The 559,497-nt window shown below is 36.0% G+C and overlaps 10 protein-coding genes and 3 long non-coding RNA genes across 17 annotated transcripts; 6 read left to right on the plus strand and 7 right to left on the minus strand.

The window, feature by feature from the left end:
- Positions 1–1,049: 1,049 nt before the first annotated feature.
- On the plus strand, positions 1,050–2,784 carry LOC120429924 (cuticle protein 8-like). The gene is made up of 3 exons (XM_039595021.2): positions 1,050–1,188; positions 1,341–1,692; positions 1,753–2,784. Exons 1-3 carry the CDS (start codon positions 1,183–1,185, stop codon positions 1,827–1,829), a joined length of 435 nt encoding a protein of 144 aa, XP_039450955.1. The 5' UTR covers positions 1,050–1,182; the 3' UTR covers positions 1,830–2,784.
- A 5,607-nt stretch (positions 2,785–8,391) lies between these two features.
- LOC120430196 (uncharacterized) lies at positions 8,392–19,156 on the plus strand. Its single transcript, XM_039595279.2, has 4 exons — positions 8,392–8,712; positions 17,722–17,899; positions 17,966–18,137; positions 18,193–19,156. Exons 1-4 carry the CDS (start codon positions 8,629–8,631, stop codon positions 19,091–19,093), a joined length of 1,335 nt encoding a protein of 444 aa, XP_039451213.2. The 5' UTR covers positions 8,392–8,628; the 3' UTR covers positions 19,094–19,156.
- A 3,557-nt stretch (positions 19,157–22,713) lies between these two features.
- On the plus strand, positions 22,714–25,299 carry LOC120429913 (uncharacterized). The gene is made up of 4 exons (XM_039595010.2): positions 22,714–23,682; positions 23,740–23,813; positions 23,868–23,959; positions 24,014–25,299. Exons 1-4 carry the CDS (start codon positions 22,719–22,721, stop codon positions 25,230–25,232), a joined length of 2,349 nt encoding a protein of 782 aa, XP_039450944.2. The 5' UTR covers positions 22,714–22,718; the 3' UTR covers positions 25,233–25,299.
- Positions 25,300–27,302: 2,003 nt separating this feature from the next.
- LOC120429892 (uncharacterized) lies at positions 27,303–30,719 on the plus strand. Its single transcript, XM_039594989.2, has 4 exons — positions 27,303–29,112; positions 29,170–29,243; positions 29,298–29,386; positions 29,439–30,719. The coding sequence occupies exons 1-4, from the start codon at positions 28,203–28,205 to the stop codon at positions 30,655–30,657; spliced, it is 2,292 nt and encodes a 763-aa protein (XP_039450923.1). The 5' UTR covers positions 27,303–28,202; the 3' UTR covers positions 30,658–30,719.
- On the minus strand, positions 30,682–201,494 carry LOC120429902 (uncharacterized). 2 transcript variants are annotated; one of them, XM_039594999.2, is made up of 9 exons: positions 201,168–201,494; positions 183,217–184,340; positions 77,456–77,644; positions 76,641–77,386; positions 76,443–76,575; positions 72,548–72,781; positions 37,699–37,826; positions 34,502–34,676; positions 30,682–32,317 (listed from the first exon to the last, which is right to left on the minus strand). In XM_039594999.2, exons 2-9 carry the CDS (start codon positions 183,848–183,850, stop codon positions 32,256–32,258), a joined length of 2,301 nt encoding a protein of 766 aa, XP_039450933.1. In that variant the 5' UTR covers positions 183,851–184,340; positions 201,168–201,494; the 3' UTR covers positions 30,682–32,255. The 2 variants fall into 2 exon arrangements, with proteins under 2 accessions (XP_039450933.1, XP_052567184.1); XM_052711224.1 differs by having other exon boundaries at positions 201,058–201,494.
- On the minus strand, positions 43,243–46,652 carry LOC128093649 (uncharacterized). Its single transcript, XR_008212662.1, has 2 exons — positions 46,171–46,652; positions 43,243–46,061 (listed from the first exon to the last, which is right to left on the minus strand). It is a non-coding gene; the product is annotated as an uncharacterized LOC128093649 (long non-coding RNA).
- LOC128093648 (uncharacterized) lies at positions 145,454–146,114 on the plus strand. Its single transcript, XR_008212661.1, has 3 exons — positions 145,454–145,607; positions 145,665–145,745; positions 145,803–146,114. It is a non-coding gene; the product is annotated as an uncharacterized LOC128093648 (long non-coding RNA).
- Positions 184,069–256,377, minus strand: LOC128093352 (uncharacterized). Its single transcript, XM_052709863.1, has 6 exons — positions 256,354–256,377; positions 232,458–232,977; positions 231,634–232,364; positions 231,043–231,372; positions 210,157–210,226; positions 184,069–184,340 (listed from the first exon to the last, which is right to left on the minus strand). The coding sequence occupies exons 1-6, from the start codon at positions 256,375–256,377 to the stop codon at positions 184,069–184,071; spliced, it is 1,947 nt and encodes a 648-aa protein (XP_052565823.1).
- Positions 256,378–278,580: 22,203 nt separating this feature from the next.
- Positions 278,581–293,645, minus strand: LOC120430218 (epidermal growth factor-like protein). Its single transcript, XM_052709864.1, has 5 exons — positions 293,632–293,645; positions 288,549–289,537; positions 288,023–288,096; positions 287,489–287,761; positions 278,581–278,589 (listed from the first exon to the last, which is right to left on the minus strand). Exons 1-5 carry the CDS (start codon positions 293,643–293,645, stop codon positions 278,581–278,583), a joined length of 1,359 nt encoding a protein of 452 aa, XP_052565824.1.
- Positions 293,646–308,128: 14,483 nt separating this feature from the next.
- On the minus strand, positions 308,129–320,665 carry LOC120430332 (angiogenic factor with G patch and FHA domains 1). 2 transcript variants are annotated; one of them, XM_039595443.2, is made up of 5 exons: positions 320,125–320,665; positions 319,931–320,065; positions 319,752–319,872; positions 308,910–309,434; positions 308,129–308,847 (listed from the first exon to the last, which is right to left on the minus strand). In XM_039595443.2, the coding sequence occupies exons 1-5, from the start codon at positions 320,548–320,550 to the stop codon at positions 308,147–308,149; spliced, it is 1,908 nt and encodes a 635-aa protein (XP_039451377.1). In that variant the 5' UTR covers positions 320,551–320,665; the 3' UTR covers positions 308,129–308,146. The 2 variants fall into 2 exon arrangements, with proteins under 2 accessions (XP_039451377.1, XP_039451369.1); XM_039595435.2 differs by lacking the exon at positions 319,752–319,872 and adding an exon at positions 319,271–319,673 and having other exon boundaries at positions 320,125–320,664.
- Positions 320,666–332,739: 12,074 nt separating this feature from the next.
- On the plus strand, positions 332,740–374,217 carry LOC120429944 (nuclear pore membrane glycoprotein 210). The gene is made up of 5 exons (XM_039595042.2): positions 332,740–332,998; positions 338,318–339,425; positions 349,071–353,283; positions 353,351–353,476; positions 372,916–374,217. The coding sequence occupies exons 1-5, from the start codon at positions 332,847–332,849 to the stop codon at positions 373,053–373,055; spliced, it is 5,739 nt and encodes a 1,912-aa protein (XP_039450976.1). The 5' UTR covers positions 332,740–332,846; the 3' UTR covers positions 373,056–374,217.
- Positions 374,218–376,371: 2,154 nt separating this feature from the next.
- On the minus strand, positions 376,372–387,990 carry LOC120430425 (ras-like GTP-binding protein RhoL). 2 transcript variants are annotated; one of them, XM_039595530.1, is made up of 3 exons: positions 387,833–387,990; positions 382,251–382,605; positions 376,372–377,065 (listed from the first exon to the last, which is right to left on the minus strand). In XM_039595530.1, the coding sequence occupies exons 2-3, from the start codon at positions 382,373–382,375 to the stop codon at positions 376,618–376,620; spliced, it is 573 nt and encodes a 190-aa protein (XP_039451464.1). In that variant the 5' UTR covers positions 382,376–382,605; positions 387,833–387,990; the 3' UTR covers positions 376,372–376,617. The 2 variants fall into 2 exon arrangements, with proteins under 2 accessions (XP_039451464.1, XP_039451469.1); XM_039595535.2 differs by lacking the exon at positions 387,833–387,990 and adding an exon at positions 387,237–387,485.
- A 123,314-nt stretch (positions 387,991–511,304) lies between these two features.
- LOC120430533 (uncharacterized) lies at positions 511,305–513,508 on the minus strand. 2 transcript variants are annotated; one of them, XR_005607665.2, is made up of 3 exons: positions 511,962–513,508; positions 511,527–511,898; positions 511,305–511,463 (listed from the first exon to the last, which is right to left on the minus strand). It is a non-coding gene; the product is annotated as an uncharacterized LOC120430533 (long non-coding RNA). The 2 variants fall into 2 exon arrangements; XR_005607664.2 differs by having other exon boundaries at positions 511,527–513,508.
- Between the last annotated feature and the right edge of the window lie 45,989 nt (positions 513,509–559,497).

Raw genomic sequence — 559,497 nt, forward strand, 5'->3', positions numbered from 1 at the left:
ACTTTTTGCCTTCTATTACAGAGCAAAATAGTACTGAGCTATAATCTCAAATCTTAAACTCAGTATATTTTCCATACTATTTTTTATGGATTGAAGTGACCTTTTTTGAGAGCAAAAAATGTTGTACCAAACTGCACCAATTACTTAAAGTGATGAAAGTTCATGTGAAACATTTAACAGAGGCAGTGCAATGGAAGGCGAAATTTCAATCTTTACTTTGGCTAAACCCTTTACACGAGTAAACTACACTTCTTTCGAAACAGAGTGTCCCCTGGAGCAACTTCGACCCAGCTGCCAAACTACACAGAACTGCACCGCACTGTTTCTTTGCACAACTTCTGGAAGACTGCAATTTTCTCACATAATCCTGGTGCTGTCAAAGCAGCTGCAGCCTAAAATGGGCCACCTCTGTTGCAGCAGCTCGATTTCCAATTTCAACGACACGTCCCGTTTAATAGCGGTTGTAGTACAAGGCACTTTGTGTGTGATATGTTCCACGAGGGGGTGTCCGTCCGCCAGTCCTCTAAACTCGCAGGCAGCAGACAGAACTTCAACCTTTCTGCCGCCGAAAGCTCGCTCGTTCTGTTTCGAGATCAGAGTACAACGACGACGGTAGTTGGGAAATTATGAGATTCTCTCACCGCCGCCGTGTGGACTCTCCCTCTGGACTGGGTCGGCCTGTACGAGTGCGGGGTTCGTCGCTCTCTCGCTAGCGTGCGCGCGTTCAAGTCTCTCGCGTTTCTTTTTTGGGGGGCCTTCCAAATGAATGAAATGCAGTGGCGCGGTGACGTCGGCGGTGGCGACGGTAGAGTTCGCGACTTGTAAGACCGTATCGGTTGGTTCTTCCACACAGCCCTGTGCTGGGTACTAAGAGCTTTGGGTAGTAGTAGCGGCGGCAACAGCTCTCAGCATCCCCCTCCTCTGGGCTGGTTGGTTGTTGGTACGGCAAGAAGTGAAAAACGAGGCGGAGAGGCTGGTCCTGGGCCGATCGACGATTCTAGGCAAAAGTTGGCTGCTGCAGCCACACAAAAAAAAATCCGAGTTTCCAATCGGTATAAAAGACGTTATGGCCATTGCAATAGTCATCAGTTCAGTTTGGTTCTTTGGAATACAGTGTCTCAGAGCAGCACATTGAGAAGTTTGTTCTAAGTTGTGATTAAGAAGCAACCCCAAATAGTTACCATGAAGGTACGGTTGAGCTGAGTGTTTAGAATTTGAGCATTCTAGAGTGTGCTTGAGTTGAATAGCTTGAACTAGATGGACTTTGTGGAAGACTGTGGTTCCTGACAGTGAAGTGTGGTTTCCTAATGAGTGTTCTGTATGTGTTTTACTTTCCACAGTGCTTTGTTGCCATTGCCCTGCTAGCCGTTGCCGTTAGCGCATCGCCCATCGATCCCTATGGCCACTATGCTGCCCCAGCTCTGGTGCACGCCGCCCCTCATTATGCCGCTCCAGTTGTCCACGCTCCGTTGGTGAAGCACGTCGTTGCTGAGCCAGTTGCCTACCCCAAGTACTCGTTCAACTACGGAATCAAGGACCCCCATACCGGAGACATCAAGTCCCAGGCTGAGGAGCGCGACGGAGATGTTGTCAAGGGACAGTACTCCCTGGTCGAACCTGACGGTTCGGTGCGCACCGTTGACTACACCGCCGATGACCACAACGGATTCAACGCCGTCGTGCACAAGTCTGGTAAGTAACGACACAGCCTGGCTCCTGAGAAGTTCAGGGAATAACGGCTTCATTTTACAGCCCCAGCTGTCCACAAGGTTGTTGCCCCAGTTGCCCACTACGCCCCAGCTCCAGTCCTGAGCCACTACGTCCACTAAGTGTCCGCTAGCAGCTGGACCGGCTGAGCCACGCTTAACCGGGCCGTTTAAGTCACTCTCTCACTTGCCACTATGTCTCCGCCAAGAAGCTTCGAATACTTCAAAGCAACACTACTCACTCGTATAAATCGTTAAGGATCATAAACAAAAAACAAAAACACACACACACATGAAGCCCGCTATCATCGAATGTAATCGTTTATATTTTTTGTTTGTTAAGTAATTATCGAATTCTTCTACAACTATCAATCTATCTTTCAAACTCAAACACGTGCTCGACGTCGCGACGGCAGCGTCGCTTTCTCCTCTCTCCCGAAGTCTGGCCCCTGCAGGTCACTCATGAGCGAGCGAAGAGAGAGCGCCGCGCCTGAAACATTCCATCGCGCTTGAAACATTTCAAGCGGTGAGTTTCACACCCCCAGAAAACGTGCCAAAAAGATCAAATCGAGACGATTTAACGCAAGCAAGTCAAACACAGTTTTGCCACCTGCCAGACCTATACTAATCTATTCAAAGTGGTGGCTTTCCACAGACTTATTTTCAAGTCTTCAAATTTCCACCCTCCTTCTTCCGAAGGAAAGAGGTCCTACCTTACCATTGATGTTTGAGTGCTAGCACCCCTCTCTTAAATGTGATAATTGTTATCTCTTATTACCTCTCTATCTCACTGTTACACACACTTTCATTGTTACTATCGAACTTCCACTACTATTTATCTCTTGCCTTTAGAAGTCTTTTCTTCCCCTTAGTCATCTGCTTTAAACAACAAAACATGAGATAAACACAAAAAAGATCAACAAAAGCGTGAATTGTTTTATATAAAAAATGTGTATTTTTAATAAACATTAGAAAATTGTCACCGCATTCCAGCATGCCAGCGAATGTGGGTGAGCAAAACCAAAAAAAGAACAAACTGTAAATACAGAAATAAAAAAATATTTTATACAAAAAAAAATCACAACACTTATCATTGCAAAAAAAAAAAATCCATTGAGAAATGTCCCATCTACCACCCCCTTACAAGTAAAGCAACCTTGCGCAACTGGTTCACAGCCAACATTCCCGTGCACGGCGCCCAACCGTTGGACGGTGGGCAAGGTCGGCCTGCCTGCGAGCCACCACTTATGGCCACGACGACGAGTCAGTGTGTTTCGAAAACATCGTGATCGTCAAGTGCACTCTCCGTATGGTGCGTGAGGTATAGCCACGTGCTGCTCGACATATGGCGCGAACGCCAAGAAGTGAGTCACGGTCAAGTGGGGCAGACTGCTGCAGCAAAGGTTTGTGGAGCCTAGGAAAAATGTAATGTTCGAAATTGTTAGTTTTCTGTGAGTTTTCGATCAACGATTTTTGTGTTTTTTTTTAATTGGTTAAAACTTTGTGAACTTTCTCCATGTCCAAGGAACCAAATTTTACATGTAGTACGCTGCCCATGTTCGCATAAATGTCCCATAAGCAAAAACAGCATGCTGAGAAAAACGCATTTGAAGTTTGTCCCACACATAAGGCTACGTGTTAAGTTTTAACGAAAAAAACTAGATTTCCTCCTGATATCTAGTTCAAAGTACTGGATGTTATAGGCTTTTCTGAAAGATCACACGATTTTGAACAAAACTGCATCAATAACTTAAAACGATGAAAATGCATATGGGACATTTATGCGAACATGTGCAGTATAATGCATTTTTAAACGTGTATGGTTTTTTATTCAAAAAAAATGTCATATTTTATCATTTTTCCGATTTCAAACGATTAAAGATAGAACAAATGTAACGAATTAGGATAGTTGCTTGAGTTATATTTTTTGCACAATGCTTTGATATTATATTTTGTTGATTTCGGTTAAAAGAAAATAAGTACACCATTCAAACTGTAGTCCTCCTATGGTCCAGTGGGTTAAGGTGACTGGAATAGAGATAAAAGATATATGCATCGTTGCATCGTATCGAAAAGTGGTCAGAGAAAATCTTGAATTTCAATTTCAATTCGGTTTTATTTGTGAATAATCAATTTACAATGAGTTCATTTAGGTATACAACAGAGTTTTGGTGTTCCTATCAGCTGTGTTTTACATCGTAGTTCAATCGAAAAATTATTACTTATAACTATGGAATAGACAAGAGTAAGAAAAAGTTTTCAATAGAGACAATCTTGTAGGAAATTTTATGGACTTTCTGAAAAAAAAATGACTGAAATAAAAATACACGTCACTTTTAAGGAATTTTATGGATTTTAAGTTTAAAAGTTTAAAACGATTTTTTATATACACTTTTTGTGGAGAAAGCCTTACATTTGAAAACTTACAAAAATGCAGGATGGAGCAACTCTCCTTAAACATACAAAAATCATTTATAAAAAATGATTTTTAAGTGGTCTAGACGTTGATTTTTTTTGTGCGTTTACTATTTCTAGATGAAAAAAATGATTTTTCAGTCTTGCATTTTTTTCATGGGAAGGTCTCCAATTTTCTATATGTTTGTCTTTGATCGCAATTCAAATGTCTAAATTACAATATTAAAAAAACACCCTTCTCAGATGTTATTATCGAGTGCAATTGTCTCTAAGGCCACAAATTGCTCATGCTCAATATAAGCATAGATATGCCCAGTTTTCTGAAATAAATATGACCATACTCCAAAATTACTAATTTTAATTACCTTTCACATGATGGACACTGCCTACTGAGTTTTGTAATGAATGCTATAGAATAATTTTCATGAATTTCGTCAAAACTTGTTAAAAATGTTTATGTTTCATTAAAATATTATCATCATAAAACATATCTAAGTAGGCAGTGCCCTTCATGTGAATGGTAATTAAATTAAGAAATTTTGGAAAAAGGCACTATTTATTTCAGGAAATTGGACATATCTCTGCTTATATTGAACCAAAACTGATACTTTTTTTTATGGAACTTGTTCAGTAAACTGTTCTCTACAATGTGATTGATTCTAAAATGTTTTAAAATGTAATAGTGTGATGTGGCAGAGGATTGAAAAAATAATTGTCGGAACCTATTGGGTAATAAACAGCTTATTAAATAAATAATCTATGTTATGCATTATTTAGTGCTCAAATTTGTATCCGGGCAATGTGTTGCTGTATTTTCATGACAAATTGTACAAAAAAAGATTTATTTTCGGTCGTATCGGGGTTTCCAGTTTGGATTTTGGAGTAATTTCAAAGAATGCTAGAAATCTGGTAAATTTGGTTCGATTTTTTTTGTGGAGGTCAAATATAGTTGGTTAGGTTCCCCAAGGCATATTCATAAAAAGTTTGAGTGATAACAACATGAATGCACCGATATTCTGAGACTTTTTTGAACAAATATCCCATAAAATCCCCCCCGACGAAATATTTCGGTATACCCCGCAAAATGTTGGGAAAAAGCCCTTTCACGGTGCCAAATATCAGACTTATCGATTTTTTTATGTCTCCGTTCGGATTTTAGTCTATATTATCACCAGTTAATAGGGATCAATTAATTTATTGCAGGCTTTTAAAACTTCAAAAACATTTCCCGGGAAATTCAAAATCCAGAAATCGCCTTTGTCACAAATAAAGAAACAAAAAAAAAAAAACGCAAAATTAACATTTTCAAGACATTAAATTTGTAAAACCTCGATACCATACCCATACTTATTTAAATCATTGCATTCAAAAAAATATCCTCACAAAAATAAAATAATTTAAAAAAAGCTGAGTTATGGCTGATCTAAAAAGTGTCTTCCTATTTTAACTACAAGAATTTCGCCGTCTTGGGCTCCTAAGTGATTGAGTACGACATGGAGCGACGGTGCCGGATACCCATATGTACTACTTAGAATTTAAGAGCACCCGCGGCGGGATTCAAACCAGCAAACTCTGGATTGTGAGTCCAGCGCGCGGTTCGATTGATCCACACGGGTGGGCCAAACATAATGTCGGTTATTGTAAAAACATGCATTTTCAAAATGTTAGCCAATTTTTGAGAAATTTGCTCTAAAAGAATATGTGAGAAAGTATGAATACAAACATAAATAAGCTAACAGACAGGACCTTTTCAATACTTTAGTTTCTACCAAAACCTCTGTCAACTTTTAACAATTTCAGAAATCGACTGATTGCTTGTTTCCATTCTTTTTAACAGAGCAAAGTACAATCGAATGAGACCGTTGCAAATATTTTTCAAAGTTAATGTCGCCTTCCCTTCAAAATCGCTCCGAAAAATCAGGGGGCAAAAAATATATTTTCAAAAAACTTCAAAATTTTAAAGGAAACAGATATCTAATCAACTGAACACTATTTTAAATGCATTTTACCGCATTTAAAACACTTTTTTTCATTCAAATGTTAATACCATGGCTTGTAATTTCAATTTATATAGATATTTTTTTGAAAAATATTTGCAATGGCCTAACTCTGTTTTGGTATCGAAAGGAACATTCAGGTCAATGAACAACATAAATTTAGTAACGTGTCTTGTTATTTAAGGAAGAGGAAAATCCATCAAATAAAGAAGAATTATCGGAAAATCAGAAATCGACAACCGGAGAATCCACTGTACTGATTTTCACAGTTTTGCCTTCCTCACCTTACTGAGGAAAGTCTTTAAATCACTCGAAAAATGAAAATTTTATTTGATCCGTCTTGGGGCCCAAAAGTCGCTATCGAAAAGTATAAAGTTTAGGAATGCGCTGACAACCCTATCAAGAATTACGCTTAAAATGTGAGGAAGGCACCAACCAGCAACCACCAAAGGGTGGATTAAGTAACGTTTTTGCCTTCCTCACCTTACTGAGGAAAGGCTATAAAATCACTCGAAAATTGAACTTCTCAATTAGACCTCCTAGACCCACCTTCACGTATACCTATCGACTCAGAATCAAATTCTGAGCAAATGTCTGTGTGTGTGGTGGGATGTTGATGAAAAAATTGTCACTCGATTATCTCGACATTGGCTGAACTGATTTTGACCGTTTTGGCGTCATTCGATCCGTCTTGAGGTCCCATAAGTCGCTATTAAAAATTATGCAGTTTAGTAAAGTACTTCAAAAGTTATGCTAAAAAAACGAGTTTAGCAAAAGTCCGGAAGATTGTAAAAAGGGTGGTTTTTGTAAGAAAACCCGCCATGCTATATATTTTCAGAAAGGTATTTAAAAGACCTTTCCAACGCGTCCACATTGAAGATCTGGCCATCCTATCAAAAGTTATAAGCACTTAAGTGTAATTTATACGCTTTTTGGAGGCCGGATCTCAGATATGTTGATGAAAACGTTGTCCGGATCTCTCATGCGACCTATCGTTGGATAGGTATTCAAAAGAGCTTTCTAATGCGTCCAAAACATTAATGATCTGACAACCCTATCAAAAGTTATAAGCCTTAAGTGTTATTTAAGCACTTTTTCGAGGCCGGATCTCAGATATTTTGATGAAAATGCTGTCCGGATCTCTCATGTGACCTATCGTTGGATAGGTATTCAAAAGAACTTTCCAACGCGTCCAAAACATTGAAGATCTGACAACCCAATCAAAAGTTATAAGCACTTATGTGTTATTTACGCGCTTTTTGCATTTTGGATAGCACCCTTTAAATGTGAGGAAGGCGCCAACCACCTAAGGGTGGATTAAGTAACGTTTTTTTAGAAAGTTTGCTCACTAAAACGATGCATTATTACCGGCTTTTAATTAATTTACGATCATTCCTGGAAGAAGTTCCATTTCTCTTATTTAAATGTACTCCCCATAAACTCCACCCAAAACAGAAGTCCCTCCCAGTCACGATCTGCCAAATAAATTTGATTCTTCAGTAGTTAAACGCCGTTAAAGCACCATTAATTGGACGTATCGCGTGCTTCCTACTCAAGCGAAGGGGGTGTGAGGTACTTTATCTACCTGTCCCAAACTGTGCTGGCCAAACTTCAATTAGCGCAAAACCGTGAATCATCCCCTCCTGTCATCGGAGCTGCTACAGGAACGACCACTCGAGAAAGTCAAGTCCCTGGCGAGTGACCACATCTGAGAGTGGTTGATTTATTGCCCCCCTCTCGGGGTTGTAAAGTAACGGTGCTTGGTGGGGGAGGAAGTTCCCACGGCACTTGAAAGAGTATGTTGATGGAGTTGTCATCAAAGAGTGGCATTGTTTTGGACCAGTTTGTCGAATGAAAGTTAAGATGTTTGCCATATTCGCGATTTATTGTTGTTTTGGTCAGAAAGTAAAATCAAAAGTAATCAAATCACGATCATTTCGGGTTTGTCTCTAGTCGAACGATTCTTCCAAATCTTAAATTCGTCCCTCCTTCATTCTACTCATTTTGAGTTTAGCCATCTTTATCTTTTCTTCTTTATTGCCTTAGTCATCGTGATGTTCCGTCTCTGGCGAAAGAATGCTTTCTTTCTTCCTTTCCTTTAACCCGAAGCTTTTAGACGATTTTTTTTTCGTTTCGCGTCAAATACAAACACCGAACGGAACAAACAAAAGCCCGCAAAATGTGCGAAAAGAAATTTCGCATCTCAAATGTGTGCGTGTTATAAATACAATTGTCAAAGCGCCGAATCAAACCAGTCTGACATTGGCGGCGGCGGTCAACTTCCGCAAACATCTCAGAAACAGAAACTCAAGATCTTCACTCCTCATCTCATTCGGGATTCGGGACTCGACTCAGCCGGGAGTGAATAAATGAGTGTGGCGCGTGGTTAAAAAAAAACAGTGACACACACACATACGCGTGTGGACATTTGTCTTGTTTGGCAAATTGGTTGATTTTTTTTTTGTTCGGGAACGGATCGTGACTCGGTAATTGAGTTAATGCCCTCTTGAATGGACTTGTTGAACGTTGTGAAAAGAAAGATGAAGATCAATTGTGCCGCGGTGGGGAGCAGGATGAAGCTGTCAGTGATTATTGTAAGTGAAGTGTTATTTTTTCACTTTTGTGAGAGTTTAAGCGAAAATGAAGTTGTTGCTGGCATGATGATTTTTTTTTTAATAAATAATTAAAAGTATGTGAAGATTTTAAGTACAAAACGATGTGTTTTACCGAATCGGGGATTGTGTACGTTTTGTATATCTTGTGTGAAACTAACAGTATAAAAATTGATTTGTTGAGGGATAATCAAAAAATAACTTTTAAAATATTGCAACGATGTAGAGAAATCGACAAATTCAGAGCGTAATTCTTGCGTGCTATCCGATGCTTATACATTACAAAGGAGACGCACAATACTTGAAATATGAGAAACGCAGATCAAGAAGCGTGTTCTATTTTGTAATTCAGGTTCTTATTTTTTATCTAAAGGTAGAGTAGGTATATAAGATTGTATAAGTTTAAAAAAAATATACATTTTGCTGATGAAAATAACACGGAAATTGGAAACTGTGGACATTTTTCATGTTTCTTTATTTATTTCCCTTGATTGCACTGCACAGAAAAAAACTCATGGTAATATTACATCTGGGAAGGGGTACATCTTTTATGTCAGAAAAAAGTGTAATTTTACCTCTGAAAATGTGTAATTTTATCACATTTCTAGTGTAATGTCACTTTTTCAGTCAAAATTGAGGTAAAATTACATCATAAAAGAGGTAATATTCAACCTTCCAAAATTACAGCTTCCAAATTTACATTATTTTTTTCTGTGATGGCTGAACAGATTTCGATCAAACCGGTCTCCGAATGTTAGAAAACTGGCCAAAACACAACTCAAGTCCAGGATGTTAAACATTATTAGTTAGGTAATCAAAAGATCTTTCTAACGAGTCCAAAACATTGAAAATCTGGCAACCCTGTCTCAAGTTATGACCACATAAGTGATACTTCGATGCCTCTGTGCTTTCTTATGTTAACTAGATAGGAAAACAAGCAAGCTTACACAGAAAAAAAATCATGGTAATATTACATCTGGGAAGGGGTACATCTTTTATGTCAGAAAAAAGGTGTAATTTTACCTCTAGAAATGTGTAATTTTACTACTTTTCTGGTGTAATGCCACTTTTTCAGTCTAAATTGAAGTAAAATTACATCATAAAAGAGGTAATATTCAACCTTCCAAAATTAAAGCTTCCAAATTTACATTATTTTTTACTGTGTAGTACAAGAGAGCTCAGATGCATCATGACCTAATAAAAATAGATGAATTTGTGTCCAAACTCATCATATCACCCAATGTTGGTAAAATGTGAGGAAGGCACCAACCACATCTATAGGTGGATTAAATAAGTTTTCAGTTTAAAATTTAACACTAGTTTGTATAACATTTAAAGTTGAAATCTAATCAATGGTTTCCAAGATATCATCGATTTAAAACTAAGGGGTCAATTGGGTAGAACTTGAAAAAAAGCCTTTTTTTTGGTAATTTTTATTCTTTGCAAGGCCATCTCATCAACCAAATTTCGGATTTATATTGTCCAAAAAAGCAAATTGTAGATAATATTCTCAGCTTTTTCAATATATTTATTTCAAATATGAATAATTGGAAATGGGTTTCACGGTGCTTTTTTTTAAATACAAAAGTTTCTACCGATTTTGAAATCAATTTTACATCCAAAAACATTTTTTTTTATTTTGTGTATGTATTTTCGATAGTTAACATAAACCATTATTAAAAAATATAACTTGGTCAAAAACAAAATTTCCATCATATCATATATCGACTTATCAAAAATGATAGGGGTATAAGTTTACTTAAAAAAGGGTTTTTTTTTAAAGTAGAGCAGTTCTCTACGGAATCGGTCTTTTTTTCTTTAATTTTAATTTTTGTATTTTTTAATCTGGCTGAAACTTTTTTGGTGCCTTCGGTATGCCCAAAGAAGCCAATTTGCATCATTAGTTTGTCCATATAATTTTCCATACAAATTTGGCAGCTGTCCATACAAAAATGAGACGCGGGTTCGATTCCCGCCTTATCCACTGAGCTTCTATCGGATGGTGAAGTAAAACGTTGGTCCCGGTTTCTCCTGTCTCGTCAGAGGCGCTGGAGCAGAAATCCCACGTTAGTAGAGGAAGGCCATGCCCCGGGGGGCGTAGTGCCAATAGTTTCGTTTTTTCGTTTTTCCATACAAAAATGATATGTGAAAATTAAAAAATCTGTATCTTTGAAGGAATTTTTTGATCGAGTTGGTGTCTTCGACAAAGTTGTAGGTATGGATATGGACTACACTGAAAAAATGATACACGGTAAAAAAAAAATTGGTGATTTTTTATTTAACTTTTTGTCACTAAAACTTGATTTGCAAAAAAACACTATTTTAAATTTTTTTTATTTTTTGATATGTTTTAGAGGACATGAAATGCCAACTTTTCAGAAATTTCCAGAATGGGCAAAAAATCTTTGACCGAGTTATGATTTTTTGAATCAATACTGATTTTTTCAAAAAATCGAAATATCGGTCGCAAAAATTTTTCAACTTCATTTTTCGATGTAAAATCGAATTTGCAATCAAAAAGTAGTCTAGTGAATTTTTGATAAAGTGCACCGTTTTCAAGTTATAGCCATTTTTAGGTAACTTTTTTGAAAATTGTCGCAGTTTTTCAATTTTTATAATTAGTGCCCATGTTTGCCCACCTTTGAAAAAAATATTTTTGAAAAGCTGAGAAAATTCTCTATATTTTGCTTTATTGAACTTTGTTGATGCGACCCATAGTTGCTGAGATATTGCTATGCAAAGGCTAAAAAACAGGAAAATTGATGTTTTCTAAGTCTCACCCTAACAACCCACCATTTTCTAATGTCGATATCTCAGCAACTATAGGTCCGATTTACAATGTTAACACATGAAACATTCGTGAAATTTTCCGATCTTTTCGAAAAAAATATTTTCAAAAATTTAAAATCAAGGCTAACATTTAAAACGGGCCAAACATTCAATATTACGCCCATTTGAAATGTTAGTCTTGATTTTAAATTTTTGAAAATATTTTTTTCAAAAAGATCGGAAAATTTCACGAATGTTTTATATTTTAACATTGTAAATCGGACCATTAGTTGCTGAGATATCGACATTAGAAAATGGTGGGTTGTTTGGGTGAGACTTAGAAAACATCAATTTTCCTGTTTTTAAACCTTTGCATAGCAATATCTCAGCAACTATGGGTCGCATCAACAAAGTTCAATAAAGCAAAATATAGAGAATTTTCTCAGCTTTTCAAAAATATTTTTTCAAAGGTGGGCAAACATGGGTACTAATTTTAAAAAATGAAAAACTGCGACTATTTTCAAAAAAGTTACCTAAAAATGGCTAAAACTTGACAACGGTGCACTTTATCAAAAATTCACTAAAGTACTTTTTGATTGCAAATTCGATTTTACATCGAAAAATGAAGTTGAAAAATTTTTGCGACCGATATTTCGATTTTTTGAAAAAATCAGTATTGATTCAAAAAATCATAACTCGGTCAAAGATTTTTTGCCCATTCTGGAAATTTCTGAAAAGTTGGCATTTTATGTCCTCTAAAACATATCAAAAAATAAAAAAAAATTAAAATAGTGTTTTTTTGCAAATCAAGTTTTAGTGACAAAAAGTTAAATAAAAAATCACCAAAATTTTTTTTTACCGTGTATCATCAAAAACACTATTTAAATTTTTTTTTATTTTTTGATATGTTTTAGAGGACATGAAATGCCAACTTTTCAGAAATTTCCAGAATGGGCAAAAAATCTTTGACCGAGTTATGATTTTTTGAATCAATACTGATTTTTTCAAAAAATCGAAATATCGGTCGCAAAAATTTTTCAACTTCATTTTTCGATGTAAAATCGAATTTGCAATCAAAAAGTACTTTAGTGAATTTTTGATAAAGTGCACCGTTTTCAAGTTATAGCCATTTTTAGGTAACTTTTTTGAAAAGTTAAATAAAAAATCACCAAAAATTTTTTTACCGTGTATCATTTTTTTTTCAGTGTAGTCCATATCCATACCTACAACTTTGTCGAAGACACCAACTCGATCAAAAAATTCCTTCAAAAGATACAGATTTTTGAATTTTCACATATCATTTTTGTATGGACAGCTGCCAAATTTGTATGGAAAATTATATGGACAAACTAATGATGCAAATTGGCTTCTTTGGGCATACCGAAGGCACCAAAAAAGTTTCAGCCGGATTAAAATATACAAAAAAAATCGAATGACCGAAAACTCAGAGAATTGCTCAGTAAGTATTTTTGTTTGGAATAGCCCTATCATAACCAACAACTACTAACTAACTAACAAATTTGCCAAAGACACCAAATCGATCAGAAAATCTCTTCTCGAGTTGCAGAATGTTTTCATAACACTTTTTCTATGGACAGCAATGATGCCAAATTTTGTACATGGAATACAGATACTACAGATTTGCTCAACTACTAAAATAACCGTAAACCGGGGTGATATTGAACCATACTGAACTGCAACGGTCAGTATGATTCCATATCATTCCGTACGTTTTTAATTTGAACTCTACATTTTGCGGAAAACCATCAAAGTCACCCCGGTCTACAGTAAATTATTTTTTGATGATTTTTTATGAAATATGAAATTTATGACACAACTGAGTTAAAAAATCATACATATACATTACATCTGCGAATGTTGACAGAACTAGTGTCAGATAAAAAGTGTAATATTACTTCTAAAATGTTTAATCTTTCAATGTGTAATATAACTTATTCCACATAAATTTATGTTAAATCAACAAGGAAAATACATTGTCAATGCTTAAAATTGTGACACACATTCTAAAATTATGAATAAAAACTTGTTTAGCCCAAAAATAATGTAAGTTAAAATTTAAAATAATTGTTCGTATTTAAAATTAAATATTTCTTTTTATATTTGGTCACTTTATAAAAGTTGTCGTTTTTTTCAATAGACAATGTATTTTCCATCAAAATCGATCGATTTACCCTTCAATTTAGCGATTATCACCACGTTTTCAATAAGATTTTGCTTAAAAATTATAAATAAATATATCTCGAGTAGATTAAAACCTACAAATTTGGCGCCTTCGACAAACTTTCATAAAATTTTCTTCTCTACAACTTTGCCGAAGACACCAAATCCCTACAACGTCATCCAACAAAGATAGTTTTTGGTTGACACCCTGGAAGGTCGTCACCCTGTATGTCAATAACTTCAAAAGATAGCCCTTATCAAGTACAACAACTCTTCCCAAGACACCATTTGGCTAGGACGACAAAAAAAGGAGTTATCAATTTATTCCACTTAATTTTGCCATTCCGAACACTGTGCAGTGGTCTAGATCGCAAAATTAAGTGGAAAATGGATTTTCCGAAAAATGGTGACGTTTTGGAGCTTTGGTGTCTTGAGAAGAGTTGTTGCAAATGGAAAGGGGCAACATTTGGTTTGGTTTAAAATTAGGGTGGTTCACGATTAGGGTGAATTTGAAAATCTAACTTTACACGAATATTTTTGGGAATTTTTATGTCTTCTAAAAAGTTGTTGGGCTGGCCAATTCAAGCAACTTTGTCCAAGACACCAAAATTTTATCTCGTAATCTACGTCTTCTATGACCAAATGTATAGAAAGCATCTGAGCAAACCTTAAAAAAACAGTTTTTTGAACGTGGCAATTCAGGGATAACTTTTAAAGAAAAGTGATATTGGGAGCACTTTTAGAGCTCTAAAAAACGAACATTTTCATTTTTTGATATGTCAATTTGGACTTAAGGGTCAAAAGTTACAGCCATTTTAATGTAAAAAATATGCAAATTTAAAACATATCAATTTAAAGCACCATGTTGCATTTGAAAGAGGAGATCTAGCACTACAAACGCTGAAAAAATCTCAGGGGTGTTTTTCTTTAAACTCGAGATATCTTCATTTGAAAAAGTTTAATTTGCAAGGGAAAACCATATGGGACCACCCTGACGAAATTCGAAAATTGTCCAAATATATGTTTTTCCATGTAATTTTGCCCGCTAAATCTGAATCTGCCCTCAGAATTGAGCCAAAGTGTCAACAAAAAGATTTTTGGCCATATTTTGGGTTTAAATGATAATTTTACATGGAGTGGAAGTGGGCTGAGAAAAAACTTTTTTTTTTGCTTCGGAGAAGAATTTTTGAGTTTTGAAATTTTTGTTTTTTTTTTGGCAATATATATACTATGGTGGTCCAAAAATTTCTTATTTTTTTCGAAACTGTCTCAAAACCCTGCACAGATAGAGGCCAACTTTTTTCGGAAGCATTGTTGTGCTAAGCAAACATTTTCTTATGTTCTTTTTGGAAATTTGGATGTCTTCGGATCATATTTAGAACATTAAAAGGCTTATTTGAACGAAAGAACGTAGTCGCTCGATTTTATGGTTTCAAATGTTCAACTTATAGGTCATTTGCAGATGCTTGTATCTTGTTTTTTTTTGTGAAACATATCAATATTTTGTTTGTTGGATTTGAATAAATTACACTGAAAAAAATATGTGAATTTACTCGACACGGAAAAAATGAATTACATGTAAACTCAGTTGATATAAACTTGAGATTTGACGTAAACGGTTGAATCACACGTAAAATCGTGTTTTTACGTATAATTTGTTGCAAATTTACATCAAATTGCATTTGAATTTAAATGTTTAATGACGTGCAAAAGTGTTACATCATAAATGATGTAACATTCGGAAATATTTTTTTGTGTGTATATTTTGGCAGTGCGTGGCCGAATGGTTACGCTGTCCGCTTTGTAAGCGGGGGGTTTCGATTCCCATCTGCTGCAACCTTCCATCGGATGAGGAAGTAAAACGTCGGTCCCGGCCTTAGTTGTTGTTAGGCCGTTAAGTCATTCCAGGTGTTGGAGTCGTCTCCATGCCATAAGTACAAACAACACACCAAACCAAGCCTACTCCGGTGCAATCGCTGGCGGCGGTTGGACTCACAATCCAAAGGTCATCAGTTCTAACACTGGGGTGGAAGGTTCCTTGGAGTAGAAAGAGGTTTGGGTGCTCTCCCCATTCAAGCCTTCGGACTCCTAGGTTCGAGCAGAAACTTGCAATAGAGACCACAAAAGACCCGGGGGTCGTTAATGTGGATGGTTTGATATTTTTTTCTGATTAAACATAGTCATACGTGTATTTCGCATTCCGCAAATTACAAAATCGCTACAAAATATTAAATTGAATTATTTCAGATTAATGGAAATTGAAACCTCTTATTTGTTTAGAAAATGAACTTATCCTGATATCTAACAAAACAAATTTAATTTTAACATTTTTTTAGTTTTTCTTCACTCCCTGAACTTAACAATTCAATAGATTGATAGTATGTTCTCTCTGCGAAAACCAGAATACCTAGATGAATTGACCCAATAACTAACCTTTCTCTTTTTGCAGAACTGGTTTCGGAGGGACCACCATCGCGTAGAACACTTTCTCTCCGCACACACGAATTTGTCCCAATTTCTATGACTTCTCATCAATCATCCCCGGGCCATCTGATCTTCTACCTTCCCCAACAAACCTGTCAATAAACCCATTTTATCTCTCTCCCCCTGAGGGGAGGCATTAACCCCAAACTGCTCTCTTCCATTTCCGGCAAGACCACAATACGACTTGCGGTCACCACGATTAAGAAGCTAAGGTAGCTCTTAATATTCCCGCTTATTAACGAGCCTTCCAGCTGAGTCAACGGCGGCCACTTCGGGGGGCACCGATCCCCCCCCGTTGGGATATGGCCGGCTACCAAAAAATTTGGTACACTTTAGTCCGGCAGGTAGATTGAGTAGGTGTCACCATCACAAGCTCGTCAATCGGGACCGGCAATATTTGCGGAAGGTGCAAAGTGAATGGAACTCCAAGAATATATATGGAGGAGACGCCCACCCGCCCGGACCGACGGGATTTGTTTTGCAATTGGTGTACGATTGTTTGTAATCATCTGCCTCTTGACATCATCTTGAGAGACTTGAAGCGGTTGATGAAATTGAACCGCCGCCCGGTCGTTGTTGTGAGTGGGAATTAATACTGTGTCAATATTGACCGAGTGAAATAAGTCAGTTGGGTTGTTGATTTTGGAACCTGATATTGGGATTCCTTTTGTGGAATCTTATTTCATGATTTTCCCCAAATTATTACATTTTCAAAAATGAAAAACTAAAAACGAAACCAAAATATTAGTTTTACTTTACCTTGTAGCTTTTTCAAAAAAGTGTTAATTGATGTTTTCAAAACCCCAATATCATTTTGCAACAGCATCTCCAACATACATAGAGTTAAATGTTAGTGTATTTCGTAGGCTATAAGCCTGAGGCAGTAACTTTTTGGCAAATCGCAGTTTTTCATAATTTTTTTTATAGAATAAGCTCTAATCACCGTAATCTATTGTCCTGTAGGCAATTTTTGGGCTCGGCTTTTTTTTTTGAAAATTTTACATCAGTTTAAGGTATCGAAGTTGTAAATTTGATTGGAAAAATGCTATTTAGAATGAATTAAAATATTTTTAAAGAATTAATCAAACGCTGAAAGTTTTAATCAAATAAGAGCTCCTCAAAATAATCACACTGTAAACAAATTCTAAACTAATTTTGCTGAAAAAATTACGTTTCTTCGTGGATTATAATCTTTCTAGTTATGAAAAATATGTTAAATTTAACAAGCAATTTTATTCTAAAAACAATTTCAGTCTTTTAATCTTCTTTGTTAATTAAAGTTGTCAAGTTTCAATCTTAATTTCGTTTCAGTGCTTGTTTTATTGCCAAAACTTAAATTATTTCAAATCTGAATCAGGATCTGAAGGTTTTTAAAATACTGACATAATAATTATACACTTCAACTTCCAAATCTGATTCCCGTCCCAATCTTAAATGTTTAATTGGTGCTCCTTAAACGGAATGACTCCCCAAAACTCCAATCTCTCAGCTCCCATCACGCCCAGGCGCCAGAAATAATAAATCAATTTTAATCACGCAACGCCTTTTGTTCAACAGATCCTCCTCGCGCTAGCAATCTCCCAAAGTTATGCAGCCTCCATCGGTGGCGACGAAGCGGCGTTGAAGTCTCCGCAGAAACATCGCACGGCGAAACTTGTACGCGATCTGCCACGCAACTTGGATCCGCGCCTGCAGACGATCGAGTTCCCCTCCTACAACATCCCCAATCCTTACGGTTTGAACTTTTTCGATGATCATTTAAGAATTTTTCGTTAAAATTAAATTGTTTTTTTTTTCGAAGGTCCTGGCACGTACGCGTTTGGGTATGAAATCGAAGATCCGGCAACGGGAAACGTTCAGTTCCGTGATGAGGAGAAACTGCAAAATGGGACGGTTCAAGGATCGTACGGATATCTACAGCCAGATGGTAACGTGATTCGGACGAGGTTTATCGCCGACTTGTATGGCTATCGGTGAGTTGAACTTTACTGTTACGATCTCCTACTATGATCATGTTTATTGTTTCAGAGCAAACACCGAGATCCGACAGGCAAACGGACAGGTCATCGCATCAATACCTACCCACGAGACGATGGAGACACAGGCCAGCAATCAGGATAACGTGGTCGCAGAACCAGCGAATCAATACCCTACCTATAGCATGCCACCAACTTACAGTCCAGCGTTGAACCCCAGCTACATAGATCCGTCGTACACTCAAGCGATCTTGAACCACATCAAGGATCAACAGTACCTTCAAACGCAGGGTTACGTCCAGAATCCCTACGGAATGCCCCAAATGCCCATGTTACGTCCCCCACTTCCTCAAGCTCCCATGTTCTACGACACTTCTTCCAACGGCAACGTCTTCAGCAATTTCTTCAGTCAGTTTCCATCTAACCTGGCTCCTTCCAACATCTACAACAACCTGCAGACGACCTTCCCAAACTTCATCCCGCAGCAGAACCCCTTGAACAACTTCGCAACTAACCTTCAAAACGGCTACCAACAGTTTGCTCAGAACAACCCATTCAACAGTTTCGTCACCAACGCCCAGTCCTCGTTCCAACAGCTGATCCCTCAGAACAACCCCTTCGCCGGGTGGTTCAACCCGAACAACAACAACCCACAACCTCAGCTGTACCTGCAGCAGTCACCGCAACTGTTCAACCGACCCGGCTCGATGGTGTACGGCGACACCGGCACTGTTCCAGCGGGGGTCTACAGCGACATGCCGATGGGTATGAACGGTAACAGAGTGCCCACTACCAAGCGTCGTGGAGTTACCACGACCCGCAGGAAGAACGGGTACAAGACGCGCGATGGCAGCGATTGGTTGGATGACTTTTTGGAGAATCGCAAGCGGGAGGTGGTGTACGGGATGACCACTGCTGCTCCTCAGGCTACCGAGAGTACGGTGAAGGTTTGATTGGAGTCTCGAAACATGCATTTTAATTTATTCTAGATATTAATAAACGACTAAACAAGTGAATCCATAACTATTATTGCTCAGGACCCACCTTCTACAGTTCACTGAATTTGACAAGCCCCACTACTGAAGTCGAGGCCTTACTTTGGGAATCACTAGACTAAACGAATCTAAAAGGATTTGAAACATTAACAGCTCGTCAGCTGTGTGCTATCTTGTGACAACGACCATTTGGTACTTTTCGAGAAAATCGATTTTTAAAGTTTGATGATAAATATTTTCAAAACTATGAATGGTAGAGCCAAACTTTTTGAAGCAATCGGTTCGTATACTATCGTTTAACAAACGCTCCAAGTTTCAACTAATTTGGTTACACTAGTTCAAAGATACAGTAAATTATGTAATCAAAAATCTGAAAAGCACGTGTCACAAGTGTGTTTCGAGAGTAAAATTGTACTACGTGTCACAAGTGTGCACAGAATTTACATACAAACTAAAATAGACTTAAATAAATAGTCTAACCGACTTAATCAGTATATTTTCAAAAACAAAAGATTGCATTGCCTGCAGAAAATATGTATCAACATAAATTTGTGAAAAACAAGAAAACATTTCCACATTTTCCAACAACATGTACTACGTGTCACAAGTGTGCACGATCATTTTGATGATAAATTGGTCTATGTCACAAGTGTGTATTGCGATATCCGAGAAACGGAAGCGAGTTTCCAAAATCGGGTTAAAGCATCTTGTAGTGTTTGTTAAGTATAACAAACCATCATCATTAACTTATTTTCGACCAAAATGGTCTATGTCACAAGATAGCACACAGCTGACGAGCTGTCATCTTGTCCAACACACTCCCATACTGCCTACATTCCAAATCTCCATCCTTGCTTCTGTAAATTCACTCCGCACTTCTGCCTCATGCTTCAAACATACCAACTAAGTTTCTCAGAGCGAGGGTAGTTGCTCCGTCAGCGTGATTTTACTTGTCTTGATCGGTTTCCAAAACTACCCAAGTAACAAGCAAAATGCTTCTACTTCTTAGCAGGTTTTATAAAAGATTTAAAATTTGCTACTCGGTGTTGTGATGATATTGAACAAAACTTTAAAGATTTACGATAGAAATCTCTTAAAAGTATCTTCAAGAGCACCTTAGAAGCATGACACATAGTTTTATGCCACTCTTCGTTGTTTGACTTGAAGTTATCCCAGAGAGGTTATTTTTAAGACCATTTTACATTGCCAAAACTGCCTTAAAACTGAACTAAAACTTCTCCGTTTAATGAAAGCATAATTCAAGAGTCTTTGAACTTGATCTGTCAAATCACTGAATATTCGTACAGTCAGTCAGTTTAGTGACCTCTCCGACACGCAAAATCGGCACGACGCATCCGGACCAGAATTAGGCGTTTCGAGAATGGAGAAAAATGTCCCGCGGAGTGCTAGTGTTTTTATTGGTTTCGTGTTGATTACTGTGACTAAAAATGTTCGTTATTTCAACGTTTTTTTTTCCCTGTGATTTTTTTTCGACAGGTGCTGGCCTAATAAGCCCACCCGGTTGAGGATCTGGATGCCGGTGCGTGCCGCGAGCTCCTGTCCGGCGCCCAGGGCAAACTTTCGTCGGCCTCTACTGATGTGGAACGCGCCGAGGCTGAATTGCCGTTGAAGTGGCCAAGGCTCTCGTCAAGGCTGTCGAATAAGGTGCGAGCAAAACACCAACCTGCCGGTGAATCCGTGTCCAGTACCCGTCCTTACATTTAGATTCAAGTGCGAGATCAGTGTTTTCTTCAAAAGTCGCGGCCGTTCAATGAATAAATAAAAAGATTTGAAAAATAATTAACACCATTGTTTTAATCCAACGACAAAAAAGCATTTCCAAAAATCTTTTTCGGATCTACCTCCTGCAAACAAATATGTGCATGCGCTACGGTCGCAATACTACGCGTTTTACTCTGCGATAAAACCGCATTAAAGCTTACTGCAGTCTACATGTTCTTACTTAATCTTGAACAAGAGCTTCTCAAGAAACATAGCTCTAATAACTGCTTTGAGTAAGAGAGAATAGATTTGATGAGATCAGCCATATTAACATGAAAAAATAACGCCCAAAAACGGAAGCCATGTTGATTTTTCTGCTGATGTAGAATTAATTGTTCCATTAAAAATTACAAATCATAGTAATTTTGAAAGATTCATACCTTCGATGCATATTTTTTCGAGGCATCTAAGAAAATTGATCAGTGAAATTTTTATGGCAAGAATTTTACGATAAAAATGGCTGCGTAAAGTCACAGTTATATTTATTTGGTTATTATAATATAATTATCGGTGTTAGCTTAAGTTCATCGGCCATTTGAGAATTAATTTCGAAAAGATTAAATGGATTTCACGAAATAAAATTCAGAACTGGTTTTCCTTCGACAAATCTTTTTTATAATCAACGAGAGCAAATAAGTTTAAGTTCACTTTATTACAGTCTTGAAGATCTCTTCTATGATGTTATAAATTTTTGAAGCTTGAGAATAAGTTTTAGAATAGCAATAAAGAGCATTTGCAGATTATTGTAAAAATCAACGTCAAAGTTGCTTAGTTTTAAATTACTCCGCATAAACGCTCTTGATAACCTCCTAAAATAGTCCACTTTGCTCTTAACTCAGGTTTAACGCTGATTTATTGTTGTTCTGGAGAAAGTTTGGCTTTATGATAATTTTTGGCTAAGATAACTTGAATCTATCTTTAAGAAAGTAAAAAAACTTAAATTGTTACTTGGGTATTCAGCCCCAAAGATAATATCGATTTGGAGTGGAACGATCTTGAGCGGTGTAAACTTATGCGACTTTAGGCAGAGTTCTCAGGACATTGACCATCCCGTCCGGATCATCATAACCACAGAATCAAGTTGAAAGATTCTCTTGGGGCGCGAGGTAGGCCGCCTGAAATCGTGATGCGAGACGCGTCTCTAACATTGATTCTATTAGTATTACTCGCCTCATCTTTAATAGTATAACTCGCCTGGAATGTACTCGAAGCCAAGCAGCATTCCAACCCTCTAGTTTGCAAAATAAAACCCGTTTTCAGAATTTGTTATCACAACGACGTGATCGTGCTATCTTGTCGTACGACGCTCTTTTTGACGTTCCGAGATAAACGCGTTTTAATGTTTGGCATTGAATAAACAAACATTAGTGCACACAATGCAACCAATAACAAACAAATCCAGAGTTTTTTTTGAAAAGGTCCTGTAATCTATTGTCTTTCATATGTTTATAGGACCTAATCAAAAAAAAGTCAAGAAATGTTGTTGCCCCGACCGTTCTGGGTATTGTCCCAAAGTTTGGTTGAATTTAAACGCCCGAGTTCCGACTTATAAACAAAAATGTTTACAGTACCTAGTCGGGTATGTACGTGGGTCAATCAAGTTTTGACTAACATCCCTTTAACTAGTTGTCGCACTTACAGAAATTTTCAGGGTGTGTCAAGATAGCACGATCAGATCAATACTTATTTAATATGAAAAGTGCACGGAGTTTTTCCGGTTTTGATGAATATCTCAGGATTATAATCTTGCTTGGGATTAGCTATCATCTCAGCTCAGTTGTATTTTAGTCGTCGTTCCGGAATGTTGCTCGGAATGGTGAAGGTCGATGTTGGACGCGTGGTCACTTGGGAAGGAATGACCCATATTCTTCTATTTCTGTCACTAACCTCCGCTCTGGACCCGACCTCCAATAACGCCCTGTACCAGTGTGGAGTTCGTCGCCGCATCGGTGTCCAGCTTATTGAACGAGGATGGGTAGCCGAGCTGGGCCAGTGGCCGTGGCACGCAGCCCTGTTTCACGTGTCCAGCAACGGGTCTAGCAGTTATGCCTGCGGTGGAACTCTGCTGGATCAACGCCACGTCCTGACGTCGGCGCACTGTGTCACAACCAAACGGAGGAAGAACATCGTCCCGATAAGTGGTTCGAAGCTCGTCATTCATCTCGGGCAGTACGATCTGCGGGAGATAACAGGAGTTCAGCAGTGCAAAGTCAGCGAAGTACATATTCACGAAGAGTACTCAACGAACCGAAATGATATCGCGGTGCTCGTTCTGAACTCGGACGTTGAGTACTCGGACTTTGTGATACCAATTTGCCTGGATAATCGCGTTGATCCGGATCTTACTAAGCTCGTCGGTCAACGAGGATCCGTCGCCGGATGGGGACTAACGGAGAATCAAACAGTGGCGCAATTGTTGAGGACGGCACAGATGCCCGTCGTTAGTCACGTGGAGTGCGTTCAGGCAGATCCAACACTGTTTGGTCGATATTTGGATCGCGGGATGTTCTGCGCCGGAGAGCGGAACGGCACTAGCGTTTGCAACGGTGATAGCGGAGGTGGATTCTACATTAGCGAGGGTGATCGCTGGGTCTTGAGGGGAGTGGTATCATTTTCCGGGGTTGACGAAAATCGGCAGTGTGATACGGCGCAATACGCTGGGTTCGCGAATGTGCATAACTATCTTGGATGGATTCGAAACGTAACGGGTTCTAGAGATGGTGCAGCTGATAAGCTGGATGTTCCAAGGCGAATTAGTGAAATTGGTTAGTAAGAACATCATGGTAGTTGAGAATTAACTAGAAGGAATCTTGTAATTTCAGAGTGTGAAAAGTATAAAGAACTGGCTGGTAAACGAGGCAATGGGATTTGTTTGAACTCCAGACAGCCGCATAATGTACGTATTGACGAGTTATGATCTTGATTGAAATAACGTAAAACTCTGTTCAAGGTTGCTTTAATCTACGAAGAAGAGATTTGGGGAGTTTGCTCCGGTGCCCTAATCAGCGATCAATTTGTCTTGACAGCGTGCAGTTGTATGAAGTAAATTAGACAAATCCATAAAAATAATCCGTATCTTAAAAGTTCATTTTGTAGACGTAAGAAACCCGTCAGTGCACGTATCGGACAATTTCTGAACATCAAAATAGCGAAAATTGTTTGTCACCCACAAAAAGGAGATTTCGTTAATGACGTTGCACTGATTAAACTGGAGTCAAAGGTAGAGTTTGCAGCATCGGTCATTCCAGCCTGTTTGGCCAACGATTGGACCGAGAATCTATACGACACTTTGCTTCTCACTGGGTTCAAGGAGGATTTTCGCGTCTACGAAGATGTTCCAGGATTCGGAAAACGCCCGAAAATCACCGAGCTTGTAGAATCGGTAGACAATCTGATCATCACCAAGGAAGAGTGCCGGAACAGGACTCAGGATACAGGTAGGACCGAGAGAATCACCGATTCTCAGTTGTGTGTTTACAGTCCTGGTCACGAGATCCTTCACGCTTATGACTCTAATGGTTTGGCTGGGGGCGCACTCCAGACATACAATTCTCGTACTTGCATCTACTCAATTTTGGGAATATGTGCAGACTCTTACACCGCGCAATCGGTGACGATCTACTCGCGAATAGCGCGATTCCTTGATTGGATCGAACCAATTGTTTGGGCTGTTGACGACCCAACTGAGTCCGACGATGAGGACGGTACACCGCCAGAGTACGAAGGAAACGAACTCTCGCTAGGTTCGTCCACGGAAGATACTTGCACGTACAAGTTCGACTCAAACCAGCTTACTCCTACGGGTCCGATCAGGAAGAACACCGTCGTGGTAGACACTAGTGAATTCAAGGACATCTCAATAGCCGAATTTCGGAAACTTTTCGAGGAACTGCAACTCAACCTTTCAGCGGTAAAATCCGTTCAGCCGCACACGTTGCGTAACGTTGTGCTGATTGAGATGATAACCGCGGAGCATGCGAAAGATTTTGCAAGAAACCACAACATGAAACACACCGTGATGGTCAACAATCAGACGATTCAGATTCCAGTGTATTTGGACGGTGAAGGGACTACAATCGTAAGAGTGACCAATCTCGCACCCCGGATGTCCAACGACTGCATCGTGGAGTTTTTGGCAAACTTTGGGGAAGTGGTGGCAATAAAGGATGAAGTCTGGGGTGGACTATTGGCAGGTATTACCAATGGCAAGCGAAACGTTCAGATGAAGCTTTCCTATCACATTCCACAGTGGGTTTTGATCAACGGAGAAGTTGGCTCGGTTTCGTACCAGGGACAGTTACCACATCTTTTGTAGAACCCTCAGTGAAACACAATTGCACTATTTGAATCAACATGAATAAACATTTATTTTTACTACTTTTCGTTCGTTTGTTTCATTACTATTCGATGCCGGTGTGCTCTCTTGTAATAAGCTTGCAACATGCTCCCGGGCTGAATGTCACACTTTCACAGGCCGCTTCCCCTCTCCACCCCCTTTAGAGTGTGACCTGGGATGGGATTAGCAAAGAGAAAAAAAACCTATTGTCAAACTAATGGTACGTTCGTTTGATGGCTAGTTCCACACTGAGTGCCACACTCAGAGCTGTCAAAGTGTTTGTTTGAAGAAACCCTCGCTAGTTCCGCCCGAGTTTCACCGCCATCTTGTAACTGAAACTCTAGTGCCGCACTCGATATTTTTTCAGTTTCATGCGAGCAGGGCTTGTGAAATTTCGACTTTGTTTGTGATAGCTGACAGAACACTCCAATCGTCTTCACCACGACAACCTGATTTTTACATTCTGCTTTAGTTCGTTTCACACACAAAGGAATGAGTGCTACGCAAAGTCACTCGCACAATCATTGACTTCCCTACAGGAGAAAAATCGCCTAGAGAGCGGTCGTTTGACATTCTACCGAGATTCCGATCATCTCTCTAATGATAGCAATCATATGATTTCTGTCACCACGCAGCATTCACTAGGAAGAGAGAGACAAAAACGAGAGAAAGAGAAAGAGCACGTTGTCTCGTTTGGGCGGCTGCTTGAGTGGTGCTCATTTTTCGTTCGTTTCGTCTTCGTGTTTACGTTCATCGACCGTCGCCAAGCAATGACGGTCATGATAGGCGTTGTGTGTCAGCGATCAAATATCGTTTTGGGAAATGATCGCTGACAGAAACTTCTATCGAATATCGAGCAGTCCCGTTCAGTGATAGATCCTTTTTCAAGCATTGCATGCGAGTTCCACGCACACTGACAAATGACGTTCGATTGAACCAAAACTGGCACCGACGAGTGCGGCACTCAGTGCCGCATCGGCTGTTCAAACGAAAGGCTGTATATCATAGGTACTCGCGATCTTGCTTTGCATTAGTGTGAGTGCATAACTCCGTGCCACTAAAACCAAAACAATAACAAACGAACAATGGACCGTGCCAGGAAAACCAAAACATAAACAATGTCAGTGGCAGTGGAGTGAGAGAGTCAGAGATAACGATTTTGACAACCGCACTACTACTCACTCAATCGCGAGTACCTTAGGTAGAAAGCCATGGTTCAAACGAACGTACCATAAATCACTTTCAACATGGCCGCTTCTGTCAACCTTAACCAGTCCTTTCTTATGAGGAGAAAATGAGAAGTATTGTAATTTGAGTTGAGAAAAATAAAACAATTTCAAATCAATTTCACAAATAATTATAAATTGCCCAAAAATGACGAACTTCTCGTCACTGTGTCCTGATGCAAACATTGATCGAGCTCGAGCTGTCACTGCCCTGTGAAGTATGTTTTCTGACATATCGGGCGGCCAGTCAAAAAAACCAGCTAGAAGTCGCCTGACAAAAAACTTTTGCTAGAAAGAGATAGGAAACCTGATGCAAACAAACGTCCAGCTGTAATGTAAACATACTTTGAATGTATTGGTAAATCTCTGACTAGAAAGCCTTATAGATTGATTAAAATATTTTCAATTGAAAGGCATTTATTTGTATCGTACACCGAATTTTTATTTAAAAAAAAACAATACCTTTCATGAACTGACGATTCTTTTGCCCATTTAAAACTATTGTTATTTTTTTGCGCGTTACATAAAAATGTCATCTAGATTGAACAATATTAAACCCGTGCTTCCCGTGAAATTAAAATGTGGCGTGACGGAACAACATCGTAGAACTGGATTTAAAAAGCAAAAAAAAAAAAAAATGGCCACAGTTTAGCCTATTTTTCGCACCTTTTCATTTCAACACGTTTCCACAAATTGAAAAACAAACTTTTGCTCTTTGAAGTGAACGAATTGGTACAAATTTGATTTTTTGCCAGCCATTTCTTTCGATTCTGACACCTTAGGTCGTGCAACCTATGGAATGTTAACTTTCGCACTAACAACATTAGTTGAGTAAAAATTGCCGCTGAATTCGCTTTGAAAATGCCGGCCCCGATGCTCTTCAAGTGTGCTCCTCTTTGGAGAACTGGGAAAGATTTATTTACTTTCTTTGCGTAACGGAACAACGACAGGAGCAGATCTAAGAAAAAATCTCCCCTCCCATTTAATGACTTGCAGGCTTTTTAGGATTTTTTTAGATTGAAGTAAGAAAACGCATTTAAATCATATTGCATTTTTCAAATCCAAATGAAAATTAAAAATCATTCATATAAAAAACACATTAAAAGTTGAAGAAGTGAACATTTTTTGACTCGTCGTGATCGTATCGTATCATTTACCTCGAGTCATCTTTGATTTGCCAACCATTTCTAGTGATTTGTATCCGGCAGCTCCTTATGAACGGATCCACCGTAAAATGATGGAACATAAACTCAGGATTCTCCACCCACGTCTAACCACAAATTTTAACAGCCAAATTCAAAAAAATCTGCGAGGAAAAACTAAACAACATTTCAACCAAAGAAAAAGTCATCCGCGTGCTTGAGCACTGAGTTGAAAAACATCATCAAGAAAATTTTAATTGTCAAGCTATCTGAATCACAGATTGCTTGATATTTGTATTCGAACACGAATTTTCTTGCAAAAAACAGAAGAAGAATACAAACGTAAACACTCAAAAAGAAAACCATCCAGCCGTCCCGTCCCAGAGTGTGACATACTTTATGGATGTGCCTTGTAGGGATTGTTGAGTTTAACAAAACGTCATCATTAACTCATTTCGACCAAAATGGTCGTTATCACAGAATAGCACACAACTGACGATTTGTTATCACATTTATGCTTGGAGTTCTTCTTCGTCTCAGCTCAGTTCTCCCCACAGTTGCATTTCAATCGTGATTTCGGAATGTTGCTCGTGCTTCTATTTCTGTCACTGACCTCCGCTCTGGACCCGACCTCCAATAACGCCCTGTACCAGTGTGGAGTTCGTCGCCGCATCGGTGTCCAGCTTATTGAACGAGGATGGGTAGCCGAGCTGGGCCAGTGGCCGTGGCACGCAGCCCTGTTTCACGTGTCCAGCAACGGGTCTAGCAGCTATGCCTGCGGTGGAACTCTGTTGGATCAACGCCACGTCCTGACATCGGCGCACTGTGTCACAACCAAACGGAGGAAGAACATCGTCCCGATAAGTGGTTCGAAGCTCGTGATTCATCTCGGGCAGTACGATCTGCGGGAGATAACGGGAGTTCAGCAGTGCAAAGTCAGCGAAGTACATATTCACGAAGAGTACTCAACGAACCGAAATGATATCGCGGTGCTCGTTCTGAACTCGGACGTTGAGTACTCGGACTTTGTGATACCAATCTGCCTGGATAATCGCGTTGATCCGGATCTTACCAAGCTCGTCGGTCAACGAGGATCCGTCGCCGGATGGGGACTAACGGAGAATCATACAGTGTCGCAATTGTTGAGGACGGCACAGATGCCCGTCGTTAGTCACGTGGAGTGCGTTCAGGCGGATCCAACACTGTTTGGTCGATATTTGGACCGCGGGATGTTCTGCGCCGGAGAGCGGAACGGCACTAGCGTTTGCAACGGTGATAGCGGAGGTGGATTCTACATTAGCGAGGGTGATCGCTGGGTCTTGAGGGGAGTGGTATCGTTTTCCGGGGTTGACGAAAATCGGCAGTGTGATACGGCGCAATACGCTGGGTTCGCGAATGTGCATAACTATTTGGGTTGGATAAAGGATGTAACTGGGTCCAGAGGTGGTGCCGCTGATAAGCTTGATATTCCAAGGAGAAGAAGTGAAATTGGTTAGTTAGATAGTGATTATATTTGAGAACAAATTTGAAGGAATTCTTTAATTTCAGAGTGTGACAAGTACAAAGAACTTGCTAGTAAACGAGGCAATGGGATTTGTTTGAACTCCAGACAGCCGCACAACGTACGTATTGACGAGTTATGATCTTGATTGCAAAAATGTAAAACTCTTTTTTAGGTTGCTCTCATCTACGAGAATTCCTGGGGAGTTTGCTCTGGTGCACTCATAAGCGACGAATATATCTTGACAGCGTGCAGTTGTATGAAGTAAGTTAGACAAATCCAAAAAATATCACTATCCTAAAAGTTCTCTTTGTAGAAGAATGAAACCCGTCAGTGCACGTATCGGACAGTTTGTAACCATTAAAATAGCGAAAATTGTGTGTCACCCACAACACGAAGACTTTGTTAACGACGTTGCACTGATCAAACTCAAGTCAAAGGTAGAGTTTGCAGCATCGGTCATTCCAGCCTGTTTGGCCAACGATTGGACCGAGAATCTGTACGACACTTTGCTTCTCACTGGGTTCAAGGAGGACTACCGCGTCTACGAAGATGTTCCAGGATTCGGAGAACGCCCAAAAATCACCGAGGTTGTAGAATCGGTAGACAATCTGATCATCACCAAGGAAGAGTGCCGGAACAGGACTCAGGATACAGGTAGGACCGAGAGAATCACCGATTCCCAGTTGTGTGTTTACAGTCCTGGTCACGAGATCCTTCACGCTTATGGCTCTAATGGTTTGGCTGGGGGCGCACTCCAGACGTACAATTCCCGCACTTGCATGTACTCGATTTTGGGAATCTGTGCAGACTCTTACACCGCGCAATCGGTGACGATCTACTCGCGAATAGCGCGATTCCTTGACTGGATTGAACCAATTGTTTGGGCTGTTGACGACCCAACTTTTTCCGAGGATGAGGACGGTACACCGCCTGAGTACGAAGGAAACGAACTCTCGCTAGGTTCGTCCACGGAAGATACTTGCACGTACAAGTTCGACCCAAACCAGCTTACTCCTACGGGTCCGATCAGGAAGAACACAGTCGTGGTAGACATCAGCAAATTCATGGACAACTCACAAGCCGACGTGCGGAAACTTTTCGAGGAACTGCGACTCAATCTTTCAGCGGTAAAATCCGTTCAGCCGCACACGTTGCGTAACGTTGTGCTGATTCAGATGAGTACCGCGGAGCATGCGAAAGATTTCGCAAGAAACCACAACATGAAACACACCGTGATGGTCAATAATCAAACGGTTAAGATTCCAGTGTATTTGGACGGTGAAGGGACTACAATCGTAAGAGTGACCAATCTCGCACCCCGGATGTCCAACGACTGCATCGTGGAGTTTTTGGCAAACTTTGGGGAAGTGGTGGCAATAAAGGATGAAGTCTGGGGTGGACTATTGGCAGGTATTACCAACGGCAAGCGAAACGTTCAGATGAAGCTTTCCTATCACATTCCACAGTGGGTTTTGATCAACGGAGAAGTTGGCTCGGTTTCGTACCAGGGACAGTTACCACATCTTTTGTAGAACCCTCAGTGAAACACCATTGCACTATTTGAATCAACATGAATAAACATTTATTTTCACTACTTTTCGTTCGTTTGTTTCATTACTTTTACGTCGACCTTTTTCCAATCGTTGTCTCTGCCACGACACAGAGTGGGGTTCTGTGGAACAATTTCCTAGAACGGGACATTTGTGAGCTGCTTAAATTTTGTTAATTTGTAATTATTTTTTTGTTTATAACTTTTGAACTACTCCGAACGAATCCGCTAAACGGATGTTGGTTTATTGTGTATACATTGATTTTTTTTCTTGTTCGCATGTAGGTTAATTCTGTAACTTTTTGTGTTTATTTTGGTTTGATGAAATTTTGTAAACATCGAAAAACGTACTTTTTGAGAACCATCGAGAAACAGTTTGGTTTGTTGGTTTTGTTTGTGTGTATTTAGTGGATGTTTGAATTACATTCCTGCTTGAATTGATTGTATTTTTTATGTCATAGATTTATTTGTGTTGTAATCTTTACTAGTCAAGTTGCATCCTACACAGTTTACTTTGTAGGGAAAGTAAATACAATTTCACTATTAAAAAGTTAAATTTACATTCTAAAATTTGTTTCCAACTCGACATGCTTTGCTTGTGGTACTTGCATCGCATACTTGTTTGTGTTATTTGTGTTTGTTTTTGTTGTTGTTAAAATCAGTCAATTTTTAATACATTACTTTGCTTGATTAAGTTATTTGTTTGTTTTACCTCGATTCACTACTCATACTTTATACATCTTCTAAACGCGTGTAAACGAATAACCGATTGATTTATTATAAGTGGTTTCTTTTGAAGAAGGTATTCAGGCTACAGATTGAAACTTGTATTTCTGTTCAGTGCATACTATTTGTCTGGTATCCATATGTTGCCACAATTTTGTATCAGATTTTGATGGATTTGTTACGGTATTTCTCTAAACTTTTACTAGTGATTAGATAAAAGGACAGCACCACTTTTATTAAGTGTTTTTCGTTTGTTTGACGATTTCTAAATTTGGATATTTTCTCACATAGATGCAACATTTGTCTTAAGTTACTAAAAGTTAGTTTTTGGTTCGTTTAGAAATCTTACAGATGAATAAATAGTGTTTTCCAGTACAAAAAATAACGAATAAATAGTTTACGAAGTAAACACAACACTTTCACTACAATATAGCAATGTTCTAATTTACAAGGCAATAAATAATTCGATGGAAATATGAATGTCTGCGGGGTGGGTAAATGTGACTGAGTGTGTGAGTGTTGTTTGTCTATAAATAGATTGTGCTCTATGTGGTACAAATAAATAAATTAATTTTCGATAGTTCCAATTTTTACAAATCATTTCTACAAGTGCTTAAACTGCAATATTTTACAACAATGTGAATAAACTGTTATCATACTACGCGCCCCATATAAAACTGCTATGGTCGCGTTTCTTTTTTTTACAAAGTCTTTGAAATGTGCACTACGGTCAAATTTTTGGTATAAGTTTAACGTTATTTTTTGCTCATCGAAAAACCAAATCTAGGACAACATTTGCCAAACCATGCTGTTGAATTTTCCTAAATATCCTAGCTTTGGCTGTGTCCTTCTGTGCTACGGTTTGACGTTGATCGCCGGAGAATGGCTCAGAATAGCAGGTGTCGAGTGGCTTCTCTCTAGAAAAAAAAAATACAGTTGACTCTCTCGTTGTCGATATTGAAGGGACCGTCGAGAGCGGGAGTTATCAAATTATAGAACGGAAAATCAAAGCAATCTATTTGAAGGGACTGACAAATTTATTGACAGCTGGAGCAATATTGATATCGAGAAGATCGACAGCCAGAGAGTCCACTGTACAATCAAGTTCAGAAAATTCCAATCCAAAGCCTACTGAGCAATTCTCTACCAAAACCGGAAATGGATTTTATTTGTATTTTTTGATTTGGCTCAAACTTTGTGGGGGCCTTCCCTATGACCAAAGAAGCCATTTTGCATCATTAGTTTGTCCATATAAATTTCCATACAAATTTGGCAGCTGTTCATACAAAAATGGTACGTAAATATTCGAAAATCTGTAACTTTTGAAGGAATTTTTTGATCAATTTGGTGTCTTCGGCAAAGTTATAGGTATTGTTGAGGACTATTTAGAAAAAAATAGGTACACGGAAAAAAAAATTTCCCGATTTTTTTATTAACTTTTTTTTCACAAAAACTCAAATTCCCAAAATACGTATTTTTTGATTTTCGAGATTTTTTGATATGTTTTAGGGGACAAAAATCCGCAACTTTTGAGCTATAGAGAAACATGGTCAAAAAATCTGCCGCCGAGTTATGATTTTTTGAAAAACTGGTGATTTTTGGAAAAAATCGAAATTTCATACATACAATTTTTTTGACCTCATTTTTTTATGCAAAATTGAATTTGCAATCGAAAATTACTTTACAGATTTTTTGATAAAGGGCCCCGTTTTCAAGATATAGCCACCGAAAGTTTGATTTCAGCGAAATATTTGCAGTTTTGCGATTTTTAAAAATAGTGACCATGAGTGACCATTTCTAAAAATATTTTTTTTGAAAAGTTCAGAAAATTTGCTATAAAATTGTCTAAGAGACATTGAAGATTGGACCTCTGGTTGTTGAGATACAGCGGCTTAAAGAAAAAGAAACACGAAAATTGAAGTTTTCTAAGTCTCACCCAAACAGCCCACCATTTTCTAATGACGATATCTCAGCAATTAATGGTTCAATTTTCAATGTTAATACATGAAACATTCGTGAAATTTTCCGATCTCTTCGAAAAAAATATTTTGAAAAAAAATTAAATCAAGTCTAACATTTTAAATGGGCATAATATTCAATGTTTGGCCCTTTTAAAATGTTAGTCTTGATTTAATTTTTTTCAAAATATTTTTTTCGAAAAGATCGGAAAATTTCACGAATGTTTCATGTATTAACATTGAAAATTGAACCATTAATTGCTGAGATATCGTCATTAGAAAATGGTGGGCTGTTTGGGTGAGACTTAGAAAACTTCAATTTTCGTGTTTCTTTTTCTTTAAGCCGCTGTATCTCAACAACCAGAGGTCCAATCTTCAATGTCTCTTAGACAATTTTATAGCAAATTTTCTGAACTTTTCAAAAAAAATATTTTCAGAAATGGTCACTCATGGTCACTATTTTTAAAAATCGAAAAACTGCAAATATTTCGCTGAAATCAAACTTTCGGTGGCTATAACTTGAAAACGGGGCCCTTTATCAAAAAATCTGTAAAGTAATTTTCGATTGCAAATTCAATTTTGCATAAAAAAATGAGGTCAAAAAAATTTTATGTATGAAATTTATATTTTTCCAAAAATCACCAGTTTTTCAAAAAATCATAACTCGGCGGCAGATTTTTTGACCATGTTTCTCTATAGCTCAAAAGTTGCGGATTTTTGTCCCCTAAAACATATCAAAAAATCTCGAAAATCAAAAAATACGTATTTTGGGAATTTGAGTTTTTGTGAAAAAAAAGTTAATAAAAAAATCGGGAAATTTTTTTTTCCGTGTACCTATTTTTTTCTAAATAGTCCTTAACAATACCTACAACTTTGCCGAAGACACCAAATTGATCAAAAAATTCCTTCAAAAGTTACGGATTTTCGAATATTTACGTACCATTTTTGTATGAACAGCTGCCAAATTTGTATGGAAATTTATATGGACAAACTAATGATGCAAAATGGCTTCTTTGGTCATGGGGAAGGCCCCCACAAAGTTTGAGCCAAATAAAAAAATACAAAAAATAAAAATGGTCGAAATCGGCCGGTTTTGTAGAGAATTGCTCTACTACAAAAAAAATCCTAGGACTTTACACTCACCGAAACTGCAAACACCGCTGTGCTGCACGTCGATGTAGAAGCCAGTGTTGCAGGAATCTCGCTGCATGTGACACCACGAGTGGTAGGTGTGGTTGTTGGTGCCGCACAGTTTGACATTTGGGGGCAGCGGCTGCTGCTGGTTCCGGTGCTGGTGGCTACCGCCAAACTGTCGGGGCTGCAAGCAAAATAAAAAAAAAAGATCAGGAAAAATTTGCTGAGCCAAATAAATTAAGATAATTTTTAATAGGAAGCGATTTGTCAGTCGCGAGATCCAAGTTGGCGTTGCGAATTGGATGCTTCAGATATGCAGATGTGGCGTGAATTTAGGTCGATTCATTCCAGCTTATTAGTGGGAGCCACTGGAAGAATATTTGCTTGTTGAGATTCGTGGTAAAATCATTGGCAGTAAAGTAAAGAAGTGTTTGTAACTCAAGAATATTCAGCATTTGAGCAATTCCATTTTTGTACCCGACCCTCTCCGATTTTTTTATGTTTGATGGGCTTTATGAAAAAAATACAACAATATAGAAAAAAAAAAACATGCCAATTCCACGATATTTTTTTAATTTCTAAGATTAGAAGTTTAATTTAAAGGTGATTTCACGAGCAACTCTCCTAAGAAGATGCAAAAGTCATTTATTAAAACTGTTTTTTTTTTTGCAAAGTGGGTTTATCTTCACAAGGAATTGACTAAAAGCAATGGTCAATATGAACTTTTATGTTGAATTGTCTGAATAATCGATTCCCGCGTTTGGTTTAAAATAAATGTTGATCCACTTAAAAAAAAAACAGTTTTAGTGTATGATTTTTGTATTTATTTAGGAGAATTTCTTCATCCGGCATTTTCCGTGGGTCTTTTTGTAACATCTTTGGGAACATCCACAAACCACGGTGACACTTTTTTGGAAATCTATTACCCCCCAGCCCACCCCCGGAAAATTTTCCATACAAAATAAAACAAGTTGTAATGGAGCGTGGACAATCGCCATACCGCCCCCCCCCCAAAGTGTCCACGTGGTTTATGGATGATCCCTTTGGCAATTTCCACAAACATTATGAACGAACAAAAAATCGTGGGATCACCTTTTTTCACTTTTAATCTAAATTGTAAACAACTGTGTAGAACATTGTTACACTCTATTAAAAAAAACCCTGCAAAGTTACAAAAAAAACATGCTTATAGAAAAATTAAAAAATGTTCTAACTAGAAAATAACCCTTCTGGGTTATGGCAGATTCGAAAAACACATCAAATTGAACATAAAATTATATGTTCCCTTTTTTTACAGTCGAGTAACAAAAAATGACAGAATTTTGAAACTACTGTTGCATTTTTTGAATAGAAATACGTTTTTTTGTGGAAATTCTGAGTACGCCATCAATAGAGCGTCCAATTTTACAAAAAGTGCCTTTGACTCCAAATTTCCAAACATTCGGGTTACAATTTATTGAAAAACACGTAATTACCGCCCCTTCGTGACGATATATCGAAACATTGAGCTAAATATGTTAGGCCATTACTTGCTTATGCCTTCCTTTCATAGAAAAGGGTGTAAAATCACAGGGCCCTGCTCGAACGCAATTTGTCCGGGTTTGTTCCATCCACTTCAAACATTACTTGGAAATCGAAATTTGCAAAATTTGATTTGAGCAATTCCAGCTCAAATCAGGAATTTTTCTGGTACTGTTGTACCCGACCCTCTCCGATTTCAATGAAACTTTGTAGACATGTTATCCTAGGCCTATATAAGCCATTTTTGTGTATATGGATCCAATTGTACTCGAAAATGACATTTGAGTAGGGCGTTAGTTATTTAGATATTTTTGTAATCTGTAATTTAAAAATGACTGTATCTCGAAGCCGTTGCATCGTACCAAAATGTGTCTCAAAAATATTTTTACCGGAAAGCTCGTCCAATTTCCCAAAAGTGTGCCTTTGACAGCTTTACAATTGGATGCATGGGCTTACAGATATTTGCTTAATTACATTGCTCATAACTGAAAACAAAATATTTTTTTCAGTGTGGTAGGAGTCTGGATAGTAAATAATCTTATGTAAATATTAAAACGAGTCAAATTGAAAAGCTGTCAGAGGCACACTTATGGGAAATTGGACGAGCTTTCCCGTAAAAATATTTTCGAGACTGAAAAATCAAGTCTGTCATGTAGAAAATGCCAAAAACCCCCAAAAAGCTATTTTTTCATCATTTTTATTTTTAAAACCGCTGTAACTTCGCAAGGATTGGACTTAGGACAATGGTCAATATGGAGACTTTTATGTAAAATTGTCTGAAGAATTGATTCCCACTATCGGTTTTTAGTTTAGACCACTTTTCAAAAAAACAGTTTTATTAAATGATTTTTGTATTTTTTTAAGAGAGTCATACCATCCTGCATTTTTCGTGAGTCTTTTTGTAACATTTAAGGCTATTTCCTCAAAAATTTTGAATGAAAAAAAATCGCGACTTCACCTTAAAATTTAACTTTTTAACATAAAAATTGAAAAATCCCATTGAAATGGCGTGTATTTTTCTTTCGGTGTATTTTTTCAGAAAAAACGAAGTTGACTTTATAGCTGTCGGCCACTATTGCTAGTACCAACCACTAGTGTCTTCCTTTTATCTACAAGGACTTCGCCGCCCTGGGCTCCTAAGTGTATGAGAGTATGGCACGAAGCGACGGCGCCGAATACCCATATTTACACAAAGAAATTTAGAGCGCCCGCCGCGGGATTTGAACCGACAACCTCTGGATTGTGAGTCCAGTGCGCGGTCCGATTGATCCACACGGACGGGACAAAAAGCTCGTCCAATTTCCTATAAGTTTGTGTTTGACCAATTTTTGGTACGATGCAACGGCTTCGAGATACTGTAATTTTTAAATTACAGAATACAAGAATATCTAATTAACTTACGCCCTTCTCAAATGTCATTTTCAAGTACAATTGGCTCCATATACACAAAAATGGCTTATATAGGTCTAAGCTAACATGTCTACAAAGTTTCATTGAAATCGGATAGGGTCGAGTACAAAAGTACCAGAAAAATTCCTGATTTAAGATGGAATTGCTTTTAATTTTAATTAACCATGATTTTATAACGATTTAGATTAGAAAGACAGACAGATCTTCTACATGAAGTACATTTCTCCCATTTTTAACAGTTTTTATTTTCGGAACCTTTGAACCCGCCAACTCACCTGTTGCTGCTGCCGCTTGGCCCGAGGACACTTGTAGCTGCAGCTCACACAGCGCGGCTTGTGGGTGCTGAGGTCGGTCAGGCAGTGCTGCCGGTCCTTGCACTTGATGGTTTCGCATGTGGCGGCCTCTGCAAATAAATTTATTCGTTGGTGGGGCAGAAAGAGAAAAAAAGAGAGGAAAAACAAATCAAATTTGGGTAAAAGGGTGGGTAGAACGGAGTGAAGAAGACACGCAATCAAAAATTTGCCAGACTGATCAATAAACTAAAAATTTTGTCGCTTTTTTTAACCCTCTACCTTGAGACGAACTGACTGGGGCTTGGACAGGGGTGCGGCCCTGTTAGGACGGTATGGTCGAGCCGAATTTATGCCAAACTCAACGACGGTGGACATAATTTTGGGACCCATCGGCTGGCAGTGCGTTTTTACGATCGAATTAATTTTACTGCGAAATCTCGCGCTGCTCGCGCCCAGCCATCAAAGCGCACTTTAATGGCATTTCCTTTTAATTGGGGATTTTTTCCCCCCTCGGTGTGAATTGCCCTGGTCGGCTTTTTTTTCAATCGCTTGAGAAAATTGTTTTGCGTGAAGTTGTGAGACGATTTAAGCACCACTTGATCAATTTTAGAAATCAAACCCCTCATTTCCGTTGGAATCCCTCTTCGGCGAGAACGGTTTGACAGTTTGATATCCTTCCTCCGCAATCACGCTTGTTACGACGGCGGATTAAAACCTTTTTTATGCGATTTTGATAGTGTCTGGATGCGCTCTTCAAAGTGCATTATTTTGGTCAAAGTTCTGGAACATCATCGTCGATCGAGAGAGGGAGAAAAAAAATTGTTTGTGGTCAAACCTTTGCGGTCAATTTATGGCTTTTAAATTGATCGTATTATTCTTCGGAGGTTTTTTGGTTTGGCGGTTTTTCTCCACTTTAAAAAAGGAGTCTTTATCACGTGGGTGCCAGCCTGGTTATGGTCGTTGATGGCCGGCGGACGAATATAATTCATGCCCATAAGCAGATCAAGCCGATTGATAGCAGAATTAAAGGTTTCATGACGATCAGACGAGGTCATTAGGATGGTATCATTCAAAATGTCGCTGAATGTCATTTTTTTTGGTTTTTGAAACAATCTGAAAAAACAGCAAATATAAAGTGTTAATAAATAAGACTATTTTCTTTAAAAAGCGAGCGAACCTGCTTACAAATTGTTCCACCTTTTCAAAATAGATTCAAGAAATGAAAAAATACACAATTTAAGAAACTTTTACCTTCGGGCTATTCTCCGCCAACTCACACAGCAGTCGCCCGGAGTACCGTAAACCGGGGTGACATTGATAGGATTTCAATTTGTTTTTGGAATAATTTCCAACTGTTAAGATTTTTCTCAAGATTATTATTTTAAAACATGTACATTCAAAACTGGGCATCGCTTGTCCGAGAGAATAATGGCCTCGAGTCGAGAGAATAGTGGTACCATTCACGGACACAGAGAACACAGCTAGAGATTGGCGAGAGAATTATTCTATCGAGGGTCATTTGCAAAAAAAGTTCATCCGTCAAAACAAAAAACCAAAAGAGTCGACTACGGGAATCGAACCAGGGACCTTTGACACACTAACTCAATGACTTAACTGCCTCGGCCACCACAGCTTGGTGAACAAGGAGTGGTCAGATGTCAATGTGGCACTTGTTGGAGATTTATTGTTTAAATTAACCCTCTACTGCCCAAATTTTTTTTTCGAAAATTTTTATTTTTCCCGTGTTCAGGAGGTCATTTTGAGCAACTTTTGTTCTACGAAAAACTTTACTTCTCTTGTTTTATGTTTTTCTTGTTTCATTTTTAGTATTTTAATTTGTATTTATCTTGTTTAGTTAATGTTTGTTTTTGGTAGTATTTGGCCTACTCTACCACCTCCTATCATTACATTTTGCCTATCTAATTTTTTCATGTTTTTACAGTAACTTTTTCATTTTTTGGCATGTTTTTCACATTTTCTGCTATAAAATGTAACCATTATCATTTAAATTGTAAATAAATGCGTAGAGGCATAGTCTGAGGCACTAGAAAAATTACTGCATACTTCTTTTTACTTAAAATATAGGAAATGTTAGTAAAAAACACAGCCAAAGTTGACCCCTAAAAAAATAACATTTTTAAAAACATTGGCAAAGTCACATAAAACAAGTCAAACTTCAAACCCTAAAATTTTCCAAAATTTTAAAAGTTCTTCTTTCCAATGCTTTTTGAAGATCAAAAATTGGTTGAAAAATGGATTTTTGGCGATTTTTTAAATCGAAGCCCGTCTAGAGGCGGGGTTGGGTTGTAGAGGGTTAACGAATGAACTCATTTGTTATGGTGGTGTGCGTTGGTAGCACTATTCTCTCGATTTTGGCGCTAAGCCCTCAATAAATTTTGAGGGAACGATTCTCTCGACTCGGAATTTTGGGTGTACTGGGGTAGACAACACAAAGTCCATGCAATATTTTTGAAAAAAAAAACAGTTGTTTTCAATAATGCTTGAAAAATAGTTGCATTGAAAATTCTTATTTTTAATTCTGGGCTGACTTTGATAGTCATTATTTTGTTGTTGAAATCAGATTATCAATTTTTTTTTTCGTAAAATCACGATAACTCGAGATGTTTATAAGCAAACCCCTTATGTTCATATGTCAAAATTTTTGTAATTGTCTGCTCTACAACATTGTTGCATTCTTAAAAAATAACCCTGAGCAATTCTCTTCCAAAACCGGAAATGGATTTTATTTGTATTTTTTATTTGGCTCAAACTTTGTGGGGGCCTTCCCTATGACCAAATAAGCTATTTTGTGTCGTTGGTTCACCCATACAAGTCTCCATACAATTTTGGCAGCTGTCCATACAAAAATGGTATGTAAATATTCAAACAGCTGTAACTTTTGAGTGAATTTTCTGATCAATTTGGTGTCTTGGGCAAAGTTGTAGGTATTGTTGAGGACTTTTGAGAAAAAAATAGGTACACGGAAAAAAAATTTGCAGATTTTTTTATTAACTATTTTTTCACTAAAACTCAATTTCCCAAAATACGTATTTTTTGATTTTCGAGATTTTTTGATATGTTTTAGGGGACGAAAATCCGCAACTTTTGAGCCATAGAGAAACATGGTCAAAAAATCTGCCGCCGAGTTATGAATTTTTGAAAAAATAGTGATTTTTGGAAAAAATCGAAGTTTCATGCAAAAACAAGTTTGACATTATTTTTTAATGCAAAATTGAATTTGCAATCGAAAAGTACTTTACAGATTTTTTGATTAAGGGCTCCGTTTTCAAGATATAGCCACCGAAAGTTTGATTTTAGCGAAATATTTGCAGTTTTTCAATTTCTAAAACAAGTGACCATGAGTAACCATTTCTAAAAATATTTTTTCTTGAAAAGTTCAAAAAATTTGCTATAAAATTGTCTTAGAGACATTGAAGATTGGACCTCTGGTTGCTGAAATACAGCGGCTTAAAGAAAAAGAAACACGAAAATTGATGTTTTCTAAGTCTCACCCAAACAGCCCACCATTTTCTAATGACGATATCTCAGCAATTAATGGTCCGATTTTCAATGTTAATACATGAAACATTCGTGAAATTTTCCGATCTTTTCGAAAAAAAATATTTTTAAAATTTTTAAATCAAGAATAGCATTTTAAATGGGCGTAATATTCAATATTTGGCCCAAATATTTCGCTAAAATCAAACCTTTTGTGGCTATATCTTGAAAACGAAGCCCTTTATCAAAAAATCTGTAAAGTACTTTTCGATTGCAAATTCAATTTTGCATTAAAAAGTAATGTCAAACTTGTTTTTGCATGAAACTTCGATTTTTTTCCAAAAATCACTATTTTTTTCAAAAAATCATAACTCGGCGGCAGATTTTTTGACCATGTTTCTCTATGGCTCAAAAGTTGCGGATTTTTGTCCCATAAAACATATCAAGAAATCTCGAAAATCAAAAAATACGTATTTTGGGAAATTGAGTTTAAGTAACAAAAATGTTGATAAAAAAAATCTGCAATTTTTTTTTCCGTGTACCTATTTTTTCTCAAAAGTCCTCAACAATACCTACAACTTTGCCGAAGACACCAAATTGATCAGAAAATTCACTCAAAAGTTACAGCTGTTTGAGTATTTACATACCATTTTTGTATGGACAGCAGCCAAAATTGTATGGAGACTTGTAAGGGTGAACCAACGACGCAAAATAGCTAATTTGGTCATAGGGAAGGCCCCCACAAAGTTTGAGTCAAATAAAAAAATACAAAAATTAAAAATGGTCGAAATCGGCCGATTTCGTAGAGAGTTTCTTATAAAAAAAATACCGTAAACCGGGGTGACTTTGATAGGATTTCAATTTGTTTTTGGAATATTTTCGAACAGGTAAGGTTTTTCTCAAGATTATTATTTTTAAAACATGTACTGGGGTAGGCCACACAAAGTCCATGCACTATTTCGGAAAAAAAGTTTTTTCAATAATGTTTAGAAAAATAGTTACGTTAAAAAATTTTAGTTTTAATTCCGGGGTGACTTTGATAGTCAAAGTTTTTCTTGTTAAAATCATATTTAAGATGTTCAAACTTTATTTGTACGCTAAATGTACCATCACTAAAGTAGCTGATATAGTTTTAAGAAAAAAAATCAATGTTTATATTTAGTTAACTAAGTGTATAAGCTTTTTAGCAAAAAAACATATAAATTTCAGGTAAAATTGTTAATAAGTCGGAATTTTGCCTGAAATTTGTTAAAACTTGTTTTGTTTATAAAATTATCGATTTATATTGCATTTTATACAGAATTTCAAGCACGAATCACAGATTTTCACATTTTACATTAAATTTGTTCAACTGAAATTGCCTATAAAGTTGGTGATTTTTTTAAATTGTGTTTCAAAAACAAAATATTATATATTATTTACAATTTTTTTTAACCTTCTCCTAGTGGAAAATTGTCCAAAGAATCCGAAAATGCATTCCGTTTTCCGATTAAAAATCATTCTCATTGAGAAAATCATGACACTTTGAGAAGTTCAAAATAATGACTTTCATCAACATTTTCTTAACTATACTTATCTAACTTTTTAAACTTGTCAAAATTTTATGAAAAGTTCTTTTTGAGGTACTTCGAACACTTCTCTACCACGGTCAGTATGTTTCTTAACCATTCCTTACGTATTTTAATTGTACTCTTCATTTTGCGTAAAAATCGCAAACCTATCAAAGTCACCCCGGCTATCAAAGTCACCCCGTTTTACGGTACACAATTTGTGCATGGCCAAAAACTATGCAAAAATCTGGTCGTCATCATAATTTCCAAACGTCTTTTTTTTGCCCCCACACGGAGAAAAAAGAGTGCCCAAAATAGTGAACACCCGTTCATGAAAATGGGAACCACTAACAAAGTGTTCAAATGCCATGGTACGATTTTCAAAAACGTACCATGGAATTTGAACACTTTTTTCGTGGTTCCCATTTTCATGAACGGGTGTTCATGATTTTGGGTACTCTTTTTTCTCCGTGCACCCTTCTACTAAAACCTCACAACCGGTTCCGGTGGCCGGCAATAACAACCCCTACGACCCCCCTCACACCGGCACGCGAGCCACTTGTCACATGTTCGTCTTGCGTTGCCATCATCCCCCTCGTGCCGGCATTTTTTACGACCCTTGGCCATGATGCGCGGTCTTGGCCAAGCCGGAAATATAAAAATAGCGCAAATCATAAGCGCACCACCGGATGAAGAATCCACGAGACTGTGACTGTGGAAGGGCTTGGACGGAGGTGGGGTAGGGTGAGGACATTTTTTTTTGCTACTCTGCTCTTAAACGTGTTTACGCTCATTTCCCTTTCAGAGCTGGTCAACGAAGAAAAAGTGGAGTTTTTTTTTGTTGTGCTGCCCGCATTGGTCTAGTTTTGCTTGGGATTTTTACGCTTTACCTCCCCCTTTTTCTCTGCCGAGTGGCGATTATGCTCGCTTGTGGTCATTCACTTGGCAATTGTGGATGTTCACCGGATCTTGCCCCGCAGTAACCTCTTCACCGTCGAACCTGTAACAAGTCAACTTTAAAAGAAAACTTCAAGTGGCCAAGTTTTTCTCCCCAGCTTGGTCGTAAAGGATAATGATGTCGATTCAGATGTGTGTGACTGCACTTGCCAGTCCTCGTGCCTTGTAATACCGCTCAAGAGTTCAGGGCAGTTAGCGTCCGGATGGCCTCGGAACACCGGTGAATGACCACCGAGTGGCGGCGCCACAAGTCAACAGGTTTAGCATGTTAAGGTGGCGAAAGACGCGGATTTTTTGGCGAATATTAGCTAATTTTGACCGCAAACAAGCGAACAACGTTGGCCTTGTCTGAGAGGTGATGGAAACGGAGGAGACGTTATTGAGACGGTGACTTTGAACTCAATCGATGGGTGATTAACGGATCATAGACATAGTTTTATTTTTGGTGACCATTCTTATTAAGAGTGAGTTTTTGTGACCACCAAAATAAAGGAGTTACTTTCAATTTTCTTTCAGGAAGATTGATTTTTCAATAAATTAAAATTATTTAAATTAATTTATTTTTTAATTTTTATTGAGTATAATATATTTTATCAGCATTCATTGGGCTATCAAGAAAAACTTACTTACTGTAATTTTATATATTTTGTAGATTGAGTATTTCATTTTTTAAATTTTTTAATTCAAAACAAAATTCCTTATTTTTTTAAGGTACTGGCATCTGAGGCGAATCAGGAAATTCAGCTAGCTAGCTAGCTGCTGTAGCAACTTTTTGATATTTTTGATTGATTTCGGTTGAGACAGGAATATAACAACAAAATAAGTACAGAGATGTCAAATTGAATGCTATAGAATATGCAGACTATTGTCCCAATTTTACTCAAATGGGTCAAACGATCATTTGAAAAATATGTGCATGCAAAATAGCGAATTTTAAAATAACTTAAAATTTAATGCAGATTTTTTTTTAATTCTTATTCAGACTGGACCAAAAAATTTGGTTGGTTTGAAACGAAAAACATATCAAAGAACAAAGGAATTTCCAATTTTAATTATTATTTTTTGATTTTTTTTTTAAATCAAGACCAACATTTCAAAAGAGCGTAATATTAAATGTTTGGCCCTTTTAAAATGTTAGTCTTGAATCAAAATTTTCCTTTTTCTTTAATATTTCTTAGACAATTTAATATCAAATTTTCTGAACTTTTCCAAAAATATTTTTTTAGAATGGTATAGAAATATTTTGCTAAAATCAAACTTTCGGTGACTATTAGCCTGTCCCATTTTGAGGTCATGTCGAGGAATTTTAGGTGTTCTTTTCTTAAATGATAGATTATGATGTTAGGAACAAAGTTTTCTTAGACAAGAAAAAATAAAAAAATACTTTCTCGCACCCCCTATTCGACTTACTGAAAAAATCACTTTTTTGAACAAATTTTCTAAAATCGCTTGAAATTAATACAAAAACTGACTCGATCAGGTGTGTATTATCTTCAAACGATAGTTTTTTGTCCATAGATTAAGATTTAAGTTTTTGAACTCTCCCAGGCGGATTTATGTCGAAAAATCGCATTTTTTCGATTTTTTTTCAGAAATGCTCATTTAATTTAGGGTAGCCCATTTTTCCCAGCACAACCAATGCATGCAGCTTGTAGGAAATTTCATGGCGAACATTTTCCCTTCTGAGAAAATTCAATTTCGACGCTCCAGTGCCAAGATATTTGAGTTTTAGTGAGAAAAAAAGTGCCAATTTTCAAAATTTCTCAGAATTCAGAAGCAAGGCCTACTAATTACACGACGTTGCAAGCATATGTCTTAAAGGTCAGGGTCACTGACTTTATATTGAAAAGGGAGCTCTTTATAAAAAAAATGTGCAGAGTACTTTTTGCTTGCAAATTCAATTTTACATAAAAAATAGGACAATTTTTTTTTGCATGAAATTTCGATTTTTTTTTCAAAGATCATTGTTTTTTCAAAAAATTATAACTTGGCGGCAGATTTTTTATCCATACTTCTCTATGGCTCAAAAGTTGCTGGTTTTTGTTCCCTAAAACACATCAAAAAATCTCAAAAATCATAAAAATATGTAATTTGTGAAAAAAATTACATTTGAAAAAACGGCATTTGCCCATGTACCTATTTTTTCTCTAAAGTCCTCAACAATACCTACAACTTTGCCGAAGACACCAAATTGATCAGTAAATTGACTAAAAAGTTACAGATTTTTGAATATTTACGTACCATTTTTGTATAGACAGCTACCAAAATTGTATGGAGACTTGTATAGGTGATCCAGAAGAAGCTTCTTTGGTCATATGGAAGGCCTCCACAAAGTTGAAGCTAAATAAAAAAATTCAAAAATAAAAATGGTCGAAATCGCCCGATTTCGTAGAGAATTGCTCATATACGTACTCAATTAAAAATTTCATAAAAATAATGATGATCTTACATAACCTCAATCCGAAGTGATGCTCCCTATCTCACTGGCTCGCACCTCGACTTAACCACACTAACATCGTTAATCCATCCAGTGCACTAATCCGGCCGGACATGTCCATAACCGCACACACTCACACAAACACACCTTCTTCGGTCGGTCAGTCAGAGCCCCGGCATCTCATCTTGTATGGCTTGCAGCGCACCGTTGCATGTGTCAATGCATGTTGCTAATGCAATTCGTTATTTTATTATGCAGTTGACATATGCGTCCCTCCCCCTGTGCCCCTTCTTCCTCGTATTCTTTGCATTGGTTTGGCAGGCACCACCAATCAAAACTGTCAAATCATCACCACCAACCGTCGCAGTCGGCGCTGCGCTGCTGGTGTGAGAAAAGAAGAAGACTTGGGGGGGCGTTTGTGTGTGTGTGTGTCAGTGGGCTGCACTCATAACCGTTCAAAAAGTGATAATTACTTTTACGTAATATGGTTTCTTTTGAAGGGAGATTTGTGGGGTTACATAAATGGTTTATAGTTATTTTTCAATTATTTATTTTTAAGAAATTTATTTCCCAGGGCAGCGTAATGAAAGAAAATTAGATCGATTTTTTTTTTAAACTCTAGAATTTATCCGAATTTGGTACAAAGCTAACGAACAACATATGTTACCCCTTTAAGAATTGCAATCTTAATGAGCAGAAAGGGAACGGATCACGGTGATCAATGGTCAAGAATCGACTTTTGACGGTTGTGCTTCTTTTCGATCTTTGATGGCACAAGTTTGCGCGAACATGCGATCGCAGTGGGTTTCTAAAAGTCGTTGATGTCTCTTTAGGCCAGGGTTGAATTTTAAGAGTTTTAGCGTAATGTCAAACGATGTCCGTATTGAGTAAAAAGCAGATCATTATAGAATCTTATGAAAGAGATAAGATATCCAAAACTTGATGTAGACTACACTGTTCAAAATTTTGACTCTGCTGATCTATCCTACTCAATGCGAGTTCAAGGCAGACTTCAAGAAATAACAAAACTCCAAAATCCTCTCGATGTCCTGAAGGTTGTCGCTACAGAGAAACACTTGTTCTGCAACGCCGAAGAACGGGAAGTTGCCGCGGCGGGTGGTTCCCAAAGCGACAGTGACACTTTGAAGCCCGCAGCAACCAACCTTCAACAACCGTGGGCCGAAATGCGAGACTGCATCTTGTGAACACGAGATCACGATCGTCTGCGGCAGATAACGATCGCGCGAAATTCCTAATGTTTAGCGTGGAAGGATGCACGCGCGTCGATATCGTCTGAGCGTCTGGACATCTTTATCGATCGAAGTGTTTTTTTTTTGTGTACGTTGCTAAGACTGTTCATTTTGATCACTATAATTCTGCTCAACGTTCTAAATCATAATGATCAAATTCACCCTGTCATCATGATCATCGATTAGACCTTAACGATCAATTTCGACTGTTCAACCAGTCATTATTTCTTTGATCAACCACGAGAAGTCCATCACATGCTGTCAATATCCGTTAATTAACAGTTTAGTTGGAACCCCCCTAAAAAAGTAAATATGGGTAATTCTCCGCCAACTCACACAGCAGTTGCCCCGACCCCTCTTCGATTTGCGTGAAACATTGTCCTAAGGGGTAACTTTTGTCCCTGATCACGAATCCGAGGTCCGTTTTTTTATATCTCGTGACGGAGGGGCAGTACGACCCCTTCCATTTTTGAACATGCGAAAAAAGAGGTGTTTTTCAATAATTTGCAGCCTGAAACGGTGATGAGATAGAAATTTGGTGTCAAAGGGACTTTTATGTAAAATTAGACGCCCGATTTGATGGCGTACTCAGAATTTCGAAAAAAAACGTATTTTTCATTGAAAAAAACACTAAAAAAGTTTTAAAAATTCTCCCATTTTCCGTTACTCGACTGTACAAAATTTTGGAACATGTCATTTTATGAGAAATTTAATGTACTTTTCGAATCTACATTGACCCAGAAGGGTCATTTTTTCATTTAGAACAAAAAATTTCATTTTAAAATTTCGTGTTTTTTTCTAACTTTGCAGGGTTATTTTTTAGCGTGTAACAATGTTCTACAAAGTTGTAGAGCAGACAATTACAAAAATTTTGATATATAGACATAAGGGGTTTGCTTATAAACATCACGAGTTATCGCGATTTTACGAAAAAAAGTTTTGAAAAAGTTATTTTTTGCGTTTCTCTTTGTTTTGTCGTCCGTGTCTGTCGCGGGTGACCATGAACGGCCATGATCGATGACGACCAACTTTTTCAAAACTTTTTTTCGTAAAATCGCGATAACTCGTGATGTTTTTAAGCAAACCCCTTATATCTATATATCAAAATTTTTGTAATTGTCTGCTCTACAACTTTGTGGAACATTGTTACACTCTAAAAAATAACCCTGCAAAATTAGAAAAAACACGAAATTTTAAAATGAAAAATTTTGTTCTAAATGAAAAAATGACCCTTCTGGGTCAATGTAGATTCAAAAAGAACATTAAATTTCCCATAAAATGACATGTTCCAAAAATTTTTACAGTCGAGTAACGGAAAATGGGAGAATTTTTAAAACTTTTTTAGTGTTTTTTTCAATGAAAAATACGTTTTTTCGGAATTCTGAGTACGCCATCAAATCGGGCGTCTAATTTTACATAAAAGTCCCTTTGACACCAAATTTCTATCTCATCACCGTTTCAGGCTGCAAATTATTGAAAACACCTCTGTTTTCACATGTTCAAAAATGGAAGGGGTCGTACCGCCCCTCCGTCACGAGATATCAAAAAATGGACCTCGGATTCGTGATCAGGGACAAAAGTTACCTCTTGGGACAAAGTTTCACGCAAATCGAAGAGGGGTCGGGGCAACTTTTCCCGATTTCGTGTGAGTTGGTAGAGAATTACCCATATGTTTTTTGTCCCTCCCCATTGTATTTTTGTATTTTTGTATTTTCGTATTTTTGTATTTTTGTATTTTTGTATTTTTGTATTTTTGTATTTTTGTATTTTTGTATTTTTGTATTTTTGTATTTTTGTATTTTTGTATTTTTGTATTTTTGTATTTTTGTATTTTTGTATTTTTGTATTTTTGTATTTTTGTATTTTTGTATTTTTGTATTTTTGTATTTTTGTATTTTTGTATTTTTGTATTTTTGTATTTTTGTATTTTTGTATTTTTGTATTTTTGTATTTTTGTATTTTTGTATTTTTGTATTTTTGTATTTTTGTATTTTTGTATTTTTGTATTTTTGTATTTTTGTATTTTTGTATTTTTGTATTTTTGTATTTTTGTATTTTTGTATTTTTGTATTTTTGTATTTTTGTATTTTTTTTTTGTATTTTTGTATTTTTGTATTTTTGTATTTTTGTATTTTTGTATTTTTGTATTTTTGTATTTTTGTATTTTTGTATTTTTGTATTTTTGTATTTTTGTATTTTTGTATTTTTGTATTTTTGTATTTTTGTATTTTTGTATTTTTGTATTTTTGTATTTTTGTATTTTTGTATTTTTGTATTTTTGTATTTTTGTATTTTTGTATTTTTGTATTTTTGTATTTTTGTATTTTTGTATTTTTGTATTTTTAGAACATTCAGAAGAAAATAGTGAACAAATTTAGGAACCCTGTATACCAAGTCCTACTCGACAATGTGAAAGAAACACCTTCCATATGTAAACCTTACAAAAGTCGCCTTCAATTGACGATTAGCAAATGCCACCATGGACAATTTTGTACAATTGCCGCTCGTAATGTGTGTGACCTTTTCCTCAAACGGCGGCGCAAACAACAAATTTAAAACATTGTAACAATTCACAGGTAGGCATTCCAGTTCTACCATCTGTGTACCGCCACATTTCATTCAGTCGCAATTGCAACAATTTCCTGCAAACTCTTGCTACACGTTGAGATCTTGCGGCAACGACGACGACGGTCTAAAAACCATTGTTCTTGGCGAGCCATAATTTCCTTCTGGAAAATAACATAGAAACACAAATGAGACAGGTTGGCAAAAGGTAACCCCCTCCCGGTCTCCAAGCTCCTTGCCTCATGTTTTGAGGCAGCTTGCTGCACATTTGCAAGAAGAGAATGTAATAAAAATTGCATCCGGACTTGAATTGATTGTACACAGAAGTGCTTTCTGATGGAGTCGAGACGGTTTTTGCTCTCTGCTGCGTTGGAAGTGCTGCAGCATAGATTGAATGGATAATTTATCCTTAAGAAAAAGCTCTCCTTAACAGCTTTCCACGCCGGCCTTTTGTGACGGCTCGGGCGCTACACAATTGATAGTTTCGCGCTCTATTCAAGGAATAAATTACTCCTTGAAAGCATCTAATGGTTGGCCCAGAAATCGTAGGAGTCTACCTTGACGAAGAGGGGGAGGGTACAGCTGTGGCGATTTGACCTCGTCCGCCAAGATCGTTTTTGCTGCTCAAGTCACCCGCCGGGCAGAAGCAACGAACCCCAAGTTTTTTTTTCGAGCCTCACCAAATCACTTAATAATCAGGTATCACTCTTCAAAATTCGGTAACGGGTCGTTTTGCAACATTGTTGTGTTTCGCGTTAGCTGGATGAAGGCTTGAACAAATACGTGTTGGTGTGTATTAGCGGCTTAAGGACCCCGGGCCAAACAAATGGGAGTCGATTTGTGCTCTGACAGTGGGCGTTAATAAGACAGATACGAAGTGTTTTTTTTTTTAAATGTTTCTCTTCGTTGCTTTTACAACTGATCGATCATAATTTGGGAAGGTTTTAAAGGACTTGGAGTTGAGCGTGGCTGCAGTTATTTTCCCTTTGTCAATCTTTATTCTATTTACGTTTAATCAAGCTTATGCCCAACAAACTGCCCCACCTTTCACGATTTCCCAACGAAACAACCCGCAATACCAATAAATATCCCTTACTGCCATGTCCCCGGCACGGCTCCGTCCTTTCGACTACTTTATGGGTTCATGTCGATGTTCACCGTATGTGCCACAAGCTGCCAAATCAATCCTCTGCATCCTTCGGCGGTTCCACAGAAAACCGAAAAGCCCAACACATTGCTGCCTCACTACCAGGTGTAGGTACTCCACAGTATTGACAGCCGCGCGTGTGACAACTTCATTCCGTCACATACATTTTGCATGCAGCTCGGTACGGGACACCAGCCTGCCAGTAAATATATGTCCCGGTCTCGCGTTGGAATTGGAAATTGAAGTATGCACCAGCAAACGAAAAAAAAGAACAGTTCATGCAACGCGGCCACGTGAAGGATAACTCGTGTGACATTTTCATTACTTCCAGTGAAAAACGCGACAAGCCGCGGCATCACGACAGCGGCGGTGTGGATGAAAGGAGGACAGTTCTTTGGAAAATTTAAAGATACATGATGCATTACTGAAACAAAATTTGTTATCCTTCCGAAAATGTGTGTTTGTTTTTTCCTAATTAGAAACGTCAAAATAATCTTCAAGAAGAGACTTTTTTTTAAATGTGTTGTTGAAGATTTTCTGATATAAATGATAATAATTTCATTTTTGAAGCATCTGCTACTTGCTCTACATATATTTTTTTGAGTTTTTGAAATGTTTTTTCTTCTTAATTTTTATATCATTCATTTTTAACTGGACAATTTTTTGTATGTTCTAAATCGTATTTTGATTTTTTTTCGATTTTTGGGGCATGTTTTGGTGGCCGTACTGCGGCCAATTCCCTAATATGAGATTGATTGAACGGGAACTAGGTACAACCCTCCAAACTTTGGCATCTTTTTATTATAATTCTACCCTAGCAAAATCAAATGGCCTTTATTACACATGAAAATCTTAAAGAAATATTTAGTCAGTCGCATTTCAGATTAAGCTAGAATTTGCACTTAAGATTCGTGCGGGATAAAATAAACAGGATGAAAAATTTAGAATTCATAAAAATATAAATGGAAAAAGCTCCAAAACATTATTGATTCCAATAATGTTTTTTGAAAATCTAAAATTCATATTTTGGAATATTAAAAAAATAAAAATTTGAAAGTATAAAACAAAACATTAAAAAAACCAAAATTCTAAAATTTCAAACTAGAAAATTCAAATACTTTTTTGTGATTCTTAAATCCATGAATGCAAACATTTTGCTGCCATCTTTACAGAAAATCAGATAATTATATGATATTCTGAGAAATTTCAATTATCTTGAGTGAAACATTGACGAAATTTTTGAATTTCCATATTTGAAATTTTTATATTTTTTTATTGTATATTTTTTTTGTTTTTTTTATTAAATTTTTATGTCATTTTTTATTTTTGGATTTTATTTCCTTATTTAAAAACTTTAGATTCATGTTTAATTTAAACATTTTTGAATTATTTGTTTGGCGTTCAGATAATTTTGAAGCATTTTTGGAGTCATATTTTAGGTTAGAGAAATTTTGAGAAAAGTGTGATAATGTTTCAACTTTCAGGAGTGAACCATTGACGAAAATTTCGGATTGTTCAGTACGATCTGTATTTCCATATATTAAAATTTTAAATATTGGGAATTGTATTATTTTTTTGCTATTATTTAATTAGATTCGGGTTCAATTTTGAAATGTTTGAATTATTTGTTTTTCGTTCTAATAATTTTGTAGCATTTTTGGAGTCATATTTTAAGAAAAAAATAAGATCAATTTCTTGTTTCAATTTTCTAGAGTGAAACATTGATGAAAATTTCGAATAATTTAGTACGAACGGTATTTAAATTTTTGAAATCCTTTTTTTTATTTACATATTTGGAATTTTAATAATTTTTATTTAATTTTTAAGATATTTTATGTTTTTACATTTTATTTTCCTATTTAAAAACTTCAGATCTATGCATAATTTTTAAATTTATGATTTATTCAAATTCAAATTCGGTTTTATTGGTGAATAATCAGATACAATAAGTTTTTTTTGAGGTACAAAACAGAGTTTTGGAGTTCCTTTCAGCTGTGTGTTACATCATAATCCATTTTGGAACAGTTATTGCTTGTAAATAAAGGTGTTGCCAAGAGTAAGAAAAATTAAGAAAAAAAAAACTTACTAAACTTGCTAGGAAAAGGGGATAGAAATAGAGAAAGCTTAAAACTAGATCACAGTTTTTTATCCTTTATAGATGTGCTTAATCATTAATTCCCCGAGGGCTAGAAATTGCTCCGCCTTGTTACGGCAGCTCCGAAACCGCGTCATCATCTCCCCCGCGAGAGCAAAGAACTCCGGCAAGGTAAAGAGATCTTCCCCGGTCACTTCTTGCTGGGCCGCATTGCCGCTGCCGGCAGCGACCACGCTGGCAAACGATCGCCCCCAGCCAGTAGGGAACGCTGAGTTGTCCGCTGGAACCGTTCGCTGGCCAGCTGCAGGAACGGCTGCACTCGTACTTCGCTGAGGAGGGTGGGACGCTGCTGCTTTCTTCTTCCTCTTTTCCTGCTCCTCGAGGTAGGACTTGCGCGCGACGCATCCGCGGTAATTACCGGTATGGTTACCGCCGCAGTTCGCGCACTTTACGCGCGGCTTGGTTTGTTCTGCGTTTTTCCCCAAGTCCGCCTTTCGTGGCAGTGCGCACACCTCCGAGAGGTGTGACTCACCGCACTTCACGCAGCGGGGCTGGAGGTTGCAGTTCCGCGAGCCGTGGCCGAATTTCTGGCAACGGTGACATTGCGCTGCGTCCGTCGGATTTTTGGAGTAAAACCGCCAGTTTACCCAAAAACCGTCCAACGCCTTAGTCCGCCGCAGGTCTTGAATTTTGACGGTGCCGCGGTCGAAGTACAATAGGTACAGTGTGTGTGTACCTGTGACGGTTGTCTTCCGCGAGAGGACTTTTATGTCTCGCGGCGTTATTCCGACACCCGAGAGGTGCTCCTTGAGGACGGAGATCGGGCGGTCTTGATACCCCTGCAAGACGATCTTAACAGCTGTCTTCTGCACGGGGTCGAATGTGTAGAACTTGAAGCTTTTACGCTTCAATTTCTCCACAACCAGGTCGAAGTTCTTTTGGTCAAACGTGAACACTTGCACTGACGATTTACCTATTTTGAGGCAGTACACGAGGCCTTCCAGCTGCTCGTCAACATCGTCCGCCAACGTGTCCAAAACGAAAATTGGTGGTGGTCGTCGTTCCTTTGGAGTAATTACTTTTTTTGGCGAAATCACTTTCTTCCGTGCACGACCATGGTCGTCGTCGTCGTCGGTAGTGCTACCGTCAGTGTTGTTGTAGCTGCTTTCCTCGTCACTCAGTCTCGCGAACTTGTTACTAGTGGGAATGTTGGCGGATGTTGAAGCGCCATCGGTCGACAGATTGCCGGAAGTAGCTGAACGGAGCCTTATAGGGCTGCGGCCCTGGACACGGTAATTAGGGTGTAATAACTTGGGGTCAAATCCTTTAGCGCACACACTCCCCGGCGCGATGGCGGACGACGCGGCGTTGGTTTGTTTACCTTTTTGCACACGGCCGGTAGACGAACTTCGCGGGTTTTTCGAGGCCGCACTCGAACTGCCACGGCCACGGCCGGCCCTTGGCATGCTGTTGGAGCAAACTCGCGGCGAATCACGGTAAATTACGGCGAAAAATTTCGAAAAAAACGATGGAGCACTGAGCACTTGACTGCTGCTTGCACTCGTGCGTACACGGAGGTGATTTATGATTTATTTGTTTCGCGTACCTTCCCTAGTAACATTTTTAAGCTTACAGTTTTTTTCATGGTTCTGAAAACCCTCATTCGACCGAAATAGACTTTTATGGTCTGCTTAAAACCTAAAATAGTACTAGGGTTCACCTGTAACATAAAATATTATAAGATGTCAAATACTTTCTGTATTGTTTATTATCATAAATATGGTGCGGATTGGGTTTTGGATAGGCGAGGATTTGGTGCGGATTATTTTTCGAATTTTCGACACAGCAAAAAATCCGATGGTAAAATCGCATGCAAAAGCATGCACATCAACTTTTTGAGCTAAGAGGATTGGGGTGCGAACTTAGTAATTTGGATATGACTCTCACCAGATTGATGATAATTTGGGATATGCAAACTATTTTTTCCTTCTTCCGTACATGCATTTTGAGTACACGTTTTCTCATACAATATTACTTGCATTTGCTCACAAGTGTGATGTGCATGCTTTTGCATGCGATTTTACCATCGATTTTTTGCTATGTCACTGCTTGTTGTGTTTTGCTGTTATCAACCGCACAGTTTGCAATCGACGAAAGATCCAGGAACCAAAAAAACTTCATTGCTTCAAAATTTCAAATATGCTAAGCAAATAGCTAAGTGTAAATTTGAAATCAATTGTAAAATTACATCTCTATTAGTGCTCCTTTTAAGTACATGGCTTTCGATGTAAATGCACAAGCAATTTTGTGTTTACATCGGCCCAGCTGTACTGTGAATTTCCAGAGAAAAAAAGCTCAAAAGACGTATTTTCCTTTCCCGGGAGCCACTTGTCGCACTTCATTATATATCGACAAAAGGCGAAGCGACAACAGGCGCGACACCGCGCGAATGACATTAAGTTAATTATAACCATTATATAAATGATTACTTATTAATAATCGATCGGAAGCGACTTACTTGGCGGCTTGTTGCCTTTTCGCGCCCAAGAAGCCTTGTAATGTGCGGAAAATAAGCAATTAACACCTCAACACAAGTGTGAGAGAGTGAGTGAGGTCTTAACGATAAGGAGAAAAATGAGAAGCAGAGGGAGGTTGGGGGTAAAATAAGAGACTGCAAAAAAGGCGCGTAAATTAAACAAAGCACTTATTTTATTAAACGCCGCGGCAAAATATGCCAACACGAGGCGTTGACGACGACGGGGGCGTCTTATATGGAGGCCCAGCTACTTGGAAGATAATCGATTGTCGCATAAATTTTATTGAAACTGAGCGCCGCGCGCGCGATCGATGCAACACCAGAATCAGCAAGCCAGCCAGCAGCAACAGATATCAGTCGGTAGTCTGCTCAGACAGACAGAAGGCAGACAGACGACCGAGAGCGAGGCTTGGCGCGTGAAAAAATAAACCGGATCGATTGAATAATCAATTATGCAAAATTACCCCGATGGTGTCGCCGCTAAAGAGGGAGATTATGGGGGAGTGACTTGAGAATGTGGCGCGAAATAGTCGGGAAATTAGCCGAAAAGACGCTTACGAGACGATTTACAATTTGTGTGAACTATTCTGATAATTAAGGGTTTTGTAGTTTGACACTTTTCTAAACAAAAAAACTGAATAACAAGCCCAACATTTTCAAAATTTCAAGGCAAAATTTTTTTACAAATTGTGTTATTACAGTTACACTTCTGCTGAAAATTTGCATAATATCAATGAATATTTATTAATTTAATCGGTCTTTATCGGTGAAATCTGACGCAAATTTTAGAAGAAAGATAATGAAATTTTAGGTGGATAGGTCGACTAAGAGTCATAGAAGAAGATATAAAGGACGGAAAACTAAGTCAGCGAAGGGCCATTTGAGGAAGTATGTGTGTGTGATCAAGTCTTTTAGCCTTCTAATTTGGCTTTGTACAAGTACTGAGCGAAACACACAGTAAATGTACAGAGACAACTTATTCCTGCAGCGTCATCCATATGACTCCCGGACGGCCAAAAGAAATGATCGCACACCGCCTATACATACAACCGGCACGTTACTTTGGTTCTACCGATGACATTTATTGCGTTCGGATATTTCTGGGCTAAAAGACTTGATCACACACACATACTTCCTCAAATGGCCCTTCGCTGACTTAGTTTTCCGTCCTTTATATCTTCTTCTGTGACTCTTAGTCGACCTATCCAAACTAAAATTTAATTATCTTTCTTCTAAAATTTGCGTCAGATTTCACCGATAAAGACCGATTAGATTAAATTAACATCAGTTCTCGGTGACCAAAACAATATGGCAATGAATATTTGAAAAAAATCCTAAAGTATTTCAAATTTTGCAAAAGGTCTATTTTTTATTGCAAAAATAAACTTTGAACAATGTTTTTAAAATAGATTACAATCAATTAAAATATATTGCTTTCGATGAATATTACGTTTTTTAGTATTTTTTTCGGCTTCTGATTTTTGTTCGGTTTTTTTTCAAGAAAGGGGACAGAAATTTTAATTAAAATATTCATTGGCCTTATTACCCATGAAATGATTCAAAAAATGTAGAAAACTTAGAAATGAATAAGAAAAAAATATGTTAGTGTTGAAAAAGGTAGAATAATATGTTGCCTTTACAAAGATTAAAGAGCAAATTTTTTTAGAATGTTGAGCTAAATTGGTAAGATATTCACAAATCAATCAGTTTTTTAACACTTTTTTCCACATTTATAAGACCAAGTGCAACAAATTTCATGCCTTTGTATTTTTTTTTCTCCGTGAGGTTTTAAAATTTTGAGAATTAGTCTATCAAAGTATTAAACATTGTATTTATGTTAAATAACATTGCTTAATCCACCTTTAGGAGGTTGATTCCTTCCTCACATTCATATAGTGAATATCTTCATTCAGAATTGCATCATTCCCCCTTAACATGTTTAACAAATTAAGCTTCATTACTTTAACCTATTCAACGATCAATCAAAAGATCTGAGATCCAGCCTCTGATAAGTGTTATATTCACACTTAACTGCTCATAACTTTTGATAGGGTTGTCATATCTTCAAAGTTTTTTTGACGCATTGGAAATGTCTTTTGATTACCCATCTTTCGATGGGTCGCATGAAGGATCCGGACAGCGTTTTTATCAAAATATCTAAAATCCGGCCCCTAAAAAGTGTAAAAACAACACTTAAGTGCATATAACTTTTGATAGGATTATCAGATCTTCGATGCTTCAGGCTCATTGGAAAGGTCTTTTAAATACCTTTCTAAAAATTTATAACATGACAAAAACCACACTTTTTACAATCTTCCGAACTTTTGTTAAAATCGTTTTTTTAACATAACTTTTGAAATACTTTTCTAAACTTCATAATATTAACTAGGGTCTTGTGGGACCCCAAGACGGATCGATTGAACCAAAATGGTCCAAATTGGTTCAGCAAGTCCGGAGATAATCGTGTGCATATTTTTCGGTGCACGGACTTACAGACATACACACGCACAGACATTTGTTCAGAATTTGATTCTGCGTCCATAGGTATACATGAAGGTGGGTCTACGAGGTTGTACAAAGAAGTTCATTTTTCGAGTGATTTTATAGCCTTTCCTCAGTAAGGTGAGGAAGGCAAAATATGCTGTTTATAAATGACCTTTTTATGATGTTTTTGACTGAAAATATGATTAAAACTCTCATACAAAAAATTGAATCAATCTTCAAATAACTCGAGGTGCACAAGTGCTTTAGAATGTGCTTGCTACACCAGGTCAGAGATTATCAGAAATAAATATTTCTTGCACTTTGAGTGACGTTAGCACAATGTTTTTTTCTCGTTAACATCAAAACCCGGTCACCAACAGATTGAGATAACACTAGAAATAATCTTCCCGTCCCAATCTAAAACGGCCCCATTCATCTCGTATCTGTGCCGAAGATCTTAATCCGTTCCGCCCGATCTGGTCTGGGCGACGATCCTATGTTATGACAAGCCCAACCAGTTACAACGCGCACCGCGAACTTAATTGAATTTGCAGAGTGACTAGGCCTCGCTACACTTTGCTCGAGGCTTAATCTGGTGGTAGGTCCTCGTAAAAAAAAAATGTGTAATGCAACGTGCAACCTTCCCGAATCGGCGAATGCAACTCCACTCTATTCCGGCTGAATTATCATTTGCAAAGACTACGTTGGAGCTGGAATTCTTGGGCCCGAGCCCACCGTAGGGGACGTTCACAAATCATTTTGCAAAATGCAGGACAAAACTGAGCTTAATGTTGGCAATGAATTACCTCGTGGTTTATGGACGGCCCTCGAAGCTGATGCTGGGTGCAATCATAGTTACAATTTGTAGACATCTACACACCCGAGGACCGGTAATAACAGTAATTGTGATTGCAACCTGAGGTCCACTCAGTCCGGCCGCGGCGTGGTCTAAGGCTGCACCCTAGTAAACCTCGGATAAAAACGCAACAACACTGCAAATGATACCTGTAATGCAGTATGGTAACACGAAATGGGTCGACTCGACTCTCGGCTACAAACTGATACAAATTGCACCGGAGAATGTTGTGCGGGTTGTGAGTCATTTCGAGGGAGGAAATTCAAATTGATTGCGATTCTGAGACGAATTACGGAACAAATCGAGTGTCTTACGCCGGGGAGGTCAACGGCTATCTTAGGCGAGGGGTGGAACCCTCATCACAATTATTTAAAAAAAAAACCGGCCCTCTGGGACATCATGCCATGCTGGCACGGCAGATGAGACGAGTCGTTACACAACGCGCGGTCTGTAATGTAATTAATAGGTTCAAGTCTGTGTAACGTGAGACCTTTACCGGGCGCGCGCGACGACCGAGCTCCGTATCCGTCGATCAATCATTTTGCGGTGATTACCAACACATTCTCAGCCTCAACCTGGAGCTCCCCATAGAACTGGGGGACTATCAAGATGATCACGCACGTGATCATCACTGAATAATTAATTAGCTCCACCGGCATCAGACTCGTCGACTCGGCAGTTCGCTTGAAAAGTAGTCTACTCCAAGGTGTCATCTGGGAATCTCAACACCGCGGGAAGCTGTCAGTTGGTTTGCGTTAGGTGTGCAATTTTCACATCATCAACTTCACCACGTTTAGAGACTGCTGCAGTGCGTTCTATCAAGTTGCGGCTAGCGGCCGACCCTATTAAACGGGAAATGTATGCAAAATGGTCATCGTCGTCTCGGTAATTGTTTATTGGCTTATATTGTCTCATTAGAATAATGAGCTCTCGTTGGCGGTGGCCGGCGTTGACTGCGGTTGGGTTTGATGGGAAATCAACCGTTTTCGCACCTTTGATGTCTCGGAGTGGTTATGCAAATGTGATAGGCAAAAGGTGGCCATTCAAGTCGATAGATTGAGATGTAAAGAGTGGCGCGATGGCTAATTAAAAAAGTAGAGTTCTCGCATAATATTTGGGTAATTCTCCGCCAACTCACACAGCAGTTGCCCCGACCCCTCTTCGATTTGCGTGAAACTTTGTCCTAAGGAGTATTTTTTGTTCATGATCACGATTCCGAGGTCCGTTTTTTGATATCTCGTGACGGAGGGGCGGTACAACCCCTTCCATTTATGAACATGCGAAAAAAGAGGTGTTTTTCATTAATTTCAGCCTGAAACGGTGATGAGATAGAAATTTGGTGTCAAAGGGACTTTTATGTAAAATTAGACGCCCGATTTGATGGCGTACTCAGAATTCCGAAAAAACGTATTTTTCATCGAAAAAAAACACTAAAAAAATTTAAAAATTCTCGCATTTTCCGTTACTCGACTGTTAAAAATTTTGGAACATGTCATTTTATGGGAAATTTAATGTACTTTTCGAATCTACATTGACCCAGAAGGGTAAATTTTTCATTAAGAACAAAAATTTTCATTTTAAAATTTCGTGTTTTTTCTAACTTTGCAGGGTTATTTTTTAGAGTGTAACAATGTTCTACAAAGTTGTAGAGCAGACAATTACAAAAATTTTGATATGTATACATAAGAGGTTTGCTTATAAACATCACGAGTTATCGCGATTTTAAGAAAAAAAAGTTTTGAAAAAGTTGGTCGTCATCGATCATGGCCGTTCATGGTCACCCGCGACAGACACGGACGACGAAACAAAGAGAAACGCAAAAAGTAACTTTTTCAAAACTTTTTTTCGTAAAATCGCGATAACTCGTGATAATTATAAGCAAACCCCTTATGTCTATACATCAAAAATTTTGTAATTGTCTGCTCTACATCTTTGTAGGGCATTGTTACACTCTAAAAAATAACCCTGCAAGGTTAGAAAAAACACGAAATTTTCAAATGAAAATTTTTGTTCTAAATGAAAAAATGACCCTTCTGGGTCAATATTGATTCGAAAAGTACATTAAATTTCCCATAAAATGACATGTTCCAAAAATTTTTACAGTCGAGTATCGGAAAATGGGAGAATTATTAAAAGGCTTTTAGTGTTTTTTCGATGAAAAATACGATTTTTCGGAATTCTGAGTACGCCATCAAATCGGGCGTATAATTTTACATAAAAGTCCCTTTGACACCAAATTTATATCTCATCACCGTTTCAGGCTGCAAATTATTGAAAAACACCTCTTTTTTCGCATGTTCAAAAATAAAAGGGGTCGTAAAGCCCCTCGGTCACGAGATATCAAAAAACGGACCTCGGAATCGTGATCAGGGACAAAAAATACCCCTTAGGACAAAGTTTCACGCAAATCGAAGAGGGGTCGGAGCAACTTTTCCCGATTTCGTGTGAGTTGGTAGAGAATTACCCATTTCCGGATTCGTCTTTATTTTGGCAATTTATCGTGAAAATTTCGAAAATTAAAGTATTGACGTTATAAGACGGATTAATGTTTTCGGGTGGGTTATGGCAAACAATAAGAATTGATGATTTTTCCTATTTCCAACAATAATTCTACAAAAAGTCAAAGTAAATTTTACAACTACTTGCATCACCTTTAAGAATGCATCTTTGTAAAAACTTGTGCTAAATAATATCAACAGATTCTTTCCACATAATATAAGTCTAATTTAAGAGCGAGTTTTTCACCAATGTGTAAAAGGTCGTATTGAGGTGCTCCGATTTGGATGAAACTTTCAGCGAAAGGAAAAAAAAAGAAAAAACATGAAACATTCGTGAAATTTTCCGATTTTTTCGAAAAAAATATTTTTAGAACGCCCTTTTAAAATGTTTGTCTTGATTTGAAAATTTTGAAAATATTGTTTTCGAAAAGATCGGAAAGTTTCACGATTGTTTCATATTTTAACATTGAAAATCGGACCATTAGTTGCTAAGATATCGACATTGGAAAATGGTGTGTTGTTTGGGTGGGACTTAGAAAACATCAATTTTCCTGTTTTTAAACCTTTGCATGGCAATATCTCAGCAACTAAGGGTCGTATCAACAAAGTTCAAAAAATGCAAAATATAGAGAATTTTCTCAGCTTTTCAAAAATATTTTTTTCAAAAGTGGGCAAACATGTGCACTAATTTAAAAAAATGAAAAACTGCGACTATATTTAAAAAAGTTGCATAAAAATGGCTTTAATTTTAAAACGGTGCACTCTATCAAAATTTCACTAGAGTACTTTTTGATAGAAAATTTGATTTTACATCAAAAAATGAAGTTGACAATTTTATGCGATCAATTTTTCGATTTTTCGAAAAAATCAGTATTGATTCAAAAATTTATAACTCGCTCAAACATTTTTTGCACAACCTGGAAACTTCTGAAAAGTTGGCATTTGATGTCCTTTAAAACATATAAAAAAAAATAATGTTTTTTTGCAAATCAAGTTTTAGTGACAAAAAGTTAAATAAAAAATCACCATTTTTTTACCGTGCATCATTTTTTTTCAGTGTAGTCCATACCTACAACTTTGCCGAAGACACCAAATCGATCAAAAAATTCCTTCAAAAGACATAGATTTTTGAATTTTCATACATCATTTTTGTATGGCCAGCTGCCAAATTTGTATGGAAAATTATATGGACAAACCAATGATGCAAAATGGCTTCTTTGAGCATACTGAAGGCACCAAAAAAGTTTCAGTCGTATTAAAAAATACGAAAATTAAAATTTAAGAAAAAAGACCGATTTCGTAGAGAATTGCTCATTTTAAACTGAATTCGAAGCACGAATCAAAAGTTTTCACATTTTACATGAAATTTGTTCAACTGAAATTGCCTATAAATTTGGATATTTTTTTAAATTGTGTTTCAAAAACACATATTATTTATTATTTAAAAACTTATTTACCCTTCTCCTAGTGGAAAATTGTCCAAATCATCAGAAAATGAATTACGTTTTCCGATTCAAAATCATGTTTATTGAGAAAATCTTGACACATTGATGAGTTTAAAATAATGACTTTAATCAACATTTTCTCAACTATAGTTAACTAACTTTTTAAACATTTCAAAATTTTATGAAAAGTTCTTTTTGAGGTACTTTGAACACTTCTCTACCACGGTCAGTATGATTCTAAACAATTCCGTACGTATTTTAATTGTACTCTTCATTTTGCGGAAAAATCGCAAACCTATCAAAGTCACCCCGGCTATCCAAGTCCCCCCGTTTTACGGTATGGAGTAATTTGTGTAAGGTTCCTAACTATGCCTCTACGCATTTTTTTTTTTCAATTTAAGTGATAACGAAATTATTCTTTAGAAGAAAATGTTTCAAGCAAATATGTTACAAATTGGCTGTGAAAACATGAAAACAAAAACAAACAAGGCAACAGGTAATGATAGGATGTGGTAGAATGAGCCAATTACTATCAGAATCAAACATAAACCAGACATGATAAGGCTGGTACAAATATTTTTGAAAAGTTTTCGTCACCCCTTCTTCAAAAACGGTCCGATAAAACGTAGTGCGGATTTTTTTTTCAAAGATATTCAAAATTTCAATGGAAATTTAAGTGCAATTAGCTGAAATAAATTCAAAATGCATTTATCTGTGTTTAGAATCAGTTTAAGCATGTTTGGATTTATTCAAAAATCTCTTGAATTTTTGAAAATTTTCGATGTACAGTACAGAAAAAAGATTTTTTTCCTACATTTTTGGAAAACTAATGATTACAAAGCAACTGTTTAAAATGCATTTCAAAACACTTTTTTCGCTCAAATATCGTGACGAGCTCAAATATAAAATATTTAAAATGAAATATGAAAAAAATAATCAAAAAAAGTCAAGTTTTTCGTAAAAAAAAATTTCTCAAAATGACCGTAACACGGGAAATATAAAAAATTATCGTGAAAAGTGTTGAGCATTAAAGGGTCAATAAAAAGCAACAGCGAAGATAAAATTACTGACTGCCATCTCAAAGCAGATTTTTTCTTGTACTTGAAATACATTATTTAGTATTGGCATAAACTCATCAAAAATTTGTAACAGCTTCTTACCCGATTATTCCCTTAAAAGAAGCAAATTGGCTGATTGTGAAACCACTTTTTCTAAAAAATTACCCCCAAGCAATGCATGTAATTGTTTCTCCGTTTTCCCCGATTGCTGTCTGGTTCTGCTATGGTTTGTTATTGCGAACCACTTCCTGCTCGAAATTAATTTTTAATTAAGGTATTTTCACTTTTATTTGCTTTCTTTATTTTGATTCCTGCTGCTGATTCCATCATTCCCCCGGGGGCACTCGTGCGAGGTGCAAGCATGATAAACATCAATCAACCCCCAGCACGACTGGAGCAGAAGAAGAAAAGTAGCGTTTAAACAGCGCGTTTGCCAAAGAATACCTCCTTCCTTCGATGCAATTGCTGTTGCTGAAATTTGACCGAATCTTCCATTCTGAAAAAAAACAACAAATAAACAGAGCACTGGTTTTATTACAGTTGGTGGAAAAGGGGGGAGAGGGAAAACAATGTGCTCCCCAGGGGGGAAGAGGGGGAGGTAAAACATGCTCGGAAAACCTCCACCGGTCATGAAATGCATGTTCGACTGCAATCTGGCCAACCAGTCAGTCAGCCCCAGTCAGTCAGGTTCTGGTACAGCTTCGAGGAGAATTCGTCTGCTGCCAAGCCATCATCATCAGCAAACAGAGCTCGGGCGGATCAAGCAAGAACCTTACTCTGCTGCACTCTTCGGACTGCAGTTTTTGGGATGTCCTAGGGGGGAATGAAGGAACACGATGTTTCGAAAAATTGTCAACATTATTCAGTTAATATTTAAGCTTTATGTTTACGAAAAAGATTTTTTTAAACAAATAAATAACATATTTCCTTAATCAAACATTAACCAGTTGGATGAATACAAAAAATGTTTAATACTCGAAATTGACCTGCAAACTACTGTTGCAAGCTTTAGGAGAAATACCTTCCATTAGTATGAAATGATTGTTTCAGTTTTTTTTGTACTAAAAGATCAAGGAAAAGCAATATTTTAGAAGTTTATAAGACTCTCATCTTTAATCTCATCTTTTTTAAAAAATGTTTTATTTCTTGATTCTTGTTCAAATAGTTTCGAAAGAGTTTTTTTTTGTTTTTTTTTTTGTTAAAATAATAAATAATATTGTTCAAACAAAAAAAGTTTGTGACGGTGTTTTCAGCATTCTGAATTGGAAGACTCGAGTTTTATTGCTACTTTTAAGTGCATTTTCAACAGTAAACATTTTATAAAATTTTATATTTATTTTATTCTCATGAAAATATGACTTTTGAAGCTTGCAACAGTAATATGTAGTACATTTCGATTTTAAATCATATTTGTATTTGTGTTCCTGGTTAATGTTTGCTTACGAAAATATCAAATTTATTCATTAAAATTCAATAGTACTATTAACAATCACAAACCTGCCAAAGTGTTGGTTGAACAAGCTCAATCATAGCAGACTCGTGATATTTGCACACAAAAAATATATGCAATAATCTAATAAAAATATATTGTTTTTTGGTTTAAATTTCATAATAAATTCCATATATTAAAAAAAAATGGTTAAAACTTCATTTTAAAAATGTTTAGCGATTTGCAACCTTCTACAAAGTTGTTTCTTGTCTTATTTTGCAGATTTTGATGAGTAAATGACACATGAAACACATAATTTCATAAGTTTTCTGAACAGTTATTATAAAATTTCCAATAAATAATAAAGAAATTTAAAACCAAAAAACTTAAAATAGAGATATCTCAGAAATTTTCCGATCAAACATTTCGCTTTAAGAAGCATTGGAAAGCTGAGAAAATTTCCTATAAGACACATTTGAAATTAGCGATGACTATTTTTTCTTGATAATGTTGTTCTAGAAAACACGCCGTGCCTTAACTCTAGCGAAATTGAATGGGGAACAACATTCTGAAATTAAAGTGTTAAATTACAGACCAAAAAGATAAAAATATTGTTAAATGCAGCATACGCCATGACACGTATACGTTTTGCACACAATTATTTAAAAAATGTACATAAAAAACGTTTTGCAGTAATTTAAAAAAAATCGTACCAGCCTAAGTCCCTATTGAAAATTATAATGTCCTCAAAAGTTTGCTTAAACAAAATTTTGACAAATACAAAAGATATTGGATTTACTTTTGGCTTTGACAGTACATCTATCTTCGTAATAAGAATATTTTATCAAAGAAAACTCATCGGAAAAATCTTCAAAAGTTCATGTACGAATGCTTTTTGATGCCCTATCGATTGAAGATGACGAGGCTGTTCTATCTTTCTATCCGCAAATTTTTGTTTTTTTTTTTCAATCATTTTGATAACATCATTGCACAGTGGTCCAGATCGCAAAATTAAGTGGAAAATGGATTTTCCAAAAAAAAAATGAAGTTTTGGAGCTTTGGTGTATTCAGAAGAGTTGTTGCAAATAAAAAGGGGCAACTTTTGGTTTGATTGAAAATTAGGGTGATTTGAAAATCCAACTTTTCAGGAATATTTCTGGGAATTTTTATGTCTTCTTAAAAAAATTATTGGGCTTGCCAATCCAAGCAACTTTGTACAAGACACCAAAATTTTATCTTGTAATGTACGCCTGCTACGACCAAATTTATAGAACGCATCTGAGCAAACATCTCAAAAAATTAAAAGATTGATTTAAAGAATGATTCGAAATGCAGGGGAATGGATTTTAAAGTGGTATCAGAAGATTAAAACTGCTTGAAAAAAAAAGGTTTGCTTCCGGATTTTTATGGCCGAATAATAAATATAAAATATAAAAAACACCTTTTCTCAATTTTCTAATCTAATCTAATCAGACCCTAGCGCAGCCAATCTTTCGAAGGGATCCTGGAGAGTGCCTTAGGTTAGATGACGCCTAGCACTCTTCTTGCCATTTATTAACATTTGTAGTGCGCCATTGCATCGGAATGCATTGAAACATCACAAGCGTTAAAGCGGCCAGGCCTACTGCGTAAAGCCGTATCGCAGAGATGACTCGTAATTGGGTTGAGTTTGAGCACTGAGTGTTCGAACAACAACGCAATTCTGAATCAACAGGAGAGGAAGAAGCGTGGGGACACACCACCATACGCTCCGAGATTTTTGGTTTATTCGTTGGGAGCACCATGCTAAGAAGGTTTGGTACTCCGGGACCCTCTGGGATGGGACATTGTATTTCCACGAATGCCCTGGACACTATTTGCCGTGGTTATAGCGCCACAATTGCTCAAAGCGCCTTTTCTCAATTTTAGAAAAAAAGTCAGCAAAAAAAGTTTTTGCGTGTACCCTTTTTTTATTTTTTTTTATTAAAGCGTTAAACGATGCAAAATACAATACATCACATCGATGAAAAAATCATCCTGAGACACAGATTTTTAAATATTCACGCATTTTGTATTGCCAGCCTGCAAAATTATTTGGAGACTTGTAGGGAAAAACTGATGATGCAAAAAAGATTTTTGAATTCATGGTTTATCTCAGGATTATTATTTTAAAAATGTTCATATTTCGTTGACAAAGTTTATAAGATAACTAATATTCCCGTCTCTCAAAATCGAGATCTACAAACTGACATGGCGGGCGCCGTTGGTGGTCAATGACTGTTGCCTTTTCGCAACTGATCTAGTTTTAAGCAATCATGGTGTTTTATCTCTTCGGCGCATTCATACATGCTGTTGAAAAGCCTATAATCAGTAGTGCTGAAAGGATATTACGGATCTGTTCGGCAACGGAGGGCAACCATGGTTATAAACTTAGTCAAATGCTCATTTAGTTGGCTGAGTTTATAAGCTTTTTAATAATATACATATAAACTTTAGGTAAAATTGTTTGAAAACAGTTGAGCAGTTCTCTAGGATTTCGGTCATTCGATTTTTTTTGTATTTTTAATCCGGCTGAAACTTTTTTGGTGCCTTCGGTATGCCCAAAGAAGCCATTTTGCATCATGTTTGTCCATATAATTTTCCATACAAATTAAGCAGCTGTCCATACAAAAATGATATGTGAAAATTCAAAATTCTGTATCTTTTGAAGGATTTTTTTCATCGATTTGGTGTCTTCGGCAAAGTTGTAGGTATGGATATGGACTACACTGAAAAAAATGATGCACGGTAAATAAAATTTGGTGATTTTTTATTTAACTTTTTGCCACTTAAATTTGATTTGCAAAAAAACACTATTTTTAATTTTTTATATGCTTTAGAAGACATAAAATGCCAACTTTTCAGAAATTTCCAGGTCGTGCAAAAAATCATTGAGCGAGTTATGAATTTTTGAATCAATACTGATTTTTTCAAAAAATCGAAATTTTGGTCGCAAAAATTTTTCAACTTCATTTTTCGATGTAAAATCAAATTTGCAATCAAAAAGTACTTTAGTAAAATTTTGATAAAGTGCACCGTTTTCATGTTAAATCCATTTTTAGGTAACTTTTTTGAAAATAGTCGCAGTTTTTCATTTTTTTAAATTAGTACACATGTTTGCCCACTTTTGAAAGAAATATTTTTGAAAAGCTGTGAAAATTCTCTATATTTTGCTTCTTCAGACTATGTTGTTACGACCTTTAGTTGCTGAGATATTGCCATGCAAAGGTTTAAAAACAGGAAAATTGATGTTTTCTAAGTCTCATCCAAACAGCCCACATTTTTTTATTGTCGATATCTCAGCAACTAATGGTCCGATTTTCAATGTTAAAACATGAAACATTTGTAAAATTTTCCGATCTTTTTGAAAACAATATTTTCAAAATTTTCAAATCAAGACTAACATTTCAAAAGGGCCAAACATTCAATATTACGCCCTTTTAAAATGTTAGTCTTGATTTGAAAATTTTGAAAATATTGTTTTCGGAAAGATCGAAAAATTTTACAAATTTTTCATATATTCACATTGAAAATCGGACCATTAGTTGCTGAGATATCGACATTGAAAAATGGTGGGCTGTTTGGGTTAGACTTAGAAAACATCAATTTTTCTGTTTTTAAACCATTGCACTGCAATATCTCAGCAACTAAAGGTCGTATCAACAAAGTCCGAAGAAGCAAAATATAGAGAATTTTCTCAGCTTTTCAAAAATATTTTTTTGAAAAGTGGGCAAACATGTACAATAATTTTAAAAAATGAAAAACTGCGACTATTTTCAAAAAAGTCACTTAAAATGGATTTAACATGAAAACGGTGCACTTCTCAAAATTTCACTGAAGTACTTTTTGATTGCAAATTTGATTTTACATCGAAAAATGAAGTTGAAAAATTTTTGCGACCAGTATTTCGATTTTTTGAAAAAATCAGTATTGATTAAAAAATTCATAACTCGCTCAATGATTTTCTGTATAATTTTTTTCCAGTGCAGTCCATATCCATACCTACAACTTTGCCGAAGACACCAAATCGATCAAAAATTCCTTCGAAAGATACAGATTTTTAAATTTTCACATATCATTTTTGTATGGACAGCTGCCAAATTTGTATGGAAAATTATATGGACAAACTAATGATGCAAAATGGCTTCTTTGGGCATACCGAAGGCACCAAAAAAATTTCAGCCGGATTAAAAATACAAAAATTAAAATTGAAGAAAAAAGACTGATTTCGTAGAGAATTGCTCAGTTAGATTTTTGCCAGAAATTGGTTTAAAATATTTTTTTTCATAAAATTATCGATTTCAGTTTTCACATTTTATATAAAAAAAATTCTACTGAATTTGAATGAATGTTTCAAAACACATTATATTTTTTATTAATAAACTAACTTTACCTTCTCCTAATGGGAAATTATCTAAAGAATTCGAAAAAGCATTACATTTCCAATTCAAAATCATGATCATTGAGAAAATCATGGCACTTTAAGAAGATTTTAATTTTATTATTTATCAACTTTTTTGTTAATTTTAGTTTACTAACTCTTTTAACTTAAAAAAAATACGAAAAAATTTCTTCTTAAACACCACGGTCAATATGATTCCCAACCATTCCGTACGTATTTAATTTGTACTCTTCATTTTGCGGAAAAATCTCAATCCCATCAAAATCACTCCGGTTATCAAAATCACCCAGATTTGTTTACCGAATTTCCAACTGCTGAACAGTCCGGTGAACTCCGTTCTGAATTTCACCGATTTTTGGTAAAAAAAATCTACGTAACGAGTTAAAAACAATTGTTCTGGTGTATTTTACAAAACTTTTCTACAAAATATTGACTCCTTGGCTAAAAATTCAATTTCATGAGTTTGATTGGTTGAATTTATTTGATTGATGACTTTCCATTTTTATGACGAAATATTGGGTTTCCTTAAGAAAATTGGATTGTAGTAATTCAGTTTCTTATGAACATAATATTTATGAAAATAGAAAATTTTGAATCATTTCAAATTATTTTTTCCGCCAAACCTGATTAAATATATCTTTAATATCAAAGCTAATCCTAACAAAAGAACTGTTTCCCTCACTGGCGTTCCCAGGTCGTTCTTGACGAACACACGCCAAAAAGAAGCATGCGGAGGTCGTCACATTCTGGATCCCGGCGAAGGAGGGGCAAGCTGAGGACGCTCGTATATGCACTTTTGCACCACGTTTTGCTCAGGTTTTTGATATGATATTCGATTCTTCCCCTCCCCCTTTCCACGACACACCTGCACCTGACACTCGCGGAGGCAAATGGTTCCTAAATGTTCCAATTCTCGGGGTCGGCCAAGCCCCTGCGATGAAGTCAGCACAGTTTCTGTTGCACACTGGCTGGGCTGATCCCCGGGAGAGAAAGAAGAAGGGGAAGCAGAAGGTGGTTGATGCTCTTCGCTTTCATTCTTCGATCAGTCTGGCATAAACAAATTGCATAAGATAATAACAATAAAAATGCACCAGCACATGCATTTCAAGGGGGGTGTGATGATGGGGTGGCGAGGGGAAAACAGTCAAATCATTAATAAGTCTAGACGTTCTGCAGTTTTTATTTTATTTTATTATTGGCTGGAGGAGGATTGCAGTCAACGCAGTGCGATTCTTGGACTTGGCCTCTGGGTATGGGTTTTGTGGCCACAGTATTTTTTTTTAAGTGAAAGGCCAAAGTGGGATTCAGTTTGCATTTTGGTGATTTTTTTGGAATGAATTTAACTCGATGAACGATTACAGCTTAAGATTATTTTGAAGTTACAAAGTTGATTTTGATAAATTTGAATTTAATTTCTACTTGAAGTCCATTAATTGTATTACAATTAAACACCTTGAACAAATTGATAAAATGTTGCGCGTTAACGATGTTTACAACTTTCTTCAACCTGCGGACGGCTAATTGACCCCCGACAACTTCCCCTTGCCCAGGTGTAACCGACACTTATCCGCATGGAACAAACCGATCAATCTCCTCAATCTCTCGGTACCACTTCTGCCACCTTATGGAGACCAACCGGTATGCCTGTCCCTGTTTTCTTGCCTTACAGTTCAGTCCTGGCCCATACGACGCATACAATTAGGTAGCGTACTAATTTGTTCCAAATTACTTTTTAATAACCTCCAACACCATTCGTTTGCAACCGGCCCAGCGGAAACACGCCTGAAAGATGTGCCACGGCAAAGTGCTACAATGTATAGAGTAAAAAACGATGTTGGAGCTGCTGATCGAACCGAGAGCAGACATTAACTGTTGCAGCCTGTTGCTGCTGGGTCCTGCCCCTTTGGTCTCGGTGCACGAAGGAATGAATGGGTGACAGATTAAGGGGTCAGATCGATAACGTTACTCAATATGATCAATTTTGAAAAATATAATTACAATTGTGAGTCCTTTCAATATGATAATTTTTTTTTTTCAGCAATAGTTGTTCATTGATCCAACGAGATTTACCGATGAAGAGTGCCAAATATTCCTATTATTTTCTAGCTTCCATTACTTATTGGCTATTTTAACTTCATGAAACATTCACGTAACCCCTTAATCCCCACCGACTACTGATGTTGCCAGAGGCCTGACCATTTATTATGATTATGTTTATGCTCGCAGATTCGTCATAAAACAGAAAAATAAAACCAGTAGCATGGACTTGTGCAAGGGCAGGCAGAGAGTCGCCCTCCCCTACTGTGCTCTTGCAGCTTCCCTTCAACAAAAAAAGATCCACACAGAACACACTTCACTCTTGCAGTTCCCGACCCAAGGTAGGTGGGAACGGACATGGGTTCATTAAAGTATCACTCCACGTGAGTCCTCGGACCCTCCGGGATGTGACCGCGCGCATGGGCGAAGATGATCTCTTGTGATGGGTAGCCACAGCAGTCAATTTTAGCCCCCTTTTATTTTGACACCCGGTTTTCACATCAGTCAGTCTGGCAATTAATTATGATCTCCTCAAAAAAAAAATATATATATATATAAAGCCCACTTACCGATGCACCGGCCCCGGTACGCCACCGGAATGGCCCGCCCGGTGAGGCAGGCCTTTCGCTTTAACTCACAAACGCTCCGGTAGGTGACGCCGTCGGTGCCGCAGATCAGCGACTTGGGCGACACCCACGGATCCACGGTGGGACAGTCCCGGACGCAGGTCACGCAGTGGGGCGTCGCGTTCTGGTCCTCGACGCAGTGCTTCCCGTCCGGGCACTGGACGAAGCGGCAGGATGCTAGAAGGTGGACAATTTCCTCATTTAATGTTGAATCACAGCGAACAGATGTAAATGATTGAACAAACAGCATTGAAAAACGTGTGTAAAAATTCAAACCAAAATACGCTGAAAAGATCTACGGTGTGCACCATCCGCGTAGATAGCGCCACTTCCAAAATCATGATGGGCTACAGTAGCAGAACATTGGACCATCTAATCACTGCATAAAACATTCCGTACGAACGACACCAGACCAAAGTCTGACTGTCCTTTATCAGAGGGTTGCAATTTTACGCGCCAAAGAAGGTAAACAAAACGAAACCGGACATAACATGTGCAAAGGGTGCAAGATTTTATGCAAAGCATTTTTTTAATGCAACAGTGTTTACACACAAGTTAGAGCCTAGATGTACCTCTGTTCTCTGTGATCGAACCAAAAGTTTCAGAGACATCTCAAGTTGAAATATTAGGGGTTGTCAAATGACACTAGAAAACACTTATATAATAACAAAATTAAAACCCCAAAAAGAGATTGAGTCTCAGCAACAGCAGTCCGATTAAACATGTAATAATATAAAATTTTAGGATAGTTTCTCAGTTATTCAAAAATATTATATGCTTGGTTTCTTCTCTTTCATACAGTATTTTTTATCACCAAAAAAAAACTTTAGATTGACTTCTGAAATCTGAAGATTTTAGGCATATTCAGTTGAAAAAATGTCATATAAATTGTGAAAACCTTTGATTTTTGCTTAAAATTTCATTCAGAATGCAACAATAATCGATAATTTTAGAAACAAAACAAGTTTTAACGAATTTCAGGCAACATTCTGACTTTTAACGTTTTATCTAAAATTTATATGTATTTTGCTTAAAAGCTTATAGAACTAGTAAACTAAATATGATTTTTTATATTTGATGGTATATTTGACGTAAAATTAAAAATTGAATACCTTAAATCTGACTTTAACAAGAAAAACTATGACTATCAGAGTCCCCCTGGATCACAGAGAACAGATGTACATCACTGAACAAAAAGCAACAAAATCAGCTGTGAAGGTAAACAAAACGAAATCAGAGTTAACATGTGGAAAGGTACTATTTTAAGCTATCGTTCAAAAAAATAATTTTTAAACAGGTTTTTGCTATGTTTTTGTTAATGGACAGTTGCGTTGGAGAATTTGAACGGTGTGCGTCGCGGTCCTCACGCAGGATTTTCGTTGCCATTTCCGTCTCTGTTGTCCCCCCAATTGTGTGTGTATTTCGATCGGGCCGTTTCGCGTTTTCGCATTTGAGTTGGTTTTATCTTTCCACAGCCGGCTGTTTAAGATTGAATCATTTATGCTAAACTCAACACCAAATAACCGGGAATAGTCTCATCCGCATACTCCGACTGATTGCCTTGAGAATGCATAATACATCACACCATTAAACAAAATTTATTGATTATTGGGTCGCATCATCATCCTCTATGTTGAATCCTGGCCATTACCCTTACCCACTAACAAAATCCCAAGTAGAAGTAGTTTTCCGGCACACGCGGGGGTGTGGATATCGTATAGAACCCACCCTTGGTAGCAGCCTGTGCTAACTAACATTCCCGTCCCATTCCCTCGAGATCTACAAACTGACATGGCGGGCGCCGTTGGTGGCCAACGACTGTTTCCTATTCGCACCGGCTCTAGTTTTGATAATCGTGATGTTTTATCTTTTCAGCGCATTCATGCATGCTGTTGATAAGGGAAACATCATTTGATCGTTGAAGCGTGTGACCGGTTGTGCTGATGGGATATTATGATCCTGTTCAGCAACGGAGAAGGACAACCATGGGTGGTCTCTCATGCTCATGCTCAAGTTTTTGCTATGTTTTTGTTAATGCATTTTTGCATTATTTGCAGTCAATTGAAATTGTACTCAAGTAAATTTAGTTTATAAACGAGGAAAATATTATTTTTTTTTGAGGAAATTATTGAGGCATTCTAAATAGTTTAGTCAAGTAATCTCAGCTGCGACGGTGGCGCCACCAAGCGTATCCTTTACACCCTATTTTTTTTTGATGCAAGATTGTATGCAACACATTATGTTAGTGCTGCAGTGTTTACACACAAGTTCGAGCCAAGATGCACATCTGTTCTATATGCCTGGATATCCAACTAATGATTTTTAACGTAACTGTGTTTTTAAATTCTACTGAAAAAGCTTTTTTTTTAAATATGGTGCATTGACCTTTTGTGGCCAATCTCAGTACATGTTTTAAAAACAATAATTTTGAGAAAAACCTTCTCAGTTGGAAAATATTCCGAAATAAATCAAAATCCTATTAATGTCACTCCGGTTTACGTTACCAGATTTTTTAACCCTAGAACCAAAAGATTTCCATTAGTCTTATAAGTCCCATAAAAAAATCGATTGAAAATAATGCGTTATTTGAAAATTTAAGTTTTCCTAAATAAACATTAACATGTATTTTTTCAATGAAAAAAAAATATATAAAATTTTTAAATCTGGCATATTATTTTAAAATGTACAAAGCAAGTGTATTTACTGCCAATGATCGCATAAATGTCGCATATGGCTTTTCATCGCTTTTGAGTTATTAATGCATTTTGGTTCAAAATCGTGTGGTCTTTCAGAAAAGCCTGCAACATCCAAAGTACTGGATGTGCTATTAATCAGGAGGAAATCCAGTTTTTTTTTTTCACGAAAACTTAACACGTAACTTTATGCGTAGGACAAACTTCAAATACGTTTTTTCAGCTTGCTGTTTTTGCATATGGGACTTTTATACGAAAATAAGCAGTTCAGGCCATTTAAAAAATACCTTCAATTCTAAAAATGTGAAAAAAGGAAAAAAATTAAAAAGATTCATTATTTAACATTGTTATTAAAAAAACATGGTTTTAAGTTAAAGATACCTCTGGAGTTTTTTTTTTAAAGGTCCGATAAACCAAATTTAAAAATTTTGCTTTTTGGGTGTTTTTATAACCGCCTTAAGTCAGGGGTACTAAAAAACACTGTAAATTTTGAGTTCCCCTTTGGATTCAAACCCTGTGACAAATATTAGCTGATTTGGTGAAGGTCGATGTCGGACGCGTGGTCACTTGGAAGGAATAATCCATGCATTGCCAAGTTTGACTAAAATGTATGGTAATTGGAAAACCCTCTTTAAATTGAATCAAATTCAAATTGAATTATATCACACATTTCAATTTAATATTTATTTATTTTTAATTTTATGATCTTTTAAGATCATGCCAACCACTTAAATGAATTATCACAATCCAAACCACTGCCAAATCCTCGGTAAAACACATGTTCTCTCCCATCAAGGTTCTAGAATGTCCCCTCCTACCTAGCTCTTTCAACGGTTCATTAAGTAGTTTAACACTTAATCCACGCCACACACGCGCGGCCACGACGTGCAAAATATGCCTGGTTACAGGAGTGCGCCAAATTCCCTGCACTTGGTGCGATTGCGACATGTCCCCGTGGTAAATGTACTCGAACAGAACTTATTTTTCAGCGCAAAGTTAAAGACGACAGCGCGGCACGTTTGGAGGTGCCAAAGAAATTTCTGCGAGTGTTTTTATTGGCATGCACTATCGTAATTATTCCTATGAAAGTCCCGCTGAAGAAACGTGACAATTTTACGGCTCATTGACCGGGGCGTGATACTCACTCTGACAGTGTCCCTTGTACGCCACCGCCAAGGTGGTGCTCTCCTGCCGGCAGGCCCTCTTCTTCAGCTGGCACTCGGTTTTGTACGTTTTTCCATCGGTGCCGCAGACCGGATTGTAGAACCCGGTGTGGGGCTGTAAAGAAGGGCGGAAGTGGGGTTTGAAGACCTTTCCTTTAAGCTGTAACTTCACCAACTCACCACAATTTCGTTCCCAAAGTCCGGCTCGACGCCACGCATCCGGCTTCGTCGAACCTGCGGTACAGCTCCCACGTAGAACATGTCCTCCCTGTACTGGGGCTCCCGGGGAACCCTCGATCCGGCGGGTTTCGTCCCGTTTTCCTTCGTCAGCCGGAGTAACCTTGGCCTGCCAAAGTCTCGGCTGTGCGTTCCTCGGTGAACTTCCGTCACCGCCGCCAGTGTCCGGTTCACGGCAGTCTTCCGATTCCGGTGCCGTACGTTGGCGGAGGCCGTTGTCAGGACCGTCCGGTCCGTTGGCCGCGGAGTTGAACTCCGACTGCTGCTGCTATCAACTAATGTCACAGATTCCAATAAATTATCCTTACGCCTAGAGGTGGTTGTTGCTAGCTTACTGGTACTACTTCTTTGGCTTGACGGTTTCTCACTTAGGCTAGTTTTTACAGTCCGTGACGCCGACCTGGTCGGATCTTCGTCCAACAACCGGATGCTGCGCTTGTTGTTGCTATTGCTCGATCGGGAACCTCCAGCCAGCTGGATCGAGGGGGTAAAATACTGTCCGCGGTTTCGTTGGCTCTCACTCAAGTTGATCACCTTGATCTTCTGGTCCGGAAAGTGCTGCTGATGCTGCGGATGGTGATGCTTCATCTGCTTCGGAGCCTTGCAGTTCGGGGCGCAGATGCACTTGGGGCGGCCCTTCTTCATGACGCAGCGCTTGTTGGGACCGCACTTGGCCCGGTCACAGCTATCTGTGTGGAAGAAGAGCAAGAAGACGCCACGCTACTACAGAGTCCAATTTTAAAACGTCCTGCACTTACCGATACAGGACCCACAGTCCATGGCGTCGTTGAACGCGTTCACGAAGAAGATCTGCACGTCGGTGATGTCGCGCTCGCTGAACCCGAGCCCGGCCCCCGCGTGGCAGCAGCTGTCCCGGGTGACGTTCCGCGCGAACAACTTGTTGCACTTGCCGGTGCTCTCCATCCGCCGCAGCCAGCAGGTTCCGGCTGGAAAAAATAAAACAGAAATATTTTTTTTAAATGTGGTTATACATTTGAAATCATAATTTAATTTATATTTGACATAGAACCAAGTTATACTAAGCACAAAGATATAAATTTTGCGTCTCTATCAATAGTTTAAAAAAATTCATTCAATAAGTTGTTAAGAATAGTACCTTATAGCATTTTTGGCAGATTGTTAAATTGATTTATTCATTTATTTTAACTTTGGGCCATAGAGAAGCTTGAAGAAAACTTTAGTCGTAGAGTTATGGAACTACTAATTTAGAAAAGTTGTAAATTCTACTCGATTTTTTTTAACCCAATTTTTAATGAATCAACAAATTTTCCATCGAAAATTTTTTTTAAAGATTTTTTGATAAAGTTCACCATTTTCAAGATAAAGCCACATAAAGTTAAATTTTATTTGAAAAGATGCCCTATTTCGTTTTTTTTTTTCAATATTGTCCATTCCAAATATATATTTTTCGAAAAGTTCAGATTTTTTATAATAATATTGCCTGATAGACAATGAAGATTTGGTTGCTATAATACATGGGATAAAAGAAAAAATAAGTTTTTTTACTCTCATTAAAAAATCTCAAACTTTCGAATGCCAATATCTCAGCAACTAATGGTCCAATTTTCAATGTTAAAAATGACACATTTGGGAAATTTTATGATATTTTCGACAAAATATTTTCAAAATTTAAGAATCAAGACTAACATTTCAAATGGGCGTAATTTTGGCCAATTTTATAGAGAATTGCTCTACGAAAAAAAAAACACAAATTTCGTGTCAAGTCAATAATTTCACGGATCTCGAAAGTCTGTCCAATATAAATGCAATAAAATGTTCAAGTTCAAGGTATAAAATATGTGTCTTTGGCAAAATTGTAGTTTAAAATAAGAACTTGTAAGAAAAAAATATTAATCGGAATAATGCCAATCCTTCCATTAACATTTTCTAACAACAATTCCAAATAAATATGTTATCATTTTGAAAAAAGTTGGATATGTTTTATGGGACTCTTGAATATATCTTCTGAGCAAAAGTGCATGATGGCTGCTAAGTCTGGTTCAAAAGATATAAATTTTTGAATAAAAGTTATTTCTAAAAAAAAAACGAAAACGTGGTAAAAAAATTATTTAAACGATTTTTGTTAAATAAATTGAACCGTTGTGAACTAACTATCACTTTCAGGTTATAGTATTCGGAAATTTTTAACATTTTCCGTTTTTGGAAAATTTATAGCCAACCATTTAAAAAAATAATAGGTTGTGAAAATTTCCTACAATATTCTCTCTGAGATTTTGACAATCAGACAGATAATTTCTGAGATCAAAAAAAAAAATCGAATCCACGGAAATGAGCTTTTTTGAGTGGCAACTAGTTAGCCTGTAGTTTTCCACTAGCGATATATCATTGTTGGTTTGAAAATCAATAATTTATTATTTTTAATTTGATAATAAATCTAAATGGAAAAATATCGATTAGTTTACCTTTTCAATAGATTTGCATGAATTATGAATTTTGAAATAATGTTTAATGCAAATATAAGATTTTTTTTATTATGGAAAAATATCGTCAGTAGAAAACTCCAAGCTAATGTCACATAGACTATGTTTATCGAATCGAATCCTTTGTTCGGCTGTATCTTAGATACTTATCGTCTAATTTTAATAGTCTCAAAGATAAAATTATAGAAAATTTTCTACGTCTTTTTTTTTGAATGTGCTTTTCTTTCAAGAAGTATTTTCAAAATAAAAAAACTAACTTAATCCACCTATGTGGTTGGTGCCTTCCTCACCCTTTTCCAACAATGGGTGATATGTGATATGATGGGTTTGGACACAATTTTCGTCTGATTTCGTTAAGTTCCGGAATACAAAAAACACACATGTCACTCAAGGGATCATAAGTCGCATCTTAAGTGGTCATAGCATGAGACAGGGTTGCCAGATCTTCAATGTTTTAGACTCGTTGGAAGGGTCTTTCGATTACTTAACCAACGATGGGTTGGATGGTGGATCCGGACATTGTTTACATACATTTAAGTGAGATCCGGCTACAAAAAAGTAAATAAATGTCACTTAAGTGGTCATAGCTCAAGACAGGGTAGCCAGATCGTCAAAGTTTTAGATTCGTTGGAAAGGTCTTTCGATAACCTTACCAACGATGGGTTGGATGATGGATCCGGACATTATTTACATACATTTAAATGAGATCCGGCTACAAAAAAAGTACATAAATATCACTTAAGTGGTCAGAACTCGAGACAGGGTTGCCAGATCTGCAATGTTTTAGACTCATTGGAAAGGTCTTTCGATTACCTAACTAACGATGGGTCAGATGGTGGATCCGGACATTGTTTATATGTATTTAAGTGAGTTCCGGCTACAAAAAAGTACATAAATATCACTAAAGTGGTTATAACTCGAGTCAGGGTTGCCAGATCTTCAATGATTTAGATTCGTTGGAAAGGTCTTTTGATTACCTAACCAACGATGGGTCGGATGATGGATCCGAACATTGTTTACATGCATTTAAGTGAGATCCGGCTACAAAAAAGTACATAAATATCACTTAAGTGGGTATAACTCGAGACAGGGTTGCCAGATTATCAATGTTTTGGACTCGTTGGAAAGGTCTTTCGATTACCTAACCAACAATGGGTCAGATGGTGGATCCAGACATTGTTTACATGCATTTAAGTGAGTTCCGGCTACAAAAAAGTACATAAATATCACTTAAGTGGTTATAACTCGACACAGGGTTGCCAGATCTTCAATGTTTTAGACTCGTTGGAAAGGTCTTTTGATTACCTAACTAAGGATGGGTCGGATGATGGATCCGGACATTGTTTACATGCATTTAAGTGAGATCCGGCTACAAAAAAGTACATAAATATCAATTAAGTGGGTATAACTCGAGACAGGGTTGCCAGATTATCAATGTTTTGGACTCGTTGGAAAGGTCTTTCGATTACCTAACCAACGATGGGTCAGGTGGTGGATCCAGACATTGTTTACATGCATTTAAGTGAGTTCCGGCTACAAACAAAGTACATAAATATCACTTAAGTGGTTATAACTCGAGACAGGGTTGCCAGATCTTCAATGTTTTGGACTCGTTGGAAAGGTCTTTTGATTACCTAACCAACGATGGGTCGGATGATGGATCCGGACATTGTTTACATGCATTTAAGTGAGATCCGGCTACAAAAAAGTACATAAATATCACTTAAGTGGGTATAACTCGAGACAGGGTTGCCAGATTATCAATGTTTTGGACTCGTTGGAAAGGTCTTTCAATTACCTAACTAACGATGTATAACATGATGATGTTTGGTTCAGTTTACTGCCATTTATTCAACTTCCGAAAATATGCGAAAACACATTTTTATACATAACTTTTGAACTACTTATCGAAATTTCAAACAATTCAATAGCACCGTATGGGACCCTAAACCAAGTCGAATGCGACTGGTTTGGTCAAAATCGGTTCAGCCAGTGCTGAGAAAACTGCGTGACATTATTGGTCACATACACACACACATACACACACACATACACACACACATACACACAGACATTTGTTCAGTTTTCGATTCTGAGTCGATATGTATACATCAAGGTGGGTTTTCGAGCTCTTACTAAAAAGTTCAATTTTAGAGCAGGATTATAGCCTTACCTCAGTGAGGACGGCAAAACGAATAAATCGAAAATATATACAGCAATTCCCCCCGAAAACAGCATGGAAAAAAACAAAAGTCCTCGGATCGGGCTAAAAAAATTTCTTGGGTTCCCTGGCCAAAATAATTAGACCAGTATTTTTTTGTTTGGCCATTAGGGTGACCTACGGCGTGTTAGGGTGGTCTAAAAATTGGCAATTTTCGTCGATTTTCGCAAAAACCACTTTTTTCGAAAAATCATAATTCCTCGCCATTTTAACCGATTTCAATTGTCTTATACGCAAATGAAATGTGATAATTTGGCCATGTCATGTCTGGGTACCAAAAGTTGCGTCTTTTAATTACGAACATTTTGGTACCCAAACATCTATAGGTCCTTGCTGAAATTTTAAAGTTATCGCAGTTTTAGTGAAAAAAGTTGATTTTTTGCCAATTTCGTCATTCTCCGGTTTTTGCGCGCGGCGCGTCAAAAAACACGGATTTTATTTTCAAAAAATCATATCTTGGAATCCTGTTAATGAACTCCTCCCATTTTTTAGTATGTTATGTAAAAATGTCCGGGGAATCCGATTAAAAATATTTCCAGACATAGGCTTTTGGTCCAGACACCGTCAAAACGGCATTTGAAAGTTTCATACGCCCTTTTCATATGTTAGGCTAGATTTTTGAAACTTCTTACTATTTTTCTTTGAAAGGCCAACTTATCACATTTCATTTGCGTATAAGACAATTGAAATCGTTTCAAATGGCGAGGAGCTATGATTTTTCAAAAAAAGTGGTTTTTGCGAAAATCGACGAAAATTGCCATTTTTTAGACCACCCTAACACACCGTAGGTCACCCTAATGGCCAAACAAAAAAATACTGATTCCAATCCGAGGACTTTTGTTTTTTTCCATGCTGTTTTCGTGGGGAATTGCTGTATACATAAAAGTGGCTATAACTTGGAAACGCTACATTTTATATTAAAAAGTCTAATTTTTTTATCATTTACTAATTTGATTCGGCTAAAAAAATCTCTTTTTCGTCATTTTCAACATGGCTAAAAAATATCTTTGTCCCCTAAAACATATCGAAAAATTTCTAAAATAAAAATAATCGTATTTTGAAGGATTCAACATCTATTGATATCAAGATAAATATAATGTTTCTCAATCCACCATTAGATGGTTGGTGCCTTCCTCATATTTACAATGCTACTCAATTTCTAAGTTGTCCCAATCCAAATTTTCATTGTTTACGGCCTTATGGCTTATCGAGCCAACTCGGTCCAAACCAGGTTCCAGCACCGAAAAGGACCTGATGAAAATATGTTTATGAACAAAAAAAATATACACCTGATACAGACTTTTTCAGAAAACATACAGACTCTCAATTGAGGCAATGTGGCCACCGGGCATTTCGAATCTGGCGCGGCTCTCTCACGTAAACAAAAAGACCCGGCCTTTTGAGGTTATGCAAAAAATCATCCTTTTTTGTATCTACAAGAAAATTTTTCATAGCATAACTTTTAAAATACTTTACTAAACTTAATGATTTTGAATTGGGTCTTGGACTCCTCCTAAGTAAATCTTTCCCAGTTCCTGAAGGGACCACCCTTGAAGAGTATCGGGGCCGGCATTTACACAAAGCGGATTCAGTGGCAGTTTCATTCTCAACTTAATGTTAACATGTTAAGGTTAATGTTAACATTCCATAGGTCGCCTCCCTAAGGTGTCGTGATAAGGTACAGTTTGTGACGATACACTACCTTCCCTTTACTAAGCAATCGATTCCAGAAGGGAAAAGATCACCAGTTGTGTTGGTCCGAGCCAGGATTTGAACCCCGATCTACCGCTTACGAGGCGGAAGCGTTACCACTGGGCTACGTGGCTCGGTCACCCCTCCTAAGCGGTCATAAAAAGGCAAACCCGGCTAAAATTGGTTTAGCTAGTTTTGAGACATGCGTGTGGAAAGAAAATCTTGTCTACACACATCCCCACAGACATTTGCTCAGAAAATGATTCTGAGTCGATATGTTTACGTGAAGGTATATCTTGGAGATGTATAAGAAGTTCAATTTTCGAGTGATTTTATAAGCTTTCCTCAGTGAGGAAGGCAAAGACGGTTTTTTTTTCGTGCACCTATTTTTTCGAAAAGTCCTGATCATATCTCACAAATTTGCCGAAGACACCAAATCGACCAGAAATTTTCGTCTCCAGGTACCGAATTTCATAAATTTATTTGGTTCAACCAGACTTGGAACAGAAAAACAATGTCGATACAAAATAACTTTTTGCCTTCCTCACTGAGGTAAGGCTATAATCCTGCTACCTATCGATTCAGAATCGAAAACTGAACAAATGTCTGTGTGTGTGTGTGTGTATGTGTGTGCGTATTCACTTTGGTGCTCAAAATTCTTGCCAAGTTTTCTCGGCACTGGCTGATCCGATTTGAGTCAAACAAGTTGCATTCGATTCGTTTTGGTGCCCCATAGTGCACTATTGAATTGTTTGAAGATCCGATAAGTAGTTCAAAAGTTACGTATAAAAAAGTGTCAGAGTTGCGAATCAGGTGCTGGAATTTTGATGCCGGATCTCACTTATCTATATGAAAACTATGTCCGGATCTATCATCCAACCCATCGTTGGTTAGGTAATCAAAAGACCTTTCCAATGAGTCCAAGACATTGAAGATCTGGCAACCCTGTATCAAGTTATGACCACTTAAGTGATATTTATGAACTTTTTTGAAGCCGGATCTCACTTAAATGTATGTAAACTATGTCCGGATCCATCATCCGACCCATCGTTGGTTAGGTAATCAAAAGACCTTTCCAATGAGTCCAAGACATTGAAGATCTGGCAACCCTGTCTCAGGTTATGACCACTTAAGTGATATTTATGTACTTTTCTGAAACCGGATCTCACTTAAATGTATGTAAACTATGTCCGGATCTATCATCCGACCCATCGTTGGTTAAGTGATATTTATGTACTTTTTTGAAGCCGGAACTCACTTAAATATATGTAAACTATGTCCGGATCCATCATCCAACTCATCGTTAGTTAGGTAATCAAAAGACCTTTCCAATGAGTTCAAAACATTGAAGATCTGGCAACCCTGTCTCGAGATATGACCACTTAAGTGATATTTATGTACTTTTTTGAAGCCGGATCTCACTTAAATGTATGTAAACTATGTCCGGATCCATCATCCGACCCATCGTTGGTTAGGTAATCAAAAGACCTTTCCAATGAGTCCAAGACATTGAAGATCTGGCAACCCTGTCCCAGGTTATGACCACTTAAGTGATATTTATGTACTTTTCTGAAGCCGGATCTCACTTAAATGTATGTAAACTATGTCCGGATCCATCATCCAACCCATCGTTGGTTAGGTTATCAAAAGACCTTTCCAATGAGTACAAGACATTGAGGATCTGGTAACCCTGTCTCAGGTTATGACCACTTAAGTGATATTTATGTACTTTTTTGAAGCCGGATCTCACTTAAATGTATGTAAACTATGTCCGGATCCATCATCCGACCCATCGTTGGTTAGGTAATCAAAAGACCTTTCCAATGAGTCCAAGACATTGAAGATCTGGCAACCCTGTCTCAGGTTATGACCACTTAAGTGATATTTATGTACTTTTCTGAAGCCGGATCTCACTTAAATGTATGTAAACTATGTCCGGATCTATCATCCGACCCATCGTTGGTTAGGTAATCAAAAGACCTTTCCAATGAGTCCAAGACATTGAAGATCTGGCAACCCTGTCTCAGGTTATGACCACTTAAGTGATATTTATGTACTTTTTTGAAGCCGGAACTCACTTAAATATATGTAAACTATGTCCGGATCCATCATCCAACTCATCGTTAGTTAGGTAATCAAAAGACCTTTCCAATGAGTTCAAAACATTGAAGATCTGGCAACCCTGTCTCGAGATATGACCACTTAAGTGATATTTATGTACTTTCTTAAAGCCGGATCTCACTTAAATGTATGTAGACTATGTCCGGATCTATCATCCGACCCATCGTTAGTTAGGTAATCAAAAGACCTTTCCAATGAGTCCAAAACAATGAAGATCTGGCAACCCTGTCTCAGGTTATGACCACTTAAGTGATATTTATGTACTTTTTTGAAGCCGGATCTCACTTAAATGTATGTAAACTATGTCCGGATCCATCATCCGACCCATCGTTAGGTTATCAAAATACCTTTTAAATGAGTACATAACATTGAAGATTTGGCAACCCTGTCTCAAGTTATGACCACTTAAGTGATAATTATGAACTTTTTTGAAGCCGGATCTCACTTAAATGTATGTAAACTATGTCCGGATCCATCATCCGACCCATCGTTGTTTAAGTAATCGAAAGACCTTTCCAATGAGTCCAAAACATTGAAGATCTGGCAACGCTCAGTTTCAAGTTTTGACCGCTTAAGTGACATTTGTGTAATTTTTTTATTGAGAAATAGATGGAATTTGTGTCCAAACCCATCATATCACCAAATGTTGGTAAAAAGTGAGGAAGGAATCAACCACATAGGTGGATTAAGTTAGTTTTTGACAAAAAAAATACAAGGACTTAGTTGCATCCTAATAAAAAATAAGATAAAGAATACTTTTGAAAATGGAGAGGACTGCTGTATTAATCAATATTTTACTGACCATATAATATTTAATAACCAGGTAGTTCAAAAATCAACGTATAGCCAAAGTGCGACAATCGTTTAAACGTGACGCGAATCTCGCCAAAAGCTGCTTAAATAACCAAGAAATGAATTATGTTTCTTAAACCCAGCGCCGAGCCGACTTCCTTCCAACTTTTCAATCCAACCCGTCCCCGCCCGCCCGCTCGAGTGTCGGCAAAAATTATGCAAAATGAAATCTCCGCGCGTCGCGTCGCGCCAGAATAAATTGCTTTTGACAATAATTTGAGTAATCACTTCCTCAGTCAGTCAGTCTGTCTGTCGGTCGCTCGACTCTTGTGTGTCTCGTTATCACCTCGCGTTGGGGTCTAATGGCACGTCGTGAGACGCCAGGCGCCTCCTCCATTAGCCTAGTGCCGGCCGTCGAAATTAAGGCAATATTATATCGTCGTTATTCCAGAAACTCACTCACCCAGTTACCTGCTTTTTTCCTGCTGGGGGGGTGGAAGCTAACCTTCATCCTCCTTTTCAGCCTCCCGCACCACGTGACACAATCCCAGACACGGCCAAAAGTTTCGAGCCAAAGTCAGACAACTTTTCTTTTCTTCTTCTTTTGATGGGGGTGAAAGTTTTTTCCCAAAGGGAATAAATTAAAATTCTCAAATCTATTAACCGCAGTCGACGACGACGTCGTCGTCGTCGTCTTGGAAAAGTTTTTTGGGAAGAAATGTCTTCGTCATCGTCGTCTCGACTGGGTGCCAAAAGTTGGCCCGAGAGGGAGTCCCTGGGAAAATCCGACCGCCGAACAGTGGGGTGGGAAACTTCGTTCGGCCAAGATGTTGGCTGTCGGTTTCAATAGAGTCTGCAAAGTTTTTTTTTTTGCAGCTTCTCCCTTTGCAACACACCCTTAATTGATATCACTTTTTTGTTGTTGTCGTGATGGAGGTTCAGTGCAACGGTTTTTGGGCTCGGATGAAGGCCTAAGTGATTCATAAATTTGGTGTTTGTCGTCAAGCGGCGTGTTTTTTTTTTTTTGTTGCGTCGGCAAGGAAGCTTCTCATCGAGGCCAATGTAATGCAAACCATTTATCATGGAAATATGGTACGCATAGCTGGAGTGATAAAGTGATTGTTGGGAGAAAATTTAAGAAGTCGACAGTTATTCAGGTCTTATCATTTAGTCATATTAAAAGAAACCAAGTGTACTTTGAACATTTGAAAAATACGACGAAAAACCAAACCACGCCTCACTGAAAAACCAAATCCAAATTGAAATTCATCATCGGCAGCGCGGGGCCATAAATTAATTGAGAATAAAACCAATATGTTTTATGCTGGCTAATAATAACATGAATCGGCCATTCAGGGGGCCATTTTGGCGGTTGATTGACGATGTCCGCATGCACCTCGCTACTTATTATGCCAATTTGAAAGCGAAACGCTGGCTACAAAAAAAATCCCCATGCATTTTGCCCCTGTCGATGAGCTTGCAGTGATGGTGGGTGAGTGATGGGGCGGAATATTTGCGTTTTCGCGGGCTCGACCACAGCTGAAAGAAAGATGGTCTTACCTGATTGTGGCGGGGCAGCAAAAGTTTTGCCCTGCTGAGGTTCAGATAGTGGAGGAAATGAGTGGGAAATTTGAGCAAAATCAATTTGGGTCGTTTTTCTTAGCAGTTTTAAATAGTTTGAAATGATAACATTAATAGCAAGAAAAAATGATTGACATAAATATAGATCCATAATTGGAAGATAACATTTAAAAAGTATTTATTTCTTTTCCGAACAGCTTTTCTTATAAACGTAATGTAAAATAAAAAGAAATTATTAAAAACATCAAGATTTGGGTAATTCTCCACCAACTCACGCGAAATCGTACTCATAATTCCGAAAAAAACGTACCCTTAACCAAATTTGTAATTTTAATTATCTGCTCTACAACATTGTAGATCATAATTACACTCTGAAAAATAACCATGCAAAGGAACAAAAACACGTAATTTTAAATGAAAAATATAGTTTTGAATGAAAAAATTATGCAGATTCAAAAAGTATAATTATAAAAAAAAAAGAATTTTCTCGAAATAAAACTTTTTTTTGGAATTCTAGCTACGCCATCAAATTGGGCGTCCAAATTTCCAAATCATCACCATTTGAGGCCGAAAATTATTGAAATACACATTTTTCCGATAGTTCCAAAATGGAAGTGGTCGTACTGCCCTCCGTCATTTGATTCGAGATCAGGGACCAAAATTACCCCTTAGAACAAAGTTTCACGTAAATCAAAGAAAAGTCGGGGAAACTGCTGTGAGAGTTGGCGGAGAATTTACCATTTACAAAATTTTGTTAAAAAAATTTCATTAAAAATACAAAACAAAAAAATGCAAAAGTTCTCAAAATAAGGAGATGATTTCTACATTAGTTTTTCAAAACCACCAATGCGCCATGGGTTTCCTATGTACATGGGACCTATTGAAAAACTATGTGAGATTTTCTGTATGTTTTAATAGATAGTTGCTAAATATTTGTTTTCCATGCTTTGCAAGTATATAAAACTATTCTCAAAATAAGCAAAAAAAGTAAAACGTAAAAAGGATTTTTGAATTTATATAAAATTGTGAAACTTGCATCTTTCAATTTGCTTTAAATTTTCATAAGCATTCAATATATTTCATTTTGGCCAATACAATTAATTTAAATTTTCTAAATAGTTTTTTTCAATAAAAAAAATCTTGGTAAAAGCATATGCAATGGATGCAACTTCTAATAAATACATAATTTTAATAAAATAAATTATTTAAATTTTGAAATGGAGGGCAAGACTTTGAAATTTGGACTTTAGCCTTGAAAACCGGTAAAGAACCAAGGCAAATTGAAAAACACTTTAAATTTTCTCATATCTCTCATATCTCTAAGCAATAATTTGTCCACTCTTACAGAATAAATTGAAAAGCATTTTCTCAGCTTCTTAAAACTTTACAAACATGGAATTGTTTTTTTAACGTAGAATTAAACTGGTATGGGTCTCGTGGCGCAGGGGTAGCGGCTTCGGCTGCCGATCCCGATGATGCTATGAGACGCGGGTTCGATTCCCGCCTTATCCACTGAGCTTCTATCGGATGGTGAAGTAAAACGTCGGTCCCGGTTTCTCCTGTCTCGTCAGAGGCGCTGGAGCAGAAATCCCACGTTAGAGGAAGGCCATGCCCCGGGGGGCGTAGTGCCAATAGTTTATTTTTTTTTTGTTTATTTATTTTTTAGTTTTTTTCCCCTCTCCCCCTTTCAAAATAAGGCCAAAAAATCGAAGGGTAATACAATATTTTTTTCAAAAAATATTAAAACTTCAATGTAAATTTGAGTGCAATCGGCTGAAATCAATTTAAAATGCATTCCCTTGCGTTTTGAATCATTTTTAGTATTTTTTGGGTGAATTGAAAAAAATGTGAATTTTTGAAATTTTTGATCTCTAGTATCGCTAAAAGTGTTTTTTGTTGGAATTTTTGTTTCGTAAAATCTTACATTTTTTGACGACTTATGATTGCAAAACAACTGAACTAGTGTAAAATGCATTTTAAAACACGTTTTGCATTCAAATGTTGAGACTATGGCTTGTTATTTAAATTTATATATTTTAATAACTATTCATTTCTTGCTTTGTGCTTTTCTTGGATCTTTTTAAGTATTTTTAATGCATTTATCATGTTTAGCTTAATAAACAATGATAGTTTCAAGGTTTCCCTCATTATCCTATTCGGTTGGTGCCTGTTTTGGCTTTTCTTACAAGTGTTCTTACAAATTGTGTACAAAATACAGTCGCGTGTATATTTTATGCATTCAATATATTTTTGACTGTTTTCTCATTTTTTTAAATTAAAATCAAACTAGGGGAGATATACTCATCCTCGTCAAACTAAGCTTTGCGGCCTATTCTCGTCACTTTTGCAGTACCGCTATTCCATCAACAAACAACAGATACATCAACAATAGAGAGTTGCTTGCTCACATTTGTTTGAGCTATTTATTACTATGAAAGAGTCAAACACACTTTATGAAAACAATAATTTATGATCGATTTATTGTCGATTTTTTAATCTTAAGCCTTTAAAAAAATAATGAAATTTATGATCGGAAAAAGAACAGTTTTTACGGGTTTTTTCAAGATTTTTTAATGTTTTGCAATTTATTTGCAATGGCCTGTTCCAAAAATAATTATCCTAACATTATGTTTTATTCTAAGAATCGATGATGTTTTGAAACATGAAAAGTCACAAAATATGCAAAAAAAAGAAATACAACTTTAATTTTCATAATAAAAAAACAACAATAGACTTTTGCAAATATGTGTACTGCCCACCATTGAAAAACCGGCTAATATCCACTTGATATCCACTTTTGGCAAAAACGAGTTATTAGCACCAGGTGTTAAAGGAACGAATCTTTTGAAACTTGAATTTCACTAAAATAGTGTTTAGATTTGGCTGCCGATGCGAAAAACCAAACGGCTAATATGTCACTCTTATTGGAAATTACCTTGACCGAGATTTGGTGTCCAACACCAAAACGCGTTTTTCTCGGAATACTTGATTTGAAATAATAGCCGAATTTTCAATTATGGGCAGTGTACTAAAAATGAACAAAGAGAAACAGACGAAGTAAGGTTACTTCAAATATCCTTCTAAAGAAGAAGAAAGAAGAGAAGAAAAATACATCTTTTTTTGATCTCGACAAATTGCATACTTTCGTCCCAATAATCTTCTTCAACACGGATAACTTCTGTGGTGTTAGGTCTTTTCTCTAAACTGCTTTCAAAAACTCAAAAAAATCTTTTAAAGTCGACTGGTGCATTTTTCATTACAATCCTCAAAAAAAATCAAGCAAATCTCACTGTGACCATCGAAAAGGGACGAACACTGCTGTGCGGCCGACAGGAGAAGTCATAAAGCCTGACAGTGACGAACAATCGAAATGGAAGATTTATTGGGCAACGCCGACAAATCACTCGCAAAGTGGCCCGCTCGGCGCGATCGAACGCTGGCTGTGTGCTTCAGGTGGCTCCGCCACCGCGGCTGGAATACCAAATTCTACTCTTACAGTGTGGTGCACCGTTCTAAGTAATCGTAAAGATGGAACTTTATCGCGAGGGAGGAAAGAATTTTCTTTGTTTTTTTTTCGGCCAAATTTTTCGGAGTCTGCCAGAGAGCGCCCTGGCGGGAACCAATTTTTGATTGATGTTTGTGGCCACACCCCTTTTTCTAGAAATCGAATTGAATTTGTTCACTTTTAAAATTTAGTCCCAGCTGCTAAATTGGTACTTGAAAATGCGTTCACCCTCACCACGTTCAAGTTCAAGCGACCAATTTAAAATTATTCTCATTAGGAAGCCAAGCTTGGGAAGAGTATACTCTTCGCTGGAACAGTCAGCCGTGTCACGTTCGAGGCGTTCAGCGGAGAGGGGGGCAAATTGACAGCGTTCATCTCATTTTTCAAACAATTAACCTTGGCAGACCGCGCGTCTCCTCGTCGTCGTTGCCAGGCCAGCGCTCAGTGTGTCAGTCAGGCGGTCGATTGGTGTTGCACCGCCACCGTGTTGACAAGTCCCGCAAACCGCAAAACGGGTGTCACCCTTGAACAGTGGAAGTAAGTTTTTCTGGGTTTTTTTCTTGAGCTGAAAACATATTCATCGTTTTTTTTAATTAAATAAAATAGTGTTGATTCAATTCATAAATTGAAAAAAAATGTTTTTATAATCCCATCATGAAATAACATACTTTTCCTGTCATCTTTGAATGACAAAATGGCCTACTTATCTCTTCCAAAAATAAATAAACCTCAAATTTTTAGCTCTGATATCGGTACGGTAAAATTGAACATTTAAAATTTGTAACGAAAAGATTCAATTTTAAATATAATTTTGAATTGACCTAACACATAGACATTTGACTTAAAATTCCATTCAAAAACTTTTGGTTTGGTTGAAAATAGGGTGGTTCACGATTAGAGTGATTTTGAAAATCTTAATTTTAGCAATATTTAAAAGGATTTTTTGTTTTCTAGAAAAATGTTGGGCTTGCCAATCCACGCATTTTTGTTGAAGACATCAAAAGTTTATCTACGCCCTCTAGGATCAAATTTAAAGAAAGCATCTGAGCAAACCTTGAAAAATTAGTTTTTAAACGTGGAAATTCAGGGTTAAGTTTTAAAGAATAGTGACATTCACAGCACTTTTAGAGCTCTAAAAAAACACACATTTTTAATTTTTGACAAGTCAATTTTGACTTAGTGAACAACTCTTCTGAAGATACCAAAGCTGTTTGTGTTATGTAACTTGTTGCAAAACTTGGTTTATCAGCACTCTTCATATTTATCCTACTCGGAATGCTTACGTCACATTTATCTTGGAAAGTTACGAAACCTTCAGAAAATAAGCAAAATTCATCATTCAAAACGTTCAAATGAATGCAAAAATTCACAAAAAATTATTATAATAACGTTATTAAGCTACTCGTGGCTAAATGATTTTTTTAAAAAACAACTCGTATTGTGTACATAATAAAAAAATACCTTTTTGCAGTTCCGTCGTAAAACTCCTAACTTTTCCTGTCATTCTCGAACGACGAAACAGCCTACTTTTCTCTACCAAAAATAACTGAATCGAATAGTAACCCTTTTCAAAATTAATGCTGAAAAGCTCTCTGAAATGGATGCTGAAAAGTTGAACTTTTCAGCACTTGTATGGAAAAGTAATATTTTTCAATTTTTTTTATTTAATCGACTTATTGACTAAATGCATGGACATTTGACCTATAATTCTTCTCAAAGGGTGTTTTACGGAATTGCAAAAAATGTTGTATGGAACTCGTTGCAAAACTTTTTTTTATCACTAGTCGTATAAATGCTGAAAAAAAAACACTTTTTGCAACATGTTGCATAAACTACTATTTTGAGCAATTCTCAACGGAATCGGCTTTTTAATTTAAATTTTTGTATTTTTAATCCGGCTGAAACTGTTTTTAGTGCCTTCGGTACGCCCAAAAGAAGCCATTTTGCATCATTAGTTCGTCCATATAATTTTCCATACAAAGGTCCAAACATTCAAAATTACGCCCTTGTGAAATGTTAGTCTTGATTTAAAAAAAATATTGTTTTCGAAAGATTGGAAAATTTTATGAAATGTTTCATATTTTAACATTGCGAATCGGATTATTAGTTGCTGAGATACATTAGAAAATTGTGGGTTGTTTGGGTGAGATATCAATTTTCCTGTTTTTAAACATTTGCATGGCAATATCTCAGCAACTAAGGGTTGGAAAAAAGCAAAATATAGAGATTTTTCCAGCTCTTCAAAAATATATTTTTAAAAGGTGGGCAAACATGGGCACTAATAAAAAAAAATAACTGCGGCTATTTTCAATAATACCTGAAATTGGTTATAACTTGAAAACGGTGCACGGTTTTTGATTCCAAATTTGATTTTACATCGAAAAATGAAGTTAAAAAATTGTGCGAACAATATTTCGATGTTTTTTTTTAAATCAGTATTGATTCAACAATTCATAACTCAGTCATAGATTTTTTGCACACTGTGAAAATTTCTGAAAAGTTAGCATTTGATGACCCCTAAGGCATATGAGAAAAAAAATTAAATAGTGTTTTTTTTTGTACAAATCAAGTTTTAGGACAAAAAGTAAAATTAAAAATCACCGTGTATAATTTTTTTTTCAGTGTAGTTCTTATCCATACCTACATCTTTGCCCAAGACAATTGATCAAAAACTTCAAAAGATACAGATTTTGGAATTTTCATATATCATATGGGTAATTCTCTACCAACTCACACGAAATCGGGAAAAGTTGCCCCGACCCCTCTTCGAGTTGTGTGAAACCTTGTCCAAAGGGGTAACTTTTGTCCCTGATCACGAATCCGAGGTCCGTTTTTTTATATCTCGTGACGGAGGGGCGGTACGACCCTTTTTATTTTTGGACATGCGAAAAAAGAGGTGTTTTTCAATAATTTGCAGCCTGAAATGGTGATGAGATAGAAATTTGGTGTCAAAGGGACTTTTATGTGAAATTATACGCCCGATTTGATGGCGTACTCAGAATTCCGAAAAAAAACATATTTTTTATCGAAAAAAAACACTAAAAACGTTTTAAAAATTCTCCCATTTTCCGTTACTCGACTGTAAAATATTTTGGAACATGTCATTTTATGGGAAATTTAATGTCCTTTTCGAATCTACATTGACCCAGAAGGGTAATTTTTTCATTTAGAACAAAATTTTTCATTTTAAAATTTCGTGTTTTTTCTAACTTTGCAGGGTAATTTTTTAGAGTGTAACAATGTTCTACAAAGTTGTAGAGCAGACAATTACAAAAATTTTGATATATAGACATAAGGGGTTTGCTCATAAACATCACGAGTTATTGCGATTTTACGAAAAAAAGTTTTAAAAAAGTTACTTTATGCGTTTCTCTTTGTTTCGTCGTCCGTGTCTGTCGCGGGTGAGCATGAACGGCCATGATCGATGACGACCAACTTTTTCAAAACTTTTTTTTCGTAAAATCGCGAAAACTCGTGATGTTTATAAGCAAACCCCTTATGTCTATATATCAAAATTTTTGTAATTGTCTGCTCTACAACTTTGTAGAATATTATTACACTTTAAAAAATAACCCTGCAAAGTTAGAAAAAACACGAAATTTTAAAATGAAATTTTTTGTTCTAAATGAAAAAATGACCCTTCTGGGTCAATGTAGATTCAAAAAGTACATTAAATTTCCCATAAAATGACATAGCATAGCATAGCATAGCATAACGGGTCTGCACCACGCTGTAGGGGGTGCCACAATGGTCAATTCAATATTCTTAGACAATTTGATTGCTGCCCGGTACAACCAAGAATATCTAAGAACGTAAATTTCCACACTGTGCTCCAAGGCTACGCCCATACAGTCCCGTGGGGATTTGGGAGGGGATGTTTTTGTTGTTCACTAGTGGCAAAAGTGCAGGGAACCCATGCGACTTTTAAAAGTGAACGGAATATTTTTGGGAGGTTTGGAATGGGGGTTAGGGGAATTTCATCGGGCCGATGAAAATGGTTGAGTGCGTAATGTATTTAATGATTTGAATGTTTGTAAGTGTAAATGTGAGTCTGTAGTGTATTATCTAATAAGCATATAGTTTTGTAATAATGATAAATAATAAATATAATAAATATAGTAAATAAAATAAATATAATAAATACAATCAAGATGATTCCAGGAAGCTGTAAAAAAAAACAGTTATTTAAAACATAAATGCTCCAGATGGTTCCCATGCTGTTTTAGAAAGTTTCGTTAATTTAAGCAATTTGATCATATATGGTATGAGGAGGTGGTATATTACAGGAAAGGAATAGGATAAGGAATAATATGAACATTTAAATAAATCATATAGTGAGTAGACAAATTTACATGTAAACATTTGATTTAAAAAAATTCCAGGAAGCTGTAAAAAATGAAAATAATTTTAAAACTAATACTCCAGATGGAAACACAAATAAAACAACAAAGACACAAGAATCCTAAAACGCGGCATCGCACCTTCCACATAATTCGACATGAACACGATCACGTACACAGCACAAAAAGAACGCCACAAAAATCCATCTTCCCGGCGCTGCTGCTCACACGATAATCTTAAATTTCCCATAAAATGACATGTTCCAAAAAAATTTACGGAAAATGGGAAAATTTTTAAAACTTTTTTTGTGTTTTTCGGATGAAAAATATGTTTTTTCGGAATTCTGAGTACGCCATCAAATCTGGCGTCTAATTTTACATAAAAGTCCCTTTGACACCAAATATAGACAGCTTCCAAATTTGCATGTAAATTTATATGGACACTTTGTGGCTTTTCAGAACAACATTGAGCAAATAAGTTACAAGCTCTTCTGTTTTTGTTTTATCCTTGAAAATTGAATGGATGAATGAAAGATCAATTTCCAATCGGTTTCCTTAAAAATTGATTTAAAAAAAGTTAAAATATTTTGTTTATAAGTTTTATAGTTAGTTGAGAAAGTAAAATATTATATATTTTCACTACTTTGCCCACTTATGAGTTGTTTGTTAATATCACACCTGGATGCTCTAGGGAAGGAAGTGCACTATGCCGGTGTAGTAAACATGTCCATCATCCTGTGGTAAAGGAATCGGAACACTTGATATTTTTAGAAATTCTTGAATATTTGGATAAAACTTTGATAGCTTTGTTAATTAAATTTTTGATAAACGTGAACAAGAAAACTAAAGAAACTTTACTACAATTCCATTCGCAAAACTCTTCAAACAGCCGCTAGGGAAGTGAAGTGATCGGTTTAATTTAATGGAAACTGGGTTTGCTGGCTGCTGCTGTTGGCCAAAGTGGAGGAGAGCCTGGGTGGAGGTTGTTTGTCGGTACTGCGCTCCAGTTACAACAACCTCCCGGAGACAGACAGGGCAACGCGTCGTGTCGTCGTCTTTCCGATGCGATTCGACGCGAGTCTAATTGAACGCTGGAAGGTGGGCAGTTTTAATCGATTCTGACACACCACAACGACCGTCGTGGCTGACAGTTTGCAGCTAGTGCACTTAGTAGCGTGGTGACAAAGTAGCGTGAAGTGCGAGATATCGTGCAGGGATGCAGTTTTCTAAAGATTGAGAATTTTTGGATGGATTTGGGTTAATTTTCAGTTTGATTTTATTTAGTATTTAAATCAGACATAAACATAATTAATAACGATCAAAAATATTTGAAGTAAACCTCCATAAAAAAACAATTAATTTCACTCAAATGAGATTAAAATCTAAACCGATATCGATACACCTCAAAGGTGACTAATGGCTGTTGACTCGCCGAACTGTTAATATGCCTTAGTTTCTCGTATTTCAATGCAGTAAGGGTCGAGAGCGAGAGATGGTGCCAATTTATTAAGTTTCCCACGCACACGTGGTTGCATGCCGCCGACAGTCGGTAGTATGCTCTGGTACAAAAAAAGAGGCCGTAGGTGGTTAAACTCCGGTTTCGTTTGAAGTGTTCTACGGTTACCGCCGGACGACGACAGGCCGAGAATCGAACCGGGGGAGAAAAATTGAGACCGTTCTGGAACTGACTGTGGACAATTTATGGCAATGTGCTTTTAATTGAGACTTTTATGGAGCAACTGGTGCTGGGTTTTACGGCATGAGAGTTTTTTGTTTTAAAAATAATTTTATGGTTTATCATATTTTTTTTTTTTTTTCATATGAAAAACGCTACTCAATCCACCTTTGGTTAGTTGGTGCCTTCCACTCCTTTAAATAGTAATCCTGTCTAAAAATATCCGATTTCGAATAAAACTGCAGATTTTTTGTTAAGAAAAAACAGACACAGTGTTAAGAAAATTGCATCCCTCTACAGTGCGGCAGAAACAGTCGGGTTCACGCGAATTTCGATAGGTTTTTGCCTCAGGAACAATGTTTTCATACAACGAAAAATTTCCAAAAATTGTTTAAAACTCGCGATTTGGGGTTGCCAAGAAAATCGGGCCAAGTATTGAAAAAAAATCTTGAAAAATCTCGCAGACGAAAATCTTACCATTATGAATGGGTAAGGGGAGAGAGAATATGAAGTAATTTATTTTATTTAAATTATTATTTGATTATTATTTTTATTTTTTTTTTTCTAATCAACTCGCTCAATCCCTAGTAACATTTTTAAACTTACAGGTTTTATCATGGTTCTGAAAACCCTCATACGGCCTAAATAGGCTTTTATGGCCTACTTAAAACCTAAAATGTTACTAGGGATGTATAACCTGTCAAAATCTGACACAAATACAGATAAATCTTTATTCTGGCTGACACTTGAAAAATAAGGCATTCCTGGCAACCCTGCATGGACCTCAAATTTGTTATCAGGGACCAAAATTACCCCGTGGTCATTGGTGGAGATTAAGCCATATAAATTTCAGGGTTCGCTAAATAAAAAGTTTCAAATTGGATCAAAATTGTTTAGGAATTAATTTTTCATAAAAATGACAAGTTTTGTTGTTAATTAACTCAAATTTGCAGAAAGAATCAACATATTTCTTATTTTGTTATAAAACTTGTTCTAATTAAAATGCCCATACATTTTTTAGCAATTGTACCCTAGAATGTGTACTTCCAGATGCTTCGAATAGTTATTCACTTTTCAAGATGGCATCTTTTTCTTCGTATTTTGGCAATATCTTTTGTTTACAAAGACCTATTTTCATTCTTTTGGAACAGAAATGTTATTTTTTATGAGTTCTACAAATGTCTAGAAGACAGCAACTCGCTATGACGTAAGCCTGAATTGATAAATTGAAAATAGAGCTTTGTGCTGTTCAGCAAAGATGCTCAGAATTGTGTTTTCCTATGACTAAAATATGGACAACCCTAATGTCTACCAGACCAAAAACCCTATTAACCCTGATCAGTTGTCTCGAAGACACCAAAACTTAAAATCTTAAGGTGTGGCCTTACAAAAAACATTTAATTTTAAAATGAAAATTTAGGTTCCTTCTGGATTCTGGCAAATTCGATAAGAATCATGTCTCTTGAGTTTTGACAGATCAATAACGGATACCGTAAAACCGAGTGATAGATTTGAGATTTTTCAACAAAATGAAGAAAACAAATGGAATGGAATCATAAAGACCGTGGTAGTTCAAAGTACCTCAAGAAGAATATTTCATTTTTTTTTTTTAGTTTAAAAAGTAACATAACCAAAATAAAAAAAAAAACGTTGATAAACAGCATTATTTTAATATTCTCAAAGAGTCATGATTTTCTCAATGAACATGATTTCAAATCGTAAATGCATTTTCAGATTCTTCAATGTTCCACCAGGAGAAAGTAAAAAAAGTTAGTAAATAATAAATATTGTGTGTTTTTAAGGTGAAGCCGTTGTTCATTTTCGAAGAAATTTTATCATCACCATAAAATATTCTGTACCAAATTCAAGTTAACGAATTTCTGCACCAAAATGAATCAGCATGTGCTGGTTGTTGCCTTCTTGAAGCCACTGAAAAAAATTTTGATCTAAGCCAATAGTGTTTCAAAATTTCATTGACATCCTAGTTGGCAATCATTGATTAATTACGATTTCCATAACTTTACATGGAATGGGTTTATTAGATTAAGCAAACATAACAGTTATGGATTTCGCTAGGTTTTTTACCACCCTTTTCCTAGATTTGAAGATCTGAAACAAACAATTTCTATGCTACCAAGTCAGTATCTGAAACATTTATAGTTGTAAGGAAAATCCAAAACTCTATTCAAGCACAAAAGAAACAAAATTGTAACATGCTATCTCGAAAAATAAAAAATTGAATTGAAAAACATGGAATGGGATAATCGTTACCAAAAGGAATCAGCATGTGTAGGGCACTATTCTAAACAACTTGTTGAAGGAATTTGGTCAAAATGTTAAAAGCGACGCAAAATTTATATCTTTGCTCGAAAAATCATGAAAATGATGGAAGTCTTCACGTTAAATCATAATAAAATAAAATATCCATATTTGTAATCACTTTCAGTAGAACAAATTTCATATAAAATGTGAATGCCTTTGATTCGTGCTTGGAAATTCAGTTTGAAATGCAATATGAATCAATAATTCTATTAACAAAACTAGTTCTAATAATTATAGACAAAATTCTGACTTTTTAGCAATTTTACCAAAAATTTATATGTATTTTGTTAAAAAGCTATTAAATTTAGTAAACTAAATATAAACATTGATTTTTTTCTTTAAAACTGTATCAGCAACCTTAGTGATGGTACATTTGGCGTAAAAATATAGTTTGAACATCTGAAAACTTATTTTAACAACAAAAACGATGACTATAAAGTCGGCCCGGAATTCCAAATAAGAATTTTCAACGCAATTATTATTTTAAACTCTATTGAAAAAAACTGTTTTGGGTAATTCTCTACCAACTCACACGAAATCGGGAAAAGTTGCCCGACCCCTCTTCAATTTGCGTGAAACTTTGTCCTAAGGGGTAACTTTTGTCCCTGATCACGAATCCGAGGTCCGTTTTTTGATATCTCGTGACGGAGAGGCAGTACGACCCCTTCCATTTTTGAACATGCGTAAAAAGAGGTGTTTTTCAATAATTTGCAGCCTGAAACGGTGATGAGATAGAAATTTGGTGTCAAAAAGATTTTTATGTAAAATTAGACGCCCGATTTGATGGCGTACTCAGAATTCCAAAAAAAACGTATTTTTCATCGAAAAAAACACTAAAAACGTTTTAAAAATTCTCCCATTTTCCGTTACTCGACAGTAAAAATTTTTGGAACATGTCATTTTATGGGAAATTTAATGTACTTTTTGAATCTACACTGACCCAGAAGGGTCATTTTTTTTATTTAGAACAAAAATTTTCATTTTAAAATTTCGTGTTTTTTCTAACTTTGCAGGGATATTTTTAAGAGTGTAATGATATTCAACAAAGTTGTAGAACAGACAATTACAAAAATTTTGATATATAAACATTGGGGGTTGGCTTATAATCATCACGAGTTATCGCGATTTTACGAAAAAAAGTTTTGAAAAAGTTACTTTTTGCGTTTCTCTTTGTTTCGTCGTTCGTGTCAGTCGGCCATGATCGATGACGACCAACTTTTTAAATACTTTTTTTCGTAAAATCGCGATAACTCGTGATGTTTATAAGCAAACCCCTTATGTCTATATATCAAAATTTTTGTAATTGTCTGCTCTACAACTTTGTAGAACATTGTTACACTCTAAAAAATAACCCTGCAAAGTTAGAAAAAAAACACGAAATTTTAAAATGGAAAATTTTGTTCTAAATGAAAAAATGACCCTTCTGGGTCAATGAAGATTCGAAAAGTACATTAAATTTCCCGTAAAACGACATGTTCCAAAATTTGTTACATTCAAGTAACGGAAAATGGGAGAGTTTTTAAAACTTTTTTAGTGTTTTTTTCAATGAAAAATACGTTTTATCGGAATTCTGAGTACGCCATTAAATCAGGCATTCAATTTTACATAAAAGTCCCTTTGTCACCAAATTTCTATCTTTTCATGAGACATCGAAAAATTCACCTCGGTTTCGTGATCATGCACCAAATTTACCAATTATAGCAAAGTTTCAAGGACATCGAAAATATTTTCTGATTTCGTGTGAGTTCTTGGAGAATTATCAATTTAATTTTGATTTTTTTTTGCAGTTAAACTTCCCAAAAGTAATAAATGGTTAATTTTAGACAGCGTTAAACTGTCAATGAACCCGTATGTATCAGTACAAACTGTAATATTATATCATGGCACAGTCTTCTGGAAACTAATCAGCCCACAAACAAACGCCTCAGTTTACGTAAACCGATACACCGAGTGCAGTTTTGTGCGTCAATCAATGGCACGGCACGCCACCAGCAATTTACCCTTCTGACCCCGAAACTACAAATCGTCATTCATTGATAAAGCACGCCAGCCATGAGCCGAGACTTTGCACTATAAACACACACACACACACACTCTCTCTCTACAACCGCAACCCAACCCAACCCGAACGGTTGACGACGACATGCTACTGAACTTACTGAACTTCTTCTCGCAAATAATAATGAACCACCGCGTCCTCGTCTGCCAGCACATCCTCACACCTCATTTCCATCGAACGACGAATACAGAAAAAAACAACTACGAGGTGCTTCTTCTTTTTTATGCTGCGGATTTCCAAACAATCCCAACTCAGCCAAAACAAACACAGTTGGAAAAAGGTCGGCAAAAAGGTCGAGCTTCGATGCTTTTGATTGAAAACATTGCTGTATTGAATGATTTTCAAAAGTAAATTTTGTGACAGATTCAACTTTATTTTTCTCTCAGTGTAACCTGCCAATCCAAAAGACCAGACACCTCACGCGAACACTGCTGGGGCATTCCATCCTTTTCATCGCCAGGGCTTTCGTTCGTTCATTCGTTCGTAGTAAACGTTACTACGACCTCCTGCTTCCACATTCCATCCTCTCTGCAACACCCGACCGACTGCAACCTGTTGAGCCTCTTCCCCCGTCCAACCAAGAAGACGAAGAGGACTCCACACAAAACGTTATTTAATTCACTGCACATGAAATACATAAATCTTGTATTATTTTTTTTATCACTCTCTGGTGAGTGTGCCCTGGTTCGTTCGTTTTGCAAGCGACAAAACATTAACACGGTTGGTGTTTGGGGAAAAGAAGGGGAAAGGGAAAAGAAGGAGAAAAACACTTTGGTAAGAAAAGCAAAGAGGTGAAGGAGGGAGGTCGGAGGGAAGACCCGAGAGCACGTGAGTTAAAAGCGCTAAAGCAGGAGGTGTGTTCTGGAGATACTTTAAGGACGTCGGAAAATAAGAGACATTTCTATTAGTTGAATTGAGAAGAAGATAGTTTACCAAATTATTTATAATTGTGATTTGAACGAGTTTAACAATTCAAATAATCCGGGGAAATAAAAAAACGAGAAGATTTGAAGAGATTTGAAAATTATTGGAAATTGTTTAAATGAAGGTATATTTTGCAACAAAACGGTAAAAGAAAACAATGTTGATGGTTAAATTTGGTTGATGGTTTAAATTTTGAGGATCATTTTATGAATTGACTGCTTGTAAAAAAAATATCATAAGACTTGAAGAAATAACACATTTTTTGTAACTTTTGCTGAATAACTTCGAATCGTATAAACTTGTCTCTGTTTTTGTGAATGTAATAATGCAATTCTCTGAGATTTCAGTCATTCGAAAATTTTGGTATTTTTTAATCCGACTGAAACTTTGTTGGTGCCTTCGGTATGCCCAAAGAAGCCATTTTGCATCATTAGTTTGTCCATATAATTTTCCATACAAAAATGATACATGAAAATTCAAATATCTTTATCTTTTGAAGAAAATTGATCGATTTGGTGTCTTCGGAAAAGTTGAAGGTATGAATAAGGACTACACAGAAAAAATTAAACAAGGTAAATAAAATTTTGTAATTTTAAATACACTTTTTGTCGCTTAAACATGAATTGCAAAAACACTATTTTTTTATTTTCTTATGTTTTAAAGGACATCAAATGCCAACTTTCCAGGTTGTGCAATAAATCTTAGACTGAATTACGAATTTTTGAAACATTACGGATTTTTTTTCCAAAAAAGTGAAATATCGATCGCAAAAAATTTTCAACTTCATTTTTCTACGTAAAATCGAACTTACAATCAAAGAGTACTTAAATAAAATTTTGTATAAAGTGCACCGTTTTCAAGTTATAGTTATTTTTAGGTAACTTTTTTGAAAACAGCCGCAGTTATTATTTTTTAAATAAGTGCTAATGTTTGCCCACTTTTGAAAAAAAAATTGCTGAAATATTGCCATGCAAAGATAAAAAAACAGGATGATTGATGTTTTCTAAGTCTCACCCGAACTATAGCTCGGCAACTAATGGTCCGATTTTAAATGTTTAAATAAAAAACATTCGTGAGATTTTACGATCTTATTGAAAACAATATTTTCACTTTCAATCAACATTCAATAATACGCCCTTGTGAAATGTTAGTCTTGATTAAAAAAATGCATGCACCACTGCATTAAACTTCACCCTCTACAATTATTATTTAAATTGAAACAAATGAGCAACTCTCTACGAAATCGGCCGATTTCGACCATTTTTATTTTTTGTATTTTTTTATTTGACTCAAACTTTGTGGGGGCCTTCCCTATGACCAAATAAGCTATTTTGCGTCATTGGTTCACCCATACAAGTCTCCATACAATTTTGGCTGCTGTCCATACAAAAATGGTATGTAAATATTCAAACAAATGTAACTTTTGTGTGAATTTTCTGATCGTGAATTTTTCCGATCTTTTCGAAAAAATATTTTGAAATTTTTTAAATCAAGACATACATTTTAAAAGGGCCAAATATTGAATATTACGCCCATTTAAAATGCTAGTCTTGATTTAAAAATTTTCAAAATATTTTTTCGAAAAAATCGGAAAATTTCACGAATGTTTCATGTATTAACATTGAAAATGGGACCATTAATTGGGTGAGACTTACAAAACTTCAATTTTCGTGTTTCTTTTTCTTAAAGCGACTCTATCTCAGCAACCCGAGGTCCAATCTTCAATGTCTCTTAGACAATTTTATAGCAAATTTTCTGAACTTTTCAAAAAAAATATTTTTAGAAAGGGTCACTCATGGTCACTTTTTTTAAAAATTGAAAAACTGCAAATATTTCGCTAAAATCAAACTTTCGGTGGCTATATCTTGAAAACGGAGCCCTTAATCAAAAAATCTGTAAAGTACTTTTCGATTGCAAATTCAATTTTGCATTAAAAAGTAATGTCAAACTTGTTTTTGCATAAAACTTCGATTTTTTCCAAAAATCACTATTTTTTCAAAAATTCATAACTCGGCGGCAGATTTTTTGACCATGTTTTTCTATGTCTAAAAAGTTGCGGATTTTTGTTCTCTAAAACATATCAAAAAATCTCGAAAATCAAAAAAAATATTTTGGGAAATTGAGTTTTAGTGAAAAAAAGTTGATAAAAAAATTTGCAATTTTTTTTTCCGTGTACCTATTTTTTCTCAAAACGCAAAATAGCATATTTGGTCATAGGGAAGGCCCCCACAAAGTTTGAGCCAAATCAAAAAATACAAATAAAATCCATTTCTGGTTTTGGTAGAGAATTGCTCAAATGCTTAGAGGCGTATTCTGGTGAAAAATTAAATTATTTTTAAATTCTCAATATATAAAAAAAAACTGTTCAAAAATACACAGCCCAAATTGAATCCTGAAAAAATAATTTTTTTAAAACAATTGCATCACTTGAAGTAAGTAAAACTTCCAACCCGAGCAGGCAGAAATTACTTGGAAATAACATTTTTTGATAATTGAAAATACTGGGCCAAAAACATTTTATGTTATTTATAACAAGATTTGTTATTCGTCGTTATTATTTTTATGTAATTGGTTTGTTTTTTTAATAACAGACTAACAAATTTTTTAGTTATTCTTCTAACAAATCTTTGATAAAAATTTTCGTTATTTTAAACAACTAATCCGATCATCCCAATAACAGTTGGATGTATTCTTCCATAACAAAAAATGTTATTCCAAAGTTGTTTTGGCTTTCAATCAATATCAGACCAATAACAAATTTTGTTATGATAACATAGACTGTTATTAAACCCTTATGAAAAATGGGTTTTTCATGAAGATTCCATAACGCATTCTATTATTTTATGAATATTTGTTATTGAAATGTCATGAATTTCGTTATTACCGTCTGCCCGGGAAACCTTAAAATTTCTAAACTTTTATGTTCTGCTTTTCAATGCTCTCTGAAGACCAACAAAGTTTGAAAAACGATTATTTGATTTTTTAAATCGAAGTTCACATACCGTATATATGTTGTGTTCATTAAGATTTGCCATAAGCTTAATAAGTTTTACACGCTTTTACATACATTTTTTTCAATAATGTATTTTTTTAGTAGATGTGAGTCGAAACACGATAAAAGGTGGATGGAATATAATAATAGTAGTTTATGCAACAAGTTACAAAAAGAGGATTTTTTCAGCACGAGTCGTACATTTATCCAACGTTGGATAAATACGAAGAGTGCTGAAAAAATCAAGTTTTGCAACGAGTTCCATACAACATTTTTTGCAATTCCAAAAAACACACACTGAGTTAAATTTTATGTCAAATTTTCGTGTATTTTGTCAATAAATAGTTTAAATCAAAACATGTTTAAAAGTGTTACTTTTCGAAACAAGTGCTGAAAAGTTCAACTTTCCAGTACCCATTTGAGTGCTGAAAAGTAGAACAGCATTTATTTTGAAAAGTGTTACTATTCGATTCTGTTATTTTTGGTACAGAAAAGTAGACTATTTCGTCGTTCAAGAATTACAGGAAAAGTAAGTAGTTTCAAGACGGAATTTCAAAAAGAGTTAATTTTTTTTCGTGATTCAAATCAAATACGTTCCACAAATTAAAAAAAATGAATTTAAATTTTATCATTTTTTTATAATTATTCATCGAATATTGTTTTACCCTTGAATTTTTTAAACGTTTCTTTTTATGGAAAATTATTTGCAAGGGTTTTTATTTTATCTTAACTGTTTAGCAGTGTGTCAACACTGAAACTTAAAAAGAGTCATTTTTGAATAATAATAATTTAGGTAGACTCAAAATATTTCAGTAGTATGCATATTCCAATTTAAAAAATATTATCTTTTTACTGAATTTCAAAGCCAAAAATTCATTCGCATCTCTTCGCTATTAAAAAAAAGATTAATGATGTTATTTTTAAATTCAAAAATAAAGTAAAAAATATTAGGTTTTTACTTTATAAAATCACATGCATAAATAAATGAAGTTGAAACAATAATACTGAGATTTTGAATAAAACAAATGCAAAATACAAATGCGTTGGATTGCCAACATTTGAAAAGACCGTTGCAAATACTTTCCAAAGCTAAAGGCGACCCCTCCCTCTTCTAGAAACAATTTAAAATCCCTTTTCCCTGCGCTGAAAATGAATTTAACCCGAGCAGACGGAAATAACGTGGGAATAACATTTTTTGTTATTTGAAAATACTAGGCCAATAACATTTTATGTTATTTATAACAATATTTGTTATTCGCCGTTATGATTTTTTTGTTATTGGTTTGTTATTGCAATAACAGACTAATAACATTTTCCGTTATTCTTCGAACAAATCTTTGTTATTCTTTTTTGTTATTTTAACAACTAATCCGATCATCTAAATAACAGTTTCAGGTATTCTTCCATAACAAAAAATGTTATTCCAAAGTTGTTTTGGCTTGCAACCAATACCAGACCAATAACAAATTTTGTTATGATAACATAAATTGTTATGAAACCCTTATGCAAACATGGATTTTTCAAGAAGAATCCATAACACTTTCTGTTATTTTAACAGTATTTGTTATTGAAATGGCATGAATTTTGTTATTACCGTCTGCCCGGGAAGCTTTAAAGACAAGTTTGAAAAATATTTGAGATTTTTGTAGAAGTTCGAATCTGGTCACCCTGATCGGCTCAACTTCATTATTGTTGGTCCCGCTCCAACTCTGTCAGACTGTTCGCGCTGCTTGTTCGCCAACTCTGTCAGCCACTGTGCGATGATAAACATCTTCATCTGGCTCATTATCTCATTTCGCAAAATGCACATGACTTCTGGCAGTGGGTTAACCCCTTCCCCAGTGGCAGCTATAAATCATAGACACACAGGCAGGCCTTTATGCGGGCCTGTTCCAAACACCGCCGCGGTGACTTCAAAACGGTTCCGCGGGTTTCGCGATTAGCTTCTGGTATTTTCTTTTGTGTCATTAAGTTGGTTAGTGTTTTGCATACATGGTGTGGTCAGGTCGGCTGACTTTTCGGCAAAGCCACCATCCCGGAGTTAAGGGGGTGAAATGGGATGTTTAAGGGGAAATTTAATAATCGCAAAACCATGTTATTGAACAAAAGTAATTTTCAGGTTTTTTACTATAATCTATCTGTATCTAGTTTACCCCGCTGTCCAAACAAACTAGAAATATTTGTACTTTTTTACGAGTTGTCTTTTTTGCACCAAAATGTGACTTTTCTGTCCAACTTCCATTTTGAGCTGTATCTCGGCTACCAATTTAAGCCGCCATTAATCTTGTCTGCCCGCTCATTTTGAATCAACTTCCCAAAGTTTCTCAATTAACGCGAATCGTCTTTTTTTCAGGACAATATTTTTTTCGCAGTTTAATCGTGCCAATTCACGCTGTCACTCGTGGCTGTCCGACTGTCTGTCCGTCTGTCGCTTGGTGTCGTCCTCCTGTTCATGATTTGTTGCCTTTACGTTGTTTGGTCTGCTCTTCATTTTAATTGACTTAATCCTGCGAAATCTCGGACACGTCCTGCGCAAATCTCTGCGAGGTCCGCTGGTGGTGGTTTCTCGTGACGTGCTCCCCGGGCCGTCTGGAGCAGGTTCCCGCGGCCGGGACGTGCCACGTCGTCGCAGACCTATTTGCTTTATTTATTCATCCTTCGTCGTCTGTTGTTTATTATTATCACTTTGAGATGTGGACTGTACACACGTTTGTGGTCGATAGGGGGTTCGAGAGGTACCAGAGGTAAATCGAAGATTTGCGGTATTCCAGGATTGGCAAGGAACATAATTTGAAGTTGTTTCTAATAAATTTTGTAAACAAATTCTCCGCCAAATCAACAAAAAATTAATGCCATACAAATATTTTAAAAAGAAGCACGTTTATTTATTGCACTTTGTTTACTAAAAGTTGATTAAAAAATTAAGTATTTTTTCATTTTCGAACATTTTTGATATGTTCAGATATAATTTTATGAAAAAAAATAGGTAAAGACTTGAAAAAAACTCATTTTCAACGTTCCAGATTATTCCTAAGGTCACAGAAACCTTTTGCTTGATTTTCAAATTCTCAGAGAGTAATGTGTAGGAAATTTTATCAAGTTTTCATTCAACAAATTTCGTAGGTGGGAAAAGTTATCCTATAGATGGTTATCCCGGGAATAATTTATAGCGCTATGGCGGCCATCTTTATGGCATGCGGGATAACTTGTCATGGTTATCCCAGGAACGATTTTTAAGAGAGATTCCAAAACTTAAAAAAAACGAACAATTAACATTCCCTGGACATGTTTCTTGGCAAAATTTATTGCCCTTCATTCCTGGAGTATGAAAATTTGGATGTGAATGAAAAAAATTCCAGGAATATTGTAACATCAAATATTTTAATTCAAATATTTAATAAATTTAAAAATCCTTCTGGGATGGGACTCTGGGTCATCTCCTGGACATGTTCCTGGGCAAAACATGTTGCCCTACATTTCTGGAGCATACAAATACAACTTGGCATGAGGCCATGTGGAGGAAAAAAATTCCAGAAATATTTGAACTTCAAATATTTTAATTCAAATATTCCATAAATTTGAAAATCCTTCTAGGATGGGACTCTGGGTCATTTCCTGGACATGTATTTAGGCAAAACTTGTTGCCCTACATTCCTTGAGCATAAAAATACAACTTGGCATGAGGCCATGTGGAGGAAAAAAATTCCAGAAATATTTGAACTTCAAATATTTTAATTCAAATATTCCATATATTTGAAAATCCTTCTAGGATGGGACTCTGGGTCATTTCCTGGACATGTATTTAGGCAAAACTTGTTGCCCTACATTCCTTTAGCATAAAAATACAACTTGGCATGAGGCCATGTGGAGGAAAAAAATTCCAGAAATATTTGAACTTCAAATATTTTAATTCAAATATTTAATAAATTTGAAAATCCTTCTAGGATGGGACTCTGGGTCATTTCCTGGACATGTATTTAGGCAAAACTTGTTGCCCTACATTTCTTGAGCATAAAAATACAACTTGGCATGAGGCCATGTGGAGGAAAAAAATTCCAGAAATATTGTAACATCAAATATTTTAATTCAAATATTCCATAAATTTGAAAATCCTTCTAGAATGGGACTCTGGGTCATTTCCTGGACATGTATTTAGGCAAAACTTGTTGCCCTACATTCCTTTAGCATAAAAATACAACTTGGCATGAGGCCATGTGGAGGAAAAAAATTCCAGAAATATTGTAACATCAAATATTTTAATTCAAATATTCCATAAATTTGAAAATCCTTCTAGAATGGGACTCTGGGTCATTTCCTGGACATGTATTTAGGCAAAACTTGTTGCCCTACATTTCTTGAGCATAAAAATACAACTTGGCATGAGGCCATGTGGAGGAAAAAAATTCCAGAAATATTTAAATTTCAAATATTTTAATTCAAATATTCCATAAATTTGAAAATCCTTCTAGGATGGGACTCTGGGTCATTTCCTGGACATGTATTTAGGCAAAACTTGTTGCCCTACATTTCTTGAGCATAAAAATACAACTTGCCATGAGGCCATGTGGAGGAAAAAAATTCCAGAAATATTTGAACTTCAAATATTTTAATTCAAATATTCAATAATTTTGAAAATCCTTCTAGGATGGGACTCTGGGTCATTTCCTGGACATGTATTTTGGTAAAACTTGTTGCCCTACATTTCTTGAGCATAAAAATACAACTTGCCATGAGGCCATGTGGAGGAAAAAAATTCCAGAAATATTTGAACTTCAAATATTTAAATTCAAATATTCAATAATTTTGAAAATCCTTCTAGGATGGGACTCTGGGTCATTTCCTGGACATGTATTTTGGTAAAACTTGTTGCCCTACATTCCTTGACAAAAAATACAACTTGGCATGAGGCCATGTGGAGGAAAAAAAATCCAGAAATATTTGAACTTCAAATATTTTAATTCAAATATTCAATAAATTTGAAAATCCTTCTAGGATGGGACTCTGGGTCATTTCCTGGACATGTATTTAGGCAAAACTTGTTGCCCTACATTTCTTGAGCATAAAAATACAACTTGGCATGAGGCCATGTGGAGGAAAAAAATTCCAGAAATATTTGAACTTCAAATATTTTAATTCAAATATTCCATATATTTGAAAATCCTTCTAGGATGGGACTCTGGGTCATTTCCTGGACATGTATTTAGGCAAAACTTGTTGCCCTACATTCCTTTAGCATAAAAATACAACTTGGCATGAGGCCATGTGGAGGAAAAAAATTCCAGAAATATTTGAACTTCAAATATTTTAATTCAAATATTTAATAAATTTGAAAATCCTTCTAGGATGGGACTCTGGGTCATTTCCTGGACATGTATTTAGGCAAAACTTGTTGCCCTACATTTCTTGAGCATAAAAATACAACTTGGCATGAGGCCATGTGGAGGAAAAAAATTCCAGAAATATTGTAACATCAAATATTTTAATTCAAATATTCCATAAATTTGAAAATCCTTCTAGAATGGGACTCTGGGTCATTTCCTGGACATGTATTTAGGCAAAACTTGTTGCCCTACATTCCTTTAGCATAAAAATACAACTTGGCATGAGGCCATGTGGAGGAAAAAAATTCCAGAAATATTGTAACATCAAATATTTTAATTCAAATATTCCATAAATTTGAAAATCCTTCTAGAATGGGACTCTGGGTCATTTCCTGGACATGTATTTAGGCAAAACTTGTTGCCCTACATTTCTTGAGCATAAAAATACAACTTGGCATGAGGCCATGTGGAGGAAAAAAATTCCAGAAATATTTAAATTTCAAATATTTTAATTCAAATATTCCATAAATTTGAAAATCCTTCTAGGATGGGACTCTGGGTCATTTCCTGGACATGTATTTAGGCAAAACTTGTTGCCCTACATTTCTTGAGCATAAAAATACAACTTGCCATGAGGCCATGTGGAGGAAAAAAATTCCAGAAATATTTGAACTTCAAATATTTTAATTCAAATATTCAATAATTTTGAAAATCCTTCTAGGATGGGACTCTGGGTCATTTCCTGGACATGTATTTTGGTAAAACTTGTTGCCCTACATTTCTTGAGCATAAAAATACAACTTGCCATGAGGCCATGTGGAGGAAAAAAATTCCAGAAATATTTGAACTTCAAATATTTAAATTCAAATATTCAATAATTTTGAAAATCCTTCTAGGATGGGACTCTGGGTCATTTCCTGGACATGTATTTTGGTAAAACTTGTTGCCCTACATTCCTTGACAAAAAATACAACTTGGCATGAGGCCATGTGGAGGAAAAAAAATCCAGAAATATTTGAACTTCAAATATTTTAATTCAAATATTCAATAAATTTGAAAATCCTTCTAGGATGGGACTCTGGGTCATTTCCTGGACATGTATTTAGGCAAAACTTGTTGCCCTACATTTCTTGAGCATAAAAATACAACTTGGCATGAGGCCATGTGGAGGAAAAAAATTCCAGAAATATTTGAACTTCAAATATTTTAATTCAAATATTCCATAAATTTAAAAATCCTTCTAGGATGGGACTCTGGGTCATTTCCTGGACATGTATTTAGGCAAAACTTGTTGCCCTACATTTCTTGAGCATAAAAATACAACTTGGCATGAGGCCATGTGGAGGAAAAAAATTCCAGAAATATTTGAACTTCAAATATTTTAATTCAAATATTCAATAAATTTGAAAATCCTTCTAGGATGGGACTCTGGGTCATTTCCTGGACATGTATTTAGGCAAAACTTGTTGCCCTACATTTCTTGAGCATAAAAATACAACTTGGCATGAGGCCATAAGGTGGAAAACAATTTCAAGAATATTTGAACTTCAAATATTTTAATTCAACAATTACATTAATTTGAAAATTCTTCTAGTCCCATCCCAGAAGGATTTTTAAATTTATTGAATACATGGCACATTGCCTCATGCCAAGTTGTATTTTTATGCTCAAGAAATGTAGGGCAACAAGTTTTACCAAAATACATGTCCAGGAAATGACCCAGAGGCCCATCCTAGAAGGATTTTCAAATTTATTGAATATTTGAATTAAAATATTTAAAGTTCAAATATTTCTGGAATTTTTTTCCTCCACATGGCCTCATGCCAAGTTGTATTTTTATGCTCAAGAAATGTAGGGCAACAAGTTTTGCCTAAATACATGGCCAGGAAATGACCCAGAGGCCCATCCTAGAAGGATTTTTAAATTTATTGAATATTTGAATTAAAATATTTGAAATTCAAATATTTCTGGATTTTTTTTCCTCCACATGGCCACATGCCAAGTTGTATTTTTATGTTCCAGGAATGCAGGGCAACAAGTTTTGCCTAAATACATGTCCAGGAAATGACCCAGAGTCCCATCCTAGAAGGATTTTCAAAATTATTGAATATTTGAATTAAAATATTTGAAGTTCAAATATTTCTGGATTTTTTTTCCTCCACATGGCCACATGCCAAGTTGTATTTTTATGCTCAAGAAATGTAGGGCAACAAGTTTTGCCTAAATACATGTCCAGGAAATGACCCAGAGTCCCATCCTAGAAGGATTTTCAAAATTATTGAATATTTGAATTAAAATATTTGAAATTCAAATATTTCTTGAATTTTTTTCCTTCACATGGCCTCATGCCAAGTTGTATTTTTATGCTCAAGAAATGTAGGGCAACAAGTTTTATCAAAATACATGTCCAGGAAATGACCCAGAGTCCCATCCTAGAAGGATTTTCAAATTTATTGAATATTTGAATTAAAATATTTAAAGTTCAAATATTTCTGGAATTTTTTTCCTCCACATGGCCACATGCCAAGTTGTATTTTTATGCTCAAGAAATGTAGGGCAACAAGTTTTGCCTAAATACATGGCCAGGAAATGACCCAGAGGCCCATCCTAGAAGGATTTTTAAATTTATTGAATATTTGAATTAAAATATTTAAAGTTCAAATATTTCTGGATTTTTTTTCCTCCGCATGGCCTCATGCCAAGTTGTATTTTTATGCTCAAGAAATGTAGGGCAACAAGTTTTGCCTAAATACATGGCCAGGAAATGACCCAGAGGCCCATCCTAGAAGGATTTTTAAATTTATTGAATATTTGAATTAAAATATTTGAAATTCAAATATTTCTGGATTTTTTTTCCTCCACATGGCCACATGCCAAGTTGTATTTTTATGTTCCAGGAATGCAGGGCAACAAGTTTTGCCTAAATACATGTCCAGGAAATGACCCAGAGTCCCATCCTAGAAGGATTTTCAAAATTATTGAATATTTGAATTAAAATATTTGAAGTTCAAATATTTCGGATTTTTTTTCCTCCACATGGCCACATGCCAAGTTGTATTTTTATGCTCAAGAAATGTAGGGCAACAAGTTTTGCCTAAATACATGTCCAGGAAATGACCCAGAGGCCCATCCTAGAAGGATTTTTAAATTTATTGAATATTTGAATTAAAATATTTAAAGTTCAAATATTTCTGGAATTTTTTTACTCCACATGGCCTCATGCCAAGTTGTATTTTTATGCTCAAGAAATGTAGGGCAACAAGTTTTGCCTAAATACATGTCCAGGAAATGACCCAGAGTCCCATCCTAGAAGGATTTTCAAATTTATTGAATATTTGAATTAAAATATTTAAAGTTCAAATATTTCTGGATTTTTTTTCCTCCACATGGCCACATGCCAAGTTGTATTTTTATGTTCCAGGAATGCAGGGCAACAAGTTTTGCCTAAATACATGTCCAGGAAATGACCCAGAGTCCCATCCTAGAAGGATTTTCAAAATTATTGAATATTTGAATTAAAATATTTGAAGTTCAAATATTTCTGGATTTTTTTTTCCTCCACATGGCCACATGCCAAGTTGTATTTTTATGCTCAAGAAATGTAGGGCAACAAGTTTTATCAAAATACATGTCCAGGAAATGACCCAGAGTCCCATCCTAGAAGGATTTTCAAATTTATTGAATATTTGAATTAAAATATTTAAAGTTCAAATATTTCTGGAATTTTTTTCCTCCACATGGCCTCATGCCAAGTTGTATTTTTATGCTAAAGGAATGTAGGGCAACAAGTTTTGCCTAAATACATGTCCAGGAAATGACCCAGAGTCCCATCCTAGAAGGATTTTCAAAATTATTGAATATTTGAATTAAAATATTTGAAGTTCAAATATTTCGGATTTTTTTTCCTCCACATGGCCACATGCCAAGTTGTATTTTTATGCTCAAGAAATGTAGGGCAACAAGTTTTGCCTAAATACATGTCCAGGAAATGACCCAGAGGCCCATCCTAGAAGGATTTTTAAATTTATTGAATATTTGAATTAAAATATTTAAAGTTCAAATATTTCTGGAATTTTTTTCCTCCACATGGCCACATGCCAAGTTGTATTTTTATGCTCAAGAAATGTAGGGCAACAAGTTTTGCCTAAATACATGGCCAGGAAATGACCCAGAGGCCCATCCTAGAAGGATTTTTAAATTTATTGAATATTTGAATTAAAATATTTGAAGTTCAAATATTTCTGGAATTTTTTTCCTCCACATGGCCTCATGCCAAGTTGTATTTTTATGCTCAAGAAATGTAGGGCAACAAGTTTTGCCTAAATACATGGCCAGGAAATGACCCAGAGGCCCATCCTAGAAGGATTTTTAAATTTATTGAATATTTGAATTAAAATATTTGAAATTCAAATATTTCTGGATTTTTTTTCCTCCACATGGCCACATGCCAAGTTGTATTTTTATGTTCCAGGAATGCAGGGCAACAAGTTTTGCCTAAATACATGTCCAGGAAATGACCCAGAGTCCCATCCTAGAAGGATTTTCAAAATTATTGAATATTTGAATTAAAATATTTGAAGTTCAAATATTTCGGATTTTTTTTCCTCCACATGGCCACATGCCAAGTTGTATTTTTATGCTCAAGAAATGTAGGGCAACAAGTTTTGCCTAAATACATGTCCAGGAAATGACCCAGAGGCCCATCCTAGAAGGATTTTTAAATTTATTGAATATTTGAATTAAAATATTTAAAGTTCAAATATTTCTGGATTTTTTTTACTCCACATGGCCTCATGCCAAGTTGTATTTTTATGCTCAAGAAATGTAGGGCAACAAGTTTTGCCTAAATACATGTCCAGGAAATGACCCAGAGTCCCATCCTAGAAGGATTTTCAAATTTATTGAATATTTGAATTAAAATATTTAAAGTTCAAATATTTCTGGATTTTTTTTCCTCCACATGGCCACATGCCAAGTTGTATTTTTATGTTCCAGGAATGCAGGGCAACAAGTTTTGCCTAAATACATGTCCAGGAAATGACCCAGAGTCCCATCCTAGAAGGATTTTCAAAATTATTGAATATTTGAATTAAAATATTTGAAGTTCAAATATTTCTGGATTTTTTTTCCTCCACATGGCCACATGCCAAGTTGTATTTTTATGCTCAAGAAATGTAGGGCAACAAGTTTTATCAAAATACATGTCCAGGAAATGACCCAGAGTCCCATCCTAGAAGGATTTTCAAATTTATTGAATATTTGAATTAAAATATTTAAAGTTCAAATATTTCTGGAATTTTTTTCCTCCACATGGCCTCATGCCAAGTTGTATTTTTATGCTAAAGGAATGTAGGGCAACAAGTTTTGCCTAAATACATGTCCAGGAAATGACCCAGAGTCCCATCCTAGAAGGATTTTTCCCCCTCCGCATCCTGTTTTTGGGCGGCTGTACCCCAGGTTAGGGGCGGCCCAAAACAACTTGGGGTTTCGACTCCCTTTCCCCGTGAGCGTCTGTTCCCCAGGTTAGGGTCGGCTGATTAAAAGTCCCAGTGCCAGGGTGGGACTCTAAACAGTCCTGGTACCACGGTCCTCCGGCGAGACAGGGGGTTGGTGATGGCTACACGCACCCGCCGTAAAACAGAAGTGCAGAGAGCTCCAGATGCGAGCCGATCCAATCGCCGACCCGATTTTCGGGGATCCAGGAATTGGAAACTCGGGACGTGGAACTGCAGGTCTCTCAACTTCGATGGGAGCGACCGCATTCTTTCCAACGAATTGCGGGTCCGCGGCCTCGAAGTCGTGGCGCTGCAGGAGGTGTGCTGGACGGGGAAGGACCACCGAGAGTACGGGGGTTATACTATGTACTGGAGCGGCGGCGATACACACGAGCTGGGGACAGCTTTTATCGTGCTGGGCGAAATGGCGAAGCGCGTGATTGGGTGGTGGCCAGTCAACGACAGAATGTGCCGGTTGAGAATCAAGGGCCGATTCTTCAATCTGAGCATCATCAACGTGCACAGCCCGCACATGGGAAGCGACGCCGATGACAAGGACGCTTTCTACGAGCTTCTTGACCGCGAGTACAGGAAGTGTCCAAAACACGACGTCAAGATTGTCATCGGCGACTTAAACGCTCAAGTCGGCCAGGAGGAGGAGTTTAGACCGATTATTGGGAGGTTCAGCGCTCACCAGCAGACGAACGAGAACGGCCTACGACTCATCGATTTCGCTACCTCCCGAAACATGGCCATACGTAGTACCTTCTTCCAGCACACTTCCCTATACAAGTACACCTGGAGATCACCAAACGACACGGAGACGCAAATCGACCATGTTCTTATCGATGGTCGGCACTTCTCGGACATAATCGACGTCAGAACCTACCGTGGCGCTGACATCGACTCGGACCACTACCTGGTGGTGGCAAAGCTGCGCCAACGCCTGTCCGAGGTCAACAAGATCCGGTACCGTCGCCCGCAGCGGTATAACCTGGAGCGACTCAAGGACCTTGAGGTCGCTACCCAGTACGCGCGGGAACTCGAAGCTGCGTTGCCTGACGAGGGTGAGCTCGACGAAGCCCCTCTGGAGGCCTGCTGGAGCCATATGGAAGCAGCCATCAACGCAGCGGCATCGAGCGCCATCGGGTACGTGGACCGAGTTCGACGGAACGGCTGGTTCGACGAGGAATGTCAGGCGATTTGGGACGAGAAGAAGGCAGCGCGGGACAAGTGGCTGCTGCACAACACCCGTGGGAACAAGGAGTCGTACAAACAGTTGCGAAGACAGCAAACCCATCTCTTCCGGGATAAGAAGCGCCGCTTGGAAGAGTTGGAGTGCCAGGACATGGAACAGCTGTATCGCTCCAACGAAACGCGCAAGTTCTACAAGAAACTCAGTCAATCCCGGACTGGCTTCATGCCGCGAGCCGAAATGTGCCGGGATAAGGACGGAGGAATCTTGACGGACGAGCGTGAGGTGATCGAAAGGTGGAAGCAGCACTTCGACGAGCACCTGAACGGCCCAGAGGCGGAGTACCAGGGCGACGGGAGAAACGACGTCAGCGGTATGGTGGACGGCGAGGACGAGCCAGCACCCACGATGAGGGAAGTTAAGGATGCCATCAAGAAGCTGAAGAACAACAAAGCAGCGGGTAAGGATGGTATCGGTGCTGAACTCATCAAGATGGGCCCGGACAAGCTGGCGGCCTGTCTACACCGGCTGATAGTCAAGGTCTGGGACACAGAACAGCTACCGGAGGAGTGGAAAGAGGGAGTAATATGCCCGATCTACAAGAAAGGGGACAAGTTGGAATGTGAGAACTATCGAGCCATCACTATTCTCAACGCGGCCTACAAAGTGCTGTCTCAGATCATCTTCTGTCGTCTGTCGGAGCGAGCAAAGGATTTCGTTGGGCCGTACCAAGCCGGTTTTGTGGAGGGGAAATCGACGACGGACCAAATCTTTTTGCTACGCCAAATCCTCCAAAAGTGTCGCGAGTACCAGATCCCGACGCACCACCTGTTCATCGATTTCAAAGCCGCGTACGACTCGGTCGATCGCGAAGAGCTATGGAAGATCATGTACGAGAACGGCTTTCCCGGGAAGCTGATCAGACTGGTGAAATCGACGATGGACGGGGCGCGGTGCAGCGTGAAGATTTCGGGAGCGATGTCCGACCCGATCGAATCGCGCAAGGGACTGCGACAAGGCGACGGTATCTCCGGCCTCTGTTTCAACATTGGGCTTGAAGGTGTTATGAGGCGGGCGGGCTTCAACATGCGGGGCACGATTATCAACCGATCCAGCCAGTTCATCTGCTATGCCGACGACATGGACATTGTCGGCAGAACGTTCGAGGAGGTGGCCAGGCGGTACACCGAATTGAAGCGGGAAGCAGAGAAGGTTGGATTGAAGGTGAATGTTGCGAAGACGAAGTATCTGCTGGCAGGAGGAACCGAGTCCCTTAGGGCTCGCATAGGACCGAGCGTGACGATCGACGGTGACGTGTTCGAGGTTGTGGAGGAGTTTGTGTACCTCGGATCGTTGGTTACGTCGGACAACAACTGCAGCAGAGAAATTCGGAGGCGCATCATCACCGGTAGTCGTGCCTACTACGGACTCCACAAGACCTTACGGTCTGGTCACCTTTCCCGGCGTACAAAGTGTACCATGTACGAAACGCTGATAAGACCCGTCGTCCTCTACGGGCACGAGACGTGGACGATGCTCGAGGAGGACCTGCAAGCGCTTGAAGTTTTTGAGCGACGAGTGCTTAGGACGATCTTTGGCGGCGTGCGTGAGAACACTGTATGGAGGAGAAGGATGAACCACGAGCTGGCGCAACTCTACGGCAAGCCAAGTATTCGGAAGGTCGCCAAGGCTGGCCGAATCCGGTGGGCCGGACACGTCGCAAGAATGCCGGACGCGCTGGATGCGCGCCAACCGAACCAGACTATCAATCCGGTGAAGTTGGTGTTTAATTCGGAGCCGGCTGGAACGCGGCGGAGGGGGGCGCAACGTGCACGGTGGTTGAACCAAGTGGAGGAAGATCTGGAAAGTGTGGGAGTTCCGCAGCGGAATTGGAGAGTAGCAGCCCAGGACCGAGTCCAGTGGCAGCGCATCTGGAGACAGCTCATGACCCGGAGGTTGTACGAGCAGTAAAAGTAAAAAAGTAAAGTAGTTGAATTAAAATATTTGAAATTCAAATATTTCTAGAATTTTTTTCCTCCACATGGCCTCATGCCAAGTTTTTTTTTTATGCTCAAGAAATGTAGGGCAACAAGTTTTACCAAAATACATGTCCAGGAAATGACCCAGAGTCCCATCCTAGAAGGATTTTTAAATTTATTGAATATTTGAATTAAAATATTTGAAATTCAAATATTTCTGGAACTTTTTTCCTCCACATGGCCTCATGCCAAGTTGTATTTTTATGCTCAAGAAATGTAGGGCAACAAGTTTTATCAAAATACATGTCCAGGAAATGACCCAGAGTCCCATCCTAGAAGGATTTTTAAATTTATTGAATATTTGAATTAAAATATTTGAAATTCAAATATTTCTGGAACTTTTTTCCTCCACATGGCCTCATGCCAAGTTGTATTTTTATGCTCAAGAAATGTAGGGCAACAAGTTTTATCAAAATACATGTCCAGGAAATGACCCAGAGTCCCATCCTAGAAGGATTTTTAAATTTATTGAATATTTGAATTAAAATATTTGAAATTCAAATATTTCTGGATTTTTTTTCCTCCACATGGCCTCATGCCAAGTTGTATTTTTATGTTCCAGGAATGTAGGGCAACAAGTTTTGCCTAAATACATGTCCAGGAAATGACCCAGAGTCCCATCCTAGAAGGATTTTTAAATTTATTGAATATTTGAATTAAAATATTTGAAGTTCAAATATTTCTGGATTTTTTTTCATCCACATGGCCACATGCCAAGTTGTATTTTTATGTTCCAGGAATGTAGAGCAACAAGTTTTGCCTAAATACATGTCCAGGAAATGACCCAGAGTCCCATCCTAGAAGGATTTTCAAATTTATTGAATATTTGAATTAAAATATTTGAAATTTAAATATTTCTGGAATTTTTTTCCCTCACATGGCCTCATGCCAAGTTGTATTTTTATGCTCAAGGAATGTAGGGCAACAAGTTTTACCAAAATACATGTCCAGGAAATGACCCAGAGTCCCATCCTAGAAGGATTTTCAAATTTATTGAATATTTGAATTAAAATATTTGAAGTTCAAATATTTCTGGATTTTTTTTCATTCACATTCAAAATTTCATACTCCAGGAATGAAGGGCAGTAAGTTTTGCCAAGAAACATGTCCAGGTAATGTTATTTGTTCGTTTTTTTGAATTTTTGGAATCTCTCTTAAAAATTGTTCCTGGGATAACCATGACAAGTTATCCCGCATGCCATAAAGATGGCCGCCATAGCGCTATAAATTATTCCTAGGATAACCATCTGTAGGATAACTTTTCCCACCTAATTTCGTGAGCGGTTTTTTTCAATTTTGTTTACCAAAAAATGCTGAAATTTCCGAAAATTATAACTTTTAAATTGATTTAAATTCCAAAACGGAGTACTTCATCAAAAATTTGGTAAAGAAAAATGGTACTATAAAATCCGAAAATCTGTAAATTTTGAAAAAAAAATTTAAATTGATTTGGTGTCTTCGGCAAAGTTGTTTGGCAGTTTTTTTACCGATTAAAAATTGTCTCTTTTTTACAAAAAAAAAAACTTTTTCGCAAAATCTATATATTTTTAGTTTTAAGATATGTTTTAGGGGACAAAAAACATATTTTGTTTAAGCTAGGGGACAAAAAACATATTTTGTTTAAGCTAGGAACATATTTCGTTTAAGCTAGGAAGGAAATTAAAACCATAAATTACTGCTCTGATCTCCCGTTGATAAGGACGCCTATGAAATGTTTAAGTGAAATATTTCATATTTTTGGTAAATTCAGATTTTAATTTTTTTCAATTGTTTTGACATTGACTACAGCCTCCAACCCAAGTAGCACTCATAACTTGTCGTCTGTTGAATAATAGTTAGACAGCTGTTTTTGATCAACATACGAGAAAAAATCTCAACATTGGTTAAATAACAGTTTGTATAACTACTTCTGTAACTGGCTTATGGGTAATTCTCTACCAACTCACACGAAATCGGGAAAAGTTGCCCCGACCCCTCTTCGATTTGCGTGAAACTTTGTCCTAAGGGGTATCTTTTGTCCTTGGTCACGAATCCGAGGTCCGTTTTTTGATATCTCGTGACGGAGGGGCGGTACGACCCCTTCCATTTTTGAACATGTGAAAAAGGAGGTGTTTTTCAATAATTTGCAGCCTGAAACGGTGATGAGATAGAAATTTGGTGTCAAAGGGACTTTTATGTAAAATTAGACGCCCGATTTGATGGCGTACTCAGAATTCCGGAAAAACGTATTTTTCATCGAAAAAAACACTAAAAAGGTTTTAAAAATTCTCCCATTTTCCGTTACTCGACTGTAAAAAATTTTCTAACATGTCATTTTATGGGAAATTTAATGTCCTTTTCGAATCTACATTGACTCAGAAGGGTCATTTTTTTCATTTAGAACAAAATTTTCCATTTTAAAATTTCGTGTTTTTTCTAACTTTGCAGGGTTATTTTTTAGAGTGTAACAATGTTGTACAAAGTTGTAGAGCAGACAATTACTAAAAATTTGATATACAGACATAAGAGGTTGGCTTAAAAACATCACGAGTTATCACGATTTTACGAAAAAAAGTTTTGAAAAAGTTACTTTTTGCGTTTCTCTTTGTTTCGTCGTCCGTGTCTGTCGCGGGTGACGATGCACGGCCATGATCGATGACGACCAACATTTCCAAAAAAATTTTTTCGTAAAATCGCGATCACTCGTGATGTTTATAAGCAAACCCCTTATGTCTATATATCAAAATTTTTGTAATTGTCTGCTCTACAACTTTGTACAACATTGTTACACTCTAAAAAATAACCCTGCAAAGTTAAAAAAACACGAAATTTTAAAATGAAAAATTTTGTTCTAAATGAAAAAATGACCCTACTGGGTCAATGTAGATTCGAAAAGGACATTAAATTTCCCATAAAATGACATGTTCCAAAAATTTTTACAGTCGAGTAACGGAGAATGGAAGAATTTTTAAAACTTTTTTTAGTGTTTTTTTTCGATGAAAAATACGTTTTTCCGGAATTCTGAGTACGCCATCAAATCGGGCGTCTAATTTTACATAAAAGTTCTTTTGACACCAATTCTCATCACCGTTTCAGGCTGCAAATTATTGAAAAATACCTCCTTTTTCGCATGTTCAAAAATTGAAAGGGTCGTACCGCCCCTCCGTCTCGAGATATCAAAAAATGGACCTCGGATTCGTGATCAGGGACAAAAGTTACCCCTTAGGACAAAGTTTCACGCAAATCGAAGAGGGGTCGGGGCAACTGCTGTGTGAGTTGGCGGAGAATTACCCTTATATGACTATTTAGTTTTGTGCCACACAAGTGTTAAAACACAGTCAGCTTCACTCTTTTTCAACTTTAACACACAACATAGGGAAAATTATCACATTTTTGGGAGATCAAGCACTCGCTTCTAACTCCATTCAATTTGTTGATTTCACTATTTAAACAACTTAATTTGGAACACTTTTGATGGAAACTTACTTGCTCACTTCCTATTGAGCTATTTATCACTTTATTTCACTTGAAAACACTTTTTATGAGCTTTAATTGAACGTCAAAGCGCTGATATGCCAAGATGCTGTTCCCTCATCTGCAATGTTTTACTCGAAAACAGTTTGTTGTATAAGAATAATATTGCACTGTTTGTTTCACTGCTTATCTAACATTGTCATGTGACGGCATCTTCTAAAAAATGGGCGTGGCCAACCATTATATAAATAACCTTAGGTGTTCTCGCTTTGTTACACAAATGTTATCGGAGAATAGATTATATAACTGATGCTCAACATACATATTCAACATAACATTACGTGTTGTTAGGTGATGTAAATTTGTACATGACGAATTTAGAGTTTCAAAAATGTTTATTTATTGAAGATTGTAATAGTTTTGATTGTTGACCGATTTATTTGTGAACATATCGCTGGTAAAAGCTACAAAAATTATCAGCTTATAGAGTTTATGATAGCGAAAACAACAAATCAAAATCATACCGATTTTCAATATTACTCCGTGGTACGGTAATCGAAATGACAGTTGAAACGGTTTGTTATAGCAAAGTTATATAGTGGAGCTATAAAAACTGACTTGAAACAAACTTATATAACTTCAATTCCAATGACAGCCTTCGTTGGAGTTAAGTTCTTTAGCTAACAAAACCGACAGGAGCCTTCTTATTGACGCTTGTGCCACTTTGTTTACTATGAAGCCCCGTGGAGAGATGTGGAAGCGCGCCTGGACCTGCCGTGGAGTCATCGGATCGAATCTTAGGAAAGAGGAAGTTCATCAAAAAAGGAAAATCTAAAAGTTCGCCATGCAGAGAATTTCTCACTTAGCACATGCGCGCCATGATTGTTTTTCTTTTTTTTTAAATTCAATTTCGAATTATTTTAAATAAATCTTGCAGAAACAAGCGTACTTTTTTTTATTAGCTTCGTCGTTGATTGAAATTCTAATAAGAAACGTTTGTTTACATGTAAGTAAGTCGAAGGTTAGATAGCTGTTTTCAATCTAACTTTCCTTTGCAGTGTGAGCTTTGATTTGACAGCACAGCCATAAACCACGCCCCCTTTTTTCGTTGAATCTCTTGTTAGATAGCACAGTGTTGTCAAATACATTTGTACAACTTACTCTGATAACTTTCATCTTTATTTGGCTAGTTATTCAACAAAAAAAGTGCGTTTTTTCCAGTTCACATGCATTGTAGAACAAGTTGTGGTAACGAGGCGGATTGGTTATACAACCAGTTAGGAAATACGTTTATCTGACAAAGTGTGTTGCTTGGGTAATCAAAAGTCTTAAATTGTCAAGATCTATAAGAATCTTTTAGAAAGGAATGAGGAAGACATCAACCGCATAGGTTGATTAATTTGTTTTTCTTAAGACTTGATTTTTCTTTCATTTTTTATATTTTTGTATGAGCCTCTCCAGTTTAGGTAAAAACTGTTTTAACATTTTTCAAACTGAAAAGCATTAAATTTCAACTTTTTCTCTAAGATTCAAACTATTCCCCACTCAACTGTTCACCCAGCACGCTCCCAGCAACAAGATCAACTCGATACCGCCCATCATCATCTAACCAGCTGGTTTTTAATTTATTTTCCCAGCAAACTGCACCGTGCATCCACACATGTTCACCAGAGTGACTCGTGCCCGGCCTAACGAAAAAGACCAACCACCTCCCCGAGCAGGGCGAGGAAGCGGTCGGAGATCTATCTCCGAGGGAGTGCAATTTTCGTTGGCAGCAAATTGCAACGGGATCGCATTTCGGGCGCAAAATCACCGTCATTCAAGCTGAACCAAGCCCGAGACCCGGGCTGCCAGATGAACGATGCAAGATTGGCTTCATAATAGATTCTTTTGTACAGTCATTCAATTACCGCTAGTCGTCGTCGAGCTACTCTGCCAGGGAGTCTATCGCTCTAACTGGTGCAGTTGATTTGTGTCGAGTGCCGCCGCCTCTTGGCACAAAACTTACAGAACATTCCATGTAAAATTGCATCCAGAAGTGATCGTGCGGGGTAGGGTGGAAGGGAGCGGTAAATGAAGCTCGAATTGAGTTTGATGGACTTTTCAAAAGCTTGATTAATGGCAGCCAGGCAGGCCACTACTAGACGGTGATATTGACGTGCGGCAGCCGATTTAAGTATCGATTTACATGTGGAAGCTGTAAGTATAATAGAAAAATACTGGGGCTGGGACAGCACAGCACTATTGCTGGTAGCTCTCGTATGCTAATTGGGTGCATTTGGCGCGCCAAAGGAGGTAGCAGCTGGAAAAATAGACTAAGCCTCTAAGCTGTCAACTTGGAGTTACCTCGTTTCGTCGTCAATATTTTGACAAGATGTCGAAAGTGATTATGAGTAATAAAATTAATCATTTGCATGATTTTTCATTTTATTTTTTGTGCTAGAAGTTGTGGAAGCACATAGAAATACCGACACATGCAGTTCAAAGAAAGGAAGAAATTATCAGACACAGAGTTTCTCAATCCATTCCATCCAAACTCATGTTTGGCCATTAGTGTGGAATTGAAAATTGATTTCTTCAGCAACATATTTTTAAGTCCCATTTAGGGTCCTGAACAACCTCCCAAAATTTGGAAGCGATTGGTTAAGCCCACGATTGGCGAATTTACAAAATTCATTTTTTTATATTTTATGATACTAACACCGTACTGTGAGAAACATTTCGAAATGCTTGGTCATAATCATTCTATTTGCCAACACTACCAAGTCAAGCAGAAACTTTCGAAAATTTTAATATGTTTTAGATATTGGGGATGCAACTCATCTTATCAATGTCTTCTGAAAATTTCTTCACAACGATTTTATGTTAAGTTCATGAACATATAAGAATAATCATGATTGTTTTGTGTTTCATGGTTCCTTTGGCAATGTTGGCAGAAAATGTGAATTGCAATACAATACTTTTGAAAATTCTGTATCTTTTTGTGACGCACTTTAGCATCATACTTCTTCGATGTTAGTTTCATAAAATAATAAAACATAATTTTTGTAAATTCAAAAATGTAAAAGTGCTTGATTTCTAATTTTTTTATACAAATTGCGTTTTTTTTAATGATTTTTTTTCGGAATTCTGAGTACGCTTTTTAACCGGGCATCCAATTTTGCATGAAGTCCCATTGACACCAAATGGCCAACCCATTACCATTGCAGGCTGCAAATTATGGAAAAATACCTCTTTTTTCGAATGTTCAAAAATGCATGGGGTCGTACCGCCCCTTCGTAACAATATATCGGAAAATTTGCTTGGAAAAAGTGTTTTTAAATGCATTTTAATGGTTTCACTTGTTTTGCAATCATTAATCTTCAAAAAATGAAAGGTTTGACGAAAACAAAAATTTCAGCGAAAAAAAAATTAAACATTAAAAACAAGGGGTTTCCAGCATCGTGTCAGACTGGTCACTAATCCGGAATTACTTCGAATTTGAGCAAGTAATTCTGTAATTCCGGATTTACTGAGTAACTCCAGAGTAATCCTGGTAATTCCTAATAATCTCAGTAATCCTGGTAATTACATGATTCTTGTTTGTGAAAACATACTTCAGAAAATAATAAAATATTGAAAAATAACTGTTAAAAAGATAATTTCGATAAACCTTCTATGATTCTATTTATTGCCTATTAATTTTCATGTAAGAATCCAAAGTTATAGCTAGTACGGAATCATTCGGATTTTGAGTAAGTAATTCAGTAATTCCAGAATTACTCCGCAATTCTGTAGTAATTCCTGTAATTCTGGAATTACCTAGTAATTCCATAGTAATTCGAGTAATTCCATAGTTACTCAGTAATTCGTGTATTTCCCATCAATTCAAGTAAATCGGCAGAATGCATTTTGCTTTTCCTTGATGCCTTTTATAATTGTAAGAAGTACAGAGCGGATTCGGAATGTCCGCAAATTTGGATGCTCTCTAATTCAAATGTATTCGGATGAAAAATAACTCAAACGTCAATATCAGTTGTCAAACTGATGTTGATATTTACCCCATTATTCGACGATTTCCAAGTAGGGCGTCCAAGTTTCCCGGAAAACGGAAAAATATATTATTTATTCCCGGGAAATTTCTGAAAACGTCATAAAATCTATGTTTTCTTTATATTTGTTATGTTTTTAAAACCATACTTTTAGCTCAACAGTATTAATAGGATAGCACTTTTAGATAGTTTTAAAGATATTTTTTTTTCTTTGTTGTGCTTTGAATTTTAAAAGCAAACGTCAAAATCAGTTGTCAAACAGATGTTGATATTTACCCAATTATTCGATGATTTTCAAGCAGGACGTCCAATTTTCTCAGGTTTTGAGTTTCCCGGAAAACGGGAAAAATATTTATTTATTCCCGGAAAGATTTTGAAAAAGTCATAAAATCTATGTTTTCTTTATATTTGCTATGTTTTTCAAGCTTTAAATTTATAGAATTAGCTCAATACTAATAATATCAATCTAAACAAGGATAGCAGTTTTAAGATAGCTTAGAAATTTTTTTGCTGTTCTCCGTTGTGCTTTGAATTTTATATGCACCACATTTCTAATTCGAATTTAAATTATTTTATAAATATTTATTTTTTAATTATTTCTATATGACATGACTAAAACAGCTTAAAAATTGGTTAAAAATGCATAAAAAAACAAAAATTACAACAAATAAAATGATACCAATTTATATAAAATTTTAGAAAAGTTTAAACATATTAATTGTAATACTAATGTTATTTCCAGGCAAAATTAAGATTTTTGTTTAATTCCGGGAATTTTGTACACTATTGCCAAGCACGTGGTTTTGTGCGTTTGACAACTGTCATTCGATCCAATTCCAAAGAATTTTCTCAATATGCTGGAAGCTAGGCAGTAATTCCAAGTTATTTTTTATAAATTTGAGCAATTCTAAGTGATTTCTGGAAATCCCAAGTAATTCTGGGAAATCAAAGTAATTGATGACATATTGCCAGTAATCCTGGTAATTCCATTTAGACTGGTCAGTAATCCTTGATGCTGGAAACCCCTTGATTGAAAATTTTCAAAAATTCCAAAGTTTTTTAAATCAACTCAAGCATGCTAAAAGTGATTCTAAATGCAGGGAAACGCATTTTAAATTGATTTCAAGTGATTGTAGGACTTAAATTTCTGTAGAAATTTTGAAGTTTTTTACAATAATATTTTCATTGCCCCCTGATTTTTTGGGACTACTATGAAGTGGAGGAGAGGGGGGAAGAAAAACTTTTTTTTACTCATGCCAAAAAAAAGCGAAACATGCAAAAATAAACCATCTCCTTAAATTATTACGGAACTATTCATGTTAAAAAGATTGCCTTCTTGTTTTCAAAGAACTGCTTGTATTGGAAAATCATTTTGTATCAAAGAACTGGGCAGATCTTGTTAAAAAATATGCAAAAAATCATAGATTGTTTTAATAACGGTGTTTATGAAGCGGACTTATTTTTTAAAAAAAACTATTTAAATTTCAAAGATCTGATGATCTGTATTTAAAAACCAACGAATTTGTTTGAAACGAATTATTTTATATGAACTGGTTATTTTGAAAACAATTCTAAAACTCTCAAAAGATAAAAAAAAACATATTTTAAAGTGATCATTATTGAAATTAGAAATTCTTCACAAATACAGCATGATTCGAAAAAAAAGTTCTCCGACCGGGCTCAACATTTTTCAGGGGGTTCCTTGGCAAAATCATTAGACCCATATTTTTTTGTTTGGCCATAAGGGTGACCTAAGCCGTGTTAGGGTGGTCCGAAAAAATGCCATTTTTTATTGCGACCGATATTTCGATTTTTTGAAAAAAACAGTATTGATTCAAAAAAATCATAGATTTTTTGCCCATTCTGGAAATTTCTGAAAAGTTGGCATTTGATGTTGCATATAACATCAGAAAAAATGAAAATAGTGTGTTTTTGCAAATTAAGTTTTAAAGACAAAAAGTGAAATTAAAAATCACAAAAAAAATTTACCGGGTTATTTTTCAGTGACGTTCTGCCAAATTTGTATGGAAAGTTATTTGAACAAACTAATGATGCAAAATGGCTTCTTTGGGCAGGCCGAAGGCACCAAAAAAGTTTCAGCCGGATAAAAAAATACAAAAAAACGAATTACCGAAATCTCAGAGAATTTCTGAAATGTAAAAAACTCACGCAAATATTTGTTTTTAAGCTTTTGATTTATTTTTCTTTTTTTTTATTTTTGTTTTCTGTCTTTCTTTTTATTTGGCAAAATGTCCATTTGGTGGAATGACTTTCTTATCAACATAAAACTTATTATTATTCAAAAGTTCTGAAAATGCATTTGGGACAATTTTGCTAACGATGGCAGAATAAAAGCCACATTTCGGATATTTTTTTTAATTTTGCGGTTTTTAAATACTTTATCAGAAGAAAACAATATTTGTTTTGAATATTAAGTCATGATAATTTGCTGTTGGTTTGATAAAATGTTGTCTAAGTTGAAGTATTATTCAGAATGATTATTCTGATCAAAGTGTATTTTTAATGTTCTAGCTAAAAAATCAAGCAGTTTTACACTAAATTTGGAAAAAAATCTCTTCCGAAAAGATTGACCCAAAGAGAAGTCAAATTCGTACAAATATTTTATAATGGTTTACAGAAAATTGTATCACCAAGCAAGTTTACCAATTCATATTTACAACTCCTCTGATAACATTTTGTCTAGCTGTCGGAGAGGTGATCAACATCTTATTTTGCTCCAAATCAAGCTGTCACTCCAGGCTGCAACAGCAGCAGCAGCAAGTGGCATCGCCACCAGCAACCTCGAAGAATGCACTCCAAATTGCAGCACTGGAAATTGCATCCCGTCCTGTTTATGCCATCACTGACGATGATGCACTCCACTTCAAACTGCTGCACTGCACTGTAATAAAAATCCTTTCCCTTCCTCACACAAAAGATAGCTTCGAAATAACTTCACAATTTGTACCAGTGCTGCTTTTTACAGAATCTTTCCCATAAATTTCGCTGCGCTTTCTCTCCCTCCAGCATCTCCAGCGCAAGCAAAAACAACTTCCCAGCAGAAGAAAAGTCGACCAGCAGCAAAAGCATAGAATCACTGCGTGAAATAAGATATCCATTTCAACAAATTTCTTTAATTAAGTTCAAACAAGCAAACTGTCGGAATGCTGACATGAGCTGCTTTTGCTTGCTCTCGGTTGAGGAACGGGTTGCATAGCTGAGGAGAATAGTCGAGGTCCAGACCAGACCAGCAGCAGCAGCACAGACAACAATCAGTGCAATCAGCCAGAAGCATCAGACGGCAGCAGTTCTCGGTCCTCATCCCTGGAACCCCCCCTCGTCCAACGAACCTGTGGAGCGGAGTGTTCCAGAGCGCAGTCATATTGCCCCCGTCATCATCATTTTCATTATCATCACTATTACGGACAGCATAATTGAAAAATACAACAGCACTAGCAAAGTGCATTCTCGTTCGAAAAAGGGGCGGGGGGTTTGGGGTATAATGCACTTTTCTGGGAGGGGAGGAAAATAATGTGGGATGTTTGCTACGGTGTACAGCGTGAAACGATCTCACGGTAGTTGTAACAGGTTTTGGGACATTTTCAGAGATAAGGAAATTTTTGCAAACTTGCGAAAAACAAAGTCCTCTGTGAAAGAATAATTAAAGAATAACAACACAACAAAAAGTTTTTAATTTGTAAAAAAAAATAATCCGATTTTTTTGTAAATCGTACTTAAAACTACATTAAAACATAAAGTGTATCCTGATAACGCTTTATTTCAACGTTCGCTGGAGTTATACATTAGATGTATGCACTTGATTTTGAATTTCTTAAAAAATGCAAAAAAATATTTTAAAATTGGGTAAAAATGGCTATTACCTATTTCCCTTTAAAAATGTGTCAAAATATATTTTTAATGGGTAATTTACAGAAGAAAATACATCTTAATCCAATGATTGTTTTCAATCTTTCTAAACTGAACTTTTTTCTACCGAGTTTGTAACTGTACGTGAGCATTCACAATCAAATTCATACCAACTTTATTCCCAAACATAAAAAGAAGCGTTCAAAACAAAAACGCTGCCTAAAATTAAAGATATAGCATGGCGAAAAAAGCAGAATGGTATAATAAATAGATTATGAATAAATAATTGAATTGTGAAATTTCAATGTTACTTAAATGATTTTGGGAATATATCTTATTTGTTCTAATCGACTTAATGGATATTTGAAGACAAAAAAGAGGAATTTGAAAACATGATTTTCACTTATCTTATTGGGGTGAAGCCGTCATAAATTTTTAAAGAAAATTGAACATTACTCTAAAATGCTCTGAATTTAGTTCAATTTTACGTATTTTTGCACAAAAATAAATCAGGATATGCCGGATGTACCCTTTTTTAAGCTCCTAAAGCAGCGATTCTCAATCTTTTCTTTACCATGTACCCCTTTTCTTTTTACTAAAGCTGCTGGTACCCCTTAGCAATTTTTCGTCTAAATAGTTTTATTATCATTTTAAATTTCAAAATATTTATTGTCAGAAATGTTTATAAAAAGTTGCGTTAAAATTAATTACTGAAAAAAAAATTGCTGACAATGTGATTCTTACGAAATTTCAGATTGAAAATGTGCGAATTTAATTTTATAACGTCGAGCCACGCTCAGCAAAAATACGTTTAATATTTCATTTGCAAATCCACAATTAGGGGAAGGTGGGGCAAGACGAACATATGGGGCAAGAGGAACAATCGCTAGTACACCCGCAACTTTTAAAATTTCGATTATTTCCAGTATGCGGAATTGTTGCTAGCAATGCAATCAGCTGATTCTACTAGCACATAACCGCCAAAACGACGTAAACGCCACGGGAAATAAGATTTAATGAGATTTTTTTCAAAACCTTTGTTTTTCCTTATAATATTTGGAAAGTGCAAAATAAGGCTTAGGGCTCGTTTTAAGGCTCATTTTATCAAAATGCTATTTTTTCTAGATCAGTAGTGTCCCTACCAATCAATTGCACCTATTTTAAAGTATGATTTAAATTTCTGTTATTTTTGTTGAGTGCTTTTAAAAAATCATGCTCAGGTGGGGCAAGTGTACCATATAGATTTATAGTATGGAATAAATTACGAATTGCTGCAACAACATATTTTATTGGGAAATACATACATAAAAGTATTTAAAAACTGATAAACAATTGTTAAAAAAAATTTCCATGCAAAATATAGTGATAATATGAAAAATTACTATACATCTTATTTTTTTTCGTAAAAACGATCAAATTTATAGTAAAATATTATTATTTAATTTAAACATGAAAGAAACGTTTCAAATACATTCTAATCTGTTGTATCTAAGTGATAACAGTTTAATTGTTAGCAAATTAACATATTGTTTCATGCATTGTTCCTCTCGCCCCAGAGGGTTGTTCGTCTTGCCCCACTAGTTGAGTGGAACGTACGGAAAATCAAAAATCTTAAAATCAATTTTTTACATTGAAAAACAGGGGTTTTTTTTTAAAACGTGTTCTATCAAAGTCCTAGTTGAGACCTGGAATAAGATGATTATAAAAAAAATCCGACAGATTTTTTAAAGTTTTTAATGGAATATAACGAGCATTTTCTTAGCTTGTTACACTTGCCCTACTTTGTTTGATGTTTAAAAATAAAGTTTTGGTTAAACATTCATAAGAAAAAGATTTTTCATAAAAGTTCCAGTTAAAATTCCCTTTAAACCAACTTAATAACATATTTCACCTACTGAAAATGGCAATAAATTTGAAGGTTTCAACCCATTGAAAAATATATTTTTTTTAAACTGTCCAAAATACATACTTGAAGATTTCCAAACCCTTATTTGATTTTTAATTTAAAATTGCCATCATCAAAAACTTATTTATTTTAATTATGTGCACCGTTTTCAAGTTACATATAATTATTGTCAATAATTTTATAAATAGAAAAAGTCTAACCTTTTTCACCCTAAACAAAAGGTTAGTTGAAAAATGATTCTTCTTTTTTTTAATTTTTGGAAAAATAATCTGTCATTGCTAAAGTACAGGCCACGACTTAATTAATTATATTTTTAGATTTATTTTAGTAAAATATTCTATTTAAAATTATTGAAATGATTTATATTTATGTAACATTTATGAAAAGGATCAACATTTCCCAAAATATCAAAAATTATTTTAAAAAACTAACTTAATCCACCTATGTGGTTGTTGCCTTCCTCACTTTTTACCAACATTTGGTGATGTGATGGGTTTGTACACAAATTTTTGACGGTTTTGTTCGAACGCGAATCAATTCAATACGGAACGTCCGATCGAGGTGCTCTTTGTTGCGTTGGATTCGTATGGTAAGTTCGTGAGTCCAAGGAAGGTTCTTACGCCAAAAAGTTACAACTTCGGCCACTCTGGAACCGATTCCGGAAAATTTGCAGATTGTATGGGAAAGGTTAAAATCAAGTTTTGATCACAGGAGGCTGAATAAGCAAAAAAGTCAAAAACGTCAACAAACGAAAAAAGGCAGAACGAAGTTTGTAACTGTGTAGCCTTGTTTCTCAATAAAGAAATACACAAATGTCACTTAAGCGGTCATAACTTGAGACTGAGCGTTGCCAGATCTTCAATGTATTGGACACAATGGAAAGGTCGTTTGATCTAACCATGGGTTAGATAATGGATCCGGACATAGTTTACATACATTTAAGTGAGATCCGGCATCAAAAAAGTACATAAATATCACTTAAGTGGTCATAACTTGAGACAGGGTTGCCAGATCTTCAATGTATTGGACTCATTGGAAAGGTCTTTTGATAACCTATCCAACGATGGGTTGGATAATGGATCCGGACATAGTTTACATACATTTAAGTGAGATCCGGCTGCAGAAAAGTACATAAATATCACTTAAGTGGTCATAATCATAATCATATTGGCCCGCCCGTGTGGATCAATCGGACCGCGCACTGGACTCACAATCCAGAGGTCGCCGGTTCGAATCCCGCGACGGGCGCTCTAAAATTCTTTGTGTAAATATGGGTATTCGGCGCCGTCGCTCCGTGCCATACTTTCATACACTTAGGAGCCCAGGGCGGCGAAGTCCTTGTAGATAAAAGGAAGACACTAGTGGTTGGTACTAGCAATGGTGGCCGACAGCTATAAAGTCAACTTCGTTTTTTTTTCGGTCATAACTTGAGACAGGGTTGCCAGATCTTCAATGTATTGGACTCATTGGAAAGTTCTTTTGATGACCTATCCAACGATGGGTTGCATAATGGATCCGGACATTGTTTACATACATTTAAGTGAGATCCGGCATCAAAAAAGTACATAAATATCACTTAAGTGGTAATAACTTGAGACAGGGTTGCCAGATCTTCAATGTATTGGACTCATTGGAAAGGTCTTTCGATTACCTATCCAACGATGGGTTGAATGATGGATCCGGACATAGTTTTCATACATTTAAGTGAGATCCGGCTTCAAAAAAGTACATAAATATCACTTAAGTGGTTATAACTTGAGACAGGGTTGCCAGATCTTCAATGTATTGGACTCATTGGAAAGGTCTTTTGATAACCTATCCAACGATGGGTTGGATAATGAATCCGGACATAGTTTACATACATTTAAGTGAGATCCGGCATCAAAAAAGTACATAAATATCACTTAAGTGGTCATAACTTGAGACAGGGTTGCCAGAACTTCAATGTTTTGGACTCGTTGGAAAGATCTTTTGATAACCTAACCAACGATGGGTCGGGTGATGGGTCTGGACATAGTTTACATGCATTTATGTGAGATCCGATTCGCAACTCTGACACTTTTTTATACTTAACTTTTGAACTACTTATCGGATCTTCAAAGGATTCAATAGTGCAGTATGGGGCACCAAACCGGATCGAATGCAATTTATTTGACTTAAATCGGATCAGCCAGTGCCGAGAAAACTTGGCAAGAATTTTGAGCACCAAGGGGAATACATACACACACACACACAGACATTTGTTCAGTTTTCGATTCTGAGTCGATAGGTATACATGAATATAGGTCTACGAGCTGTTTTTCAAAAGTTCATTTTTCGAGTAGGATTATAGCTTTACCTCAGTGAGGAAGGCAAAATGGGCAAAATCAGTAACACATTGTTCAAAATAGGAAAAGCCTGAAACTTTTACCAAGCTTTCAAACAAATTTCAAACAAAACATAATAAACAATTCTAAAAACTGTAAAATGGAGCTATATCAAAAAATATCGTAAAACCACATAATGATTGCAAATTCGCTTTATTTTTTCATTTAAGTTATTTAAAACATAGATCTTTGTTTCTGATTGTTAAAACACATTGCTTATTATACAACAAATACAATAAAATTTATTCGAAACGTGTCCACAAGAAACACATATTCCCAAACACTAACAATCTTTGGTTAAATTCTAACTTTCTTATAATCTGATTCTCTACATTTTTTATGAAATAAAACTCTTGCTTTTATGGTCATCACTTTTTATGACCATAAGCTTACATAAGCTATATACAATTTTGCAGTCTTTTCTGATCGCTTTGGTATCTTCGACAAAGTTGTAGGTTATGAAAAGAGTTTTTTTTAGGAGCATAATCCTTTTTTCAATTTTTGATAATACTAAAGTTCAGAATGAATAAACTGAATATCGTAGAAATAATTTTTTTAAATGTGATGCTTGAAAAAATATCAAAATTTCAAAAATCAATTAAGATACAAAATAAAATTTACTATAGAAAATGACTTAACGTACATTTTTTACTACGTTCACATTTTTCAAGTTGCAACATTTTCGAAAACTGTTCGTTTTTTTTTTGTAATTTGAAAATATTATATTATGGAAAAGCGGACATTGTAATTTGAGGTCCAAAAACAATTAATAATACACAATTTTTCAAGGATTAATAAATAACTTCTCAAATGCAGCTAGGAGAATTGCACTACATTTAGTTTTAAAAAAATGTGAATAATTTGAAGATTAGTCATGTTTTTCGTACAACGATTTTCCTTTTTCTGCCAAATCTTAGTAAATATTGGACAGAATGCAACAATTAAAAAAACATGCGGCTTCAGATAATCGACTCTGGACTGTAATACGAATCTAGAATCCATTCAAAATAGTACAATGCAATGAGAGAGTACAATTTACAATAATTAAACGTTTTTCCTGCGTGCATTTTTCTACGCAGAAAAAGAACTTTAACAAATCAGCTAAATTATTCATATTTTTGAATAAACCCCCGAATCTTTTTTTTATTACGAGGTATTTCGATGATAGATGATGAGTCCGTAATACAAAGTCAATCATTTGCTATTATTTAATTCAAAGTCTCACATGTCAATATTTTAAAGGTTCGTAGCTGTTCTGGCAGCATTATTTCTGGAGTTTTTTTTTTTTTTTTTTTTTAGAAAAGGTTCAATAAACCAAGTTTTCTGTTTTTGCTTTTTGGGTGTTTTTCAATACCCCTGACTCAAGGCGGTTTCAACCACACCCAAAAAGCAAAAACTGGAAATTTGGTTAAAAAAAATTCGGATTTATATTCTGGTACGTGTGCAAGCAGCGACACAGTAAAGCTATTCGTGTTATCCATTTTTACATTGTTATCTCAGATTAGGAACTTTTGGACTACCGCTACTACTGATAAAAGAAGCCACGCAAGCATAAAATTTTCAAAGAGAAATTTGGCTACTGCTTGCACCCTACCTTGCGACCTACCAACCACCACGCCAAACATTTCCCCCAAAAGAATCCCCGAAACAATCCTCAAACAAACCAAAACAGGCACCAGAATGCATGCAGATATCACAGTTAAAAAAAATATTGAAGCTGTGAAATTAAAATTGATCCTTAATTAATCGTCTTAAGACATCGAAGAAAATTTGAAAGAAACATTATAATGAAAAAAAAGCAAATTTTGAACAGTGCCACTCTGGTTTAGGGAGCCAACCTTTTGTTTGCCTTTTTTTTTTGTTTGCTCCACATAATCCCCACAAACCACTACAATCGAATTCCGACGGACCACACACCGACACACACACACACACCGCAGACAGACAGATCGGGCGCGCGTGAACGAAGGAGCGCACCAACCGGAAGGTGTCTCCCCTGTCACGGTGGGGGAGGGGGGAGAAGGGGCGCTGCTGTATCAGAGTATAAACACGACCGGCGTTGTATAACGTAAGAGAGAGAGAGAAGGTGGGAGAGAGATGGGAGGCAGAGTAAAATGTGGTGGCAGCCGCTCGAGACGACCTTGAAAATGAACGAAAGCGTGTGATGCATTCGACAGCGCGTGAAAGCCAGCAAGGAGAAAGGAAAAACAGGAAGCAGATGGTGGGACGGTGGGTGGCTGGCTGGGGGGGTGGTTTATATTGGTCTGGTTCTCATGGGAGGAAGGGAAAATCACGTATTATGAGGGGTTATATTTATTGGAACTTGATTTCTATTAAACATTCATTTTAATTTTTAATTCATTTTCTTGTAAAATGATCATAATAAACGTTACTTAATCCACCTTTAGGTGGTTGGTGCCTTCCTGTGAATAAAAAAAAACACATACAGACTTTTTATCAAGAACATACAGACACCGCCTTTGAAGAAAATGGCGTACATTTATCCAACGAGGTTCACCGAGTAGGATAAATACGAAGAGTGCTGAAAAAATCAAGTTTTACAACAAGTTCCATACAACATTTTTTGCAATTCTAAAAAACACACACTGAGTGAAATTTTATGTCAAATTTTTATTTTTTTTTTTTTGTCAATAAATCGTTTAAATCAATAAATGTTGAAAAGTGTTACTTTTCGAAACAAGTGCTAAAAAGTTCAACTTTTCAGCACCCATTTGAGTGCTTTTTTCCAGAACAAATCTTACTTGTTTAAGCTCATGAATAAATAAATAAGCATTGAATTCACATTAAAAATCAGCTTTTTCACCAGAAATATTATTTTTATAAAATCACAACTCAAAGCTTAAAAATGTTTGAAGCGATATATTGAAATATGTTTGCATTTTTTGGGGCAGCTTTTATAGCTACGTTTTGTTAAGGTGAGATGGTTGTGAATTTTGTCACACGAGATTGTGTAAACACGAGACAGAGACCCGCAATTCTTTTTGTAGAGAAATTCGCGACGGAAAGAAGGGCAGTGAAAGCTGTGAGATGAATTTGATATTACAACCCTGCCAAAAATCATAAGAATTCAAGAATTCAAAAGAATTCTAGCCAAATTTAATCACACAAAAAACTGAAAAAATACTTTAAAAATATTTGAGACAACCTGACTTACTCATGAGAATATCAGTGATATTAATATTTATATCAATTTTTATAAATATAAAGTAGTCGAAAATTTAACGTATTCTGATAAAGTTTTCTTTAAAGCCAAAAAAGGCTTGTTTCTATTCATAACATTCAAATTGCAACGGAATAAGAAATATGGTTCAGATGTCGTTTTCAAACTCTCTACAACCCAACCCCGCCTCCAGACGGACTTCAATCTAAAAAATCGCCAATAAATCAATTTTTCAACTATTTGTTTGATCCTAGACAAGCATTGAAAAGAAGAACTATTAAAATTTTAGGGTTGGAGTAGAGAGTCCAATTTCCCGGATTTACAAAATTTCCGGGAAACGGGAAATTTTCAACAAATTTCCCGAGAAATTTTCAAATTTTACTGAAAGCTGTCCTGATCTTGCTTCTGATTGATATTATTTAACAAAATTGTATAAAATAGCAACTTAAATGATCACAATAAGTGCGAGGGTTAATTAATGCATAAACCACCTGCATTAAAAAAATTAAGAAAATAAATAAATATTATAATAATATCATTATAATAATATTAAAAATATATAATAATACATTTAAATCTTATACATTTATAGGCTGTCTTACAATTCGTACACTCGATTAAAAAAACATATTACCGGTGGTTGGAGATTCGGGGGACGGCTCTCATACATGTGCTGAGCGATGAAAAGCAAAAGTGGTGAAATTTTTCGACCTAATGGGCAACTAGCGATTTGCCAAGAAAAAGTGAAGAGTGCTATTTTTTTGCTTTATTTCTAATTTAGGAGGAAAAAGTAAATTATTCTTGCCCACTAAAATGAAGATAATGACTACACGTATCATTCTCACGTGGCAGATTCCTGCGAGATTTGGTGAAATGCTCAATTTCGTTGAATTAAGTTTGGTAGACCCAAAAAAGGTACTAGGCTCAAAATAGGGACAAATTCCCTTATTTGTTGTGAATTTTTTTTTCTAAGCACAGTATTTGGACAGCGATTAAAATGAATCTATGCTTCAAACCCATAAAATTGCTATTAAATATAGCTCTATAATGAGACGACGTTGAAATAAAAAAAAAATCATAAAGAAAATATGGATTTGAAATCTTTTTTCCAGAACAAATCTTACTTGTTTGAGCTCAGAACAAATAAATAAGCATTGAATTCACATTAAAAATCAGCTTTTTCACCAGAAATATTATTTTTATAAAATCACAACTCAAAGCTTAAAAATGTTTGAAGCGATATTTTGAAATACACAGAAAGAGGTACCTTATTTTCAAATGATGTAACAACAAATGCGTTTTATACTTGTTTAGTTGTTTTAAATTCACTAGTTTTAAAAAAATGTAAAATTTGACGAAAACAAATTTTTTTTGCGAAAAAAAAAACACTTTTTGCGATAAATCGAAAAATTTCAAAAAATCAAAAATTGATTAAAACTTATGATATATTTACAAAACTGTCATAGACAAAAAAATAATTACAGCAATTTAGTTTTAATTTAATACTAAATTACATTCCTTCACACTTTGGATGCAAATATTTACACCGAAATCGAGCGAAAACAGCTGTAAGCGCGCGCCGCCCAGTTAAGCAATAAAAGATCCATAGCGAATAAACTTCCAGAGACATGTCGGATCTGCTTGCAGTCAAGATCGAAATAAAACAAACCCGGACAGTTGCACAATCGCGAGAATGTGCGGGTGTGGATTTGCGGTTTTGTTATGCAACTTTTTGGAAGCAACGCCAGAGGGTTTGAACCTGCGTACTATCGCTAACGAAGAGGAAGATCCCATACCCAGCAATTTGCAGTCTAGTCTACGTTATCAGGTATCGATTCTTCGCTGCAACGTTCGCAATAAATAAACCATGTTTTCCGGCAACCGATTGCAAGTGCTGGAATTTAGAAAATCTGATCGTGCAATGCTCCGCTGCTCGTTAAGCCTAGACTATCGGCTCGGTAATCTGCGGGCCGAGGTTCCGTTGATCCCTCGGGACTACAGTCCCAGTCGTCCGAAAATGGGCTGAAACAGGGCCGCCGTCAGATTGCATTCTTCTATTTTCCCGGCCGCCGGTAAGGTTGTTGATAATGGTAATTGTGTACAAATCTTGCAGGTAGTGGCCCAAAGAACCCCTCCCATCTCGTGTACTTTAGCGGATTATCTACCAGTGAAGAGAACGCTCGAAGTAAATACCTCCCTGCAAAACTGTGTGCTGCAGTACACACAGCTTCCCAAGTGTACAGAACATGATCTGCGGAACTCTCCCCAGAGGGCGTTGAGCGTGCACGCTGTGGAATCTCTTGTACAATTTATCTCCTTTTAATCAGCTGCCGCGGCTATAAATTTATACCGCGTCGAGGATCGAGCTGGGGCCAATTTTGTAGTAGTTTTGAAACAGCTGGCGCCAGACGGTCGACGGGGTCGGGAAATTGGCAAACCAATGTCAAAACACATTACACGTTACACACGATCGAGATCGTCTGATGTGGAGGGGCTGGAAGGGCAAACAGTCACCACCTCCGGTGGTCAATGACATTGTGGGGTTGACGGTGGAAATGCCCTTGAACCGAATCTGGACGGGGTTTATGGTTGTTGTCACTAACGATCAGCCCATTGATATCATGCTTTAAATGTTTGCAAAACATGACACTTAGTAACACAAATCCCTTATAAAGCCGTTGAAATCATCAGACGCTATCCCGATCAACGTAGAACTTGACAGACCAGACAGCTCAGCACATCACCGCCCAAAATCCCGCAGCCGCTCACAGTCAAGTTCAATTGATTATCCAACACCAGCTCTCTTCAAAAATTGCGGGGGCGTCCCGATCGTGGTCAGTTCCCGTCGCGAAAAAAAAACTTTTAATAAACCCGTCTGATTGAAGGAAATCGTCTGCAGTCTGTTGATCAGCCAAACCAAAAAAAAAACGACTAGGTGTGAATCAGTCACTCCACTCGAGCATCCCCAAAATTGTGAATTCTCGACTAAAAAAAATATTCGAGCGGCAAAAAAGTTCGCGCCAAAACAATCATCGTCATTGTGCCTAAAGTAAGAGTTTGTACGCGAGGGTACGAAGAGGGTGGGTCGGTTTCGGAACGACCTCTAGAAGTTTGGACTGACCGTTTTTTTTTTTCGTATGGGAGAGGAAGGTTTGGCTTGTTTAGTGGTGATGAAATAAAAATTTAAATATTCGCCCTGACACCCACCCCCAACCGTTTCCTCCTCTTTCATCAGTTGCTTAGGATTCACCAGAAGGAGGAGGGGAACGACGCAACCCAAAAAAAAGTGTGTGTTATTTATAATCCTTCCCCATTTAGAGATTCCAGCGTGGCCAGACAGCAGTGTAAATATTTAAATTATTAACCATTTTTTGTGGCTAATATTCACTTCTTTTTTTGTGTTTGCTTCGTCTGATCTGGTGTCATGGAAGCCAACACGTTTGGTGTGGTTTTCTGTTTGTACTTGGGCAGGGGGTTGAACAGGGTTGATGGGGTGTTGGAAGTGATGTACTATTACGATTAGATGCCATTCAGAAAGCTGCCCAGGCTGATAAATATATTGCTTGCTCTGGATCTACTTGGAAGGGAGATTGAATTAAAAGGTTGACGATTCTGTAGATAATGGATAATCTCAAGATTATTAGTTATAATTGATAATAAATAGTAGTAATCCCAAGATCCAGAAGTTCTCTTAAATTTAAAACCAACGCGAGTTTAATTTGAAGTTTTTGTAGAATGCTATCGTTCGCTACTATTTTTAATTTTCACTTGCGAAACATGTTTCTTAAAACAACGCATTGTTTGACGCTTGTTTATGCAGTTTTAATAAATCGGAAACTTTTGAACTTTTTGCATATTTTTTTAATTTTTTGAAATTGTTTTTTAAACTTTTGGATGATTGATTCAAATTCAATGATTAAATTAAATAGATATAGGGTAATTCTCCGCCAACTCACACAGCAGTTGCCCCGACCCCTCTTCGATTTGCGTGAAACTTTGTCCTAAGGGGTAACTTTTGTCCCTGATCACGAATCCGAGGTCCGTTTTTTTATATCTCGTGACGGAGGGGCGGTACGACCCCTTCCATTTTTGAACATGTGAAAAAAGAGGTGTTTTTCAATAATTTGCAGCCTGAAACGGTGATGAGATAGAAATTTGGTGTCAAAGGGACTTTTGTGTAAAATTAAACGCCCGATTTGATGGCGTACTCAGAATTCCGAATAAACGTATTTTTCATCGAAAAAAACACTAAAAAAGTTTTAAAAATTCTCCCATTTTCCGTTACTCGACTGTATAAAATTTAGGAACATGTCATTTTATGGGAAATTTAATGTACTTTTCGAATCTACATTGTCCCAGAAGGGTCATTTTTTCATTTAGAACAAAATTTTTCATTTTAAAATTTCGTGTTTTTTCTAACTTTGCAGGGTTATTTTTTAGAGTGTAACAATGTTCTATAAAGTTGTAGAGCAGACAATTACAAAAATTTTGATATAAAGACATAAGGGGTTTGCTTATAAACATCACGAGTTATCGCGATTTTACGAAAAAAAGTTTTGAAAAAGTTGGTCGTCATCGATCATGGCCATTCATGGTCACCCGCGACAGACACGGACGACGAAATAAAGAGAAACGCAAAAAGTAACTTTTTCAAAACTTTTTTTCGTAAAATCGCGATAACTCGTGATGTTTATAAGCAAACCCCTTATGTCTTTATATCAAAATTTTTGTAATTGTCTGCTCTACAACTTTGTAGAACATTGTTACACTCTAAAAAATAACCCTGCAAAGTTAGAAAAAACACGAAATTTTAAAATGAAAAATTTTGTTCTAAATGAAAAAATGACCCTTCTGGGACAATGTAGATTCGAAAAGTACATTAAATTTCCCATAAAATGACATGTTCCAAAATTTTTTAAAGTCGAGTAACGGAAAATGGGAGAATTTTTAAAACTTTTTTAGTGTTTTCTTCGATGAAAAATACGTTTATTCGGAATTCTGAGTACGCCATCAAATCGGGCGTCTAATTTTACATAAAAGTCCCTTTGACACCAAATTTCTATCTCATCACCGTTTCAGGCTGCAAATTGTTGAAAAACACCTCTTTTTTCGCATGTTCAAAAATGGAAGGGGTCGTACCGCCCCTCCGTCACGAGATATCAAAAAACGGACCTCGGTTTCGTGATCAGGGACAAAAGTTACCCCTTAGGACAAAGTTTCACGCAAATCGAAGAGGGGTCGGGGCAACTTTTCCCGATTTCGTGTGAGTTGGTAGAGAATTACCCTATAAATAAGCAATTCTAGCAATTTGACGATTTCATTGAAAGTATTGTTGATTCAAATGCATTTTAAAAATATTCGATTCATAGTTTTTAGTGCAAAATACATTTTCAAAATTGAAATTTGTTTCATTGAAAACATGATCTTTGAGTATCTTAAAAGATAAAATCAAACGAAATAGGAATTATCGATTGCAAATTGCTTTAACATAAATTTCAGTAATCATATTTAAATATCAGGAAACAAACGAATGTTTTTGCCTTCCTCACCTCAATGAGGAAAGGCTTTAAAATCACTCGAAAAATGAACTTCTTTATCTGACCTCGTGGTGATTCTGAGTCGAGGTATACGTGACCATACCTCGACTCAGAATCAAATTCTGAACAAATGTCTGTGCGTGTGTCTGGATGTGAGTCCGTGCACCGAAAAATATGCACACGATTATCTCCGGATTGGCTGAACCGATTTGGACCGTTTTAATCTCATTCGATCCGGGGTCCCGATTGGGGTCCCACAAAACCCTAGTTAATATTATGAAGTTTAGAATAGTACTTCAAAAGTTATGCTAAAAAACGATTTTAGCTAAACTTCGGAAGATTGAAAAAAGGGTGGTTTTTGTAAGAAAACCCGTCATGCTATATATTATTAGAAAGGTATTTGAAATACCTTTCCAACGCGTTAAAAAGATTGAAGATCTAACAACCCCATCAAAATTTATGAGCACTTAAGTGTTATTTATAGACTTTTTTGAAGCCGGATCTCAAATATTTTGATGAAAATGTTGTCCGGATCTATCATGTGACCCATCGTTGGATAGGTAATCAAAAGACCTTTCCAACAAGCCCAAAAGATTGAAGATCTGACAACCCTATCAATAGTTATAAGTGCTTTAGTGTTTTTGATACACTTTTTTGAAGCCGGATCTCAGATAATTTGATGAAAAAATAAGTGTTATTTATACACTTTTTTGAGGATGTGTAGTGTCTTTACTTTATGAATGTGAGGAAGGCACCAACCGCCTAAAGGTGGATTAAGTAACGTTTTCATGTAAGGCCGCTGCAAATATTTTTCTAAAATCTTGACGGCAAATCATTGGCTCAAAAAATTATAGGGCAAAGTATATTTTTTTAAAATAACGTGATCTTAATGTAAATAGATGTGCACCGCAAAATAAAAAAAAAATGAATTTAAAAGTAATTTTCCTGCATTGTTAATCATTTTTAAACATGCTTGAACAAGACAAACAAAAATAAAATTGTTAAAGTTCCAATGCATAGTTGCGTAAAAACAAAATAAAATCAATTAGGCTTAGCAGTTCTCTCAGATTTCGGTCATTCGATTTTTTTTTTGTCTTTTTTAATCCGACTAGAACATTTTTGGTGCCTTCGGTATGCCCAAAGAAGCCATTTTACATCATTAGTTTGTCCATATAATTCTCGAAACAAATTTGGCAGCTGTCTATACAAAAATTATGTATGAAAATTCGAAAATCTGTATCTTTTGGTAGAATTTTTTGATCGATTTGGTGTCTTCGGCAAAGTTGTAGGTATGGATATGGACTACACTTTTTGTGATTTTTAATTTAACTTTTTGCAATTAAAACTTGATTTGCAAATTAACACTATTTTTATTTTTTTTATTTTTTGATATGTTTTAGAGGACATAAAATGCTAAAAATTTCCAGGTTGTTCAAAAAATCTTTGACCGAGTTATGAATTTTTGAATCAATACTGATTTTTTTCAAAAAATCGAAATATTGATCGCAAAAATTTATCAACTTCATTTTTCACAAAAAATTACTTTTGTGAAATTTTTATAAAGGGCACCTGTTGGTACTGGGCGCACGGCCGGCGATGATCTACCGCAAAGCCCCTCGGCTCAGGCAGGAGCCCTACCATGACTTACTCGGATCCGTCACGTAGCTGGTAGCCGTCACCGACTGATCGTGTCAAACTACATGATACGAAAAAGTTGAAGCTGATGTCTACCACGTTCGCTGGTTTGCAGGAAGAATTTTGGTTTTCTTAATATTAATATTTCGGATGATATCAATTTGCGACTCGAGATAGTAATCTTGCATTATTTGATCAGTACGTTTGTTGTTTCCTTTTTTTGCATTTATGTGTAACTATATCTAAATTTTACAGTTTATTGAGCAGTTTATTAGAATACGGTGTGAGAAGGTGTTTCGAGCAGGTTTCTTACAACCTCAAAGTTATTTAGTTGACGTATGTTAGTTGACTGATTTCTCCGCTCATGTATTAATTACAGAACTATTATTTCAGCTTAGATATTGATTAGGCGGTGGTTTGGTCAGGGCTTTCTTCCCCCTGTTGCACTTTACGAAGAAATCGTTAGTTTATGAATTTATCGTACCGTATCAGTTATTAATTGAACTAAACTACCATCCAGGGTTGAATTCGCCATAAGTAGTTTACCGGTGGAGAGGAAACTAGCAGTTTAAGCAGGTCACCGAAACTGTAAGAAAACCTAGTTGAAATGGTAAACAGTTTAAATGCTCCTTATTCTCGATTGTAGCTTAATAGCAACATCATCAACAAATATATCGTCGTTCGCTAAAGAGTCGCTGACTTAGTATTTCCTCCCGGTGTCAACAGCACCGTTTTCAAGTTATGGCCAGTTTAATGAAACTTTTTTGAAAATAGTCGCACTTTCTCATTTTTTTTTAAATCAATGCACATGTTTGCCCACTTGTACATTGAACAACCCTTTTTATTGAAATACCAGCGCCAATGGTTGTCATCTGAACTTGAAAACATAACGAGAACAGTTGTCGCAATTCACCTCTTGTCGACGTCGTCGTGCTATCTTGTCTTACCCGCCATTTCTACGTTCCAAGAAAAACGCGTTTTAATGTTTGACCTTGAATAAACAAAAACTAGAGCACGCAATGTAAACAACAACAGACACGTTTAGTTTGGCTGACCATTCTGTGTATTGTCCCGAAGTTTGGTTGAAATTGGTTGCTGGAGTTCCGAGTTATAATTACAAATGTTTACGGTAGTCTAACTTGTACGTGCGTCAAACGCGTTCTGACCTGAAATCCCTTTGGCTAGTTGTCGCACTTACATCAATTTAGCATGACAAGATTGAAACTACTTTCATATGTAAAGGACAAAAATGCACGGATTTTTTCGGTTTTTGTTGAATATCTCAGGATTGAAATCGAATTTTGGGGATTTGTGAAGATCAAAAGGTGAGGCATTGTGAGCTGCACAAAATGTTGTTCTTAACCCAATTTGGCCCAAAATGCATGTACGACAAGTTAGCATGACGGCGACGATTTGTTTAATTTGCACCAGATTACGATTATTATTTTTTTAATTTTGATGCAATACATTGAAAACATTTTTTGACTTTTTCTGTTGTGTCCCTTTTTTAAACATCATGCTCATAAAAGACGATAAAAAATGTCAATTTCACTCAAATTTGTCCACACACAAAAAAAAAAATCATCCCAATTTTACTCACCGGTCAGTCTAATTTTATCCGTGCCCACGGGCGCTCGTCGGCGTCGGCGTCGCGTCCCAAGTAATATTACGCAACGGCTATAGTATTACATTATCCGGATCTTCGCTTTTTTTTTGCCGAGATTCTGCCGTTTTTTGGGTATTTAGGTCCGTCTGGCAGCCACTCCTTGGCCATGCCGCGCCGCCTCCGCGCGCAAACTTCGCGACCGCCAGCCGATTTTATGGGATTTGACCAAAAAGTGGCTAAAGTGAGGGAGGAATAAAAGCCGGGCAAAAAGAAGCAAAAAAAATAAATACTCACAACCAGCTGCATGTGACTTGGTGAATGATGGCGGGGCTTCGGTGGGCTTGGGGGCGTGAGGCACGTTCCGGGGTTGGAGTGGGGGGAAATTAGAATGAATTTGTTGCTGGAAACGCCACGGCCGGCGGCACTTGTCTCAGCTTTGGACTACGACGGTTGTATCGTGGATTGACAAGAAATGGTCAACATATTTTTTCTCTCACAATATATTACCGAATTTTGCCCAACACTCGGCCCACTGTCCATTGGCTCAGACAGATCTTTTTAAATATTTGACGAGTCCCCTGGACCGAAAAGACCAAAAGATGTGGTGGAGATTTGCTGACCATTTGCAGTCGTCTCTAGAGTCGGGCCAATTTGTCCGGACGGCCAACAGCTGAGATAGTCGGCGGACAGAGGTCGGAACAGCCGGGGGTACCTTTTTGGCGGCACTAGGCCAACCTCAACGGCAAACGAAGCTCACGATGATGATGATGATGATGATGATGACGACGCTGGTGTATGTGGACAGAGGACACACGTTTGCATGCATAATTTGAGCATGTTTAGCGCTGGAGATGGCTTTTGCTGGCGGCCTGATGTGGTGTCGGAGCAAGTGTTTGACCTCGCCCCACCTCTTGCACCAACCCTTGCGAGGGGACACACTTGACCGTCAAATGTTATGGACTTGAATGTTTAGATGTAAGTTATTTTTAGGGAGTGTGCTAAAATGTTTTGTTTTTTTTTTTTTAAGGAATGCTTAACATGAAAATGTATTCCTTCCAATTATTGTTTCGTTTTTTTACTACTCTATACAACAACTAATACAAGAAATGCAAAATTTCCCCAAAATAAAGCATTTCCCACAAATGTTCAAAGTTGGTGTTATTTCAAAAATTACCCAAAAAATTGATATTAGAGGTTAACCCTTTGTTCTGCTTTTTAAAAATAAATAAATCATTCATTCAAACCAGCAAATCATGTAATTAATGATGGAATAATCGCAAAAAAATCTTTTTGGCTAAAGATTTCTTTAACCGCGAACGAAAGAAAAGGCGAAATATGCAAAAGAAAATCGTAAAACTGTCCAAAGAAAACCAATCAGTCTAAGATTTTTAGTGAATATCATTATCAGTATCACTTTAACTATCGTTTTCGTTTTGTTTATAACCTAAGTTCATCTACGCAAAGTAACAGGTTATTTTCGATGTTGTAATAGTGATATCGGTGTTTTGCCGAATAATCCAACTGATGATTTTTTAGCTTCATTTTACTGATCTTTCGTGTGCGAGAGAGTCCCTTCCGATTCTTTCCTCTTGATGTGCGTGAAAAGATATTATTTTGATCACTGCTGATTATAAAGGTTGAATCTTTATCAAATTCATTATTCTAGTAAAACTTTGCCTAAGTTTAATTAAATTTTGGAATCTTATAATCATCAAATCAAGCAAAAAGTCCTGATGAATTTCATAATTTTCATGATAATAGACGCATTTTTCTGTGTCTTCAAATGTTAGAGCGTCCAATTTCCGGGAAATTTTTAACAAATTTCCCGGGAACTCCCGGGAATTCCCGGGAAATTTGAAATTTAACGAAATTTATTCTGATTGATATTTTGCAACAGAATTGTATAGAACAGCAACTTCAATGGTCAAAATGAGTCTGAGGATCATTCAATGGCTAAAAAATCATGCAACTTTGAGAAAATATATAGATTTTCTAATTTTTATGCTGTCTCTCAAATCGTACCAAATCAAAAAAAAAATTTAAGTATTTTTTGTTGAGCAGCATTTTTTTATTCAATGTGTTTGGACAGTGAAAATCTATGCTCCAGAACAATTAAATTGTTTTTAAATTTGCCTCAGTAACCATAAAGTTGAAAGTGAAAAAAATATGCAAAAATATAGTTTTTCATGGCAAATAACTTATTCCAGAACAAGTATTTTCAACTTGTAAATAAATAGATTATCATTGAATTTGCCTTTAAAATGTAATTTTTAGCGCTATTCAACTTGAAACACTGTTTCATGAAATTACTATTCAAAGTTTTAAAATATTTGGAGCATGTTTTTAAAATATAGTTGCATTCTTTGGATAAATTTCATATGATACGAAGTTATTTTTAATCATTTTTCATGGTTTATATGGTAATATAGCCCATGGTTATATGGTAATATAGCCTAATTATTTAATTAGATTAAAATAATTTTAATATTGTAAAAGTGGTTGAAATTAAACGATATTTTATTTATATTTAACCCTCTAATGCCCTTGGTAGCTCATGTGCTTTATAAATTTATAACAAACAGTAATTTCTCGAAAACTTTTAAACAAATTCTTAACGAACGACTCTTTTTGAATAATTTAATTATATCAATTCAATTTTCAACCAATAAACAAAAATGTCAAACAAATCTCAATTTTAATACTGGCCGGAAGAGGTGAATATATATATATTCATATATATGAATGAAATAACAAAAAGAAATAGTTTAAATAGGTTGTCGAAAATAAAATAGTTTATATTTAATCCAAAATAGCGTAATTTTTGTTACCCAACATATTAGCAAACAAAATTCCTAAATAATAAATAAATAAATATTATCTGAATTAAACCTTGACATAAAATTTACAGAAAAGCTAATTAGTTGAATAGGAATAATAAGGTTGAAATGAATTAAATTCTCTCATAATTATTTTTTGTATAATTTCAAAACAAGCTTGTATTTCGGGAATTCCCGGGAAGTTTACAAATTTCCCGGGAAATGGGAAAAAAAAATTCCGGGAAATCCCGGGAATTTTTTCGCGGGACGGGAAATTGGACGCTCTAATAAAGATAAATTTCTTCAAATGATATAATATTTATAAATAAATACCCTTCTTTAAAATAGCTTTAAGGTGAAGCCGTTGATCATTTTCGAAGAAATTTGATCATCGCTATAAAATATTCTGTATTAAATTCAATTTGATGAATTTCAGCACCAAAAGGAATCAGCATGTGCCGTTTGTTGCCAAATTGAAGCCACTGAAGGAATTTTTGATCTATATTAATTGTGCTTCAAAATTTATATAATTTTGTGGCACAGTCATTGACGTCCTAGTTGGCAATCATTGATTAATGACGATTTTCATAACTTTACAAGGAATGGGATAATCGTTACCAAAATGAATCAGCATGACATTGTGTAGGGCACTACTCTAAACAACTTGTTGAAGGAATTTTGTCAAAATATTCAAAGCGACGCAAAATTTATATCTTTGAACGAAAAATCATGACAATGATGGAAGTCTTCACGTTAAAGATTAGTGCGCTGACCACGGGGACGCGTTGTCTTGTTTTTGCATGTTCATTTTCATTTCTTTTGTGTAGCTGTTTGTGTGCTTGGGTGAGTGGTTATTATAATTAAATAATGGGGGGGTCATTGTGCTAATGAATATTGTTGCGTGTCAGTCGAAGTCGTGATTATTCAGGTTAATTTTTTTTTTGTGTGTGCTTTTGTGTCGCTGTTCGTATGGGGTGAGGGATTGTGGTAATTTTACTGTCTGCGTGTAAATTTATCAACTCACTATATGATTTATATAATTGTTTATATTATTCCTCATCCTTTTCCTTCCCTGTAACATACCATCTCCTCATACCATATATGATCAAATTGTTTAAATTAACGATACTTTCTAGAACAGCATGGGAACCATCTGGAGTATTTATATTTCAAATTACTGCAATTTTTTTACAGCTTCCTGGAATCATCTTGATTTTATTTATTATATTTATTATGTGTATTATATTTGTTTCATTTATTATTTTTACAAAACTACATGCTTATTATATAATACACTAAAGACTCACATTTACACGTACAAACTTCCAAATCATTTAATACATTACGCATTCAACCATTTTCATCGGCCCGATGAAATTCCCCTAACCCCCATTCCAAACCTCCCAAAAATATTCCGTTCACTTTTAAAAGTCGCATGGGTTCCCTGCACTTTTGCCACTAGTGAACAACAAAAACATCCCCTCCCAAATCCCCACGGGACTGTATGGGCGTAGCCTTGGAGCACAGTGTGGAAATTTACGTTCTAAGATATTTTTGGATGTACCGGGCAGCAATCAAATTGTCTAAGAATATTGAATTGACCATTGTGGCACCCCCTACAGTGTGGTGCAGACCCGTTATGCTATGCTATGCTATGCTACTCTTCTTTAAAATAGCTTTAAATGATGTTAAAAGATTGGTGAATCCTTAAAAGTAAAAAAAATCTTCCATTCGTGTTAAAAAAATCTGATATTTTCAAATCTAAATAAAAAATTAAATTAAAATAAATTTCTATTGAAAATTTGCTATCTTCTTGAAATCTTAAAAAAAGGATGGTTAATCACTTTCATTTTTTTTTTGTTATAGAATAACGCTTATAAATCCATTTCAAAACATAGAAAGGCTTTTTTTATTTTAACAAACTTTAATTTTTAAATTTTTGGGTTTTGGGTCTGTTATAGATCACAGACGTAAAATTCATAAATAAAATATATTATTGAAGAAATTATATTTTGCAAATGTTTAAGGGTAGCATAACTGTAATGATCATCGGTTGTTAACGATAAAATTATCGTTATCGTTAACGTTATTTCGATAATTCTATCGGCGATAATCTTATCGCCGATTAAGGATGCTAACTCATTTTTTTAAATCATTCTAAAATGGAATAATTAAACCATTTCATGTTAAATTTTCAATGCTTTCAAAAAAACAATATAAAAAAAAATCTAATTAGTTTCAATGTAAAATATGTTCTAAACATTGTTCACAAAATAGCGTATTTTTTCGAAAATACTAAAATTTGCATAATTTGCAATATGGGTATCAAACGAACCGAAACTTTGCATGCTTTTTCTCTTTATTAGTGTTCTTTTTAAATATTAATGTTTTCACAAATAACCGTATTTTTTCGAAAATACTCATATTTTTCGAATTTGTAATATGGGTATCAAACAAAGCGAAGTTCGGTTTGCTTTTTCATATGAATACAGTTTTTTAAATATAAATTCAATTCAATTCAGTTTTATAGGTGAATAATCAAATTACAATATGCTAGTTTTTAGTACATTACAGAGTTTTTGAGTTCATTTTAGGTGTGCATTGCATCCAAATTCATTTTTAAGCAATTGAAAGTGTTTAATAAAGTTTAATCAGAAATTTAAAATTTGTTACTGTCTTTTTCAAAAATATTCAAATTTTCATAATATGCAATATGAGTATCAAACGATGCGAAATTTAATTTGCTTTTTCACATGACTCGTTTTTTTTGTTGGAAAATTCAACAAAACATCACAAAATTGCGTACTTTTTTCGTAAGTACTAAAATTTTAAAAATATTCTATTTTGTATGCTTTTTCACATTATTCAAGCTTTTATTGTAAAATGCAAAAAAAAAAGAATCTCAAAAAACGTATAACGTTGGGGAAATTCTCGTTTCTTTGGCAGGTTAAGCACTCGCTCCTAACTCCAACCAATTTGCTGATTTTCACTATTTAAGCAACATATTTGGCAAAACTTTTGATGGAAGCTGGCTTGCTCACTTCTTGTTGAGCTATTTATCACTCGATTTCAGTTGAAAACACTTTTAATGAGCTGTAAATGAATGTCACAGTGCTGATATGGAAACGTTAGAGGCACGCTGGAATTAGATGCTGTTCCCCTTTTTGTATTTTTTTTGTATTACACAATTTGAATGAATGTATGAAGCATGGAAAATTTCACTTTGTTTCATATCCATACTGCATATTTTGAAAATTTGAGTATTTTCGAAAAAAAATACGGCAATTTTTGATAATTTAGTATTAAAAAAAAAAACTTCACTAAATTAAAAAAGCATATAAAATTTAAATTTGCTTGGTTACCATTTTCAAAATTTTGAAAATTTAAGTATTTTCAAAATAAAAATGCCTTACCTCACTGAAAAGAGAAGCCACAAATTTAAAAAATGTCCATAACTCAAATGATAAAAATAATCGTGAGACATATAATTTTATGTAAACGGCTCCGAATTACCCATGTGAAAAGTTGTTTTAATCCGGGTTTTTTTTTCAACAGAGGTGAAAAATTTAAAATATATTTTAAAATTTTACCGTAATTTTTAACAGAAGTTTAACATTACTAAAATCAAATTATTAGGTCCTTTCATTTTGAAAGCGATTTCATGTTGTCTCCATGCATTGAAACACCGTACTGACGCGTGTCAATCCACGTGGTTCTCCTGACAAACCTGCCACAGACAGAGTAAATCAGATGGCGTCTAGCACACTTGCGATATTCCCTCCAGGAAACTCTCTCACTAAAGAAGGTGTAAAGTTCTAACCCAGAACTGTCAACCCCTGGCACTTTCAAAGCACTTGGAAGCTTTCAAGCAGTGTGACCCAAATCAGTCAATTTACGTGTACTATTTTATTATGCATGAGTTACGGAGAGGTTTCTGGAAAACCCAAATTGGACGGTTGCCTACTTTCCGGGAAAACTTTAAGGTTTAACTTTATCGATTACCTCAGCATCTGCTGCAATCCGTCCACGTCAAGTGCAGCAAACCGCAATCAATTGACGGAAATTGACAAACTAGCAGAGCATGGCGTCAATTCCCAATGCAAAAAAAAGCGCAAACTTGAAATTAAATAAACCCCATCGGCTCGTGTGGATTTGCGCCAACTTTCCCAACTGTGTGCCGCGTGCGCCGCCTGGGTTGGAGTAAAGTCAAGTAACTTTGTTTATATAAATGGAAATTGACAGCGAGGGAGCGATGACGGTGGACGAGACCTTGAGCTTGTGCCAATTTATTAAATTTTTTTTTTCTCTGCTGCAGTTTTGTGCGACTTTTTTTTGCTGGGGTGTAAAATTTAGCCTGGTGCCGCGCAATCGGCGCAGTTCAAGTGCAGTGTAAACAGATTCAAAGTGTGGCGAAAATAGTGCTAGAAGATGCAATTTTGCAGCTGGCTTTCGGCGGGAACGTTCAACTTGAACGCGGTGTCAATCTAAATATTTGTTTGGTTTTGGGTGGATGATTTTAGACTGGAATTAACGTCTCTTTGGCAATCTTTAATGAATCGTCATTAGGGTTCCCAGAATATGAGCCTTTTTTTAAAAAAAAATCGCTGATTATTGTTCCTTGACCTATTTTACGACTCTGGAACAAATATGAGCAAAATCGGTCAACATTTACCCTTTGATACTCGACGGTGAAGTTTGCATGGAAAAAAAATAGGAAAAATGTATAAAAAAACCCAATTTTCTTACGGTTTTGTCTGCAGGGTGTGCTACTCCCATCCAAATATTCTCAAAAGTGAGATTCTTATTGGAAATTTATTGATCTACAACTTTGTAGAACATTCCCAACCCGATCCGTAAAGTTATTATCGATTTAAATCATTTTTGTATGAAAAACATTTTTTCCACTAACTCGAGTAGCAATGGGTTTATATTTACCAATTTCGCTCTAAATTTACACAGATGCTTTAAATAACCCAAAAAATCGTTTTCTCGCCTGTGGAGCAGTGGGTCATTTTTTAACTTTATAATTTGTGTTTTTTTTTATTTATTCTATTGAAATAAGGTGTATAACGAAAAAGCATAGCAATGTTGAACAAATAGATTTGAAAGTAAAATCTAATATTCAGAACTTTTAAAATTAAGTAGAACCGCAAATCGGGAAGAAATTATTTTTCAATAAAAATTAAAAACGATAAAACTTTCCTCAAAACTTCTGTTTTGAAACGTATTTTAATATTTTTCAATAACACTACTCGACAAAACAAAACTTGTGTCAAGGGATTGACGATATCTCATCCGTTCCTGAGAGAAAAGGCATCCCCGAATCCGATGCAATCGACAGAATTTGATTTTATGTCCACGCGGACTGATGCGAATCTGGTAAATTTTTTAACATAAAAAATCGAACAATTTAAAAAAAACCATGCGTCTCCTCCCAATTATATGAGCCATCTACAAGAATATGGAAGCGCCTGGTGCATAGCCATTTCCTTTAAGCACAACGGAAACAACCAATACAAATGTATAAAAAAATTGTCAAGTTCTCGGGGGGTCCACAGCTAGCATTTTTTGTACGATTATAAAAAATAAATATTAAAAGTTTAAAATTAATTTATTTAAAAAACATATTTTTTGATTTATTTGTTTACTAAAATTTTATGTATCTCAAAGGTCTATAGGTACTTCGGGATGTCCATGGTCATCCAAGGACTGCCTGGAGTTAAGATCTACGAGTCTACCGCCGTAACAAGCAAGAGGTCGTCGGATTTTGACCCCGGATCATGTGCGTATAGCATCAGTGTATATGGTAGACTACTATGTGAATGTGTTGGGATGTCCATGGTCATCCAAGGACTCCCTGGAGTTAAGATCTACGAGTCTACCGCCGTAACAAGTAAGAGGTCGTCGGATTTTGACCCCGAATCTTGTGTGTATAGCATCAGTGCATATGGTAGACTACTGTATGAATGTGTTGGGATGTTCATGGTCATCCAAGGACTCCCTGGAGTTAAGATCTACGAGTCTACCGCCGTAACAAGTAAGAGGTCGTCGGATTTTGACCCCGAATCTTGTGTGTATAGCATCAGTGGATATGGTAGACTACTGTATGAATGTGTTGGGATGTCCATGGTCATCCAAGGACTCCCTGGAGTTAAGATCTACGAGTCTACCGCCGTAACAAGCAAGAGGTCGTCTTATTTTGACCCCGAATCTTGTGCGTATAGCATCAGTGGATATGGTAGACTACTGTATGAATGTGTTGGGATGTCCATGGTCATCCGAGGACTCCCTGGTGTTAAGATCTACGAGTCTACCGCCGTAGCAAGCAAGAGGTCGTCTTATTTTGACCCCGGATCTTGTGTGTATAGCATCAGTGCATATGGTAGACTACTGTATGAATGTGTTGGGATGTTCATGGTCATCCAAGGACTCCCTGGAGTTAAGATCTACGAGTCTACCGTCGTAACAAGCAAGAGGTCGTCGGATTTTGACCCCGGATCATGTGCGTATAGCATCAGTGGATATGGTAGACTACTATATGAATGTGTTGGGATGTTCATGGTCATCCAAGGACTCCCTGGAGTTAAGATCTACGAGTCTACCACCGTAACAAGCAAGAGGTCGTCTTATTTATCAAAATCCGACGACCTCTTGCTTGTTACGACGGTAGACTCGTAGATCTTAACTCCAGGGAGTCCATGGATGACCATGAACATCCCAACACATTCATATAGTAGTCTACCATATGCACTGATGCTATACGCACATGATCCGGGGTCAAAATAAGACGACCTCTTGCTTGTTACGGTGGTAGACTCGTAGATCTTAACTCCAGGGAGTCCTCGGATGACCATGGACATCCCAACACATTCATATAGTAGTCTACCATATGCACTGATGCTATACGCACAAGACTTGGGGTTAAAATCCGACGACCTCTTGCTTGTTACGGCGGTAGACTCGTAGATCTTAACTCCAGGGAGTCCTTGGATGACCATGAACATCCCAACACATTCATATAGTAGTCTACCATATCCACTGATGCTATACGCACATGATCTGGGGTCAAAATCCGACGACCTCTTGCTTGTTACGGCGGTAGACCCGTAGATCTTAACTCCAGGGAGTCCTTGGATGACCATGAACATCCCAACACATTCATACGGTAGTCTACCATATCCACTGATGCTATACGCACAAGATCCGGGGTCAAAATCCGACGACCTCTTGCTTGTTACGGCGGTAGACTCGTAGATCTTAACTCCAGGGAGTCCTCGGATGACCATGGACATCCCAACACATTCATATAGTAGTCTACCATATGCACTGATGCTATACGCACATGATCCGGGGTCAAAATCCGACGACCTCTTGCTTGTTACGGCGGTAGACTCGTAGATCTTAACTCCAGGGAGTCCTTGGATGACCATGAACATCCCAACACATTCATATAGTAGTCTACCATATCCACTGATGCTATACGCACATGATCCGGGGTCAAAATCCGACGACCTCTTGCTTGTTACGGCGGTAGACTCGTAGATCTCAACTCCAGGGAGTCCTTGGATGACCATGAACATCCCAACACATTCATACAGTAGTCTACCATATCCACTGATGCTATACGCACATGATCCGGGGTCAAAATCCGACGACCTCTTGCTTGTTACGGCGGTAGACTCGTAGATCTTAACTCCAGGGAGTCCTTGGATGACCATGAACATCCCAACACATTCATATAGTAGTCTACCATATCCACTGATGCTATACGCACATGATCCGGGGTCAAAATCCGACGACCTCTTGCTTGTTACGGCGGTAGACTCGTAGATCTCAACTCCAGGGAGTCCTTGGATGACCATGAACATCCCAACACATTCATACAGTAGTCTACCATATGCACTGATGCTATACACACAAGATTCGGGGTCAAAATCCGACGACCTCTTACTTGTTACGGCGGTAGACTCGTAGATCTTATCTCCAGGGAGTCCTTGGATGACCATGGACATCCCAACACATTCATATAGTAGTCTACCATATGCACTGATGCTATACGCACAAGATCTGGGGTTAAAATCCGACGACCTCTTGCTTGTTACGGCGGTAGACTCGTAGATCTTAACTCCAGGGAGTCCTTGGATGACCATGAACATCCCAACACATTCATATAGTAGTCTACCATATCCACTGATGCTATACGCACATGATCCGGGGTCAAAATCCGACGACCTCTTGCTTGTTACGACGGTAGACTCGTAGATCTTAACTCCAGGGAGTCCTTGGATGACCATGAACATCCCAACACATTCATACGGTAGTCTACCATATCCACTGATGCTATACGCACAAGATCCGGGGTCAAAATCCGACGACCTCTTGCTTGTTACGGCGGTAGACTCGTAGATCTTAACTCCAGGGAGTCCTCGGATGACCATGGACATCCCAACACATTCATATAGTAGTCTACCATATGCACTGATGCTATACGCACATGATCCGGGGTCAAAATCCGACGACCTCTTGCTTGTTACGGCGGTAGACTCGTAGATCTTAACTCCAGGGAGTCCTTGGATGACCATGAACATCCCAACACATTCATATATTAGTCTACCATATCCACTGATGCTATACGCACATGATCCGGGGTCAAAATCCGACGACCTCTTGCTTGTTACGGCGGTAGACTCGTAGATCTTAACTCCAGGGAGTCCTTGGATGACCATGAACATCCCAACACATTCATACAGTAGTCTACCATATGCACTGATGCTATACACACAAGATTCGGGGTCAAAATCCGACGACCTCTTACTTGTTACGGCGGTAGACTCGTAGATCTTATCTCCAGGGAGTCCTTGGATGACCATGGACATCCCAACACATTCATATAGTAGTCTACCATATGCACTGATGCTATACGCACATGATCCGGGGTCAAAATCCGACGACCTCTTGCTTGTTACGGCGGTAGACTCGTATATCTTAACTCCAGGGAGTCCTTGGATAACCATGAACATCCCAACACATTCATACAGTAGTCTACCATATCCACTGATGCTATACGCACAAGATTCGGGGTCAAAATAAGACGACCTCTTGCTTGTTACGGCGGTAGACTCGTAGATCTTAACTCCAGGGAGTCCTTGGATGACCATGAACATCCCAACACATTCATACAGTAGTCTACCATATGCACTGATGCTATACACAAGATTCGGGGTCAAAATCCGACGACCTCTTACTTGTTACGGCGGTAGACTCGTAGATCTTATCTCCAGGGAGTCCTTGGATGACTATGGACATCCCAACACATTCATATAGTAGTCTACCATATGCACTGATGCTATACGCACATGATCCGGGGTCAAAATCCGACGACCTCTTGCTTGTTACGGCGGTAGACTCGTAGATCTTAACTCCAGGGAGTCCTTGGATGACCATGAACATCCCAACACATTCATATATTAGTCTACCATATCCACTGATGCTATACGCACATGATCCGGGGTCAAAATCCGACGACCTCTTGCTTGTTACGGCGGTAGACTCGTAGATCTTAACTCCAGGGAGTCCTTGGATGACCATGAACATCCCAACACATTCATACAGTAGTCTACCATATGCACTGATGCTATACACACAAGATTCGGGGTCAAAATCCGACGACCTCTTACTTGTTACGGCGGTAGACTCGTAGATCTTATCTCCAGGGAGTCCTTGGATGACCATGGACATCCCAACACATTCATATAGTAGTCTACCATATGCACTGATGCTATACGCACATGATCCGGGGTCAAAATCCGACGACCTCTTGCTTGTTACGGCGGTAGACTCGTATATCTTAACTCCAGGGAGTCCTTGGATAACCATGAACATCCCAACACATTCATACAGTAGTCTACCATATCCACTGATGCTATACGCACAAGATTCGGGGTCAAAATAAGACGACCTCTTGCTTGTTACGGCGGTAGACTCGTAGATCTTAACTCCAGGGAGTCCTTGGATGACCATGAACATCCCAACACATTCATACAGTAGTCTACCATATGCACTGATGCTATACACAAGATTCGGGGTCAAAATCCGACGACCTCTTACTTGTTACGGCGGTAGACTCGTAGATCTTATCTCCAGGGAGTCCTTGGATGACTATGGACATCCCAACACATTCATATAGTAGTCTACCATATGCACTGATGCTATACGCACATGATCCGGGGTCAAAATCCGACGACCTCTTGCTTGTTACGGCGGTAGACTCGTAGATCTTAACTCCAGGGAGTCCTTGGATGACCATGAACATCCCAACACATTCATACAGTAGTCTACCATATGCACTGATGCTATACACACAAGATTCGGGGTCAAAATCCGACGACCTCTTGCTTGTTACGGCGGTAGACTCGTAGATCTTATCTCCAGGGAGTCCTTGGATGACTATGGACATCCCAACACATTCATATAGTAGTCTACCATATGCACTGATGCTATACGCACATGATCCGGGGTCAAAATCCGACGACCTCTTGCTTGTTACGGCGGTAGACTCGTATATCTTAACTCCAGGGAGTCCTTGGATGACCATGAACATCCCAACACATTCATACAGTAGTCTTCCATATCCACTGATGCTATACGCACATGATCCGGGGTCAAAATCCGACGACCTCTTGCTTGTTACGGCGGTAGACTCGTAGATCTTAACTCCAGGGAGTCCTTGGATGACCATGAACATCCCAACACATTCATACAGTAGTCTACCATATGCACTGATGCTATACACACAAGATTCGGGGTCAAAATCCGACGACCTCTTACTTGTTACGGCGGTAGACTCGTAGATCTTAACTCCAGGCAGTCCCGAAATACCCATAGACCTTTGAGATACATAAAATTTCAGTAAACAAATAAATCAAAAAATATGTTTTTTAAATAAATTAATTTTAAACTTTTAATATTTATTTTTTATAATCGTACAAAAAATGCTAGCTGTGGACCCCCCGAGAACTTGACAACTTTTTTATACATTTGTATTGGTTGTTTCCGTTGTGCTTAAAGGAAATGGCTATGCACCAGGCGCTTCCATATTCTTGTAGATGGCTCATATAATTGGGAGGAGACGCATGGTTTTTTTTAAATTGTTCGATTTTTTATGTTAAAAAATTTACCAGATTCGCATCAGTCCGCGTGGACATAAAATCAAATTCTGTCGATTGCATCGGATTCGGGGATGCCTTTTCTCTCAGGAACGGAAGAGATATCGTCAATCCCTTGACACAAGTTTTGTTTTGTCGAGTAGTGTAATTTATTAATAAAAAAACACAATTTGATGTTTGATAAACCAAGTTTACTATCTTAAAAAGAATTGGATTGCGACTTACATTTCAAAAGGGCTTAAATCATATAATTTGACATTATTGCAATCGTAAAATCAAAACTCTTCACGGAACTTACACTTTTTTACATTGAAAATCTGATCATCGAGTTTCAATCGGGTCAATCGGGTAGAAAATAGAAACACTTATTTTGGTAAGTTTTATTCTTTGCAAGAGTTTATTTCAGCCATCAAAGGTCGGAACAGCAATGTCCAAAAAAGCAGACAACTTTCTCAACTTTTTGAATATTACTGTTTTCTATGATGGACAAAGATAAACACAATTTAAAAAAAAATAAAAAATCTCGCTTTATCAAAATTTAAAAAATTGAGTTTTTGATTTGAGTTGAAATATAAATCTCAAAATAGCTTAAGATTTTTGTGTGTATTTTCTATTATTTTTTCAAATAATCAACACTTAGCCAAAAACGTCCATCATAACCAGGAATCGATCAGGAAATTCCTCCGAAAGATAAAGATTTTCCGCCATGTCACAATTTAAAAAAAATCAAAAAAATAATATTTAGGATTCAAGACCAATATTTTAAAAAGGCCGCACATTCAAAATTTCACACATTTGAAATGCTGGTCTCGATTCCAAATTTTTCAAAGTAGTTATTTGTTTGACGCAGAGTCCCATCCCAGCAGGACTTTTAAATTTATTCAATGTTTGAATTAAAATATTTGATGTTCACATATTTCTGGAATTTTTTCGTCCACATGGCCTTATGGCAAGTTGTATTTTTATGCTCCAGGAATGTAAAGCAACAAGTTTTGCCAAGAAAAATGTCCAGAAAATGACCCAGAGTCCCATCCTAGAAGGATTTTTAAATTTATTCAATGTTTGAATTAAAATATTCGATGTTCATATATTTCTGGATTTTTTTTTCATTCACATCTACATTTTCATGCTCCAGGAATGTAGGGCATCAATTTTTTCCAGAACTTGGTCCAGGTAATGTTAATTGTTCGTTATTTAAAGTTTTAGAATCATTGTTAAGAATTGTTCCTGGGATAACCATGACAAGTCATCTCACATGCCATACAAAAAATCAAGATGGCCGTCATAGCGCTATAAATTATTTCTGGGATAACCATCTGTGGGATAACTTTTCCCACCTCATTTTTCGTGAGTCTTTTTGTAACAACTTAGGCCATTTCTACAAAAATTTTGAACGAAAAAAAATCGTGGGCGCCTTCAAATTTGACTTTTAAACTGAGAAATCAAAAAATGTCATAGAAGTGGTGTATTTTTTTCTTTCAGAGTATTTTTTTCGGAAAGCCCGTCAAATTTCCTACAAGTTTGTGCTTGACCACACAGCAAAAAAAGTAGTAATCCAGCTGCTTGTAAAAGGCCTGGGTGTAAAATAAATATTGCATTATTTTATGCAATTTTATGTAATTTTACACCCTGAAATATGTAGCCCATCAGTATAGGAAACCTACTTGACCGAAATGTCAAGCTCATAAATGCGTTTATCCATACAGCTTTTCATCGGTCTAATGGCCGAGTGGGCTAAGGCGCCAGTCCTTACTGTTGGTGCTGGGCTTGAATCCCGTCGGTTGCATTTTTTTTTGTGTTTGCAAAAATTGTACATGCAGTGTGTAATATTAAGTGTTTATTTTGACGAAGGTGATGTGCATGCTTTTGCATGCGATTTTACCATCGGATTTTTTGCTGTGTATATAAGCGTAGGACAACATGTCTACAATGTTTCATTTTTAATCGGAGAGGGTCGAGCAAAAAGTTCCTAAAAAATTCTTGTTTTGGACTGGAATTGCTTGGTTTGGTTTTTTTAAACTTATAATAATTGGCATATTTCATAGTTTTGTAATTTTTTCTTCATTGTTTTACAAATTTTAGCCACTATTTCCGAATTTGGCAAAATTATCCAAAGCCAAGGTTTATAAAAAATCTTTCCAATTATTTTCGAGAATTTTAAATTTGATCAAATTTTGTTTTGAAAAAAAAGTATAATTATTAAAAAAATATTTTCTAAAAGTCGCCTTGATCTTCTTCGTTATCGTTGATTTGATTTTTCAACGTAAAAAAATAAATTAAAACATTTGAAAAAATGTATTCAAAATTTGAATGTGTCAAAAATATGGCTTTTGTCCTCAAGATTCTGATCTGACTTCAACACAATTCCGTTTTCAAACTAGGCCATCTACCTACGAAAATCCGCGCTTCAGTGACACACATCCCATTTCCGCAAATCAATTCCAGTTCAAAATAGGCAAATTCAAATCTGCCAATCTTCCACACCAACCAAAAGTTAGTTTAACTGACTAGCGCAACAGACGAATGCATTTTACAGCAATCCGCAACCGGGTCACCGACAACTACACAAATCTGCCATCCAAATCATCATCCGCCACCGTCACCTGCGACTTCTGCCCTGTAGCGTTCGTCGATACGATGCAACTTGTAAGCTTCTAGTTGCGCTTGATGTGCACAGCAGAACAGCACACACACAAAAAATCGAGAATCAAACATCTCGGAAATTGCACATCGCTGCAAATTGCTTCCTCGATTACGACGATATGCCATCGAGGGGTTGATTGGTTGGGAATTTGGGAGGGTGGGGTAAAATGAGCTTCAAGGAGCATTCAATTTAATTTCTTATAGTTCGAATTATTTTTTTTAATGTTTAAGGAGTGGTTTAAATAGTTTTTACTATTTCAAATAATTCCCATTTTTCCCACCCTTCTTATTAGGAAATCCACGTGAGACACACAACGTGAAAAAAAACAGTAAGTGTGAAATGCATTACACACATGAATCGAAAGTCTGCAGTTGCCGTACTCCTGCATTCCCCTCTTCAAGCACCGACTTCAGTTGTAGTGTAAAGTCTCGGAATATTCGAAAAGTGCAGAAACGTGTTCCACTGGGGTAGAAAGGATGAATGAATTTCCCCGAAGCTCTATAAATACCACTCCACTTTACACTCTCGTCCCAGTCAGGACGAATTCAAATCAATCGTCTCGCGGGGGAAAAGTCCCAACCGTGGGGCGGTAGGGCAATAAAAACTACCTTTACAATTCACACACACACACACACACACACACGCCAGTTTGCAAAAGAGATTTGATAACATTTCACACGTCGTTCCGGCGAGTGATTTCTTGCACCGATGTAGCTTCTGGCAGGGATAATGAGAATTTAGATTGAGATTTTATCTGGCTGCTTTCACTGGTGGGGGATTTTTCCTAGCGGTGGGAATTTCCCAAAAGAGCTAACCTAGGACTTTTTTTTTGTTGCAACTAACTAGAGGAGGAACGGAAAGTGGTTAGATCATGACACTTTTCTTTTCAACCGCTGATTTACTATGCTGAACCACGAGAGCCGCAACTCGGAAGAAGTTGGGTTGGGCTCACCGGAACGAGAATGTCTTTCATGTGCAGCCATGAAAGGCCAAAAAGGGGGTTGGAAACAGCTAGTAGAACATGTGTCGTAATCCACGTGGGGAAAGTTTGAGAAAAAAAAGGACGTAGTTTGAAAATATAAGAATTGGGAAAATAATATCAAAGTAAAAACAATTGAACGTTGAATCTAATCTGTTGAAGGTAAAACTGATTCAGTATATTTTACCTTCGTACCTCCAAAACTAAAAGGGGAAAAATTAAACAAGATTTTTTCCTCTTGTGGCTTTTGCAATCTCAAAACTCGTTTGAAAAATCTTAAATGTTCAAACATCCAGTACATTTTCAAATATTTTAACCTCGTTGATAGAGACAAAGAGTAGCTCTCTACGATTTCGCAATTTTTTCGTGGTTTTAAATTTTCTTTTCTTTATTCGGATGTAACTTTGTTCATGCATTCCCTGTGGAAAAGGGGTAATTTTGCATAATTTGTTTTCCATACAAGTCTCCATACAATTTTGGGAGCAAATGCATTAGAGCAATTCTCTCAGATTTCGGTCATTCGATTTCATTTGTATTTTTTAATCAGGCTGAAACTTTTTTCGTGCCTTCGGTATACCAAGAGAAGCCATTTTGCATAATTAGTTCGTTCATATAATTTTCCATACAAATTTGGCAGCTGTCCATACAAAAATGATGTATGAAAATTCAAAAATCTGATCTTTTGAAGGAATTTTTTGATCGATTTGGTGTCTTCGGCAAAGTTGTAGGTATGGATACGAACTACACTGGAAAACATTATTTACGGAAAAAAAATGTGTGATTTTTAAATTCACTTTTTGTCACTAAAACATGATTTGCGAAAAAACCCTATTTTTATTTTTGTTTTTTTATGTGTTGTAGAGGACATCAAATGCCAACTTTTCAGAAATTTCCTGGTTGATCAAAAAATCATTGACCGAGTTATGAATGATAAAATGAATGCAGTTTTTTTTCAAAAAATCGAAATATTGGTCGCAAACATTTTCAACTTCATTTTTCAATGTAAAATCAAATTTGCAATCAAAAAGTACTTTTGTGAAATTTTGAAAAAGTGCACCGTTTTCAAGTTATAGCCAGCGTTAGGTAACTTTTTTGAAAATAGTCGCAGTTTTTCATTTGGAAAAATATTTTTGAAAAGCTGAGAAATTTCTGTATATTTGGCTTTTTGGACATTGTCGATACGACCTTTCTTTTAATAGGACCTTTAGTTGCTGAGATATTGCCATGCAAAGGTTTAAAAAACAGGAAAATTGATGTTTTCTAAGTCTCACCCAAGAACCCACCATTTTATAACGCCGATATCTCAGCAACTAATGGACCAAGTTACAAAAACATCAAACAAATTAATTACGCTCTTTTGAAATGTTAGTCTTGTTTTAAATTTTTTTAAAATATAGTTTTTGAAAAGATCGAAAAATTTCACGAATGTTTCATATTTTAACATTGCAAATCGGACCATTAGTTGCTGAAATATCGACATTAGAAAATGGTGAGTTGTTTGGATGAGACCTAGAAAACATCAATTTTCCGGTTTTTAAACCTTTGCCTTTAAACCTTTGCATATCTCAGCAACTAAAGGTCGTATCAACAAAGTTCAAAAAAGCAAAATATAGAGAATTTTCTCAGCTCTTCAAAAATATTTTTTTCAAAAGTAGGCAAACATGTGCACTAATTAAAAAAAAATACTGAGACTTTTTTCAAAAAAGTTACCCAAAGATGGCTATAACTTGAAAACAGTGGCCTTTATCAAAATTTCATTGAAGTACTTTTTGATTTAAAATTTGATTTTAAATCGAAAAATGAAGTTGAAAAATTGTTGCGACCAATATTTCAATTTTTTGAAAAAATCTGTATTCATTTAAAAAATTATAACTCGGTCAATAATTTTTTGCACAACCTGGAAATTTCTGAAAAGTTGGCATTTGATGTCCTCTAAAACATATCAAAAAAAAAAAAACAAACAAAAATAGTTTTTTTTTTTGCAAATCAAGTTCAAGTGACAAAAAGTGAAAATAAAAATCACCCAATTTTTTTACCGTGTACCATCTTTTTTAGTGTAGTCCTTATCCATTCCTACAACTTTGCTGAAGACACCAAATCGATCGATCAAAAATTTCCTTCAAAAGGTACAAATTTTTGAATTTTCATACATCAATTTTGTATGGACAGCTGCCAAATTTGTATGGAAAATTATATGGACAAACTAATGATGCAAAATGCCTTCTTTGAGTATACCGAAGGCACCAAAAAGGTTTCAGCCTGATTAAAAAATTAAAAAATACAAAAATTAAAAAAGAATGATCGATTTCGTAGAGAACTGCTCATTAAATTCTTTATCTTGAGAAGAGACTTTCTGATCGATTTAGTGTCTTCGGCAAAGTTTAAGGACAATTTCAAACGTTCAACTTGCTTCGATAAAGTTGTAGGTTGTTATAGGGACAATTCAAATTAAGTTATTTTGCATGTTTAATGTACACGGAGAAAAAAGAGTTCCCAAAATCGTGAACAAGCGTTCATGAAAATGAGAACCTCGAACAAAGTGTTCAAATCTCATGAGCAGTTCTCTAGGATTTCGGTCATTCGATTTTTTTTGTATTTTTTAATCCGACTGAAACTTTTTTGGTGCCTTCGGTATGCCCAAAGAAGCCATTTTGCATCATTAGTTTGTCCATATAATTTTCCATACAAATTCGGCAGCTGTCCATACAAAAATGATGTATGAAAATTCAAAAATCTGTATCTTTTGAAGGAATTTTTTGATCGATTTGGTGTCTTCGGCAAAGTTGTAGGTATGGATACGGACTACACTGGAAAAAAATAATACACGGTAAAAAAAATTTGGTGATTTTTTTATTTAACTTTTTATCACTAAAACTTGATTTACAAAAAAACACTATTTTTAATTTTTTTTATTTTTTGATATGTTTTAGAAGGCATAAAATGCCAACTTTTCAGAAATTTCCAGGTTGTGCAAAAAATCACTGACCGAGTTATGAATTTTTTAATCAATACTGATTTTTTCAAAAAATCGAAATTTTGGTCGTAAAAATTTTTCAACTTCATTTTTCGATGTAAAATCAAATTTGCAATCAAAAAGTACTTTACTGAAATTTTGATAAAGTGCACCGTTTTCAAGTTATAGCCATATTTAAGTGACTTTTTTGAAAATAGTCGCAGTTTTTCATTTTTTTAAATTAGTGCACATGTTTGCCCAGTTTTGAAAAAAATATTTTTGAAAAGCTGAGAAAATTCTCTATATTTTGCTTATTTGGACTTTGTTGATACGACCTTTAGTTGCTGAGATATTGCAATGCAAAGGTTTAAAAACAGGAAAATTGATGTTTTCTAAGTTTCACCCAAACAACCCACCATTTTCTATCGTCAATATCTCAGCAACTAATGGTCCGATTTTCAATGTTAATATATGAAACATTTGTGAAATTTTCCGATCTCTTCGAAAAAAATATTTTTGGAATTTTCAAATCAAGACTAACATTTCACAAAGGCCAAACATTCAATATTACGCCCTTTTAAAATGTTTGTCTTGATTTGAAAATTCCAAAAATATTTTTTTCGAAAAGATCGGAAAATTTCACAATTGTTTCATATATTAACATTGAAAATCGGACCATTAGTTGCTGAGATATTGACGATAGAAAATGGTGGGTTGTTTGGGTGAAACTTAGAAAACATCAATTTTCCTGTTTTTAAACCTTTGCATTGCAATATCTCAGCAACTAAAGGTCGTATCAACATAGTCCGAATAAGCAAAATATAGAGAATTTTCTCAGCTTTTCAAAAATATTTTTTTCAAAACTGGGCAAACATGTGCACTAATTTAAAAAAATGAAAAACTGCGACTATTTTCAAAAAAGTCACTTAAATATGGCTATAACTTGAAAACGGTGCACTTTATCATAATTTTAGTAAAGTACTTTTTGATTGCAAATTTGATTTTACATCGAAAAATGAAGTTGAAAAATTTTTACGACCAAAATTTCGATTTTTTGAAAAAAATCAGTATTGATTAAAAAATTCATAACTCGGTCAGTGATTTTTTGCACAACCTGGAAATTTCTGAAAAGTTGGCATTTTATGTCTTCTAAAACATATCAAAAAATAAAAAAAATTAAAAATAGTGTTTTTTTGTAAATCAAGTTTTAGTGATAAAAAGTTAAATAAAAAAATCACCAAATTTTTTTTTACCGTGTATTATTTTTTCCAGTGTAGTCCGTATCCATACCTACAACTTTGCCGAAGACACCAAATCGATCAAAAAATTCCTTCAAAAGATACAGATTTTTGAATTTTCATACATCATTTTTGTATGGACAGCTGCCAAATTTGTATGGAAAATTATATGGACAAACTAATGATGCAAAATGGCTTCTTTGGGCATACCGAAGGCACCAAAAAAGTTTCAGCCGGATTAAAAAATACAAAAATTAAAATTGAAGAAAAAAGACCGATTTCGTAGAGAATTGCTCTCATGGTACGATTTTGAAAAACGTACCATGAAATTTGAACACTTTGTTCGTGGTTCCCAAATTCATGAACGCTTGTTCACGATTTTAGGAACTCTTTTTTCTCCGTGTAATATTTGGAAAGTACCATACAAATCAATCGTCTTTATAACAATATCAACTTCTAGATGTATAAATATGTTTCAGTCCTTATTTTTGTGGTATGGCCTTGAAAGCTTTTTTAAAAACTTTTTTTTTCAAAATATTAAACAAAGTGTTTGCTCACATCTTGATGAGACAATCTCAATTTATTTAAAATTTCTTTTTTTATTTTTTACCTGTTTTTTTTGTAACGTAAAACAATAATAAAATATTAAACCATGTTTTAGAAACTTTTTCCAAACAGAGAAACTTTCTTAAAAAAGATTTTTGAATTATGATACGAATGATTATTTTCTTACAAAAATTGCAATTCAACAAGGTTTGAAGGAATAATCAAAGACATATTTTTGCAACTTTTTTATATTTAAATTCATTGGGATTCATTTTGATAAATTATTAGCAAATTATTATATCGTTTACAAGTTGAATTAAATTAAACAAATTAAATATATCGTTTAAAAGTTTAAATCGTATCACAATATGAAATAATTATGTCGTTTAATGATTTAATCCGTAAATTTAAATAATTTTTTTAGGCCTTAGACTTGAAAACATTGCTGCACAAATCCTAAACAAAATCATAAAAAATGTTGGGCTCTTTGAAAACGATTGCAAAAATATCACAAAGCGGCTTTTTAGATTTTTTATTACTATCAAACTTGAATGATAAAATATTCTCAAGATTAAATAATTTTATCCTATTTATCTTTTGTACTTTATTCTTTGTCCAATCGTTGATTTAGAATCCACTTTTAAAATTTGTTTTTTTAATTTTTTACTGTTTTCTGTTCTTAATACATACTTGTGTTTTTGTGTTCCATTTGATTGTATCTGTGGATTAAGTTGTTTTTGTTGTTGTTATTTTGTTTTACAAACCATTTAGGGAGGTACAAATTTTACATGCAAAGACTTCATGTAAAATCTGCTAATGTCGAAGGCAAAAAGAGCAAAAAATAAATGAATAAAATTATTTCAACTTTAACCTTTGACTTTAAATTTTAAATGAAAGCTAAAATTATGGTTGTACAACTGTGAATTCTTCTACTGTGATCTGTGTACTATAATTTAAAAACATTATTAGATGTGCCCAGTTTGATTTACAATATCAAAATAATCGTTTACAATGTTATCTAATAAAAGCTATTTTTTTTTTTGTGAAATGCTTTTTCCTAACTAAAATATTTTTTTTCACTTTCATTGGTTATAATTTTTCAAGCAACGTTCCTGTTTATTTTTTTCAACACAATTTTATCCTTCTTAACTTTTTTCCCAAGCACGCCACTGGCGCTTTTCCGGTTTCCCTTTGAACCCAACCCAACACCACTGACATTAATTCTGATGGGCGGTTTCTTGGCAAGGGCCAAGATTTCCTCTCCCCGGTTGTGTGGAACATCCTTGCGGCGAAAGTGCATTCTATCCTAGCATGGCCTCCTAGGACACAACACACACACACACAAGTTCTTTGAAGCAGAAAAGGAAGAAATTCTCATTTTCATTTTTCAAACAGCCCAAGACGGTGTGGCGCGGTGTTGACTTTGCCCGGAAGTGCGCCCGCTTCCCCGCCCGTCCGTCCTCCCAGGGCCGGCCGGGAATCTAGGTTTTTCATCGTTTTTCCCCACTGAACCAGATATTTCTGGTGTTTTATTTTTCTCTCTCTTCGGTTTCGAGCCCTTGCTGCCCTTCTGCATCTCTTGTGCGAAGCGAAAAAAAAAGGGTTGGAAAAAGTCAGCCTCTGTGTGAGAATCAGAAATTAGGGCAATATTCAGGCCCTGCAGGGCTTCCGAGCAGTGTGCGAGAGTGTTGAGGCAGGTTCGGTTTCGTGTTCAAGTGAGAGTTCTTGTGTAGGCCCCCGGGGGGGATAATAGTAATCCTGGTGACAAGGACGACCAAGGTACTGGCATCGTTTGCGCAAATTACTTGCCAGAGTGATTTTTTTTTCTCTCTCTGCAATTTGTATAATGGCCCACAAAGTTGCAGCAGGTTCTGCGTTCTGCACAGAAGAGGCGCTGCTTCATTATTCTGGCAACAAAGTAATGAATCACCGCTTGCACACAGCCACCACACTTTATTTACTTATTACTTACGAAAACACGCTATAAATAATGCGTTTAAGGGTATAAATCACAAGAATCCCGCGCCCGCGAAAGCCAAACATTCGAAACCCTACGCCACCGTGAAGCAACGTCCAGGGGAACCCTTGGCCACTGACCGTGGCGCTGTTGATCCGGTGATGTAATACGACGACGACGACGATGAGAAGACACCAAGTCCGCCCCCTCATCTGGATGGCCGGCAACTCTGTTCAATCGAGAGGGAGAGATCCGTTGGAAGTTTGGTGCGCGTCATAAGAAGTCTTTTTATTGCCACGTTTCAAGTCAGGTTGGGTTGTACAAATGGATAAAAAGGCAAAGTAATGGCCAAACTGACACTTTCGAGAAAAAGTCATATTTTGCTCAAATGTTTAGTAATAGAGGTTTAATTTAAAATTTGACCATTCAGTTGTAAAATTAAAGAATTTTGAAATATTTACTAAATGATAGGTTTTTGAAGAAAAAATGTACAAAATTTTCACTACTATTTGAAAACAATATTATCACAAATTGGCAATCATTACACTAGTATTTTATTGGCATGTGATTTTGCTTGTAAAAATTATGTCTGCAAATTGTATTTTTTTTAAATAATGAATTTAAAAAAATATCTCCGTGACAAAAGTTTTGTGAATAACAAATACTTCAACATATTCTAAATTTAACACTGGAACGCCCAACGCATGCCCAACTTACACGGACGCCCAAGCCTCCCAAAAAAGTTGGAACGGTAACTTCAACACGCCCGTTCTCGGGCATAACTCAACCAATCGGGACAATTCTTGTTCCCAGTGATTTGTAAGAATGTCTAGATGATCCTAAAATTTTGCAGAACTTGATTTGAACAAATCTGTAATTTCTGCGACTGAAAACATCGTTCCAACTTTTTTTAAACGACTGCCTCCGCGGAATTTTCGGCGAATTTTTTTTTACACCCGAAAAAAAAAGTTGGAACGAAGTTTTTGATCGCAAAAATTACAGATTTGATCAAATTAAGTTCTGCAAAGGTCTAGAATCATCTAGACATCCTAACAAATCACTGGAAAGAAGAATCATCTTGATTGGTTGAGTTATGCCCGAGAACCATTGAGTTACCGTTCCAACTTTTTTGGAGCCTTGGGCGTTGGAATGTTAAACAATTAAATGCCCTCTTGGGACACGGATAAATCTGGATTAGTAGTTCTTATATCAAAAGCCATGGCCATGGTTTCAACATTTGAATGAAAAAAATGTTGTAAAATGCAATATACATCAGTTGTTTTGCAAATATAAGTTTCAAAAATTTGTAAGTATTGACGAAAATTTTATTTTTCTGAGAAACGAGGTGCGCAGATTTATTTGTGTTTCACAGACATTTGAGCTTGTTACAAACATTTCCAAAAAACTTCATTAAAATAATATTTTAAAAAACTCCAACCGAAACTTATTTCGTTACACAGAAATTAAAAAAAAAACCACCAATAAGTTTTTGCCGTGCTGAACATTTTAAATTCATAAAAGTTCAACATATTTTTATACAAGCCCAAACAAGCTAGATATCATGCAAAAAAAGGCATTTTAGATTGTTTTGAGTTGGTGAGACATCTATTTCCATTTGAAATTTTTCAATTTTATAAAAAAAACTTGCCCCCCAATTTTACGAACCAATTTTGAAGAGGGGCGACATAAAATTTGAAAAATATTTTCAAATGCCTAACTAATATTTTAAATTCAACCTTGTTTTTTTTTTCAAGAATCTCCCTTGATTAACCTACAATTAGCAAGAGCAAGAGCACTTTTCTGAATCTGTTTTTTTTTATTGTTTATAAACATAAATTTAATGAATTTCAGATGAAAGCCAAACTTTCAACAATTAAAATTCAAAACAAAGTTAAAAGCATAAACCAATTCTAAGTTACATCCAACTGGACGTGTTATTTTTTGTACAAAACAATTAAAGTTTCATATATCTCAGTATACCTTAAAAACGTTTATTTATTGTTTTTCTTTTAAGAATAAACTAACGGTAACTAAAATACAGCATCGGAAAAAAATGTTTACTATTTTTTATAAACCATTTTATTTCAAAATTTGTGTCCACGATTTCGCAAATCAACTTTTCTTTGTATTTTTTTATTTGGATGAAACTTTGCCCATGCATTTCCTATGTTAAAAGAAGCCATTTAGTGTCTTCGGCAAAGTTGGTAAACGGTAAAACGGAACAAGAAAAACGATTTTTTAATTTTACTTTTTTTCGTTTATAGTTTAGTTTCCAAAAAAAAAAAACAATTTTTTTATTTGATTTTTTATGTTCAAAAAGACTTCTGGAGTGTTTTTTTGAAAACGTCCAATAAACCAAATTTTAAGTTTTTGCTTTTTGGGTGTTTTTTAATATCCCTGTCTCAAGGCGGTTTCAAAAACACCCAAAAAGCAAAAACTGGAAATTTGGTTTATTGAACCTTTTAAAAAAAAACTCTAGACCTCTTCTGAGTTATAGTGCGTGCAGGTGCCAAATCTTGTTGTATTTGCATTTCAATTCATTTATTTTTTAATCGTGTTATTTGAAAAATATCGATAACCCGGACAAATAAATGTTTAGGCAAAATTGAATTTGCAATCGAAAAGTACTTTATATCTATTTATTGTTTTTTTTTTTATGAAGTGTACAGATTTTAAGCAAAAGCTACTTTTAAGTATACATTTTCGATTTCTTTTAGCTTTTGCATTTACAAATTACTCCATGAAAGAAAAGCACCACTAAAAATATATTTGAAATATATGAAAAAAAAAATCCTGCAATTTTCTCTCTTTAAAAAATAACTAATTAGTTCTCCCATTATTATTTTTTATTTTTTTAAACATTAACGCAAAAAAGTTTTTTGGCGCTTTGAATTTCGGGAATTCCCGGGAAACGGGTAATATTTTTTGTCAGGTTATCCTGGGTATTCCCGTGAAATTGGACGCTCTACTCCAAATAGATATTTTAAGTAATTTCAGAGATTGTTCCACATTTGTACAGTTTTTGAAATATTCAAAAAATATTAAATATAAAAATTGAAACGATAGCAAAATTTCGCAATATTTTCTTTTTTTGACATTGAAAGTCGATCCGAAACTTTCCGAGAAAAGATCAGTTAAAAATTTCAGGCTAATTAGGTGACACTTCGAAAAAGATATTTTCATCGATTCGAATTTTTTGTGAGGCTGCATCTCAGAAACTAAATGTACGATTTTCAAAGTATTTCAAGAAGTATTCTTAAAATGCATAAACAAACACGAAAATAACCGAATAATCGAGTGTTTTTTGAAGGTTTTTTTTTACCTAAAAGTAGCTATGGCTTCGAATCAAATGCAGAAACCTGGGTGCAGAATAGTGGTTCGCAAAGGACGGTTTCCACGCGAAATCAACCACTCAAAATCCGGACCATCTCCGATCTTAATAAAACTTGCTGGATCGTTTGTCCTACTCAAATCAACAACTCCTGTGCACTCAGTTTAGTAATTCACAATGGCATTTGAATTTTAGGGATTCTTTAGTTTTTAAATTATTGATAATTACGTTTAAATTGAAAAAATCATATCTTTTGAAACAGATGTTCAAAACATCGATCGAAAGTGTGTTTTAACGAAAATCGTGCGATCTTTTCAAAAAAAATATTTCCAAAAGTAAAAACATTCATTTTCGATCAAAAAACAGCCAAAAATCAAATATTCTTTGAAAATCAGGCTGAATACACCCTTTGATTCAAATTTTGCCATTACCATTCGAAAGAGCGGACAATTTACCACGGCGTTTGACAATGATTATTAAAAAAAATACTCAAAATTGACATCTTTGAACCACCCTGACGCGACGCGAAAATAGGAAAAAAAACTATTTTGCAGGTATTAACAACACTGACGAGTTAGATAACCATTTTTCCATAATAAAAGTGGTTCAGGAAATGTTACTTTAAATGCACCTTTTTTGGTTATCTTTAGTAATTATTTCGTTCCTTTTATATTTATTTGAAACTGGTACGTCAAGGAAAAACTCAAAAACACGGAAGCAGAACTTTATTTTATGTTTAAAAATGGGATCTGTTACGAAATTTGCCATAAAACATGTAATTTAATTTTGTGGAAAAAAATAAAAAAAAAAAACGAAAAAAGGTTTTATTTACAAACCACTCGAAAACGCTATCGCTCCAACTTGGTGTCAATGGAAGAAAAGTGGGAAATTGTCCGCTCTTTCGAATGGTAATGGCAAAATTTGAATCAAAGGGTGTATTCAGCCTGATTTTCGAAGAATATTTGATTTTTGGCTGTTTTTTGATCGAAAATGAAAGTTTCGGCTTTTGGAAATATTTTTATTGAAAAGAGCGCACGATTTTCGTTAAAACACACTTTCGATCGATTTTTTGAACATCTGCTTCAAAAGATATGATTTTTTTCAATTTAAACGTAATTATCAATAATTTAAAAATTAAAGAATTCCTAAAATTCAAATGCCATTGTGAATTACTAAACTGAGTGCACAGGAGTTGTTGATTTGAGTAGGACAAACGATCCAGCAAGTTTTATTAAGATCGGAGATGGTCCGGTTCAAAATCGTATTTTTATGGTCGATTTCGCGTGGAAACCGTCAAAGCGGCCTCAATTTAGAACTGTCAAAGCGGAACCAATTTACTGTTCGCTAAATTATACCAAGAAGTGGCAAGTATTGTGATCGATCTATTATTTATTTTGTCAGGAAAGAAACGATGCCGTCGATCTTTTAAGATATTCGAAGTCAACACATCTCAAGAAGAGGGTTGGCATAATTTGTGGTAGACATTTCAATATGTCTCACGCAAAACCTAGATTATGACGTTTTTGAGATGTTAGCGACAATAACTATGAATGGCACCTGTCAAATAATATTAAATAATCTTACTCCGATATTATCACTACACTTAAAAGATACATAATCTCAGAACTTTCATTCGGTTCACAAAAATCCACCCGCTTTTGACACAACTTTTCATCACGTGGAAAACAGAAAAGGGCTCTTTTGGCCGGCCATTGTTTAGTCTACGAAGAAAAAAAAGCGAAGCACCTAATTTTTCAGCGAAAACTTTAACATCAACGGATCCTAAATGTTTTAAAACAATTCACTTCAGCAACACAAAATAAGTCACGCTTGAGCTTGAACATAGCCTTCAACTTAATTTATGTTTACAGCTGTAGTGCAGTTGTATTAGTGAGAAGCAGTGGGGAGTTTTCAAAAATTACGTTACGCATTTTGTCTTTTCAGCACCCAGGCAGGAACTAGTAGGCTTTGAGAAGTGACGATGAAGAACAATAAGTGCACGCCGACGTTGAATAAAAAAGTTTAGTTGGAAATTTGAGGAGCTTCGCCTCTTTTTTTCTTGAAGAAAGTAAGTACTATTTCTAGAGTTTTTTTGTTGTTGTATAGGTCCTATAAAATATGAAGCACAATAGCTTAAAGGACTTTAAAAAAAAACTCTCGATTTGTGTAATAATTTATGTCTTATTTGTTGACAAATTTCTTCTCAAAAAGTTTTCAATATTTCTAAATTTATCCAGACTTCGGTAATGCGAATTTATTGTAGTAACTTTTCCCAAATTGTTCGTTTTTAAAATCAATTAGGTTGTTTTTAAATATTACTATTTTCCCGAGCTGTTGTAACAAACCATCAACCATCCCGAAGGCATCAAAAAGATTAGAAACCCCGAACCTGGTGATATTTTTTATAATCTTAAAAAAAAACTCGTGGTGCAAAATGGCTTGCATGGACATTGAGAAGATATGCACAAAATTTCAGGCAAATATAATTGTTCTCAACCAGTATGCAAAAGTTTCTCAATAAATAACAAATTTTGCAAACACTTCTCAAAATGCACTTGACAACAAGGCGGTATACAGACAGCCTCAGACACTTGGACCCAGTAGAGGACCATAAAAAACCAAACTTAAATCCCATACGCGAGCATTACCATATGCACAAATTGGTACGTTTGTGTACGTACAACTCCCCTACTGTATGTGTGCCGACTCGCCAAACCAAGCCGTGACGACGACGACCGGGAAGGGAAGGGGAATTCGTGGTTTACACTTTTTTATGATTTTAATTATTTTGCTTGACGCGGCCTGGCGACCTGCCTGCTTGGTTTTTTTTTCTTCATTTTTTTCCCCCACTTTACGCGCGATTCCTTTAGGCCTTTCAATTTCTTGAAGACCCAACCTCCTTCTGGAGGTGGTACGGCCGATATTTCGCCGGCATTCCGGTAAAGTGCATCCAGTCCAGGCTGTGCTGGAACAGGGGGCATTCCCTGCGCTGCAAAGTGCAACGACTGACAGCAGTGGCGGCGGCGCGCGCGACGCGTTATTGTGCAGAATTAGGCGTGAGTGGTTTCGGGTAACCCTCAGCTGTTTTTTTTTTTTTCGTTTAAAATATTTAAATAAAGTTTGAATCACAAAAAACGTACACTAAATTTGCATCAACTTTTTGTGATTATGCCGAAATTTATGAATCAACTGATTTCTTGATGAATTGCTCAGACATTATTCCTAAATTTTTTAAAAATAAACTTACAGTAAATTTAATCCCAAAAAAAGTTTGACACCAGTGACTGTTAACAATATTCTTACAAAATTGTTAGGAGATAGATGACGCAGGCTGAGGGTTAATTTTACCGCCAAAGCATACACGCAGGGGACGAGACTTGGCAGAAGAGATTACGCGATCCGTTGCCGTAATATTCCCCAGTTTATTTACCTAGTTTATTACAAACGCGAGACCAGCGGCAGAGGACCAAGGGGGTGGTAACGGTTGACGATGAGGACGTCCCCCTACGACCCCCGGTCGACGTTCACCGACTTTCAGCAGATTCCGTGCCAGATTGTTATTGCCCAGGAAAACAACTTATTATTTACTGCCCGTATTGCCCCGCTAGGTGTCGCGACTGCAGCTTCTTCTTGATTTTTGTATTTGTTTTTTTTTTCTTCCTCTCTCTCCCCCGTCTTCTTAAGTGAGGTGAGATCTTTATAGACCCCCGCGGGATCACTTGTCCGACCGTTACCGTACGACTATTACGACGATGACGGGGTTGAAATACGATGTTTGAACACCAATTAAAGTTCATTGTCTGCCCTGTGGAATTAAACTTGTGTCAACATCTACAACGGAGCGGAACGAATGTGACTAGCCAGTATCACCCTAATAGAGCGCGTTTGAGAAAGTTGACACCGACCGAGAGCAAATTGAAACAGCTCCCCAGTGGCAACCTCTTGGTAAAACATGACTTTTTTAATTACTACAAATTTATTCACAGCAAACGTCGAAGATCATGTACTAAAACCAGTCCCTGTCCGGTGAATGGCAAATTGTGACTGTTTTCAAGCAATTTTGTTTGCTAGATGGCTTTGCAGTCGTGGAAACTAGATAGTGTAATTTATTTATGGTTTTATTTTATCTCGAAATAGGTTGAGCTGTGAAAAGTCTACGAGTTAATTGAATCTAAGCAAAAATATCACTCACAAATTAAGCAATTCTAAGCATGCTCAACAAACCAGCCTTAATCAATCATACTTCAATTTCATAACTTGAAAAGCAAACTCCAGAAGTGTAACTCGATCAGTGCGATCAACTTCCCACATATTTCAAGGATTTCGTCCCGTGACCATCATTTTTCAAAAAAATTCCCAAGCAACTGTAAACATCATTAGTAATACGCTGTCACATTCGCCACCTCCTCTCCTCCTCCCGTTTCCAACTGAAGCAAAGTCCAGCTAACGCTAGCGCGAGAGTTCATTCAGCATCGCTCGATCATCAGAAGAACATTGATTTATGCACTTGTTTTTTCCAGCTCTCAGCATTGCATTGGCGACACGAAAGCGCCTCCGCTGCAATTTGCACTTTCTCAAATGTGACTTCTGTGGCCCGGTTGTTAATGGTTTCATTATAGCTGCTCGTTAGTTAGGAATAATACCGTAATATTTTAACAAAAAAACTATTAAAATTTCATTTTTTTTACTTCATCTCACGTTTAAAAAAAAAACTCTTCCTCTAAGTATATTATAACTTTTAACGCTTAGTAGTTTTAATACAGGTTTCCTTGATTTTACTCATAATTTGGCGCGTCGAAAACCCGGTTTTTATTTCTAAAAAATCATATCTCAGAATCCTGTTGATGGATATTCACCATTTTTGGATATGTTACGTAAAACATCCTGAAAATCACAGAAACATGTGTATAGCTGTGAGCTCTTAGGTCCCAAAACCTTAAAATCAGCAAACAAAGTTCTCTTTTGATCTGGAATTTGATTCAGCTATGTTTTAAAAATGTCTTGGTATTTTTAATTGAAATCCCGACTTATCACGTTTTTTTTAAACGTGGCCAGCTAAAATTGCCGTTCCGGAAATAGGTATTTAAAAAAAAAAGTTGTATTTTTGCGAAATTAGTTTAAAAATGCCATTTTTTTGACAACCTTTTTTGGATAGAACCTCGCTTATCACCAAGCAAAAAAAAACGGGTTTAATCTTGGGCAAGGTCCCAGCCAAATTTGAGCCAAATCGGAGCACTTTTGATCTGAATCCTGCTGGTTTGACGTAGAATCGATGACCGAAGGACCTCAGTTGTTACTGTACTTCCTAAGGATGAGGACCACCACCCGTTACAAATTGTTTTGCAGTTCGATGGTAAAATATTTTGAAATTAAGTTTATTCTAGCATTTAACATCAAATTGGACGAACCGCATATAGGAAAAAAGCGTGAAACCTCGGGGATAAATTTTGCCAAGAATTGATGGAAATTTTGTAAATTTTTGAATGTTTCATAATTTTTAAAATGTAACAAGGATTTAATGATACATTTTGTCTTATGTTTTTTTAGGTTAAGCTCGCAAAATCTTTATTTTTTTCTAACTCCTTTGCATTGGAGCAAAATTCTGAACCCTAGCTTTTAATTTATTTTTTTGTTTTTCTATTTAATTTTTTTTACAAAAATGAGCGTGAAGCATGAAGTTGTAAATTATATTCCCACAATAGTGATTTATGCAAAATTAATCATATTTTACGCTTAATTTTAGGATGGTGCAAAATCAGCTACCGTAAACCGGGGTGACTTTGACAGGATTTAGATTTTCCCGCAAAATGAAGAGTAAAAATTAAATAAGTACGGAATGGTATATGGAACCAAACTGACCTTGTTAGATAAGCGTTCAAAAAACTTCAAGAAGAAGTTTTCATAAAATTCTGAAAAGTTTAAAAAGTTGATTCACGGTGTGTTTCGTAGAACAAACTTTATACAAAAATTTGGTATGTTTGATTTTTGGCTCTTTTCTGAAATTTTGCGTGGCATACCGAAATATTTCGTCAAGGTCTAGAGCAACTTTTTTTGAAGATTTTTTTGAAGATATAGAATATTTCTTCAAAAATGTCGCTGAAAATCGGTGCATTCATGTTTATATCCATCAAATTTCTTTTTAATATGCCTAAGGAGACTCTAACTTACATATTTGACCAATATTTCACCTCCAATAAAAAGTTTCCGATCCAAATTTACAAGATTTTTTGATTTCTTTGAAATGACTCCAAAATCAAAGCTAGAAAAACCAAGACAACTAATACAAATCTTTTCTTTGCAATACATACAGCAACGGATACAAAGTTGAGCATTAAACAATGCAAAACATAGATTATTTCATTAATAAGCTGTTTTTAACTTAATAGGCTCTCCAAATTATTTTGTCAATCCTCTGCCATATTAAAATATTTACATTGTAGAGAACAATTCTAGATTAAATTTTCAAAAGGTCCTATCTGCATAGGAAACCCATGAGGGATAGGTTGTTTTGAAAATTTAATCTAGAATTCACAAAAAAAGTATCAGTTTTGGTTCAATATAGACAGTGAAATGCCCAATTTCCAAAAAATAGTAACTTTCTCCAAAATTTCTGGATTTAAATACCTTTCACATGATGAACACCACCTACTCAGATGATTGTATTGATGATTTTTTTTTTGTTTGAACATTGACAAATTTCATGGAAATTAAAACAATCATTTCAAAAACAGAAGGCGGTGTTCATCATTCACAAAATTCATATTAAATGAGAAAACTTTTGATTCGTTCACCGAGTTAAGTTAAAAATTTGATATAAATCAATAATTTTGCAAACAAAACTATTTTTGACTAATTTTTTGCAAAATTCTGACTTTTTATAATTTTCCTAATATTTGTATGTATATTGTCAAAAAGTTTATAAACTTAGTCGAAAAAATGTAAACATAGACTATTATTCTTAAAAATTATATCAGGAACCTTAAAAATGGTACATCTGACGCAAAAATAAAATTTTAACGCCTTAAATCTAATTATAACAAGAAATGCTATGACTACCAAAGTCACCCTAGACTCTATTGAAAGAACTTTTTTCCAAAAAGATGCATGGACATTGTGTGGCCTACCCCAGCACATGTTTAAATAATAATAATCGTGAGTCAAACCTTTTCAGTAGGAAAACATTCAAGAAACAAATTGAATTCCTATCAATGTCACCCCGGTTTACGATACCTGAGTTAACTAAAAGATTTTTTGAAAATATTAAATATATGTTTACATAAAATTTTAAAATCCATTTTAAGATGCGAAATCATATTTGCAATTGACTTTTTTAAACGCATTTTTCAAATCGAAAGCATGTTCTGAAAAAAAAAATATTTCGAAAAATTTTCGGATCTTGCAGTTTGAAAATATGTAACGTAGGGAAAGCACCCTTGCAAAAAAGTCACAATCCACAGAAACAGTTTTCATATTTGAAAATGTAAAAAATATGTTTTCTAGCTTTTTAATTGTTAGGCTTGATAGACAAACGGAATTAGTTTTATCTTAAAGGGCAAACAATTTCACACAAGTTTTATTTTCACTATATACTAATTAGGTAACAGAGGCTAACTCACTTTTCGCAATGTTTTATTTATAATGTATCTCTGTAACCATCAGTGCAATCATCTTAGTCTAAAAAGATAAATTGAAGTAATTTATTCATTTATTTTTTGCCAAGCTGATTTTTCTTCATCTGTAAATACAATTAAATCTGCAGTGAGGTTTATCTTTTTTGATGTAAATATTTTGCACAATAGACATAGTTTCGCCCAAATAAAAAAATTGAAAATCTCGAAAAAAATAATCAATATTTTCAAAAATTACAAACTTGTCCAATAAATGAGGTAAAAAATAAACCAAAATTTGAGAATTATAGTTATAAGACTTTAATTCACCTTCACTTGGGAATTAAAGACTACTCTTTCAAAAAGTTATTAAGAAATTATTTGTAAGAACAATACTTGAATAAGGAAAACTTGCTCGGTGCGGTTTTCAAATAAATCGTAGACGAACCTGGACGTAACAAGCATTTCCTTTCCTTTCCTAAGAAAATTACGGAAATCGCAAAAAACTACCTCCACATCACAATAGGCCTGCTAAAAATATCGCGCGCCTAGATGAAACAATGCTCGACCTTCATCAAGCGGCAAGATTCGGTCACCCACTCAGGTGACACCATCAGGCAGTGCACGATTCAGCGCGGAGGGTTCCATTAAACCATCGCGTCAACTTCTCTCTCCCTACGCAAGTACACCCATCTCTGATCCCATTTACAGACCCAGAGGAGAGGTCGGGGGTGGTAGTAATTGCACGCGCCACAGAAACAAGATATGAGCACGAGTACATCGGCGTCGCCGTCATGCTCTCTTGTCGGACGTTATGGGTGTTTTGAAGGGATTCTACTAGATTGCCATCTTCCAGGTGACGACATTGTCGATACCGTTGAGAGTTTTGATTAAAAATAAATCTTTTTAAACAAGAGATCATGACTGCGACTTCATCGAGAACAGTATACGAGAGAGAAAATTACCTTCCGAGTAATCAATAACGCCAATTAGCACCGTAATGGCCAGCACCAGCTTCACGTCGATTCCGCCACTTCGGTGGCGCCACCGCGAAACCGGTGGCCAATCTTGCCTTTCTTCTTCATCTTGTTTCTTCACGCCACCGCCGGCGTCACACGCACAGGGTGTCACCTCACGATTACTTCTTCGGTGGCGTCCCTTTCGGACGCCATCCTCTTCCGCACTTTTAAACCGATTTGCACTGCTGCTGCTGGCAACACTGGTGCCGCCGCCATCGTTGGTTCGTCGCTGGAAAGGGGACACTGCGAGGGCAAGGGAGGACACCAAGGACGGCAACGGGTTGACCCACCGCTGCCACATCCAGCCGCCGGACTTTGGCCGCCGTGGTCCACTTTGGGGACTCCCGGCGGGGGCTTGTTGCTGCGGATCGTCAACACTGGTGGGACCACTTATGCTAATACTGCTTCTGCTACTGCTTCTGCTGCTGCTACCGGTTCTGGGTTCTGGCCACGGAACAGCAGACGGGTTATTTGTGGCACCGGTGCCGCTGTCGGCCGTAGCACACTTTACATAATTTATGCCGTTGTCTAAATTTAGCCCAACTGACGACGATGTCGGTGGCGGTGATGGAACGCTCATTTTCACAGGTCTCGGTAGATTGGCGGTTCCGGGGCCACATCTTCCGCCTGATCCACCCGCTTCCGTTCCGTCTATCCCAGCCGCTCCAGTTCAGGCGTTCATTCACAAACAAAAACAAACCGACTCTTCATCGCAGTCTCTGTATCTCGGGAACGCCACTTGGGCCGAGTAACGGTAGCCACGTTCGCGAATCATAATTTGCTCTCAAAACAGCGCAATCACAACAACAACAACAGCAAGTTCAGTCGGAAAAGCGGCTTTTCCAACCGCGCGTAAGATCTATGTCTAAGGTTTATTTTGGAAGGTGGCAACTTTCGTTGATCATCACTTTGTGTGATGATGGGGATGCTGCGGCGTGGTTTCGAGATGGATTGGTTTCGCTGGTACGCGGTGATGAACGATGAGTGCCGGGTTTTGCGAGGGGGTGGCTCGAAATAAGGTCGGTGACCTCGAACCGAAATTAGACGATTTAATGCTTGGAGTACAGATTCTGAAAGTGAAAGAAAAAAATGAAAACATGAATTGATGTTTTAAAACTTTTGAGAAATCGACGATATTTATTTATACACAATTCAAAAGCCGTCATAGCTTTGTACATATCTACTTATTTTTGAGAATTCAACGGAAATTTAACGACACTCTAAAGTCTGCTTAAAATACAGGCAAAAATCAAATTTAAAAAAAAAAGAGAGTTACTGTTTGAATTAGCAGCAGTTCAAATTAACTCCCTGACACAAAATTCAAATGTGTTCAATTAGGTCAAATAGAAAAATAAATGTTAGATGAATTGCGATTCAGCTAACATTTTACTGAGATTGAAGAAATATTTTTTTTAACATCAAAATGCAGGACATCTTTAACGACATGTAACCAAAAAAAAAAGTAAAATATTTATTCAAACTTTTATGGTAATCTATAATAATCTATAATCCCAAAAATATTCATGGAAAGTTAGATTGTTTTGTGAATTTTTGATAAGGTACAATCTATCTATATATATAAAAAAATTCGACGGTTTTGTTCGAACGCGAATCAATTCAATACGGAACGTCGGATCGAGGTGCTCTTTGTTGCGTTGGGTTCGTATAAGTCCAAGGAAGGTTCTTACGCCAAAAAGTTACAACTTTGACCACTCTGGAACCGATTCCGGAAAATCTGCAGATTGCATGGGAAAAGTTACGTGAAATTTTTTGACACTTTGGCTCAATTTTTGAGGGCAGAATTACATGGAAAAACATATATTTGGACAATTTTCGAATTTCGTTAGGGTGGTTCCATACACTTTTTGCTTGAAAATCAGACATTTTCAAATGAAGATACCTCAAGTTTAAATAAAAATACCCCTGGGATTTTGATTGTGCTTGGATTGGCAAGCCCAACAACTTTCTAGAAGTCAAAAAAATTCTCAAAAATATTCCTGAAAAGTTAGATTTTGAAAATCACCCTAATCGTAAACCACCCTAATTTTCAACCAATCCAAAAGTTAACCCTTTCCATTTGCAACAACTCTTCTGAAGACACCAAAGCTCCAAAACTTCACCATTTTTCGGAAAATCTATTTTCCACTTATAGTACTTGAAACTTTATTACCCAAAATATTTCTTTTTTTTTTGCAATTTCAGTTTTGCTTACGTTATATGCCATTTATTCGTCGTTTTTGCTAAATTTTACAGACATAAAAAAAAATATTTCCAGAGTTACAATTTGTTTTATTTCAATGTTCAATTCGAAGTTTCAATCTGGAGCAACACGAGAAAGGGCGGATATACATGTTGACAGCTAGAACTATTTTGCAAATTCCGAGCCAACAGGTAACTTTTTCACAAAACTCGATGTGTTAAACAATAGCTGACCATTCATCCACCTTCTACCGCTGCGGGTTTTGTTAAATTGTTACCTGTTATCTCGAAATTTGCAAAATAGTTCTAGCTGTCAAAATGCTTATGCGCCCTTTTCAAATGTTGCTCCAGAAATACACTTAACCCTCTACTGCAAAATTTTTTTTCTGAAATTTTTTATTTTTCCCTTTTTTAGGAGGACATTTTTAGCAAAGAAAGTCAAAGTCAAACATGCAAAATATTGTTGTTATTGCGGATAAATGTATTTTAGATTGTTTTCAGTTGATAAGACTTGAATTTTCATTAAAATTTTAATGTTTTTCAAAAAAAAATGTTCTGTCCAATGATTTTTTGCACCAATTGAAATGGGGGGCAACGTAAATAAATTTTGAAACATATTTGCAACAGATTGTTAACCATTTTCAATTTAATATTTCAAACAATCTACACAAAAAAGATCTATTTTTATGAACAATTGTCCGCAAGGGGGGAGAGGGGTCTGAAATTAAAAAAAAAATAGATAGGTTTATAGATGGTCCTTTACGAAAAATATAAACTCAGGCTGTGTTTTTCCTATATTTTATGAAAAAAATAAGCATGCAATAATTTTTGTCATATCCCAAGCCCATTTTAATGTAAATTTCGATAAAATAAAGGTGAAAACATAGAAAAAGTTGCAAAATATGGTGCTAAAATAAGCCAAACACAAACATAAATCAAACAAGATAAATACTTATCCAAATACTGGGGATTCTTTGACAAAAGATATTTTATGTGAATTTTCCGAGGAATACGATAAAAAATGTTGCGAGATATAGGCTATTTTCAAATGCTAGACTAAAGTTTCCGTACAGTAAACAATTTTCCTTCAAAGCTCATCTTATAACCTTTCATTAACGTCCAAGAAAGCACAAATCGGTTGAAACGGCTCGGAGTTATATTTAAAAAAAAATCGAAAATTTACGAAAATTAGAATTTTTGGGACCATTCTATCACGGCGTACCTCACCCAACCAAACCAAAAACTACGAGTCTAATTATTTAGACCAAAGAACCTAGGAAAAAATTGTGCCCGATCGTAGCACTTTTTTATTAATTTATGTTCTTTTCAAAAAAAATTGCTTTATAGCAGTGATGTCAACCATCGCGGCGCTCATTTTTGGTTCGCGGCACATTTTTCGTTTGTAGTGCTTTCCAGTTACGGAATTCGACAAAATGGTGGGAGGGCCTCGTGGCGCGGTGGTTAGCGGCTTCGGCTGCCGATCCCTAAGTTGCCATGGGGCGCGGGTTCGATTCCCGCCTTATCCTCCTGGCCTTCTATTAGATGGGGAAGTAAAACGTCGGTCCATTTGCGTAAAAGGGGTTTTGGGTGACTCACCACACATAACCTTCGGACGCCTAGAAATGTGCAGAAACTTGCAACAGAGACCACAAAAGACCCAGGGGTCGTTAAAGTGGATTGCTTTGCTTTTTGGTGTTCGAAGCACTTCGACGTCGTCGTGCTATCATGTCGCACCCGCCATTTTGACGTTCCGAGAAAAACGCGTTTTAATGTTTGACCTTGAATAAACAAAAACGAAAGCAAGCAATGTAAACAACAACAAACACGTTTTGTTTGGCTGGCCATTCTGTGCATTGTCCCGAAGTTTGGTTGAAGTTGGTTGCTGGAGTCCCGAGTTATAATTAAAAATGTTTACGTTAGTCTAACTTGTACGTGCGTCAAACGCATCCTGACCTGAAATCCCTTTGCCCTTTGTCGCACTTACATCAATTTTCAGGGAGTGACAAGATAGCACGACAGGATTGAAACTTCTTTCATATGTAGAGTGACAAAAATTTTCGGAGCTTTTTTGGTTTTCATTGAATATCTCAGTATTGAAATCGAATTTTGGGGATCTGTGAAAGTCAAAAGATGAGGCATTGTGAGCTGCACAAAATGGCGTTCTTAACTCAATTTGGCCCAAAATGCACGAACGACAAGTTAGCACGACGGCGACGACTTGTAGAACTTACCAACAGTAACATTTCTTCAGAACATTGTATAGCAATGTTACAATGTATAGCAATACATTGTATAGCAATGTATACAAGAAGATTTAAGACCTCAGGTACAATGGTTCGCGATGCTTTCGTTTGCTTAACGCATTTTTAGTTGTAACTTTTTTGTATTCATCAAAAATCAACACTATGTTCAGCAAAGTTGTACGATTTGGTGTGTTCTACAAGTCCTTCAAACACAACTTTGTCAAGTTCCGTAACTAAACAAAAAATGTGCCATGAACCAAAAATGAGCGTCGCGATGGTTGACATCATTGCTGTATAGCAAAATAACGTTTTTAAATCTTTTTTGTAAATTTAAATTACAAAAATATTTAGCCACGTCGCCTTTTTTGCGCGTTAACATGCCTGCACAAAAAAGCTAACATTTCCTGGTCCTTGCGTCTGCATTCCTTACTCATCATTCTGGAAGATCCGGGAGAACATGCTTTCGATATCGATATGCAATATGATCCGTTTTTGTGGAATGTCCCTCTGCTCCCACGACACACTCCACCGTTTCTCGCCCGTCTCTTCAAGTGTCAATCACTTGTTGCGTCATTCCGACAAACTTTACGTTTCCAAAAAAAATAAAGGGTTGTGTTCATCCAACTAATGTTTGTTATAATATTGCTAAAATACTGAAAAACTCTTTTCGAAGGGATTGTCAACCCTGTCCTCTGACGAGTAGGACATACGTAGCCCCCGAAGAGGGGCCGGCCTGAAACCCGATAGGCCAAGAATTTGACACACATGTCACCAAAGTGGGGGAACCACATGTGGAGGAGGCCGCAGCGTTGGACCACAGCATGGCATGATGTGCGAACCGGCATGGTTTACGTTTGGCGCGTTCTGATCTCATGTATAGTAGGAAGATATTCCTGAACTTAGCAAAAAAAAAGTAATTCTTTCCAGGAATTGATTTTTAAAATATGATTATTGTAATATCTTTGTTACAAAAAATAGTAATTTTACGCTTCAAAAAGCAAGGTCCAATCCTCACAGTCGGCAACACTGTCCTTGAATCAAAAACTGCATCCCAAAAACCCACATTTGCTATTCCATTACGATTCTAGTGTTTCACAAAGTCACACAATCACCACCGACTGTGAGAGAACAAACCCAAACATTCAACTGCAACTGCACAAATGTAGACCAAACTGCAACTTGTTCCATTTGGGGCTCAAGTTCGGCCCAAATGCCCGACGACGACGACCTACAGACGGTGGTGGTGACTGTAACGTTGACCAACTTGCAATTCAATTAAAAACCTTTATAAACTGAATGCATTTTTAAATGACGAAGGGGGGGAAAAAACAATCACCACACACTGGTGCAGTGGACAGGGTTGGCACGGTAAAGGGGCAAGACTAGACGTGCAATGACCAACCAGAGGGCTTCGGAAGACTGAGGGTTGAGCAGCAGTAAAGTCCAGCATGGGACCATGGTCGTGGTCCCGCGGCGAACGATTGTCTTCTGGCGCGAGCTGCCAGGGAATCTAGTTCTGCAGAGACGTCCTAAAAAAGGGGGTATTTCCGGGAAATTACGAAGGAAAACCTGGAAATTGATTTTAATTTTATATTTGTTTTAGCCCTTATGTTTCAACTCGTGATATCTCTAAAATTATTGATGAGTTTTTCAATGCTAAAATAGAAAACTTTTGTGAATTTTTTTGCGATTTTTACAAAAATATTTGCGTTTAGCCAAATTTTGCGTTAATTCACAAAAGATTTGCCGAATTCATTTTTTTTTTTTTGAGAAACTGTGTACGTCCCTGCCATTACAACTCCGTGGTCAAACTGTTCCAACCAAAAACAAGCGAGCGAGCGCCAGTTTTCTCGTGTAAGTTGTGGAATTTGTAAATTCATTTATTCTGACTGTCGTATTACACGCCGACCAAAAAAAACGAGCCAGCCAGCTTCACCGACCTGTGTAGAGCACGGCGTGCAACCCAAAAGTGCAGTGTCTGGTGAAATATGAGCCCACAGCTTTGTGCAACGAGGAGTTGCATCTCCACCAGAGTGCAGTGCTGCCAGCGCGCAAAAAGTCGTTGTCCTGGAGCTTGGATGCTTGTGATAAGATTAATGGAATTGTACCGAGATAAAGTTAGATTACGTGGAGGAGGAGGAGGTGTGCATCAGGTGCATCGGTCGAGCACGCTAAATTCCGTTATTTATAACCCCAGGACTTTCATTGACCTCTTGCTCTAGTTTCCAGGGGGGGACGATTAAAATAAAAAGCGTTATGTTTTGGCAAAATGCACTTTCGAAAGTCGGCCTCGCAGATTTATTAATTAGCTCAAGTCCCAGCACACGAAAAACCGCTTCGCGGCTGGGGCACGATTCTCATTAGCATTCCTGGTGGTGGTGGTGGATTGAATTTCACATGAACTGCAGTTAAAAACCAACCAATCTTTGACGACCATTGGACGGTTTGGGTAGGTCGAGAGTATGGCTGCCCGCAAACCCCCGCGACTTGCGTATAAAAATTGAATTTTTCTCAGTTCGTAATTCAGCAAGGGGGTGCCACTTTTATAGCGGGTGCAGTTTTATTGCACTTTCTGCACTTTATAAATTCTGCAATCGTAGCAAAAACAGATATTATTTAGACCTACGTAAATGGGTAGTTAAAACGCCTACAATGTAATGCCGTTCTGATTGAGAGAATTATTTCTTGATGGCTTGGGGTCAATAGCAATGCAATTGTTTGTTCAAGCCAATACACAATTTGTTTTTTTTTTCTATAAAAATCAGGAAACAATTCTCCACAAAATCTACCGATTTCATGGGTTTAGATATTTTTTATTAAATACTACTTCAACACTTATGAGCAGTTCTCTCAGATTTCGGTCATTCGATTTTTTTTTTTGTATTTTTTAATCCAAATGAAACTTTTTTGGTGCCTTCGGTATGCCCAAAGAAGCCATTTTGCATCATTAGTTTGTCCATATAATTTCCCATACAAATTTGGCAGCTGTCCATACAAATATGGCCGGGTCCGGTGGTTTAGTGGTTAGCGTGGTAGCCTCTAAACCCCAGTATGGCCTGGGTTCAATCCCAGACGGACCCGGTGGCATTTTTCGAGACGAGATTTGCCTGACCACGCCTTCTATCGGATGGGGAAGTAAAACGTCGGTCCATTTGCGTAAAAGAGGTTTTGGGTGACTCACCACACATAACCTTCGGACGCCTAGAAATGAGCAGAAACTTGCAACAGAGACCACAAAAGACCCGGGGGTCGTTAAAGTGGATTACTTTGCTTTTTTTTGCCATACAAAAATGATGTATGAAAATTCAAAAATCTGTATCTTTTGAAGGAATTTTTTGATCGATTTGGTGTCTTCGGCAAAGTTGTAGGTATGGATATGATACACAGTAAAAAAATGGTGATTTTTTATTTAACTTTTTGTCACTAAAACTTGATTTGCAAAAAACACTATTTTTAATGCCAACTATTCAGAAATTTCCAGGTCATGCAAAAAATCTTTGACCGAGTTATGAATTTTTTAATCAATACTGATTTTTTCCAAAAATCGAAATATTGGTCGCAAAAATTTTTCATATTCATTTTTCGATGTAAAATCAAATTTGCAATCAAAAAGTACTGTAGTGAAATTTTGATAAAGTGCACCGTTTTCAAGTTATTGCCATTTTTAGGTAACTTTTTTAAAAATAGTCGCATTTTTTCATTTTTTTTTAATTAGTGCACTTGTTTGCCCACTCTTGAAAAACATATTTTTGAAAAGCTGAGAAAATTATCAATATTTTGCTCTTTTGAACTTTGTTGATACGACCCTTAGTTGCTGAAATATTGCCATGCAAGTGTTTAAAAACAGGAAAATTGATGTTTTCTAAGTCTCACCCAAACAACCCACTATTTTCTAATGTCGATATCTCAGCAACTAATGGTCCGATTTACAATGTTAAAATATGAAAGATTCGTGAAATTTTCCGATCTTTTCGAAAACAAATATTTTAAATTTTTTTAAACCAAGACAAACATTTCAAAAGGTCGTAATATTGCGTAACATTTCAAAAGGGCGTAATATTGAATGTTTGGCCCTTTTGAAATGTTATTCTTGATTTAAAAATTTTCTAAATATTTTTTTCGAAAAGATCGGAAAATTTCACGAATGTTTCATATTTATATCGATATCGACATTAGAAAATGGTGGGTTGTTTGGGTGAGACTTAGAAAACATCAATTTTCCTGTTTTTTTACCTTTGCATGGCAATATCTCAGCAACTAAGGGTCGTATCAACAAAGTCCGAAAAAGCTAAATATAGAGAATTTTCTCAGCTTTTCAAAAATATTTTTTCAATAGTGGGCAAACATGGGCACTATTTTTAAAAAATGAAAAACTGCGTATATTTTAAAAAAGTTACCTAAAAATGGTTATAACTTGAAAACGGTGCACTTTATCAAAATTTCACTAAAGTACTTTTTGATTGCAAATTTGATCTTACATCGAAAAATGAATATGAAAAATTTTTGCGACCAATATTTCGATTTTTGGAAAAAATCAGTATTGATTTAAAAATTCATAACTCGGTCAAAGATTTTTTGCATAACCTGGAAATTTCTGAATAGTTGGCATTTGATGTCCTCTAAAACATATCAAAAAATAAAAATAGTGTTTTTTTGCAAATCAAGTTTTAGTGACAAAAAGTTAAATAAAAAATCACCATTTTTTTACGGTGTATCATATCCATACCTACAACTTGGCCGAAGACACCAAATCGATCAAAAAATTCCTTCAAAAGATACAGATTTTTAAATTTTCATACATCATTTTTTTATGGACAGCTGTATGGAAAATTATATGGACAAACTAATGATGCAAAATGGCTTCTTTGGGCATACCGAAGGCACCAACAAAATTTCAGTCGGATTAAAAAATATAAAAACTAAAATTCAAAAAAAAGATCGATTTCGTAGAGAATTGCTCTTATTGTAAACCGAAACATTCGATTTTTCAAGGCTGGTACAAATAGGTTGGCTGGTACACCTCCCCCCCCCCCCACCTCCCCTTTAAAATTGGCTCGAAAAATAAATAGGCAAAAAATTTAAAAATTTAAGTTTTTAGTGTTTAAAAATTTATGTTTTTAGTGTTTTTAAATTGTCATTAAAATACCCCACAGATTGAAGAGATGTTTTCGTCCCATTAAAACCTAAAATTTAGAATGTTATTTATTGGCAGTGAATCAATTAAAATTCAATTACCTATGTCGATTGAATCGTATTCAGGAAGCCCAAATCTATTATACCTTGGCAAAACTGTTTACGAAACGCTTACTGACTTCAATTTTAAAAATGAGATGTGTTGTCAAAATTTAAAATGATAAATTCCCTGGGCCCTCGAAAACATATTATCAAATTCTTTAACATTTAACACTTAAAATTTTAATATCAGAAAGTTGTAAAAATTACTTTTTTTACCATTGCATAGTGGTCCAGATCGCAAAATTAAGTGGAAAATGGATTTTTCGACCAAATTTATAGAAAACATCTGAGCAAACCTTCAAAAATCATTTTTTATATCGTGGCAATTCAGGGTTAAGTTTTAGAGAAAAGTGATGTAAGAGACACTTTATGAGCTCTAAAACACTATCATTTTTATTTTTTGACATGTAAATTTGGACTTAAGGGTCAAAAGTTACAGCCATTTTAAAGTAAAAAAGATGCAAATTGAAAACTTAAATATCTCGAAAGAAGCAAGCCAAATTTTAAGCTCCAGGTTTCATCTCAAGGGTGTTTTTTCTTTACACTCGAGATATCTTCATTTGAAAAAGTCTAATTTTCAAGGGAAACCCATATGGGACCACCCTAGCGAAATTTGAAAATTGTCCAAGTATATGTTTTTCCATGTAATTTTTCCCGCTGAATCTGAATCTAAATTCCTCAGAATTGGGCAAAGTGTCGAAAAATCGATTTTGGACATATTTCGAGTTTTCATTTAAAATTATCACTAAGTTAAAATATAACCAAAAATCGATATTTTGATAATTTGAGTCAATTCTGAGGGCAGATTCAAATTCAGCGGAGCAAAATTACATGGAAGACATATATTTGGACAATTTTCGAATTTCATTAGGGTTGTCCCTTGAAAATTAGACTTTTTCAAATGAAGATTAGAGTTGCACCTGGCGCTTAAAATTTGGCAATTTTCGAATTTTGTTAGGGGTGTCCCATATGTGTATGGACCACATGATTTTTTGAAATGTCTGTGCACTTGTCGTACAATCGAATAAATCGACATGGAAAACCATTAGATAATCCATTTTAGGCAATTTATGACCACTGAAAAAACAAAAGCTTCTTATTTAAAAAACAATAATTTACTTATTTTATCCAAATGTCTGTGAAATACAAACAAATATGGCATTCCTGGGTATCAAAAGCTGTCAATATTGTTTGAATGAAACAGTGATGCACAGCATTTTCTATGGTCATATGGAAGTCCATACATAGACTGCTAAAACTGACAGAAATATTAAAGCAACAAGAATAAACTTTTTTGAAAAAAAACATAGAGTTATTCAAAATACGTTCGAATTTTGACTTTTGGTCGTCACATTTGGTAAACAACTGCTTACGTTTAAAAGTTAAAGAACTGTTAAGGTTTGGAAGACTGAAAAAAAAGCTTACAAAAACATTCCAGAAACAAAAAAAAATCGATCCGATTTGTTTGAAGGAAAGGAAAAACTCACGGAAATATTACTGAAACAATAATACAATCCAGACTCGATTATCCTAAGGTATGGAAAAATTTCACTTGTCTTATTTTTTAATGTCGAGTTAGGTATGACCCCTGCACTACGCTTAAGTAATGTAGAATTTTGAAATCCAAGATGGCGGCCAAATGACGAAAAAACGCATTTTGTCTAGAGGTGGGCAAAAAAAGAGCGAGCCGCTCAAAGAGCCGATTCACTGAAAAGAGCGAACGAACCGTGGCTCACAAAAAAAGAACCACGGTTCTTTTTTAAACTCCGGTCTTTTGAAAGAACCGTTTCAAGGCGGCACAGTTTCGTTATGAATAAATTTATTGAATTTCCAAAAAAAAATGTTGTATTAAATTTCTTTTTGAGAATTGAAAAAAAAAGCAAATATTTCAAAGCTTATAAAAATACATTATCTGAACAAAATGAAAAAAAAATCATTACACAACTGATTGTACATTAAAGTATTATCGGAATACAAATTTGAGCATAATTTGTAAAATATTACCAAAAATCTACTGAATAGTATGGAGATTTTGGAAAAAATCCTTTTGTCCGATTAAACTTCAGCGTTTGTACAAAAAAGTTCACAGAATATTTTCTCCAAATAAAATATCTGCATTAGTTCAATTCTTGCAGAAATAAACGCAGTTTAAAATTAATTGCAATTTTTCCAGCATCCTAGATTTAAGTTGGATGACATTCAATTAATCGAATGTTCTCGACATAGAGACCACCAAGGTTTTCAAGAGCATCTTCTCGTTTTCAGTTTTAATTTTTATTAATTAAATAATTTACAAAAGTCCAATGTGAAATAACTTATAAAAAACCCTTTTCATCAACATTTTGTAAAAAAGCGAAAGAGCCGTTCAAAAGAACGGCTCTTTTTAATGAACGAACGAAAATGAGCAGCTCCTAAAAAAGAGCGGTTTTGCCCACCTCTAATTTTGTCAATAAATATGAAATTGACATTTCAAAATTGACTAAAATAAGGTCGTCTAATTTTGTGTTCAAAGTAAGAAAATTGACAAACAAAAATTGTTCGTGATTCAATTATCCAAAGTCAAGCTATCGGATAATCGAGTTTGGACAGTAATTATTTGAACAGTATTGTAAAACTCACAAGGAATATTTCGAAAGCAAGGATAAATTGATTTAGAAGAACATAATTTTTTTTTAAATATGTTCCGTATAGGTACGTAAATACAAGGCCAAAGTCCAACAAAAAAAAAATAACTTTTCCAAAACATTGGCAAAATCACATAAAACAAGTAAAATCATCTTATAATATTAAGAGTACTCCTTTCCAATGCTTTTTGAGGATTTAAAATTGTATTGTATATTGTCCAGAAGCCATGGTTGGTTCTTAGTGGTTTAAGGTGAAGCTGTCAATTATTTTTAAAGAAAAAATGATCATTACTCTGAAAAAACTATTTCGACGACTACAAAAAAGGGTGATTTTCAACATAACAATTGTGTAGAGTGGTGCCATCTTCTTGAAAGATGGTGTCTGTATTCTGATGACAAAAATTTTGCAAATTTTTGAAAGCGAAAAATTTCTCTTTCATACGAAATTACCAAATGAGAGGAAGACACCAACCACCAACAGGTGGATTAATTAACGATTTTAAGTTTTTTTATTTACAATTTTTCTCGAAAAAACTGCCAATTCCTTCACAGCCAGATTCTGTCCTATTACCATCGTTTTCACAGCAGTTCTGCCAGCTCGGTCATTCCAACCAAAACAAGTTCTGACCTCGGTTACTATCGTCTGTAGCAGAAGTAACAAAAAAGAGAGAAAGATCCATTGGCACACGAGCAACGAACCACGCGCCAAACTCGCGCGTTCTCGCGAATCGTCTTCGTCGTCGTCTTCGTTTCGCTCGATTCTATAGTTGCTTCCTACTTCATGTGCCTAGTAAACGTAACTGAGCCGCCGACCGATCTTGGCCAACATTCAGAATGAATCACTCAGAGAAGGTGGAAGAAATGTAGCCGCGGTCACGCATAGTTGCTCATCTTATAAAGAATTGAAATAAAAAAGAGAGAACGAGCGATTCTGACACACAAGATTAACATTTGACCACAACATAAAATGGGTGAAATGACAATTGATGAACATTGAAAGAAACATTTTTTTCTGGAATTTAAAAAAAAACTCAAAACAAAAAATAATGATAAAAAATTTAAAAACAAAATCATTCGCGACATCGATGACGATGACAACGTGGAAGAAGGAAGTATTTATAGAAGTAAAAGAGCCCGAGGATGTATCGCGGGCGGATCAGCACAAAAATTAAATAAATAAATTCGAAAAGAATGCTAAATATTTTGCACGAGTGGCGCGCGCGTTTCGTTGCGCTGACTAAATAGTTGAGTCGCGCGCGCCTGACACCGACGGCGACGGAACCAACACTAGAATAGGAAAAATCTTTTCTTTATTTTTTCCATTTTTTTTTCTGCTTCGCTCCCTGAGAATGCGTGTGTGGGTTGACACGGTTTTGCCACCGTCGGGAACATGTGGTGATGTGTGTGTGTGATAATTACCGCTGTCGTCGTAGGGATTATTCGAACGACTCTAAGAATGTATAATTAGCTGTTATGAAAAATTTGTAAACAACCACCATCACCACCAGATGGGAGGGAGCAAAATAAAGTTATGGCCAACACTCGCCACACTCCATGGGATGCTAGGCAGATTCCAGGAATCTTAAGTGGGTATTACGAGAATTGCTTATATAATTTTCCGGTGGTATAAACATTTGTCATAAGATTGCCTCAAATATATTTGTATTATATTCTCATGATGGATTTAGGCTATTACGAACTATATTCGTGGTCATAATCATGTGGGAGGGCAACAATATTTAAAAACAATTTATTTAAAACTTTACTTCTCTTGTTCTTTTTTTCTTGTTTCATTTTTTGTATTTTTATTTGCTTTATCTTGTTTAGTCAATGTTTGTTTTTCCTATCTAGTTTTTCATGTTTTGACAATCACTTTTTAATGTTTTTCTACTATACACATTTTAACATTTTCTACTATACAACGATACCATTATCAATTTTTTTTTTTAAGGTCTGGGACAATACAAAAATTACTGCATACTTATTTTTGCAAATAACAAAGAAATATTAGTGAAAAACACAGCCAGAGTTGACCCCAGAAAAAATACATTTTTAAACACATTAGCAAAGTCACATAAAACAAGTCACACCTCCAACCTAAAAATTTTCTCAAATTTTAAGAGCTTTTTCCAATGCATTTTAAAGATCAAAAATTGGATGAAAAAATGATTTTTAGCGTACAAAAAAAAAACAAATTTTAATTCAAAAGGAATCGCAAAATTGTAGGTTATCATCACGCGTTTCATAAAAAAGGAAACTTGAAAAAAAACGAAAACCGTATACCGGGGTGACATTGATAGGTTGATTTTTTTTTCTTCAAATGAAAAATACGAATTAAATACAAAAGGTATGGAACTATAATGAGCTTGGTAGTAAAATGTGGGGCTAAAGTAAAGGGAATTTCTCACAAAGAATAATTGCAATAAGTTTCATAGTTTTAAGTGTTATTGAAACATAAATCAAAAATGTGTTAAGATTTATAGGTTTTTTCAGCAGAACGAGTTTCTTAGTTACTTAACTAATTATTTGGCCAATTTTACTCAAAGAATAGTCAAAATAAGTTTCTTAGTTAATGGTTTTAAGCGATATTGAAACATAATTGAAAACACTCTTCAAAAATACAGGCATTTTCAGCAAACAAAATTTATGAATTTTGCTACAAAATAAAATAACGTATTCATAAAAACATTTTTCAGTATATTTGATCATACTTGAAATTTTTTACGTATTAACTTTTTACAATTTTTTGTACATTTAAAATAAAAGTTAATAAACCTTGTTGAAAAAGCATATAATTACTTTTAATTTAGTATTGTTTTAAAAGAATCATAGAAAGTAACATTTTAATGGTAAATTTGAGTAATCAATTCAATTTGCTCACTTTTTGATTAAAATTTGTCACAAAGTCACCGCGAAAAAAAAAAACTTTTTGGAAAAACGTATAGGGTCATTATGTGTTTCAAAAATATAAATCTTGAGACGAGTCTTACTGGTTAAGTAATATTTGAAAAATGAAATTAAATCCTATGATTGTTACTTATTTTTACGTTTAATTATTATATATTTTTCATTTTAGAGATTTTCCAATAGGGTATATTTTGCGCCAAAGTTAAGGATGGTAAAAAATCTTCCAAACCCATTCCAAATTAACTTGAAGCTAATTTTTTAAAAAATTCCAAATTTTACAATTGTATTCTTTTGCAAAAAAAAAGTCTAATGGGTATTTTTGCATTAATAATCAAACAGTGCACATAGAGGAAATAAACCCATTAAAGTCATACAAAGCATTTTGAGCTTTTCTCGTTACTTTTGCAGTTTGCCGCTATTCAAACAAAATCAGATACATCTAATATAGAGAGTTGCTTGCTCTCTTGATTTCAGCTATTTCTTACTTTGAAAAAGTTAAAAACACTTTGGAAAAAATTTCATTCATGAGCAAAATTCTGATTATCCGATAGTAGATGCTTTTTACAAACTTCAGTTTTCGAGATCACAAATCGAAATAATACCTGTAACCTGGGATTAATATATATTTAAACAAAAATTATGGAAATTTGGAAATTATTGCCACTTACAGAACAATAAAAAAACTAGAGTATTATGAAGAATGTTTTTGTTTTAAAAGTTTTAAAATGTGGTATAATTGTAATTTAGTTTAATTTTGATAATTTTTCTCTAGTCGTTCAATTTTTTTGAATAAAAAAAATATTTAAAATTTGTTCAAAACTTTCTGCTCTGTTCAAGAAAAAAAAAGAAATAAACCAAAGGCAAACTTATGGAAAATCGGACGAGCTTTCCGGTAAAAATATTTACGAGACTGAAAAACTAAGTCTGTCATATAGAAATTGCCAAAAACCACCAGAAAACCTATATTTTCAACATTTTTATTTTTAAAACCGCTGTTTCTTTACAAGGATTGGACATAGGACAATGGTCAATATGGAGACTTTTATGTAAAATTGTCTAGGGAATCGATTCCCACTATCGGTTTTTAAAAATGTTGACGTTTAGACCACTTTTCAAAAAAACAGTTTTAGTAAATGATTTTTATATGTTTTTAGGACAGACATACCATCCTGCATTTTTCGTGAGCCTTTTTGTAACATCTTAGGCTATTTCTCAAAAAAATTGAAGAAAAAAAATCGTGACATCGTGAAATTTAATTTTAAACTTAAAAATCAAAAAATCTCATAGAAGAGGCTTGTATTTTTGTTTCAGTGTATTTTTTTTTTTCAGAAAGCCCGTTCAATTTCCTACAAGTTTGTCTTTGACCACTTTTTGATACGATGTAACGGCTCCAAGATACAGTAATTTTTAAATTGCAAAATACAAAAATATATAAATACCTTACGCCCTTCTCAAATTTTATTTTCGAGTACTATTGGTTCCATATACACAAAAATGGCTTATATAGGCCTAGGATAACATGTCTACAAAGTTTCATTGAAATCGGAGAGGGTCGGTTACAAAGGTGCTGTTTCTTTAATAAAATAATTATTGAATGAAATACATACTAAAAATTTTAACAATAATAGTTTTTAATCTCCGCGATAATGCGAAATGTTGATGAACCTTGAAGGAAAACTAATTCCAAAACTATATATTTTTGAAAACTTAAAGAAATTCAAAATGAATATCCCCCAATAAATAAGTGAATACTAAGCATAACTTATAAAAGAAATAAATACAAATTCACAAAATACAGTGGATTCTTTGGCTGCTTTGATTTTTAGTTCTATAATTTGATACCTCCCGCTCTCGACGGTCCCTTCAATATCGTAAGCGAGAGAGTCCACTGTACTCCTAAAAATTTAAAGTTAACTTTCCAAATTTCAATAGTTGTTTGTCATGAGGCTGTTGCAAAGTTGTTGGCAGTTTTTTATTTGAATTTCAAGTACAAAAAGATGAAAAAAATCAAGATGGTTTCCCGTGCGTTTAGAATAATTTAAGCATGTTTGGGTTTATCCAGAAATCTTTTGAATTTTGTGAAATTGTAACTAAAAGCCCACCTGCAAAAAATATAAATTCCTTAACTTTTAAGTCTATTTGCAAACGTTGCTGCCCATAATTAAAGCCAAACAGCAGGTCCAAAAAGCAAGTTCAACAAATGCTAACAGACAATATTTACATGTTTACATTTGTAGCTAATCGGGATCGGTGTTCAAACAGCAAATTCCGCTTACAATTGCATCGATTTGTTATTACAACATAGTACAAGTTGCGTGTACGCGTCCTACAAAAATATCACGCCTTGTGAAAACATTTACTATTTTTTGCCAAACCCAAAACAACTAAACAAACAGAAATTGACCATCCACTCGTAAGCAAAACAGTAACAAAATTTACTATCAACACGCGTGGAATATACACACACACGCTTACACACAAATCGGCCCAGAAAACAAAACAGGTAAACAAAAAGTGCACACATTTCAATATTAAACAGATATATAAATTTTTGTCGCCTCTCAGCGAAAACAACTCACTTGAGTAAACATTTGCAACCGACCCCTGGCCCTTCCTGCCACCTTCTTTTTTTTTTCGTCACCCCTACTAACGTTTTGCTGTTGCACTTGATCTGATGGTTCTCACTTACTTTCACAGACGATGATGAGTGTGTTTTTTCACGTTACGCACACGATCCTACAGACACACATTTTCGAACGTGTTTGTTTTTCTTCTTCCCAAATTCGAAAGCAGAAAAAAAAAACAAAAAAATACGAAAGTGGAAAATTCACCACACGCGATCTTTTCCAAGCGTATTTTCTTCTCTTTCCACTTTTTTTCCTTTAATCTTCTTCACTTGTTTACTTCTTCTCTCTTTTGCGAGACGATCACTGATTTTGTTTCTTCTGTTTGAATATTTCACTTGTTGTTAGGTATTTCTTCTTCTGTAGTTTAGAACTTTAAATAATATTTTTCCCTATTTATTGTTAAAATTGTTTTATTTTTATTTTTTCCTTTCAAAAGTTTAACGTTTTTCCACAAACTTTTCCCCGCAAAAAAAAAAAAAAATCTCGCGCCACGACGAACTTCCCCAGTACACAGACGAGACAAGAAATCGACACAACTTCCGCTCTGCTCGACGACGAACGAAAAAGTGCTTCTGCTCCACGGAACGGCCGGAGGAAAACTGTGCGATTACTGGCTGGCAGCACGCTAAAAAGAATCAACAGTCGCAAAGTCTCCCGGCGCGCGACGACGACGACGACGACGGGGTCTCAGGGCTCAAGCTCAAACCACGCTCCGGCTCAGACTCAGCCGCGGCGAGTGAGTGCGGTGTGCGAAAATCGGCGTTTATTCCCTCGGGAGAGCGGCTCTATTGTTGGGTTTTGAAGAAATGTTCAAAATACGAATGCACAAGGTATTTTCAACATAAAAGTCCAAAATCTTCAAGAAAAACTACAATTCTTCGCGTTGTCATCAAACCTTCGTCAACACAAACAACAATTTAACAAAAACAAACATCGACCAAACAAAACAAGCAAGTTAACAATAGGGTCACCCACCCTACTACGAAGACGGCGACGACGGCGTACACATGGTTGGCGGTGATGACGATGACGATGATACTCACGCCAACGTGTGTGCGCTCTTTTTCTCCCGCTCTGGCTCTGGCTCGCTCTCCGTTCTCTTTGGAAATATTACTACGGCGGCCACATGCCGGATAAACGGAAGGATCGAGTCACTGGGGACGGAAGGATCGACGATGCTGGCAGGTTGATTGAAGAAGGGTGGAGGGGGGAGTATTACGACGACGACTACCGTCGATGACGATGACGGTTGTGGTGGCAAGTGAGCCGGGCAAGAATGGTTCAGAAATTTTCAAATTGAAGTGATTTTTTTTGTTATAAATAAATCTAGGAAGTACATTCACAGCAGAAAATAATTGGGTAATTCTCTGCCAATTCACACAGCAGTTGCCCCGACCCCTCTTCGATTTGCGTGAAACTTTGTCCTAAGGGGTAACTTTTGTCCCTGATCACGAATCCGAGGTCCGTTTTTTGATATCTCGTGACGGAGGGGCGGTACGACCCCTTCCATTTTTGCACATGCGAAAAAAGAGGTGTTTTTCAATAATTTGCAGCCTGAAACGGTGATGAGATAGAAATTTGGTGTCAAAGGGACTTTTATGTAAAATTAGACGCCCGATTTGATGGCGTACTCAGAATTCCGAAAAAACGTATTTTTCATCGAAAAAAACACTAAAAAAGTTTTAAAAATTCTCCCATTTTCCGTTACTCGACTGTAAAAAATTTTGGAACATGTCATTTTATGGGAAATTTAATGTACTTTTCGAATCTACATTGTCCCAGAAGGGTCATTTTTTCATTTAGAACAAAATTTTTCATTTTAAAATTTCGTGTTTTTTCTAACTTTGCAGGGTTATTTTTTAGAGTGTAACAATGTTCTACAAAGTTGTAGAGCAGACAATTACAAAAATTTTGATATATATACATAAGGGGTTTGCTTATAAACATCACAAATTATCACGATTTTACGAAAAAAAGTTTTAAAAAAGTTGGTCGTCATCGATCATGGCCGTTCATGGTCACCCGCGACAGACACGGACGACGAAACAAAGAGAAACGCAAAAAGTAACTTTTTCAAAACTTTTTTTCGTAAAATCGCGATAACTTGTGATGTTTATAAGCAAACCCCTTATGTCTATATATCAAATTTTTTGTAATTGTCTGCTCTACAACTTTGTAGAACATTGTTACACTCTAAAAAATAACCCTGCAAAGTTAGAAAAAACACGAAATTTTAAAATGAAAAATTTTGTTCTAAATGAAAAAATGACCCTTCTGGGACAATGTAGATTCGAAAAGTACATTAAATTTCCCATAAAATGACATGTTCCAAAATTTTTTACAGTCGAGTAACGGAAAATGGGAGAATTTTTAAAACTTTTTTAATGTTTTTTTCGATGAAAAATACGTTTTTTCGGAATTCTGAGTACGCCATCAAATCGGGCGTCTAATTTTACATAAAAGTCCTTTTGACACCAAATTTCTATCTCATCACCGTTTCAGGCTGCAAATTATTGAAAAACACCTCTTTTTTCGCATGTTCAAAAATGGAAGGGGTCGTACCGCCCCTCCGTCACGAGATATCAAAAAACGGACCTCGGATTCGTGATCAGGGACAAAAGTTACCCCTTAGGACAAAGTTTCACGCAAATCGAAGAGGGGTCGGGGCAACTTTTCCCGATTTCGTGTGAGTTGGTAGAGAATTACCCAATTAATATTTGATTGTTAGATGAAAATTTACTTCTTTTATGTAAAAATTATATAAAAGTGAAACAAGCAAAATCGTGCAAAAAACACACTTATTCAACAAATAATCGGTCCACATCATTAGAAGTTATAATCGAATGATTTTTTGGAATGATTAAATTTACCAAATAAGTATTTGAAAAATCTTTCTTTGCCCTTCTGACTGAATTTAAAAAAAAAACAGACCGTAAAGATAAATTACAAATTTCAGCATATCAAAATGCTTAGCTTGGAAATTTTCACAAAAAAAAACTATTCAAAAGCCCACTAGATTTAAACAATTTTGACATTTATAAATTTTATCGATTAAATCAGAATGTAAAAAAGAGTATTTTTAGCAGAAAAATAACGCAATTTCATAAAATTACATGCTAATTTCTCCAAAATCCAAAGTTAAAGTTTGTGTGCTCTACCCATTTTTTATTCGAAATTTTAGAGGACGAGTTATTTTGAAGAAGACGTGAACAGTTTGACGCCAACATTTCAAAAAGCATCATGTACAAATCATGCGTATTGAGAAAATCGCATTTAAATGTTGAGCATCATTTTTCAATTCCCATTTTAATATTAATGCAAAAAGGGAACCGTGGTGTAGGGGTCAGCGTGGTTGCCTCTCACCCAGTCGGGATGGGTTCGATCCCAGACGGTCCCGGTGGCAATTTTCGAGACGAGATTTGTCTGACCACGCCTTCCGTCGGATGGGGAAGTAAATGTTGGCCCCGGTCTATCCTAGAGGGTTAGGTCGTTAGCTCAATCCAGGTGTAGGTGTCGTCTCCCTGGGTCCTGCCTCGGTGGAGTCGCTGGTAGGCAATTGGACTAACAATCCAAAGGTCGTCAGTGCGAATCCCTGGGTGGATGGCAGCTTAGGTGTAGAGAGAGGTTTGCAATTGCCTAAACAATAAAGCCTTCGGCCACCTAGTTTCGAGTAGGAATCTTGCAATCGAGAACGCCAAGGCAATGCTGTAGGAGAATAATTAGTTTTTTGTTTTTGCAAAAGAGGATGTTCTAATGATAACAATCGATGACAAACATTGCTTTTATTGATACTTAATCATCCATATTCAATAAAACAGGTTGACAGGGCTATATAAACAGGCACTGCCGATGCCAGAGATTTTGTTTATGTTACTTTATTTAAAATCATTATTAAACAGACTTTACTGAAGTAACTTTTGCTCATTTTTGATGGAGAGAGCTTATTAGGAGAACTTTCAGAATATGCAATAACCCAGAAAGTGTCAAAATGTACATGATGCCTTTTGAAATGTTGCCATCGAGTTGTTTGTTTCGGTTTGTGTCGTGTTTTTTCCGGTTTCGTTTTTGTCTGTGTACCAACAGGAAAACGGATTTGATTTTGCACTTTTGTACGAGTTGTGCGGCCGATGTGTCTTGCGTCCTCCGTTCGTTCTGCGCGAGGCTATCGGATTTAATCATCCTCATCTCCTGAAAAAATGAACATCAACGGCACTGAAAAAATGGGAAACAAGACAGGTGCAGGGATTACGGGTCCAGGAGTTAGTGTGTTTTTGGCAGAAATTTATGCCATCTTAGAATGTGCATCCATTTGTATTAGAAGTCAAGACTGCTTTAAATGTTCTAAAATCACCAACATGCCAGTCTAAGCTAGTATGGGAATGCAGAAACTTTTAAAACATGTAGCATCTGAAAATCTAATACATCTGTACTGGGTTCCGGGCCATTGGGGTATAGATGGAAACGAAAAAGCCGACTTTCTTGCTAGAAATGGGTCAGAAGTACATTTCATTGGTCCAGAACCCTTCTGCGGGGTCTCAAAAAGCGTATTAAAAATAGAGTTTGTAAAATATGAGGAAAATACGATTCAGTTGAACTGGACGAAAACACAATTACTGAGACAATCTAGGGAGTACATCACTCCCTCTACTCAAAAATAAAAAATAAATACTCAACCTAATCTAATCTAATCTAACCCTACACAGCAAAAAATCCGTAGGTAAAATCGCATGCAAAAGCATGCACATCACCTTCGTCAAAATAAACACTTAATATTACACACTGCATGTACAATTTTTGCAAACACAAAAAAAAAGTTGCAACCGACGGGATTCAAACCCAGCACCAACAGTAAGGGCTGGCGCCTTAGCCCACTCGGCCATCAGACCGATGTAAAGCTGTAAGGATAAATGCATATATGAGCTTGACATTTCGGTCAAGTAGGTTTTCCATACTGATGGGCTACATATTTCAGGGTGTAAAATCACATAAAATTGCATAAAATAATGCAATATTTATTTTACACCCAGGTCTTTTACACGCAGCTGGATTACTACTTTTTTAGCTGTGTAGCGCAGCCAGTCTTTCGAGGGCATCCTGGAAAATGCCTTAGGTTGACTAACGCCTAGCATCCTCTTGTCATTATTAACAATTGCAGTGACCCAATGCAATAAATTGCTTTGAAACATCACAAACGTTAAAACGGCCAGGCCTACTGCGTAAAGTTAACCGCAAAGATGATTCGTTGAATTGGATTGAGTATGAACACGAATGTTCATACAACAATACAGTTCTGAATCTACAGGGGAGGAAGAAACGTGGGGATCCCCCGCTCACGTTCCTGTTTGTTAGAGCAATTAATCGTTGGGAGCACCATGCTAAGAAGTGTTGGTGCTCCGGAACCCTCAGGGATGAGACATTGTATTTCCACAAATGCCTAGAACACTATTTGCCGTGGTTATAGCGCCACAACTCGCTCTTCAAAAAAAAACCACTCAATCTGAACAATAAATATCTCATTAGGCTTCATCCATAAAGTACGTCACGCTAAAATCGACCAAAATTTACCCCCCACCCCTCCCCCCCTTTGTCACGCTATTCCTATACTAATAACATGCAATGTCACACTTGCTCAGACCCCCCTCCCCCCCTAGAGCGTGACATACTTTATGGATGACGCCTTATATATATATCGGGCTTATAACAGGACACTGTCCGTCTAGATATCATTTGAAAAAGCTAGGTCTTAGTCAAATAGATATCTGTCGGTTCTGTGACTGTGAAGCCGAAACATCAAAACATACAATAATAGTAACGTGTCATCCTGAAGTCTTCGATAATAAAATGGGTATACCGCAATAGATCAAAGACGCAGTGGTCCCAACCCAAAAAAAAAGTCCAATGATTTTTTTTATGAACATCACCTTATTCTTTAAAATAGCCTTTTTACCATTTTCATTTTAAAAAGAACCGCTAATTTTTATGAGCGAGCAAAAATGAGTGGCTCCTAAAAAAGAGCTGTTTGGCCCAAGGGGCTGGGAACTCTAATATTACTTAGGAATACTGAGTATACTAACGATATTCCAGTATACTTGTTAGTATACTAACCGAAAAGCAATAAACGGTTAGTATATTAAGATACTCTCAGTATATTGGTAAGTATACTGGAAATATGTAAAGAAAATAATAAGTATACTAACATATATTTTGATATACTGGGTAACATAATAATTATAGCTCTAAGAGTTTCCAACCCCTTGGTTTGGCCACCTCTTGAATCCGGATATATTCCGTTTTAAAAATAAAAATAAAAAAATGTAAAAAACTAAAAAAAACTAAAACACGAGCCATGGTCTTAACATTTGGAAAGAGTCCTTAAATATGAATAAACTCCTGTTTAGTTGTTTTCAATAATCATATTCCTAAAAATCTAAGTATTGACGGAAAAAAATACAAATAAACTTTTTTCTCGCTGTACATAGGAATTTCATTAAAAAAAAACTAAATATTCTAAAACCAGCACAAACATGCTTAATATTCTGACGGGGTAGGGGGCGGCGAAATAAGCTTTAAAAAATATTTGCAACGGCATATAAGAGAAACAATAACTTTTTTAAACAAATTATTGTGATAATCAAATGCAATGGGCGTATCCAAAACCCAGTACATTCCATACACGATTTTTCAAAGTCCTCGTAAAAAACAGTTCGATAATCAAATCTCAAAGAAAAACATGTTTTCTTGTTTCAAATTGTTGAGCTAGCATATTAGCCTAAAATACTCTCAAGTGACTTGAACACTTGAAATCAGGCCTGTCTAACGTACAGCCCGCGGGCCGGATCCGGCACGTGAAGCCTTTTCATCCGGCCCGCGACGACTTTTCAAAATAGTTCTATGACCGGCCCTTAATGCATTTCATGAAAATAAATTGAGTGTCTAAATTTAAAAAAAATAAGCTTGAGATCATATTTTTAAAACCATAACAAAAATTTTATTTGAAACATTTTGTTTCTTTTTTTTTGCTTTTGCTATTAAATGTTGCTAATTCAACGTATTATTTGGATTTTGCCTTTGTATATTTTCAAATGTTTTTTGATTCAAATTCAAATAATGTTTGAATTTAATTTTTATGATATCTTTATTGATAGTTCCAGTATCAATTATTAAACTGAACAATGGTGCAAGAAAACGAAATTATCCATTTCGTAAAAATGTTAAATATATGAAAGAACATGGATGTTATTTCCAGTTTTTACTGTGTTTACTGTGTGTATGTTTAATTTACTTTTTTGAAGAACTTGATGAAAATTGTTTTTTTATAAATCAGTTAACGAAAACCCATAAATGATTGTTTAAACAGATTTTCAAAATTTTTTAAATGTCTCATATCGAGTCAAAAAATCAGGGAACAAAAAATATATTTTTTCATAAACTTTAATATTTAGAGATGTTTGAAGAATAACTAATTGGAATCAATTAAACTTATAATTTTCCATGATTTTCTATTGTTTTGTGTGTTTACAATCATTTTAAATATTTGAGTAAATGTGCAAAACAATGCAAAAAGTGTGTGTGTGTGTTTTTTTTTTTGCACTGAAGATTTGAATCCAAATTTCGTTTCAATAAATTTTATCATGCCCCGTTGATAATAAAAATCGACATTTTTTAAGTTGATGTCAGTTAACGCCTCAGTTTCGTCAAGGTATGATAGATTTGTGTTTCCTGAACACGCTCCAATTGACAGAATTAAATTCTAGTTGATTCCCTGCCTATAAATAAAATTATGAATTTGGGAACCAATTCTATGGTATTATCTTAAGCAACCATATGCACCTTCATTTATCTATTGGGATAGCAAAAATAAGGGGGTGCGCATGGTTGCTTGTATAAGGGAACGCATGGTTGTTCAAAATGATTCCATATCATTTACACTCAAATTTACAATTTTATTTATTTGCAGAGAATTCACAAAAAAATCAACTCTGTTGATTGGAGCGTGTTCAGGGATCCCAAATATATCATACCTTGACGAAACTGAGGCGTTAACTGACATAAACTTCAAAAATGTTGAGTTGTGATATTTAAATAAATATTTGAGTTAAGGAAATCAAGCATAAAAAAACTTGCCACGACCAATGAAATCTGAACTTTTTCAACTAAATGATATCAGGATATTTGATTGCAATCGACAAAACCAATTTCAATACAATTCTAAACAAAACAAATTAAAAATAAATTTAATTAACTGGATTTATCTTTCTTAAAATCAAGATATATTAATCATATTTGCAACACTTGTTTATTTATTTGTTTATTTTATGATTTATTTATTAATTTTATGAAAAAAAATATAGTTTACTTTTTCCACTATTATCAAACATTAGATCTGGCCCGCCACTGCCTTCAGAAAAATCAGATCTGGCCCGCAGGGCCATAAGGTTGGGCACCCCTGCTTTAAATCCAAGATGATGGTCAAAATGATGGTGATAGAATATGGAGAATATGCATTTGGTATATCTGACATCATATTAATATAGTTAAATTGCTGATGATTTCACAAACCACTTCATCACAAAGCCAATAATGATCGTTTAAACTTCTGACTTACTTTTCACTCACGTGCACCGTATTTTCTGAGTGATATTGGCATTGCTTAAAGAATTATGTATTTTGAATTTATTAAATAATCAAATTTATGAAATTTTCTACTACTACTCTACTTTTGTACTATTCGTTTATTTTCAACGAGATTTTATTTATTAACTTTCAAACACAATATTGATTAGAAAATAAACGAATCAATTGCGTTTTTTTTTTAATCACTCCATAATTCTATAAAAGCGAAAAATAAATCAACAAACAAAGTTTGAAACAAATGTAACGTCGAAAGTCAGCGTTAGTCAAAACAAAAAAAAAATCTAAGTCATATCGCGCGCTATGCTCAAACACTCTTCTTATGCTACCAGACACTGATCATACCTCCGGAGGGTTGAAGAGAGGGAACCAACGACGAGGTGGGGGTGCCAGCGGGGGTCACAGATTATGAAAACATACGCTTTACGTGTGGTATCGTCATCATCGGCACTATCATCGTCATCGTCTCGGCGATGGGATCTTGCTGTTTCTTTTTTTTTTTGTGAGTGTGGCACACGAGAGAATTCGCAACAACTCTCCGGGAGGTAATTTTGCGATATTTTTACGGAGAGCTGAAGGGTGAGAGAAGCATGGTTGTGGTGTTCTCTGAGTGGTTGGATGTTGTGTTTTGTTTAGGTTTAGTCACTCACTTTATTTTGTTTAGTCGAGCGGTAATAAACACATTATGAAATAGTGAACAGACGTAAGAAATAGTACATTTTGATTTAACTAAAAATGCTTCTATAAATTTTCAAAAAAAAAATACTGCGTCATCCATAAAGTATGTCACGCTCTAGGGGGGGGGGGGGTCTGAGCAAGTGTGACATTGCATGTTATAAGTATAGGAAAAACGTGACAAAGGGGGGAAGGGGGGTAAATTTTGGCTGATTTTAGCGTGACTACTTTATGGATGAAGCCTACTAAAACTAATTGAAGTATGGGAAAACTCTTCAGAAGTAAAATACCATTCATTTTTTTATCATTAAAATTAACATGTAATACAATAAAAGTACACTTTAAAAATATACTGAAATTCTATGCAACTTATTCATTGATCTGAAATTAAAGTGTTTTAATTTGTCAGTGTTTTAGTGTCTCGTTTTTATACAGACAAAGGTTTTTTTCATTAATTTTTTTATTGTGAACTGTTTGAATTATTAAGATTTTTTTACTCGATTTTTTATAAATCAGTTGTCTTAACGAATCAATTTATCATATATTTACGACAAGCCTAAAACTAAGAGAATGAGAGCCACAAAATTGTAACTCACTCTCAAACAGAACTCAAAAGCACATGGTTTGTCGGATGTACCATAGTATTGTTTGTTTTTTGAGATTTGTAAACAACTAAAACACTGTACTTTGAATCATATTTTATTGTGATTAACAAAAAAAATATTGAAATTGCTTTGTTCTATTTTCGTCATGGTTTCAGAACGATTCACCTACCAATATTGGTTTGATCAACACGCACACCAGCACTACAATCTGTCTGGTAACGCACTGGCCCACTTCCCCACTGTGTCCCCCTCCCTCCTTTCACCACCAACCCTAAACACCCGGAAGCCACCCAAAGAATGGTAATTTCACGCCTGTTGCGCTCACGTTGCGATTTGGATAAACATGCGTTCCGTGGCAGTTCTTACTTGGACAAGGAGGGGGGAGGCATGGTGGCCACCGTCATAGTTCCGCGAAGCCCTCCGGAGCCGCACCGCAGACACGACGCAGCCCTTGGCCCTCGGGAAGAAGAGCCGACAGACCGCGGTAAGCTCGTGACTTCACGCCATTCCAAAGGCCACCCCTGGCTCCCCTGGCTCCCTCTCGTTTTGCAGGGATTGTCCTCTGGGCACCACCCTTCGCTCGTTGGACGTCGGCCCATAGAGTAATCGACTAGCAAGGCTTTATTTATTTGTCTATTTGATTAGCACTTGGATGTTCTTGAGGCGGTGGGGCTGGACAAAACAGGGGGTCGGCCGTACTCAACGTAGTTGGTCTATATTGAAATTCTTATTTCTAGTTATTTTTCTGAATTTGTTTGAGCTACCATACTGCGTATCGATGCATGTACTTTCTTCATGTTACAACTATTCTTTTAAAATAAATAATGGCACCATCTGCGCCCCTGCGATTTTCGTGATTTTCGTCTAAGGTGTAACAAGAGGTTTCCAGCATCAAGGATTACTGACCAGTCTAAATGGAATTACCAGGATTACAGGCAATATGTCACGAATTACTATGATTTCCGAGAATTACTTCGGATTTCCAGAAACCACGCAGAATTGCTCAAATTTATAAAAATAACTTGGAATTATTGCCTAGCTTCCAGCATATTGAGAAAAATCTTTGGAATTGGATCGAATGACAGCTGTCAAACGCACAAAACCATGTGCTTGGCAATAGTGCGTCCAACCCGAGAATTCTCAGCACAAAATTCCCGGGATTTTTATATGTTGTACGGGGAATTACCAGAATCAAACAAAAAACATTATTTGATCTGGGAATTACATTAGTATTACAATTTAAAAGTTTAAACTTTTCTAAATTTTTTCATTAATTGGTATCATTTTATTTGTAGTCATTTTTGTTTTTTAGCCATCTTAAACCAATTTTTTAAGCAGTTTTAGTCATGTCATATATAAATAAATAAAAAAAAAATAAGATACTTATTTAATTTGAATTAGAAATGTGGTGCATTTAAAATTCAAAGCACAACAAAGAACAACAAAAATTTGTTTAAGTTATCTAAAAACTGCTATCCTTGTTTAGATTGGTATTAATAGTATTGAGCTTATTCTATAAATTTAAAGCTTGAAAAACATAACAAATATAAAGGAAACATAGATGACTTTTTCAAAAACTTCCCGGGAATATTTAAATATTTTCCCCGTTTTCCCGGAAACTTAAAACCTGGTTGTGGTTTGGTTGAGCGTTTTAGCAGAATGCATTACTGTGAATACAAAGAGACGAGTTGTTCCTTTTATATAGCGGAATTAAAAGGAACAACTCGTTAAAACCTGGGATAATTTGACGTCCTGCTTCGAAATCATCGAACAATTGGGTAAACATCAACATCAGTTTGACAACTGATTTTGGCGATTTTGGCTTTAAAACTATATAAAAGTGCTATCCTTGTTAAGATTGGTATTAATAATATTGAGCTAATAGTATGATCCCGGGAAAATTGGACTTGGAAATCATCGAATAATGGGGTGAATATCAACATCAGTTTGACAACTTATTTTGACATTTGACAACTTATTTTGACGTTTGAGTGCATTTTCATCCGAATACATTTGAATTAGAGAACATCCGAATTTGCGGACATTCCCAATCCGCTCTGTACTTCTTACAACCATAAAAGGCATCAAGGAAAAGCAAAATGCATTCTACCGATTTACCTTTAAAGAATTACTAGTAGTTACTTCACAGAAAAAAAATATTGTAACATTCATCAGGAAATGATGACAGATCTTGCGTCATAAAAAAATGATTAATTTTACCTCAGAAAATGATGAATTTTCATCGGTTTTGAGAAATATTCATCAGGTTCACATTTTTACACATTTTTAATGTAATATTTCTCAAAAAAAAGGGTAATATTCAACCTACCAAATTTTCAACATTCCAAAATTCAACTTTTTTTCTGAGTTGAATTGATGGGAAATGCACGAATTACTGAGTAACTATGGAATTACACGAATTACTACGGAATTACTAGGTAATTCCAGAATTACAGGAATTACTGCAGAATTGCGAAATAATTCTGGAATTAATGAATTACTTACTCAAAATCCGAATGATCCCGTACTAGCTGGTTTCTTAGATGAAAATTAATAGGCAATAGGTTTATCGAAATTATTTTTCAACAGTTGTTTTCTTTTTTTTTTCATTTTCCGAAGTATGTTTTCACAAAAAAAGAATGATGGAATTACCAGGATTACTGGGATTATTAAGAATTACCAGGATTACTCTGGAATTACTCAGTAAATCTGGAATTACAGAATTACTTGCTCAAATTCCAAGTAATTCCGGATTAGTGACCAGTCTGACACGATGCTGGAAACCCCTTGAGGTGTAATGTCATTAAACTGATCAATAATACGAGGTCCACTTATCGATATCATGTGATGGAAAGGTGGTACAACCATTTAGTTTTTGAACAATATAAAATAAAATATAAAAATTTAAATTACGAGCCTACGAGTATTAAGTTTTTTTTTCATTATAAATCAATTTTCAACAAAATCTTGAAAAAAATGAGATTTGGATGTACTAAGAGCGGTTCACTTAAAATTAACAAAGTCAAATCAATGAAACGCATTTTAGAACAAAATATGATATAACGAGTTCTAAACGATTTTTGTGAACGTTGTACCGTGAAAAGGGGTGACTTAGATAGCCTGACAAAGATTTTTCCGCAAAATGAAGAGTACAAATTAAATTCGTACGGAGTGGTATGGAATCATATTGACCGTGGTAGAGAAGTGTTCAAAGCAAAGTACCTCAATAAGAATTTTTCATACAATTTTGAAAAGTTTAAAAAAGTTAGTTAACTACAATTAAGAAACTGTTGATGAGTAGCATTATTTTAATCTTCTCAAAGTGTCATGTATTTTCAATGAACATGATTTTGAATCGGAAAACGAAATCGTATTCTTTGGTCAATTTTCCACAAGGAAAAAGTAAAATAAGTTTGTAAATAATAAATAATTTGTATTTTTGATTATTTCATCTAAGAGTGAAAACTTTTGATTCGTCCTTCGAATTGAGTTTAAAATGCAATATAAATCGATAATTTTACATACCCAACTAATTTTAAACGATTTTAGGAAAAATTCTGACTTTTGAACAATTTTACCTAATTTTTCTTATATATTTGATTTGAAAGCTTAGTATATTGGGTACATTTAACGTAATTTCATTAAAATTTTGAAGTTTTTCGTGAAAATATTTTTTTTTTGGGTAAATTTTGAAGATAAGTGTGAGGGCAACAGACACTTTTAAATATGTTTACAACGGCCTTATAAATTTGGAACACATCTGCGTGAAAAAGTTTTTTTCTTGCCCTTGATTTTAGGACCTTATTTAAAGCAGGGGTGACACAAACTTTGAAAAATATTTGCAACGGCCTGACATGTCTTTAGCAAACAACGTAACTTTTTTCAAAACTTTTGTTTTTGCAGTGAGTGTGTGTGTGTAATAAATTTATAGCAGTAGTACTATGAAATAGCGTAAAAAAAGATTTTTGAATGATTATTATTTTTTTGTAACTAAAATTTTACTAATTTTCAATTTAGTGACGTTTTTTTTTAAATACTGTTAATGATCTGATTGTAAATTTATGATTAAAATGTTTCATTTAAAAAAATCCTTTAATTTGCTGTGTACAAGTTCTTGTAATATAATAATATATTATTGCATGATTCAAATTATATAAAAAGATGATAAAACATTTTTCCTTTCATGTTCTTCTAGGTAATATATTGTCGAAATCAGGGCTGTGGAGTCGGAGTCGGAGTCGTAAAAACTCGAACAGCTGGAGTCGGCGTCGGAGCCGGAGTCGGCTAAATTTTATGAGCTAGAGTCGGAGTCAGAGTCGGAGCCGAAAATTTCTGATTACCCGGAGTTGGAGTCGGAGTCGGTGTTATCTTAAAATTCAACAAAAATTATGTTTATTTTTAATTTTTTAGTATTTGTTATAATACAGATTAATTAAAAATTATTCATCCTGTGGATTTTTGTTTTAATTCAATTCTAAGTTTTTTCATATATTTTCATGGAGACACATGACCATTCATAAAGCTTCGTTTTAGGAGAAGATGCAAGAAGTATCGCGCACCTCCTTTTAAAATTCTGAGGAAAAATATTTTCTAGGCCACGGAACCTTAAAGGACTCCATAAGTGTTCTTACCACGAAGATTTTCTTAGATACATTGACTTCCCGGGCAGACGGTAATAACAAAATTGATAATATTTCAATAACAAATCCTGTTAAAATAACAAAAAGTGTTATTATTTTAACCTGAAGTTCAACTTCAAGAAGAAAAAATAATAACAGTTTCTGATAAAATAACAAAATTTGGTATTGAAGTGATATTATATTGAAAATGTTTAATAACACGCCAATAAGAGGAAATGTTATACATTTCAAAAACTCTCCTAATAACAAAATTTGTTATTCGTTCGGTATACTGACTTAGAAATAAAATTACCACAAATCGCACAAATGGAAAAGTTTCTAAGTGTCCATAACACAATCTGTTATTATTTTTTCTTTTGTTAAATATGTTTAGATCTTTGGGATAATTTTGTCTAATTTCGTCGGGGTCAATATTTTGACCCCGATGGGGTCAAGCTTTTGAAATGGGGTCCTTAAGCTAAAATTATTCTAAAAAGTTGAATTTTTGGAAGTTGAATTTTTAAATTATTTGATATACCCCCTAAGGGACATTGCTAAAATTGGCTAGAACTATGGGATAATTTTTACCAATTTCGTCGGGGTCATTATTTTGGCCATGAAATGGGGTCCTTAAGCTAAAATTATTCTAAAAAGTTGAAATTTTGAAAGTTGATTTTTTTTTATTATTTGATATACCCCCTAAGGGACTTTGTTAAAATTGGCTAGAACTATGGGATAATTTTGACCAATTTCGTCAGGGTCATTATTTTGGCCATGAAATGGGGTCCTTAAGCTAAAATTATTCTAAAAAGTTGAAATTTTGAAAGTTGATTTTTTTAATTATTTGATATACCCCCTAAGGGACTTTGTTAAAATTGGCTAGAACTATGGGATAATTTTGACCAATTTCGTCAGGGTCATTATTTTGGTCATGAAATGGGGTCCTTAAGCTAAAATTATTCTAAAAAGTTGAAATTTTGAAAGTTGATTTTTTAATTATTTGATATACCCCCTAAGGGACTTTGTTAAAATTGGCTAGAACTATGGGATAATTTTGACCAATTTCGTCAGGGTCATTATTTTGGCCATGAAATGGGGTCCTTAAGCTAAAATTATTCTAAAAAGTTGAAATTTTGAAAGTTGATTTTTTTAATTATTTGATATACCCCCTAAAGGACTTTGTTTAAAATGGTTAGAACTATGGGATAATTTTGACCAATTTCGTCGGGGTCATTATTTTGGCCATAAAATGGGGTCCTTAAGCTAAAATTATTCTAAAAAGTTGAAATTTTGAAAGTTGATTTTTTTAATTATTTGATATACCCCCTAAGGGACTTTGTTAAAATTGGCTAGAACTATGGGATAATTTTGACCAAATTCGTCGAGGTCATTATTTTGGCCATGAAATGGGGTCCTTAAGCTAAAATTATTCTAAAAAGTTGAAATTTTGAAAGTTGATTTTTTTAATTATTTGATATACCCCCTAAGGGACTTTGTTAAAATTGGCTAGAACTATGGGATAATTTTGACCAATTTCGTCAGGGTCATTATTTTGGTCATGAAATGGGGTCCTTAAGCTAAAATTATTCTAAAAAGTTGAAATTTTGAAAGTTGATTTTTTAATTATTTGATATACCCCCTAAGGGACTTTGTTAAAATTGGCTAGAACTATGGGATAATTTTGACCAATTTCGTCAGGGTCATTATTTTGGCCATGAAATGGGGTCCTTAAGCTAAAATTATTCTAAAAAGTTGAAATTTTGAAAGTTGATTTTTTTAATTATTTGATATACCCCCTAAAGGACTTTGTTTAAAATGGTTAGAACTATGGGATAATTTTGACCAATTTCGTCGGGGTCATTATTTTGGCCATAAAATGGGGTCCTTAAGCTAAAATTATTCTAAAAAGTTGAAATTTTGAAAGTTGATTTTTTTAATTATTTGATATACCCCCTAAGGGACTTTGTTAAAATTGGCTAGAACTATGGGATAATTTTGACCAAATTCGTCGAGGTCATTATTTTGGCCATGAAATGGGGTCCTTAAGCTAAAATTATTCTAAAAAGTTGAAATTTTGAAAGTTGATTTTTTTAATTATTTGATATACCCCCTAAGGGACTTTGTTAAAATTGGCTAGAACTATGGGATAATTTTGACCAAATTCGTCGAGGTCATTATTTTGGCCATGAAATGGGGTCCTTAAGCTAAAATTATTCTAAAAAGTTGAAATTTTGAAAGTTGATTTTTTTAATTATTTGATATACCCCCTAAGGGACTTTGTTAAAATTGGCTAGAACTATGGGATAATTTTGACCAATTTCGTCAGGGTCATTATTTTGGCCATGAAATGGGGTCCTTAAGCTAAAATTATTCTAAAAAGTTGAAATTTTGAAAGTTGATTTTTTTAATTATTTGATATACCCCCTAAGGGACTTTGCTAAAATTGGCTAGAACTATGGGATAATTTTTACCAATTTCGTCGGGATCATTATTTTGGTCATGAAATGGGGTTTCAAGCTAAAATTAATCCGATAAATTAACTTTTGAGAGTTCTTGTTTTTTTATTTTGTTATATTCCCTAACGGAATTGATTTATTTATTGGGAATTTTTGAAGTGTGAATAACAAAAACTGTTATTATTTTCACAGAGCCAGGAAGTCGGAGCTGACGTTGAAGTTCGAGCTGGAGTGTGACCTCGGAGACTGCATCGGATTCATCTAATTTTCAGCAACTTTTACTTGGAATCGGAATCTGTGAAGTCGGGTATTTTTGGAGAGCTAAAGTCGTCGTTGACGTCATATCCTGCATCCAGAGTCGGAGTTGTCTTCAAAGTATGGATTCAAAGTCGCTTGGAGGTACCCGACTCTGCAGCCCTGACTAGTACAGAGGAGTTATGGCAACTGCAGGTTTATTTGCAAATTACAAATAAACCAAAACAATAACTTTTTTTGTTATGGAGACATACCAGTACAATAACATTTTTTGTTATTATGCTGCTCCACCTCTCCGCACAAAATAACAAATCTTGTTATTCCTTCATGATTCCTTCTGTGTTATTGGTTTGTTATTGCAATAACAACATAATAACAGTTTAAGTTATTCTTCGAACAAATCTTTGTTATTGATTTTTGTTATTTTAACAACTAATCCGATCATCCCAATAACATATTTCGATCTTCTCACAATATCAATAACTGACCTTCCCAAGTTATTTCCGTCTGCTCGGGTTGTAATAATAAACTTCTTCAGCCTTGGCGTGATGTCCATGTACGTCTTAAAAATTTCAATGAAGTTTAGAAAATTGTTTCGTTTCAAATTGTTATTTGAAAATACAAGGTGACTATGATAGTCACTGTGCCTCTTATAAATGTCAACTTAAAGCTTTCTTTTTATGATCATTGAAAAAATAACAATTTAATATTTCAGCTTTTAATCAATTTGATGAAAATTTGAGGTTAAGTAAATAAATCCAAATTTACTTACCAAATTGTTCTTCTGAAAATGCCTTCAAAACTGGCGGTTTTTATTTCTGTTTCAATAACGTCTAAAACTTGTAAAACTCGAAACTTTTTCCCGGTTTTTTCCACTTAAAGAGTTTTTAAATAATCCTTTTATCAATGTTTTCGAAAAAAAAGTAAACTAACTTTTGAAATATTTGGAAATATGTAGAGTCGGAATCGGAGTCGGAGCCAACCATTTTTTGAAAGCCGGAGCCGGAGTCGGAGTCGGAGTCGGCTAGAGTTGGTGGGCCGGAGTTGGAGTCAGAGTCGGAGTCAGTTGGATCTGAAAGCCGGAGCCGGAGTCGGAGTCGGAGTCGTCTAATCCCAGAAAGCCGGAGTCGGAGTCGGAGTCGCTTAAAATATGACCCGACTCCGCAGCCCTGGTCGAAATGAAATTATGAAATCGCGCATCGGCTAATTTTTTTGTCAACATTGTTTAGCGCTCAAATGACTTCATAATTTGACTCAAGCTTAACAGCAAAAAAAAGTTGTTATCTAGCTGCGTTTAAAAGGCCAAGGTTTATATAAATATGCATTATTTTATTAAATTTTATATAATATTACACCCTGAATTATGTAGTTCATTAGTATGAAAAACCTACCTGATTGAAATGTCATTCTCATACACAGAAAAAAATCAATTCTCGAAACCGTGAAGTCAGTTCACGATTATGAGAACCACGAAGGAATATATTCACGTTTATGGTGCAAATGCACCATACTCATGAATAAATTCCTTCGTGGATCTCACATTCGTGAACTTAATTCACGATTACGGGAATTGATTTTTTTCTGTGTATATGCGTTTATCCTTAACATTCTCTATCGGTTTGATGACCGAGCGGGCTGAGGCGCCAGTTCTTATTTTTGGTGCTGGGTTTGAATACCGTCGGTTTAAACTTTTTTTTTGTGTTTACAAAAATTGTACATGCAATGTGTAATATTAAGACTTTTTTCACAATGGTGATGTGCTCTTACAGGCGATTTTACCATCGGATGTTTTGCTGTGTTGGTTTAGTTCTAATTATCGAAATTATTGAAATATTGGTGATTTTATTAACAAAACTTCGTTCAAATATATAGAAATATATCCCTCTAAATATTGAAAAAAACGACTAAAATTTAAAAAAAATGCGTAATTTCCCCGTTAGGGGGGGGGGGGGCCTAATCCACGACGTCGTCACAGGTCGCATCAGGCGAACCGAACCGGTGGATGGAAAAAAAGAAAAATCAAAACAAAGCAGAACCAAATTTTCCTTCTCCCCTCCCACTTTGGCCACGGGGCAAGGGACGGTCATCGGTTTTTTACCTTCTTTTCTTACTTTTCTAACGGTTTCCACAATCAGTGCGCGCTCGTCACCTTTTTCTTCGTTCCGGACTCTAACTGCAAATAAAATTGGTACCTTTTAACTGTGGTTGGAGAAGGGAAAACAAAAAGTGCATCCAGGGAGGAAGAACGTTCTGGTACGAACGTCCGAAGCCGTGTGCTGTTGGACAGGCCTGATGGGTCTCGTAGACCCTAGACAGGGGGGCTGCGTGCGCTGCACAGATTTGCATAAATCAAACTGTTGCACTTAGTTAGTGGTTGTCCGGGGACTCCACCCGGGCTGGTGACGCCTCGAGACTGTCACGATTTTGGGTGAAATGTTGACTGACCTGCTCATGGTATACGGGATCGAAAAGTAATTTGACACAGCTCTGATCAATTTTGCTTCAAATGAATTTTCAGTCAGTATCCTTACTTGAAATAGAACATCTTAATTTGAGATATTCTGAATTAATCCTTTGCCAAATTATTAATCATATCATTGAAATAAGCGTTATAAAGAAACAAAAACTAATAAGGTAATAAATTCGATGGTTTATGGTGCCCAATCCTATAGCCCTGCGAGCAAAATTTGGTTTACCGGAAGCAATGGTGGGCCGGATCATTTTGAATTATAATTTTTCGTAACTAAAATACAAAAAAAAATACATGGCAACTTTTAAATGCGGAAAGAAGTGTAAAGGGTTCATATGTTACATTTTTAAGCTTTCTCAATTTTTATTTTCAATATATAAAGTGGCAAAGAACTCTGAAGAATGAAAAAAATCAATACTCATTTTTAACACGACTTGTAAAGTTCATTTATAAATATAGTATGAAATGATATAAAAAACTGTAATTTTTGTATTGTTTTTTTATTTTCATACTTTTGTCCATGAAAAATATCAGTTTTATATTATTCAAGACATTGAAATGTAAAAATGCTCTTGACACAACAAACATGTTTCAAGAACATTCAGAACAAAATCTTTTTTGATTTTTTTTTAAGTTTAATCAAATCCAAAATCATAAAAAATCATGTTTCAATTTTGATTTTTTTCAGTGTTTGTTCTCGTGATAATAAGAGATTAATTTATCCAAAGAATAAGGGTTAAAAAAGGTGTAAAAAATACATATTTCTGAAATTTTTGATGAAAAAATCTACTTCAATGGGTATTTATAGGTTTTCATATAATTTTAAGAAGTTTGTTTTGTTCATTTTGATTAACAATGATAATATAGATGTTTTGAAATAATAATAAATAGACAATAAACTTGAGAGAACCAAATGTACAAAGATTCTTTAACTTTAAATAGCTTGGAATTTGCAATGTAGGTATTGACTTTTAGATAATTCTAAATAGCTATAATTGTAAAATAGATTTACAATCTTTTAGATACATTTAAAATATTTATGAAATAATGGACATTTTAATCCAAGTAAAAGAAACAATGTTGTATCAATTGCATTAAATAAAAATATTAATTTTCGTGAAGGGTCTCAAGGGCCAATTATTGAACTATTTTCAGGAGGTTGCGTAGGCCTGGTTTAACCTGTTTTTTTATTTGGTTTTTACTTTGAGTAAAAAAGTTACAAACAGATTTCATAGCCAAATCAAACCGAATCATAAAAAAAGTTTTTTCTTTACCTCAAGTATGATCCCTAAACTACGCTTAATTGATTTTGATTTATTTTAATCCTAGATGGTGACCAAAATGGCGGTAATGAAACATTGAACTATTCAATTTTTTCTAGAATGGAAAATAAAAGAATACGATTTATTTATTCATGAATCGGTTATCCGAAGTCTCATACAAACCTTCGGATTATTTAACTTCGGATAATCGAAATCGATATAATTAAATAAAATCGGCCGATTCTGTTGGAAATTACAAAGCTTGTTAACCCTCTACTGCCCAAATTTTTTTTTCGAAAATTTTTATTTTTCCCGTGTTTAGGAGGTTATTTTGAGCAACTCTTGTTCTACGAAAAACTTTACTTGTCTTGTTTTATGTTTTGCCTTCCTCACTGAGGTAAGGCTATAATCCTGCTCGAAAAATGAACTTTTGAAAAACAGCTCGTAGACCTATATTCATGTATACCTATCGACTCAGAATCGAAAACTGAACAAATGTCTGTGTGTGTGTGTGTATGTGTGTGCGTATGTGTGTGCGTATTCCCCTTGGTGCTCAAAATTCTTGCCAAGTTTTCTCGGCACTGGCTGATCCGATTTGAGTCAAACAAGTTGCATTCGATTTGTTTTGGTGCCCCATACTGCACTATTGAATTGTTTGAAGATCCGATAAGTAGTTCAAAAGTTACGTATAAAAAAGTGTCAGAGTTGCGAATCAGGTGCTGGAATTTTGATGCCGGATCTCACTTATCTATATGAAAACTATGTCCGGATCCATCATCCAACCCATCGTTAGTTAGGTAACCAAAAAACCTTTCCAATGAGTCCAAAACATTGAAGATCTGGCAACCCTGTCTCGAGATATGACCACTTAAATGATATTTATGTACTTTTTTGAAGCCGGATCTCACTTAAATGTATGTAAACTATGTCCGGATCCATCATCCGACCCATCGTTAGTTAGGTTATCAAAATACCTTTCCAATGAGTCCAAAACATTAAAGATCTGGCAACCTTGTCTCGAGATATGACCACTTAAGTGATATTTATGTACTTTTTTGAAGCCGGATCTCACTTAAATGTATGTAAACTATGTCCGGATCCATCATCCAACCCATCGTTAGTTAGGTTATCAAAAGACCTTTCCAATGAGTCCAAAACATTGAAGATCTGGCAACCCTGTCTCGAGATATGACCACTTAAGTGATATTTATGTACTTTTTTAAAGCCGGATCTCACTTAAATGTATGTAAACTATGTCCGGATCCATCATCCAACCCATCGTTAGTTAGGTAACCAAAAGACCTTTCCAATGAGTCCAAAACATTGAAGATCTGGCAACCCTGTCTCGAGATATGACCACTTAAATGATATTTATGTACTTTTTTGAAGCCGGATCTCACTTAAGTGTATGTAAACTATGTCCGGATCCATCATCCGACCCATCGTTAGTTAGGTTATCAAAATACCTTTCCAATGAGTCCAAAACACTGAAGATCTGGCAACCCTGTCTCGAGATATGACCACTTAAGTGATATTCATGTACTTTTTTGAAGCCGGATCTCACTTAAATGTATGTAAACTATGTCCGGATCCATCATTCGACCCATCGTTAGTTAGGTTATCAAAATACCTTTCCAATGAGTCCAAAACACTGAAGATCTGGCAACCCTGTCTCGAGATATGACCACTTAAGTGATATTCATGTACTTTTTTGAAGCCGGATCTCACTTAAATGTATGTAAACTATGTCCGGATCCATCATTCGACCCATCCTTAGTTAGGTTATCAAAATACCTTTCTAATGAGTCCAATACATTGAAGATCTGGCAACCCTGTCTCGAGATATGACCACTTAAGTGATATTTATGTACTTTTTTAAAGCCGGATCTCACTTAAATGTATGTAAACTATGTCCGGATCCATCATCCGACTCATCGTTAGTTAGGTTATCAAAAGACCTTTCCAATGAGTCCAAAACATTGAAGATCTGGCAACCTTGTCTCGAGATAAGACCACTTAAGTGATATTGATGTACTTTTTTGAAGCCGGATCTCACTTAAATGTATGTAAACTATGTCCGGATCCATCATCCGACCCATCGTTAGTTAGGTTATCAAAAGACCTTTCCAATGAGTCCAAAACATTGAAGATCTGGCAACCCTGTCTCGAGATAAGACCACTTAAGTGATATTGATGTACTTTTTTAAAGCCGGTTGGTTAGGTTTGAAGATCTGGCAACGTTCAGTCTCAAGTTATGACCGACATTTGTGTATTTTTTTATTGAGAAATAGATGGAATTGGTGTCCAAACCCATCATATCACCAAATGTTGGTAAAAAGTGAGGAAGGCGCCAACCACATAGGTGGATTAAGTTAGTTTTTCTTGTTTCATTTTGCCTTCCTCACTGAGGTAAGGCTATAATCCTGCTCGAAAAATGAACTTTTGAAAAACAGCTCGTAGACCTATATTCATGTATACCTATCGACTCAGAATCGAAAACTGAACAAATGTCTGTGTGTGTGTGTGTGTATGTGTGTGCGTATTCCCCTTGGTGCTCAAAATTCTTGCCAAGTTTTCTCGGCACTGGCTGATCCGATTTGAGCCAAATAAGTTGCATTCGATCCGGTTTGGTGCCCCATACTGCACTATTGAATTGTTTGAAGATCCGATAAGTAGTTCTAAAGTTAAGTATAAAAAAGTGTCAGAGTTGCGAATCGGATCTCACATAAATGCATGTAAACTATGCCCAGACCCATCACCCGACCCATCGTTGGTTAAGTTATTAAAAGACCTTTCCAACAAGTCCACAACATTGATGTTCTGGCAACCCTGTCTCAAGTTATGACCACTTAAGTGATATTTATGTACTTTTTTGATGCCGGATCTCACTTAAATGTATGTAAACTATGTCCGGATCCATCATCCAACCCATCGTTGGGTAGGTCATCAAAAGACCTTTCCAATGAGTTCAATACATTGAAGATCTGGCAACCCTGTATCGAGTTATGACCACTTAAGTGATATTTATGTACTTTTTTGAAGCCGGATCTCACTTAATTGTATGTAAACTATGTCCGGATCCATCATCCAACCCATCGTTGGGTAGGTCATCAAAAGACCTTTCCAATGAGTTCAATACATTGAAGATCTGGCAACCCTGTATCGAGTTATGACCACTTAAGTGATATTTATGTACTTTTTTGCAGCCGGATCTCACTTAAATGTATGTAAACTGTGTCCGGATCCATCATTCAACCCATCGTTGGATAGGTAATCGAAATAATTTTCCAATGAGTCCAAAACATTGAAGATCTGGCAACCCTGTCTCAAGTTATGACCACTTAAGTGATATTTATGTACTTTTTTGATGTCGGATCTCCCTTAAATGTATGTAAACTATGTCCGGATCCATTATCCAATCCATCGTTAGATAGGTCATCAAAAGACCTTTCCAATGAGTCCAATACATTGAAGATCTGGCAACGCTCAGTCTCAAGTTATGACCGCTTAAGTGACATTTGTGTATTTCTTTATTGAGAAACAAGGCTACACAGTTACAAACTTCGTTCTGCCTTTTTTCGTTTGTTGACGTTTTTGACTTTTTTGCTTATTTAGCCTCCTGTGATCATAACTTGATTTTAACCTTTCCCATACAATCTGCAAATTTTCCAAAATCGGTTCCAGAGTGGCCAAAGTTGTAACTTTTTGGCGTAAGAACCTTCCTTGGACTCACGAACTTACCATAGGGGAGATGGGGGTAAGACGGCCACCCTAAGGGAGAAGTCTAATAAAATTTACACAACAGATTATTTTGATCTCAAATTACGTACATATTGTTCTACTACTAGTCCATTATAGAAATGACATAAATTAGTTAGTCTAAAAACCAATTTTCAATACTTTTCAGGAATTTTAAAAATATAATTGAAATCGTATATATATGAAATACGCGGGGTAAGACGGCCACCCATGTGGGGTAAGACGGCCAGTGCTATAAATTAACTTAATAACATTGCTAAATCCACCCAAATTCCTACAAGGTTGGTTGAACAGACTTCTCTGAACATCATAACTATTTTGGTTGAAAAAATCAGGTTTCAAATGTGAAGAAAAATGCTGTTTAAAAATTTTCATATTTTGGCTCAGTGAATTTAATATTATTGCGACCACATTTTATGAAAAACTGTGAATTTTTACTACAAAACAAACACAATTTGATGCAAAATAATTAGTTTGTGTATTTTGATTAGAATAAGTAAATCAAAATTATGTAAACAATATTAAATTAGCGATTTTTATGAAAAGTTTGATAGGATTTCATACTATTCAATGAGTTTTGCTATATCACAGTAAAGAATGTTGTCGAAACGGTAGTTAACAGCATTTTGATTAAAAATGGATAGTTTTATTGAAAATGCGTTTCCTTATCTACAAATATGTCATAATAGTCAAAAACCGTCAAAAATATAACCTATATCAATTAAAATCTACAAATTACGGGTGGCCGTCTTACCCCCGGAGGAGGTGGCCGTCTTGCCCCCAAATAAATTATTTTTTTAAACAATTTTTGTAAATAGCTCTTCGCATTTTCTAAACTTTTTCGAGGGACATAATCTAGGGAAAACTTCAATTTAACATGAAAAAATATTTGAAGACAGGAAAACATATTGTTATCTAACAAAAATGCCTAAGTTGTAATTCATGAAAATTACATCCAGTTTCAAGTTCAAAAATTATTTGTTTATTTTGAGCTATTTTTATACTATTTCAAACAATATTTTTGGCAAAGGTGACTCCATATGCATTATTTAGCATGAGGAACAGTATTGCTAAACATTTTAGTAATATTCATTAGTATACTTAGTAAAACAGTGGGGTGGCCGTCTTACCCCGCCTGGCCGTCTTACCCCCAGCTCCCCTACGAACCCAACGCAACAAAGAGCACCTCGATCGGACGTTCCGTGTTGAATTGATTCGCGTTCGAACAAAACCGTCGAAATTTTGTATATATATAGAAGATAGATAGAATTTGTGTCCAAACCCATCACATCACCAAATGTTGGTAAAAAGTGAGAAAGGCAACAACCACATAGGTGGATTAAGTTAGTTTTTAGTTTTTTAATTTGCATTTATCTTGTTTAGTTTATGTTTGTTTTTGGTGGTATTTGGCCTATTCTACCACCTCTTATCATTACATTTTGCCTATCTAATTTTTTCATGTTTTTACAGTCACTTTTTCACATTTTCTGCTATAAAATGGCACCATTATCATTAAAATTGTTTAAAAATGCGTAGAGGCATAGTCTGGGACACTAGAAAAATTACTGCATACTTCTTTTTACTTGAAATATAGGAAATGATAGTTAAAAACACAGTCAAAGTTGACCCCTAAAATAATGACATTTTTAAAAACATTGGCAAAGTCACATAAAACAGATACAACATCCTACCCATATATTTTCTAAAATTTTAAGAGTTCTTCTTTCCAATGCAACGGGTCGTAGTGGGTTAGTTTCAGTTAATAGGTGACAATTTGCAATAATATTGTGATAATGGGAAACTTGAAAAAAAATCGTGCAGGGATTGTTGTTTATTATAAGACCATAAAGATTTATTTTTAATCGGATATAAGTATTTTTATCATTTATCATTTAACCAAAAAACCAAATAACTGCGAATATTTGACTTGATCCACAAATTATAATCTTATACTCCAATTGACTCACTTTGAAAGCTCCACTCAAAGTCGCTGAACTCAAACTGTCAGTTCAGAATCCGCCAGAATCCGTCACCGTCACGAGGGTGCTTAACGGACGCAATCACTATACGTCAAAGCTCTCCCGCTCAACTGCAGCCAAGGTGCAAAAGTGTCGCCAATTTGAAGGGATGTTGGAGCGAAAAAAACACAGGGCTGAGAGGCTGGCGTGTCAAACCACCAGCATCACCCGTCCAAAGTAGCACGTGGCCCCACACGGGTGTCTTCGTCGTCATCTTTTCACAGTCCAAGTCCCCCCAAGTCCAAGTCAACGTTGCAGGTTGCCCGCAATAATCATATCTCCTGGGGGCAGTTAATTACTGGCGGTGAAAATGCAGATAATTACTGTCGTTTGATTTTATTATTGGCAGGTAGGAAGGAAGGCAGCCAAGCCAGCCAGCCCAGAGTTGCCGATGTGGGGAATGCAACCTCAGAAAGTCAGACGGGCAGGGGCAATTTATCTCCGTTTTGGTTTGGTTGGAGGAATCCAGACTGAATGTGGACGACGCTCGTTCAGCTTCAGCTTCTTCGGTGCAGCAGCAGCAATTTCGAAAGCCTGTTGCTCAGTGCGTGTGCAAAACTGTCATTTTCGATTGGAATTGATGGATCTATAAAACGGCTTATCGGCCCAGGAAAGTAAGATGCAACTGCAACGCGAACTTTCCATAAGCGCCATCGTAAGGCTCTTTTATGGTCATGTTTTAATTGGATCAATTTCTGTCCTGCTCGATATTTTTGATTTAAACTTAATCAGTTTCTTAAAACCCATTTATTTCAACTTTTAACTTTGCTGGCACAGCAATTGTTGGTAGATTTCCAACAACCAAAACTAAAACCTTTTTCCAAACAAAAAAGATACATTATGATAGTTTCGCTAATGTTTGCCATGAAGGAGAAAAAAACTAGTACAATAACTTCGACGCCAGCAATTGCATTGTCTTGTGCAATAAAATTTAATGTTTTCTCTGCAAGGAGAGTTGCATTCTGGCGAGCAACTTTTCCGAACAGAACCGGAAGCTCCGCACACAACCGTACACAACTGCGAGAAGCTTTTTTTGCGAGCAAATTTATCCCGAGATTACCTTGGACTTAGAACGTTCACGGTTTTAGCAGTTGAAAGCAAGAATCCAAAAAGTTATCACTTCCTTCTAGAATCTAGATGTTCTTTGGGGCAAACTGGAACGATTTTGTTTAGAAAAAGTCAGCAGACTGAATTTAGATGCCAAAGATGATCATTTCATTTCCGCTTCGAAATCGGTATGAATGTCGTACACAGAAAAAAAAATCATGGCGAAATTACATCTGGGAAGGGGTACATCTTTTAAGTCAGAAGAAATGTGCAACTTTACCGTTGAAAATATGTAATTTTACCATTTTTCTGGTGCAATCAAAATTTTTTAGTCTAAATTAAGAAAAAAAATTACATCATTAAAGAGGTAATATTCAACCATCCAAAAATACATCTTTCAAATTTACACATTTTTTACGGTGTAGTTTTTATTTGCAAAGTAATGTTCATTTGCTGCACACTCATTATCTTTATTATATTATACAATGTTAAGGTGTTGACTTTCATCACTGACATGTGTTTTCGTTCGATGATATAAATTTCGCTTTGTTTGAAATATTGCGCTGCACATGCTGATATGCTGATACTTTTTGGTAACGATTTTCTCATTCCTTGTAAAGTTATGAAAATCATCATCAATCAATGATTGTCAACCAGAAGTTTAATTATTGCATCACAAAATTATATGAATTTTGAGACACATTTGGTTAAGAACAAAAAATTCTTCAGCACCTTCAAGAAGGGTACAACTAGCATACTATGCTGATTCATTTTTTCATATTTAGTTTTTAAAAAATGAAATTTATTGAAAAAATAATTACTCGACGGAAAAATGCACTTATTTCTCTAGAAATGTATAAACTAGTTAACCTTCAAACATATCAGAAATTTTTGAAAAAAAATAAAGTAAAGATTTTAGTTTGAGTTACGGACTTTTATCTATATTTTTTTGGAGACACCAAATCGGTTAAGCAATTTACTTCCCAAATACAGATTATAGAATAAACTCCTGACTCGATTATCCAAAGGCTTGAAAAAAAATTATTCCATACAATGGAATCACGAAATTTTTATATATCCGTATTTTTTTTAATTTTTGATTGTCGAGCTTATGTATGACCCTAATACTACTTTAATAGTAGTTTATGCAACAAGTTGCAAAGAGAAGATTTTTTCAGCATAAGTCGTACATTTATTCAACGAGTTCGATACAACAGTTTTTTTGAAATTCCGAAAAACACCATTTGAACAGAATTATAAGAGCAATTCTCTACGAAATCGGTATTTTTTCTTCAATTTTAATTTTTGTATTTTTTAATCCGACTGAAACTTTTTTGGTGCCTTCGGTATGCCCAAAGAAGCCATTTTGCATCATTAGTTTGTCCATATGGGTAATTCTCCGCCAACTCACACAGCAGTTGCCCCACCCCTCTTCGATTTGCGTGAAACTTTGTCCTAAGGGGTAACTTTTGTCCCTGACCACGAATCCGAGGTCCGTTTTTCGATATCTCGTGACGGAGGGGCGGTACGACCCCTTCCATTTTTGAACATGTGAAAAAAGATGTGTTTTTCAATAATTTGCAGCCTGAATTGGTGATGAGATAGAAATTTGGTGTCAAAGGGACTTTTATGTAAAATTAGACGCCCGATTTGATAGCGTACTCAGAATTCCGAATAAACGTATTTTTCATCGAAAAAACATTAAAAAAGTTTTAAAAATTCTCCCATTTTTCGTTACTTGAATGTAAAAAATTTTGGATCATGTCATTTTATGGGAAATTTAATGTACTTTTCGAATCTACATTGTCCCAGAAGGGTCATTTTTTCATTTAGAACAAAATTTTTAATTTTAAAATTTCGTGTTTTTTCTAACTTTGCAGGGTTATTTTTTGGAGTGTAACAATATTCTACAAAGTTGTAGAGCAGACAATTACAAAAAATTTGATATATAGACATAACTTACTTTACTTTACTTTTGTTGGCGCTACACCATTAGCTTGGCCTGCTGCACGATTCTCCGCCAACAAGCGCGGTCCATGGCTGCTTGTCTCCAGTTTTGCGGGGCACCCACTCTCTCCAAATCGTTCTCCACTTGGTCCACCCACCTCGCGCGTTGCACCCCCCTACGTCTTGTTCCTACCGGCTCCGACACAAACACCAACTTCGCAGGGTTGATCCTCTGGTTCCGCTGGCTCAATTGCTCGGGTCGCTCCGGCATCCTAGCAACATGACCCGCCCACTGCAACCGTCCAGCCTTCGCGACCTTCCGGATGCTTGGTTCGTTGTAGAGCTGCGCAAGCTCGTGGTTCATTCTCCGCCGCCATCCGTCGTTCCCAAATACGCCGCCGAAGATGGTCCTGAGCACTCGACGTTCGAATACGCTTAGCGCTCGTAGATCCTCCTCGAGCATTGTCCACGTCTCGTGCCCGTAGAGGACGACCGGTCTTATCAGCGACTTGTAGATGGAACACTTCGTATGTAGGGAGAATTTCCGGGACCTTAGGCTCTTGTGGAGACCGAAATAGGCACGACTTCCAGCGATGATGCGTCTCCGAATTTCCCTGCTGCAGCTGTTGTCCGACGTCACCAACGATCCGAGGTATACAAACTCCTCTACCACCTCGAATTCGTCGCCGTCGATCGTAACGCACGGTCCAATGCGAGCCCTAAGGGACTCGGTTCCTCCTGCCAGCAGGTACTTTGTCTTCGCCACATTCACCCTTAGCCCAACCTTTTCTGCTTCCCGCTTCAAGCCGGTGTACGCATCAGCAACCGCCTTGAGCGTTCTGCCAACAATGTCCATATCGTCGGCGTAGCAGATGAATTGGTTGGACTTGCTGAAGATCGTGCCCCGCATATTGAAGCCCGCTCGTCTCATAACACCTTCCAGTACCACATTGAAACAGAGGCAAGAAATCCCATCGCCTTGCCGAAGCCCCCCGAGTGAAGGAAACGAGTCCGATTCCGCACCCGATATCTTCACACAACACCTAGCACCATCCATCGTCATTCTGGTCAGTCTTATCAGCTTCCCGGGAAAGCCGTTTTCGTCCATTATTTTCCATAGCTCTTCGCGATCGACTGAGTCGTACGCGGCTTTGAAGTCGATGAATAGGTGGTGCGTGGGGACTTGGTACTCGCGACACTTTTGGAGGATTTGTCGCACAGTGAAGATTTGGTCGGTCGTCGATCTCCCCACGACGAATCCGGCTTGATAGCTTCCAACAAAATCCTCTGCTATCGGCGATAGACGGCTGAAGAGGATCTGGGAGAACACTTTGTAGGCCGCGTTGAGTATTGTGATGGCACGGTAGTTCTCACAATCTAACTTGTCCCCCTTTTTGTAGATCGGGCATATCACTCCTTCTTTCCACTCCTCCGGTAGCTGTTCTGACTCCCAGATCCTGACTATCAGACTGTGCAAACAGAACACCAGCTTCTCCGGGCCCATCTTGATGAGTTCTGCACCGATACCATCCTTCCCAGCCGCTTTGTTGTTCTTCAGCTTCTTGATGGCATCCTTAACTTCCCTCAGCATGGGAACTGGCTCCACACCTTCTCCTGCTGCACCGATGTAGTCCTCTCTTCTGCCGTCTTGAACCCCTGCCTCTGCTTCTGTGCCATTCAGGTGTTCATCGAAGTGTTGCTTCCACCTGTCGATCACCTCGCGCTCGTCCGTCAATATCACTCCATCTTTATCCCGGCACATTTCGACTCGCGGCGTGAAGCCTTGGCGGGATCCGTTGAGTTTTTTGTAGAACTTGCGCGTCTCGTTTGAGCGATGCAGCTGCTCCATGTCCTCGAATTCCAACTCTTCGTGGTGGCACACTTTCTCCCGGAAGAGCTGGTGCTGCTGCCTTCGCTTCTGTCCATACGCCTCTTCGTAATCACGGAGATTATACTGCAGCATTGCCCTCCGTGCTGCATTCTTCTCCTCCAAAATCGCTCGACACTCCTCGTCGAACCAATCGTTCCGTCGTCCTCGTTCCACAAATCCGATGGTGCTTTCCGCTGCGTTGGTGATGGCTGCCTTGACGCTCCTCCAGCAGTCCTCGAGGGGAGCATAAGGGGTTTGCTTATAAACATCACGAGTTATCGCGATTTTACGAAAAAAAGTTTTGAAAAAGTTGGTCGTCATCGATCATGGCCATTCATGGTCACCCGCGACAGACACGGACGACGAAACAAAGAGAAACGGAAAAAGTAACTTTTTCAAAACTTTTTTTCGTAAAATCGCGATAACTCGTAATGTTTATAAGCCAACCCCTTATGTCTATATATCAATTTTTTGTAATTGTCTGCTCTACAACTTTGTAGAACATTGTTACACTCTAAAAAATAACCCTGCAAAGTTAGAAAAAAACACGAAATTTCAAAATGAAAAATTTTGTTCTAAATGAAAAAATGACCCTTCATCATTCATCAAATCAAATTCATCAAGACTAACATTTTAAAAGGGCGTAATATTGAATGTTTGGCCCTTTTGAAATGTTGATTTGAAAATTTTGAAAATAATGTTTTCGAAAAGATCGGAAAATTTCACAAATGTTTCATATATTAACATTGAAAATCGGACCATTAGTTGCTGAGATATCGACATTAAAAAATGGTGGGCTGTTTGGGTGAGACTTAGAAAACATCAATTTTCCTGTTTTTAAACCTCTGCATTGCAATATCTCAGCAACTAAGGGTCGTTTCAACAAAGTCCGAAGAAGCAAAATATAGAGAATTTTCTCAGCTTTTCAAAAATATTTTTTTCCAAAAGTGTGCAAACATGTGCACTAATTTAAAAAAATGAAAAACTGCGACTATTTTCAAAAAAGTCACCTAAATATGGATTTAACTTGAAAACGGTGCACTTCATCAAATTTTTACTAAAGTACTTTTTGATTGCAAATTTAATTTTACATTGAAAAATGAAGTTGAAAAAATTTTGCGACCAATATTTCGATTTTTTGAAAAAAAAAACAGTATTGATTTAAAAATTCATAACTCGCTCAAAGATTTTTTGCACAACCTTAAAATTTCTGAAAAGTTGGCATTTGATGTCCTCTAAAACATATAAAAAAATAAAAAAAAACATTAAAAATAGTGTTTTTTTGCAAATCAAGTTTTAGTGACAATAAGTGAAATTAAAAATCACCAAAAAAAAATTTACCGTGTAGCATTTATTCCCAAAGTAGTCCATATCCATACCTACAACTTTGCCAAAGACACCAAATCGATCAAAAAATTCCTTCAAAAGATACGGATTGTTGAATTTTCATACATCATTTTTGTATGGACAGCTGCGAAATTTGTATTGAAAATTATATGGACAAACTAATGATGTGAAATGGCTTCTTTGGGCATACCGAAGGCACCAAAAAAGTTTCAGTCGGATTAAAAAATACAAAAATTAAAATTGAAGAAAAAATACCGATTTCGTAGAGAATTGCTCTTTTATGGGCAAACTAATAAGGCCGATGCAAATATTTAAAAAAGTTTTTGTCCCTCGGCCCTGGCCGAGGTCAAGGGGGGGGCAAAAAAATAAAAAAATATAAAAATATAAATAACAAGCCATAGTCTTCACATTTCAATGAAAAAAGTGTTTTAAAATGCATTTTACAATAGTTCAGTTGTTTTGCAATCATTAGTTTTCAAAAAATCTAAGATTTCATGAAAACAAAAATTGTATCGAAAAAAAAGATTTTGCATCGAAAATTTTCAAAAAATCTTAAGATTTTTTAATAAACCCAAACATGCTAAAAATGATTTTAAACGCAGGAGAATGTATTTTAATTTGATTTCAGCTGGTTGCACTTGAATTTTCATTGAAATTTTGAAGTTTATTGTAAAAATATTTTTTTGCCCCCTGATTTTTCGGGCCAATTTTGAAGGGGGGGGGTGACAAAAACTTTAAAAAATATTTGTACCAGCCTAATGAGCAAAAAAAAAAAGTTTAAACATTGAATTCACGAGCAATGGTTTCAACATTTGAATGAACAAAATGTTTAAAAATGCATTTTAAACCTGCTTAGTTGTTTTGCAATCATTAGTTTCCAAAATACCAAAGTATTGACGAGAATTATTTTTTTTGCAAAAAAAAAAAGTTTTTGCGGTGCTGTACATTGGAATTTCATAAAAATTCAAAATACTTTAATCCAGCCCAAACATGCTAAATATGATTATAAATGAAAAAAGAAAAAAGAGGTTTTCGATTGTTTCAAGTTGATTTAACTTCTATTTTCATTAAAATTTTGAAGATTTTTTAAAAAAATATTTTATTTTGCCCCCTGATTTTTCGGACCAATTTTGTCGCCCCCATAAATTTTGAAAAATATTTGCAACTGCCTAAATATTTCCCAAAAGAAAAATCTGACTCGAAATTCTCAATTTATTTTTGCTGAAAAATCAGAAAATTTCATAAATGTTCCATTTATCAACATTGAAAAATGAACCATTGATTGCTGATATTTGCATTAAAAAAGAGGGAGCTATTTGGCTTAGGCTTAAAAAAAAACTTAAATTTTCCTGTTCATTCTTCTTTTAATCGCTGTACCTTACAATGTTTTTCAGACAAAATTTCAAAAAAAATCTGAGCGTTTTTAAAACTATTTATAAAATTGAACGGCAACACACCAAATATCCTCTTTGATCATAGAGTCATAGGTTGTGGGAGCATTAAGTTTGGCCAAATTAAAAAAAAAACACACAGAATTGCTCTGTACTAAAATTTGTGGAAACATATTTCTGCAACCCTCTTGAAGCAAAATGCGACAAGACGGCAAAGACCTTCAAAGTTGATCCCTGTTACATCTGAGAACCAACAATCCAGCAGTCAACTATTGGATCCCGAACGACCGTGATCACCAGGTCACCGACGAATTTCCACCGTAAAGCGAACCGTACGAAAATAAACTCTAATCTATGCTGGCGAAAAACCCCGGGCACAATACCTGCTGGAGTTGGAGCTGGGGCTGGAGCTCTCGTGCGCGAGTCAGCTCGTTAAAATTGCAACATCCCAAAGAATGGCCGGCCCCAGACGTCGTCGTCGCGAGATTGGCTAGGCTAGATTCAGGCTTGCATTCCAGCGTCGATCGCGGCGTCTGGTTTATGACCTCCAGCCAGAGTCCACGGATGTGTGCTGTCTTCTTCTTAGTTCATGTCTTTCGAAGAGGATGGAGTTGAGCTTAGGTGCAGTCGCGTGCAATAGCGTCCTTCGTTGAGCACCAATGTCCACCACCGCTTGGGCCAATGATTTGTACAATGGATTTATCGGTCGTTAACTTCGAGACCAGGGTTGAAACCTGTGTAGAGGAACTCTGCCGCCAAGATTTGTGGATCCGAGACGTGTAATTATCAATTTCTCACCGCAACATCCCGCGCTGTAACGAGCTGGCACCATAATCAAGACAAGCGTGACAAAATGAATCCATAATTTGCCATTACGTAATTAGCCCATAAAATAATCACTCGCATCACCTCCCTTAATGAGTACCACGTAGATGACCACACTCCGTGAGCGGGGCCGGAGCTTTTCTTGGAACGCTTACTCCTTCAATCAACGTATAGGGACGGGGCGGGATGGGAAGACAATTTCACAGCCACCCTCTTTTTTGCTCTTTCTTGTAAACAGCACGCAAAAAGTGCTGAAATTGCATTGATTTTCCTGATGGCACAAAGAAAGAGAAAAACTATCCTCATTTTAGTAATTACTAGACATATTCATCATCCTGCAGCTTGGCTTTTACCTTGTTTATATGGGCGAGGGTACGAAGATCTCCGTAGCTTTTCTTCAATGACAGGCTCCATGGAGTCCAACATGGTCCATTTATTATAATGATGTACCCTTTTCTTGGTACAACGGAATCGACCACAGGTACCATGAGTTTGCTACTATACAAATTTTGTGTTACAGCAAAAAGATCAATTGATTTTTCCTGCTCTATGTTTTCAATCTAAGAATCCGTTTGTTAGTTACCAGCTTAGCTCAGAGGTTTCAAATTAAAAATAACAATAGAAATCAGAGTTCCAGAAAAAAAACTTACGTTATCTGAAGCAACATTTGAAAAGGGGGCATAAGCATTTTGACACCTAAAACTATTTTGCAAGTTCCGAGCAAACAAGTAACTATTAATCAAAACCAGCAGTGGTAAGTGGTAGCTGAGAAGGCCAGCTATTGTTTTACATTTTGAGTTTTGTGAAAAAAATTCTCTGTTGGCTCGGGATTCGCAAAATAATTCCAGCTATCAAAGTGCTTATCCGCCCTTTTCTCCAGTTATTTCAGTTATGTGGTCATCTATTTCATACAACTAGAGGGTGACGAGCGAGAATTCCCGGGAAATTTTCCATTTATTAGACTTTCGAAACTCCCGGAAATTTTAATACTTATAAACTGGGTGCTGAAAAGACAGAATTTGTTACGTGATTTTCGAATGCTCCCTACTGCTTTTCACTACTATAACTTCACCACAGCTGTAAACATAAACAAAGTAGAAGGCTATGTTCAAGCTCAAGCGTGACATTTTTTTTGCTTCTGAAGTGACTTGTTTTGTAACATTTCGGATCTGTTGAGTTTTTGCTGAAAAAAATATTGCTTCGCGCTTTTTTTGTTCGTAGACAAAACGACGATGACTAAAAATTGCGTCAGATGTGGGTGAAATTTTGTAAAGAGGAACCGAATGAAAGTTTCGAGATTATGTATCTTTGATGCGCAGCGATAATAACGGAGTAAGATTATTCAATATTATTTGGCAGGTGCCATTCATATTTTTTGAAAATCCGTCGCTAAAATTTTAAAATTATTATTGAAATGTAAGCGACGACTCATGCCAATCTTGATTTCAACCCTCTTCTTAAGATTTGTTGACATTGAATATCTCAAATATATCAAAATAAATTATAGATCGATTACAATACTTCCCACTCCATGGTATCATTTTGCGAACAGTAAATTGGTTCCGCTTTGACAGTTCTAAATTGAGGCCGCTTTGCGAACCACTATTCTGCACCCAGCTTATAATTATTGAGGCAAAAAAATAAAAATCCATCAACGACAAAATATGAGTTGAATTCCATACAGAAATAACACAATAAAAAAACGACTTACTTTTACTGTTGCTGTTTACTGTCTTGAACGATGAAATAGCCTACTTTTCTGTACCAAAAATAACAGAATCGAATAGCGACACTTTTCAAAATAAAAGCTGAAAAACTCTACTTTTGAGCACAGTAATGGGTGCTTTTATCCCAACTTTTGTAATTGACAACACAACCACTAAGTTGGGGAGCCAATTTTTTCTTTAAGGCGAAACGGGAGCTAGAACCAAATTTTGTCGTAATTTGGCGCATCTCACTTTTTGATTTTTTAAAAATCGATTTCAACGAATTTCAAAAAACCATGAGCATCACGATGTTGCCCATATTCTAACGGATCACTGTAAAAAAAATCAAGTCTCTAAGTCAAAATATGAACAACTAGTTTAGTTTTTCAGTTAAACTCACGATTTTTATACTTCTCCATACGATTCCCATGGACTTTGCCGAAAATCAGAGGAGCGCAATTCCACCCAAGTTTTTGGTAATATATTCCATTATTCAGCTATATTTTTATATACCGTTAGATTCGTTAGAATGTAACGAACACGGTGGTATATATAAATCAATAGTTCACTAACTTTTATAACACACTTTTTTCATTACCAAAAAAAATAATCAAATATTTGCTTCTCGCGCAACGCAACGGGCAACGAATCAAAGGAGAAACCTCAGAGACAAAAAAAACTCCCGTGTGCCGTGGCGAGACGCGTGGATTGTGCTGGCCGCACGCACACTCTCATGGCGCGCAAGCACTTATTTTGAATTTATTCCTTGATGTGTTTGTTTTTGAAATTATTTTTTTTATTTGGGGATATTGCGAGGTTCGGATATTTTTAATTACTACTTTTAATTATTACTAATTTATTATTGCTTCATTCCTTTGTATCTAAACAGAGTATAATTAACAAATACAAATCAGGACTGAAAATATCAACATTCAAATGAATAGAATGTGATTATTATTTAGTTAGACCAACTAAAGAATTGAAATTGGTCTTTGTCAAAGTCTTTGTTATTTTGAATAAAAAAAAACAGTTGAAAATTTTCTTGGCTAAAAAGGCTAGTATGAATTTCAAAGAAGGAATTTGTTTTGTAAATTCTAAAATTTTCATAGAATATTGTATATAATATCTAAAGTGAAAATGCATACAAAATATCGCTTCGATAAAAAAACGATGTTTTGAGAAAATTTGAATATTTTATAAAATGAAACAATAATAAAGTGAAAATGCTCACAAAATTTAACAAAACTCATATTTCAAATTTAAAAAATTAGAAGATTTTCAAAAAATGCGGTATTTTGAGAAAATGTTTGTATATTTCGAAAAACTAACTCTAATAAAGTGAAATTGCATACAAAAATTCGCTACATTTAAAAAATACAATATTCTGTGAAAATTTGAGCATTGTTCAAAATTGCCCCAATAAAGTGAAAACGCTTACACAATTTTGCTTCCTTCAAAAAATACAATAATTTAAGTATTTTTCAAAAAAACTCTAATAAAGTTAAAATGCATACAAAATTTCGTTCATTGAAAAATACAATATAAATATTGCTTCGTTAAAAAAAATGAGAATGGGCGAATTTGGTCCAAGGATGTACACAAAAATAAATACTAAAATACTCAAATTTTCACAGAATAATGTAATTTTTCAACGAAGCACAATTTTGTTGCTTTTTTTTAGAGTTTTATTCTGTAAAATACTCAATTTTTCACAATTTTTGTATGCATTTTCACTTTATAAGCGTTTATTATTTTGTTAGTACTCTAATTCTCATAGAATATTGTATGTTTTTAAATGAAGCGAATTTTTGTATACATTTTCTATTTATTAGAGATTTTTTTGGAAAACACTCAAATTTTCAAAAAATATTGTATTTCTTTGAACGATGCGAAATTTTGTACGAATGTTCACAAAATATTGTATTTTTGTAAGAACGAAATTTTGTATGCATTTTAACTTTATTAGAGTTTTTTTGAGAAATATTCGAATAATTGTATTTGTTTTATGCATTTTCAATTCTGAGTATTTTGTATGCATTTTCACTTCATTGGAGTTTTTTTTTTTTTGTAAAATACTTATATTGTATTTTATGAACGAAGCAAAATTGTGTATGCATTTTCACTTCATTGGTTTTTTTGTGAAATACTAAAATTTTCTCGAAATATTGTAAATTTTTCAACGTAGCGAAACTTTTTATGAATTTTTACTTTATTAGAGTTTTTTTTAACTCAAATTTTCACAAAATACCGTATCTGATTAAAATATTCTTATTTTCATAATTTGCAATATAAGTTTAAACAAAGCGAAATTTTATTTGCATAAAAAACTTCGCTTCCTTTAAAAATACAATATTCAGTGAAAATTTGATTATTTTACAAAAAAAAAAACTCTCAAGTGAAAATGCATACAAAATATCGCTTCGGTTAAAAAAGCAATATTTTGCGAAAATTTTTATATTTTACAAAATGAAACTATAATAAAGTGAAAATGCTCACGAAATTTCGCTGCTTTTGAACTCATATTTCAAATTATGAAAATAAGAATATTTTCAAAAATAATAAATTTTGTGAAGCAAATTGTATTATACGAAAAAATAACTCTTATAAAGTGAAAATGCATACAAAGTTTCGCTACATTTCAAAAATACAATTTTCTGTGAAAATTTGAGTATTGTTCAAAAATGCCCCAATAAAGTGAAAATGCATACATAATTTTGCTTCCTTCAAAAACTAATAATTTGAGTTTTTCTGAAAAAAAAACCCTAATAAAGTTAAAATGCATACAAAATTTCATTCATTGAAAAATAAATTGTCAAATTTTCACAGAATATTGTATTTTTTAATTGTAGCAAAACTTTGTATGCATTTTCACTTTATAAGAGTTATTTTTTCGTTAAAAAAAATTCTCAAAATACCGTATTTTTTTAAAATATTTTAATTTTCATAATTTGAAATATGAGTTCAAACGCAGTGAAATTTTAAGAGCATTTTCACTTTATCATAGTTTCATTTTGTAAAATATTCAAATTTTGATATTGTGTTTCGTTACCAAAGTGATATTTTGTATGCATTTTCACTTCAGAGTTTTTTTTTTGAAATATACTAAAATTTTCACAAAATATTGTTTTTTAATAAAAAACCAATGAAATAAAAATGCATAAAAAAATTTGCTTCGTTCTTAAAATACAATATGAGTATTTTACTTAAAAAAATCTCTAATGAAGTAAAAATCCATACAAAATATTCAGAACTGAAAATTCATACAAAATAAAGCTTCGGTAAAAAAAGGCAATATTTTGTGAAAACTTTTATATTTTACAAAATGAATCTATACATATTAGGATGTAACAAAAATGACTTTTTGGCGGGCATTCAAGGGTTTGTTCCGGTGGGCATACTATGCCCAAATCCAAAATATGAGCTTGTAGGCCCGATCCTTGCGCATCTTTTGGTATATCAAATCAAAAATCAAATTATTCTCTCTACAGCATTGCCTTGGCGTTCTCGATTGCGAGATTTCTACTCGAAACTAGGTGTCCGAAGGCTTGATTGTTGAGGCAAATGCAAACCTCATCTTACACCTAAGCTTCCATCCACCCCGGGATTCGAACTGACGACCTTTGGATTGTTAGTCCAACTGCCTGCCAGCGACTCCACCGAGACAGGACCTCCTACACCTGGACTGAGCTAACGACCTAACCTTTTTTAAGTTAGTCCGCGGCCAACATTTACTTCCCTTCCAACGGAAGGCGTGATCAGACAAATCTCGTCTCGAAAAATGCCACCGGGACCGTCTGGGATCGAACCCAGGCCGACTGGGTGAGAGGCAACCACGCTTACCCCTACACTACGGTCCCGGCTAATAATACATTTATAACTTTATTATATGGGTAATTCTCTACCAACTCACACGAAATCGGGAAAAGTTGCCCCGACCCCTCTTCGATTTGCGTGAAACTTTGTCCTAAGGGGTAACTTTTGTCCCTGATCACGAATCCGAGGTCCGTTTTTTGATATCTCGTGACGGAGGGGCGGTACGACCCCTTCCATTTTTGAACATGCGAAAAAAGAGGTGTTTTTCAATAATTTGCAGCCTGAAACGGTGATGAGATAGAAATTTGGTGTCAAAGGGACTTTTATGTAAAATTAGACGCCCGATTTGATGGCGTATTCAGAATTCCGAAAAAACGTATTTTTCATCGAAAAAAACACTAAAAAAGTTTTAAAAATTCTCCCATTTTCCGTTACTCGACTGTAAAAAATTTTGGAACATGTCATTTTATGGGAAATTTAATGTACTTTTCGAATCTACATTGACCCAGAAGGGTCATTTTTTCATTTAGAACAAAATTTTTCATTTTAAAATTTCGTGTTTTTTCTAACTATGCAGGGTTATTTTTTAGAGTGTAACAGTGTTCTACAAAGTTGTAGAGCAGACAATTACAAAAATTTTGATATATAGACATTAGGGGTTTGCTTATAAACATCAAGAGTTATCGCGATTTTACGAAAAAAAAGTTTTGAAAAAGTTACTTTTTGCGTTTCTCTTTGTTTCGTCGTCCGTGTCTGTCGCGGGTGACCATGAACGGCCATGATCGATGACGACTAACTTTTTCAAAACTTTTTTTCGTAAAATCGCGATAACTCGTGATGTTTATAAGCAAACCCCTTATGTCTATATATCAAAATTTTTGTAATTGTCTGCTCTACAACTTTGTAGAACACTGTTACACTCTAAAAAATAACCCTGCATAGTTAGAAAAAACACGAAATTTTAAAATGAAAAATTTTGTTCTAAATGAAAAAATGACCCTTCTGGGTCAATGTAGATTCGAAAAGTACATTAAATTTCCCATAAAATGACATGTTCCAAAATTTTTTACAGTCGAGTAACGGAAAATGGGAGATTTTTTAAAACTTTTTTAGTGTTTTTTTCGATGAAAAATACGTTTTTTTCGGAATTCTGAATACGCCATCAAATCGGGCGTCTAATTTTACATAAAAGTCCCTTTGACACCAAATTTCTATCTCATCACCGTTTCAGGCTGCAAATTATTGAAAAACACCTCTTTTTTCGCATGTTCAAAAATGGAAGGGGTCGTACCGCCCCTCCGTCACGAGATATCAAAAAACGGACCTCGGATTCGTGATCAGGGACAAAAGTTACCCCTTAGGACAAAGTTTCACGCAAATCGAAGAGGGGTCGGGGCAACTGCTGTGTGAGTTGGCGGAGAATTACCCATATAATAAAGCGAAAATGCTCACATAATTTCGCTGCGTTTGGACTCATATTTCAAATTATGAAAATTTTAATATTTTCAAAAAATACGGTATTTTGAGAAAATTTTGGAATTTTACGAAACAATAACTCTAATAAAGTTAAAATGCATACAAAGTTTCGCTACATTTAAAAAATACAATATTCTGTGAAAATTTTAGTATTTTTCAAAAAAGGCGCAATAAAGTGAAAATGCATACAAAATTTTGCTCTCTTCAAAAAATACAATAATTTGAGTATTTCTTAAAAAAAACTCCAATAAAGTTAAAATGCATACAAAATTTCGTTCATTAAAAAATACAATATTTCGTGAACATCCATACAAAATTTCGCTTCGTTCGAAAAAATATAATATTTTGTGAAAATTTTAGTATTTTTGAAAAAAAATCTCTAATAAAGAGAAAATGCATACAAAATTTCGCTTCGTTTAAAAACATACAATATTCTATGAAAATTTGAGTTTTTACAAAACAATAAACGCTTATAAAGTGAAAATGCAGTAGTATTTTTTTTGTGTACATCCTTGGACCAAATTCAACCATTCACATTTTTTTTAACGAAGTGATATTCATATCGTATTTTTCAAGGATTGAAATTTTGTATGCATTTTTACTTTATAAGAGTTTTTTTTTCAGAAAAACTCAAATTCTTTTTTTTTTTTAGGGAAGCAAAATTATGTATGCATTTTCACTTTATAGGGGCATTTTTGAACAATATTCAAATTTTCACAGAATATTGCATTTTTTAAATGTTGTGAAACTTTGTATGCATTTTCTTTATAAGAGTTTTTTTTCGTATAATACAATTTGTTTCACAAAATACCTTATTTTTAAAAATATTCTAATTTTCATAATTTGAAATATGAGTTCAAACGCAGCGAAATTTCGTGAGCATTTTCACTTTATTATAGTTTCCTTTTTTTTTAATATAAAAATTTTCGCAAAATATTGCTTTTTAACCGAAGCAATATTTTGTATGCATTTTCACCTCAGAGTATTTTTTTGTAAAATACTAAAATTTTCACAAAATATTGTTTTTTTTTTTTAACGAAGCGGAATTTTGCATGCATTTTCTCTTCATTAGGGTACTTTATTTTGAAAAATAATCAAATTTTCACTAAATATTATATTTTTTTAAAGGAAAAGAAATTTTTTATGCAAATAAAATTTCGCTTTGTTTCAACAAATTGTATTGCAAATTATGAAAATAAGAATATTTTTTAAAAAAATACGGTATTTTGTGAAAAAATGAGTTTAAAAAAACTCTAATAAAGTAAAAATTCATAAAAAGTTTCGCTACGTTTAAAAATATACAATATTTCGAGACAATTTGAGTATTTTACAAAAAAAAAAACTAATGAAGTGAAAATGCATACACAATTTTGCTTCGTTCATAAAATACAATATGAGTATTTTACAAAAAAAAACTCTAATAAAGTGAAAATGCATACAAATTACTCAGAATTGAAAATGCATAAAAAATACAATAATTCGAATACTTCTCAAAAAAAAACTCTAATAAAGTTAAAATGCATACAAAATTTCGTTCTTACAAAAATACAATATTTTGTGAACATTCGTGCAAAATTTCGCATCGTTCAAAGAAAAACAATATTTTTTGAAAATTTGAGTATTTTCCAAAAAAAACCTAAAATAAATAGAAAATGTATACAAAAATTCTCTTCATTTAAAAACATACAATATTCTATGAGAATTTGATTACCGTAAACCGGGGTGACTTTGATAGGATTTCAATTTGTTTTTAAAATATTTTCCATCAGGTAAGGTTTTTCTCAAGATTATTATTTTTAAAACATGTACTGGGGTAGGCCACACAAAGTCCATACACTATTTTGGAAAAAAAGTTTTTTCAATAGTGTTTAGAAAAATAGTTACGTTAAAAATTCTTAGTTAAAATTCCAGGGTGTCTTTGATAGTCATAGTTTTTCTTGTTAAAATCATATTTAAAATGTTCAAACTATATTTGTACGTTAAATGTACCATCAATAAAGTAGCTGATAAAGTTTTTAAGAAAAAAAAATCAATTTTTATATTTTGTTAACTAACTTTGTAAGCTTTTCATCAAAATACTAATAAATTTTACATAAAATTGTTGAAATGTAGGAATTTTGCCTCAAATTTGTTAAAACTAATTTTGTTTATAAAATTATCGATTTATATTGCATTTTAAACTGAATACAAAGCACGAATAACAAGTTTTCACATTTTACATGAAATTTGTTCAACTGAAATTGCATAGAAATTTGGAGATTTTTTTTAATTGTGTTTCAAGGACACATAATTTTTATTATTTACAAACTTATTTAACATTCTCCTAGTGGAAAATTGTCCAAAGAACCCGAAAATGCATTCCATTTTCCGATTCAAAATCATGTTCATTGAGAAAATCATGACACTTTGAGAAGTTTTAAATAATGACTTTCATCAATATTTTCTTAATTATAGTTAACTTACTTTTTAAACATTTCAAAATTTTATGCAAAGTTCTTCTTGAGGTACTTTGAACACTTCTCTACCACGGTCAGTATGATTCTGAACCATTCCGTACGTATTTTAATTGTACTCTTCATTTTCTCTTCATTGCAAACCTATCAAAGTCACCCCGGCTATCAAAGTCACCCTGTTTTACGGTATTAACAAAACAATAAACGCTTATAAAGTGAAAATGCATACAAAAATTGTGAAAAGTTGAGTATTTTACAGAATAAAACTCAAAAAAAATGAAAAATTACATTATTCTGTGAAAATTTGAGTATTTTAGTATTTATTTTTGTGTACATCCTTGGACCAAATTCGCCCATTCACATTTTTTTTAACGAAGCAATATTTATATGGTATTTTTCAATGAACAAAATTTTGTATGCATTTTAACTTTACTAGACTTTTTTTGAGAAATAATGAAATCATTGTTTTTTTTTTAAGGAAGCAAAATTGTGTAAGCATTTTCACTTTATTGGGGCATTTTTGAATAATACTCAAATTTTCACAAAATATTGTATTTTTTAAATGTATCGAAACTTTGTATGCAATTTCACTTTATTAGAGTTCGATTTTCGAAAAATATAAAAATTAACTCAAACCGTATTTTTTTGAAAATATTCTATTTTTTATAATTTGAAATATGAGTTCAAACGCAGCGAAATTTTGTAAGCATTTTCACTTTATTATTGTTTCATTTTGTAAAATATTCAAATTTTCTCAGAATATCGTTTTTTTCACCGAAGCGATTTTTTGTATGCATTTTCACTTTAGATTTTTTTTGTAATGCATTAAAATTTTCAAAAAATATTGTTTATTTTAATGAAGCGGAATTTTGTATGCATTTTCAATTTAAAAAACCAATGAAGTGAACATGCATACAAAATTTTGGTTCGTTCAAAAACATACAATATTCTATGAAAATTTTAGAATTTACAAAACAAATTCCTTCTTTGAAATTCATACTAGCCTTTTTAGCCAAGAAAATTTTCAACTGTTTTTTTTATTCAAAATAACAAAGACTTTGACAAAGACCAATTTCAATTCTTTAGTTGGTCTAACTAAATAATAATCACATTCTATTCATTTGAATGTTGATATTTTCAGTCCTGATTTGTATTTGTTAATTATACTCTGTTTAGATACAAAGGAATGAAGCAATAATAAATTAGTAATAATTAAATGTAGTAATTAAAAATATCCGAACCTCGCAATATCCCCAAATAAAAAAAATATTTTCAAAATCAAACACATCAAGGAATGAATTCAAAATAAGTGCTTGCGCGCCATGAGAGTGTGTGCGTGCGGCCAGCACAATCCACGCGTCTCGCCACGGCACACGGGAGTTTTTTTGTCTCTGAGGTTTCTCCTTTGATTCGTTGCCCGTTGCGTTGCGCGAGAAGCAAATATTTGATTATTTTTTTTTGGTAATCAAAAAAGTGTGTTATAAAAGTTAGTGAACTATTGATTTATATATACCACCGTGTTCGTTACATTCTAACGAATCTAACGGTATATAAAAATATAGCTGAATAATGGAATATATTACCAAAAACTTGGGTGGAATTGCGCTCCTCTGATTTTCGGCAAAGTCCATGGGAATCGTATGGAGAAGTATAAAAATCGTGAGTTTAACTGAAAAACTAAACTAGTTGTTCATATTTTGACTTAGAGACTTGATTTTTTTTACAGTGATCCGTTAGAATATGGGCAACATCGTGATGCTCATGGTTTTTTGAAATTCGTTGAAATCGATTTTTAAAAAATCAAAAAGTGAGATGCGCCAAATTACGACAAAATTTGGTTCTAGCTCCCGTTTCGCCTTAAAACAAACTACGCAGCAAAAAATCCGATGGTAAAATCGCATGCAAAAGCATGCACTTCACCTTCGTCAAAATAAACACTTAATATTACACACTACATGTACAATTTTTGCAAACACAAAAAAAGTTGCAACCGACGGGATTCAAACCCAGCACCATCAGTAAGGACTGGCACCTTAACCCACTCGGTCATCAGACCGATGAAACGAAACTATTGGCACTACGCCCCCCGGGGCATGGCCTTCCTCTAACGTGGGATTTCTGCTCCAGCGCCTCTGACGAGACAGGAGAAACCGGGACCGACGTTTTACTTCACCATCCGATAGAAGCTCAGTGGATAAGGCGGGAATCGAACCCGCGTCTCATAGCATCATCGGGATCGGCAGCCGAAGCCGCTACCCCTGCGCCACGAGACCCCCTGTGTAGCAGTCTCAGCTCAGACATTAAAGTCTAAGGTAGTCAAAATGTATAGAATTCTGTCCTTCAATAATTCAATTTAATTTTGAGTTTCGAAAAGGCACCGAAAATCAAGTATGATTTAATTAAAACTCTGGTTTATTTGTAATGTTTAGGAAAGCCTCCTATTCATATTCAGTTACTGCAAATTTAAAGTTAAGAACCTTTAAATGTTGAATAGGATTCATATTTGTCAAATGGTTAAAAGCCCGATCATGCATATTGATTCTTAAACTATTGTTAATGCTTTATGAAAAAAAAAACTTAATATCAGGCTGATGTCTACCACCACCAATTACGACTTAGACTAAATCAATAAACTTGGGAAAAATCATTCAGTGAGAGTTTAGAATTGAAAAAATAATTCCGTACAGTGTTTGATCCCAACCAACTATTCAATTCCCGGAAATTTCCGGGACAAAATTCCCGGGATTTAAAAAAACGGGAATTTTCGAATCCCGAGATTTTTTATAACTTGTCCCGGGAATTCCCGAACCTAATAAAAAAAGCAAATTTTGATCAGGAACTTCAGATTTTGCAACTTAAAAATATAGTAATCAATATTAATTTAAAATTTGTATTAGGCATATATCTGCAATAATTAGGCTTCATTTGAGTTAGCAGATCCGTTAAATGTCCAGCGCTTTAAATGTTTTCTATTGTATTTTATATATTGAAAAAATTGGGATTATATTTACGTTTAATTATGATTTTTATTTTTAAATAAATACATAAGATTATTTTTTAATCAAACACCGGAATTTGGGGCCAATCAGGACAAATGCAATGAATTGGGTCCTAAAATGAAGCATAGATTGCTGATATTATTGTTTACAGCGATAAAGCTTATTTTTCTGAGTACAATGACCCTTTGTACGACCACAAAGAGTTTAAAATGGATTTTTAAATCAATTTTGAAAAATTAACCTCGCGGTCCTTCTTGACAGAAAAGCTCCTACTTGACAGCTCGTTCCAAGGGGACCATAGTTGATCCATCGAAAAAATTTTGCATTAAAATGAAAAATAGTGATCAGAAATGGTTTTTAATCGTGCTTTTACCGTTGTACATAAAAATTGACATAGGGCTTTAGTACCCAATTCAGAGCTTTTTTAGCCAAATTTTTCGCATGATGTTTTGAATGATTTCAGTTAAAATAGGAACAGAACTAACTCAATCTACCTATGTGGTTGGAGCCTTCCAACAATGGGTGATATGTGATATGATGGGTTTGGACACAAATTTTGTCTAATTTCGTTAAGTTCCGGAATACAAAAAACACACATATCACTCAAGGGCTCATAAGTGGCATCATAAGTGGTCATAGCTTAAGACAGGGTTGCCAGATCTTCAATGTTTTGGACTCGTTGGAAAGGTCTTTTAATTACCTAACCATCGGTGGGTCGGATGATGGATCCGAACTTTTTTGACATACATTCAAGTGAGATCCGGCTACAAAAAAGTACATAAATATCACTTAAGTGGTCAGAACTCGAGACATGCTTGCCAGATTATCAATAATTTAGACTAGTTGAAAAGGTCTTTCGATTACCTTACCAACGATGGGTCGGATGATGGATCCGGACATTGTTTACATACATTTAAGTGAGATCCGGTTAAAAAAGTACATAAATATCACTTAAGGTGTTATAACTCGAGACAGGGTTGCCAGATCTTCAATGTTTTGGACTCGTTGGAAAGGTCTTTCAATTACCTAACTAACGATGTATAACGTGATGATGTTTGGTTCAGTTTACTGCCTTCCAAAAATATGCGAAAACACATTTTTATCCACAACTTTTGAACTACTTATCGAAACTTCAAACAATTCAATAGCACCGTATGGGACCCTAAACCAAGTCGAATGCGACTGGTTTGGTCAAAATCGGTTCAGCCAGTGCTGAGAAAACTGAGTGACATTATTGGTCACATACACACACACACATACACACAGACATTTGTTCAGTTTTCGATTCTGAGTCGATATGTATACATCAAGGTGGGTGTTCGAGTTTTAAATAAAAAGTTCAATTTTAGAGCAGGTTTATAGCCTTACCTCAGTGAGTAAGGCAAAAAGTACACTGATTTCGAAATGTATTGCTTGAAAATCTCCTGTACCTATACAGATTGTAGTCCCGATTTTCCCAAGTTGGCGGTAGTAACTTTCAAATAATTTGTTAAATATGTTTTATGTTAAACATGAAACTCTTTTAAAAAATTTCATTGACTGGTATCGTTTTATTTGTTGTCGCATCTTGTTTTTTCAAAAAAAATCAAAGATTTGTTTCAAACTTTTCTAGTCATGTCATATAAAAATATATAAAAGAAATAAAACACTTATTTAATTTGAATCACATTGGATAACAAATTGTAGTTCATTTAAAATTCAAAGCACTGCCTTCCTTGTTTAGATTGGATTGTCAACAATTAATATTATTGAGCTAATTCTATGATTATAAGCTTGAAAAACAAAACAAATATAATGAAAACATAGATCATAGAATGATTCAAAAAATTTCTCGGGATCCTGGGAAATATTTTTTCCGTTTCCCGGGAAATTCAAAACCCGGGAAAATTAAACGCCCTAAACAAAAAGAGAGCAAACAATCAATTACTAAATAAAAAAATTAAAAATTAAACAGGATTACTCAACATTGCAAGAGATTACTTTAGAACCCCTGAGAGAAAATCAACTTCAATTGAGTTGTACTCAGAGAAAAGCGAAGCGAGCAAAATTGTTTGAATTGCAAGGGTTTTCATCATACCTTATCTAGAAAGCAAGTGATGACCATAGTTCCTCAGATAAACCTGTGGTGCATCTCTTACTAGTGGACGCGCTGCAAGAAAATGGATTAGACTTCAATTTTCAATTATTACCTGTACCATCCAGCAAGTCAGCAAGCAAGCACGGCAGGGCTAATCTCGCCCATGGATGGAGGCACGAAATGGCAATCGCAGCAGAAAAGATTGCTAATCGAACGTCATCAATGGAACCTGCTATCAGCCCCGATTGCATCAAGGCGATTTGTGCACTTGTTTCCCTTTTTCCGAAGAAGGGTCGCGAAAATTACAACCCATCAGAGGCAGAGAGTTATCTCCGCCTGTCCATAAGCGGGGATGCCGGGGTGATTAGTCGAGGTGGCTCTAATCTTGGAACGGTGTCCCTTTGGAAGGATTTTTTCTTAATATTTCGTAAATTCTTGTTCAAACAGTCCATCTGAACAAAAAAACTACTTTTTGATCCACTGTGTCCACTTACTAGCATAGTAGCTCGGAAGGCACCTCGGCGAGTGAACAGATCACGCGTATGCTAGAGATTCAAGGTCTCAGTGAAAAACCTGTCCCTTCGTCTCGCCGTTGGGCTCGCGTGGCACAGCCAGTTTAATCCGCTGAGATGGCTGCCGCTGAAGGCCCATATGGACCTATCGTGCCGGTGATGGTTGACGCGATGCGGTACATGTCCCAAGAGTCCGATCGTTGCTTTTTATGTACGAAACGTGACATCGCATAAAATTGCCAATCATTTGTGCGCCAGGCAGCGCGCGACTGCAGAAATTGAAACTAATTTAGACTAATAATTGCACCACCGCGCCGGGATTGCGGAATAAGGCCGGGCCTAGCCTAGCTACTGTGTGACATGGGGCCCATCAGAAAGGGCCACCATCGGCATCATCATCATCATTGGCGGAGGATGTCGGCCTGGAGGCTACTATTCTTTTTCAGTGCGCAGTGGAATTTTCCCGAGTGACTTGAAGTTGGTACTGGTCAAATCAATTTTATGTGCAGATTACATGAAACCTTTAATAAAAAAAAAACTATTTCTATTTCATTTATTCACGTAATTACTCGATTGAAATATTGGTTCTCATGGTTTTAAGAAAATGATCAACAGGCCAATGAAAATTGCAGGTCATTTCATTGAGTTTCCTTAGCATCACAGGCCACACGTGAAACATGAGATAAATTTATTGTGAAATTTAAAAAATAGTTTTAAAGTTTTAAATTGCCAAATTCATTAAAAAGAAGATTCACATTGAACAGAAAACCGGTTTGAAAAAAAAAAACAAAACACTTCAGAAAATCAAGGAATTGACATGAATGCAAAATTAATGACAAAATGATGAAATTTAAAAATACTTTAAGTTCAAGAAATATAAGAAATTTGAATGATTTAGTAAAATTCGAAAATTACAAAATAGATAATAACAACAATGAAATCAATAATGCAATTATTAAAAAATTAAGAAACCCTTGAAATTAAAATTAATAAAAATAAGAATTCCAAGCGTACTTTGTTGATATGATCAATTTTTGCTGTGGCACAGAACATAAAAAACTTTTAAATTGAAGAAATTCAAAAAAAAGAATTTTGAATAATTTAATGAAATTTGAAATTTCCAGGAATTGACGAAATTTGTAAAATTTAAATATTTTAATAAAATACAAATAATTCATAAAACTCAACACAAATCAAGAAATTTTTGAAAAAAACTTGAAAATTTGATAAATAAAATAAAAAAAAGTTATTCAAGCGTACTTTGTAAAGAGGTATAATTTTAGATATCCAAGAAATTCAGGAAATTACAACAAAAAGTAATTGAAGCGTATTTTATTAAAAATTCTAATTTTTGTTTGCTAGCGGTGATAAGAAAAATTGAAAGCTAATCCAGTAATATAAAAATTACCTTGTTTAATTCAAAAATGTAAGATAAAAAAATGTAAAGCTTATTACAAAAAAATAGAGCGTCCAAATTTCCCGAGCATTGAATTTCCCGGGAAACGAGAAAAATATTTTTGGAATCCCGGGAAATTTATAAAATAGTAATAAAATCTATGATTTTTTTTATTTCTTATGTTTTTCTAGCTTAAAATAATAGAATTAGCTCAATCATATTAATTGGCGATAATCTACTCTTTAATCTAAACATGGACGACAAGTTTTAAATTGCTTAAAGGGAATTAAATTAAGTTATTTTTGTTCTTTGTTGTGATTTGGATTTGAAATGAACTACAAAGTGATTCAGATTAAATAAACTTATATAAATATATTTCTTTTGTATATGACATGATCAGAAAAGCTTGAAAAAAATATTTGGAAATATTTTTTTTAAAAGCAAAAGATGATAAAATATAAAATGACACCAGTCAATGTAAAATTTTAGATAAGTTTTGAATTTGAAAAAACGCCTTTTGAATGGAATTTTTGCAAACATCCATGTGTTAAATCAATTCACCGTTAAAATTTAAAAAAAAAGTTATTGGTACTTGTATTGAAAAGTTCAACTTTCACAAAAAACATTTGCAAAAAAAAATTTACAAATTATCTCTAAGTTACTGCCGAGACAGAAATAAAGTTTGAATAGGTAAGTAGATTTCAGAGCCATAAATTTAAAATCGGTGTTCTGTGAAATTGTTTTGTTCCGTTCCTGTTTAAACCTAAGTTATTTAAAACATCATTCAAAAATGGCTAAAAAAGTGTCTTAATTCGTATCATATGTTCTGATTTGCCCCACATGGTTGTATTTGATGAAAAATAATTTGATTTGATATTTTATTATTTTAAACCATAAATATACCTAGATATCTCAATCTTTTTTTAAAGCACTAGGCATTTTGCAGTTCGGTAAACTAAAATTTCAACAGTTTTCCCTTAATCATGCTGATAAATGCCGAATACAAACTATAATGCTTTTAAATTATTATCTGTTATGAGGTATTCAACTGTTCATCTATTATTTCCACATCCAAATCTGAATTTCCAGACTAAAAATTGATTATTTTTTTTTAATTTTGGGAATTCCCGGGAAAAATTATAAAAAATCCCGGGATTCGGGAATTCCCGGTTTTGGAAAAAAATCCCAGGGATTTTGTCCCGGGAAATGCCGGAATGGACGCACTAAAAAAAATATTGAGGAATAGAAAATGAATGAAAAATGAGGATTTTAATAAAATCCAAGAATACGAAATAAAATCTGAAAAATTAAAAAAATAAATAATGAATTTCAAATGATTCAATTAAGTTTAAAAAGCTGGAAGAAATCAAGAAATGCAAAAAAAAAGAATTCAAAAAACCATTGAAATTGTTCAAACCAAAAAATGTCAAGAAAATTAAGAAACATAAATAATCAAGAAACTCAAAAATTATATAAAATAAAAAAATCCACTGAAATTCTAAAAACCTAAAAGTATCAAGAAATTTAAGAAAAAAAAATTAAAATAGATGCAAAATTCAACAAATAAATTTAAAATGCATGCAAAAAGTGCTACTAATGAAAAAAAGTTTTATCCTGAAAATTTTCTATGTTTAGTATAATTATTTAATCTCATATTTATATTTTCAAATCCTATCATGACCTTTTGATGACATCTCTGAAATTAATGCCGATGTATCTGTACAACGTTATCGATTTTGATAACTTTTGTATCGAAATCCAGAAAATTGCTAACGATTTTGTTCAAAAAAATGTCATCGATTTTGAAACATGGATTCTAAGATTTTTACAGTTTTTTTTGTGTGTTTATGAACAAACTATGTTAGAGTTATATTTTAATAGTAGTTTATGTTACAAGGTTTACCGAGTTGGATAAATACGACAAGTGCTGAAACCATTAAGTTTTGCAACGAGTTGCTTACAACATTTTTAACCTGACAAACGCGTCTTGAATGGAATTTTATGTCAAACATTCATGTGTTTAGTAAATTCACCGTTCAAAACAAAAACTATATTGAAAAATGTTACTTTTTGATACAAGTGTTGAAAAGTTCTACTTTTCAGCACCCATTTCAGTGCTGAAAAGCAGAACTTTAAGCACTGTTATTGAAAGATATAAATTTTCCATTCTGTTATTTTTGGTAGGGAAAAGTAGGCCGTTTCGTTTCTTCAGAAGGACAGAAAAAGTTGACAGTTTTGAAGAGGAATTGCAAAAATATTATTTTTTAAATATTTCTGTAAATTTTTATTTTTGATATTTCAAATAAGAATATTTTTCTTCCAAAATGGGGGGGGGGGGGGCACAATGTATGGGCTGCCCCCCCTCGAGTAATTTTGAGGGGGACAAAAAATACCGTGCCCCTCCTCCGTTGTAGATGTACTTTATCATCAGCTCACTGAGAGCTTGGAATTGTTCTGCCTTGTTTCGGCAGGCACGAAAGCGCGTGAGCATCTCTCCAGCAAGGGCGAAAAACTCAGGAAGCGTGAAGAGATCATCACCGGTAACATCAGCTTGTCTCGGGGGAGAACCGCCCCCAGAAGCGGCTACTCTAGCGTACGAACCTCCCCACCCGGGAGGGAACGCTGGGTTGGTCGATGGAACCGCTCCGCCGCCAGCTGCTGCAGCGGTCGAGCTTGAAGTCTTCGGAGCTTGGCGGGACGCAGGCGCTTTCTTCTTCTTGTCCTACTCCTCGATGTACTTTTTCCGCGCGGCACAGCCACGGAAATTCGCCGTGTGGTTTCCACCACAATTGGCACACTTGACACGCTCTTTGTGCTGCTGGGCGTTTTCCCTCAGTTGGTCTTTCCGCGGAAGACTGCACCTTTCGGTGAAGTGGGTTTCACCGCACTTTACGCACCGGGGTGGGAGATTGCAGTTTCTTGAGCCATGTCCGAATTTCTGACAGCGGTGGCATTGGGCTATATTTTAGCGTTTCAATCGCAATATTCCTTCATTTTAGTATTTAAAAAAATTACACTAGGTGAATTCCTCATTCTTTTCAAACAAAATAAACACTATCCATCTCTCTCCCAATCAGGATGCCAAAACTTTTTTCAGATTTTTATTGGCAGTTGGCCAGATTTTGAAAATGGTTGACCCTGACGAATTTTTAAGTTTGAGCTGCCTAATGGATTTGCGATTAATTTCATATATTTTCTAGAATTTATTTTCAAATTGGATAATTATAAAAAACTTTTGTTTGATTTCTTTTCCAGTAATGAAATAATGTTAATGGTATTTTTGTAAATCTTATGGTTTTCTGATGACTGCAACTGCCATCCTTCCCACGACCTCTGGCATTCAACGAACGTTACAAAATTTCGCCAAAATTATGCCGGGACCTTGGCCATCACCGGGGTCTCGACGCCGTCGTCCCCGCCTTCTCCCCCCAAACTCACCTCGCTGTATTTTTGCAACATGCCCTGCGAGAAATTTGATCATCTGCACCGATTACCTTGCGGATGTTGGTTGGTGTGTGCAAGGCTGGGTTGTGCAATAGTATGTAATTTGAATTTTTAATGCAATTGCCCGCACTTGGCCCCCCTCGTGTTTCTCTCCCGGGACCCCGGCATCGAAGAAAATGGTAAGCCTTTTTGTACCTCAAAGTACAAGTACACGCACATTCTCAGACCCCGCAGAACAAAACCAAAATAACACTGGAACGAAAAAAGAAGAGTAAAACAAAAAACTAAAAAAACAAGAGTTTTGCCCGCAGCTGACATCTTTCGATGGTATAGAGATGATAAAACCCCAAGTAAAAAGGTTGCCTTCGTACGCGAATTGTGGCCAGGCCACATTTTTGCCCGCTCCCCCCTAGGCTCCCGACCGGCCAGTCAGTCAGCCGGCCAACTTCCCCTAGCCTTCGTTATCCGTTGAAAAAATTTGCAATGGCCAGTTTCGGGGCCGGCAGAAAAATGCACCAGCAGCCTCTCTTTTTGACTTTTGCAGTCGCAAGCTTGCGGTTTTTCGGTTCGGGGCATTTTTATTGCCTTCGTGATATTTGATGGTCACATTTTTTCCAGTTATTTGGTCAGACCACGCGGGAATAATTTTTGGCAGTGCAATTTTTGTTTGTTTTTTTTTTGTGTCTCTTTCTTTCTCTTTTCATTGCACTGTTGCGTTTGACTTCTTGTGGTAATGGCAGTTTTCATTTGTGGTGAAAAGGTGATGTCAGAAAGTGTTAAAAAATAATGTCATGATAGTAGTTTTGCACAAGTCAAAAATAAAAAACAAGTTTTCACGACAGAAAGTATAATTTTGTTTTGTTTGTTCTTTGTTCAGGAAGAAACATAAAAAAAAAACTTTGCAGAAAATACAAAAAAAAACATAATAAATCAACACTTTTTTTTCAGCAATTAAATTTGAATTTTACTCATGGAATTAAGCAAACTATAGTTTCAATTCAAAATTTATTCCCAAATGAACTTTTAAAAAAAAGTCTTGCGTATCTTAACAATAATTTAGTTTGTTGAAAATGTGTCTGAAATGCATAAATTAAAAAAAAAGTCAAGCAGGACGTTTTGAATTTTGAGAAAGGCTACAAAAGAGCTTGAAGAATGAGTTAAATTCACCTAAAAAAAAATTCTTTGGAACACTAAAAGGTTCCCAGCTTTATGAGCTTTTTGTTAGCTTTTGTAAATTTAATCAATATTGTCACACATTTTGTCGGGAAAACAAACTTTTCCTGTCATTCTCGAAATACGAAAGAGCCTACTTTTCTGTATCAAAAATAACGGAATCAAATAGTAACCCTTTTCAAAACAAATATTGAAAAGTTCTACTTTTCAACACTGAAATGGATGCTGAAAAGTTGAACTTTTCAGTACTTGTTTGAAAAAGTTGTTCTTTTCAACATTTTTTTGTTTATATAAAAAGGGTAATTCTCCGCCAACTCACACAGCAGTTGCCCCGACCCCTCTTCGATTTGCGTGAAACTTTGTCCTAAGGGGTAACTTTTGTCCCTGATCACGAATCCGAGGTCCGTTTTTTTGATATCTCGTGACGGAGGGGTGGTACGACCCCTTCCATTTTTGAACACGTGAAAAAAGAGGTGTTTTTCAACAATTTGCAGCCTGAAACGGTGATGAGATAGAAATTTGGTGTCAAAGGGACTTTTATGTAAAATTAGACGCCCGATTTGATGGTGTACTCAGAATTCCAAATAAACGTATTTTTCATCGAAAAAAACACTAAAAAAGTTTTAAAAATTCTCCCATTTTCCGTTACTCGACTGTAAAAAATGTACTTTTCGAATCTACATTGACCCAGAAGGGTCATTTTTCATTTAGAACAAAAATTTTCATTTTAAAATTTCGTGTTTTTTCTAACTTTGCAGGGTTATTTTTTAAGAGTATAACAATGTTCTACAAAGTTGTAGAGCAGACAATTACAAAATGTTGATATACAGACATAAGGGGTTTGCTAATAAACATCACGAGTTATCGCGATTTTACGAAAAAATGTTTTGAAAAAGTTACTTTTTAGGTTAAGGACCCCATTTCATGGCCAATATAATGACCCCGACGAAATTGGACAAAATTATCCCATAGTTCTAACCATTTTAAACAAAGTCCTTTAGAAGGTATATCAAATAATTAAAAAATCAAATTTCAAAATTTCAACTTTTCAGAATAATTTTAACTTAAGGACCCCATTTCATGGCCAAAATAATGACCCCGACGAAATTGGTCAAAATTATCCCATAGTTCAAGCCAATTTTAGCAAAGTCCCTTAGGGGGTATATCAAATAATTTAAAAAATCAACTTCCAAAATTTCAACTTTTTAGAATAATTTTAGCTTAAGGACCCCATTTCATGGCCAAAATAATGACCCCGACGAAATTAGACAAAATTATCCCAAAGATCTAAACATATTTAACAAAAGAAAAAATAATAACAGATTGTGTTATGGACACTTAGAAACTTTTCCATTTGTTCGATTTCCCGGGTAGACGGTAATAACAAATTTAATAATATTTCAATAACAAATCCTGTTAAAATAACAAAAAGTGTTATTATTTTATCCTGAAGTTCAACTTCAAGAAGGAAAAATAATAACAGTTTCTGATAAAATAACAAAATTTGGTATTGAAGTGATATTATATCAAAAATGTTTAATAACACGCTAATAAGAGGAAATGTTATACATTTCAAAAACTCTCCTAATAACAAAATTTGTTATTCGTTCAGTATACCGACTTAGAAATAAAATTACCATAAATCGCACAAATGGAAAAGTTTCTAAGTGTCCATAACACAATCTGTTATTATTTTTTCTTTTGTTAAATATGTTTAGATCTTTGGTATAATTTTGTCTAATTTCATCGGGGTCATTATTTTGGCCACGAAATGGGGTGCTTAAGCTAAAATTATTCTAAAAAGTTGAAATTTTGGAAGTTGATTTTTTAATTATTTGATATACCCCCTAAGGGACTTAGCTTAAATTGGCTAGAACTATGGGATAATTCTGACCAATTTCGTCGGGGTCATTTTTTTGCCATGAAATGGGATCCTTAAGCTAAAATTATTCCAAAAAGTTGAAATTTTGAAAGTTGTTTTTTTTTTAATTATTTGATATACCCCCTAAAGGACTTTGTTTAAAATGGTTAGAACAATGGGATAATTTTGACCAATTTTGTCAGGGTCATTATTTTGGCCATGAAATGGGGTCCTTAAACTAAAATTATTCTAAAAAGTTGAAATTTTGGAAGTTGATTTTTTAATTATTTGATATACCCCCTAAGGGACTTTGCTAAAATTGGCTAGAAATATGGGATAATTTTGACCAATTTCGTTAGGGTCATTATTTTGGCCATGAAATGGGGTCCTTAAGCTAAAATTATCCTGAAAAGTTTAAATTTTGAAAGTTGATTTTTTAAATTATTTGATATACCCCCTAAAGGACTTTGTTTAAAATGGTTAGAACTATGGGATAATTTTGTCTAATTTCATCGGGGCCATTATTTTGGTCATGAAATGGGGTTCTTAAGCTAAAATTATTCTAAAAAGTTGAAATTTTGGAAGTTGTTTTTTTAAATTATTTGATATACCCCGTAAGGGACTTTGCTAAAATTGGCTAGAACTATGGGATAATTTTGACCAATTTCGCTGGGGTCATTATTTTGGCCATGAAATGGGGTCCTTAAGCTAAAATTATTCTAAAAAGTTGAAATTTGAATTAATAACAGTTTAGGGTAGGGTAGTCATCAATGAGACACTTTTGGTTTTCAACTTTCAAAGATTTTTCTCATTTTTTCATCAGCATGTTTTAATGAGCTTTTTGTTGCATTATCTTTCTTTTAATGTGTTCTAACATTGACCAAAATATGAGATGGATCCGACATCTACAGCCAGAGTTATTCAACTGTCTCATTGTAGACGCACTTGGCAGGAACAATGAGACAGCTGGGGAACAATGAGACACACTACGAAAATCAAGATTTTTCTAGTAAAACATCATGTTTTTGTATTGTTCCATTGCAGGTAACTTGCCTTGAACATTTTAGAGCAATTTTACATACATGAAACTTTATTAACAAAAGTTATGCTAAAAAGTATTTAAATTTTGTAAAATCCGTATATTTATACCAAATAACTTTGTATTTTTGGTTAAATGAAGTTAAAACTCTATAAATATGCCAAAAATCACTTTTAATTCATGTTTTGAAAGATTTCCATAGATTTTGAAAAATTTGATGAAGAAAAATCAAAGTGTCTCATTGTTACCCATGAGCTGAAATGAGTGGGGAACAATGAGACAGTCCTGGATACTGGGTATATTCTAAATTTTGGCCAAACTTAATGAAAGGACATTGTAGCCCAACTCAATCCCTATGGAACGTTGAAAGAAATTTGAAGAAATATTAGTTTTGGTGTTAATGGCAGCCTACGAGCGAAAAAGTAATTTTTGTCCATAATTTACTTTTACACCCCAGAATCAAACATTTATGAATAACTTTTCAAGGGAGCGTCCATAACCAAAGCCACTATAATGGCAGACGTGTATTCAGTAGACACACCTTTCCCCCAAATATGAGCCTGATTGGTTGAAACTACGACTTGTGAGAGCCATTTTATCATTGTTCCCCGTGCCTCATTGATGACTACTCTACCCTAAGTTATTTTTCGAACAAATCTTTGTTATTGATTTTTGTTATTTTAACAACTAATCCGATCATTCCAATAACATATTTCGATCTTCTCACAATATCAAAAACTGACCTTTCCAAGTTATTTCCGTCTGCTCGGGTTATGGTAATTTTATTTCTAAGTCAGTACACCGAACGAATAACAAATTTTGTTATTAGGAGAGTTTTTGAAATGTATAACATTTCCTCTTATTAGCGTGTTATTAAACATTTTCAATATAATATCACTTCAATACCAAATTTTGTTATTTTGTCAGAAACTGTTATCCCGGGCAGACGGTAATAACAGAATTCATGCCATTTCAATAACAAATACTGTTAAAATAACAGAAAGTGTTATGGAATCTTCTTGAAAATCCAATTTTTGCATAAGAGTTTAATAACAGTTTATGTTATCATAACAAAATTTGTTATTGGTCTGATATTGGTTGAAATCCAAAACAACTTGGAAATAACATTTTTTGTTATGGAAAAATACCGTCAATTGTTATTGTGATGATCGGATTAGTTGTTAAAATAACAAAAAATAGTAACAGAGATTTGTTCGAAGAATAACTAAAAATGTGATTGGGGTGTTATAACAATAACAATCCAATAACAAAAAAATCATAACGACGAATAACAAATCTTGTTATAGATAACAAAATATAATATTGACCTAGTATTATCAAATATCAAAAAATGTTATTCCCAAGTTATTTCCGTCTGCTCGGGATTATTTTTTCTTCTTGAAGTTGAACTTCAGGATAAAATAATAACACTTTTTGTTATTTTAACAGGATTTGTTATTGAAATATTATTAATTTTGTTATAACCGTCTGCCCGGGAACCTCGTTGGATAAATGTACGACTCGTGCTGAATAAATCCACTTTCTACAACGTGTTGCATAAACTACCATTTTCTGGTGTTTTACAGTTTGAATATTTTCTGAAATTTCTGCCAACACTGCCCTACAATTGCATTTGACCACGAAAAACGAGGAGACTTGAGCCATTACTTCACCGAGTGTCCAAAATATTGCCCACCCCCCACCGCCCCATGCGTCCTCCTTCGTCCTGCCAGCTAGGTAGGTACCTTGCAGACAACTCCCCGGAGATACCGATCGACTTTTTGGCTTTTCCCGTCTCATCCCGGTCCCCCTTCCACGCAGTCACTTTCGTTTTCGAAACAGCTCGCGACCAACCATTGAGAGACCCCGCGGCCTGCACACGCTGATGGTTGTCTTCCAGTTAAAAATTAAGTTTTATGTTCCCGGCGACGACTCCGGCCCCGTTTTGCGTTCTTTTTGTGGGTCTCCGAGCCAATGATGTCACGCGAAATGTGCAATTTTTCGGCGGTTTACTCGGTGCGGTTAAGGGCAGGCCGTTTTGGGTAATTCCAATGGTTATTAGCTTCAAATTGAAATTAGAAACTTTTGCTTTCTGCAGCTTTTTTTTGTTTGGTGGGGGTCTGCTGCTAATTTGGGATGGTTCCTTGCGTGATGGTAATTTATTAGCGCTTATCATGCTAATAAAACGAAAGGTGCAACTTAGGACCCACTTTCGGAGTGTTGCTTTCCGGGGTAGTTACTCGGGCTCTCAGTACCAGACTCTGGCTTAGGACATTTATAATTTGCGGTTGAGTTGTGGCGGGCAGCTGAACCAAACAAAAAATAAAAATAAAAATGAGGTGCAATTTCGGCGCGGGATATGCGCTCTAATGCATGCCAAAATTATGAGTTTTGGCAATGGGAAACTTCTGGAAGTAGGGCTAACATGTACTTGAGCAACAAGTACTATTTTTTGAAGGGGGAACGATAAGCGATAACAAAAATGCAACCGACATTTGAATTATTCATGAATTCGCCCTTCAAATCTATTTGTAATTATTCTAATTACGGACGCGTCATGAGATCGTTTCATGCTAGGAACATTTAATTTATGGCTTATTGCCGTTGATACAATCGTCGATTAAATTAGAATTAAATTTCGCGTGCAGTTTATTACCGCTATCAACAATCTTACTTTATTGCAGTAAAATATTAGAGAAAAAATAATGCTAAATACAGCATATGAGCAGTTCTCTAAGAAATCACAATGCTAAAGTAAAAAAAAATAACAATGTTAAAGTATGAAACAATCGTGAAATTTTCCAATCTTTTCGAAAAAAATATTTTCAAAATTTTTGAATCAAGACTAACATTCAAAATGGGCCAAATATTCAATATTAGTTGAGTTGAGAACACAATTTTGTGCAGCTCACAATGCCTCAAATTTTGACCGTCACAGATCCCCACAATTAGATTTCAAACCTGAAATATTCAATAAAATCCGAAAAAAACTCCTTGCATTTTTGTCACTTTTCATATGAAAGAAGTTTCAATCTTGACGTGCTATCTTGACACAGCCTAAAAATTGATGTATGTGCGACAACTGGTCAAAGGGATTTCCGGTCAGAACGCGTTTGACATACCTTCCAGTCCGACTACCGTAAACATTTGAAATTACAACTTAGCACTTCGACAAACAAATTCTGAACGGTCAGCCAAACAAAACGTGTTTGTTATTGTTTACTTGCGTGGTATTGTTTTTGTTTGTTCAAGGTCAAACATGAAAACGCGTTTGGAGCAGGAGTCGAGATTTTTGGGGGACCTAAAGTCGGAGTCAGGTCAGGTTAGGTCGTTAGCTCAGTCCAGGTGTAGGAGTCGTCCCTCTGAGTCCTCTATCGGTGGAGTCACTGGTCGGCAGTTACAATCCAAAGATATTCAGTTCGAATCCCGGGGTGGATGAGAACATAGGTGTAAAAAGAGGTTTGTATTGTCTCACCGTTTCAAATCTTCGGACAGCTAGTTTGAATTCTGTAGAACGAACAATTTGATTCAAATTAAATTTTTACCAAGCATTTCGATGAAAAGAAATCGTATTATATTTACGTATATTAATGTTTTTTAATACAACATAAATTTTCACATATTACCTTTTTCCTGGGGCTTTGGTTTTGCAAAATGCTCAAACCCTGCTCTCTTTCTGCGTAAATCCATCGCATCAAGTGCGCAATTGCAATCTCACCACTGAAAGTTCATTGCGCATGTTTGCGCCTTCATGAGCCATGTAATTAGAGCTCTTATCCATCCAAACAACAACGTTGGCACTCCTGCTGGAAAAGAGTGCATTTCTCGACGGGCAGGAGATGCGCGCGCGTGTGTCACTGTCACGACGGGATCTTCCTGGGCTAAATCTTCCCCTCTGCCCTGGCCGGTGAAGCCTCTATCTCTCTTTCTCTCTCTCTCGGATGTTGTTTTTCATGTTCCCCGGACGCAGCCCTGATGGCCACTTGTTGCGCAAATTCTCGCTGTTACCGGACATGCCATGTCCCTGATCTTGATCGTGAAATTTTTTGTTCTTCTGAAAATGAGAAATGTGTGCGTGTGTGTGTCTGTGCAGCGCACTGAACCTTAAAAACAAAAACAACCCCTCTTGCGTAACCCTGGTCTGATGAATGGATTTTTCACATATGTTTGTTCCAAAAAAGCCCACGTAGTATCAGAATAGCTCTAAAACTAAACTAAAAAGTATTTGTACCAGCTTTATTAACAACAATAAATTAGTTTGCACAAAAGTGCATTTTTTGGTATGGGACTACCCATAAACCATGTGGACACTTTTTTGGAAATCACGAACCACCCTCTCCCTCGTGGACAATTGTCCATACAAAAAAATCTTTTTTGTATGGAGCGTGGACAACCACTAAAAAATCATGTCTGCACACATATAATTGAAGGTATATCTGAGAGGTGTATTTAAGAAGTTCATTTTTCGAGTGATTTTAAAGCCTTGCTCAGTGAGGTGAGAAAGGCAAAAAAAGGTCCGTGCACCGAAAAATATGCACACGATTATCTTGGTTTTGGTCTCATTCGATTCGTCTTCGGGTCCCACAAGACCCTAGTTAATACTATGAAGTTTAGAAAAGTAATTTAAAAGTAATTGCTAAAAAAAAAACGATTTTAGCTAAACTTCAGAAGATTGTAAAAAGGGTGATTTTTGTAAGAAAACCCGTCATGACATACATTTTTAGAAAGGTATTTAAAAAAAAAAACCTATCCAACGAGCCCAAAACGTTGAAGATCTGACAACCCTATCAATCTAATCTAATCTAATCTAACACTAACGCAGCCAGTTCGATGAAAGCATGCTGGAAAGACTTGTGATTAGATTACGCCCCAAGCACTTTTCTTGTCAATATTAATAATTGCAGTACATCTGAGAACACCCGAAAATGTATTACAAAAATTAAAGCGGCCAGCCCTACTGCGTTGTGTTTACTGCAGAGAGGATTCTGAGAACGCATCACATTTCACAGAATCTACAGGGGAGGAAGAATGCGTGGACATACCGTACCAAACGCTCCGAATCAATTAGGTGTGGTGTGTTAGTGTAAATTTGGCAGAGAATTATAATTTTAGGGAGGAAGTGGAGCTAGGTAAATTGGAATTGTGGAATGGGAAAGTAAGGGAGGGGAAGGAAGGTTATTTAATTTATAGTATGATAATATAGGGGAATCATCTAGTAAATAATGATGGAATGCTCTCACCAAGAAACAGCTTATCTTCAAAAGACACAACCGGATGGTGTCCTAATCGTCAGCTCCTAGGTCGAAAGACGTGGAAATGTTCCTTTTGCTATGATCTTTTCTATGTTTATTGGGACCTTTTTTTGAAAAAAAAAACTCAGGATATATAAGAAATAAAGTTCCTGAAAGCGAATATTTAAAAAGCAGCCAAATTTTACCACCATTTTTGTCAAAAATGATTGTTTGAAAAAAAAACAAGATAGCCATGATTTTTTTCTCAAAATGGAATTCTCTCACCGGGAATTGGGTAAAAACACTGTACTTATCAACGTTCGCAACAAAGATTTTCTTGCCATTTGCGCGATTGACAACGGCACCTGGTTCTGTCAAATCCACACAAGGAATCGAAACCCGAATATATCCATCATCTTCACCTTTTTCACTGGCACTCACAAGATCCTCCAGAACTAGCCGATAAGACTTCGATGAAAATCCTCGAAAGTTATAAGAACTTTAGCGTTATTTATACACTTTTTTGAGGCTATGTAGTGTATTCACTTGATGAATGTGAGGAAGGCACCAACCACCTAAAGGTGGATTAAGTAACGTTTTCAATCTCAATTGAGGTAAAATTACATCATAAAAGAGGTAATATTCAACCTTCCAAACTTACACATTTTTTTACTGTGTACTTATACTTAAGTTTGACATTTTCGATCTATTTTTGGAATTTTTCGAACTTTTTAAATAGTACCCATGTTTGTCAATGAAACAAAAAGAGCCAAAATACAGCCACATAAAGAAAAAATGGGAAAATGTGTTTATTTATTTTTTGCAAATTTCATTGTTGGCAAAAACATTGATTTCGAGTTATATGATGTTTCTATGTACACAGAAAAAAAGTAACGGTAATATTACTTCTGGAAAGGTCTTTTATGTCGGAAAAAATGTGTAATTTTACCTCTGAAAATGTGTGATTTTACCACTTTTGCCTTTCTTACAAAAGAAAGGTTTAAGGTTTGCTTTTGGAAAAACGCTTTTCTCAGAAATCTTTAAAAAATCGTACACGGCGAGGATTCGTCCCAGGAAAAAATCCTATTACTAAATTGAAGGTTTAGATGCGCTCTTTCGATTGAATTTTGGCCCGAAACCTGGAACTCAAAGTCTAATTATTGAGAGCTCTTTTACTGAAATACATGAGCGATGTCTGTATCCGCTCTTTAAAATTTGTGTCTTCCATCACTGGAAGACCGCTCGTAAAACCCACAATTTTTATATTTCAGATCTATAGCCGTGAGGTCGGAGACGAACATTTTATTTTTCGATTCACAATTTTCGACCAGAAAATGTGGTCAAAGCCATTTTTGAGGTATTTTTTGGACTATTTTACAGATAACACTGTCAAATTAAACGAATTCAGTTTCAAACAAAAAGCCATTCGAAAACATGCGCCAACTGCTTGGGCCCAAAATTTGAAGCTTTTCCAAAATGTATTTCCAGAGATATAGATAAAATAGTGTTATTCGTCTTACTTTAACCCTATTTTTTCCTTTTAAATTTTTGGTTGTATACAAAATCATAAACTGTACATCAAATTCAAAGTCCCGGCTCGTTCTCGTTCTCGCTCGAAAGCTCGGCATGTCGTCAAGTCGAAGCTTCAACGCAAGCGCTTTTACGCTTGCGCATTTTACGCTGCGCGTGAAAGAGTTCTTTCTGGCTTCTCATAATTGATCGACAAAGTGCAATAGCGATGCATATTTTTTTAAGTTAATCATAGACTATCATTAAAGACTGAGTACCCTTTTTTTTCTAATAATGTCAATCCAATATGTTTTTCTTAATTAAATTTAATTATCTTGCGACAAATAATGTCCCACAGAAATTAAAAAAATGGCATTCGAGATTTAGCCTTAAAAGATTCGAAGCTTTAGGTTAAATTCTCACTGGGTGGTATCATTATGTTTCTGAAAAATTAATTGCACCAGTATATTTCTCGGAGTTTCATCATTTTGTAAAAAAGGCTCTATTTCACCTCTGGTGATCGGGGTTTCTGCAGTAATGTCGCTTTTTCAGTCTAAATTGAGGTAAAATTACATCATAAAAGAGGTAATATTCAATCGTCCAAAATTACACATTCCCAGTTTACACAATTGTTTACTGTGTAGGATATTAAAATATCTGTAAGGGTACATATTTTTTATGTCAGAAAAAATGTGTAATCTTACCTGGGTCATTCTCTACCAACTCACACAGCAGGTGCCCCGACCCCTCTTCAATTTGCGTGAAACTTTGTCCTAAGGGGTAACTTTTGTCCCTGATCACGAATCCGAGGTTCGTTTTTCGATATCTCGTGACGGAGGGGCAGTACGACCCCTTCCATTTTTGAACATGCGAAAAAAGATGTGTTTTTCAATAATTTGCAGCCTGAAACGGTGATGAGATAGAAATATGGTGTCAAAGGGACTTTTATGTAAAATTAGACGCCCGATTTGATGGCGTACTCAGAATTCCTAAAAAAACGTATTTTTCATCGAGAAAAACATTAAACAAGTTTTAAAAATTCTCCCATTTTCCGTTATTCGACTGTAAAATTTTTGGAACATGTCATTTTATGGGAAATTCAATGTACTTTTCGAATCTACATTGACCCAGAAGGGTCATTTTTTCATTTAGAACAATTTTTTTCATTTTAAAATTTCGTGTTATTTCTAACTTTGCAGGGTTATTTTTTAGAGTGTAACAATGTTCTACAAAGTTGTAGAGCAGACAATTACAAAAATTTTGATATATAGACATAAGGGATTTGCTTATAAACATCACGAGTTATTGCGATTTTACGAAAAAAAAGTTTTGAAAAAGTTGGTCGTCATCGATCATGGCCGTTCATGGTCACCCGCGACAGACACGGACGACGAAACAAAGAGAAACGCAAAAAGTAACTTTTTCAAACCTTTTTTTCGTAAAAACGCGATAACTCGTGATGTTTATAAGCAAACCCCTTATGTCTATATATCAAATTTTTTGTAATTGTCTGCTCTACAACTTTGTAGAACATTGTTACACTCTAAAAAATTACCCTGCAAAGTTAGAAAAAACACGAAATTTTAAAATGAAAGATTTTGTTCTAAATGAAAAAATGACCCTTCTGGGTCAATGTAGATTCGAAAAGTACATTAAATTTCCCATAAAATGACATGTTCCAAAAAATTTTACAGTCAAGTAACGGAAAATGGGAGAATTTAAAAAAAAAAATTAGTGTTTTTTTCGATGAAAAATACGTTTTTTCGGAATTCTGAGTACGCCATCAAATCGGACGTCTAATTTTACATAAAAGTCCCTTTGACACCAAATTTCTATCTCATCATCATTTCAGGCTGCAAATTATTGAAAAACACCTCTTTTTTCGCATGTTCAAAAATGGAAGGGGTCGTACTGCCCCTCCGTCACGAGATATCAAAAAACGGACCTCGGATTCGTGATCAGGGACAAAAGTTACCCCTTAGGACAAAGTTTCACGCAAATCGAAGAGGGGTTTGGGCAACTTTTCCCGATTTCGTGTGAGTTGGTAGAGAATTACCCACCTATGAAAATGTGTAATTTCACCACTTTTCTGGTATAATGTCAGTTTTTCAGTCTGAATTGAGGTAAAATTACATAATAAAAGAGGTAATATTCAACCTTCCGAAATTACAGCTCAAAATTTTCACAATTTTTTACTGTGTAACCAATAACTCTACATTACCGATTTTGACCTAAAACATAAGACGTATGGGTCACATTATGACCCAAAAAAATAAGACAAAAAGTTCATCTCACCTTCATTGAGTTGGTTCAGTGTGTGCCTTCTGAGGGTTGTTGAGCTGGACCAATTGCAATAGCTGCAGCGCAATTGCTGCTGCAAAATGCAGCCGAGCCGGTTGTTGGTTTTTCGGTTATGGGACATAGCACCCGCGGTCGGGTAGAAGGTTGTGGAGGGGCACTGAAAAAGGAAACATTCTTGTCCGGTCTCATGAATGGAGCTCGCAAAAATTTAACGAAATTATGTATATGTATCCGCATGTGGACATGCCACGCAACTCCCGGACCGGCAGGTGTTCTGGGGTTCTGGAACTGGTTCACGCTTTGACAGGTTCTTCCTGTTATTTTGGGTTTTTTATCGTGGGGCTTGGTTGCATCATGTTTTTGTCAGGGAAAAGTGAGATTGTGCCCTTGACAGAGTTAATCGTTTGTTATAATTTCATATTTTAATCATTTAATCATTTAAGTCGGCTCACCATACTCAAATACATTACTTTAAAAATCGTGCTAAAATTCTAGCTGCCTGTAACCAGAACAACCTATAATCCAACTAATTTTACACCAACGTATAATAGTACGGCATAGAACAACTCCGTCCATAACGATTACTCTATCGAATCGCCAATCTTTAATCGAAGACATAAAAATCCAATAAACATCAATGCAACTATGCACTCAACGCTGCCCGGGTTGCTTCAGGCCGGCTGGCGATGAAAGATAAATCTTAATAATTCTTCATACCACGTGCGACTACCCGAAAGCAAAGTTTTCTTGTTTCGGCTATCTTTGCCAACCCAGCGAGCACTGGTCAGAACTTTAATGTCGTTAAAAGGAGGAATTTTCTTCTATTAAAAGCTGTTTTTTATTTTAAATTCAGAATTTATGTTTTTCATTTTAACCAAAAATGAATTTGATTTTGAAAGATTTATCATTAGTTTTTATTAATTTCGAGGTTTTGTAGTCTCTAGCACCACCCTACGGTACCGCACCGTTCCGAAAACCCTTTTTTCGCATCTCGAAAAGAACACACGGTGCACGGTGGCGCCGCAGGCTGGAAAATAGATTTAACGAGGTTCAGTTATAATAAAGCTAAATGTTTATGGGAAACCATAGGCTCGAGTGGTGATTTATGAGAGGAAGGTGACGGGCTGGAGGCTTTGATTGGTAACGTGTGTTTAGATTTATAAGTTCCTTCGGTGGCGTAATTTAGCACCGCCAATTTGTAGCCAGTTTCCACACGGGACAGGGAGTCATGTTCAGTTGTATTTACAAACAAATTCCATTAGTGATAGTTGTTTTTCAACTCTATATGCTTCTTTTTGATGAGATTAGATCTAGTCTAAGAACTGGGTGAGAAGACTGAAATTTGCAACCAATTTAACAAAATGTTACTCTCTCATTCATAAGATCAGCTACATTGTTGCAAGTTAGATTCAAAATCTTGGGAGAGCTATAAATCACTCCAAAAACATTTACTTCAGGCCTTCATTTTGATTGATTTGAAAGATTTGATTAGATCATAAATACCCGTTTCCTTCAAATGTTGACCGGTAATAGGTCAAAAAGGTAAATCTTAATCTCATATATAGAGCTTCATTAACAAGTCTCGAAAGTTGATTCCTTTTTTCTTTGAATCTCCAGCAATAAACATCCCACAGCCAAACGAAGTTTGCTGGAGCAGTTCTCTGGAAACTATGCAATAAAATACTCATATAATTTTATTAAATACACACTAACATTTAAACCCTATTTTTTATTTATTTTTACATTTTTTAGAATGTTTAATCAATGATTTTGTTATAAAAGAATTATTTATTAAAATTTCGACGTATTTTTCAATAATCACATCTCTGTTAAACATTTACCCTAATAAGTTCAAAAAAGGTTCTTGGTTAAGTACATTTCCTTCCATTATCAGGTGAATCGAATTTGAGTACAACCTTGGGATTGAACCTCTAATCTTTGGCGTTCAAGATAAAAACGGCAAAACGTACAAAACGGCTTAGTTAAATGGCTTTCCGAGAGATTTTGACACCCGGAAAAATCCCGAATGATTGTTTTCTCAAAAAAAAATTTAAATTTTCAATTAATATTATTGTTTAACATTAGAGAAGTCTCTTAGAATTTTAAATTTATGAGTTAAGCATTTATTTAAAAAAATATAACATTAGGAAAATACCAAACAAAGGGTAAAACAAAACTATAAAATTAATATTTTATATGTACTCTAAAACGACATTATATATTTTCGACAAAGACACCGTTTAAAAGTTACTAGCATTTTTTAACTTTAATTTTTTTAAATGTAAAAATATTTAATGATTCGACTGCATGCTATTTTGAAAATTTGTAAACAAATTTTATTTTTTTTAGCTATTTTTGTCACCTAAACTGCCGTTCTACGCATAACTGTCCCATGTTCGAAAAAGTGCAATTGAGAAAAAGGCGATTGAAATATTTTGATCGATTTCTGTGTTTCTACGCATAATTGTCCCGTGGGTTCCTATTCACCTTCTGTGTCTCTAATAGCCCCAGTTAGCAGTGTATCACTCTTATTTGCGATCCTCTTGCTAAACAACAGGTAAACACGACAGAATGCTACATAAAACTAATGATTCCGTTTAAGAAAATACTTGGTGGGACAAACAAACTTGATGTTCTTTTTAATGCGTTTCCGAACAAAGTACCAGATTTTATGTGTTTTGCCTTCCTCACTGAGGTAAGGCTATAATCCTGCTCTAAAAATGAACTTTTTATCAAAAGCTCGAAGACCCACCTTCATATATACATATCGACTCAGAATTTAAATCTGAACAAATGTCTGTGTGTGTGTATGTGTGTGTGTGTGTGTGTGTGTATGTGTGTGTGTGTGTATGTGTGTGTGTGTGTATGTATGTATGTGTTCAAAAATCTTGCCAAGTTTTCTCAGCACTGGCTGAACCGATTTTGATCGAACCAGTTGCTGACTTGGTTTAGGGTCCCATACATCGCTATTGAATTGTTTGAAGTTTCGATAAGTAGTTCAAAAGTTATGTATAAAAATGTGTTTTCACATATATCCGGATCTCAATTATATGCATGTAAACGATGTCCGGATCCATCATCTGACCCATTGTTGGTTAGGTAATCGAGAGACCTTTCCAACGAGTTCACAACATTGAAGATCTGGCAACCCTGTCTCGAGTTATGACCACTTAAGTGATATTTATGTACTTTTTTGAAGCCGGATTTCACTTAAATGTATGTAAACGATGTCCGGAACCATCATCCGACCCATCGTTGGTTAGGTAATCATAAGACCTTTCCAACGAGTCCACATAATTGAAGATCTGGCAACCCTGTCTCGAGTTATGAACACTCAAGTGATATTTATGTACTTTTTTGAAGCCGGATCTTACTTAAATGTATGTAAACGATGTCCGGATCCATCATCCGTTCCATCGTTGGTTAGGTAATCAAGAGACCTTTCCAACGAGTCCACAACATCGAAGATCTGGCAACCCTGTCTCGAGTTATGACAACTTAAGTTATATCTGTGTACTTATTTTTCTGGACCTAAAAAAAATAGCTGAAATATGTGTCCAAACCACTCATATTACCCATTGTTGGTAAAAAGTGAGGAAGGCATCAACCACACAGGTGGATTAAGTTAGTTTTTCTTAAAGAATACGACAAACTAAACCAAAAATTGTGAAAAGTCAAAATCGTCCAAAAATGACATGGGACAATTATGCGTAGAACGGCAGTAAAGTATAAACAAATAAAAATAATGAGCCCTTTTCGTGAAAATGTATCCTTTAGTGCTAAAAGATTAAGATAAAAATCGCATTCTTTTCATGAACATGTTTATTTCTGAAAATGATATGATTAGCCAGATATATATTTTCGAATATACCCATCACCCGCAAAATTGTATGGAGACTTGTATGGAAGACCTACTAGTAATGCAAAAATAAAACATGATGACATAAAAAAAACATGAATTAAGTTTTATCCAGATTTTTAAGCTAAATGGCGATCGAATGGTGAACGCCCGAAATGTCAAAACCACACAGTGGTAACAACATTGCGAAAAAAGTGTGCCATGGCATGACAGCCCCCTTTTGTTTTTAATGTCTAATGTTGGTGCTGGAGATTTTGACATTTCGGGCGTTAACACTTCGAACCAGAGCTGAAAATGTCAGGCGTCCTGACGCGAAAATCGGCGACGCATACACGATTTTTTCAGATCCATTCACTGAACCGCAAAACCGTGACATAAACAAACCCGACTCAGTCGTGAGTGCCCTAGCTCACTGAGCAGCTGCAATGCGAGGCAGTAGTCGACCAACACTCATTCGACGTTGCACGCACACACATAAAGAAACAAGTTTTTACACAAAAAGTTCGTATTTATGCGTGGAAATGTAATTTTGAATATAAGTTATGGTTGTTTTAAATGTTTTGCATAGTCTAGAACCATTCAATTGTTAAAAATAGTCAAAATAGTGTTTAGAAAAGATTTTGCGAGTCAGTCATACGACACGAATTGAGTAAGTGTAGCTCATTTTTTCACGTCTCTCATTCTCCAGCAGCCGACCGTCACGAGTCAGGCGGCAGTGGTTGAACGGACACAGTAGGCTTACAGTCACATGCTAGCAGTAGGGGAGCTGGGGGTAAGACGGCCAGGCGGGGTAAGACGGCCACCCCACTGTTTTACTAAGTATACTAATGAATATTACTAAAATGTTTAGCAATACTGTTCCTCATGCTAAATAATGCATATGGAGTCACCTTTGCCAAAAATATTGTTTGAAATAGTATAAAAATAGCTCAAAATAAACAAATAATTTTTGAACTTGAAACTGGATGTAATTTTCATGAATTACAACTTAGGCATTTTTGTTAGATAACAATATGTTTTCCTGTCTTCAAATATTTTTTCATGTTAAATTGAAGTTTTCCCTAGATTATGTCCCTCGAAAAAGTTTAGAAAATGCGATGAGCTATTTACAAAAATTGTTTAAAAAAATAATTTATTTGGGGGCAAGACGGCCACCTCCTCCGGGGGTAAGACGGCCACCCGTAATTTGTAGATTTTAGTTGATATAGGTTATATTTTTGACGGTTTTTGACTATTATGACATATTTGTAGATAAGGAAAAGCATTTTCAATAAAACTATCCATTTTTAATCAAAATGCTGTTAACTACCGTTTCGACAACATTCTTTACTGTGATATAGCAAAACTCATTGAATAGTATGAAATCCTATCAAACTTTTCATAAAAATCGCTAATTTAATATTGTTTACATAATTTTGATTTACTTATTCTAATCAAAATACACAAACTAATTATTTTGCATCAAATTGTGTTTGTTTTGTAGTAAAAATTCACAGTTTTTCATAAAATGTGGTCGCAATAATATGAAATTCACTGAGCCAAAATATGAAAATTTTTAAACTGCATTTTTCTTCACATTTGAAACCTGATTTTTTCAACCAAAATAGTTATGATGTTCAGAGAAGTCTGTTCAACCAACCTTGTAGGAATTTGGGTGGATTTAGCAAAGTTATTAAGTTAATTTATAGCACTTGCCGTCTTACCCCACATGGGTGGCCGTCTTACCCCGCGTATTTCATATATATATGATTTCAATTATTTTTTTAAAATTCCTGAAAAGTATTGAAAATTGGTTTTTAGACAAACTAATTTATGTCATTTCTATAATGGACTAGTAGTAGAACAATATGTACGTAATTTGAGATCAAAATAATCTGTTGTATAAATTTTATTAGACTTCTCCCTTAGGGTGGCCGTCTTACCCCCATTTCCCCTAAACTGACATTTTGGTTTGCTTCATGTGTACGCTGGGTTAGATCTGGATACAAAACAACTTATACAAGAATAATAATGTCGGATAAAATTGCCCTTTTTAACTGATTTTTACAAAAATCTTTATCAAATTTTCAGAACAAATTCCTGATTTTTTCGCATTTTTAGTGAATTTCATTAGGAAACTTCTTATTTTGCTGAGGAACCCCAACAAAATCAACTATTAATCTATACAATCCAGTGACTATGATTCGACATTCCGATTGTCTTCGAAGAAACTTCGAATAATTGAATTATTAAGATCAAATTCGAGGTCAGCTGATCAAAATTTGTCAAAATCGAGAAATTGTTTGCTCATTCCAACATCTAGAAATTCCAGCCCAAAACAGGACATTTTTAGGAACTATTTTACTCAACCCTCTCCGATATCAATGAAAATTTTTAGTTATCCTGTGTTTATGCAAGCCATTTTTGTATACATGAAGCCAGTTTCACTAAAGAATGATATTCCAGAAGGGCGTTAGATTTTTGTTTATATTTATTAATTTCTTGATTTTAGTATCTCGAAGCCGTTGCGGACTGGTCCAATACAAACTTGAAGGAAATTTGACGAGCTTTCTGAAAAAAAATAATACACTGAACCAAAAATACACACCACTTCTACGAGATTTTTCGATTTTTCAGTTTATGGCTCAAATTTGAAGGTGAGCCCACGATTTTTTTTTTCGTTCTTTTTTTTCTGGAGAAAGCCTGATGTTGCAAAAAACTTCATGTTGCAAAAAGTCTCATGAAAAATGCCGGAGCATCAATTATTAAAACTGTATTTTTGAAAAGCTGTCTAAACGTAAAAATTGAAAAAAAAAAACCGATAGCAGGAATCAATTCTCCAGACAATTTTTCATTTAAGTCTGTGGTTGAAAAAATTAAAATGTTGGAAAAATGGATTTTCGCAATTTTTTTGTCGATTTTGCCCATTTCTAAATACTTGATTTTTCAGTCTAGAAAACAATTTCATCGTCCAATTTCCAATTAATTTGCCTTTGACAGCATTTCCTCGGAAGTAAAGTATTACAGATATAAGCTTAGTTATATTGCTTAGAACTGAAAACAGATTTTAGTATGTTTAGTTGGATATTAGAAAACTAAATAGTAATGGAATGTTTTAGACCAAATTGTCTGAAATTTGAGGTGAAGACTCTCAAGACATATTCCGTGGGTAAGACGAAGTCCGTTTTTTAAATTTTGCCTTTTTTAATAAAAAATTAAAAACTAAAGAATATTTTATGATATTATGAAATTAATAAGCTTTTTAAAATTTGGCCTTCCTCATGCACACATACCCGGTTTAATGAGTTTTCACCAAATTTTGAGGCGATTTGTTCAAAGCAGTGTTAAGATATCATGGCACCCGTTTTTTTAAACTGCTTACTTCAAAAATATATAACTCGGCAATTTTATATCCAAATGTCTTCAAATTATCTTGTTAACAGATGAAAATGTTTTTTTTTTGTCCTGAAAACAGATTTACAAAAATATGTGTGTGTTCATACAAACTTCTGACATTTTTTCGACTAAAAAGTACGTAAACCCTTAAACTAGTTTCAAAACTCATTTTTATCTGCACTAATTATATTTATCCATTTCGATGTCTTCTTATAATCACTTTTTCAAAAAAATATATATTTTATTAAAACAAATCTCATATTTTTCAGAGAACCTCCTCGCTGCTACTTCTGCCAAAGAGGTTGCGCTGCTTTGTCGGTTAGTTAAGTCGTCTCGCGAGCCTTGATGGTATTCCTATACTTACGATGATGAGCAACCCCCGAATATGTTGTTTCGTCGTGAACCTCTTCTTGGCTTGCCTTGGCAGGAATCTCTTGAACCACAACTTTGGGAAGACACCGCGTATCCACTGGCAACCGCCAGACAGACAGCTCTCCAGCAGAAAACTTAAGCGCGCAAACTTTTTCAACAGGGAGAATCCCTTTTTTTTCGCCGGTTGTCGTCCTGCAGGAATAACGTCAAAACTCGTTTGAGGGAACGAAATGTTTGTCAAACCAGAGGGAATTTCGGGGTAGGGCTGGCTCGGGGATGCTCAAAAGCTGCTCATCTTTCAAGTTTTTGCCCAAGCTCACGTTCCCTTCAAAAAGTAATAAGAATGCACCCGAGAAAGCAGCAGCAACAAAAAATACCATGAACCTGGGGTACATGTAATTCCACCCACACCACAGCTCAGACAGATGACCGAAAACTTGTTGAACTCAACGTTGACGACGACGAATGTGCGGTTTTAAGTTCAACTTACTTCTTTTTTTTTTGGTTGATGTTGTTTCGTTTTTTTTCGAGCTCCAATGAAGTATATAAACTTATGTTAATGATAATCTCTGCCGGAGAAACGGAGTGGCCACTCCAATCCTCTCGCAGGACGGCCCAGGAGGGGGACCATGATACCAAAGGCTGTCTCAAGAAATGGCACTGATGGGCTGCCAGGGAGAGAGTTCATGGATCCTTGGTGCTTCTGCTGGAACGAAGGGTCGTTAGCCCCCTCTTGTTGAGATTTTTTCGAGGGGGACTCTACGGTGAGGACCTGTTCCGATGATCCGGTCGGGTGGACAGCTGCAACAGGTTGTCCTTAGTTGGGAGATGATATTCATATGAGTTAAGGCGTATTAGGAAGATATTTGTTTATTAATTATTTAAAAATTTTCAACCCGGCATTTTTTTACATCATATGCTGCTTTTCCTATTTTTGTTCATGAAACTACTCAACGATGAAGCTTGCTTGTCAGCTCGAAAACTTCTTCAACCGCAGCTACAATCCGAATCTAATCTAGTAGCCAAATGTGACCATAAATAGCTGTACACATTTTACATATCTTACTCATTCAAACTGCACTCAAAAAATACAAACTATATGCAAAATCAGGGCCAACACATTTCCCAATGTGATTTCAGGAAAATTTAACAAAAAATCAGTAAAAAAATTTACTATATTTCTGGAGAGGTTTTTGTTAACAGCCTTGAGTCAGGTATTAAAAGAATATCAAAAAATAAAATAAAATTGTGTTCATTGGACCTTTAAAAAAATCCAGACTTCTTCTTTAAAACTTTTTTTTCGATAAAATTTAAAATATTTGATAAAATTTAACCATTCTTTATTTAGCCTCAGTTTTTTGCATTTCTTTATTTTCTTTCTTTTAACATCAAATTAAAGTTCTGTGAGACAAATTGGAATGGTTTGGGTGGAATTGCCTTTTAAATTACAAGGGGCATTTTCTCAATATTTCATCCCCACCGTCTTGGATTTTCAAATTCCAAATCCCTTTACTGTTCTTGTTCGCACAAATGTTCCATATGCATTTTCTTCACTTATGCTTTATTGATGCAGTTTCGCAAGGTTGTTAATCGATAAAATTATCATCGATAATATTATCGTCTGACGAAAAAGATAATGGTTATCGTTATTTCGATAATTTTATCGGCGATTATCTTAACCCTTTACAATCCAACCCCGCCTTTAGACGGGCTACAATTAAAAAAAAATCGTCAAAAATCCATTTTTAACCAATTTTTGATCTCTTAAGAAATTGGAAAGAAGAACTCTTAAAACTTTAGAAAATATATGAGTTGGAAGTTTTACTTGTTTTATGTGACTTTGCCAATGATTTTAAAAATGTTATTTTTTAAGGGGTCAACTTTCGCTGTGTTTTTTGCTAACATTTCCTATATTTTAAGTAAAAAGAAGTATGCAGTGATTTTTGTAGTGTCCCAGGCTATGCTTGTACGCATTATTTTACAATTTAAATGATACTGATGCCATTTTATTGCTGAAAATATGAAAAAACAAGTAAAAAATTGAAAAAAGTGAAATTAGATGAGCAAAATGTAATGATATGAGGTGGTAGAATATGCCAAATACTATCAAAAACAAACATAAACTAAACAAGATAAATGCAAAGTAAAATATTAAAAATTAAACAAGAAAAACATAAAACAAGAGAAGTAAAGTTTTTCGTAGAACAGAAGTTGCTCAAAATGACCTCCTAAACACGGGAAAAATAAAAATATTCGAAAAAAAATTTGGGCAGTAGAGGAATAGTGGACGATAACTATATTTTTAATCTTTCTAAAATCAAATATTTCATGTTAAATATTCAATACTTTCATGAGACTAATTTTTTTTTTAAATATGGTTAGTTTTGAAGTAGAAATATGTACTCAAAATTGTTCACAAAATACCTTATTTTTTCGAATGTACTTTAAATTTCATACTTTGTAATATGAGTATCAAACGAAGTAAAATTTTGATAGCTTTTTCACATTTATAGATTTTTTGTAAAATACTTAAATTTTCACAAACTACCGTATTTTTGTAAAATACTCATTTTTTTATAATATGCAAAATGGGTACTGAACGAAGTGAAACTTTGACTGTTTCTTCACTTTATTAAAGTATTTTTGTAAAATACTAAACCATTCTCAAAATACCGTATTTTTCTATAATACTAAATTTTTTATAATTTGTGATATGGGTATCAAACGAAGTGAAATTTTGTATGGTTTTTCAATTAATTACAGTTTTATGGTTGGCAAATACAATAAATTTCACAATTTACCATATTTTTCGAAAGTACTCAAATTTTAAAAAAATGCTATACTGGTATTAAACGTAGAAAAATTTTGTATGCTTCATGCAAACATAAAAATTTTGTATGCTCTATACCATTATTGCGTAGTTTGATACACATATCGCAAATAAAAAAAACCAGTATTTTCAAAAAATACGGTATTTTTAGAAAATGTAAGCATTTTACACAAAAAAAAGCTTTGATAAAGTTAAAAAGCAAAAAACGATACGTTTGCTACCCATATTGCTTATGTTGACAATTTGAGTATTTTCGTAAAATACGTTATTTGTGATTTTTTATATTTTTAAAAAAGCTTATATAAAGTGAAAAAGTAAACAAAACTTCGCTTCGTTTGATACCCACATTGCAAATTATGAAAATTTAAGTATTTTCTAAAAAATACAGTATATTGTGAAAATGTAAGTATTTCACAAAAAACTATATTAATGTGAAAAAGCAATCAAAATTTCACTTCGTTTGATACCCATATTGCAATTTATGAAAATTTTAGTAATTTCGAAAAAATACGGTATTTTGTGCACAATTTTGAGTCCATATTTTACTTTGAAACTCCCTAGATTTTCATGAAATATATTCTTAGAATTGAAAATTTAACATGATATAGTTAAATTAAGTCGATTTAAAAAGATTTAAAAAATGAATTATCGTCCATTATTGGCGATAAAATTATCGAAATTGAGCCTCGATAATTTTACCGTTTATAACCTTGGTTCAAAATCGTGTGCTCTTTCAGAAAAACCAAAATTATCGAAAACTTCACACGTGGTCTGCTGTTTTAGCAAATAGAACAATTATGTGATCATGGGATAACTTTACAATCAGTTTAGTGCTCAAAAATCAAAAATAAACTATTAATATTTGTCCAAAGCCTCTCGGATCATGGAGTCTTGACTGTACACCCAGAACTGAGCATCGGCATACGAGAGGATAAAGAGCACGATTCGGTAGTAAAATGGAACTGTGTGCGGACGGAGAGGATAAATCCCGAAATTACTGAGAGTACTTTACTCATGGGTTCATCTTCAAAAAAAGTTCATCTACCAAAAAAAAAGTACCGGAACCGAGACTCGAACCCAAGACCTTCAGCTTATTGAACCGTGCCTTTGCCGTATGGGCCACCATGGTACGGTGACTAAGTGGCGGTCATTTGTCTATATAAGCCACTCAATAGAATGAACTGTTCCAATGAACTAATGAACACGTGAGAGGACTTTACTCTCGCAAAATAGCACTTTCCTCACGTTTCTTTTCGTGAGGACTATCCCCTCGTTCTTTAACTTTGGGTGTATGTAATTTAATTTATATTATGTTTCTTTTATTTTCATATTGTTATTTATAACTATGCCATCAAGATTTCATTAGCATCGCTTGGAAACGGTGATTTTAACAGATGTGCTAGTTCAGGTTGGAGATGATAATTGGGAATACACTAAAACCCCGGTTTACCCTCAGGCGTTACGGTTTTCGTCGATTTCTCTGGAACGACGCAATCTTTTTGCAATCTTTTTAAAGCAATTTATAGGTCTTGTGCAGATCTACAAATTGCTTTCAAAAGAATGTAAAAACATTACACTGTTTTCGAGAAATCAACCAAACAAAAAGCGTAACGCCTGCGCGTAAACGGGGGTTTTAGTGTAGAACCAACTCTACCTGATATAGATTCTCAACACAATTACAACCGTCCATTACCGGCCTCTACCATCTCCACCGCACACCAGCGATAAGTATAGGGAATTTGGAAGATGGGAATTGTTGATGTTCGACTTTTTATACAGAATAAGGGAAAATCTCCACGGTATCCTCAAGTAAGTTTCGCTTGGAGTTGAACAGTTTTTGGGAAGGTGAATGGTCTAAGGTGCCACCCTAGGCGAGTTTTAACGACACTTTCAATTCTTATTATCTCTTATTGTTTAAAAATTCAATGAGACAAGATCTTTCTCGTTGGGAGCCGATGGGAATCAAAACCAGAACCATTCGCTTACAGAGCGAACATCGTAACCATTCAGCCACGACTGTTCCTTATGCCTTCAACATTTCATTAGCGCTTGAAATAAGGGGCAGCACTTCTAAACCCACCACCAGTCAAAGATGGCAAAAAACGTATGTCTCAGGAAAAGTTAACTTGAGAATAAAATGATAACATACTCGTGAGAGCTGGAAAATACGACGTAATTGAACTTGAACTCTGTGCGTTTCGAGGTCTCTCGTCAAGCCAAGTCTGACTTTTCGTCTCAGGCCCGAAGGACTTTTATGATGGTTGCACAGTGGGCGAGTTACGCGGACAAAATTCATATTTTAAATACAGTCCACGCTTGATTACCCCAAAGCCTCGAATATCCGAAGTTAAATTTTGCCAAGACCTTCGAATTATACTTTGAAATTTTTGAAAATTGACTGTGGACTGTGGTTAAGTGGTTTTTTCATTTGTTTCAATTTATGATTTATTTTTGTTAGATTATTTCTTCTGTTCGTTTTCGTTTTCCGCTACATGATTCTCATTCCCAACTGTACCTTCTGCTTCCCACATTGTGCCGCAGGATTCGTCAAAACAATGCTAAACAAGCCGCATGTATGATGATACTTTCCACACAACTCGACAATGTTGTGTCTGCGTTCTTGTGGGGGGAAGTCAGCTCAGATACACTCTAAAATAAAACTGCGCTTGGGGGTATTTTTGGCTGCCTCCTCGTCGGCCGGATTCAGCGAATGCCGAGGCGATTGACTTTTGCCCTTAGTTTGGCGGTGGCCTTTTCGGTGTGTGAGGAGGTGGAGAGGGATCTCCTGGACACGTGGCAGCAACGGATAATGCGTGCTGGCAAGAGAGGCATTGTTTTATGAAGAGATGCGTCGTGTTTGGTTTCGGTTTCGAGAACGAGAGCTTGCGGGTTGTTTTGAGAAGAAACATGCGTGAGCAAATGTGAAGAGTTTCAAGTATAATTTTACCAACGGTTTTGTTGAATTAGGAATGAGCACTTGGATAAGCTGTTGTCGTCAATGCATATGTGTAAACATTGAAGTGCTTTTTATTATTATCTTTTGTGAAAATGGATTCTATCTTCTGCAAAGTTTAATATCGACGAAGAAATTTTCAGAAATGAATTTGTAGTTTGTTGTTTTATTTGTTACGATGGCCTGTTTATATAAACTGTGTACCAGGTCAAGGATAGTTATTTTGGATCTAAAGTAATCATCACAACGTCCTTCATTAACATGAAGACTTCCATCATTGCCATGATCTTTCGTTCAAAGATATAAATTTTGCGTCGCTTGCAATATTTTGACGAAATTCCTTCTACAAGTTGTTTTTTTCTTTGAGTTTTTTTATCGATATATTATGATTAAGGGGTTACATACATGTAGAAAATCACAAAATTTTAAATTACAGAATATTTGTTAAATCCACTCAAAGGATGATTATTAATCACTCCTGAAAGTTTCATAAAGATATTTCATGATTTAACTGAGTAAGAGACGATTTAAGCTCAAAATATTGCCATGTGCAAAGCGGGCTGTCAAACTTTGTTGAAGTTTTGCCTTCCTCACTGAGGTAAGGCTATAATCCTGCTCGAAAAAGTAACTTTTGAAAAACAGCTCGTAGACCTATATTCATGTATACCTATCGACTCAGAATCGAAAACTGAACAAATGTCTGTGTGTGTGTGTGTGTATGTGTGTGCGTATTCCCCTTGGTGCTCAAAATTCTTGCCAAGTTTTCTCGGCACTGGCTGATCCGATTTGAGTCAAACAAGTTGCATTCGGTCCGGTTTAGTGCCCCATGCTGCACTATTGAATTGTTTGAAGATCCGATAAGTAGTTCAAAAGTTACGTATAAAAAAGTGTCAAAGTCTCGAATCGGGTGCTGGAATTTTGATGCCGGATCTCACTTAAATGCATTTAAACTATGCCCAGATCCATCATCCAACCCATCGTTGGTTAGGTAATCGAAAGACCTTTCCAATGATTCTAAAACATTGAAGATCTGGCAACCCTGTCTCAAGTTATGACCACTTAAGTGATATTTATGTACTTTTTTGAAGCCGGATCTCACTTAAATGTATGTAAACTATGTACGGATCCATCATACGACCCATGGTTGGTTAGGTAATCAAAAGACCTTTCCAATGAGTTCAAAACATTGAAGATCTGGCAACCCTGTCTCGAGTTATGACCACTTAAGTGATATTTATATACTTTTTTGAAGCCGGATCTCACTTAAATGCATGTAAACTAAATCCGGATCCATCATCCGACCCATTGTTGGTTAGGTAATCGAAAAACCTTTTCAACGAGTCCACAACATTGAAGATCTGGCAACCCTATCTCGAGTTATGACCACTTAAGTGATATTTATGTACTTTTTGAAGACGGATCTCACCTAAATGCATGTAAACGATGTCCGGAACCATCATCCAACCCATCGTTGGTTAGGTAATCGAGAGACCTTTCTAACGAGTCCACATTATTGAAGATCTGGCAACCCTGTCTCGAGTTATGACCACTTAAGTGATATTTATGTACTTTTTGAAGACGGATCTCACTTAAATGCATGTAAACGATGTCCGGATCCATCATCCGACCCATCGTTGGTTAGGTTATCGAGAGACCTTTCTAACGAGTCCACATCATTGAAGAGCTGGCAACCCTGTCTCGAGTTATGACCACTTAAGTGATATTTATGTACTTTTTTGAAGCCGGATCTCATTTATATGCATGTAAACGATGTCCGGATCCATCATCCAACCCATTGTTGGTTAGGTAATCGAGAGACCTTTCCAACGAGTCCACAACATTGAAGATCTGGCAACCCTATCTCGAGTTATGACCACTTAAGTGATATTTATGTACTTTTTTGAAGCCGGATCTCATTTATATGCATGTAAACGATGTCCGGATCCATCATCCAACCCATTGTTGGTTAGGTAATCGAAAGACCTTTCCAACGAGTCCACAACATTGAAGATCTGGCAACCCTATCTCAAGTTATGACCACTTAAAAGATATTTATGTACTTTTTTGAAGCCGGATCTCACCTAAATGCATGTAAACTATATCCGGATGCATCATCCGACCCATCGTTGGTTAAGTAATCGAGAGACCTTTCTAATGAATCCACATCATTGAAGATCTGGCAACCCTGTCTCGAGTTATGACCACTTAAGTGATATTTATGTACTTTTTTGAAGCCGAGTCTCACTTAAATGCATGTAAACGATGTCCGGATCCATCATCCAACCCATTGTTGGTTAGGTAATCGAAAATCCTTTCTAACGAGTCCACAAAATTGATGATCTGACAACTCTGTCTCGTGTTCTGACCACTTAAGTTATATCTGAGTACTTATTTTTCTGGACCTAAAAAAAATAGCTGAAATATGTGTTTAAACCACTCATATTACCCATTGTTGGTAAAAAGTGAGGAAGGCATCAACCACATAGGTGGATTAAGTTAGTTTTTCTCTAAACCCCGAGTTGATTTACGGGTGCCACGATATCTCGAGATGGGAAGGACCAAATTGGCTGAAATTTGAGGTGAAGACTCTCAAGATGTATCCCGTGTGCATGACGAAGCCCAATTTTTAAAATTTGCTTTTTAGAAAAATACAAAAATCAAAAACTTTTGTTTTTTTTTCATGAAAAACACAAAAATATTTTTATCTTTTTTTAAAATAAACTTTTTGAAAATCGGACTTTGTCATGCACACGGAATCGGTTTAACGAGTCTTCACCAAAATTTTTAGCCAATTTGGTCAAGACAGTGTTGAGATATCGTGTCACCCGTTTTTTGACATTGCTAAGTTGAAATTGCTATATCTCGGCAATGGTGCAACCAAAAGTCTTCAAATTTGATTTGTTAGTAGGTGAAAATGTATATTTTAATGCCCTGAAAAAAGAATTAAAAAAAGTTGAAGTGTGTGCTCATACTAACCTCCGACTTTTTTGCCGATATACATGTATGTAACCCCTTAAGGCTACCAACTCTTGCTGAGCAAAAATCCGTAGGATATAAAGGCATGGTATAACAAAAACTGTCAAGGAATTATTTATATAAATGAAATCAAATAAATTTGAGAAACTGTGTCGTTTTTACAGCTAACAAATTTCACAAAATGCTATCAAAGTGCTTATGACTTGCACGTTTAAAAGTATTCATAAAATAAACCGTGATTTGAATCAAAACATTATGTTCTTATTTTTTTTTTAAGTTAAAAAGTTTACGAAATGTCAAGTTTGCTTTAACGAATAATATCGTTCTCAGTGTTTTCACGAACACATTTCCAATTTTTTTTTATTGGAAAGGTAACATGTGATACACAACAGTTTATAGGGCCTTTAAAACAACTCTAGATTTGTTAATTCAAATGTTCAAAGGTTTTCACAAGTTTTAGATGGCTTTTGGATCTTTCAATGGATAAATATATTTAGTAAAGAATTTCTAAAAGAACAATTCGATATTTTTTCAAAAGGCCCTATCAACACATGAAAGACAATAGTTTATAGGACCTTTTAAAAAAAACTCTAGACTTATTGATAATCAAGTTTGAATTGAGGAAACCCGGAAAACTCTCCCTTTTTAAATCAAACTCACAGTAAAATAAAAATAAAAATGTCTAGTTAACAAAAGCTTTGACCAAATAAAAAAAGCAATTCAATGTTTAAAAAGATGTTAAAATTCCGTATTATGCTAAAAATTCCCTACAAAAATTCTGGCCTGTTAAAAATCCGCGAAGAGGGTCGAAAATCCGTATGGTAAGGAAAAAATCCGTACAGTTGGTAGCCTTAATTATGATAATTTCAGATATCATGGTCGGGCTTCAATTGTATAGGACCCAAGTGAATGATAACCTTATCATTATATACTTTTAAGATCAATCAAAACGTTCTAACTTAATGTTTTATGAATAGTCAGGGGATAGCGAAGAAGCCGCAATCTTGGAAGTTCAGATAACAAACACTCAGAATCAGTATTATTCATATTACTTTGGTAACACGAAGTGTGTTATCCTGGTTAAACTCAAAAGTCCCATGCAAATGTGTAAAACCAAACTGAAAAATGTGTAATGCCGATGCACAGTGTACGGGCGCACTGTTTGATCGACCAAAAGTAAAAAAGCAAAAAAAGGTAAACAGAAAAATCACTTTTTTCATTATGAATTTTCAGCCAATATTGGGATGGAATCTCCAAGGATATAATAGAATTCGCCATCAGCAACACAATTCACGTGTTTTTCAGGTATTTATCGTTTAAATTGCGGGAAATTTGGAAATCAAAAACCCAAACAATGATTTGTTATGGGCTACCATTTGACAGCTAAGCTTTTGCTGTGGGCTCTCATTTGACAACCGTGCTAATGTCGACTGTTGTCAGTTTGCTTTGGTCGGAATAGGGTTGCCATCCCCCCCTGAATAGTTAAATAACCATTTTAATTGTTTGTTTGTTTATTTATATTGACCATTGGAAATCTATCAAATGAACACTTCTGCCTTTCGATTTTTCAGTAGTTTTATTCATTCTGCCATTTCATTTTTTCTGCCATTTGAAACATTCGGTTTTTCAAATTTCTGGCAAGTTTTCCGCCAAATTACATTTTCTGGCTTTTTGACCGTTTCTGCCATTTGACTCATTCTGCCGTTTGTTTTTCTGCCTTCGTTTTCTGCCAAACAACATTCTGGCGAATGATTTGTGGCATTTGGCCCAACCCCTACACATGCAACAGCTTATATTACAGTTCAGTTTGATCGAAAGGGAAATCAGAGCTACAATACATGTTCCACAAACTGCAAAGATGCACAAAGTGGTTCGCGGATGGCGGAAGTAGCTACTCTGCACAGCTCCCACAGGGGTACAACGTTGCGCGTCTTCTGTATCGCTCAATTTAAAGCCTTCGTTGCACTCGCATTCATCGGGAGCTATACAAACTCCGTCTGAGCAGTTATCACAGATCGGTTCGCATACCGAGGTTTTGTTGAACGTTCCATTGTCCACCAGTTCGTACCCGTCGTTGCAGAATGCCGTACAAACGGTGGAGTCCTTCCAGGCAACTGCATACATCTGGAGCCGAACAGATTGCATTCTCGCAAGATTCTTCGCACACTGGAGTGCACCCTTCATCGAATTAAGTTTGATTGTACCCGCCATGACATTCACATACATTTGGAGCAGTGCAAATCCCATTCTTGCACGGTTGTGAGCACGTCGGACTACAGTATCTGGAATTGTTCTCGGAAGTAGCTAGAACGTAACCGGTGGAACAAAGACAAACATTAACACCGATGCAACTTCCAAACGTGCAATCCATCACGGCTGCATCACAAACTGGGCGGCAGGCGTTGTCGTCCACGCGTTGGTGTCCTTCCCAGCATTCGCACTGATTCGGTCGAACACAGCTGGAATTGACACAGGAAGGATCGCAGGCAGGTTCACACACGTTTCTCGCTTCAGAAGATTGGATAAATCCATCGAAGCACTGGCACAACCCATTCGAAAGACAGCGAGCGTTGGTGCACGACGGATTACAACTTGGCGCGCAGCGTATCGATCCGGAATCGTACTCCAGTGAGAATCCTTCATCGCAAAGCAGAATATTAGGTGCAATACAGCGGCTGTTCTGTGATTCGATATACTTGGTGGCACTTGCAGGTATTCGGGGCTACGCAGTCACCGTTTTCACAACGAGGAGTGCACGATGGGATGCAAACATTTGATTCTTCTGCATTCTTCGTGAAACCATCCAAGCAAGAGCACTCGTTAGGACTTGAACACTCTCCGTTAATGCAAGCTGGGTTACAGTTCGGAATGCAGCGGCCATTTTGGAACATGTATCCATCGTTACATTTACAGTAATTTGGAGCTACGCAAGTCCCGTTGTCACAATTAGCGTAGCTTGAATCACATGTTGCTTCACACCGGTTCGCAACTTCCAGTGAACCCGCAAATCCATGGAAGCATTCACAGGTATTCGGACTAACGCATTTTCCGTTGCTACAGGGTGGATCACAAGTTGGGATGCATTCGAAGTCAGATTCTTGAATCTTGTGATACCCGCTCAAGCAAGAACACTGTCCCGGACTCACGCAATTTCCATTGATGCACTCCGGGTCACAAATGGGAACACACTTGCCCGAAATCAATGTGTAGCCAGTTTTGCAAATGCAGGTATTTGGTGCCACACAGACTCCTCCAGTGCAATCGACATAGCTCGGATCACACACGGGAGTACAGGCGAAAGAATCAACTTTAGATGGTTGATATCCGTTGAGACATTGACAGCGATTTCTTCCCACGCAGTATCCATTCTGACAAGGCTTGTCGCACCTTCCTGTGCAAACTGTTCCATTGCGGACACCAAATTCCAACAGTTTCGGATTGAAGAATTGTTCCTTTGAGCAGGCACAGTGTCCATCCCTGTCGCACAGTCCCCCGATGCAAGCATCTTTACAGCTTGGAACACAAGCCGCGTTGGAGTCTTTCCGGAATCCCTCGTCGCAGACACACTCATTCGGTGCAACACAGCGTCCGTTCTCGCAGCTTGAACACTTTGGTTTACACTCGTTCAACACGTTGACGTATCCCTCGTTGCAAGTACACTGATCCGGTCCGGTACAGCGCCCATTCGGGCATCCACTCTTACACACTGGGTAGCAGTCTCCACCGTAGTCGAAGTATCCTTCACAGCAAACCAACCTGGATTCCGTTAAGTAGGCCAGCTCACAGCTTTTGGTGTAGTAGCCAAAGTGGACCTGCTTGTGGTGCGAAATGAAGAAGCATTCATACGAGCAGGTACTGTACCTGGAAACGTACTCATCCCAAGAATTGACGTAAGGAGTCCTGTTTGAGGATAAGATGTATCAAGTGTTTGACAGTGTAAATTCTAAAAGTAATACTTCACGTTCATCCAACACTTGCGACCAGTAACCAGTGGATGCAGTAAGCAAAGTAAAACAACTTGCGTTAGGATATACATTTCGTACTGGACTGTTTTGTTCGAAGTCGTAAAGCCATATTATATAGTGGGCTGTGCTAATTATTTAGGTCACTTATCACATGCATCGAACTATTTAAGGGTTGCTCGAAGAACAAGGTTACGTCACCCGAGCAGGGGTAAATAACACGGGAATACCAAATTTTGGTATTACTTGGGCAAATAACAGCGACCAAAATGTGCCCTTGGTTGCCCAGTAATAGATGGTAAAATACCATGAAATCATACCAAAATCTTGTATGTGTAAGGGCACAACAATACCAAACCATGTTATTCCAAGGGTAAAATAATACCTCAAAATAAAACCATTTCAATACCAAGTTGTGGTCTTCTGGATTTTTGAACATTGCTTGAATACCAAAACTTGGTATTGCCATGGTTTTATTTTTAGGTATTCCCGCGCCCTTGGAAAATCATATTTTGGTATTTCTGTGGTCTTTCACATACATGATTTTGGTATGATTTCATGGTATTTTACCATTTATTACTGGGCAACCAAGAGCACATTATGGTCGCTGGTATTTGAACAAGTAATACCAAAATTTGGTATTTTCATACCCTTTTTAGTGCAGCAGTTGCAGTTAGTGAAAAAACGGAAATTATTCATATACAACAGCCAAATCTACTCACCTGATGATTCCATGTTGTTATTAGTGATATTCTTCACCCAAGTAGCACTCATAACTTGTCGACTGTTGAATAATAGTTAGACAATTGTTTTTGATAAACATACGAGAAAAAATCTGAACATAACTTAAATAACAGTTTGTTTCACTGCTTGTATTACTGACTTATGTAACTATCGTGTTTTGTGACACAAAAGTGTTAAAACACAGTCAACTTCACTTTTTTCCAACAAAACACAACATAGGAAAAATTCTCACCTATTTGGAGGGTTCCATCCAATTAGCTGATTTACACTGTTTATCTAATCTAATCTAATCGAACACAAGCGCAGCCAGTCCGAAGAAAGCATCCGGGAAGAACTTATGGTTAGATTACGCCTCAAGTTCTTTCTTGTCATTATTAATGATTGCAGTACTTTCGAGAACCCCCGAAATGTATTACACTCACTAAAGCGGCCCGGCCTACTGCGTTGCATTAACCGCAAGAGACAGATTCTATGAACGGAACCCACATTTCATGGAATCATCAGGGGAAGAAGAAGTGAGGACATACCGTACCAACCACTTCGAGTTATTTATAGAATATGGTGTGTAGTGTGTGTAGGGGAATCGTTGGGGAAGGGATTGTTGTATTATATAGTAAATGACCTTGTGAAATTATTTCACCACTACGGATTAATTAACTCAAGGGGTGTCAACCCCTCGGTGGCCGAGTGGCTAGAGTATCTGACTACCAATCCAAAGGTGTGAGTTCGAATCCCACCTGATTCCATGCGTTTTTTGTTCATATTCAAAGTTCAATTAAAGTCGAATAATTTCAAGGAGACCGGTCGGGATGCGAACCCGGAACCTTCCGCTTATGAGGCGGGAGCCGTAGCCATTAAGCCACGGGCCGGTCCTTCAATTAGCTGATTTACACTGTTTAAACAACTTATTTTGGAACACCTTCGATAGAAACTTGCTTGCTCACTTCTGTTTGAGGTTTTTATCACTTGATTTCAGTCGAAAACGCTTTTAATGAGCTGTAATTAAACGTCAAAATGCTGATATGCCAAGATGCTGTTCCCTCATCTGCATTGTTTTCCTCGAAAACAGTTTGTTGAATAAGAATAATATTGCACTGTTTGTTTCACTGCTTATCTAACATTGTCATGTGACGGCATCTTCTGAAAAATGGGCGTGGCTAACCATTCTATAAATAACCTTAGGTTTTCTCGCTTTGTTACACAAATGTTATCGGAGAATAGGTTATATAACTGATATTCAACAAACATATTCAACTTGACATTGCGTGTTGTTAGGTGGTGTGAATTTGTACGTGAGGTATTTAAAGTTTCAATAATGTTTATTTATCGAAGATTGCAATAATTTCAATTGTTGACCGTTTAGTTTGATACCTTATTGCCGGTAAAAGCTACACAAATGTCAGCTTATGGAGTTCATGATAGAGAAAATAACAAATTAAAATCATACCGATTTCAATGTTGCTCCATGGTACGGTAATAGAAATGACAGTTGAAACGGTTTGTTATAACTAAGTTGTATATTGGAGTTATAAAAACTGACTTGAAACCAACTTATATAACTTAATTTCCAATGACAGCCTTTTCTGGAGTTAAGTTGTATAGCTCACTGCTGTATAACAAAGCTGACAGCAGCCTTCTTATTGACGTTTAGGACAGCTTGTTTACTATGAAGCCTCGTGGAGAGATGTGGAAGCGCGCCTGGACCTGCCGTGGAGATAACAACAAATCGTCGAAGTCATCGGATCGAATCTTGGGAAAGACGAAGTTCATCAAAAAAGGAAAATCTAAAAGTTCGCCATTGAGAGGGTTTCACAAGAATCACAGTTAGAGAGCGCGAAAATATATATTTTTTTTCATACGATTTCAATTTTTTTCTAAATGAATCGGGCAGAAACAAGCGTACCAAAATAGTCAGAGATACTATTCATATTGGCTTCGTCTTTGATTGAAATTCTGATAAGAACTGTTTGTTTACATGAAAGTTGGGTAACGGTTAGACAACTGTTTTCAATCTATCTTTCCTTTTCAGTGTGCGCTTTGATTTGACAGCACAGCCGTTAACCACGCCCCCTTTTTTCGTTGAATCTCTTGTTAGATAGCACAGTGTTGTCAGATACATTTGTACAACTTACTCTGATAACTTGCATCTTATTCTGGCAAGTTATACAACAGAAAAAGTGCGCTTTTTCCAATGCACAGGAGTTGTAGAACAAGTTGTGGTAACGAGGCCGTTCGGTTATACAACCAGTTGGGAAATACGTTTATCTGACAAAGTGTGTTGCTTGGGCACCACACCGAATGCATTTGTCATTGATGAACGGCCTGTGCTTGAAGTTCTTGAAGCTTCTGAAAAATAACAAGATTGAAAAATAAGTATTATTAAAATGAAACTGAATTGAAATTCACCAAAATTCTTAATCTGTCGATTGACTCGTTTTTCAAAGTATTTGGTTATCCCGACTTAGAGATATTTCAACGTTTTTGAAAAAAATATTAGTGGGTATATCACACTAATTTTTAAAATCATCTTTAACATTTTTGGGTTTCAAGTCATTTTAGCGCAAAATTAATTAACTCGTAAATTTTTTTAACAAATTTCCCATAGTTTCAGAGAAAATTGATGAAACCTTTCAATATTCAAATAATACCAAAATGTGCCATCCTGACTTAGAAAATTTTCCACAATTTCAAGTCATTTCTGTAGGGGGTATATCAAAAGTGTTTAAAATCAAGTTTGAAATTTCCGGTTTTGAATGAAAGCATTCGCTTTGAGACATGATTTTAGCGCAAAATTAATTATTTTGTCAAAACTGGTCAAAATTTTCCCATAGTTTCAGAGGAATTTGATAAAACACTTTAATACCAAAATAATACCAAAATGTGCCATCCTGACTTAGAAAATTTTCCACAATTTCAAGTCATTTCTATAGGGGGTATATCAAAAATGTTTAAAATCAAGTTTGAAATTTCCGGTTTTGAATGAAAGCATTCGCTTTGAGACATCATTATAGCGCAAAATTAATTATTTTGTCAAAATTGGTCAAAATTTTCCCATAGTTGCAGAGGAATTTGATAAAATACTGTAATACCAAAAGAATACCAAAATGTGGTGTTCGATCATTGACAAATTCTGCAATTTTGCAATATCAAAACAATACCTTAAATTGGTATGATACCACATTTTGCTCTTGCATAATCCTTAAGACAAATTTTAAAGGGTCCAGGAATACCAAAATTTGGTATTGATACCAGAGAAAGGTATTATTACGCATTTCCCTTGTTATTTACCCATGCTCGGGCATGCTCAGGATAAGCCGTCTTAACTTCCGCATTGAGATGCTATGCGTCACCGGTCTATATGGGTCCCCGAGCAAAAATTTACAACCAAACAATTCACTAAAAGTAAAATTGTCTATTAAGTATGCTAAACTGCCTTACCCAAAGCGTTCTCAGTCTCAAATGGTAGTTCCAGATGTCCCATACAAGCTGCTGGTCGTTATGCTATTTTTTCACTAAAATGCCAATAACTCCCTTTACATTCAACCAATTGGGATGCTTCACCCTGCATTTTGTTGCATCTTGAATTTTGAAATTAAATTTAAATTTAAGCCTTTTTAAGATGTTTAACGTTTTAGAACCTTCAAACTTTGTGTCCCGATTTGCCCCACTTCCCGTTGACCTAGAGTGCTAATATTTTGGCCAGATAATAATCCCTGGCTGAGGTCGTGGACTCGTTCTTAACACCCTAACGCAAATGATTACTCCAGAACACCACTTTAACTTCAAAACTGATTCAAACTGCACTGCTTTATATAGAGTGCCATTAGAATTTCATCCATTTTGTTCAATTCAGTGTCTAGTAATAATGTAAAACGTAAAAATCTTGATTTTGATCAGGGCTGGAAGGGGTTATCTGAAGATCGGAGAAAGTGCATAAAAACACTCGTGCTCATTCTCATCACTTTGGATAGGGTTGTCAAATTTCTAATCTTTTCGGCTCATTCTTTTGAATAACTATCTACCTTTTTACACTAAAATACTAAATTTAGCTAAAACCGTTTTTGCTACTTTAAAGTACTTAACTAAACATAATAATTGTCGATATCGACCAAGTCGGATCGAAAGAGACCAATACGGACAAAATCGGTTCAGTCAGTGAAGAGAATCTGATATGTAATCGAATTATTATTTTTTGTTCACGCTCCTACACGCACCCACTCAGACATTTGCTCAGAACTAGATTCTGAGTCGATATGCCTAGGAGGTTATATCAAGAAGTTCATTTTAGACTGATTTTAAAGCCTTTCCTCAGTATCGTGAGGAAGGCAAAAATCACAAGGCATCGATTGGTAATACTCTCATTTGCGCAAATGACGGCAAGTGATCCTGTCAAACTTTGTGCGAACTGTCGAACTTTGTGAACGTTTTTCTCTAAACACCGAGTTGATAAACACTCGAGATGGGCAGGACCAAATTGGCTGAAATTTGGGGTGAAGACTCTCAAGACATATTCCGTGTGCCTGATTTTGAAATTTTGCTTTTTTAAAAAAAATACAAAAATAAAAAATTGACGATTTCTTATACGAAAAACATACAAATATTTTTATCCTTTTTTAAACGGCCTTCACCAAAATTTTGAGCCGATTTGGTCAAAGCAGTGTTGAGATATCGTGGCACCCGTTTTTTGAAACTGCTAACTTAAAGTAGTTATATCCCGGCCAAGGTTCCAAATGTCTTCATGTTTATTTTGTTAATATATGAAAATGTATATTTTAATGCCCTGCAAAAAGATTAAAATAAAAAGTTTAAATGTGTGCTCATACCAACCTCTGACATTTTTGACGATTTACATGTATGTAAAGGGTAAGGCTACCAACTGTACGGATTTTTTCCTTACCATACGGATTTTCGAACCTCTTCGCGGATTTTTAACAGGCCGGAATTTTTGTAGGGAATTTTACGCATAATACGGATTTGTACGGAATTTAAAAAAAACCTTTTAATCATTGAATTGCTTTTTTGATTTGGTCGAAGCTTTTGTTAACTAGAAATTTTTGGTTTCTGTGAGTTTGATTAAAAAAGGGAGAGTTTCCGGGGTTTTGTTCAATTCAAACTTGATTATCAATAATTCTAGAGTTTTTAAACTATTGTCTTGCTTATGTTGATAGGACCTTTAAAAAAAACTCTAGAATTGTTCTTTTAGAAATTCCTTACTAAATATATTCCATTTCTAAAAGCTTTCTAAAACTTGTGAAAACATTTGAACATTCAACAAATCTAGAGTTTTTTTAAAGGTCCTATAAACTGTTGTGTTTCACATGCTATAGGACCTTTTCAATAAAAAAAAACTCTGGAAAAGTGTTCGTGAAAACACTAAGAGCGATATTATTCGTAAAAACAATCTTGACATTTCGTAAACTTTCAAACGTTTAACAAAACAAAATTGAAGAACATAATTATTTGATTCAAATCACGGTTTATTTTATGAATACTTTTAAACGTGCAAGTTATAAGCACTCTGATAGCATTTTGTGAAATTTGTTAGCTGTAAAAACGACACAGTTTTATATTTTTAATTCTAAGATTAATTAAATTTAATTTATCTAAATAATTCAATGACAGTTTTTGTTATACCATGGTGGCATATCGGCAAAGTGTACGGATTTATGCTCAGCAAGAGTTGGTAGCCTTAGTAAAGGGTAATGATTTTTTTTTTTTAATGAGCAAAAAGCCCTTTTCTTTTTAAAACTGCACAAATAACCGTTATTTAATGTATTCTAAATTCCTTGTTTACAATAGATTTAACAATTTTTTTCTATAATTTTTCTGCCTCTTGGTTTTCAGGGGAAATTTTAATGCGGAGGGGACAAAAACTTGAAATAACATTTGAATTATTCTTAGCATAGTAAAAGTTCTCTTGATTTTTGAAATTTTTGTCGCGATTTCGACGGTTTTGCTCGAACGCGAATCAGTTCAATACGGAGCGTCGGATCGAGATGCTTTTTGTTGCGTTGGGTTCGTATAAGCCCAAGGAAGGTTCTTACGCAAACTAATTGACACTTTGACCACTCTGGAACCGATTCCGGATCATCGGCAAATTGTGTGGAGAAAGTTACGTAAAATCATATTTTGATCACAGGAGGTTGAATAAGCAAAAAATCAAAAAAACGTCAACAATCGAAAAAAAGGTTTTTGTTTTATATATATATTTTTATGAGGCTATTTCTATCAATTCCTAACGTACAAATAAGCCATTTTTCATAATAACATTTTCCAATCAAGTGTCCATACAATTGGAGGACTTTATTTTTTTTATTGTTTTTTTTTTTTCACAAAATTTGATGCATCTTGCATCTCTTTTGATGTAGCAATGGAATTTTTAGAAAATATTTATTTTGAATACAGTCCAAATTCGATTATCCGAAGACCCCGAAAAAAATCACTTCGGATGATCGAATGAAGATTTTTTTTAAGTACGGTCATCAGGGGTGACTTTGGGTCTGGGGCTGAAATTTGTATGAACCCATCTCACCCCCCAGACCCAATGTCACCCCTCATGACGGTATCTTATTTCTGATTGTAGAGCTTAAGTTTGACCCCAAAACTATTCTAAAGTGATTTATATAAGTCCAAGATGGCGGCCAAAATGTTAGCGATGAAATATTGAAAAAATGCATTGGGTAATATGGGGTCGAAGAATTCGAATTTGATGTAAGAAAAAAAATAAAAACACAAAGCTTTTTTTTGTCTCTGATTCGTAATCCGGGACATCAAGCAAAACTGGGCATATGGCTGGGTAAAAAGAATGAGTATTACAGGAAGCAATAGATTTTTATTAAATAGTCTTTATTAATTTATTTATTCAATTAAGTAACGTAAGACTTCATGTCTTTCAAAATGTTACAGTGTTTAAAACTGAGTGAGGTGGCATTCGTTCAAGCTTGAATTTTTCAAAAATTATTTTGAGTTTTTCCTCAAAGTTTGTATGGAAAATTAGTGCTGTTCGCTACTCCCACAAATTGCATGCAACGAACAGCCCTAATTCTTCATACAAACTTTGGAGAAAAGCCATTCGGCCCTGTCTAAATATTTTTGAAAAATTCAAAGTGCACGTGTTTCTGGGGACTCGAAACTTCCAAACTTCTAGTTGAGTCTGCGCAGTCAATTTTGTAAATTTTTGTTGGCAGTGTAATAAATGATAATTTTGAATATTGGCTTTGATGTAAAAAAAATCCCCCTTTTTCGACTAATTATAAAGATTGCAAAGGGTGGAACTTTGAAAAATATTTGCAACGGTGTAACCGAATTCAAGCAATAAAATTAGATTCTTCTAAAAATACAAAAAAAACCCAATATCGCTAAACCAAAAATGCAACTCCATCAAATCATCCATCAACACGCAATTCAACCCCGCCGGAAAAGCCACCCTTGCCGAAAATTTTCCCACGCTATCTGTGCGCCCAGGCTGCCACGACACACCATCTGCTGCTCCCCAGAAAACAAACAATTTTACGCACCCTCCCACACGGTGCACCCGGCGGTGGCCGTGTTTGGCCCGTCTGTTGGCCACAAAAACGAGCATCCTCCTCTTCCTTTTTGCCAGCCAGTCATCCTAGCAGTCCGTTGCTTTTCAAGTTCAAGTTCAAACACATCATCATCGTCAGCGTCATTTTCCTGGAAAAGTGTCTGTGAACTGCGAGCCAAAGCAGGCGGCGACGATGAAGTCTTGTTGTGTGTCTTTGGGAGAATTTTCCCGGGAGGAAAAACGAAAATGGGAGGGAGGGAAGCATAAAATAATGAAATCATTGCAAAGTTGTTTGCCAACTTTACGAGCAAAGTTTTCTCCGTGCCGCTGCTGGAATGAACTGTGCACGACGTTGTAAAACGGATCGTTTAACACGTGGTGTGTGTGAATGGAAACCTGTGGTGGACATATTGGCATGGAGGCAGTCTGATTCGAACTGTAATTGACCATTGTCCGGGGAAGTGCGCGTAACTCAAATTGAAAGAAAATGTAATTTGAAAATCCCCTACGTTACCTTCAACCGGGGTAACATTGTGCCTTAACAATTTGATGATTGAGATTTCCAAGTGTCCACGTGGTTTATGGGTGGTCCCATGAGATTTCACACTCTCGTATATTTAACAGGTTAAGCACTTGCTCCAACCAATTAGCTGATTTTTGCTTTTCAAACAACCTATTTTGTAAAACTGTTGACAGAAATTTGCTTTCTCCCTTCCTACTGAGCAATTTTTTTAGAAAATATGATTGTATGATTGTGGTAGACCACCGACTGAAGCCAGCCATCAAATTTCCCGTGGTTTTGTAGGGAAGCGGGAAGGCTAGTTCCTGAAGACGCCACCTGGTGGCGCTTGGGAGAGGAGTTGAGCTCCTCTCGCTTCGGTGGTAGACCACCGACTGAAGCCAGCCTTCCCCCTCTGCTTGGGGAAGGCGTTTCATTTTTCGGTTTCATTTTGCTTCGCGAAATTTTGGATTGCTACCCTGTATAGAGCCCTAAGACGAAGTTCTTCGTCAAAAGAAGCAGAACATTGTTATTTTTTTCATGAGTAATTCATTTAATTAAAAATCATCGAATAACATGGCAAAACAATACGTTTGAGCATTGAGCCTGTGCTCGAACATCTTCAAATGTGGCATCCCTGTGTGTGACGGACGTGTGTCAGCCGCGAGCTTGCGGCTTTGTTTACGTTTGGAGTTGTTGTGTTTTGCGGATCAAAAGTGCTAACCGCTAACGGACAGTCAACTTGCCCGGCATTCGGAAGATGTTTGCGACGAGCTAATTGTTTTTTTGACATAGGACTATGTCTTTACTTACTATACTGGGGGGCCAGTTCAAAATTTCGATCCCAAGCGTCACATTTGGCGAACATTATTTCAAACGGTAATATCTTCATCCAGACACATTGAAATTACATAATTTTTGGACCATTCGATTCGCAAATTTCTATAAAATTCTCAGTATTGGCAGAATAGTATAACTATTCAAACAATTCAATGTTTTAAAATGCTTAAAAATAGCTAACAAAACGAACGCTTTTGAGGGGAAAACCGCCGCAGCAGAACTGGCCGTCGACGATCGTGAAAAGAGGGGAAGTAATAGCGAAGTAGAAGTATAAAAATGCGTTCTACCCTTTCCACTCCACTTAGTTGCCACCGAGATGCTGAACAAGTCGGGTCGGTTCATAATTTCTGAGCCGCGGACGGGTGAAGCAGCCAGGCTTGCCACACGTACAGATATTTTTGGCACAGACCAAACACTCAATCAAGTATAACTTTAAAGAAAAACATTTTTATCAAAAACTAAACATGTAAAAAGATGCAAAAATGTTTATCTTTTTAGTGCAGTTTACAAAAACTACTCAAAAATAATAGTTTGAGTGTTTGGTTTGAGTGTTTGGTCTGTGCCAAAAATATCTGTACTTGTGGCAACGCTGGAAGCAGCAGCAGCAGGGAGAGAGAGAGCCCTAGCAACGCAAATTCTCTCTTCCGGAGAAGGATTTCTTCTGCAAAATCACCTTTATTTTCTAGAGAGAGAGAGAGAGAGAGAGAGAGAGAGAGAGAGAGAGAGGGAATCGGAGAGCAGCACCGAAGAGGGCAAATTGTGTGCGAATGCCGTAGAATGACACACCAAATGTCGTAGGATGGTAGATTCGGTAGATTCAAGAAAATTGCCAAATGCACACACATACACACACACTCCCGTTTCATGGTACACGCTGATTGGGTTCGATGCGTCGAGTTTCCCTTCCACGGATGTTCGATTGATGTATCTAAATTCGTCACCTGAAAATGCCATCAAAGATCAATGGAGCACCCGATTCGAGTGGTAGAAATGACAGTTCTCCCATAAGGAATACATTGTAGAAAAAAGCAAAAACTGCTCGAATGGAAATGCTCCATTATTGTACACATCATGGAGAATGTTTGGTGAAAATATGAACATTTTTGGGGGTCATCCATAGAAACTGGGTGGTCGATAAACGACGTACTTTTGGTATTTTGATATTAACTCGTATCCAATCCGTTCAAATATAGGCAATATGGGTATCAAACTTCATGATTTTGAATGGCCCATTCAGACAAGATAATTTGATGTCAATTTTTGGACCATGGCCACTTCGGAACCGTTTCTGGGTACCCCCGGGGATCCTATGAAGTGGCCAATATCATATCAAAGCAAAACACATCAATATGGGTATCAAAATTCTTAATTTTGTCAATACATCTCAAAAATGGTCTTCCAAAATATTTTTCTGGTCACTGGCCACTCCGGCACTGGTTCCGGATTTCCCCCCGGGGAAATCTTCGGAGTGGCCAATATCATATCAGAGCAAAGCCCATCTATAAAGGTATCAAAATTCTTCATTTGGTCAATACATCTCAAAAATGGTCTTCCAAAATATTTTTCTGGCCACTGGCCACTCCGGAACCGGTTCCGGATTTCCCCCCGGATAAATCTTCGGAGTGGCCAATATCATATCAGAGCAAAGCCCATCAATAAAGGTATCAAAATTCTTCATTTGGTCAATACATCTCAAAAATGGTCTTCCAAAATATTTTTCTGGCCACTGGCCACTCCGGAACCGGTTCCGGATTTCCCCCCGGGGAAATCTTCGCAGTGGCCAATATCATATCAGAGCAAAGCCCATAAATATGGGTAACGGCCCCGGGATGCACAGCCGAGTCAGTCAGGAAGCTTCCCCCAATTCGTTCGAAGATTTCGTTTATGCAGCCTTCGAGGAAATGCCCGTGTCCGGATGAACTTGTTTGGTTTTTGATACTGAACATGAAAATTGACATTTCGACAGTGGTGGCCAAAACCTGGAGTGGCCGTTGATCTCATAGCAGGTTCCCCCGGGGCCCGGAGGGCCTTTTACAGAACCATAGGAGTTGTGGCAATATGGGTATCAAAATTCATGGTTTTTGATATTGAACATGATAATGGCCATTTCGACAGTAGTGGCCACAACCTGGAGTGGCCGGTGCCCTCAAAGCAGGTTCCATTTGGGCCCGGGGTAACATACGAGTTGTGGCAATATGGTTATCAAAATTCATAGTTTTGATATTAAACCTGCAAATGACCATTTCGACAGTAGTGGCGGTGCCCTCATGGAATATTCACCTTGGGGGAACATTTATGACAATTTTGCCGACAAATCTATAAAACAAAATAAAATAATCTTATTCCAGAGTTCACTAGCAATCAGTGTTGCAAATGAGTGATAAAAAAGCTATCAATAGATTATCTCTGCACCAAAAATATCCGAGAGTATAGCGGCCGTCACTGTAGCTTGTGAGATCTCTTCTTGTGTCTCGTGATTCCCAGCGATTTCATTCTCTCTCTATCACTCCTCCCCTTTTCCTCGACTATGCGCTCTCACCGCTGAGTCTCTCAATCTCTCCGAAAACTGCAATGAGAGAACGCGAGATGGCGATTAGGAGCCGACCACGCATTACGTCCTGTTAAACTGCGTTTGCGAAATTGGTTTTGTGGCGGCTTTTGTGGTTAAACGCTGTTGCGGTAGCATGATCGTGGAAGCGGGAATGAGAGAGAAAAGGAAAATGTCAATCGCGAGTGGGTAAACACGAAAACGTGTTCGGCTATGTTCGGCGCTGAGAGTTTCAATGAAGAGAGATGAGCGGTTGTATTTGAGGCATGAATATTCAGGCGGGATAATTGTAGTTGCTGAGAGCTGATACTTTGATATTTTAACAACCCTGCTAGCAATCCAAAAACTCATTCGAATTGTTTGGTCCTATGTCTTTCGGTTATGTCTCTGACATACCATCTTGAACTTTTTTTTCTCAATTATTTCTTCTCGTTACTCTCCACAGCGACAGCAACGAGCAGCAACATGCCTCCGGCAGCTTCCGGAGCAGGACGCGGCCGGCCGGGCACGACCACGCCGCGCGGAATTTCGCTTGTACCGGACCCGCCCCTTGCGGACCCTCCGGGTAAGGGAAGATTATTTTTTAGATTTTTTTTAAGATGGATTTTTAAAAATTGATTCTTAATTATTTATTGATTTTATGTTTCATTATTCAAACAAGTTACAATATCAGCGCTGTATACGAATAATAGTAATATTAATTATTTTTTCAGCATCTGCCTTGCAATGTGGCAATTGCGGCAAAGTGTTAGCCACGATGTCCAGCTTCACAAAACACGTGAGAACGCAACACTAACAGCCGCCGTCTCTGGAAATCTGCACCATCTGCTCTGCAACATTTGCAGATAAAAAGAAGTTGCGGGACCATGTCAAGGTGGACCATCCGACAGTTAACAAATGCCGATACTGCAGCTATGTGTACCGATACTCTGGCAATCTGGCCAGGTACGAAGCTAGCTTGGGAGAGGAGCTGAGCTCCTCTCGCTTCGGTGGTAGACAGCCGACTGAAGCCAGCCATCAAATTTACCGTGGTTTTGTAGAGAAGCGGGAAGGCTAGTTCCTGAAGACGCCACCTGGTGGCGCTTGCGAGAAGAGCTGAGCTCCTCTCGCTTCGGTGGTAGACCACCGACTGAAGCCAGCCTTCAAATTTTCCGTGGTTTTGTAGGGAAGAGGGAAGGCTGGTGCTCGCGAGAAGAGCTGAGCTTCTCTCGCTTCGGTGGTAGACCACCGACTAAACTAATGCTGTGGAGGGAGTGGCGTTTATATTTATATAAAAACCGTCGGCCGCGCTGCTTCTGTGATTTTCCCCTCTGCTTGGGGAAGGCGTTTCATTTTTCGGTTTCATTTTGCTTCGCGAAATTTTGAATTGCTACCCTGTATAGAGCCCTAAGACGAAGTTCTTCGTCAAAAACTAACTTAATCCACCTGTGTGGTTGGTGCCTTCCTCACACCTTACTAAAAGATTCTCATAGATCTTTACAATTTAAGACTCGTAGGAAAGGGCTTTCGATTTCCTTATCAACGATGGGTCGGATGATGAATCCGGACATAGTTTACATACAAATAAGGGAGATCCGGATTCAAAAAAGTATATAAATACCACATAAGTGGTCATAACTTGAGACAGGGTTGCCAGATCATCAATGTTTGGGACTCATTGGAAAGGTTTTCAATTATCTATCCAATGATAATTAACATGGTAATATTTGGTACGATTTCAGGTCATTTGTCTAACATCTGGTTATATGCGAAAACACATTTTATTACTTAACTTTTGAATTACTTATCGAAACTTAAATTATTTTGAAATCAACCAGTGCTGAGAAAATTGAGTGACAATTTCGATAACACACAGACACACAGAGAGACATTTGTTCAGATTTCGTTTCTGAGTCGATATGTATACATGAAGGTGGGTCTACAAGTATTATGTAAAAATGATATGTTCATTTTTAGAGCAGGATTATAGCCTTACTGCAGTGACGAAGACAAAACGGTCCTGTTAAAATATTATATTTTGTTATTAGAAAATTCATCGGTGATAACTGTGAAGAAAAACAATAACATCCCCAAAACCTTGGTTCCAAATTATGCAAAAAATCTTATGAGAAAGTTACAATTAGTAGGACCATAATAACTCAACTTATGGCAGATGACAAATCATTCAGTAATTGATCGCGTTATTCATTACTAAGAATAATATCGGAAATTTTTGACCAATTTTTAATATTTTTATCATCGACATGCCTGAAAATAGGTTGTCTGAAACTTTTATGAAAAATAGGAAATTTGAAAATTGATTGATTGATCATAAGGCTTTCTAGTCAGAAATTTACCAACACATTCAAAGTATGTTTACATCACAGCTGGACGTTTGTTTGCATCAGGTTTCCTATCTCTTTCTAGCAAAAGTTTTTTGTCAGGCGACTTCTAGCTGGGTTTTTTGACTCACCGCCCGATATGTCAGCAAACATATTTCGCAGGGCTGTGACAGCTAGAGCTCGGTCTTTGTTTGCATCAGGACACTGTGACGAAGAGTTCGTCATTTTTGAGTTAAACTATATTTTTTTCACTGGGGCTAGAAAGCCTTTTAGACTCATCCCGTGGATATTAGAGACCCTAAATAGGGAGACTGGTCTAAGCTGGCTAAATCGATCTGGCAACGTATGTTTTGAGCTTGGCAACACTGATAAGTTTTGCTGGGCGTAAAGGCAAATGCTCGTTTGGATACGTCAAACTCGTGTCTGTTTGGGTACACTCAAACCCCGATGGTTTGACACCAACTGTTGTCAAACGAACGGGGTCACTTTTTAGTTTGACACCCCTTTTACACAGAGTTCACTCACACTACTAAACGTTTATTTTGGTAGTGTGCGTGAGCGCCGTGTAAAAAGTGACAGTTCGTCACTTTTTAGTTTGACTTTGACCAACCAACGGGGTACAAACTAAAAAAGTGTCAAACGAAAAAGTGACCAACCACCGGGGGTTGAGTGTACGTCAAATTCACTTCGACCAGTCTCCCTATTAAGGATCTCTAGTGGATATACCCCGCCAGGAATTAAGGAAATCAATCATTAAATTTTGTTCAGCCCAAACCAAATTTATTAGTAATTATTATTTCGGTAAATATGGCCAAAACTAAGGGAAATTTTGACCAATTTTGTCTGAGACATAAGGCTGTTGAAAATATACTTTGAATTTTTTTTTCCAAAATATGGTCTTTCAACTTTTCCAAACTTATAAAATTTGAAAGTTAATTTTAAGAACTTATAATATGTTGAAAAAAATATCGTTGTGAATAATAATATGAGCAAATTAAGAAGCTTGATTAGGACCCAGTTGTTATTTTTTTATAACATACTCAGACATTTTAAAACATTTTTAAAATACAGGCGAGACTCGATTATTCGAAGGCCTTGGGAAAATATCACTTCGAATAATCGAATCACGAAAAAAAATTTTTGATTCATGAGCTTTAGTATGACCCCTAAACAAGTTCCTAAACTACTTTAAAGTTATTTAGAATTTTTGAATCCTAGATGGCGGCCAAAATGGTGGTGATGAAATATGAAAAAAGTGCATTTTTTTATTTAATGGGCAATCAAGTTGATTGAATCAACCATTCAAATTTGACTAAAATGGGGTCACAGAACTCGAAATTGATGTTAAAAGTTAAAAAATAATAAAAAGCGAATCCTTCGGATGATCGAAACTTCGGATAATCGAGTCTCGACTGTATAAAAACGGTCGTTGGAAACGATCGTGGATAGTCCTAGGGATGCCCAATTGGTGCGAAAAATTATGGCTTTAAGATTTGCTTTTCACCTGCCAATTTTTTAATCTGTTGAAAAAGTACTATATTTCGGTGAGACAAAGTGAGGGGAAGAGGTGTTGACATTTTTAAGCCCGCATCTGACCAGCCGCCTATTTCGACGGCAGTTGAGCCGACGGTTTTTCCCAACGACCGAGTCCAATAAGGAACTGATCGTACAATATTTAAAACAAAAATAAATTTAACGTGAAGACTTCCATCATTGTCATGATTTTTCGTTCAAAGATATAAATTTTGGCGTCGCTTTCAATATTTTGACAAAATTTCTTCAACAAGTTGTTTAGAATAGTGCCTTACACATGCTGATTCCTTTTGGTAACGATTATACAATTCCTTGTAAAGTTATGTAAATTGGGTACTAAAGCCCTATGTCAATTTTTATGTACAACGGTAAAAAACACGATTAAAAACCATTTCTGATTACTTTTTTTCATTTTAAAGCAAAAATTTTTTTTGACAAGACAACATTATTTCGATGGATCAACTATGGTCCCCTTGGAACGAGCTGTCAAGTAGGAGCTTTTCTGTCAAGAAGGACCGTGAGGTTAATTTTTCAAAATTGATTTAAAAATCCATTTTAAACTCTTTGTGGTCGTACAAAGGGTCATTGTACTCAGATAAATAAGCTTTATCGTTATGAGCAATAATATCACAAATTTAAACTTCATTTTAGGACCCAATTGTCATTAATCACAAAAATAATGTACCACAAAATTATATAATTTTTTGAGGTAAAGCCGTTGATCATTTTTGAAGAAATTTGATCATCACTATAAACTAACCTGTATTAAATTCAATTTAACGAATTTCAGCACCAAAAGGAATTAGCATGTGCCGGTTGTTGCCATCTTGAAGCCACTGAAGGATTTTTTGATCTAAATCAATTGTGCTTCAAAATTTATAAAATGTTGTGGCACAGTCATTGACGTCCTAGTTGGCAATTATTGATTAATGATGATTTCCATAACTTTACAGGGAATGGGATAATCGTTACCAAAAGGAATCAGCATATGTAGGGCACTATTCTAAACAACTTGTTGAAGGAATTTTGTCAAAATATTGAAAGCGACGCAAAATTTATATCTTTGAAAGAAAAATCATGACAATGATGGAAGTCTTCACGTTAAACGCATTTGATTTAGATCGAAAATTCTTTCAGTGGCTTCAAGAAGGCAACAACCGGCACATGCTGATTCCTTTTGATGCTGAAATTCGTTAAATTGGGTACTAAAGCCCTATCTCAATTTTTATGTACAACGGTAAAAAACACGATTAAAAACCATTTCTGATCACTTTTTTTCATTTTAATGCAATTTTTTTTTTGACAAGACAATTTTTTTCGATGGATCAACTATGGTCCCCTTTGAACGAGCTGTCAAGTAGGAGCTTTTCTGTCAAGAAGGACCGCGAGGTTAATTTTTCAAAATTGATTTAAAAATCCATTTTAAATACTTTGTGGTCGTACAAAGGGTCATTGTACTCAGAAAAATAAGCTCTATCGCCGTAAACAATAATATCAGCAATCTAAGCTTCATTTTAGGACCCAATTGAATTTAATACAGAATATTTTATAGTAATGATCAATTTTCTTCAAAAGTGATCAATGGCTTCACCTTAACGGCAATATAGTTGCAAATCCGTAGTCAATCTTCCAAAGCGAATCGGAATACGCTAATTGGAACGACTGACAGATGTCAAAAGCACAAAAGAACGAGCTCGGAAATCGACGAACAAAGGGGTCAAAATGTAAAAATTACTTTGACTAATCAGTTTTGACGTTTCAGTGCTTTTTACTTCGAATACGTTCGAATGAGCGGACATTCAAAGTAGCGAAGTTCGATTTAACGAATCCGCTCTGTAAATTTATTAATGGTTTTTTTTAAATTTTATCCATGGTTTTTAAACTGCTCGTCACAGTGTCCTAACGCAAACAATGATCGAGCTCGAGCTGTCACAGCCCCTACGAAATATGTTGGCTGACATAAAAAAAACTTTTGCTAGAAAGTGACAAAACAGCGTTTGCTTGAAAGAGAAAGCAGATCTGATGCAAACAAACCCACAGCTGCTATGTAAACATACTTGGAATGTGTTGGGGAATATCTGACAAGAAAGCCTGATGAAAACTCATCACTTCTGAATCTTCTCGTGCTGGACATCTTGTAGGACCTTGGCCTTCACGGAATCCAACTCAAACACTCAGTTCGGGCAAGTCGTCTTGTAACATTATAATTTCTGACTACAAAGCGCCTTCGCACTTAAGCAGAAAAAATCTCAAATTATCGTTTGAGTTCTGGATTCATTTTGTGGATACCTCAAAAAAAAAAAAAAAAAATCAACGGGCAAATTACAAACAGTAAAATTAGGGATCACGCATCACTTAATCGAAGTCGATAAAATCACATGGATAACAGCTGCAACTCAATCGCGAATTTTGAAACAAATCATCGTCGTATTAAAGAAGAGATTGGCGAATTTTGTAAATGTCAAGACTGTGACTGACTAGGGATGCGTTTTTATTCGGCAAAATAAAATCAAGAACAGTAATGTTTTTTCGTTTATTCATTCCGAGTCACTCGCCTCAAACAGGTTCACAGTTTGCACCACAGGTTTACGTTTCTCCTGCTTTTTCTTCCAGATAGTCTTCTCTCGACCACCCCGAACCGGCTGCTCCCCTCCTCCCGGTTTCTTCAACGGCTTACTGCCCAACCCGCTGGTTCCAACGTTCGTCAACAGTCCGATCGGTTCCTTCAACCCGTCCTCGTTCTTCCCCAGCGTCTCCCCCTCGTTCCAGCCCAGCTTGGCCAACAGTTGAAAGCCCTTATTCCCGCTGTCAATCTGCTGACTCAGCGAAGCCTTTTCCGTCGTTTTGTCTTGTTCTTTCGCTTGCTTCTCTTCCGGAACATCCGCACAAGCCTGGTACCGCTCCTGGGTGCGCAACCAGATGGCCTTCTTCCGTTCGTCAACCGTACTTGCCGGCGTCACTCCACCGCCCTGACTTCCCAGCCCACTGGTGCCCACGTTGGCCACCATCGGAATCGGTTCGCGCAACCCGTCCTCGTTTCGGCCCAACGTTTGACCCTCGGACCAGCCCAGCTTGGCCAGCATCCGGAAGCCCTTGTTCTCCGCCGGGATGTGCTGGTCGACGGAGGCCACCTGCGCCTTGGCGTGCTCGTTGGTGCTGCCCTTGGTTTTGCGCCGATTGGCGGCCCGGTCGGTGTAGTCGGAGGTGGACCCGGGTTGAGCCGGTGGGTCAACGTACTCTGTGGAAAAGGAGAAGATTTGTGTTTATCTAGAGGAAAAAGGTTGTCTAGAAAGCACTTACTCTCATCCTCCAGGCCGTAGCGCTTCTGCAGCAGCTTCAGCCCTTCCCGGTGGCTAACCGGGTTGACAATCTTGTCACCGTCTTCCGCTCCTCCTCCTGCCGCCGCAGCCGCCCCTCCAATCTCGTCACCCCGCATCAACAGCCCAGGTTCGCACTTGGCACAGGTGATGGCTCCGTCGTGCACGTGGCAGAGAAGGCGCGTCCCGTTCAGCTCCAGCACGTCCCCGTGGGCGAGGGGAACCGGTTCACTTTCCTGCATGGTCGGTGCCATCCGGGCTCCGTTCAGGAGCGTTCCGTTGCGGGAACCGAGGTCGAGCACGCGGTAGGTGGCCTTCTTCTGGTCGTAGCTGAACTTGAGGTGGAACTTGGACACGTTAATGTCCGGAATGATGACGTCGTGGTCGCCTTCGCGGCCCAGGCTACCGCCCTTGCACGTCACGATGAAGAGGGAGCCCCGGCGGAGGGCGGCCACGTTGGTTTCCTGGACGATAATCCGGAGCGAGGGCGGGTACTTGCGGGAAATGTCTGCAAAGAGGGAGGGAGAAGATTGTTCGGTGAAGAGCAATTCCCGACGAAATCGTGGCTCAAACTTTGTGGTGGCCTTCCCTATGACCAATTAAGCAATTTTGTGTCATTGGTTCACCCATACAAGTCTCCATACAATTTTGACAGCTGTTCATACAAAAATGGTACGAAAAATGCCAAAATCAGTAACTTTTGAAGGAATTTTCTGATCGATTTGGTGTCTTCGGCAAAGTTGTAGGTGTTGATTAGGAAAAAAGGACGGAAACACAGAAAAAGTTTGCCGTTTTTCAAAATAACTTTTTTTTCATAAAAAAAATCATATTCCCAAAATCCGTATGTTATATTTTTTATATATTTTTCAGCGGACAACAACCCGCAACTTTAAAGCCATAAAGAAGGATGGACACAAACTAATGGTCTATTTTCAATGTTGAAAAAAGAAACATTTGTGAAATTTTATTAAATATTTTGAAAACTTTGGAATCAAGACTAACATTTGAAATTGGCGTATCATAAAACATTTGGCATTTTTAAAATAATAGTCTTGACTCCAAAAAAAATTTTTTTAGGAAATTTCACCGAACCTAAAATATAAAAATGTATGAATTTAAGAATTTCAAAATTTAAGAATTTAAGAATTTTATGAATTTTATGAATTTTATGCATTTTATGAATTTTATGCATTTTATGAATTTTATGAATTTTATGAATTTTATGAATTTTATGAATTTTATGAATTTTTAGAATTTTATGAATTTTATGAATTTTATGAATTTTACGAATTTTAAGGATTTTATGAATTTTATGAATTTTATGGATGTTATGAATTTTAAGAATTTTATGAATTTAACAATTTTATGAATTTTGTGTATTTTGTGAATTGTGTGAATTTTGTGAATTGTGTGAATTTTGTTAATTTTGTGAATTTTATTAATTTCATGAATGTTATGAATACTAAGAAAATAATTTTATGATTTTTTTCTAATGTTATTAATTTTAAAGATTATACAAATCGTATGAATTTCAGGAATTTTAAAGTTTTTGGGAATTTTATTAACTTTATAAATTTCGTAAATTTTATTAATTCTATTAATTTTATGAATTTTATGAATTCATTGAATTTTATGAATTTTATGAAATTATTGAATTTATTGAATTTTTGTGAATTTTATGAATTTTATGAATTTAAGAATTTTATGATTTTTATGAATTTTATGATTTTTTTGAATTTTATGAATTTATTGAATTTGTTGAATTTGTTGAATTTGTTGAATTTATTGAATTTTATGAATTTTATGAATGTTATGAATTTTATGAAATTATTGAATTTATTAAATTGTATGAATTTTATGAATTTATTGAATTTTATGAATGTTATGAATGTTATGAATTTTATGAATGAAGTATATGAATTTAATGAATTTAAGATAATGAATTTTGTGTATTTTTTGAATTGTGTGATTTTTTTATGAATTGTGTGAATTTTGTGAATTGTGTGAATTTTATGAACACCATGAATATAATTTTATGAATTTTACTAATTTTATTAATTTTAAAAATTATACAAACCGTATGAATTTTAGGATTTTTTGAAAATTTTGGGAATTTTATTAATTTTATTAATTTTATAAATTTTGTGCATTTTGTGAATTGTGTGAATTATGTAAATTTTGTGAATTTTATTAATTTTAAGAATATTACTATTTTTTTTAATTTTAAAGATGATACAAAACATTTAAATTTTAGGAATTTTAATTTTTTTGGTAACTTTATTAACGAAATAAATTTTATTAATTATTTTAAATTTTATTTATTTTATCAATTTTATTATTTTAATAAATTTTATTATTTTGTTAATTTCATAAATTTGATGAATTAATTTAATAAATTTTAGAAATCATTTAAATCTTAAGAACTTTATTTTTTTTTAATAATTTCATAAATTATATAAATTTTAAGAGTTTTATGAGTACTATGAGTTATCATTATAATTATATTGTATGAATTTTACCAATTTCATGAATGTTATGAATTTTAGTTTTTTTTATGAATTTTATGAACATTACTTATTTTATAAATTTAACGAATCTTATAAATATTAAGAATTCAATTTTTTAGGAATTTTATGAATGTTATTAATTTTATTATTTTATGAATTTTACAAATGTCATGAATTTTATGAATGTTATAAATTTTACAAATCTTATGATTTTAAAGAATTTAAAAAAATAAGATTTTTATGAATTTTATAAATTTGATGAATTTGATGAATTTAATTTCATGGTTTTCAGCATCGAATTTCATGATTTTTATGAATCTAATTTCATGAATTTTATTGGTTTTATAAATTTGATGCATTTTAGAATTTTTTGAATTTTATGAATGAGTAATTCTCGCTGAAAGTGGACCACTATTTACACAAGGTGCTCAAAAATCAAAAGCAATGTACTTTTCCAATAGCCCCCACCAAGTTATGAACGAAACCATGTTTGGTTTGTTGAATTTTTGCTCACCTCGGCGCCACGAAGCTAAAACATTTTTTTTAATTGGTATTTTTTTGACTTAGGCGCGCCTACAAAATTGCTAGTAACTTTGCAAAACTTCAACGAACCCTTGATGTTTAGGGGTGTTTTGGAAAGGAAATGAGCAGAGCTTTCGAATGCACTTGTCAGAAAAATACCGTTCCATACATATTTTAGCCACAAAACACCAATGTATTTTTAAAAGTAATTTTTGAAGGCCGGCGCCCCGCTTTATCGAAAAACTGACAAATCCATTCGAAAGCTGAGACGATTTCACATAAAGGACCAATAAATCTAAGGTGTATGTTCCTCCTATCTTTTTTAATCTAATTTTTATTCTGCGAGCGCAGCGCTCCGTTCGCATTTCGGGCACCCAAAATGTTGCAATTTGCTTGCCACATTTTAAGGTTTTGTCAAACAATATAGGTGCTCACTTTTTAAATGATAGTTTATTGTCCAAGGATCAAAATGCACTTTCGATAATTGACCAATATTTATGTTTTTGGGTTCTCGAGGCAATTTAATGTCGAAAAATTGTTTTTTTTTTGTAAAATGCTCACTTACAATTGGGTGGACTTTTTTTTTAGTAGAACTAATGAATGTAACGTGTAGGAAATTTCACCACGAATATTTTTCTCTAAAAGAAAACGTAATTTCGATACTCCAGTGCCAAGATATTTAAGTTTTAATGAGAAAAAAAGTGCCAATTTTACAAATTTCTCAGAATTAACAACGGCCTATTATTTAAATGCGGCATATGTTTTGGAGGCCAGAGTATGGTTTCTTATAGTTATTTTGGTCGCTGAATTCGGACCTGGAATCAAATTTCAGGTAAACAATTAAATTTGGAGTCACGCCCAAAAAGTTATTTGCGGTAATATGCTGTAATTTTAATCACAAGTGATTTCTGTCATATTTCATCTTTCGCTCACCTTTAATTGATATTTCACTCAAGGATTTTTGTATGGAGATTGTTTTTGCAACTTCTGATTGTTTTGAGAGGCCTCGTGGCGCGGTGGTTAGCGGCTTCGGCTGCTGGTCCCTAAGTGGCTATGTGGAATACACGCAAATAATATTTGAGTGTGGTTAAAATATCACTGTTCACTGTTTATCTGAAATTTGATTCTAGGTCCGAATTCAGCGACCAAAATAACTATAAGAAACCATACTCTGCACAGAAAAAAAAATCATGGTAATATTACATCTGGGAAGGGGTACATCTTTTATGTCAGAAAAAATGTGTAATTTTACCTCTGAAATTTTACCACTATTCTGGTCTAATGTCGCTTATTCAATCTTAATTGAGGTAAAATTACATCATAAAAGAGGTAATATTCAACCTTCTAAAATTACACCTTCCAAAATTACACAATTTTTTGCTGTGTGGCCTCCAAAACATATGCCGCATTTAAATAATAGGCCGTGCTTGTTAATTCTGAAAAATTTGTAAAATTGGCACTTTTTTTCTCATTAAAACTTAAATATCTTGGCACTGGAGTATCGAAATTACGTTTTCTTTTAGAGAAAAATATTCGTGCTGGTGAAATTTCCTACACGCTACATTCATTAGTTCTACTAAAAAAAAACCCAATTGTAAGTGAGCATTTTACAAAAAAAAAAAAAACAATTTTTCGACATTAAATTGCTTGGAAGAACCCAAAAACATAAATATTGGTCAATTATCGAAAGTGCATTTTGATCCTTGGACAATAAACTATCATTTAAAAAGTGAGCCCCTATATTTTTTGACAAATCCTTAAAATGGGGCAAGCAAATTGCAACATTTTGGGTGCCCGAAATGCGAACGGAGCGCTGCGCTCGCAGAATAAAAATTAGATTAAAAAAGATAGGAGGAACATACACCTTAGATTTATTGGTCCTTTATGTGAAATCGTCTCAGCTTTCGAATGGATTTGTCAGTTTTTCGATAAAGCGGGGCGCCGGCCTTCAAAAATGACTTTTAAAAATACATTGGTGTTTTGTGGCTAAAATATGTATGGAACGGTATTTTTCTGACAAGTGCATTCGAAAGCTCTGCTCATTTCCTTTCCAAAACACCCCTAAACATCAAGGGTTCGTTGAAGTTTTGCAAAGTTACTAGCAATTTTGTAGGCGCGCCTAAGTCAAAAAAATACCAATTAAAAAAAATGTTTTAGCTTCGTGGCGCCGAGGTGAGCAAAAATTCAACAAACCAAACATGGTTTCGTTCATAACTTGGTGGGGGCTATTGGAAAAGTACATTGCTTTTGATTTTTGAGCACCTTGTGTAAATAGTGGTCCACTTTCAGCGAGAATTACTCAATATAATATTATGAAATTTACTAATTTTACAAATCCTATGAAATTTCAAAACTTTAAGAATTTTATTAATTTAAAAACATTTATGAATTTATAAGAATTTTATGAATTTCAACTATTTTAGAATTTTATGAATTTTATTTCATAAATTTTATTAGTCTTGTGGTGGTGTCCTGCCCCTGCGAACATTTACACATAACACACACACTTACACCTACACGTTGCCGGCTCAGCACACCCCTGTTGCAGACACACGCACACAAATCATTTGCTCATTCTTCTCTGTGCCGCGCAAGAGACAAGTCGAATAAAAAGTTCAATTTTAGTTTTAGTCGGTAAACTACGCGTTTTACTCCCTGCGGCGATTCCGTTCCCACATTGGTGACCCGCGACGCTGAAAGGAAGTGGAAAATCGACCCCGACGACCGGTCTCCGCGAAACTTCCAGCGAAATCGGATTTTTTCTCGCCGCTCGCAACCGACGCCATCTTGGGGCCCTGACTACGCCACCGCAGATCAAGATGGAAGCGCAAACACAGACAAACGAGACAAACAATGCCGCCACCTCGGCTGTCACCGCGGCAGTTGCAGTGAAGCTTCCAGAATTTTGGAAGAACGACCCAAGGATGTGGTTTGCTCAAGCAGAAGCACAGTTTGCTCTCGCGGGTGTGGTACAGGACGAAACAAAATACTACCACATCATCAGCAAGCTCGACCAGACTGTCATTATCCAAGTGGCCGACATCGTGACAGAACCCCCGAGAGAAAACAAATACCCAGCAGTGAAGGGACGGCTGATCTCACGCTACGAAGTTTCGGCCCAAGGAAAGTTGGAGCAGCTGCTGAACTCTTGCGACCTCGGGGACATGCGGCCATCTCATCTCTTGGCCCGTATGCTGGAACTCGCAGCTAGTTTGAACGTGAACGAAAGTGTGCTGCGGGTGCTGTTTATCCAGCGAATGCCAGAACGCGTCAAGACAATCCTGTCGATTTGCGATGGAAACACGCTGCAGCAACTGGCAAACATGGCAGATAAAATCACCGATTTTTCACCGTCTGTCGTTGCCGCCACATCTTCCGCAGCTGTACCCGGGCTTAGCGATCTCCAGGACCAAATCGCTCAGCTTACTGCTGAGGTACGTCGGATGAAGACTTCTGACGGACGCAGCCGATCTTCTTCCCGAAGCCGTCAGTCTGGTGCCCCGGCGGACAGCGTTTGCTGGTACCACAGGAAGTACGGACGTAACGCACAGCAGTGCCGTGAACCGTGCGTCTTCAAGGACTCAAAAAACTAGGTTGCAGTTCACCTGAAACGGCGAAGGTGAACGGAGCAACAGAAAGTCGCCGCTTACTGCTCAACGACCGCTCGTCCAGTTGCCGCTATCTCATCGACACGGGATCGGATGTTTCGATAGTACCTGCGACAAAGAAGGACCGCCTCAAGGGACCGTCGTCGTTCCGTTTGCACGCTGCGAATGGGACGGTGATAAAAACCTACGACTCCCGTTTCATCACGACAGACTTGGGGCTCCGACGGCAGTTTCGTTGGAACTTCATCGTAGCGGATGTCAGTGTCGCCATCATCGGAGCCGATTTCCTCGCTTTTTTTGGATTGTTGGTGGATCTCAAGAACAGCCGGCTCATCGACGGGAAAACGAACCTACAGTGTGTGGGCGGCCTCTCCGCAGCTGAAATTCACACGGTGACAACAGTTGATTCCAGCCATCCGTTCAAGGACTTGCTGCTGGAGTACCGTGAAATCACGCTGCCGTCTACCATGCAACGCGCCGTGAAGGAAAGGGACGTGAAGCACCATATCCTGACCAAAGGCCCACCCGTCGCTTCGAAGGCTCGGCGGCTGGCTCCAGATAAACTCGACGCAGCCAAAAAGGAGTTCCAGCTGATGTCGGAGTTGGGTATGTGTCGACCATCCTCGAGTCCCTGGGCCAGCCCGTTACACTGCGTACCCAAGAAGAACGGGCAGTTGCGCTTCGTTGGTGATTACCGTGCCCTCAACAAGGTAACAGTCCCCGACCGGTACCCGGTCCCCCATATCCATGATCTGCTAAACGCTTTCCAGGGCAAAAGCATTTTCACCACGATTGACCTTGAGCGAGCTTACCACCAGATCCCGATCGACGACGAGGACGTCCCGAAGACGGCGGTGATCACTCCTTTCGGCCTGTTTGAATTCACCACGATGCAGAACGGCCTGTGCAACGCGGGTCAAACGTTTCAACGGTACATGCACAGGATCTTCGGAGACCTTGGGTTCGTGATCACATTCATCGACGACATCTGCATCGCGTCGTCGAGTCCGCAAGAACACCGGGAGCACGTCAAAATCGTGTTCCAGCGCTTACGGGAGAATGGACTGGTGGTTAATCTCTCCAAATGCAAGTTCGCTCAACAGCAGGTCGAATTCTTGGGGTACCTCATCGATAAGGATGGAATCTTGCCGCTTCCGGACCGGGTGCAGGCTGTGCGCCAGTACGAGCTGCCCACGACCATTAAACAACTCCGGCGGTTTTTGGCATTGCTCAATGTCTACAAGCGTTTCATCCCTCAAGCAACCGACCAGCAAGCCGAACTCCGAGCGTTGATCCCGGGGAACAAAAAGAACGACACTAGAAAAGTGAACTGGACGGACAAGGCAGAGCAGGCATTCGAGCAGTGCAAAAAGTCGCTTTCTGATGCAGCGTTGCTGTACTACGTAGATCCCAACAAGCCTCTCGGACTGATGATCGACGCTTCGAACTCCGCTGCTGGGGCGGTGCTACAGCAGTTCGTCGGCGGTGGGTGGAAACCTCTCGGCTTCTATTCGGAGAAATTTTCGCCTGCACAGCAGAAATATTCCACCTTTGGGCGAGAACTCACGGCGATGAAGATGGCTGTTCGATACTTTCGACATTTATTGGAGGGTAGGACGTTCACGATCTTTACCGATCACAACCCTCTGACGCACGCGCTGACGTCAAACTCTCCCGCTCGATTGCCGCACGAAGACCGACACTTGCAGTATATTTCCCAGTTCACGCAGGATATTCGTCACATCAGCGGCAAAGACAACGTGGTGGCCGACGCACTTTCGCGAGTGGAAACAATTTCAACTCCTACGGTCATCAACTACGCAGATGTCGCAGCTGATCAAGTTGGTGACAGCGAATTGCAAGGCCTGCTGCAATCTCCGTCCTTGAAGTTCGAACAACGTCCGTTCACTGCGAATGGTGATCGATTGTACTGTGACATCTCGGTGGAAGGTAAGGTCCGTCCGTACATTCCGCTGCCGCACCGTCGACGTGTTCTGGAAACCATGCACGGCTTGTCACACTCCGGCGTCCGAGCCACTCGGCGCTTGGTAACGGACCGTTTCGTTTGGACTTCGATGAACAAAGACGTCGCCGATTTTGTGAAGTGCTGCATCCACTGCCAACAGTCGAAGATCCAACGTCACACCACGGCGCCGGTCTGCAGGTTTGACCTACCCAAGAGCCGATTCCAACACGTCCACGTGGATCTAGTTGGACCTCTGCCGCCGTCTAACGGGTATCGGTATCTGCTGACGATGGTAGACCGCTACACACGATGGCCCGAAGCTGTACCAATTACCGACATGACAGCTGAGACAGTAGCGCGAGCCTTCAACTCGACGTGGATCGCTAGGTTTGGAGTGCCGGAGAAGGTAACGACGGATCAAGGACGACAGTTCGAATCTGAACTGTTTCGCGAGCTGAACCATCTCCTTGGTTCGGAGCACCTTCGTACCACTGCTTACCACCCTCAAGCTAACGGGTTGGTAGAACGCTTCCACAGAACGCTCAAGGCCGCGTTAATGTGTACAGACCCCAAGGGCTGGGCTGACCGACTACCGTTGGTCTTGCTTGGTCTGCGAACGGCCCTCAAGGAGGATCTCAACTGTTCTGTTGCGGAGCTAGTCTACGGCCAACAGCTACGAGTTCCAGGAGAGTTCTTCGATGCTCCCAAGACGGAGCTGGACCGCAGTGACTACGCGAAGGAGATGCATCGCGTGTTCGACGAGCTCAAGCCGAAGGACCCACAGCACCACGCCAAACCGAAAGTTTTCGTTCAGCGCGATCTGAAGGACTGTCGGTTCGTGTTTGTACGAATTGACATGGTCAAGAAACCGCTTCAAAGGCCATACGAGGGACCGTTCAAAGTACTCCATCGAGGTGACAAGTACTTCGACTTGCTGATCAAAGGAAAGAGTCAGCGGGTAACTATCGATCGGATCAAGCCAGCATTCATCGTTGAGGAGGACGTCGAGGAGCCCAAGAAGACAGTAGTTACCCCATCTGGCCACCGCATTAGATTCCTGGTGTAACTGGAGGGGGCACTGTGGTGGTGTCCTGCCCCTGCGAACATTTACACATAACACACACACTTACACCTACACGTTGCCGGCTCAGCACACCCCTGTTGCAGACACACGCACACAAATCATTTGCTCATTCTTCTCTGTGCCGCGCAAGAGACAAGTCGAATAAAAAGTTCAATTTTAGTTTTAGTCGGTAAACTACGCGTTTTACTCCCTGCGGCGATTCCGTTCCCACAGTCTTATGAATTTGATGAATTTTATGAATATTATGAAGTCTAGTTTTTATTTTTTTGAATTTGGTTTTTTAGCTCTAAAACCATTTAAAATTTTCGCTCTTGGAATTAAATATTTAGAGCAAAATTTAAGCAAATTTAATTAATTAAACGTAGTCATACAACCCTCATTTAAAAAAATAATCTCTTCTTAACAAATTTTTCGACATGCTACTGGTACTTAGTACTGTCTAATTTAAAAAAAAAAAACAGCATTTCCGGATTTTTGTTTGTTTCAGTTTAACAACTTCTATGAAATTGAAGTTTTTGCAGTAATTCTATCTCTCTAAATAATTGTATAGGTCACAATTATCATCCGCGCCGAATCCGGGCGATCCGCGCCGTTCATAATAACCCTGGAAAGTTGGAAGAATCGTTCCTCTAGCATTATGTTCCTCCCCAAAGCTACCTGAATAGTTTGCCCCAAACATGGCCACATCTTCTTCCCCGTCGGAACCGCCTGCGCCGCTGGAGGAATCCAGCACGATCACTCGATCCCGACCGGCGGAACTTTCCTCACTGCTGCTGCTACTCTCCTCCAGCTCGCCCTCCTCCGCCTCGGACACTTCCTTCTGCTTCTTCTTCTTTCTCCCGCGGTCTTTTTTGTCCTTCTTCCGCTTCCGGTCCTTTTTGCGATGCTTTCGACGACGCTGTTCCTCCTCCTCCGAAGACCTACTCGACGACGTCGACCGGCTAGAGCGACGTCCACTCCTCCTCTTCCGCCTGGGACTACGGCTTCGCCGGCGCCTTCGACGATCCACGTCCTCATCCCTGGACTTGACGGCGACGGCGTCTTTGCTCTGCTTGTTGCTCTGGAAGTATCGCATGGGGGACAAGAGAAGAAAGAAAAGGGCCCTCTTAGCGGTCGCCGGTCCCGGAGGTTCACCTACCTAGAGCGTTCGAACGCATTCGTCCGAGGTCCAGGCCGGTGAAGGCAGATACGAGGGAGTTTAGGGAGGTTTGGTCAGTGCTGTCGTAGTAGACGGCCCGGGACGCAATTTGATGGGAAACCTGGGAAAACAAGGCAGTCGTTACGAACTGAGGTGACGGAACATCCGACGGAACCCACCTTTTGTCGCACTTTTGGCTTCTTCTCTTCGAGCTGCTCCTCCGGCATGACCTGGGAGTAAAAGTCGTACTCTCCGGTCTGTTGGTTGTACTTGAGGTAGCATCCGCGCTGGCCGTCGTAGTGAAGTCCGTAAATCTGGAACCAAAAAAACATTAAATCCGTCCTCAGTCAAATCTTCCCGTACCAATACCCACCGCATTGTAGTAATAACCAGTTTCCGGATCGTAATACATCCCGGATGTGGGCTCGTAAATGTACCGATTCTGGTAGTCAAAGTCCTCCGCCGTTTTCTTGATGTCGTCCACGAAGGCCTTCACGTCCAGCGGTTCCGCCGCTTTAGCCTCCTGCTCGGCCTTCTCCAGTGCCTTCATCACATCGTCATCGTCTTCTCCGTCCGGAACCTGCTCCGTAGGAGCAGCTTTCAACTTGCGTAACCTTACCAGCCCGGCCACCTTCCGGCGGAGCCGCCGGATGGTTTTGGCCTGCTGCCGGATGCGGCAGTGAAGTCCCCGCACGTAAGCGTGAATCTGCCCGGCGGTGATGTCGTACAGACTGGTGACTCGGAGCAGCTTGGTGCCGAGCCGGGACCGCGGCGCCGCTGGCGGCGGTTTGGATGGCATTCTTGGGCCGGGTGTGACCGTGGACGAAGAGGTTTTTTTTTCTTTCGGGTGCACGTTTGTTTACGTTTTTGGGGGAATTTTCGGTTGCTAATCGAATTTGTTGTGACGTTTGGGAAGGAAGTGTTGCCAAAAGGACTGAAAAAAAGTTTCATCGATTCATCGAGTTGCCTCATCGGCACTTACAATATAGGAAATGTTAGTGAAAAATACAGCCAAAGTTGACCTCTAAAAAAATGACACTTGTAAAAAGATTGGTTAAGTCTCATAAATAAAACAAGTTAAACTTCCAAACCTTAAATTTTCCAAAATTTTGAGAGTTCTTCCTTGCAAAAAGCATTGGAAGACAAAAAATTGGTTGAAAAATTGATTTTTGACGATTTTTTGATTGGCAAATTAGAAATTCGAGATAAATCGTGGTCATCGAGGCTAAATCGTGAGCTCATCCGCGGGAGTGTCATCCCCATCCCCGTGAGCTCATCGCAGGAGTGTCATCTACAGATTGTCAAGGCAAACAGATTGGCCAATGTTTGACGGATCCAAACGCGCTGGACACCAACCGCCCTTTACGCCCAGCAAAACTGGCAGTGTTGCAAGCCCAAAACATACGTTGCCAGTGCCGATTTATTTTGCATCGGCCAATCTGTCTCCCTTGACAATCTGTAGTGTCATCAACATTTGAATGCAAAAAGGCATGGAAAATGCAGCAAAGTTGTTTGGTTTGCAACAGGTGCGACATCTTTATCTCACTACAGGCAGCTCGCCCGCAGCCAACACAAGCTGTCAACTTCGGCACCAGAACAAAAGGGAGCTGTCAATTACGGCGCCAGCACAAAAGAACAGCTGTTCGTTACGGAACCTACACTGAAATAAATATCATGCTTGATGCTATTAGTTTTGCATATAGATTTTTGCAAAATGCTTCTGCACATACACAGTAAGTGCAATGCATATAAACTGTATGAGCACTGCAAGTAAACGGATACAACTTCGAAATATACCTCCGCATATAACATATATGTACACGACACATGAAAGTTATATGCAATGCTCACAGATTGAATTATCTAGCAATATGCAGCCACATATAACATAAATGTGCAGAACTCATAGTTTGTAATTGATTCATGATATGATTTTTAATAAGTTAAACATTTTGATTTTATTAGATATTTTTTGGTCATATTCATGTTTTATTTTCTATCAAAAATGAATAATTTATTATAGTTTTTATTTTATTATTCATCATTTTTTTTTTTACAATATATGTACCAAACTCCGCCAAACTCCGGAAATCGCCAGGTCATGGTCCTGGAGAACCAACTGTGGAAGAAGCACTAAGCGGGAGAATGAATGGTTGAAGTAGTAACGGGAACGGGTAAAGAAGGCGCTGTTGCAGTCCGGGAGACAGGCCCGGGCGTTGACCCGGGACTTTGATGGCGGAGCGTTGGACGGGACCATTTGAAAGCGGTGATTGCGAACAAGAGCGGAATCATGGCCGGGCTGGAATTAGTCTTGGATGGGGTTGGGTTGCCTAAGGCGTTGTCACTGACCAAGGCGGCAAGCAGCTGCGACGAGGGCCACGTTGCCCTACAGTTAAGCTGCAGCAGATTTTGTACCTGATGTTTGCCTCTTGGTCCGCCTTTGTGTTTTGCTCCTGTTTGCCGTGCACCTTGTGCTGCATTTCGACCCGGATCAAGTTTTGGACCAGCTCTCCGACTCTATCCGTAGGTTCTGGAAAACAATAAAGACATCGAACACAAGTTCAACTTGAACCAGGCAAGGGGAAAGCACCTTACCCTTTATTTTGGCAGAGATAACCTCCTCCTGTTCCTCGCATCGAATCGAAAGGTTCTGTGGCTAGCCCTAGTTGAACTGGCCTATTAGACTCTTGCACGCCTGAACTGCTGGCCTCGATAATCTTTCGGCCAGTTCGTTGATACCCGCAAAATGCCACCGACCGTATGTCCTGGGCGTCCCGTTCGCAACCGATGACTGTAAACATAAAAGAAATTAGTTTAGCTAAATTCCGGACAAAAACACGTTCAAACGTACTCATTCTTGCTCAGCATCGTTTCTCCAGCTTGCTCAGGACGCGTTCCACAGCATTTCGCCGATTACGAGCCAGTTCCGGATCGCGTAGCTGTTGGCGCACGTCTTGGTTCGGCCGTCTGAAAAAACCGGAACCGGCTGTGACGTAGGTTGCTGCTGCAGCGATGGTTGCAATCGGCGTTGGTAGCAGACGGTGTTTTTGTCATCGTGTTCTGGGGCCATGTCGGCGAAGTTGGACGCGTTGAAGGTTATCTGCTTGGGGTGGATCCCTTCCGCGTGATGTCATCTCTGGGTTTCGGGGCGGCGTTGATCACGATTTGCTGCGATGGGATTGCTTAAAGTAACTACGGCCTGCTGTGGCTGGATCGGGCTAGATGCAATGAAATACTTACCGTAACAAAGAAATTAAATTGATAACTACATCCGACTCCGGCCATCACCGTACCAGGCAACGGATTAACCGTTCAATCTGACGCAAATCCTCCCGAATACACCGGCACTTTAATGTACCGAAATTGCAATGTGCCGGAAAAGACCAGGTTAGGTGACCTAAAAAGGAATTTGATTTAAACTAGTTTAATCATAAATAATTCTCAAATACTTATCTCATCATTCCGAAAATACATTTTTTTATCGAACGAACAAGTTATTTTTACTTCAATTTCGCCATCTTTGTGCGTCAAAGAGGAAAAGAGAAATAAATAACCCGGTTTAATACACCTTGTGAACTCCGCATATAAACTTCATCTGAAAAAGCATATTGCAAAAATCTATAGTATCTCGTCCATACAATTTATATGCAATGCTCACAAAGTGTATATGCGAGAACAATGCTTTGTATCAAGCATTAGTCAAGCACGGTTATGAGCAATGCGCATATAACATGTATTGAGATTTTTGTTATTAGTTATATGTGGTCAAATGAGGTTCAAAGGGTAGTGCCATAGATATTATAATGTTGATTTAAAAATCATGTATATGCAGTTTGCATACAAATTCAATCTTGATTTTAATTTCAGTGTACAGAACCAAAACAAAGCAACTGCGCACTGTAAAAAAAGTACAAAAACTTCAGACATATAATGGAAATAAAGTAATTATAGTTTCTATGTAAAATTTTACTGAAATGTACGTATAATAGTTAGTGTATTTTTTTGGAGGTGATTTTTCGCAATTTATTTGCAAAATAAACTACTAAAGTTTCTATGCAGAATTTTTGCATATGAATCACCAGCCGTCGAAAAATATGTTTTATTCTGTTTTATCTGTAACTAAAGATCAATTAGGTCTTTTTGGATGCTTCCGGTGTGATTCGATGGTAAATTGTTAGAAAAATTCAAAATATGGTCCCACTGGCCGGTTTTCATAACCGGTTCCGGAGGAAATCTGGAATATTGGCCAAAACCGTGCTTAAATTTGAAATTTTTGTTGCTCTTAGTGCGAAGTAAACACACTATAGCTTCAAACAATCCATACAAACTAAAACAAAGGTTGGTCCGAGCATGTTTGAAGGTGTTCCACTGAAAATCTGGCCGTTGAGAACCGGTTCCTGGCCAATCCGAATCCGAAAACTAGAAAAAAAATCAGCAATATTTTCACAATTCCAGTGTGTCAGACATATTAGAAAAAGTGTTGCTTAGATTGCTGATATTATTGTTCACAGCGATAAAGCTTATTTTTCTGAGTACAATGAACCTTTGTACGATCACAAAGAGTTTAAAATGGATTTTTAAATCAATTTTGAAAAATTAACCTCGCGGTCCTTCTTGACAGAAAAGCTCCTACTTGACAGTTCGTTCTGTAGGGATTATGGGTTGCAGGATTGAATATGTAATAAATTATTAAAGGAGTACTTATTATAAGATTGATATAATTTATAAATAAGAGTTAAGAGCGCAACAAAAAGTGCGCACCTTCATGAATATTGCCTTGTTAGCTGATTGTGGATTGAGTGCGAGAGCGCGCTAGCGAGCTGCGAGAGAGAACAACGAGCGAGAAAACAACGAGATGCGCGCGGCCGGCGAAAGAGAGAATGAAGATTGTCAAATCAGTTTTGTGGTTAATTTCTGTGGAATAAGACGTGTTGTTTGTTAATTGCAAAATATCTGTGTTTTTATTATAAAAGAAAGTCCCCGATCACGACAATGGCACAGTCCGGTAAGTCGAACCTTTTGATTCATGAAAGATCATTTGTTTTGCTTGGATTGTTGTGTTGTGAAATCCAACAGTTTTGTTTATCTGCCTGGATGCAGGTCCAAAGTTTCGCTTTGTTGTTTTGCCTGTGTTTTGAAACAGGTAGATTTTTGCTTGAACTTGTTATTTGAAATTGATAAAAGGCATAAAACTGTCTGCGATAATTGACGGTCTTGAATTTAATGAATGATTTGCTTGTTGTTGTGATTTTGGGAACGAATGTTTTGTTTTGAAGTAGTAAGTTTGGTTTTTCGTTGTGATGTTTATGGTGGAATTTGAAGGCAAATAATTTGCTCGAAATTTGATTGTTTTTGTACAATCACATTTTTGCTTTAGATTTGATTGTTGTTGTTTTGATTGACGACCAATGTTTTGATTTTAATTTGATGCAATGTTTAATTGTTGTTGTGGAAATTGAACTCCAATGTTTTGTTACGAATTAGACTTCAATTTTTTTTCTTATTTTTGTGATTGATAAAAATCAATATTTTGTTTATAATTTGACAAAAGATTTGACAAGATTGTGGAAATTGAAAATCAATATTTCGTTTTGAATTTGATGGAGGATTAGTTTGCGATTGAAGGTAGATAATTTGTTTTTAATTTAGTTGTTGTTTTGGTAATTGAAATCAAATTTGTTGTTTGAATTTTATTGTTGTTATTATAATTGACGACCAATGTTTTGTTTTGAATTTGATGCAAAATTTGATTGTTATGGATTGTTGTTATTATTGATGATCATTATTTTTATTTTTTATTTTGGATTGGATGCTGGTTATTTTGGTAATTGAAGACCAATTTTTATTTTTGAATAAGATAAATATTTGCTTCTTGTTAGTTTTGTTTTAAATTTAATGAAAGATATGCTTGTTGTGGCAATGACTTGATGCAAAGTCCAATAAAATCACAAATTACAAAATTTACAGGTTTAATTTTGATTGAAAGATTTGATTGTTGATGAGGGAATTAAAGACCAATGTTTTGTTATGGTAAGATGACAAATTTGCTTATTTTTGCGATAAATGAAAACCAATATTTTGTTTCGAGTAAGATACGAGGTTTGATTGATATTGTGGTAATCGAAAACCAGTTATTATTTTGAATACGATGATAGATTTGCTTTTTGTTGTGGCAACAACGGTATTATTATAGAACGGTATTTTTTTCGGTTTTAAATTTCATGCAATATTTGATTGTGGTTTTATGATTAGCAATTTTGAGTTTTAAATTTGACGCAATATTTGATTGTTTATATGGTAATTGATGACCAATGTTTTGTTTTGAAGTTGATGCAAAATTTGATTATTAATTTTATGGTTAATGAAAAAAAGTTAAGTTCTCATTTGAATGAAGATTTGATTGTTGTTATTATTGACGATAAATTTTTACTGTGAATTTGATGCAATATTAGATTGTTGCTTGATGCTGTGGAAATTGAAAACTATCGTTTTAGAATTCTAATGAAAATTTTATAGATTTATGCAGAAATTGACAATCAATGTTTTGCTTTGAAATTTGATTTGAGCAAGGTTTTTTGCCGTTATAATTGATTAGTCATAATTAATTTTGAAGTCTCTTCTGTGTTGGAGCCTGACAGACCTCTGCGATGGTAGTCAGAAAAAAAAAGTCTCCTCTGTGTTGGAGCCTGACAGACCTCTGCGATGGTAGTCAGAAAAAAAAAGTCTCCTCTGTGTTGGAGCCTGACAGACCTCTGCGATGGTAGTCAGAAAAAAAAGTCTCCTCTGTGTTGGAGCCTGACAGACCTCTGCGATGGTAGTCAGAAAAAAAAAGTCTCCTCTGTGTTGGAGCCTGACAGACCTCTGCGATGGTAGTCAGAAAAAAAAGTCTCCTCTGTGTTGGAGCCTGACAGACCTCTGTGATGGTAGTCAGATTAAAAAAATGAATAATCTGTGCTGGAGTTCTTTGCGAAAGCAGTCAGATAACAATCTCCTCGATAAAAGAACCCGACAGACTTTTGTGATGATTTTTTTTAAATAACTTCGCAGAAGGAGCATTATGGATTTTAAAAATATATTGTTTAGCAAATCTTTTCATTCAATTAAGGACCGTCTTTAACATCACAAAAGAAATTGACCTAAGAAAATAAATAAATAAATTTAAATGTGAAAGTGAGCATTTTTTGGTATCCACAGATAAAGTAATATGTATTTTGGCGTTATGTCTGTGAACTACCTAGAAAAAAGGATTTTAAATTCATCGAATAGGACTAAAACGGTTGTCACTATAACTAACACTGGAGTTTTCCTCTCTTGAAAGATACACCTCTAAATTGAAAGACGTTAATGATTGAGTATTCCATATTGATAGTTGGTATTGTTAATTGTTACTTTAATCGATTTACTCAGCTGTGATAGAAACATTTCTTGAAACCCAACATTATTTCACAGGGACGTAAAAATTTAAGTAATCGTTAACATGAACAATACATTATTAGTTAAAAAATGGTAAAATAATTCACTTAATAATTAATTTGATCCATTTTTAAATAATAAATAAAGGAATGATTAATCATCAGAAATGCCTAAAATGTAATTTAAATTGTGAGAGCGTTGCGTCACAAGAGAAAATAATACAAATATTTAAATATTAATTTTGAATTGAGCAACGAAAAAAAAACATAATTTAAAAAAAAAACTAGGAAATATTTATATTAATTATATTTATTTTTATTTTTCAATGCAATATCTGTGATTTGTATCAAAATAGTTCAAAATCATTAATTAATTTCGATAGAATTATATTTTAACAATGTATCATTTTATTGAGTTTAAAAAAAACTTTCAGAATTTTAGTAAAGTAAATATATCAAAATTTAATTAAGAGAAACATTATTTTGAAATAAATTAAAGAAACTTTGGGGTTCTTTAATCGATTGTACTTAATTATGAAACCAAACTTTTTCAAATTACATAACAGGAGTTTATCAGCAAAGAAAAAGTTAAAATTTTAAATAAGAAAAGAAACCATTAACAGGGATCGTAAAGATCGTGATTAAAAACAAAATAAGTTTATGTGAACAATCTACTGATGTAATATATCAAAGTGGCTTGGAACCCATTTTACATTACGAGAAAAATATAACAAAATATTTAAAAATAAAACATTAAAAAATCTTTCAGCTGTTTTTAGATAAGTAAGATACGTTTTGAAGGAATTTATGGTTAGGATATTGTCTCCTCCGTGTTGGAGCCTGACAGACCTCTGCGGTGGTAGTTTGAAAAATGTTTCGCCTGAGCTGGAACCCTTTGAGAAAGTAGTCAGATTGCAATCTATTCATCTATGCATTACAAGAATAATTGAATAAAATATGTTTTTTGTTGTTATCTAATAGGCACAGTACATTTTGAAGGTATTTATAAATAAAATGACCTTAAGCATTGTTTTGATCATGATTATATGTAACATTGAATAATCTAATCTACGGTAATATGAATATCACCTTTAGCTACAATAAATACAATTTGAAGAGAAAATTAATTTGACATATAATAGAAATCGAAAATAGCGGAACGGCATTTATTTCAGTTTATATATTTTATTTTTATTGCAACAATTTACCACATGATTTTGATTTATTCATTAGAATAATATTTTCTGAACTATGTTTTGTTTCAAGATAAACAAAAATATTATTAATTAGACACAACAGAGAACAAAAAACTATTCGGTAAAAACTATCGTTTGTTTGGTTAAAAGATCGCGTACGGAATATTAATAGAAAGTTCAAAAATTTTAATATAAAAGTTGAAAAATGTTGATACTACCATGCATTTACAGAACAAAATCGTTAAATCGGTAAAAATGTTTTTTCAGAGAGCTTTTGTGGCAAGAATTAACAACATTTGATTTTATTTTTTTATAAAAAAAATGTATTTTGTGCAGCAAAGCACATTTTGAGCATTAATTGAATTATTTATATTATTTTTGCAATTTGCTTCATTTATTGAGATTGCTTTTCAAGAAATCATCTTAAACTGAAATATGGACTATTTTTTATTTTATAAAAGTGTACCGGTACTGATGAAAACAAATTCTTCGAAAATATTACTGATTTTGCATTTTAGTAATTTTTGCCATGATTTATTAACAGTTTCAAAATAAGTTAAAATGCGGTAATTTTTGATACAATGTTAAGCGGTGTATGCACATCGGAAGGAACCGGTCAAGACAAAATTCAAATGGGCAGCAGTTGAAGCGAAAGCAAGCCAGATAGGGTGAAAAAAAGCCCCAAGAAAACGCTCCCTCTCCTTTGTTCTGCTGTTCGTAAAGCTGTTTCTTGACCCCTTTCCTTCCGATCTCCATACTAGCCTTTATTAAAAAAATGTTGTTTGTTTTAGCTGTACAGCTTGGTTGGGAATAAATTACAGAAAAGTACAGATAAAAATATTGAAAATGAGGAAGGAATAAGCTTGCTTGTAGATCCATTTTGGGTGTTTTTGGGTATTAATTACAAACATATACTTTTCGTCACGTCTGCATTTAATATTAAAATCAGTTTATGTTTACCTTCAAGTCCCGTCTGGTGGATCAATCGGACGTGGCACTGGGCTTGGGCTCATAATCCATAGATCGTTTTGAACTCCGTGGCGGGCGCACATAAATTCAAAGTGTAAATTTGAGTAAAAACAATATCTGTGCCTGTCATAGTTTTTGTTTCAGATTTTTTTTTTAAATAAGTTAAATAAATTACCACATTATATATATTTTTAGAAATGTTTATTCTTTGTTTTTTAAGGTACACATAAATTTAAAACTTTAAAAACGCCAGGATTATGCTTCATTTGTTATTTAAGTCAGCAACATGTTAGATTTTTGAATTTAGAACACATTGTTTTATATTTCATATTCACAAAATGATGTGATTCCATTTAATTCGAAATGTTTAAAAAAAAATAAAAATTGCTTTTGAATTTGAATTATTATTATTTTTAAATCGTGTTGTGTTGTTTCAGCAATGTTTGTAAAATTTGCTTTTAAATTTTAAATTACATAAAATTTAAAGAAAATCAGGTAAACAATCACTAATCTCGTATTACATAAAAATTGATAAACCTGCGTTTATTTGAGAAATATTTGTGGTTTTTGTTTTTCTCCTCGTTTTTTGTTTTTCTTATATTTTCAGGTGTTTTAAATTTTCAACCTCATCAGCGCATTCCATTTTCTACAACTCCTGCGATCGGATGTCAGTCTCTTGGACAACATAGATGAAACATTTCGAAGACTGCGCTTTCGTATTTAGATCAGCATGAAAACAAAGTCGAGGAACCCGACGAAAATCTTTAAGGAAATTTAAAAAAAACATTGATTGATTTAGCATTCATGCAATTTTTCTGTTAGGAATTATGATTGATATTCGTCATCTTGAGAGTAGAAAAGAGGGAGAATGTAGGGATTATGGGTTGCAGGATTGAATATGTAATAAATTATTAAAGGAGTACTTATTATAAGATTGATATAATTTATAAATAAGAGTTAAGAGCGCAACAAAAAGTGCGCACCTTCATGAATATTGCCTTGTTAGCTGATTGTGGATTGAGTGCGAGAGCGCGCTAGCGAGCTGCGAGAGAGAACAACGAGCGAGAAAACAACGAGATGCGCGCGGCCGGCGAAAGAGAGAATGAAGATTGTCAAATCAGTTTTGTGGTTAATTTCTGTGGAATAAGACGTGTTGTTTGTTAATTGCAAAATATCTGTGTTTTTATTATAAAAGAAAGTCCCCGATCACGACACGTTCCAAGGGGACCATAGTTGATGCATCGAAAAAATGTTGTCTTGTCAATATTGTTTTTTTTTTGCATTTAAATGAAAAAAAGTGATCAGGAATACAGTTTGTCTAGGAAACAGTTTGGCCAATGTTTGACAGATCCAAACGCGCTGGACACCAAACGCCCTTTACGCCCAGCAAAACTGGCAGTGTTGCAAGCACAAAACATACGTTGCCAGTGCCTATTTATTTTGCATCGGCCGGTCTGTTTCCCCTAGACAGTCTGTAATCAGAAATGGTTTTTAATCGTGTTTTTTACCGTTCTACTTAAAAATTGGCATAGGGCTTCAGTACCCAATTCTTTGCTACTTTATATTGCAGATTGGAGCGATTTTTAGACAATCGTGCAACTTGTGGAAAGCTCTATACAAAAGTGCACACCTCAAACTACAGCAGAAAAAAACTGTCTAAGACACACACCCTAGTTTGAAACTGTTCTAAAGTGGTCGAAAGCAACAAAGCTCAGTCGAGACACGCACCACTCTAGGCGAGGGGGGAAAAAGGGGTAGGATTTAAAGTGTGCAAATATTTGGTGTGCAATATTTTCTGACCACCAAAACTAAGCTAAGTAACCAACGGGAACTTGTTCTGAATATTCCGGATCAGGGAACCAGTGGATATTCTTTTCAAGAATTTTCAAGATTCTGCTCTGAATGTTCCAGATCAGGGAACCAGCGGACACTTGATATTTTTATAAATTTTCTAAAGCACGGGAACCTGCTCTGAATGTTCTTGGAACCAGTGGACATTTGAAATTTTTATTTTATTTTCTTTTTTAAACTTTAAAAAATTCTAAAGTTCTGAATTGGGTCCTAAAATGAAGCTTAGATTGCTGATATTATTGTTTACAGCGATAAAGCTTATTTTTCTGAGTACAATGACCCTTTGTACGACCACAAAGAGTTTAAAATGGATTTTTAAATCAATTTTGAAAAATTAACCTCGCGGTCCTTCTTGACAGAAAAGCTCCTACTTGACAGCTCGTTCCAAGGGGACCATAGTTGATCCATCGAAAAAATGTTGTCCAGTCAAAAAAAAAATTTTGCATTAAAATGAAAAAAAGTGATCAGAAATGGTTTTTAATCGTGTTTTTTACCGTTGTACATAAAAATTGACATAGGGCTTTAGTACCCAATTCCTTAAATTTTTTAATTCCACAATTTGAATTTGGTCGATGAGGCTTGCCACCCTTCCCACCCCTGACTGACGGACGGGGCCGACAACGGCCCGAAAACGGCCGGACGGCTCGACAAAACGGCCCGAATTCCGACGGTTTGTCCGACGGAATTCGGGCCCTTTTCGTGCGTATATGCAACACTTTGTCCGACGATCGTCGAAATCGACGTTTGAGAAAATCGACGTTGACGGGCCGTTGTCGGGCCGTTTTCGGGCGACTTTGTTATTTAGATTGTCCTGCCATTATCTGACGTAAATTTTTCGTAAATTTTGATTTTGTTATGAAAACACTCGTTTTTTTTCATTTGAAAACGGTTTATTTTTATTATACCAATTGTGATTGCGTTTAATTAAAAATCATTTCAATCGATGGTTTCTTGGTGATTTCTTGGTAAACATGGTGAAGTTGTATTTGAAGTCTGAAAAAATAAATTGAGAAAAAGTTAGAGACAGAAAGATATATGTTTTGAAATGAACTAACCCAGTGTTTCGGATGGTCCGTTGTTGTTCGTTGATGGCCACTCAGATTCTGCGGATCTTCGTTCGTCATTGTAGATATTTTCACCAGATCTTCCCAGCTTTGTGAATTCCATTTGCTGGGAAAACTTCATTGCTGTTCTATTAATCCAAATATCACTGAATGTTGCACAAATTTTGCAAAAAAGTTGTGAATATTTCTAGAGAAAAAACTTTTTTAAGGACTTGAAAAAAAAACTGTACTGTCATCAAATTGCATAGCCTACTCTTTCAAACACAAATTGCGGATGTCGCCTCTGACATTCGATCAAAACGCTCGACAATCGCACGAAAATGGCAGGACAAGATCGATTTCGAGTAGATAACGCTTCGAATCGTACGACCGCGGGACCCCAGTCTAACAGGTACCTCTTTCTCTCTCCTCCTTTTCGTCGATTTTCCAACCGTCACTTTTTGACGTCCGGCTTCTTTCGCGGCGTTTGCTTGTTTACATCGCGTCGTTCGCTCTCGCACTTTCATTCGTCGCTCGAGACTGTTGGCACGCGTTTCAACGCATTTCTTTCTCCGGTGTTAAAATTTAGAAAACCCAACTTCCTCCGCGAAATACCCGCGGGAGATGCGATTTCCCACGCTAGTCCTGGCGCTGCTAGCGCTAGGATCATCGGCCGCCGCCACCAAGCTGAATTATCCGCGCGTTTTGCTGCCAATTTTTGACCACATTTCCGTGAATTTCACCCTCGAGGTGGTGGAGAAGGGCTGCTACAAATGGTAAGCCGGTTTGCGTTTCAGATTTTTTTTGTTCCTAACCTAAATTGTTTGTTTTGAAATATTTTTGAAGCGGTTTTCTGAAATTAAAAAAAAAACCTAAAATCTTAGGGTTGAAAGACCTTTTGTCGACCAGCTGTGATGTCATTGTTTACATCTTGTGACGAAATCGTTTTGTCAAGGTCTTCCAGTTTCCATAAGCATCAATTCAAGGCCTGCTTTGGTCGAGTTCATCGCAGTGATGTCACGGTTTTATTTTTGGACCCCCTGCGATGATGACGACGGGAACAGTCGTGAATTCACGTGATTTTTCGAGAAAATGAAACTTTGTTGGCCTTTTTCTATTTTGGTAATAGTTTAATTCTCGATTAAATTTTCAAAAGGCCCTATCTGCATAGGAAACCCATGAGGGATAGTTTGTTTTGAAAATTTAATCTAGAATTTTGGACTTGCCGAGAAGTTAATTTAATGAACATTTTTATTTGAAACCATCGTTTAAAATTTTAATGAATTTTTAAAATTTGCGTGAAAGTATCTACCATTAAAAAAACAATACCTTGTGCAAAAACTCAAAAAAAAAAAATTAAAAAATTCAACAGTTTAAAAATATTTAAATTAAATTGTTCAAAAACTCTAAAAATTCAAAGGTTTAAAATTTTAAAAACTAAATAATCACATAATTCTAATCTTTCTTAAAATTCAAAAATTCTTATAATTTTAATATTTTCATTTGTTATTTTTTTATTCTTAGTTTCTTTGATTCTTATTTTTTTTATTCTTAAATTTTATTAGATTCTTAAATTTTTCTTAAATTCTAAATTTCTAAAATTTTAAATTTTTCAATTTTTAAATTCTTAAATTTTTAAATTCATATATTCTTAAAATCTTACATTCTTAAATTCTTAAATTCTTAAATTCTTACATTCTTAAATTCTTAAATTTTTAAATTCTTAAATTCTTAAACTCTTAAATTCTTAAACTCTTAAATTCTTAAATTCTTAAATTCTTAAATTCTTAAATTCTTAAATTCTTAAATTCTTAAATTCTTAAATTCTTAAATTCTTAAATTCTTAAATTCTTAAATTCTTAAATTCTTAAATTCTTAAATTCTTAAATTCTTAAATTCTTAAATTCTTAAATTCTTAAATTCTTAAATTCTTACATTCTTAAATTCTTAAATTCTTACATTCTTAAATTCTTAAATTCTTAAATTCTTAAATTCTTAAATTCTTAAATTCTCAAATTCTTAAATTCTTAAATTCTTAAATTCTTAAATTCTTAAATTCTTAAATTCTTAAATTCTTAAATTCTTAAATTCTTAAATTCTTAAATTCTTAAATTCTTAAATTCTTAAATTCTTAAATTCTTAAATTCTTAAATTCTTAAATTCTTAAATTCTTAAATTCTTAAATTCTTAAATTCTTCCCTGAGCTTTGTTATAATGAGTGTCATAGGTTTGATGCTTGTTTGGCAAAGAGTATGATTTGATTCGATGTGGAATTAAAATCGAAGTGTTCAGTATATTGCTGAAGCTTCCATTTTTACACATGGACACCACTTCATGCTGCGAGAACCCACTTTGGCGCAGTCTCAGGGCTTAATCGATGGCCGGTAAGCTGTCATCGAGACAAGGAGGTTCTCCGATAGTGGAAATATCACATTTGTACAATGAACCGCTACATATGAGTAATTCTCGCTGAAAGTGGACCACTATTTACACAAGGTGCTCAAAAATCAAAAGCAATGTACTTTTCCAATAGCCCCCACCAAGTTATGAACGAAACCATGTTTGGTTTGTTGAATTTTTGCTCACCTCGGCGCCACGAAGCTAAAACATTTTTTTTAATTGGTATTTTTTTGACTTAGGCGCGCCTACAAAATTGCTAGTAACTTTGCAAAACTTCAACGAACCCTTGATGTTTAGGGGTGTTTTGGAAAGGAAATGAGCAGAGCTTTCGAATGCACTTGTCAGAAAAATACCGTTCCATACATATTTTAGCCACAAAACACCAATGTATTTTTAAAAGTCATTTTTGAAGGCCGGCGCCCCGCTTTATCGAAAAACTGACAAATCCATTCGAAAGCTGAGACGATTTCACATAAAGGACCAATAAATCTAAGGTGTATGTTCCTCCTATCTTTTTTAATCTAATTTTTATTCTGCGAGCGCAGCGCTCCGTTCGCATTTCGGGCACCCAAAATGTTGCAATTTGCTTGCCACATTTTAAGGTTTTGTCAAACAATATAGGTGCTCACTTTTTAAATGATAGTTTATTGTCCAAGGATCAAAATGCACTTTCGATAATTGACCAATATTTATGTTTTTGGGTTCTTCCAAGCAATTTAATGTCGAAAAATTGTTTTTTTTTTTTTGTAAAATGCTCACTTACAATTGGGTTTTTTTTTAGTAGAACTAATGAATGTAGCGTGTAGGAAATTTCACCAGCACGAATATTTTTCTCTAAAAGAAAACGTAATTTCGATACTCCAGTGCCAAGATATTTAAGTTTTAATGAGAAAAAAAGTGCCAATTTTACAAATTTCTCAGAATTAACAAGCACGGCCTATTATTTAAATGCGGCATATGTTTTGGAGGCCACACAGCAAAAAATTGTGTAATTTTGGAAGGTGTAATTTTAGAAGGTTGAATATTACCTCTTTTATGATGTAATTTTACCTCAATTAAGATTGAATAAGCGACATTAGACCAGAATAGTGGTAAAATTTCAGAGGTAAAATTACACATTTTTTCTGACATAAAAGATGTACCCCTTCCCAGATGTAATATTACCATGATTTTTTTTTCTGTGCAGAGTATGGTTTCTTATAGTTATTTTGGTCGCTGAATTCGGACCTGGAATCAAATTTCAGATAAACAGTGAACAGTGATATTTTAGCCACACTCAAATATTATTTGCGTGTATTCCCCATAGCCACTTAGGGACCGGCAGCCGAAGCCGCTAACCACCGCGCCACGAGGCCTCTCAAAACAATCAGAAGTTGAAAAAACAATCTCCATACAAAAATCCTTGAGTGAAATATCAATTAAAGGTGAGCGAAAGATGAAATATGACAGAAATCACTAGTGATTAAAATTACAGCATATTACCGCAAATAACTTTTTGGGCGTGGCTCCAAATTTAATTGTTTACCTGAAATTTGATTCCAGGTCCGAATTCAGCGACCAAAATAACTATAAGAAACCATACTCTGGCCTCCAAAACATATGCCGCATTTAAATAATAGGCCGTTGTTAATTCTGAGAAATTTGTAAAATTGGCACTTTTTTTCTCATTAAAACTTAAATATCTTGGCACTGGAGTATCGAAATTACGTTTTCTTTTAGAGAAAAATATTCGTGCTGGTGAAATTTCCTACACGCTACATTCATTAGTTCTACTAAAAAAAAGTCCACCCAATTGTAAGTGAGCATTTTACAAAAAAAAAACAATTTTTCGACATTAAATTGCCTCGAGAACCCAAAAACATAAATATTGGTCAATTATCGAAAGTGCATTTTGATCCTTGGACAATAAACTATCATTTAAAAAGTGAGCACCTATATTGTTTGACAAAACCTTAAAATGTGGCAAGCAAATTGCAACATTTTGGGTGCCCGAAATGCGAACGGAGCGCTGCGCTCGCAGAATAAAAATTAGATTAAAAAAGATAGGAGGAACATACACCTTAGATTTATTGGTCCTTTATGTGAAATCGTCTCAGCTTTCGAATGGATTTGTCAGTTTTTCGATAAAGCGGGGCGCCGGCCTTCAAAAATGACTTTTAAAAATACATTGGTGTTTTGTGGCTAAAAAATGTATGGAACGGTATTTTTCTGACAAGTGCATTCGAAAGCTCTGCTCATTTCCTTTCCAAAACACCCCTAAACATCAAGGGTTCGTTGAAGTTTTGCAAAGTTACTAGCAATTTTGTAGGCGCGCCTAAGTCAAAAAAATACCAATTAAAAAAAATGTTTTAGCTTCGTGGCGCCGAGGTGAGCAAAAATTCAACAAACCAAACATGGTTTCGTTCATAACTTGGTGGGGGCTATTGGAAAAGTACATTGCTTTTGATTTTTGAGCACCTTGTGTAAATAGTGGTCCACTTTCAGCGAGAATTACTCATATGTGATTTTTCCCTATCTTAATGTGGGTGTCAGGTTAGGATGCGGGTTTTTAAAAATTTAGTTTTTGTAGAATTTAGGATTTTAACTATAAATATCAACTTTTAATACTTTGCCATTAGTTATTCAGGGACAAAATTAGTAACAGTGAATTTAGTAATTCTATCAGAATCGGTGATTTTCATTCAAGTAGCATAAAAACCATTATGATTTGTCAAAATTTCCGTAGAGTCTCGATCAATCAATAGTGAAATGATATCGGACTAAGTTCGTTGATCTGTTGAACTAACGGTTGTCGGATTATGATTGTATCGACCATTGTTGCGAATCGAGGATCTACTGGAATTCTGACGATCAAATGGTCGTCCCTATTTCAATTCACGACTTGTAAAATATGAACTGTTATTTTTTTTTGTTTTTTGTTTTTTTTTTTAAAGAAGCCAGACAGGTTTTACAAGAAACGTTTTTTTGGCTATTAATTAAAATGTCGGGGATTTGAGATAAGAGTAGCTTTCGGATAGCTTGCTTTAAATCTTGTATTCAATTCAAGTTAGGTAGTTATCCGCAAATGAATATTTGGACTTATATGAATAATTGAACATTTTGGACTTATGAATAACACACAACTGTGCATTTATTCTAGAGTCAGATCCATACAGCGTCAGTGTTTATTTGGTCGAAGTGTACTAATTCATTGGCAGATCTGGTTCTAGTTGTAATGTACGACAAGACTACTGACGGACGTGACAGGACGAGGGCCCAGTTAAGAGGTTTCGACATCAACGATGTGCGGCTGGATCACCCTCCCAAAAAAAAAAAAAAAAATTCTTAAATTCTTAAATTCTTAAATTCTTAAATTCTTAAATTCTTAAATTCTTAAATTCTTAAATTTTTAAATTTTTAAATTCTTAAATTCTTAAATTCTTAAATTCCTATATTCTTAAATTCTTATAAAATTTGTAAAATTCGTAAAAATTTTAAAAATTGTAAATTTTGTAAAATTTAAAAAAAAAATTAAAAAATTTGTTAAATTTGTAAAATTTGTTAAATTTGGAAAATCTGTAAAAATTTTAAAATTTGTTAAATCTGTAAAATTTGTAAAATTTTTAAAATCTGTAAAATTTGTAACACTTGTAACGTTTTAAATTTTAAAATCCTAAATTTACAAATTCTAAAATTATCCTTTTCTATTCGCCCAGGACCTCCTCCCGGCTCGACCTGATCCAGATCACCCCGGCGTACGACGACACCCAGGACGACTGCTCGTACCGGGTGGCGGTCACCGTAATCAACAAGGAAAAACGCCGCAGCACCGCCATCGTCCTGGCGGAAGACCTCGTCACGCGGGAGGTGCTCCGCTGTGACGTGATCCTGGACGTGATTGACCAGCTCGGTGTGCTGACGACGACCCGCGAGCTGTACCTGGAGGAGGCACCGGAAACGTTCGAGCTGTGGGCCCTGGACGCGCAGGGAAATGCGTTCACCACGCTGGAGGGGATCGAGTTCAACTGGCAGGTGGCGTCGCACAGGGCCGTTGAGACGCGGCACGTCGGCGACGACTGGAGCCAGGTGCTGCGATTTTTGACCTTCTCCGAGAGCAAGTTCCACGTGGTTCCGAGGGCGGTGGAGAGGTTGGAGCAGGCTGGGGCTAAAGCGTACATGATACTGCTGGAGGGAATCAATACCGGGTCGGCCAAGGTCACGGCCAAGCTCCCGTACGCAGAGTACGCCCACGTGGCACCGGTTGAGGTCAACATCATGGTACTAGCAAATTTGATCCTGGTCCCCAGCGACGTTTACATCCTAACCGGCGACACCGTAAACTTCCAAGTCCTCCAACTGAAGCAGGGAAAGCTTCACGAAATAGCCCTGAACAACCAGTACTACCTGGAGATCGAGGACAACTCGCTGGCCACGATCAAAGGAAACGAAGCCAAGGGCTTGAAACTGGGCAAAACCAGCGTCCTGCTGCGCGATCGCAACGTCCCGCACGATCTCGCCTCCGACGATCAGTCGTTCAAAGCGCTGCTTCCGAAGGCGTTCATCACGATCGCGGACCCGAAGAAGCTCACGATCAACCTGCTGCCGCACTACAACTGGGTCACCGTCGAGGGTGAGTCGCACCAGATCGCGCTGGATCTGTTTACGGCGGACGATCATCAGATTACGCTGGGGCCGCGGTACCGCATTGAGTCCGGCTGGGACGAGAAGCTGTTTTATCCGATGCGGAGAACCGACAATGGAAGTAGGATTGATGGAGAGGCGGTTCAGGTTGGCAGCGGTCCCGTCAGCGGGCAGTTTGATAAGGTAAGAGGGTTCTCACCACTAGATGATCACGGCAATTGAGGTTTGGTTGGTGATAACTGCACTCGATTTAAAGATTTCGAAATTTGTCTGGCCACGATCGAAATCTTAAAAGAAAGACGAAATTTATAAAAAAAATAATCTAATATTTCAAAAATTTTAATTTCTCGTATTCAAAAACTCCAATGCTTCAAAATTTTAAAATTTCTGGCTTCCAAAATTCCAAAACTCTAATATTCCAAAATGTAGAAACATCCAAAATTTACAGACACAACTCAAATAATCTTAAATTTTTAATTCTCGAACTTCAAAACTACAAAATTTAAAATTCTAAAAACCTTAAATTCCAGGATTCAAAAAATCTCAAGTTCTTAAACTTTGCTGAAATTTTAAAAATTCTAAAATTCAAAAATATTATTTACTTAAATTTGTAGATTCCAAAACTCTTATCTCTTGAATTCTGAAATTCTTTAATTTAAATGGTATTTAAATGACCGTAAATTATAGTATTACCCGAATAAAAATGTGTTGTTGTTTGGGTTGTGATGAAAAATTATGTTACGTTACGCGAAATTTTCATATAAGCACTCATAAAAATTTGCTAAAAGACCGCATCTTCTCGTTTTTTTTTTAAATAATTTCTACAAGTCCAATAAAAATAATTTAAAATCACACCATTCTTGAAAAAAGCCTTTTTATCATAATTTTGAAAAAGAGCGAAAGAGTTGTACAAAAGAGCCGCTCTTTTAAATGAGCGAAAAAAAATGAGTGGCTCCAAAAAAAGAGCAGTTTTGCCCACCTCTTCTCTGAAATAAAACTCAAAGATTTGAAATTTTTAAGCATTCTGAATGCCAACAACAAAAAACTAAAATTCATATTAAATTTTAAAACTCTAAATGTCTACACTTCTGCAATTTTAAAAATCCCTCATCCAAAAATTTAAAACTCTGAAATTTGTATCATAAAATTCTATAATTCCAAAACTCATCATTATTTATAAAATATCGATGGTAGACCGCAATAATCAAAATTGTATAATTCCGAAAATTTTATGTCATAGAATTGAAAAAAAACAAAATTCATTTCATTAAAAAATATCAAAAAATTCTTTTATTCTGAAATTTCAAAATTATAAAATCCTTAAATCAAAATATTATAAATTCTGATGAAATTCTGGAGTTATTTTTAAAAGGTTAAATAATCATTTTTTTCCTAAAATTTAAAGTTTAATCATACTAAAATTCAAAACATAAAGAAGAATAATTCGTTGTGGTGTCATGTTCTAAAATAAAAATCATTGATTCTTTAACTCTAAATTTTAAAAATTCTTGGTGTAAAAAAGGTGCTGTGGTAATGCTACAGGCATAACCATCATGACGAAGAACTTCGGACACAAAAGTAATTGAATTTTTTATAGTTATTAATATTTGCGTTTCTTGGCCACAAAATCAATCATGAAAGAATTATTTCTTAAGATCTATTTATTTCTGCTCAAAGATGGTCTCATGTTAATTTGACGTTGGATAACGGGGGAAGGTACACTCCTGCTCCCGGAGCCTCCGGCCACTCCAGGTGGCGGCCACTACTGCCGAAATGTCAAATTTCATGTCCAGTATCAAAATCCCTAAAGTTTGATACCCATATTGCCCCAATTCTTATGTTTCCGCAAATGTCCCCCTATCGGAACATCCCCGGGGCCTGCGGCCACTCCAGGTGGCGGCCACTACTGCCAAAATGTCAAATTTCATGTCCAGTATCAAAATCCCTAAAGTTTGATACCCATATTGCCCCAACTCTTATGGTTCCGCAAATGTCCCCTTATCGGAACATCCCCGAGGCCTGCGGCCACTCCAGGTGGTGTTCACTACTGCCGAAATGTCAAATTTCATGTCCAGTATCAAAATTCCTAAAGTTTGATACCCACATTGCCCCAACTCTTATGGTTCCGCAAATGTCCCCTATCGGAACATCCCCGGGGCCTGCGGCCACTCCAGGTGGTGGTCACTACTGCCGAAATGTCAAATTTCATGTCCAGTATCAAAATTCCTAAAGTTTGATACCCATATTGCCCCAACTCTTATGGTTCCGCAAATGTCCCTTATCGGAACATCCCCGGGGCCTGCGGCCACTCCAGGTGGTGGTCACTACTGCCGAAATGTCAAATTTCATGTCCAGTATCAAAATTCCTAAAGTTTGATACCCACATTGCCCCAACTCTTATGGTTCCGCAAATGTCCCCTATCGGAACATCCCCGGGGCCTGCGGCCACTCCAGGTGGTGGTCACTACTGCCGAAATGTCAAATTTCATGTCCAGTATCAAAATTCCTAAAGTTTGATACCCATATTGCCCCAACTCTTATGGTTCCGCAAATGTCCCTTATCGGAACATCCCCGGGGCCTGCGGCCACTCCAGGTGGTGGTCACTACTGCCGAAATGTCAAATTTCATGTCCAGTATCAAAATTCCTAAAGTTTGATACCCATATTGCCCCAACTCTTATGGTTCCGCAAATGTCCCTTATCGGAACATCCCCGGGGCCTGCGGCCACTCCAGGTGGTGGTCACTACTGCCGAAATGTCAAATTTCATGTCCAGTATCAAAATTCCTAAAGTTTGATACCCATATTGCCCCAACTCTTATGGTTCCGCAAATGTCCCTTATCGGAACATCCCCGGGGCCTGCGGCCACTCCAGGTGGTGGTCACTACTGCCGAAATGTCAAATTTCATGTCCAGTATCAAAATTCCTAAAGTTTGATACCCACATTGCCCCAACTCTTATGGTTCCGCAAATGTCCCCTATCGGAACATCCCCGGGGCCTGCGGCCACTCCAGGTGGTGGTCACTACTGCCGAAATGTCAAATTTCATGTCCAGTATCAAAATTCCTAAAGTTTGATACCCATATTGCCCCAACTCTTATGGTTCCGCAAATGTCCCTTATCGGAACATCCCCGGGGCCTGCGGCCACTCCAGGTGGTGGTCACTACTGCCGAAATGTCAAATTTCATGTCCAGTATCAAAATTCCTAAAGTTTGATACCCATATTGCCCCAACTCTTATGGTTCCGCAAATGTCCCTTATCGGAACATCCCCGGGGCCTGCGGCCACTCCAGGTGGTGGTCACTACTGCCGAAATGTCAAATTTCATGTCCAGTATCAAAATTCCTAAAGTTTGATACCCATATTGCCCCAACTCTTATGGTTCCGCAAATGTCCCTTATCGGAACATCCCCGGGGCCTGCGGCCACTCCAGGTGGTGGTCACTACTGCCGAAATGTCAAATTTCATGTCCAGTATCAAAATTCCTAAAGTTTGATACCCACATTGCCCCAACTCTTATGGTTCCGCAAATGTCCCCTATCGGAACATCCCCGGGGCCTGCGGCCACTCCAGGTGGTGGTCACTACTGCCGAAATGTCAAATTTCATGTCCAGTATCAAAATTCCTAAAGTTTGATACCCATATTGCCCCAACTCTTATGGTTCCGCAAATGTCCCTTATCGGAACATCCCCGGGGCCTGCGGCCACTCCAGGTGGTGGTCACTACTGCCGAAATGTCAAATTTGATGTCCAGTATCAAAATTCCTAAAGTTTGATACCCATATTGCCCCAACTCTTATGGTTCCGCAAATGTCCCTTATCGGAACATCCCCGGGGCCTGCGGCCACTCCAGGTGGTGGTCACTACTGCCGAAATGTCAAATTTCATGTCCAGTATCAAAATTCCTAAAGTTTGATACCCACATTGCCCCAACTCTTATGGTTCCGCAAATGTCCCCTATCGGAACATCCCCGGGGCCTGCGGCCACTCCAGGTGGTGGTCACTACTGCCGAAATGTCAAATTTCATGTCCAGTATCAAAATTCCTAAAGTTTGATACCCATATTGCCCCAACTCTTATGGTTCCGCAAATGTCCCTTATCGGAACATCCCCGGGGCCTGCGGCCACTCCAGGTGGTGGTCACTACTGCCGAAATGTCAAATTTCATGTCCAGTATCAAAATTCCTAAAGTTTGATACCCATATTGCCCCAACTCTTATGGTTCCGCAAATGTCCCTTATCGGAACATCCCCGGGGCCTGCGGCCACTCCAGGTGGTGGTCACTACTGCCGAAATGTCAAATTTCATGTCCAGTATCAAAATTCCTAAAGTTTGATACCCACATTGCCCCAACTCTTATGGTTCCGCAAATGTCCCCTATCGGAACATCCCCGGGGCCTGCGGCCACTCCAGGTGGTGGTCACTACTGCCGAAATGTCAAATTTCATGTCCAGTATCAAAATTCCTAAAGTTTGATACCCATATTGCCCCAACTCTTATGGTTCCGCAAATGTCCCTTATCGGAACATCCCCGGGGCCTGCGGCCACTCCAGGTGGTGGTCACTACTGCCGAAATGTCAAATTTCATGTCCAGTATCAAAATTCCTAAAGTTTGATACCCATATTGCCCCAACTCTTATGGTTCCGCAAATGTCCCTTATCGGAACATCCCCGGGGCCTGCGGCCACTCCAGGTGGTGGTCACTACTGCCGAAATGTCAAATTTCATGTCCAGTATCAAAATTCCTAAAGTTTGATACCCATATTGCCCCAACTCTTATGGTTCCGCAAATGTCCCTTATCGGAACATCCCCGGGGCCTGCGGCCACTCCAGGTGGTGGTCACTACTGCCGAAATGTCAAATTTCATGTCCAGTATCAAAATTCCTAAAGTTTGATACCCATATTGCCCCAACTCTTATGGTTCCGCAAATGTCCCTTATCGGAACATCCCCGGGGCCTGCGGCCACTCCAGGTGGTGGTCACTACTGCCGAAATGTCAAATTTCATGTCCAGTATCAAAATTCCTAAAGTTTGATACCCACATTGCCCCAACTCTTATGGTTCCGCAAATGTCCCCTATCGGAACATCCCCGGGGCCTGCGGCCACTCCAGGTGGTGGTCACTACTGCCGAAATGTCAAATTTCATGTCCAGTATCAAAATTCCTAAAGTTTGATACCCATATTGCCCCAACTCTTATGGTTCCGCAAATGTCCCTTATCGGAACATCCCCGGGGCCTGCGGCCACTCCAGGTGGTGGTCACTACTGCCGAAATGTCAAATTTCATGTCCAGTATCAAAATTCCTAAAGTTTGATACCCACATTGCCCCAACTCTTATGGTTCCGCAAATGTCCCCTATCGGAACATCCCCGGGGCCTGCGGCCACTCCAGGTGGTGGTCACTACTGCCGAAATGTCAAATTTGTCAAAGAGAAAGCGAAGGGGTAAGAGCAGCTTTCTGCGAAGCTGTGGATCCCGTCACCCCTCGCGTCCTTCCTTGGTTCCGTCTCGCAAAATCTCCATGGCAACACGATGCACGGAATCTGGCCGCTTCCTCAACCGGGCGCCGGGCGAGAGCAGCTTCCTCGAGCTGTGAAATCCGTCACCGGTTTGGGGGAGCGGGGTTAAGGCAGCTCGCCGAGCTGTGAAATCCGTCACCCCACGCGTCCTTCCTTGGTTCTGTCCCGCAAAATCTCCATGGCAACGTCGTCCGTGGATTCCTCGTGGCTGGTTTCCTCCTCGGTCCCGCATCAGAGGCAGCAGGAGCTCCTTCCAGGTCGGCGTCCAAAATTGATTTGCCTTGATTTTGGATCGGCACCTCCTTTTATATCAAATCGTTTTGGCGTTTGGCGAAGCAGCAGCACAAAAGGAAAAAATCGCCAAATTGTGTCAAGGCCAAACGCAGACAAGGCTTTGGGGGCGGAGTCAAGAGAGAGAGAGTGTGCACCGTGTGTGTGTTGTGTGCATGCTTGCTTGCTGTGTGGAAGCAGTTTTATTAATTTAAACTCAGTTTTTAAGTGCTTCAACTAAATTTCATGGCCATTAATTAGGTATATTAAGAAAGCTTGAAATCTCCCCTTTCGTTTGGTGGGTACCACTTTTACGTGTGTTGAACAGGAGTTGAGATATTATTGTTGCAAATCTTGCAGTCGCGTTTAATTTTTCGTTACATTTCGCTCCGCGAAATTTTGGATTGCTACCCTGTATAGAGCCCTAAGACGAAGTTCTTCGTCAAAATCTGAAATCATTTTAAAATTCTAAACCGAATTTTTGAATTTTTGAACTTTTTTAAAAATTTTATAATTTAAGCATAATTGCCCACAATTCTAAAATTTTAAAATTCTGAAATCTTAAAAATAAAATGCTTCAAATTTTAAATTTCGGATATTCTACAATCTAAATAAGCGTAAAATTAAATAATTCTAGAATTGTAAAACTCTTAAATGCTACAATTTTAAAATACCAAAGTTCAGAAAATTCTGAAATCCTTCAATTTTTAAATTGTAAAAGAATAAAGTCCTAACTTTAATTCTAAAATTTTGCAGGCCAAGGGTGAAATGATACCTTTTCGGTTGACACCCGGTGAGGAACATCCTGGAAGGAGCGGAACTACACCCGTAGTGCTGTTAGCTGACCTAGACCTTGGTCAAAACAGCTGCTCTGGTTCCTTGCAAGTTACCCATTTTCTTACCTCCACGTTGGCTTGGTTTCGTCATCATGATGACAACACGTGACCTTGCTGGTGGCCTGTGGAAACGAACTCGTAAACCTTTGACCAGCGAGGGTCAGAGTAGAGACGGCCAAAAGAAAGGGATGCGCAATGTGGGTAGGGAAGATTGTAGACGGTATTGTTTTGATTCACAGCATGTTGAGTTAACTGTTGTGGATGTACCTGATACATCGCAATACGGGGTTTCTCTTCTTTCCACTTTCAGCTACTATCTATCTTCTATTTCTTTATTATGTATAACTGATTTTCTAATTCTGCTTCTGTTTACTATCCACCATTTTATTTTGATTGCATGATCTTTCGTTTCTCTTATTTTCTTATACTAATGCATCTTTTTGTTTTGTTTTGTTTTTGTTTGTTTCCATTTTCATGTCGTGTCTGGGTCTGCGGTTGGAGAACGATTGCACCACGACAACCACTTTGGAGTGATATTATCACACTGGAGACAACAGCAACAACATAAGAAACCCTGATGTCACTCAGGTTCACGAAAGTAACTGTATCGATATTTTATAGTGTTTATATTTTACTAACATCTCTTTCTTTGCAGAGCATGGACTACATCATAAAGCGGCAATGTGGGAAAGGGAAGTAATTTGTGATTGTAGAAGGTATTGTTTTGATCCACAGCATGTTGAACGAACTGTTGTGGATGTACCTAGAACATCGCAACTCGGAGTATCTCTTCTTCTTATCTCCAACTACTTTAGTCCTGTTTCACTTATCTGTCAAGTCTCCTCTACTTTATTTGCCAGTTTTAACTGCTATGTGTTTTCCCTAACATCCCCAATCGGCTCCTGAAGTTGTCATTAATGCTATCTAAGCTTATATGATATTATTTATCCTTTATCACAAAGCTTTTTTCATAAATTATTGCCTATATTTTTAATCTACTTCATACAGCTTTTACTCTTCTTTCCTTCAACATACACTTATTCTTTCAGTATCGAACTTTATGTAGTTTGCTTTCCTTTATTGTCTATTGTTTTAATCTACGCCCTTTTCTTCAAACAAGTAAGGTTTGAGTCCTTACTCAATATATTGAATGATCAAAGTCACACACATAACATTATTGTACTTTTGATAAATTTTTGAATAACATGCTTAGGTTCAAAACATTGTAACAAAACACCGCGACAGAAGAAATAGCAACAGATAAACACGACTCAACACTAGGAAAGATTTCAGGAGAAAACAATACACAGTAAAATAACAATTAGTTTTTGAATTCAAACTAAAAATTAAACAGTTTTTTGCTTTACTGAAAATTGATAGGCACACTATAAATGGTTAGGCGCTTATACTTACATCAAACCCTACGTAATGTACCACCCCCGGCCGAGTTAAAATGCGTAACCGGAAAAGAAGGTGTGCATGCCTGGCACGAACACTCAAAGCGTGTTCTAGCGTGCTGCTCGTACTGACTCAGAGCAACGGTGAGATGTAGGTGTAAGGGCAGTGCGTGTTCGTCGGGAACCTGGTGCATAAGATCGGTCAAGGCCCGTTCTTACACTGAAAATTGCGAATTGCGAATTGCGAACTTTAATTCTAAAATTTTAGAATTCCAAAATCTTCTAAGATTTTTAAATTCTGAAATTGTTGAAGTCTAAAATTATGAATTTTAACAAACTTAAAATTCTAATTTTCCTTTATTTTAAAATTCAGAGCTCTTTAATTCTAAAATTTTTAAATTAAAGAAAAAGAGATTTGTCGATTGTAGACTTTGTAATTCAAAAAAAAAAAAAAGATCCAGTTCCTAAATAAAAAAAAACTGAATATAAATAACTAAAAAAAAAAAAACATTAGGAAATTCTAAAATAAAGAAATGGCATTTTATTTTTAAAATTTCCAAATGTTAGTTTCCGAAATTACCGAATTTCCAAATGTTATTTTTTTTAATTATTTATATTCAGTTTTTTTTTTGATTTGGGATTTGGAAATTATATTTTTTTTAATTACAAAGTCGACAAATCTATTTATCTAATATTTATAAATTTTAGAATTATAGAGCATTAAATTTTAGAATAAGAGAAAATTAGAATTTGAAGTTTGTTTAGTTTCATAATTTTAGACTTTAACAATTTAGGAATTTAAGAATTTTAGAATTTATTATTTCAAGATTTTGGAACTCTAGAATTTAAGTTCTTTAGGACTTTATACTTTTACAATAAAAAATTGAAAGATTTCAGAGTTTTCTGGCAATTTAAAATGAAAATTTAAAAATTCTGAAACTTTTTAAGTTTACACTTCTAAAATTTTTTAATCAAAAAAAAAAATAAGGTTAAAATTAAAAAGAAAACTTAGATTCTTTAATTCTAAATTTTGAAAATTCTTAGTTTAAAAAATCTGAAATCATTTTAAAATTCTCCGAAATTCTGAATTTATGAACTTTTCAAACTTCCAAAATGTAAGCATAATTGCCCACAATTATAAAATTAAAAAATCTGAAATTCTAAAATTGTAAAACTCTTAAATGCTACAATTTTAAATTCAAGTATATTCATTGTGAAAGTATAAAGTCCTAAAAAACTTAAATTCTAAAATTCTAGAATTCCAAAATCCTAAAATAATTAATGAAATTCTAAAATTGTTGGAGTCTAAATATTAAAATAAACAAACTTCAAATTCTCAATTTCCTTTATTTTAAAATTCAAAGCTCTTTAATTCTAAAATTTGTAAATTAAAGAAAAGGAGATTTGTCGCTGGTAGACTTTGTAATTCAAAAAAATATAATTTCCAATTACTAAATTTAAAAAAAAAACTACATTTAAATAATAAAAAAAAACTAATATTTGGAAATTATACAATTAAAAAATTCAAAAAAAAAAATTCTGAAACTTTTGAAAGTTTTTTACACTTATAAAATTCTTAAATCATGAAATTCTAAAACTGTACTCTAAAACAAAGTTTAAAATTTATAAACTCAACGGAAAAAAGTGATTTGTTGATGGTAGGCCGTAATCTAATTATCGAGAAAACTCGATCGTGGGTCAAAAAATTAGAAAATCGAAATATCTTTCCATCTAGTGCATCGAGAGTTACCTTCCAGCGGTAAACCACCGCAACCATAACATTCCCACTTTTCACTCGTTCCAGCTTACCACCAAAGCCGAACTCATCGTCTATAGCCGCCTGTCGATCAACCCACCGGAAGTAATCGTCCCATACGATCCCGCCCTGCGCCGTCAAAAGCTCCAGTTCACCGCCGCCGGCGGAGACGGCTCTTACCTGTGGTCGTCCCAAGACGCCACTCTAATCCACGTAACCCAAACCGGTCTCGCCGAAACCCGCCTGGACAACGTCCCCAAGGCAACCGACGCAACCAAGTCGACCCAAGTCCGCGTGGCTCTCGCTCGCAACAACAAGATCTCCGTGGCCGCCCAGGTTTTGTTCCTGCCCCCGATCAAGCTGGAGATTGTGCAGTACAACTTCGAGACCGTGCTGAAGGATTACGTGCAGGTGCACGTGGCGTTGTGGGCCCAGCACAACGGAACGCTGCGTCCGTTTACGTTCTGCGAGAGTCTGAACTTTGAGCTGGAGTTTAGCAACCAGATCTTTGTGCTGGATTCGGGCAAGGTTGTGGAGGGGAATGTGCTGGCGGATCGGGCTTGTCGGTTGATGTATTTGAAGGCGAACGCTGTCGGGCAGACCACGCTGAAGGTTTCGTACCGGTACTTTGACAGGGTGTTGGCCGACCAGGTTAGTTTGAACGTGTTTGAAAAGCTGGCGATCGTGAATCCGATTGAGAACGAGGTCGTGCTGCCGATTGGGGCGTCGCGGAACATGATTTACGAGAATGGGCCGGAGCGGATCTACAACTCGGAGGCGGAGCTGCAGAAGCGGTTCGTCGTGGACGGGAAGGGGGTTGAAGTCGGGGAGATCGGGAGTGGGTTTTCCAAGGACAAGCATATTTTGAGCGTGCTGTGCAAGAAGTTGGGCGAGTACGAGCTGAAGCTGCAGGTGTTCAACACGCTGAACGCTGGGAATACGGTTCCGTACGTGGCGGAGTTTGTGACGAAGGTTTACTGCGTGAAGCCGAGATTTGTGAATTTGTACACGACGGACAAGGTCAAGACCAGTTGTCCGCTGGAGCGACGGCACTCGCAGATGCACGTCAAGTCGGACAGCGATCAGATGGTGGTGGATATTGAAGTGTTGGACGTGCAGAATCGACGACTTGCGAACATTTCTTCGCTGCTGCTCGAGTGGCAGTTTACGTTGGCTGATCGCGAGCAAGAACTTGACCAGGTTTCGTACGAGCAGAAGGTCGAGGTTGACCTGCTCGAGGGCGTCGAGATTCCGAAGCGGGACTTCCTCCAAACTACGCTACCAGCGCTGGAAGCCAACTTCAAGATCAAATCCACCGTCAGTCAGTACCGCGCAGAAGTGCTTAAAAAGTACTCGATCAAGCCGGAATCGCCGCAGTTCGGCATTCAGAAAACCTCCGAAGGTCCGCTGGTCAAGCCAACGATCGAGAACGAGCTAAACTTCCTCTCGGTCAACAAAACCCTGCTTCCGTACGAACACCTGACGATGTTTCTGTCGCGATCGAACGTGCAGCGGATCAAGATCGCGCAAGGCAGCGGCTTCTACGACATCCGCAGCTCGGACGCGGGCGTCGTGGCCGTGGAGTACGACGAGGCGACGCGACAGCTGGTGATCACGCCGAAGCGCGTTGGCGAGGTGAAGCTGGAGATCGCCGATCAGTGTCTGAGTACGGAGTCGAGCTTTCTGTACGTTTCGGTCGTGACGGTGGGGAGGATTACGCTACACGCGCCCGATTGGGTGGAGAAGACGAGAACGATCGAGGCGATCGCGAGGGTTTACGACAGCAATGAGCGGCTGCTGGAATTGGGCAGTTTGGACGTGTACGAACTCAGCCAGGAGGTGTTCAATCCGAGTGTGTTGAGCGTGGCTGTTGGAAGTCAGAGTGGACTTGGCCAAGGGGAGATTCGTTACGTCGTAACGGGTATGGAATTGGGTGAGACGAAGATCGTAGTCAACTCTGGAACCGGAGAGCGTCAGATCTCCAGCGCACCTGCTTCAATCCAAGTCTTCCCGCCGCTGACTCTGTTCCCTCGTAACGCGACCATCTTGGTCGGAAGCACGCTTCAAATCTACTCCAAGGGCGGTCCCACCCCGGACACCAACATCGTCTACTCCGTCCAGAACCAGGACATCATCTCGATCGAGTCGGGCTTGGTGTCCGGGCTGAAGATCGGCCACTCCAAAGTTACTGGGCGTTGCGTCGCCATCAATCCAACAACCGGAGCCCAAATCATCCTCTCCGAAGACAGCGTCAACGTTCACGTGATTCCGCTGAACGCGATCGAGATCAAGGCACCGCTGGGACGCATCCGGACGGGAGCGGTCATGCCGGCGCACGTCTGGGGAGTCCCCAACATCAGCCCACTGATTTTGGGAACGCTGGAATCGGTCCGGATCTACTGGAGCACCGACCACGAGGACATCCTGGACGTCAAAGGAGTCTTCCACGACGCAGGCGTTGAATACCGGGAACGCGACTCGATCGGCGTCCGCGTGCGAGCGCTAGCTCCAGGAAAGGCAACTCTCTACGTAACTGTCGTAACCGCTACCGGAACGAAACTGACCGCGAAGACTGAAGTGACCGTGTTCCGCGTGTTGGAGCTGGAATCCCCGAAGGTCATGCGCTACGACTCGATCCTCATTCCACCCAGGACGACCCTTCAACTCAAAGCAAACCTGGACGACGCCGTGTTCCAGCTGGAGGAAGGTTCCACCACGCTCGTGAAGGTCTCCAAAGAAGGTCTCGTCAAAAGCGCCGACGCAGTCGGCAGAGCCCAAATCGTCGCTACCTCCCACGATCAATCGCTCACGATCCCCGTTGAGGTCAAGAACGTCCATTACGTGCTAACCTCTCTCGAACCATCCAACATAAAGCTCAAACACCCCGAAAGCGTAATCCCGCAGGGATTGAACCTCAAGCTCAAAGTTTCCCTCCACGACAACCTCGGCAACGAGTTCTCGCACGGCATCGAGGACGTCAGCCTGCTCAAGTACAAACTGTCCAAGCGTGGTAACGTGCTCATCACGACCGGCACCAACTTCTCCGTCGGGCTGGAGCTCATCCGGGAGACTTCGGACATGCTGCTGATTTCGCTGCGCGACAAAACCGGCGTCAAGTTCGCCGAGGACTACGTGAAACTTGTGGTCGCTGAAACGAGCGCGATCTTCCCCGATCGCACCGTGTTCTCCGTCGGGGACATTGTCTGCTTCGAGTCGCCGCTGCTGGGCTCGATCGCGGACTGGACCAGCTCGGACGAGGGACTCGTTCGGATCGTGCCGGCCAGTGGGATCGCGCGGGTGTTGGCTTCGCGGAAGGGAACTTCCGGTGGGGACGAGAAGGTCTACATTAGCCACGGGGGACGGCGATCGGCGGCGGGCGGTTTGCGGATTGGGATTGACGTTCTGGACGCGGACAGCGTCGAGTTCTTCAAGTCGTACGACATCTTCAACGGACAGCAGTATCGAGGACATTTGGTGATCAAGAACCACCAGCAAGTGGACAAGTTTGTGAACGTGATCGCGGAGAACGTCTCGACCTGTGCCGAGAAGATCGAACGATCGTTCGGTGGACTGTTCAGCTGCAAGCTGACCGCGAAGCAGAATCCTTCCTCAGGAATTCTGAAGCACTTCAAGACCGTCCCAAGCTTCGACGCCTCGATCGGAGCGTACACCTGCGATATCAACCTGGTGACGAGTCTGGAAGAAGTGACCGCCCTGGTCAAGTCCAGCGAACTCAACGTAGAACTGGAAGTGCGCCTAGCAGGTAGCGGACTGTCCGACACAACCACCCTCAAGATCGTCCCAGCTGTGCTCGTCGACCCGGAAGCAATCGCGATCGATCAAATCGCCTCCCAAACGATCACGATCACCGGAACCGACAAGGTCCTGCAGCAGACGGAGATCGCCTCGTCAAACCCCTCCCTCCTAGAAATCACAATCGTCCAAAAGACCCCCAATTCGCTCCAGTACAAGCCGCGCCTGCTCGGATCGTACTCGATCGACTCGCCCGAACAACTCTTCGTCAGTGTCAACTCGCCGTTGACGCTGCAGAAGCTGCGCATCCCGATCCAGTCGCCGCACGCGATGCGCAAGTGTGCCGCCCAGCCGCTCTACAACGTGCCCAACCTGTTCCTCAGCTACGTCAGCAACTTTGGGCTGGTCATTTCGGCGCTGATCGTGCTGGCGGCGAGCGTGTGGGTGTTTGTGTTTTGCTTCCCGCAGCGAAACGCCGGCCAGAAGGCGGTGGATCCGAACGCCACGTGTGAGTTGCGCTTTGAACATCTATGGAAGAAAACATCATCTAATGACTGCTTTTTGTTTGGTTTCAGTGATCTTCTCGCCGTTCCAGAGTGATAACCAGAACCGGACGGCGCCGGCGTACCACCAAAGTGCCGGCGGTCGCAGTCCGTTCGCAGCTAGTCCAGTGTCGCCGTCGGCGTCCTATTACAGTGGGGGTAAGTCAATGTGATGTCCATTTTAAAATCGTTGGTTTCTCCATAACATTGGAACTGAACATAAAAACGTGCTATGGAAAGGGATTTTCCGATCGAGTTGGTATGTTCGACAAAGTAGTCGTATCTTGGCCAAACGCAAGGGACAAGGATAGAGGATTTGGAAAACGGGAATTGTTGATACTCCACTTTTTTAAGAGGATGAGGGATATTCTCCTAGGTGTCCTCAAGTAAGTGAAGAAGTAATATGTTTTTTTCCCGAAATTAATTCTTTTGAAGGATTTTTTTGATCGATTTGGTGTTTTCGGCAAAGTTGTAGGTATGGATAAGGACTACACTAGAAAAAATTATACACGGCAGAGGCGACGCGTGGCCAAAATGTTTACCTGTTCAAACAATCTCTTTAGTAATTTTCAAGTTTTTTAAAAAATATCTTTTATACATAATAAGAAAATATTAGATGATGTTAGCAATATTGTTGTGAGAACTGTTGATCACATGATTTTTATTGAAATAGTAACTCTTTCAAATTACAGCAATTATTATTCTTCAAGAAGTGTAAAATTGAAATGCTTTTTACATTGTAGTTTTCTATAATTAGCTTGTTTTGTAAATAAAAAACTAAATCAAAACTTGAGGCGTAATCCAACCACAAGTTTTTCCCTGGAGTTTTCTTTAGAATGACTTCTCTTATGTTCCATTGGATTAGATTGGAGCAAAAAAATTCTCACTAAGCAAACATTCCGGATCTTGACCATTCCAAAACAATTAGGCCATAAACATTGTATTTTACGTTTCTCTTCAAAATTTTCCTAAAAAACTAGAGGGAAAAAATTAATATCGATGAAAATTATGAAAATCTACAAAAAATAAAATAAAAAAACATCACTTTATAAAATTTTCCTAAAAAAATTTGAACGATCAGAACTCTTCAAAACAAGTACACATTATTACGACAGCTTTATTTTGTTTTTTTGTTTTTTGGACAAACAACATGTAAAGGAAATTAATGTATGCTTGGTAGGTTAAAGATTTTGTTCTATTTTCTTTCAAATTATTTTGCAACATGCCGTTCTACTATTTATAACAATTAAAAAAATATTTGAACGAACACGCCAAATCGTCTTAGAATCATGGAACAGCCAAGCGCATTCGTATCCATAAAGCTCTCAATGAAAATGTAACGCGCATTGAAAATTCTCCCAAGCAGCCGCCAACCTGTTCGTATTTCTCCATGCACGAGTTCCCATACAACGCATCCAAAAATACAGTTAAACCTCGCATATGCACCTCATATGGGGGTTTCTTATGCGAAGCACGCATATGCGAGGTACAAGGCTTATGGGATTTCGGCTATATGGGAGACATGGGCTATATTTTTATAAAAAATCAACTAAACTATACAAATTTATAGTGTTTTGGAATCGTTATGAAGTCAGCTTTACAGCTACACCAAATTTACATGGTTTACGATGTTCTAGGTCATCCGAAACTTCGTCAAGTTAAGGCCTATGTGTTCAACGCCGTACAAGTATGAGGTAGGCGATTTGACTGTGGTTTTTGATCACAGGTCATATTCGGATAACCTCAGGGAGGTTCAGGGACTAGTCTACCGATATGTGGTGATGTTCTGGGTCTTCTGTAGAGTCCCTGAAAGTACGTCCGATGGGTCTACCGCCGTAACACGGCAGAGGTCGGTAGTTTTAGACCTCAGATCATATCCGGATAGCCTCAGGGAGGTTCAGGGACTAGTCTACCGGTATGTGGTGATGTTCTGGGTCTTCTGTAGAGCCCCGGGAGGTACGACCGATGGGTCTACCGCCGTAACACGGCAGAGGTCGATGTTTTTTGACCTCAGATCATATCCAGATAGCCTCAGGGAGGTTCAGGGACTAGTCTACCGATATGTGGAAATGTTCTGGGTCTTCTGTGGAGTCCCGAGAGCTACGCCTGAAGGGTCTACCGCCGTAACAAGGCAGAGGTTGGTGGTTTTTGACCTCAGATCATATCCGGATAGCCTCAGGGAGGTTCAGGGACTAGTCTACCGATATGTGGTGATGTTCTGGGTCTCCTGTAGAGTCTCGGGAGTTACGGCCGATGGGTCTACCACCGTAAGAAGATAGAGGTCAGATGTTTTTGACCTCAGATTATATCCAGATAGCCTCAGGGAGGTTCAGGGACTAGTCTACCGATATTTGGAAATGTTCTGGGTCTTCTGTGGAGTCCCGGGAGCTACGCTTGAAGTGTCTACCGCCGTAACAAGGCAGAGGTCGATGGTTTTTGACCTTAGATCATATCCAGATAGACTCAGAGAGGTTCAGGGACTAGTCTACCGATATGTGGTGATGTTCTGGGTCTTCTATAGAGCCCCGAGAGTTACGACCGACGGGTCTACCGCCGTAACAAAGCAGAGGTCGATGCGTCCGATGGGTCTACTGACGTAACACAGCAGAGGTCGGTGGTTTTTGACCTCAGATCATATCCGGATTGCCTCAGGGAGGTTCAGGGACTAGTCTACCGATATGTGGTGATGTTCTGGGTCTCCTGTAGAGTCCCGGGAGTAACGGCCGATGGGTCTACCACCGTAACAAGATACAGATCAGAAGTTTTTGACCTAAGATCATATTCGGATAGCCTCAGGGTGGTTCAGGGACTAGTCTACCAATGTGTGGTCATTTTTTGGGTCTTCTGTAGAGTCCCAGGAGTAACGGCCGATGGCTCTACCACCGCAACAAGATAGAGGTCGGAGGTTTTCGACCTCAGTTCATATCCGGATAGCCTCAGGGAGATTAAGGGACTAGTCTACCGATTTCTGGTAATGTGCTGGGTCTTCTGTAAAGTCCCTAGAGCTACGGTCAATGGGTCTACCGCCGTAACAAGGCAGAGGTCGGTGGATTTTGACCTCAGATCATATACGGATAGCCTCAGGGAGGTTCAGGGACTAGTCTACAGATATGTGGTGATGTTCTGGGTCTCCCGTAGAGTCCCGCGAATTACGGACGATGGGTCTACCTCCGTAACAAGATAGAGTTCGGAGGTTTTTGACTTCAGATCATATCCAGATAACCTCAGGGTGGTTCAGGGACTAGTCTACTGACTTCTGGTAATGTGCTGGGTCTTCTGTAAAGTCCCGGGAGCTACGGTCAATGGGTCTACCGCCGTAACAAGGCAGAAGTCGGTGGATTTTGACCTCAGATCATATCCGGATAGCCTCAGGAAGGTTCATGGACTAGTCTACCGATATATGGTGATGTTCTGGGTCTTCTGTAGAGTCCCGGGAATTACGGTCAATGGGTCTACCGCCGTAGCATGGCTCAGGTCGGTGGATTTTGACCTCAGATCATATCAGGGAGATTAAAGGACTAGTCTACCGATGTGTGGTGATGTTCTGGGTCTTCTGTAGAGTCCCAGAAGTTACGGTCAATGGGTCTACCACCGAAATAAGGCAGAGGTCACTGGGTTATGATCTTAGATCATATCCGGATAGCCTCAGGATGGTCCAGGGACTAGTCTACCGATGTGTTATGATCTTTTGGGTCTTCTGTAGAGTCCCGGAAGTAACGGCCCTGAGGCTATTCGGATATGATCTGAGATCAAAAACCACAGACCTATATCTTGTTACGGCGGTAGACCCATCGGCAGTAACTCCCGGGATCTTACAAAAGAATTATCACATCGGTAGACTAGCCCCAGAACCTCCCTGAGGCTATCCGGATATGATCTGAGGTCAAAAACCTCCGACCTCTATCTTGTTACGGTGGTAGACCCAACGGCCGTAGCTCCCGAAATCTTACAAAACACCCAGAACATCACCACATATCGGTAGACTAGTTACGGCTGTAGACCCATTGACCGTTACTCCCGGGACTCTACAGAAGACCAGGAATATTACCACACATCGGTAGACTAGTCCCGGAACCACCCTGAGGCTATCTGGATATGATCTGAGGTCAAAAACTTCCGACCTCTTTCTTGTTACGGTGGTAGACCCATCGGCCGTAACTCCCGGGACTTAACAGGAGACCCAAAACATCACCACATATCGGTAGACTAGTCCCTGAACCTCCCTGAGTCTATCTGGATATGATCTGAGGTCAAAAAACACCGACCTCTGCCGTGTTACGGCGGTAGACCCATCGGTCGTACCTCCCGGGACTCTACAGAAGACCCAGAACATCACCACATACCGGTAGACTAGTCCCTGAACCTCCCTGAGGCTATCCGGATATGATCTGAGGTCTAAAACTACCGACCTCTGCCGTGTTACGGCGGTAGACCCATCGGACGTACCTCCCGGGACTCTACAGAAGACCCAGAACATCACCACATATCGGTAGACTAGTCCCTGAACCTCCCTGAGGCTATCTGGATATTATCTAAGGTCAAAAACCATCGACCTCTGCTTTGTTACGGCGGTAGACCCGTCGGTCGTAACTCCCGGGACTCTATAGAAGACCCAGAACATCTTCACATATCGGTAGACTAGTCCCTGAACCTCCCTGAGTCTATCTGGATATAATCTAAGGCCAAAAACCATCGACCTCTGCCTTATTACGGCGGTAGACCCTTCAGGCGTAGCTCTCGGGACTCCACAGAAGACCCAGAACATTTCCACATATCGGTAGACTAGTCCCTGAACCTCCCTGAGGCTATCTGGATATGATCTGAGGTCAAAAAACACCGACCTCTGCCGTGTTACGGCGGTAGACCCATCGGTCGTACCTCCCGGGTCTCTACAGAAGACCCAGAACATCACCACATATCGGTAGACTAGTCCCTGAACCTCCCTGAGGCTATCCGGATATGATCTGAGGTTTAAAACTACCGACCTCTGCCGTGTTACGGCGGTAGACCCATCGGACGTACCTCCCGGGACTCTACAGAAGACCCAGAACATCACCACATATCGGTAGACTAGTCCCTGAACCTCCCTGAGGCTATCCGGATATGATCTGTGGTCAAAAACCACAGTCAAATCGCCTACCTCATACTTGTACGGCGTTGAACACATAGGCCTTAACTTGACGAAGTTTCAGATGATCTAGAACATCGTAAACCATGTAAATTTGGTGTAGCTGTATAGCTGACTTCATAATGATTCCAAAACACTATAAATTCGTATAGTTTAGTTGAATTTTTATAAAAATATTGCCCATGTCTCCCATATAGCCAAAATCCCATAAGCCCTGTACCTCGCATATGCAACTCTTGCGACAAAACCGAATCAGGTGGAATGACTCGTATATGCAAAGTTGCATATGCGAGGCGCTCTTATACGAGGTTTAACTGTACACAGAAAGACCCCCCTATTTGTACACGCTGGACGGTATGAATGTGCCCAGTCAAATCAATCCGAATTCTGAAACGGAATCTAATTAGAATCGTATACGAATTCCGTTTCAAACGCAACAACCGGTTCGAACACGGAACCGGTTGTTGCGTTTGAAACGGAATTTGTATACGATTCTAATTAGATTCCGTTTCAGAATTCGGATTGAGTTAACTGGGTGGTAGTTCAGGGTGTGCATGAAAGCTTTTGCACAGTCGATATAAAAGCGCGCGAGCCGAGACACGAACAGGGAGAGAGCAAAGTTCAAAGAGAGAGAGAAAACTCCAGATTTTGCTCTCTCCCTGCTCGTGTCTCGGCTCGCGCGCTTTTATGTCGACTGTGCAAAAGCTTTCATGCACACCCTGAACTACCACATTCATACCGTCCAGCGTGTACAAATAGGGGGTCTTTCTGTGTATTTTTGGATGCGTTGTATGGGAACTCGTGCATGGAGAAATTCGGACAGGTTGGCGGCTGCTTGGGAGAATTTTCATTGACGCTCTATGATACGAATGCGCTTGGCTATTTCATGGTTCCAAGAAGAGTTGGCGTGTTCGTTCAATTATTTTGATGAACATATTTTAATTCTTTCTTTAGAAAGAAATCAAAATGATCACCTGTCCTCTGATACACGGTTAATTTTTTGTTTGATTTTGAACTTGATGTGCAAAAAAATATATTTTTATTTTTTTTTATTTTTGGATATGTTTTAAGGGACATCTAATGCCCAATTTTCAGAAATTTCCAGAATGTGCCAAAAATCTTTGACCGAGTTATGAATTATCGAATCAGTACTGTTAAAAAAAAACGAAATATTGAAAGCAAAAAATTTTCAACTTTTATTTTTCGATGTAAAATTGAATTTGCAAACAAAAATTACTTTAGTGAAATTTTGCTAAAGTTCACCGTTTTCAAGTTATATCGATTTTTAAGTAAGTTGTTGTTTTAATAGTCGCAGTTATTTTTTTTTAATGAGTGCCCATTTTTGTCCACTTTTGAAAAAATATGTTCAAAAAGCCAAAAAAAAAAAATCTCCACATTTTGCTTTTTATAACTTTGTTGATACGGCCCTTAGTTGCTAAGATTTTGCCATGCAAAGGTTTAAAAACAGTAAAATTGATGTTTTCTAAGTCTCACCCAAACAAACCACAATTTTCCACAAGAGACAAGACTAACTTTTCAAATGGTCTAGATTTAAAAAATTAAAAATATTGTTTTCGAAAAGATCGGAAAATTTAACGAATGTAATGCTGTAAAGCACCTCGTCTCCTTTCACCTTGGGTTGGCCACCGGCACCAGGGCCAGTGTTTCCGTGACTGCTTCCTGCATCAGCTGCGGATTGTGGGTCTGTTTTCTTCAGCTTATCCGGGATCGGGACCGGAACCGGCAGCGGAGGGAAATCCGCCCCGGAGAACGACGGTACCACCGGACGCTGTTTGTCCTTCTTCCATGCTGGCGGTTTCGGCTTGGACGACTGGATGAACTGCGCACGTTTGGGGCAACTACGGTCCCTCGTGAGATCTTTTTGGGTTGATTTACTTCGTCTTTATACTGTTCCGTTTTGTGGAACCGCCCACAGTTGTTGCATCGGCTTTTTAGATAACAATTCTTGGCTCCGTGTCCCAGGCGGAGGCAATTCCTGCACTGGGTCACGTTGGGTTGCGTATTCCGGTAGGCCTCCCATCGGACGACGACTGGTCCCATTTTCTCCATTGCACTGAGCTTCTTGAGGTTCGTGGGGTCTTTCTGGGAGTCCTCGCAGAACGACCCGGTGGGATCGTTCGCTTCTTCGATCGTGCGTGTAGAATTGCACTTTGTACTGAAGCAGCAGCAGCTCTCGAACGGTGCTAAATTCCTCCACGGAAAAACACGTCATCTTTATTCCGCTCCGGGTCAGCTTGTACTCCGGTTTCACTATGCCACAGGGCCATTAAATCCAGAAATCTGTTGAAGCCCAAGTTCGTTACCACCAGAGGTGGTTGCTTTTGTTTACCGGCAGATTTTCTGGGTTCTGGAACCGCCGGGGCGTCTCCTCCTCCTGCTGCACCGGCATTGTTGTTGTTTTTGTCGCCCGCTAGCGCGCTGAATTTATTGCTGTTGAGCAGGGTCTTCTCAACTTTTTCTCCTTCGATGACGATTCCAGTGACCTCGCTGGACTTCTTCTGCTTCTTATTCCCGCGGACGGGCCTAAAATCTTTCTCCTCGGAGGATTCCTCCACCTCCATCCGTCTAAAACTTCCAAGCACGCGAGATGACAGCACGAGCAAAACACGTCTTAACTTGTCGCTGGCTGGCGACTGAGTGTGATCCAGTATCATTCAGGCCCTACCGCTTAGTGCATCTCCAGCGCGGGTAGCAAACATCGAAGCAAATCAAATTTGCACCCGACGTCAACCCCACCGCGGTACCTGTCACGGAGCAAATTTGCTCTCAGTTCTTCGGGATTTCACTTTTGCTACCCGTTATTCTGCTGGTTTGCTACTGCGGCAAATAGAATGATGCATGGAAAACTGAATCATGCACGGAAAAAAATTTAAATTGTTTTTTATGTATAAAAAAACAAAAAAATTACAAAATAAAAAAACAAACAATAAAAAAGTTGAAATTAAAACAAAAATAAAAATTTTAACAAAAGTAAAAAAAAATAAAAACATAAAAAAATTAAAAAATTAAAAAATAAAAAAAATGAAAAAAATTCAAAAAATTAAAAAAAGTTCAAAAAAAAATTAAAAAATTTAAAAAGAATATAAAGTTAAAAAAAATCTTAAAAAAATTAAAAAGTATTTTTTTTAAATTAAAAAATAAATAAAAAAAATGGAAAAAATAAATAAAAAATTTAAAAAATATTAAAATTTAAAAAAAATTAAAAACATTTGAAAAAAAATAAAAAAAATAAAAAATTTAAAAAATTACAAAATATAAAAAAATTAAAATAAAAAAAAAATTTAAAAAAAAACTAAAATATTTAAAGAAAATTAAAAAAATCAAAATTAAAAACATTTTTAAAAAATCAAAAATAAATTTAAAAAACTTTACTTAATCCACCCTTAGGTGGTTGGTGCCTTCCTCACATTTAGAGGGTAATGCTATCCAAAACAGATACAAAAGGGCGGACCTTTCAATGTTCTATCAACTTGGTTCATTATTCATACCATCAGATTTGGTAGTCAGATCTTCATAATTCAGGGCACTTATGTGCTTATAACTTTTGATAGGGTTGTCAGATCTTCAAACTTTTGAACTCGTTGGAAAGGTCTTTCAAATACCTTTCTAACAATGTATATTATGACGGGGTTTCTTACAAAAACCACCCTCTTTACAATCTTCCGGACTTTTGTTAGAATCGTTTTTTTAGCATAACTTTTGAAGTACTTTACTAAACTTTATAATTTTTAATAGCGACTTATGGGATTCCTAGACGGATCGAATGAGACCAATACGGTCCAAATCGGTTCAGCCAGTGCCGAGATAATCCAGTGCAATTTTTTTTGATCAACATCCCACCACACACACAGACATTTGCTCAGAATGTGATTCTGAGTCGATAAGTATACATGAAGGTGGGTCTAGGAGGTCCAATTAAGAATTTCGTTTTTTGAGTGATTTTATAGCCTTTCCTCAGTAAGGTGAGGAAAGCAAAAATGAAAAAAAAATATTAAAAATTTAAAATTTTAAAATAATCATAATTAAAAAAAAGAAAAAAAATCTAAAAATAATTAAAAAATTAAAAAAAAATATAAAACATTTAAAAATTAAAAAAGTAACTTATTAAAAGCTAACAAAAATAAAAAAAAATTCAAAATATTTAAAAAATTTGGAAAAATTAAAAAAAAATAACGTTTTGATTAAAATATCTGAGATCCGGCCTTTTTTGTATTTTTAAATTTTTGAATTTTTGTATTTTAGAATTTTAGAATATTTAAATTTTCGAATTTTTGACTTTTTAATTTTTTTGAATTTTTGAATTTTTGGACCATACACAAGAGAAGACATACACAAATCTCTGTATTGCTGAATTTTTGTATTTTTGTAGTTGTGTATTTTTGAATTTTTAAATTTTGGAATTTTGGAATTTTTGATTCGTTGAATTTTTTAATTTTTGAATCATACACAAGAGAAGACATACACAAATCTCTGTATTGTTGAATGTTTGTATTTTTGTAGTTGTGTATTTTTGAATTTTTAAATTTTGGAATTATGGAACTTTGAAATTTTTAAATTTTTGAATTTTAAAATTTTTGAATTTTAAAATTTTTGAATTTTTGAATTTTTGAATTTTTGAATTTTTGAATTTTTGAATTTTTGAATTTTTGAATTTTTGAATTTTTGAATTTTTGAATTTTTGAATTTCTGAATTTTTAAATTTTTGATTTTTTAATTTTTTTAATTTTTGAATTTTAGAATTTTTGAATTTTTCTGGAGTTTTTTTTTTTGAAAAGGTCCAATAAACCAAATTTCCAGGTTTTGCTTTTTGGGTGTTTTTGAAACCGCCTTGAGTCAGGGGTATTAAAAAACACCCAAAAAGCAAAATCTGAAAAATTGGTTCATTGAACTTTTTTTTAAAAAACTCCAGTTTTGAATTTTTGAATTTTTAAATTTTTGAAATCATGAAATTTTGAAATTTTGAATTTTTGACTTTTTGAATTTTCGAATTTTTGAATTTTAATTTTTTTGAATATTTGAAAAAAAATAAGCTATTTAAACGCATTTTTTAATTTTTGTATTTTTGAATATTTGCATTTTTGAATTTTAAATTTTTTAAATTTTTAACTTTTTAAATTTTTGAATTTTCAAATTTCTTGATTTTTAATTTTTTGAATTTTTTGAATTTTTGACCTACACAAGTGCAGACATACAAAAATCTCCGAAACACGCATTCAAAACTTTGCCCCCGGCTTGCCGGTACTTGTCGGGTATCAGAAAATGAGTACCCGACAGGTACCGACACATATTTTTCTTCTACAAATGAACTTGAGATCAAATTTGATACCTGCTTTGCTACGCGCGGTGGGAGACTCGGGGGCAAACTCGAGAGCAAATTTGGTGGGAATCAAATCGGGTAGCAAATGGTTTAAATTTCGACATTTTCTAAAAATGGGAAATTAAAAATCTTGAAATTTTCAATATTTGGCTGTAATTTACAAATTCAATTTTTTGAAGAAGTTTTAGGCTTTGCAAAATAAACTTTTTCTCACCCCTAGAGCCGTAACCAGTTCACCAAAAATCCATTACCTTCAGAACATTGTCCATCACTTGTCGGACAAAGCCCCACCGTAAAAGGGCCCTTAATCCCCAGCAGGTCCTTGACGTATGGCACCCAGCCGCGGGGCTTCGACTATCAATTTCCACTGGCATTTTTTTCATACTTTTCCTGAAACTCTTGGACGACCATTGACGAGTGTGCCAGAAAGCTAGTTTGGCGGAACGTGACTTTCATGTTTGGCGCGTGAGTCAGTAAGAAAAAGTTCCCGATCCATATTCAATGCGCATTTTTTTGACGAACCAGCGCTAGGGTGCTCTGGATTGGACCGTGTGTGAATTTTGGGTTTGGTCGGCCGGATTGATGGAAAAGCTCTGTTATCGACTCTGCTGCCGACAATGAAGCTGTTTGCTTCATCGACTTCACTCTAGCCTGCGCTGCTGCTTGCCGGTTCCAAACGAGTAACTCTCACGAAAAATAGTGAACTCGCATTCGGACGAACACAACAGCGCACAAACCACACCAGGGTGATTGATTGAAATTTGATGAGTGGTATAGTTAGCGAAAGCTCAGCAATTAGGTTCGAATTAATAGATCGGAGTTAGTTTGCAGATTCATTAATTTTCCTGGAATAGCTTGAATTCGCTTCGATTTTGTTCCATACATTTGTCTATTTAAAACAAAAAAAAAACACCCTCGTTTTCCCCGTTATTTCGATGACCCGAGCCGGAAGCATCAACCGTTCCAATCTCAACCTCACTCAATTCGTGCCGCCACGTTGTTTTCACCCCTCCCAAAGGAAACGGTCGATTTGGCACTAATCACAGCCTGCCATGCTTTTTCAACCGTGCCCCGCCTGCCCATCGACGAGCTCTGTCAGTCAATTTCCCATCTAACAAAAAAAAAAATCCACAACAAAAAACATCCGAGAATCAAAAATCGCCCCAACCCCAGAGGCTGTACGAGGTGTTGTTTGCAATGGCAGGTCCTTCGGGAGGTTGTGAAGGTTGCGTCCTGAAATCGGGGGAGGGATGTAAATTTGCCACCCATCTGTCAATCATCAATCACGTGCGATGAATGTCGAATGAGTGCTTGCAGGAGAGAGGTTGTTCGGCGAAGAGAAGGGGTGACGGGGTTGACAGTTATTTCACAGTTGGGTTTTTTCTGCGTTTATTTTTTTATGTTTAAAGGATCGAAAACATGAACAATACTACGGTAGAAATGATTGTTTATCAACCTAAAAAAAAATACATGTTTTGGTTTTTTGAATAAATCTGAAAATTGTTTCTAAATTAGAGATTTGTAAAATTTTCGCAATTTTCTAATTCTTTTTAGAAAGTTTAACAAATCTAGAGAAACATTTGAAAAGGGCGCATAAGCATTTCGACAGCCAGAACTGTTTTTTTAAATTCCGAGCCGGCAGGAAACTATTTAACAAAACTTGCAGCTTTAAAAGGTTGCTGGGAAAGCCAGCTATTGTTTCACAATCTGAGTTGTGTGAACAAGTTACATGTTGTCTCGGAATCTTCAAAGAAGTTCCAGCTGTCAAAATGGTTTTGCGCCCTTTTCTCGTGTTGCTACATTTTATTTCGTGTTTCATTTTTTTATATGGAACACGAAAAAAACATAAAACATAAAACATAAAACATAAAACATAAAACATAAAACATAAAACATAAAACATAAAACATAAAACATAAAACATAAAACATAAAACATAAAACATAAAACATAAAACATAAAACATAAAACATAAAACATAAAACATAAAACATAAAACATAAAACATAAAACATAAAACATAAAACATAAAACATAAAACATAAAACATAAAACATAAAACATAAAACATAAAACATAAAACATAAAACATAAAACATAAAACATAAAACATAAAACATAAAACATAAAACATAAAACATAAAACATAAAACATAAAACATAAAACATAAAACATAAAACATAAAACATAAAACATAAAACATAAAACATAAAACATAAAACATAAAACATAAAACATAAAACATAAAACATAAAACATAAAACATAAAACATAAAACATAAAACATAAAACATAAAACATAAAACATAAAACATAAAACATAAAACATAAAACATAAAACATAAAACATAAAACATAAAACATAAAACATAAAAAATAAAACATAAAACATAAAACATAAAACATAAAACATAAAACATAAAACATAAAACATAAAACATAAAACATAAAACATAAAACATAAAACATAAAACATAAAACATAAAACATAAAACATAAAACATAAAACATAAAACATAAAACATAAAACATAAAACATAAAACATAAAACATAAAACATAAAACATAAAACATAAAACATAAAACATAAAACATAAAACATAAAACATAAAACATAAAACATAAAACATAAAACATAAAACATAAAACATAAAACATAAAACATAAAACATAAAACATAAAACATGAAACATGAAACATGAAACATGAAACATGAAACATGAAACATGAAACATGAAACATAAAACATGAAACATGAAACATGAAACATGAAACATGAAACATGAAACATGAAACATGAAACATGAAACATGAAACATGAAACATGAAACATGAAACATGAAACATGAAACATAAAACATAAACGTAAATTGACTCAAAACATAAATTGTAAATGACAAAACGAAAAATTTAGTTTTGAGTTTATTTATATTAGTAGTCGACGGATGTGCGACAAAAGGTCAAAAGCCAAAAGGTCGAAAGACTTATGGTCGAATGGACAAAAGGCCGAATGTGAAAAAATTGAAGGAAAAAAATATATTTATAAAATTCTAATCAATTCTTGAAAAAAAATTCTTACAAACAAATCTGATTTTTTTTTTCTGCGAGTTTATCCTTAGTTTACCAAACCATTTTTTAAAGGAGATATCCAATCTTTCAAACATGAACAGTTCATCGAAAATAAATTTGACTTTTAACATATTTTTCAAGTTTTATTTTATTTAAAAAAAATCTTTTCTTCTTTGTCGTAATATTTTTGTGATATTTTCCTTTCTTTCAAACATGAGCAGTTCTTTGAAAAAAAGTTCGACTTCTTAAATATGTTGAAAGTTTTTTTTTTATTTTTTAAAAACATTCAATTCTTGATTGACAAAATATTTTTGTGAGTTTTTCCATTCTTTCAAATTTGAGCAGTTCTTCCAAAATAAAGGTCGTCTTCTAAAATATTTTTTAAGTTTTTATTTTAAAAACAACATTTTCTTATCTGTCGTAATATTTTTGTGGGTTTTTCCATTTTTTATTTTAAGAGCAGTGCTGTGACAAAAATTTCGACTTCTAAAATATTTTGGAAGCTTGTTTTTTATTTAAAATAAACAACCTATTCTTGAATGTCAAAATATTTTTGTGAGTTTTTCCATTGTCTTAAACATGAGCAATTCTTTTAAAAAAAGGTCGACTTCTATAATATTTTTGAATTTTTTTAAATTATTTTTTTTAAGTTTTTATTTTATTTAAAAAAAACATATTCTTGACTGTCGTAATGATTTTGTGATTTTTTTCATTCTTTCAAATATAAGCGGTTCTTTTAAAAAATACGACTTCTAAAATATTATGTAAGTTTTTGTTTTACTATTAAAAATCGTTGGAATATTTTATAGACTTTTACATTCTTTCAAATTTAAACAGTTTCGAAAAATGAAAAAAAAATTCTTCTCAAATATTGTTGCAAGTTTTCTATCCTTTTTCAATCTATCTTTCATGAACACAATAGATCCTAAGGAAATTCTTCCCCCCCTTTCAAAAAGTCTCCAACAATCCGGGGGCAAGTTTTTATTCTGAAGACCTCTAAATATTTAAATTAAAGAAAATTGTTTTTTTTTTTTTTTTTTTTATTTTCGATTCAAAGAGGTTTTATTTAACATAGTTCCGATAGTTTACAATTTGTTTTTTCTAGTTTCGGGATCCTGTGCTTTTTCGATGTTTATAATCGTCTTTATGTGTGGGGTTTGTTCAAATTTTAAAAGATGTTCAAAACATTTTTAAAGTACTTTGCAAAAACTGCTTTGTTATTCCATCGAGCGTCGCGTATTTCTTTTTTGAATTTCTCTAGGCAGCCCATGCCATCTAATCCGTAATTCATTAGATTAAATCTAATTGCTTCACAGACCAGCCACAGACCCGCATTCTTTTTGTAGCTTTTTGAATTAAACTGTAATGCTATCAATTCTTCAGGATCCCTGGTGTTTATTCTAATCCGAACGATTACAAGGTTTTTTATCCAGTTCCAAATCACAGTAGATTTATCGCATGATTTAATTCGATGAGTTATTGTGTCAAGATTACCACATAATATACAGTTTGGAGAATCTATTCCAGCTATTTCATGACGAAACATTTTACTTCTGGTTGGAATAAGTTCATTTAAAAGTGAGAAAAGGTATGTTTTTGTATCAGATGATATAAATTTTTTATCAAGATTTTCAAAAATTAAGTCCCATTGAAGATTTTGCATTTCTGTTTGCATACGTGGCTTGATACTCATTTGATCAATAAAATAATTATTAAATAATTTACTCGTGTTCAGCACTGTTCGAGGTTTTAATTCAATAGCAAGATTAATCCATTCTCGCGCATTTCTCGTTATAGCACGGTTGTTACTTTGCGCAATCATAAACTCATCAACCGAGGAACCAGAATTCGTTTTGAAAAATAAGATATTTTTAATAAATAAACTTTTACATTTTGCTTCTACGTCTTCCAATGCAAGACCTCCTTTATAAATCGGAAGGTACAATTCATTCTTTGCAACGCTATAAAAGTAACCTTGCCAAAGAAACTTAAAACATATTCTTCTTATCTCAGCTATATGTTTGTTATTTGGCGGAAAAATTTGAGCGATGTACCATAGTTTAGAAAGGACGTATGTATTTAAAATAAATGCTTTTTGAAAAAGGTTTAATTTACGACGATGATGTAGTGAAATTGTATATTTAAGTTTGTTGATTAGGTCTTTATAATTTTCTGAAATTGTTGTGTCAAAATTACGATGGAATATTATGCCTAGAATTTTCAAATTATCAACTTCTTTTATCTGGTGTGGCCCTGAACTACAGTTGTTAAATCTCAGAAACTGAGATTTAACGGTGTTGATTTTGATTTTAGCATAAATGCTAAAGTAGTTAATCAGTTCTAGGGCCTTATCAAACTCATGATCGTTTCTAATGAGTAAGCTTATGTCATCTGCGTAAGCTATTACTCTTACAAAGCAATCGCCTATCAAACAACCTTTAACCGACTCAAAAAGCATACGAATCAAGGGTTCAATGTATAAACAGAAAAGAGCCATACTCAATGGGCATCCTTGCCGAACTGAGCATTCAATTTTGAAAGAATCTGTAAAAAAACCGTTGAATAAAACTTTAGACGTTGCATTTTGGTAGAGACGACTAATGCAGCGAATAAAACTATCAGGAAGTCCAAACTTTTTCAATATTTTCCACAGAACTTCATGATCCACGCTGTCAAAAGCTTTTTCCAGATCGATACTAAGTAAAAGATTTTTAAAATGTTTGGTCTGTTTTGATTTGATCAATACATTTCGCAATGTTCTAAGAACGTTAACACAGGATGTCTCTGAGATACAAGCTGACTGTCCAGGGCCAATCAGTTTCTTCATCATGGGTTGTAATCTATTCCAAAGAATTTTAGTAAAGATTTTATAGTCAGTATTAAGCATGCTTATGGGTCTCCTATTGTTAAGGTCATGAGGATCACCTTTTTTAGGGATGAGTGAAATTATTCCGGCTGAGAAATGTCCTGGTGGGTATTCGTTATTTACAAGATAACCATTAAATAAGTTCAACAGGTCTGTATTTAAAACATCAAAGAAAGTCTTATAAAAATCATAGTTTAATCCATCGGGTCCTGGTGAAGAATTATTAGAAGCATTGAAAATAGCATCTTTAAGTTCTTGTAATTCTATTGGTTTGGAAAGGGCATCCCGTTCGGCATCGTTCAGCGTCTTTGTGATATGCTCCAAAATATCATCATTATCTGATCCACTTTCAGCTCGTTTACAAAAAATGTTCTTAAAATGGTCAAAGATCATTGATTTTAGTTCTGATGTTTTTGAAGTAACTTTGTTATTTATACGTAGACTGATAAGCTTTGATGGCGTTGAATTTTTTATTCTAGATGTTATTTGATAAATACTTAGTTTCTCATTTTCAATTAAATTACTAGTTCGAAAAGTATAGCGATAAAATTGTAATTTATTTTGCTCTATTTCCATTAATTTTGATTTAACAATTTTCATTTCAGAACAAACATTCTCTCCTTCTTTTTGCTTTTCAAAAAGTTCATTGAGACAACGATAGTAAAAGCTTTTCTCTCGAATTGTTTGTTGATTACTTTCAAAGCTAATTTTTTTGAAGAAACTTTTTGATTTTGTTTTCATTACTTCATTCCACCAATAGCATAAGTTTATAAAAGAATTCCGATTTCTTAGTCCATTGTACATTGCCGTGAATTGCGTCAAAATATCATTGTCATTGAGAAAAAAGGAATTTAGTTTCCAGAAACCACGACCTATAAAAATATTAGGAGCATTGTCTTTTAAATTGAGTTTAACAAGTACGCCATGGTGATCAGAAAAGCTTAATGGTAACGTTTTAATACAAGATATTTGATTAATAAATTCATTCGATGCATAAAATCTGTCTAAGCGTGATTTGGATGTACCTCTAATAAATGAAAAGTTAACTCGTGATTTCAATATGGTTTGTTCAACGTCTTTCAATTCTAGTCCAGAGATTAAATTTTGCAGTCCTTTGCAATAATTCTTAACTACTCCATTCATGTCTTCAGCCAAAAGTATACAATTAAAATCACCAACTATGACATTTTCCTTGCCATGCGCAAGATGAATCAAAATGTCTTCATTAAATAACGTGTCTCTTTCCTTTTTCTGGTTGCTTCCACTATGTGCATAAATATTTATATAGTTAATAGAGTCAACGCAAACGGATGATATTCTTCCGTTTTCATTTAAAATTATATCAGAATATTGTAAGTTATTTCGTAAAAGAATTCCAGTTCCCTTATTATTAGCGCTAATATTTACAATTGCTGTATGCGAATTCAGGAATGCAAAATTTTCAAATGATAGTTCTTGAATAAAAATAATGTCTAAGTCGTTGTTCCATATAAAATCTTTAAGTAGTGATTTCTTCACATCGGAATTGATAGCATTTAGATTAGCGGTAGCAATATTACGAACTAGTGGCATAAGTGGCTATTGAAATTCGAAAAAGTTTGATAAAATTGAAAGCAAATCATCGGAACCGGATTGTACGCACAATATTTTGAACATCTTTACCTCCTCTTTGTTTTTTTACGTTTTTTTACCCACACACACACACATACATTCGTCTTCTCTTACACAGTTGCAGATCATACCAACTACCATTCTCCTCCTTTTTCGCACGAACTATCCTCCTTCTCCATCATCACTTAATCTACTTGCGTGGTCGACCCCTTCCCTTCCCCCCCTTTCCCCCCTTTCCACCCTTCCCCTCTTTCCCATTCTTCCCCCCGTTTCCCCCAGTACCTTCAGGCCGGATCAGGCTGCGAGAGCGAGAACGGTTCTCCAACTGCTCGAGTACGTTGCGTGAACTACTTCGGGGCTTACGATGCTTGTCGCCGCCGAGATCGGGCGATTCGTCAGCGCCGGATTCCTCCTCTCGCTCATCTTCATCGTCGTCGTCCATCTCGCTGTCGTTGCCTGCTTCTTCCGGCGTCGGCGAAATTCCGCGATCGGGATCGCGCGGTTGTATTGGTGGCTTGTTTTGTGGTGTCAGCGTGGTCATGTCGGTTGGTAGTGTGAGATCAGTTGCGTTGGCTGCGATCGCCCCTGCGACGATGGCACTGAACGATCCGGCTGGTGTCGAAGACTTCAAGCTCGCTATCTTCGGGCAGTTGACCTTGATGTGTCCTTCCAGTTTGCAATAGAAACATCTATTCTTCAAACCTTCATAGTACAAGCGTGCTTTGAAGTGACCGATGTAGAGGTTAGGCGGTATCTCCTTGGCGATCTCCATGTGGACGCCACGCACACCACTGTATACCGTGTAGCCGTATTCCGTTGGGTAGCGTTCCCGGACATGTTGCCGAATGGTTCCAAATTGGGACAGCACGGCCGAAATGTCTTTCTCTTCGATTTCTGGCGGCAAGTTAAAAATCCTCACGTACCTGAACAGCCGGCTGGCCACTTCCAGTTTCACCACGGCCACTTGGCCATCGCTATGCACGAAACGGTACTGCTCCACTATTCTTCCGGTAAATTCCACGAAGGTCGGCTCATCCAAGAACTTTACGTAAAAACAGCGATCATTCTCGTCGCGGTAGATCGAGTGGACATCCGTGGCCGGAATCTTCAAAACGTTCGCTGTGAACCGTAGCACGTCCACGTGGGCGGGAACTTTCGCTGCGTTTCCGAAAACCATTTTCAGCGTATTCTTACGGGTTTTGTCCATCTTTGCTTTTCAGTAAATTCCTTTAGTTGAGGTTAAGGACACACGGCGTGTGCCGAACACAAAAGACTATTGTGTTGAAGAGTGCTCGTAGAAACGTGTGTTGTCGTATCAACGTCCGAGCGATAACTGAAAATCACCTTTCCAAAGCTGCTTTTCAATATTTGTGTGTTAAGGCTAACATCAAAAGTTTTATTTTATATATTTTTTCAAATTCGACCTTTTGTCCTTTCCACGTTTTGTCCATTCGACCTGTTGGCATTCGACCTTTTGTCACACATTCGTTGTTGACTTTTTCGACTCTAAATCGTCTGTTGGGACTTCCAAACCTCTACAAGATATCTAACAAAACAATTGTTTTTATTTTTCATTTCCTTGCAGGCCCACTCAGCCCCAACGCATCGTCCGACTTCAACAGCAGTGGCGGCAGTGCCGCCGGTACCTCCTCACCCGGGTCGCCCATCTACGGCGACACGACGCTGCTGTCGCCCCAGAAGCGCATCCACCGGCGCCAGCTGTAAGAAAAAAAAGAGATGAGTAGACGTGTGAGTGCGTGAAAGTGCGTGAACGCGAGATTGCAATTTTCTTACTTGGTTGGAACGATATTAATTATTCTTATGGTTACGGACGACGTCGCGGGAGAAAAGTTTTCAGCTTTTTAAGAGATAGGATGCCCAAACAGGAAGGGCTAATACTTTATTTTTCTTACTTCATTTACTCAGCGAGAGGATAAGACAAGAGAAAAGACTCAACACAAGCAGAACAAGTACACTTTTTCTTGCTACAATTCCTTTTCAGTTTCTTTTTTGTTCGTTCAAAGCAAAGTGACTCAAGAATACAACGTTGATTTGCTGGCCAGCAAAATAACTCGTGCAAGGCTGAGATTTCCCCCAAAAAAATAAGAAAGAAACAAAAATCCGACAGTGGCGGCTCATTTCGCATTCAAATTATTTTCATTTCATTATACGCCTTAGCTCTGTGCCGTCTCTTGGGAAAAGCAAAACAAAAGAAAAAGTGCTGGGCTCCTTCCCCTTTTCTTTCCTCCGTGTGTATGTAAATTACACTCTTTACTTAATTCATATTTCGGATTTCGGCGAGGCACTTTTTTCCTACTTTTATGACCGATCTCCTCCGGAGACGCTTTCTCTTGTTTTGCGACCAAGTGGTGACGAAAGATGCAAGTTTTTTCGGCATCGAGCGTTTTACGACCGGTTTTTCGCAGAAATCCAATTCCGCCGCCCAGATTCATCAATCTTTGTTTTATGGTGGGTTCGCTTTCCTCTTTTTTTTTCGTTGGGCGCTAGTTTTCATCGCCGCGTGCAATTTGTTTTCACGCGATGTAGATTTCGGGTTTGCGATAAGTTTTTTGTTTTTTTTTTTTCTGGGTGCAAAATGTCCGCGTAGCGATTTGGTTGTGTGTGTGTGTGATGATTTGTGAAGAGTAAGTTTAAACGGAAGCGCAGTGCTCGAGAGGAATTCCATGTTAAACATTTTTGTTGAAAATTTTGATGGGAAAGATAAAATTATTCGCCATTCAAATTGTGTGCCTCTAACTTTTCGAAATTGATTAAAAAGACTTGCAGAAGCAAACAATTCCTAAAGTTCCTCAAAATTCCTAAAATTTCTCAAAATTCCTTAAAATTGCTCAAAATTCCTAACATTTCTAAAATTCCTAAAAAAAATCCTGAAATTTCTAAAAAAACATCTTAAATTTAAAAAAAAAACTAAAATAAAAAAATAACCTAAAATTCTTTTAAATAATCCAAAATTCCTCACAATCCTAAAATTAATAAAATTTCTAAAATATTTAAAATACCTAAAATTTATTAAATTCCAAAAATTTCTAGAATATTGTTAATTCTTATTTTTTTAAAAATCCCTTAAGTCATAAAATTTTTAAATTACCGAAAATTCCTCAAACGTCTTTAAATTTGTAAAATTCCTAAAAAAAATATTAAATACTTAAAAAAACCCCTTAATTCAAAAGAAAAATCTTGAATTCCTTACATTCCTAAAATTTCTCAAAATTCTTAAATCAATCAAAATTCCTAAAATTCCTGTAATTCCTCAGAATTTCTAAAATTAGTAACGTTCCTAAAATTCGTAAAAATTCTAAATACCTACTATTCCTCAAAACTCTAAACAATCTTAAATTCCGAACATTCCTAAAATTCCTCCAAATTCTTAAATTAATCAAAATTCCTAAAATTCCTGTAACTCCTCAAAATTCACAAAATTTCTAAATAATCTGAAATTGCAAAAATAAACCCTAAAATGTCTATGAAAATTAATAATTCAATAACTTAAAATTTCTAACATTCCTAAAATTCCTCCATTCATAGAATTCCTCAAAGGTTCTTAAATTCCAAAAAATTTTAAAATAACTAAAATTTATAAAAATTCCTAAATTTCATAAAATTTCTAAAATACCTAAAATCTTCAATGTTTATAAAATTTCTAAATTTCGTAAAATTAAAAAAAAAAAATTACAAAAATTCTTTGAAATTCCTCAGATTTCTGAAATATTTCAACATTTTTTTTAATAATTCCTTAAATACTTAAAATTTCTAAAATGACTAAAATCCCAAAGATAAAAAATAAAAATAATCTAAAATTAATAAAATTCCTCCTACTTAAAATTTCAACAAATCCTAACATTCCTAAAATTATCCAAAATTTATAAAAATTCTTAAAATTCATAAAATTTCTAAAATACTTAAAATCTTAAATGTTCTTAAAATTAAAAAATCCTAAAATTCAAAAAAATATCCTTAAATTCCAAAAATTCCTCAAATTTTTTTAATTCCTGAAACATTTCTAAAATTACTAACATTCCTAAATTCATTCAATTCCTAAAATTCCTCAAAATTTAATTGTAAAAAAATCCTAAAATTTCTTCAAGAACAAATTAATAAATAACTAAAAAATTCCGATACTTCCTCAAAATTCCTTAAATTTTTAAAATTACTGACTTTCCTATAACTACTAGCATACCTAAAATTCCTCGAAATTTATAATAAAAATATAATACCTAAAATTTATAAAATTCTCAAAAATTCCTTAAAATTTCAAAAAAATCCTAAAATTACTAAATTAATTTAAATAACTCAAATTCTTAAAATTCATAAAAAACTCCTCAAAATTTTAAAATTCCTAAAAAAATCTAAAATACCTCATAATTTCTAAAAATTCCAAAAATTCCTAACAATCTTGGAATTCTCAACATTCCTAAAATTACTAAAATTTCCAAAAAAATCTCAATTTTCTAAAATACCAGCAATTTCTCAAATTTCCAAAAATCATTTTTTCTGAAATTCCTGAAATTTTTAAAATACCCAAAAATTTACAAAATTCTTAAAATTTCAAAAATACCTAAAATTCACCAAATTCCTCAGAATTCCAAAAAAAAATCCTGAAAAAAAAAACAAAAAAATACTAAAAGATAGATTATTTTTTTTGTGGTCATATTTCAGCTCAACAATCTAACATAAGACAAAAATGAAATTCGTTATTTTTTCGTGGTTCTGATTTGTTTTAATGAAAACTTCGGACAATCGAGTTTAAGAGGGTGACAAGAAAAATGGAAAGTCTAGGAAAAAAGCAAATTCGGTTGAGGTTCAGGTTTGAACTATCTCAGCTTAATGGTTGCGGCTTTTGATTCATAAGCAAAAGGTTAAGGGATCAAATCCGGGCCGGTTACCTAGAAATTTTGAATTTTGAAATAAAAAAAAATCACAACACAAGACCAGGTAAAATAGACATTTACAACAATTTTTGTTAAAATGTGTCAATTAAATGCTAGCATGGAATTTCTCACAATTTGCGGCTTGAATCGGGTGGAAAAGACGACAGCTTTATTTAAGATTTTTCCTCGCGATTTTGATCGATTAACAAGTGTGTTCGTTTGTACTTCCTAAGAAAAAAAAAAAAAAGAAAAGTAGCTTCGGCTAAACTAGTAGTTTAAAAAAAGCAGTCGGGTGAGGTAGCGTTAAACAAGTATTGTTTGTAAATAAATTTACTAAGTCAAACTAAAAGTCTCTGCATTAAATTGCCAGAAAGAAAGCCCTTCCCACCACCCCTTCCTCACATCAGCGGGCAAAACGTACAGCACTCGTCCTCCTGCTGTTCCGGAATGCCCTGGAAGCAGGCCCGGACCGCTTCCTCGATGGCCAGCTGAACGTTGACGTTATTTTTCGCCGAACTCTCCACGAACGAGTTGGCGTTAATCTTCCGCGCCAACCGTTGACCCTCCTCGGTGGTCACTTCGTTGTCCGCCTCCCGTCGCAGGTCGATTTTCGTCGCGATCAACACGATCGGAACCGGCTGTCCGGCCGTGATCTCCGGCACCCACTTGGTGGTGACGTTTTCGAACGAAATCCGGTTGTTGATGCTGTAGCAGAGCAGGAAGCAGTGGGCGCGCTTGTAAAACTGCTGCCGGATGCGGTCGTAGTCCTCCTGGCCGGCCGTGTCGTGCAGCTGGATCGTGTGCTTGCGCCCGTCCAGGACCATCTCGATGGACTCCTTGTCGTAGCTGGAATGGCGAGAGGGGGTTTTGAACGGTGTTATTACCAATATTTCCCTCATAGTTGCTTTTCCTTGTCTCTCTCCTTCAAAAAACTTTCAAAAATTGATAACTTTAATATTTCGTTGAATAGAAATCCGCACGGACAAAAATTAGTTCCCAAAACCGTGAACAAGCGTTCACGATTCTCGGAACTCTTTTATCTCCGTGCTCAGCCCATCAAAAAACTACAGTCATCTGGTCGAATTGGTCGTGGTCATTTGCTACAATAAAAGCAAAATTCCAAATTTGTAGCATTCAACTGTTCTAAAATCCGATATCTCGTGAAATGGTGATGGTTTGGAAATTTAGTGTCGAAGGGCCTTTTATGTATAGTTAAAATGTCATTTTATGGGAAATCTCACGAATTTGTCTCTTAGACAATTTTATAGCTAATTTTCTGAACTTTTCAAAAAAAATATTATCAGAAATGGTCACTATTTTAAAAAAATCGACAAACTGCAAATATTTCGCTGAAATCAAATTTTCAATAAAACAAACTATAGGGGAATTTTACCCATTTCAAGCCTTATAAGCGGTCGTGTTTGAATAATGCTGGGTAATCTGGAGTGTTTCTTGAAATTTACTAAAACAAAGTACATCAGCGAGTAAAGAAACTTTTGTGTACATTTCTGTTGATTTTCACTTTTACTAAAAGTTGTTCTATTGTGAAGGCAGACAAAAAACAAAATACGAGCGTAACCTGTCAAAACCTGTTGCGCCACAGGCTGGCGCAACAGATTTTTTTCACACAACAGATGCGCACTTCGGTTTGGTGATGCGCGGATAATATTCCTTTTACAAACATCAACAAAAATATTTCCCAAATGTATTCTAATCAGACGAGGATGCATTGGGCCACGCCCATTTTTCTATTTTCAGCATAGTTCTTTTTTCTTCGAGCGCACTTTTGGGTCTGCTTAGTGCTGCCAAAATTGATGAAATTTTAAGCGAATACTCACGAAAAGTAGCATTTATAGAGAAAATTTTCTGGCTTCCCTGGCTTACTACAACAGGCGCTGCTTGTGGTGTTGGTGGCCACCCTTTGTTCTTTATTTGCCGAAAAAATGTATGTAAATGTGACGCACGATATGGCGGTAGGAAAATATTTAAAAAGGAGATAACCCAAGAGAGATTTATATGTAGAAAGTTGTGTTTCACCTCCCTGATTGTGAATATGTACGATTCAAAATAAACTACCGCAAAACCGGGTGACTTTGAAAGGTTTGAGGTTTTTCAGCAAAATGAAGAGTACAAATGAAATACATTCGGAATACTATGGAATCATACTGACCATGGTAGAGAACTGTTCAAAGTACTTCAAGAAGAAGTTTTCATGAATTTAAGTAAAGTTTAAGTAGTTAGTTAACTGTAATTAAGAAAATGTTGATGAGTAGCATTATTTTAATACTCTAAAAATGTCATGATTTTCTCAATGAACATAATCTCGAACCGAAAAATGGAATGCATTTTCTGATAATAATAAATATTATGTGTTTTTGAACTATAATTCAAAGAAACTCTTCAAATTGATGGACATTTTCAGCAGAACAAATTTTGTATAAAATGTTAAAACTTTTGATTCGTGCTTCGAATTTAGTTTAAAATACAATATGAATCGATAATTTCATAAACATTACTAATTTTAACAAATTTCAAGTAAAATTGTGACCTTTTAACAATTTAAAATTTATAAGTTTTTTTGTTAAAAAGCTTATTAACATAGTTAACTTAATATAAATATGATTTTTTAGTCTAAGCGATGATAAATTTGACGTAAACACAAAATTTGAACAACTTAAAATCTGATTTTAACAATAGAAACTATAACTATCAGAGTCACCCCGGAGTTCAAAATAAGAATTTTTAACGCAACTTTTTTAAGCACCATTGAAAAAACTTTTTTTTTTTCAAAAATAGTGCATGGACCTTGTGTGGCCTACCTCAGTACATGTTTTAAAAATAATAATCTTAAGACAAATCAATGTCACCTGGATTACGGTAACAAAAAATTTTACAAGTTTAAAAAGTATGTATTATGAGGATTTAACTAAAGAGCAATTCTCTACGAAATCGGTCTTTTTTCTTCTATTTTAATTTTTGTATTTTTTAATCCGACTGAAACTTTTTTGGTGCCATCGGTATGCCCAAAGTAGCCATTTTGCAATATTAGTTTGTCCATATCATTTTCCATACAAATTTGGCAGCTGTCCATACAAAAATGATGTATGAAAATTCAAAAATCTGTATCTTTTGAAGGATTTTTTTGATCGATTTGGTGTCTTCGGCAAAGTTGTAGGTATGGATATGGACTACACTGAAAAAAAAATGATAACGGGAAAAAAAATTGGCGATTTTTTATTTAACTTTTTATCACTAAAGCTTGATTTGCGAAAAAACCCTATTTTTATTTTTTTTATTTTTTGATATGTTTTAGAGGACATAAAATGCCAACTTTCAGAAAGTTCCAGGTTGTGCAAAAAATCTTTGAGCGAGTTATGATTTTTTCAATCAATACTGATTTTTTCAAAAAATCAAAAAATTGGTCGCAAAAATTTATCAACTCCATTTTTCGATATAAAATCAAATTTTCAATCAAAAAGTACTTCAGTGAAATTTTGATAAAGCACACCGTTTTCAAGTTAAATCCATTTTTAGGTAACTTTTATGAAAATAGTCGCAGTTTTTCATTTTTTTTAAATTAATTCACATGTTTGCCCAAAAAAAAAGCTGAAAAAATTCTCTATATTTAGCTTTTTTGAACATTGTTGATACGACCTTTAGTTGCTGAAATATTGCCATGCAAAGGTTTAAAAATAGGAAAATTGATGTTTTTTAAAGTCTCACCCAAAAATCCATCATTTTCTAATGTTGATATCTCAGCAACTGATGGTCCGATTTTCAAGGTTATAACATGAAATATTTGTGAATTTTTCCGATCTTCTCGAAAACAATATTTTCAAAACTTTCAAGTCAAGACTAATATTTCAAAAGGGCCAAACATTCAATATTACGCCCTTTTAAAATGTTAGTCTTGGTTTAAAAATTTTGAAAATATTTTTTTCGAAAAGATCGGAAAATTTCACGAATGTTTCATACTTTAACATTGAAAATCGGACCATTAGTTGCTGAGATATCGACATTAAAAAATGGTGGCTTGTTTGTGTGAGACTTAGAAAAAGAAAATCAATTTTCCTGTTCAAAAAAGCTAAATATAGAGAATTTTCTCAGCTTTTCAAAAATATTTTTTTCAAAAGTAGGCAAAAATGAGCATTAATTTAAAAAAATGAAAAACTGCGACTATTTTCAATAAAGTCACTCAAATATGGATTTAACTTGAAAACGATGCACTTTATCAAAATTTCACTGATGTACTTTTTGATTGCACATTTGATTTTACATCGAAAAATAAAGTTGAAAATTTTTTGCGACCAAAATTTCGATTTTTTTTTAAAAAATCAATAATTGATTAAAAAAATTATAACTCGCTCAAAGATTTTTTGCACAACCTGCAAATTTCTGAAAAGTTGGCATTTTATGTCCTCTAAAACATATAAAAAAATAGTGGTTTTTTTGCAAATCAAGTTTTAGTGATTAAAAGTTAAATAAAAAATCACCAAATTTTTTTTCACCGTGTATCATTTTTTTCCAGTGTAGTCCGTATCCATACCTACAACTTAGCCGAAGACACCAAATCGATCAAAAAATTCCTTCAAAAGATAGAGATTTTTGAATTTTCATACATCATTTTTGTATGGACAGCTGCCAAATTCGTATGGAAAATGATATGGACAAACTAAAAAGTTTCAGTCGGATTAAAAAATACAAAAAAAAAATTGAATGACCGAAATCTGAGAGAACTGCTTTAAAACAAATTAAACAGTAAAATACAGACAACTAGATAATCAACATTGATAAAAAAAATCAATATCAAAATTTACAAAATTATTGCTCTATATTCTAGATTTTGTTACCAGTAGTTATGATTTAATCTTTCTTTGATTTAAAATAAACTAAGAATAAAATTTCGGTTATCCTAAACTGTTTGCTATTTCCGGTTGAAACGAAGTATCAAAAACTATACGTTTGCCAATTTTATAAATAAACATTGAAATTATATGACTAATTGTTTATGATCCTTCTCTGAATCATTTTTGAAGTATATTTTTTTAACTTTGTTGTTATGTTTCTGTTCTTACGGAAATTGTCAATAGTTTTTTTTTATAATTCATTTAGTGTTTTTTTTATGATTGATATTGACATGTCATAAAGAATTTATTTTTTTGAAATATTTTTTTAAACAAGAAATGCTGATTATTTCAATTTCTGAAAAAGACGGGAAAATGATAATGGGATTTGAGTGGTCACCCTATTAATTTAATCATTACTTATATTTTTGCGAATCCGATTAAAAAATACTCTTCTAAAGATTTTGAATATTCCCGTCTTTCAATTACGATAATTTTGGTGCTCAAACATGTATAGGTCATCGCTGAAATTTCTGAAATTTTTCGGATCTTAAATTATTTTTTCTTGAAAGGCAAACCATTCATTTGCGGTATGATTTTTTGAAAAATGTGGTTTTTGCGAAATTTGACGAAAATTGCAGTTTTTGGGACCACACTAGCACGGTGTAGGTCACCCTAACGGCTAAACAAAAAAAAAAAAATACGGGTCGAATTATTTCGGCTAAGAAACCCCCAGAAAAATGTTGAGCCCAATTGGAGAACAAAATGCTGCACAAAGTATTATTTAAAAAAAAAAGGTTTTCTTCAAACAAATCAATTGACATCGAATCAGGATACCGAATGAGAACCACAATCTTTCCCATCAATATCTATGTGATGAAGCTGATGTATGTTGGTTATCACCCTGCCCTTATGTGAAATGTCCTGGCCGAGTGATCTATCGACCTCATTCCTTGCGACGTTTGGTCTTCTTATTTCAAATGAATTGAATGCAATCAAATTTCAACACACACATTCTCATCGCCCGGGTTATTGAATGTCCCTTTTGAATTGGGGTATTTCGGCAATTGCTGTACATTTTTACCGAATAAGAATTTTGTATTTTGTTGAAGCTGTACGCTTTTTCCTAAATTGAGCTTAATTTCTAACTCCCAAAACTTCCCGAAAGCAAAGTGCATCCTACTCACATCGTCGGCTGGTACACAATGCTGAACGTTTCGTCCGTGTAGGCATGCAGGAGACACGTTTTCCCCACGGTTCCGTCCCCGACCACGACGATGTTTAAAATGTCGTTCGACATCGACATGGACATGGTTTCTGGGTCTGTTTTTTTATTCCTTGCTTTCTTTCTATCTGAATTTCTCCGCAATCACCCAGTGAGAGATCGGGTCGATGACGTTCCCTTCGGAGCGCAAGATTGGAACTTTTGTGAGTTTGCTGATGTGGGTTGTGTCTCCAAGGGGAAAATAGGCGAAGAAAGCGAGAGGTTTGTTCCGATGTGGTTTTCCGGGGTCCGGGAGTCCTTTGGCTTTGGTTGTAATGCTGGAAGAATAATGGGAAACGGTGGTTTTAGGAGGTGTTGTTTGCGGTGAAGAGGGTAAAGCAAAGGGGAAATTTAACCATTTTCCTTTTGCAATGGTTTAAAATTATTGAAAAGTTGGCAAACGTTAAGTTTCTTAGTTGGATATATAGTACTTTTTTCTTGGTTGTGGTCAACAAATGTTTTTTCTTCAATTTTTGCGAAATCATTTCTCCTTGTGCGTTCAATTGATTTAGTTCAGCATGTATGATTTTATTTAAATATATCGTCAGTTGTGTGCTATCTTGTGACAACGACCATTTAGTACTTTTCGAGAAAATTGATTTTTAAAGTTTGTTGATAAATAATTTCAAAACTATGAATGATAGAGCCAAACTTTTTGAAGCAATCGGTTCGTATACTATCGCTTATCAAACGCCCTAAGTTTCAACTAATTTGGTTACACCAGTTAAAAGATACAGTAAATAATGTAAAAAAAATCTGAAAAGCACGTGTCACAAGTGTGTTTCGAAAGTAAAATTGTACTACGTGATACAAGTGTGCACAGAATTTCAATACAAACTAAAATAGACTTAAATCAATAGTTTAACCGAGTTAATCAGTATATTTTCAAAAACAAAAGGTTGCATTGTCTTTAGAAAGTAATTTGTGAAAAACAAGAAAAAAAATTCCACATTTTCCAACAACATGTATGACGTGTCACAAGTGTGCACAATCATTTTGATGATAAATTGGTCTATGTCACAAGTGTGTATTGCGATATCCGGGAAACGGAAGCGAGTTTCCAAAATCGGGTTAAAGCATCTTGTAGTGTTTGTTAAGTATAGCAAAACGTCATCATTAACTCATTTTCGACCAAAATGGTCTATGTCACAAGATAGCACACAGCTGACGATATGTCATTTATCAGTTTCATTGACCTAGTTTTAGACCAAATAGTAAAAAAAATCATTAAACCTCTGACAAAAGGATTTACATTGAACAACCATTTTACAATCAAATTATTCCATCATTGACTCTGATGATTCAAATATTTAGAGTGAAGAAAAGAACAAAGGAGAATGGGCAAATTTGTATGGGAGCTGGTCCAAGGATGTACACGAACGGGACCAACTTTTTTCGAAAGATCTCGCCGAGACATTGAAAAAAATCTTCCGGACCAACTCTCTAAACCCCGGGTTTCAAAAGTTACAAGTTGTTGAAGTTTGAGCATTTTGAGTAAAAATGTACAAAAAATCGTATTTTTGCTAATTCTAAAATCATTTATAAAATCTCCATTTTATTATGGATTTTGCTCATCTTGACTTCATTCGACGCGTATCAGCAAAAACTATGAGTTCTAATATGTCTTAGCATGATTGAAACATGATTTCTCTTGTTTTTATACGTTTGAACCGTTTGTACAAGAGGCATCCCATAGAAAAAAGTCGAAACTTCAAGATATTGAAACCGGATCCGACCCAGGCTGCTTCAGTGAGTATGGAAAGCTTTAGTGCAATGTTGTAACAACTTATTGGGATGGTCTGAGTCATCCGAGAACTCCTTGAAGTTAAGACCGGCGAGTCTACCGCCGTAACAAGCAAGATGTCGGCGGATTTTTAAACCACTGATCATACCCGCATGGCTTCAGTGAGTATAGTAGACTACTATGCTGATGTGTTGGAGTGGCTTGGGTTCTCCTAGGACTCCCTGGAGTTAATATCTGTGGAGCTACAGCCGTAACAAACAAGAGGTTGACGGTTGTTGACCCCGGAACATACCCGCATAGCTTCAGTCAGTATGGTAGACTGCTTTCTTAATGTGTTAAGATGTCTTTGGTCATCCTAGGACTCCCTGGAGTTAAGATATTTGGGTCACTGTAACAAGAAAAAGGTCGACGATTTTGAACCGCGCATCATAACCGCAAAGATTCAGTTAGTATGGCAGACTGTATTGCTGTTATGTTGGGATGTTCTGGGCCATTCCAGGGAGTCCTTGTAACAGCTACAGATCATAACTCCAGGGAGTCCTAGGATGACCAAAGACATCCCAACACATTAACAAAGCAGCCTACCATACTGACTGAAGCTATGCGGGTATGTTCCGGGGTCAAAAACCGTCGACCTCTTGCTTGTTAAGGCTGTTGCTCCACAGATCATAACTCCAGGGAGTCCTTGGATGACCCAGGACATCCTAACACATTAGCAAAGTAGTCTACCACACTCACAGAAGCGATGCGGGTATGATCAGTGGTCAAAAATCGCCGACATCTTGCTTGTTTCAGCGGTAGACTCACTGGTCTTAACTCCAAGGAGTTCTCGGATGACTCAGACCATCCCAATAAGTTGTTACAATATTGCACTGAAGCCTTTCATACTCACTGAAGCAGTTTGGGTCGGATCCGTTTTCAAAACCTTGAAGTTTCAACTTGTTTCTATGAGATGCCTCTTGCACAAACGGTTCAAACGGATAAAAACAAGTGAAATCATGTTTCAATCATGCTAAGATATATCAGAATTCATAGTTTTTGCTGATACGCGTCGAATGAAGTCAAGAAAATCGAAATCCATAATGAAACAGAGATTTTATAAATGATTTTAGAAATAGTAAAAATCCGATTTTTTGTATATTTTTACTCAAAATGCACAAACTTCAACAGCATGTAACTTTTGAACCCCGGGGTTTAGAGAGTTGGTCCGGAAGACTTTTTTTCATGTCTCGGCGAGATCTTTCGAAAAAAGTTGGTCCCGTTCGTGTACATCCTTGGACTAAATTCGCCCATTCTCCTTTGCCAGATGAATCTGTTATTGAGGCACACCAAACAAAACTAAAGCACCATGCGTCTCCTTGAGAGCTTTGTTTTATGTTCACTTTCATGGAGGCTAAAAGCGCTATAGGCTCCGACCAAACTGTTTTTTTCAAAGATGTGCAGCAAAATATGGTAATATTTCTAGCGAATTTTAAATAAACTGGTATGAATTTTCAAGATGTATTTAATTTAACAAGGGAGCAAAAGATTAGTTACGGCAATTTTCAACGATTTCGCAAATCGTCTTTTGCATTGAGCAGTTCTCTAGGATTTCGGTCATTCGATTTTTTTTGTATTTTTTAATACGACTGAAACTTTTTTGGTGCCTTCGGTATGCCCAAAGAAGCCATTTTGCATCATTAGTTTGTCCATATAATTTTCCATGCAAATTTCGCAGCTGTCCATATAAAAATGATGTATGAAAATTCAAAAATCTGTATCTTTTGAAGGAATTTTTTGATCGATTTGGTGTCTTCGGCAAAGTAGTAGGTATGGATATGGACTACACTGGAAAAAAATGATACACGGTAAAAAAAATTGGCGATTTTTTTTATTAAACTTTTTATCACTAAAACTTGATTTGCAAAAAAACCCTTTTTTTATATTTTTTGATATGTTTTAGAGGACACAAAATGCCAACTTTTCAGAAATTTCCAGGTTGTGCAAAAAATCATTGACCGAGTTATGAATTAGTTACTAATTTTTTAAAAAAATCGAAATATTGTTCGCAAAATTTTTTCAACTTCATTTTTCGATGTAAAATCAAATTTGCAATCAAAAAGTACTTCAGTAAAATTTTGATAAAGTGCACCGTTTTCAAGTTAAATCCATTTTAAGGTGACTTTTTTGAAAATAGTCGCAGTTTTTCATTTTTTTAAATAAGTGCACATGTTTGCACACTTTTGGGAAAAATATTTTTGAAAAGCTGAGAAAATTCTCTATATTTTTCTTCTTAGGACTTTGTTGATACGACCTTTAGTTGCTGAGATATTGCCATTCAAAGGTTTAAAAACAGGAAAAATTGTGTTTTCTAAGTCTCACCCAAACAGCCCACCATTTTTTAATGTCGATATCTCAGCAACTAATGGTCCGATTTTCAATGTTAATATATGAAACATTTGTGAAATTTTCCGATCTTTTCGAAAACATTATTTTCAAAATTTTCAAATCAAGACTAACATTTCAAAAGGGCCAAACATTCAATATTACGCCTTTTTAAAATGTTAGTCTTGATTTGAAAATTTTGAAAATAATGTTTTCGAAAAGATCGGAAAATTTCACAAATGTTTCATATATTAACATTGAAAATCGGACCATTACAACTTTTTTTTCCGTCTGCTTGGGTTTGTTCAATATAAACAGTAAATTGAATTAAATTTCGGGAATATCCGGAAAGTTTACAAATTTCCCGAGCAACAGGAAATATTTTTTTCGAGAAATCCCGGGAATTCCCGGAAAAAATCGAAAAATTGGACGCTCTAGTTGGGCACCCCTGCTTTAGACAGTTTTTTTTATTCCACCATTCCACCACGTCCACCATTCAATTCTAAACCTCTTTGTAAATCACTGATCTACAATACAACCACTTTTGTCATTTTCTCGCAATATGGTGAAAATTACTGTTCGCTTCGATTTCCACTGAACATAAACTGGTCGTTACACTTTCAAAGCATCGTCTTCCTGTAGCAAATCCAGATTGTCAAACTTCAAAGCTCCGTTCAGTAATGGCACACATTCATGTCCGAAAATTGCACCGAATTCGGCCATGCTATCTCAAAGGGTCTAGGTCCACAAAACGCCTCTGTGCTAGAACACTGCATAGCGCTGCTTAACCATATTACTCACTTTAGTCCCAGTCAGTTTTGCCTTCTGTTTGCACTAAACCACACACATCGTACACCACTTGGACACATCCATCGCCGCCTCGAAGCGTTCCGCAGACTTCCAGACTCTGACGGTGTGTGTCCTTTTGTTGTATCAACTGAGGGAAAAGCCGCTTTTCTCGGTTCGTTAGCTACACCCGACACAGAGCGCTCTGCCTTCACAGAACGTCCTGAACTCGACTCGAGAACTATAGGAAGACGACGGACGTTTAACAAGCTTCTCCTGCAGTTCCTGGAGTGTGGTATAACTAATATTAGCACACACAGACCCAGATCCAGACCCAGTTTACTGAGGAGAAAACGCACACAAAACGCTTCACTTCATTCATCGAACGGCGTAACGGCATCTGTGTTTGTTGGGATGTACGTGTGTGTGCCACAGGCCACACAATCAACTGTAATCGAACGGTCTGATAAGCTCCGATAGCAGCAGCAGCAGCAGAGTTTGTTGTGTGCCTTTTATCCACATGTAGAGCGTTGTGTAGTCTTAATCACCACTCTCTCTCTCTCTTCATACTAACTAAGAGCATCACACAAAACCAACCAAGGTAAACTCACCTGAGCCAAGTACAGCCAGGCACAGCAGCCGACCTTAACCAAACTCTAATGAGTTGAATGATTTGTTGGTACAACTTTGCTCAATACCGCAGGTTGAAGAGTGGAAGAACACTGAATGACTGACGGAGTGGAGTCGTCGGTGCACATACCGCCAAGGAATTTTCACTCATTTATCAGCAGAATTTCTGTGTGATGTAAATGTGTGTGTGTGTGTGTGTTTGTGGTTACACAGTTTATCTTATCGTAACAGACGCATCGCAATCCATTATCAGCCCGGTACTTGAAAGAAGACGGTTGTGTACCTCGGCTGTTGTTGATTCACAATTGGATGCTTTTGTGTAATCAATTGAATGGTGAGTTGATTTGAATTGGCAGTAAATCATGTGCTGGAATTCTTGGAAATTGTCAAAGACGAAGTTTGGAATCAATTTGGCAATGAAGTCACTTGCTAAAATTAACATTTGAATGTTTCAACTAGCATAGCATTGCATAGCATTCCGAGTCCTTGGACCATTTTAATCTCCTAACTTTGCATTTTTGTTTGGTATGCCAAAAGGAGCAATTTTTCATCATCCTTTCGTCCATACAACTCTTCATACAAATTTGAGAGGTACACTGTCGGATTTTTCGATAATCATATTATCCAGATCTTGACTAAGACTTTGATAAAGCAAGTTTCTAAAACAGTGGTTCTCAACCTTTATTGATCCATTCCCCCCTTGGTTAAATTTCAGGAACATTATTCAAACATTAGATAAAAACTAACTTAATCCACCTATGTGGTTGGAGCCTTCCTCACTTATTACCAACAATGGCTGATATGATGGAATTGTACAAAAATTTCATCTATTTTTAAGATCCGGAATAAAAAAGTACATAAATATCACTTAAGTGGATATATCTCGAGACAGGGTTGCCAGATCTTCAATATTTTGAACTCGTTGGAAAGGTCTTCTGATAACCTAACCAACGATGGGTTGGATGGTGGATCCGGACATAGTTTACATACATTTAAGTGAGATCCAGCATCCAAAAAGTACATAAATGTTACTTAAGTGGCCATATCTCGAGACAGGGTTGCCAGATCTTCAATGTTTTGAACTCGTTGGAAAGGTCTTTTGATAACCTAACCAACGATGGGTTGGATGGTGGATCCGGACATAGTTTACATACATTTAAGTGAGATCCGGCTTCCAAAAAGTACATCAATATCACTTAAGTGGGCATATCTCGAGACAGGGTTGCCAGATCTTCAATGTTTTAGGCTCGTTGAAAAGGTCTTCTGATAACCTAACCAACGATGGGTTGGATGATGGACCCGGATATAGTTTACATACATTTAAGTGAGATCCGGATATATGTGAAAACACATTTTTATACATAACTTTTGAACTACTTATCGAAACTTCAATCTGTATAAAACTCGATCTATAGGACCCTAAACCAAGTCGACTGCAACAGGTTCGGGTCAAATCGGTTCAGCCAGTGCCGAGAAACGTGAGCTAGTTTGTTGGTCACATACATACATACACACACACATACACACACATACACACACATACACACACACATACACACACACATACACACACACATACACACAGACATTTGTTCAGTTTTCGATTCTGAGTCGATATGTATACATGAAGGTGGGTCTACGACGTTTTTACACGAAGTTCATTTTTAGAGCAGGATTATAGCCTTACCTCAGTGAGGAAGGCAAAATGGTACTATTCAGAACAATTTCATGGATTTTTCTATTATTTTCGATAAACTTTTTGGAGTTTTCGTTTTTGTCAGCTATATTTTTGACACACCTGCAAAGAAGAAATGTAAAGAAATAAAAATTGCTGTTGTATCTTATCACAGACATTGAACATTGAAAATCAGACCATTAGTTGCTGAGATATCGACATTAGAAATTGGTGGGTTGTTTGGGTGAGACTTAGAAAACGTCAATTTTCCTGTTTTTAAACCATTGCATGGCAAAATCTCAGCAACTAAGTGTCGTATCAACAAAGTACAAAAACGCAAAATATAGAGAATTTTCTCAATTGTAAAAATATTTTTTTCAGAATTGGGCAAACATGGGCTATAACTTGAAAACGGTGCACGTTATCAAAATTTCACCAAAGTACTATTTGATTGCAAATTCGATTTTACATCAAAAATTGTTGCATCCAATAATTCGATTTTTTTTAAATCAGTATTGATTCAAAAATTCATCGTTTGATACCCACATTGTAAAAACGGAAATTTTGAGTATTTTTTCGAAAATACGTAGTTTTGTGAAAATTTTGAGTATTTTCAAAAAAAGTTGTTATTACATTCGAAATGTATGAAAAAATCGTGATCGTTTGATACCCATATTGTAAAAACTGAAAATTTGAGTTTTTTTAAAAACACGTTGTTTTGTAAAAAATTTGAGAATTTTCAAAATATGTTGTTATTACATTCGAAATGTTTGAAAAAATCCAGATCATTTGATACCCATATTGTAAAAACTGAAATTCTGAGTTTTTTTTTTGAAAATACGTTGTTTTGTAAAAATTTCGAGTGCTTTAAAAAAATATTATTTTACATTCGAAATGTATGAGAAAATTCCAATCATTTGATACCCATATGGCAATAACAATAATTTTGAGTATTTTTTCAAAAAACATTGCATTTTCAAAATACAGGAAAAATACGTATTTTTGTGAAAATTATACTTTTAATGGATAGCTGACATCATTCCGATTCCAAAACACTATAGTTTTTTTAATTTCGCATGATTTTTCATACGATTAAGTGTGAGCAACTCTCTACGAAATCGGCCGATTTCGACCATTTTTATTTTTTGTATTTTTTTATTTGACTTAAACTTTGTGGGGGCCTTTCCTATGACCAGAAAAGCTATTTTGCGTCATTGGTTCACCCATCCAAGTCTCCATACAATTTTGGCTGCTGTCCATACAAAAATGGTTTGTAAATATTCAAACAGCTGTAACTTTTGAGTGAATTTTCTAATCAATTTGGTGTCTTCGGCAAAGTTGTACGTATTGTTGAGGACTTTTGAGAAACATGGTTAAAAAATTTGCCACCGAGGTCCAATCTTCAAAGTCTCTTACACAATTGTACAGCAAATTTTCTGAACTTTCAAAAAAAATATTTTTAGAAATGGTCACTTATGGTCACTATTTTTAAAAATTGAAAAACTGCAAATATTTCGCTAAAATCAAACCTTCGGTGGCTATATCTTGAAAACGGAGCCCTTTATCAAGAAATCTGTAAAGTACTTTTGGATTGCAAATTCAATTTTGCATTAAAAAATAATGTCAAACTTGTTTTTGCATGAAAAGCTGCGGGTTTTTGTCCCCTAAAACATATCAAAAAATCTCGAAAATCAAAAAATACGTATTTTGGGAAATTGAGTTCCAGTGAAAAAAAAGTTGATAAAAAATCAGCAATTTTTTTCCGTGTACCTATTTTTTTCTCAAAAGTCCTCAACAATACCTACAACTTTGCCGAAGACACCAAATTGATCAGAAAATTCACTCAAAAGTTACAGCTGTTTGAATATTTACATACCATTTTGTATGGACAGCAGCCAAAACTGTATGGAGACCTGTATGGGTGAACCAATGACGCAAAAAAGCTTATTTGGTCATAGGGAAGGCCCCCACAAAGTTTAAGTCAAATCAAAAAATACAAATAAAATCCATTTCCGGTTTTGGTAGAGAATTGCTCCTGTGCTTCAGTTAAGCACTGGACCGTGCTTAAACGAGGCAGCAGAACGAATCAAAACCGAGACGTGCAAAACCGAGGCATGTTTGTACTTCGTTGTTTCCTACATATTCAATTTTTTGGACTCATTTAAAAATCATACAATATTAAAATCAAACCATATATTATAAAATATCTTTATACACCGTATTTTAAAACATTCCTTTAATTTTGAAAATATTTTTTATCGTTCAAGTCCTCAGTTAGAATCGACTTATATTCAGAAGCTAAAATTATAATCAGCGTAAAAATCGCAATTTTTCCGCATTTTTGTTTGTTGTATCTGTTTAATTTCAGTTGTAGATTTATTTATTTTTTATTCGGATGAAACACTGTCTATACGTTCCTTATGTAAGGTAAAACTAATGATTTTTGTAAAAAACGAAAATGTTTTCAAACAAACTTTAAAAAATAATTTGTAGATGCATAATCAAATTTGAAACCGAAAAAGATCTTTTTTTTTAATATCGCCGTTTTCAAGCAAGGTCGTTGCGAATGTTTTTTAAAATATATATATATTCAGGCTGGAACAAATGTTATTTAAAGTTTGTTTTCCTTCAAAAATTACTCGAAAAATCAGAGGGTATTTTTTTAAACTTTAAAAAACTCAACGGAAATTTAAGTGCAATCAACTGAAATTTAGCATTTTTGGTTGTGTGTGTGTGTGTGTGTGTGCAACCAACCAAACGGGACCACGCGGTCACTTCTTACAAATTGAGTTGTTTCCATGTATTTTAGATTTTGTATTCTATACATGCAAATAACTCGCATAGGCATTTGGACGGTGTTAGCTCTGCCGAACTTCGGTGACCCATTTCTACGCAGGCTAGCCATGCGCGAGGTACCTCAGCTTGAATCGACAAGCCCCGCCCTAAAGAACGATTGCATCAATCGGATTCAAACGTTATTTAGAACTTCCGAGCCCTTGTCAAATGGACAAAGGCCCAGCATGTATATAGTTTGTAGTAATAGTATTCCTAATTCAACCAATCCAAAGGACGGGGGATCGAACCCCGGTTCGAACGAATTTGAATTTCATTCATGTTTAGAGTTTCAAAAATTCATATTTCCTTAATTTTCTTGCTGGGAGCAGATGGGAATCGAACCCAGGATCATTCGCTAACAAAGCGAAAACCGTGACCAGTCAGCCACGGCTGCTCCATAATAGGGACAATACTAGAACGCTCTCACCAAATTCTGGGATCACCCATTCAGCTCCGTAAACTCTTATGTAAATCCCCGCTTCCTTTGCATCTCTTGCGTTGCCGGATGTGGCCGCCAAGTGATCCACACGATTGCCTCCGTCGCCGTTGAACTGGTTTCCAGCTTCCACAGCCACCTGGCCCCGATTTTCTCCGGAGTAAGCTCCACCTCGAATTGCTTCTTCCTCGCCTGAGAAAATTCCACTTAACACAAACCCCCTCGCCCACCCCCCTCTCCCCACACCCTTCACTTCCTACACCAAAATTTTTACCAGCAGCAGGCACAGTTTTTAACACCTCCATTTTGAAATTTAGAATCAAGTTTCACAATTTTACAAAATAAACTCGAAAAAATCGAGCAATTTCACAATTTTCAGTCACTTGAGACGAACATTGTTTCCAGACTAAAACCCAAAGTTTGGCTTCAAAAACACTATTTGGTGACCGAGATTTCACGTCAAAATGTCAGACCGCCCAATCCACGCGAACACCTCCGAAAAACCGTCGGAATTCTGGTTCCACTTTAATCCACCAAACTCCGGTGAAGTCACGGGTGAAGTACAACACGGATTCTGTAAACCGGATAATCGACCCGCGAAATAGACCCATCCGGAACATTCTTGAATAACGCGTACCGGAACACACCACAAGCAAAGAATTTCGAACGAGAAGACATGAAAAGACGCGGAGCAAAACATTCAGCCCTGAAATTTAGCATTTTTGGGTTGATTCTAAAATCTTTTGAATTGTTGAAAATTTTCGATTTTTATTATTGCAAAAAAGTTTTTTTTGCAAAAAAAAATCGTCAAATTTTAAATTTTTTGAAAACAACTGAACGAGTGTAAAATGCATTTTAAAACACTTTTTCCATGTAAATGTCAAAACTATGGCATGTTATTACCATATTTCTGAGTCGATAGCTACACTTGAAGGTGAATTCTATATCACCCTAGTGTATGGAACCCGTACCCAAAAACCTGAACCTTCTCGTGTAGCTTAACTTTGATTGTGTATTTACAAACTAATCAAATAGATTTACCGATGCTCCGAATCGGAATCCAACTAATGCCAACTCGAACAGGTTCGAGTCCAAATCGACGGACGAGAATTCAATTTGAAGGTTGAATCTGCTCTGCTCACCGGACTCCGGACTGATGTCCAGAGTGGAGATTTTAATCAACGGTGGTTGGTGGGATTTGAATTAGTTTTTCCCCAAAATCCGGAAGCACTTTCTATGTCGAGCTGGACTGGCCTGGCCACGAGATGACGGAACAGTTCCATAAAACTGGCGCTCGTCATTGCTAATGGAAACACTCGCAAAGGGGAGTGGTGTGGTACTCCTCTTCGAAAACTTTTCAACGCAAAAGCTTCAATTTGAGGGAATCCAAACAAAAAAAAAGTCGAATCAATGTTATCCTTTCTCATATAAATTCTGGTACTAAATCCCCAACTGGATTCTCCCAACACGAGTTTTTTTCCTAGAGGGGAAATTTCACCCTGAATTTCGTACAACACTATAAAACTCGGACGAGAAATGGCCACGGCATCAGCGCGCCAAAATCAGTTTTCAGCTGTCCGGAATCGAGGGAGCGGGCACGTGGACGGATACAAGATAAGTTGGTCCACGCTGCGAGATGTTTCAGCACACCACGGCGAATGGCCGGCCGGACGGACGCGGTTGGTCGACCGGACGTCCTTCTCCGGATTGCGTGCGCTACTAGGGGGAGAGGGGGTAATATGCACCACCTAAGGGAAAACTGTGATTTCTCAACCATTACAGCATTACTGTGGAAGAATTTTGTTTGATGTTCTAAAACAACTATTATTCTTCGTCATCCATGTGAAAAAAGTCTTAAAAAACCTCAAAATTGTTCGAAAATATCAAATTTCTAAAATCATTTTTGATTCATTTCAAACAACCATGCGGGGCAATATGCACCGCAACATTGGGGCAAAATGCACTACAACAACGGGGCAAAATGCACCACAACATGGGGCAAAATGCACCGGGTAAAATCAGTTTTCACTAGTCACCACTAGATGTCACCGCTGTTTTTACTAAGGAGCTTCACAGCGGTGCATTTTACCCCGACCACGCTTTTTGCAGAAAATTTAATTAAAAATGCATTTTTTGATGTTTTTGGACTCATCTATCTACAGAATAATGAAGATTATGGCAAAAACTATTTACCTCAACACTTACAATATAAATAAATGCTTTTTATACTGTCCAAAAATCATAATGAAAGTGCAAAGAAAATTAGATGAAAACACAACATTTTAAAGTTTTGCAAATAACTTGAGCTGTTTTTATACTGCGATGCTCAAATTTTTCCAGCATGGTTTAGCAATGTTGAGCTTCCAATTTCTAAGATTTTTCTCCGGAAAATTCTTCCAAATACCGAGAAAAGCAGGGGGTGCATTTTGCCCCGGGGGTGCATATTACCCCCTCTCCCCCTACAGTGCATGTGTGCAGCTGTTCGGGCAGGGATGCTTAGTTTACTTTTTGCTATGGCTTTTAATGTTTTAGTTTTCATAAAAAATGATTGTACTCAAAATATTTTTTTTTCTCACACAAAAATCGAATGTGACTAAATATTACACCTATTGATTTGACTTTTTTTTACATCTTTTGTCTGCCCTTTAGCGAATGAAGAACACATTCTTGATTGACCATGTTTTAAATAGTGATTTATGGAAAATATTAGCAATGCTTCTTGTCATTTTATGATGAATTGAATTTGTATTCGATAATTAATTTTGGTAAAGTGCACCATTTTGTAATCCAACCAATCTTTTTAAAAGTACTGTCCGTTTTCGTCGAAGTAAAAAAAAAAATACTTTAGAATAAAGCTGTTTTAATGACGGTATACGGTATTCTCTAAAGCGCCATTATTTGCACGCGAAATTCTCTTTATTTTTTTTAAACTTTGAAAAAAATTGTCAAATAGTTTGCCAAGCATTGCAAAGGATTTGAGCCTTTTAACCCTTTCAGGCCTGTTTTTTCCATACCCACAATAAATATAAATAAAACAAGAGTGACTGGAGCATAATATTATAAACCGAGATAACCCATCGGAGATTTTGACGTTGAAAGTTGTGAATCACCGACCTGAATTAGAATCTATAAATGAGCAATTCTCTACCAAAACCGGAAATTTTATTTGTATTTTTTTATTTGTCTCAAACTTTGTGGCGGCCTTCCCTGTGACCAAATAAGCTATTTTGTGTCATTGGTTCACCCATACAAGTCTCCATACAATTTTGGCTGCTGTCCATACAAAAATGGTATGTAAATATTCAAACAGCTGTAACTTTTGAGTGAATTTTCTGATCAATTTGGTGTCTTCGGCAAAGTTGTAGGTATTGTTGAGGACTATTGAGAAAAAATAGGTACACGGAAAAAAAAATTGCAGATTTTTTTATCAACTTTTTTTTCACTAAAACTCAATTTCCCAAAATACGTATTTTTTAACATTTTAAAAGGGCCAAACAATGAATATTACGCCCATTTAAAATGTCAGTCTTGATTTATTTTTTTTTTCAAAATATTTTTTTCGAAAAGATCGGAAAATTTCACGAATGTTTCATATTTTAACATTGAAAATCGGACCATTAGTTGCTGAGATATCGTCATTAGAAAATGGTGGGTTGTTTTGGTGAGACTTAGAAAACTTCAATTTTCGTGTTTCTTTTTCTTTAAGCCGCTGTATCTCAGCAACCAGAGGTCCAATCTTCAATGTCTCTTAGACAATTTTATAGCAAATTTTCTGAACTTTTCAAAAAATATATTTTTAGATATGGTCACTCATGGTCACTATTTTTAAAAATTGAAAAACTGCAAATATTTCGCTAAAATCAAATTTTTGGTGGCTATATCTAGAAAACGAAGCCCTTTATCAAAAAAATTGTAGAGTAGTTTTCGATTGCAAATTCAATTTTGCATTAAAAAATAACTTCAAATTTGTTTTTGCATGAAATTTGGATTTTTTTACAAAAATCACTATTTTTCAAAAATTCATAACTTGGCGGCAGATTTTTTGACCATGTTTCTCGATAGCTCAAAAGTTGCGGATTTTTGTCCCCTAAAACATATAAAAAAATCTCGAAAATCAAAAAATACGTATTTTGGGAAATTGAGTATTAATGAAAAAAAAGTTGATAAAAAAATCTGCAAATTTTTTTTCCGTGTACCTACTTTTTTCTCAATTGTCCTCAACAATACCTACAACTTTGCCGAAGACACCAAATTGATCAGAAAATTTACTCAAAAGTTACAGCTGTTTGAATATTTACATACCATTTTTGTATGGACAGCAGCCAAAATTGTATGGAGACTTGTATGGGTGAACCAATGACGCAAAATAGCTTATTTGGTCATAGGGAAGGCCCCCACAAAGTTTGAGTCAAATCAAAAAATACAAAAAATAAAAATGGTCGAAATCGGCCGATTTCGTAAAGAGTTGCTCAAATATGAAAATATTCTATAGGTCAAAATTGCCTTTTTCAACATTTTAAGGTTTTTGATTTTTGGTACGGATTTTTAATTGATCTAGCCTTATAGGTGGATCGATCTTTAAAAAAAATTATCCCAAACAAGCCTTACCCGAAAAACTTCGTCTTTTCCTTTTTTCGTTTGTTGACGTTTTTAGCTTTTTCCTTATCAGCCTCCTATGATCAAAATTTGATTTTACGCAACTTTTTCCATACAATCTGCAGATTTTCCGGAATCGGTTCCAGAGTGGCCAAAGTTGCCACTTTTTGTCGTAAGAACCTTCCTTGGGCTTAGACGAACCCAACGCAACAAAGAGCACCTCGATCCGACGCTCCGTATTGAACTGATTCGCGTTCGAACAAAACCGTCGAAATTTATATATATATATATATAGATTTGTGAAGAAATCTCTTACCTTGGATACGCTTTTTAAGGTTTGTCAATTAGGTTTGATTGTCGAAAGATATTACATTTTAAAGACATCCGTCTTTTATGCGAACTTCGTTTGCCTAAGAACCTCTGGGACCATGTTTGCCACTCAAAAATCAGCCAAAATATGGTTGCCTTTAAAGTGAAACATCATTTGACAATCAAAACGGATTTAGCAACCCTTAAAAGCATTTTAAAGGTGGGAGATTGATCTAAAAATTTGCCATAAACATATTTTTTAAACATCAATCAACCTATAAGGCTAGATCAATTAAAAATCTGTACCAATAATCATAAACCTTAAAATAAAAAAAAAACGCAATTTTCACCGGTAGAATATTTTCATATTTATAGATTCAGATTCAGGTCGGTAAAACACAATTTTCTACGAAAAAATCTCCAATGAGGTATCTCGGTTAATAATGTTTTGTTCCTGCCACGCCATGAAATTCTCTGACATTTCGGACATCGATTAATTTTAGTATTTTTATTGTTTGGATGAAGACATTTTGCGTCATTTGTTTATTCATTCAAGTCTCCATACAATTAAAAAAATATTTCAAAATCTGTATTTTGAAAACGTATATGCTGATCAATTTAGTGCCTTCGGCAAAGTTATAGATATTGGTTAAGACTTAATAGAAATAATAATTACAGTCTTTATAAAATAAAATTTTCTTTAATTCGACTTTTCAAACAAAAAATTCAACCATTTTAAAAATCTTCTTTTTGGATATGTTTTTCGAAAAAAAAAAACATATTTTTTGAAAACATGTGGAAAAGAAGTTTGAAAATATTCTATTTTTTAGTTGTAAAATCAAATTTGTAATCAAACAACACTTTGTCGAAAAAACGCTACGAAAATAATCTGAATTTTGGTGTGAAACAATATCAAACTTCGCGACTCAAACGTCGTTTTTCATTTCAGGAACCACTGCCCCACCATAAACAGTAAAATCACTACAAACTTTCAAGGCCGGCAAACGAAAGTGCCAAAAACTGTACCCGTTCTCGCGTAAAAGCGCAACTCTGTGTTCGGCAGAGGCAAAACACGGGGGGGGGGGTCTGTTCCAGAGCTTGGAATGCGCTGCCTTCCGGAAAGTTGTTCGACCATATATTCGAAAATTTAACAACCGTTATCTCGTTTAGAAGGAAATAGTTACGGGCACATAATAAAAAAGAGATTTGCACAAAATTGGCCGACCACCATCAGTCACTCTACCCTGCCGGGAGGGGCTCCACAGGACTAGAGGCTCGTGTGTCCGAAATTGAAACGCGAAAGTGCTCCTGCCCAAATCTCCTCAACTGAAAGTCGGCTTAGTGGTGATTGTGATTTTTTTTTGGGTTCCACTTCCGTTTTCACACAAACTCGTAAAACAAACTGCTAACATGGTGGATGATGTCAGCTTAGATTGGCGGTCCGGAACCAAAAAAATAAAAATGGAAGTGTTTTAAAGGCTGAAGTTGAGCAAGTGGCACGCATTTTTCACGAGCCAAACGCTGGCTGAGCGGGGGAAACGACCGGATCGGGCCGAAAAACCACAGGGAAATTAAAAAATTAAAATTGCTTTAATTTCTGATTTTAATTTAATCCGGGATCCCCGGCTGGGGACGGCTGCGGCAGTGTTGCCATCACATTGTGTGCATCAGCGAGTTGTGCGAGAGAAGGAGGGACTAAATCAACAATAGGAGGCTTCAAAAAGATTTAAACTAACAAGAAAATCGCTCTTGGTGTGCCGTTTTGGGACGATATGCTGAAATGAGAGTTATTTCACTAAATATTGATTCCCAAATTTTTCTATTGGGTGTGGCCAAAAGTTAAAAAAGTTTGAAGTCCCCTGATTTTTCGGGTCAACTTTGAAGGGAGGAGAGACAAAAACTTTAAATTAAATTTGTATCATCCTAAGCTAAGCTTATCTACTCCAAAAATGTGTTTATTTATATAACTCAAAATGATTTTTAATTTTTTAAATTGAATCGAATAAAAAAACACAATCATATCGGATTCCAAAAAGCAGATGAAAATTCCACTCAAGAAACCACCGTCAACCGCCTGGGGGCTCGTTTCGTTTAAAATGATTTTCATTAAAATCGTCCTGTTCTCAATGTTTTTGTTGGGGGCCAGCAAGATCAGCAGGCAGCAGCCTTGGGTGATTTGCATGTTCTCTTTCTTGACAGTTTGCTGCTTTTTAATCGGCTTGTTTTAGCCGTTTTGACAATGTTTAATTTTGTGTAGCAGTTTTTTTAATTGTAACAAAAATTTAAGGGGTAGAAAATCACAAAATTTCATATTACAGAAAATTTATTAAATCCACTTCAAAGACATTTTTTAATCATTCCTGAAAGTTTAATGAAGATTAAACTGTTTCAGAGACGATTTAAGCTGGGCAATTCTCTAAGATTTCAGTCATTCGATTTGTTTGTATTTTTTAATCCGGCTGAAACTTGTTTGGTGCCTTCGGTATGCCCAATGAAGCCATTTTGCATCTTTATTTTGTCCATATAATGTTCCATGCACATTTGGCAGCTGTCCATACAAAAAAAAAACTAAAAAGAAAATTTGTTTTTTTTTTGATCGATTTGGTGTCTTCGGCAAAGTTGCAGGTATGGATAAGGTCACTGAATAAATGATACACGTTAATTTTTTTTTTGTGATTTTCAATTTCACTTTTTGTCACTAACACTTGATTTGCAAAAAAAAAAAAAATCCTTTATTTTTTTATGTTCTTAGGGACATCAAATGCCAATTTTTTTTAGGAGTTTCCAGAATGTGCAAAAAATCTTTTACCGAGTTTTAAATCAATACCGATTTAAAAAAAAATCGAAATGTTGGTCACAAACATTTTTGAACTTTTTACGGTAAGTTTTTGAAACTAGTCACAGTTATGCATTTTTCAAATTTGTGCCCATGTTTGCCCACCTTTGAAATTTAAATTTTGTTTGGAAACAAGGCCACGTGGTTGATGCACGATATAACCTAACCTCAGTGAGGAAGGCAACATATCATTTACGGAAAATTTCAAAATCATGATTAACTTTCTGAAGAGACAATTGATAAGCCTTTTTGCAATGATTGCATTTTTTTACTTTTTAAATCCGAATCAAGATATCGTCGATTGAAGATCTCAAAAGTAGTAATATTTTTTATTTACACATGAACGAATAAAAACGGAATACGTTACGCAATATTTTTTTTGCAATTCCGTCGTGAAACTATTTACTTTTCGTGTCATTCTTGAACGACGAAATAGCCTACTTTTCTGAACCAAAAATAACAGAATCGTATAGCAACGATAGCAACACTTTTCAAAATAAATGCTGAAAAGTTCTTCTTTTCTACTTTTTTACCCAATGGCAAAACATTTTTTTTCATAGAACTTGAAAATTTTATTAAAAATATCAGTCTTATCAACACAGAAAAAAAATTATTGTAATATTTATCAGGAAATGGTTGCAGATCTTGTGCCAAAAAATGATTAACAGTTTTTGATGAATATTCATCAGGTTCACATTTTTACACATTTTTATGTAAATCAAAATCAAACCATCCACATTAACGACCCCGGGTCTTTTGTGGTCTCTATTGCAAGTTTCTGCTCGAACCTAGGAGTCCGAAGGCTTGAATGGGGAGAGCACCCAAACCTCTTTCTACTCCAAGGAACCTTCCACCCCAGTGTTTGAACTGACGACCTTTGGATTGCGAGTCCAACCACCGCCAGCGATTCCACCGGAGTAGGCTTGGTTTGGTGTGTTGTTTGTACTTATGGCATGGAGACGACTCCTACTGTAACACCTGGAATGACTCAACGGCCTAACAACCAAGGCCGGGACCGACATTTTACTTCCTCATCCGATGGAAGGTTGGAGCAGATGGGAATCGAACCCAGAATCATCCGCTTACAAAGCGGACAGCGTAACCATTCGGCCACGCACTGCCACTTTTTATGTAATAATACTCAAAAAAAGAGATAATATTCAACCTACCAAATTTTCAACATTCCAAAATTCAACTTTTTTTTCTGTGAACTGAAAACAATCTAAAACTTACTTCAAGCGGTTTACGCACTTCGGATGGAACCGGTCAAGAAAATAATTCAAATGGGCAGCAGTGGCAGTGAAAGCAAGCCAGAGAGGGTGAAGAAAAGCCCCAAGAAATCGTTCCCTCTCATTTGTTCTGCTGTTTGTAAAGCCCTTTTCTTGGGAGGTGCGTATTGGCCCTCAACCACGAAAGAGGCATCTTTTTGAATGGTGGACATGGAGGTTGTTCAAATTTTAGGGTGGCTCAGTATTTTTATATTGGTGGGACGACGAGATAGCGCTTCAGTGTTTTAAGAAAAGTTGCAGAGAACTACATTTTGAGCAACTATTCCCAAGAGTACTAAGTCCTATCTTCAAACGGGAAGTTTTTAGAGACAGTTTTGTGATTTTGGTTACGGTGTTTATGAAACAATGAGTTTTTTTGAATTTATCATCTCAGGCTTATGTCGTAGCGAGTTGGTGTCTTCTAGACATTTGCAGAGCTCATTGAAACACGCATTTAGCTTCCAAGAGGGGTCTAGCTCATTTCCCCGAATGACATTTACCCGAATGCCATTTCCCCGAAAATCATTTCCCCTAATTGGCCACATCCCCGAATATCACTTCCCCTAATCAGCCACATCCCCGAATGCCATTTCCCCGAATATCATTTCCCCTAATCGGCTATATCCCCGAATGCCATTTGCACTAATCGGCCATTTCCCCGAATGCCATTTCCCCGATGTGACACTTACGCTAATTGCCGTTTATTTAAATTTAAATTTTCCCGAATTTTCATATTCCCTAATCTTTATTTTCGCTAAAGCCTTTTTCCATGACTAACAGTTGTTTTCTCTCTCAATTTTACCGAACAAACAGCTTTTCGGGTATTCTGTTGATTAAATGTTGTAAATTGGGTAGCAAAGCCCTTTGTCAATTTTTTGAACAAAGGTAGGAAACACGATTAAAAACCATTTCTGATGACGGAGCGCGCGCGCTCCGGGGCACCGGGCATTTCCGTTTGACCGCGTTCGGGGAAATGGCATTCAGGGAAATGACTATTCAGGGATATGACTAATCGGGTAAGTGGCATTCGGGATTGTGGCCTATTCGGGAAAATGACTTTCGGGGATGTGGACGATTAGGGGAAATGGGAAATTCGGGTAAATGGAATTCGGGGAAATGACTATTAGGGGAAGTGTATTTTCGGGGAAGTGGCATTCGGGGAAATGTCCCTTCGGTAATATGGGTTTCGGGGAAATGTCATAGATTCTCCAAGAGAGTGAAAATCGGACCTTTTAAACTTATGTTATAGCCAAAGTACGACGAAAAAGACGCCATTTTGAATAACTTGAAAAGGTGGTGAAGTTTGACCTCACTCTTGAAAGCATCTGAATGTACACATTCTAGAGTATATTTGCTGAAAATATCTCGTAGCGCTTTTTGTTTAACTCATTTATTCTCAATTTGAAAATAAGCCTTTTAAAAACGTTTTTGGCCCATTTTTTTTTTTTTTGTTGGGTTGAGACGACTGCGACCATGACTATTGCGGTATACCCATTTTATTATCGCAGTCTTCAGGATGACACGTTACCATTTAGGGTGACTGTCATTGGCTGACGTTGCGGTATGCCCCATTCAGGTATAATTTCTAAAATGAAATCAACTACCTTACTGGAGTTTTCTTACCAGATCTCTTTAGGGCTTAAAATAGGCCTATTAAGAATCTGCCTTCGCCTTGCAGATAGTGCGCTGCAGTCGCATATTAGATGTTTTGATGTTTCGGTTTCACAGTCACAGAACCGACAGATATCTATTTGACAAAGACCTAGCTTTTTCAAATGATATCTAGACGGACAGTGTCCTGTTATAAGCCCGATATAGATATTTAGATATTTCTTGTTCAGATTGAGTATTTTTTTTGATTTTTGAGTAGAGGGAGTGATGAACTCCCTAGATTGTCTCAGTAATTGTGTTTTCGTCCAGTTTAACTGAATCGTCTTTTCCTCATGTTTTACAAACTCCATTTTTAATACGCTTTTTGAGACCCCGCAGAAGGGTTCTGGGCCAATGAAGTGCCCTTCTGACCCATTTCTAGCAAGAAGGTCGGCTTTTTCGTTTCCATCTATACCCCGGTGGCCCGGAACCCAGTACAGATGTACTTGATTTTTAGATGCTAATTGTTTTAAAAGTTTTCTGCATTCCCATACTAGCTTAGACTGGCATGTTGGTGATTTTAGAGCATTTAACGCAGCTTGACTGTCTGAGAAAATACAAATTTTTGCAAGTCTGTAATTCCTTCTAAGACAAATGGATGCACATTCTAAGATAGCATAAATTTCTGCCAGAAATACTGTTGTCCACTGACCCATTGGAATCGATACACTAACTCCTGGACCCGTAATCCCTGCACCTGTCTTATTTCCCATTTTTGAACCATCTGTGTAAAATATGACAGATCCTGGTGAAACGCGAGGCCCTCCTGACTCCCACTCATTGCGATTTGTTTCAATCACCTTGAATGGTTCGTCTAAGTTCAACGTGCTCTCCATCCAGTCACTAGTCATAAATACATTTTTGTTAATTTTTATAAAAGATATTATCTTTAGATGCTCAATGCTAGAGCTTTCCACTGTGCTTTGTATTTTTCTTAACCTCAGCGCACTCTTTGCAGCCTCCATTTGCACAAACTGGTACAAGGGAGGAATGTGAAGAGATGCGTTTAAGGCTTTGGTTGGTGTACTTCGCATTGCCCCGGTTATAGAGAGACAAACTAAGCGTTGTAGTTTTTCTATTTTTTTTTTGAGTTGTTGTTTGTTTTGTTTTTGGCCACCATATAAGAGCGGCATATGTTATTCTAGGTTTTATAATAGCTGTGTAAATCCATTGTATCATTTTTGGTTTTAAACCCCAATGTTTCCCAAACGTTTTTCTGCTGATCCATAAAGCATTTGTGGCTTTGTTAACCACCTGCTCTAAATGGATGTTCCAATTCAGTTTTTCGTCCAACAACACGCCCAAGAATTTTACGTGTTTTGAGTATTGTAAATCTAAGCCGTTAATTTTTAAGGTTTTAAGAGTCAGTTTCCTTCTGCGCGTGAACGGAATCAGGACTGTTTTTGCGGCGTTAACATTAAGTTTTTCATTTCTGCACCATTGGGAAGTGAGATTAAGAGCATGCTGCATACGTTCGGAGATAGTGAGATCAAACTTTCCACGTACTAGTATAACCAAATCATCTGCGAACCCGATAACTTCAAATCCATCATCTGTCAGTTTATTGAGAAGATCATCTACAACCAGTGACCACAACAGAGGAGATAATACACCTCCCTGTGGGCATCCTCTAGTGGTTTTAACAGTTAAAGTTGATATTCCCAATTCTGCAGAGACAATTCGGTTATCTAACATTGTCATAATCCACTGCACGATGCAGGAATCAAAACCTCTTTTAATCATACAGTTTTTTATAGAATTGAATGACGTGTTATCAAAAGCACCTTCTATATCCAGAAATGCTGCAAGAGCTATTTCTTTAATCTCCAGTGATTTTCCTATTCGTGTTACCAGCTCATGTAAGGCTGTGATTGTTGATTTGTTTGATTGATAAGCAAACTGAAACCTGCTAAGAGGACTTTTTTTTAAGAATTTTGATTTTATATATTCATCAACGATTTTTTCCATAATTTTAAGCATAATTTTTGAAATATTTCAGCCAAAACGTGTTTCTTCTTTTACAACCACTAAATCATTTTGTACATTTTTGGGCCCTTCTAGACAATTGTAGAGCTTATCAAAATGAACATTTTTGTTCTTGAAAAACAAGTTTTGGTCAGTTCTATCAAAAGTTATGGGCCAAAAAAGTTTGAAAATGTTTGTTCGAAATGAAAAATTAGCCTACCCTTAGTACATTAAATTTTCCATTAAAATGACAAGATCCAATTTGTTTTTCAATCGATTAATGGAAAATGGCAGAGTTTTTAAAACTTTTTTACGTTTTTTCAGAATTCTGAGTACGCCATCAAATCGGGCGTCTAATTTTACATAAAAATCACATTGAAACTAAATTTTGATCTCATCACCGTTTCTGCTGCAAATGATTGAATAACACCCCTTTTTTGCATGTGTAAAAATTGAAGGGGTCGTACCGCCCCTCCGTCACGAGATATAAAAAAAACGGACCTCGGGTTCGTGATCAGGGACAAAAGTTACCCCTTAGAACAAAGTTTTACGTGAATCGAAGAGGGGTCGTGGCAACTTTTCTCGATTGGTAGAGGATTACCCATTATTTAAAATTAAAGAATTACAGAAAACGAGCTTCGCTGTCTTTAAAATCCAAGCTTATTACGATAAATGTTCAAATGATGCTTGTATTGTTTAAATAAATAAATAGGTTAACTTACTTTTCATCGACACAGTTTCCATCTTCTCATTTGCCAATCAACCCAATATGCACTGTTCATTATACAGAGCAACCGCTATTCACAATTTCCAGCCATTCAGTAAACTGTTTTAATCGGATTGTGACTCACAATTTGTGAAAACCCTTATTCAAATGCACTCGAAATGCCAAAATGCACGCGCGCCCACACACACCCACATTCATTCGCTTTTCAATCAGAGTGAAGCCATTTTCGGGCGCGCCACAAAAGGGGGGAGGTGCGATTAATTAAAAGATTAAAACTCACTAAAAACAAAAAAAAAAGTTTTCCTCTCCAATTCACACAGCAGTACATTTAAGCAGTGGCACCTACACTCGGATGGATGTTTTTTTTTTTGAGAAATTATTAGTTCGAGGATTGTTTATGAATAATAACTTTTTTAGATTAAACTTTTTGAACAAAAAAAAAAATTAAGATATTTTGGCGATAATTTTCCGCCGTGCCTCTCATCCCATTTGCAGCAACAATACGACAGTGTTGGTGTTGATGTGTGCGAACATAATTATGCCTGTTTATGGGGTAATTTTTGAGCAAATGAATAAACGTGAGAAGTGAAGTAGTGCAATTTCGTTGAGCTGCAATTCGCGGAACAGCGCAGCTGTTATGTGGGGATAAAAAAATATAAATTATGTTTCGAAAAAAAAAAGCAAAACTCAAAGCCACTTTATCATCGTTTTACCAACTGACCAGCTTGTTATCGCGCTATTAATTAATATAAAGTGCCGCACACAATGAAATGGGAAATGTGCAGTTTTATTGCATCTTTCGACTGTATAGTTGAACAGATTTCAACTGCGAGAAAAATAAAAAAAAAGAAAATCATTATTGTGAATTGCTTAAAAATGCTTGATATTAATTTTGCGAAATATTTGCTGCGAACCTCGCACACACACACGTATGCAAAATGGCTTACCACTTTGATAAAGTACGGTGAGTGGCATTTGCATCACGCTCGCCAGCCAGCAAGTTGCAGCCGGAAACGATTTGGATGCAAATGCACTCACCCTAATTTATATTCCAAACACCCTTCCCTACTAACATTCCTGAACCTCCCTACCCCCCCCGATACCCCGTTCCGAGCCCCACAAGACATAATTTATTGTTGACGGATTGTGCTTCAATTTTAAGTAGATTCTGGACTGGAGGTATTTTTTTCTCTCACACTTTCCACGGTTGAGTTGGTCCGGGGTTTTCCATCAGCTTAAAAACCATCATCGTCCTATGTGTGTCGGTGGAAAAATAGAAGATTGTTAGAAAAAGCACCTCAACACAGCCGTGCACACACAAGCACTTTTTTCAAATGTAGCAACAAGGTGAGGGGGGTAAAAGTGTGATGCTTCTTTGTGCGACGCTGTTGCACTTTGGTTTTGGAATGATGGTAAGCTGGCAAGGGAGGATCCTGCACGGAGGACATGGAGATGAACTTTTTTGGGCGTTCACTGATTTCATTTCGGCTTGTGTGACATTCGTTAATTCCCAAATAAAATTCAGAATGTGATCTGACAGCCACTGCACCAAAATATAGGTGGAGTGTAAAAATAATCACTTTTAATCAAATGAAAATGAATCCGAAAAAATTAATAAAAGTTTATGCAACATGTTGCAAAAAGAAGATTTTTTCAGCACGAGTTATACATTTATCCAACGAGGTTTACCGAGTTGGATAAATACGAAGAGTGCTGAAGTGGGATTTCATGTCAAACATGCATGTTTGTAGTAGATTCACCGCTCAAAACAAAAAAAAAATAATAAAAAAATGATACTTTTCGATTCGAGTGTTGAAAAGTTCAACTTTTCATCACCCATTTCAGTGCTGAATAGTAGAACTTTTCAGCACTGGTATTGAAAGGTGTTAATTTTCTATTCTGATATTTATGGTAGGGAAAAGTAGGCCGTTTCGTTTCTCCAGAAGGACAGGAAAAGCTGACAGTTTCACAGCGGTATTGCAAAAATAAAATTTATTGAAAATAAAATATCTCAGATTAAAAGAAAAACACATTCGAGAACGTTTGTAATACAGTCCAGACTCGATTATACGAAGCATCGATTATCCGAAGTTTCTAATATCCAAACTTGTATCCAAAATTACGATTATCCGATGGTTTGTATGAGACTTCAGATCAGGCCTTCCCAACGTCCGGCCCTTGAAGCCATTTCATCCAGCTTTCGACGGCTTTTCTAAATAATTCTATGACCGGATTGTCTGAATAAAAAAAAATAATCTTAAGATCAAATTTTATAATATTATAACAACATTCTTCATGTTTGAATTTAATTCTTATAACTTCTTAAAAATTTTGCAAGAAAACAAAATGATCCATTTCGTAAAATTGTGAAATTTATAAAAAATCTTGGATTGTTGTCCAAAAATGTACAAAAAGACACTAAATTCAAATTTCTTTCGGTTTTTACTGTGTTTACTTCAAATCGACGTTTTTTTCTATTTTCTATATTTAAAAAAAAAATAAGTCAGCAAAAGCTAATGAATTTTTCCAGAACAACTTTTCAGTGATAAAGTTTATTTAATGAAGCTTAAAAAGGCAAATTATTCATACTAAGAATAGATCGCTGCCAATATTTAAAAAATAAATGTCTCAATGGGGCATGAAATAAGAGAGCAAAAATATATTTTTTCATAAACCTTGAATTTGGAAAATAACGAATTGAAAATGATTTAATACATAATTTTTTACACTTTTTAATTTAGCTTGTGTTTTAAATCATTTTAAAATATTTCAATAAAGGTGCACAATAACGCAAACAAAAATGTTTTTTAAAAGGGATATTCGAATCCAAAATTCATTTGAATAAATTTTATCATGTCTCATTCAAATTAAACTTAAAAATTGCAACGACCATTGAAATTTGAATGCTTTTTTTTTTTAAATAAATCTATCAAGATTTAGGAATCTGAACACTAGTTCTGTTATTTATTTTCTTTAAAAGAACCCAATAATAAAAAATGAACGAAAATGTGTTAACTTCTTCAACTTTTATCAAATATTAGTTCCGGCCCGCCACTGCTTCAGAAACATTAGATCTGGCCCGCAGGGCCAAAAGGTTGGGCACCCCTGCTTCAGATAATCAAAAAAATCGTTATTTTATTTTCTTACTTTTAACATCAAATTCTAGTCCTGTGACCCCATTTTAGGCAAATGTGAATGGTTAATTGCGTATAAAATTGAAAAATGCATTTTTTCATATTTCATCATCGCCATTTTGGCCGCCATATTTGATTTTTCAATTCGAAATCACTGATCACTAATAAGACAACGATTTTTTTTTCGTTTTTCGATTAGGTTGATACAAATTTTATTTGATGTTTTTGAAACATTTTTGAAACCAAATCGAAAACAAAAAAATTGGAAGATTAGGATGCTGCCAACCCAAAATTACCATGAACATGACATTTGCGATCGGGTTACATTTATTGAACATGTTCGGCTTCGCGAAATAAGAAAAATCTGCTGTTTTTAGAAAAAAGTTGGGAAAAACGTTCCGAACATTTTGAGCTGACCAGTTTTCAAACAAATCTGATCTACAAGGTGCTTTTAACAGAAATCAGAATTATTGTGTCTGTTTATTTTGCGACGCATTTTCGTGTGTCGCATTATTTTTTGATACAGTCCTTAATAAACATATCTGAGATTAAAAATAATAACTTTTGTTCTAACTACAGCACTCACATGTTCAGTTCACATCAGTAGAATTTTTTTTAAATGTCAAAAAAAGTTTGCATGAAGACTAAATTTCTCAGAGTAATATTTTAGAAACGGAAATAGATTTTATTTGTATTTTTGAATTGGCTCAAACTTTGTGACCGAGCCACGTAGCCCAGTGGTAACGCTTTCGCCTAATAAGCGGTAGATCGGAGTTCAAATCCCGGCTCGGACCAACACAACTGGTGATCTTTTCCCTTCTGGAATCGATTGCTTAGTAAAGAGAAGGTAGTGTATCGTCACAAACTGGACCTTATCACGACACCTTAGGGAGGCGACCTATGGAATGTTAACATTAACCTTAACATGTTAACATTAAGTTGAGAATGAAACTGCCACTGAATCCGCTTTGTATATGCCGGCCCCGATACTCTTCAAGGGTGTTCCCCTCAGGAACTGGGAAAGATTTACTTTTTTTTTTCAAACTTTGTGGGGGCCTTCCCTATGTCCAAAGAAGCTATTTTGTGTCATTGGTTCACCCATACAAGTACAATTTTGGCAGCTGTCCATACAAAAATGGTACGTAAATATGTAAACAGCTGAAATAAAGGGTGACGAGCAGGAATTCCCGAGAAAAAAATCCCGGGAAATCGGCCATTTTTGGACCTCTCGATTCCCGGGAAATTTGGTCGAGACTCCCGGGAAATTTTATACTTACAAATATCGAACCAAAAAACAATAATTTATTCAGAAAAACATTTGAAAATTTTTACATTGTTTAGAACATTGGATGTTCAATGTTAGATTTTCAAATTGGAACCTAATCTTCTTATTCTAAAAGTGTAAATTTTAACTTTTAAAAACATCCAATAAGTATAATTGAGAGTAAACAAAAAATGTCGACCCCAAAATTTACCTTGAAACATTCTTAGAATGGAATGAAATATTCATTATTTTTAAGAAGGAAAATCTTTTGAAGATAAGTCTTGTTTTTTTTTAATTCTAAGTAAGTCAATTTCGCTGTATCGAGGTAATTTCCTTTTTGTTGTCAATAAGTAATTTTGTGTTTTGCATATTAAATTATATTTTGGGAATATAAATCAGGCATTCTTTGTAAAGTTAGTGTCCGCTAATTGTGAACATTTACAGTTGATCTTAAGAAGGAAAAAAATCAACTTAAAGTTTTTACTTTGTGTCGTTATTTATCATATTGCAAAAATGCCATATTGCATAAATGGAAAATTATATATTAGTTATATTTTTACTTTCAAAAAATCTAATAACAAGTTCAACAACAAGTTTGTGCAACTTTTGAAAATCACTCAGTGCGAATGAAGATTCGTAAACATTTTAAACTGCTATTTCGAGTTCCAAAAAGGCTCAAGAAACGATTTTGTATTTGTGTATGTGTGTGTGTGTGTGTGTGTGTGAGTGTGTGAATTTCTGATCAATTTGGTTTCTTGGGCAAAGTTGTAGGTATTGTTGAGGACTATTGAGAAAAAATAGCTACACGAAAAAAAATGCCGATTTCTTTATTAACATTTTTTTTTACAAAAACTCATTTTTTTAAAATACATATTTTTTTATTTTCGACATTTTTTGATATGTTTTAGGGGACAAAAACCCGCAATTTTTGAGCAATAAAGAAGTGTGGTCAAAAAATCTGCCGCTGAGTTATGATTTTTTTGAAAAAATAGTGAATAGTGAAAAGCACTTTTTCAGATTTTTTGATAAAGGGCTCGGTTTTCAAGATATAGCCACCGAAAGTTTGATTTTAACGAAAAATTTGCAGTTTTTCGATTTTTAAAAATAGTGACCATGAGTGACCAATTCTAAAAAAAAATGTTTTTGAATAGTTCAGTAAATTAGTTATGAAATTGTCTAAGAGACATTAAAAATTTGACCTCTGGTTGCTGAGACACAGCAGCTTAAAGATGAAGAAACAGAAAAATTGAAGTTTCCTGAGTCTAACCCAAACAACCTTTCATATCTAAATAGTCTCGATAACAAAAAATACGTATTTCAAGAAGTTGAGTTTTTGTAAAAAAAATTAACCCGTAAAGACCCGGGACGTTTTGTGTTTAGTAAAATCGATGTAGCTCAGCCAGTTTTCAACCGATTTGAGTGCTTCAAGTTGCAAAATCAAGGGGATTAGTTGCGCCATCTTTTAAGAGATGACCCATCCCCCCTGACCCCTCCCCCCTTTAAGGGGAGGCAAAACTAGCTGTCTCTGAGTCAAAAATCGAGGATAATCTATTGTAAAAAATTGGGAAACCCATATATTTCAACCAATTTTGCTCTTTTAACACTTCTGAGTCACACAGATCAACTTCCAGTCACGTAGAACCAATACCGGATGTTCCGGATACCGGTTCTGGAAGTTCTCGGAGCTAGGCAGAACTTGGTCATAAATCTGATTGAAACATCATTGTAATCCTCAATATTTACAGCAAATATGATAAGAAAGTATCATTGTTGCCAAAAAACCTAATCTTCTCACAGTATGGCCACCTCGGATGTTCCGGATACCGGTTCCCGTGGGGCCATTTTTCAAAATCATTCAAAATGGTCAAGTGACACTTCAAACATCGTGGAATCAAAAAGATATGTACTCTACAACTTATTTCTAGTGTCCTAAACAAGATCCTGTCCAAATATGGTCACTCCGGATGTTCCGGATACCGGTTCCCATGGGGCCATTGTTCAAAACCACTCAAAATGGTCAAGCGACACTTCAAACATCTTGAAATTAGCCAGATATTTGTATTATAACTCTTGTCAAGTACCCTCGACAAGATCCTGTCAAAGTATGGTCACCCCGGATGTTCCGGATACCGGTTCCCGTGGGGCCATTGTTAAAAAACCACTCAAAATGGTCAAGCGACACTTCAAACATCGTGGAATCAGAAATATATTTACTCTACAACTTATTTCTAGTGTCCTTGACAAGATTCTGTCAACATATGGTAACCCCGGATGTTCTGGATACCGGTTCCCATGGGGCCACTTTTCAGAACCACTCGAAAAAGTCAAGCGACACTTCAAACATCTTGAAATTAGCCAGATATTTGTATTATAACTCTTGTCAAGTACCCGCGACAATATCCTGTCAAAGTATGGCCGCCCCGGATGTTCCGGATACCGGTTCCCGTGGGGCCATTGTTCAAAACCACTCAAAATGGTCAAGCAACACTTCAAACATCGAGGAATCAGAAAGATATTCACTCTACAACTCATTTCTAGTATCCTCGACAAGATCCTGTCCAAATATGGTCTCCCCCGATGTTCCCGGTTCCGATGAGACCACTTATCAGAACCACTTCAAACATCATGGAATTAGCCAGATTTTAGCATTATAACTCTTGTCAAGTACCCGCGACAAGATCCTGTCAAAGTATGGCCACTCCGAATGTTCCGGATATTGGTTTCCATGGGACCACTTTTCAGAAACCGGTATGTCCCGGATACCGTTTCCCATGGGGCCATTTATCATAAATGAGTGGTTCATGGTCATGCGATACTTCAATCATCTTGAAATTAGTCAAATATTTGCTTTATAACTCTTGACAAATACTTTCACAAGATCCTGTCAAAGTATGACTACCCGGTCGGTTCCGTATACCGGTTCCTATGGGGACACTTTACAAAACTACTAATAATTGTCAAGCAACTTATCATACATCGTGAAATGATCCAGATAACCGGATACCGGTTCCCATGGAACCACTTTTCAATACCACTCGAAATAGTCAAGTGACATTTCAAACATCTTGAAATAAGCCAGATATTTGCTTTCTAACAATTGTCAAGTACCCTCGACAAGATCCTGTCAATGTATGGCCACTTCGGATATTCCGGATACAGGTTCCTGGGGGCCATTTTCAGAATCACAAAATGGTCATACGGCACTGTAACACATCAAGACTGGAGTCAAAGTATGGCAACTGTTGTTCCGGTTCCACATATTTAGAATTCCGTTCACGAACACATTTGACTAAAGTTGTTTTCTGGCAAATTCCAAGATATTTGAAATGCCGCCCGGCCATTTTGAGCGGTATAAGAAAATATCTGTCTAAATCTATGTTGTTTGAAGTGACACTTGGTCATTTTGAGTGGTTCAGGAAAGTGGTCCCATAGGAACCGGTTTCCGGAACATACGGGGTGGCCATATTTTGGAATGATCTTGTCGAGGGTACCTGGCAAGAGTTGTAAAGTAAATAAAAAATATATCAAATTGTCAATTATATCTGGAGCATTTCACGATGTTAGATTAGTTGCTTGACAATTATGAGTGGTTTTGTAAAGTGTCCCCATAGGAACCGGTATACGGAACCTTCCGTGTAGCCATGCTTTGACAGGATCTTGTGAAAGTATTTGACAAGAGTTATAAAGTAAATATTTGACTAATTTCAAAATGTTTGAAGCATGAACATGAGCCACTCATTTATGATAAATGGCCCCATGGGAAATGGTATCCGGGACAAACCGGTTTCTGAAAAGCGGTCCCATGGAATCCAATATCCGGAACATTTGGAGTGGCCATATTTTGATTGGATTTTTTTAGGGTTCTTGGCATAAGTTGTAAAGAATTGCCTATGCGTTTTCTATAGCGAGATTCCTACTCGAAACTAGGTATCCGAAGGCTTGAATGGTGAGGCAATCCAAACCTATTTTTACACCTATGCTCCCATCTACCCCGGGATTTGAACTGACGACTTTTGAAATTGTGAGTCCAACTGCCGACCAGCGACTCTACCAAGCCAGGTTATTCTCCTAGGGAGACGACTGCTACACCTGGACTAAACTAACGACCTAACTTCTAGGTTAGACTGGGGCCAACATTTTCTTCCCCGTCCGACGGAAGGCATGATCAGACAAATCTCGCCTCAAAAATGCCACCGGGGGCGACTGGAACTGAACTCAGAACAACTGGGGTGTCATTACACCTCCGGCCGCATAACTATTTCGAGTGGTTCTGAAAAATTGCCCCACGGGAATCGGTACCCAGAACATCCGGGGTGGCCATACTATGACAGGATTTTGTCGAGTGTACTTGACAAGAGTTCTGGATAATTTCAAGATGTTTGAAGTGTCGCTTGACCATTTTGAGTGGTTTTGAACAATGGCCCCACGGGAACCGGTATCCGGAACATCCGGGGTGACCATATTTTGACAGGATATTGTCGCGGGTACTTGACAAGAGTTATCTGGCTAATTTCAAGATGTTTGAAGTGTCGCTTGACTTTTTCGAGTGGTTCTGAAAAGTGGCCCCATGGGAACCGGTATCCGGAACATCCGGGGTGACCATATTTGGACAGGATCTTGTCAAGGATACTAGAAATAAGTTGTAGAGTAAATGTCTTTCAGATTCCACGATGTTTGAAGTGTCGCTTGACCATTTTGAGTGGTTTTGAACAATGGCCCCACGGGAACCGGTATCCGGAACATCCGGGGTGACCATACTTTGACAGGATCTTGTCGCGGGTACTTGACAAGAGTAATAATACAAATATCTGGCTAATTTCAAGATGTTTGAAGTGTCGCTTGACTTTTTCGAGTGGTTCTGAAAAGTGGCCCCATGGGAACCGGTATCCCGAACATCCGGGGTTACCATATTTTGACAGGATCTTGTCAAGGAAACTAGAAATAAGTTGTAGAGTAAATATATTTCTGATTCCACGATGTTTGAAGTGTCGCTTGACCATTTTGAGTGGTTTTGAACAATGGCCCCACGGGAACCGGTATCCGGAACATCCGGGGTGACCATACTTTGACAGGATCTTGTCGAGGGTACTTGACAAGAGTTATAATACAAATATCTGGCTAATTTCAAGATGTTTGAAGTGTCGCTTGACCATTTTGAGTGGTTTTGAACAATGGCCCCACGGGAACCGGTATCCGGAACATCCGGGGTGACCATACTTTGACAGGATCTTGTCGAGGGTACTTGACAAGAGTTATAATACAAATATCTGGCTAATTTCAAGATGTTTGAAGTGTCGCTTGACCATTTTGAGTGGTTTTGAACAATGGCCCCATGGGAACCGGTATCCGGAACATCCGGAGTGACCATATTTGGACAGGATCTTGTTTAGGACACTAGAAATAAGTTGTAGAGTACATATCTTTTTGATTCCACGATGTTTGAAGTGTCACTTGACCATTTTGAATGATTTTGAAAAATGGCCCCACGGGAACCGGTATCCGGAACATCCGGGGTGGCCATACTGTGAGCAGATTAGGTTTTTTGGCAACAATGATACTTTTTTATCATATTTGCTGTAAATATTGAGGATTACAATGATGTTTCAATCAGATTTATGACCAAGTTCTGCCTAGCTCCGAGAACTTCCAGAACCGGTATCCGGAACATCCGGTATTGGTTCTACGTGACCGGAAGTTGATCTGTGTGACTCAGAAGTGTTAAAAGAGCAAAATTGGTTGAAATATATGGGTTTCCCAATTTTTTACAATAGATTATCCTCAATTTTTGACTCAGAGACAGCTAGTTTTGCCTCCCCTTAAAGGGGGGAGGGGTCAGGGGGGATGGGTCATCTCTTAAAAGATGGCGCAACTAATCCCCTTGATTTTGCAACTTGAAGCACTCAAATCGGTTGAAAACTGGCTGAGCTACATCGATTTTACTAAACACAAAACGTCCCGGGTCTTTACGGGTTAATAAAAAAATCGGCATATTTTCCGTGTACCTATTTTTTTAAATAGTCCTCAATAATACCTACAACTTTGCCGAAGACAAAAAATTGAATTGAATTGAATATTTACGTACCATTTTTGTATGAACAGCAGCCAAAATTGTATGGAGATTTGTATGGGTGAACCAATGGCACAAAATAGCTTCTTTGATCATAGGTAAAGCCCTCACAAAGTTTGAACCAAATAAAAAAAATACAAAAATGAAAATGGTCGAAATCGACCGATTTCGTAGAGAATTGCTCATATGCAATAATTGTATCGAAATTAGTTGCAACTTATTATGGAAATCCTTTTAATTAATTAAGAAAATGTGATGGAAGACTTATATTGTCAAATTGTAAAACGTTTCTTTCGTTTTTTGAGACAGATAAGAATTTGCTTATAAAATACTATCTACATATAACCATCAAGGAATATAAACTGAATGCAAAAAAATCAGTTGCATAAAAAATACATTATTCTTAAAAATCTCATAAAGTATATAGAGTACCGTTAAGATGGGCGAATCGGGACTACTGTATGAACAGGGACAGCAGCTTTTAGATCAAATGAAAGCTTGAAAAACGATGCACTATTTTTTTTTGTTCTGAGTATGTTCTATCCGAAACTAATTACAAATATCCAAATATTATACAGCAACGAGGCTAAAACAGCTGTCTCAATTCGCCCATGTGTCCTCTTTCGCTCTAGAAAGAGGTTTAAAAAAATTATAACTTTTCTTTTTCGAAGAAAAATAAGATGTTGAGAACGCAATTAAAATGGAATTATAAATCGTTGAAAACTATAAAAACTCTTTACGATTTTGATGTCAGAATGTCAGAAGCTTTATTATCTCTGGTTTGGGTGATGTTGACCACTTTAAGGTGATATTTTTAATCAAAATATGGCCTAACCACTGTCACAACACTAAGAACATTTTAAGTAGGGTAGAAATTTGTAATATTCTTAAATTCGCGCTTCAACCTCTTTGAAAATATTTTGTTTAAAAATGATCAAAAAATTTCTTGCATTAAAAATTTTCACAATAAATTATTTTGGCCATTTTTGGTCAAAATTTCAAAATATTTAAAATGTTGACATGGATTGGTGCACTGGTTACTGCGATCTTCATTTGAAAATATGACACTTTATTTTAAACTAAGAAAACTAAAAAAACTAAATCTCAGCAGTACAAAGTTCACTCTACACAAAATCAATTCCCGTAATCGTGAATCATGTTCATGAATTTAAGAAGATTTCGAGAACTGACTTTTTTCCGTGTGCATGGCCTTGGCGTTCTCTATTGCAAGATTCCTACACGAAACTAGGAGTCCGAAGGCTTGGAAGTGACCTTAAATATTGTATTGTGTTTATGTTGTTTATTGTTGAACATAAAATAATATTTTTGCAATTCCATCGTGAAACTACTTACTTTTCCTGTCATTCTTGAACGACGAAATAGCCTACTTTTCTGTACCAAAAATAACAGAATCGAATAGCAACACTTTTCAAAATAAATGCTGAAAAGATCTACTTTTCAGCACTGAAATGGGTGCTGAAAAGTTGAACTTTTCAGCACTTGTTTCGAAAAGTAACACTTTTCAACATTTTTTTGATTTAAACGATTTATTGACAAAATACATGAAAATTTGACTTAAAATTTCACTCAATGGGTGTTTTTCGAAATTGCAAAAAATGTTGTATGGAACTCGTTGCAAAACTTGATTTTTTCAGCACTCGTCGTATTTATCCAACTCGGTGAACCTCGTTGGATAAATGTACGACTCGTGCTGAAAAAATCCTCTTTTTGCAACTTGTTGCATAAACTACTATTTTCAGAATTTTTAATAAGGGTTTGGACTTGTGTTAAATTTGTCCAGCCTTGGTTTAAATTTCCGAGATACTGAAAAAAAACTAGATGACATCAACATTACACCAAATCCAACTGCAAACATAGGTTGAAAATACTTTTTCTTGTGAAAGAAAAAAATACTTGGTTTAAGTTTCCACCACAAAAACCTCTCCCATGTATGGGACACCATGGAGGACTTGGGTTGGATCATGATTCTAGATTCTCGGTCCACCCATCCTTGCGGACTAGCGTGTAATTGTGTTTGAATCAGATTACAAGATTGTCCGTTCTAGATCGGGTGGTGCTTTTTCCTCGTGCTGCCGTCAGCAGATCCAGACCTGAAATTGGGTTAAAGTGGGATGAGAACAAGTGCTGAGAAGTGGGTAGCATTGGGTAACGTTTCCAATCGAACTGATTGAAATTACCTTCGGTGTGCTAATGAATCGAGTTTCGGCTAATTGAGTTGATCAAGATTTGTTGGTAATGAAAATTGGTTTGACTAGAATGTTAAGGTACTTTTTTCTAATTCTTAGAAATACTTTTCATCGGTGCATTTGTTTTGAATGGCTGTGAAACATCAAAATATGAATTAAATTAATGTATTTTTCTCTTGATTAATTTTATCGCAAGTACAACAATCCAAAATTCTCTTTCAATGCTGCACCATTGCCAGAAACTGTCATTATCCGGCGGTGCCAGCTCAGCTGCATTTTGGCCCAATTAAGGCCACACAATAAAGCTGTTCCGTTCCGTTGCTGCCACAGGCTCACATACCCACACAAATACGCCACGTGTCCGGTCCACTCGCGACCCCATCTCTATCATCGCTGCCACGTGGAATAATTTATTCACCCAGACCAGGCCAATTTGATTTTACATAACTTGCCCCTCTCGGTGAAATATGAATTTCATAAATTTTAGGGGGTCCCACAGAAATGCGTGTGTGCATGTTCTCGTGAGAAAAGCCTAAATATTATCTATTGTGCCTATTGTGTCTATTGTGGTGGAATGCACAATTGGATGAGACACACAATTGTGTGAATTTTACATGTTCTGCGTACATGCTGCAACTGACAATCATTAGGGGGTTGGCGAATGAAGCCAGTTTAATACCTGCAGGTATAAATTCATGAATTTAGCTTAAATTATTTGTTCCCATCATCGACATTTCCATGAACATGAAGAAATGCCTCATTTTCCAACATACTATAGTTGTACTGGTCAGATTAAAGGAGAAATAAATTATTAACAATACACTTCTACGAAGCAACTGCAGAGTGTAACTCGAGGCGAAGGTGTTTAACATCACCCGCATGAAGGATTCAGCTGTGTACCTGTGAACAGAGCTGAAAATATCAGGGGTCCTGACGCGAAAATCGACGACACATACACGATTTTTTCAGATCCATTCACTGAACCGCAAAACCGTGACATAAACAAACCCGACTCAGTCGTGGGTGCCCTAGCTCACTGAACAGCTGCAATGCGAGGTGTATGTGTGTACATAAATTTGTGAAAAACAAGAAAATTTTTCCACATTTTCCAACAACATGTATGACGTGTCACAAGTGTGCACAATCATTTCGATGATAAATTGGTCTATGTCACAAGTGTGTATTGCGATATCTGGGGAACGAAAGCGAGTTTCCAAAATCGGGTTAGAGCATCTTGTAGTGTTTGTTAAGTATAGTAAAACGTCATTATTAACTCATTTTCGACCAAAATGGTCTATGTCACAAGATAGCACACAGCTGACGAGTTGCTGAGAGATGATATTTTGATATTTTAACAACCCTGTATATTACTTTTTTGATTAAATAATTTTAAACAATATTTATAATATTTCGTTTCCTAAAGCATAACAACCTGGCTGAAAGAGAAAAACTTTTTTTTATAGGATGAATAATATTTATAGTTATTATACATGTAGTGAGATAGTGCATACAAAAATATTGATCTTACTACTAAACGAGTTAAAATTTAATTAGATATTTTATAGTTTAGTGACAAGTTTTTCTTTGCATAATTTTGAGTCAAAGATATACCTAACAGAGTTGAGCAGTTCACTACGGAATCGGTCTTTTTTCTTTAATTTTAATTTTTGTACTTTTTAATCCGGCTGAAACTTTTTTGGTGCCTTCGGTATGCCCAAAGAAGCCATTTTGCATCATTTGTTTGTTCATATAATTTTTCATACAAATTTGACAGCTGTCCATACAAAAATGATATGTGAAAAATATTCAATTTAACTTTTAGATGTAAAATCTAATTTGCAATCAAAAAGTACTTGAGAAAAATATTGATAAAGTGCACGGTTTTCAAGTTATAGCCATTTTTAGGTGTTTTTTTTTCAAAATAGTCAAAGTTATTCATTTTTTTTTTAATTAGTGCCCATGTTTGCCCACTTTTGAAAAAAAAAATTTTTTTTTTGAGATGCTGAGAAAATTCTCTATATTTTGCTTTTTGAACTTTGTTGATACGACCCTTAGTTGCTGAGATATTGCCATGCAGAGGTTTAAAAACAGGAAAATTGATGTTTTCTAAGTCTCACCCAAACAACCCTCCATTTTCTAATGACGATATCTCAGCAGCTAATGGTCCGATTTACAATCTTAAAATATGAAACATTCGTGAAATTTTCCGATCTTTTCGAAAAAAATTTTTTTCAAAAATTTAAAATCAAGACTAACATTTCAAACGGGCCAAACATTCAATATTACGCCCGTTTCAAATGTTAGTCTTGATTTAAAATTTTTGAAAATATTTTTTTCGAAAAGATCGGAAAATTTCACGAATGTTTCATATTTTAACATTGTAAATCGGACCATTAATTGCTGAGATATCGACATTAGAAAATGGTGGGTTGTTTGGGTGAGACTTAGGAAACTTCAATTTTCCTGTTTTTTAACTTTTGCATGGCAATATCTCAGCAACTAAGGGTCGTTTCAACAAAGTCTGAAAAAGCAAAATATAGAAGATTTTTTCAGCTTTTCAAAAATATTTTTTTCGAAGGTGAGCAAACATGGACACTATTTTTAAAAAATGAAAAACTGTGACTATTTTCAAAAAAGTTACCTAAAAATGGTTATAACTTGAAAACGGTGCACTTTATCAAAAATTCACTAAAGTACTTTTTTATTGCAAATTCGATTTTACATCGAAAAATGAAGTTGAAAAATTTTTGCGACCAATATTTCGATTATTTGAAAAAATCAGTATTGATTCAAAAAATCATAACTCGGAAATTTCTGAAAAGTTGGCATTTTATGTCCTCTAAAACATATCAAAAAAAAAAAAAAAAAAAAAAAAATAGTGTTTTTTTGCAAATCAAGTTTTAGTGACAAAAAGTTAAATTAAAAATCACCAAATTTTTTTTTACCGTGTATCATTTTTTCAGTGTAGTCCATGGATATGGACCTACAACTTTGCCGAAGACACCAAATCGATCAAAAAATTACTTCAAAAGATACAGATTTTTGAATTTTCACATATCATTTTTGTATGGACAGCTGCCAAATTTGTATGGAAAATTATATGGACAAACTAATGATGCAAAATGGCTTCTTTGGGCATACCGAAGGCACCAAAAAAGTTTCAGCCGGATTAAAAAATACAACAAAAAAAAACCAATGACCGAAATCTCAGAGAATTGCTCATTATGATTAAATCGATAAAGTTGATAAATGCTAAGTTTAATTCTGGAGTTTTTTTTGAAAAGGTCCAATAAACCATTTTTTTCAGTTTTTGCTTTTTGGGTGTTTTTGAAACCACCTTGAGTCAGGGGTATTAAAAAACACCCAAAAAGCAATATCTGAAAATTTGGTTTATTGGACCTTTAAAAAAAAAAAACTCCAGAATTGAGCAATAGGATTTGTTTTTTTTTTTCAAAATCTCGTAGGATATTTATTCAATTTTGGTAAAATTTTCTAAGGTAAAATAAAAGGGGTAGGCGTGGCTGAAAGGTTACGCTGATCGCTTTGTAAGCGGAAGGTTCTGGGTTCGATTCTCATCTGCTCCTTTCGAGAAATTATGGAAGGAAGGAATTCTGAACACCCCCTAAAATTTGACCCTTTCCCTTGGCGAGATAGGCTCTACATGTTTGTAGAACATTGTTCACTCTTAAGAAGAATCCTGTAAAGCATGAGCATGAGCATGAGCATGAGCATGGTTGACTGCCAATGAGCTGCTACTCCGTTATTGACAGATCAGCTGAAGTTAAACAATGAATCAAAAATGATCAGTGGGAGCCAACCATCCGTTCACTGTTTAACCCCTGAAGACCCCGACTTTATTAGTCAATACCGGCGCCCTCCCAAGAAGCCTGCAGTTCAACAAAAGGGAGGAATGTTAGTCCGATAGTTGAAGTTGCAGACTCATTAAGCACACAGTTTTTCGCTATATACTTGTTGATACCGCTTGAGACCGTTGAATCCACAGCATCTCCTTCAAGCATCACGTGATTATTTTTTTTGGGTTAGTAGGATAAGGTATTGGCTTTTCGATGCTATGGGGAGGACTTTCATAACAAACCCGTCGGCGAGCCTTCCGAGCAACGATGCTATGGGAAGGTCTTTCTAATTAGCACACCAAAACACTCGCGCACAGGTATTTAAATACTGAATAAATGTAATTTTTCATCACGATTACCCACACGACATTGATGATATAGGAAGGACTTTTTTACAGTCATTTACAGTAACACTTAAACTTATTTTAATGCAACAATTCACACGACGTCGTGCCTCCCGATCAACGATGATGTAGGAAGGACTTGAGCAAGCCAACCAGGATGAAACACGAAATAAAATTCTTTTCTTTTCACACACAATGCCACATAATTGACCGCGCGTCACCACCCAACTAATTGAACTCTCTTAAGAAGAATCCTGTAAAGTTAGAAAAAATGACATGCCACAAAAAAATTCAAAATGGCAGAATATTTGAAACTATTTTTGGATTTTTTCGATGAAAATTACGTTTCACGGAATTCTGAGTTCGCCATCAAATCAAATCGTCCAATTTTACATCAAAGTCACTATGAAACCAAATTTCCATATCATCACCTGGCCCTTTTATTTAAAAACAAATTATTTAAAAACGCATCTTTTTTTCGAATGTTCAAAAATGGAAAGGGTCGTACCGCCCCTTATCAATCTCCATGGATTGAAAGAAAGCACAATCTGCCCATACTCCGGACCGGTTACGGTTGGCCGTTTGGGAACATTTCTGGATTGTGGACATCCCGAACAGACGGTAATAACTAAATTCATGCCATTTCAATAACAAATACTGTTAAAATAACAGAAAGTGTTATGGAAAATTCTTGCAAAATCCATTTTTGCATAAAAGTTCAATAACAGTTCATGTTATCATAACAAAATTTGTTATTGGAATGATATTGGTTGAAGGCCAAAACAACTTTGGAATAACGTTTTTTGTTATGGAAGAATACCTCCAACTTTTAAAATAACAAAAAATAATAACAAAGATTTGTTCGAAGAATAACTAGAGATGTTATTAGCCTGTTGTTGCAATAACATTCTAATAAAAAAAATCATAACGACGAATAACAAAATGTTATTGGTCAAGTATTTTCAAATATCAAAAAACGTTATTCCCAAGTTATTTCCGTCTGCTCGGGATATCAGACTTTGTGAAATCAATCTATGGTCATCCCATTTTTCTGGGATCAAACCTGATCACTTCGGAACCGGTTACCGGTGGCCATTGGGGGACCTTTTCTGATTACGCAAGAAACCCTTACATGCGACACTCCGAAATGGTTCATGTGCTCAAATCTTTGAGTTTTGTTCTGTTTACAATAACATAAACTTCTGTAAAGCTAAACATTTAATCTCTTTTTCAAACCAGCGTTCACCTCTATTCCTCACCGCTGCAGACCTTTCCACAGAACAAAACATTGCAAAAATTAATATCCAATCCCAGGTCGGGGACTTGCTGCCAGCATGTCATTCGCCGTGCATAACCCGCAGGTGTCAGTCCATTTGTGTTGTGTGCGTCCACGTGTTGTCCATCCCGACAGCCCCCACACTCCGTTGTTATCTCCGTCGCGGACTGACAGCCCGGTTACAGTGGGCCCAGTCGGACCCATTGGAACACCCATGGTCCCAGACCGGAGGGCGCGGCGGCAGCTTTCAATTAATTTAAAATTCAAAGCCCCTTCTTTCACTCGAACCGGCTCAGCAGTGTCGACGCACACATACAAGGCGCACACACACACATACACACCCTCACACCCACGTGCTCACGTTCGTATTTTAATACAGTTCAAAGGAATAAATATGCGCGCACGTAAATCTACATGAAATTAATTTAAAACGTGATCCTGGCGCGAGTTGAGGTGTGTGTGTGTGTGCCAGGGTTTGGCACACGTACAGCCGGGAGTAAACGCACACACACACACATACAAACAAGCCAGTTTTGTGTTTTGATAACACGCGCAATAGGCGCGCTCAATGTATGACGGGTGGTGGTGCGCGGAACGTTCGAAAGGTAATTTATTTGGGCCCGAAAGCGAGGACGATCGAGAAAAAGAGGGAGAGAGAGATTCCAACTGGATTAACACCTAAACTCCCAAGCTCGAGAAAAAGGGGGAATTTCCATACAAATTCCCCCTTTTTCTCGAGCTTGGGAGTTTAGGTGTTAATCATGTTTTTGCGGGACGTAAGTCAGTTTTGAAATTCAATCAATTAGGTTTCGAGCATTCATCAGCGGGGAATCAAAATTTGAATATCGTTCGATTTGCTTGTTGTTGACTTGTGTATGGGCGTTTGTGTGGCTCAGTGATGGATTATGAGGCCTTTCAAGGACGATTATGGTGGTGCTGTTGGATGAAAATGAGATTATTTTAAATGTTGCAGCTATGGTTTTGATTTGTATTAAATTTGTTTAGTTGTAGGCAATGGATTGCACTGGCACAAGAATCATTTGCCCTTGAATAAGTCAATAAATTGGATTTAACCAGTAAGAAGACCATTTTTTTTTTAAATTGTCGAGTTTTCAGGCACTTAGAAATAGTTCCCAAAAAGGGTGCGCATCATTTCGCATCGCACCTGCCCGGGCAGACGGTAAAAACAAAATTCATGCCATTTCAATAACAAATAGGGGAGTGTGGGGTAATTTGGAAACCCTAAGGAAACAGCTCTGCCACGGGCTGTATGGATAATTTAAAGGAATGTGTGATGACACCAGAGGATAATAGAGACCATATTTGATGGAAAAATTTCATTAATTTCGATAAATTTTGAAAAAAAAAACGCTTTTTTATCGCAAAAATTAAAAGGTGTCCAAATTACCCCCACATTTTTGTGTGGGGGTAATATGAACACCCCTATGGGGTGATTCGGACATGCTTTGTGGGTTTATATTGGCACCTTTTGTGGGGTAATTTGGACACATGTTGAAGAATAAGTTTAACATTTGTTTTTGAGCATGTTTTTTAACCTTCCAGCTGGTTTTGTAATTGCTTTGTATTTTTAAATGGTTTTTGCTCACAATATTTCATCAAAGGTTTAAATAATAATTTTGTGATACAACTATAACTATAATAGGAAGATAACAAATAGTTCAGTGTAGTATACATAATTTAAAAACAATCAACATTAGAGTCTAGTTGAACGCCAAATGTGCAGTAGTCAGATTTTCATTCATTCAAATATTGAAATAAATTTATCTAAATTAAAAAATAGGGGTTTTGTGAAAGTCTCATTGCTCACATTCCTTTTTGAGTGTTATGACATTTCAAATCCCTCTAAATTTAATCATATCCCTTTAAAAACTCAACCGAACATGAAAATTACTCATTTTTTTGCCTGACAGGTAGACTTTCAGGTATGTCCAAATTACCCCACAAGCCATGCCCAAATTACCCCCATAGCATGATCTATCAAAAATTGCAATTTTTGATGAAAAAAATTGATAAAATGCACAATATCTATACGTACATATAACAGGCATCGTCCAAGCAACCCCCTTAAACAAATATTGTCCACTTTTTTGCCATATAATCCCTGCAAAACCTTATTTCCCAACTCTCAAATATTAGAACTTAAGGCAGTGCCAACCAGCCTTTGGAAACTTTTACATATTATAACAAAATTACTCAACCTATTCCAACTTTTTTGGTTTGTCCATACTCCTAGGCCATTACTGGTACTAGTCTTATCACTTCACTTGCCGTTTTAACTTTATATCCGAAGAAAAGGTGATTTTTAAAGGGGTGTCCAAATTACCCACACTGTCCATATTACCCCAAACTCCCCTACTGTTAGAATAATAAAATGTTTAATGGAATCTTCTTGAAAGATCATACGAGACATACGAGTAACGACGATTAATAAATCTTGTTATAAATAAGATAAAATGTTATCGGCCTAGTATTTCCAAAAATCAAAAAATGTTATTCCAGGTTATATCCGATTGCTCGGGATAGCAGAGAAGCCATCTTTTTTAAATTTCATGATTTTTAGAAATCATAGAACACATGGTCCAACAATGTTTTGATTTGGGTTTAAGTTGTAAAATTTTACATTACATTGAAAAAAGTGTATAATCGAATTCACACGCTTCTGCTAAAACGCTCAACCAAACCACAATGGCTAAAGTTAGTTTTGGATTGAAAATTTGAGTACTTTTTCAGAAGGATCAGAATAAATCACTTATTATTCATATTTTGAATTTAAAACGCAATTAAAACCATTGCAGAGATATTGGCTTTCATGAAAAGTAGTAAATACAACTAGTCCAATATTTCTTTTCGTTACTGCGGTATGACCCCTTACATTTTTGAACATTCGAAAAAAGACGTTTTTTAACAATATTTTTTAGGTTGGCAATGATTTGGAAATTTCATGTCAAAGGACTTCATGTAGAGTCGGATACCCAGTTTTATTTCCCAAAGAAAAAATCAAAAAAAAAAAACTTGAAAATGCAATGCATTTCTATACCCTTATCTGACCTTGTCAGATTGATTTTTAATGTTTCCAAAAAATCAAATCTCTCAAACGAATTTTAAATATTGGATAGAAGAAATGAAAAAATATGGATAAATAGATTTTTTTTATCGTTTGTTTTTTTTATGATATTAATTACAATCCAAATAATGACAATTATCTTTTCTATTTTTTTATTATTGCTTCATACAAATTTATGCCACCACCCCCCCCCCCCTTTCAAAATCGATCCGAAAAATAATAAAAATATTTTTTTTTCAAACAACATTCAATTTTTAAATTGAAGGCTGAAAACATTTTGAATTGCACTTTCCTGCCTTTAAAATCATATTTTGCATGTCTGGGATCGATCAAAACATCGATTTTTTTGTGAATTTCCGTGTACAGTACCGCAAAAAGCAAAAAAATATTTGGACGAAAAAAATATGTCGTCTTTATTTAGAAAACTAATGATTGCAAAACAAGTGGGCAGGTGTAAGATGCATTTAAAAACTCTTTTTTAATTCAAATGTTAATACCATAGCTTGTAATTTCAATAGGTCTATTCCCGTACTGCAGAATTCTGCAATTCTGCACAAAAACGGCAGCAGAGCGTTCCCGTACTTTTCTGCAACAAAAGTAACTTTTCTCTCAGGCAGAACTTCTGCAATGAGAGAGGTAGAAGTTGCAGCAAAAACGTTCCCGTACTTTTCTGCAAGCTCTCTCTTCTCTTTCTTGTTGAAAAGTTACTGCAATTTGGTGCGATGGATGTTGAGTACACGCTTACATAAAATTTGCAAGTTGGGTGAAATCAAGCATTTTATTATTAGTTGTAATAATACATGATTTTGGGGTAGTTTTTAATGTCTGGTTTTATTGAGAACGATTTTTTTATGTTAACGATTTCAGGCTTAGTTCATTCATGTAAATGATAAAACGATTTTTTAGTGTTATTATTTTTACCTGATAAAGGCTAGTATGGAGATCGGAAGGAAAGAGGTCAAGAAACAGCTTTACGAACAGCAGAACAAAGGAGAGGGAGCGTTTTCTTGGGGCTTTTCTTCACCCTTCTTTGATCAAAAATTGATTTTGAAGATACTCAATATGTGTGTTAAAACAATAGGTAAATTTAATTGGCAAATCATAAATTGTTCCTTTAACGGCGCTACCAATTTGTATATGAACCAAATTAACCAAATTGTTGAAATTAAAATTCTGAAACTATGAAACTCTAAAATTCTTCAATTTTTAAATTTTTTAATTCTTAAATTCCTTAATTCTTAAATTATTCAATTCTTAATTTCTTCGCCATCTTGAATCATAAAAAATACACATTTTTTGGAGTCATATTTTAGGTTAGAAACACAAATTTAGACGATTTATAGATTGGAAATTTTGACTGTATCTATTTTATTTATATTTTGATTTTAAAATTTTTGATTGACAGATTTTTTTTTAATTTTACTTATTTTTGAAGTTATAATTTCCTAAATTTCTTTTTTTTAAATTTATCTATAGCTTTTGAATTTTTGATGTTCTGCACTCATAAATATTCAAACTTTTGTTTTTTTTCGACCTTTTTAAAAAAATTAAAATTAGTTTTTTTTTTTAAATTTTAATCATTTTGAAATACTTAGTATTTAATTATTTGAATTTATAAACTTTGAATTTGTGATTTATTATTTTTTTATTTTTCTGAATTATTTGCATTTTTAAAATTCTCAAATATCTGATTTATGTTTTTAAAAGTTTCTCAATTTGAAAATATTAGTTTTTTATATGTTTGATTATGGATTTCTTAATTTATGTGTTTTAAAATTGAGTTTGTGATTATTTTTTTTAATTTGCCAATTTCGCTGCGTCACCGTTGTTCTCTCATGTGACATCCAGTCATAATTTATTTATGTTATCCTGAATAATCTTTCAAACATTCTGCTATTAAAACATGTATTTTTGGTCCCTTCTATATTAAACCTTTGTTTGTCTTTTTTTTAAATCATATTTATTAAACGTACCTGCCACTCTCATTTGTAAAATTGTTTACCTAATGTAAAAGTTTTGAGTTGTTTCTAATGTATAATTTCTACCTAAGCATAATAAATTTCTAGTTACTTAATAAATAATACATCCTTGATTTTTTTAAATAAAATGTTGTGCTGTATAAAAAAATAATTTCCCTTTTCTAGAGGCAAACTTGTTACAATTACTTTTTTGGCAACATTTTTTTTTTTAATATTTTGAAATAATTAAAAAACTTTAATACCCAATTTGAGTAAATTCACTCAACTGTGTACAATATTGCAGAAAAAGTACTGGAACGCGCTACCCAGGCAAAAGTTTTGCCGCTTCTCTCCTTGCAGAACTTCTGCAAAAGAGAGAGATGAAGAGAGCGAGCTGAAAAGTACGGGAACGTGCTGCAAAAAAGTGACTTATGCTGGCTGCAGAATTCTGCAGAAGCAGCAGAAATTCTGCAATTCTGCACGTACGGGAATAGACCTAATGTTTAAATATTCCCCCCCCCCCTCGGCTTTGGCCAGAGTCGAGCGAAGTAAACATAAAAAATATTTGCTACGGCCTTAGATGCTGTCCAACCAAAGTTTTGTCAAATATTCGAAAATCCGTATCTTGAGAGGATATTTTCTGATTGATTTCGTGTCTTCAGCAAAGTTGTAGGATATGATTGAGATTATACAAAAAATGGTTACACTCTAAAATATCCTTTTTATTTTTCATGCACGGAAAAAGGTATTGGGATATGATTTGAAATTATTTTATTTTTAAAAACCTCTTTTTAAGTTTAAATTGAATTTGCTATCGAAATGTAGTTTTGTTAAAGAGTTGCGTTGGAGAATTTGAACGGTGTGCGTCGCGGTCCTCGCGCAGGATTTTCGTTGCCGTTTCCGTCTTTGTTGTCCCCCCGATTGTGTGTGTATTTCGATCCGGGCGGTTTCGGGATGTTTGACAGTTGCGTTGGAGAATTTGAACGGTGTGCGTCGCGGTCCTCGCGCAGGATTTTCGTTGCCGTTTCCGTCTTTGTTGTCCCCCCGATTGTGTGTGTATTTCGATCCGGGCGGTTTCGGGATGTTTGACAGTTGCGTTGGAGAATTTGAACGGTGTGCGTCGCGGTCCTCGCGCAGGATTTTCGTTGCCGTTTCCGTCTTTGTTGTCCCCCCGATTGTGTGTGTATTTCGATCTGGGCGGTTTCGGGATGTTTGACAGTTGAGTTGGAGAATTTGAACGGTGTGCGTCGCGGTCCTCGCGCAGGATTTTCGTTGCCGTTTCCGTCTTTGTTGTCCCCCCGATTGTGCGTGTATTTCGATCCGGGCGGTTTCGCGTTTTCGCATTTTAGTTGGTTTTATCTTTCCACAGCCGGCTGTCTAAGATTAAATCATTTATGCTAAACTCAACACCAAATAACCGGGAATAGTCTCATCCGCATACTCCGACTGTTTGCCTTGAGAATGCATAATACATCACATCATTAAACAAAATTCATTGATTATTGGGTCCCATCATCATCCTCTATGATGAATCCTGGCAATTACCCTTACCCACTAACAAAATCCCAAGTAGAAGTAGTTTTCCGGCACACGCGGGGGTGTGGATATCGTATAGAACCCACCCTTGGTAGCAGCCTGTGCTAACTAACATTCCCGTCCCATTGCCTCGAGATCTACAAACTGACATGGCGGGCGCCGTTGGTGGCCAACGACTGTTTCCTATTCGCACCGGCTCTAGTTTTGATGATCGTGATGTTTTATCTTTTCAGCGCATTCATGCATGCTGTTGATAAGGGAAACATCATTTGATCGTTGAAGCGTGTGACCGGTTGTGCTGATGGGATATTATGGTCCTGTTCAGCAACGGAGAAGGACAACCATGGGTGGTCTCTCATGCTCATGCTCATGCTCATGCTCATGCTCAAATGTAGTTTTGTTAAATTTTGGCAAGTTGTTCTCGCATCTTTTGGCCAATTTTTACAAAATTCCCCGACGGTTTCAGATTTGTTCTTCGGAAGACTTTATTCTGCAAGAGAATCTTTATATGGCTGAAGACAAAAGTGAAGCTCTCCGTGAACTTTTTCGTATGGCGGAACGGTGAAGATTCCCTTCCAGCAAAGCCAGAAGCTGTTTGCATCCTGCAGAGCCTTTCCCTTCACTTAAACAGCCCCTAAATGGAAGCAGATTCTATTCGATTTGGTTCGTCGACGGAAAACTATCAAGAACCTAGAGGAGGTGACGATCGTCACGCCGTCAGGCTGTGTCCAATTCCGGTTGCAGGAAAATGAAGATTGAAGCTGCTTATTTAAAATATCCAGATTTTGGTGAGATCTTTCCATAATTTTTTGCTGATTTTTTTTTACATACTTACCATACCAATATAAATCTACTACTATTGAATCAATGAAATATCCTTCCTACCTCTTCTCCATCTTCCATTTTCCAAATCCCCATTTCTCCATTTCCACGAACCTCCCTTTAAATATAATTATTTGCCAAATTTACACTTACAAACCCAACCACAACTATTTCGGAGCGTTTGGTACGGTATGTCCACGCATCCTTCCTTCCCTGTAGATTCTGTGAAATGTGATCCGTTCACAGAATCCTCTTTGCGGTAAACACAACGCAGTAGGGCTAGCCGCTTTAATTTTTGCAATTCATTTTCGGGTGTTCTCGGATGTACTGCAATTATTAATATTGACAAGAAAAGTGCTTGGGGTGTAATCTAATCACAAGACTTTCCAGCATGCTTTCATCGGACTGGCTGCGTTTGTGTTAGATTAGATTAAATTAGATTAGAAATGTAGTTTTGTTAAATTTTGAAAAAAGTGCGCTGTTTGCAACGAAGCCATTTAAAGAAAAAAATAATGGTTTTATCTTTTTCATAATTAAAAAATAAACGAATCGAGAAATCAGGATATTCCTAATTTATTTAATTTTACATAGTTGATCCTACTTTTGGTTGCTGCCTTGAAAATTTTGAAAAAATATGGTGACTACACTCCTTTCCATTCTTCAAAGATCTAATAGCAGTGAGAATAAAGGCAAAGAAATTCGCACGCTTTTATCCAAAAAATGATTTACAAAAATATAATTCAAAGTGTTACCGATTCTGTAAACATTTTTCAGTGAAAAACAAGGGTTAATTTCACTCAATTTGTCCAAAAAATATTTTTAGGTGAAATTTATGATGAAATTTTGGTTTTTTAAGCCATACCTACAGGACATAATTTTGTTTAGTAAATTATCTTGTGATTAATGACTGTTTGTCTTTGAGCGTACTTTCCCAATAAGAACAGCAATGTATCTAACGGAATGACTCTCAAAATATCGTTCAGTACTCTCTACGAAACCACGATTACCATAACAAATTTCACCGGTCCCTCAAAAATAGAGACATTAGCCACTCGAACTGCGGTGTCACTTTCAGGTCGCATCAGATCAGCTTCGGAAAAGCTTCTTTTCTCTCTTCAAAAGCTTCCGTCTGTTTGTGTGCAGCTGCCCGCACGAATCCTTATGCTAATACCGAAAAACCAATCACTTTCCGTTGAGCTTGCTAATCTCACCCAATTCGAAAGTGGGAGGTGCGGCGAGGTCCTTCCACATTAATGCAACCCCCCAAACCCCCCCCCCCCTCCTACCATCTGATCGAGGTGGCGTCAGTCGACAGACGCACTTTTCCGTTGTGCGCTGCTCATTTAATCGCATCAAACGTGCTCCATTAGAGGGTAAAAATCAATCCAACACTTAATACCTCAATATCACGGAAGGAGAAGGCACTGCGATCCTATTGGGGTGCGTTTGAGCTTGCTGCTAGGGAAATGGATACCGTTGCGTGAGACTTTTCTCGCACCGCACCGATTTCTGTGCTAGCGTGTGAAAGAGTCCGTGGGTGGCGCGAGGGGGTGGGTTTATCCAACGATCGGGCCATTTAATGCAAAGTGTGATTTTCACCGGTTGCCCACGATAAGCAATTTATTTTCAAACCAAGCAGGAATGCAATCTTCCGGTGAGTGTGAGCCAGCGAAAACACCGCTGTGCGAGGACAGTGCTAGCAAAGTTTTTTGAACATTTTTTTTAAGATTTAAAAAAATCAAGAATGATGCTTTGCTACGATTTTGGCAGGACCCGAATTCTATTAGTATTTGATAGAAATTGCTTAGTTATAATATCTTTAATGAATCCCTAGTGTTTTAAAACAACTTTAAAATCCCGTAATGCCGGAAGGATGCTGTTCTATTTCCATCTACCTGACAAAACTCACTACTTTAAAATTCTATTGGTAAAGGTTTCAATTACCGATACCGATAACCATCGGAATCTTTTAAAGTTCGAAACCCTATTTTATATCAACAAATAATTTTATTATGTTTTTCACAGAAGCTAGCTTGCTTATTTCGATTTTAGTAACTGTTATTGAACGTCAAAATACTGATATAGACGTTGTTTTGCTATCTTGTCACATGTCGCGTTTTGACGTTTCGAAAAAACGAGTTTTACTATTTAACCCTGATTTAACAAAAAAACAAAAATGAAGAAGAAAAAAGTCGAAAGGTGAGCTTCACAAAATTCTGACCTCAGTTTGGCCCAAAATGCATGTTGCTTTCTACAACATATACAAAATGCGGCTGGACATTGAATTGACCAGGATATTGTTAAAATTTTCATGAGCCCTTCATTTATTCCCGCTTGTAGAACATAGTTTATATTTCTGGGTACTCTTTAGTTTGGTTGTTTTTTTTACTAATATCCTCAATAATTAAAGTCAAAACAAGGCTGTTATGTTAGTAAGTCTATGTAGTCTCCTGCTCCCCTTCAAATTTGGCTTAAACTCAAAGGGTAAAAAAAATCAAGAATTCAATGAAAACAGATGTGCAATATACCGAAATTTTTTTCTATTGCATTTTCTAACGTAGATAACAATTACTAGCTTGGTTGAGCAAGAAAAAAAACATACTTTTTGAATTTTGAGTAACATATTTTGATGTGCAAAAGTTTTTTTTGCTGAAGTTTTTTCTGCAACATAATTTGTGACACAAAATGTTACAACTTTAAGTTGTGCAGTTAAAATTTAAAAAAAATGTAAAAACAATTAACTGATTCAAAAACTCATTGGAAAACATGAAACAAAACATTAAAGCAAAAGATAATGATTTCGAATAATAGAATGAGAACAATTAAAATATATACAAAATAAAAACTAAATTGAATTTTAATGCTAAAAAAGAGATAACAACCATATTAGAATAGTATTGAGCAATTCTATCAGATTTCGTTCATTTGATTTTTTTTATTTCTTAATCTGGCTGAAACTTTTTTGGTGCCTCCAGTATGCCCAAAGAAGCCATTTTGCATCATTAGCTAGTCCATATAATTTTCCATACAAATTTGGCAGCTGCCCATACAAAGATGATATGTGAAAATTCAAAAATCTGTATCTTTTGAAGGAATTTTCTGATCGATTTGTAGTTTTGGGCAACGTTGTAGGTTTAGATAAGGAATACACTGAAAAAAATGATACGTGGTAAAAAAATGATGATTTTTTCTTTAATTTTTTGTTACAAAAACTTGATTTGCAAAAAAAACACTTTTTTATTTTTTGATATGTTTTAGGGGACAGAACATGCCAACTTTTAAAGAAATTTGCAGGTTGTGCTAGAAATCTTTGACCGAGTTATGAATTTTTGAATCAATACTGATTTTTTCAAAAAAATCGAAATATTGGTCAAAAAATGTTTCAACTTCATTTTTCCATGTAAAATCAAATTTGCAATCAAAAAGTACTTCAATGAAATTTTGATAAAGTGCACCGTTTGCAAGTTAAAGCAATTTTTAGGTAACTTTTTTGAAAATAGTCACTGTTTTAAATTTTTTTAAATTAGTGCGAAAATTTGACAAATGTTTCATATTTTAACATTGTAAATCGGACCATTAGTTACTGAGGTATCGACAATAGAAAATGGTTTTTAAACCTTTGCATGGCAGTATCTCTAAGGGACGTATCAACAAGTTCAAAAAAGCAAAATATAGAGAATTTCATCAGCTTTTCAAAAATATTTGTTTCAGAGGTGGGCAAACATGTGCTCTAATTTAAAAAAAATGAATAACTGCGACTATTTTCAAAAAGTCACCTAAATATGGATTCAACTTGAAAACGGTGCACTTTATCAAAATTTCACTAAAGTACTTTTTGATTGCAAATTTGATTTTACATCAAAAAATGAAGTTAAAAAATTTTGGCGATCAATATTTCGATTTTTTTAAATATCAGTATTGATTCAAAAATTTATAACTCTTCCAAAGATTTTTTGCATAACCTGGAAATTTTTGATAAGTTGGCATTTGATGTTCCCTAAAACATATAAAAAATAATAAAAACTAAAAATAGTGTTTTTTTGCAAATCAAGTTTTAGTGACAAAAAGTGACATTTTTTTTCAGTGTGGTCCTTATCCATACCTACAGCTTTCACGAAGATACCAAATTAATCATAAACTTCCTTCAAAAGATACAGATTTTTGAATTTTCATACATAATTTTTTATGGATAGCTGCCAAATTTGTATGGAAGATTATATGAACGAACTAATGATGCAAAATGGCTACTTTGGGCATAACGAAGGCACTAAAAAAGTTTCAGCCAGATTAAAAAAAAAACATAACATAATATAATTAGTTGTCACTCAAAATTTAACCAATAATTCATTAATTTTGATATGTGATGTGATAAATCAATATGAAATCATATGACCACCATTTTGTTACATGATGATTTTTTTACGAATGAGTTTTACAAAAAAGATTTGATTTTCGATTCTTGCTGATTTTGATGGCTCATGAGTGCCATCAAATTTGATTTTTATCAGAAAATATTGATTTTAAATTTGTATTTTTTTTGTAGGATTTAGGTGAAATGACCCCTATACATTAAATAACTCAATAGCTAAATTTGAATGCACAGATGTGCGTAGCAGTATTTTTGTAGGGTGACTTGGGCAAGTTATTCACTGAATAAAATAATCGAATCAGCTGAAGCTATTGGAATGAGGCCAAATGATGTAGGGTAGAGAGCCTATATGGAGAGGCGAAATGTCACTCTCAGGGTTCCAATCGAACTGTCAAATCGGGGTTCCAATCGAGCAACAAGGTCATGTAAGAACAAGGTCGGAATCAATTTAAAATCATTTTGGCAAAAAACGAGACTTATAACAATCAAAAGTATTGTAAAACTGTTGTTGATAATAATCTGACAGTTTTTGTTATGTTTGTACAAGAAAAGTGCCAACACCAAAGAAAAACTACAAGTTTTGCCTTCCTCACTGAGGTAAGGCTATAATCCTGCTCTAAAAATGAACTTTTTATTAAAAGCTCGAAGACCCACCTTCATATATACATATCGACTCAGAATCGAAAACTGAACAAATGTCTGTGTGTGTGTATGTGTGTGTGTGTGTATGTGTGTGTGTGTGTATGTATGTATGTGTTCAAAAATCTTGCCAGGTTTTCTCAGCACTGGCTGAACCGATTTTGATCGAACCAGTTGCATTCGAATTGGTTTAGGGTCCCATACATCGCTATTGAATTGTTTGAAGTTTCGATAAGTAGTTCAAAAGTTATGTATAAAAATGTGTTTTCAAATATATCCGGATCTCAATTATATGCAAGTAAAAGATGTCCGGATCCATCATCCAACCCATCGTTGGTTAGGTAATCAAGAGACCTTTCCAACGAGTCCACAACATCGAAGATCTGGCAACCCTGTCTCGAGTTATGACCACTTAAGTAATATTTATGTACTTTTTTGAAGCCGGATCTCACATAAATGTATGTAAACGAAGTCCGGATCCATCATCCAACCTATCGTTGATTAGGTAATCAATAGACCATTCCAACGAGTCTACAACATCGAAGATCTGGCAACCCTGTCTCGAGTTATGACCACTTAAGTGATATTTATGTACTTTTTTGAAGCCGGATCTCACTTAAATGCATGTAAACGATGTCCAGATCCATCATCCGACCCATCATTGGTTGGGTAATCGAAAGACCTTTCCAACAAGTCCACATAATTGAAGATCTGGCAACCCTGCCTCGAGTTATGACCACTTAAGTGATATTTATGAACTTTTTTGAAGCCGGGTCTCACTTAAATGCATGTAAACGATGTCCGGATCCATCATCCGACCCATCGTTGGTTAGGTAATCAAGAGACCTTTCCAGCGAGTCCACAACATCGAAGATCTGGCAACCCTGTCTTGAGTTATGACCACTTAAGTGATATTTATGTACTTTTTTGAAGCCGGATCTCACTTAAATGCATGTAAACGATGTCCGGATCCATCATCCAACCCATTGTTGGTTAGGTAATCAAGAGACCTTTCCAACGAGTCCACAACATCGAAGATCTGGCAACCCTGTCTTGAGTTATGACCACTTAAGTGATATTTATGTACTTTTCTGAAGCCGGATCTCACTTAAATGCATGTAAACGATGTCCGGATCCATCATCCAACCCATCGTTGGTTAGGTAATCAAGAGACCTTTCCAGCGAGTCCACAACATCGAAGATCTGGCAACCCTGTCTTGAGTTATGACCACTTAAGTGATATTTATGTACTTTTCTGAAGCCGGATCTCACTTAAATGCATGTAAACGATGTCCGGATCCATCATACAACCCATTGTTGGTTAGGTAATCAAGAGACCTTTCCAACGAGTCCATATTATTGACGATCTGGCAACCCTGTCTCGAGTTATGACCACTTAAGTGATATTTATGTACTTTTTTGAAGCCGGATCTCACTTAAATGCATGTAAACGATGTCCGGATCCATCATCCAACCCATTGTTGGTTAGGTAATCAAGAGACCTTTCCAACGAGTCCACAACATCGAAGATCTGGCAACCCTGTCTCGAGTTATGACCACTTAAGTGATATTTATGTACCTTTTTGAAGCCGGATCTCACTTAAATGTATGCAAACGATGTCCGGAACCATCATCCGACCCATCGTTGGTTAAGTAATCAAGAGGCCTTTCCAACGAGTCCACATAATTGAAAATCTGGTAACCCTGTCTCGAGTTATGACAACTTAAGTTATATCTGTGTACTTATTTTTCTGGACCTAAAAAAATAGCTGAAATATGTGTCCAAACCACTCATATTACCCATTGTTGGTAAAAAGTGAGGAAGGCATCAACCACATAGGTGGATTAAGTTAGTTTTTCAACCTTAAATTTGAATGACTTTGAGTGTTTGAAATTTCTCCCAGAACATTTCATTTCCCTATGTAGGTCCCTAATGTAGGGTAGAGTAGTCATCAATGAGACGCGGGGAACAATGATAAAATGGCTCTCACAAGTCGTAGTTTCAACCAATCAGGCTCATATTTGGGGGAAAGGTGTATCTACTAGATACACGTCTGCTATAAGTGTGGCTTTGGTTATGGACGCTCCCTTCAAAAGTTATTCATGAATGTTTGATTCTGGGGTGTAAAAGTAAATTATGGACAAAAAATACTTTTTCGCTCGTAGGCTGTCATTTACACCAGAACTAATATTTCTTCAAATTTCTTTCGACATTCCATAGGGATTGAGTTGGGCTACAATGTCCTTTCATTAGGTTTGACCAAAATTTAGAATATAACCAGAATCCAGGGCTGTCTCATTGTTCCCCACTCATTTTAGGCCCATGGGTAACAATGAGACACTTTGATTTTTCTTCATTAAGCATTTCAAAATCCATGTAAATCTTTCAAAACATGAATTGAAAGTGATTTTTGGCATATTTTTAATGTTTTTACTTCATTTAACCACACATACAAAGTTATTTGGTATAAATATATGGATTTTACAAAATTAAAATACTTTTTAGTTTAACTTTTGTTAATCAAAGTTTCATGTTGACAAAATTGCTCTAAAATGTTCAAGGCAAGTCAGCTGTAATGAAACAATACAAAAACATGATGTTTTTCTAGAAAAGTATTGATTTTCGTAGAGTGTCTCATTGTTCCCCAGCTGTCTCATTTTTCCTACCAAGTGCGTCTACAATGAGACAGTTGAATAACTCTGGCTGTAGATGTCGGATCGATCTCATATTTTGGTCAATGTTAGAACACACTAAAAGAAAGAAAATGCAACAAAAAGCTCATTAAAACATGCTGATGAAAAAATTAGAAAAATCGTTGAAAATTGAAAACCAAAAGTGTCTCATTGATGACTACCCTACCCTAATGTTTAAAGCATTCAATAGGAACTTACAAATCTTTTGAAGGTTGAATGTTGATAATTTTAACAAAAATGATTTTGAGAACAGTATTTCTTTAAATTTAAATATTATTATCGTTATTCTTATGATTCATGAAGTTTAATAACCATGCAACTTTATATTAGAAAATCTTGTTCCGAAAATTTTCGAAATACCAAAAAATTTTGTGATCTTGCAACCCTAAAAATTACTTTGTATAAAACATAATATAATCAAAAGGAAGTTTGTTCATCAATTCATTGAACAGCAACTATCTCAATTCAATCACCTGGCAGTGTCCCGACTCTTTCTCCCAGCGGACCAATTGCGGTCAACAACGCGCTGCACTTATGCGTCGTGGCGGAAATCTACGACACTACTCGATACGTTCCCCGGAGAAATTCCGCCACTTTGTTCCACCAGGAAACGGTTCAACGGCTGTGGGATGCTGCGTATCGCATCCTGGCCATCTCTTGCCGGACCATCCGAAGGATGATGATAAAAGTATCATTTTAATTCCGGTTCGTTAGGCGTCACGGCGTTCTATGCGGGGCCAAGTCCGCAATCTGGTCGATTCCCGGGAACCGCTTCGCCCCCCCACCTTCCTGGAGCACAGAACCGGAACATTTGCATTTGCATCCGAAAACATTCCCGGGGAGGGAGCGAGCGGCGCTATACGGCTAGATTGTATGGCAACCGGGCAACCCAAGATTGTGCGTGTTCGATAAGCAAATTATCCCTGCTCTGGTTTATGACGCTGAAACCGGAACCGGCCAGTGGTGGCAGGTTTTTTTTTGAGATTTGAGAAAATGTGAAAACACTGAATTTTTATCTTGATTATTTATTTAGATTTTTCATAACAATTTTCAATTCAGATTTTTTTAAACAATTCTGACAACACTGTAATTCATAACATGAAGACCAGAGGAAGAGTGCAGGCAGTTGCAAGTGTATCGTTTCGGTCGATCGTTTGGACAGGCCTCGGAGGCTCATAGTTTCACGCTGAGGACGTTGATTTTAAGTGAGGTTGACAGGGAGGGTGGTCCTATAGTGCTTGGATCTGTCCTTGGTCCTTCGAGCTCGAAGTCACCATAGTGGGGCCAGAACGGATGGGTCGACTTTCCCGTTGACGTCAGCTAGTGGCGTAAAATGATAGACAAAATGCTGGGGCTTTTTGAAACTGACGATGATCTTCGATGGGAACGTGCCTAAAGTTATGTAAATTTCACCCCACATTGGACGAGCCGTAGCCCGTGAGGACATAAACACAGCACTTCATGAGCCCGTTATGAGCTTTAGACAGGGCAGTAGGTTCCCCAAAAAGAAAAAGTACAGAGAACGAAGGAAAAAACTATTATTCGTGGGAACAATGCGTCCAACAATAAAGGCAGAAAACATTTTTACCCAATTGCAAAATGTTGCTGTGCAATAGTAATATCTTAGACCAGCATTTTCCCCCACTACCATTGCTGCAAGATATAGAACATGACACACAAATCAGCAGTGCAAATAAAAGCATCTTCCAAATGTTGTACCCGAGAGCTCTCTGAGAATATAATGCCGGGAAAACAGCACCAAATCAGCACTGAGAATGCTGCTGCTGCTGCTACTACTGGCTGCTATTCACTTAGTTTTTCCCGCGGGACAAGTCAAAGAGATTGAAGCGAGGAAAACAACGCGCTGGAGAAAACAAGGATCCTAGCCTTGTTTTCCTGTGTGCAATCTCAACAAAAGCCAGAATTCTGTTTTTGTTTGCACAGTGGTGGTGGGACTTGTTCCAGGGAGTTCGCAATACCTTTATAGCTAGGCAATGAGCGATGAGATGGAATGAACTAGTTTTGAAGGTAGTATGAGCTTGTCTTTTGAATTTATCGTATTGAAACCTAAAATAAGTATTAACAAATTAACAAATTAACAAATTAACAAATTATCAAATTAACAGATTAACAAATTAACAAATTAACAAATTAACAAATTAACAAATTAACAAATTAACAAATTAACAAATTAACAAATTAACAAATTAACAAATTAACAAATTAACAAATTAACAAATTAACAAATTAACAAATTAACAAATTAACAAATTAACAAATTAACAAATTAACAAATTAACAAATTAACAAATTAACAAATTAACAAATTAACAAATTAACAAATTAACAAATTAACAAATTAACAAATTAACAAATTAACAAATTAACAAATTAACAAATTAACAAATTAACAAATTAACAAATTAACAAATTAACAAATTAACAAATTAACAAATTAACAAATTAACAAATTAACAAATTAACAAATTAACAAATTAACAAATTAACAAATTAACAAATTAACAAATTAACAAATTAACAAATTAACAAATTAACAAATTAACAAATTAACAAATTAACAAATTAACAAATTAACAAATTTTAAGGTGATGTTACGATTTTTTTCGTTCATAAATTTTGAGGAAATAGCTTAAGATGTTTCAAAAAGACTGATTTAAAATGCAGGAGGTATGTCCCTCCTAAAAAAAATCATTTACTAAAACTGTTTTATTTTAAAGTACACAGAAAAAAAATCATGGTAATATTACATCTGGGAAGGGGTACATCTTTTATGTCAGAAAAAAGGTGTAATTTTACTTCCGGAAATGTGTAATTTTACCACTTTTCTGGTGTAATGCCACTTTTTCAGTCTAAATTGAGCATGAGCATGAGCATGAGCATGGTTGACTGCCAATGAGCTGCTACTCCGTTATTGACAGATCAGCTGAAGTTAAACAATGAATCAAAAATGATCAGTGGGAGCCAACCATCCGTTCACTGTTTAACCTCTGAAGATCCCTACTTTATTAGTCAATACCGGCGCCCTCCCAAGAAGCCTGCAGTTCAACGAAAGGGAGGAATGTTAGTCCGATAGTTGAAGTTGCAGACTCATCAAGCACACAGTTTTTCGCTATATACTTGTTGATACCGCTTGAGACCGTTGAATCCACAGCATCTCCTTCAAGCATCACGTGATTATTTTTTTTTTGGGTTAGTAGGATAAGGTATTGGCTTTTCGATGCCTCCCGAGCTACGATGCTATGGGGAGGACTTTCATAACAGACCCGTCGGCGAGCCTTCCGAGCAACGATGCTATGGGAAGGTCTTTCTGGTTAACACACAAAATCACTCACTCACAATTATTTCACTACACTATTAATTAATCCAAAATGTCAGTGCGTCTTTCGATCATTATATAGAAATGGCTTTTTCACCATTAAAAATAAAACCTTATTCAAAACATTATTCACAATTTACCCGACGCCGTGCCTTCCGATCAACGATGATATAGGAAGGGCTTTGAAAATGACAAAACAATTAATTAAGATCTCAAAAAAAAATCACAAAAAAACACCAATTACTCAACGAAAATTACGCTCAAGACACAAATAATTCAGTAAGTCATGCTATTATTCGATCACCACAATCACTCACCCCTAACGAACAGCGACACAAAAGCACACAAAAAAAATAACCTGCATAATCACGATTTCGCGTCCCCACTTCCAGCGCACCAATGATGCTATTATTCGATTACCACAATCACTCACCCCATCATGCCACTTTTTCAGTCTAAATTGAGGTAAAATTACATCATTAAAGAGGTAATATTCAACCTTCCAAAATTACAGCTTCCAAATTTACATTATTTTTTTCTGAGTAGTCTAAACGTCAAAATTTATAAAACCTGTTAGTGGGAATCGATTTGACAGACAATTTTACATAAAAATCTCTATATTGACCATTGTCTTATTATCCCAATCCTTGGGAAGATACAGTGGTTTAGTATAATAAAAAGTCGAAAAAATAGGTTATTTTGAGGTTTTTGGCAATTTCTTTATGACAGACTTGATTTTTCAGTCTCGAAAATATTTTAACCGGAAAGCTCGTCCAATTTACCATATCTTCACAAGTATCTTCCCAAGGATTGGATCGGGGTTAAAAAATTTTGACGTTTAGACCACTTAAAAAAACAATTTTAGAAAATGATTTTTGTATTTTTTTAGGAGAGCCATGCCATCCGGCATTTTCGTCAATCTTTTTGAAACATCTTAGGCTATCTCCTCAAAAAAATTGAACGAAAAAAAAATCGTTACATCCGCTTAAAATTTTACTTTAAAACATAAAAATTAGAAAATCTCATAGAAGTGCCGTGTATTATTATTTTAGTGAATTTTTTTTGAAGAGCCCGTCCAATTTCCTACAAGTTTGTCTTTGACCACTTTTTGATACGATGCAACGCCTTCGAGATACAGACATTTTGAAATTTCAAAATACAAAATAATTTAAATAGCTTACGCCCTTCTCAAATGTTATTTTCGAGTACAGTTGGCTCCATATACACAAAAATGGCTTGTATAGGCCTAGGATAACATGTCTACAAAGTTTCATTGGAATCGGGTACAAAAGTACCAGAAAAAATACTGATTTGAGTTGGAATTGCTCAATAACAAATTAACAAAAAATGTATTATTTTTTAATTTTTAATTATTTTTTTTTTTATTTTTCATATATACAAATGTTGTAACTTTGAAATTTAATCTTTTTTGAATTATCACAAAATTCTAATGTTGTGCCATAAAAATCACCGAAACACGATGTTTGATGATGCGCAAGAAGTGGCAGGCTGCATTTCGAGCTGATGGTTGCAACAATGGCACAGAGTGGCGAAATGAGTGATTATTTTTAATTTTGCTAATGTTACTGACTTCTGGGATAGTAGCACAACAATGGCCACCCCTCTCGCGTAAAGCTTGTTCTTCTAGTTCACTGGATCATTCCGTTGCTTTGAATCATCCTGCATTCTTCTGAGTTCAGCGCATCCTAAGGGTTGCGGTTTCGAGGAGAGCTTTGCTGCAAAACATGTTTGCGCGCTGTTTAGTGTTAGAAGTCAACAGTCGTTTGATGTGGAAATTTTTTCTAAGAGTTGTAATGAGCTAATGTCGTGTCGGTTAGTGGAGAGTATGAAAGGTGGTGGGCATATTCTTAGAACATACTAGACTCGATTTTTTTGTAATGATTTTCGTAAATCTGCCTCAAAAAAGTAATTTTAAATTATATTATTACTACAGCGTGTCGTAATTTAAAAAACGCTCTCAAACTCATGAAAGCTGGTGATCTAATAATAATTGCTTAAAATAAAGTGAACGTTTACCAAAATTCGTTTCTTTTTTTTACGGTATGTCCATTTATAATGACAAGAGAGAACTTGATGCATAATCTAACCACAATCTCTTTCAAGATGATTTCTTTGGACTGGCAGCTCTAGAGTTCGATCAGATTAGATTTGGAAACATCTCTAAACTGTCAAATCAACACCTTCTTGGCACAAAATGAAGACATAAACAAAATAATACCATTGAAATCTCCAAATTTGCATAATAATTGCATTTTTTCGTGCTGTCTTGCCTCAACAAGCTCTCACGAAACTTCTCTGCACGAAGAATTTAGTATATTGAATTTGTCCGTCCTAGTTAGAATAAACATTTGAGCAAGACCAAACCGCCCACCCTCCCCCACCAAGCATTTGCAATCTAAATTCGTCCGAAATGTTTCGCACTTTTAGCTCGATATGGATGATGCTTGTGCAACCTCCAGCCGAATGGGTACCGACTGTTTGTGGAACACGTTTTTGATGCTTGCAAATTGATTATTCCAAACAACATTGGAGAAGACAGCATCGACAGAGGGAGGAAAAAAGTGAAACAAGAGGGGGCAGCAGCTGACAGGACCAGAGCTTGTGTTGTGTTTCGATTTTTTTTATTTCAAAATTTGCCTCTTCGAAGTTTGCGCTCAGACGCATCTGTGTTATTGTATATTCCAAATATGTTTACTTTTAATCAAACCTGAGCCATGTTTTCCTGTCTGTCCGACAGGTGCCCAGGCACGCAACCGATTCGATTCATGTGTATTGACTGGTTCGAGGAATGTTTTGTACTTGTTTTGAGCAGTATATGATGGACATGTTTAGGGTTTATGATTTTATAAAAGGAACTATATGTTTGGGGAAAGTTAGCATCTACAGTCATGCCATGGTTTAGCACTGCATATGGTAGATGCTGAAGCACAGAGCTTATGGGATTTTGGCTGTATGGGAGATATTGGCTATAATTGAGTGAAAAATCTTGCAAACATAAAAAAAATTACAGTGTTATAGTGACATGAAAATTGTCACAAAAATACGTATTTTTCTGTATTTTGAAAATGCAATTTTTTACTCTAAAAAAACCTCAAAATATTTGTTATATAAATATGGGTATCAAATGATCGTGTTTTTGTCATATATTAGAATGTCATTAATTTTTTTGAATAAACTGAAAATTTTCACAAAATTACATATTTTTGAAAAAAAAATACTCAAAATTTCTGTTTTTTGCAATGTTGGCAACAAATGATTGGGATTTTTTTTATACATTTCGTACAACATATTTGTTTTGAAAATACTCAACATTTTCACAAAACTACGTATGTTTTTTCGAAAATATGTTAAAGTTTCGTGAAAATTTTGAGTTTTTTTTCATAAAAATTAAACTATATTCGAAATGTATGAAAAAATCCCAATCATTTGATACCCATATTGAAAAAAAGCTGGAAATTTTAGTTTTTTTTCTCGAAAATACGTAGTTTTGTGTTCTTTTAGTTTTTTCAAAGAATATTGTTATTACATTCGAAATGTATAGAAAACTTCCAATCATTTGATTCCCATATTGTGAAAAAATGAAAATTTGTGTATTTTTCAAAAATACATAGTTGTGTAAAAATTTTGAGTATTTCCAAAAATTTATGTCATAACTTTCGAAATGTATGAAGAAATTCCGTAGTATGATAACCATATTGTTAAAAAAACATTATTTTTTGAGTATTTTTTATTTAAAAAATACGTAGTTTTACATTCGAAATGTATGAAAAATCCCGATCATTTGATACCTTTCTTGCAATAACAATAATTATAATTTTTTTTGCAATTCCGTCGTGAAACTACTTACTTTTCCTGTCATTCTTGAACGACGAAATAGCCTACTTTTCTGTACCAAAAATAACAGAATCGAATAGCAACACTTTTCAAAATAAATGCTGAAAAGTTCTACTTTTCAGCACTCAAATGGGTGCTGAAAAGTTGAACTTTTCAGCACTTGTTTTGAAAAGTAACACTTTTCAACATTTTTTTTATTTAAACGATTTATTGACAAAATACACACCCAAAACTGGCAGCGCTAGTCCGAGAGAATTATGGTTTCGAGTCGAGAGAATAGTGGTACCATTCACGGACGCAGAGAACACAGCTCGAGATGGGCAATAGAACTATTCTCTCGAGGTTCATTTGCAAAAAAAGTTCATCCGTCAAACAAAAAACCAAAAGTGTCGACAACGGGAATCGAACCAGAGACCTTTGACAAACCAATCCAATGACTTAGCTGCCTCGGCCACCACAGCTTGGTGACTAAGGTGAAGTCAGAAGTCGATGTATGACACTTTTTGGAGATTTATTGATTCAACTAACGAATGAACTCATTTGTTATGATGGTGTGAGTTGGTACCATTATTCTATCGATTTTGGCACTGAGCCCTCAATAAATTTTGAGAGAACGATTATCTCGACTCTGAATTTTGGGTGCATGAAAATTTGACATTAAATTTCACTCAGTGTGTGTTTTTTGGAATTGCAAAAAATGTTGTATGGAACTCGTTGCAAAACTTGATTTTTTCAGCACTCTTCGTATTTATCCAACTCGGTGAACCTCGTTGGATAAATGTACGACTCGTGCTGAAAAAATCCTCTTTTTGCAACTTGTTGCATAAACTACTATTTCGAAATACATTGCATTTTAAAAGTACAGGATTTTTGTGAAAATTTTCATGTAATTATTTGTGCAATCAATAGCTGACTTCATCCCGATCCCAAAACACTTTATTTTTTTATGTAAGTATGACATTTCATACGATTACTGCCAATGTCTCCCAAACCCGAGGCGTGCAAAACCGGGGCATGACTGTAGGTTCAAATCATTCTCAGAGAGATCCATGTCAGTAAATCAATTTAAAACTATATGGTGGAGATGAGCACGATTTGGAGCATGTTTTAAATCTGTTTTGAGGACATTCTGAACAGCTTTGATTTTTGAGCTATCAGAATTTTCAATAAACCTCGAGTTTACATGAAGAATTGGGGGATCGAAGCAAGCTGTGCTTGGGGTCGGACGCGTTTTTTTGTTTGCTGTCATTTTTTACTTTCTGATCGTCTTAAAATTTTCTTTAAAATTTGTGAAATTACTGTGAAATTCTACTGATGACTCTTCCTGCTGATGATTCAAGAAGAACGTGTCGAGAAGATTGCTAGCAAGCTGTTGAAGATTTCGTGTTTTTGGTGAGAGCTTTCCATAATTTTGATCAAATAACTCTTTCATCTACTCTAACATCCATACAATTCAATTAAGACAACTACGCCTATCTTACTAAGGAGCGGCCGTGGCTGACTGGTTACGATGTTCGCTTTGTAAGCGAATGGTCCTGGGTTTGATGCCCACCTGCTCCCAATGAGAAAGTTTAAGACTTAGAAATACTTGAAATAATGAATAAGAACGAAAAATCAAAGTCGCTCGAGGTGGGGTTCGATCCCCCGTCCTTTGAATTGGTAAACAAAATGCTAACCACTTGGTGAGCTATGACTGGAATTAGGAATACTGTTACTATCAACTATATACGCGCTGGGTCCTTGTCCATTTGACAAGGGTTCGGAAGTTCTAAATAACGTTTGAATCCGATTGATGCAAACGTTCTTCAGGGCGGGGCTTGTCGATAAAGCTGAAGTACCTCGCGCTCGGCTAGCCAGCGTAGAAATGGGTCACCGAAGCTCGGCAGAGCTAACACCTTCCAAATGCCTATGCGAGTTATTTGCATGTATAGGGTGTAGATCTAAATACAAGGAAACAACTCAATTTGTAAGAAGTGGCCGCGTGGTCCCGTATGGATGGTTGCACACACACACACACATCAGAATTTTCAATAAACCTCCTCCGCTAATTTTGTATCGAGTTTTAATATGTTTTCTCGTAAGAGGTCGTTTTGATCTACTGTTGTTCTTTGGCCTTTTTGAAATGTTCGTTTTGATTCCAATATTTTCAAAATATGTTTATCGGAAAGATATTCAATTATCGCAAATATTTCACTTATTAAAAATTAGTTGACGTGATATGTGAATTTGTGATGTACATTTTGATTGCAAATTTGATTTTTAAATTTAAACTGAAGTAAAAACAAAAATATATTCTTTAAAACATATTTTTTCTCATATTTCTCTGTGACTTAAAAGTTGCGTTTTTTTATTGAAATATATTGACAAAAAAATTAAACTAGGGATTTTGAGAAATTGTTTTTTTTGTGAAAAAGTCAATTTAACGGTGCACATCAACCAGAGCTTTTGCACCCAGATTTTTGTAACAGTCATTTTAGTATCTTCAAAATTACTATCGAAATATTTGGTTATGCATCCCCTAATGTTCTTCCACAAAGTATTTTACAACAAAGTTTGACTATTTTTCCCGCTCGTGTGGATCAATCGGACCGCGCACTGGATTCACAATCCAGAGGTTGCTGGTTAGAGTCTCGTGGCGGGCGCTCTGAAAATTCTTTGTGTAAATATGGGTATCCGGCGGCGAAGTCCTTGTAGTTAAAAGGAAGACACTAGTGGTTGATACTTGCAATGGTGACCGACAGCTATAAAGTCAACTTCGTTTCTTGACTATTTTTGCAATCACGTTATTGCAGGATTGAGTCCGTAAGTTTGACAATTTCGGATTATGAACACAACAACTTCCTTCGTTGTTGTGCAGCCTCAAAAATCACCTGAAAATGATTTGTTTACCTGTTTTTCTGCACAGATATAAAAATCTTTCTATAATCGACTAACTCAATTATGTTATATTTTTAATGCTTTCATTAAGAATGTATTTTTTGAAAATGTTGTTTGTTCCAATGTATGAATGCTTAAAACCGTTCACAAAATACCGCAAAATACCTTTGATTACCTTATTAAAGTTTTTTTTTTGAAAATACAAAAAAAAAATCACAAAATAACGTTCATAATTGCTATATAGGTGTCAAAGCAAAATTTTTTATTTTCATATTATTGGAGTATTTGTTGGAAAATACTAAAATTTACACAAACTACCTAATTTTTAGACACTTCAATAAGTACTAACATTTTCATAATTTCAAATATGAGTATAAAACGAAGCTAGAGTTTTTTTGGTTAAAATTAAGAGTTTTCACAATACTCACATTATTGAAATTTGCAATATGGATATCAAACGAAGCGAAATTTCGTATGCTCACCTTATTATAATTGTTTTTGAAAATATTAAAAAAAAATCACAAAATGCAGTTTATTTGATTTTGCTATAATTTTCAAAATTTGCAATATGGGTGTTCAACGATGTTAAATGTTGTATTCGTATTCATCTGTTTGAATTTGTTTTGTTGAAATTTAAAAGCTTTATAATTGTTTTGAAATTTTTCGACTATAAAAAAATACGATATTTTGTGAAAATTTCAGTAGAAACAAACTATTAAAAAAGTGCCGAGCTTCCGTGGCCATAAGGTTACGGGTTTCGCCTTGTAAGCGGAAGGTGATAGGTTCGATTCCTGTCTGGCTCGGTAAAGTCAGATCCCTTAAAAGAGTAATTTTGCTCACTGGGAATACTGACCGGTAGGGGATGGGTTTCGACTAGCAGCGTGCTGGATTTCCAATCCAGATGTCGTGAGTTCGATTCTCGTACCGGGATGATGAAATTTTAATAAAAGCATGCAAAATTTCGCTTTGTTTGATACCCATATTTCAAAATATGAAAATTTGATTACTTTCGAAAAAAATCGGATTGTTTTGAACAATTTGAAAGAATTCATACTTTGGAACTAAATACTTTAAAAAAATATTCTTGGCGAAAGCATTGAAAACTTTACATTTTATGGTAGAATTAAGTCGATTTTGGAAAGATTTAAAAAATGAATAATCGTCCATTGTCGAATTATGAAAATGACGATAACGATTGAATTATCGATATCGATATCGTTAACAACCTTGAAAGAGGCATAGTCTAGTTACCATCCATCAACCACGTGGACACTTTATTGAAATCTCAGACCCCCCCCCCCTCCTCCCTTTGTGGATAATTTCCATACAAAACAAATATATTGTTTGTATGGAGTATGGACAATTGTTGTTACCCCCCCTCCCGCTAAGGTGTCTACGTGGTTTATGGATGGTCCCCTAGGACACTTTGAAATCAACTGCAAAGAAATTTCTTCTTGAAAAGTAGAAAATTTTAGTAAATGGGTCATGTACTCTCCACGAGTTATTTGAATTCAACGATTTTTTTGACCATTTAATTGGGCTTTTTATCTGAAAGTTCATCAAATTTAGCATAAAATTGACCCCTGTTGACTTTTGTTTTGGCTAGTGCACTGCTTGTATGTGGGGATTTTTCTAAAATAAAGAAACATATTAGATACTTTTGCGAATGCAGTTTAGAAAAAAAAATCCCTGATTCTAGCAATGAACGAGCCACAACAAACGTTCAAAGAGTCATTCTTATGCTGAATTTGCTGCACTTTTCACTGAACTATCAAAAGCAAATAATTGAATTTAAGGGTTAAAACTTTGAATATCTGAAAATGAAACCCTCGAAAACAGCATGATTTTTTTTTCGAATCATGCTGTTTTCGTGGGTAATTGCTATATGGGTTATTGCTCCTTAACACCAAATCTCCATGCCTTCATGCTTTTGAGCTACAAATCACTTAAAAACGTGTCTAAAAATCAAGAAAAAATGACAGGGGCCGTATCGCCCCACCGTCACGAGACTTTGAAAAATGGACCTCGAATTCATGACCAAGGACCAAAATAACCCCTTAGAGCAAAGTTTCAAGGAAATCGAAGAGGGTTGGACCAGCTGCTGTGTGAGTTGGCGAAGAATGACCCATATCTGTTTTGTTAGCGGTATGACCATGAATGGTAGAGGTTGTTACAAAGTTTGCTTTTGTTGCCCTGAAAAAAATGGACCAGATTTCCTTGGAATTACCATATTTATATTAGAATTAAAAAAAATAAACCACTCTTGTTTGCATTTGACCACCCCGAAACCCCCGACGGCACCAGGTGGTTTCAGGGATGATCAAACGGTCGACCTGTATGTCAACCATCCAAACAATTTCTCACCGTTGAATCAATAGCCGGGACAACAACCACGATGAGTGTGACCTCAAACAAACATAAATATTGAGTTTTGCCACATGAAATGGACCCCGGTTTGTCATAGGCCACACCACAGCCCGGGGAGGGAGGTCGGCTCGGAACCGCTGCCCCGGGGCCAAGGTAGAATGGCAAATAAATTCCAAACGGAACGCTTCATTTGCGCGCGGCCGCGGTTGCACCAATGAATCGTTTGCACTCTCCGGTATTAAATATTGGTCGATTTGGTTTATTGAACCTGGGGCATCGGTTTGTGTGTGAGCTGAGTGTTGCAGATTGTTGACGATTATTATTGTTTGTGTGGGCGGACGGAAAGGTGTTTGATGTGGAGTTGAGGGCTTGAAAACACAATTTTAATAAATTTATTTTAATTGGAAAATCCTTCAAATAAACAAATTAGTTTCAGAGGGGTAATTTTCAACTAAACAAACTTTGACCTTGCAACTAGTCAGTCCTGAAACGTGATATACAATAAAAGACTCAAGCAGTGTCTCGTTAGAATAAAGATTCTTTGCATATTGGTATATACAAAGATGAGTCTTCAACTTTTTTGTTTGTTTTTTTTTTTTGAAAATCTGGATTACAGCCTTTCTTCAGTAAGGAAGACAACACACCACTCTAAACTATGCTTCCCAGTTCAGCTGATGCTTTTCCAACGAAACCAGCCAGCGTGGCATGCAGTTCTGAAGGGGACAAGTTCATGTGATGCGGTTTGCATTGCATAGCGCAGCAAATTGTGCTTAAAAAAATTTCATTTGCGGTTTTGTCTTTCCGCGACGGCTCCAGGGCAGGAAGCTATGCCGAGGCAGAATATTTCCACTACGTTGTTGTCGCGCAAATGAAAACCCTGACTTTGTGTTCGTGGTAGTGGTAAAAATGCGTGTTTATGCTACTGTGGAAAATGTGGCATGCAATTTTGAATGCAATCATACTTTACTCAGTGAGGATTGTATCGATTTTTTGTTGTTCTCAAAACTATTTTTCTTCAGCTTGAAACAACCTTATATATTTGAAATAATGATGCAAAAAAGCTCAAAGTTCCTTCAAACTAGGTCGAACGGTTATTGATTTCAAAGTTTAATCATCACTTGTACAACCCAATTGGCGTCGAAGTCACACTCCAGTGTGCACACTAGCAAACGATGACGATGGCAGCCAAACCCGGAGTCAATCCGAGAAATGCAATAAAATTTTACGATTTCAACTTTGCCGAATAGTGTGCCGAGCTCCGGCAATGAAAAGGTAATCAAATTTCGTGTACCTTTGGCAAAAGTTGGGCTTTGCTCTCGACACACGTGGTTATGACTTTTGCTGACTGCATCGAAGCGAACACATATCACGGTATCGGGGAAAATCTCGAGGCAAAACTCTTTGCTTATCTAAATTTAATAAACTTTTCCGAACCGAAAAGGTACCGGGTTGGGAAAAGTTTCGGTGAGTGCGGGGTGCGATGCCAGGTTGGATGGAAAAACTTGTCCTTTTAAGGGATGATCCCATGCGCATATAAACGAAAGGGAGTAAATCTTGGGAAAGGCTCGTCGAGTGTAGAGAAAATATTTATAGTATCCCAGGTGCGTTTGCTGCATCAGCTTAGTGTCTATGTACTGCCGGAGTGAAGTTTTTCTGTGACAGGGTGAAGAATATTCTGGAAAATTTCGTTATGTTTTACGTCTTTTTATTGGGCCAATGTAAATTCCATTTAAAGTATTTGTCTCTCTTCACTTCATTTTTTTCCAAAAAGTTAGAAATTATTGCCCACAATAAGGATTTGCTTATAAAAAAGTTCAACAAAGTGTAAACTATTTGGTATACATTGTATCTAATCGTTACTTTTTTAAAACTAAAATGCAACAAAAACTCACTATATTATGTTTTTTACTTCAAATGTATTAAAAAAAATACTTCCGACATAAATTGACCATCCATCTATTTTCGAAAAAAAAAATATTTTTCACGTGCTTTGGAGCAAGTTTTGTTCTACAAATTTTTTTATGTTATATTGTTTATGTTTTTCTTGTTTCAGTTTTAATTTTTCTTTAATTTACATTTATGATGTTGAGTGAATGACCTCATGCCTTTTTTTACTGCCGCTTTTTAATTGTTTTGCATGTATTTCACATTTTTTAAAAATGCATAGAATAATATCATTTTCAGGGTTAGTGAAATTTCACGATTTCGCGGACAGCGTGAAATCCGCGAAATTCATCTTTTTCCGCGAAATCCCGTGAAATTTTATGTTTATGTGAAACTGTAACGATTTTCTCAATATATTTTATTAAACTCAAATAATAATTAACAAAATTAAAAGAACTACCGAAGGATTAATCTATTCTATTACTAATATAGGGTTGATGAATTTTTGATAATTTCACGGACATTGTGAAATTTATAAATTTTCTGAAATCATTTTTTTCTTCAAATAACATCAATATTTTAACCATAAAGACTATTTAAGTAAATTTTATATATTTTGAATTGAAAAGCTTGATATGAAGAATTGTTTGGATTATTCAATGTTTTAGGAACTAACAAAATTTAGTTATTTTATTTATTTATTTTATTTGAAATGTAAAATTTCAAAAGAAAATAAAAGAAATAAGCTTTGCTTCATCCAAAATTAAATGCAGAGTATTTTTTTAATTTTGAAATCACCTTTTAAAACATTCAGAAGTCCTGTTTTTTAACGATATTTGATTATTTGGATGGATAATTCTCGTGAAAGTTAAAAAATGCCACCTTTTTTTTGTTTTCTGTTCTCATTCTGAATAAAAAATTTGATTTCGTTGCAAATTATATTATTTTTGCCTATTGATTTTAACTTTAGGTTTTGAAAAGATAAATGAAATCCTTGAAAAATGTTTTGAGTGGACTGGATATCTCAGAAAATTCTAATTTAATTTTTTTACTAATTTTGGCTGGACAAGATTGTTGAATCTTGCTTTGATATGAAGTTCAATCAAATGTCAACTGATAAAACAGAAGCAAATCAGTGAAAACGTTTTGTTTTATTAGTCGAATATCAAAAAAGTAGTTTAATAAATGATATGAAATACGCATGCCCTACATTTTAAAATATAAATAGACCAGGTGGAAACTTTTTTGAAAATTATGCGATTTTTTTAGGTAACGTTAGTTAGGTTTTTTTTTTAGTAGCATTCCAGGTCAACTGAGTACACTTTTGGACTCGACCTTCACCGATTTGGACCAAACTTGGAGGGAACTTTCATCTATTGATAGTTAACAGAAATCTCAAGTTTGGTGCTGATTGGACCATCCCTCTATTTTTGGCACCGCCCTCTTATTTGACGATTTTCTAAAAAACTTTATTTTCTTTTAATCATAACTTTGCAAATTCTTGAGCAAAATATTTTCTACAGGTTTGCATTTTATAGAAAATTGTACAAGGAATTCGAAAAAAATAATATTCTAACCCTTTAATGTCCACTTATATTATATTTTAACGTTTTAAGTATTAATATTCAGTTTTGACCAATTCCTTATATTTTTATTTGTTTTATTTTATAACCATCGTGTTCCCCATACAATTTTACATAATAATCAATGTAGACCTCAAATTAAAATGAACTATTGGCAAGATACAGCGATTTGACTGAAAAAAGTTTGATTTTAAGCAGCACTCGGAAGTACATGGTGTACTTTTCAACAAAAAGGGATGAATCCCGCATAGCGTAAAATCAAACTTTTTTCAGTCAAATCGCTGTATCTCGCCAATAGTTCATTTTAGTTTGAGGTCTACATAGATTATTATGTAAAATTGTCCGGGGAACACGATGGTGATAAAATAAAACAAATAAGAACGTTTAAATATAATATTAGTGGGCATTTAAGGGTTTAAATTTTATTTTATCGAATTCCTTGGACAATTTTCTATTAAATGCAACCTGTTGAAAGTCTTTTGCTCAAATAGTTGCAAAGTTATAATTAAAAGAAAAAAAAAATTTATAGAAAACCAAACTTGGGATTTCTGTTAACTATCAATAGATGAACGTTTCCTCAAAGTTTGGTCCAAATCGGTGAAGGTCGAGTCCAAAAGGGTACTCAGTTGACCTGGAATGACCCATTTTTAAAAATATTTCATTGGAAATGTTACACAAAATAGGTCAAACTTTTTAAGATCACAAATCGGTTAAAAGAGGGTTAAGTTTGCAGTTTTTGTGGGAAGCTAGTTTTTTTTTTCAATACTAATCAGTGTATCAAATATTAATTTTTTACAACAATTACCAGTGGGGGAGAGTGGGGAGACTTGATCCCCTTTTTTGTATCGCACACTCTGTCATTTTCTCACAAAACTATGAACTTTTTGCATGAATTGAAAGCGCAAACATTCAATTTGGTTTGGCTGATAAGGGTATTTTATCGGATGAATTTATTCTTCGAAACTTGCCAAGCGCTTTAAAAAAATATTTTAAACCGGCATTTTCAAAATGTTAGGGGTAACTTGATCCCCCTTTCAACATTTTGAAGAAATATTATGCAAAATGTTTCTTATTCATCCAAACTTTAAAATTTCTGTAAGTTACAGCAATTTCACGTAAAACCTAAACGTTTGTTTTTAAAATATGACAAGTTTAGTATATAAAATATTTAAAAACTTAAAATATTTTTTTTAGACCAAAATTGAGCATGTTTACAAAAGCTGGTAATTCTTGTATGCAAAACATTTGAAAAATGATTCAAACTGCAGTTAGTTATGTACAACTATACTAAAGGAAACTATGTACGAAAACCCAGCCCAAATAATTGAGCTTGAGGCTGATTCCAGTGACTGTAGAAATGCAGGGATCAAGTCCCCCCTCCCCCCTATTGTAAAAATAGTAAGTCGATAAATTTAACGTCAAATGCGCAAGGGTTTTGTAGTTGATAAGTTTACTAAACAATTCATGCATGTAAAATATAAGATCTCTTGGAGGATTTTTGCAGCACTTTTTATAAAAATGTGTGTAACTCAATCTCATTTTTTTACATTTTTTATTTGTTTTCTGCAATGAGTTTTAGTCAATTTTTCACAACTTTCTAGAACAAAGCTAATTTTTTTACCCACATGCTGACGAGATACTGGCTTGGGATAAAGTGTCCCCACTCTCCTCTATATTGAAACCATTTTTTGATATAGAATCATATAGCCAAAAAGACGTAACGTTATTAGCAATAGTTTTTAAAATCAATTTTAAAATATTGATCAGGACTTTGAAGCTCAGTTATTTTTTTTTTTGTTTTCAGAGATGCTTTCAAACATAAAATTAATTCAAATCAACAAATCCAAAAACAGCAAAAATAAATTATTCATAATTCATAAATGAGTACGAGTGAAGATTCTTCAAAGTGGTGCTAACAATGAGACTCATAAAAAATCTTCAAATGATGATTTTCTTTAAAAAGTTCAGGAGCGATTTTCTTTTGTCTGTTTCGCCTCCTCTTTCTTTGCGAGTATTCCAACCCTGTTAGAGACAGAAGTGCCACTTTTTTCTAAACAAAAAAAACTCTTTTTCAGTTTGAGCATCTTAAGGACGTAATGATGACTAATAAATTATTTTTTTAATTGCTTTTAAAATTAGATCTTTAAATGATACATGAAATGTTAATAAATTACAATTTTCAAGACATTTATGACAAGCATTTTCCTGAAAAAAAAAATGGTGTGAAAATGTTCAATTCAAATAAAAAAATATGGGTGACAATTTTTATCCTAAATCACTTGTCTAACATCAAAACAACACTCAAGAAAAAATTATAAAGAAGTCAAATTATATTTTTATCGATTTTTTTTATTATATAATTACCCCTAGCTCTAGCTTGATGGCGCCATCTAGCGACCATGTGCTCCGTTTGTTTGTCAACAAAGCTGCAGTTGGATTGTGAGACGAAGTGAGGGGGGAGAGTTTTTGACAATTGTAATCCCGCATCGGACCCGCCGTTTCCAACGACCGTGTCCAGTAAGGAACTGACCGTACAATATTTCTTGTGGAAAAAGTGTTATTATTTTTGTGCTTTGTAGTAACTACTCAGTTTCTTTTTAAAAAATTGCAGCACAACACAACAGCATCGATTTATCAAATCAGAGAAATGTTTCCGTCATCTTTCACCACAGAGTGCAATCAAAAATACTTCATTTTTCATACCGGTTGTCCCCCTGTCCGCAAAGAGACAAACATTGAACGAAGTTCTCGCGTTGTCGAGTTGTGTTGGGCTCGCTGCTACCTGTTAGACAGAAGATCTTACAAGGAATACACATCGCAACAAGATGACGCCGTGGAAATCGTTTACATTTGGCTCCACTTTCCAAACGTTGGAGTCCCGAATGTAACGGATACTGTTTTCCCTTCAACCACTCAAGGAGAAGCAGCTATAAATTTGCATGTCAGCCAGGTGAGGCACGAATACTATTTAGCATCACGATGATGATGGTGATGACAAGAAGAAGCCCACAGCTGGTGAAAAGTTCACAAGGAAAACAAGATGAGACTGCTGCTGCTGCTGATGAAGATAAATCATACCTTCACGGCGGCGGAGTTCGTCACCAGTTCGACCTCTCAGCACCCAGGAAGTCACGCCACAGATCACGTTTTCTTCGCCGAGACCCTTCACCTTGGTTGCTTTTGGGTGGGTGGGGTGACTTTAGGCCAGGAGGACGGGGGGAGGATTCCAAGTTCGTGACCGGGCAAATATTGACTTTTCAGCGGAGAGAGCTTACCACCACGCAACACTGGACTGGTGCGGGCAAGTAAAGTCTAGAGCTTTTGGTGGAAATTGGTGGAAACTTTCGCAGCCTTGAGCTGCACCAGTTTGTTGCTATCCGGTGACGACGACCTTAAGACGTGGTAAGCCGGTGTTAAACAGCGTGTTGCTGGGTGGGCTTGATGGGTTTGAACTTTGTGCAGTGGGCCTTTTTGGTATGAACTTGTGATGATTACTTGGCAGAATGTTATTTTGACGGATTAAGGGAATTATTTTTTCAAAATTAGTAGTAGGTAGAAATCTTAAATATTAAAATTTCATTTTCTATCTGAACCATTCGCCCGAAATAGATTTCCAGCTTTTTACCCAACACAGCCAAAGACAATCATTGCTGATCCCAAAAACAACAATTGCCATCAATTCTCCCGGGGAAAACATTCTCCACCGAAATGCCTACGCCCACACACTGCCGAAAAGCCCCCACCGTTTTTCCATCAATCTCGTATATATTGAGCCTTGTTCCGACCTTCCGGCCATTACGTGTCTCCGCGGTAATCCCTTGGCCTTGTCCAATATTGCGAACCTTGTCTCCGGAATCGCTTCAAAGTCACCACTTGGTCCTCTTCGAAATTGGAGCAATCCACCTCACGGCAGTACATTAACTGCCAGCACATTAAATTCCACCCATTCCGGAACGTTCCAAAACGACGACCGGGAGACTGGATTCCAATTGAGCTCAGCCCATGATTCAATATTTAAGTTTATCTTCTGCAAATCCATTGCTTTCGCTTAAATGGGCAAAGTTGTGTGCCCGTTCTCCACCCGTTCGTTGGTTCGATAAAGTTCCGGAGAATCTCAGTGCGAAGTTAATAGTTTATCTGCCGGGCCGAGTCCAATCCGATTTGCTGGACTTCTTCGTCGTCATCGTCATCATCATCGCCGGCCGAGATCCAGAGATCTTCCCAGAAAACGTTCTTACCCGGACTGCAGACTTCAGAACGGGGGGGATATATTTATGGTCTCATTTCTCGGCGCAGGCACACTCACTGGTTGCACATGAATCTTGTTAACTGGGATGTATCATGTTTTATTTATGGTGACGGCTGCCGCTGCTAGTGCCGACTCTGGGAGGAGGGGTGCGGATGAGTAGCTCCCAAAAGGATCGGAAATGGCGTATTATTGGCGTACTTGGAAGAACATACGCGCGTCGTTGAGGCAACGTGTGCCGCCCACTGGTGAGTAACTATTTGTAGAATTTATGGGCAGTGCTGTTGAGGTTGTGTTGGAAATTTTATGAATTACAATTTCGTCATAACAAATTTATAAAAAAATAAGTTTAGATAAAGCGATTTCATGTCAAACCTGCAGGATCCAGAACAAATGTTTGGCTCAAATTTGGCGTGGGAGATTCTTGGCCAAAATAATTAGACCGGGATTCTTTTTTTTGGCTTTTAGGGTGGTCCTATCTATCATAGAGTATTTAAAAATGGCAAATTTTTTAAATATTTTTTCTAAAATCTACATTTCAAAATTCACATCAACGGCATAATCAATTTAAGCTCGCCACTTTGCAAAATAACGATTATATGTTAAACTTCTTATGCAAAATACTAAGACATTTTAAAACAGAGTTGAATACACTTTCAGATCAAATGAAAACATTGCTTGCTGATTTGAAAGTTTCGGAACCAAAGAGCTCACAGCTGAAAGTACTTGTTTGTAATTTTTCAGGATATTTAACGCAACATAATGCTGTTTCAAATATTTTAGAAAATAGGCTTAAACAATCAGGGGGCAGCATTTTTATTTTCAAAAACCTAAAAATTAAGTGCAATAAGCTGAAATCAATTTAAAATGTACTTCTCTGCGTTTAGAATCATTTATAGCAAGTTCGGGTTAATGAAAAATTATATAAATTTCAGTGATTTTGTTTAAATATACTGTACCACAAAAAAAAACAGCTTTCTTTCGCAAAATATTTAATGATTTCAATGATTGCGAATCAACTCTTTGGGTGAATAATGCATTTTGCTATAATTGTATCTTGTTGAACTTCAGCTTTTAATTTTTCTATATTTTATTTAAATTTTAATTGTTTAAATATATTTATACTATACCGTTGCAAATAATATTAGTTTGTTTAGTTTAAGTTTAAGTCGGTTTTGTCAAATTAGTATTGAAAAATCAGGGGACAATTTTTTTTCAAAACCTTAAACATTTCAATGGATAAATAAGCCTTCCGATAAATTTTAACTGTGATCCAGTTGTAAGCTTTTCCTGTCTTAGAGCAATTATCTAAGATTTCGGTCATTCGATTTTTTTGTTGTATTTTTTCATCCGGCTGAAACTTTTTTGATGCCTACGGAATGCCCCATTTTGCATCATTAGTTTGTCCATATAATTTTTCATACAATGGTGGCAGCTGTCCATACAAAATTGATGCATGAAAATTCAAAAATCTGTATCTTTTGAAGGAATGTTTTGATCGATTTGGTGTCTTCGCAAAGTTGAAGGTATGGATATGGACTACACTGCAAAAAAATGATACACGCTTAAAAAGATAGTTTTTATTTAACTTTTTGTCTCTAAATTTTGATTTACTAAAAACACTATTTTTATTTCAAATCACGGACGAACGGACATCACACCAGAAATATATTTTCTTCAAATTTCTGATGCGTCAACTACATTCAAGTTGTTGAAGTAGCATGATTTCTCAAAAAGTTTTATGCAATAATTAATAAAAAAAAAAATCATTGGCCGAATTATTAATTTTTTAATCAATACTGATTTTTTTTTAAAAAATCGAAACATCGGTCGCAAAAATTTTTCAACTTCATTTTTCGACGTAAAATCAAACTTTGTTCATACGACTCTTAGTTGCTGAGATATTGCCATTCAAAGGTTTAAAAACAGGAAAAATTGTGTTTTCTAAGTCTCACTTAAACAACTCACCATTTCCTAACGTCGATATCTCAGCAACCTATGCTCCGTTTTACAATGTTAAAATATGAAACATTTATGAAATTATCCGATCTTTTTGAATGAATAAGCCAATCGATTGAAAACAATCTAAAGTGTCTATTTTGAAAATATTCAGCTTTTTTATAAAATTTAGATGTACAGCTAAAAAAACTATTTTCCCGCAAAAAAATCGTCAATGCTTATATATTTTGGAAACGGATGCTTGCAAAACATCTAGACAGGTATATAATGCATTTTGCAACACTTTTTTTCAGGCAAATGGCCCATTAGTTGAAGAGATATTGGCATAAGAAAATGTGGGAATGATTTGATGAGACTTAGAAAAATTCAATTATCTAGTTTCTTTTTCTTTATTTGACGTATTAGAGGTCCAATCTTCAATGTCTCCTAGGCGATTTTATTGGAAGTTTCCTAAACCTTTTGAATTATGTTTTCAGCAGCTTACAGTTACTTCAGGTAGCTATATTTTGAAAAAAAAAAACGGAATCGACGTAACACCTTATAATGTGGCCCTCTGAAACCTGGCGGTTTCGTCAACGGATCCACAGGCGTGTATCGTTCTTTTGGCGACAAGACTCCGCCTCCCGGGTCTCCTAAGTGTGAAGGTATGGTACGGGAAAGGGCACCGAAAATCTATATTTACACTCGGGATTCGATCCGGCGACCTCTGGATTGTGAGTCCAGTGCGCGGTCCGATTGATCCGCACAGGCAGACCAACGGTGCACTTTTTCAGAAAACAAGTAATTTTTTGACAAAAATTTCAAAAATAGGTGTTGAGTCAAATTTTATTTTTTCTAGAAATCATAATTCGGCGGCAAAATTGTTGTCCATTAGGCCGGCCCAAAAAAATGAAAAGTTGTCAAATCTTCGGTGCTCACCCCTAGAATGATAGATTAGGATGTCAACGTCACATTGTGAGAAAATCTTATGTTTTTTCATGAAATGTTATTAACAAATATCGTTTTTGAGCTAGAAAAATAAAAATATCCATAATATATGCCTTCTCGTTTGTAATCATAGTAGCCAATGTTTTATGCTAAAAACGCTTATATACCAAGAATTTTGAAAATTCGTCACTTTTTGTTCACTAAAATGCAAATATCTCAGCTTTGCGTGGACATGAATGTTGAAAAAAGCAAAATGATCTCCGTAAAATTTCCTATAAGCTAAATGCATTAGTTTTGGCTGCAAAATTTTTTGGCTCGTTTTGAGGAGAGATTTTTGATTTTTTTTTTTTGCTAAAAACTACAATTTTTTCTCCCTAAAACGCCCTGTCATGCCCAAACACAAGCTTTTATGATCTATGTCTGTACAGGAATTTGTTCAGGGGACATTAAACTATAACTTGAAGCCCAAGGCGACCAAATTTGAATAACTTTAGTATGATTGTTACGCGCATTTCTGAAAAATACTCGAAAAATGCTCTTTTTTCATTCAAGCCCTGCGCGAGAGTTGTAAACCATTTTTGGGATTTTTTGTTGTATGAAAACATTGTTCCTGACATCCTTATCTTTCATTCTAGGGGTGAGCACCGAAGATTTGACAACTTTTCATTTTTTTTGGGACGGCCTATTGTCCATACTTCTCTCTGGTTCAGAAGTTGCAGTTTTTTGTCCTCTAAAACATTATAAAAACATAAAAAAAAACACAAAAAAGGATTTTGGAAAATTCAATGTTTGTTAAAATAAGAAAATTTAAAAATCAGTACCTACAACTTTGCCGATCGAAAAATTCCTCCAAAAGTTACAGATTTTAGAATATTTACGTACCATTTTTGTATGGACAGCTGCCAAAATTGTATGGAGCCTTGTAAGGGTAAACTAATGAAACAAAATGGCTTCTTTGCTCATAGGGAAGGACCCTTCAAAGTTTGAACCAAATCAAAAAATGGTCTAAATTGCAATTATAACATTTTGTAACAGAAATACTTATTGAAGTGAAACTTCTAAATATTGAACAAAATTCGAAAATGTAAAAAAAATTAGTAAATCTTCAAGAATTACTCAGGAATGAAATGGAATCATCTTAAGCATCCATGCGCTTCCTTTATTTGTAGGTGCGCTTGGTTCTGTCGAATGGGGCTTGTTCATGGAGCCCACATCTATTATACTTTGATGAAACTGAAGAGTTTACTGACATAAACTTCAAAAATGTTGAGTTGTGTAATCCGAGAACTTCTGCCATCACTGTCGGTTACGGCCTGTCATCATTTCCTCATGATCGTGTCTGGCAAGACACTTCTATAAGTCAATTCTAATGAAGAATTCCAAGCCTAAACAACCCAGCACTTTCTCCCACTTGTTGGCAGCACATCAAAAGGCAAAACTACTGGCGGCCATTCTCCAATCTCGAACGCTTATGTTCATGCTTAGTAATACGGCAACATTTTATGATCTCTGGAATATTTATGATTGCCTTTGCCTCGTGAGCCGTCGTCATAGCGTCTTCGTGTTATGCTGACACGTTCATGGATTAAATTACCGGAAATTTATCGCCCTAGCCCCGAGCTCTGTTCAGATGATGGCGCATGGCGAAAAGATCGCACACATTAACTCGTGATATGACTGTTCCAATAACCCCGGCTAACATAAACATTTCCCCGGGACTTTTCCCACCCCTAACTAGCTTTTCGTCATCCCTGGAAAATGAGGGAAGAGAGAGAGAGAGTCACACTTCTTAGTGCTCTCGTTCACCTCCAGCGGAATAAATCGAGCAGTTTCTCGTAACTTTGCCCCCACCTTACTCCGGAAAGAAAAACTAAAACCCCCACCGAAGCGTGAAAACCCTGGGAAAATAAATGTGGATTACCGCTCGTATAAATTCCGTCCATAATCTAGCAGCAAATCTGATTTCTTATCATCTGTAGCGCATACTTGCAGGGGCAAAAACGAGGAAGCCACCCAACTCGCATCATCGTTTCGTTCGACTCTTTTGACTGCAGCAAACTGCAAGCTAGAACCGTTGCAGGTTTCCCCCTCCAAATTGGGATACGTGTTTGGGGTGTGCACTTTTTGGAGCACGGTGGCAGACAGTGCAGCATATACTCCTTCGGAAGAGTTCCGTAGCTCAACTCTTTCATCTCGCCGGGAAGGGATAGAATATTAAAATTCTAAGGCAAATATTGGTCAAGGGTGTACCAAGATGAGATGAGAGGGTAAAGTTGTTTTTTTTTTCAATTTTATTATTGTAGTTAGTAAAAACATATGTTTACAATCATTAAAACTATTTGTTTGGGATTTAGTTAAAACATAATTTTGCCTTATTTACTTATGGCAAATCGATTTTATTCACAGCATTTAGTAGGTTGGCTCAACATGATTGATTTTTCAGAGCAAGGTTTTCTCGGTTGCTTCTAACTGAATTCGAAGCGAAAATATAAAAAAAATCGTTTTAAATGAAATTTTGTCTATTGATAATGTATATAAATTTGAAGATTTGAACTTGAAGAAATAGAACTGTGTAATACTCTGATCTAATACTTAAAGAAATGTTAAATTTGGAAAAAATACGTTATACGTTATATCTCAAATTTAAAAGCAAAAATTAGTGAAAACGTACAGAAAAATATTTTAGAAAAATAATTACGTATAAATTTTAAACGACCTTCTCAAAAACCACATGTAAACAAAATTGACAGCGCCTCTGGCGGTGACTTCAGGAAACAGCATGCGTGTCATATCCTTGATTTTATAGGATTCAAAATGACATATTTTGAGCCATAGTGCATGATGAGGAATTTTTGAAAAATATCGAAAATTTGGTTGAAATTATGAATTGAAGAATATTATAAAAAATAGGCCTTTTTAAAAGTGATGTTTAAATTTAAAATTTTGAAATTCTATTTTTTTAGATAAAGCTTTTTTCGGTGGACTTTTCACAGCAAAAAACTGTGTAATTTTGAAAGATGTAAAATTGGAAGATTCAATATAACCTCAATTTAGACTCAAATTGTATCAGTGCCACATAAAAGTGGTAAATTTAACAAATTTTCAAATGAAAAGTTACACACTTTTTGTGACATAAAAGATGTACTCATTTCCAAAGGTAAAATGACCTTTTTTTTTTTACTGTGCTGTATCTCAGAAACAAGTTGTCCAATTTTCAAGGTCTGAGGAAGAAAATTATGAAAAATCTGCCAGGAAATTGGACGCCCGCTTTGTTGACGTTTTCAAAATTTTAAACAATCGCGTTTTTTATCTTTAAAAAAAATCGCTTTACGTAACTCATCTGTATTTTTTTGGTAATTATCATTTTATGAGAAATTTAATGTACTTTTTGTATCAGCAATAACCCAGAATGGTCAGTTTCTCATTTAAAACATACCTCTAAAATTTATTGTGTAGTGTGTTAGAACGTTTTTATCAAAAAAAAAAAAAATAATGTTACAAAAGTTCAATTGACAAAAGGTCGAAAGTGAATATAACGACCATCAAGGATGGATTGAAAATTTGCAGAGTTATTTATGAAGTTAGATTTTTTTGGAACTGCTTGTGTTTGGAAGAATTAAAAAGACGCTAATATTTTCCTACTTTCAAGAATAATTTACTTTTAAGAAGGGATAAAATATTTTTGAAGCAGACTTTTTTTAAACTGCTCATGATCGTTTTATGCAAAGGGTTTCCCGCATCGTGTCAGACTGGTCACTAATCCGGAATTACTTGGAATTTGAGTAAGTAATTCTGTAATTCCGGATTTACTGAGTAATTCCAGAGTAATCCTGGTTATTCTTAATAATCCCAGTAATCCTTATAATTCCAAAACTCTTTTTTGTGAAAACATACTTCGGAAAAAAAATAAAATAATAGAAAATAACTGTTGAAAAGATAATTTCGATAAACCTTTTATGATTCTACACAGAAAAAAAATTATGGTAAAATTCATCAGGAAATGGTGACAAATTTTGTGCCAAAAAAAATAATTAATTTAACACCAAAAAATAATGAAATTTCATCAGTTTTTGATGAACATTCATCAGGTTCACATTATTACACATTTTTGATGTATTATTACTAAAAAAAAGAGGTAATATTCAACCTACCAAATTTTCAACATTCCAAAATTCTACTTTTTTTCTGTGTTTTTATTGCTTATTATTTTTCATGTAAGAAACTATAGTTATACAAAGAAAAAAAAATGAATTATGGAATGTTGAAAATTTGGAAGGTTGAATATTACCTCTTTTTTTGAGTAATATTACATAAAAAATGTGTAAAATGTGAACCTTATGAATATTCATCAAAAACTGATGAAAATTCATCATTTTCTGAGGTAAAATTAATCTTTTTTTTTTACACAAGATCTGTCGCCATTTCCTGATAAATATTACCATATTTTTTGTGAAGTACACAGAAAAAAAAATCATGGTAATATTACATCTGGGAAGGGGTACATCTTTTATGTCAGAAAAAATGTGTAATTTTACCTCTGAAAATGTGTATTTTTACCACTTTTCTGGTGTAATGTCACTTTTTCAGTCTTAATTGAGGTAGAATTACATCATAAAAGGAGTAATATTCAACCTTCCAAAATTAAAGCTTCCAAATTTACACAATTTTTTTCTGTGTAACTACTAGTAATTCTTTAAAGGTAAATCGGCAGAATGCATTTTGCTTTTCCTTGATGCCTTTTATGGTTGTAAAAATTACAGAGCGGATTCGGAATGTCCGCAAATTCGGATGTTCTCTAATTTCAAATGTATTCGGATGAAAAACACTCAAACGTCAAAATCAGTTGTCAAACGTCAAAATCAGTTGTCAAACTGATGTTGATGTTTACTCAATTGTTCGATGATTTCCAAGCAGGAAGTCAAATTTTCCCTGATTTTGAGTTTCCGGGAAAACGGGAAAAATATTTATAGATTCCCGGCAAGTTTTTATTTGCTATGTTTTTCAAGCATTAAATTTATATCACTCAGCGTCGCACCTCTGCCGCGATTGGACGCTAAAAGTTTTTTCTCCGCCGGGCAGAGTTCGACCGAAACAATACTTTTTTTTTTCTCTTTGTGTGCTTCCAATCACGCGTCGCGAACTCGTCGCGAGTGTGAAAGATGGGAAGACAAAATACTATTCGCATCGACTATGGTGACCTACCGAACAAACCGGGAATGCCGAAGGTGCAGAAATTCTGCGCCGATAAACTAGGCCTCAAACGCGGTGAAGTGATCCGCATCCAGAACAGCCAAACCCTTGGTGTTACTTTCGTCACGGTCACTGACCTCACCCTTGCCCTTAAGGTGTGCGAGGAACATGGCAAAGCCCATGAGCTGACCGGAAGTGACAAGAAACAACACCAAGTGACCATCACCATCGAGGACGGAACAGTGTTGGTGAAACTATTCGACCTTTCGGCGGACGTGTCGAACGCCGACGTCGCCAAGTTTCTCGAGCGTTACGGCGATGTTTGTGATGTTTACGAGGAGCAACTCGGCGACGACCAGGAATTTGCCGGGGCATACACCGGTATCCGCGTAGCCAAGATGGTGGTTCGGGAGAACATTGCGTCCTGGATCACGATTAACGGGGAGGCCACAAAGTGCGTATATTATGCTCAGAAGGCCACCTGTAAACACTGTCATGACTATCTCCACATCGGCGTGGGTTGTGTGCAGAACAAAAAACTGCTTGTGCAAAAAACTTTTGCCGACGCCGTCAAACAACCGGCGAAGCCGCAACAACCGGCGAAGCCGCAACAACCGGCGAAGCCGCAACAACCGGCGATGCCGCAACAACCGGCGATGCCGCAACAACCGGCGATGCCACAGCAACCGCTCAACCCGCAGCAACCGGCTGACCAGCAGCAGCCGCTCAACCCGCAGCAACCGATCAACCCGAAGCAACCCAAGCCGAAAACAAACGGCGGGAAGTTGAAGCCAAGCGGTGGTAAGTCCAAGCTGACTTCGGACAACTTCCAACAAAAACCAACCGACGAGGGAAACGACTCATCCTTTTTGATGCCCCCACCCCAGGACGTGCAGCCATCGGGCAGTGGGCTTACCCCCGCTGGAGGTGCAGGATTTAAAAAATCTGGCCATGGCAAATCCGATGGCAATGATACCGACTCGTCGACCAGCAGCAGAAAACTTCGCCCAAAAGGTAAGAAGCCAAAATACAACGAAGACAACGACGACGACGACGAGGAAGACGAGGAAGAGGAATTATAATTTTCGATTTCTCGTCTTACAACCTTGGAACTATAAACATCAACAATATCACCAACGCCACAAAGGTCGACGCCCTGCGAAGCTTCATCCGCACGCTAGAGCTAGACATTGTTTTTCTACAAGAAGTTGAAAACGAGCAAATTGCGATCCCCGGTTTCAACGTTATCTGCAACGTGGACCACGCTAGGCGTGGAACCGCGATTGCCTTAAAAGATCACATCGAATACACACACGTTGAGAAGAGTTTGGACGGCCGCCTCATTGCCCTGCGTGTCCAAAACACAACGCTCTGCAATGTGTACGCTCCGTCGGGTACCGCATTCCGTGCCGAGCGCGAGCGATTTTTCAATGGTACGCTCGCGTACTACCTTCGGCACAACACCGATCACATCGTCCTCGCCGGCGATTTTAACTGCGTGCTACGACCGTGCGATTCCACGAGCTCGAACCCGAGCGCCGCGCTACAGACGGCCGTCCAGCAAATACAACTGCACGACGTGTGGCTAAAGCTGCACCCCAATACACACGCGCCCACGTACGTAGTACACAACGCAGAATCCAGACTCGACCGCGTGTATGTGAGCGCGGGACTGTGCGATCAGCTGAGAGCTGCCGCGACACATGTGTGTTCATTCACGGACCATAAAGCGCTGACCGTGCGAATCTGCCTCCCCCACCTCGGCGGCGAACGCGGCCGTGGGTTTTGGAGTTTGCGTCCCCACCTGCTAACCCAGGAAAACAAAGAGGAATTCGCCGTACGGTGGCAGTACTGGACGCGACAGCGAAACCGGTACCCGACTGCGCTGGAATGGTGGGTTTCTTTTGCAAAACCGAAAATTAAGTCGTTCTTCAAATGGAAGTCGAACGAAGTCTACCGTGTCCACCATGCGCGGCACCAGCAGCTGTACGCGGAACTGCGGGAGGCGTACGACGCCTACTACCAGAATCCCGCCATGCTCACCACCATCCACCGCGTGAAGGCGCAGATGCTGACGTTGCAGCGCGAGTTCTCGCAAAATTTTGCGCGCGTTAACTAAACCCGCGTGGCCGGCGAGAGCCTGTCCACGTTCCAGCTGGGGGAAAGCCGGAGAAAAAAGACAACGATCTCGCGCCTTAAAAATGCGCGCGACGAAATTCTTCAAACACAGCCCGAAATTGAGCAGCACGTGCTCCAGTACTTCACCGAGCTGTACGCCGCAGACCCTGCGAGAGCATCACAGATCGATGCCGGCATCGGTTGCGAGAGGATTATCCCCGCCGACGACGACACCAACGCTAGTCTCGTGGAAGAGATCACGCTCGAGGAGATTAAATTAGCAATAATTACCAGCCCCAAGCGTAAATCACCAGGGGGCGATGGTCTAACGGCCGAGTTTCTAAACTGGGCGTTCGACGTCATCTACCGCGAACTGCACGCGGTGATGAATGAACTGCTGGTGGCGCCCGTACCAGCAGAATTCTCCGAAGGGACCATCGTGCTCGTGAAAAAGAGCGGCCGGAGCGCAGAGAACATCTCCTCGTATCGTCCCATCAGTCTGTGCAATACAGACAGCCGAGTCTTCAGCCGTATCATGCGGCAACGATTGACCAGAGTGCTGCAACAACACAACGTTCTCACCGCCTCGCAGAAGTGCGGAGAGCGCCGGAGCATCTTCCAGGCCACTCTCGCGCTGAAGGACCGAATCGCCAGTCTGCTGGCCCGAAAGGTAAAGGGTAAGTTGATCTCTTTTGACCTCGACCACGCTTTCGATCGAGTATCACTGCCCTTCCTTTACCGCACGATGCTCTCTCTCGGGATTAACCCCGAATTCGTGGCTCTGCTGGAGAGACACTTCTCCCGAGCTGGATCCCGCATTCTGGTCAATGGTTTTTTGTCGCCACGATTCGAAATAAAAAAATCTGTAAGGCAAGGCGATCCCCTTTCGATGGTGTTGTTCTGCCTGTACATGCATCCACTACTACTACAGCTTGAGCGTATCTGCATTGGTGACCTATGGGTAGCATACGCGGACGATATCTCGGTGGTAGTAACATCGACACAGAAGATTGAGGAAATCAATCAACTATTTGGTCGGTTTGAAATTTCCGCGGGCGCGCGCCTGAACCGGCAAAAAACCATTGCGATCGACGTGGGACACGTCGAAGGGAGACCGCTTATTGTCCCCTGGCTGCGAACGGTCGAGAAGGTGAAAGTGCTTGGCATTTTCTTCGCCAACTCGATCCGTTTAATGATCAAGCTTAACTGGGATGCGCAGGTGACGAAGGTGGCGCAGTTAATCTGGATGCACTCGATGCGCAGCCTGACACTCCAGCAGAAAGTGATTCTTCTGAACACCTTCATTACGTCCAAGGTGTGGTACTTGGCGTCAACTCTTCCACCGTACCAGGTGCACGTAGCGAAGCTGACAGCAACGATGGGGACGTACCTTTTTCGGGGCCTCCCGGCACGCATACCAATGCAGCAGCTGGCGCGACGCCGTGAGGACGGTGGGATGAAGCTGCATTTACCGGCGATTAAATGCAAAGCACTGTGCATCAATCGACACCTCCAAGAGATCGACTCCCTTCCCTACTACAAATCCTTCCTCGACCGAGCTATTCCTCCCCCGACAAGCCTTCCCTGCCTAAAACTCCTTTGCGAGCAAACACCTTTGCTCCCCGCCCACATCCAAAACTTCCCCTCCAGCGATCGAATCCACCAGCACTTCCTTGATGGAACCGAGCGGCCCAGGGTCGAAACGAAGCAGCCGAACCTGAACTGGAAGCGACTGTGGAAGAACATCTCGTCTCGGGAACTAACCTCCGGCGAACGCAGCGCGCTGTATTTGCTGGTGAACGAGAAGACGGAGCACCGACGGCTGATGCACGTGATCCAGCGTGCGGATGGGCCGAACTGCCAGCACTGCGCGGCGAACGAAGAAACGCTGACGCACAAGTTCAGCGAATGTCCCCGCGTTGCAGCGGCCTGGGCACAAACACAGCGACGGCTGACGGCGATCGACGGAGGAAGGCATCAGTTTTCTTTCGGCGAGCTCTTCAGACCAATTCTGAATGGAATTGCAGATAGACGAAGAGCAAAATTGCTGAAAACATTTATCAGCTATGTCATCTTTGTTGACAAATGTGCAACAATTGCTATAGATGTAGCTGCTTTAGATTTCGAGCTCAGCCTGATAGCATAAAGTGTCGCAACCACTGTCGCGCCCGGAGGTCCCGGGGCCCCCCTGACCACAAGTTACACGAAAAGTGGAACAGGGAACAACCTCCGGCTCCTCCGGGGCGCCTGGCACCGACACACCAATGCACCAGCGAAGACCCACGGAGGTGCTCGGGAGACCCGGGGCCCCCCTAACCACAAGTCTTTGGAGGAGTGGAATAGGGACAACCCTCCGGGCTCCTGAGACCCCTGGAAGAGGACGCAAAAGGGGTAACTCCCCATCCCCTCGGATTAACCAAGGAGTATGGACCAACGGAGGAACAGCAGTCGACCAGGAAAACGCAACCAACGACGAATGCAGCAAGTCTGAGTGGATTGCAATAAGCCTAGTTTTTTTTTTCAAATTTAGGTTATCAAATTCACTTCTTGTGAACCTAGTTTTTTTTTTCAAATTTAGGTTATCAAATTCACTGTTGGCAAACCTAGTTTTTTTCTAATTTAGGATATGAAATTCACCCTAATTTTAAGATAAAAGCAAAAATAAACAAAATTTTATGTATAAAAAAAAATCAATACTGTTAATATCACTCTTAACAAGGATAGCAGTTTTTAGATAACTTAAACAATTTTTCATTGTTCTCTGTTGTGCTTTGAATTTTATGTGCACCAAATTTCTAATTCAAATTAAATAAGTATCATATAATTTTTTTTTTATTTATTCCTACACAGAAAAAAAAAGTTGAATTTTGGAATGTTGCAAATTTGGTAGGTTGAATATTACCTCTTTTTTTGAGTAATATTACATAAAAAATGTGTAAAAATGTGAACCTGATGAATATCATCAAAAACTGATGAAAATTCATCATTTTCTGGGGTAAAATTTATCATATATTATGCCACAAAATCTGTCACCATTTCCTGATGAATATTACCATAATTTTTTTCTGTGTATATTACATGACTAAGCACTGTTCAGTAAACAGCTTAAAAAATTGGTTTAAGATGGCTAAAAAATAAAAATGACAACAAATAAAATGGTATCAATTAATGTAAAATTTTTGAAAATTTTAAACTTATAAATTGTAATACTAATGTAATTTCAAGGCCAAATAAAGATTTTTTTTGATTCCGGCAATTCCCAACATATAAAAATCCAGAGAATTTTGTGCCGGGAATTCCTGAGTTGGACGCACTATTGCGAAGCACGTGGTTTTGTGCGTTTGACAGCTGTCATTCGATCCAATTCAAAAGACATTTCTCAATATGCTGGAAGCTTGGCAGTAACTCCAAGTTATTTTTATAAATTTGAACAATTCTGCGTGGTTTCTGAAAATCCTAAGTAATTCTGGGAAATCATAGTAATTCGTGACCTAATGCCAGTAATCCTGGTAATTCCATTTAGACCGGCCAGTAATCCTTGATGCTGGAAACCCCTTGGTTTTATGTTGATCATGTATGAAATATTTAGTATTTTAATTATTCTTCACGAGTTTATTTTGTGTTTTTTGATAATTTTAGACCTTTCTTTCTGCATGATTTATACGTACGAAAATAAGAATAATTCAACTAATTATTACCGATGTTATGAATTCGGTTCTCTTTGAGCATTTTATGTTATTTTGTATAAACTATCGATTCCGTTTTTATAATTTATTTACAGTTTTTGGATCCATCTGGCAGCTACATTTAACAATAATTCTTTAAGACTTTCTCATCTATAACATTAACAATTATATCAGTTTATATTTATTTAAATATTTTGATTTTGGCTTCAGCAACATGCTTGTTTATTTGTTTTAAGAGATTTATTAATTCAATAAAATGAATTGTTGCTTTAAAGCATATAGAATCGCCCATTTCTTCTTGTTTAATTTATGCTGCCAAAATCAGGACATTTAAAACTTCACTTTGCACATTAAACACTACAATTAGTTAAAAAAAACTTAAAATAAAAGTCTTCGCAAAAAGACGAAAAATTACATGAAAATTTTCCTTATATTCAACATTATTTTAAAAGAACTGAAGAGATAATATATACTGGAAATTGAATTTGTTTTCTGTTTAATCGATAAAAATATTAATAATTAATAGTAAATGCTTTTCAATTTTCAATAAACTTTTGAAAGTAAAAAAAAAATTGTTTTTGCTTTGAAAAAGAAAAATGGTGTGAAATTTTAAGCGTTGAATATATGATTAAATATATGTCTAGAGTTATGTTTGAAAAGATCATACAGGCTTTGGAACTCCTGATGTTTATAGGTTATTTACAATTAAAATTCTAGATGTATCATTTGTTATAAAATTTAAAAAAAAGTTATGAAATCCCGAAAATATAACTTAATTTTACTTCACTTTCTCATTCGACATTTTTTCCTTCCGACCTTTTGTCCAATCGACATTATGTCTTTCGCCCTTTTGTCGCAGATCTGGTTTGTGCCTCCCAAAGTTAAAAGCTTAAATCATTGTCATGGTTTTGCGGTCGACGATATATGCATTTTTCATTTTCTGATAATATTTTGACGAAATTTCATGTACAATTTTAGATCATGTGATTTTAGGTAGCGTTATTTTTATTTCTATAAAATCATCTGGGTGGTTTATTTTTGTGAAAAAAAAAGTTTAACCAAATTAAATACAGAACATTTTAAGCTGATGTGCAACTTAATTGACAAAAAAAATCTTTCAGGAAATACAAATATTTGCCTGCGTTTTTCCAATACGAAGTCAAATCTTTTAATCTAATCTAATCTAATCTAACCCTAGCGCAGCCAGTCTTTCGAGGGCATCCTGGAGAATGCCTTAGGTTGATTGACGCCTAGCATCTTCTTGTCATTATCAACATTTGCAGTGCGCCATTGCATTAAAATGCATTGAAACATCACAAACGTCGAAGCGGCCAGGCCAACTGCGTAAAGTTAACCGCAAAGATGATTCGTTGAATTGGATTGAGTTTGAGCACGAATGTTCAAACAGCAATACATTTCTGAATCTAAAGGGGAGGAAGAAACGTGGGGATCCCCCGCTCACGTTCCTGTTTGTTTGGGCAATTAATCGTTGGGAGCACCATGCTAATAAGTTTTGGTGCTCCGGGACCCTCGAGGATGGGACATCGAATTTCTGCGAATGCCCTGGACACTATTTGCCGTGGTTATAGCGCCACAACTCGCTCTCTGTGGGTGGAAAAATACGAATGAATTGAAATGAAAATTATGGTTTCGTGTCACTCAAAATTTCTTGGAGGAATATTCAGTAAGCCCCAAAATTCTGAATTTCTTTCAGTTTTCTTTGATCTTTAGTTGCAGAAAAACATGCTAAATGAAAGCTTATTCGATGAATATTCTTCCAAAAAAGTTCAAATCATTCAATTTAATCAATATCCTATAAGGCATATTGGTAAATACTTTTCTAAGTTTTTTGTCCCCTAGCTCTGATTGAGGTCGAAAAGGGTAGGGGGAGGTGGGCAAACAATTATAAAATTGAAACTACAACATTCAATTTCAACGTTTCACTGTAAAAGTTGTTTGATTTTGAAGGGGGAGAGGGGAGAGACAAAAAGTTTGAAAAATATTTACAGCCTAACGCGAAATAGCTTATAAATACAATCATAACTCACCTCAAAACAAAAGATACCACAGTCCTAAACATGTCCAGCAAAGAACAATCTTACCTTGTGTCAACGTTCCCTTGACCAACCCTTCTCTCTGCCTCAGACAGCTGCTTTTCTCGTGCATCTCGCCTTTTCTCCAAATAGCGAAACGTCACCGGCTCGGCTGCACGAAATCACCTTCTCTCGGCCTGGCACCCTCTTCATGTAACAGCGGTGAGCGGGCCACTCGTCACAGCTTGGCTCGATAACCGCTCTTTCTCCCGTCCGCTCAAACCACCAACACACTGACGAAACAGGATTGCGTCGACACTCCTTGTCATCTCCACACCCCACCGTTTCCCACTCCTGACTGACGTGAACTCCTCAGGATGGGAAAAAAAAAAGCAAAGGCGAGCTGCCGCTGCTGCGCCGCAGGCTAGTGTAGTCGCTTTATTCTGCGCCAACACTCCATAAGGGTGGCTGCACACTCGAACACACCATAAACACCACCGCAGAGCACATTCCCCCCCCTCTCCCCCTTGATTGCACAGCAGCGCGCCTCCGAGACGTGTCATCGGCAAACCAAAAAAACCCTACACACACACCAACACAACGCTCTCCTCTCGCCGATGCTGTCAGAAAGAAAAACGCGATGCTCATCGTACACAGCGGAAGAGGCTTAAGCACTTCTACACAAACACCACGCAACAAACTTCCCCTTCTCTCACAATACAGAGACACTCGCGAGAAGCCTCGGCTCGTTGGAAGCAAAATCAATATGGCAGCCCCGCAAAATCTAATCTTCGGCTTGTTAAATCATTAGATTATCGCGTTTTTCTAGCAGATGTTACGAAAAATCCTTTTCGACTGCACTAAAAAACCAGTTGCACAACACTAAAACACAATTTTGACCCGATATTTTGCGTTTTTCACTGTTAAAACTGACTTCAAACACGAGCAACGAACGAGCATGACCGAACCGCGTTTGAGCACTTTACTCTCTCCCAATACGAAGTCAAATCTTTTAACGATTAACATTTACAAAAAAATCAAAATACCTTTTAAGGAATATTTTTTTTTTATCAAATATGATCTGAAATAAATCTAAACATAACCAAACATTCCCGCCTCAACCCTCTTTGCCATCAAACCAAGCCATCTTCAAGCCGGCACCCCATAATCATTGTTGAGAGTTCGTAAAACGAAAGATAGTAGAGTAGTGCCCCCCACACCCCTTCCGCCCCTCCCCTTCCCCCTCTCACTCACACACACTTATGACGACGATGAGGAAGAGCGGTAGAAAAGAAGTGCACTATCCATTATTAAAACGCATTATGAAAAGTAACTCAAATTTATACGGGCGATGTGATCCTGTTACGGAATGGTCTACGGGACAACACCGACTTCTGTGGGGGGAGGGTTGGGTTTGGGTGGTGTTTGCAAAAGCTTTCCGGGAAAAAGCTTCTCCTTCATGTGGCAGGGGGGCTGCCGTTTGCTGATACCGTCAAAATGGTTCGGAATTAGTATGTAACTTTTTTTTTGACTTTGCCTTTTTTTAAAGGGAATTGTTGGAAAAGCTGGTTCAGCGCAGAAATAAATTTGGGTATTTATATGCTGGCTGGGGTAAGTTTGGAATTTTAAGTACACGAGCACATGCTCGTCGGTGGAACAATTGGAGGAGAAGGGGGCACTCTGTGCTATCATAAAGGAGTTTGGGACATGGGAGAAGGGGTTGTGAAGTCATGCAGATGTAAGCCGGAATAACAATTGGTGCTTTTTTGTGAGCTTTAAATAGAGGGGGATTTGAGCATATGGGAAAGAACATCGTTTAGTATAATTGGTTCAAAGAAGAGGGGATATAAATGTTTGCTACAAAATTATTTTTAAATATCTGAAATGAATTGTTGATGATAAGAGGTCAATATTTTAAAGAAATTAAACTAAAATCATTAGAAATATGCTCTGTTTCAATTTAAAACAACAGATGCAGTCAAAGTTTTAATGAACTTTTCTGAACCGATTATTTGAACTCAAGAATTTCTTAGCAGCTGTAAACTTCTTTGTCCGCTCAAGCAAAACGCATCTCGATATGCCAACGATGAGGTCCCTTTTGCACCAAATGGTGCACACGGAAAACCGGCATTAGTCTTTAAAGACTTATTTTTAGCCTTTTTTGAAGTTCGGTCAGTATTGTCAGAAAAAGGCCTAAAAATTAGTCTTTTTTTGGGCCTAAATTTTAGGCTTTTTTTAGAACTTAGTGCAAAACTTAGAAAAAGACTAAATTTAAGGCTTTTCTGTACTATAAACTTTGGTTCACGATTTGACATGTCAAATCAGAAAAAGTTGATGTTGCCGGTGGTGGTTGCTGTTCGTCGGACAGGGGCAGGATTTTGGCCAGTTTGCAGGTAAGTTTTTGTGTTTTTCCTGCCGGAAGGTTCGGCCGGAGTGAGAAGGCGGCCGAACGAAATGTCTGCTGTTTACCGGGTTCCCAAATTCTGGTTCTCGGTACGGTGGAGGAAGACGGGAAGGCGTGTTTTTTTGCGGATGCAGGAGCGAAGCAACTTTTTTTTTGTGGACGGCGTGGACGTGTGGACAGAAAATGGACGTGTGGACAGAAAATCTCGGAATGAATCCGCCGGGGATTGAAATCGAAAGTGGAAGCGAAAAAGGGCAACGAAGCGGGAGTGGACAACCGACGGTGGCGGTGAAAATTATGGTGGTGGTGGTTGTGTTTGTGTTTGTGAATAAGTGGTGTGTGTGTGTGTGTGTGTGTTTATGAGCGAAATTTTGAAAATTTGCGCGTGTGCTACTCCGTATGTATGTGTGTGTGTGTGTGTGTGTGTGTGTGTGTGTGTGTGTGTGTGTGTGTGTGTTCAAAAATTCAAAAATTCAAAAATTCAAAAATTCAAAAAATTAAATATTTAAAAATTCAAAAATTCAAAAATTCAAAAATTTAAAAATTTAAAAATTCAAAAATTCAAAAATTTTAAAATTCAAAAATTCTAACATTCAAAAATTCAAAAATTCTAAAATTCAAAAATTCAAAAATTCTAAAATTCAAAAATTTAAAAATTCAAAAATTCAAAAATTCAAAAATTCAAAAATTCAAAAATTCAAAAATTCAAAAATTCAAAAATTCAAAAATTCAAAAATTCAAAAATTCAAAAATTCAAAAATTCAAAAATTCAAAAATTCAAAAATTCAAAAATTCAAAAATTCAAAAATTCAAAAATTCAAAAATTCAAACATTCAAAAATTCAAAAATTCAAAAATTCAAAAATTCAAAAATTCAAAAATTCAAAAATTCAAAACTTCAAAAATTCAAAAATTCAAAAATTCAAAAATTCAAAAATTAAAAAATTCAAAAATTCAAAAATTCAAAAATTCAAAAATTCAAAAATTCAAAAATTCAAAAATTCAAAAATTCAAAAATTCAAAAATTCAAAAATTCAAAAATTCAAAAATTTAAAAATTCAAAAATTCAAAAATTCAAAAATCCAAAAATTCAAAAATTCAAAATTTCAAAAATTTAAAAATTCAAAAATTCAAAAATTCAAAAATTCAAAAATTCAAAAATTCTAAAATTCTAAAATTCTAAAATTCAAAAATTCAAAAATTAAAAATTCTAAAATTCTAAAATTCTAAAATTCTAAAATTCTAAAATTCTAAAATTCTAAAATTCTAAAATTCTAAAATTCTAAAATTCTAAAATTCTAAAATTCTAAAATTCTAAAATTCTAAAATTCTAAAATTCTAAAATTCTAAAATTCTAAAATTCTAAATTTCTAAAATTCTAAAATTCTAAAATTCTAAAATTCTAAAATTCTAAAATTCTAAAATTCTAAAATTCTAAATTTCTAAATTTCTAAAATTCTAAAATTCTAAAATTCTAAAATTCTAAAATTCTAAAATTCTAGAATTTTAAAATTCTAAAATTCAAAAATTCAAAAATTCAAAAATTTAAAAATTCAAAAATTCAAAAATTTAAAAATTCAAAAATTTTAAAAATTCAAAAATTCAAAAATTCAAAAATTCAAAAATTCAAAAAATCTAAAATTCTTAAATTCTAAACTTCTAAACTTCTAAAATTCTAAAATTCTAAAATTCTAAAATTCTAAAATTCTAAAATTCTCGATTAAATTTTCAAAAGATCCTATCTGCATAGGAAACCCATGAGGGATAGGTTGTTTTGAAAATTTAATCTAGAATTCTAAAATTCTAAAATTCTAAATTTCTAAAATTCTAAATTTCTAAAATTCTAAAATTCTAAAATTCTAAAATTCTAAAATTCTAAAATTCTAAAATTCTAAAATTCTAAAATTCTTAAATTCTTAAATTCTTAAATTCTTAAATTCTTAAATTCTTAAATTCTTAAATTCTTAAATTCTTAAATTCTTAAATTCTTAAATTCTTAAATTCTTAAATTCTTAAAGTCAGATCTTCGAAAAATTGAACTTGTCAAACTACGCCAATCCAGTGCTGAGCTAAACTCTTAAATGAAATAACCCAATTTTTAAATAACTATCAAACTCTCACAACTCATCTTTCAAATATTGATTTTTTATTTTCAGGTAAAAGCTTTACTCATCCGTGAATCTGTCGTGTTCCGAAATTACCGAATCACCGAATAAACACATTTTTTTATAAAAAATTAGATAATATAAAACAATATTTTATTTTCTACCGTTTATTCCCGCCATTTTGATCCCCTAGGCATTTCAGGCATAAAATAAGTCTTAATCAAGTTCCGCCATCTTGGATTATGTCCGCTTTGATCCCCTCCCATTTCCTGCAATAGCCTGAAAATTAGTCTTTTAAACCTATAAATAAGTCTTTTTAGGCTTAAAAATAAGTCTTAATCAAGTTCTGCCATCTTGGATTATGTCCGCTTTGATCCCCTCCCATTTCTCGCAAAAGCCTAAAAATTAGTCTTTTAAACCTACAAATAAGTCTTTTTAGGCCTAAAAATAAGTCTTAATCAAGTTCCGCCATCTTGGATTATGTCCGCTTTGATCCTCTCCCATTTCTTGCAAAAGCCTAAAAATTAGTCTTTTAAACCTATAAATAAGTCTTTTTAGGCCTAAAAAAAAGTCTTAATCAAGTTCCGCCATCTTGGATTATGTCCGCTTTGATCCCCTCCCATTTCCTGCAAAAGCCTAAAAATTAGTCTTTTAAACCTTTAAATAAGTCTTTTTAGGCCTAAAAATAAGTCTTAATCAAGTTCCGCCATCTTGGATTATGTCCGCTTTGATCCCCTCCCATTTCATTCAAAAGCCTAAAAATTAGTCTTTTAAACCTATAAATAAGTCTTTTTAGGCCTAAAAATAAGTCTTAATCAAGTTCCGCCATCTTGGATTATGTCCGCTTTGATCCCCTCCCATTTCCTGCAAAAGCCTAACAATTAGTCTTTTAAACCTATAAATAAGTCTTTTTAGGCCTAAAAATAAGTCTTAATCAAGTTCCGCCATCTTGGATTATGTCCGCTTTGATCCCCTCCCATTTCCTGCAAAAGCCTAAAAATTAGTCTTTTAAACCTATAAATAAGTCTTTTTAGGCCTAAAAATAAGTCTTAATCAAGTTCCGCCATCTTGGATTATGTCCGCTCTGAGCCCCTCGCATTCTCGAAAAAGCCTAAAATTTAGGCTTTTTGACGATAACATTAAGCCTAAAATTTAGCCTTTTTCGTACTAAAACGAAACTAGTCTTTTTAAGACTAACCCATCATTAGGCTTAAAAAGACTTAACACGGTTAGGTTCGATAAAGCCTAATTTTAAGTCTTAAAAGACTAATGTCGGCTTTGCGTGCATTTCCCCTCCGGCACTACTAATGGCCCTCCTTTGTTTGCCGAGCGGACTTGTTTGTTTGTTGGTTAACGCTGCGTTTTAAAGCACGCCTGGAATGGAATAAAAAGTTTCATACTTTGGAACAAACCAACTTTGTCTGATCTTTTTTTTCTCATTCTCGCAATAGTTGGTTTCATTTCCCACGGGTGCACAGGGGCATCGTCACTTTTTCATCGTTATTTTTACGCTTTTCGTTTTTATTTAACTTTTCGGTATATTTTCCATACTTTTTTCTTTTTTTTGCTGGGAGAGTCTGGACTCGAAACCGAACGCCATCATTATATTGGCGCAAATCGAACTTAATTGAACAGTCGCACAGCAGTCAGCATCAGCCGAGGCGTAACTTTTTCCATAAATGCCCCGTTTATTTTCGAAACTTTTTGCCTCGTCGGGCGAGTCGTTTGTCGTTGCCAATTGGCATTGAATGGTGATTTTGCTCTTTTTTTTTAGTTGGGAAATCGGTTTAAACATTGGATAAGGGTTTTGAGCATTGTTTAGTATTTTGTTAAGCAGTTTAATTATTTTAGCTGAATCTTTAAAAACACAATGCAGTGTAAATTTAACAATATTTGTAAAATAGTTTCATTATACTTGCAACTTTGGAATCCAAACTATTCTATCATTCTATTGTGACGAAATGGCTTATTTAACATCACCACAATACCAAATTGGATTTAATTTTCATAATAATTCGAGAACTAGGGGAAATATACCCTTTCTAATCCAGCACCTATCTTCGTCATATGGAGAGTTTGATGCTCGATTAAAGCTCCAAAAATACTTTTTAGGCTATACCAGCAACAGCACCGCATCGAGTAAGCACGCAAATTTATGCCATTTACTGGCCAAAAAGATCCAATTTAATGCACTTTTAATCATAATTTCAATTTTGCGACACCATTTCCGATCTGAGGTTAACTGCTTAACGAAAGTCACCATCGATATCTTTTCACTTGCGCTAACTTTTTCAAAGCGCTTAAGATATAAAATTGCTTCCAACTACCGGCATCATGTTCTTTTGCACATTAGTTAGTCATTCACTCGAAAAATAACCCCGAAAAATGTAAATAACTAGCAAGCACCATCAAAAAAACAAACGCGCCAAGTCTTCTGACGTTTGAATTTTGAATACCCATTCCAATCGAAAGCTGAAGAAAGCCGAGTGAGGAGCGAAAGCAAATAAAGAACAAAGGGTGGCCACCAACAGCGCCTGTTGGAGTGAGCCAGTGATGCTAGGAAATTTTATCTATAAATGCTACTTTTCGTGAGTTTTCGCTTAAAATTTCATCAATTTTGGCAGCACTAAGCAGACCCAAAAGAGCGCTGGAAGAAAAAAAGAACTTAGCTGAAAATAGAAAAATGGGCGAGTACATTGACTGATTAGAATGCATTTTTGAAATATTTTTTAAATGCTTGTGAAAGGAATAGCATAACTTTTAACAAAAGTGGAAATAAACAGAAATGTTTAAAAAAAGTTGCTCTACTCGTTGGTGTACTTGGTTATAGTGAATTTCAAGGAACAATCCAGATTATCCAGCATCATTCAAACACGACCGCTTATTAGGCTTAAAATGGGCATATTTCCCCTATGATGTTAATATCTTATAATTATTAAATTGCTTAGGGACCATCCATAAACCACGTGGACACTTTTTTGGGAATATGTTACCTCCCCCCCCCCCTTCGTGGACAATTGTCCATGCAAAAAAAATCTTTTTTGTATGGATCGTGGACAATCGTTATACCCCCCCCCCCCCCCCTAAAGTGTCCACGTGGTTTATGGATGGTCCCTTAAGTTGCTTAATAATTAAGCAATTTTGCATATTAGCATTTTTTGCCTCACTATAAATTTTATTATTCCCCTCCCTCTAACATTTTCACACAAGATCCTCTGTAATTACTCTTAGCTTAAAGTAAAACGTAATTACAAAAGCCGACTCGGTCCTAACCAGGTCCCAGTACAGAAAAGGACCTTATAAAGATAATTTTATGAAAAAAAATCTATTGGCAGACATGACGCCATGTTTTCAAATTTTCAAATTATTATTTCAAATAGCTGCTGAAGAACATTGCGTGACATCGAAGTTGAAATATAATGTCTTAAAAAAAAACAAAAAATTCAAAAAGCATTATTATTTATATTTTGGCTGAGGTTCTCACATTACATTCTTTTTTTTTCAAATATGTTAAAAGTGTGATTTTCAATGGTTTCTTTCCGTGAGTTAATAGTCAACATTTCTGATGTAATCACCGAAAATGTGTATTTTTTAATTATTGAAATCTCAACAACTTCATAAATCAAATTATTTCAACCATTGCAGAAATAACATGATGTCAATGCACAGTGGCCCAGATCGCAAAGTTAATTAGAAAATTGATTTTCCGCAAAAAATGTGAAGTTTTGGAGCTTTGGTGTCTTCAGAATAGTTGTTGCAAATAAAAAGTGGCAACTTTTGGTTTGGTTGAAAATTAGGATGGTTCACGATTAGGGTGATTTTGAAAATCTAACTATTCAGGAATATTTTCAAGATTTTTTTGTCTTGTAGAAAGTTTTTGGGTTTGGCAATCCAAGCAACTTTGTCGAAGACACAAAAAAAAATATTTCGTAATCTACGCCTTCCATAACTAAATTTAAAGAAAACATCTGAGCAAACTTTTAAAAATCAGTATATTGAACGTGGCAATTCAGGGTAAAGTTTTAGAGAAAAGTGATATTGGAGGTACTTTTAGAGCTCTGAAAACAAACATTTTTTTTTGACAAGTCGATTTGGACTTAAGGGTTAAAAGTTACAACCATTTGGAGGTAAAAAAAGATGCAAATTTAAAAATTAAATATGTTGAAAAGGCGCAAGCTAAATTTTGAGCGCCAGGTTGCATTTGAAAGAAGATAGAACTACAATCGCTGAAAACTCTTAGCAGTGTTTTTCTTTAAATTCGAGATAACTTCATTTGAAAGCGTCTAATTTTCAAGGTAAAAGTGTATGGGACCATCCTAACGAAATTCGAAATATATGTTATTCGATGTAATTTTGCACACTAAATCTGAATCTGCCCTCAGAATTGAGCCAAAGTGTCAAAAAACGATTTTTGATATTATTTTGGATTTTTCCACGATCAAAAAACTGATTTTTGAAGTTTTGCTCAGATGTTTTTTTTATAAATTTGGTCGTAGAAGGCGTAGATTACGAGATAAAATTTTGGTGTCTTCGACAAAGTTGTATGGATTGATAAGCCCAACAACTTTCTAGAAGACAAAAAATCTTAAAGATATTCCTGAAAAGTAAAATTTTCAAAATCACTCAAATCGTGAACCATCCTTATTTTCAACCAAACCAAAAGTTGCTCCTATTCATTTGCAACCACTCTTCTCAAGACACCAAAGCTCTAAAACTTCATAATTTTGCGATCTGGGCCACGGTGACATCATGTTATTTCTGAAAATGACTTATTTTTTTATTATTAAAATTTTAAACCATGTCATGTAAGGAATATAGACAGTTTTTTTTCAAAATCAGACGTACACACATAGATTTTTTTTACCGAATTCAGTAGTTGAAAAATCAATAAAGTTTAGATCGGTAAACTATCAGTCAAAATGAACCAAATTTTACCAAATTCCAGTAGTACGATGAACAATAATGAACCGAATTTCGGTATGTTTTTACCGAATTAGGTTATTTTCAGTTTACCGAGCTGTTCAGCAGTTGAAAATTGAATTGAATTGATAAGGATTGGACGACTTTTACTCCCTCCACAGGTATAAAACTGAAACAGTTGCTTTTCTCAACACATTTTGACGATATTTTCCATACAAACTTCAAACGATTGGAGTGAGGAGTTCCCGTGGTCAGAATGAGCTCAAATTTGGAATTTAGCCTAGTGATATGCCAATCTTTGATTTCAGGGGGGAGCGACGAGAAAGCCCAGATTTGGACCACCCTAAATTACACATCCTTAGGGAGCGTTCTTTTATTACGTAACGCAGTTGGGGGGGAGGGGGGGTCGGAGGCCGTGTTACGCTCCATACAAAATTTTTTAAATTTGTATGGAAATTTTGTTACGAGGGGGGGGAGGGGGTCTAAAAATCCGATTTTTTGCGTTACGTAATAAAAGAACACTCCCTTATAGTATATTTTCATATCAAATAGTTTTATTTTTAAGCTGTCTTCCTAAAAAAAAGAATTCATCAAACAGGATGATATATTTGTAAAGCATAGTTTTATTTGTAGCCAGCAGTTTCTTGCCTCAATCATAATTTTAAAAATTATCAAGTTTATGTCATAACGAGTTTTGTGGCTTTTATTCATAAAAAAAAATGACATCATGGATACCTTCTCTGCCCACCATTGAAAAAACGGCTAATATCCCCTTTTGGCAAAAACAATTTTCAAGAAAGAATGTAAAAAATGGGGAATTGGGGCAAAATGGACCCTTTGCCGTTTCGTGTGGTGGATGAAACCATCACCAATCGATTCTCTGGATTTTTTTACATAAGAAACACTATTTTTCATACCAGGAAACCAGCCGCGTTCAAATAAGTCCGATTTTGGGTTCCATTTTGCCCACTGTGCAGTGGTTGAGCTTGTCAAAATAAAAAAAAGTATTCTTGAAACACGAATTCGGCCAGTATTGGAGTTGTAAATTTGATTTAAATAATAATTGAATAAAACATTTTTGAAAAAAGAAATAGATTTTATTTACCCTATGATCAATACGTCAAATGCTGTATCAAGTAGGCGAAAACCTGTTTTACCCCTAATCCAACAAATTGTAAAATAGTAGTTTTTGCATTTCCGTCGTGAAACTACTTACTTTTCCTGTCATTCTTGAACGACGAAATAGCCTACTTTTCTGTACCAAAAATAACAGAATCGAATAGCAACACTTTTCAAAATAAATGCTGAAAAGTTCTACTTTTCAGCACTCAATTGGGTGCTGAAAAGTTGAACTTTTTAGCACTTGTTTCGAAAAATATCACTTTTCAACATTTTTTTTATTTAAACGATTTATTGACAAAATACATGAAAATTTGACATTAAATTTCACTCAGTCTGTGTTTTTTGGAATTACAAAAAATGTTGTATGGAACTCGTTGCAAAACTAGATTTTTACAGCACTCTTCGTATTTATCCAACTCGGTTAACCTCGTTGGATAAATGTACGACTCGTGCTGAAAAAATCCTCTTTTTGCAACTTGTTGCATAAACTCAAGTTTTGCAACGAGTTGCTTACAACATTTTTTGCAATTCAGAAAAACGCTTATTCAATTGAATTTTATGTCAAACATTCATGTGTTTCGTAAATTCATCGTTCAAAACAAAACATTATTGAAAAATGTTACTTTTCGACACTATTGCTGAAAAGTTCAACTTTTCAGCACCCATTTCAGTGCTGAAAAGTAGAACTTTTCAGCACTGTTATTGAAAGGTATTAATTATCCATTCTGTTATTTTTGGTAGGGAAAAGTAGGCCGTTTCGTTTCTCCAGAAGGGCAGGAAAAGTTGACAGTTTCACAGTGGAATTGCAAAAAAATATTTTAATTCATTCTGAATGGCATTTTTCCAATCAAATTTACGACTCCAATATTTCTAACTAACGTGAAATTTTCCGAGGATTCCAAATATGACAAAATTGAGACCAAAAAGTGCCTCTATGGAAGCCTACAGGGCAAAAACAAACGTTGTAAATTGTTTGTTATAGAAAAATCGAAAAACTATGAGAAAAACTGCGATTGGCCAAAAAGTTAATACCGTAGGCTTATAGTCCATGAAATTCACTAACATTCGATCTATAGGAGTATGGGTGTTGGAGGCTGTTGCAAAAAGATATTAAGGTTTTAAAAAAATCAATTTTGAGCATAAATTTTCAAAAGCTATGAGAAAAAGTTAAACCGATCCTGGATGTCTATGGCACATTTTAAAGGGTTTCAAAAGACCTTTCGAATGCATCTAAGAGAGCTGGAATTGATGAAGTTTTACGGAAATGCGAACAATTTTAAGATTTTTCATGTTTTTTGTACCTCAAACTTCAATGCCCGTTTTACCCCACTTCCCTTTGTCGTAGAGGGCTCATATTTGGCATGAGTTTATCTCATGCATAGACAAACAAACGCTGAAAGTTTCATCCAAATCAGAGCACCTCGATACGACCTCTAGAACAAACCGAGCAATGTTTACAAAAACTGCCTTTTAATAGTTATGGGAAAAAATAGATAAAAAATGCTCATTTTCAAATTAGGATAAAATGCATCTAACCAAAAAGACTTCCGAGACATATTCAGCAAATGTATTCGGATGCTTCTGAAAAGGGAGGTCAAACTCTATCGCCTTTTTAATTTATATACATATAAAAATGAGGTTTTTGTCGTATTATTTTGGCTACAGCTTAGTACAAAAATAACTATTTTTATTTTATTGGAACAGAAATGTTTGTTCTAATTAGCTCTACAAATGTCTAGAAGATGCCGATTCCCTATGAAACCAAAACGTCAAATCCTCAACCTAATGCAGATTCTTATGGCAAATTTATCGTACTTCCAGAATCTGTAAAAATATAGCTATAACTAAAAAACTGACAAATAAACGTCAAACCGTTTGTAACGTAACGGCAGAATGTGTCAACTTAATATTTTAATAATAAAAATGTTGTAATTCCCCTAATATATTTCAAATCACTTTTTTGGTTCGTTTGGAGTTTGAAAATGGCCCCTGAACTGAAATTACTATTTTGGCAAGACCCTTTCGAAATGCTTCTGCCCAGACCAGACCAGTTTAACGGTTGCTTTTTGCCGTGTGACCATTTATTGATACATTATTGGACGCTGCCCGAAATTGAAGGGTTCGCTTTGCTGGTGGTGGTTATTGTCCGATAACGGCCTTTTTCGAAACATGAAATTCACTCGACATCGCCAGAGAGCAAGTTTGGGGTTGGTTGATGCATTTAATTAAAAAGTTTTACCACTCCCAATGGACGCTGGCTGGCCGCCGTTGACTGTTGACTGAGTGAATTGGGCGGTGTGTGGTGAGTGGTTTTTCCATTCGATATGAGGGTGCACCCGAAAAGGCAATTATCAGAGTTTGCGAGAGCGTGTGCTAATCGAAGTGAAGTGATGCGAACGGTTTTGGCGTGCTTTGGGCAAACTGTTGACGTTGGTTGGAGAATGCTTGTCGAATGCACTCAGATGGGGTAATTTTCGTAGAATGCCTCAAGTGTATGTTCTATTCGAAGCTGACCAGATTAAACTTCGGTCACATTTCACCATAAATTACGTCATGTCAGAGCTTGAACCTCTCCTTCCGCGGGAAATCAACAGGGAATACAATAAATTGAGTACACGGTCATTTACATTTTTTGTATTTTGCGGTGTTGCTGTAGCCATTGTTGGTTGGTTGTGTTATTATTGTAATTCAATGCCCTGCTTCGGTGGAACCAGTTCTTCCGAATGACGGACTATCCGGAGGAAATGATTCGAAATTCATGGGTGAAGGCTTCGGTTTGGCTGGTTGTGAATGATTGATATTTTTCCCAAGAGTTTATTCTAATGTTATGACTAGGATAAAAGTGAAAAGGATATCAATTTTTTTGGGGTAATTTTATAGCTTTGCTTGAATTGAAAACTTGAAATTTGAAAAAAAAATAATTTAAAATTACATATTTAGGATGAAGACATAATTTCCAGTTTCACAAACAGGATATACTCTTAACATGATCTCAGTAATGCAAAAGTGACTGATTAAGTGCTCAACATTTACTTCGGAAGGAATTCTTACAAATTACCGAAAAATCCTTCGCATAATTCGTACTCCTCTGAGAGCTAAACCGCACTCTTCCATCAAAGAAGGCGCCCTTCTGAGCAGCTTCAAAGCATGGTGTTTAAACTTCAACACACACACACACCTTCACCGACAGCAGCCATTTTTCAGCCCTGGAGTAACACAAACAATTTTGGCAGCCATGATGCGCCTTCAGCCCTAATGTGGGATCATTAGTAAGAGAGTTACCTTCCGGCGCTGCCCCGAACGCCGAGACGTGTTAAGGCTTACAACTCAATTTTGCGCCAGCACTGAAAAGTTTCGCATCCTCGTTCCAAGAAAATGAGGGGGGGGGGGGGACTTTTCCAGTTCAAACTTGGAGAGTTTTTGGGGGAAGGATGAAAACGCAGGCACTTGTGCAAAATAAAATAAATGACTGCAAGCTTAAAAATTACACAAAACCAACTTTCACCATTTTGTAGCATCGCAAAAAAAAATCAAGTAATTCCATTACCAATTACAAACTCTGTGAAATATTCAATCTCAAATGTTTGGAACATTCAAAATTCAATTTTATTTACTTTTAATTAAATAATTATTGTTCAAAATCTGTGGTTATCAACCTTTTTTTAGCCAGGTACCTCCTGTGGTTTTACTCAAGCTGCACGTACCCCTTTGTATTTATACATGAAAATATTCTTCAAATGAGTTTTTTTTAACAATTCATAAATCTGTTTTTGAAAAAATCTTACAAAAATCAGATTTAAATTTATTAAAAAAGCGTTTAAATTTTCTACTAAATATTTACAATTAAAACATTGTTTTAAGCTTGCAATATAAAACATTGAAAAAAATCATATTTTTTATAAATGCTAACTTAAAAGCATGATTAAATATAACATAATTTGATAAGATATTTTAACTTAAAAATGCAAATCAATTTGAAGGTATTGTACCCATTATGAATTTAAGTTTTCAGAGACTTTGTGATTTTACCAACTTTACTCATTTTTTTTTTGGGTTCGATCCCAGACGGTCCCAGTGGCATTTTTCGTGACGAGATTTGTCTGACCACGCCTTCCGTCGGATGGGGAAGTAAATGTTGGCCCCGGTTTAACTAAATGGTTAGGTCACTAGCTCAGTTCAGGTGTAGGACTCGTCTCCCTGGGTCCTGCCTCGGTGGAGTCGCTGGTAGGCAGTTGAACTCACAATCCGAAGGTCGTCAGTCTGAATCCCGCGGTGGATGGAAGCTTAGGTGTAAAAAGAGGTTTGCAATTGCCTTAACAAGCAAGCCTTCGGACACTTAGTTTCGAGTAGGAATCTCGCAATCGAGAACGCCAAGGCAATGCTTTAGAGCGAATGATTTGATTTGATTTTTGACTATTTTTTTAAATGTGTTGTACTAGACGAAAAGTGCATACTTATGACCAATGGTGTTTTACAACCGATGTGTTTTACAACCGAATTTATTTGAATATCATAAAAAACTTTACCGGAACCATGGTGTAGGGGTAAGCGTGATTGCCTCTCACCCAGTCGGCCTGGGTTCGATCCCAGAAGGTCCCGGTGGCAAATTTTGAGACGAGATTTGTCTGATCACGCCTTCCGTCGGAAGGGAAGTAAATGTTGGTCCCGGACTAACCTAAAAAAAGGTTCGGTCGTTAGCTCAGTCCAGGTGTAGGAGTCGTCTCCCTGGGTCCTGCCTCGGTGGAGTCGCTGGTAGGCAGTTGGACTAACAATCCAAAGGTCGTCAGTTCGAATCCCGGGGTGGATGGAAGCTAAGGTGTAAAAAGAGGTTTGCAATTGCCTCAACAATCAAGCCTTCGAACGCCTAAATCGAGTAGGAATCTTGCAATCAGGAACGCCAAGGCAATGCTGTAGAGCGAATAATTTGATTTTTTGAAAAAACTTTACAGTAATAAAATGGTCATCCTCCGCCAACTCACACAGCAGTTGCTCCGACCCCTCTTCGATTTGTTTGTCCTTTGTCCTAAGGGGTATTTTTTGTCCCTGATCACGAATCCGAGGTCCGTTTTTTAATATCTCATGATGGAGGGGCCGTACGACCCCTTCAATTTTCGAACATGCGAAAAAAGACAAGTTTTCCAGTATGTATTATCTCAAGTTACAATTTTCCGAGATTTTCAGATAATCCAGTCTGGATCATATGTCCATAAAGGAGTACCAGGAGTACTGCGAGTTACAGTTGGTCAAAAAACGATGCATCCCCATTTATTTCTAAATAACATATACAATTTATTTGTGTCGTGTGTTGAAAGTGAAGTTTTCTAAACATAAAGGTTCTTTAGGAGGAAGTGCAAAACAATATTATAAATGTTTGATTTTTCAATCGATCATTTTTAGCTAATAACGTACTTCAACTATGTATAGCTGCCAAAATTGCAGGAATTATTCAAGGAAAATGAATTTTCAGCAAAGTTTTTGCAAGATGTGCCCAACGCAATTCTTTCAAACTGAATTATGTTTTATTGATAAGAATCTCAAAATCATTGTATTTTTATGATTTGTATAAAACTTTGTCCCCGCATTTCATATGTAACAAGTCTCCAGACAGTTTTGAGGGCTGGTAATAAAAAATGAGTATATGTAAATATTTGAAACTCTGTATCTTGAGAAGGGAGGACTTTTCGAAAATATGGGTGCATGGATTTTTTTTTTACTTTTTGATATGTTTTAGGAGACTAAAAAAAACATTTTATGATCAATAGTACGAGATGGTGCAAAATCTCGAAAAATGCAAATTTCGAAAAATGTGATATTTTTATGAATGAACAATAAATGGAAGTGATTTTAAATAATCGGAAAAAGGATCTTTTTCAGTTAAAAGTATATCTTCAAAATGGTGTTCTTTCAAAATCTATTTTATAATTTTTGATTGCAAATTTGGTTTAACAATAAAATTTTGATAAAAAAATTACAGATTTTTTTCTAAAAAATCACAACTCAGTGACAAAGTTTTTGTCCATACTACTGTCTATAGTTCAAAAGTTGCGGATTTGTCCCAACATATTTTTTTTTGTCAAAAATAAAAAAATACGAATTTTGGGAAATTGATTGCTTTGAAAAAAGTTAACTAAATAATCGTTTTTTTTTTATTCATGACTTATTTTTATTAGGTCCTTTTAGGTGCTACGACCAGGTTGGGAATCGAAAAATTTTCCGTGTACCTATTTTTCTGAATAACCCTAATCAACGACTTTTGAATAAAACTGAAACTTTGCTGATGACACCAAATCGATCGAAAAATTCTTTCAAAATTTTATATTTCTTTCAAATTATCTTAAAGTTAAATTTGAAAGATCAATAAAGCCAAATATAATTTTTTGGGTACAATTTGTCATGAAAATGCAGCAACATATTGCCCGGAAACAAATTTAAACAATAAAAAATTGCTTTACAAAAATCAATTTTCCAAATTTTAAAAAGCACTGCATATTTAAAAAGCATTGCATTTTTAAAAAGCATTGGAAAGAAGAATTCTCAAAATTTAAATAATTCATATAGTTGGAAGTGTGACTTGTTTTATGTGGCTTTGCCCATGCTTTTACAAAAAAAAAAAATCATTTATTTGTTGGATTTACTTCGACTTTGTTTCTTACTAACATTTTCCATATATTATGTGAAAATAAGTATATACAGCAATTCCCCTCGAAAACTTCATGATTTCAACAAAAAGTTCTCCGAGCGGGCTCAAAATTTTTCTGGGGGATCCTTGGCAAAAAAAATTTGACCCGTATTTTTTTTGTTTGGCCATTAGGGTGACCTACACCGTGTTAGGGTGGTTCGAAAAATGGCAATTTTTGTCATTTTTCGCGAAAACCACTTTTTAAAAAATCATATCTCCGCGCCATTCAATACGATTTTAGCTGTCTTAGACGCAAAAGAAAGGTGATTAGTTTGGCTATTTGGGAAAAATAGTAGGAAGTTTCAAAAATCTTGCTTAACATTTGAAAAGGTCGTATGAAAACTCAAAATGCTGTTTTGAAGGTCTCGGGACCAAAGAGCCTATGTCTAAAAATATGTTTACCTGATTCCTCGGAAAATTTTACATATTATATAAAAAAATGATGAAGTTATGTTTTAAAATTTCTGAGATTCGATTTTTTTTAAATAAAAACTGGGTTTTTCGACGCGCCACGCGCAAAAATGGGAAAATGACGAAAACGGCAAAAAATCGAGGTCTGCGATAACTTCAAAATTTCAGCGATGACCTACAAATGTTAGGGTATCAAAAGTTGCGTATTTCAATTACGGAAATTGTGATACTTTAACATGTACAGGTCATCGCTGAATTTTCAAGTTATCGCAGTTTTAGTAAAAAAAGTAGATTTTTTGCCGTTTTCGTCATTTTCCTATTTTGCGCGTGGCGCGTCGAAAAAACCAGTTTTTATTTTTTTAAATCGTATCTCAGAAAATTGAAAACATAACTTCAAAACATAACTTTTAGTTTTCATACGACCTTTTCAAATGTTAAGCTGGATTTTTGAAACTTTCTACTATTTTTACCAATTAGCCAAACTAATCACTTTTCTTTTGCATCTAAGACAGCTAAAATCGGATTGAATGGCGCGGAGATATGAATTTTTGAAAAATGTGTTTTTTGCGAAAAATGACGAAAATGGCCATTTTCGGACCACCCCAACACGGCGTAGGTCACCCTAATGGGCAAACAAAAAAAAAAAAATACGGGTCGTATCATTTTGGCCAAGGATCCCATAGTAAAATTTTGAGCCCGCTCGGAGAACTTTTTTTTTGAATCATGCTGTTTTCGTGGGGAATTGCTGTATAGTGATTTTTGTAGGTAATGGTGTCAAGCTGTAGTAGAAAATGTGAAAAACAAGCAAAAAACAAATGAAGAAATGGCTGTAAAAAAATTAAAATATGGATAAACAAAAGGTAATAATGATAGTAAGTGGTAGAGTAGGCCAAATACTATCAGAAACTTGCATAAACCACCATAACATAAACATGATAATTGCGAATTAAAATGCTAAAAATGCAACAAGAAACATATAAAACAAGAGAAGTAAAGTTTTTCGCAGAACAAAAGCGGAAAAAATAAAAAAAAGTAATGTGGAAATAGGCAAATAAATTTGTTTAAAAATTCGGTAACGGAAAGACTATGATTTTGAAATACGAAACTACTTTTTGCAAAAATATAACAGATTTTTCAAACTGAAAATTTCTACTTTTTAGCACTGCCATGGGGGCTGAAAAGTTGCACCTTTTTAAACTGGTCTTGAAAAGTTATGATTTTCAGTATTGTTTGAAACTTGAACGATGAATTGAATAAACACATGGACACTTGAATTGAAATTTCATTCGTAGTGCTAGTTATGGAAATGGCAAAATATTGTTCACAACTTGTTAATTTTTCAGTCATAATCAAAACCCTTTTTTGATACTTCACTTGGAACACCCACATCAAGCACTTTACGAAACTTTACGCCGTCAGTTTTAGGAAATTAAATATATTTCTGATCTAATGGGATGATAATTGTGATATAAATTTGATAAGATTGCATGTTGCCACGGCACCATGAATTAATTTGAGCGCAGTTCTTCTCCCTCTGTGGGAATTAATTATTCATTTTCCTCGTGCAAGTGAAATTTGGAAACGTTAAGTCGGAAAGTTTTCCCTCCCCCGTCAAGCGTTGGCTCAAGGGGGTGGGTGGGAAAAAACTTTTCCTTTTCCCACAGTTCTCGCGTGTGGACGCCATGACTGGCACGTGACACGGTGACATTTGATGCCACAAATTGGACCCGGGACATGCAGGTAATGTTCGAACTTTGAAACTTTTGCGACTTTGATTTGGCTAAGATTGCTTGAAAAGTTTAATACTTCTCTCGAAGACGAAGTGGTCTGGTTGACTTGAGATTAATTACGTGGTGATTTGCAGCAGCAGAGAAATGCTCTAAAATGGGCACTTTGTCAGCTTAGCGGTGAGGATAAAAGTGAGTTATTGGCGCGGGTAATGCAGCAGCGGTGCGTTTTAGCTCGTTAGTCGAGCACACGAAGAGAGCAAGATACTATAATTAGGTGTCTGTTCTAGGAGTGGTCATAAAGCTGCGACTAAGAAGTGCAAGGCATTTTGATGGGGAGTGTGTGTGTGTGTGATAGCGGTAGAGAGAGCTTGCGTGCAGTGATAAAAGCTATTAAGTCGTTTGAGGTGTCAGATTAGAGAGGGGCAAATTTTGTAGTGATTCTTGAGCGGAGAACAGCGGGTAATTTCTCGATTTATGGCATAATCAGCTAGCCATAAAAAATTTAACATAAGCATGTGAAAATAAGGTATGAAAATAAGTACCTAAGATTTTATTTCTATTTTGATGAATGAAGAATATTTATTTTATTCAAAACACAAATATTTGTTCTACCCAGATCAATCTGCCCTCGTACTGGACTTACAATCTGGAGGTCACCGATTCGAATCCCGAGGCGAGTGCCAAAAAAATCTTAGTGTAAATATGAGTATTCGTCGGGCTGGTGGGAAGAGGGGGGAGGTGGCAAGTATCATAACTGATATTCAAGAAAGGATCGCCTCGATCTGTATCGAAATTTTCCATTAGTGATAACGAAACCAAACCTAAACATGACAAATTTTGAAATAGCTCCCACATTTATTACTTTTTTTGACACCTCAATTACACTTCTACTGGGTGTTTGTTTTTGTAATCCAGTATTATACTTCTTTTTAGATCGGATTAATGATTTATTGTAATTTGCGATTACGTAATCCTCCATTACATCTGCCTATCAGATTTGTTATTACATTTTTATTATTCGGAATAATATAAACTTCAATGTTTTTTTTTTGGTAATTTGTGATTACGTGTCCAGAAAAATTTACATTGCCATTTTGCTACGCTACAATTCTTCACGCTTGACTTATTTAACGTATTTTTTCACAACTTAAATTTTGACACTGACTGATCGTTATAGGTCAGTATGATTCCATACCACTTCGTCTGATTTAATTTGTGCTCTTTAATTTGCGGAAAAAACTAAAACCTATCAAAGTCACCTCGGATATCAATGTTACAGTACATAAATTAAAAATGTGCTTCAGTTAAACTCAAAATTTGAGAGGAGGTTTTTCAATCCAAATAATGGCCTTTAGAGTGGTCCTATCCATGATTTCAATTTATTTTTGAAATATTTTGTAAATGGTGATGTTTATTTAAAATACATGTACTGGGGTAGTCCACTCAATGTCCATGCATTATATTTGAAAAAAAGTTTTTTTTTAATGGTGTTTAAACAAATTTTGCGTTTGAAATTCTTGTTTTCAATTCCGGGGTGACTTTGGTATTCATAACTTTTCTTGTTAAAATCAGACTGAAGATGTTCTAAGAAAAAAACCATTGCGTATATTTAGCTAGCTTTTAACAAATTACTTTTAAATTTTATATAAAAATGGTTTAAAAGAGAGGATTTTGCCTAAAAATTGGTTAAAACTAGTTTTTTTTTCAAATAAAATTATCGATTCATATTGCATTTTTAACTGAATTCGAAACACGAATCAAAAGTTTTCACATTTAACATAAAATTTGCGCTACTGAAAATGCCTTTAAAGTTGGATATTTTAAGAACCAACATATGTTTCAAAACCACATAATGTGTATTATTAACAAAATTATGATTTCTTCTTTTAAAGGAAAATTGTCCAAAAAATCCGAAAATGCATTTCGTTTTCCGATTCAAATTCATGTTCATGAAGAGAATTATAAAATTAAACTTGAGCAATTCTAAGAGATTTCAGCCATTCGTTTTTTTGTATTTTGTAATCCGACTAAAACTTATTTGGTGCCTTCGGTATGCCCAAAGAAGCCATTTTGCATCATGAGTTTTCCATATATTTTTCCTTCCAAATTTGGCAGCTGATTGCAATTGCATATGAAAATTCAAAAATCTGTACCCTTTGAAGGAATTTATTGATAGATTTGGTGTCTTCGGCATATATGTAAAAATGATACTCGGTAAAAAAATTTGGTGATTTTTAATTCAACTTTTTGTCACAAAAACTTGATTTGCAAAAAAAAACATTTTTTAATTTTTTTTGTGTTTTGGGGGAAATTAATTGCCAAATTTTCAGAAATTTCCAGGTTGTTCAAAAAAAAAAAAAAAATGAAATATGAAACATTCGAGAAATTTTCCGATCTTTTCGAAAACAATGTTTACAAAATTTTTGAATCGTGACTAACATTTCAAAAGGGCTAAACATTCCAAAGAACATTTAATAGTTTTAAAAAGCAGATTATAAAGAATTTTCTCAGCTTCTTAAAAATATTTTTTATCAAGAGTCTCTTGCCCATGCGTTTGTTTGCAATAATTTTAAAAAGTGAAAAACTACGACTATTTTCATAATAGTTACCTAAAAATGGCTTTAACTAGAAAACGGTGCACTTTTTCGAAAATTCGCTGAAGTCCATTTTGATTGCAAATTTGGTTTTACATCGAAAAATGAAGTTGTGAAATTTTTGCCACCAATATTTTGTTTTGTTTTTTTTTTAAGATCAATTTTAATTCAAAAAATCATAACTCGAGAATTTTTGCACTACCTGGAAATGTCTGAAAAGTTGCCATTTGATGACCCCTAAAACATATAAAAAATGAAAAAAATAATTAAAATAGTGCTTTTTTTGCAAATCGACAAAAAGTTATATTAAAAATCACATTTTTTTTTACAGTGCATAATGTTTTCAGTAAGGTCATCCATTTTTTGAATTTTCATTTATCATTTTTGTATGGACAGCTGCCAAATTTGTATGGGAAATTATATGGACAAACTAATGATGCAAAATGGCTTCTTTAGGGATACCAAAGGCACCGAAATAGTTTAGGCTGGATTAAAAATACAAAAATTATAAAACAATGAAAATAAAACAAAGATGTAGAGCATTAAGCCATACTACTAAGCATGTAAAAGAAATATAAATATTATAAGAAAGTTCAATAATGATTAATTTCACGAATTTCACAAAATTATAAATAAATAAAGCTGCTCATGTAACAAAAACTGGATTTGTTATGAACGCATTTATCAGAATAAAAATTGAATTATAAATTAAACGGTTTTTTTATCTTAGTTTAATGTTTGCATTTTTACATTAGTACTAAGCTGATAATTTTGCATGAAAATTTTAAAATTGTTGCCTTGCTATCAAGGTTTGGATGCAGAAGCTTTAAGAGATTAAAATAACTACAGATTGTAAAAAAAACAATATTTTGTTCTTGATAAATTTTTATTAGTTAACTAAGATTTAATTCAAGTTTCAAAGAATGTTTAATGTTTTCGAACGGTTTCTTCATTTTTAAAATCTCATACTCTGAAACCGTACATCTTTACACCCAATTCAAATTAAGACGAAAGACAGTCATAACACTTGCCTCTATCGCTTCGTTTGTCGAGCTGCTTATCAAACGCGAATAAATATTAATACAACTCGTCGGGGTGCAAACAAGCTCGTTAATCGTTCCAGGAAATTATTCCGACAAATCTTCCCAAACCGTACACTATCAGCTAATCCATAAGATCACCCTCGTTTTCCCGGGGGCACCATCGCTCCATCCGGTGGAAACGAAGATAAAGATCTTAATTTTCGCCAACTTGTGCTAGCGTCCCGCAAAATTTGCCGAATTAATTTCAAAATATAGGCTCACATTACCGGGAAAACCCCTTCCACTACTGCTTCGAGAGGGTGGTTTTCCGGTGAAAAAGTAATTCCAGTACCGCCCCCCACCCCCTTCCCCCGGTCTGGGTGCTTATTTAATGAGGTATTTATATTCAACCTTGATGAATGCCATATTTCTTGGCCGCCGCCGCCGCCACCTCTCCCGGGGGGTCGTAGTCGGAGTCGTTTACTGCGTGGTACTTCTTGCTTAATTTATGTTGGAGTCCCATTTTTCATCACGTTTCATTATCTGATGGTGCTCGAGATCATACACGCGTGCCACGTGGGCGCTGAGGGGTGTTCAGTAAATGTTTAACATTTCTTGTTTCAGTAGAAATTTTTGTTTGGGACAATACAACATATTTGTGGACGCCCCCACTTCTCGCATTCATCAACCGTGTTCCGAATAATTAATCCAATCCTTATCGCAAAAGTCACAACGTGGCGCCAATAAGGTTTTCCCGGAAGTAACCTTACGCAGTATTATGATTACGATTTTCCGGAAAAGCCATAAGGAGCGTCAACCAACTTGTGATGCAATTAATATGTGTTCCAAAAGGTTTTCTGGAGTGGATTCGGGACTCCATCGTGTGTGATATTAGTTTTTATCCCTCGTCTCGACTAGGTGGCGATCACGATTGATTGATTCATATATATTCATGCAGGGCATCGCGAGTGCGACCGGGACACGGACAATGGCACTCAATCAACTTTGATTGATTTTTATTGTGTTGTCGCTATTTTAGGAAGGATGTTGAAAAGATTTTTTTTTTCTGGGAAAAGATTGATCGAACGGTGGAAATCATTGTTCACGAAGACTTTCTGAATGGTTATAAATTTGAAGCAAGCGAAAAAAACGGATGTTAAGAGGCAGTATTTCGATAGCGGTGTGCTCTAATGTTCTAACTGAAAATTGGGCCAAAATGAGTTAATGATGCCATCTTTTAGCTAATTAAATTCCCTACAAAACGCTTCTAACAGATCTGAAAAATTCGTTTCCTACGCGGAGATATCGCCCTGCAACCATTTGTACTAACTGACATTTTCGAACGTATCATGGATGTGCTCTCTTATTTTCCATCATGGCTTGACCTTTTGAAAACACGCAAATCCATAAAAATACGATTACACTATAATATTATGGTAAATTGCCAGGTGTCCTTACTAGTTTGAGCAATATTATGGAGCACTATTTTGGAAGGCAAATAGCACAAGTGTGCACATTTGGAAGCGAGAAGGAATAATCAGTTAGATGAAGTGTGTCAAAATGGTTTAGAGGCGTAGTTTTTTTGGTTTGGACGACCCATTGATTAGGATTAGTGTATTTAGGTTCTGTAGGTTAGTATAAACTGTTGTTACGTAGTTTTTTTTTCATGGACGACCCCTTCAGTTGTGCTAAAGTGCACAACAACTTGTAGAATGTTTCAAACTGGACTTTTGGGTTGGGCTAAGTGGGTAATGGGTTGGGGAAAATTGTTGTTACGTCGTTTTTTTTTGCATGGACGACCCCTTCAGTTGTGCTAAAAGTTCACAACGACATGAAGAATGTTTCAAACTGGACTTTTGGGTTGGGCTAAGTGGGTAATGGGTTGGGGATAATTATTGTTACGTCGTTTTTTTTTGCATGGATGACCCCTGTAGGTGTGCTAGGAGTGCACAACGACATGGAAAATGTTTCAAATTGGACTTTTGGGTTGGGCTAACTAGCTCAACTACAGGGGTCGTCCATGCAAAAAAAAACGACGTGACAACATTTTCCCCCAACCCATTACCCACTTAGCCCAACCCAAATGTCCAGTTTGAAACATTCTTCATGTCGTTGTGCACTCTTAGCACAACTGAAGGGGTCGTCCATTCAAAAAAAAAAACGACGTGACAACAATTTTCCCCAACCCATTGCCCGCTTTGCCCTACCCAAAAGTCCAATTTGAAACATTCTCCATGTCGTTGTGCACTCCTAGCTCACCTACAGGGGTCGTCCATGCAAAAAAACGACGTAACAATAATTTTCCCCAACCCATTACCCACTTAGCCCAACCCAAAAGTCCAATTTGAAACATTCTTCATGTCGTTGTGCACTCTTAGCACAACTGAAGGGGTCGTCCATGAAAAAAACGACGTAACAACATTTTTCCCCAACCCATTACCCACTTGGCCTAACCTAAAAGTCCAATTTGAAACATTCTTCAAATCGTTGTGCACTTCTAATTCAACTGCAGGGGACGTCCATGCAAAAAAAAAACGACGTAACATTAATTTTCACCAACCCATTGCCCGCTTTGCCCAACCCAAAAGTCCAATTTGAAACATTCTCCATGTCGTTGTGCACTCCTAGCTCACCTACAGGGGTCGTCCATGCAAAAAAACGACGTAACAATAATTTTCCCCAACCCATTACCCACTTAGCCCAACCCAAAAGTCCAGTTTGAAACATTCTTCAAGGTGTTGTGCACTCTTAGCTCAACTGCAGGGGTCGTCCAGCCAAAAAAAACGACGTAACATTAATTTTCACCAACCCATTGCCCGCTTTGCCCAACCCAAAAGTCCAATTTGAAACATTCTTCAAATCGTTGTGCACTTCTAGCTCAACTGAAGGGGTCGTCCGTGCAAAAAAACGACGTAACAACATCTCCCATAGTTGATGTGCACACTTGGCACAACTGTATGGGTCGTCCATACTTAAAAATATTACGTATTTAATTTGTTTGGGGCACATTTGTTCTATTCAATACATTCATCGATTCCATTGCATGAGACACACTTGTTCCAACTGCAATTCACCATAAATCTAAATAATGGTTTGTGCCTTGGATACCATTCGTTTTTGAAAGGTCGTATGATATAATTGAAATTAAAGAAACTGGCTAAAAGTTTTTACAACATCATTTTCTTATGTTTTTAGGAGTATATCAACCTAGTATTCGTCATAGTTGATGTATTATGGATGTTTTTACAATTATATTCATAAAAAATATAAACTCTCCAAGTTTTTCATAGAAAAATTTTGATTTAAATGATATTTTTTCCAAAAGGATAATTTTCCTACAAAATTCAAACTATAATAAGTGTTTGAAAAAAGTTTTGATATAAAATGTTTTTCCTAAGCTCGAATTAATCAACTCGTGAAAAAATATCATTGAAACAACTATTTTAACAATAAAATGACTTAGCACGCTTTTGTACCAAAGCCCTGTGCACGTTTGTGCTAACTCATACAAATTACCTCCCAAAACACACTTGTGCCAATTGCAAGCATGATTTTTTTTCGTATTTTCTCTGCCAAAATTTTTCTAGCATTTCAAAAGTTTTTATACTTCACAATGTCTTTAAGTAATGTCAGGTGCATACTTTAAAATTGTTAGAACAATTGTTCGTCGAATAGTTTTTCAGAAACAGTAATTCAAAGTTTAAAAATCGATTTTCTCGCAACTACCAAAATGTCAGTTAGTATAAGAGAGCACACCGCAAATTTTGTAGATTCTGCTCGGTTTGTTCTAGAGGTCGTATCGAGGTGCTCCGATTTGGATGAAACTTTCAGCATTTGTTTGTCTATACATGAGATGAACTCATGCCAAATATGAGCCCTCTACGACAAAGGGAAAAGGGGTAAAACGGGCATTGAAGTTTGAGGTCCAAAAAACATGAAAAATCTTAAAATTGCTCGCATTTCCGTAAAACTTCATCAATTCCAGCTCTCTTAGATGCATTCGAATGGTCTTTTAAAGCCCTTCAAAATGTGCTATAGACATCCAGGATTGGTTTGACTTTTTCTCATAGCTTTTGCAAATTACTGTTAAAAATGGATTTTTTTAAAACCTTAATAACTTTTTGCAACAGCCTCCAACACCCATACTCCCATAGGTCAAAAGTTAGGGAATTTCATGGACTATAAGCCTACGGTATTAACTTTTTGGCCAATCGCAGTTTTTCTCATAGTTTTGCGATTTTTCTAGAACAAACATTTTACAACGTTAGTTTTTGCCCTGTAGGCCATGAAGACGGCACTTTTTGGTCTAAATTTTGTCATATTCGGAATCCTCGGACAATTTCACGTAAGTTAGAAGTATTGGAGTTGTAATTTTGATTTAAAAAATAATTAAATAAAACATTTTTGAAAAAAGAAATAGATCTTATTTACCCTATGATCAATACGTCAAATGCTGTATCAAGTAGGCGAAAACTTGTTTTACCCCTAATTAGACAAAATGCTAAATAATATTTTAATTAATTCTAAATGGCATTTTTTCCAATCAAATTCAAAATTCCAACACCTCAATCTAATGTAAAATTTTCTGAGGATTCCGAATATGTCAAAATTGAGACCAAAAAGTGCCGCTATGGAGGCCTACAGGGCATAAACCAACGTTGTAAAATGTTTGTTCTAGAAAAATCGCAAAACTATGAGAAAAACTGCGATTGGCCAAAAAGTTAATACCGTAGGCTTATAGTCCATGAAATTCCCTAACTTTTGACCTATGGGAGTATGGGTGTTGGAGGCTGTTGCAAAAAGTTATTAAGGTTTTAAAAAAATCCATTTTTAACAGTAATTTGCAAAAGCTATGAGAAAAAGTCAAACCAATCCTGGATGTCTATAGCACATTTTGATGTGCTTCAAAATACCTTTCGAATGCATCTAAGAGAGTTGGAATTGATGAAGTTTTACGGAAATGCGAGCAATTTTAACATTTTTCATGTTTTTTGGACCTCAAACTTCAATGCCCGTTTTACCCCACTTCCCTTTGTCGTAGAGGGCTCATATTTGGCATGAGTTCATCTCATGTATAGACAAACAAACCCTGAAAGTTTCATCCAAATCGGAGCACCTCGATACGACCTGTTTCACATCGGTGAAAAACTCGCTCTTAAACTATACAAAAAATGTGATTTTTAAAACGTGCCTCAATAATTTCGACTGGGATATCCTACATCAACAGTTCTTAGCCTTTGCTTGAGCTGCTGGTACCTCTTCCCTTAGTTTATCAGTATTACATTAAATTGTTAGTTTTCGCGAGTTTTATTTAACAATCCGATTCTCGGAGTTTTTTTTAAATTTTTTTAGATCTCGGATGGTATTGATGGTTCGATAATATGTTTAAATTGTCTTCAAAACAAGTTTAGAACCATGATTTCTAAAAGTGTAATTAAAAAAAAAAGAATTGGGAATAATGTTCCCTTTTTTTAAATTTTCTTTGCATTGATTTTTACAAACTTTTCTCCCGCATTTTTTTTATATTTTTGTTGCATTTTTATGCTCTTTCAGATGCATTTTGAATTTTGATAATAAATTGAATTTTGCCTAAGTTATAGCCTTTTAAAGATTTTTGACGGTTTTGAACCTTCAAACTTTGTGTCTCGATTTGCCCCACTTCCCGTTGACCTAGATATGCTTTGCTCGTGGACTTGCTCTTAATTACTACCAAGATTGTTAATCGATAAAATTATCGTTGATAATATCATCGTCTGACGAAAACGATAATGATTATCGTTATCGCCGGGACGATAACGATAATTTATCGTTATTATTGCAAAATGGGTAGCAGAAGAATTGAAATTTCGTATGCTTGTTCTATCTATTCGTTTTTTTGAAAATGCTAGAATTTTCACAAAAAAACAGTATTTTTTCGAAAATACTCAAATTTTCAAAATATGGGTAGCAAATTAAGCGAAATTTTCAATGCTTTTTCACTTTACTATAATTTTTGGAAAATACTATTTTTTACAAATAACTGATTTTTTCTAAAATACTCAAATTTTCAAATTTTGCAACATGGGTATCAAACGGAGTGAAATTTTGCATGCTTCATACATACATTAAAATTTGTGCATGCTTTACATCATACAGAATTTTGATACGTTTAATACCCATATTGCTTATTAAAAAACGTTACTTAATCCACCCTTAGGTGGTTGGTGCCTTCCTCTCATTCAAAGGGTAATGATATCCAAAATAGACACTCTCGTGGGAAGGTCTTTAAATTACCTATCCAAAGATAGGTCGCATGATATATTTGGAATACGTTTTCATCTAAATATCTGAGAACTAGCCTCCAAAAAGTGTATAAATAACTCTTAAGTGCTTATAACTTTTGATAGGGTTGTCAGATCTTCAATGTTTTGGACGCGTTGGAAAGGTCTTTTGATTACCTGTTCAACGACGGGTTGCATGATAGATCCGGACAACGTTTTCATCGTGATATCTGAGATCCGGTTTCCAAAAAGTGCATAAATAACACTTAATTGCTAATAACTTTTGATAGGGTTGTCAGATCTTCAATGTATTGGTCGCGTTGGAAAAAAATACCTTTCTAAAAATGTATAACATGCTGGGGTTTCTTACAAAAACCACCCTTTTTACAATCTTCCGGACTTTAGTCAAAATTGTTTTTTTAGCATAACTTTTGAAGTACTTTACTAAACTCCATAATTTTCAATAGGGACTCATGGGACCCCAAGACGAATCGAATGAGACCAAAACGGTCCAAATCGGTTAAGCCAGTGCTGAGATAATCGAGTGCATATTTTTTGGTGCACAGACCCACATCCCTACACACACACACACACACACACACACACACACACACACACACACACACACACACACACACACACACACACACACACACACACACACACACACACACACACACACACACACACACACACACACACACACACACAGACATTTGCTCAGAATTCGATTCTGAGTCGATAGGTATACATGAAGGTGGGTCTAGGAGGTCTAATTGAGAAGTTCAGTTTTCGAGTGATTTTATAGCCTTTCCTCAGTAAGGTGAGGAAGGCAAAAATGAATGTTTTCGAAAAAGTCGGTGTTTTGTGAAAACTTTAGTATTTTACAAAAAAAAAACTTGATAAAGTGAAAAAGCATACAAAATGTCGCTTCGATTGATACACATAATGCAAAATATGAAAATTTTGAGTACTTTCGAAAAACCATGGTATTTTGCGAAAATTATTGTATTAAAAAACTCTTTTAGTGTGCAAGCAAACCAACAAGCATACAAAATTTCGCTTCGTTTGATACCATCATTGCATAGTTTGAAAATTTTAGTATTTTCCAACAAATACGGTAATTTAGAAAATTGTAGTATTTTCAAAAAAAAAAAAAAACAAACTCTCATAATGTGAAAAAGTATTGAAAATTTCGCTTTGTTTGATACCCACATTGCAAATTGGGAAAATTTGAGTATTTTCGGAAAAAAACACAATGTTATGTGAACAATTTTGAGCACATATTTTACTTCGAAACTTCCTACATTTTCAAAAATTATATTCTTAGTGATAGCATTGAAAATTTTACATGATATGGTTGGATTGATCGATCTTAGGAAGATTTTAAAAATAAGTTAATCGTCCATTATCGGCGATAAGATTATCGCCGATAGAATTATCGAAATAACGATAACGATAACGATAAATCATTGTTATCGTCCCGACGATAACGATAGAACTATCGTTATCGATAATTTTATCGTTAACAACCTTGTTACTATATTGTTACGCTTTATCCGATATTTTTGTAGAAAATTAAATGGTAGACTTGGATTGCAATAATATTACCATTAAACTGAAACTGAAACTTGATTATTATTCCCAATTCCTTGGGCTTCTGTTTTATCAATAGCGTATTTTTACATTTAATATAATATATGTTTTCGAAAATCAAAAGTCCTTCCCAAAGCATCAATGCTCGACAGCACGTGTTTTAATAAGAAAAATAATAACAAGTCAATTGCTGCTTATTTTACAGCTGACTAAGTTTTTTTTCACTTAAACTCAATTTCCCAAAATACGTATTTTTTTATTTTCAAGATTTTTGATATGTTTTAGGGGACAAAAATCCGCAACTTTTGAGCCATATGTACAAAAAATCTGCTACCGAATTATGAATTTTTGAAAAAACAGTGATTTTTGGAAAAAATCTAAGTTTCATGCAAAAACAAGTTTGACATTATTTTTTAATGCAAAATTGAATTTTCAATCGAAAAGTACTTTACAGATTTTTTGATAAAGGGCTCCGTTTTCAAAATATAGTCACCGAAAGTTTGAATTTAGCGAAATATTTGCAGTCTTTCAATTTTAAAAAAAAGTGACCGTAAGTGACCTTTTCTAAAAATATTTTTTTTGAAAAGTTCAGAAAATTTGCTATAAAATTGTCTAAGAGACATTGAAGATTGGACCTCGGGTTCCTGAGATAGAGCCGCTTTTAGAAAAAGAAACACGAAAATTGAAGTTTTCTAAATCTCACCAAAATAACCCACCATTTTTTAATGACGATATCTCAGCAATTAATGGTCCGATTATCAATGTTAAAACATGAAACATTCGTGAAATTTTCCGATCTTTTCGAAAAAAATATTTTGAAAATTTTTAAATTAAGACTAACATTTTAAAAGAGCAAAACATTGAATATTACGCCTATTTATAATGCTAGTCTTGATTGAAAAATTTCAAAATATTTTTTTCGAAAAGACCATTATTTGCTGAGATATGGTCATTAGAAAATGGTGGGTTGTTTTGGTGAGATTGAGAAATTTTCAATTTTCGTGTTTCTTTTTCTGAAAGCGGCTCTATCTCAGCAACCCGAGGTCCAATCTTCAATGTCTCTTAGACATTTTTATAGCAAATTTTCTGAACATTTAAAAAAAAATATTTTTAGAAACGGTCACTCATGCTCACTATTTTTAAAAAATTTAAAACTGCAAATATTTCGCTTAAATCAAACTTTCGGTTGTTATATCTTCAAAACGGAGCCCTTTATTTAAAAATCTGTACTGTACTTTTCGATTGCAAATTCAATTTTGCATTAAAAAAAGTAATGTCAAACTTGTTTTTGCATAAAACTTCGATTTTTTCTAAAATCACAATTTTTTCAAAAATTCATAACTCGGCGGCAGATTCTGACCATGTTTCTCTATGGCTCAAAAGTTGCGGATTTTTGTCCCCTAAAACATATCAAAAAACCTCGAAAATCAAAAACTACGTATTTTGGGAAATTGAGTTTTAGTAAAAAAAAAGTTGATTAAAAATTCTGCAAAATTTTTTTTCCGTGTACCTTTTTTTCTCTAAATTCCTCAACAATACCTACACTTTTGCCGAAGACACCAAATTGATCAGAAAATTCACTCAAAAGTTACAGCTGTTTGAATATTTACATACCATTTTTGTTTGGACAGCAACCAAAATTGTATGGAGACTTGTATGGATGAACCAATCACACAAAATAGTTAATTTGGTCATAGGGAAGGCCCCCACAAAGTTTGAGCCAAATCAAAAAATACAAATAAAATCCATTTCCGGTTTTGGTAGAGAATTGCTCAGAAGCAAAATAAGAATTCAAAATTAACTGCTCATAGCAAAAGTTTATACAGTGCCAACCAAAAAATATAACAAGCTGTTAAATTTATGAATATAAAAAAAACGGTTTTACTTTATTTTTCTGTTCGAAAAGCCCCACCATCTGATGCCGCACTCAATAAAACGTTCAACATCGGTTCGACCGTAAACATTTTCAAATAATATGGCTTCGCCACTAAAATTTGCCCATCAACAAACAGCATCCCGAAACCGAATCGAGTAAACGTGAAATTAATAAAAATGACCCATCTACAACTGTAACCACCCGACGGGACAAAGTTGGTCCTCGGCGAAGAAAAACAAAATTAAGAGTGAATAAACGGCGATTTTATGAACAATTCGGTGTCTGCCCATCCAGGTCGTAACCGTAAAACCAAAGTGTCCTCGGAACAATGCGCGACGGATGGTCATCACGTGCACCGATTGATGGCCACTTGATTGCCGCCGGCGGTGGCGGTAATTGTGTCGCTGGTCCTGGCCGGAAGGAGATAACTGCGGGACGATGGGCCTCGCGGGAGTCCTTACGAAGGAGTCTTTCATGTGTTTGGGGTTTATTACCTGGGGCGTCTTCTTCAAACATTGAGTCACCGAGTGATGACAAAGGTGATTACGTCCTTAAGTGCGATTTTATTTATTTGACACTGTTGCTCGGGCTCTTTCGACGAAACAAGAGTCTTCTACGGTGATAAGAAATTTTACATTCAAATCACACATTTAAGTCGCAATCAATCAATAACCCCCCCTAAAGTGATTGTTTCCCAAATTCGACTTAGCGAACCTTAAGACATTGCAATCCTTCTCAGAACGGATCCCCAAATTGATGTAAAGCTTCTGAAAAGCTGCTTTTTTTTATTCTCCGGGAAAAAAGATCGACGACCACACACAGTGGCGACGACCGCTGGGAAAAACTCTCCTTTTATCAGCGAAAGAAGCTTTCTTGTTTATCGCACCTTTGCCCTGCGGGGAAGGTAACAAAAAGGGCAGGAGGCCCTAAGTAAACACCGGTGGACCTTTTTTTTACTTTCTGCAAAAAAAAAAAAAAAAAACGAACCGTCTTTTTGTCGCATGGGCTCGTGTGTTTGTGTTTATCGCGCTTTAAGCAGTGTTGGAAAAAAATGATTAATTCACTGTATAGTGTCAAAAGTGATAATTGACCACATAAAAAACAGACGAATCAGCAATAAAAAGAGCGTTTGGAACGGTATGTCCACGCATCCTCCCACCACTACAGATAATGTGAATTGTATTCCATTCACAGAATCCTCCTCCCCGAGCATGAGTAAATAACAAGGGAAATGCGTAATAATACCTTTTTCTGGTATCAATACCAAATTTTGGTATTTCTGGACCCTTTAAAATTTGTCTTAAGGATTATGCAAGAGCAAAATGTGGTATCATACCAATTTAAGGTATTGTTTTGATATTGCAAAATTGCAGAATTTGTCAATGATCGAACACCACATTTTGGTATTCTTTTGGTATTACAGTATTTTATCAAATTCCTCTGCAACTATGGGAAAATTTTGACCAATTTTGACAAAATAATTAATTTTGCGCTATAATGATGTCTCAAAGCGAATGCTTTCATTCAAAACCGGAAATTTCAAACTTGATTTTAAACATTTTTGATATACCCCCTACAGAAATGACTTGAAATTGTGGAAAATTTTCTAAGTCAGGATGGCACATTTTGGTATTATTTGAATATTGAAATGTTTCATCAATTTTCTCTGAAACTATGGGAAAATTTTGACCAATTTTGACAAAATAATTAATTTTGCGCTAAAATCATGTCTCAAAGCGAATGCTTTCATTCAAAACCGGAAATTTCAAACTTGATTTTAAACATTTTTGATATACCCCCTACAGAAATGACTTGAAATTGTGGAAAATTTTCTAAGTCAGGATGGCACATTTTGGTATTATTTTGGTATTAAAGTGTTTTATCAAATTCCTCTGAAACTATGGGAAAATTTTGACCAATTTTGACAAAATAATTAATTTTGCGCTAAAATGATATCTCAAAGCGAATGCTTTCATTCAAAACCGGAAATTTCAAACTTGATTTTAAACATTTTTGATATACCCCCTACAGAAATGACTTGAAATTGTGGAAAATTTTCTAAGTCAGGATGGCACATTTTGGTATTAAAGTGTTTTATCAAATTCCTCTGAAACTATGGGAAAATTTTGACCAATTTTGACAAAATAATTAATTTTGCGCTAAAATCATGTCTCAAAGCGAATGCTTTCATTCAAAACCGGAAATTTCAAACTTTATTTTAAACATTTTTGATATCCCGGGCAGACGGTAATAACAAAATTCATGTCATTTCAATAACAGATTTTGTTAAAATAACAAAAACTGTTATTGAATATTCTTGCAAATAAATTTTGGAAGAAAAAATAATAACAGTTTCTGTTATTTTAACAAACAATGTTATCGGGATGATATTCAATTGGAAATGTGGAATAAGATAATAATAACAGTTTACGTTATGTTTTACCATTTGATTCCATAATAACAGGAACTGTTATTGGTTTGATATTCCATTGGAAATATGTAATAAGATCATAATAACGGTTTCAGTTATTTTTTTACATTTTATTGTATAATAACAGGAACTGTTATTGGTTTGCTATTCCATTGAAAATGAGGAATAAGACGATAATAACAGTTTAAGTTATGTTTTTCATACCCGACCCGAGCATGAGGTAACAGAAAAATATCACTTTTTGTTTATTGTAACTATTAAATGGCATAAAAACAATTGGCATTTATCAAAATCTGTTTGATTTTTGTTGATGTTGTTTAAATAAAAAATGTTTTCTCTATGTTATTTAGATTTTTTAGGCTAAAAAAAATAATCGTTTAAGATTTTATTCGACGTAGTTAATTGTCTTATGCCCAAAGCTGTTTGTTCAGCTTTAAAATAGTAAATGGTTAAATTTTATGACATTTATTACATTTTTAAGGTTTTACTTTACATATTTCACTTTAATAAATGTTCCAGCTTTATTGAGTCCTAAACTTTTGAATAATCAGCTGCAGCAATCGATTTATTCTGACGGAAGTGATTAACGAAGGCCGCTGGGCCGGTCGCCGTTTTTACGACGATTACTTCGTGATGACGCTAGGTGACTTTCGTCAAGCAAAGATCGTCCTTTTACTAGCAAAAAGGAAGCGGTGGTAACTTCCGGTACGGGTAGTATTTTCCAACGAGCCCTCGCAGTTGCTATTGTCGGCGGTGACTTATGGAAAGTAAAGCGGGTCACGCGAGAAACGCTGTCCCACTTCCGAAACAGGCACTGTTGACTTAGGCCCACATCAACGCCACCTTGGAATCATCCTGAAAGAAGCGATATTTTGTCATGAACATTTCTGGAGCATCACGTGGAGGAATAACACCTACCGAACCAAACGTCTCCAACGTGTTCAGTGGCCGTGCTGGTGTCTCGTGCGTTAGTCACTGGGTTAAAGCCGACGATCGAGAGTGCCGTGGACAGCCCGAGCTTGCACGACTAAAATTGTAAGGTTGGCGCGGAATGCGGAATTGACTGATCCCGAACGAAAAGCAGATTTGTGGCGCGCTTAATCCGTCCCTCGGCCATGTTCGTTAAGCGCCAGCTCTTGCGCCAACTCCTGGTTGCACAGTCCGATACAGAACGATTCGTTCAATACCAAACTTAATCCGGAACTGCCAGCGTAGGTTCGTTACAAATCAGCAGAATGACTTGGCCGGTCCAGTTACGCTCTAAAGTTCAGCGTTTAACCTGTAAAATATCTGTAAAAACAAATCATAGTTAAAAATTAAATAAAATCTTTATTAAACATTGTTGAAACTCACCTGCTGCACGATTTTTTTTAAATCTCTAGTGAAGGAGGCTCGTGTAGTCCAAAACTGGCACCAACCGTACACGCTCCTTCTAGAACTATTTTCCTCTTTCCGGGACCAGGTACGGCAGCACCATCTTCAAAAAGGGCAGTTTTTAACAATCTTCCGGTCGTGTTTAACTACTTGTTCCGGCATCCTGATCAGACATTTATCAGCATCACATTTGGTGCGGTGCTGGCTGCTCACGGTACTCGATCATCTCCTGCAGGGCGCACCATCGTCAAGTGGCTCGGCAGCAAGCGCAGCTCCTGGACAAAAAGTTCCGCTCTTTCCGTCCCCGTTGCAGCATTATTCCATCGTTTCGATTTCATTCAACTTGAGCATGAATAACAACGACCGAAAACTTGCACTGCAGTTGCCGACTGTCCGTCTTTTGTTGTTATTATTGTTTGATGACCAAACTTTGTTCCTGTTCCCGCGTCACGTAATAAAAGAACGCCACCTTGGTGGCATGCAACTTACAATGCACTTTACTTGCATGCGATATTGCACTGATCGATTTAATCGATTCATTCAGCTTCAAATCGACCAGTAGGTTCTGTCGCAAATGACGTACCTAACATTCTAGCAAAAATAATTATGATAAACAAACATATTATGCAAATAACGAGCAAAACTAGAGAACTTATTCTGCGGTTTTGATAACTTCCGATTCACACAATTTAAACAATGGGATCATCATCTTATTAACTTATTCTTTAAACGTGTATTGGAATGCGCGAGATTTAGTTGTAATTATAATTTTATTTGGTTACGATAAGTTTAACTAACCTTTTTATCAGGTTTAAGAGTTGTACAAATTAAACGATATTGAATTTAAAACAGATCGGGAAAAAAAAATAAATCTTAATTTTTTGTATAAACTAAAAGCGCATGCGTCATTTGTGGACGCTCCCTCCCCTGTCAAAACATTGAGCGGTCGGTCGGTCGCAGCCGTCGCAGCAGGCGCTGAGATTGCGCTTTTGTTTTGATTGTTTGTTTCGTTGCGAACAGTTGCGGTGGGTGGTAGTCGCGAGTGCTTTCGTGTTTTTGTGCGTGAAGTCGCTGGAAATAAGAAGAAAACTTTTTGTTTTTGGTGATCCGCGTTTGCCTTGGTGATTCCCGAGTCTGCTTACGGGCAATTCCGAGGAAAATTCCGTTTCGATTGGAGCATCACTGCGCCGCGAAGGTGATTTTAGTTGACGGAGAAAAAAACTGAGCGTCGGAAAAACAAACCGTGTGTTTTGTTTTGGTTAGAGTTTTCGCGAATTGAATGTGTTTTTGCGAGTTGAAAATCGCGACGCAGCTAGAAGTTTTAGCGTCGACAGCTGTTTTGTTGGTGACAGGTTCGTTTCGCGGAGGAAGAGTGACGCAGCCAGCAGGTAATTCCATGTTTATTAAATAAATTTTGTCCAATCTCCATCAAAGTACTCAGTCTCCTCTTGCTTTTAATGAACGTGGTGCCGATCGATCTATCCGTACAATCAACACTTAAATTTCCTTTATTCACAGCACCGGGATCCAGCAATCCGGAGTGCAGTTGCGAAGCTGCGTAACGCACCTGGCCAGCATCATCTGAAGATTTCGGAACTCCGTGCCAGCTGGAAACAAAAAATTTCGGTGGGGACTATTTTCTACTTTTTGACGTAAGCGGCGCTTGTTGCGGATCCCAAATTGGCGTTGTTAGGTTGGAACCCGGTTAAGAATTTGCTATTTTCAGTCAGATAAGTATGATGTTTTTAATCCCTTTATTTTCGTAGTAACTTTTAAAAGGAGCGAAACCTTGAATGTAAACAAACAGTCTATTGGTTGATACACGAAGTGACTTGTTTACCTTTTTTGGCACCCTCAGCGAACGTCAAACCATACAAAATTGCTACCGGATCTTTTCAGAGAGAGATCGGAAAAAGATCCGGCAGCAATTTGTACTGATTTGACGTTAGCTGAGGGTGGCGAAAGGTTTAGTTATGTTAAGTTTGCAAAAAAATCCCACTTGCTCGAGTGACCGTTTAAGAATGGGCTAGGCAGCTCTTTACAGTCAAGGTCCTAGTGGAAATTTACTACGAGTTTAACTCTCTGCTGCCAAGATTTTCTATCGTTTTTATTCTCTAATCTGGAGGTTATTCTGAGCAATTCGCTATTAAATTAGCTTTTTGTTGTACTGAAAATTACTGCATTTTTATGCTGACTATAAATATATCCAAAAACGTAGCCAAATTTGAATTAGGAAAATATGCATTTTTCTAAACTTTAGCAAAGCCACAAAGTAAACAAGTCAAATCACTAAACCCATAATTTTCTGATTGAATTGATACTTTGTGTTTTTCTTTTTTTCATTTCGCAGTACAAAATCACCGACCAATGTACATCGTTGGAGATACATTTGAATTTATTCATCTGAAGGTTAAACTTAATTCAATAATTAAAAAAATGCTTACAAATTAACAATTATTTTTTACTTTTTAGATCATTTCCATACAAAAACAGTAAGCGGGAACGGCAGTGTAAGGTATGTTTAGAAAATATGTCAAAGTGAACATATCACTTTTATTCTTCCAATCAATTGGACTCCTAGAATGTTATGCTTAATGTAGATTAATGGAGATGCTTTTCAAAATTCGATAAATTTTAACAAATTAAACCAAGCAATTTGAATATTCTGTCGTTATGATCAACTGACCTATACATACAAAATAAGCCGTTGAAAACTTGTTTATGCTTTGCCGGGTCCGGTGGTGTAACGTTGAATGTGGTGCCCTCTCACCCCAGTTGGCCTTTTTTCTATCCCAGTCGTCCCCGGTGGCATTTTTTGCGACGAGATTTGTCTAATCACGCCTGAGCTTTCCATGTGAAAAAATAATAACACTTTTTGTTATGCAATCAATCCATAAAAATAACAGTTTTTGTTATTTGGGTGCTCCCCATCCACCGCTCAGAATAACTAACCTTGTTATTCTATTGTTCTGGATTCTATGTTATTAGTATGTTATTGCAATAACAGAGCAATAACAATTTAAGTTATTTTTCGAACAAATCTTTGTTATGGAAATTTGTTATTTTAACAACTAATCCGATCATCCCAATAACGGATTTTGATCTTCTCACAATATCAAAAACTGACCTTCCCAAGTTATTTCCGTCTGCTCGGGATACCCCCTATAGAAATGACTTGAAATTGTGGAAAATTTTTTAAGTCAGGATGGCACATTTTGGTATTATTTTGGTATTAAAGTGTTTTATCAAATTCCTCTGAAACTATGGGAAAATTTTGACCAATTTTGACAAAATAATTAATTTTGCGCTAAAATGATATCTCAAAGCGAATGCTTTCATTCAAAACCGGAAATTTCAAACTTGATTTTAAACATTTTTGATATACCCCCTACAGAAATGACTTGAAATTGTGGAAAATTTTCTAAGTCAGGATGGCACATTTTGGTATTATTTGAATATTGAAAGGTTTCATCAATTTTCTCTGAAACTATGGGAAAATTTTGACCAATTTTGACAAAATAATTAATTTTGCGCTAAAATCATGTCTCAAAGCGAATGCTTTCATTCAAAACCGGAAATTTCAAACTTGATTTTAAACATTTTTGATATACCCCCTATAGAAATGACTTGAAATTGTGGAAAATTTTCTAAGTCAGGATGGCACATTTTGGTATTATTTTGGTATTAAAGTGTTTTATCAAATTCCTCTGAAACTATGGGAAAATTTTGACCAATTTTGACAAAATAATTAATTTTGCGCTAAAATGATATCTCAAAGCGAATGCTTTCATTCAAAACCGGAAATTTCAAACTTGATATTAAACATTTTTGATATACCCCCTACAGAAATGACTTGAAATTGTGGAAAATTTTCTAAGTCAGGATGGCACATTTTGGTATTATTTTGGTATTAAAGTGTTTTATCAAATTCCTCTGAAACTATGGGAAAATTTTGACCAATTTTGACAAAATAATTAATTTTGCGCTATAATGATGTCTCAAAGCGAATGCTTTCATTCAAAACCGGAAATTTCAAACTTGATTTTAAACATTTTTGATATACCCCCTATAGAAATGACTTGAAATTGTGGAAAATATTCTAAGTCAGGATGGCACATTTTGGTATTATTTGAATATTGAAAGGTTTCATCAATTTTCTCTGAAACTATGGGAAATTTGTTAAAAAAATTTACGAGTTAATTAATTTTGCGCTAAAATGACTTGAAACCCAAAAATGTTAAAGATGATTTAATTTTTTTTTGTGATATACCCACCAATATTTTTTTCAAAAACTTTGAAATATCTCTAAGTCGTCTAATATCGACAGATTAATGAATTTTGGTGAATTTCAATTCAGTTTCATTTTAATAATACTTATTTTTCATTCTTGTTATTTTTCAGAAGCTTCAAGAACTTCAAGCACAGGCCGTTCATCAATGACAAATGCATTCGGTGTGGTGAAGAATATCACTAATAACAACATGGAATCATCAGGTGAGTAGATTTGGCTGTTGCATATGAATAATTTCCGTTTTCTCACTAACTGCAACTGCTGCACTAAAAATGGTATGAAAATCCCAAATTTTGGTATTACTTGTTCAAATACCAGCGACCATAATGTGCTCTTGGTTGCCCAGTAATAGATGGTAAAATACCATGAAATCATACCAAAATCATGTATGTGAAAGACCACAGAAATACCAAAATATGATTTTCCAAGGGCGCGGGAAAACCTAAAAATAAAACCATGGCAATACCAAGTTTTGGTATTCAAGCAATGTTCAAAAATCCAGTAGGCCTCAACTTGGTATTGAAATGGTTTTATTTTGAGGTATTATTTTACCCTTGGAATAACATGGTTTGGTATTGTTGTGCCCTTACACATACAAGATTTTGGTATGATTTCATGGTATTTTACCATCTATTACTGGGCAACCAAGGGCACATTTTGGTCGCTGTTATTTGCCCAAGTAATACCAAAATTTGGTATTCCCGTGTTATTTACCCCTGCTCGGGTCGTGGTTAATGCAATGCAGTGATGTGCTACCAACGAATCAGAACTAAAATCTGAATAGTAATAGCAGTTTCCAGAGCACTTGATAGTTTAAAATTTGGGAAGCCGATGTTATGATTTTCTATTAGAAATAATTAATATTGAAATAAAAAAATGGGTCGTAATCTTACCTCAAAATCGTCCAGGCTACTTTCCTTGGACTTGCTGTTATTGTGTTAAATAAGGATACAAAATATAATTAAAGAAAACAATTAATCACATGTGAAAAAATTGCAAGAGTATGTCCGATTCTTTTAACAATAGTCAGTAAACCTTACCGAAAGCATCCCTGGACACTGTGGACAGTTGATGACTGCCAGGAAAAAAGTGATAAAAAGAAATTTTCTAGAAGCAACTAAAAAACAAACAAACCAAAAAAAGGGTTCATCTTCCTTTCTGCTCCATATTCAAAGGAATTTACCCACGCAAAACGGGGTTTGCAAAGCAGGAAGGGGGGAAAAGGTTTTGGTCAATTGCCACATTTTTTTTTATTTCTGAGAAGAAAAAAAAAGAACTGACCTGAAAAGGTATCCCGGAGCGCTGTGGAACGCGCTTTATGCTTCATTGGTGGAAACCTAAGGCTGATTTACACCTCATTTGGCGGGGGCTGTAAAAGCAAATGATTGAGACGTGATGAACACGGGCGCTCGGGAAAGGGTTTTGATTTGGTTTGGATTTGCTTGGAAGGTGAGAAATTTCGAAACGAATTTTACAAATTGTGCTCGATCAATTGAATCTGCAAGATTTTTCTTTATATTTTCCAAAAATAATGACCTCAAAACATGGTTTAGAAATTGATTGATATCTCTTTTTTTTCAATAAATGGGTAAAGAAAACAATTCTTGTTGATTCAACTGAAGCTAGAGCAAAGAGCGATTAACAATTAAAATAACGTGTTTATGGCAAATCAAATTTGAACTGTTTCTCTTCTGGGTAATTCTCTACCAACTCACACGAAATCGGGAAAAGTTGCCCCGACCCCTCTTCGATTTGCGTGAAACTTTATCCTAAGGGGTAACTTTTGTCCCTGGTCACGAAACCGAGGTCCGTTTTTTGATATCTCGTGACGGAGGGGCGGTACGACCCCTTCCATTTTTGAACATGCGAAAAAAGAGGTGTTTTTCAACAATTTGCAGCCTGAAACGGTGATGAGATAGAAATTTGGTGTCAAAGGAACTTTTATGTAAAATTAGACGCCCGATTTGATGGCGTACTCAGAATTCCGAATAAACGTATTTTTCATCGAAAAAAACACTAAAAAAGTTTTAAAAATTCTCCCATTTTCCGTTACTCGACTGTAAAAAATTTTGGAACATGTCATTTTATGGGAAATTTAATGTACTTTTCGAATCTACATTGTCCCAGAAGGGTCATTTTTTCATTTAGAACAAAATTTTTCATTTTAAAATTTCGTGTTTTTTCTAACTTTGCAGGGTTATTTGTTAGAGTGTAACAATGTTCTACAAAGTTGTAGAGCAGACAATTACAAAAATTTTGATATATAGACATAAGGGGTTTGCTTATAAACATCGAGAGTTATCGCGATTTTACGAAAAAAAAGTTTTGAAAAAGTTACTTTTTGCGTTTCTCTTTGTTTCGTCGTCCGTGTCTGTCGCGGGTGACCATGAATGGCCATGATCGATGACGACCAACTTTTTCAAAACTTTTTTTTCGTAAAATCGTGATAACTCGTGATGTTTATAAGCAAACCCCTTATGTCTATATATCAAAATTTTTGTCTGCTCTACAACTTTGTAGAACATTGTTACACTCTAAAAAATAACCCTGCAAAGTTAGAAAAAACACGAAATTTTAAAATGAAAAATTTTGTTCTAAATGAAAAAATGACCCTTCTGGGACAATGTAGATTCGAAAAGTACATTAAATTTCCCATAAAATGACATGTTCCAAAATTTTTTACAGTCGAGTAACGGTAAATGGGAGAATTTTTAAAACTTTTTTAGTGTTTTTTTCGATGAAAAATACGTTTATTCGGAATTCTGAGTACGCCATCAAATCAGGCGTCTAATTTTACACAAAATTCCCTTTGACACCAAATTTCTATCTCATCACCGTTTCAGGCTGCAAATTATTGAAAAACACCTCTTTTTTCACATGTTCGAAAATGGAAGGGGTCGTACCGCCCCTCCGTCACGAGATATCAAAAAACGGACCTCGGATTCGTGATCAGGGACAAAAGTTACCCCTTAGGACAAAGTTTCACGCAAATCGAAGAGGGGTAGGGGCAACTGCTGTGTGAGTTGCGGAGAATTACCCTTCTGTATGGCGTGAAATATCGGTGAATGATTTTCAAAAATTTTGTCCGGTTTGCAACTTTTGTAAGTTTTATCTATTTTTTCTCACTCTTGGTTTTCTCTTAGTTATACGAAATAATTGTTCCAAAATGGATTGAGATTTATCACACAGCTGAAATGAACTCCAAAACTCTGTTATGTACTGCAAATGAACTAGTTGTAGCATGATTGTTCACTAGCTTGTATATTTGAGGTCATGTCGAGGAATTTCAGGTGCTCACTTCTTAAATGATAGATTATGATGTTAAGAGCAATGTTTTCTTAGACAAGAAAAAATAATAAAATACTTCCTCGCATCCCCTTGTCGATTTACTGAAAAAAGATACCTTTTTGAACAAATTTTCTAAAATCGCTTGGAATCAATACAAAAACTGATTCGATCAGGTTTGTATTATCTTCAAACGATAGGTTTTTATCCATAGATTAAGATGCATCATCAATATTGGACCAAAATTTAAGTTTTTGGACTCTCAAAGACGGATTTATGTCGAAAATCGCATTTTTTCGAAACTTTTTTCAGAAATACTCATTTAATTTAGGGTAGCCTATTTTTTCCAGTAAAACCAACACATGCAGCTTGTAGGAAATTTCATGGCAAACATTTTTCCTTCTGAGAAAATGCAATTTAGACAGCCCAGAGCCGAGATATTTGAGTTTTAATGAGCAAAAAAGTGCCAATTTTCAAAATTTCTCAGAATTCCGAAGCAAGGCCTACTAATTACACGACGCCCCTGCCAAATAAAAATATGCGATTTCCGAATTGCTAAACATGATCAGAACCAGGGCTGTGGTTTTGGAGTCGGAGTTGGAACTGGAGTCGGTGGAGTCGGGTCTTTTTGTGGACTTGGAGTTGGAGTCGGAGTCGTCTAAACTCGTCAAAGCTGGAGTCGGAGTCAGAGCTGAGTCAGAGTTATCTTAAATTCAACAAAAAATATGTTGTTTTTCATTTTTCAGTATTTATATAAAACAGCGTAATTTACAAAATTTCTTATATTTTTGATTGTTTTTTTTTAAACCGCATACACTGCGTTACTATTTTCTCATTTTTTTTTATTAGATGTCATTAAAATTTTGAAGCTATTTATTGTGATTGGAAAGCTCTTATTGTGTTATTTCACTAAATGATACCTGTTAATCCTCTCTTACCCAAGTATGTTGTATCATAACTCAAAAAATAATAAAACAATATTGGTGTTGTAGTCAGAAATATTTAATTGATTCTTGACTGCTTCATTTTGCCTATATTTATGTACCCTTTCAATTCAAATTTGACCAAACTTAATCCATTTCTTTCTGAAAAAAGTACAAACTCACATCATCTTTTACCCCAAAACCGAATGTCTTGGAGTTTTTTTTTATTAAATGTTTTTTTTTTTATGGAAAAAAGTTACGAGGTACATAAAAAGATTAAATATAATAATCACTGTTATTTGACATAGGAAAAAGTCACTGATCTCTTCCAACAAATAATCAACGATTATAACAATCTGTTACTTGGAACTCAACTTGCGCATTTTGGTTATAACGAAGTACAAAAAAATCAGAGTGTTGCATTTAAAATAATTGACACTGACAAAAATTATCAAAAAAGTTGCAACTACTTTTGAAATAATCATTGGATATGATCAGAGGCGACTCGTGCCCGAATGAAGTACCTGTTCAATGTTAGTTTTTTTATTATTCTTTATTATTGAGTTTTTCAGCCGGAGGCTGTTTCAACTCTTTTGGATGATTTGACTTCGTGCTTGAAGTCGACCCGGTTACAATGTTGTTTTTAATAAATATTGATTATAGATCGTAGTAAATTTTTGAATCTTAATGTTAAAAAAAGTTTTTGAAGCTTTTTTCTTTCCAATGGCTTTTATTTTTACCTTATTCTATTTTTATACTATTATAGTTTTCTGTTTATGCAAATAATTAATTACACTTATGATTAAAACCTTTTTATCTCGTTAAAATGTATTTTTAAGACTTAATCATTAGCGTGGCGAATGTGGAAAATAAGAGCAATCGCTCTGCCATCCTTATCGAAATTCAAGAGAAGTTATTGAATATTGTAATAAATTTAAAAACTATTCATCAGGATGTTCAGAAAAAATACCACATCCTTCACAAAGGAAAACTGTTTGTTGGGCTTTTTTAGGCCCAACTAATATTGAGCTAACTTGGTTACTATTTTAAAATTAAATTGACATTTTACTTTATACTTTTTAGAACCAGGTCGTATCGCTTTTGATCCTTTGTCAAATTTTTAGAGAATTGAATTGTCCTCGTGGTGCAGGGGTAGCGGCTTCGGCTGCCGATCCCGATGATGCTATGAGACGCGGGTTCGATTCCCGCCTTATCCACTGAGCTTCTATCGGATGGTGAAGTAAAACGTCGGTCCCGGTTTCTCCTGTCTCGTCAGAGGCGCTGGAGCAGAAATCCCACGTTAGAGGAAGGCCATGCCCCGGGGGGCGTAGTGGCAATAGTTTCGTTTTTTTTCGTGGTTTTGGTATTCAATTTCTGAATAAAAAGAAGAGCTTCTGATGTTAAAAACAAAACTATATTGACATGAATCCGAGATAATGAAAATATTTGTTTTTAGCATCAGTGAAAAAAAAAGTTTTCAGAACAAATTCATGGTACAATATATGATAATAATATATTCAACTAGAGTGAACCGGACCAACAGTTTGAATAAACACAGTCGTTTTTGGAGCATTTAATGGCATCAAATCTTAAACTTTTTAGGACTGCATCCGCTTTAAATACAACCATTCTTAAAATAAAATAACGATCATGGTTGAATCTACTGTCATATTTTTTCTCATATGTCCCGAGTCTCGAAAAAACACAGTAGGGGAAATTCTCGTATGTTTGGCAGGTCAAGCACTCGCTCCTAATTCCATCCAATTTGCTGATTTTCACTATTTAAACAACTAATTTTGCAAAACTTTTGATAGAAACTTGCTTGCTCACTTCTTATTGAGCTATTGATTACTCGATTTCAGTTGAAAACGCTTTTAATTAGCTTTATTTGAATGCCAACATTAGAGGCACGCTGGAATTAGATGCTGTTCCCCTACTTTTTTGTTTCAATTGTTTCAATTCAATCTATCAATCACACTATCTAAACTTAACATTACATCACTTTCCAGTAGAGCAAGAATCCACTAGTAACCAAGAAGATCGAAGAGGTTCAACGTGCGCAGTTGAACATTCCAGTTTTAAAACAAGCCATCACCAGTCTGCGCAAAACAGCCTGATGCCTAAAAGTGCGCCAAATATAGAGCAATATCTGTGGTGCTCTCGCGCTCTCTCATTTATTCATGCTCTCAACGTGCTGTCAACGCGCTGGCTTGTTTACCTTTTGCAAGCAGCTCCCTGCAGAGCTGAGCGAGCTAAGTCAGCTGGGGCCTGGCAATGTCCGTATATTAAGAGGTCCGGCTGAAGTCGTATTGGTCTTGTGTTAGTAAGCGAAAAAGTGTCAACATTCGCGATGCTGCTAGTTATGACGTCATACCGTTCTGGCTTCCATAGGGCAATATAGGGATTTGATGTAAAATGCTATTTATTTATAATTAATGCGTTTTTAGTATACATTTGACAAAGCAAAGACCATGAATTGACATTTTAACGAAAATGGCCATCATCCAGAATAACCGGAAGCCCTTAGGGAAGTCCCAACAGGGAAACACATTACCCGAGCAGACGGAAATAACTTGGGAAGGTCAGTTTTTGATATTGTGAGAAGATCGAAATATGTTATTGGGATGATCGGATTAGTTGTTAAAATAACAAAAATCAATAACAAAGATTTGTTCGAAGAATAACTTAAACTGTTATTATGTTGTTATTGCAATAACAAACCAATAACACAGAAGGAATCATGAAGGAATAACAAGATTTGTTATTTTGTGCGGAGAGGTGGAGCAGCATAATAACAAAAAATGTTATTGAACTGGTATGTCTCCATAACAAAAAAAGTTATTGTTTTGGTTTATTTGTAATTTGCAAATAAACCTGCAGTTGCCATAACTCCTCTGTACTAGTCAGGGCTGCAGAGTCGGGTACCTCCAAGCGACTTTGAATCCATACTTTGAAGACAACTCCGACTCTGGATGCAGGATATGACGTCAACGACGACTTCAGCTCTCCAAAAATACCCGACTTCAGAGACTCCGACTTCAAGTAAAAGTTGCTGAAAATTTGCTGAATCCGATGCAGTCTCCGAGGTCTCACTCCAGCTCGAACTTCAACGTCAGCTCCGACTTCCTGGCTCTGTGAAAATAATAACAGTTTTTGTTATTCACACTTCAAAAATTCCCAATAAATAAATCAATTCCGTTAGGGAATATAACAAAATAAAAAAAAAGAACTCTCAAAAGTTAATTTATCGGATTAATTTTAGCTTGAAACCCCATTTCATGACCAAAATAATGATCCCGACGAAATTGGTAAAAATTATCCCATAGTTCTAGCCAATTTTAGCAAAGTCCCTTAGGGGGTATATCAAATAATTAAAAAAATCAACTTTCAAAATTTCAACTTTTTAGAATAATTTTAGCATAAGGACCCCATTTCATGACCAAAATAATGACCCTGACGAAATTGGTCAAAATTATCCCATAGTTGTAGCCAATTTTAGCAAAGTCCCTTAGGGGGTATATCAAATAAATAAATAAATCAACTCTCAAAATTTCAACTTTTTAGAATAATTTTAGCTTAAGGACCCCATTTCATGGCCAAAACAATGACCCTGACGAAATTGGTCAAAATTATCCCATAGTTCTAGCCAATTTTAGCAAAGTCCCTTAGGGGGTATATAATAAAATTAAAAAAATCATCTTTCAAAATTTCAACTTTTTAGAATAATTTTAGCTTAAGGACCCCATTTCATGGCCAAAATAATGACCCCGACGAAATTGATCAAAATTATCCCATAGTTCTAACCATTTTAAACAAAGTCCTTAAGGGGGTATATCAAATAATTAGAAAAATCAACTTTTAAAATTTCAACTTTTTAGAATAATTTTAGCTTAAGGACCCCATTTCATGGCCAAAATAATGACCCAGACGAGATTGGTCAAAATTATCCCAAAGTTCTAACCATTTTAAACAAAGTCCTTTAGGGGGTATATCAAATAATTAAAAAAATCAACTTTCAAAATTTAAACTTTTTAGAATAATTTTAGCTTAAGGACCCCATTTCATGACCAAAATAATGACCCCGACGAAATTGGTCAAAATTATCCCATAGTTGTAGCCAATTTTAGCAAAGTCCCTTAGGGGGTATATCAAATAAATAAAAAATCAACTCTTAAAATTTCTACTTTTTAGAATAATTTTAGCTTAAGGACCCCATTTCATGGCCAAAATAATGACCCCGACGAAATTGGTCAAAATTATCCCATAGTTCTAACCATTTTAAACAAAGTCCTTAAGGGGGTATATCAAATAATTAGAAAAATCAACTTTTAAAATTTCAACTTTTTAGAATAATTTTAGCTTAAGGACCCCATTTCATGGCCAAAATAATGACCCAGACGAAATTGGTCAAAATTATCCCAAAGTTCTAACCATTTTAAACAAAGTCCTTTAGGGGGTATATCAAAGAATTAAAAAAATCAACTTTCAAAATTTCAACTTTTTTGAATAATTTTAGCTTAAGGACCCCATTTTATGGCCAAAATAATGACCCCGACGAAATTGGTCATAATTATCCCATAGTTCTAGCCAATTTTAGCAAAGTCCCTGAGGGAGTATATCAAATAATTAAAAAAATCAGCTTTCAAAATTTCAACTTTTTAAAATAATTTTAGCTTAAGGACCCCATTTCATGGCCAAGATAATGACCCCGACGAAATTAGACAAAATTATCCCAAAGATCTAAACATATTTAACAAAAGAAAAAATAATAACAGATTGTGTTATGGACACTTAGAAACTTTTCCATTTGTGCGATTTATGGTAATTTTATTCCTAAGTCAGTATACCGAACGAATAACAAATTTTGTTATTAGGAGATTTTTTGAAATGTATACCATTTCCTCTTATTAGCGTGTTATTAAACATTTTCAATGTAATACCACTTCAATACCAAATTTTGTTATTTTATCAGAAACTGTTATTATTTGTTCTTCTTTATGTTGAACTTCAGGATAAAATAATAACACTTTTTGTTATTTTAACAGGATTTGTTATCGAAATATTATTGATTTTGTTATTACCGTCTGCCCGGGTATGGAATCACCGCACAGGAATTTTTTTTATTCAAGGTGGTCATAATCTGGAATGAACTGGGGTCCTCAGGGTTTATTCTACGAGGTTCTGATGAGAGAAGACCTCTACAAAACGATGTGAGTATCGAAATACATTATTTCCGTTAGAAATCAACATTTCTACATAATCTACTACAATAGAGATTATACAGATTTTATTTATTCTCTGGTTCTCTGTAATACTTTGAAATATTAAAAGATTACATTTGAGAATTTTATTTCTTTTGGAATTGGGAATCTTAACTGATACTTAAGTAAAACGTTTAGTTACGCAGTTAATTACAAGAAAGATGATTCTTTTTGTGTTGGCTAGTCTGAAAACTTTTTGCGTTTTCCCAAGATTGGTGGTACAATTGAAGGGGATGCGGATCCTGCTGAACACTGAGCTGGTTTCTGTTGCTGTTGTTGTTATGCTTAAAGTCTAATCCTTGCGCATGTTGTCCGGGTCACGCTGGAAAACGAACTTGTGTTGCTAACTTGTAGTTCGCAGCGGCAATCCAAAGTGGCACGTCGATGTGTCGACTTGCTGGGCAAGCGATGACCAAGACCGAGTTGGCGCAAACCGAGTCTGCCTCGGAACGAAGACGACGCCAACAGTTGCCAGGTGGAAGGGTCAACCACCACCAACAACAACTCAACAACACCTCCGGTGGCAACAGAATTTTCTGGCCACCGTCACCGTTCATCTTCTCCAAGGGCCAGACGCCGCCGTATTGCAACTGCTCCAAGTGCATCACGTGCAGGAGCGCACCTCGGACGTGATGGTGCTGCTGATTACATAGTAGAACCTGCTGCTGCTTCAACGGCTCAAAAACTACTGCCAGAAATGTTTGCCAACTGGTTTCTTCACGGCAACGGTCACTTCCTTTGCCGATCAATTTATCAGCTTCTTGCTCTTCCGGATCGAAACGCTTTTGTCCAAGCTGACTCGACCGGATTCCGATTTGCTGGCACAGCTGAAATAAATCGTATGTATTTAGTTGATTTTTCCTACAATCAACAACAAATTTTGTTTACCTTCTTGCTGAGCTTGTCATCCAATTGGCCAAACGTTCTGGCAGGTTCTACGCCGCACAGGTTCTTTGGAATCGGCTTAAAACTAAAAATCTCCGGAATTTACTTGCATTTCGCAACCAAAACAAACGGTATGACGTCACAGTCTTTCTGTTCTGCCAGTGCACGGAGGAAAATATAGCACAAAATTGGATTTCGTAACAAAACTGAGCAATTTTTTTTCTATGCGTGCTCTCACTAATACAGCTATAGCAACATAGCCGTACCTCTTTAGAATGGATTACATTGGGGGCCTGGGGGTGGCATTTCGCTCTCTCCCAAAAATGATGTCAGTTCACGCTCTCAGATTGAACCAGATTTACCAACACATCGATAATGCCGCTGCATATGAATAGGAAGCTCTTTACATGTGTTGATTTTTTTCCGTATGGAGATTTTTTCCCCGACGTTCAGAGGGTCGGTGTGAACGCGACGAGCATTTCTAGCAAAACAATGCAAAAGGGCCGTTGTGGATTTGTAAACAAAGAGTGTGTCCTGCTTACGCTAGAGGATGTTTACATCTGACATGAAAGGGACACACTCTTTGTTTACAAACCCATAACGGCCCTTTAGCATTGTTTTGCTAGATTTGCGCGTGGCCAGCCAGGCTGGCTCGCTTTAGTATTGGTGGGTTGTAAAGAGATGTAAAGATTTGGGTAAAGAGTAAAGGGTGGCGGGCCAATGCTTTTTTGGTGCATGCAGCGCTGCTGAACATAGGGTGTCGATTTTGTTAACGTATATTCAAACAAAAATTGTAATTGTATGTTGCTGGTTGAAAAAGCACCGCTTGAAATCGGCTACCTGTTCAATGAACAGGTTGAACAGGTGGACGAGTCGCCTCTGGATATGATAAATATATCTTTATGTTTATGATTTCTCTACTAAAATCTGCGAATGTTGATCCTCAGGCAATTTATTTTGATATCGTTGCAAATTATCGTTGAACAAATCTCAAGATTTCAGTAGCAAAAAGGAACTTATAATAAAAAGTATACAAAAATGATAAGATTTTAATTTATTTTTCAAATACTATTTACTAAATCAACATATTATTCAACCGTTAAGAATTTTCTCATATTGAATATCCAACGCCAATATGACGGAACGATCATTCATTAAACTTCGTTTGAGGGGAAGATTTAAGAAGTATCGCACGTCTCCTTTTAAATATATATAAAAAAAAATGAAATTTAAACAAATCACAAATTCCTAGGTAAAATACTTTCTTGGTCAAGGATATTTGAAAAGGACCTCTTTTTATGTTTCATTAAAAAAATAACAATTTAATATTGAAATTTATTAACTTTGATTAAATTAAATGTAAATTTGAGGTTAAGTAAAAAAGTCCAAATTTACTTACAAAACTGTTCTTCTTAAAATGCCTTCAAAACTGGAAATATTTTCTGATTTCTGTTTCAATAACGTATACAACTTGTAACCTAGAAACTTTTTTTCCGTTTTGTGATTCGAACTGATTTTCCTTCAGAAAAATATGACACTCAGAGAGACTTTTAAATACCGTCATCCTGGGTGAATCGGGACATATGGGGCAAATTGAGACAGTAGTTTAAGCAATGTTGCAGCCTAATGTTTTGCTTTTTTGAAGTGGTTCCGGTTAGACCAGATTCAGAGTAACAAAATGGTGTTCATTCATTCCCAAATGTTAAGCTTTCAAGTGCTCTAAAACAGGCTGTCCCTATTCAGACTGTAGTCTCGATTCACCCCAGGTGACGGTAATCCTATTTTTGAATGTTTTAAAAATAATAGTCTAGTTGAAACTATTGAAATATTTAAAAATATGTGGAGTCAGAGTCGGAGTCGGAGCCAACCATTTGTTGAAAGCTGGAGTCGGAGTCGGAATCGGCTAGAGTTGGTAGGCCGGAGTTAGAGTCGGAGTCGGAGTCGGTTGGAGCTGAAAGCCGAAGCTGGAGTCGGAGTCGGCGAATCTCAGAAAGCCGGAGTCGGAGCCCTGCAAAAATTCATAATTCGGTCAAAGATTTTTTGCCCATTCTGGAAATTTCTGAAAAGTTGGCATTTGATGTCCCCTAATAAAACATATCAGAAAATGAAAAAAAAATCAAAAATAGCGTTCTTTTGAAAATCAAGTTTTAGTGACAAAATGTGAAATAAAAAATCACCAAAAAAATTGTTACCTTGTATAAATTTCAGTATATTCCTTATCCATACCTACAACTTTGCCGAAGACATCAAATCGATCAAAAAATTCCTTCAAAAGATAGAGATTTTTGAATTTTCACATATCGTTTTGTATGGACAGCTGCCAAATTTGTATGGAAAATTACATGGACAAACTTATGATGCAAAATGGCTTCTTTGAGCATACCAAAGGCATCAAAAAAGTTTCAGCTGGATTAAATAAAATACAAAAAAATCGAATGATATCTCAGAGAATTACTCCAAATCGACAGAAAATCTCTTCTCGAAATATAGATTTTCGAATATTTTCTTAACACTTGAACTTGGTGAGTAGTGATATAAATGGAGATGGAATTCTCTTGCATTGCTTTTGAAGCAAAAATGTATAAATTTTCCATTAGAAAAAAAATATAAATGTTGACGTACAGGAATCAAACATGGGACATGGAAATCCGGTTTGGCACTAACAGACTTCAAATTTAGACCAACAAAACAAATCCTTTTGAATCTTCTCTATATCACACACAAGGCAAAGCTCAAATAATGCTTAGCCAATTCTGTCAGTGCGCACCAAGCACCGTGGGAACCTGATCGAATCAATCAAACTCGCTCTCTCGCACACACAAAAATTCAATCAGAATTTTCACCGATTGATTTTCAAGCCCCAATCAAAAGCCCGAAATGCACGGTGGAATGCAGCTGGCGTACCATCGGGTAGGAGGATTTCTTTTTTTCTCATGTTGCGTCTCTTCACAGAAATTCACTGCGTCAGCACCATTATTTTTTTTTAAAATTTCTCTGGAAATTAAATGTTTTTACTTATTTGGAAAAAATGTAGCAGAAAAAAAATATGAAAAAATAGTAATTTTTCAAACAAGCAAAAAAATCACTTTAAAAAAATAATAAAATGCATTTTTACAGATATTGCTGCCTCTAACATTTCCTGATTTCGATACATTTTCAAGGAAAGGTGCAGCGCAGCTGCTTTCCTGTGTGTTGTGGAGTTTTCTGTCAGTGTGTGCGTTGATTGCACAAATATGATATACGATGCTCGTTTTATGCACCGAGAAATGTATGGCAAACCAAATAAAATGGCTGCTGAAATTGATCATTCAGATTGTGTATCGATGAATGCTTCTGCAAAATTTGAATTTCAGCTTATCTAACAAAGGAAGCTATTTTAGATTTTGGAATGCCGGTGAACAAGTACTGCTCCGGATACGTTGGAATAATCAAGCTTAACTTATACGAAAAATTGTTACTGCATCCCACCAAAGATTTGAAAATAAAAACGTTAATTTGAACAATGCGAAGGTGGTAGATAATGTCACAAATAAATTCATAACCACGTATGACATGTCAAATTTAATTTTGGCAGGAAATTTTGAAATATTTTTTTTCTTAAAATATTTAAAAATTGCCATAATATTTTAATTTGATTCACCCCATTAAAGTAATCTCAAAACAAAAAATTACATTTTACAAATTAAGCCCTTTTCAAAAGCATTTCCAGCTGCCACCAAAAATAACGCCCCCCCAACATCGTGTTTTCAGTGTACATATACAAATTTTGCGAATGCTGAATTATCAATTGGAAATAATTCCAGCCCGGTGAATTCGTCCGGGTTTCTGGCTGCGAGGGACAACGCGCAAATTGCAATCTGCTTTTGAAATAATGCTCACAATGTCACAACTTTGGGCAAAGCCACCACCGCCAGCTGGAGCAGCAGCAGCAGTCAGTGGACAATAATTACAATCAGCTCTGTGAATAATTCCGGAGCACTATGGCGCGGCAGTCAGTTGCAGTTTGCAATGGGTTCGGTGAATGTGGTGCAGAATTTTCGAGTTATTGCCAGCGTTTGAACCTGCTGTATTTTGGGGAGGGTTTTGACGGTAGCAGCAGCTGTGCGTGCACCCGGGTTGATAGTTAGAGGTGGTTGCATAATTCATGGAATTTGTATGGATTGTCGGGATGATTTGGGAGGCAAGAGGATTGAATTGGAATTTGGAGGAATTTCGCGCTATGATTGCGGCTTCATTCATGGGGTGTTTTGTTTTGGGTCGGTTAGTAACCTTCGGAGCTATAACAAACAAAATACATTTGTTGTATCCTAAAAAATACAATCTTTTGCAATTGTGTTGTATTTTGTAAACATGAGAAAAAATAATATTTTTTATTTGAAAATAATAGTTTTTAGAACAAAACCACAAACCAAATGCAAAAAGAATAATTTGCAGCGGCTGAAGACAAACTCTTTAAGATGAAATTGCTAGAAACAACAACAGTTGTCAAGGCTTAGTTCCTAGTGATTTTGGCAGCGTTATCTGCGTTATAATAACGATTTGAAATAGTAGACAAAATACTTAAGCCGTTGTAAATATTTTTCAATGTTTATGCCGCCCCCTTCAAAACTGGTCCTAAAAATCAGGGGGCAAAAAATACGTTTCCATTTTGTTTTCAAAATTTTAATGAAAATAAAAATCATATCAACTGAAAACAACATAAAATGCATTTTTATGCATTGATAATCATATTAAGTATGTTGAGGTAAATTTCAAAAATATTTTGAATTTTTGTTAAATTTTTATGTACAACACCGCAAAAGCTTTTTTTACAAAACAAATTGTTTCTTCAATAAGAGCGAGTTGTGGCGCTATAACCACGGCAAATAGTGTCCAGGGCATTCGTGGAAATACAATGTCCCATCCCAGAGGGTCCCGGAGTACCAAACCTTCTTAGCATGGTGCTCCCAACGAATACAACCAAAATCTCGGAGCGTATGGTGGTGTGTCCCCACGCTTCTTCCTCCCCTGTCGATTCAGAATTGTGTTGTTGTTCGAACACTCAGTGCTCAAACTCAACCCAATTACGAGTCATCTCTGCGATACGGCTTTACGCAGTAGGCCTGGCCGCTTTAACGCTTGTGATGTTTCAATGCATTCTAATGCAATGGCACACTACAAATGTTAATAAATGACAAGAAGAGTGCTAGGCGTCATCTAACCTAAGGCACTCTCCAGGATCCCTTCGAAAGATTGGCTGCGCTAGGGTCTGATTAGATTAGATTAAAACAAATTGTTTCTTCAATACTTTGGCTTATTTTGGGCAAATTTTATTTAAAGTTTCACCCCCCCTTCCTCCTTTATAGTCGGCCCAGCCCGGTCATGGGGCAAGAAAAATAATTTTTCAAAAAAAAAAAACTAACTTTTAATGGAAGTAGAGCAATTCTCTACGAAATCGGTCTTTTTTAGAATTTTATTTTTTGTATTTTTTAATTCGACTGAAACTTTTTTGGTGCCTTCGGTATGCCCAACGAAACCATTTTGCATCATTAGTTTGTCCATACAATTTTCCATACCAATTGATGATGTATGAAAATTCAAAAATCTGTATCTTTTGAAGGAATTTTTTGAACGATTTTGTGTCTTCGGCAAAGTTGTAGGTATGGATAAGGAATATACTGAAATTTAAACACGGTAAAATTTTTTTTAGTGATTTTTAATTTCACTTTTTGTCCCTAAAACTTGATTGGCAAAATAAACACTATTTTTATTTTTTTATATTTTTTTATATGTTTTAGAGGACATAAAATGCGAACTTTTCAGAAATTTCCAGGTTGTGCAAAAAATATTTGACCGAGTTATGATTTTTTAATCAAAACTGATTTTTTTTTTCAAAAAATCGAAATATTGGTCGCAAAAAATTTTCAACTTCATTTTTCGATGTAAAATCGAATTTGCAATCAAAAACTACTGTAATGAAATTTTGATAAAGTGCACCGTTTTCTCTATATTCTCTATATTTTGCTTTTTTGAACTTTCCTAATACGACCCTTAGTTGCTGAGATATTTCCATGCAAAGGTTTAAAAACAGGAAAATTGATGTTTTCTAAGTCCCACCCAAACAACACACCATTTTCTAATGTCGATATCTCAGCAACTAATGGTTCGATTTTTAATGTTAAGATATGAAACATTCGTGAAATTTTCCGATCTTTTCGAAAAAAATATTTTCATATTAACATTTTAAAAGGGCGTAATATTGAATGTCTCACCCAAACAGACTTAGAAAACATCAATTTTCCTGTTTTTAAACACTTGCATGGAAATATCTCAGCAACTAAGGGTTGTATCAACAAAGTTCAAAAATGCAAAATATAGAGAATTTTCTCAGCATTTAAAAAATATTTTTTTCAAAGGTGGGCAATCATGTGCACTTATTTTTAAAAATGAAAAACTGCGACTATTTTCAAAAAAGTCAACTAGAAAAAGATTTAACTTGAAAACGGTGCACTTTATCAAAATTTCACTAAAGTAGTTTTTGATTGAAAATTTGATTTTACATCGAAAAATGAAGTTGAAAAATTTTTGCGAGCGATATTTTGATTTTTTGAAAAAATCAGTATTTATCAAAATATTCATTAATCGGTCAAAGATTTTTTGTACAACCTGGAAATTTCTGGAAAGTTGGCATTTTATGTCCTCTAAAACATATCAAAAAATTAGAAAAAAATTAAAAATAGTGTTTTTTTTTGCAAATCATTTTTTAGTGACAAAAAGTTAAATAAAAAATCACCATTTTTTTTACCGTGTACCATTTTTTTCAGTGTAGTCCATATCCGTACCTACAACTTTGACGAAGACACCAAATCAATCAAAAATTTATTCAAAAGATACAGATTTTACAATTTTCATACATCATTTTTGTATGGACAGCTGCCAAATTTGTATGGAAAATTGTATGCAAAATGGTTTCTTTGGGCATACCGAAGGCACCAAAAAAGTTTCAGTCGGATTAAAAAAATTAAAAAAAATCGAATGACCGAGATCTGAGAAAACTGCTCAGCAACTAAACGCAGAAAGTAATTTGAAATGCATTCCCTTTGTTTAGAATCATTTTTAGAATGTTTGGATTATTTCATTTTCATTTTCTTTTTCATTATCGCAAAAAGTTTTTTTAAGTAATATTCATCCAACCAAATTTTCAATATACCAAAATTCTACTATTTTTGCTGTGTAGCTGAAATTTTTGTTTTCGTCTAATCTTACGTAACCTTTTGGCCCTGTGTGCCAGATTTGATTTTTCTGTGTTTGTTTATAAATGAAAAAGTATCCTTTTTTCATAAAATTATGGATTAAATTATTATATATTTTGATTCTAAGAAAAAAATACTAAATAACTTGCAAAAATGGTGTTGATTTATTTTTATTTTCTTTTTTTTTTAAATTAAATTGATAACCTGATATCACTAACTTTTTAAAAACATTCAAATGGAAATGGTCGATGCAAATTTCTTAAAGTTAATTTTCTTAAACAAAAAAGTACATAAACAAAAAAATCAATGAGGCAAATTTATTGTAGTAAAATGTGGATGCACAGCTTCTTAACAAAAAAAATGCGTTGTTGTGCACCTTTACTCCAATATTTCTAGTTATTTTCAAAACACACAAATTTTGACATTGTTGAGAAATATACATTAGATAGTTTTCAATTCGTTTTTTGTGGAGTTTCGAAGCTTATGAAAAAAAATGTTGCCTGATTTCTTGATTCATTTTGGGAATTTGTTGTTAAAGTTTAGAAATATTTGCAGCAATTAAGCATGATCAATTAGCTTTTTTAACCTTTCTTCAAACGCAACTATATTACTGAAAAACTATTTAAAAATCATAATTGTTAGCTCACTTATTTCTTAAAAAATCAATTTTATCAAGTTTCTCAAGTAGAAACAGTGAAAACTTATCAAAAATTTAAAATAAGTGTCTTTCTGTACAGTTTTAGACAACAATCCAAGTTATTTCTTAAAGATATTTCACGTTTTTACTTTTGTTTTCTTGCGCAATTTTTCAGTTTACTAAATACAGTGAACTCTCTTGTTGTCAATATTGAAGGGACCGTCCAGTGCGGGAGGTATCAAATTATAGCACGGAAAATCAAGAGACTGACAAATTTATTGACAGCTAGATATCGAGAAGATGGACAGAGAGTCCACTGTATCAATAAAGAAATTATATGACTTAAATTCAAACATAAAGTATGTTTGAATAAAAAAAATATATAGACAAACTTAATATTCAAATAATAAGTTGGATCAGCAATTTTAAAATTTCTCCGAACGGACTAAAAAAATTTCTGTGGGTTCGTTTGCCAAGATATTAAGACCCGTATTTTTTTTGGCCGTTTGGGTGACCTAAATCGTGCTCAATTTTCGCCAAAAACCACCTTTTTTTAAAAAAAGTAATAGCTCCGTGCAAAACAGGGAGACCATAAATATGGTACAAAAATTAAGGCAAGGAAAATATTTTGAAATAAAACTTTTAAATAAAACTTATCCATCGATTCAAGATATATGCAAATTAAAATGTCCAAAACAGCCATTTGACATCATTGGTTTCTACATGCCATTCTCCATACAAGTTTGGGCCGTATTCTAATAACATTGTTTTCAAAATATTCTTAAATCCAAGATTTCAACAGTATTCGAAACTGACCGAATTGAATTTCGCCAGAGTGTCCAAATTCAGTAATTTTCTGACCCCCCACCCTTCAAAGTCGGCCCGAAAACTTAGGGGGCAAACGAAATATTTTTTCAAAACACTGCAAAATTTGGAAATGGAAATCATTTTTAGCATGTTTGGATTGATTAAAAATGTTTTGAATTTTAGACAAATTTCGATGTTTATTATCGCAAAAAGTTTTTTATTCGCAAAAAAAAAATTGTTTTCTACAAATCTTACATTTTTTAAAAACAAATGATTGCAAACAACTGAACCAGTGTAAAATGCATTTTAAAACATTATTATTTATTTCAATAATTATATATATTTTTGCCATAACTACAACTTCAAAATTTGATCAATTGCTTTTACTTTTTCAGGTACTTAAACTTCCGTTATGGAAAGGCGCAATTTTTGCATGCTGTTTGCGTGGGGAATTACTGTATGAATAACTTTTTATGGCACCATAAAAAAATGTTTTTTAAAGTATTACAGGACGCTTATCATTACATGTTGCTCGACCTGCATGCCATTTCCGGCAGCATTCCTTACCTGTGGGTGTAAAGATGCAGCAAACTACTACAACTACGTCTTCAAAAGTGCCGGCTGACAAAATAAGCCAACTGCCCTAATCAGATTTATCTCGTTTAGTGTGCCAAAAAGACACACACACTCATGTACAATTTTCAAAGGACCTCTTAGAAGCGTTCAACCATCCATTCAAAGGAGCCGTCTTCCTTGAAAGGGATAAAAGCAGCACCGAACGGTGAGCAAACGATCCTCGAAACACGCAAAAAGGACACACACACACACACGTCGTTCACCGTACATTATGAGCGCCTGTATCGTTTCAAGAAAAGGACTTCTTCTTGGTCTTTTGCTTCTTCTTCTGGGCGGCGGCGGTTAAGGAAAGGTTTCCCGTTAAGGATTTTCCTCCGGCAGTAAGAGTTCGATCCGTTCGGTTGTGTCTCTCAGGCCGGTCGTGTGTGTGCAAAACCGACGGGGCTCATGAATTGCTAAAGCGAACTCTCGCCAGCTCAATCGAACCCTTGGGATGGAAGCCCTTCGTTTTCTTCGGGCCACAGCCCGGTATCCTTGGTTGAAGTCAACTCAGCCCGAACTCGGGACGACAACAATGTGGCTCTGTAACGATAACGGTGTGTGTGTGTGCGTGTGATTCTGGTCAGGACACCACTATTGGTCATTCTGGCGCAGCTGCGACTGTGGTCGGATGAGTATCTTTGAGCCAACTCAGCCGAAGCTGCCAAAGATCCACTGAAGCCGATAATCGAACCATCTCGAAAAAGGAGGAAAGCAAATCCTTAAGAAATGGGGCCTCCGAGGAAGACATTGTCGGTGCAAGGGACAGTGGGTGAATTGTTGTAATATTGGGTTTAGAAATATCGCATTATTCACCTTATCTATTTCTGATTTAGATATTTTTATCCTAATGCTCTATTTCATTATTCCACAAGCTCTTAAATCTCTAATATCATCATATACCTTTAGTTGAACGACTTTGGGCCATAAACTGGAAAACCTCTCGTATTATCTGGAAAACAAATATAGTAGATGATACCAAAGAATATTTAACAAACATTTTATTAAAAATTTGGCATAGTTTGAAAAAAATCTACCTTAAGTATAAATTGTTTGAAGATGACCCATGTTCACTTCTTAGACTCAAATGAAAATAAAATTTAAAGAATGGGTCAAATCTAGTCATCTACCATTGTTCAAGGGACTCGTGTTAACATATCACAATATTGGAAGTGAAACTAAATACTTTTTAATCAATTACATAAAAACAATAATAATAAAGGTTGAATTATCAAGTGGTCATTTTGTACTAAATAATAAAACTAAATTAAGCAACATGTCAGAATTTCAACTTTTCAACGCAGATAGTTTCAGTCATTAGTTTTTTTTTTGAAATTTTAAGTTTTAACGAAAATATCAAAATAAAAAATTCACTGAAACTCATTTTTTACAAATCAACTCAAACATATTAAAAACAATAGAGCAATTCTCTACGAAATCGGTCTTTTTTCTTCAATTTTAATTTTTGTATTTTTTAATCCGGCTGAAACTTTTTTGGTGCCTTCGGTATGCCCAAAGAAGCCATTTTGCATCATTAGTTTGTCCATATAATTTTCCATACAAATTCGGCAGCTGTCCATACAAAAATGATGTATAAAAATTCAAAAATCTGTATCTTTTGAAGGAATTTTTTGATCGATTTGGTGTCTTCGGCAAAGTTGTAGGTATGGATACGGACTACACTGGAAAAAATAATACACGGTAAAAAAAAATTTGGTGATTTTTTTATTTAACTTTTTATCACTAAAACTTGATTTACAAAAAAACACTATTTTTAATTTTTTTTATTTTTTGATATGTTTTAGAAGACATAAAATGCCAACTTTTCAGAAATTTCCAGGTTGTGCAAAAAATCACTGACCGAGTTATGAATTTTTTAATCAATACTGATTTTTTCAAAAAATCGAAATTTTGGTCGTAAAAATTTTTCAACTTCATTTTTCGATGTAAAATCAAATTTGCAATCAAAAAGTACTTTACTAAAATTTTGATAAAGTGCACCGTTTTCAAGTTATAGCCATATTTAAGTGACTTTTTTGAAAATAGTCGCAGTTTTTCATTTTTTTAAAATAGTGCACATGTTTGCCCAGTTTTGAAAAAAATATTTTTGAAAAGCTGAGAAAATTCTCTATATTTTGCTTATTCGGACTATGTTGATACGACCTTTAGTTGCTGAGATATTGCAATGCAAAGGTTTAAAAACAGGAAAATTGATGTTTTCTAAGTTTCACCCAAACAACCCACCATTTTCTATCGTCAATATCTCAGCAACTAATGGTCCGATTTTCAATGTTAATATATGAAACAATTGTGAAATTTTCCGGTCTTTTCGAAAAAAATATTTTTGGAATTTTCAAATCAAGACAAACATTTTAAAAGGGCGTAATATTGAATGTTTGGCCTTTGTGAAATGTTAGTCTTGATTTGAAAATTCCAAAAATATTTTTTTCGAAGAGATCGGAAAATTTCACAAATGTTTCATATATTAACATTGAAAATCGGACCATTAGTTGCTGAGATATTGACGATAGAAAATGGTGGGTTGTTTGGGTGAAACTTAGAAAACATCAATTTTCCTGTTTTTAAACCTTTGCATTGCAATAACTCAGCAACTAAAGGTCGTATCAACAAAGTCCAAATAAGCAAAATATAGAGAATTTTCTCAGCTTTTCAAAAATATTTTTTTCAAAACTGGGCAAACATGTGCACTAATTTAAAAAAATGAAAAACTGCGACTATTTTCAAAAAAGTCACTTAAATATGGCTATAACTTGAAAACGGTGCACTTTATCAAAATTTTAGTAAAGTACTTTTTGATTGCAAATTTGATTTTACATCGAAAACTGAAGTTGAAAAATTTTTACGACCAAAATTTCGATTTTTTGAAAAAATCAGTATTGATTAAAAAATTCATAACTCGGTCAGTGATTTTTTGCACAACCTGGAAATTTCTGAAAAGTTGGCATTTTATGCCTTCTAAAACATATCAAAAAATAAAAAAAATTAAAAATAGTGTTTTTTTGTAAATCAAGTTTTAGTGATAAAAAGTTAAATAAAAAAATCACCAATTTTTTTTTACCGTGTATTATTTTTTTCCAGTGTAGTCCGTATCCATACCTACAACTTTGCCGAAGACACCGAATCGATCAAAAAATTCCTTCAAAAGATACAGATTTTTGAATTTTCATACATCATTTTTGTATGGACAGCTGCCGAATTTGTATGGAAAATTATATGGACAAACTAATGATGCAAAATGGCTTCTTTGGGCATACCGAAGGCACCAAAAAAGTTTCAGTCGGATTAAAAAATACAAAAAAAATCGAATGACCGAAATCCTAGAGAACTGCTCAATACTAGAGTTTTTTTTTCAGGTGAGCTTAACCTTGCGGGCCAGATCTGATTTTTCTGAAGCAGTGGCGGGCCAGAACTAAGGATTGTTAAAAGTTGAATATGCGAACAATATTTGTTCATAACATTATTTACATCAGATCCCTTCAAAATAAACAAATAAACTAACTAGTGTTGCAAATAAGATTCATTTATCTGGATTAGAGCAATTCCATGTCAAATAGGGAATCGGTTGTACCCGACCCTCTCCGATTTCAATGAAACTTTGTAGACATATTTTCCTAGGCATATATAAGTCATTTTTGTGTATATGGAGCCAATAGTACTCGAAAATAACATTTGAGAAGGGCGTAAGGTATTTAAATATTTTTGTATTTTGTAATTTAAAAATTACTGTATCTCGAAGTCGTTGCGTCGTATCAAAAAATGATCAAGGACAAACTTGTAGGAAACTTGACGGGCTTTCCGAAAAAATATACTGAAAGAAAAAAACACTCAACTTTTATGAGATTTTTTGATTTTTAAGTTTAAAAGTCAAATTTGAGAGTGAGCCCACAATTTTTTTTCGTTCAAATATTTTGTGAAGATAGCCTAAGATGTTACAAAAAGACTTACGAAAAATGCAGGATGGAGCAACTCACTTGTAAAAATACAAAAATAATTTACTGAAACTGTTTTTTTTTTCAAAAGAGCTCTAAACATCAAAACTTTCAAAATCTGAACACGAGAGTCGATTCTCTAGACAATTTTACATAAAAGTCTCCATATTGACCATTGTCCTAAGTCCAATCCTTGTGAAGTTACAGCGGTTTTAAAAAATAAAAATTTTGAAAAAATAGGTTTTTTTATGGTTTTTCGTAATTTCTATTTGACAGACTTGATTTTTCAGTCTCGAAAATATTTTTACCGGAAAGCTCGTCCAATTTCTCATAAGTTTGCCTTTGACCAAATTTCAATTTGATAAATGGGCTTGCAGATATAAGCTAATTTCATTGCTCATAACTGAAAACATAATATTTTTTCAGTGTAGTATAGTAACCTGGATAGTAAAATAGTTACTATCTGTAAACCCATACATCCAATTGAAATGTGGTCAAAGGCAAACTTATGGGAAATTGGGCGAGCTTTCTGGTAAAAATATTTTCGAGACTGAAAAATCAAGTCTGTCACATAGAAATTACGAAAAACCATCAAAAAACCTTCTTTTTCAACATTTTTATTTTTAAAGCCAATGTAACTTCACAAGGATTGGACTTAGGACAATGTTCAATATGGAGACTTTTATGTAAAATTGTCAAGAGAATCGACTGTCATGTTCGGATTTTGAAAAATTTGATGTTTAGAGCACTTTTGAAAAAAAAAAAACAATTTCAGTAAATTATTTTTGTATTTTTTTAGGTGAGTTGCTCCATCCTGCATTTTTTGTAATCTTTTTGTAACATCTTAGGCTATTTTCACAAAAAATTTGAACGAAAAAAATCGTGGGCTCACCCTCAAATTTGACTTTTAAACTTAAAAATCAAAAAATCTCATAAAAGTGGGGTGTTTTTTTCTTTCAGTGTATTTTTTTCGGAAAGCCCGTCAAATTTCCTACAAGTTTGTCTTTGACCACTTTTTGGTACGATGCAACGGCTTCGAGATACAGCAATATTTAAATTACGAAATACAAAAATATTTAAAACACTTACGCCTTTCTCAAATGTCACTATCGAGTGTAACTGGCTCCATATACACAAAAATGGCTTATATAAAGATAGGATAACATGTCTTTAATGTTTTATTGAAATCAGAGAGGGTCGAGAAAAAAGTACTTAAAAAATTCCTGTTTTGGGCTGAATTGCTCATTATAAGAAAGAAAAACAAAGCTAACTTTCAAACATGATTTTTAGTCTATTTATTTTTGTTTTGGTATGCTGTGTTAAAAAGTGCATAGCAATTGTTCGACGATTGCAATTGAATATAAATGGTCGTAACAAATTTTTTTTAAAGTTTTATATCCTCAACAGAGAAATTTATTTAAATCAATCAATAATTAACATAACATTTATTAAATCAAAATTAGAATTCAAATCATCCCCACAAAAAAAAAAAAAAAAAAACAAACAAATTATGAGTTATTGTGCACTTTTATTCAAATACCTTGCATTATTTTAACAAGTATATTTAAACGCAAACAACATCTCATAAGTTATTTATCGAATTTAATCAAACTTTTGAAAATTTTTGTTTGAAATTTTTTATGCTGATTTCTTGTCTCATTTTGAGACATTTTCAATATATTAAAATATTTGCAATGAACTTTTTTATCAGTATAATCAATTTGCTTGTTTAATCTTTTTCCTAACAAAATTTATTACGAAAAAGATTTTCTAAAAATCTAAAATCATTTTTTGCTCACTCATTTTTTCAATTCAATTTTAATCAAATTCTTCAAAAAAGAAAACATAAATTTGAAAAAAAAACACACACACACATTTAGGGGTAATTTAAGAGTCATTCTGTACAACAATCCTTGTTTTTTTTTAAATATTTATTTCACATTTATACGAAATTGATAATTATGTGTTGTTGCCCTATTATTCAAGTAAATGATTGTTTATGAAAACATGAATAAAGAAATGATAAAAATCCAATTCAAAAATGAAGAATGTTTGAATTTGAAAGAAAAACATTTATAAAGCAAAAAAAAAAAAACAACTCAATGATCTCAATTAAATTTATGTTAAGATATGTGAAAATTTGATCTTAAGCTTATTTTTAAATCTAGACACTCAATTAATTTATCGAATATTTCATTTAAGGCTTTAAGGGCCAGTCATAACACTATTTTGAAATGCCGTCGCGGGCCGGATGCAATGGCAGCGGTGATATGAAGACTGACAACAATGCACTGAGTTTTTTCGGCTTGGATTGAATATCTCATTGGATCAAAATCAAATTTATAATCATGGCAATGATGGATGTCCTTAACCCAGTTTACGGTACAGTCATCCCACATATTCGGAACACCCACAAATTCGAAACACTTTTGTGGTAATTTGTCAATAGGATGCAAAATGCAATTTTATTGTCGACCCTACTATTTTTTGGACCTTTATTTGGTCATTTTCTTGCTAATTCATTAATTAATGTAGTGATTTTCAAAGCGAAATCTGCATTTATAGACTATTTTTTGAGCTTTTTTTTTTAAAAGTCCAATAAACCAAATTTTCAGTTTTTGCTTTTTGGGTGTTTTTTAATACCTCTGACTCAAGGTGGTTTCAGAAACAACCAAAAAGCAAAAACTAGAAATTTGGTTTATTGGACCTTTTTTTTTGAAAAAAAACTTAAGATTTTATCCAAAGCAAAAAAAAAATCACTGCCTCCAAATTGCCTGTTCCATGATTGTGGGATGTTAACTGACTTCAACTGACATTTTCACAAAAAAGTTATCAAACCGTTCATAGAACATTACTAAACATGGGTTTCATTATTTTGTGAAAACATGTACTGCTGGAGAGAAAAAAAAATGTACATCGTAAGAAAAAAGTGTTCCGAATTTGTGGGTTTCAAGGGTCAATGTTTTTCTTTAAAAACATGATATAAAACGTGAAAATGTACAGCCTGTCTATACATCAATCTAAAAATCTCAAGAAAAGCTTTCAAATGAAGGTAAAAGCAAACCATTATGTTCAATTATCGATTTTCTATGATTTTTCGAATATTGGCCGTTCTGTAAACTGTTCCGAATGTGTGGGATAACTGTACTTGTATATTGGACACATTCCGCCGTGACGTTGCAACGCTTTGACTTTTCTTTTTTCAGTATTTCGGCTGAAACTCAAAAATTACATTGAAAAGGTACAGATGTTATCACAGATTCGGAAAGTACGTTAAATTTCCTATAAGAAACAATATTGAAACATTATTTTAAGCGAATATTCTATTTTTGAGAGGGGAATATGTAGCGTGACGTTGCAACGCGTGACTTTTTCTCAATCAGGACCCAATTCATGTTTCGCCACTAACTCTGCTTTGTTAAACGGCAAATTTGGAGTTCTTCTTCCATTTCTAGTGTAAAATTGGCCAAAAAATCGAATGCAATCATTAGTTTTTCGAAAAAATTAAACCTCGATTTTTAAAGATCACTTACATTTCGTGACGTTGCAACGCTTTGTTTTTGAAAACAGGGTTTTTCGTTGCGTTGCAACGTCACGAAATTTTAGTTTCAAAATAAATCATAGTTTTTGTTACTTTGAACAACTGGAGGTTAAGATTTTATTATAAGACATTAATAGACAGTACAAGGACATGTGAATTGCTTGGCCCGCCCATGTTAGACCCCCCCCCCCCTCCATCCCCCTATACCGCTTTCACAGTAGCAGTACGATTTACGAAGTTTTCCAAGCATTTTCAAAGTAAAAAAAATATTTGTATTATTCCATTATCACGAAGGACAGCCCCCCCCCCCTCTCCCCTCCTCTATCTATGTAATGGGACGTCCATGCATTACGTAATGGCGTAATATCAAGGCGGGGGGGGGGGGGGGGTCGAGGATTTATACAAAAAAAAAATGTATCAGAAATATATTACCAGGGGCTGGAGGGGGCCTAAAAATATAAACGTATTGTTACGTGATGCAAGAACGCTCCCTTAACATTTTAATGGTTTTGGGCAATTAACAAAACACGTGGAAGTTTAAGAAGGGAGGTAAGGAGCTTCAAGTTTTCAGGAGGGCTGAAATTTATAAATAAAGGGCCCATAACGTTTGTTGATGGCCCCTAAGGGGTGATCTGCAAACAACGTAACTTATTTTGTTGACTTTTGTGCTTTTTGATTTAAATTTGAGGAAATAATAAAACTGTTTAACTGCGCAACATAACATTTTTAATTGCGAACAACTAAACGTTGCATACAACTTATTTAGGCAAGGGTTCGTCCAACAACAAAGTGACAAAAGTTTGTAAAAAAAAAAAAAAACAATCGAATCACATGATTTTCATTGTTAAGTGAATTTCACTGTAATTTGGCCTACTTAAGGGTGTGGGATAAAAAATCGTTGCGTTGTATTAGAATGAACCCTCACGTAAATCAGTGAATCATAAAGGGGCCATTCAGTAACCACGTGATTACTTTTTTGAAAGTTTTAGATTTTTCCTCCTTGTGAACATCGGTATATTTTGATTTGTTCAACAATTTTCATAAAATACTACTTTTTTCGAGTTGCATACAAACTTAAGTGACGGAATTTGTTAATGACCCATGTACAATTCTGTTGTAAATATGCTCGGAAACATTATATAAAAAATATATAATATTTAGTATCCTTTTATCTTCAACAACCAACTACGCATACACCTTTTTTACCATGTGGCCAATATGATTTAAAATTTCGTGACGTTGCAACGCAAACTTAAACCTGTTGTAACTTTGGATCTAGACAACCAATTTAGTCGCTCTAGGTTGCATTTGAAAGCTCTTTCCAAGTACAAAGAGCATCCGAAATATCAAAATGATTGAATGTTTAGTTTTCTGTTGGCATAAACAACTGTCCCTTTTTCGTGACGTTGCAACGCAATATAATGGTAAACTTACACTAGTTTGAAAAAATACTTTACTTAAGATAAACTGCAAATCCATGACATTTCCGTTTAGTACATTTAAAAACCTACAAAATGCAATCAAAAGAATAATTTTTGGATTTTATTTTGCTGAAAACCAGGAGTTTTTAGAAAAATGTTTTAAAACGGTAATTTTATTACGAATTGATGCATAACTTAACCAACCTGTACATAATGATGTTCAAATGATAAATTAATGAAAACCATGATTTTTGAAGCTTCAGTCTAGAATCGAGGAAAAATATCCAAATAGCTCATACACGCTTTTCAAAATTTCATCCTAAGGTGTACATTGCCGGAGAATGTGTCATTGATTTTTTGACAAAGGATGCTCCTTTCTTATTTTTATGTAATTCTAGAATTTCTGGTAACATTTTTAAGTATAGAGATATTTATCTCTTGTATTTATGGAATATTTCATCATGCATTATCCTATGCGCCTTTTGATTTTTGATTACCTTTTTCAAAAGAATTCAAAAAATATTTCATAAGAATGTGCAAAGAACACTGAATTCTAAATTATTTTGCGTGAAAGAGTCTTTATTTATTTAAATTCGAATTTCGATTTTACTTAAATTAAGAAGATTCAGAAGTACTTATAAATTTTTTTTTTGCAATTTTCCAATTTTAACTAAAAATAAGAGAAATATCCAATAAAACTCTTCCACTATCCATCCCCCCCCCCATCAGTGACTCAAACCAATAAGAAAGGTACAAAATGTTGAGGGCTTTCCGTAGTATAGTGGAGGACAGTGTCCACATCTTGGCCCGATCAGCCCGGAAACAGACTGGCCGTGCCGCTCGCATGAAAGGATTATTTTATGGATAATTGATTGGCCGGTGAGTAATAATGCGATTTCAGCAACAACAGCAGCTGGATGTGGCTTCGGCAATCAGAGAATACCCTTTTTCCGGTCAAGCACGAATCGAGAGCTTTTGGGAAATCTCGGAATCGGATTGCTCACTAGTTTGATCAATTTAATTGGAAATAGCTCGGTGTGAAATGATGCCACTTTGAGGACGCCTGGAGGGCCGTTGAGATAAGTGTGAATGGTTGGTTTGATTTATGTCAGGAAAAGTTTATTTGGTTTGATTTACTGTAATTTCAAGTGTTAAAAATTCTGTTAAAATTGTTCTGTGACCCGAAAATTCTTGCTGTTCTCAAATTGGAGCAAATCTGTTCCCAGAAGACAAAAGACACCTATCCAACGATTAAATTCCATTGCAGCAGCATGTCCTCTTCCCAGGAGTATTATCCTTTAACGAATCTAAACTCGATTCCAGCTCTGAAATCTGAAACTACCAGTAGAGTGAAAAGAAATTTTCAATACGACTTTTTCGATCGTAAATTATTCGACAGTCGATAAGACTCATCTCCTCCTTTCAAACTATCTCTTTTTTTTGTTGCTCAAAACAAGAATAAGTAAAAACTATAAAAGAAGATAAACTAATGGAAACATTCATGACGGCCCGGCCTCCACCAGAATGGCTTGGCCTTCGAGGAACACAGGTGAAACGGATTCGAACGGCATGTATGGGTACTTGGGCAAGGATATTCTCGGCAGAGAAAACAGGAAAGTTTTGTGTTCTCTCAAGTGAATGAAGCTATTCTGATAGTTTGTTCACAGATAAGTGGATGTGAAAAAAACTCATGGATATATGTTCCTAATATGTTATTTCTTTAACTTGAAAAATATTATGAAAAATTCAAGAAAAAATAACGATTTAGAAGTTTTTTTTTCTTTTTTATTTTGGATGTTTTCTATTTCTAAAACTACATTTTGAAACTTTCAAGACCATCTAAATTTGTCTATGGCCCAGGTGCTGCCCAGCGAGGACTTGCATAGTTCTACCCAAAAACGAACACCAAGGCTGCGATGATTTGAGTTGCGATAGGTGGGCTCTCATGCACCTTTTATGAACACCATTTGCGGAGCAGTTCAGCCGAAACAAAATAAGATTTTTGTCGAACGATGGGAGGAAACTTTTCATTCACCTTCTATCCCACGACCAGAAAGCTGAGAACAGAAGAGACCTTCCGGAAACAAAGTTCCTTCTAATAAATCAAACTGGAAGGGTTGAAGTTTTCCTTTTGCAAAATTCATGACCAAATGGGAAAACTATTGTGAGCTTTTGTGAAAACGATAATGGTCGAAATGATAACATTCGGTTCGATCGATCTTGTTTGTTTCTTTTGGCTATTTGAGGAAAACATGTTGAATGTGTAATACAAATCACTAATTATCCACAGAATGCCGATATCGTCTTACAAAACCATCCTTAATTTACCCTCTAATGAGCTTACAGTGCTAATGAAAAACCCCTTTTTTTGCACAAAGGCGAAAGCATCTCACCCCACGGGTAATATTAATTAATTAGCGAGAATTTTCCGCTGACTTCCGGTCATCATCGTCGGCTGCGTCCTAAGATGGGACAAGGAAGAAAAAAATCAGAAAGTCAAGTAAAATGCAACACCAACCCCAGCCCCCCTTCCACCAAATGCAGCAAGCATAAAGTAGACACTAGATAAATCATGGAAATAATTTATTACTTTGCCTCATCCTTAAGGGTTGCAGCAGCTCTTGGCCACTCTTTGGCCGACATCTAGCTTTGGTGTTCTTAACCCTCGAATGGTCACATAATAATTTTAATAAAAAAAAAAGTTAAGAAACGTCATAAAAATACCTTATTTCGTAATTTTTTTTGCTTTACATTTTTTTATGAAAATTTTAATCCAAATCGTTTTCTACCAACTGACCAAAAACCTCCGAGGTCACCGTGCCGTTTTCACAAGCGCCAAATCCCCGCCAGACGCCCTCTCGTGGGACCTGGTGAACCTCTGCGTCACCGTTGAAAGTCGTTCTCACTTCAGACTTGCTTCATACACTTTTTTTCTGATCTTTTTTCCCTTTTTGCTTTATTTTCACTTGGAACGTGGCTGTAATAGGATTAAATTTCAATTAAAACAGAAATATGAGCCATTACTATTAATGACGAGTGGGACGACCTGTAGTCTATCTCAGGGATCGTGAGCTGATGAGCTAAAGATATTTCTGTTAAGGGAAGCTTATTAGGTGATATAATAAATGTTAAACTGCTTGAAGATGATGGCGAGAATGGACAAATGCCGTGCCGAATTGATTTTTATTCTCAAATTTTGTTTTCGTTTGATGCCACACATCATAAAACTTATGGAAAAATGAACATTCCATAACAATCTTTTTAACATAAAAAAATTGCAAACCAACCTCTAAGACTTTTTACAACGGGTTTTTTTTAATTTTGCTGAAATAATTTGCAATATTTGTTCGGCCACCGTTGTAATTTAAGAAAAACAAATGAAAAAAAAAAAACACTTTTTGATGATAATGCCGAAAGTATACCTATTTAGCAACTAATCACAGTTCTGAAATTTAAACAATGGTACTGGTATAGAAAAGAATTAATTTTCCTCACTGTTAGTAAGCCATTTCGTCGCTTGAGAATGACATGAAAAGTAAGTTGTTTCACTAATTTATTGCAGAAAACATATTTTCTATTAGCTCAGAAAATTTCCCACAATTTTCCAGATTGAACTTTGTTGGTTTTGTTTTAAGCCGTTGCGTCGCTTGAGAATGATATGAAAAGTAAGTTGTTTCACTAATTTATTGCAGAAAACATATTTTCGATTAGCTCAGAAAATTTCCCACAATTTTCCAGATTTAACTTTGTTGGTTTTGTTTTATGTTTTATGTTTTATGTTTTATGTTTTATGTTTTATGTTTTATGTTTTATGTTTTATGTTTTATGTTTTATGTTTTATGTTTTATGTTTTATGTTTTATGTTTTATGTTTTATGTTTTATGTTTTATGTTTTATGTTTTATGTTTTATGTTTTATGTATTATGTTTTATGTTTTATGTTTTATGTTTTATGTTTTATGTTTTATGTTTTATGTTTTATGTTTTATGTTTTATGTTTTATGTTTTATGTTTTATGTTTTATGTTTTATGTTTTATGTTTTATGTTTTATGTTTTATGTTTTATGTTTTATGTTTTATGTTTTATGTTTTATGTTTTATGTTTTATGTTTTATGTTTTATGTTTTATGTTTTATGTTTTATGTTTTATGTTTTATGTTTTATGTTTTATGTTTTATGTTTTATGTTTTATGTTTTATGTTTTATGTTTTTTGTTTTATGTTTTATGTTTTATGTTTCATGTTTTATGTTTTATGTTTTATGTTTTATGTTTTATGTTTTATGTTTTATGTTTTATGTTTTATGTTTTATGTTTTATGTTTTATGTTTTATGTTTTATGTTTTATGTTTTATGTTTTATGTTTTATGTTTTATGTTTTATGTTTTATGTTTTATGTTGTATGTTTTATGTTTTATGTTTTATGTTTTATGTTGTATGTTGTATGTTGTTTTTTTGTTTTTTTTTGTTTTTTGTTTTTTGTTTTCTGTCCTTTCAATCTCCTGAGAACGAGCTACCACCAACCAGAGCCGGCAAGGTAGCAAAATCTTAACGTTCCACGTGTAGACTCTTCTAGTGTATCTTATTTTCCCTCATTGCTCGAAGTTTTCCCCCCACTCCACCCACTCCCACTCAGTTTCGCAATTGTTCGCAAATGTAGCACACACTACAGCACTCTCCTATCTCCAATCCTTTGATCAATACCGAACGTCCTGGGCCGGTCCTGCCGCTCTTCATGAAGTAGAAGAGTGCTCTTGTTTCAAAAGCCTGGCATGCTCCCCGAAGACAGCTTATGACCCCACTCCCTCCTTCCCCCTTGAAAGCTCGCGTGTACCCACTCCCTCCGCCAATCATGTGCGTTTATAATCTCAGAAATTGAACATTCTGCCCGCTCTCGCCAGCAGTTTGTGAAGTCCCCGGGATGTTTCCGACCACGGATTGAACTATCCAGTGAGGCGGAGGTCAATGAAGGGGTGCGGAGAGAGGGGGGTTTGGCCTATAGTCTGGTTAACGCAAGACCATTTCTTGCTCCATCAAGGCTCCGGCAGGACGGGTGTATGTGTGTACTCGTTCAGTGTATGTGTGATCGGAATAGAAACATAAAACCATAATCTATAACCCCTGAGGCAACGTACCAACCTTTCGGAAGCAGCAGCAGCTGAAGCGATGTTTAGTCGGCAAGAGCCGATCAGGACAAAAGTTGCCGTCATTAAAGCAAAGTGGATTCGCTGTGCGGAGATTTTTATTGTAGTTTTAATTGTTGTTTGCTTTATTTGCTTGAGTTGGTGTGATTGTATTACGCCATAAAGATAATGACTTCAATCTAAAAAAAAGCACAAATTTCAACGAATTTTATTTGAATATTAATCACAGGTTGGAAAACATTACAAATAATTATTTATTTTTATTAAATATTGAATACTTGCATTGTGTTTCATTATTTATTTAATTAAAATCAATTTCTTTTCAAGTATTAATTTCTACAGCATTCAAGAAATGTATGAAATTATACAGCCTCCAGCAAACCCGGATTATGAACCCCCACTGGAAAAGCTAATGGTATCTGTTTTAATTTATATCCTTGCGGTGTGAGTGGAGGAAAATTTTCACTTCCCCTGGAGCGCAGCAAAAGCGCCAGCAGCAGCGGTGGGAAAGATCTTCCGGAGGCTGACATTTTGGTGCACACTTAATTTTCCCACCGGAAGTGATGACCCAGTTTTCTCCACCGGAAAGCGAGGCCCCACAAATTTGGTGTGCCATTTGGTGCTAATTTCTTTGAGAACCCAAAAATTTAACACTGAAGAAGTTTCGAAAACTTCTTCACGTACGTAATTTGTTACTTCATTCATCTCGAGCCAGCAACAACCATGACAAACCTCGTAACCCTTGCTTGCCGCAAAACCTTGATTTAATTATCCCTGACTGGGATGTTTGCATAAAGGTAGCCATACTTGTGCGGTGAAAATAGTTTCATCATCAGCATCTGAGAGGCGAAACCGCAGAGATTACACGCTCAGTGAATTTTACATGGGTCTTAAGTAAACGTAATATCCGGGAGCGGAACAACTTACATGTGTTGTGAAAAGTGTGACCGAAATTCTTGCCAAGTTTTCTCAGAACTGGCTGAATCTTTTCTGATTAAACCTTGGTTAAACCAGTCTTATTTAACTTAGCAGTAGTTCAAAAATTAGGTATGGAAATGTGTTTCCACAAAAACCGAATATAAAAAAAAAAACAAAACTATATCCGGATCCGAATTCCGACCTATTAACTTATTTTTTTGTATTTTTAAAATGCATTTTTTTCTCGAAAAAAACATCTCAATATGCAATATGGGTATCATATCATTGGGATTTTCCATACATTTCAGAAGTAAACAAACAAATTATTCGCTCTACAGCATTGCCTTGGCGTTCTCGATTGCGAGATTCCTACTCGAAACTTGGTGTCCGAAGGCTTGATTGTTGAGGCAATTGCAAACCTCTTTTTACACCTAAGCTTCAATTCACCCCGGGATTTGAACTGACGACCTTTGGATTGTGAGTCCAACTGCCTACCAGCGACTCCGCCGAAGCAGGACCCAGGGAGACGACTCCTACACCTGGATTGTGCTAACGACCTAACCCGGGGCCAACATTTACTTCCCCGCCCGACGGAAGGCGTGGTCAGACAAATCTCGTCTCGAAAAATGCCACCGGGACCTTCTGGGATCGAGCCCAGGCCGACTGGGTGAGTACGTATTTTTGAAAATGTACTCAAAATTTCTGTATTTTACAAAATGGGTATCCAATGTTCGGGATTTTTTTATACATTTCGAAAATAATAACACATTTTTTCTGATAATGCTAAAAAAAATTAACCAAGCTACGTATTTTCGAAAAATACCTTAAGTTTCAGTATTTTACAATTTGGGTCTAAAATTATCGGGAGTTTTTCATACATTTCGAAAAGAACAACACATTTTTATTAAAATGCTCAAAATTTTCAAAAAACCACGCATTTTCGAAAAAAAATTATCAATGTTTCAGTATTTTACAATTCGGGTATCAAATGATCTGGATTTTGTTATACATTTCGAAAGTAAAAACACAATCAGGGATGGAATAAAGGCAAAAAAATCAATTTCGCTTGCGAACTTTCTTCACCCGCGAAAGAGAGAGGAGGCAAATCACGCAAAAGAAAATCGCTTCCGAATTTCTCCAAGGACATCAATCTGTTGATCTTTTTTCAAAAATACTTAATTTTATGATTTTTTTTTAGTATTTTTAATTATTTTTAGAAAACACGTAGTTTAATGATTTGTGTGTATTTTCAAAAATTTGTTTTAATATTCTCGAAACGTTAAAAAAATTCCGATCATTTGATACCCATATTGTGAAAACTGAAAATTTGAGTAATTTTCCAAAAATATATATTGATGATTTTTTTAGTTATTCAAAAAAAAAATACTTATTACTAAATGTATCAAAAAATTCCGATCATTTGAAACGCATATTGCAAAAAATTGAAATTTTGAGTATTTTTCTCAAAATACGTAGTTTTGTGAGAATTTTGAGTATTATCAAAAAATGTGTTTCTACAATTGAAATGTATGAAAAAAACCCAATTATTTGGTATTCATATTGTAAATACTGAAATTTGGTGTACTTTTTTTAAATTACGGGGTTGTGTGATATTTTTAAGTATTTAAAAAAAATATTGCTGTCGAAACGTTTAAAAAAATCCATCCATTATATTCTTAGTGCTATAACCATAGTTTGAATATTTGTTTTTAAAAACAAAGCATTTCCACAATACTGGAAAAATACTTGTTTTATTTTTTGAAAATTTTCATGTAGTTCCAAAACACTACAATTTTTTGAAGTTTGAATGATTTTTCATTTTTCTCTCTGTCGCGTGCAATAACGGGGCATGACTGTATCATTTTTTTCAGTGGTCCTATAACTTTGCCGAAGATACCAAATCGATCAAAAAATTCCTTCAAAAGGTACAGATTTTTGAATTCTCATATATGATTTTTGTATGGACAGCTGCCAAATTTGACAAACTAATGATTCAAAATGGCTCCTTTGGGCAAGGATAGTGAGTTTTTAATTGTTTTTTTTTTTTTTTTTTTTTATATGAAAAAAAGAAACATTTCCCGAAACTGAAATGAATAAAAAAAGACTATCCGTCCGCTTGGGTTCGTGCAAAACTTTAAATCAAAAAATGCCCTTTCTGGTCCTCTAATACAAATCGAAAATTTTAGAAAATTAAAAAGCATAAATCAAATTACTTAAAAAACTTGAAATTCAACCTCAAGCGATAACAAGTTTATTAAAAAAAACGTCTCAAAGCTCTTCCATCGACCACGTGTCACACCTCGCACGGCTGACAATAATTTGCGCGGTAATAGCTTTAAACTGAACACAGTGTGGTGTTTGTTTGCCATCGTCAACCCCCTCGCGGCCGGGTCACCTCCGTAAAAGAGGTCGGAAATCTGTCCTTTCACGGATGACGGGATGGGTGTGTGTGCCACGTGCCTTTAAGGACCACCCTCTCGAACAGCCGAGATCTCAAGAATCCTTTCGGAACTTCTGTCACCTGCCCCGGGGGGGAAGGTTAGAAGAACCAAAAGCCGAGCACTTTCATTAGTTTACTTTGCGGAACACAGTGGATGATGGCAATGCTGTTGTTGTTTTCTCTGTTGCTAGCACCTCTGCACCTATATAACTGTATAGTTCTTGTGGGTGGGATCCACGTTCCCTGGAATCCGCAAAGGACTTCTGGGGAGCTTTGTGGCGGGAGCCGTGCTTTCTGTTGTTTTGTTGTGGATAAACACAACACCTTTGTGCTGGGGTGGATTTTCCTTTTCACCTCCCTGGAGCCAGATAGCAGGTGCGACGGGATCCCTCTCTCACTATCTTCCTCCTTAAGATACAAAAAGGTAATGCTGAAAGTGCTACTGTTGTTGTACTCTTGTACCCGTAGAATGGCTAGGAAAGCTCTTCATACCTTCCATCCTGGAAAAAAAATGAAATGGTTGGAAAAAGGTATGTTTTCAGTAGTGAATGGTTGGTTTTCTTTGATCCCTTGTTGTTGATCTTTGAGCTAAATTTAAGCTTATTTGTTCTAAAAGATGCTTCAGAGACTCTTCACTAAAATAATAGTTTATGCGACAAGTTGCAAGAAGAAAGATTTTTTTCTGGACTCAAACTAGAAACAGTATCGAAAACTTCTAACTCAAACTTGAAACAGTATCGAAATGTGTGTTTTTTCGATACTGCTGATAATATAAAAATTTTTGCTGAATAGTAGTTTATGCCATAGCTTGCAAAAAGATGATTTTTTCAGCACGAGTTGTACATTTATCATACGAGATTTACTGAGTTGAATAAATACGACGAGTGCTGAAAAAATCAAGTTTTGCAACGAGTTGCTTTCAATTTTTTTTTCAATTTTGATAAACGCTTCTTGAATTGAATTTTATGTGAAACATGCATGCGTTTAGTACAGTCATCCCACATATTCGGAACACCCACAAATTCGGAACACTTTTATGATAATTTGTCAATAGCATGCCAAAAGTAGCTTTTCTGTCGACCTTACTATTTTTAGAACCTTCGTTTGGACATTATCTTGCTATTTCACTAGTAAAAGTAGTTCTTTCTGAACAAAAAACTTCATTCCAAGACTATTTTGTCTAGAGCAGCAAAACACTGCTTCCAAATGGCCTGTTTCATAATTGTGGGATGTTATTGTACTTTCCACAATTGTGGAACACCTGATTTTAACTGATATTTTCACAAAAAAGTTATCAAACCATGTATAAAACATCACTTAGCTTGAGTTTCATTGGATTCAGTGTGTGAAGTCATTATTTGGTAATAAATATTTACTCCTGGAGAGATCCAAAGTTTGTTTACATTCGTAAGAAAAAAGTGTTCCGAATTTGTGGATTTCAAGGGTCAAAGTAATTCTTCAAAAACTTTATATAAAACTTAAAATTTGCGGATGTTCGATACTGCATTCGAAAGATCGCAAGAAAAGCTTTCAAATGAAGGTAAAAGCGAATCATTAAGTTCAATTATCGATTTGCTATGATTTTTTGAACATTGGCCGATCTGGAAACCGTTCCGAATATGTGGGATGACTGTAAACTCACCGTTCAAATCTAAAAAATATTGAAAAATGTTACTTTTCGATACTAGTGTTGAAAATTTCAACTTTTCAGCATCCATTTCAGAAACACTTTTTGAAATTTCGCTGTTAAACTGACAATTATAAGTGTAATTCGAAAAAAAAAACGAACCGGCCTACTATTCTCAACAAAAAAAAAAACCAAAAGCTGAAAAGTAGTAAACTTTGTATTCTGTGAACGGTTTTCAAGTTAAAATCAATTTCAGTAAGTTTTTTTTTGAAAATAGTCGCGGTTATTAATTTTTTTTAAATGTTTGCCCACCTTTGAAAAACATTTTTGGAAAGCTTTTCACACGCTGAAAATTCGCTACATTTTGATTTTTGAACTTTGTTGATACGACCCTTAGTTGAATTTTCATGCATCATTTTTGTATGGACAGCTGCCAAAATTGTATGGACAATTTAATGATGCAAAATGATGCACAAAAAATACAAAAATCCTAATTAAAAAAAGACCGATTTCGTCATTCAAGATTTCAGGAAAAGTATGTATTTTTACAAATGAATTGCAAAAAAAAAAAAATAAAAAAAAAGGAAAAAAAGTGGCTCCAAATTTTTCTGGGGGTTCACTGGCCAAAATAATTACACCCGTATTCTTTTGTTTGGCCATTAGGGTGACCTACGCCGTGTTAGGATGTTTCGAAAAATGGAAATTTTCGTCGATTTTCACAAAAACCACTTTTTTCAAAAAATCATAACTTTGCTCCATTTAACTGATTTTAGGTGACTAGGACGCAAATGAAAGGTGATAAGTTTGGCTTTCAAGGAAAAATAGTTTGAGGACCAAAAAATCTAGCCAAACATTTGAAAAAGTCATAGGAAAACTTACAATGCCGTTTTGACGGTGTCTGGACCTAAGAGCCAAGGTATGTAGATTAGATAAGGTAAGGCGGGAAGACCCAGCTGTCAAAATAGTTAGCACGAAACCCGGATTTTAAGAAAAGTGAATATTCGACCGTTTAAGGGGTTACATTCATGTAAATCCGCAAAACTGTCAGAGGCTGGCTTGAGCACACACTTAAACCTTTTTCAAAATCTGTTTTCTCGGCATTGAAATTTATGTTTTCATCGATTTACAAAACAAATTTGAAGAAATTTGGTTGTATCATTGCTGAGATATAGCTTTTTCAAAAAACTGGTGCCTCGATATCTCAACATCGCTTCGACCAAATCGACTCCAAATTTTGATGTAGACTCATTAAACCAGTCCTGTGTGCATGGCGAAAGCCGATTTTAAAAAGTTTATTTGAAAAAATGATAAACATATTTTTATGTTTTTCATATAAAAAATCGTCAGTGTTAGATTTTCGTATTTTTTGAAAATTAAAAATTTCAAAATCCAGCTTTGTCATACACACGGGATATATCTTAGGAGTCTTCACCCAAAATTTCAGCCAATTTGGTCAATCCCATCTCGAGATATCGTGGCACCCGTGAATCAACTCGGTGTTTAGAGAAAAACGCTCAGCAAGTTAGACAGTTTGCTTTGCGCATGGCAAAATTCTGTGCTTAAATCGTCTCTAACTCAGTTAAATCATAAAATATCTTTTTAAGTGGATTGAATAAATTTTCTGTAAAATGATATTTTTTTATTTTCTACATGTATGTTATCCCTTAATTGAATTTAGTTTTTTCAAAAAAAAAATGTTATTTAAAAGCATATTTCAGTTTAGTTTGGCATGCTTAAAAACCCCACAGAAAAAAATCCGGTGAAATTTGCCCGGAAAATGGACAATTTTCATTTTTCTGAAAATCTGTTATATCCATATAACCAACTATTTTGACAGCTTGAAAACCCGCCATACCTTACTAATCTACATACATTACCAAAGAGTCTATGTCTGAAAATATTTTCAACGGATTCCTCGGAAAATTTTACCTTATATATCAAAAAATAAGCGAGGTTCATTAATAAGATTCAGAGATTGGATTTTTTGAAAATAAAAACTGGAACGACTACTAAAATTAAAATGAAAAAATAACATAAACGACAAAAAATTATCTTTTTTCACAAAAAAATGCGATAGCTCGAAAAATTTGTTTGGGTACCAAAAGTTGCGCATTTTAATTACGGAAAATTTGATACTTAAACATGTACAGGTAATCGCTAAAATTCTGGAGTTATCGAATTTTTAGTGAAACAAGATGTTTTTTGCCGTTTTTGTTATTTTTCCCGTTTTGGCGCTCGGCGCGACGAAAACCCCAGATTTTAATTTCAGCTTAGCTTCTATTTCCACTTTATTTCATGCTACACTTCTAATAAAATAATTTCAAGAATTTACCGCAAGTTTTTTTGTCCCATCTGAAAAATGTTCAAATATAGTCGAAATGCTCACAAATGAGTCCTTCTTGGGAATATTATATCTCAAACTTACCTATCTTACTAGCTCACGTCTTCGATTTTTACACGAATTCACTAATGCGACCAGAAACATCAGGTCCATTCACCATCAACTCGTACAAATCACCAAAAAGTTTTTTTTTGCTTTTTAAAACTTGAAAGAATCTGCCATTTTCTTCTCAAGATTTATTTACAACTGGGGTTACCTTGGCAGCATGCTTCGATCGGGCTGGTACGCAAACATTTTGATGAGCTATGAAGAAAATGTTCACACACCAAGTCCCATCCAGGGTACATTTTCAAATCGAAAAAGAGAAAAAATCAAGACAAATTCCAATATAAACTTAACAAAAGCATAAATAAGAGCATGTGTCAGATCTCTCTTGAAATGATATTAAATTAAATGACGAAAGCATTGAAATTGTTAAGAATCAGTTTTGGAAACTTTTCAAACAGTTTTCTTAACTTGCTGAAAATGCATTTGGGACATTTATGCGAACATTGTCAGTGTAGGACATTAAAATTCTTAGAACTTTGTCGAAGATTGCAAGAAGATCCCAGTTTATCCTGATTTTTTTTTTAAATATGATTTTTAAGTATGAAAATGGCATGGTGTAATCTTTTACTTTATTGCTTATTTTTTTCATCTCGTAAAAGCCCGTTGTTAAAGCTGTTCAAACGCAATGAAATCCCATTTAAATTTTTCAACCCTCAACCCACATTCCACAAATCCCTCGGGGCCGTTTAGGGATTATCTAATACGCTTTCATGTCTCGCCTAATCGTCGTCCTCCTACGTGCGTAACCACGGGGTTACATTTTAAGATTAAGCACCTGACAAATAATAATTAAAATAAATTAATTGCGGTCCCATCCGTCCAGGCTGCGTGGCACCGCCACCTCCCCCGTTCAGAAAAAAAGGTCCACGAATTTATCATTTCACGCGCCGGGATTTCATGGACCTTGCTGAATAAGCCTGGCTCTTCATGTTTATTCCGTATTGTTTTTTTTTTAATTTAGTTCGAAAAGAATTCTTTTAACAAACTTCAAGCTTAAAAGTGCACGTTGAACGCAAAACTATGAAAATGTCTGCAATTTTTCATAAATCACATTTTCATTTGACAATTGCAACAGGGAAAAAAATATTCCCCGTCGAAAGCTCGGAAAAACCACAGCAAGACTTTTATTGGTGAGGCCACAGCTGAAGCCGAGGCAAAGGTGTGAAGAAGCTCGTTTCTGTCAAGTCTGTGGACAGCTCTGTGCAGCCCCAGACCGGTTTGTCCCCGGGGTGGAAGTTACCTGGGAAGCATTTTTTCCCCGTCTGGTTTCCCCTCAATCCCACGCTCCATGGAGACCCGCTGTTAAAGGCTAATTATCACCCTCCCCAGGCTCTCCAACCGGTTCGGGATCATTTTTCTTCTGTTGGAGCACCAGGTGATGAAATTGTCCCCCTCCCCGGCGCTGCTCTCTGGTGCCATTGGAAGGGCTGTGGCAGGTGAGAATAGTTGCGAAAAAGTTATATTAAATTACAGTCGCAGCACTTTGAAAAATTAATTGTTGCGATGGTTATTTGTCATTTTGTGCGTCGAGGAAGAAATTCAGTTTCAATTAGATTAAAAAAACTCTGGCTTGTAATTTTAAACCGAACATTTTAAAATTTATTCCAATTCCAATTATTAGTTTGAACACAATGTAGGGTTAAATCTGATCTGAGCAAACCCCTTATGTCTATATATCAAAATTTTTGTAATTGTCTGCTCTACAACTTTGTAGAACATTATTACACTCTTAAAAACAACCCTGCAAAGTTAGAAAAAACACGAAATTTTAAAATGAAAAATTTTGTTCTAAATGAAAAAATGACCCTTCTGGGTCAATGTAGATTCGAAAAGTACATTAAATTTCCCATAAAATGACATGTTCCAAAATTTTTTACAGTCGAGTAACGGAAAATGGGAGAATTTTTAAAACGTTTTAAGTGTTTTTTTCGATGAAAAATACGTTTTTTCGGAATTCTGAGCACGCCATCAAATCGGGCGTCTAATTTACATAAAAGTCCCTTTGACACCAAATTTCTATCTCATCACCGTTTCAGGCTGCAAATTATTGAAAAATACCTCTTTTTTCGCATGTTCAAAAATTTAAGGGGTC

Source organism: Culex pipiens, chromosome 3 (assembly GCF_016801865.2).
Source record: "Culex pipiens pallens isolate TS chromosome 3, TS_CPP_V2, whole genome shotgun sequence".
Classification (NCBI taxonomy): Eukaryota; Metazoa; Arthropoda; class Insecta; order Diptera; family Culicidae; genus Culex; species Culex pipiens.

Excerpts from the sequence above, each read along its gene's own strand:
- LOC120429924 (XM_039595021.2), top strand. Across the intron at positions 1,693-1,752 it reads CGCCGTCGTGCACAAGTCTG|CCCCAGCTGTCCACAAGGTT; the intron begins GTAAGTAACGAC and ends TTCATTTTACAG.
- LOC120430196 (XM_039595279.2), top strand. The coding sequence starts at position 8,629 with ATGGACTTGTTGAACGTTGTGAAAAGAAAGATGAAGATCAATTGTGCC. Across the intron at positions 17,900-17,965 it reads CAACATCCCCAATCCTTACG|GTCCTGGCACGTACGCGTTT; the intron begins GTTTGAACTTTT and ends TTTTTTTCGAAG. Across the intron at positions 18,138-18,192 it reads GCCGACTTGTATGGCTATCG|AGCAAACACCGAGATCCGAC; the intron begins GTGAGTTGAACT and ends TTATTGTTTCAG.
- LOC120429913 (XM_039595010.2), top strand. The coding sequence starts at position 22,719 with ATGTTGCTCGGAATGGTGAAGGTCGATGTTGGACGCGTGGTCACTTGG. Across the intron at positions 23,683-23,739 it reads AAGGCGAATTAGTGAAATTG|AGTGTGAAAAGTATAAAGAA; the intron begins GTTAGTAAGAAC and ends TTGTAATTTCAG. Across the intron at positions 23,960-24,013 it reads ACAGCGTGCAGTTGTATGAA|ACGTAAGAAACCCGTCAGTG; the intron begins GTAAATTAGACA and ends TTCATTTTGTAG.
- LOC120429892 (XM_039594989.2), top strand. The coding sequence starts at position 28,203 with ATGTTGCTCGTGCTTCTATTTCTGTCACTGACCTCCGCTCTGGACCCG. Across the intron at positions 29,244-29,297 it reads ACTCCAGACAGCCGCACAAC|GTTGCTCTCATCTACGAGAA; the intron begins GTACGTATTGAC and ends ACTCTTTTTTAG. Across the intron at positions 29,387-29,438 it reads ACAGCGTGCAGTTGTATGAA|AAGAATGAAACCCGTCAGTG; the intron begins GTAAGTTAGACA and ends TTCTCTTTGTAG.
- LOC120429902 (XM_039594999.2), bottom strand. The coding sequence starts at position 183,850 with ATGAGCGTTCCATCACCGCCACCGACATCGTCGTCAGTTGGGCTAAAT. Across the intron at positions 34,677-37,698 it reads CCAAGCGGCAGCAGCAACAG|CCCCGACAGTTTGGCGGTAG; the intron begins GTGAGTTGGCGG and ends TTTTGCTTGCAG. Across the intron at positions 32,318-34,501 it reads CAGCGGTGTTTGCAGTTTCG|AGAGAAGCCACTCGACACCT; the intron begins GTGAGTGTAAAG and ends TTTTTTTTCTAG.
- LOC128093352 (XM_052709863.1), bottom strand. The coding sequence starts at position 256,377 with ATGTGCGTGTACTTGTACTTTGAG. Across the intron at positions 232,978-256,353 it reads GCGTGTACTTGTACTTTGAG|CAAACCCCTTATGCTCCCCT; the intron begins GTACAAAAAGGC and ends GATGTTTATAAG. Across the intron at positions 210,227-231,042 it reads TGGTGTTTGTGTCGGAGCCG|AAACAGCAAGATCCCATCGC; the intron begins GTAGGAACAAGA and ends AAAAAAAAAAAG.
- LOC120430218 (XM_052709864.1), bottom strand. Across the intron at positions 288,097-288,548 it reads TTGCGTAGCTCCAAATTACT|CTGTGTTCGACCGAATCAGT; the intron begins GTAAATGTAACG and ends TGTCAATTCCAG. Across the intron at positions 287,762-288,022 it reads CAACGCCTGCCGCCCAGTTT|ATGTATGCAGTTGCCTGGAA; the intron begins GTGATGCAGCCG and ends GTTCGGCTCCAG.
- LOC120430332 (XM_039595435.2), bottom strand. The coding sequence starts at position 320,550 with ATGCCATCCAAACCGCCGCCAGCGGCGCCGCGGTCCCGGCTCGGCACC. Across the intron at positions 320,066-320,124 it reads CTGGTTATTACTACAATGCG|ATTTACGGACTTCACTACGA; the intron begins GTGGGTATTGGT and ends TTTTGGTTCCAG. Across the intron at positions 308,848-308,909 it reads CTACGGCCTGGAGGATGAGA|AGTACGTTGACCCACCGGCT; the intron begins GTAAGTGCTTTC and ends CCTTTTCCACAG.
- LOC120429944 (XM_039595042.2), top strand. The coding sequence starts at position 332,847 with ATGCGATTTCCCACGCTAGTCCTGGCGCTGCTAGCGCTAGGATCATCG. Across the intron at positions 339,426-349,070 it reads TCAGCGGGCAGTTTGATAAG|CTTACCACCAAAGCCGAACT; the intron begins GTAAGAGGGTTC and ends CACTCGTTCCAG. Across the intron at positions 353,477-372,915 it reads GGCGTCCTATTACAGTGGGG|GCCCACTCAGCCCCAACGCA; the intron begins GTAAGTCAATGT and ends ATTTCCTTGCAG.
- LOC120430425 (XM_039595530.1), bottom strand. The coding sequence starts at position 382,375 with ATGTCCATGTCGATGTCGAACGACATTTTAAACATCGTCGTGGTCGGG. Across the intron at positions 377,066-382,250 it reads ATTGTGTACCAGCCGACGAT|CTACGACAAGGAGTCCATCG; the intron begins GTGAGTAGGATG and ends TCGCCATTCCAG.